Source organism: Ictidomys tridecemlineatus, chromosome 6 (assembly GCF_052094955.1).
Source record: "Ictidomys tridecemlineatus isolate mIctTri1 chromosome 6, mIctTri1.hap1, whole genome shotgun sequence".
Classification (NCBI taxonomy): Eukaryota; Metazoa; Chordata; class Mammalia; order Rodentia; family Sciuridae; genus Ictidomys; species Ictidomys tridecemlineatus.
In genome coordinates, this window is record NC_135482.1 from 197,450,854 (window position 1) to 198,020,906 (window position 570,053).

The following is a 570,053-nucleotide window of genomic DNA, read 5'->3' on the forward strand; positions in this document are numbered from 1 at the left end:
AGGATTTGCATGCACCTCTTGCCCCTGCGCTCCTCCATCCGCCCTGTACTGAGGTCACTTTGGTACAGGACTGACAGCCTCCAAGGAGCAGCTGCCAGGACTCCGTCCAGGAGGAGCCCAGGTCACTGAGCCCAGGTCACTAAGTCCAGGTCACAAGCTTCTGGCAGTCGCAGCTCCGTGTGGTGCCAAGGGCCTGATTGAGTGGTTGGCATTTCTGCATCCCGGCTTACTCTCTGGGGACGCTGGTGAGTCACCAAAGAGGTGTTGCTGCCGCTACAAACGTCAGGGCCACAGCCAGGGGCAGCAGGGACACTGGATCCCCTAATATAGACAAAGGCAGGCAGCTCCGGTCAGCGCTCTCTGCTCTGGACAGGCTGGAGCCCTGAGGTCTGAGGACGCCCAGGGAAGCCAAGTGCCCTCCTCGGTCAGTCAGCTCCGCAGGAGTGACCAACAAGACACCAGCACACGCCGAGGCTGACCCAGGGCAGGGCACCCAGCCTGGGCACGGAGAGGGAGGTGTGAGTGTGGCTGAGTGACAGGGTGTGAGAAGGAGCGCGTCACGGTGTGGCAGTGTGTGTGAGGGCGTGTGTCCAGTGTACAGCGTCTCTGGGGGTGGGTGTGCAGGCCAGTGAACCTGGGGGAGTGGCTGTGGCTGTGGAAGATTGAGGGGATGTGTGTGTGAGTGCACGTGTGGCCAGTGGGCACTGGCAGATGGACAGATCCACAGAGGACCAGGTATGGGGCCCACCAGGGCCATGACCCGGCCTCACCTCCTGGCAGAGCTCTCACCCTGGGAAGGCATTGACTGGGCAGCCAGAGCCCTCTGCCCACTTTACATGGAGCGGTGCTGCCACCTAGAGGAAAAGTGGGGGACATTCCAGGGAAAGGTTCCTGCTGGCACGGTGACAGGTGCCGGCCTTGGGCTGTTCAGGCTCTAGTCTCAGATAAGAAAGGACAGAGGGGACAGGGAGGAGGAGGTTCCAGGGAAGAAGGGTGGGGCACAGGGGCGGGAGGACAGGTGCAGAGCAGGAGGATGGGGCGCAGGGTGGGGTATGGGGCACAGGGTGGAAGGATGGGGTGCAGGGCGGGGGGATACCATGGGGTATGAGGTGCAGAGTGTGAGGATGGGGTGCAGGGCGGGGGGATGGGGTATAGGGGGATGGGATGTAGGGCAGTGGGATGGGGTGCAGGGCAGGGGGATGGGGTATAGGGAGATGGGATGTAGGGCAGTGGGATGGGGTGCAGGGTGGGAGGATGGGGTACAGAGGTGGGAGTACAGGTGCATGACAGGAGGATGGGACGCATGGCAGGGGGATGGGGTGCAGGAAAGGGGGAAGAGGTGCAGGGCAGGGGAATGGGGTACAGGGTGGGAGGATAGGGTACAGGATGGCGGTATGGGGTGCAGGGTAGGAGAATGGGGTGCAGTCACCTGAAGGTGACCTGAGCCAAAGCTTTGGTTTCCTGCTCCATCTCAGGTTTTTGGCTGGAGGCTTCAGTTCCTGCCTCTTGGGTCTCAGCCTAGGGCCCCTCCAGGTCCTCATAGCATGGCATCTAATTCCCCCTGAGTGAGGGCCCCAGAAAGTCAAGAAGCCACAGGCCCTCGTCCACTTCACCTCTGAAATCAACACCTCACTTCACCTAACTCAGTTGAAGCAAGTCATAAGAGCCAAGCTGCATTTGGGGTGGAATTCAGCTGTGCCCCGTGAAGAATGGAACTGTGGACACATCTTGGCGCCACACAGAGGCTGAGCCAGCCCCTGTTTTCAAGTCCCATCCAGTGGCCCCCAGCCCCAACCTTCACTTTTTAACCCAGGGCTCACACCAAAGTCACAAGGGAAGTTTTGTCCAAACCCCTGTGCCCGGGACCCCCCTCGTTCTCACCTTCAGAGGCTGCCTGGTGCTGGGCATGTGGACGAGGTGAAATCCTGATGCACTGGCTCTGGACCCCGCCCAGGGCAGCCTGTTGGCCCTGCCCCCAGATTTCCATGCACCTGGCCCCACGTGGACCTCGGGCAGAAGAGGCCTCATCATCGTTGTTCTTCGGCCTCGGTGCAGAATCTTGCTTCCCCCCAGCTCCTCTCCCTGTGGAAGCCAGAGCTGTGGTGAGACAGCAGCGCTGCCCCTCTTCCCAGCCAAGCCAGAGCCCCCCAGGTGAGCACCGCCACATTCCTGCTCCCTCGGAGGACAGTTGAATCACGTCGGGAAAGAAAGACTCAAGGCATCACCCGTGGCGAGCCTCGGAGGCACCTCCAGGACTGTGTGGGAAGACTCAAGGCGTCACCCGTGGCGAGCCTCGGAGGCACCTCCAGGACTGTGTGGGAAGACTCAAGGCGCCAACCCGTGGCGAGCCTCGGAGGCACCTCCAGGACTGTGTGGGAAGACTCAAGGCGCCACCCGTGGCGAGCCTCGGAGGCACCTCCAGGACTGTGGGGAGGGCAGCTTTCTTCCTAAATGCCGCACCTCTTCCCCCCGGGCTCAACTGCCTGCACTCGGATGCTTGCAGCAAGGACCTGTGTGGATCCCCTTGAGCTGTTTACTCTGGGGTCCTTACTGGGGAGTCCTCTTTCCCTTGGCAACTTGCCCTTTATCTTCCAGCTCAGGTGGTGCCTGCCAGGCCAGGATGGGCTTGTCTGGTCCCTTCCCAGTGTCCTCCAGGCTCCTGAGCCGCCTGGACGTGCTCCTTTCCTTCCATTGCACCATGGCTTCATGGACTTGCCCTCTCTGCTGCTCCACGGCCTCCTGAGAGCCACGCGATGTCTTCCGCCCTTTCCGACTTCCCTCCTGCACTAAGCATGGAGCGGCTGGGTGCAGATCGGCCTGTTTCCACATGCTCACCTGGACAGGTCCACTTTCCACGTGTTGGGTAAAGAGACTCCAACTTTGTAATGTTCCTGCCATTTAAAAGAAAACCAGATGTAAGACGTCACCACTAGTGTGGTGTCCAGGCTGTGGGGACAGCATGCCACCTTGCGCTACTGCACCTCGTCTGTGTAGCAGGTTGACTCTAGACACTGTTGGGAAGGAAGACAGGTCCCAGGAGGTCTGAGCAGTCATCCCTAGAAAAGGGCTTCATGTCGTGGTGACCATGACCCATTCAATCCAGTCACAGGAGGGGGCAGGGCAGTCCTCTTTTTCTGTTAGCACCCAAGTGGAAGCCCCAGCAGAGCAAGTGGCTTGCTCGTGTTGACACGGGACACTTCTCATTCTCTTACTGCACAGTTTGGTTTCCTGCTCCATCCCAAGCTCTTGGGGCAGGTGCACTCTTGGGTCCTGACTCAGGCAAAGAGGGGCAGAGGAAAGGAAGGTGTGACCTGTCCACCGACACTGGCAGGATGATCTGGACAATGGTGCAGACTGAGGAGCTCTGGGTTCTGCAGGGAGGCCAGCAGCAAAGAGACAGAGGACGGCAGAACCTCCAACAGAAGAAATGCATTATGACGTCTCCATTGACAACGATGAACGATGCTGCCTCATTCTGGGGGAGGGGCCTGAGATTTCAATATTTAAGCAGATTCGACCTGCAGACTGTCGATCAGAGGCCCACAGGGCAGCCTAAGAAAACCAGCTGTATTGACCAAAATGGTCCAAAGTGCATGAATGGTAGAGTATTGGAAATTCCAGGAAGTTCTCCCAGTACACAACACCAAGAAGGAGGGAAATACTCTCTCCACTACGTGACTTTTGTCATTTGTACCAGCACAAAATGCACCAACGTGTATTTGCAGCATACCCCTCACATATATGTGATAAGTAAAGCGCGTTTGTTGGTGTTTGCCTCCTGTGCAGATGTCTGTCCTGTCATGCGATAGTAGAAAGGAACAGAGACTAAAGACAAAGACAAGTTGGGATGTTTCATAAGAAAACTTCTATCCACTTCCTTCTCCCTTTATTGTTGTTCGATGCCATCATTTGACACTTCTCCACCTAAGAACACAGATGCTATGGGGCACAGCTCCAGACTCTGGGGCCAGGTGCACTCTTGGGTCCTGACTCAGGCAGTTGTGTCACTGTGACGAAAACTCCTGACAAGAACGACTTAGAGGAGGGAGAGTTTGGGGTTCATGGTGGAAGGACATGCAGAGGGAAGCTTCTCATCGCCTGGTGGCCAGGACATGACAAAGAGGAAGTGGGAAGGGGCTGCAGAGAAGATGCACCTCCAGGCTGGCCCCCAGTGGCCCACCTCCTCCATCAATGCCCCACATGCCCACGGCCCTTCCCAGTCAGTCCATCCAAACTAGGACAGACTGATTAGGTCATACCATTTCACCTCCAAACTTTCCTGCATTAACACAGGAGTTTTCGGGAGCAACTCTCACATCCAAATTATAACAGATCCTATGACCAAAGACCATGGGCAGCTGCAGAGGCTGGAAGTGGCCAGGAAATGCCTTCTCCACCAGAGCCTCTGGAAGGAGCCAGCCCTGCCGACACCTTGAATTTGACCCAGACTTCCCACTTCCAGACCTGTAGGACAGTGCATTTGTGTGGTTGTAAGTCAGCAGTGTGTGGTGATTTTTTAGAGTGACAATAGGAAGAAAATACTGACTTATCCATGGGAAACGCTGTTCTTTACCAAGATCTCTGGAAGAGAAGGGCTTGAAAGGTGGGGGAGGGGGAAGCACAGGGAGAGACAACGTAATTTTACCAGAGTCACCTCAATGTTCTCAGTAAAGGCATGGGCTTTGCCCTGGAGGAATTTCTTTCTCCCCTGGCTGTGTCTAGGGCGTCTGCAAGAATTCAATCAGTGAACTCTTGTTTGGAGTATCCCACGTCCCCTGCAGAGGCTCAGGCTCCAGGGGAACAGGGAAGGCGATGTGTGGGTGGGTCCTGTGCTGGGCACGGTGAGCAGGGCCTATGGGAGCAGGCCCCGCCCTTGGAAGTGGCCTGTGAGCTTGGGCTGGTAGATGGACAGCAGTCCCTAGCTGGGCAGAAAGGGCAGCAGGAAGAAGGGGGGCACAGAAGGCCACCTGGGTGCTCAGGGGGCCCTCAGCGTCCAGGGTGCTGAAGCAGCACTTGGACACTGGCCGGCCCTCTCAGGGAAGTTCCTACAAGGTTCCTCGCACACTCTCCAGGTGAGCTTGCAATGTCCCCCAAGGTACGATCTCCAGACCTCTCCAGAAGTGATTTTACAATAGGTTTTGTTATGACAGATATGAGGTGTCCTCCAAAAGTTCACATGTAAGGCACGCAAGAGAGTTTGGAGGTGAAATGACAGGGTTGTGAGAGCCTCGCTCTTGCTGACTGAATTAGTGGTGAGAACTCTAAAGAGGTAGAGTGTGGCCAGAGGAGGTGGGATTTGGGGTGTGCCTTTGTAAATGTGTCCCTGGTGAGGGGAACAGGTTCTCTCTGCTTCCTGATTGTCGGGGCCTGGGTTGCTTTTCCCACCACACCTTTCCTGCCTCACTTGGGCACAGAGCAATGAGTTGGCCATTTATGGACCGAACCTCTGAAACTGTGAGCACCAAAACACTTTTCCCTCCTCTAAAACTGTTCTTGTCAGGTCTTTTGGTGACTCACACAGTCTTTCCTCCCATTCTCCCATCCCCCGGAGCACTCTCCACCATTCCTAACCACTTCTTGAAGGGGAAATTGGTGAGAAGCTTCCCTTTTGGTGATTAAGGGAGTGGAAGAGTTGACCAGGACTAGGGCAAAATTTAGAGGGGGAAAATGTTAAGAGGCAAAATGCCTTTTTCGTGTGACTACAAGTAAAAAGGCCATTTCTATGATTTGTATAAACATTGTGTTTAGAAGACAACTCAACCCAGGGCCATTGCTGGAGAAGTCCTCCTGGTGGTGCCTAACTCCACCCTGAGGATGTCCACGGAGGAATCTGGCTTAAATGAAATATAAAGAAAACCTCCATAAAAAGACCCCAGTCAGCGCCCAGGGAGCCTGGAAGGGGGAGGGAGAAAGCAAGGGCTTCCCTGGGCGGGCGGCTCCGGTGGAGGACTGGGCGGGCAGGGCAGGGCCTCAGGACTTTTTAACACCTGGGGTGGATCCCCACCTGCATCCTTCCCTAAAGACTAAAGAGAATCCCAAAGCAGGACTTGAAGACTCCCAACCAACCGTGGTACCGGGCCTCTGTCATTCCCAGTGCATTTTCCCCAAGGTGACTGGCGACACCAGCTAACATCCTGGACGGGCTCAGCCCCATCCCACCTCCGTGACCAGAAGGCTGAATGGGTTCCCCTGGGGCGACTGGGAGTCAGGGAGAGGGGCCTGCCTTTCCCAGCACCCGCCCTGGGCTGGCTCTTGCCACGTCTTGCCTCCGTCCTGGTTAATAGGCATTTCGTTAAGAACTGAAGCCGACTGAAGGCCTCAGGGTCCTCACGCATGCTTAACAACTGATACCACCTAAGAAATGTCTTTAAAAATCCCCGATTCTGCCACACCTGCCCATTTCCTTGGCGTAAATACTCTACCATCTCTACCGTGGCCGACCGCAAGCCCTCAGGGCCAGGGCCAGCCGCCCCAGCGCACTTTCATTCAAGATTTAAATGAAAACACGGAGGTGCTCCTCTGCAACCTGGGAATAGAGAAGAATGTTCAAGATGATAATTCAATACACAGAAACCATAAAACAAAATCACTTAAAAATGCCATGAGTGAAATCAAAGAGCATGTCAAATAACAATCAGTGCGGTTTTTATCACAGAACTTCTCAGTTCTTTTAAAGGAGACTAACAAGTGGAGACATCATGCAAATGATATGAACACAAAAATTTCTTAGAAAAAAAAGAGACTCAAAGGGTTCTTCAACATATTAAGAGGTGCTCAGCCTCACTGCCAGTAAGTGACAGGAGTGGAGAATTGAGTCCCTGGACACAGTTTGATACGGCCCCGGGTCGGGAGGCCGAGGAGCTCTTCTCTTCCTTGTGTTGCTGGTGGGGTGTAAACTGCTCCCCCAGAGGGAAAACTGACAACATCTACCAAAACAAGCCACCGTGACGCCCACTGGCCCAGGGACGGAGCCCTGGGACATACCTGGGCAGGATTGTGGGAAGGACCTTTGGTAACCGTTAGGAAACCACTCTGGAGTCCTGCAGCAGGGGCTGGCTACCCAACCACAGGACAGAATGTGCCGGCGCACAGAAAATGTGGGGCAAGTCCCCGCGGTGTTTAGGGATCTGCAGGGCAGAGGGTCTTAATGAGGAGCAGCAGCACGCCACGGCTGCCTGCCCACAGGCTTTCCTCCAAATACCAAGAAAGGAGCATGAGGACGCGTGGCTTGACTTTCTTTCCTGCGCATTGATGAACAGCGATGAACCATTTTGTGGGCTTTGGGGAGGGGTGTGAGGAGCAGGTGGGGAAATGGAATGGAAGAGATTTCTCAGTGTTTCCCTTCTTACAATTTTTTTATTCATTTGAATATGCTACCTATTCACAACTCATGTCCATTAAATAACAGGTCCAGCCAGGTTCTGGAGACCACAGCTGGCAGACGCAGACCTTGAGTGGACCGCCCGGCAGCCTCTCGAGGCTACAACACCCCCTGCTCGGCGCTGCTCAGCCTCGGTCCCTCCCTCACAGTGGTAGCACGGATGTGCTGGTACAAGGAGCCTGCTAAATGCTGGGTGGTGGTGGCCCAGGAGTTGTGTTGTTACAAACATCGCATCTGTGCCGCCGCCCACGTCACGGAGAGTCCTCCAGAGGCACAGAGGCACAGAGGGGTTGGGAAAGGGCCAGGCAGTCGAGGGAGTGTGCTCATAGAGGGTCTTAGCTCCTAGGGCTGCAGTGGCCAAATAGCCCCGGCGGCTGGAAGCCATGGCAAAGGGTTCTCCGGTGGACCTGAGGCTGGACTCTGCCAAGCCTGCCCATCCTTCCTGGTCTCCGGCCCCAGGTGCCCCTTGGCTTGGAGATGCTCCTCTCTGTGCTCTGCCTCCTTCACACAGTGTTCTCCGTGCACCTCTGCCATCACATGGCTTCCACCTTGCCATGCGGACAGCCGTCCTGGAGGGCTAGGAGCCCGCCCTCCTCAGTGCACCCTCATCCTAACTGAGCGCGTCTGCAATGCCCTACTTCCAAATAAGGTCACGTCCATGGGCACCAGATTTAGGACCTGGACATACCTTTTCAGGGTACAGAATTTCATTAGGGGCCAAGAGCATCTGTGTCAGTCAGATGAGTCAGTAATTTAAATTTTACTAACTTACCCGAGAAGCTGATCCTAAAGAACATGAAAACTCACTGGGGTATTTGGCAGAAAACTTTCCCTCATATAAATGGCAAAATAGAAATTCTAATTTTCCCCACAAAAGTGGAGAAGAGCACCTGACGTAAGCCCAATCAAATTTCCAATGCACTGGGCTGGGGATGTGGCTCAAGTGGTAGCGCGCTCTCCTGGCATGCTTATGGCCCGGGTTCGATCCTCAGCACCACATACAAACAAAGATGTTGTGTCCGCCGAAAACTAAGAAATAAATATCAAAATTCTCTCTCTCTCTCTCTCTCTCTCTCTCTCAAAAGAAAAAAATGTTTAAAAAAAATTTCCAATGCACGGTAGGTCAGACCACAGTAGGCCAGGGGTTTAGATGCAGTGAGGTATGGCCAGGCCGGGAGGACAGACGGTGAGGCAGACCTCCCTGGAGCAGCCAGGACACTGGGAGACCACACTGTCTAAGAATTGCAACTCCTCGGGGAGCCACTGTGGACACCTGCCCTGGGTCCAGAGCTGTGGAACCGCGTTGAGTCTTAGCAGGGAAAAACTGAGCTAAAAACTGCACGAGCTGCCCAGGACCCTGTCTAGGAGGCTGCCCAGGTACGCAGCGCAGAGCCAGGAACGGTCGGTCGCACTACCTGGAACCCTGCCGACAGGTGGAGTGCTGAGGAGACAGCCTCCCCCCAGGCTCGGCTCAGAAGGCCTGGGACCCAGGGCACCCTGGACAAGAAGAAGGGACCTCAGCTCAGACTGGGCAGGTTCTGGAAGTTCACCAAGAAGAGAAGTTCAGGACGGTCAGAAAGCAAAGCAGCCACGGGAAGCGGCTCCTGCTCAGAGCAACGCGGGCCTCCTAGGGGGGCGGTGAGTGAGTCTCGGGCTCTCCTTTAAGAACTCTGTGGGGTGGGCGGGAAGTTACGTGGGAAAAACCTCCCCTGGGCGATCACAGGGAGATTACAGAGGCCTCGTCCTGCTGAGGATCTGTGGCTCACTGAGTCTCCTCTATGTGGCTAAAGATAACATTTGGAAGGTGCCTATATTTCAGGCTTCTTAGAATACTTCTCCCTCCATCTAACCTAATCTAAAAATACAGTGCGTAGGCTAATAGCCCATGCAGGCACTGATCAAAATAGGGCGATTTTCATACAAGAGTGGACTTGCAATCACCTTAAGGTTTATGGATTTCTCAGAAGTTTGAGAGTGACAGGCCCGGAAGAAAAACAGGGCTGGGAGCAAAGGCACCAGGTGACTCTAATCATGGGACTTTCAAGTGCACGGCTCCTTCCCGCCCATCTTAATTGCCTCTCTCCTCTCGGAACCGCCACGTGGGACCACAGCTGAACAGTGCTGGCGAGGTCCTGGCGAAGGGCCCACAGCCTTCAGGACCCTTCCCTGCAAGAAGGGGCTGGCAACAAATTCCTGGCGCTCTGGCCAGCCCAGGCCAAGTCTGTGTCCTCCTTAGAACCATGCTTTTGAATCTCTCTTCCTACGGGATGGCGCGGGCAGGAGCCCCAGGGTAGCACGCAGCCCCGGCCACCAAGGAAGGGCCCTCCTGTCTCCCCCAGAGCGTGACCCTGCCTGTCCTTCTCAAGCCGTGCCCCTGGTTTCCATTCCTTCCATGAGGGATGTGTGTGGCAGGAGGGAAACCAGGAGGGACTCTGGAAGCTAAAGGAGGAGAGGAGAAGTCTGCCCGATGTCCCCATAGGAGACCTATAGACAGGACCCGCCTTCCCAACTCTGTGAGCCCGAAGATCAGGCTTCCAAGAAGAGTTTGGAAACACGGCTCTTCCACACGCTTCCTTCACATGGCTCTGCATACTGAGGCCACGTGTGGTCAGGTTGTCCAACACGGAAGCAGGCTCACAGGGACGGGAGCCCATGCCCCGCACCCAGACACGGACTGCAGCAGGGTGGTGGCATCCCAGATGAGCTGTGCTGCAGAGGGGACACTGAGGGGACACTGCTGATGGACAAAGCCAGCAGGAGAGTCCTGGAGACACAGGCCTGCTGTCCCAGGCTCCCGTGAAAGCTGGAAGGCTTGGGAGGAAGGCACCTCCCAGGAAACTGAAGGATTCTGCACACAGCTTTGCATAATGGACGCCCCTCCCTCCCGCCATTCAGGGAAGGTCTTTTGTTGCTCCCGGAGCCTAATTGCTGCTGAGAATGGGCGGCAACAAAAGGCCTCCGGTCTGAGCTGGGCAGCCATCTCCCAGGCCCTCTGTGCCTGGGGACCAGCGCTGAGTGCGGATTAATGACGGGGTGCCGGGCAGCAATGACGCGCACCCTTCTTGTGGAGGGGCTGAGCTAATCTTCTTAAAGATTCTTAAATGATGCTGTCAATTTGCTTATAAACCCCACTTCAAAGAGGGAGATCAAGTGGGGGTAATTGAAAGGGACAGCAATGGGGAGAGAGTGACAGAGAAGTTCTGGATGATTAACATTAATATGACACCTGCCACTGAAATGACACAGGACAGTGCATTGTGGTGGCGAAGTTCTCACAGGAACTCCTCCAGAGTGGCGGGCGGGGGAGGGGCTGCGGGCTGCGCAGGCCTGGGGGGGGCACCAGCAGGCCCCTCTCCGTGCATCTCTGTGGGCACGTCTCTGCAGCCAGGGCCCCTGCCCTCCAGATGACCTCCGCATGGCCCCGTGGCTTCCGCAACCACCAGGTTTTGCACTCTGAAGCGCACAGGGCCCTGCCTGCTCCTGTCTCAGGGCGGCCCCCCTGGGCTCAGCTTGGTTCTGAGTGACCCGAGACGTTCCTCCTGCTGAAGGTCAGGAGAGCAAGAGAGACCACAGAGTGGGGGCTTGGTCACTCTGTCCATATACATCAGCCAGCAAAGACCGAAGGTCACACGTTCAATCATGGAACCTCCAGGGTGAGGAGGCTGCCGAGAAAGTAGGTTGTGCCTCAGGGAGGGGTGAGCACCCGCGCAGCACCCCCAGACCCCCGACCCTGCACACCATGAGGACAGCACGCAGAGAATGAGCAGGCCGACTCCACGTTATCAGCGTAAAGACAGTGACGCCCAAGACAACTGCAGCAGTGATTAGCCTTTGTTTGTTTGGGGTTCGGGTACCAAGGATTAAACCCAAGGACCCTCTACCACTGAGCTACTACACTCCAGTTCTTTTTATTTTATTTTGAGACAGGGTCTTGCTTAGTTGCTGAGGCTGGACTTGAACTGGCAAAGCTCCTGCCTCAGCCTCCCGGGTGGCTGGGATTACGGTGGTGTGCCACTGCACCCAGTGCAATCAGTCTTCTCAAGACTCTCCTCACTGGGCCAGGCCTGCTGTTGTTACCACTGTTGACCGGTGACGAGTTCTTGCTCCCCGATGTTGAAGAATAACACCAAAGAAGCACGCCGAGGCAGGGTCAGAGTAGAGATTAGAAGTTTATTAAAGGACGGCAGAAAAGACTTCTCCTGGAGGAAGAAGGGGACCCAAGAGGTGGAATCCAGTTGGTGGGCAAATGTATTTCCCTTTTTATAGGTTTGGTGATGGAATGCAAGGGGGAGGGTTAGGACACAGGTGGACCTAATTATCACCTTTTGGGATGGGATTATCACTTTTCTGGGATGGGCTATCTCCAAATCTGTTGGGGCTGTTGGTTAACACTTCTTTGAGGTGGACTTTGGCCTAGGGCCTTTTGGGGACTTCATTAACATTCCATGAATTGTCCTGTGTTTTCCCTGAGTCATTCCCAGCATGGCCTCCATTTTAGATTTCACTCGATATTAGACCCGATTTACCTAACTACACTGACTACCTAACTTTAAATCTGGCTTCACTGTGAAGACTGGGCCTCCTCGGCACTGGACTCCACGTTGTCCACTCACACACCACTGCTTAGGCCCAGGTCCTCCTCCTTCCAAGGCCTGACCCACTGGCCCCAAGACCACTGTGACCCGGAGACACACTATGAAATCCCTCTCCACTGGAAATGCAGACGCCAGCCCCTGGCCCAGCAGAAGCCTCGGTCACCCAGGGACCCGGCTGGGCTGTTCCCCTCCACCTTGCAGTTAAGCTCAGAAGCTACCAGAAAGGCGAATGAAGAGAGGGCACGGCCGCTTCCTTCTCCCTTTTGTTTCCTCCCCCTTCCTCACAAAGACACCTCCTTGTTCTGACCAGAGGTCACAAGGGCAGGCAGGTAGAGGGTCAACGGGAATCACGGGGACTGGCGCTCCGGGACCTGGGAACCAAGGCCCTGATGAATGGTGTGCAAGGCCCGTGGCCTGGCCAGGTCTGGGGTGCCCTCTCCTCACCCAGCAGCAGCGCCTGGGCCCCCCTTCTGGTCTGCTGGGCCGTGGGCAGGCCACCCTGAGGACGGCAGTAGGCAGCACTGGCAGCAGCGGTGCTTTCTCTGTTTAATTAGAGCAATTTACCAACATCTCTCATGGGGGGAACTTGACCCTCCTGCGCCCGGGTTCTCGTTCCCCAGGGCATCCCGCTCCCGTCCGCAGAGCCAGACAAGAATAGAAACTGCAGAGAAGCTCTTCTGTGCTGCTGGGACATTCCAGCCATGCTCCTGGTTCTTTCAAAGGAACACAATTATCTGATGGTTCTTGGAAGCAATTAAAATGAGGAAGCGCGCACCCTGCTTCCACGCCTGGTCTGTCTTCCCAGTCCGTGGCACTGGATCGAAGCAGGACAACTCTGGGCAGCCTCTGAGGAGCGGGGTGCCATGCAGCAGGGACGGAGGATTTGAGGCCGCCTGGCTGAGCTGTGCCCACTAGCGGGTCTTTGGAAGTGTGCTCCTGGTTGCAAGTAGAGGAGTGGAGGAGGGTCACTCTTGGCAGTGGTCACTCTTGGTAGTCGGAAGTGGAGGAGAGTGGAGACTGAATACTCACAGCCCTGGAACTGAGTGTTTGTTCCAGTGACAGGTGACATTCCCAGATTATGGGAGCTGAGCCTGCTCTGTGCTGTGCCGGGGGTCCTGTAGAAATCCCCTTCCTAAAGTGGGAAAGAGGACTGTCAGGATTGAGGATGGCCATGCTCAGATGTCATGATCCAGGTATTCTTCGTTTCCTATCCCTCCAGGAAGCACCAGGAAGAGGCGGCATCCTCCCTGAGCCAGCAGTGACACTGGACCTCATGCAAAGAGGCAGCCAAGGGAGCCTCCGCACACGCTTGTCCGGGTGACCCCAGGAGGAGCACGGCCTTGACTGTTGGTGATCAAAGACACCATCGGCTGCTTGGAGGAGGGACACAGGTACTGGCCCATGGCAGGCCCTTGACTGTGGTGCCATCTGCCACCCTCTGGACCCTCCCTTGCCAACACGGAAGTGGGTCATTCATGACATCTCTCAAGGTGGACGGCAAGAAATCTAGGCTCCTGTTGAGATCAGACGTTGTCACAGCCTCATCAACAATTCCTCACCGTTTCCACTGAGGGCTGGAGTCTGGGTTGGGGGCGGGGGAGAGCCTCCTGGTCCGGGTAACTCTTCAAGAGGAGCCTTCGGAGCCAGGCATGGTGGCACACATCCATAACCTCAGCACTCAGGAGGCTGAGGCAGGAGGATCACAAGGTCAGGGCCAGCCTGGGCCACTTAGTGAGCCCTGTCTCAAAATGAAAAGTAGAAGGACGGGGATAGGGCTCAGTGGTAGAGAGCCCCTGGGTTCCATTTCTGGTACACAAGAAGTCGAGGAAGAGGACAGCGTCCCGTGAAACAGTGACTTCTCAGGGCTGTCACATCAAGAAGGGTCAATGGCCTCTCCCAGATAGCATCCTTCAGAGAAAGGACAGGGAGCAGCTGCCCAGAAAGACAGCGGCGGGCAGGTGCGCTCCAGGTGGGAAGCCCCCGGTTTCCTGAGCCTTCTTCTCCCCTGCACCTGGGCAGCAGGATGGGATCCCCGGCGGCCCTCGGACACGCTGGCCATCCACCACAGGCTGTGCTGGAGCTGCTTGTCAGAGGGAAGACCCCTCTGCCTAGGAACCGATCCTCCCGAGTCACCGACGGTTTTCTGAGACGACGAAGAACCTCGGTAAGCTCAGGAAGACCCAGTCACCTAGCAGAGCAGGGAGTTGTCCTGTGGTCACTGAATGGCCGGCCAGTGGCTTCCACGGTCTCTACAGTGGACATGCTGCCTTCAACTCAACCTCAGTGAAGTCCAAACCTCTTGACCTTCCGCTTCACTAAAAGGCTGGGCTGTTGGGCTGGGAGAACAAATGGAACCATTACTTGAAAGGTTTCAAATTCTGATGAGCAGAAGGATTGTTTTGGAAAATCTATAGCAGAGAGAAGCATAATTATAATGTAGATTTGTGGGGTGTTCAGTCCAAACTCATCTCCAATCCTAATGTGGTTTTCTAACAATAACACTCCACTGAAAGGGGGCAGCCCACAAATAAGTGCCTCCGTTAGATACATTTCCTGTCCAGTTAAAAATAAATTTGCAGACATTTGAAAGCAGCATAGCGTCCTTCCTAACAATCACCCCCCATCCCCCACAATGTCACTGGGCCAAAGCTTTGGCACTGTCAAAGTCCTTATGGTGAAAAAGGAACCCAGCCTATAATATGAGATTCAGTTAGAAATCCTTTGCTAACTGGGCACGTCTGTAATCCCAGGGATTCCGGAGACTGAGGCTGGAGGATCACAAGTTTGAGGCCAGCCTCAGCAATTTAGTGAGGCCCTCAGCAGCGTAGCAAGACCCTGTCTCAAAATAAACATAAAAAGGGGCTGAGGACGTAGCTGAGTGGTAAAGCCCCTGGGTTAAATCTCCAGTAACCACCCCCCACAAATGAAAGAAATTCTTCCAGAAAGAGGCCTCGAGTCAAGAACCCCGAGGGGCTACGTGATAGAAGGCAGACACCTTACCTGGACACTGCCAAGGTTCAATCTGTCCCCCCAAATGATGTGTTGAACCCCAGCACCTCAGAGTGGGACCTGATTTGTAAACACAGTGAGATGAGGTCACCCTGGGGAGGGTGGGCCCTGATCCCCTAGGACGCTGTCCTCGTAACAAGAGGAGAGCAGAGGCTGCGGCAGGGCTCTAGGGCCAAGGGACACCAGGGACGTCAGGCTGCTGGGAGCTGGAAGGCCAGGAGGGGGGCCCCAGCCCTGGAGGGGCAGGGCCCTGCTGTCGGTCCAGCCTCGTAGCTACCCATGTATGGTGCCCTGCTCCAGCCTCGCAGCAGCTCTGGGCCACCAGGCAGTGGGGGTGGACCAGCACTCACGGGTCTTCCCATGGCTGCACACCAGGCGCTGAGCAGGTGGCTGTGTAGGAGGAAGGAGGAGCTGACCTGCACCCGCTGCCCGTGGGCGTCTTCCAGGGCACCTGCACTCGTGGACCCTCTGTCCAGGGGGCAGCAGGCTCAGCCCAGTTGAGGTTTCCAGCCACCTTCTGGACGTCCGTCTATGATGGGTTCAGGGCTGCAGCTGGTTGGCCCTGAGCCACTGAGGAACCATGGCTTCTCTGCAGGAGGCACGGACACCTCTGCTTTCTCCTGCCTGAGTCCCCAGCAGCAGCACCACGATGCACAGCAGACGTCCCTCCTCCCCACCCCGCGCAGGAGCACCCCCAGGGAGAAGCCCGTCGGGGAGCTGCTCAGCGAGAGGCAGCGGGCGCCCTCTGTCGCGGCCTCCGGAGTCTTGTTGGTGGCTGGCTTCTGGTTGTGATTCGTGCTGGAAAGGCTGGATGAGCTTAGGGGTGTCCCCAATACACCAGCTTGTCACTGCACTGCCATTTGGTACTGAATCAGGGCCTGCGGAAGTTAGCTGGCCATCGGTGCCCCATCTTACCCAGGTGTAGCCATAGCGCAGGTGAGATGTATATTAACAACACAACGGGCTTCGAGGAAGCGAGAGGGGCATCCACACAGACTGTCCACGCAGGACACGCTGAACCCCAGGGCACAGAGAGGCGCCTAGAGAAGGCACAGCAAGAGCTCCTGACCGCCTTCCAGGACCCTGGGCTCCACTCCTGAAGACCCAGCCAGAGGCGCGGCCTCCTGGGAGCTGTGAGGTGGCCGCGCAGAGTCCTCAGTGCGTCTTCTCCTGGCCTTTGGTCTGGCAGTGCACCCACCAGGGGCTGCAGGAAGCCGGCCACCGGGCACAGACAGCTTTGCCAGGCTTGCTAAGGGCTGTTTACCAAGGTGAGTCAGGGGTTAAGAAAACCAGCGAGGTTTGTGCAGTGGCCCAGGGGCCACCAGCCTCAGGCGTGAGGGCACAGGGGAGGGAACGGCACTCCCACCCCCAGAGGGCTGCCCCGTAGTGTGAGGGGCCTGAGTGACCAAGGCTGTGGCTTCCAGCAAAGCAACACTGCGCCCAGACCCAGGGGCCAGGGGGAACCCCTGACGCCTCCCCCTGTGCTGCTGTCCCCCACTGGCCAGCCCACGGAGCCAGGCTCGAGGAAGTCAGTGGACAGCTCCAATGGGCCTGCTGGGGCACAGGGCAAGCAGAGGGGCAGTGGCCTGCAGGGACCTGGTCTCTGGGGAGAGAGACAAGGCTACGTGAACCTAAGTGGTCGGACACTCACGGCCGCACTTCTCACTGGTTTTCTCCAGGGAACCCCAGGACTCCGGCACGGCAGGGAGGACGTCTCTGTTAAAGCAGCAGCTTGTGAGTGTCCCTCAGGGAAGGGGCCAGCCCAGAGTCCTGCAGCAGGAGGCGGGGTGGCGAGGGGGCCTCCCTCAGCCCCACGGTCCTGCCCGTTGCTCATGGACATCCCTCATCAGGAAGGCCTCAGAGCCCAGTGGTCCCTCTCCTGGCCCGCTGTCCAGGCTCACGGACATGGCCGACCTGCATGTGCAACATGGCTCTTCCTAATGGCTCCTCGGGTGGACACCACTGTGCCCCCCAGTCAACCTGCTTTTCAAGACTATCCCTCACCCAGAAAAAAGAACAACAAGTGAGACAACTGCAGAGACCCATCTGAAGTCACAGCGCTTCCGCGGCAGGCGCCAGCCTCACAGCTCACCCAGGCTCGGCCACAGACCTGGGTTCCACAAGCTGGGTGCTCCCTCCACCAGGACCCTCAGGGCAGCCCTGGGCCAGGAGCCTGCTCCCCAGGGAGAGCCGCTGGTGGCTAATGACACTGCCTCACAACGCCACTAGAGACACGTCATCAGCATCGTCAGGACCCAGAGGGAGACTCGACACAGGAAGAAGGAAGCGGCTGGCGAGGCCTCTGTGTCACTGCTGTGGCACCTCCCTCCAAGGCCACACGTCGGGTGACCCTTTCAGCAAACACTGGTGATGGGGGCTCCCACATGCTCCTTGCCCATGACAAAGCATCTGGCCAAGCCACATGTCACTGATGGTCCCAGAGTGTGCCCTGAGAGCAGGGTGGCACCACGCCCCAAGGGATGGCTTGTTTTCCACCCGTGCTCCTCAAAGGACAGGTTCAATGCCTGGGGGTAAAGGAGAGGAGTTGAGGGAATGTATCCAAGAAAGAAATTTAAATATTGGGAAAGAATCCTTTGGGAATTAGAGCTTCATTTCTGTGTCTAGAAGTGTCACTGCTATTGTGAGAAGCTTAGGATTACATGAGCCCATTTCTCCACGAGGTGCACGTGGCCACAGTTAACTCCGCACAGAGCAGGGTAAGGTAAGGACATCATGTGGATAACCAAAGAGGACCATGGCTCTTCCTGTGCCTGTGTTCACCCCCTTAGCAATGAGAGGCCAGTACTCCAGTCCCGGAGTCTGGACTCAAACTCATCAGTGTGACATCAGTGCTGTGCAGCAGGCTGCTCTCAGGAGCTCGGAGACTGAGTCGTGTGCATGCACTACCCTGGGGATGGCTGGAGATGCCTCCGTTCCCCAGCCAACCAGCCCCAAGCAAGGCCACTGACCTACAGATGCGGAAAGAGCTCTGCCAACACCATACAGAGCCATTCGGGGGGACCCAGCCCCACATCCACAGAAATATCAGCAAATAAACTGGCGTGAGTTGTGTTCTGATTGGTCATCAGCTAGAGTCATCAGATGCAGGCATTCTCATGTTTGTCTGGGTGACAGCACAGTGCAGAGGTCACAGAGTCAACAAAGTCAGAAAGGGGGAGTGAAGTGCCGGAAGGAGAACTCGACTCCTTGGCTCCTTACATGGTCCGTGGCCCACCGTGTCCAGGGGTGCCCTGGCATACACCACGAGTTGTACTGGCCTCTGGGAGGCCTGTAACCTGGGGCTGACTGTGAAAGTGAATCACAATAGTATTGGAAAGCTGATGATTTGAAATGCCTTAGTTTCCAGTTTCTTGAAAGACACAAACACCATTCCTAAACAATTATGTCCCACAGGACAGTCCCATTTGGAAAGGATGGAGGGAAGTGCTCAAGTGGGACAAGAGGACCCACCACGCGGTGACCAGAGCAGGACAGCACGTGAAGCCAGGGCTCTGGGCTTGCTCCTGTGGTGGCTGTGCTCCTGCTGTCCAGACAGACCAGCAGGTGGGGACTCCCTCCAGTGGGAGGGGATTTTCCTTGGGAAGACTCATCTGAGACGATCTGGAACATGAAGAGGCCACCAAGGTGTTGTGGCCATTGGGGGGCCCCAGCCCAAGTCACAAGCTGCACCTTCAGTGGACTCCACATGTTAGGGCAGGGGCTCAGGGCGGTGAGCCTCAACACGCGCCAGTCGCAGGTTGGCCATGTCCCTGGAGAGCACCTGATAAGGTGTGACCGCCTCCACAGAACTTGCTAGAACACTAATACTGCGTATTTAGGAAGTTCTTTTGTGGTGATGAAGGTCAGCTTACCTAGGACGTGCTGTCACATGAGCTATCCAGGGTCACATAGTAGCCAGGACATGGGCTACATGCGCAGCTATTCAAAAGCAGTCTGCTGGCAACAGCTGTGTTTGGGAAATGGTAGGATCACTTGATTCTTCTGGAAGCTGTACCTGTACTGGAGCTGGGTGAGTGGGTCAGAGAAAGACCCTGGAGATGTGTGGTCTACACTCACTGAGAAGCCCCAGGCCCCACCTGCCACACTGTCCTAAACATATGACGTGGGTCAACTAAGAAGCCACAACCCGACAAAGTCCTACAGACGAGGAAGCTCAGGCCAGAGCAAATAAACCATGGTTGGGTTGGTTCAGAATCCAACCCAGGCAGCCAGGGCTCAGAGCTGCTGCTCTCGGGCACTCTGACAGGCAAACTCCAAGTTCAACACCCACAGAGCACCTTCCGTTCCCTCCAGTTAGCCCAGGCTGTGCTCGGGCAAAGTGACCCTCCTGTGCCTTACCAGTGACCCAGGCAGATGCCTGAACTTCCAGGGTCCTTTCAGGAACAAATCAGCCAGGGTAGATAAAGCTGTCCTCTGGCAGAGTCTGATGTCCTCCTGGTCCCCTGCCCACTGCTGGATGCCCGCCCTTGCCCTTTCCTGCAGGGACCCTTCCCATAGCTGCTTCTCTGGGATCCCACATCCACAAACGTAGATAGGGAGGAAAACATGTGTTTACTACCCACCTCCACTGAACCTGGCATTTCTTTCCATTGTGATTAAAAACCACAAACTAGGATGGGGAGTATTGGCAACTGTTACCAGCAGAAAATCAGAAACTATCTTATTGCAACAGTTTTGGATGTTATGAAATAGACCTTATGCTCATCAGTACTTTAAAATGTAATCATGCCCCCTAAATCATGTCGTTTAATGTTTTGATGAAGAAGTACATATATTAGCATATCAAAAGTTTAATATTTTGATAAGTGCCTTTCAGTGTAATAGTTTTCTTTATAATAATCATGTATGAATTTTAGTTTGTGTATTTCTAGATAAGCTTTTGCCTTTTTGGATTGCCCAAGATGTCACACACAGTAAGAACTGGGCAGGAGGACTTCAAGGTAAGCAGGAGCATCCTGAGCATCCCTCCTCCCTCCGCTTTGGGTCCTGGCTGCACTGGGGCTGGGGACCAGGCAGGGAGAAGGGAGGGAGATGCCTCCCGCAGCTGGGCTGCAAGCAGAGGCTGTGTGATGCACCTGCTCGGAGCCTCTGTGCACGCTCCACCTCCAGGGCACGTGGGTGAGTTCCCGGGACTTCCCTCTCTCAGGTCCTCCACTCTGAAGAGTCATCCCAGGCTTCTCTCTCCTCTCCACATCCCTCAGTTTTCAGGGCCAGCGTCCTTTCCCAGAGCAGTCTCTTCTGGAGAGGGGAGGGTCAGACAGTGGAGAGGAGAACTGCAGCCCAGCTTCCTCCCTCAGGCCTCCCCCCCCCCCCCCCCCGGGCCACCAGAAGCCTTGGGAGTGCAGGTCCTCTGCTCCTTTCGTCCAGCTCTGCACCCTGGGCACGCGGGCCCTGGGAGAGCACCAGTTGAATCCCAGCGAGGACTGGGGATGTCCTGCCTCTTAGGAAACACTGCAAGGTCTGAGAAGTCACCTGGGCCCTGGAGTAGCCCCTGCAGACAATGCCTCAGGCCTCCCTGCTCTCTGTTCTCTCTACCTCTGGAGGCAGGGTGCTGCCTGGGGTGAGCTGGGTGGTGGTTACAGGAGCTGGTCTCTTCCAGCTGGGGGGGACCCTTGCTCCCCCTGCGGCAGCTCTCTTCAGAGCATGCCATACTGCATGCCTCTCCTTTGGTCTGGGGTCTAGTTACTAACTTAAGACAACAAGAAAAGTCCCCTCAGCCTCCCGTGGCATGGCAGAGACTGAGAAAGACCCTCCGAGGAATCAGGCCCATGTTGCCCCACTTCCCTCCATGCAGCAAGGCGAGATCCCTGGTCATTCCAAGCATGGGGACAGCCCTGGGGAAGGACAGGCTGAAAGGCATAGGGACTGCAGAGCTGAGTTTCCTTAAGTGTCAAAAAAAGACATTTTAGCAGGAAACCACCCCACAACAATAAAGATTTTACTGTGCCACGAGCTCACTTTCCCTTCTTTAACATGTGTGCTCGCACTGTATTTTCACTGTTATGATTCATATTCCCAGCCTCTGGAGAAAGTTAATTTAAGTCTAGTTGGAATAATTATCCACCCACTTTCTTTCAAAGATAGTTGCACACAAAGTGCACGGACCTGGCCATAGATCCTAATTAGCACCTAACAACGTGCTTTAGTACCTAATTATTTGCTTCAGGTTGCAAAGACTGAGGAAGACACACCTTCTGGGCCACCTCAGGAACAGGGAGTAGAAAGGACAGTCCTGCTGCCAATCTGCCAATGTAGCGCTGAGGAGGGGCGCTGCACCGGGAGGACGAGGGCGCCACCTGCAGTTGGTCCTGGGAATTTCTCAAGGATGCAAGCAGTCCCGGGGTCCCTTCACTGAACGCCCCGTAAAACTGCTTCAAAAACAGAACGCAGAATGTGCTCGTTTGCATCAGAATAAATAAATAAATAAATAAATAAATAAATAAATCTCCCTCGAAATAGGGTGCCCAGGAGGCAGGGTGCGATTGTGTGCGACATTCGCCCCAAGGAGTAAGGCAAGGGAATCGCGTGGGAAAACGTGGGACAGGCAAGGACTCCTCCGCGGGGAACTGACGGTAAAACACGACACAGAAAGTCACCTGCAGTTCCACTTCGGGCTGGAAGTCTAAAAAAGGCACTTCCTGATCGCGGGCGAATGACTCAGTTTCCCGGTGACTCAGCCCGCGCCAGGCGGGAGGGGGCCCGGAGCTGCGCGCTGGGCGCGGGCAGAGCGCGCAGCTATTTCGGGAGAGTCCGCGGGGGACCGGGCCTGGTCCCCGCACTGCGCAGGATGTACAAACAGGGCGATTATCCGAGGAAACCCCCCACGCAGGGGACTGATTCAGAGCTGCTAGTCCACCTGTCCCCAGCCCCCGCAGTGTAGGAGGCAGGGAGAGCCGTGGGCAGAGCCCGCCAGCCAGCAGGCTCAGCCGCCTCGCACAGCGCAAGGTGACCGTGTCCCGCGCACCAGAGGGTCAGGCGTCAGGCTGCACCCGGACGCCCTCACGCGGAGGCCAGGCTTGTTCCAGCACCCTCCGGAGCTAAGAATGCAAGCACCCAGGAAACTTCTCGCTGGGGAGCTCCCTACCAGCTCCCTACTCCCAGACTACATTTTTGCAAATCAAAGGTTAAGCGGCGATTGCCCTGAGTACTGGAGGACAGTGACCTCAGGCTGGACTGCACAGAGGAGCGGGGACTGTGAGTCTGGAAGGAGCTAGGGAGGGCTGAGTTCTGCCGGAGCTGGTTTGGTAGATCCCCTCTCCCACGAGATAGGTGCAGGGAGGACCCTCACCTCTCCAGGAATGGTGGCTTCCTCCAGTGCCTGGGCGGGGACCTTGTGTCCACTGCTGTGAAGGTGTAAGGAGAACTCAGGTGAAGTGGTTTCCCCTTGGATGATGCAAGACCCAAGAGGAAAGTGTCAGGAAGTCAGAATCATTTCAAAAGTCATTCTGAGAAGAGTCAATAACTTCAGCACTTCAAAGGAAACACTGTGTCCATTCAGAGCTGAGAGGGCCTTCACTACTGGCCAAAGCCAAAAGCTCATTCAATCATCCAGGTGAATTAAGGAGCACAGACTGAAAATTTCATATTCCAAAAGTTACAGTATAGGATTGTGCGACAGGTTTCTCTTGGTGAGTTCAAAAGACATTCTCATCTTGCCAGTGTGATTGGGTGCAAACTGGAGAGGTAGAGGGGAAGCACCGGAGATGTCCAAGTTCATGGCAAAGTGGTTGTCCTTCAGTGCCCAAATTACTTAATATTCTCTGTGTATATCTTTCTATCCAAATGATCCTGAATTTGTAAGGGGTTTTACTACTTCATCTCCCCGCAAGGGGCCAGAGGAATGCCTTGTGAAATAAGAGGATCAACATCAAATTGATGCCGTCCTTAGTGTGTGTGATTTTCTTTTCTCAAACCAACAGGATGAGAGTGTAGTCAGAAAATATTACTAAAAGGATTGGAGTAAGGTGCTACTTAAAATATCACTTGGAAACAACTCTCAAATCTAGAATAACAAAGAACTACTATTGTATGAAGAAGATACAAATTACGGAAAGTATACGAATAATAATTTCAAATACTTAAAAGTTACTCTAGGGACACTTAATATTGCAGCTAGACCACCCGTAAGTCCAAATGCCTCTTTGCCCTGTGGGAATTAAGTTTAGGGAATTTTGTCATTCAAGTGGGAACGAGTCCTCAAAATGATTTAGACAAATGGGAAGAAAGGAAATTATTCCTCTGGTACAAACTCTCCAAGGCCGGCCTGCTTGGAGTGACCTGGCCTCCCTGGGCCTCACTCAGGGCCTGGGTGGACCAAGCCGTGCAAGGCAGACACTGTGCACCTCCTGGTCAGGTTTCTCACTGACCCTCACCTGTCCCTCCACCTTCAAGGCAACACTCTGAAGTAAGCAACTGCTGTGACTCTGTTGCTGACCCACCCTCCACCACCCCACCTGTTGCCTGTGTTTCCAGAACCTCAGGTGACAGCTGACAAGTAACAGGCTTCTTCCACAATGACTTTTTTTTTCCGTAGAAAACTTCTTAAGGACCAGGTGTTACTCATTTCCATTTGTCCTGTACCTACACAATACCTTGGTCTCTTGGGCATGTGAACCCTGGCTGGCCAGGATGGACGGATGAGGGGGTGGATGCACAGATGGTAGAGGGGGGAGGAAATGGATGGGGTTGAGCACAGGGAGGAGGATGGAGGGCCAATGCAGCACACACAGTCTCCCTCTGCCTGGAAATGCCTTAGTCTATGATTCTGGTTTGGAAGAGTTACAAATAAAAATGACCTTGTTTACACAGATCTCTGAGAGCCTTTATACTTAGCCCAAGGCCACAGGTTCACAAGCAGCAGAGTCAGATTCTGAACTGGGATTTGTCTGGTTCTGTGAGCACAACACAGTAACCCCCAGGAGCAGACACAGATCATGGGACGGATGGGCTAAGCTCTAGACTCAAGGGTTTGCAAGTTCTGATTAGAAAATGACGGGTCCAAGAGGCGCAGAAGTCAACGTAGGGTATTCACTGAGCTGGTGACTGTGACTTACAGAGCATCGCAGCCCTGGAAAAGGCAGAGGGAAGGACTGCTGAAGAGCAGGTCCAACCACTTGTCCCCTTCCGTACATCACCACCATAGTGCCATTAAAACGCGTCGTGTTTATGCTTCTAAGCCACGGCTGTGGCCGGCGCCAGCTCCAGGTAAGACAGTGAGCAGAGCACACTGCAGCCCTCTTCCCACAGATGGGTGGCACAGCCACGGGGACTCTAATGGCAATAGCAGCAGACAGCCGGGCAGGGATGTGGTTGTCTCCCAAGGGCTCACCTGTGGCTGTTTGGTTGCAGTGTGGTAATGTGGGGAGGTGGCGGGTGTGGCCCAGCAGGGTTGGGGGGGACACCACCCTCTGAAGATATGGGTCTCACGGAGGGAGCGAGTTCCTGCAAGAATGGGCTGTTATAAAAGGAGGGCCTACATCCTGAGTCTCTCTGGCTTGCTGTCTCATAGTGGCCTCTTCCTCTCCCTTGGGCTCCCAATGTGAATGCCATTCACCATGTGGTGGTCAGCCAGATGGCCTTTGTCAGAGCCACACAGGTGAGCCACTGACCACTGACTTCAAGCTCCAAAATTATGAGCTAAATGAACCCCCTTTTAAAGTACCACAGACACACACAAGCACACACATACACACACAGAGGACAGCTAAATGGCCCTGCAAACACTGGTCAGACCTCAGGACCACAGACCACTAGGCCACATGGAACTCGCAGCCTGCCACCTAACCCAATCATCGGCCTGCCGAAAACCAACGTGATCAATCGTCCCTACAGGAGAGACGTCAGTCCAGTTCCATAAAGCTCAGAGACCCCTTCAGTCCCAGATGGGTGGTGGTTAATTGTCTGGAAATGAAGGAAGTGAGAAGTCTTAAAAGTAGGCAGGAGACAACACAGGCTTTCAGGGACCGGTGACCGCACAGCTCAGGGTGTACCATCAGGGACTGGGGGGGGGGGGGCAGGGAAGGACGCGACAGCAATCAACAGGAAACGAGAAATGAAGACATCGCAGCTCAGGAACCCACAAGGACTCAGGCAGCAGAGGGGCTCCAGAGTCCCCAGGAGTTCTCGGATGCTGAGAAGTCCCACCAGAAGGAACCTGGGACAGGAGGAAGGAGGGGCGGCAAGGGGAACGTCTCCGTAAATAAGATCGACTACTTTCCACTTTTCTTTTTAAAGTATGTCAATATATTAAAGAACAAAATGTAAGCTAAAACAGCCTACTAAAGATGTTTCTCAAAGGTGACAGGAGAAAATCAGAAGTAGCAAACAGAAACTGCATAACATAAAGTCCTCATCTAAATATGCCAATGATGGAGCATAAGTGCAGCCTAAACACACCCCATAGAAGACAGTTTGCCAGGATGGTTCTCAAGACATGGCACAATTACCTACAGCCTACGGGACTCTCCCTTCTGGTACGATCATACAGATACAATGAAAGTAAAAGCATAGAAACCACATACCAAGCAATCGCTGACCAAAAGAGAGTGGCTCTATTGACATCAGGCAAAGTAGATTTCAAAGAAGAATAATTATAAGACATAAAGAGGTTCACAGCCTAATGTAAGAGCCGGCCCACCAGGAGACTTACCCTAGCATGTGCATGCCTGATAATAGGGCTTAGAAATAGGTAAAGCAGGAGCATTCCAACTGAAGGAAGAACTTGGAAATCCATACCACTGGAAACTTCACCTCTCCTCTCAGAAAATGAGGAGTAGACAGAACATTAACAAAGATCTAGACCAAGTCAACAACCTCAGTCAATGGACCTTGAGGTTTATGACAGTCTACCCAACACTAATAGAATGTGTAGTTTTTTCATTTGCATACAGAACATTCTCAAGAAAGATCACATCCATTTGTTAAGAAGCCTTAATGAATGTATGATTATTGAAATCACACATAGTATGTTCCATGATCTTAATGAAATTAAACCAAATATCAAAGGCAGAAGTACAAACAGTAAGATATACCACCCCTTAGGAAGCTAGAGATTATCTTGAACTGAATGGAAATGAAGTGTAACATAACAAGATGGATGGGATGCAGCTAACCAAAGCTTAGAGGGAATTTTATAGCAGTTAATCACCTAAGCTTCTGCCTTAAGAAACCAGAAATAAATAAACAAAGCCATGCACACACCTGTAATCCCAGGGACTCAGGAGACTGAGGCAGGAGGATCACAAGTTCAAGGCCTGCCTCAGCAACATAGGCCCAAAGAAACTTAGCAAGACCCGGTCTCTAAGTAAAAACTAAAAGGTCTTGGGATGTGGCTCAGTGTCAAAGCTGCCCTGGGTTCAATCTCCTGTACCAAAAAAAAAAAAAAAAAAAAAAAGAACATAAAAAGAAATAAAGACAAGAGTGAACCATCAATGGAACAGAAAGCAGAAAAAATAGAAAAAAAAAAATGAAACCCAAGGCTGGTTCTTCAAAGAGGTCAGTAATATCGATAAACTTCTAAAGAGTTTGACAAAGAAAAAGTTTCAATAATGGGAAAGAAACAAAGGAAGCCGCTGCAGGCTTCACAGACCTCAGACCCACACGGGGTTCGAGGAACAGCTTCACACAGGAACCCCATGGCACCACGGGGCCTGATCCCTGCGAGAAAAACCCTCAGACCATCCAAGACCACAGGGAGCCTGAATGGCCCTACAGCGCCACGGGACTGAAGCCACCCCTAAATGCCTCCGAAAAAGAACTCTGCAGGCCCAGAGGCTTTCATTACCAAACGCTACCAGACATTTAAAGGGAATCTAGCAAAGTCACAGAGTCCAAGAGCAACACGGAAACTGGACCATATTCCTTTAGATTAGACACGTAACATTAGAAATCAAATGTTAAAAGATAATGCTATTTATAGAGGCTCAAAAAGTAGATAGGAATGTATCCAACAAAAGGTGCCCAGGGTCTGCATACTTAAGACGATAAATGATGGTTTAAAAAAATCTAAAGTAGAAATCGATACACACAAGGCACATCGCATTCACATAATAAGATTCAGTGAGGTCACAACTCTTCCCACACTGACCGATGTTTTAGTGCAATCTGATCAAAGTCCCCAGAGGATTTGTTTCATGGATTTAGACAAGCTGAGTATCAAATTTATACATAAAATAAATTAAAATAGTTAAAACAGTTTCGAGAAAGAAGTTCAAAGTAGGAGGATGCAAACTGCTTTGAAGATTTACTTAAAAAAAAAAAAGATTTACTTTAAAGCCAAGAGAATTTGGTCTTGGAGGCATACTCATGTGGATCAATGAAATAGCATAGTGGCCAAAATCCTACACAAAATATGGTCTATTAATTTTGTTAATGATGCAAAATTAATTTAGTGGATAAATGAGTCTTTTCATGAAGTGTCTTAAGAGTTGGAAACCCATATATGAAATAATGAACAATTTTACAAATACTACACCGATCACAGAGCCCGTATATCTGTGACCAACTGATCTACAACAGTGTCCAAAATTATTTTGCAGGGCAAAGGAAGTCTGTAATAAATGGTGCTGGGACAACTGGACATTCACGAGGGGCCAGGCCCAGGACGGGCAGCCAGGCCAGGCTGGTGCTGCATGTCCGTCAGTAAGCTGGAAGGAGGTTTTGGTGATGTAACTGGTTATGGTTTGAATGTGAAGTATCCTCCAAAAGCTCAGGTGCAAGAAATGATGGGGTCCTGAGAGCCTTAATCCCGCCAGTGAATTAACCACCTGATGGGATTAATTGAGTGGCGGCTGAAGGCAGGTGGGCACTGGGGGCGTGGCTTTGGGGCATAGATTTGTATTTGGCCAGTGGAGTCTCTCTTCGCTTGCTGATCACCATGTGGGCTGCTTCCCTCTGCCACACTTCCCGCCATGCTGTTCCTGCCTCACCTCCAGTCGTGAGGTGAAGCCAGCTGCCTATGGGCTGAGACCTCAAACCATGAGCTCGGAACAAACTCCTCCTCCTCTACAGTGGTTCTGGCCGGCTCTTCTAGCCACAGCAGCCAGGAAGCTAAGACGTTCTGTGTTGATGTGGCTACATTACTGACCCTACACATTCGACTCCTAGAACTCGACATCAAAATCAGACTATTTCATGGAAAGTTAATGTAAAATAACATTAAAATAGCTTTTGGGATAACAGACACAAAATGCACAGAATCCAAATGTTGGGATTCGGGGGTCACATAATATTCTGTACTTTCCTGTGTATACCAACTAAACAAAATAAATAATAGATAATCAGATTCACACAGAAACTAGACGCTCCAGGATGGACTATGGGGAGGGGTAGTGAGTCCACAGAAATGGAGCACAGCCTTGGCACGTTCTTCTCTGTGAGCCCAAAGAAAGTGGACAAACTCTCCATCAATTTTACCAAAAGTGGGTGAAAGTGACCGACACCAGACCTCGGTGACCTCCACTTCAGGCAGTGAGGCAGGCTCCCCTCGCTGCAGCTCCCTGCAGTCTGCTGGTGGGTTAACCAAGCCCACTTTGGTGTTGACAGCTTTTTCTTGAGGACTCAGGCACATTCACCTCTGTGACCTGACTTTTGATCCAGTTCAAAGTGAGGCTTAAGTTCCCAGGGAGAGAACTGCACCATCTCTCCTCTTTGCTACTCCAGGCCAGGCTTGAGACCAGCCCTCGGCTCAGTCACCTGCCACCAGCCCTCAGCTCTGTCACCTCCCCTCCACACTCTGCTCTGTCACCTCCCCTCCACACTCTGCTCACTCACCTCCCCTCCACACTCTGCTCTGTCACCTCCCCTCCACACTCTGCTCACTCCCCTCCACACTCTGCTCTGTCACCTCCCCTCCACACTCTGCTCACTCACCTCCCCTCCACACTCTGCTCACTCACCTCCCCTCCACACTCTGCTCACTCACCTCCCCTCCACACTCTGCTCACTCACCTCCCCTCCACACTCTGCTCACTCACCTCCCCTCCACACTCTGCTCACTCCCCTCCCCTCCACACTCTGCTCTGTCACCTCCCCTCCACACTCTGCTCACTCACCTCCCTCCACACTCTGCTCACTCACCTCCCCTCCACACTCTGCTCACTCACCTCCCCTCCACACTCTGCTCACTCACCTCCCTCCACACTCTGCTCACTCACCTCCCCTCCACACTCTGCTCTGTCACCTCCCCTCCACACTCTGCTCACTCACCTCCCCTCCACACTCTGCTCTGTCACCTCCCCTCCACACTCTGCTCACTCACCTCCCTCCACACTCTGCTCACTCACCTCCCCTCCACACTCTGCTCTGTCACCTCCCCTCCACACTCTGCTCACTCACCTCCCCTCCACACTCTCCTGGTCACCTCCCTCCACACTCTGCTCACTCACCTCCCTCCACACTCTGCTCACTCACCTCCCCTCCACACTCTGCTCACTCACCTCCCCTCCACACTCTGCTCTGTCACCTCCCCTCCACACTCTGCTCTGTCACCTCCCCTCCACACTCTGCTCACTCACCTCCACACTCTGCTCTGTCACCTCCCCTCCACACTCTGCTCACTCACCTCCCCTCCACACTCTGCTCACTCACCTCCCTCCACACTCTGCTCACTCACCTCCCCTCCACACTCTGCTCTGTCACCTCCCCTCCACACTCTGCTCACTCACCTCCCTCCACACTCTGCTCACTCACCTCCCTCCACACTCTGCTCACTCACCTCCCCTCCACACTCTGCTCACTCACCTCCCCTCCACACTCTGCTCACTCACCTCCCTCCACACTCTGCTCACTCACCTCCCTCCACACTCTGCTCACTCCCCTCCCTCCACACTCTCCTGGTCACCTCTGCTCCACACTCTGCTCTGTCACCTCCCCTCCACACTCTGCTCACTCACCTCCCTCCACACTCTGCTCACTCACCTCCCCTCCACACTCTGCTCACTCACCTCCCCTCCACACTCTGCTCACTCACCTCCCTCCACACTCTGCTCTGTCACCTCCCCTCCACACTCTGCTCACTCACCTCCCCTCCACACTCTGCTCACTCCCCTCCACACTCTGCTCACTCCCCTCCCCTCCACACTCTGCTCACTCCCCTCCCCTCCACACTCTGCTCACTCCCCTCCCCTCCACACTCTGCTCTGTCACCTCCCCTCCACACTCTGCTCTGTCACCTCCCCTCCACACTCTGCTGGTCACCTCCCTCCACACTCTGCTCACTCCCCTCCCTCCACACTCTGCTCACTCACCTCCCCTCCACACTCTGCTGGTCACCTCCCTCCACACTCTGCTCACTCACCTCCCCTCCACACTCTGCTCACTCCCCTCCCTCCACACTCTCCTGGTCACCTCTGCTCCACACTCTGCTCTGTCACCTCCCCTCCACACTCTCCTGGTCACCTCTGCTCCACACTCTGCTCTGTCACCTCCCTCCACACTCTGCTCTGTCACCTCCCTCCACACTCTGCTCTGTCACCTCCCCTCCACACTCTGGTCACCTCCCTCCACACTCTCCTGGTCACCTCCCCTCCACACTGGGCTCTAACCCCAGTGGATCCACGTTAACCAACTGGTGTTTGTGTTATTCATCTGGGTTTATTTTGTGTCCTGCAGGTGCCTGGATGGGGGTGAGCCCTCACTCTGTGTGCAGTGCTGGGGACAGGTGACAGTGAGAGACAGAAGGAGCAGGGGGAGACTGACAGAGGCAGGGAGGAGGACGGGAGGCCTGTCTTCTCTGCAGCAATCACTATAAGTCCCTCCCAGTCTAGGATTCTCATTTGGAAGAAGTGCAGAATAAAAATGATCTAAGGTATGCAAAGCTTACAAGTTTATTAGTGGCTTGTGCAGTAACTTTTAATGCTCTTGGGGTCATCCTAGCAACAAATTCATAAGAGCTTAATTTTTATACAAATAGTTTTATTACAAATTTGAATTCTTATGAAATACACATTTAAAGAAATTACATAAAAGGCCTTAGTAGTCTTGAAAACGTTTTGGAGACTTTGAGTGAAATGTCATTTCAAGCATAGGTCCGAATCTGCCCTCCTGCAATCCATCCGTTCCCCTGGTGGAGTCTGTGGACAGCGCTCATGAGCAGCCACGGTGGTGGCCTGCGTGTGCTCATGTGTAGGAATACTGACACTCGGATTCAACAGAGCTGCTTGCAAGCCAGGATGCAGAGTGAGGAAGGCTAATGGAATGAAGGCCTTGAATGTTGTTGCTTTTGAAGTCAAGTCATTCAGTTTGTGGTTAGTGTTTAAAACCCTGAAAATATTCAATACAGAATCAAAAACGATAAGTTCAAGGTACATCTTTCATTGTCATAGACACCATATCCATGAACCTGGGTTGGTTTTGGCAACACATCATTTTTGGTTTGGAAGTGTGCAAGGAAAGCTGATGTTTCACATTTGGTATCCTACTGTTGAAAAATCTATATTAAAGGACAGCACAGTCTTCAAAAGAAGGAAACTAGGTAAGCTTTATTTTAACAGTGGAAATTACACTAGAACTTGACCTGCCTAATTGCTGACATCTATATAAATTACTAAAATATATATATATTTCACTTCTGACTACTTTTGGACCATCTTTATTCCACAGGAAAGTTGTAATTTCTGCAAAAGCAGCTGCATAGTACCACACAGAGCAGAGACAGAGTTCTGTTTGGGGGGTTGGAAGAGATGGTACTGTGTCCGTAATTCCATTTGGAGGTTTGAAGAAACTGGCTTTACACTACTATGACTTGCACAGACCGAGGGACCTGGATTTTGAAACACTGGGCAGTGGTAAACAGTCAGGCAGATCTGGGGGACAGTCCTCTGGTACAACACAGGATGAACGTGGGCAGTGGAGAGCGCGGAGGCGCCGCACACCCCTAGCACCTTTGGTTTCCAATGGAGTTCTCGCCTCACACATCAGTGCACTGGGTTGCAGGTGGACTTACATTTCATTTCATCAAAAGTGCCATTGGTATGCCACTATGGAAAGCCTATCCTTGTCCTTTTCTCCTTCAGCAATAGAGACCAATGAAGCAGGTGTGTTAGTTACGCGAATTCCTATAAGGCACTTTATGGTTTTCATATTGGACAGTGAGGTACACAGGATATATTTCTAGGGTTCGTTGCTGTTAAAAATAAAAAGAAAGGAGGAGGAGGAGGAGGAGGAGGAGTAGCACCATGTCGTGACGGTAGCTGAGGGTCAGGCTTCATTATGTTCTTCTCATACAAACTTGGCAGCGGCTGACGTGTGTGCGTAGCTCCCCTGCCTTCAAGGTGGATGGTGTGGGCTTCCTGAAATGCAAGAGGAAACCACTGGTGTCATCTCACTGTGCACCAGAAATGCAGGCCAAGTTCCTCAGACCCCTGCTCAGCAGTCTCTAAGGGACAGAAACGCACTGGAACCTGGATCCGGCCCCAATCTGATGACAGCAACCTCTGTCCTCCTGCAAGCAGCAGGTAGGTGCCAGGGCTAGGCACATGTGGCTCCAGGACACATGGAGCACTGCGGGTGTTGTCACACGCACATCCAGTCCATGCCACCCAGGGGCCACCCAAGAGCACCAACAGGTTGGGGCCCAGCGGAAGTCAAAGCTACGTGGCCCCTAGGCCACCTGGTTCTTCTGTCACCTCAGTAGCTCCCCGGGGGCAAGGAGGAGGTGTGACTCCTCAACAGTTCACCCGCAGTTGGTGCTCATTAAATTGTTGTTACAGGTGGGTACAGCTCAGTGGTGAGCCCACTCAGAGACCCCATCCCAGAAATTCCAGTTTTAAAGAAACAAACCAGCTTTGTTGGACAATGTGACAAGTGACAAACCTGGAGTGAGTGTAATGAGGCCTTAGATTACTTCCATAACCTTGAGGGGTTTACATGCAGATGGTGGGATTTGAAGCCAAAGAGAGGGAAAAACATGTAATTGCCTAAATTCTTTGTGATTCTAGAAAATCTACCTTATTTTGATTATTAGAAAGATAAAATCTGACTTAAAATTGGTACTAATCAAATTCTGTTAAAAGTAAAGCAGCCGTATATAAGAATGTCATATCCTGAAATTGAACCTGCTTATTTTAGCAACTCTGGATGCAAATCCTAGTGCTCCTGAAATAATTTTTCATATTAAGGGTATATTGCCTCATTTGAGAAGGGACTTGGTTCATTTTACCAAGCTGCTAGTTTAAAAAAATAAAATCCCTTTAACCCCTATTAGCCCCTCAGCGGAAGCTCCACATCTGGGAGGCGAAGAGCACTCATTTCCGTGCAAGGCCACCCTGTCTCTATGGAGTTGACGTCAGGTGCCCAGGTGCCCAAAGGCCTCGCATCAGCTACAGTTAGGTGCGTGGTGCTGTTCTGGTGTTTAGAGAATAACGAGTATGTTCTGCCTTTTATGATCTAAGATGGAAAAAAGTCAGATGGTAGCAGAGTTCTACATAACTCTCTATAAAGGTGAAGACAGGCCGTCTCCAGGGGCGAGAAGCAGCATCGGGGCAGGAGGGTTAGAAACGCCTCCTGCCTCCGCCCCAGAAGGGGCTCCAGCTGGTGCTCAGGAATGGACAGCGGATTCGCACGTGCCCCTGCCCTGTAGGGAACTCGGCCTCCAAGTTCCCTCCAACAGGTCAGCAGCCACAGAGACGGTTGCTTTAAGGTGAGGTCTGGGTGCCAGATTTTCCTTATCAATGTTGGGCTGCCTTTGAGTTGGGCGATTTTTATTTGCAGAGGCCTAGACCTGTTCAAAGTCGCTCTGTGCTCCCCTGATGTGGGCTGCGCCCAGCACTGCAGACACCCCAAGGACAAACACCAGGGCTTCGCATCCGGGGCCACGCAGGTGGCATTTTAAACCTGCTCCCTCCGAGTGAAGACGCAGGTGCTTTGGCCACATCTGAGAGCATTCACCTACAGAGGTGGCACAGGACTTCTCCCCTTCACAGCTCCTCAGAGTGGGAGAATTAAACTGTCACCTCAGGTTTGCCTTTGACGATCACCTGGGCCACCTGCCCAGGTAGAACAGAGCCCAGCATTCAGCACCGCACGGGAAGAGGCACCCCCTGACCATTCCACACCTGCGAGCCTTGGCCCTGGAAGGTGTCAGGGTCATGGTGACTGAACAGGAAAGCCAGAGGGGTCAGAGCCCGACAGAAGAGAGGCATTCCAACTCACTTGAACATCTCGCTTCTCTCTATGGTGGCGAGCCAAAAGCTGTAAGCGTTTGCATAGTAATTACAAGTCCCACGGCCGTGGCACTCGATGAACGGTGCGCTTCTGAACTCTTCCAGACAGGAGCCGGGGGACGCCAGGGCTTGGCCAGAACCTTCAGCACCAGCACTGGTGTGCTGCGGAACAAAGGGAGCCGGGTCAGAGGGTCCCCATGAGACTCACCATCCCAGGAAGGAGCCAGGGTGTTCCTGGCGCACAGCCACAGGCACCTGCCTCGAGTGCTCCCCACGACTCTGTGCCCACAAACACCACCACCACCTGGCAGTGCCAGGAATCAGCCAGTGGCTGCCACCAAAGTAGGAGAGGCCCAACCGGCTTTATCAGAATTTAAACACAGGCAGCACTCCTGACACAATAGCACCTATTCCAACTAGGGACACTAAATGGGAAAAATGTGTGACTAATGCTGGAGCACCTGGTGTGCTCTCAGACTGTATGAACCAATCCTGACTTGCCATGTGAGATGCTCCCCGCCTTATTGTACAGTAAAGATTCATCATCCACACGTTCTCTTCAAAAGAAAGAAAACTTAAAAGAGGAAAAAATAACTCCAATTATAACAGTTATCGGACTGTGTTTTGGCCTTCTGCCTTCCGGGGGCACCTGCCTACACCGAGAAGCATTGTTCGGCTGCGTTCAGAATGACCAAAACAGCCTGCTAATCGGTGTTGTTTGGCAAATTCTCTGGATGCATAAAGTGCATGCAGTAAACCAACCCTGTAAATCATGATCAAATTTAAAGACACACACAGGAACTTTAAACATGACCTTCTGGGCGGCTTCTCGCACACTAGGAATCATTTACAGCAGAAGATACCTAGCCCCTCTTGGTCAATCAGAAACAAGGGCAGTGTTCATCTGCAGGACAAAGATGGAACCCAGCCCTTCCTGAGGGCACAGGGTGGAACCCAGCCTTACGAGGGCCATGAGGATTCCTTGCCAGGGAGGAGCTGCCAAGTCCCGGATAACTCTGATCTCACAGGTCTGGGACCCGTACCGTGAATCAATGCTTCTCAGAGGAGTAGAGTAAGCTACAGTGAGCACCTCGAGCAGCGCTGAGTGTCCTGTTTCAGTTGGCCTTTCAGGGAAATGCATCTTGGGGGCATTTAACATCCAGGGCAGCTGGGTGGTAGGAGAGGGGTCTTCACTGCAGGACAGGCCCTACACACCCACCTAGGGCGGCTGCCACACCTGGAACAGGCACAGGCTGCCAGCCAGGGCACCCATGTTCTCTCCTATCCCCAACTTTCTGATGTCAAGCTGTGTACATTAGTAAAACACGTGTCCCCAGGAGCTGGCTTCCCCTGTCCCTGGACGGGGCTTGGCCTCTGGAGGAGCAGCTCCTGGTGTCTGGGCACTGAGCTGCAGAGCTCCTGTGCTGCAGGAGGAGGCTCATCCCAGATCCCTCCTCAGAGCAGCGGCTCCCCCAGCAAGGAGGGCCTGACAGGCTGTCCCACGCCCTGCAGGGCAGGCTCCAGGGCACACTCTGGATGGGGACGGTCCATGGGGGGACATGCCTGAGCAGCATGGTCCAGAGAACTTCGAGGCCTAGAGGAGAGGATGCTTCCCTGGAGATGCAGCTTCCCCAAACACTCACCATCACGAAGGAATAGCCAATCCACAGCGACGACCACCCGTTGGGGCACTGCGGGATCTGAATGGTCTGACTATGCACCGCCATCACCATGGCTGGTGCCTCGCACACGGCACATCTGCAAGGAAGGGAGCGAGCTCTTAGCAGGCTGCAGGCTCAGATGCATCTCTGGCCGTCCACTCCTCCACCCAGGGTCTGCCCGCAGGCTCCTCCCCAACCTTCTCACTCACAGGCTGACTCCATGGTGGCCTTGAGCCCACTACCCCGAGGCTCAGAGCCTTCCTGGCTATATAAAGCCAGCATTAGCACTAACACCTTCAGTTCAAAACCAGAAGTGATTTAACTCCTTGTGCTAGGAGGGGAAAGGCGAAGGCCAAGTCCTAACCGCAGCTGTCCTGGGGGCCAGGCTGCAGGCTCCCATGTCTCTGTTGTGCAGCTCGGTGCTCCCAGCTTCTCTGCAGGGGGTGCTATCTCAGGAAACAGAACTAATGCTTGGAGAAAGGGGGAGCCCCAGTTCTGGGACACAAGAGCTAACGCTGTGAAGAACCTCTCATGCAAGAAGCACACTTGGTGAACAGGGCGAGGAAGATACCGTGTGCGCTCCAGCACTTGTGGCCAGATGCCACATGAGCCTCCTCCAGGGACCTGGCCAGACTGAGGCCAGCAGCAGAGCTGTTCTGCTCCCGCCCTCTAGTCTTGGCTGTTCAGGGTCCAAGGCTGTCAGCGTCCACTGAAGCTGAGCTGACTCCTCCCCAGGACAGGACCCGGCCGTGGCTGGCTCAAGTTCAGTGGCTGGACTGTACCCCAGACTAAATTCAAACCCCACAGTGTTCTGACCAGGACCCACCAAGGAAGGGCCCTGATGGCGGGGGGAGACTACCTTCACCCAACACACACCAGCAGCAAACTGCCTGTCAAGCCCTCCTGTGCGCTGAGCACCCGCCCTGCTGGAAATGAGTGCGAATGGTGAGGATCAGAAGGAGTTCTGCTGGGACACTGTCATGAGAACAGATGTGAACTGGTGTCCCCAAATTATCAGCTCCATCTGATCAACACTTGAGTGTGTGATTTTCTACTTTATTCACCCAAATGCAGATGAATTAAAGCTTCAGTTAAACACGTCCCTGAATGAGCTGTCCACCTGCGTCCACCTGCCTCCTACACACAGGAAGCAGCAGGGTCTGAGGACAGAGTTGTCATTCCAGGCAGCCTGGGTGCTGGGGGCTGCAGGTGCCACAGAGAGGGTGGTCCTGCCATTGGAAGGGTGGCCAGGGAACACAGGCACAGGTTCAAAGAGCTGTCAGTCCCTTAGAATTCAAGCCGTCCCCATGCCCCATGTTACTCATGGAGAAACCAAGGCCACAGTTAGCGTCAAAGCCAGGGCCAGACCCCAGCTCCCCTGGCTCTGAAACCCTGGGTCCTTCCACTTGCGTGACTGAACAATCATAGCTTTATGAAGATTCTTGTCTGCAGAAAGCCAGAGACAGTGCTGCGAAAGCCCTCAGGATTAGAGTGTCCGCGGCGTCTCTGCTGCTCAGCTGAAGGATCCCCCTGAGTAGGAGTTTCAGACCTTCCCCACAGGGAGATCCCAGAAGAACCTGCAGGTCCTGAGACATTGCTGGAAACTCCTGAGTTAAGGTGACCAAGGAAACCTGCAGCTCAGCAATGGGGAGAGGGGGGCCGCCTCCCGCAGGAGGGTGTGGCTGGAGGCCTGACCGGAGGCCCCTTTGGGCTGCATTTCTGTGGTAACAGGGAGGCGTGAAGCCCTGAAGTGTGGACTTGAGACACTGAGGCAGCCTTGAACCTTGCTTGTGCTCACAGAACCAGGGCCCTTGCTGGAAGAGAAAGGTGTGCCAAGACACACTTCTCGACCCGTTTTGGAATTTTGTCAGTGTAGGCCAAGGCCCATGGCTTCAACCAAATGTCAGCACTACCCAGGAAACAGGACACACAAATGAATAATTGTTTTCTACCTGTTGTCCAAGGAAAGCTAAAAAAGAGACCCAAGAGAGCAGTTAGTTTTCCTTCCAGGGCATCCGGCACGGTTCTGGGCAAGACAGGTGTGGGGACAGGACCGCCGAGGGGCACTGGTGCCCACGTGGGAAGCACTGTGTGTACCCCTGAAGCACCATGTGGGAAGTAAGATGCCAACATTCAGCTTAAGTCCCATAAAATAACTTTTCTGATAGTTAGAAAATCAAAGCAAGCCCTCAGGAGGTGTCCAGTGCCAGGCGACCCAGCGCTGTGACCTCCTACAGCCTTTCGGCTCCAGGTCCCTCGAGGTGCAGCCTCCTGGTATAATCCATCTTCCAGGGCTGCCTGCCACCAAGCCCCCTTCCCGCACACGGGAGGTGCTCGTCAAGTGCCAGGAGGGGAGCCGGCCGCCAGCACGCACCTCTGGTCACGCCGCTCCCCGCCCCTTCCCGTTGACCGTGGGGCACTTGAGGGCTCCCGGCTCTCCTCATAGCGAGGAGCGCTTCACTCTGTCTCCTGCTCACGTTCCCAAGAGAATCTCCCCGACTCGTTCTCCCTAGCCCCCATCATGTATGTGTAAAGTACAACATGGAACTCCTTCTTAGTCAAACGGATCTCCTCATTTGCCACTTTTCTGTTACAGCTGAGTACAGCGACGCAATCGACTTTCAATTAGATGGAAAGAGCCAAAGTCAGGACCATCGTGAACTTTCAGTCCTGACCATTTCAATTTCCTGTCTTCTGCTGGGCTGGCTGCTGGGGACCTGGAGCCTGGTCTAGACATTAGTGTGGGGAGTACTTAATTGGGAAGTCACTCCGTCAAACACACTCCCTCTCAATGGCTACAATGTCACCCCAAAGAAGCAAGACTTGGTGGGATCAAGAGGACCATGCAAAAAAGATCTCGCTCTTGTATACATTTTTATGTACAGAATAAATCTGTGCAGTGATTATGTGCAAAGCTCAGCTACACCCCAAACCTGTGAGCAGATAAGATAAACACCACGCCTGTGGCATCCCAGCTTCCTGGAACCTCCTCACTCCCACTGGGACACCCACTGGGACAGCCGCTATGGGAGGGGCAGGTGGGGGTGTGCAGGAGCCAGAGCCCCTGAGCACGGTGGATGGGAACGTGAGAGTACAGCACCGAGGAAGATGATGGGTTTCTCAAGAAATTTAAAATGGAACCACCACATGATTCCACAGTCGTCCTTCTGTATGTGTGTTGTCATGCCCACGTTTAGAGCTCTCAGTCTCGACAGTCATGGTGCGGAAACAACCTGGACGTCCCCTGGCCCATGGGTGGATGAACGAAGGGCAAGCACCCACAGTGGAATAGTACTTGGCCTTAAAAAGGGGAGGGATTCTGACACCAGCTACCACATGAATGAGCCCTAGAGCACTGTGCTCAGGGACCAGCCAGTCACAGAAGGACAAGCCTGGTGCCATCCCACTCACATAAGGCACCTCGCACAGCCAGTCCTACAGAGGGAAAGTCGGTGAGGGCCGTGGCTGGGAGGGGCAGGGCCAGTGTCTGAGGGCAAGAGCCGCAGGCTGGCAAGCAAGGACTGTGCAGATGGACGTCGTCAGGGGTGTGTGACAATGTGCCTGTGCTGGACCCGCTGGACTGCCACTCAAGTGTGGCTGAGATGGTCGCAATCAAAAATGACTGAGTTTTTTAAAAACTTTATAGAAGCAAAAGTGATTCTCTAAATGTCTTCGAAGGCTTTTAAGGGAGGTTATAATTTAAAAAAGAAAGAAAAAGAGATTGAAAGTCACCATCCCAAGACTTGCAGAAGCACTCAGCCAGGTCCCCACACTCCAGGAGGGACAGCCACCAGCACAGAGGTGGGGTCTTAAAATGCTGTCTTAAAACTCACCCTGCCTGCCCATAACCTTTAAAGAGAGCAACTGCTTCCGTATGAAGCATGGGGCTTCTGTATGGGGCTGATTTCCATTATGAAACTCGGAAATCAAAACTGTACACCGACTCGCAATGAACTGACTGATCAGCAAGGTTCGGGAGAAAATGAAAAGACAAAAATGAAGTCCAGACTGCGAGAGGTTTTCTTCCTCAATTACACATCTGCTCCCACGCGTGCTGGACTCACCTGCTGATAAACGGCCGGATGTTGTCCCCAGTGATGGGCGCCATGGACATGGGCATGGGCTCCGGCGTGGACAGCCAGTAGGAGTAGTCGTTGCGGGAGGCGAAGTTGCACACGTTGTTGATGTTGCAGAACAGGAAGGGCATCGTGCTGAACTTGCGCAGGCAGCTGCCGGCCGTGCCTGGACAGGAGAGAGGGGTCTCTCACATCCTTGTCTACCTCTACTCATCAAAGCCCCACTCTAATGGAAACAGTTATCAGAAAGCAGGGAGTAGAGATGCTAAGAGCCCAGTATTACTACCCACGAGCATTAAATGAAGTTTAAAATTATCAGGCAAAAGGGAACCGGTGAAGAATCAGGCAGGGCATTTTTTATAAGAGAAACAAACCCAGTTTCCAGGGGAGAGAAGCCTTGCCCTAGAACTGGATTCCAGAAGGAACTGAACATGTGGATCCTGACAACAGACCGTCACGTAGTGGACGGGGCTGCAGACCAGGCAGCGAGGCCCTTGCAGCGCTGCTTCTAGATTCTATCCCCAACCGACTGCCGATCAAGATGTGATGGGTGGAGGGTGTCGGCAGCAGACAGGACAAGGACAGATGTGTAGCTCTCTGCTGACCTACACTAACAGAGTGACCAGGCAGAGAAGATGTGGAGCATGTCGGCCAGGACAATAGGGATGCGTTTTAGACACGCAGCAGCTCCGGGCCGTGTTGTCAGAACACGGTGCAGGCTGTTGGGTGTGCGCCGGGGGGACCTCCACCCTTCTTGGGGCTGGAAGATGAGATCTAAAGCTGTGTAAAGCATCAGCCCTCATAGTCCTCGCTTCCCGTCAGTAGTTCAGTGGGTGGTGAACTGACGGTTCACTTATCGGGATGGAGGGAGACGGGTGGAGCCCTCAGCAGACTCCTCACCAGGGCAGCAGGGTGGGGACAGTGAGTATCCCGGCTGGCAGCTGCCACATTGCACTGAAGGGAACGCAGACCCACGGCGGCTTACCCAGATCCTGGCCGTGGGCTCGCTCGTTCCCCTGCACGTAGAGAAGGGAGTACCCGTGGTAAAGGATCTTGGTCCCAGGAGGACATGATGGGTCATCTGTTGTCTGACTGTGCCTGGTCACGAGGAAGCCGTGGTCGACGGATGGGGTGCCTGGGGGCCCCATGGATCCTGGCAATCCATCAGGGCCGGGTGGGCCAGGAAACCCTCTTGGACCTATAATACAAAGACAAATTATTTCCTCTAGTTACAATTAGGTTCCCCAGAAAACTCTCAAAACCATCATCTCAAACGAGCTATTAATATTTTTTTTATTTCCACTAGGTAACTTGCCTTTTCACATTACTAAAAAAGTACCCAGAAAAGTACTTAGGGTACTGAGTACAAGCACCTACCTCCTCCAGGTGGTCTCCCCTCCCTTCCTGCACACCCCCTGGTGACAGCTTAAGGAGCCCTGCCATGCACTGGACCCAGAGCACTGCTCAGAACACCGAGTTCAAGCAATAGGGAACACACGGAGGAGGATGTGGGAGATAACCCCAAGCGGGTGGACTCGTGCACACCGTTCCTAGAGAGTGCTGGGCTTCCCACGGCCAGACCGAGGTCACACAGCACTAACCAAGGAACCTCATGGGGCGATCAGCGCAGAGCAGTAAGACCCGCGGACACGGGTCCTTCCATGCCCTGGGTGGCTTTGCCAGAGGCAGGACTGTCACCGCCCTGCTGGTGAGCTCCTTGTTCAGTTAGCCTCGCCTTAGCCCACTGTCATCGTGGGTGGCCACCTGAGTCCCCGCTTCCCAAGGAAGGGGGTGGCCATAGCGGCCTTTGGGCAACGCTGGCGTCATTATCTTTCACTCTCCTTTCCCTCGTCCGTGGCTCCAATGACTCTGCCCAGCTTCAGCCCACTTCTCTCTTAAGACCCCACGTGGGGCCACCACCCTTGGCCACCTTTCAACCACGTCTGGAAAATGCACGCCTGATCCCATCTGCCTCGGCACAGAGAGGAACCACAGCTCAGCTCCTCCGTGAGCCTATTTCCAAGACACACACTTCCTCGGACACCTTTCAAGGAATCCTCTTGGTTCATTTTCAGGTTTCCGCACGCCTGGGCCTACGGTTTCTAACCAAAAGATACAGGTCGTGGGTGAGGAGGTTGGGAGGTCACAGCAACCTACCAGGAGGCCCGAAAGGTCCCGTCTCTCCTTTCTGGCCAGGGGCACCGTCAAAGCCAGGGGCACCTGGGGGTCCAGGCAAGCCCACTGAGCCGGCCACACCTGCAGCAAGAGAGAGGAATTTGTGATGTGGTCCTCAGCGGCGGCAAGCTGGGTCCGCCCTTTTTATTAGAGCTCTCCAGCCACACACATCGCTGGGTTCATCCTGACAAGCTCAGAAACGCATGGGAATGGATTTCAGTTTGTGATCACTCTTCCCATCTTAAATGTCTTTTTCAGCCTCTACAGACGAGAGGGGCTGCCTGGTCAGCCCCCAGCTGTGTGCTGCAGAGCCTAGCACAGGCTGCGAGAGCCACCAGCGCACTGACGTGCAGTGGGCGTGCTCCACCGGCCCCTGGGTTCTCCTGGGTTCTGGCTGTGACTATGGCAGATGGTGGGAAAGGCCGTGTGGGGAGATGGCCTCAGTGTCACGGCATCGGATGTCCCCACCTGGACAGCTTGCTGTTTTTGTGGGCAGCTCATTCGCAGGTAGCTTGACACTGAGCTTCATGGATGCTGCCTGGAGCGCCTCCACTCTCCACCTGCCCCTACCAGCTGCTTCCTGGTAGGGTGAGCTCAATACCTGGCCAGACCCCAGGTGAGGGTTTCCCAGAGCAGCGGGCACAGCAGCACCCCTGCCAGCTGGACAGAGATCCTGAGCTGCCTGGAGAGCAGAATCCCTACACTCCAGGGGCTGCCAGCCGCCCCGCCTTCTCCCGAGAGGCTGAGGTGCTAGTGCACCTGGCCGAGCTTCTCCCTGAACCTGGACCATTGGCCGTGTGCCCTGGCTTTCCTGTGTTCTATTCTGGCTTTTTTAGGTCCCCGCAGAAGCTTCCCTTGGTTCTGAGAGACATGGAGGGAAGTCAGTCGTATTCAAATGTGTTTGCCTAATGCTCACCAGAGGCTCTGACCCGAGGCACCTGAGTGAAGGGGGAGCCCTGCCCGCCTCCCCAGCTCCCGCACCCTGCTGCACCACCCAGGAGCCTCACCTTGCTGCCCTTTGGGACCCGGAGGGCCCTGGAGCCCTTTCAGACCTGGCGGACCCTCAGGACCAGGGAGTCCTGGCTCCCCCTTGATGATATCGTAAGGACCTGGAGGGCCAGGGGGGCCTGGGAGACCTGTGGGAATCAGACACAGTCCATCAATTGCACATTAATACTGGGCCAGGAACAGGCCCTGGAGGAGAGTCCGGTTCAGATGACCACATCTCTCCAAAGTCAAGTCTTACCGAAGACATAAGGCATCAGATCTCACCACACGTATTCAGTCTGCACATGCTGTTTACCCTAAAACCCCAGCCTCTTGGGACTGGAAAAGACGCTGGGGTCACCCATGGAAACTCTCCACTCCACTCTGGGATGCCCACAGCAACCACCCAGAGCTGGCCTGCACGTCCAGGCACAGCGTGTCCTCCCCAGGACCTCAGCCTTGGCTGCTGTTAGGACATTTTCTCACCATCCTCCCCATCTGCCTCGCTGGGCACGTAACCACTGCCCCCAATTCTCAAGGCTGCTGCACTGCAGGTCTGGGAATGCAGAAGCTACAGGATAGAAGGTGAGGTCTGTCTCTGCCTCCTCTTCCTCAGCCAGACCCCGGTTCTCTCCCACTCCACCTTCTCCCCCTGCTCTTCCTTCCTCCCTTCACTCCTCATTCTCCTCCCTTGAACATGGTTTTGAAAATTCAGCAGAGCCCAGGAATAGGGCTGCCCAGCAGAGTGTCTCCGGGAGCTGCTTCACCCGGGCCCCCGACGAGAAGGGCAGCCAAGGCCCTTTCCCAGGCAGGGTCCTTCCCCCAGCCAGGACGTGTGCACTCTGCATGGGCCCAGAGGACTGCTCACAGGACTTCGGAGCCTGGGACGTGTTCAGTCTGGAGCCTGTTCTAGTCTTAACCGTCCCTCCTCCCTCCTCTGGACTCCCCACCAGGCGGAGGCTGTACAACTTTCCAGACAAGTTGCTCATGAAAACGGTGTCATACAGGGACACTGACATGCTACAAAGAGCTTCCGTCACCATTTCACATATGAAGACCAACCCCCTCATTGGGGGGTTTTTATATCTCCCAGATCATCAGTGAGGTCCCATGAGTGAACACGCTCTCCTACCTTTAGGGCCGGGGACGCCTTGATCTCCCTGATCGCCCTTCAGCCCCTGGAGGCCAGGAAGACCCTTTTGACCTAGACAGAAGGAGGACACCGTCTTTACACAGGGCTTGCAATGACACACAGACGTGTACACATGCACACATACACTCCCCAAACACACACGCATATATATGTGTGCACACGTGTGTGTGCTGTGTGTACGCACACACATGCACACTTACACCACACACACAGACACATATTCATGAAAACATATACGTACACACCATGAACACATTTCCAAACAGGTCCTCAAAGAAGAAAAGGGCATTATTCCTGTTGGCTAAAGCATTCGATGGAACTTGTCCCTCTAAAACCAGAAACCACACTTTTCCCATGGTCACAACCAGAAGGGGACATGTGACACTGCTCGCGGTTACAGTCTGATTCACACATGGCCCCAAGTAGACCACAGGACACCTGCAGGCTGAGAGCTTGTTTTCAACTTTCATATTTATCATTCAGCAGTAAAAATGGCAGAGCCTGGAATCCAGGAGCCACCAATGAATGCTTGTTGTTGAATACCTTAATAAACAAATGGGTGGACCCAATTAGTGATTTCTTATTGAAATACAAATAGCAGAGGTGAACATGAGCCTTTTTTTTTTTTTTTTTTTGGTGGTGGTGCTGGGGATTGAACCTAGGGCCTTGTGCATGCGAGGCAAGCACTCTACCAACTGAGCTGTATTCCCGACCTGAGCCACTTATTCTTAATGAGAAAACCAGACTGTGTATACAGCCATTGCAGGATTATCAAATTGGGCCACTGCATGGAAAGGCCACTCCTAATCTGAAGAGAACCAGAGATCCTGCTGCCTGTTATGCAGCATCTCAACACCGAGGGCCTGTGGATAGGGGCCTCCGAACAGCATCTGTTCAACAGTAAGGCCATGCAGTCTGTCCTGTCGTACCTTGAAATCCTGGAACTCCCGGAGGCCCCATATCACCCTTGGAACCTGTGAGTCCAGGAGAGCCGCCAATGCCCTAGACACAGAAAGAAAACGTCAGCGGGGACTGCTCAGACACATACAAGTCGCTCCAGTGACCTGGTCGTCAGAAAGCCGACACCGTGGATTGGAGTAGCAATGCAGCTCATGTTTTCTTAAATGATCCAACAAGAATGATGGAAACTCTCCGCGTGCCCACGTCGGGCAGTGGAAACTGTGATGATCTGCCCCGTTCTGGCCTGCCTTCTCTTGTCCATCCACATGGCAAGTTCCTCAGGAGCAGGGAAAGTCTTACCCCTGCAGCCCACCCCAGCACAATGCCAAGAACAGAGTTGGAACTCCACAGACACCTGTCAGGGAAACGTAACCATCCCCAACACTAGACCACCCTCAAAGGAAAATTCCCCTAAACACCCAAATGCCATGACTTCTCCAGAGTTAGCTCCATGTCATACCTGAAACCTGATTCTAATTAGGTAAAAAATTTTAAAACACCAGAGAAGAATTACTTTCCTTTACAATATAGTGATATTAATATATTTAGTATCATTAGATGATTTTCTTATTATTTCAATATAGTTATTCCATTCTGTAGGCATGAATACAACATACAAAAAGCCCTATTATTTCTTACATTGATTTGCTTCTCTACCTTATTTTAAAAAGTATAGTAATAATAGAGCGTGCATAAATATATTTATATAAATACACACACAAATTTATACATCCTTGCGTATACCAAGAGCAGACACTGGTTGGCACTAGGACTAGGGAATATATTTCCATGTTACCGAGGAATAAAAGCAGGAATATCCCAACGCTTGACAAATTATCTATACTGTGTCACTGGAAAACTAATACAGCAATAAAGAACCTAAAGTACATTCCTGCTCACACGCGGTGTGCGATGGGTGTGTGAGCACAGCGCGGAGGACCAGCAGGTGACAGTGATCCTGCGGCTCCACGCACCTGCTCTGCACAGCTGCTAACAGCACTTCTCAGTTCACTGACTGCGCAGTAACACGGCAGCCCTTTCCCCTGAGGAAGTGCCTTGTCTCTCACATGGCCCTCCACTGAGGAGCCACAGGGAGAACCGGCTGCCCCAGCAGGACCCTGCCGGCTCCACAGACCTCCCACTCCAACTCCCTCTCCCCAAGCGCACAGAGAAGCGGAGACAGAGGAGAGAAGAGACAGGCAGAGAGCAGGGGTCCCCGCCAAGGCTTCCCTGGGACCCCAGCCAAGCGTGTGCCTTGTCCCTGATGTGGTCAAGCTGAGAGTCCAACCGAAGACAGTGCGTTACTTGGAGTGGGAGCGACTGGTGTCCAGGCACCACAGGAGACTCAAGTTAAACAACAGTGACTCCCAGAACAACACTGGCTTGTTTTGTGCATGAAGTGTGTCAATAGATGGTGATTTAGGTTCTAAACTGCAATTTGAAAAATACAATGGATCTTACATTTCTTATTATTATAGATTGTAAAAAATGTGATGCTGGTTTCCTGTTCTGGTGCCAATAAAGAGAAGGAACTGACTAGGGGCTAGGGAGGGCCACTCGTTTGTATATACATACACACAACAGCACACACAAGGACATCTGGTTTTCTGCCAGCAGAACAGGCTCTTTCTCAAAGACAGACAAAACAAGGACGGCAGACGACACGCCCGTCACTCACCGGCATGCCCTGGAACCCTGGGTCTCCCTTGGGCCCCGGAATGCCGGGTGCTCCTGGCCATCCTGGATTTCCCTTGTCACCCTTCAGCCCGTCAAGCCCAGGAAGCCCTGGAGGCCCCATGGGTCCCGGAAGCCCTAATAGGAGAGGAAAGGGGCATGATTAAGGTGGGGAGGTGCATTCCACGTACCTGTCCCCGGGCTGTGACGCCCATCACTGACATCCAGCTGTCCCTCATCATGACCCCACCAGATGAACAACATAAGCCCTTAAGAAACAAAGGCCAGGCCCAGAAGGAAAGAGGGATGCATGCGTATGAATGCCAAGACCTCCCGACCAGGCACCCTGGGATCCAGGTGCCCTGGGCACCTCCGGTACCACCACCGACGCTGGCGTCAGGTGGAGGGCGCTAGAGCATCTGCTGGTCTAAACCCAGCTCCGGGGGTATCTGTGCCAAGTCCGCTCCAGCAATTTCCTCCCTTGCATCTCCCTAATTTCTGAAGTTTCTTGACAGGATGGAGAAAAACTTCCACCTAATAGGCCAAAAGTACAGCTTCTAGTTCTAGTGAATGTGGTAAATGTCTGGAAACCTCAACTGAGAACATGATTGTTTCTTTCACACCAGTTTCCTTGTGTGGATTCCGTCCCAGCCCCCAGCTTTGACACCTGGTGAAACACCCTTACCTGGCAGGCCAGGTTGTCCCTGAGGTCCTCGGTCCCCTTTGGGTCCCTCCACGGGGCGGCCGGGAGTGCCTGGTAAGCCTGGCTGTCCTTGGGGCCCCGGAGGGCCCATGAATCCTTGCTCGCCTTTGGGTCCAGGAATTCCGGGACTCCCAGCTAATCCAGGGAAACCCACTTCTCCCTTTGAACCTAGACAGCAAAACAGTTTGAGATGGTGAAATGGAGCAGAACAGACTCAGGGCTCAGGGGTGGCAGGACAACGCGTCCCATCCTCCAGGCACCCACAGTGGGGAGCTCCCCAAGGCCTGGGAGGAGAAGTAACAACCAGGCTGCTGCCCTGGCCTGGGAGGGAGAGCCCGGCCACCTCCTCCACACATTCCAGAGGGAGCCTTCTGAGAAAGGCACCTGAACCCGTGAGCAACTGCCCTGCCGAAGTGACGCTGGGCTGGCCCAGGGGCAGGGTGCTTTGGCTATTCTGGGCCTTTTGAATTTTAGAACTTCTTTTTTCTAACTTCTGTGAAGAATGGCAATGGTATTTTAATGGAGATCGCGTTGATTCAGTAAACTGCTTGTAGTAATAGGACCATTTAACAATATCATGTCTGCCTAACCATGAACACGGGAGGTCTTTCTGTCTTCTCATGAAATAGCTACAAAACACTAAAGAAAAGGGGCTTCTTCCACTGTTTGAGGTCTTCCTCCTGCTTGATTTGATTTATTCCTGGGTATGTTTTCTAGGCTACTGTGAATGGGGCTGTTTTCTTGATCTCTTTCTTAGCAGATTCATTGTTGCTGTATAGGAAAACTATTTATTTTTGTGCGTTGACTTTGTAATCTCCTTCCTTGCTGAATTTGTTAGCTCTAGTAATCTTCAGGTGGACCATTTTGGATCTTCTAAGTACAGGATCATATCATCTGGATATGATAATTGGACTGCTTCCTTTCCTAGCTTTACCCCCTTTATTTCCTCCTCTGGCCTAACGGCTCTGGGTAGAATCTCTAGTACTATCCTTGAATAGGAGAGGTGACAGGGACGTCCTTGTCTTATTCAGATTTTAAAGGACATGCTTTCAGTTTCCCCCATTACCATGAGGTTGGCTTTGTCTCTGTCATATATTTAGCTTTCATTAGGCAAGTTCCTTCTGTCCTTACTTTCTTCAGTTTGGGTTTTTTTCATGAATTGGTGCTGAATTTTGTCAAAGGCTTTCTCTGCACCTATTGAGATGACGACGTGATTTCTGTCCTTGATCCTATTTGTGTGGTTAATTACATTTATTGATTTGCATATGTCAAATCATCCTTGCATCCCTGAGATGATAAATCCAACTCAATCATGATGTACCACCTTCTTACTATGTTGAATACTACTTGATAATATTTTATTAAGGATTTTTGCATCTAAAATTTACCTTGATCTGCAGTTTTCTTTCTTGGATGTGTCCTTATCTAGTTTTGGTAAGTGTGATACTGGCTTTGTAGAATGAATTTGGAAGTTTTCTACCCCTTTCCATTTCATGGAATAATCTGAGAGGCACTGGCATTAGTTCTTTTATAAAGACTGGGCAGAATTCAACTGAGAATCTACCTGGATTCTGTGGCCTAAAACATGGTCTGTGGTCTATTTTGGAAATTCCTAGGCTTTCCTTTGTTAGAAGGCTTTTTATTATCACTTCTGTATTGTTCCAGTTATTGGTCTGTTTAGGTCTTCTGTCTCCTCTTGAGGAGACACAGAAGTGGCAGAGGTGGCCGACAGGAGGGGCATGCTGAGAAAATATCACCTTTGTCTCCTTTGCTCCCTGGAAACCCGGGGAACCCTCTTCCTGGTAGACCTGTGGGATAAGGACAAAAGAGTCAGACGCAGGGGCAGCACAAGGAGGCCAGCTGTCCTGATGCACAAGGCATCCGTGGTGTGCGCGGACTATTCAGGGTAAGGTAGGAGCGGGAACACCCTCCTGTGAGGGTCACAAGACGCCGCGAGTCCATATTTGTAACTCAGTACCTTTTCCTAGGCACCTTTCAGCTCAGAGCCCTTGAGGCTTGGCAGAAATGATCTGCAAATAAGAGCATTTCCTTCCTACTGCGGCTTGCCCGTGGACAAACTGGCCTTCCCCAGGAGGTGGGACAGCCCAGAGGCACGGGGCAACAGACATGGGAGAAGGCAACAAGAGAACGAGCTCCAGGGGAGACTTAAGTGGGGTGGGGAGAACTTAAGAAGACGCCAACAGGGACAGCCCCAAGTCCCCTCCGTGTTCCTCCCCACATCCCTTGGCGGGGGTGACTAGCTTCAGTCCTGAGTTTGCCCCCTCGCACAACACAGCATACATGACTGCACTGTCACAGCTGATGCTGGTTCTGGGTCCAAGTTGCAGCCCTCCCATCAATGACAGGAGCAGATTCAGGGGCCCCATCTCACGCACTGCTTCTCAAATGGACAAGAGGCTGGGCAGAGTGGAATCTTGCTTTTGTTTCCGTTCTGTTTTATCCTGACAAATGCCAGGGAGACGGGGAAGGAGAGCATCCCACCTGAGCCCAGGCCTAAGCGCCCAGGGCTGTGCCTGCCTCCTAGCCTCCCCACCAAGCCCTGCTACTTCAGGCAGGTGAGCAGATTTGTGAACAAGGCCCCCTTCCCCATCTGGTCCTGCCCACAAGTCCACGTCAGGGCTTCAACAGTCACAGGGACACAGCAGAGGCACCGCTGGTGACCTGCTCCTCTCACTCCGTGTGGTACAAAGGTCTCCTTATGGCAATGCACACTCGGGAGGGGAGTGGGGGTCGGAGATACCTGGTTCGCCCTTCTCTCCTGCCGATCCTGGAATTCCGTCACTGCCTGGCTCCCCTTTCTGTCCGGCTGGGCCTGTGGGGCCAGGCTGCCCAGGAAGACCTAGAGAAATTCCACAGTCCCTCAGGAAGCTCTCACAGCACCCTGGTCTGCATGCCAACTGTCCTTCAGACATCCCCAGGACACTCCCTCCTGGGTTTACTTGGAGTCCCTGAGGTCAACTCTGACGACCTTTAGCGGGGACCCACTGTGCTGCTCACAAGATGTGACCTGACCCTCAGGCACAGGTGAGAATGGGGAGAAGATGCCCAAAGCACCAAGAAACTGCTTGGAGACTGGTCCTGGTGCCTTACAAGGAGTAAGCCCCTGGAAAGACCCTGCAGGACCCCAGATTTGATGCTCATCTGGAAAACGGAGGGTGGGACGGCTGACCCCCGGCCCCACCGCAGCACCCAGGGCCCAGTCTCTCTGGGATGGGAACTCCCTGCGGCTGCAGTTCCCCATGTTCCCCATCTATGTCCCCGGGGGTCTCTACCTGCTTCTCCTTTGACACCAGGGACACCGTCCAGTCCTGGAAGGCCTTTGTCACCCTTCTCCCCAGGCAACCCAGGGCTTCCTGAGGAAAACACAAAATTCCAGAATGGCCCATGAGCCTGAGTGCAGTGTCTGTGCACCACCCGCTAAGGGGGAGGCCGGCCACCTACCTGGGTAACCAACGCTCCCTGGAGACCCCTTGGGGCCCGGAGACCCCGGCATTCCCGGAATCCCGATGCTGCCCTTCTCGCCCTTCTCGCCAGGGCTTCCCGGGAACCCTGCTGCTCCCTGGTCTCCCTACAGGGTGGAACGAGGCCTGTTAACTTCCCGCCTGTCCCCGGCGCACGTCTGTAGGCACTCTGGACAAGAGTGCACACTAGGTCTTATCTCCACACTCCTCACCAAAGAACCAAAGTCTGCTTCTGAAGAAAGGGAGAACTGGCCACCCTCCCCTCTCAACAAGTTTCTAGATTCTTCCTGGGGGCGAGAGGCAGTGGGCGGGAGGGGTGGCGGCTTCCAGCTCCTTGGGAAGTGCCATGGGCTGCGATGCCCTGGCTGCGAGACTGTGGATGAAAACCCTCCAACACTCTGGGCAGACGCGGGGCCTGTTACCTTGTCGCCAGGCCGCCCAGGAATCCCAATGCCGGGCAGACCCGCCTGCCCCTTCTCTCCTTTGGCCCCTTTCTCTCCAGGCAAGCCGGGGACGCCCTGTGGGCCGGGGATGCCAGGCACGCCCTTTTCCCCAGGTGTTCCTGTAACACACACAGAGGCAACGGGAATGAGAACTGCTCGTGCCCACCGCAGCCGCAAGAGGCAAAAAACGTCAGCCAGGTCATCAACCCGCCAGTGATCCAGCTCTCTGTGACCCCAGAGTCACCGCAGAGCCAAACCAGGAAATGCCACCTTCTAAGAGGGTCATTTGATGCAAAGAGCTAAGTGCTTAAAATACTAACCAACGGCACAAAAAAACCACGTTTATATGTTTATTAACCAGAAATCAGAGGGCTTGTGAGATGCCGTGGAGTATAAAGTCAGGTGTGTTGGTACCAAGCTCACTTGTCAGGCAGAAGGAGGTGGCAGGAGCCCTGCAGAGAGGGGCAGATGGGTGCCCTCTCCCTGCCCATTCCAAGGCACCCGGGCAGCCTGCTGGTCTCAGTGCTCTGCCTCCCCCTGTGTCCCTGCTCTTTCTGGTTCTCTCCCTGGAGCAGACGCCTATGGGAAGGCGTGAAGGCAGAGCAGCCAGGGACCTGGAGGCCGAGATGCTAGTGCTGGTGGCCTGAGTGGGGAGCCAGAGTCTCCCGGGAGCCGCCAGCCCAGCAGCCAGGTCACTCTCAATGACGCACAGGAGAGTGCGGCAGGCTGGGCTTTGCTCTCTTACACTGAGAGGGTCTTTTGGCAAGGGTCATGGTGTCAACCAAATGCCCCATCCCTAGGCAGGGGCATTCGGAACTGAGGGGGTGACGCCCGCTGGTGAAGCAGGGCCACTCTGCAGACTCTCCCGCTGCCCACCCACATGTCCCCAGGGTCTTCACCCAGGTTACCTGGCAAGCCCATGCCACCAACCGCTCCTTTCGGTCCAGGGAGTCCCGGAGCCCCTGGTGTTCCACTTACGCCGGGGTCACCCTTAGGCCCTGGAATAACAGAGAAAAGTCGAGTAGGCCAACCCCGTTGGGAAGGGCAGGGTACCTCCTCAGCAGCACTCCGCCACACGGTAAGCCCGAGCTCCACCTACCTGGCTGTCCGGGGTGCCCAGCCTGCCCATCCTTCCCAGGCACTCCTGGCGTCCCAGGGTCTCCTCGGGATCCTTTGTCACCAGTGGGTCCAATTTGTCCTACGCATCACAGAAAAAACGATTAAGACCCACGTTTGTGTAGAAGGAGCCCACTGTAGGGACACAGGGTGGTTTGATTTGTTTATGGAGAACCAAATATCCCCCACACAGCTAGGCACATGGCTCCACCTTTGCGTTAAAGGCTTTCCTCCCACGCACCTTTTTCTCCTTGGTCTCCCTTCTGTCCCTTCATGCTGCCCATGTCCACTTTCTCCATAGACCCGGGTTTTCCAGGGAGCCCAACGTCCCCTTTGTCGCCTTTGAAGCCAGGGTCCCCCCTGGGTCCTGAGGAGCCTGGGAAGCCGTGGTCCCCTGCAGAGGAAAGAGAAGCAGCGGGTGAGGCCTGGCCCTGCCTCACAGACATGCGTATAAGGTTCGCCGTTCATCCAGCTCCTGGCAGCAACCAATGAGGCTGGGAAAAATTAAGGACCTATGCAAAAGGGGCATTAGGTGGCCAGTGCTGGAGTCACGTGGGAGAGTTTGACCCCAGGGAAACGAAGAACAAAGCCCATTTCGGAACTTCATCATTTGCTAATATTTCTAATACACTTCACTTGGCTAATTAGTTCAGATAATCACTTGTCTTTACCAGTCCTGTTCAGAGCACCCACACTTCCTAACAAGGTACAGAACAGGCATTTTCCCGTCCTACTCAGCAAATGCCCTTTTTGTTTTGTTTCACACTAATAGTCAATTTCTTTTTTAAAGAAAATTATTGTGGAACAGTTTCAAATAACATAAATAAAAATTAGGACTTGAAAAGAAGCCAGTCTTCAGGTCTGAAGACTCCACCACGTCCCACAGAAGGACCCAGCGCACCCTGAAGGAAGGCCCTGTGCCTGAGACTCAGTTCCCAGGAGAGGGGTCCTCCAGCCCTGGCTTCGCCCTCCGTACCTCTTCATCTGCCTCTCGGGATGCAACAAAGTGTGCCGCAAGGCCTGACCCCCAAGATGCTCAAGAAGGACACTCGGGGTGTGGGGTCTGCTGGCTCCCCTACCTTTTTCTCCAGGCAGTCCTGGGGCACCTGCAGGTCCTGGTGAGCCTGGCTGTCCTGGGGTCCCCATGACACCCATTTCTCCCTTGGGACCTGTGGCCAAAATGAAGGAGTGTGAACATTTCTGCACATGGAACATGAACAGTATGAGCTACGAGAGAAGGCGGGGAGACCGTCCCTCATCATCAACCCAGGCAGAAGCCACCCACCTGGGAACCCTGGAATTCCAGGTGTGCCCTGCTGTCCGGGGAGGCCAGGCAGCCCTGACTGTCCTGTGAGGCCGGGAAGTCCTTGGGAGCCTTTGTCTCCTTTAGGGCCGGGCATGTCGAGGCCTGGGAATCCAGGGAAGCCTTTCTCGCCTTTCACTCCAGGGGGACCTGCAGATGGGTAGAGCGAAGGTCACTTTGGAGCCCTGGCTCCTCCTTTCTGAAAGAAGCACGAGAGCAAGCCACCCTCGGGGCCCTGAATGACACCAGCGATGAACGATGTCCCGAGAGAAGGGGCCACCCCTTCCCGCCCCCAGTGTCACGGTCACAGGACAGGTGTCACTGCAGGCTCTGCCCGACTCCCCTGCACCACCATGTTCTAAGGGGATTCTTATAAAGTCTCGGTCTGTGTTTCCAGCAACCTCTTAAGCCTGCTGTGCAAACACTACATGGAGTATACAACTGAGAGAGCTTTGACACATACACCAATCTCACGGGGAGGAAAACAATAGAAATCTGTGACTCCGTGTTTAAGCAAACGACCAAACCCACTTCACAAACTAGAATTTCCCTTCTTCCCTTCACTTCGGAAATTGTGCTTCTCCCTCCTCAATGGCAGCTGCGTGTCTGCATCGTCTCCCGGCCCATTGTGCTTGGGGAAGGGACCGGTCAAGAGAAGGGCACTTTACCTGATGACCCTGGTGGTCCCTGCCCTCCAGGCGGGCCCATAACTCCAGGGGGGCCTATTCCGGGAGCTCCAGGGGGTCCTGCTGGGCCTTGTACTCCAGGGGGTCCGGGGTCACCTGGAAGGGGATGATCATACACATTCCATACCACACGCAGGCCACCCGCACCCGAGCACCACTCAGAACCTAGGTCTCCATCAGCCATTCAGCACAGGTGCCCCGGGGTGAGAAACAGACCCCGTCCTCAACATAGTCCAGACCCATGTGCAAGTTACCTCTGATCCCCTGAAGCCCAGGTGGGCCGATGGCCCCGTGTTCTCCAGGAACGCCTGGTCCTCCGATGTTGCCTTTCTCCCCCGGTGTGCCAGGAATGCCGGGAAGACCTGGAAGTCCCTTGAGTCCTGGCAGACCAATGCCAGGTTCTCCCTGAAAGTCCCCAAAGCAGAAGAAGCAAATCAGTCGGCAACGTCAATATCTTTACCCAGTCAGCAGTGCAGAGGTCAACTTGGCTGATGCGGCCAGCATGTGGGTGAGAGCAACATCTGTTCTACCCTTCTGCATCGTCTGCAAAGCTTCCCCACAGCAGTTGTTTCCTGCCAACCTCCCCACAAGCCCTGGATGCAGGTAACAAAGGAGGACAATCCAGACACTGCACCAGTATCCTGGCCCTCTCAGCCCCTTGGCTCTGCCTTCTTGAACCTGGGATGAAGAGCTGACCCTGAGCAGCCAACAAAACCCACGACAATCTGTGACTGATGGATGGACACCTTCTTAAGAGCTGGCCACTTCCAGAGTGGGTCCAGAGTCCGCTTACCCAGTTTTTTATACAAAGGAGGCTCTCATGGCAAATCAACATGCAGAACGACTGCATGAATCAAGGGCTTGGACAAGGTGATTAAAAATAAGGGAAGTATCTTTGTTGGCCGAGTGTGCAATCAAGATAAGGGTGCAGGTGGGCATTAAGCCACAGTGCCCAGCTGGGCCACCCAAGGGACAACCTACAGAAGAGGAGTGTTTGGGCATCAGTGGGCCTTGGCAGCTGCCCGTGTCTGGGAGGAAGCTTCCCAAAGGGAAGGAAGTCCATCCCAGCGCTTCCTGGAAAGGCTGGGTATTTTAGGTCATCAGCAAATCCTTCCGGAGCCATTAAGTTACGGGCCTCGTGTCTATGAGGCCATCCACATGCCACCAGAGTCAACTAGTTGCTCAATCCAATTGCATCGAATCACACAAACTTCTTTGGTCACTGCTGCTCAGAACAGGGACGCCCAGGGCTGGATGTTTCCCAGGGTGAAGGGCCCAGGTCACACTGGGGCACAGCTGCCTCTGCACACCTGCTGTCCCCGAGAGAACGTGAATGGGCCCAGGCTGGCTCCACCACAGCATAGGTTATCCAGCGACCGTGGCCCTTTCTCCTGCCTCGTGCCAATGCCTTCTAGCAACTTCCTTTGTCTCTTACGCTCTGAACAGGAATGGACACGATCACAGTCACTTCACTTACTGAGGGGACTTCAGGCCTGGGCAAGCTGGAGCAGAAGGACATCTGAGGGCAAGGAGACCCTCAAGTCACAGCAGCCCTGCCCTGGTGACAGTGGCAACCTGGGAAGGGGTCTTCCTGCTGTCCACTAGGGGTGGAAGTGCTCTTGGGCCTCAAGGCTAGAATCCAGGGCTGCTGCTGCTCGTGGTCCTGCCGGGCACGGGGCACCCTCCCACCATGGCCAGAATGTGCACAGCGTGTGGCTGAGGACCCTGCAGTGGCCCTCTGTGGTGGCTGTGGCTTCTTGTAGCACAGTGGCTCCCAAACAGCTTCACCTGCCACTCACCACAAGAAGCACATTTCACCTGAGACCTGCATAGCACAGGCGAGAAACTGTCATAAAACTGAAACATGTCATGAAATCGAAACAACCATCTCCCTCAAAAAGCTCCCTCCGTGTGCCACGGGCTCTGCTGTTCTCCACTCTACTCTGTCACGAACCCTAAAGCTCACACTGGCCCCACTGTCCTGAGATTCATAACGCACGTTCAGGGTGTCCAGTCAGTACCCAGGGAATGCTCAGTACCCACCTTCTGGCCCTGCAAACCGGGGCTGCCAGGTAAGCCATTAAACCCTGGGCGACCTGGACTCCCGGGAGCGCCCACGTCTCCAGGTAAGCCATCGACACCTGCGAAGTGAAGGAGACCATTACAGCCACCCGCCTCTCCCCACTCTTCACTTCCTTCCCAGGGGCCCAGGTGTCCTGGGCTGACGAGCTGGCCGTGACCATGAAGCCTTGGGAGGTGGCTCTCAGAGGGAGGAGAGGCCACCCTGGCCGTGGGGTGCAGGACACGCAGCCAGGACCCTCCAGCCCCGTGCCCCGTCCCCTGCCCCTTCTCACCCCCTCCTTTCCGGTCCCTTTGCTTACTCTCTTCTTTCTCATCTTTCCTGTCCAACTCGTCCAAAACAGTGCCCACTGGGCACTGCACCCCCCAGAGGCCTGAAGACACTCTGACCCAAGGTGTGGCATCAGAGGACAGCTCCACCCCCCGGGAGCAGAGCCGGCAGCTCCAGCCCAGACCCACCACGTCAGACTGCGTCTCAACAAGAGCCCCATTCCTCGGCCTCACTACAGCTTGGGCAGCTCTGCAGACACGGCTCTCGGATGAGGCTGCAGCCACACTGCAGCCCCTGGAACAGTCGGGCCTCACCGCAGAGGGTCCCATGGCCTTTCTACAACTGGCTACATGGTACGGGTGGCCGCCCAGCTTGGAGAGCGCAGGCTTAGAGCCCCCACGCGCAGTGTGAAGTCTACCACACTCGCTGGGGCACTGGTCGCACACCAGGCCTGAAGGCCAGGGGCCCTAACCACCCACTCAGGACCCACGTCCCAAGAAATTCCTTCCACATGGGAAAGGCTTATGATTAAGAAGACTCCCCCCATGTGAACAACTGTGCGGTGCTCACAGGGGATTCAGTGCCCTCCGTGAGCGGGGAGGGGGCCTTAGCATTGGCTCTCATTCTCTCTCTCTCTCTCCCCCTCCCTCTGCACCCTCTCCCTCTTTCTCTCTGTGTCTTTTAAGACAGTCTCACTAAGTCTCACTAAGGGTGGACTCAAACGCGTCATTCTCCTGCCTCTAGCTCCTAAGAAGCTGGGTTTACCGGCGTGCGCCACCCTGGGCCAGCATCTGCTGGGACATCAGGGTCTTCTGCCCGTGAGCCCTGAAGGAGGGAGCCCCTGAGCGGGGTCGGTGTCATGCGGCTCTTGGGGGAAAGGGGCAGCTCTTGTCTAGAACGGCAGTCGAGGTGGGACTCCCCTCCTCCCAGTTCTCAGCCAGAGTCCTGTGGGGACCCCTGAGAACAAGCCCCCACATTTCCCTGCACCCCCCCAGGCCATCCCCCTACTCAAGCCAACAAGGGCAGGGCTCGGACGGTCCGTCTGCACTGCCCAGGGAGACCCCCTTGGAGGCCAGAGCAGGTAGCTGGGCCCGGCTGGAGCACACCTCTCCCGAGCCACCTCCTTCCCAAGCAGACCCTCCACAGAGGGGACTTCCCACCTGAGTGGTGGGATCCCCACCCTCAAAGCAGTGTGGACCCATGAGAGCCACCAGCATCAGGCACCAACTCTGGTGTCCTGGAGGCTGCTGCTTCCTCTCCCCAGAGCCTCCTCCAGGATGAGAGCAGAAACCACACCCGCTGCTGCTGACCGGCGGAGGACAGAAGAGGCCTGCAGCCCGCCTGGGCCCATGGCCAGAGCACGGCCCCCCACTGGGGCTCATGGCACTTTACCTTTGGGGCCGGGAGGCCCAGGAAATCCAATCCCCGGCTGGCCTACAGAGCCCTTCTCTCCTGGGAGGCCTGGCCGTCCAGGGGTTCCAGGGAAGCCTCGGTCACCTGCAGGGAGGTAGGCCCGGGGTCAGCATGAGAGGAACATGAGGGAGCCCCCACCGTGACCAGGTGAGCTGGAACTGGAACCGTACCTTGGGGCCCTGGGAATCCCGGGGACCCTGGGAGGCCCTCTGCTCCTGGGGGTCCAGGTAAGGGGACCACCTTGCCTGCTTCACCCTTGGGACCTGAGAAGAAAGAACAAAGCAGTGAGACGTGACTGGTGGCCGCCACACCCAGCTCAGGTGCACGGCACCGGGCACACCCCCGGGGGCACGCGTTCCCCCACCCCTTCCCTCTAGGCTTCCAGAGTCTTTCAGAGAACGGCTTCTCTCCCCAGAGCGTATTTCAAATGACCAAGATGTGCTCAACAGGAATTCCTTAAGAGTTCCAAATCACAGCCTACAGAAAACGTCGCACCATCTACCAGACTAAAAGTGAGATGGCCCTGGGTCCTTTCTTAATTAGTTTGTCTCAAAAAACAAAATATTTCCTGTTCTTGCTCTTCCTCAGACAGACCCAGCGCGTCGCTTTCAGGTTGGCCTCAATTCTGCACACTTGAGGGCCGCTTGTCTACACAGCATGGCAAGTGGGTGGTGGTGCAACATCCTCCGCCTGCAGCTGTGCGGTGGGGGTTCTGAGCCGCCAGGACAGCACAGGGACCCTCTCTACCTGCAGCCTTGGGTACAGCCATGCTGGGGCCAGGAGATCTACTGGGGGTTGATGGGCTGTCAGAAAAGAAACCTGGGATCCCCTCCAGGCACGTGCAGGGACCCCTTCCGTACAGGAGTTCCAGGTAAGTGAATGTCCAGGAATGGCCAGCATGTCTGGCTACAGACTGGGAGGTGACCAGCCTCAGCACAAAGTTGCTACCGGTGCTACCTCAGGGGTCAGGCTTTGATGATCACCAAATAAACTTGTCCCTGGGGGATCAGAGCCAGTTTCTAATCCAGACCCTGACAGGATCTAGATGGCGAGGAACATTCCAGCATGCAGACAACTGCCCAGCACACTGGACGCCCCCCTTCAGGAAGCTCTTCCCACCACACTGCATAAACAAATAAGCACCTCGTCTGATTCCTCCAGGGTTTGTTCCTGGTCAAAAAGAAAGTCTAGCTCCTGTGTGCAGCTGCGGAAGTTGGTAGTGCCACAAGCCCGAAGCACACAGGATTTGCTGGGCTCAGAATCACGAGAAAAGAGCAGGAGATGAGACTGCAGGTCTCTCCGCCTGGCTCCCTGGGGTCTTCCTGGTCACCCGAGTACTGGAGTTGGGAGAGACTTCTCTGGGATGCTCACTTAACAAAGACCAAGGTGGAAATCCTGACAGAGCCCAGGAGGCGCTGAGTGTCCAGCCACCGGCGAGCGAACATGGAGGGACAGGGGCTCCGCCCGTACCTCCAGACCCCATCAAGGTGCCGTGCTGGAAGCCTGCGGCCCTCGTGGGGACAGGAGTTGATGCAACCTGGGCTAACTCTGTGGCTAGGGGCAGACTCGGCAGATGTGTGGGTAAGAAGGTCACAGAACCGTGGCTCCCACGCTGTCCTCCTTGGGGACTTCCATCACCCAGTAGCTTGTTACCACGTTGTTCAAAGCTTACTAGTCACACAGTTTCAATCACCCTGAGTCCTTCATCAACCTTTGCAACTTGTTAAAAGCGTCCTGGTAAAGCACCGTCCTGCCTCCTCCGTGCACGAGCCAGGCCAGCGCTGCCCTTCTCGTTCCAGGACTGGCTAGGGAAGGGGTGCGTGTCTGTCGACTGGAATCACAGTGAGCTAACACATCACTGAGTGCCCATCCCTGAGAGGCTGAGCACCCCTTTCCCCAGGCTCCGAGAGAAGCCAGGTCTTGGTCATGGAGAGCAGAGGATGACGTGGGAAGACACATGGAGTCCCTGCTGTGGGTTCTCTGACCAACCCCAGGTCGGGGAGCACAGGGCAGGACCAAGGCTGTCCTTCCACGCTCTTGCCAATACCTAGCATCGTGCTTATGTTAACCACTCAAAAAACAGTCAGCTGATGGCTGAAAGGAACAGAGTTAAACACAACCAGGACCCGGGGCTGCTGAGGCACCAGGCACCAGGCACCGCCTGTTGGTGCAGAGTCGGGACCACGTTGCTTGGGTCACATGGAAGCCAAAATGAACAGAAATGAAGAGAAAAACTGGCCTGTGTTTTGGTAACCTCCACATCAAAGCTGGCTTCAGCTTTACATAGCTACACTTATTTATAAGGAAACCCACGCATGACTTCAGGTTCTTTCAGGACCGACGCCTTGCCTGGCCCGTTCCATATGTGAGAAGTGAAGAGAGCCGACAGGGGCTCGCCCAGGTCACACCCCTCTCTCCGGAGGAACTAAAGCCAGGTATGTGCCTGTCTCCCCAACCCCGGGGTCTCTGCGCCTCAAGGGTCTCAGGGTCTCAAGCCTCACCTGGCAGGCCAGGGGACCCAGGGTTTCCAGGAAAACCTGGTTGTCCTTTGTCACCAACAGGACCAATAGGACCAAATCCGGGAGGCCCGGGGGGGCCGATGTCACCACGGCTGCCGGGAAAGCCAGCTCCTCCAGGGGGACCACGTTCTCCCTTCAATCCCACGGAGCCCTGAAGTGACAAGAAGAAAGGAGAAGGTATCAGGGGCAGGCGGACACTGCGTCTGCGGTAAGTCAGTGGCTTCCACTGTTCCCCAGCCCACGAGGCAGCCTGCAGTCAGCGAGTGAACGCGGCACTCCCTCCTACGTCAAGCAGTCACCCCACTGCCACCAAACCCCGCAGAAGAGACACTGGCAGGGCAAGAGAGCCACGCCGCCATCCTCTGTCAAATGACAACGTGAACTTGGTGAACTTTAAATGAGCCTCCATCAAAGACCAAAAGACGGCAAAACACATTTACTCAGTCCCCCAAAAGTCAGAAGAGACTCCTCGGTCACCACCTGGTCAGTCAGTGGGACACCATCGACCCCCAGTTTACCCACTTAGCTGGTTCGGGAGCCTTGAAATAAACCCACACCCACCAGTCACCACCCGAAGACACCACGCAGTGAGACCTCACTCATCACGTCTCCGTTCTCAGATCCCTACCGGGAAATGCGCGTCAGAGTCAGGAAGTAAACGTACCGGGGAGCCCTTGGGGCCTGGAAGACCTGGATGGCCGTCTCTCCCAGGGGACCCTGCTCTCCCTGGCATGCCGGGCTGTCCTGGGAAGCCGGGGTCTCCTTTGTCGCCTTTGAGTCGCATGTCGAAGTAAATCTCGCCAGGCTCTCCCTTGGCGCCGGGCGGGCCCATCAGCCCTGGTGCACCTTGAGGCCCCTAGGAGAACAAAGCCGTGATGCCACACGAGAACCCGCCCCAGGGCACCCAACCTCCGCCAGCCACCTTTATGGAAAACTGTCACCCACCTAGCTCTTGCCACCCACACTCCAGAAGGCAGCCAGCAGCTCCTCAACAGATCCCTGGTCTGACCCACTTTTGTAGTTTTCCTAAAACCCATCAGTGTCTTGGGCATTCCAAGCAGGGACAAGGTGGGACAGGGCGTGTCACTGGCACCCAGCTCTGGGAACGTCCTGGCGTGACTTTCTTTTCCCTTATGACTGTCAATCCTTCATGACGATGTTTTAGCAACTGTTGGAGGCATCTCTATGTGGTTCCTGAACCCCCAAACTAGAGCCACAGCTTCTGGGGGCAGACGGTGGCTGGAGTGTCAACGGGGTTGGGGACAGCCATTGTTCTGTCTGTCTGGGCATTATTAGAATTGCCCAGGTTTCCTTTTGGGATCACACCCTGATTCCGGAAGAGATAGGCCTGCCAGGGCACCGTGAAGGAACGGGGAAGTGAGAAGTCAGCTCTGTAATGGGTTATTTTAAGAAGTTATTTGGACTTTCCCAAGACTGTCCCCAGAGACACCCTCAGAACATTTTCAGTTCCTGGAAAGTTGAATCTGCAAAGAACGTCTACGCCCACCACAGAGCCCTGGCTCACAGGGACAATGGCAGAGGTTTCACACCATTGTCCCGACTCTCAGGCCTGAGAAGGACCCCTGTAGGCTGCCTGCCAACTTCGCACCATTCCTTTGACTTTAATTCCTTCTCTAAAACTCCCGAAGGTTCTTTGATGTGAATCACATGCAGGCGCACACCCTGCGCTCTGTATACTTTCCACAAAAGGCGTTGGAAGACCAGGGACAGACCGATACTCTTACAACCTCTAGTTTTAAAAATGACACCTTCCACCATGTGTCTCCAACACTGAACGTGGAAAATGCTGACATGGTGACCTCTCAGAGCAGGGAGTGGACACTCAACCGCAAAGGCCATCCTGGGTGGTTATTCACAGCCTGAACACACAAACTCCCTGTGATCCGGCAAGGAGCCCGGCCTTTTAGTCCGTTAGTAGAGACATCATCAGTCAACACTCTATTGAGGGAGAAATGTAGAATTTTTTTTTTTAAGTGGCATTGGTGACCTTAGGACATCTCATGTGATTTGAGGCATAGAACATCTTGTTTCCAAACTGTTTCGGTGCTTTTGGACCCACATCCCTTCAGATGGATGCTAGGAAATCAAATGGTCCCTTGAAAGCTTCACATGGGCCTCATTAACTTCGCATGGGCACCCCCCTGCGCTTCCTGCCTCAGAGGGGGGTGCCACTGGGGAAAGTGGACACCCCAGAGACCACAAACCTGCCGGGACTGGGCTTCTCAGCTCACTCGGGGGAGCGCCATCCCTTCCCAGAATCACCCAGCTTTCAAAAGACGACAACCCAGAAGTGCTCACTAAATCCAAAGAAAAACCAGGGCACTGCACCCGTCCACAGCAGTCTCCCCCTCAGGGTGTGGGCTGGGGGGTCACTTTTAGCCTCCAGCCAAATTCAAAATATGAGGACCACAATTTTGAGCTGGTTAAACCAAGGAGCTGTGATGTAGCCTCAATTGAGGAAAATCACTATCTTTCAAATTATTTGCTTATGAATCTGTTTTTAGGGGCTTTTCGGCTGCTGATGAAGCAGCGTGGACCCAGCCACTGCTGCGGTTTCGTTATTCCCTTCTTCACCTGATACCTCTGGACCACGCTTTTCTCTCCCCTCTTTCCTCTTCTTCCATTTTTGCTAGATTTGAGGGCTGGGGCTGGGCATCTGGCCTGGATTCCAGCCAGGGCCAAGGCAGGAAGCCCACCAGGAAATCCACTCAGATAAAGGCAGATGGACAGAGGTTAAAAGATCCTTTTCTGCTCCCTTCAAAGTCCTTCCAACTTTGATCCCCGCTACAGTCAGCTATTTGAACTTCTCATTTATTTAGAAATATTTTAAACAATTGCAACTTCTAACTCAGCTAGCTCCCCAGGCACCAGAGAGATTCTGGAAAGCAGAAGCCCAGGACCCAACTTCAAAAGGAGAAGCCACTACAGAATTCCAGCTGCTTCTCTCCTGATCCAGCTCACTTCTGCCCTGGCCTTCCTGTCGCAATGCTTCCAGGATTAGCTAAAGAAAACTAAAACTTTAAAGAGCTACATCAGAGGACAGAAGGCTAGAGATGTGACTCTCAATTTCAAACAAAAAGAAAAAAGGAATGAAAGGAATGAGCGAAACTGGCTAATGCCCGCAGAGCCCGGCCGCACCCAAGAAGCAAAAGGGCCACAGCCCTGAGATCTGCAGGCCTTGAAGCCGCGCTGATATGCATAATAAAACCTGCCTCTGTGTTTGAGATGACGTTTTTTCTCTTCCGTGTGATAACTTATTCTAAAACAAACTAGAAAGGCTAAGCTCTCCTGTGATGAACTGAAAGGCTTCATGTTGATGTGATCGAGATGTCTCCTTATAAATTCTTTTTTTTTTTAAAAAAGCATCTACGTAACAGATGTTGGTAATAGGAGGTCTCAACATGCAGGTCTGTAAAAGGAAGAATGAAAATACTTCAAATCTCTAGAGAGGAAATGGCCAGTTTTCCTCAGTCCCTGTACAGAGTCCCTGGTGAGAGCTGAGGTCATGTGTGGGGTGTCAGGAGCAGTGGTCACACAGAAGACAGAAGCTCAGCTCTGTCGTGGGGCCATCTGACTCAAGGACCCTGAGGCCTGTGGGAAGGACCAGATCACAGCTGGGTTCTGCTGGGATGAGGGGCCAGTGGGGGACGTGGTTCTACACTCCCCAGGCTTCTGCGTAGGCTCCATGTGAGAGCAGAGGAGGGCCACACAGCCACTCCAGACCCTCCCATGGCCACCGGCACAGGAGCCACGTGGGCAGATGCAGAAACTTGTGGCCTAGCTGGTTGCCTGGAGGCAACTTGCAGTGTGTGTGAACTCAGTTTACTCACAGGCAATCCTTCAAGACCATCCCTGCCGGGTAGACCTCTGTCGCCCTTGGCCCCTGGCTGTCCCGGAAAACCTTTCAAAAAAGACAAGAGCACAGCATCCATGAGACAATTCTTCAGAGCTTCTTTTCCCTGAGGTTCAATAGTGTAAAGTCTTGACACAAAGTGGATGGGCATTTGAAGACTGTCCAGAGAGTGACCATTAAAACACCCGAGGTGGGCTCAGAGGGGAACCTGAGCCACCCGAGCTGCAGTGTGACGCTGCCCTCAGCCCAGGGACACATGAGGTGCACCTTGGTGCAGAGTGAGAGAGCCACGTGCCACGTCCCTTCTGCTAGGACCTCCGTGGCAGGCCTCTTGGTGGCTGGCTGAGCACCTTCCTGGATGCAGGCTCACGCTGCCCTTGCTGTGCTCCCACTTTGCAGGAGAGCAGGGCTCTGGTGGAGCGGTCCCCCAGAGCGTCCACACACAGGGGGTAGTTCTGACCTGCTCCTTTCCATGCCTGGCCCTTACCGATTTCTCCTGGGGGACCCTGTGGCCCGGGCGGCCCTCGAAGTCCTTCTGTGTCACAGATGAGGCAGCTGTCTCCTTTCTGACCTAGAAGGAAGTTCAGGTACCTGTGAGAGGCATGTGAGCAGGAATCTCTGCAGGGTGAGGAGGGGAACGGCAGGTGGCTGTTACAGTGTCACGGTCACACCAGGCTCTGCCCGTCAGCGGCAGCCCCCTAGCACTCCCTGCTAGTGGTGGGACCCTGTGTCTACAGGTTCCTCCAGGGCGGCTGAATGCCCACTGCCCCCAGCACTCGCCGTGTGACCCTGCTGCATGTCTAGTGAGCCTTGTCCTTCTCCAGGCACAAGGAGAGGAGCTGAGCACCAAGAAGCCATGCAGGGACTTGGGCCTGCCTACCACCGGGGAAAGACTCGGCTACTGTGACTCCATCTCGCGTCCCAAGGCTTCCCGTCCCTTCCTCTCTGATTTACTGCACATGGGAAGTCGTGGACTTCTGAACTGTGTCCTGATTGAGGGGGTCACTGTGAAGAAGCAGCTCCAGAAGCCGGAATGGATACTGAACTGACATCGAGGACGTGAGGAGAGATCGGAGCACAGAGAGCGAGAGGTCGCCCTGCTTTGAAACCTCACCCTCTTAAGCCGTGATCTGCAAACTAAGTTCAAAGGCCCTCTGGGGTCTTAGATCCTCACTGTCTGGCTTCTGGGAACATCTGGCTTCCAGGCACGACAGGGAGCAAGGGCTGTGGAAGACGTCACCCGAGGGAGCACCAAGAGGCCCACCCACATCGCCCCCGCCTCGCCCTGACCGGCAGCCCTGAGCATGGCTGGAGCCCACCCATCCCCGAAGCCCGTGCAAGATGTGGGAACAGGAGCCCCAGGCCAGCCCATCTCCCTGAAGTGTGCAGGACACACATGGTGTCATTCTGTGTTCTCCCAGGAGAGAGGACAGGAGCCCATCGTGGGCTGGACACCAGGCAGCCAGCTGTGGGACTCTGTGGGCATCCCTGCTCCTACGGCTGGAGGTGGGGCAGGCAACAGTGCTGCACCAGAGCACACAGACCTGGGCAGAAAGACGCCCTCCATCAGGGAAGGACGAATACGGTCACCGGATAAAGAGCTCTGGCCACTGGGTGTCCTAAAATGGAACTGCACACCTCAGAGAGTAGTGAACACCTGGCCATGAGAGGGCCCCCCCAAAAGGGAATGACAAGCAGATTCTAACTCATGCCCCTGCAGACTTCTAAGATCACGTCCCTGCAGGCTCTGCAACCTAGGAGCCACCAGGATCCCACGGTGCACACTGCAGCTAGCTGTTCCCATGCAGTGTTATGCTTTAGGCTTTTGAAGACCAAAAATTCTTTACAATCCAAAGCCAGAAGTGGTACCCACGAGGGTGGATTTTACAAGGCAGCCTCCTGTTCTGCTTGTGGGTTAATAGGCATATAAACATCGGAATGCCATTGTTTATTCCACTTAAAGACCGGACCATCAATGCTGGGACAATCCACCCCTGTTCTCCAGATTTCTTAAGATAAATACATATCCTGTGTTGACGTTACAGCGGACCCTTGAAAGGGCTAAAGATAAAATTAACAGCCAAGAGTATCGAGGAAGGGCAGTTAGTCCATCAACAGCAGATGCGCTCACACTGATCTTACACAAAGGCGGCTCGTGGGGGCTGAGCATTCCCTGAAAAGATCTGTCACTGGGATTACAGGAAATATGTGCATCCTTGGAAAAAACGAAACTCTCAAACTTTGAACTGAGAGATTACGGTATCAGTTTGAGAGTCTCATCAACGGGCAGTGCTCATTGTGGCAAGACAGATTTCCTGGGCCACAGAAAGGGTCAAGAACAATAATCTGACCTTTGGGGCCAAGGCTCCACCTTATGCTCCCAGGTCACGTATCTCCCACAAACACAATCTCAGCGACAGTCTCAGCTGAGTTGAGGAAGATGTTTATTGTGGGAATGGATTTCCAGGAAGTTTCAAATCTGCCTACCCTGCACCCTGACTCCCAATGCCTTAGCAAGTCTTGGGGGGGGGGGGGATCACCTTCACAAACACAATCATCATTTTTTAATTAAAAGGGAACAAATTATGTTATATGTATTTATGAATACATCAAAACGAACCCCATTAGTATATACAAGTATAACACACTAATTGAAAACACCTAAAAAAAAGTTTAAATTAAAAAAAAAACAACAACTCTTACCTTTTTCTCCCACCTCTCCTGTCAACCCTGGCTGCCCTGGAATCCCAGGAGGACCCTGATCACCAGGTGGTCCAGGCTGACATTCCACGATGCCATCTGAAATTGATTAGTAAACATTAGAGGACTGTGGCTAGGAATGTTTACTCTCTCTCTTAATTCAATCTGTTATAAAACCAAAACATTTTAGGCTAATTGCTCAGCTTTAGAAATTCAGCTTTCAAATCCAGCTTCAAATCAAGCCTAGGATATTAACTTGCCAAACAGGACCAGCACACACTGTCCACTCGCCTCCGGGGCAACTGCTTCCCAGATTGTAATGCCTATCTCACCTCACTGGCCATCTCCTCTTCTTCAACTCACTTTTCCCTTGCAAAGTCCATCCCATCATCCTTATTTTACAGATTAAGAAACGGAGTCTCAAGCAAGTTAAGTGATTTGTCCATGGACATCTAAGTCAGCCCCGAGACTAGGACAACCTTATTTTCTCCTTAGGCAAACTTACAACAAGTCATGGTTATTTTAGAGACACAGGTGATCCATGGGGAAATGCCTCTGATTCTTTGTTCATATTCAAATCTGAGCATCATTTATGCAGAGAGGCATGATAATAAATTACAGTAATGCAAACACCATCTGCCATGGGCTCTGGTAACACGGAAGTATTGTCTTATAGTTTAGATCTGCAGTGCAATGGAGTTTGCCTTTCCTTCCTCAGTATCTTTGAACAAGAATGACAGCCTGAACAATTATAGCTAGCATCTTTCCCAGGCACTCCTCATGGCCAGAGTGCAAACACCAGAAGCCCTCCCGCCCCTCCACACTGTCTGATGGAGAAGAGGTCAAGGGCAGAGATTTTGACATCTGGACCTGACTCCCCTGCAGTGGAAGGGCTGGGGCCTGGGGTCTGGGGTGGGTCCTGCTTCTAACTTGGTGTGTTGTCCAGGGTCAACCGTGCAGGTCCCCACCCAGCTAGAAAGGACTCCCTGAAACACAGCCACACCCCCCAGAGCTCCACTGAACAAGGCCGTTTCAGATGGGGAAGAGCTGAGGCTGGGAGGTTATTTTAGAGACATAGACTGTCCATAGGGAAATGCCTCTGATTCTTTGTTCATATTCAATTCCAAGAGGAAACCTTTTTGCTTTGCAGGTTGCTGATTTGTTCTTCTGTGAGCTTCTCCCCCAAGCACAGGGGGCAAGGAAGCCTGAGCTGTGGCATCTGTAGCCCTGCTCCACTCTATCAACCCTGCCCTGGGGACTCCATCTTCGTTGAGGGGACTCTGCTCTATGGTTCCAAGAGCAGTCCTAAAGTTACTGACTCCAAAAAGAAAACCACAATTCCCAGCCCCACAAGCCTGGGGTACATCAGCTCCCTGATTCTGGAGACAAAGGCTCGTGAGTAGTAACACAGTCCCTTTCCTGAAGACGTTTCCTGCCTGCCTCAACTCAACCAGCGTTCCTGCATACTGCTGGTTAAAAAAAAAAAAAAAAGCCATGATACCTCCTCACCATGGTCAATTTAAAATAGCTGTAAGTCTAATGCAAGAATATAGTGATTATTTCTGGGGAGTTCTGAAAATGCAAGTCTAGAGTCCTCGTGATGCTGCTGCTCACGGCAGGCATCTGCAGGTGCCAGGACCATCTGGGAGAACGCAGCAGCAGAACTGGGCTGTGGAACTCTGACGCTGCACAGTTAATGAGCTACTGATAAATCCCAAGTCAGCAGTGGTTTTCAGATGTAGCCTCTTTCACATACACGATAAATCTGAATAAATCTCTCGTTTGGGAGTTATCACTAAATATGCCGTAACTGGGAATTGCTCCATTTGCACTGACTACAGAGGGCCAACTAGAAAACCTGGCAGGAGCTATTAAGCTGACACATCCTTGTCGCTTGGTCACAGGAATGGAAGGATCATAATTTTATATGAAATTTGTGCATATTTTAGAACTTACAAATTATAAATATCCCAAAACTGTTCTAATTCCCCCCATGGCTGCCCCATCACCTCCACATCACTCTTTAAAAGCCCCAGAACTCCTCACGGCCCTGAGGGCTAACGTGGACCCCTGTGCACAACAACGCCTACATTCCACGTGTTTCCCTCTTTGTATTTACCTGGTCTTCCTCACAGAGTCCTGCTCCAGGGGACAGGGCTATGTCCTGACCCTGCTCCCAGCCCAAGCCTACCACCTCACAGGCTTCCCAGCCCTCGCTGAACAAGGACCCCAAAGGCCCTTCTCAGTTGCAGAGAAAAAGTTGGACTCTGGTTGCATGTCTCTGGGACTTCCTTATTCAACCTCATTCACATTTTACAAAATCATGAGAGAAGAGGAAAAAGTCCCTATAGCCTCACGCGTCCCATCCATCTTCCCACCTGAGGTCATACAGATCCCTTCCCAGCAAAGGCGCCTGCTGGGCCAGTTGCTGCACCAGCCCTCGCCATCCTTCAGCACCTCGTCCACGGAACGCCTTTTCTTTCACGAGCCCAGGTCTGAATTCCAACAAGTGGATCTCACTGGTATCAGAGCCCAGGAGCCTCCAGCTCACAGAGGGTCAGTACTCCTGGGCTCCACAGAGAGCTTGCTGATTCTGACCCCGTAGAACCAAGGGCTGCTCCGGAAACATGAAACTTCCCACTGGCCTGGTTTACCTAACGTCCTCTCATCATTTGCTCTGATATCACATTGAGATCACAGGGCCACCAGGACAGAACTAAGAGGTTATGGCTACGTGCTCAGTTCTTCCAGAGGCTGATATAAGAAAAATCCACATCATGCCCCAACTTGAAGTCTTTGGTTACATTACGACACACTCTCGTGCAATCAGTATAAACCTGCAACCCCTTCTTCCTTGGTTTTGGTGTGTCTTACTAGCACTGTGTTCGCTATCTCTAGACCAAGGACGACACACTCGGCTCTCAATGAAAACCCCACCAATTAACTGGTTAACCTTGGGTGCCAGGAGACTTGCAGCTGGTTAACATGCTCCTTATTCCTTTTAGCCATTTTTATTTTTTATTTTAACAATTCCTTTTGGTAGCAGGGTCAATCCCCAAAGCTGTCTAAGTGGAGAATCAATAATTAAGCCATGGTTGGTCACCGGAGCCCTGGCCTGACACTCCAGCTCTGGGAGCAGTCACGGTGCCTGCCTGGCCTCCTGGTAACTGGCTGGACATGAGTGACCCCTTCCCTGAGGGAACTTACTTGTGTGTCCTGGCTGCCCAGGGGGTCCAGGGAGACCTGGGGGGCCTGGGACTCCATCCTTTCCGCTCAGCCCTGGCAAAGATGTTCCTGGATATCCTTGGTCTCCTTTTTCTCCTCTTTCTCCGGGGAAGCCGGGAGCACCAGGCTGTCCAGGTACAGGGAAGCCTGAAACCAGCACAGAATCGCGTGTAAGCTGTCGCAGGGCGTCCCACACCCCTGCACACACGGCTTCCTCAATACGTCCAAGGTCAAAGGACACTGCACATCACTGAGAGGGGAGCTGCTCTAGACAAGCAGAGCCAATGAGCTGGCGGGATGCCTTCCGCAGACGCGGACAGCCCACTTAACCCTAGGAAAAGGACTCGGTACCCGGAGGTAAAACCTGCAAGTTTCCTTCATGCAAAAAGCATTCCCAGCTCTATATGGAAAAGTGCCTAAAATGCCATCAATCAAAGAAATGGACAGAGACCAAGGGGACAGCAGCTGGATTGACAGTTAAAGACAAGTAACTTCCTCTGGCTCCACAAGAGGTTCAAAGCCAAAGTGGCGAGGTGATCTGAATGTGCCAAGTCAAGTTCAGGCACCACTGCAGTGTGAGGGTGGGGTGCACCAGCCTGTGGAGGTCAAGAAGGCTGCCACAGGAGGCTGGAGGGAACTGAGGCCCAGGAGGCCACCAATGTTGAGACCCAACTGTCCTGGTGGGGAAAGAGTTGGTATCTGGAGCAGAGGGAAACTCGGCATGAGCACAGGACCGAGCAGAGGCAGGTGGGCTGGGAAGGGGAAGCGGTCCTACCATGGTGGACTTCAGCACGGTGAGAAGACCCATAGTGGGAGAGCTGGAAGGACAGAGGCCATGGGGTCTGAGCCCAGTGGCCAGTGCCCTAGCTGGAGGAAGCAGCTCTCAAGAAAGGGAAACCAGTGCTCAGCCAGATGGAAATCGGGGTGCAAGGGAGGTCAGTAACGGGGTGTGACAGCAACCCACAGTGTCCAAGACCAGCGGGTGCTGCGGTGAGGGGAGGGTGGTGGCTGGGAGGGTGGATAATGCATCTCCAGGCAGAGCGATTTCAGCAAATGTTTTCAAAAGTTCTGGTCAAGAGATGAACAGGACCTGAAGAGCAAGCACCACACAGGAAGGGGCGGGTTCCCGGGTCAAATGAAGACAGTGGCTGCACACAGAGGGAAGCCAAGGTGCTAAGGAGACGCACAGTGTCCCTAGGGAGGTGAAGGCCCTGGAGCCAGGATGCCATTGTTCCCACAGAGGAAAAGGGGACCCTGCAAGAACTGAGAACTGCCAGAGGGGGAAATGAAGTGACTAACACGGAGGATAAGAATAAACCAAGAGCCAACGGAGCAGAGCATCCAGGCCATGAGCCTCAGCAGGCAGGAACTGCAGGGCAGGGGACTGCCCCTCAGACACTGGGGTCCCTGCTCAGGGCCGCTCATGTGAGCACGCGCCTGGACCAGCACCTGCTGGAGGAAAGTACAGTTGCCTGGGACTCGCAACCTGGCATGCAGGAAAGAGCTTGGAGGAACTCGGGGACTGCAAGACAGGCAACGAGAGCACTGGATGGGCCACCCTGCCCTGGTCTCCAAGTGACGAGTTCCAGAGAGAGGAAGGGGAGCAAAGTGCTCCGAAAGAGGTGTGACCTGCTGGAACCAGGGCCCTGGTGAGCGAGGGATGTCCATGGGAGCAGGGACCAGGTGGGAAGGCCTGCCTCAGAGCAGAGTGAGAGGGAGGCCAGGGTCTCCAGGGACACACAGGAGTCCTCTCCATGGCATGCACATCTATGAACCACATGCCAATCTGCAAACACTTATCTAGCAGCACATTCTGTTTTCAAGATAGAAAACCATGTATGAACATTGCTACATGTTCTACGCACACATCTAAGGTGTATGATAGGCATGTACACCGCAAACCACAGAGGAGGCACACACCTGGGCCACAGACAGGCAGGGAAGGACTTACCTGGAGGGCCTGGCTGGCCTTGTAATCCCGGGTAACCTTGAAAGAGAAAGAGAGGAACAATGTAAGAGGTGCTCGCTCTTTCCCATTTCCCGGCCAGGGCCTCCACGCTCCAGGGACATGGGGACAGACTGGCCCACCAAGCATCCCCTGGAGGAAGACCACGCTGCATATGGAAAAGGGCGTCTGTGTCCCCCATGTGACACTGAGATAGGGACCTGGAGAAGGCAGGTCACCAGACAGCCCTGCAAAGGGTGCAATTGTTTTCAAAAGGAGAGAAAGACAGGCAGAGAGAGAGAAGAGGAGGAGGAAGGAGGGGGAGGAGGAGGGAGGGGGAGGAGGAGGGAGGGGGAGGAGGAGGGAGGGGGAGGAGGAGGGAGGAGAGGAGGAGGGAGGGCAAAGGCAAGACTCTACCTTTCGGGCCTGGCTCTCCTCTCAGCCCGGGAGCCCCTGGGTAGCCTCGCTCCCCTTTTTCTCCCAGAGGTCCTGTGCCTATAACCTGCATCAAAGGAGAAAAGATCCCCGTGGCGTAAGAGTGGCTGGCCTTGGATTATATACTGGTATGTGAAGAAATTAACCTACTGTGCATGACTTCAAGGAATACAAAAGCTAAGACGCAGTGGCAGTGGGTGGGGTGCGGAGGTCTTGAGCCCGGGATGAACCTCAGGCCAAGAGCGGGTCACAGAGAAGCCACCCAGCAGCTCTCCTCCCCTGGGCAGCTCCCAACTGCACCAGGGAATGAGCAATGTCACTCAAGGCGCAGGTGTGGCATCTGCTCTGCTGGGCACCATCAGGGGCTCGCCCTTTAGCCCTGCAGACCACGGATCAGGAACACAAGTTTTATTAGAAGAGGGTTTCTGCTTTTTCCTTTTTAAAGACCCAGAGTGCGCCATTCCTTAAAGCCAAAGGGAAACTGGCCAGGAAGAAGTCACTGCTGGCCTCATTAAGAAGAAGAGATTCTAAAGCACATTCAGGGAAATGGCAGTTCCAACACTGCACATCACCACGGAAATATGATTCCTCTGTGTCCATTCAGTGAACGGACTTTGTTTTTGAGATGCTGTTAAACAGCTTGTGGGCCTTTCCACAACTTCTGCACATATGAAAACACGCTGTACACCAGAAGCCTTCACGATTTTTATGTGTCAATTAAAAATCAATGAAGAAAAAACCTTTATTAAAAAGAAAACTAAGTAAGATGTGCCTGTGGGGCTGAGGTGAACCAGACCCTCAGTGCCCGCCACCACGGAGTCACAAACGTGACGTCAGAGCCACAGAAATGCGTACAAGGACAGAGGGAGCCAGGCACGCCTTGGGGATGATCCTGCTCCCGGAGAAGCAGCCCCCACAGGCGCCCGCATGCCCGCTCCTTTCCAGGAAAGTCACACACCGCGACTGCAGCTGTGTGGAAACCAGCCAGGAGCCAGCACCACTGCAGAAGCAAGGCTGCCCGCGGACGGCCAAGTGACCGGCCATCTGTTTCTCTTGTAAGATTTCCCTTAAGTGGGCTGGGATGTAGCTCCAGGGCAGGGCACTTGCCTGAGGCCTGGGTTCCATCCCCAGTGCCACAGAACATTGTTTCTCTCTCCCTTAATGGACAATTCCAAACCAAAAGATTTCAAAATAGGTCACTAATATTCTTATCCATATTCCAACCTTTTCATTTCCAGAGGTTTAAGAATATGTAGAAATTTCAAAACCCAATAAAACAGCACGATAGAAATTCTGAGGAAGTTTCAAGTGACATGCAGTTACTTCACATAAAATGCTAGGCGTGGTGGCAGCTTGTCCTGTGTCACCACCCCTGGAAAAATCCCCCCCCCCCAGCAGGCCAGCAGACAGCGTTACTCACAATTCCAGGGGGGCCCGGAGGACCGGCTGCACCTTTGTCTCCCTACAAAGAAAAAATGATTGAACTGCCTGTCTTCACTCCACGGAGTGCCCACAGAGGGCAGCGCCCAAGGCTTCTCTCTAGCGAGACTGAGAGTGGGCCTCAGAGCGCTAAAGACATGGTCCTCTCCTCGGCTGGTCCCAGGGTGGTCAGCCTAGTACACTCTGAGACCAGCATAGGACACAAACACATCTCTCGCTGCTTCAAGTACATGTGACACAGGGGAACAGAGATTTCTACAGAACACAGCGGAAGGCTAACTACGCCCCTGGCCACAGAGCAGGGTATTCGCCCCTCTGACCACTGACCACGTGCTCCCTCAGAGAGCCTGAACAGAGTTCATTGGAGGCTAAGTTACCATGCCATAGTTTTTCCAAAAGCCAAAAAAGAAATTAAATGAAATGATATGAAAGCATGATATCTAAATGTATTGTCTTCAATCATTTAATATGAAGTTTTTATGTGCAAGATTATCTAAATTTGCATTGGAAGTCAGAATATAAAATCTAGTATTCATTGAAACCATTGGTGAATAACTTCTGATCACTTGAAGGCTTAATTAATCTACATTAGATGAAAATCCTAACTAAACTTTCATATCTAACTGTTCTCACAATAAAAATTTAGAAAGTCCTATGATATACATATATATATGTGATATATCCTACCATAAATGTACATGTTTTTCCTTTTAAACTAACACATAAAACTTAAGCATTAAACTAGAATTGAATGCTTTAGCATTAAGAGAATACAAAAATTTTGAAATATCCATAGCATTTCAACAATATTCCAGCTCCTGGGTGGGGGGTGAAGCTCGGGGTAGAATGGGGCTTAGCACACATGAGTCCTGGGTTTCCCCCCAGCACCAGAAGGAGGGGGAACAACTAGCTGCTATATTCAAACACTTAAAATCTATAGGATTTGACTTTCTCAAAAAATTCCAGTCAAGGCCTTTCCCTTTGGCTCCTGGCTTCAACAATAAACCTTAAGGGTGTCTCCCTAGGTTGTCACTCATTGTTAGTGACAAACAATTCTTGATCCTATTTCAGTAGAGTAGCACGACTAAAAGAGGAAAATAAAGCAGTCCCTCATTTGTTCTGCTCTCAGAGATGGAAAACAACCGGCTGGCCAACCACAGGGCCCTGCTGCAGGAGTTCTTCTGGGGCACACGGTAGCATTTTGTAAAGCTTTGGGGGAAATAAGAGTCTTCATGGAGACCCCAGATTACACTTTTAGGAATTCATGATGGAATTCATGATCAGAGAAGCGGCCCAAACTAATGGCAAAGATGAAAATTTAGACATGGCCTAAATCCCGTGCACCAGAAGATGTGGGGCTGCGTTCAGGAAGGCTGACATGTCACTGATTGTCACCGAGTGACGGATAAGACGCTCGATGCCTTCTTGTACAAGGTGTGGGTGCACAGAAGAACACCAGCCATCGCCGTCCCTGAGTGCTGGAGGGACAATGTGCTTTCTTTTGTCCACTACACCCTTCCGCATTTTCTCTGGTTTCATAATCGGGAAAAATTATCTCTATAAACTAAGACATAGAAACTTCAAGTGGAACATTTTATATATATATATTTTTTTTTCTTTAAAACTTTCACGATCACCAAGAAAATCACTAAAAAGTTTGTTTTTGCCCACATGGGAGAGAGACCGTTTTTCTCCTTTGGGAACAGAGTTCTGTTTTCTAGGGAAAAGGGAAGCCAAGCCCTGCTCTGTCCAAGCTGAACTACACAATGAGGTTAAAACAGCGTCACCACATACCTGAGGGCCCTGCGGGCCGGGGAGTCCCGGGTACCCTGGCTCGCCTGGAAAGCCCTGGAGGGAGAGGACAGTGGCAAGGTCACTGAGTGAAGGAGAAGAGCTCCTGTGCCTTCAGAAGCCGCAGAGCCATACTTACCGGACTCCCTTTCTCTCCTTTGTCACCATCTTTTCCAGGTTTTCCCTGTAAAGATGTGGACATTAGTGTTTCGTGAATGGTAGCCAGGACTATCCCGGGGAGAAGGTTCCAGGTGGCCGCAGTGCCTTGGTGACCAGCTGGGCGGTGGGGGAATGGCTGGGGAAGTCACCCTGGCAGGAGGGTGTTTCAGTTCCCAAGGGCAGAGCCAGCCTGGCGGCAGGCCTAAGGTCCACTGCGCTGGCAGCCAGGCCAACACCAGGACGGTACTGAGGCTACTGTGCAGGGCTGCCCCATGGGCTCTCCCCAGGGTTCTGCAGGGGCCCAGGAACAGACCGCTGGGCAGTGCCCGTCCCTGCCTTCGGAGGGGCTTGGGGCTAAGCATGCACAACCTGGGCTCTGGGTCTCAGAACTGGCACCAGAACCAGCCACAAAAGGAAGCCAAGCCCCTGCCCTGTCCATGCAGCAGGTCCCAGGGGCCGTGGGCCTCTCCCAAAGCCTCCTTCCCCCTGGGATGCCTGCCCCAGTGGTGCCGAAGCCCCAGCCTTCCAAGAGAAGGGACACACAAAGGTCCCGCACGACCTTCTGTCCCCTGCTTCTGCATTCTAGGACAGGAAGGGGAAGGCCCACGTACCCGAGGCCCTGGCTTTCCGGGTTCGCCCTTCTCGCCAATCCCTGGTATCCCCTAGAAGAGCAAAAAGAGAAGCAGGTAAGCTCACGGCACTCCCCAGCACGCGGCTCAGGCAGAGGGAAGATAAACTGGTAACTTTAATACTATAAAAATCTAAACGATAGACAGGAATAGGGAATTTACCTGAAATCCAGGTTCACCTTTTTGACCCTAAAAGAATTCAGAGAGGGGCAGAGAGAGGGGTCAGGACTTTCTAATGGCTTTACCAGCTTTCTACAGATGAGGTCAAACACATGAGAAGAAAAACCCTTTCTCCAGCTCGGGAACAAATCAACGCATGGTGTCTCCTACGTTCCCTCCCCAGCTCCACCGAGTTATGGTGTCGCCAGGGCAGAGGCCACCCTGCTGGCACAGAGGGACTTGCCATGCCTCCTTCTGTCCCTCAGCAGGACCCCCTCCTACCCCCTGGTGGCCCCAATATGCTCCCTGAAGCAGCTGCACCCGGGCCCCGCCTCTGCCACAGAGCTGCTGCTCCGATGGAGCGGGCTCCTGGAAATCTGCTTTCCAGGTCAAGGGTCAACGGGGGGAGACACTGGATCACGACTTGATGTCTTCCTCCCTTGGGACTTGCCCTGGGTTAGCAAGCACCTGCAGGGCCAGCCCAGACGTACCTTTTCTCCCGTCGGGGCAAAGTCCCCTTTTTCTTTAACTTGTGCCTGTCCTGGCATCCCGGGAGGCCCACTGACACCTTGGTCACCCTGTTCAAGTAAAAGCCGGGGATTAATGAGGCATGAAAATAACGATGTGAGAAGGGAAAACACAGGTGTGAGGATAAAGGCCTACAGAGAAGCAGCTGATCTTAAAACATGACAGTCTTCTGCTCCTCTGCAGCCTTGCCTCTGTGGTGGCTGCACTGGGAGCCTGGGGTGGCAGGTCCACAGCCAGGCCGCCCATGCCCAGGGTCAGGAGCTGAACACCTGCAGACACACCTATGCATGCAGCCGCTGCAGAGTGCATGCTGCATTGAGAGGGCACCCAGGAGAGGCTGCAGGCTGCCTAAGAGCTGGTCCATAGAGGAGCCATCTTTAGGTCAGGCAAAAACGTGAAAACCCTTGGAATCTGCTTCCCAAGCAGCCTGACAGCTGGCTGCACTCAGAAATCAGGGGAATCCAACAGACAGTGAGGGAAGTCCAAAGACCCCCAATGGCATGAATTTCAGAGTCATTTTATTGTGAGGTTCATGCAATGACAGAGCCAAAAGGTATGGAGGAGAAAAGCAGAACCAACTGCATGACCCAGCTCTGGCCAGGCCCCGTGTCTAGTGCCCAGGTGGCCACCATGTCCACTCGCACATCCCTGGAGGCAGGCCAGCTGCAGCAACTACAGAATCCCCTAGGCTGGTGCCCGTCTCATTGGTCTGACCAGGGACATTGCTGCAGAAGACAGGAGAGGCTCAGAGGCCCACAGTTTTCTCTCCTCTTCCCAGGAGAAATCTGCGGGTCCATCTGAGCCTCCCTGCCTCCAGAGCATTCTCCCTCCACGCCCACTGCCCCGGAGAAGGACCCCCTACCAACTCTGACTTCTCCTCCCTGTCCTACAGTGGCCTTCACCATTGCAGGGCTTCACAGAGTTGTGCTACTAAATCATGTCCTACGTGCTGGGGTTCTTCTTAGGAACCCTAGTCTGACAAGAACACTATGACTGATGCCCGTGTACAGAGCATCCCAACAGACAGCCTCAGTGCACTCTGCTCGTGGGACCACACACAGACCTCTGCAGCAGGCCTGCCTCGTGCAGTAACCTGGAGTATACACCTACTATAAGCAAAACCCTACAGAACTCAAAAACCTGCAGAGAAGAGGAACTATGGTCAGAAGTAAAAGTTCTGCCAATCTCAGAGCTGTGGCCTTAAACAAGGGACAGACCAAGCACCATGTACTCACCTTGTCACCTTTTGGTCCTTGAAAACTTGAGCCCATTTGTCCCTGTTGATTGAAAATTAGGCTTTGTTATTAGGCCTGCCACTTTGTCCAGACAGTGGACATCGGGCAGCAGCTTTGACCTCAACTACCACAACCTCTTCCAGAAAGAGGTGATGGAAAGGCCCAAACAAGTATATGGAGAAAGAACTACACAAATAATTTCTAAAATTTAAGGTTTTAAAACTCTAGCTTTAGAAAACTAAGGGAAAGATCAAACTAAGAGAATCCAAGACAACAACTAAGGGAGAGGTAGAAGGAGGAAGAGGTGCACTGGTGGACGATGGACAGACGACAGAGAAGGTAGAAAGATCACGCATGATGGATGGATGACAGATGACCAGACAGGTGGGTGGATAAAGGTACAACAACTCCACGATGATCTCACACTGAGGCCAAGGGCAACAGATGAAGAGACACTTACCTTTTCACCTGGAGGCCCAGGAGGACCCGGGGGGCCCTGTAAGAGAGGGAATTTTATTAATACGCTTCACAACCCTGGTCATTATTAAATCCTCTGTGCTGGAGTTATCCTGAGAGTCTGTGGAGAACATGAGACACTATTTGTGAAGTGTCTTTGCTGTGCTGCAGAACTGCACAACTTTGAAAATAGCCAGAATCCGGCCACAGCAATTATTAACAGGGGTGGAAATACCTCCAAACCAGGTGACCAAGAGGGTGCCAGGATGAGCTAGGTAGGGCAAGGCATAAAGCCACCAGCCACGCTCTGGAGCTGGGTTCCCCATCTGGGAAGGATGCCTCTCCACTTTAGACCCAAGTGTTAATCTTCAAAAGCTAATGATTCCTCGGGGTAGTTGTCATGGAATGAATAGCACCTTCAAGACACGTAGGGATCGGGTGCATCTTCCCCTCCTCGCACACGGCACATGGCAGATATGCCTCTTTAACGGTGACCTTGCCACCCTGTGCCCTCTCCTCCCCCACCAGGCTTATCAGCTGTGAAGGAGGCCAGGGAGCTGTCTCCAGGAGCCAGGCCTGAGGCTCACTCTACAGCCTAGCACAGGACGGCTGCTGGTCTGTGTCCACACTCCTGGTGCATCCCAGGCCCTGCGGTGTGCCGCCCAGTCCAGCTCCCCACACAGGGGCGAGGTTGCCCAGGGAAGGTTGCCCTAAGTCCACAGAACTCACTGGGAGGTCAGCAGCCCGAGACTGCACCATGCCCCCTGTCTAGGGCGTCCTGACACACTGCGCCATTCACCTCCTTTCCTGCAGTTCTGGGAACGGAAGGGGCAGAGGAGGCAGCACCCTGTGCATGGGAGGGAGGCTGGTGCTGCCCTAGCCAAAGGAAGAGGGACACATGGGGTCGAGGTGCCATTAACTTCCTATTGAATCCCACATCTCTATTCACCTTTTCTGCAAACGACTGTCACAGAGAGGCATTTGCCCAAAACTTACTGGTGGTCCAGTAAATCCTGGAGGGCCAACGGGTCCCTGCAGTCCTGGCAATCCCGGCGAGCCCTATCATTCAACAGGAGAGAAAGGGTTACCATGCCAGCCAGGAGGTGACTCAGCACATCTCCCAGTGACTCAGAAAATGCTTACTGGAATCCCGGGGGCGCCAGGAAATCCTCTTTCCCCTTTCAACAGCATCCCAGGCACGTAGCCGAAGCCCAGTATTTCACCTGGATCCCCCTAGAGGGCAGAAGAAGAGAGTGTCGTAAGTGCGGATGGTCACATAAGGAATCCCCAAACCCACCGGACGCCAGGCTTCACTGGGATGGGACTGGGCCGAGTCCAGAAGTGACACCAACTGCCCACCTGTCCCCTCACTGTGCTCAGTGATCAGCAAAGAGAGCTGCAGGTCACCTCAGCTGCAGCTGGCACTGAAGACAGAGGCCGTCACAGGAGGGGACCCAGCCCCTGGCAGCACCCCACAACCTGAGACTCTCCCTCCCAGAACAAGAACTGCTGCCAGGAAGACTCGTGGGTGTTCTGAGGAGAGGGCACGGTGGCAAATGCTATCTGCCAACTTGGCAAGGTGGCCTCACTTGGCTAAACCACCGCTGGGATGCTGCTGGGGAGGGATTTCCACAAGAGATTAATACTGAGGTGAGCAGACTTTGGGTCAAGCAGATGACCCTCCAAGATGTGGTGGGCATTGTCCAATCAATCGAAGGCCCCACCAGCAAAGAAACTGCTCCCCTCGTGGGCAAGAAGAGGACCTTCTGCCTGTAGAAGGCCACCTTTGGAGTCAAGCCCACAACAGCAACTCCGCCTGCTGTCCAGCCGGCCACCCACCCACAGACAGCGGACATGCTCAGCCCACCACCACAGGAATCCATTTCTTAAAATCAGCCTCTCCCCTTTCTCTCTCTGTTGGTTCTGCTTTTCTGGAGAACCCTGCCCAACACACGGGTAATGAGGACACTCTTTCACAGGTGCTCTGAAACACAGGAACTCACATGGCTTCACCAGACAAGTGGCACCCTGTGTCCCTACGTTATGAGGGAAGGACCTCGAGGGGAGCTACTGGCAAGCTCTAAGCTTCTCCTTGCAAGCCCCGAGCCCGGAGCTGCACCCTGCCCTGACCTCCCTTTCCCGGGGCTGCTCCATAGCCAGGCCTCCTGAACGGCAAGAGCCTGGGGCTGAGCCAGCCGCACCGGGAAGACAGCTTCACAGGGCTTAGCTCCTGCTAAGCAACTGCACCCAGTGTCTAAACATCAGACAGAAATTTAAGTTTGTACATCTGCTCGTTGTGAATTCTTTCGGTGTAACAGAATTTAGGACAACATGCTAATCGGAAATTAATCAGCTCAAGTGATTTGGAGTCAATCTGTTTTTATGGCCTCTGTTTTCAACCGTTTTCTGTAACAAATACAGTGAAATAATAAGATAAGATGTACCTTCATTCCAGGTAACCCTGGTGGTCCCTGGAAAAGAAAGTTTGGATATTAGTTCTGTTTCTCAAAGTATCATTAGCATTAGGATATCAGCACCAAAAATAAAATGAAAACAGAGAGATTTTACCCAGAGCAAGACATTCTGTCTTGTGCCATCTGATACTCACAGGATTTCCAGAGAATCCAGGCAAACCAGGAGGCCCAAGTGGTCCTCTCTCTCCCTAGGGGAAGGCAGAGAATCAGTCATCCCTGCCTGCGACAGTTCTGAGCTCCCCGCAGACAAGCTCCGCTTGGTGGTTAATTTCCTACCAACAGCTTTCAAGCTCTATCACTGGTGCTACTTTTATGAAACAAAAAATTCACTTGGTAGCACAGCCGAGAGAGACAAAAGTTCAAACAGCATTCTCTTATTGGATTTTAGTGACTGATCATACATTTGGTGCTAAAAAGCCATCTTAGGATCAAAGTCTACAAAAAAGAAAGGCTCTATCTTTCCTGTCCATTAAATAAGGGGAAACTATATTTCCTTATTAAATGAAGAACTACCTTTAAGACAGGAACTTTCCAAATACAACAAGTCCTACAGAGCCACCTGCTCCAACTGTGACCACGTGAGAGACACCTGCATGTAATGGAGAAGGTCCTCATCCCAAGCAATAAACTTACTTTGGTACCGTTGCATCCTGGGATACCTGGGGGACCTGGGGGACCATCTTGGCCAGGAATACCCTGCAATGAGTGAGTGAAGACATTACCAAAACAGAAACTTACAGGTTGGAAAAGCAGTTCACACAAGAGCAGAGTCCATTTCCTATACCCACCGGAAGTCCTGGGTTTCCCGGGTAGCCAGCTGCTCCTGGGGGTCCCTGGAAAGACAAGTAGAAAGCTTACAGTTGAGATCTGAAATTCCTTTTCCTCCTTGCCCATCCTTCTGGCTAGAGGAGCCCACTCCAGTCTCTGGAGTTTAGAACGTGCACAGGAAGCAGACAGAAGAGCCTGCTGAGGGCGGACTGACCAGGTGGCAGTCACAGTTCTACCTTGAAAGCTGCCTGCCACTTCGAAGATCAAGCCTGCACATGCACAAACAACCCTCACTTCATGTTTTGTAACATCTAGGCTAAAAAATAACATGTAATTCTCATAAAATCACAAACACACAGGAAGAAGAGTTTACGGGGGGTGTCAGCACAGCGGGAAACACCCAGTCCTTTCTGGCTGCAAGCCACACCGCCCCCCTTCTGGATGCCACAGTGCTGCCCCTTGCTCTGCCCAAGAGTCCCAGGCAGTGTGACCCGTGCCCCTGCAGGCTGTGACCCACTCCCCTCTCAGCGGAACAACAGGAGGCTTCGCTGAGTCTTCCTGTCATCTCCTCTCAACATTGTCTTACAAAGATGGTCCTTTTTGCTTTCCAGGAATGGGAGTAGCAAGGAGAGCCAAGAAACTATGAGGGAGGAAGGGTCCCGGGTTCCTTCCCTAGTGGCTTAGGGACTATTGTTAGCTGCCCCGCCCGCCAGTGAAGCTTGTCAAGAGACCCTTGAAGAACAGATGAGAAAAGGCAAGTTTAAGACAAACCCAGGTGCCCTCGCGTGCAGCGGCAGACAAGGGCTGTGGCTCCCGACAGCCCGTCCACTGTGCGCTGACTGAGCCCTGGGGACAGGCTGGGGCGGCTGAGAGGAGAACGAGGTCAGCACCTTCTGACCCTGGGGCGAGCCCCACTCTGCAAGGTCTTGTCCCTCATGGGGCAGCAGCTTCAAGCCCGACTACTCACTCTTGTCCCTTTTGTGCCAGGAAGTCCAGGTTCTCCAGTATCACCCTGGAAAAGAACAGAGACGCCATGGTGACCACTCCTGGAAGAGCAGTGGTACCCCCACCCACCCCATCTCAGCCCCCACAGCAGGCTCACCTTCTGTCCCGGTGGTCCCTGCGGCCCCTCGGGTCCTTGCATTCCAGGAAACCCAATGACACCTTGTAGCCCTGGGAGACCTCGTTCCCCCTGCAGGAGAAGCAGAGGCATCAGAGGAGAGGCAGGGAAGGAAGGGAGGAAGGAACTGACCATCTCAGGCATGGACCTGACTGCCAAGGACACTGCACGGCTGGCAGGCCTATTCCCGGGCGTGTCTGAGAGGGTGTTTCTGGAAGAGACTGCACCCAACCTGTGGCCAAGTGAGGAAGATCTGCCCCAGTTGGCTCCATTCTATTACGTGAGGCCCAGACAGATCAAAAGGGTGTCTCTTGTCTCCTCTGGGCAGACGCCTGCCATCTCCTGCTGGATATCATGATTCCAGGTTCCCTGGCCACCGGACTCCAGGACTTGCACCAGCCCCGCCTCCCCTGTCCATGGGCCTTGCCCTGGGCTGAGCGACGTCAGCAGCTTGCCCAGGTCTCCAGCTGACAGGTGCACATGGTGGGACTCCTCAGCCTCCGTGGTCACAGTTCCCATGACAATTCCCCTCTCATCCACCCATCTGTCTGTCTGCCCATGCATCCTGTTGGCTGTTTCTCCAGGGACTCTGATGTAGGCACCAGCTCTTCTAAGTAGCATTCGGCATTACACAAGCTTCTGGGGACACCTGCTGATCTTAATTCAGATGCTTTGCCCTGCTTCATTAGTTCTTCAGAACAGGAAGCATTTATGTGCAATACCTGACCCGACACTGAACACAGACTAAATGCCAAACACTGTGTTAGGTAAATGAAATAATGAATAGTGGGGTTTTTGTTTGTCTGTTTGATGAACTGATCATATCCTTGCTCTATTAATGGGACTGCTGGTTGCACTGGGATTTCATGACCAGATCATCCCTCGTGCCTTTCTCTTTAGGTCCCTCCTGGACATGCTGATAGGCAGAGTCTCGGGTGGCTTATCGCACCAGACACTGAGGTTTCCCAGTCAATCTATAAGGCAACGCTGAGCTTTGATGATTCATGTTCTTCAAAAGCATATTTCGTAAAGGAAGGATCAACATTTACGTCTGGTCTCTGCCCCGTAAAAACAAGAAGCTTATTTTTAAGATAAGGAACATTATCCTGGATACAAACATGTGGCCAACATTACAGGGGCCGCAATACATCTAAAAAAAGACAAAGAATGGTGAGAAAAGGTTGGTGGGTTCTGAGCCTTAAGCTGACCGTCCAAGGAAGGAAGCAAGATGAACACAGTTAGAGAAGGGAGGCGGTGGAGGACAGCCGAGGGGCTGAGGCTGGACTTGTGAGCCTTGTGGCCACAAGCACCAGCAGGAGGAGACAACTGGGTGGAACATGGAGGGAGGGGGCACTGACGTCTAACCCTCAGAGTGTTATTTGTTCTGAAGCAGAGTGAGCCTGTGGCTAGGAAAGTGATGTTTTGGGAAGACTGCTACCTTTAGATTGCCCAAATGAAAACACTCCTAACCACGATAAGACAGCAAGGGAACTTGCTTATCTGCAGCACGTGGACCTGAGTGCACTCTTGCCGTACACTCTGGGTAGATTAAGTAACTATTATCAGTGATGTGAAAGCAGAAGGCCTATTGGAGACCACAGGCAGGATTAGTTAGCATTCAGTGCTTCTCCACATGACGTCAATTCAAGGTAAGAAGAAGCTGGAACATGTATACCACACAAATGTTCACCCCCTGGAGAGCACACCACTGGGGTTACTTAGAAGTTTTTCACCGTCACATCACTGAAATGAGACAAACAAGAGCTTTCGAAGTTATTGCCCAACACTCAGCCTATCCTGGTACCACGGCCCTTGGGAGCCACCTCTGGTCCTGCAAACTCACAATGCATTTTGAACTTGAGATGCCAGCCACCGGCTCCCCGGGATGTGCCTGGATTGCAGCCTAAGTCGGGGATCTAGAAACCCACCAATGTGAGTGAGCGTGGGGAGCCGTTTCGAACTTGGACGAATAGTAAGTGGGTAAGAAAAGTTAGCCCTTTGGGGGCAGCCCCCTTTGGGCCTCACAGGACTGGACACAGAAAGCTGACCCTCTCCCTGAGGACTGGAAAAACGTTCCCAGACCAAGGCTTGTGCAAACGAAGAGTGACTCAGATACACTCACCCTTGACCTGCAAAACTGGCAGCAAGCTACAAGCCCAGGAAACGCTGACAATGAAAAGTCAAGTCGAACACGGTCACCTCGTTTTCAGATGTAGGAAAATCCTACTCAAAATAGAAGAACTGAACAGCAAACCGCTGGCCAACAAAATAAAATAAATATTGAATCAGGTATCCCCAAATAACCCGGCGTGAGCTGAGCAGGAAGGGACACACACCAGGGCAGCAGCCCTGCAGCACACTGGGCGGAATATTCTCAGTGCCTGATTAATACGGCAGTAGCGCCAAAGGCCAGCAAAGATAAGATTTTATAATTCTCATTTTAATCGCGGAAGGCACAGGGGACCAGAGCCAGATTAACTGATTCCTACCAGTTTCTCACTGAGTCAGCACTGGAGCCAGAAATAGAAATGAGGTCAGCCCACGCCTGGGCCCCCGTTTTTCTAGGTCACTAGAGCAAGCTGGTTCCCAGCAGAATATTAAACAATTCCCCAATACGATGTCACCCTGAGGTACCGACCCTTTTATGTCTACTTCACAGATAGGGAAGTACTGTTCTGAGGCTGAAGTGACTGGTCACGTCACTGGTGACCTCTTGTGCTCCTGGGAACAGAAGGGAGGAATCTGAAATCCCAGAGCTGCTTTCACGCAAGAACACATTCTTTCCCAAAAGCCACTAGAGAGCTGAAGCATCCGCACACCCCAGGAGTTGTGAAATACAGCAGCTCAGAGGAAATGACTCCCCTCGGGCGTGGTTCTTGCATCCCCCCTTATTATTTTTTTAATTTCCCAGTCTTGATCCATGATACGTGAAGAGTCCAGTACCTGGTACCCATCCAAGGTCATATGGGAACTCGAGCAGAGCAAAGGCACAGGATGAGCCTGCCAGCCATGATACAATTAGTTGGCAGGTAAGACGTGGGGCCAGATATTTCCAGCCAGTTTCCAGCATGTTTCCCCCAGGGATCAAGGAAGAGCAAAGAGCTGGACACTCTGTGCAAAGGTCATCAGCGCCAGAAGTTTCCGAGCCAGACTGTGCAGCTGCAGCGGGCAGCACTCCAGCCTGCCCACCCACTGGAGCTCAAGGCCAAAGGCAGTCAGCAGGGAGGACCCTCAGGCGTCCCTTCCCACCAGGCGCCAAAGGCAAGGTCAAGACATGGCGGCCACTGCATTCACACCAGGCACACCAGACACCACCACCCCCGTCCATCCAGCCATGAGGGTCGAGACAAAGGGCAGCAGCCGGGTTGGCCCAGCAGCACAGCACTTGCCCAGCATGTGCCAGGCCCAGGGTATCATTCAGAGCCACACACACACACAAAGAGAAAAGAAAAGACAAAGTGTGACTGTCCCACGGGTCGTACTTCCTGGTCTGGTTCTTGAACATCTCAGCACTCATCAAGCGAGGGAAGTCAGATGCCCAGCAGCAACAGCAGGCAGTCGAGAGCCACTACCCTGACCTGGTCCTCACACACTGTATGCATGCAACAAGCCCCCATCAACGAAAAAAACACAACTCAAAACTCCAACCCCAAAGTCATTTTTACTACAGGTAAATTTTCAAAATTAAATTTTTTAATTTAAAACTTTAAAAAAAGTTGTGTGTGTGTGTGTGTGTGTGTGTGTGTGTGTAATTTATATAACAACAAAAGAAGTGGTGCTGATATATTATCAAATGATAAAATTCAGAATTTGGGAGGGAAGGACAGAATGCTCTTGTTTATCAAGACAAGACATGGCACAGGGATGATCTTGGGACTGAAACCATTCTAAATTAGGCATGAAATGGAATTTTATGCATGAAGCAACCTAACACATTTGCTTACCACATTATCTACAGCAAGCATATACTTTTAAAGAATCCAGAAAGTGTGGGAAGAATTATAATACCCAGTTCTGTCCTTTCCTCTGTGGCCTTTACAGAAACATGTTTATGGTTCAGGAAGTCAGATGCTAGAATATATCTCCCTTCATATCCAAATCAGAAATTCAAATACAAATAACACACCCAGGACAGCTGATGGTGAGATAATATGAAGTTTCTAAATCCAGAGAATAATGCAGTCACCTACAACAAAAACTGAAGTGGACATGTCCAGAATGAGCAGCCATCCAAACACTACTAGAAAGGCTACATTATGGTTGCTCTAATGACCGACACTGAATTCCTATGCCTATTTTAATCTCTCCCTCACACTGAAGGTGATATGATCGTGACTCTTCACAACACAGTCAGAGCCTGGGCTTCCTTTACACCTGGCTGACTGTCATGGCATGGTCTCTGTGAGCCTTCTATGAGCAAAGGCAGAGAGCCACGCGATCCACCCCCACCTCCACACTGCAAGGCCTTCGAAGGCAAGAATATGGTCTTATTCACACAGTGGGTGGCACAAATTCTAAACTAAGAACTGGTGGCCAGCAGCACAACGTGACACTGGCTGTGGACGCATCCACTCTAAGATCAGTAAAGTCCTGGGAGGATGGGGTCCCATGCCTCCACCCACACCTAGGCCTTTGGACACTATGACAGCCTGGCTGACCCCTGTGCCCAGGCTGAAGAAGCAACGGGGAAAGTTCTGTCCTGGACACAGCGGCCTCTGCTGTGTGCTTCTGTCTTCTGGGGTCTTGAGATTTTAGTTCCAAGCAAGGCTACAAGTAACTGACGGATGAAGCACTTGGCTTGGAGCTGAGGCTCACCAAGCATCCTGTGACAGGGAAACGATTGCGGATGATGGATCACAGTCAGTGGGGGACAGCAGCACTCAGCCAAAAACTCCACAAGTCCAATTCCTTGAGCCCAGCCACCATCACACATCGGCAGGACCATTTCCAGAATGCGATGCTGCTGGGAAAGTGGTGGGCAGGCTGTGATCCGTGTCACAGGGTCATGGAAAAACTCCGGACAGGCCCCGCTGGGAGCTGGGAGTGTCCATGGGGCCTGACGCTGTGCAGCGGTACTGCCCTGCTGCGGGGAGAGAGGGAGGACAGGCACAGCTGGAACCAGGAAGGGCTCCTTGTCCCCCCAGGAAGGCATGCAGGCCACCTGGCTTCCCTGGGACGAGGCAGATTCCTAAGGAATGTGCGTCTGTTAGCAGTGCCCTGCACTCCTTTCACCCACCAAACCTAGCGCACAGATCAGGGGGTCAGCGGCATCCTGCCTCATTGCTTGATGTCTTCATTCAAAGGTTCACCACGGAAGCAGGAAGGAGCAATCATCTGGTGTACAAAGACCACTGCTCTCGTGTCTCTGCCCACTCCATCTCCTCTTGTGCCAGAGAGTCACTATCAGGAATGTCTATGGAGGGCTCCCTATCAACTCTGTGGGCGTGTGCTGAGAGTTCACAGCTACATTTGGGGACTGGGAAGAATCTGAGAGGTTATTCCTGAAAATAAGGACTTCCCCATCTTTCCAAATCTAAAGGATGAGAAGAATGAAACAAAGGAAAGCTCTGTGATCCTATAAGATACGCTCTACTTGTGGGACTCTGGACTCACCTGAGCCATCAGGGTTAGAGCAAGCGGACCCTGCCCAGCCTCTGTGGATACGGGACTCCTCTCTCTGACCACCAGGGGGCTCCCAAGGCCACTGACTCCAGATGGCCTGGCTTGTTAGGAAGCACCAAAAACAGGGACCTGTTGGGGTCCCTGGCCAGAGAGCAGCTGGGCTGGAGAAGGGGAGATGGCCTGCACGTCCAGTAGGGGGGATGTCTTCTCCCAGGGCCCAACCTGGACTGCAACGTTTGTACAGGACTTTCAGCTCCAGGATTCCTGAGTGGAAGAGGTCCCTGTCTGGAACCACGCCCACCTAAGGCCAGCAGAGGCCACCAGCCTAAGACAGCCACGGACTCAGCACCTAGCACCACGCCGTATCGGCTCTGTTCAGGGCAGACTCCTGTGGGATGGCTCCTGGCATGGAGCGTCATGAGAGCCCATGATGGACTCTGGCAACTCGAGGCGCCCGTGTTCTCGGGTGGATTTCAGTGCTGCCAGAGGCTGGGGATACAGCCACAGTGTCCAGTCACACCCTGCCAAAGCTGGCGGGGGCGGGGGGTCCAGAAGAGAGCCACCGCAGATATTTCCAATGGACCAACTATTGCAAAGAAATAGAACTCTAGATAATTCTGGTCTAAAAACTCTATTCTGCACATCAGCTTGTGAGGGAAAAATCAGCTCACGTCCACGTTCCCATCAACCTCAAGCTCAAACAGGCTGTTCAGGAACATTTGCGCTCTCTCTGCCCCTGGCTCTACAGCCACACACTCCGTCCCCGAGTGGAAGTCCAGGCTGCTCAGAGTCCTCCAGTAGCCCCTCACCCCCCCCCCACACACACACACACTGTCATCTTGTTTCGGCTCCAACCTTTCTCCAGGCCACACAGCACCCACCGTCCAGGCAGCTCAGTCCCCTGCAGGCAGCAGCACCCAACAACCCAGAGAATCCCAGCTGAACACCCCCTCCTTGGAGAAGCTGCAGAGACTGTTCAGAAGGCAACCTGGTCCTGCTGTGTGAACAGGCAGGGGAATCCTGAGAATGGCCGGGCCACCAGAGGGAGCTCTGGGAATATGCACCGTTTTTCAGATTAAAACTCCTCAATGCACCCTAAACCAGGAAAGCTTTTTTGTCAAATATTCATTATATTAATATATTATGATTAATAAAACTAAATATTCAGGGCCATTGAACACATAAATGTGGGCACAATGGAGAGAAATCAGTTTGATAAGGCCCCAAGTAACTATAGGAAAGAATTTTCATTAGAATTCAAAATTAAAATTAAATGTAAAAGTAGTAACTTGAATTTGGAGGGTAGTGACAGAAACATTGTGAACTATAAATTTTTTTTTTCACTTTGTTTTTTAACATCCATTTAGTAAGCAGAAAAATCAGTTTTAAATTTAACAGACAAATGTGCTCACAGAGCGGTGTCTAAGAAACTACAACTAAGCACCCTGCACCGTAGAAAGTACTCCAGGGTTTTTCCTTCTACTTCTACAACAAGTTTTTAGAAAACATATAGCTTAATGTAATTCAAATGGTTCTCCTGGTTCTTGCCAATGTGAAGGGGAAAATCCTATCAATCACTCAATAGCTTCCAAAGAAGGTGATAACATAACTTCTCTTGCCAAAAGCTTGATTTATCAACATTGGCCCTCACAAAAATCAAGAGCACGAATGCTCCTGCCTCCGCCTATTACTTTACATCCCACTTTTCATCTCCAGATTTTACAGTTATCTTTAGAAGCAGAAAACAGGGCTGTGTGTGTAGCTCAGTGGCAAAGCCCTTGCCTAGTACACGTGAGACCCTTGGTTCGATTCCCAGCACTGAATTTTTTTTTTTTAAACAGTTCAGATGCAAAAGGTGCTGGACAGCAGTCCGGAAGGCTTTCCCAGCAGGACGGCTCTATCTAATGTGCCAGTGGTAGCAACCCCATCCTAAAATACACAGAGAACCGTTTCACTTGCTTCTCTTTGGCCCTCTTACCACACAGCTCCCTAGCAGGCCTTCCAGGGAGATAGAGACTAGCATCGGTGGTACACCAAGGCCACCCTAGGCAGGGGGTGCTGCAGCAGCCACACGCCAGGGAGGCAGCCTCCATGTAGATCCTAAATCCACACCTGGGAAATACTGGGATCAGGATCCTGGGGGACACTTAATTGACCAATCATGGTGGCTTAACACTTTGGCTTTTTCCATTTTTTCTTACACTGTTGAAACCTTTTTGAAGTGAAAAGTATTGTCAAAGAGCGTGCAGCTGGCTCCACAGGGGTGCCTGCTGCAGACCTGGGCCCACACAGAGCAAGAGCTGCCCAGAACTCGTGCATGAATCTGCTCTCTGCTCACCTGCCCAGCTGCCCAAGTGCCTTTCTTTTCTTTAAGTTCCATGAAATCTATCAAAGTGCCATGCCTTGACTTGAAGACTTGGGGGAAGGACAGCAATTTCAGGAACACAGATAACTGATGATGAGCTATTACTGAGTTTGAACAAAAACAAAACAAATCTTTGGCTCAAAAAGGAAGTTTGCTTTCTCTTCATCACCCCAAACCAACCATCTTGAGATCCAAAGAGATGCATTCTACACTATCCAAAAACCTGAAAAATATGCATCAGTGTATAAGTACCCAAGCAGCCTTTGGGCGGTTCTCATGCTCCATAGCTGAGGATGTTATTAACTTGAACTTGGAAATGAAGCGGAAGTGTCAGGGTCTTGGAACAAAAGGAGGACACATAAGAGTCAGGAAATGCCACAATCCAGCTCTTTTTTTTTTTTTTTTGGTCTATGATAACAGTAAACATGAAAAATGCAAAAGACACACCCTGATGATAATTATATTTAGTAATACAAAAGCATGCAAGTTATGCAAGACATTCTTCAGATTTAAACTTTAGAGAAATTGGAAATTAAGAAAATTTTTCTATTTTGCTTATTTTCCCTTAGAAAATGTGTTAAATTAAATGTAATTATCTATCAAAATGGGTTTTGCAATGCCCTGCGGGGACACCTGCTGGTCCCATTCTCTGTGCCCACAGGCTGCAGGTCATGTGGCACCGCAGCTGCAAGTGGGCTAGGGCAGGCCACGTCCCACCTTCTCCAGCACCCTCTCAGCACGGGCACACAGCCAGGGCAGCTGTGCACTGAAGGCTTTCATAAGTGAATCAGAAAACAAAATGTTCAAGATCCCAAGAAAATGATATGAAGTCACCAAGAAGGTGCAAAAGGCGTCTTCTTTACAACCTGAGTACAAAGGCAGGCATGTGCCCTCTGGGGAGGGATGGACCTCCAAGCTCTGGCCCTGTTAACTCTCCATGAGTAAAAACTTCACCCGGAGCTGGCAGATTCTGGAACTGACTGCAGTACCCATCCCTTGTGCTCTCTGAGAATCAGCTTGCCACCTGCAGAACAGAGACACCTATGCCTGCCTTGCTGAGCAGTCAGGGCTACTCCAAGGATCAAATGGGATCAAACATCCAGGTACTTCTTGCTGCATGAACATAAAGCAAATGATACAAGCTAAAATATTTTGGCTTCAGTATTAAACACATGTATCTTGTTATTATCATCATGACTCCTATGTCCACCAAACCTGCTCTTGCCCAGGAAGCCACAGAATGATTTAAAAGAGGGTGAAATGCAGCACCATCTTGTTCCCCTCCCACCACATGTGACCATGGTGCTTCTCATCTGTGTCTCTGTGGCTAAATTTGATACAGGAAAATAATTTCCTGGGTATTTAAAAAAATATGATAGCTTTAAGAAACCAAGCTGGGCACAGTGGCCGTAATCACACACCTGTAATCCCAGAGGCTCAGGAGGCTGAATCAGGAGGATCGCAAGTTCAAAGCCAGCCTCCTCAATTTAGCAAGGCCCTAAGCAACTTAGTGAGACCCTGTCTCAAAAATAAAAAATGTAAAGGGATGGGGATGTGGCCCAGTGGTTAAGTGCCTCTGGGTTCAATTCCCAGTTCCAAAAACAAAAAGAAATCCCCCCTTTATCTTACACATCTGTTTTGTGGATCCTTCCAGAAGGAACTCTTCTGAAATTAATTCTTTTCAAGCCTAGAACACCCATTCACTCTCCCAGGGTCTGTGTAAGCCCACACTATCTGCTTATCAGCTCCAAGCCTCCAGGACTCTGCTTGTGGGGGGCACAGTAGCTGATGGTACGCATATGTTCCAAATCCCCAAACGGCTTCCCTCCCTCCCGGGCAAGCTACTTGGAAACATCTTATCACTCATGACATTTCCTGGGATGTGGAAGGGATTTCAGGACTCCATTAATCACAGCCAGGACCTCAAACAGAAGAGAGACCTCAGGAAGGGTAGCACCGAGGAGACTGGCCACTGCCACAAGGGGACCAGGTGGACTGGAGCCTTCAGAGTGGGGTCTGTGACGCAGTGGCCTGGTGAATCTGATGCCTCAAACAAACCCTTCTAACCTAACTTCAGGGAACACCACTGACTCTCTCGGGGCACAAAGTCACTCAGGGAAAGCACCATGTTGAGATTCTGTTATGTTTTCTGGTTAATCTCTTGATTTTAAAGCTGAATATAGACAGGAAAGGAATACAGTAGCACAATCAATACAGCACAATGGTGCACACTTGGCACAATCAACAGCTACTCCAATATTTGAAAAAGGCATTCCCTCTGCGGTAAATGCACATCGCCACAGACTGTTCACAACCCTGCTTTCAAAAGATAATGTAGAGACGATGGGGGGCGGGCTGGGGTTGTGGCTCAGTGGTAGAGCGCTTGCCTTGCATACCTGAGGCACTGAGTTCAATCTTCAGCACCATATAAAAATAAATAAATAAAAATATTGTGTCCATCTACAACTAAAAAAAAATCTAAAAAAAAAAGATAATGTAGAGAGGAATTAAATCCAAAGTAAGTCCCAATTATTAAGAAATAGTTCAAATTTAAATTTAGACTCTCCCATAGTGTTGATTTTTCTATACCTATTTTGTATAGACTTCAAGGATTAAATTTATAGTAGGACTTACTGCTCTTTTTTTCTTAATTACTTGATGGCAATCAACTACAATATTAGGTCCTCTGGCTGGGAACTAAGACGCAGGAAAATGTATTATAGTTTCTAAGTTATGAGGTATCAACTTTCTCATTAAAATTAAGTTGCAGATACATAATATAGAGGACGTTTCCCCTTGATACTTGAATTTAGAATTAGAATCTGAATTTTAAAAGTGACTAAAAGGCGGATGGTGGAGTATAAATGCATCAGAACAGAGAAACAGAGAGAGCCTGGCTATACCTTTAGAGTCTCAGGCCACACCTGGCCAGTGTCCCCGGCCCCAAGATCTACAGCCTCAGACACAGTAGCTGAGCCAAGTTCTCTCTGGCTAGGGGACCCTCTGCATGGCCTTCTGCTCTCCCAGATGGAGGCTGGCGAGTTCAGTGGACATTCTTAAAGCCCACAGGAATTCCGAACTAGTGGAGCCCACCCCAGTTCCCCACAGGAGTCAAAGTCTTTTCTGAAGGAAGAGGAAAAACGGCCATCCAATGACTGCCTCAGAGTCCGCTCAGGCACTCGCTGTGTTAGGTCCAAAGTGTGTGGCCATAGCACGGAGATGGCCACCTCAGGGTCTGTGATGTCAGAGACCTGCTCTGCAGGTGACCAGCACCAGCGCCTCCCAGTGTCCTCAGTGTGCCCTCAAGGGCAGAGCCACACCCCCCAGGCTTGACTCCTCAGAGTCCAGCCCTGAAGACACCTGCGGAGCACCAGGCCCAGGTGACAGCACAGAAACACAGAGACACGTGTTCCTGGGCCAGAGGCACAGCGTCCACTGTCCAGAACGGTGCTGAAGCATGCAGTGGAGCAGGAGCCTCGGGGACTCTGCCCACGTCAGGAATGAAGCCACACAGGACGGGAAGTGCACCGCGGCAAAATCCTTCAACTCCATCTGAAGCCATGTCACCCAGCCCTCAGGAAGCCCGAGGCGCCACAGGATGCACAGAGGAGGTTCCACGGGGCTCCCTGCAGGAAGCTTTGACAAGACCTGGCCCCGAGAGTGTGCAAGAAAGGCCCTGGCTGGGGAGGAGGCAGGGAGGACAGGACGGCCACTTCCTACAGCAGGTGACCGGAAACCAGCAGGGCGGTGCCTTCCCGCTCCTAGACAACAGCCATGCCCCCTCCCCAGTTCCTGTCCTTACCTGAGAGCAAGATCAGAGCAATATCTGCCCAGCCACCTCCAGGCTAGGGACAGCCATCAGAAGCACGGTTTAAGGAAGTCAGATGGAATCCATATAGTTATTCTAATATCAGCATCCACCTCCTACTCCAGATAAAGTGGGCTTAGAACTAAAATGCGGAGAGTTGAGTGGATCAGCAGATGAAGAGAGTGAGGAAAACCCAATTCCCTGGCCTCACATGAGGTTTAAGACAGAGAGGAGGGAAACCAGATGGCTCCGGGGACTGAGAACCCTTCCTTTTCAACACTCAGCCTGGAAGAGAAGCCAGGCACGAAGCACAGAGGCTAAGTGCTCCGATCCCTGGTCCCAGTTTTGAGGTCACGTCACTGGGAAGGTACTTGACCCAGGGGAAATGTCCTGGGCCTGGCCCTCCGTCACCACGATGTCCGTGCACCAGAGTCCTGCTGTGGTCAGGGCTCTGCCCTAGAAAGGCTGGTTCTGGGCAAGCACTAAAGGAAAGAGCCCAAACCAGAGGGCAGCACTCCTTCCAACCCGGGGGGGGCGGGGGGGACCTTCAAGATGGGGACTTAGAACTCCATCAGAGGACCAGGCCATGCTCAGATGGAGAAGTTCCCAGCCAATCACAAACACACCAGATGCAGCCGCCACACGGCGTCATCATCACAGGTACGGGGTGGCTGTCCTCCAGCCGCGTGTGAAGCCGTGTGCTGCCTCTGAGTGTTAAACTCGCAGGCACAAGGGCACAGCATGAGAAAGTGGGGCCGTAAGAGTGACTTGGTGACGGGATCAGTGCCCTCGGAAAAGAGACCGCCAGGAGCTCCGGCCCCTTCCACAGCCCTGTTTGAGGCGGCAGGTCCTCGCCAGTTCCCAGCTTAGCTCTGGGTGTCCACAACTATGAGCAGCGAGCTCCTGTGGTCTCTAAAAGTCACCTGGCCTAAGGTGTGCTGCTACAGTAGCACCAGCAGGCAAGAGGAGAGGACTCCCCATCCTGTGTGAAGCCTCCACCCGGGGTCCCCTTTCTGATGTCCCCCAGCTCTGCAGGGCACACAGCCTGCAAGGCTGCTGCTGGGGCCTGTCTTCCAGCTGGCCGGCAGCTCTGCTTCACGGTCACCACCCAGTGTGGCCCTCCCACTCCTGCGCTCTCCCCACACGTCACAGCACCACAGGTTCCCAGGACGGCGGCCTGCAAGTCTGCTGTTCAGGAGAAGGGGAAGCCCAGCTGGAGGAGGTGGGCAGGAGAGCCCGGAGACCATGGGCAGGAGCGGGGGCTCCTGAAGACTGTCTGTGTGTGTGTGTGTGTGTGTGTGTGTGTGTGTGTGTGTGTGCGCGCGCGCTGACTGTGCCACCTGAGTGTGCTGGGGGTGGGGGATCCCTGCACACACCTGAGACAGAGAAGAAAGCAGGCAGGCAGGCAGTCCTGGGGATGGGGGTCCCGCGAGGTGCACCAAGAGGCACTGGAAAGGAAACAGGGTGCGTGTGCCCGAGCGCAGAGGGAGCAGGCAGGTGAGTCAGGGGAAGGATAGGAGCGCGTGGTGGGAGGAACAGAGAGCAGAACTATAACAAAGACAAGGCAGAGGAAACGGGTGGTGTGCGCCCCAAGGCGAAGCAAGCTGCCCCCTCACATCAACATCGCGGCACAGTGGCTTCAAATCTGGGCTCTCGGGCCTCAGTGGCTGACCTCGGGGGCTGCACGCAGTAGGGCCTAAAGGACGGGGTCCTCAAGCAGAGACAGGCGACCCCCCGAGGTCCATCCAGGAGAAGGCGCGGCTCCCCTCGTGCGAGCCGGACCAGAAGGCCATGGTCAGCCTGGGCTGGCTGCCCCCCGTGGCCCATTACTTCTGCCCTGGCAGGCAAGACACTTCAATTAGCCGTCGCGCCACTGTCTCTGAAGAACCAAGCGTCCCACATCAGGGAGGATGCTGACTGGGAGGAAGGACGCCCTCGGCCCCAGACCCAGGGGTCGCGCCTGTTCCCAGCTCTGTGTGTGGTCCAGGAACAGGGGCTGAGCTCCTCTCCACCAAGTCCTCTGCCTGGACTCAAAGCAAGACACCAAACCTCTGGGGGCTCCGCGTCCTTATCAGGAGCAGCAGAACCAAACACGCCACCCACACCAGCCCCGGGTGACTCATGACCACCAGCCAGCAGCAACAGTGCTGTGTCCAAAGGTCCCTGTGAAGAACCCCACCCGGCCCACTTGGACAGGACACCAGAGCCTGGGCTCAAGACTCATCCGGGTCCACTCACCTCATCCACTGGGAGAGGAGAGAGGTGACACAGGGTGACAGGATACCTCCACAAGCATGAAAACATGCCCCTTAGTGTTTGGGGTCTCCTAAGTGTGAGAAGAGGTGTGGGGCTGAGTGCTATGGATGAGTGCTGTGGCCGTTTCCCTACAAGTTCAAATCCCCTCCCTCAGGGCAAACCTGATGGAAAACAGGGAAACAAGTCTGGAGGCAGCTCCCATGCTGAGCCTGAGCTGCCTCTGCATCTCAGGAGCTGCTACTGAGCACCTGGGTCCTCCCCCGGCCTCCGCCCAGATCAGCCTCCTTCCCAGGGATCTCTCAGGGCCCTCCTCCTCCCTCCTCAGGCCTTAGCGGGGTGCTCCGCATGGGGTGTCCTGTACTGTCACTGGCTCAGTGTGTGAGGGACCCTTCCACCACAAAGTAAGGCGAGTGGCCCTGTCCCACTCACCACTGCCAAAGCCCCACAGCACCCAGAGGAGCTCACAACACCCACCCAGGAACTGAGGGGGCACAGGATTGCCGGGGTCCAGCATGTCCTTCCAGCTCCAATGGCTCACTGCAGTGGGCAGATCTAATTCCTTTGCAAAACGTGCAGGTGAAAACCTTTTTAAACTACAGGATTATCTGCCTGTAGCCAGAAAATCCAGACCTCAGAATTCACATTGCATGAGGGCGGTGGACCAACTGCTGGACCCAGCAGGCATCCATGGGACATGAGGTATGGGTAATAAGGTCCCATCTACCTTGTTTCCCAAGGCATTCTTCATCTAGTCACAGATGGATCTGCAAGCAGGAGGGTCAGCAGAATCCAAGAGTCTCAAGGGAAAAGCCTGAGGAGGGGCTTTGGACAGGAATCATTTCATTAAAGTTTTAGAAATCAGCCCAAAAATGTCTTTAGCCTCTCATCCTGACTCTCGTGTGAAGAAATCTAGAGTCGATGGCATCTGGGGCTGCGTCGGCCTCCCAGTGTCATAAAGCTGTGTGACTAACCAAGGAAGCAGGCTGAGCTGTGAGGGACGTGGGGATCGAGTCCACCTCTGACATCTTAATGGATTTGCCAAAGGGGAAAATACAACAAAGGGGCACCACTTCCCCTGCCATCTGGCTTGCTCATTAACTCTGACTAGTTCTTCCTTTGTTTAATTGCTCATTGTGCTCCGCTGCTTCACAAGGACCAGGGCTCTGCTCACATCATTTTTGAGGGTGCAGTTCTCATTATCTAGCGGCCTTACGTGCTGTCTAGAAACAGACTGGATGCTCGTGATCGCCAGCCCACAACCAGGAGGAAAATGCAGTGACACGGTTCTTGTTTGCCAGGGTCTGTTTGATGTCAAGTCTTTGATCTTGAATTAAAACACACTGTCTCGTTTTGTTTCTTTTAAAAGAAAGCCATCTTCCTGCCAGCCAATGTTTCGTCGGGATCATATTTACAAAAACTAATTTTTCCATAAGTAGCCAGGACGAGAACTGCCCGTGCCTGGCATCGCTGGCACACGGAGCGTCTGGGTTTTCCATCCCTGGACACCATACTCCATTCAGGGGACTGAGGTTCCCCCTGCTCCTGAACTCTGGGCAAAGTCAGCTCACCCCTTCTGACTGCCCACCTAAGGCGAGGGCCAAGCAGCTGCGAGTGGAGAGTCCTCACTGGTCTCGGAAGCACATGAGAAAGGGGGGACTGTACTCCCATGGAGAGAAAGGAGGAGGAGCTTCCAACAGGGTCCCCCAAGGGCCCGAGAGCACCTCAGGGATGACCGTCACCAGCAGGAGACAGGACAGACTCCGTGTGTGGACTGAGATACCCGCTTCCCATGGGTCCATCTGAGCAGCCTCCCTCTGATACACAACAGGTTACCTTCAGATTGAGACACATTTTTTAAAAGTCCTCATTTTCAAAGGACTACAAGACAAAAAGACCCAAGTGGGTGAATGTGGGAACCCACACTGATTCTCACGATTACTCTGCCAGAGGATGATTCATGTGCAATATGTGGAAATAGGAAATAGGGGACATCTGGAAAAAATCTTGGCATGACAAGACGCCCGACCGACAGACATGGAAAAGGAAGAGTGTGCATCCACCATTCAAGAGAGCCAAGCACGGGAGGGGCAGGGTGCTCCCCCAGCCCGCGGACAAACAGGCCTGGCCCCCAAGTGGAGTCAGAGGCTGGAGGCACGGATCCCAATACACACCGTGAACAGCCTGGCATTTCACACAGCGTGCCCCGTAACGTGACCTGGGCCAAGGAAAGCTGGCGGGGAGAGGAGTGCGGAAAACATGTGTAAATATGTGCATGTTGCGGTTTAGATCTGGAAAGTCTCCCGAAGGCTCCCGTGTTAAAGACTCAGTCCCTGGTGCCGCAGTGTGCAGAGGTGAGGACTGGGGGAGTGATCGGACACTGAGGCCTCTGGCCTCATCAGTGGGTTAATCAATCCACTAAGGGATTCAGAATCTGAATGAACTATTGGGGGGTGTTAGAAACTGTAAGAGTGGCATCCAGCTGAAGGAGTGGGTCCTTGGGAGTGTGCCTTGGAGACTGGTCTTGTCCCTGGCCCTTCCTCTCTCTTCTCTGTATGGCTGCCATGGGCTGAGCGGCCTTCCTCCTCCGTGCCATTCCGCCATGATCTTTCTGCTTTGGAGCCAGCCAAAATAGATCTTTTCCAAGCTGTTTTTCTCAGGTATCGTGACCAACACATCAGGAAAAGCAGTTAGCCACAGAAACAGGCAGAGGTGTTGGAGAAGTCAGGACACTACCACAAGGAGAGCTGGTCTCCCTCAGGTTTTACGGGATAATGATTCTGGGAGTGAGGATAAAATCACAGTGTTGGCGAGAACGGACCGAGATTCCAGACAGACCTCCCAAGCGAGCCCAGCTCGTGTTTCCTCCACCAAAAGCATCCAAAAGCTACAAACCCTACCTCCCAAGGCTGTCGAGACTCGAGTCCTCCACCCGTCCCAGCCCAGGACCTGGGGGTGTCTGTCACACTGGAGCAGGTTCTGGAGGTCCTCCGTCTCAGCTGGGGTCAGCGGCTGGGTCTTGGTGACCACAGCTGGACAGCAAGTGCACTTCACACCCATGATGCTCACAGCTCTAGAAGTGCCACTAGTGCTCAAGTGTGGGTACATGTGCCTGTCTGGGACGCGTCGATTTTCTAGGGTCAGGGCAGCTCAGTGGGAGCAACTGATGCAGTGCGGTCCCCGGCTGGCCGGGAGCCCACGCCATGGTTGAGGCTGCTGTCCAGCAACCCTTCTTTCCTAACAGCTGCTCCTGGCTTGGAGACAGAAGGGGCCTGTTGTCCACCGAGTATGGGGAGTGCCAGCACTAATGAAAGGTATGTGACATCCTAGAGCGAAGGACAAGTGCCCGTTTAATGGTAACTTGCCTTCCCAAACTCCCGTCCTGGGAACCCTCTTCCATTTCCATCCCAAAGGACAGCTGTGGACATCCCAAAGATGGCCTGAGGACCACATCTGGGCAAAGGCTGAACTGCACACTGTTGCCTCTCAGGAATATTCAGATCCTTAGGAACATGAAAACCCTCCACTGGCCTCAGAACACCAGGGGCGATTCCAGACATGCTGAGGCACTGACTCTGCAAATCCTGGGCTTGAAGATGCCTCTGGATATTTACACGGTTGTACTTTTAGTGTACTTTGATTTTATATATTTTACACCATGAAAGTGAGAAGATAGAATTTCTTTTGAAATACACTAGAATTTGAAACTGTGGATTCGATTCAGATGCAGGGCCTCTCACACAGTAAGAGTTTATTAAATAAATCTTTGTAATAACTATTTTTATTGTTACTCGTCCAAATCAGTCAACTTACCTAAAGTTTCTAAGAGTCTACACAGGTATACTCTCATTTTCTAGTGAAAAGAATTTAATATCTAGGAAAAAACAGGATACCTTCAGCATTTAAAACCACATGCTTAATACAGTTAACTTATGAGAAAAAAATTATAATATTCTACTGAAAAACAGAAAGATAATCTTCTTTACTGATCTTTCATGATCCAAATCTATTCTACACAGAAAAAAAATAATAATAAAGAGAATCACCTGTCTATAAAGTATACCTACAAAGCACCGTATTTTTATTTCATAGTGAAATCATAGCTAAAATTATACCTACTATTAACCATGTATAAATTAAAAGAAATATTGATAAAAAATATTTATAAATTGAAAACTACTGAATTTTTTCTAAAAATACTGATACACTCATCCCTGCCTCAAAAAGGAAGAGTTAATGTTAACTAAGGAAGCACCCTGTGTCTGTGATCTCATCTCAGGAGAAGCAAGATCCTTTACCTTCAAAGCCCTGTTGGACTTGGAGGTGTTGTGCAGTCACTTCACTACAGCATAGAAATGACCAGGACAGCAAGGAACGTCTCCCATCCCCGGGGCACTGCGCACCTCTGGAGCCGCACACAGAATCCCAGAGAGGGGAAACCCTGCCCCTTGTACCTGGACGAGGTGAGAGCCACAGCTTCCCCTTCTAGGTGTTTTCTCCTATTTTGGCATGTCCCTAGCAGCAAGGCCCAGAAATGCTTGCTTTGTGCCTCTAAAACTGCCTAAAGGAACCACGGAGAAACACATGTGGATGAATGAATCTATTTGCAAAGACGGACAGGGCAAACCCACCATAGACCCATGATCTGAGAAGAGCAAGAGGACCATGACCTTCCTGGATGTGGGAGGGGCTGAGGAGCAACTGACGGCAGTGACCTTGGACTTGTGTCCAGAACACATAAGCAATGCTGCCATCCTTGCTGCTTGCTGGGTAGGTCAAGGAGACATGCCCAGTAAGTACTGAGGTCACCAACTTTAACCTAGAGCCTCAAATTTCCTACAGGACAGAGTACATGCCAGAGGTTCCCATGGGCAGAAGGAATGAGGACACCAATCCTCACTGCAGGGGTATCTCTGCATGTCTTGACACAAGTCAAAATGCCCTCCCCTTAAAGATTTAGGTATTTGTTTGGCTTTTGCAGAGCTGGAGATCAAACCCAGGTCTTATGCATGCTAGGCAAATGTTTTCTACCACTGAGCCTCATCTGTATCCCATGGCCTGGTTTCTGCTGCTGTCCCTCTGAGTTCTGATTCCAGCTGTCCCTTTCTTCGATGGAACCACTCCTTCCTCAGAACAAGCAGAGCATTTTTTTCTCAATTGCTTCTCCTGGAATTTGATACTTCCTCTCAGCTTGTGGTTCATTTCATGAGCATGTTTAAGTCCCCTTATTGAGCCCTCCAGGGTTGTGGAAGATAGTGGTGGTCTTAGACAGACATGGGTACACAAGACTTCTTGCACAAACTCTACTCCAGCAACATACTCATGTTTAACTTCCAAGCACACGGCGTAACTCCTGCGAGGGGGCTGCCTTCCCTACCATCGTAAATAGCTGAGAAAATCAGGTTAGCAGCAAAAGAAGAGCTTAACATGGCCATTTCTGAGCAGGCAAGCATCCAGAGCCCTCATCAGTTTAGGTAGATAGTGTTCCCACTGGGGGCACAGCTGCAGCCTCTGGGGACACAAGGCCATTGTGTGCAAGGCCACACTAATTACCTAACAGAAAACATCTGAAAGCCTGAGGGGCCTTGCAGGCAAGTGGGAAGAGACAGTTGAGCCTCTGAAGTCAGGAGAAGCCTGATGAGTTGGACTGCTGCACTCAGGACAGCCGCCTCACATGGGATTGATGACTTGATAACAAGCAGATCACAGTCAGCCCTGATGCCACATCAAGTCTGTTCACAGCCCCTCAAGAGCCTGAGGCTTCTGTCCATCAACGCCATCTCCATGGAGAGCAGAAATTAACCCCAAAAGAGGTGGCAATTCGTAGTGCAGATATTCCAGTTCCCGGGCAGGGTCTGCCGGGTTGTCAGTAACACTGTTAAGATGTTCCTCAGAGGGGTACGAGAAAGCAGCCTCAGAAACCATGATTTCCGCATTTCCCAGGCTGCAACACTGTCCCGATAGGTGACTCCAACTCTGCCTCAGCTACCTATCTCCCCGATCCTATTTTTTAAAACAAATCAAAATGAGTTGAATCTGCAGACTCTGGAGAATATCAGCAGACCCCTGGGGACCCAACCAAGCACCGGTTCGCAGGCCTCCTGCTACACCCCATCACGGGACCAGAGCGCAGGACTCCAACGCTCTGAGGATGGCGGGAAGGCCACGAGCTGAGGGGACCAGCTGCTCATGCTGCCCACTGGGGCAGGTGCCTTTGGCAGTGACGTCAGGATGACAGAAATGGAACCCCGTCTGTAACTGAAGCTCAAGAGAACCAGGCGCCTCGCGTCTCCACAGCAATGGTTCGACCAGGCCATGGAGACAGTAAGTGGAAGTTTAAAATTCCCTCGGTCAGCGGGAGGAAGGCCTCTGTGCGCTCTCGGTGCTGGTGAAGCACAGGACTGGACTGTCTACACTCGAGACGAGAAGAGAACGCGCCATGGCTTTGTTGAGATCGTGTAACAGAGTCACCTGGCGACTGCAGGTGCTTCCAGGAGGCTTCAGGGTCCACTGGTAATTCCAGTCTCCAACACGCAAATTCCAGACGGCTGAACCTGTGGGTCGCCAGTGTTTCAAGTGTTCTTTATTGAATGATCCAATAGAATCACAGAGTGGGAGGTGGAGAAGATGGGGCTGGGTTCCGCGGGGCAGGGCACAATCCCACACCTTCCATGGGTCTTAGAGGAAGCGCTGGGCTTCCCCAATTCCAAGGCGCTCATTGGTCTCACTAGGAGGCCAGCATGAAACCTCATCACAAGAAAGCAAGCAGCGCAGCCTCAGGACAGCTCTCAGGCAGCACACGCCTCCTCGGCCTCCCGGCCACAGGACGCAGCCCCGCAGGGCCTCTGCATACCATCAGCACAGGCCTGGCCTCAGAGTGTCCCCCCGCTGTAGGTCAGCAACATGGAAATGAAATGCAGGGGACCTGCTTCTTCTCAGAGCAGGCCCTCAAGACCCCCTGGTGGCCCACTGTGCCCAGCCTCCTCTGCAGCCTGTGGCCAGCTCTGTGTGGACGTGCTCTGTGTCGGTCACCAGGCTGAGAGGACAGCAGCCAAAACTGCTGAGAAAGCTGTACTCCAACAAGTTGTCCTTGGTATATTTGGATGGACAGACTTCAGGGTCAAATGGATGGGACTACAAATCAATTTATAGGTATGTACACAGTAGGAGAGTCTTAGAGGCACTACCGGGCCGCTGGAGGAAGCAGGGAACCAGGCTAGCAGGTGATGGACTGCCCCCATGCGGAGTGAGACACTCACCGCCCTCTCCAGACCCGGCTTTAAGGACACAAGGGAAACAGGAAGTGCTCACATGAGCCCAAATTTCCCAGCTATGATTGAAAAGTTCTGATTTTTTTTGTGGTTTTAAGGATGTCTTTGTTAGTTTGTGTGCTCCTGTGTATGATTCAAGTTGGACTTTTCTTAAGTCTTGTAGTATGGGAAGTACAGGCCTCCACCGTCTATAACTCTTGAAAATGCACCTTCAACTAGCCAGAGAAAATCCCAGTAAGAGCCTGAGCAGAGCATGCGGGGGGACCGTGCCAAGCTATGTCCCACACCTCTGAATTCAGAGACTGCCCTGGCAAGAGAGCACCACCACCAGGCAGTGTGGTTATAAAAGTACTAATGTCAGTACATCAGCAAATAGCTGGAAAAAAAATTAAACAATTTCCTATACGGTAGAACTGGGCATTTCGCAGGTGGTCTGAGACCCCATAAAACTTGAGGCATGCCCTTCAGGGAGAGGAGGAAGGATCTGCTGGCCCAGACACTCCTTCCTGCTCTGAAGACAGGAAGTGGTCCAAGGAGCACACTGCCCCCTGCAGGCCCCAGGCTGTGCTGCACTGCCACAGTGGGCTCCACCTCCTCACTGCCACCCAGGGTTGCCAGGGTGACTCACACAGCTTCAGGACACAGCTTCTGTCCCTTGTGTAAAATCCAGACTTCACCCTCAGGCCAACAAAAAGTTTTTGTCTGGATGGGTGTTTCTTAAATGAGAAGAGAGCTTGATCAAACACAAATATAGTATGATTTTATAATTTGGGAAAAAATAAATGTTTACCATTTTGTAAATAAATTGGGACAAGAATGTGATGAATGAAAAAAATTATTTTAAAAGACTGATTTAAATAGAAGTCCCTCAGATTGAATAGAAATGTTTTTCTTTTTTCAAACAAATCCTAAATTTAGTTCTTGTCCATCGATTCTAAAAAGGATGCTTGAGTCAAACAATGTCCTGCCAGGACACTGTTCCTTCAAAATCAAAAAGAAGAGATATCCAGATCCCTTTTTCTGCAATCATTGCCAGTAATTATCACAATCTCTGGAGAAAAGCTTATAAGAATATTAGCATTCAGAATAACGCTCAGACGGTTTCGCTCCCCCTGCGTTGCTCTGGGGAATCACGAAGACAGCAGTGAGGCTCTACCACGAGAGGCCCACCGTTCAGCACGTGTGTTAGTTTCGAATGGTTTCCAGTGAAGGCAGTCCAAGAGGAGGCGCTGTCAACGTCTGGGGACTTACCTTTTGTCCCTTCACTCCATGGCAGTCACATTTTCCGCAGCCAGAGCCATCACAACCACCCTGAAAGTAAAGAAAACATCTGTAAGTAGGAGAACACTTCTGAATTGACGCCAAGATTTGAATTTACACCCTTGAGCATCTTCACCATTATGAGACAAGTCCCGCCTGCTGCCAACTCGGGGAACACCAGGTGTATGTGATTCCATGGGCCAACACACATCTGCTATGGTGCACCTCTTGCCAAACAGACAAAACCGCAATCCTAGGTACAGCCCATCAAAGCCCTGGGATGTCACTGTGACTGCTGTCCTTTGTTAATTCCCACGAAAATGATCATGGTGGCATTTGCCAGGCCACTGTGCTTCTGGCATGGGAGTCTCAGGCCTAAGGCCACTGGGGATCAAGGGCTCCCCAGGGTAGACTCCATGCTCTGTCCCTCGAATTCTCAGGGACATAAAAGAATGCAAAAAAAAAAAAAAAATGTTTGCACAAAGAGAGAGAATAAATGAACAGGCTGATCTTAAAGCCCAAATCCTAAAGAATTGTTTTTTAATTCAATTAAAGTTTAAATACTCATTAATGAACAGTCAACAAGAAAAAGTTCTTATAATATATAGTTCATTTCTAATATAAAAATCAATGGTGAAAATGCAAGGAAAAGAATCCAAAGACACCATGACCCCTTTAGAGGAAGGGAACTAACGTGTATTCAGTGTCCGCCAGGTGCCACAGTCAGCTGGCATCTTATTTTAACAAGCCGAACAACAGTTTTCAGACAGGTCCTACTGCCCCCATTTCACAGGTGTGCAAACTGACTTAGGAGGCTCAGTACAACCTGCCAGGACATGGCTGAAATGAGAGCCCAGCTCATCCTCCATCATGTCAATGAGCGACTGCACCCACAGGCCTGCACGTTCCCCAAAAGAATCCAAGTTTTAAACCCTGTAGATACAAGTATTGTGGAGAGAACAGGAAGGCGTGTGACAGGAACAACATGGTTCACAAGCTTAATCAGAGGCCACTTTATGCCTGAAGTTCATGCCCACATTCTGCTGCAGGTGATAATGGTTTCTTGAGAATAAAATGCTATTCATAGCACTGTGCCCACGGGACATCATATTTTTAATACCCTCAAGTGTAGCCCATTGCCATGGAGATATTCTGCATGAAACAATTACATCTGGAGATACTTATTTCATGAAGTTAAATCTGAACAAGTGCCTCCAAAACAGTAAGTTGTTTTTAATTTTATATTTTGGAAATGGGGACAATTGACCACAGTCCAAACAAACTCCCGAGATCAGGGATCTGCTTCCTGCTGTGACTCACTATCAGCCAAGCTCTAGGATACTCAGAGCCTCTGACATTCTGACCACTGCACATGCGCAGTTTGGCTGCTTCATCTGGGTCCTAGTGACCACTCAGGGTCGTTCAGAGTCAAGGCCAAAATCTTCAACCTGTGCTGCAGGAGGTTCATCCAAAAAGCACAGACAAGTGCTGGGGGACTTTAATAGCCTGGCTCAGCTGCCACCATCTCTCACCCCCTAGTCCCCATGGCATGGTGACTGTGCCTGTGCTGGAGGCTCCCCACAGGTTCTCACATGACTCCCCACTCCACCTGAGCCCTTGGGGTACCCCAGAGCTGGGGCGGGAGCTGCCTGGTAGGTAACCAGGTAAATCATAAGTTAATAAGCAGTTAATAACCTGGTTAGTGTTCAGACCAGAAAAGCCCAGAAAGTAAGGCAACCCCAGATCACTCGGGTTCCCAGAGCCCCAGGCCACCCGGGTCCCAGCCAGCCTCCTCTCCAGGACTGTGGGCTCCCCCACAGCATTTCTGCCCTGCAGCAGGTTCAGAAACACATCTCTGCTCCTTCAACTCTGCTAAACTTCATTCTATTCCTACAGACCTAGTGGGAGAAATCAACCAATTATCTGAACTCAGTTATCTGCAGACTCTGTTTAGGAAGGGCCCTCCAGTTACCCACATGTAGTTGGCAGAAACTCAATAATAGCTCAAAGTGATATGAGGTTTCTACTCCTAAGTCAATGGTAGTTTCTTTGAAACATGGAACTTGCAGAGAATTGGAGTACTAAAGCTAAAAATGGCTATGTGACAATTCTGGGTTTTTCTCTTCTGAAATGTTGATAAAATCTCAGAAGCTTATCTCTATTCAATTTGAAGGAGGTTATGAAAATGAACTTTCTGGGATTATTCCCATAAGCTGTCAGTGGACGCCTTAATTGCAGGGACTCTGGGCCACAGTGGCCATGCTGGGGTCAAACTGCTTCTTGGGCTTCTGTTACAGTGGCCTGTGTGGGTGACATACAGGCAGTGCTGGCCTGGACAACACTGCAAGTCACAGAAACTCAGGAATCTGAGAGGAGAAAGGACGAGAGTGGTCCCCCCCACACACCAGCTTGCACTGTATGTCACACATGGATTGTTTTAAATGGCGGACCAGATGTATCTGTAGCTTTATTCACATAGGAAATTCTTAACTTCTTCATTCACATAGGAAATTTTATTACCAATTTTGTCTTTAGGAGGCAATTCCAAAGAATTGATAATTCTTAGAATATCTAAAGTATAGTCATCTTTTCAGAAAAAAAGATGTTTTTAAAGCCATGATTGTTTGTATCACATTTTGGTGGGGCTGGCATCTCATGTCAATGGCTTTAATAAGATCAATTAATTTTCAGAATAACAAACAAAAATCATAATTGCATGTTTACTTTGCTGAATAAAATTTCTTTCAAAATATCACTATTCTGATCCTTTACAATTTCTATTTTATAATAGAATTTCACCCTGACATCTAGGGGTATCCCAGCTGTGATTCAAGGGCCCACTACTAATAAGAATATAACTCATGAGCTGGGGCTGTAGCTCAGTGGTAGAGCGCTGTCTAGCATGCATGAGGCACTGGGTTCGATCCTCAGCACCACATAGAAATAAACAAATACATATAGGCATTCTTCCATATACTACTACAAAAAAATTTTTTAAAAAAGAATACAACTCGTGTGCTGTGTGTCCTTTATAAGCAGCTATAATGCATGCTTTTGGAAAAGCTGGTTAAACTAAAAGCTCTAAGTGGACATCTTATCTGGCTGCTGTACACTGCTCTGCGTGCCTCTACTGGCAACTCAGAGTCACAGCTTCATAGGGGACCTCCCTTCTTTAAGGTTCGTCACAATGTCATGATTTCCTGGGGGATTTCACTTTACATCTGGGCCTCTCGGCAAAATCAAAGGATTTGTGCAGCCCGTGGGCCCCAACGGCAAACGGCTGGCTCCAGATCCAGGGCGTTAATGAGGCCTGTCCCCTCCTCCCCTGGCTGGGACACATTGGGCCATCGATGAGCTCCATCTCATCTGTTTCAGATAGAACGGGAGGAGCTGGTACATTCTGTGAAGTGCCTGTCCCTTTCCCTGCACTTCCCCTTGGGTGTCCTCGGGTCAAGCAGATTAGCTCCAGGTCCTGGGCTTTCTTCCCATGAGACACACTTAACCCCCGAGGTCACACGGCGGAAGTTGGCCATGATGGCAGCCTTGCTTGGAAGCTGAGGAATGTGGCCCCAAGATCTCGAAGGACAAGCACCCTGCGGGTCTTGGTCCCTCACAGAAGGTGACTGCCATGGGTAACAGTAAGTAGGGGACCCAGAGGTATGGGAGGAGCACCTGGAAGGCCCTGGGCATTTACTCCTGAAACCACAGAGAAGCTGAGCAGAAACCAAGTCAAACCTGGGAGTGGGTCCTTCAGCCTCTTCCCAGGAGTCCCTACAACCCAAAAGCCGCCCAGTCCCCAGCACAGCCTGGGAGACCTGCACACCCCACTCAAGAGCAGAGAGCAGCATTAAAAAAACCAGAAAACACGGCCCAGAAGGACTGCAAAAGTACTACAAAGAAATCCCTAGACCAAATATCTCTGGATGCTCTAAGCATCTCTGCATCTTTTCAGGATGGGTTAAAACAATTAATAGTACTGAAATTTCCCTTTAGGAGCCCATCAGGAGTTCCAGCAAGCAGAACCCCCAGAGTCAATATTACAGAGGATGTTAAGTCCTAAAGTACACTAGGACTTTACGATGCACGGTGCTCTTGCCAGAGGGGGAAGTGGAGGGATGGGGCCAGCCTCCTCCAGGTGCTGGAATCCGAGAAGCCCTTCTCCACACGGAGGCCAGCTCCCACGGCAGGACAGATGGCGGGCTCCCTGCTGGGGCTGCAGAGAGCCTGCTGTGGGTGAGGTGTCCTCCCAGCAGTCTGCTCCCCGTGGCTGCCCACTGGACCAAGGCACGCCAGGAAGGAGCAGAACAGGATGAAGTCCTCCTTTCTGATGGTTCCCCTGCTCAGATGGAAGATAGGTCTTTGCCATGCTGCTTTACGACTTCTGTGTTTCACATCCCACAAAACAGGGACATGTGGAGATCTGCCAAGTGGAAAGAGCTTATCTTTCAAATTCCTTTCCACATTCCCTATGCTGTGCAAAATGTCAAATACTTCTGTGGGGCTATTGCTAGTCCCATATTCTTCCTGTCAGATCACTTCCTCAGGGGTCTTCTGAATAATGATCTGCCCCACTAAAGAAACGTGTGTGGTAGAAGAACGTGATCGGGGCTGCTTGGGCAGAATTAAGTGTGCAGAAAACAAGGATGTGTGGCCCAGGGGCCCTTCACTCATGGCTGGTGGGGCTGCCGGGAGGAACTGCCCTTTGGAAACCAGAAACATTCATAAAATTTACCCCTCAAACAACTATGCATAGAATTAAAAAATTACCAACAAAAGCAAGAGCCAAATACAGGTCAAATATTGCAGTCCAATACTTTCTTAAAAGCTTACATCTGCACAGCATTTTTGAATGTCCACAAATACACCTGATGTACTTAGGATGACTGGATGTCTCCCCTGTTTTCAGGAAGTTCACAGTCAATGCAATTTCATCTGCATTGTTTCATCATTATTATTTTAGCATAATTTTATCTTGATCAATTAAGATCGACGAGATTCCAAAGATGTGAAAATGATTCTTTATCATTAATCTAACCAAAAGAAGAACTTAGTTAACTAACATTTCATTCCCTTCAGTAACGGAAGACATAGACACAGAGCAATCGTGGCTCCTTCTGAGTCTCAGACGATATTTCTGCTCTAATTTGAAAACAACTCCAAGTGTTGATACGTTCTTGGCAAAAAGGATCAGCGTGAAAAAATCTGAGAAAGAGGCTGAATTTCAGTGTGTGGCTCTCCCCCTCTTTTGTAGCGTGACTCAGCTTCCCACATGGGGGCCTCGCGGCCTCCTGCTTCTCGTTACAGCCTGGGCTGGAGAGCCCTGAGGGGCCCCAACACCAGGCTGAGGGAACGAGGGTGTTGGCCTGGCCTCTTGTACGGCCAGCATGTGGTTCCTGCCCTGCTCTCCTCCTTCCCCTCGCACCATTTGTTGACTCATCTGTCCTGCTTTTCTTCCCTTTCTCCCACTAAACGGGGGTGGACATTAAATGTTCCTGCTTGGAGAAGATGGCCCCCAGGGAATAATGAGGAAGCCCAGGGCTTCAGCTCCAGGTCACTGGTCTCTGTCCAGCTGCAGGCAGATGTGGCTATAATTAGTTGTCCTATGACAGTGGTCCTTGGATGGCCAAGTGTGCAATGAGTCGGTGAGCTCCGTGGGTGTCCACTGGGGACCATGGGTGGTAACGCATGACCTGGGACGAGACTTCCCATGACTGTGAGTCACTGGTCTGGAACAAGCTGGCGAGTGGGCTCAGCGAGTCTCCAGCCTGGGGTCCAACTGAGCCTCCCCCGGGCTCCTGAAGCAGGGGCCCTCCCCTGGGCGAAGGCGCAGACTGGAGAGTCTCTGGGGCCTTCAGAACCCACTGTCCCCGCAGCATCTCTCCCCTTGGCAGCTGCCCTCTGCAGGTTCCCTGGTTCCCGTCTCAGCCCATGGAGACAGAACTGCTCTCTCTTCCCCAGCCCACTCCATAGCCTTCCCCTCCTTCAAAGAGAAAGTGCTAGTGAGCTGGGCATGAAAAAGAACTGGTTACCTCCACCAAGTCTGGAGAAACCTGCCAGCCCTCTGCTGTGCTGAAGTCTGCTTTCCATCTTCTCTCTCTAGGGGTGGACACAGACGCGCCCTACTCCCTCCACACCTGGTTGGCTCTTTCTTCCCATCCACCTCACCCCCTGAGCTGGCTGTCCAGACCTTGGCCTCCACTCTGACCTCTGACCCCCATGTCCAGCCCACATGGACAGCTTCCCCGGGCCTGGGCCCAGGAGGGCTAAGTCGGCAGGGCTGGGGGTGTCACCGGGGCCCTATCCAATCTCCTGATCAGCAGGTATTAGGATGTGCCTCCATGCCTCCTGCTCTAGGCCAGGTGAGCTAGGTGCAGGGTGTGTTAGCTGGCAGGTAGGAAGGGAGAAGCCAAGCTCAAGGAGAACGGCAAGGTGAGCCGAGCTCCCCAGCCTGGAACCAGGTCCTACAAAGCCAGGTCGTGGAAGGCGATGGGACTCTGCAGAGAAAGAAAGCAGGATAAGGAAGCATCGAGTGGGGCTGGGGTTGGCCCCGGTGCCCCGTGGCCAGGACTGAAGTGACCCAGCCCTGAGGCCACAGGGGGCTGGTTCTGGAGGTCCCAGACACTGGCGTGGAGCAAAGACTGTGCTCACAGCAACGGGCTGAGGCATGGCTGCCTCTAGATCTGTTTGTCCCAATACTACTGAGACTCAGAGGTGCCACCAGAGAAGCAGGACCCCATTTCCAGGAAGACGGAGAGAAGTGCAGCCATGTTGGTATTGCCTAACCATGAACAAGTCTCCACTTTGCCTGCTATGGCAACCTCCATGGGGCTTTTAATTTAGAGGCCTGTCTTCAAAGCAGATGGACACGAGTTTCCTCCATGCCCACCAATGTCTCTCAATCCACCAGAGCACCTGCAGCGCACTTCAAGAAACGCGACATGGAGTTAGAGTGGACACATTTTAAAGGCTGGAGAAGAAATGAGCGAAGGGAAGGAAGGAGAGAGTCAGCGGGAAGGAAGGCAGGAGAGAGAGTGGGATGTGCAGGAGGACAGGAGACCGCCCTGCCTCTCCCTGGGTGTGGCCGGAGACCTGCTCAAGCCGGCCTCTCTGGGCCCGTGCCACGTCCTCCTCCTTGTCTGGTAAGTAACCATATTCCTACTGTTCCTTTGACACATCTTTGTTTCTCAGACTCGGCACCATCGCGACCATCAGTGTTGCCGTGAAGGATCCAGCCTTCTGCAGGGCAGTCGTTTAGAAGAGGGGAGACGGGCCCCAGCCTTGAATTCTCCCAATTACCATCCTCTGATCCACCCGCCATCCTGTCTGCCTCAGGCCTTCAGACAAATGCCTGACTGGGCCTAAATGTGAAATCTAAGGAACACTGGGCGAATCCCCGGTGCCCTTCCTTCACTGACCCAACACACACACTGCACATTCTCACATTAAGTGAAAAATCCCAAACTGTGGCTTGGTTCGGTGCCACACAGGGGCTCGCGGGTGGCTGTCCAGGGGGCTCTGTGCAGAGGCACCGCTGTCCTCAACACCCAGGGCCCCACTTGGGAAGCAGCTCATAGCAGCACCCGAGCAGGGAGAAGCGCTGCATGCTGAGCATGAAGCAGAGGCGAGTTTTTATTTATCCTCTGCATTCCACTGGCTGAGCCCCGAAGATTTCTGACACTGGAAAAGGAAATGTGGAAAGCCTACGTGACCACTGAAGTATCTCAAGAACGATGGGCCTCCAACAGGGCCGCTGAGCCACACAGCAGCTCACAGTACCCTTCCTTACACCATCAAATATGGAAAACCCTAGCTGATGCCGTGTCCGTCTCCTCCTCTGGAGGGAGGGGCGGGGAGGAAAGCCCAGACAGACTTCATAATATAATAGGTTTCATATTCTTGGTGATTCCACCCTCAGTTAGACAAATTTCATGATATGATTTTTGTTCTATTAGTCAAACTGATAAGCTCATATTCATCTTAACCTGTTAAACCTTATTTAACTCATGATAATGCAAGAACAATATCAATCCTCGTGCAAGAAATAACATAGATCTTGCAGTCATCTGCCAGCTTCATAGGCAATCTGTCCACCACCTCTCCAAGAAGGCTCCACCTACAGCTAGACATGTAGGTGGACTTTTTTGGGACTCCAGCACATGGGAGATAGTGGAATAGGTGTGGGTCTTTCCCGTGGGTGACTCTCTGGTGGATAAGGTGTCGGTTTAGAGGGAGAAGAGAAGAGCCATGCTTGGGAGGATCACTGTTGCTGCTGCTGTGGAAACACGGTGCTCGAGAAGAAAAGTTGCTCTAAATTGGGGCGGTGTGCCCCAAGGAAGCCAAGGAGTGAAGAAGAGGGTGACCCTATTGACAGCGACACTGTCAGGGTCCAGCTCGTCCCCTGCACACACTTGACAGAAGCAGCAGGACACCAGACCCTGAACCCGGCAGGGACGGCAGAGCTGGGCATTCCAGGAGGAGGCAGTGTGCACCAAATATGGCCATGAGACAGCCCAGGGCACATCTGAGGACGAGGGGCCAGGCAGACGCGGCACACGGTGAGGGCTGCTGCCACACTGTCACAAGGGCCCAGCTCCATACTAAGGCAGCACCAGGGGCTGCTCCTGGGGCTGGGACCCCTGCACACACGCTGTGTCCCCCATGGGTGTCACTGGTCATTCACCGTGACTTCCACTTCCCAGAGCCATCACAAAACATCCTGTCAGGACAACAGTCACAGCTGTTCACCTCTCCAGCCTGACAGGGGACACGCTTTATCTGCATGTTCAGACTAATCCCAGACAGCCAGGAGGAGGCTGAAGGTGACTGTCCTAACTACACCCAGGGTTGAACACCAGGCTCACTCACACAGCCCCTTTCAAAAGGAAATGGACTTACACTCTCTGCACAGACTCTAAGTGCTATGGAGCACTTCCCAGGCCAGAGGCTCGCCTTGGGACTGTCACCCCCCAAGGGGAACGCTGTCCGATGTGTATCTTTAAACCACGTTTGAAAATTCAAACAAAGGTAAACAGAAATCGCATGTCACACCCGGTGTCGTTCTGAACTCCTCAGAGCAACGCAGCAAGCAGCTCTGCACTGGACAAACGGCCAGAGGCCCCTCAGGAAGATCTCTGCCTGACAAGCTTCCCAGGCACATGCAAATTGGAGCAGAGCAGAAGCAAAGTTCCCTAAATACATGGATACAGTGGCTGGTGGACCAAAACTGCTACTCTGCAAACCATAAATGGCACTTTCAAAAGACCTACCTCAAAACCCAACTGCAGCACTTATGGTCAAAGAAAAAGTGGGAAAACCACAGAGGAAAGCCAGGCGGTTGCTGGTTAAAACTGTGGCCTCTCAGGGACACCCTGGTGTTGACACTGTGGCCAGTGCCACAGACAGGGATCTGCAGGGATTCCGTGAGGTCCTGTGGTCAACTGCGTCATCTCTAGACAAGGCTTCCGCTCCTTGGCTTTTCCAAGGAAAGTGAAGAAAAACATTTAGCAGAGTTGAGCCACTCACGGTTAATTATGAAAATAAATATGAAGTATAACAGCCTTTCAGTCACGCTGACTGCCATCTGAGTTTAGAGAGCTTTCTTAGAACCCGGAGCTCACTCCAGCTCCCCACCCTATGACGTGAAAGAGAGGCAGGCAGCCGGGTGACTCTGCTCTCCACTGTCCCCTCCCGCAGACTGACCTCCCAGCATCCTGGGCAGACAACACTGTATGCAGTTCTAGGAGACTTTGGGATACAAAAACGGGGTTTCTAATGGCAAAGCACTTTAGTAAGAATTTAACATCCAGAAAATTCTAGATACATTTTGCTACTATTTACCATTAAGTTTAAAGTAAACAGATATTAATCATATTGAGGTAAAGTGAACTGGACAACTCTCAAGAAAATAAAATTGAGACATACACTTTGAGTTTTAAGATGATTTCAGTCTCTACTCCAACTCTGTGCCTTCCTTTTATTAAAAATATAGTCTGGAATGACCAGTTGATGTTAATGATGAATTAATATGGAAGGTAATAAATAACTCTAGCTTTTCTGTTATTACTTTGACTTCAGTTTTAGGTTAATAAGAGCTTTTGGTAATCTTACACAAAGAAAACTGACTCACTGTGGTTCCCAATCTATGAATATTTTTTAATCCTTAAAATCATGAAATAGCTTTGAAAACAACAAAGGGTATGTTCAGCCTAGTTTCAGTGTTAACTGCATTTTGTCATGAAAAACGGAAAACACGGGTTTGGTCTCTGCAGCCTTGAGCAGCACCCACAAGATCTCTTGAACCCGAGGACCTCATCGGAGGCCACACCCGGTAACCTACAGCACCCTTTGAAGACGCCCAGGAGCTCGGAGGGATCAGCCGAGAATGGGTCACATTCCTTCCCTCCCCTCTGGGCCCTGGAGCCTGGCCTCAGCAGCCCTCCTGGCCCACCTCCAGGTGCCACTTCACTGACCTTGGGAGCCAGCATGGTGGCTTTTCCTGCCTGGCTAATTTGCATGCTTTGCCTATTTAAGGCAATTCTCACCAGAACTTGCTTTTCTCTCAACAAGCCTCATTTCCTCTCTTCCGTCCCCTCTGCTTTCATTAATCATTTTTTGTTTTTTTAGAGTACTGACCCCTGGTTAAGTAGCTTCAACAGTAACCACTGCATCGTTTACTTTCTCTTCTGACAGTACATATTTATTCTGAAGTTTGCGCAAATCTAAAACAATTTGTTTCCAAGTTTTTTATTGACAAGGATCACTTTTTTCTAAGGCCTCCCTAGGCAGAGCAAACCTGAGACGGGAAATGTGCTCAGCGCCAGGGTCTGAAGGTGGACTGGACCTGCAGCAGGCCTAACAGGACCCCACCCAGCAGCAAAGGTGACAGGGAGCAGAGACAGGGCCCTGTGCTGCACTCACTGTCCAGTCACCTGTGGGCAGTGTCGGCAAATCTTTGGGTCATGAAAAAAAGTGAAACTACAAGCCTTTTGTTAATAATGGGTTTAGAACATGATCAATCATTATTTCTAATCAAAACAAGCTATCCCTTGTGATTCTATTAATTTATTGACCACAAAAAAAGACCAAGAGACAAACAAGAGCTAAGTGCCCACTGAGCGCTGTACAGGTGCTGAGTGGAGTGCTCTCTGTCTCCTGTCCTGTGCCACTAGCTGGGGCCACCCCAGCAACACTGGCCAAGCAGCTTCATGTGTGAGATGCGCGGCAACGGCCACCCCCAATCCTGCAGCACTGTGCCCTGTTACATGCGCCTGACCACACACCCCGCCACCAACCCGCAGGTCAGGGCCACTCCCAGGTGCTGCTCCTCCAGCCCACTGGCACCACCAGGAACCTGTCCACCAATGGTTCCGACTACACCCGGACGTTTGTCCCAGGCAGGGGGATGGCAGCTAAGCAGTGGTATGAAGCACCCGTCAGTGAGATGACTAAAAAGATAAATCTCATGTGACGCGTGTTTTACCACTGTCCTACCCACTCCACACTGACCAGCGCACACGGAAGCTTAAGGCCTCAGGCTCCTCCAGCAATGCCTTCAGCTAAAGATAAGAGGCAACGCCCCCCAAGTGAGAGATGGGCCCCCAGGCAGCCCTGTGGGGGAACGGCTAGGTGTACACCCGCACCCATCCCACCATCCCAGGAATGGACCGTCCAGCCAGGACTTGGCAGCCAAACTCCTGGCTACTGAGTGACTTTGGATTCTCCAGGGGAAAACAGAACCCAACCTTGGTGCGGGCTTGTTCCCGCCTACCAGGCTCCAGAGCCTGCTTGTCTGTTTTCTGCTATCTTCTTCTGGGTTCTGCCATCTGCTCTTGGGGAAAGGAAACCCCAGTACTTCTTCCTTGGATCTCCCTCACCTGTAACCCAGAGAACCCTCATTGACGCCTCAGACCCCGTAAGTCGAGAAGACACAGAAGGTAGCTAGACTGCTCCGTTCGAATCCCAGAAAACCCTGGAATACCATTCCCAGGACAGCCCCCGCGGGGGTGACGTGAGCAACACAGACACAAACCAGGGTGTGCGCTCACAGGCAGGAGTGAGACTCCTGGGGCCACCCTGGGGGAGTGGAGCACAGAACCCAGGCCCACTTAGACCTCACCTGCCCCTGAGGAGCCCTGGAAGTGGATTCTCAATCATTGCTGAGTCCTGAGAGGCTGTATGACTGCTGCCCTGACCGCTGAGGACAGAAGTCGGGGAGGCCTTGCGCTGACCAGGGAGTAAGGGACAGGGATGTCTACCTGGGTGAGTCCCGGAGACCTCCCGCTCTCCCTCCACAACACATGACCTCTGCCAAAGTCACCCTCAGTCCTTAACCCTCCTGTGGACATCGCGGAGAAGGCAGGGGTTGCTTCAAAACATGCCTGCCCTCCTGGGGAGCTGTGACCAGAGAGCCACTTGGCCATTCGATTTAATCAACAGCAGCTCAGAAATCCAAGGCAATTCTCATAAACTCCTCAGAGGTGCATAACTCCAGCATATGTCTTAGACTTCTTAGGGACTTTCTTCCTACTCTAAGTTCTCATTTTCATTTAGACAAAATTACACAGAGGTCAACAGGCCTGCAGGTGTGGTTCATCTCAGATCCGGCCACTGTACAGCAGGAGGACACACAGCAAGGCACTGGGCCCACAGGCTGTGCCGCACACAGGGGAGGAAAGTGCAGACAATGCACGGGGAGGCACGTGCTGCCTGCCACGCTCACTACACCCGCCAGTAATTTCCAGGTCAAGGTCTATGTTTCCCCTTCTCCTGATCCACTGCCCTCCCTGGTTTCCCCTTGGTGATGCCCTTCCTGCTGAGGACTGAGTTATACAATCTGATTTCAGTGCGAGTGTGGCCAGGAGTCACCCAGCCTTCCACCCAACAGGCAGACTCCTGGCACTGACCCTGAGGCCTCGAGAGCTGGAGGGAGTTCCTGGGAGTTGCACACTCTCAACCATGAACCTGAACTCTGGTCAGATGAACCCACTGCCCCCCAGCAGGTAGCTCTGGTTGGCTGAGCCCTTCAGACTCATCAGACGCTCCTGGAAAAGTCCCACAGAGCAGAAGGCATGCCACAGAGGTGAAGCCAGAGAGCGCACGCACACCCTCTCTCCTCCAGGCAGAGGGCAAACCGTCCTGGACCACAGGAAGTGAAAGGTCTTCAGGGAATTCAGGGTGGCCTTCGACCTCCAGGAATGGTGAAATACCCTGAATCAAATCCTTCAAAATCAGGAACGAAAGTTCAGAGGAAAAAACAGAGCACAGTGTGCCATCTGTAGTCCTGGGAAGCCACCTGTCACCCACCAAATCATGCACGAAGGAGACTGTTAAGACACAGCCATGCACTCCCTAAAGACCCACTCTGAAGCGTGCATCACCACGAGTAAGCGCTGTATCATTTTTATCATCAAAATGGAATTGGTTATTTTCAAATTCTTTTTTCTGAAATTGGTTATTTTGTAAAATACATGAAAAACTTAACTTCTTGTGTAGTATGATAGCTTTGCCAATTGTATATTTAATGAAAAATGTACAAGTAATCATTGAAATGGTATCTTGCTTTACAGACCTTTTTTTTTTTTTTTGTAAATTCCTATTGGGGTTCTTTTATGGACTGTAAAGCATAAGGTTAGTTTGTCCGTGTTATGATCAAATAATAACAAGTTCCTATTTATGGATATGTGAAAACCTAGAATTAAACAGTTAAGTGATTACTACTCTTTTAAAAAGTAGGCCAGGATTTACTTTCAGAGCCAACACATCTGCAAAAATTGCATCAAAAGAAAAAGTTGAGAACATCCTCATCCCCGATGCTGGCTGATGGGAGGCTGGGACAGCAGCTGCACGCAGTCGCTCCCATTGGAACGCTGAGGTGGCCCCCCACCCCTGACCATCTGAGCGCAGGCACCTGCATTGGCCCTCCATCCCTCCCCGCTGGGTGTAGGCTCGTTGGTTTCTGAGGTCAGAGGTCTCAGACTGGTCCAAGAAGTCCCAAGGTTCATACAAGTTCGTTCTCATCTCTGAGAAGCATGTTCACCATGCTCAGGAGAGTCATCCGTCCTGCCCCCTGGGCGTACCTGAGTAGCTGCACAGCCTCTGCCCAAAGCCAAAAGCTTAGCAATCTCTCCTAAGCCCCTGAAGCTCAAGTCCAGCAAACCCCCAGTAGCCTAAGAAGGCCAGAGTCCAGGTGAACACATGCACTCCAACAGACACACACTCGTGCCTCGCTTTCCTAACCAAACCAAAGAACGCCAGCTCCAGTTCCCTAGGTTAGTTCCTCAGGCCAACGCCTCTGTGCCAGCTCCGTGGGTCCAGTACAAGAAGGCATGGCCTGCTGGTGCTCCTGTGCTCTGCTTCCTTCCCTTCATCTCCATCCTTCAGGGACTGATAGCTGATCCACACCCTCAGAGCCACTGAGGCCACAGGAGCCCAGGGAGTCTGCCCCTTCACTTCTGGGATATCTTGCTTACACTTTGCCCTCATCTCCCCACTGTTTTAACAGACTGCTCTTCCTCTCCTACTCTATCACTCACTAACCAAAGCATGCTGGTGTGCTGGCCAGGCTGAGCACAACTCGGAGCTCCGGAAGGTGCTTCACGTCCTAAGGTAACCAGAGAAGAAGCAAAGCATGCCCTGTTTCCATTCAGCAAGATGAAGGACGAGATAAAGAAAGGAGGTAGGAAGGTCAAAGAATGAAGAGGCAGCTGTGGGAAGAGCCTGGCTTATCTCCTGAGTGCAGGCCTCAGACCTCCTACACATGCACATGGAGGCATCGACCAAGCCAGACGAGCCCTGGGATATACTCTGAATAATTTCGAGTATCCTAGTGGCCAAAATGAGAGGGTGAACTAGGCAGGCCACAGCCGAAAGTGGCCCCGGATGGTGACTCCCCTCACTGAAGTCCTGCACAGCTACATTCTAAGTTGTGTGACTGATTGGTAGCCGAGAACCACAGAGCATTCCTGGCTTGACCCAGCAAAGGCGAGAGCCAGCAGCACCTGAGTGGCCACCAAGTCAGAGGATGCATACGCTGTCCTGTCACACCCAGGACACGGCTGGGCCTGCGTCTTCACACAGGTGACTACAGGAAGTCACTACAAGTGACTTTCAGGAAGCAGGGAGCCTCTCCTCCCTGCTATGTCCCCACATCCTAGTGCACCAACAGGTGGCACTAAGTGGCACCAACAGAGGTACATCTCAGTGGCTCTGCATTCCTGAGGTGCGATGCACTGGGGCAGGCAGGGTTTGGGAGCTGGCAGAGAAGATGACCGGACCCTGCAGGCGGCACAGCTGCTCATTTCCACTGCAGCAGGGCCACTCTCCATGCTAGGGTAGATTTAGGCAGAACACTCCTGGGGAACCTGTTAGGACGCTGCGTGGGGTACAGAGGGCTTTCAGCTCTGTCATCTCCAGGGTTGTTGCTAAGAGACCCAGGGGGCCACTGCAAAGAGACTGATGCCCACAGGGACGGCTCCCGGCAGCAGAGGCTGCAAACATGGGATGGGGCTGTGCGTAACCCAGAGAGTGAAGTCATGCACCAGCCTGCACCACCGGGAAGCTCTCACGCAGCGAAAGATCACCACGCGATAAAGGGCTGAAAGCTATTCCCCACCTCAGCTGTTTCAGCCTCTCAGCCTCGGAATGAGCTGACAGACTGCAGCTCGAGCTCCGGCAGGGCCAGGGGAGCCGGCGAGCCGACTTCCTCTGAACCAGGAAGCAACAGGCATGGACATGTCACAGCCGCCCAGAGCAGGGCCATCCTGGCTGTGTGGACTGGGGCTCATGAGAGCAAGTCAAAGCCACCAGACCCAGGTCTCCAGCCCTGGTCGTGCTGACAGAAAGGCCGCCCTGAGCCAGCCGTGGAGGAAACAGCAGCCGTGGTCATGCAGCCAAAGGATGGCGGCTGCAGGACAGACTGGGCAATATGGGCCTGGACTGGATGCTGACAGGGGACACGCTGCTGTAAAGGACAGGGCGGGAGAGCTGATGAAAGCTGAAGGAGACTGGCTATTGCACATGGCACCGTTACAATGCCAATTTCCTGAATTTAATAAACAAGCCATGCTAGGTAAAAGAATATCCCCAGCGTGGAGACGACGCTGACGTGTTCAGGGCCAGATGCCTTCTACAAGTTATTCTCCGATGACTCAGGAAAATTAGTCACAATGCGAACAGAAAGAAGCACAGATGCAGGTGAATGTGAACAACCTGAGAGCCAGGTGGAACACACGGGAGCTCACTTTCACAATCCTGCAGCTTTTCTAGTAATGGAATTGCCTCCAATTTTGAGGTTCTTATTTTAAGGAAGGCAAAGAAATATTAGAAAATTGGAAAGGAAACCAAGACTGCGGGCAGGGTGTCAGGCAGCAGAGTTGCACCCTGCTGGGGGACAGGGTATCAGGCAGCAGAGTTGCACCCTGCTAGGGCACTCCCAGCGCTGGACCAAATGTAAAGCAAGCCTTTCTGAGCAGATAAGGATTAGGCACAAAGGAAACGTCACAGCAAGGGCAGCAGCTGCTGACAGGAGCACAAATAGCACAAAGCCACTGCTGGAGAGAGGATTTCCGGTCACCCAGAGAGCCCTGCGCCTCCCAGCCCGCGACCCTGGCCACAGGAAGGACCTTGCCCATCTGATGTGCAGGGAGCCCTTGGCACCGCAGGGCTGGAGGGGCTGGAGGGACACGGGCAGACACAGCAGGGCAACAGGGAAGGCTCAGCCAGGGCACTGGGTTCCCATCCAGCACTCCCTGTGGGGGCGTTTCTCTCTCCCTTAAACTCATCCTGAATTTCACATCTGGGGTCTGCTCACGCCCTCCCTGCTTTCTCTGCATGGCCTTCCGAAAGGTTGTGACAGCCAGAGAGCTCAGGGAACCTGCACAGCACCCCTACCCGTCGGCCTCTGCTGGCTGCAAGCTTTCTCTTGACTGTTCGCATCCATCCATAGCCCTGCACGCAACCCAAGAGCAGCCAGGCTGCAGGCTCTTCAGGCTGTCGTGAGGCTCATTAAGAGGCACTCATTCTACAGATGAAGCCGGAAAGCCAGGGAGGCTGATGAGTGAGGAGCAGACAGTGACTATGAGAAAATCTGCTACTTTTCAAGCTTCGCAGATTTCAAGCATTCCCCAAATCACAGTCCTGAAATGATTTCAAAATGAGACACCTAATAGCTTCGAAAGAAAAAATAGTCTTGAAGACTCTTTAAGACAACATATATCAGGTCCTGATCTTCGGCCTCTTCATCTCCTACACAGAACGATGTATCTGTTATCCTGGGCTAGATGCCACACACAACCAACTCCTGCAACACTGCCCCCAAACCAAGTCACCAACGTGCCCTGGAAAGCACAAACTCCTGCCCCTGAGCCCAGGAGGAACATCCAATAGGTTATTAAGTGCCTACAGTATACTAGACACAGTTAACTCCCACCACTTGGTCAAGCACCCAGGCCGGATGGGGCCGATTCTGACTGTAACCTGCTCATACTGCCACAGCTCAGGGGAGGGGCCCGGGACTCGAATGGGCTCTCTAGCATCAGTGAACGCTCAGACGCCCTGCCAGCCCAGGCTCGGGAGCTTGGATTTGACACAGGATGCAAAAGATGGTGGTGATTTCTCGGCTGGAGAGTGTGAGGGAAGGAACTGGCATGGCCCCTTCCTTAGTGGGGAGGTGGCACCATGCCCATGCCAACCCGGTGTTGAACAGAAGGACGACGCGTGACAGAACTAACACTGCTGGGCCAAGGGCTTGCTGTTGGACTTTGGCAGATGCTTTCCAGGCAGTGTGGCGGGAAAATGACTGCACTTCACAGAGATCGGTGAAAGCATTGGCCGTGCCACTGGGCCATGGCCGGTCACTGGCATCATGCCCGGTCACAGCCTCCTGAACTCCAGCACCCTGTCCGCCAAGGCAGGAATGGTGCGCCCCTCCCAGGTGACTGTGACGATGAAGCACAACGGCTCACCTGAGAGCACAGAGCACGGACGCTCGACCCTCCCACTTTTTTCTCGGGGAAAGTCCAGGGGAGGATGGATAAAAAGCAAGGAGGACAGAACTTGCTGGAAAGGTGAGAAGTGGGAAGGAACCTCCAGAAAAAGAGCAGAAACCCGCTTCAAGAGCCCAGCGGGGGAGGCCCTGGAGCAATGGCCAGCGTCTACACACCCCCCCCCCCAGGGAGCAGGGGAAGGGGCGCTGCCCAGCACTACCCTGGGCCATGCGCAAAGTCGAAACAATAGGGATGTCGAAGCAGAGGTGCATGAAACTCACCTCAGTAAACAAGAGTGGACAATTTTTCTTTTAAATAATCATAGCACTTTAAGGAAAGTTCCAGAACTTTAGCTCATAAAAAAAAAAAAAAAACTCATGCCCTGATGCCAGTAAAATAAGACTTTTCTACCCGCCAGTGACCCAGGCGTGTGCTTATAAAACCATTATTTATAACAGAACTTAATAATATAGAAAAGTATACAAAAAACAGTAAAAACCTTTGAGAACAAGGCCAACACACTCTTCCCATAGCCCAGGAAAAATCCTCATAAAATCTGTCACATTCTGCTGATGGGAATCCCACCTCTGGCTTTCCTGCCACCAACACAGGACCCGGATTGAGTCAGAGGAAAATGTCAGGCAGCCCCATGTCGAAGGCCACTCTATGAAATCACTGGTCAGGACTCCTCAGGACTGTCAAGGTCACCAGGGGCACAGAAACACTGAGCATTTGTTCAGGCTGGAGGGGATGGAGGAGATGTGATAGCCAGGTGTGCGGCTGTGGGTGGACCCCAGAAGGGACGACGACCCTGGAGACCATGGTGGTATTCAGGCAAGGTCACCAGATGAGGTAATAGTCCTGTGCTAGGGCTCTTTTCCTGTTTTGACCATTTTCTAATGGTTCTAAGTTTTGTAGGACATCAGCATTCAGGGATTGAGGATGAAAGACATAGGAGAATATTTTGGATTTTTTTTTTCAAATCTAAAGTTATTCCAAATTTAAAATTTTTTAAATTACTTTTAAAAGAAATTCTGAATAACTTACCAAAACTTCATCTCATCTGTGGTTTTTCAAAGTCAATCTTTCAAGTACACTCAATATTCAAAGAATCGAGATAATCAAGGGGCAAGATTATCTAGGATTTATCAATGTTTTATATCAAAGAGGAAGAGATAAATTCATCTAGATAAATTCTGGTCATAGCCTCTTTAAAATGAAGACAAAGGACCTCTGCCAGCAACACCCTTTAAAGCTTTACTTGATTCTGATTTTCTTTAAGGGCTATGAGTTCTGGCACACAGGTGACAGATGGCTTTGAAGTATAAGTGAGACCACATTTTCATTTCTACAGTAACTCAGGAAAAAACAGAGTACACAGAGTGAAATTCTGTGATTCCACGTAGACTATGGATGCATAAACTTATGAAGAGAACAAATGTTGTCTGTCTGAAGAGGTGCTTCATGCTATAAATCAGACTTCACGGGCAAACGCTGTCCAGGCCCACTCACTGCGCAGGTCTGAGATGCCCTGCACAAACACGGTTCTCAGCCACTTGAGCACTGTGTGTCTGGGATCGGCCGAGGGCGTGAGGCAGTGGCCCAGACTGCATCTGCCTCCACCTCACCCTTCCAGCCTCCATCATGAGCTCCCTCTCAGAAGACGTCAAGGGTTCTCGGCACTGCACACACAGATGTCCCCCAGTGTGAAATGCGGCTCCAAGTCAACAGAGAAGGCAGAGGAGGCCAGAGGACCATACTGACAACCCTCTTCCTGCCAGAACTGAGGCCTGGGAAAGTCGGCTTTCTATCCCAGCAGCTGAGACACCCCACCGTAACAAGGGCTTCTATGCAAGGGTGTCAGGACTGCCCTGTCACCTAACTCCTGTGGGACGGCCGTGACAACCAACAAGGCTGCGGCCCCGAGCACCAGCCCTCTGTGCCAACAGTGAAGGGGGAGCCCAGAGCTCAGTGAAACTTCCTTTACCTCCTCCTTTATCCAACAGAATAACCACGGTGGACACTGCCAAAGCACACCACACTCAGGTAGCAGATGGCTGCCTCAACTGTTCCAGAGAGCAAGCATTTTGAGACCTAGGCTGCCTTTTGGATCCTTAGCTTGGTTAATTATTCATTTTTAAGAATGCAACAAGTGTTTAGAAAAAAGATTCCATCTTCATATCTTCTATTCCAACCATTCTATCAATGAGCTTCTTTTTGTGTGGGTATGGGATTAGAGGTTGAGCCCATGATCTTGCACATACTAGGCAAGCACTCCACCTCTAAGCTATAGTCACAGCCCTTTTTAGTTCATTTTGAGACAAGTGTCACAAGTTACCCTGGCTGACCTTGAACTTGTCATCCTCCTGCCTCAGCTGGAACTACAGGTGTGCACAACCATGCCCCGCTCTGAGCTTCCTATCTGAACAATGCTTATATACCTGAAATATCACCCAAGGGTGCTTCTCTTCTTGGACAGTATGTCTGGAATTCTGCCCTCCAACCACTCCAGAACCCAGCAGGAACAGACTTTTCTTCTTTTACCAATGTATTGCCAACCCCTCGTAAAAATGTGATGCATAATACGTGCTCAATAAGCAACAGTTGCCTAAGGAATGGGATCAGCAAATAAAGCAAGCTTTAGAAACACTCCCTGACCTTAAGGCCAAAGTTTAAAGACTAAATCCTAAACTCTGAACTTCAAAGGATAATATTCTATAAAAAGAAGTCTATAAATCAAACATCCAACTTGATTTATAAATTCAGATCCCAGAGTCAATCACTGCATTTGAAAAGGGTGTAAATTATCCAGCACATCCAGCAAGTATAAAGAGAGGCTAAAGGCCTCCAGGTTGCTTCTTTTGCTAAAAGGACAGGCACCATGACCCACACGTTCTAGTTTCACTGGTACAGTGATCACTGAAGTCGACCCCATGCCCATCCGCTCTGCCCATGCAGGTCCTCTTTCTAATGAGGGTAATGAATCAATTGTGCGAGGCTGAAGCTTGTTCAGGGTCATAGAAGCTCATCCACCAAGCAAGCGTTGACATCCAGACACACAGGAACACTAGGCTGTAGCCAAAAGCACTTACTGAAGGGTGCCCTTGGCCTTCGCTTCTAGTAAGCCTAAGCAATCATGATTTGGGGAGGCAGAAAGACCAGTAGGATTTTGTGGCCTAGCCAAATTCAAAATTAATTTTTATTTAAGAATGTACCATTATAAAGGCATTAATTATGCATTTGGTTTTTATTTTCAATAAATATTTAGTAGAGGTCTACAAAAGATAAATTATTGTGTTAAGTGCTAGGGATAAACCCAGGGAAATACAACAGGCCCTGTTCTCAATGAGCGCAATGTTAATGGGGAGAGGATGGAGAGCAATGACCACATCACCAGCTACTTATTATCCTAAAACATGAGCACAGTGGGGAAAAGTCTGTTTTTCTTCTTGATACAGTAGCTCAAAACCAAATCACAGAAGAATGCGAGGTGGCCCAGGAAGTGTGCCTCAGAACACACTCAGTGGTCCACACAGAGGCCTCTGTCCCCACCAAGCTCACACAACACTGGGAGGGAGTGGTCCAAAGGTGAGCACAGCCTCCAGGAGGCATATCGGCATCTGGATCTGGCTGCATCCCTTGCCTTCTTTGAGCAATTCACTGACCCCACAACTCCCAAGTGCCTCCCAGTTATGTGGAGACTGTGTCATCTGCCTGCTGAGTTGACGTGTTATATTACATATGTGAAAGTACATGGCAGACCCTCCGTGCACATAGCCATCTCCAACATCATCACCATTTCTTAACTGAAATGCAGTAAGAGAAAGTTCAAGAAGAGAAACAAAGAGCAATCAACTGCAGCACCAATAATCATACTATTTGTTCATGAATCATAACATTTTAGAGGTGGCTGATCTCTTAGGAATCTACCATCCAGCCTCCTTGTTATCCAACACAGAGAACGGATGTCCCCAAAGCAGAGACACGCCAAGATCAAGGGGCAGCAGATCAGAGAGGCATGGGCAGAAATGAAAACCACTGTAACAGGCAGAAGTGGCTTCAAGGAGTTGCCTTTCAATGGTTTCCCATCCCTCAAGAGCAAGGGCCAAATGTTCCTTCTGTTCTAGAGATCACTGCTAGCACCATCATCTCCCACTCATTCTCCAAGACAGACGATCAAATATTGGAGAGGAAAGCTGCATGTGAACAACCAGCTGCATTAAGAAACCAAAGTCAATGGCACCGATTCACCCCATGAATGCCAGCTGTAACCCTGTCATCTTCCATTTTTATTACACAGCTTATAGTTGATCCTTCACCAGATGGTCTTTCCCCACCAATATACAAGAGGTCTCCTAAAAATCCTTGACAAATGAAGCTTTTAGAATGATGGAGGCACCTGCATGGCTTACCCTTACTACCTCACCCTCATAGGAGAGTGTATTTCTCCAATGTATTTCTCAATGATAAAGAGAGATAAAACAGATGGACTGGGTTCACTGCTGTGATCCAGCCATTGCTCAGCTCCATCATAATTTGACTTTATACTGACTTGGTAACTTTTTACATCTTGGATAAAGAGACTAAAAGAAAAATAGGGAATACCATATCCTTCAGAATAGAAATACACATAACTATAATATATAGATGAACACATATATGTATATATCCATATACGATACATGTGTATAAACATGTAGAACATAAATAAAAATTATTCAAGAAAATTTTAATCATTTTTTAACTCCTATATATCTTCAAGTAGATTTGGAATCCTTTTATTTTTGCACAAACTGCATTATCTAGTTTACCTTTCAAGTATTTCCATCTTCATGGCAGAGCTATACAAAAGTGTAATGCAGATGACATGTCTGTCTGGGTAGTAAATCCAAAAGATTATAAAAAAAAATCATCTCCAGAAATGAATAATGAATTACAGTAAGATTGCAGGATACAAGATTAACATACAAAAGTCAGTCTCTTTCCAATACATCAGTAATGAACAATGCAATTTGAAATTAAAAAGGCAACTCAATGCCATTTAAATTAGCACCACCAGAAATGAAATACTAAAGTGTACTCTAGCAAAATTTATATAAGATATATATGAGGAAAACCACAAAACTCTATGAAAGAAATCAAAAAGGAATTAAATGGAGAGGTATTCCATGTTCATGGATAGGGAAACTTAATGATGTCAAGATAATGACTCTTCCCAACTCCGTCTATAAATTCAATTCAATCCCAATAAAAATTCCAGAAAAGGTCAGGCATGGTAGCATACCTGTAATCCCAGTGACTCAGGAGGCTGAGGCAGGAGGATCACAAGTTCAAGGCCAGCCTTGGCAATTTAGCAAGACCCTATCTCAAAGAGAAAAATAAAAAGGGATGGGAGCGCAGCTCAGTGGGAATATGCCCCTAGGTTCAAGCCCCATTACCAAGAAAGAAAGAAAGATATCTGCAAAATACTTTGTACATACGAGTCTAAAGAGAATACAGAGAGGCAAAGATCCAGAAAAAAAAAAAACAGCAACATTAAAGAAGAATAAAGTTGGAAGACTGAAACTGTTCCACATGGAGACTTACTGTAAAGCTACAGTAACCAGGCAGTGTGGTATTAGCAAGAGAATAGACAAGTAGATTAATGGAAGAGAATAGAGAGCCCAGAAATAGACCCACATGAATATAGTCAACAGATTTTTAACAAAGAGTTAATGCAATGGAACAAAAATATCTTTTGGAACACCTGAACTTCCACATTAAAAAAAATAATAATCTCAGGGCTGGGGATGTGGCTCAAGTGGTAGTGCGCTCACCTAGCATGTGTGAGGCACTGGGTTCGATTCTCAGCACCACATAAGGATAAAATAAAGATACTGTGTCCACCTAAAAAACTAAAAAAAAAATAATATTAAAAAAATTTAAAAATAATAATAATAATCTAAATTCAGACTTTACACCTTTCACAAAATTAACTCAAAATGGGTCATAGACAAAAATGTAAAATGCAAAACAATAAAATTCCTAGAAGATAACTTATATAGGATAAAATTTAGATGACCTTGGTTTGGGCAATAACTTTTTTGACAACACCAAAAGCATAATCCATGAAAGAAACTTTGAATTTTTCTGTCCTGCAAAAGACACTCAAGAGAATGAAAAGATGAGCTGCAGACTGGGAGAAAATATTTGCAAAAGAACATGATAAAGGACTATTATCCAAAATATACAAAGATATCTTAAACACAACAATAAAAAAAAAAATTGACCTTCACAGATACCTCACTAAGAAGACATACAGATGGAACAGAAGCATGTTAATGTGAGCAGGAAATGCAAATTAAACCAGTGAGGCACACCAATTGCAATGGTCAAAATCCATAACACTGACATCAAGTGCTGGTGAGGATGTGGAATGACAGGAATTCTCATCCTTTCCCAGCAGGAAGGCAAAGAATTCTCAAGCATTCCCAGTGGGAAGGCAAAGTAGTACAGTCACTTTGATGGAGTTTTACAAAACTAGGCCCATTCTTATCACCAAATGCAGCAATTGTGCCCCTTGGTATTCATCCAAAGGAGCTGAAAACCTATGTTCCACAAAAACCTACATTTGGATATTTAGAGCAGCTTCATTCATACTTGCCAAAACTTGGGAGCAACCAACATGTCCTTTAGTAGGTGAGTGGATTTACTGTGTTGCATCCAAGCAATGGAGTGTTATTCAGCACCAAAAAGAAGGGCTGCTCAGGCCATGAAAACACAAGGAGGAACCTAAGTGCACGTTACTAAGCCCACGTTCTACCTGGAAAGGCTGCGGGCTGCACAGTTCCAGCTAGACTCTGTGGGCAAGGCTCCAAACAGCAGGAAGATCAGAGGCTGCAGGGGCGGGAGGGCCTTGGGGCAGTGAAACCACTCTGGGTGGTGCAGTCACAGTGGACTTGTGTCAGAGCATTACCCATGGACTCTGGGTAGTAATGACACGCCAGGGTCGGGTCCTTGCCTCTAATGAATGGACCACTCCAGGGGACGCCAACAGTGAGGGAAACTCACACGTGAGGGGCAGAGATGGGTGGAAGTCCCTGCACCTTCTGCTCCATTTTTCTGTTAGCCTAAACCTGCTCTCAAAAATACAGTCTATTAAAAAAAAAAAAAACTCTGTGTATGTATGACCCCAAATTGTGAAACAGAGCTTAGTGAAACAGCTGCACGATTATTTTATTGTTGACTCGAATATTTTGTCATTTCCCTTCCAGCACCCTGGCTCAGTAAAGGCGCTGGTGAGCCTCCCAGGAGGCCCCAAGGACTGGAGGCTGGCCTTCAAGACGGATCCTCGCTGTTCTGCCAAAGCCTCCACCACACCCACAGTAATTTCACACATGTCGTTTCAAAGTGTTTAGTACAAAATAGCCCTAAATTATAAGCAGTAATTAACTTCTTAATATCAACTACTATCAACTGATCGTATGCATAATAACGTCTGAAAATGTCTCACCACCACAAGGAATTCTGCACCAACCAACCTAACAGCCTTGGCCGTGACCATCCACTCTCCTGCCCCTGGGCTCCGGTCCTAATTCCGGTACATATATGAACTCCACACAACACAGACAACTGCAACGTGAAGTGTCCAGGGCTTTAACTGGGAGCACAGGCTGTGGAGTGGTGGCCCGTGGGTGGAAATCAGCCTACAGATGTGTGCTTTTCCACCAGATTCTGGGAATTTTTGAATGAATCGCTTAAAATTGAGAATCTAGGTCTCTAATTCCTTTCCAGACTTTTAAAAACGGGCTGGGGGAGTAGCTCAGTGCTGAAGTGCTTGCCTGGCATACGCACGACCTGGGCTTGACCCCCAGTACTGGGGTGCGAGGTGGGTGCAGAGACAGGATCCCAGAGGCCTCCTTTTGCAGGACCGGCTCCCCACAAAGCTGGCTGCTTCTGCATCGCTGCCCCCACCCCAGCAGACGAGGGGCTCCAGTCTAGATAAGAGTGTGAGGTCCATTAGCCGAGCTCTAAGCCACTGAAATCCGCATTCTGCTATGTCCTAACATGTATTTACTTGAATATTCTTCTAGAAAGGAAAGAAGAAAAGAGGGGAGAAAGGAGGGAAGAGTAAGAAGGGAAGGAGAGCAACAACCTGGATTCCACCCTCGGTACCACAAAAAAAAAAACAAAAAAAAAACTAGCTGCTGACGCCAAAGTTTCCAACAGGATTCCTTATTCTGTCCAATCTTTCTTTCCCTGAAATCCCCGACATAATGACTATCTTCTCTGAACATCTTTTCATCAGTGTCAATTTAATGAGTCGGCTGACCCTTCCTGTGGGAGCCCTCTGTCCCACTGGCTCAGGGAAGCCGCACGGTGGCTGTGCGCTGCTCACGTCTCTGAAGCCCCAGAGCCTTTGCTCTGATGATCTGGCCATCCTTGCACCGTCCCCCTGGGACGGATTCTGGCCTCCCTCTTCCTTCCTTGACCTAGTTCTTGCCTGTCCACTGGGTTCAACCTAGGCTTTTTCTTCTCCTCGGATTTCTCAATTCCCATCTGGCCTCACTCCTCCCCAGTTCCCACATCATCTTGTACGACTCTTGGGCAACCCATCCTAGCATTGCTGCACGGGATGCAGTCTTTAAGAAATCCTTTCACACTTCCCCCGCCTTTTTCTAAGCCATCACAAGTAGAGCCCCCACTTTCTCATTCCCAGCCTCTTTGCTGAGCACATATGCTCACTAGTTTAAAATGTTTTCCCTGGTCATTCAGAAGATCTTAGAAAACGGCTTTCCATGGGGCCACTTACAATGACCCATGGTGGATGGACACAGAGGTGCAATGGAGGAGGACGTACATCACAGTGAGGAAAGTGCTTCCAACAGGACAGGCCTGCTGTACTTCCAATGTCCACCCAGCTCCTCCCAGAACCTCCCCGCGCCCACCTAGGACTTCCACTCCCTCTGGTCCTCCCCCACCCTTCCTCTGCTTATCATTTCGCTTTGACGTTCACAGCCTGGATTCTGGAATACCCAGCTATGTGCCCAGGAGTTGAAAGCACTATACTTCATGCCGCGTCCTAGACTCGTTGACGTTTATACAGCACGCTCTAGAGTTCTCCTTTGGGGGAGCCCTTTTCCTCCTGCCTTCCCTCCCCACCTCTTCCCTCCTCCCTTCCTTGTAGGTCTACAAGGCACTTCCTCTTTCCCCAGGCCACACCTCCCTGGATGAAGTCGGTGTGGAGGGGACAGTGGCTGGTGGACATGCTTTCCCAGGACTCGCTCCTGGCTCGGTTCTGGTTCTGTCGCCACTGGAGCCGCTGCACGTTTCTTCTTCACGTTCTGGCGGCTCAGGGTCCCACGGCTTTTTCACTTCAGACCAACCCCAGGTCTTGTGCTGTGGAACGCCTCTCTGGGTCCAGACCCCGCTGAGCTGCACCCTCTATGCGTGAGGTCGGTCGCCAGCTCTCCCTGCACCCCGGCCTGGAACTCAGTGCTCTTCCATCACTTCTTTCTGATCAAACAAAGATCCCACTACCTGGCTCCAGAGATGACAGTATTTCAAAAGAACTCGTTTCTAATCTTAAAACCATAATTCAGTAAAATCAAGTAGGCAACCCTTTGTGTACCAGGAAGGAAAGTTTTCTTTTACTAAAATACAAATTGCACTGTCTACCTCTGAGATGGTTGTTTTGGTTTCCAGATTCTGTTTCTCTTACTTTCCTTTTGTGGAATACCAGAAATGACCTTGCTCTCCTGCTTCCTGTCCTTGTACCCACCCAACTCTGACCTTGAAAAGTGGTCCTTCCACTAGAGTGTGACGTCTATACTTCTCCCATCTCTTCAGGGCTATTTTGAAACAACTAAAACATTGATCATCATCATCACTACCCATGGCGGGCCAACTTCTGCCTCTCCTCCTGTTCCCTATCTTCCTGAACAGTCCCTCCATAAATGCTCAGTCCAGTGACTTCATTCTGCTCAGTCCAGTTCTGAGCGGAGCGGTTCGTATCCTCCATACTCTCACTTTTTAAAATGTCACTAAACGCTTTTCTCTGTGTGTAATTAACCAGGCTTTCTTGCATACATTGAAGTCTCTTTTCCTATGAAGTACCTCTCTCCAGAAGCCTGATGAATATTTGCTTATGCTGATGATGCCACCGAAGGCAGGACCTCCCAGGTCAGCCCCACACCTCACACCTCTGTGACGCTGCCTCGGGCTCCCCCACAATGGAGCCCATCTGACCTCATGGTATGCAGGCTGGTACCCCATGAGTCACTTAGTAACTCAGTTCCACACAGCTCACAAGCCGTGATACGGATTCCAAAGCAGGTTTTGCCTCCTGAACTGTGGTGGGTGCTTTCTCTTGAGGTTCTGAGGACCATAGACACCTCCAGGTGATGGGAAGAAAGCAGAGCATACCAACTCTTACTCTGCACATCTTCTCCTGCAGGGCAAAGCTTCCCAGCATCAAAACCAGCCACCTGTCTACCCTGACTTCCTTCAGACAGTTTCACCAAGGCTTAACACTTGAATTCTGATGCGCTCTAACCACAGCCCCATCCAGGCTCCACTTTCCTTCTCAGCACCAGATCCTTGCACTACCATTTGCTGAGTCTGCCTTTCATGTGGCTCCTGACATCCAGAAGGGCCACTGCCCGCAGGTGACCCCACCTGGCCACCGGCCAGCTCCCCAGAGATCCCACACTGCGCCTGCATCCATCCCTGCAGCCCCAGGACTGCACTTCACTAGCTCGTCAGTTCTCCTTCCCCGACATCTCTGTGTTCTCCTCTGCATCCATTTTCCATTTCCATTGAAAACGCTCCCTTTTGACCTGGGGCTCATTTTTACGTCTATGTCTATTACTAAATGGTGAAATTCAACAGTTACAGAGAATACCGTGCTGTAAAAGTTACTTCTTTTAAAGAACTGAAGCACCAGTGAGCCAACAGCAGGCGGCTGACTGTCCTTCGACTGTGACATGTTCACCACCTCCACAGGGCCCAGCACGTCCAGATTTCAGACACAACAAAAATGTACACTCTGTGCCCGCTCATGGCCATGGCCAATCATGAATCTCATACAAATGTCAAAAGTGAAATGCCTCTAGGAGTTCCCTCAAAATCTTAAAATAAAAGTCACATTCCAAACTTCATGATTCTCATGAATACATCACAAAGTCGCCATTATGCTATTGAGAATGAAAACAATTGCAGGCTTGTATTGCAAGGGGAAGTATCCCAAGAATGAACTACATAGAATCTTCCAGCTCTTGCTCTCCTCTTGTTTGCTTTGGCTTGGCTGCATCACAGGGCACGGTCCCTGCACATCACACCTCTGTGTGCAGGGACAATCTACTCTGACTGCGGAGTCAACTTTGGTGCATGGGGTTTTAAAAGGAAGTTGCCTCTAAAAAAAAACCCTTTGTGGTTGTTCAAGTAAGCCCCTCTCATCTCAGTAGCTGTGTTGATGATGCACAAATGTAAATATGGAGGTGAATTTTCTTTCCCTTTGAAGACCATGGCCTTTCTCACGTGCTCTTTTAACAAATTCACTTCACAAGATAAAGGCCGAATCCAGATGTGCCCCACTCTCCACCTGCACCTGCTCAGCGCAGGTACCTGTTACCTGGCCATGTTCGACTTTGCTTCAGGAAGAACCCAGTTCTTTTGGATCAGAGTGGCTCTTCCTTCCACCCCAACTATGTGTCCCAGTTTTTTCAGTCACTTGGACATAAAAACAACTGAGGCTCTTGACTTTCTCAGTAAGCAGAACATCCTTTGGCCTCAGCAGCACCTTGGACATCATCCGTTGGCTTGTGTCACCACCAAACATGTGAGATCCTCTCCCAGTGTCCTCCTCCTGGGAGAACAGCTGTGAGAAGCAACATTGTTTCATGATGACAGTACTTTAGAAGGGGAAGCCCTATCTCCTGCAGCTAGAAAGATTATTTCCCAAAACAGAACACGAGGAACAGAAACACTGAGCACTCCTCAACCATCCCATGAGTGTCCACGCCCAGTGAGGCACACCGTTTTGACATTATTGCATTTTGATTGACATTATTGCATTTTGATTGACATTATTCCATTGCTCATTTTATTAACATTGGTTACTCCTTTGGCCTCCTGCACATGACAAAGGAAAAGCCAGAGCTGCAGTGGGCCAAGAGCACCCGGGTCCTTGTGAAATTGCGGGGGAGAGAGGAAGAGCGCGGCTGCTGCCGTGCCATGGAGCCGGCCGCTTCAGAGCAACACAGGAAGCCAGACTCGGATGGCGTGAGCCCGTGAGAGCTCGAGGTTGCTCTAAACACCTATAAATTACGCACTCAAGAAGACTCAGAGTCCACTTTGGGGACCTTGGCTACTTGGCCAACTGCACTGTTGGCGGTCAGCGGGGAGCGCTCCCTGCAAAACCTCAGCCTCCACAACAGTTCCTCTGGCCTGAGGCTTTCTCAGAATGAGGGCCTCCTCCTCCTGGGGCCGCGGCCTGCCAGTCCATCAGGAAGGCCACTTCCCTCCGTGCTGGTGAACTCCTTCAACCCGCCAACTGCTCTGCCCTTCAGAAAGTCAGCAAGGAAGTTCTGCCAACAGCCTCCGCCATCGCACTCTTCTCGCACCCGCAGCCCTACCTGCTCAGATCCCAATCCCACCTAGAACACAAAGGCCTCTCTGTGACTCTCCTAGCCACAGTCCCTGCCTGGAGTGCAGGCTGCATGTCACTGTCCAGCTAGACTTTGTTAAGGAGCTTCTCACTGTCACAGTCACCAGTGACTCTTGGTTCCTAAAGCATAAAACTTGGACAACCTCCCCGCTCATTGTTCCCCACGGAGCTGCACCTGGAGTGATGTCAATGACAATGTTATAATCCTGGCCTGGACTGACCCAAGTTTAAAACTGCCTGGGAACCTCTCGGAGCTATTGTTGAATCATGGATACAATAGGACTGAGGCTCTGGGCCCTGCACGCACAGGGCTGCACGCACAGGGCTGCACGCACAGAGCGTTAACAGGGCACCAGGCTCCTGCGGCACATCCCCTTCCACACCTGTCTGCTTTCCAAGCTCCTCGCTGTATCCTAGAGCCGTCCTCCTTCCTGGTGGGCCTTTCCTGATGTGGCTGCCCTATCCAAATCCACTGGCTTCAGACACAAACCCTTTAGACTATGGATGCAGCAGGTCTCATCTCACATGTCAATTTCCACCAGTCAAGGGTGGCTGCCAGGGTCTCTGAACGGGGAAGTACTGAGATCCAGTGCTCTGACCTGACTGTGGGTCCCCCTCCCAGGTGCTGAGCACCACTTCTCCAAGCACAAGGTCTAAATGCCGACACAGGGAGAGCTCTGGCTTAACTGCGGTTCCACCTTCACCTTAGCTCCACTCCCAAGCTCAGGATCTGCACCACGATGTGGGAATCAGGATTCGTGGAGACCCCTGATGTAACCATGGGTCCTTCCCTACCCTAGGCACAGCTCCAAACCCAAAGTCTGCAATATGACGTGGGAGTCACCTGAATGGCACATCTGCCAAAGGCAACACTCGTTGTGCACCAAGTCTGCTGACCTGACTTTGGGTACCTGCTGTGGCTTCCAAGAACCAAGAGCTCTGTCCAAGTGCTCCTGAGCCCTCTACCAACACATCCATCCGGGATGCCACCACATTAACTTCACGGATACAGGACTTCTGAAGTCAATATTGTTCTCATTTGGTGATCAAGACCCGGCCCACCACCAGTATTCCTGCACCCGTCCACATGTCAAATCTGAAGACAGGGACTGTGATTCCATGCAGTCTGGGTGCTGCGGGGTCCTAGAGTGCCTCTGACCTCCAGGCACAGACTCAAGTGTGAAGTCAAACCCAGCAGCCTCTTCCCCTTTCGCACCTCTGCCTGCGAGTCAGTTCTCTTTTTGTCACGTTTCATCTGTTTGGACATTGAATAGACATGGCTAAGGAGCCCAGAGGGAAAGGTGATGACACACCAGTGTGTGTTGGTCACAGGAGATGAGAACATGCACCAAGCCCAAACCATGCTATACACCATCAGGGGCAGCAGGAAATGCGAACCGGGAGGGCTGTGTGTCTGAGCACTGCAAGGCCGAGGGGCACACGTCCACACACACGCACATACCTGCACCCACGTGCACCTGGATTGCTTGTGCATGTACACACAGATTGCATGCACACACACACACGTGCATAGAGACTCTGCTCAAAGGCTGTGAGTCACCAGGGGACACCACCCACATGTCCACCATCCAGCCCCAGGCTCAGCTGGGTGAGGTGGCCTTGGACAGCAGTGCTGGGTAACATTGAGGGGGTATTTTCATGGCCCTAAAGGCTTTAGTAAAACACAGGCGGGATGGGGGTGAGGGGCGGTCTCCTCCAGCCCAAACAGCAGTACCCCACAGCAGCGATGGCAGAGCGTCTGCCAGAGCAGAGCTTCCAGCCTGGCCAGCCTGCAGGGCCACAGCTGCCCACATGCTTACAAAGCATCCTTTAGGTGGAGAGCAGGGTTCTGTAAACTCATCCCGAGTGTCCAATCCCACACTGGCGTGAGTGTCAGGACCTTCCTGAGCCAAGAGAGGAGAGTGCGGAGGGGCCCAAAGACCGCCAGCAAGCCTGAGATGGGAGCAAGGCTAGTGAGCTCATCCCAAACCTGTCCAGCAGCTGCTACAAGCCTGGAGACACCGAGCTCTGCTCAGTCCTGACCACCATGCACTCCCACCTGGAAGGCACACCTGAGACAAGCAGCTCAGTTCCACCTCCTTCCCCATGACGTCCTTCCTTAATGTCTCTGAATCAAACATGCATCACAGGTAAATCCAAGAAGGTAGGAAAGCCAAAGTTCTGGAATCTGGAACCCATCTGCCACCATATGTCTCTAAGATCTGACCAATAGAGTCCCTGAAGCTTCCAAGTCATGCTTGTTGATTCAGGACCAGGGTGTAGATGCAAAATCAGCAAGCATCATTCGGAAGCTCAGGGTCTTCAAGTATGAAGTATTGAAAAGTTGACATGATATTGCAATGTTAGTCTGCAGGTCCTGAAGGAGCAGGAAGCCGATCTACAACCTCAATCCACCTCTAGCTCTGTGCAGGGTGAATGGAAGGAGCACATTCTGATGAGCTGATCTTCTAAGGCAGATCCAGTTGGATTTTGCTATGATTGAATTCAGTAGGCAGAGGTCAAACACACACACACACACACACACACACACACACACACACACACATATTCCCCACAGCTGTCTTTTTTTCTGGAAAAAATAAAACTTTTTTAAATGAGCAGAAGCATGGCTATATCCTCTTCTTAACAGGAGAACTTGATGGCCTTGAGGTCTTCACAGTCTCAGGGTGACAGGCACACATGGACGGGTGGACATGACCATCCCCGACACCTGGAAGGAGAAGGCAACGCCCCACCACACCTAAGGTTTCTTTTCCACATGAGTGGAGCAGTGCACACTGCCAGCCACTGTACCATGGCCAGGAAGGAAAACCTAGAGCCAACATGGTCCCTATCCTCAAGGAAAAGTCGAGGCCCACAGATGCCCATCAGGAGGAGGCTCCTTTCCAGAGTCACCAATAAACACACAGCAACATGGTGAGGAGAAAGCCCCACAGAGCGAGAGGGTAGACAAAGCTGAGGAGGCTTGGTCCATGAGGCCCTGACCACACGGGCAGGGGAGGAAGCCAACCGCAGCACGGTCACCCACCACTGGAGAGAAACTGGGCCTTGGGGCTGCGAGAGGGCAGGCAGCTGTCTGGGAACCCACCTGAGAGCCAACCTCCCTGGAGCCCAGGGAGGCTGGGGGCAGGAGGTAGAGGCAGAGAGGACTCTGCCCCAGATGGTCAGCGTGAGCCGTCAAGCCCAGGCAGGTGCAGAGCCCTTGCAGACAGGGGTCCTCTCAGGGATGGGGTTGAGAAGATGGCCAGTTAAGGACAGATTAGAGATGGGAACAGGCAGAGATGGTCACTCAGAAAGTGCGTCCTGGGCACAGGAGGCACCATCCCCAGGAAATGAGGGTGTGGGCAAAGTGGAAAGGCCGGTCACGGTCAGCTGGGATGGGCTCCCATGGGCACAGGAGAACCCCGTCCCAGGACTGCCCAGCCCCCAGAGTCCTGGGCTTCTAGGGGTGCTAAGGTCAGCTAGAGCTGCTCCCAAACCCGAAAGGGGACAGGCCATATGTACAGCCCTGTGGGTCTTGGGGTCTCCACGCTGCAGGAAGCACAGAACAGGCAACCAGACCCTGCGCGTGCACAGGCAGAACCCCCCACGCCCCGCGCCCTGTGGGCGAGACCCACGGCAGCATCTCAGCCAGCACTTCCCCAAGTCCACGTGGTGGAGTGTTTCCTACTCTGTCTCTCACCACTGACACCCGCCCTCCGTGGTCCAACAGGCCGTGTTCCTGTAGGACGTGCACTTTGGCATGTGCCACATGACTTCAAAGTTCTTCTTCAAAATGAGTTTGGAAAAAACACAAAACTCCAGAAAATTCAGGAGTGGCTTTTGGAAGAAATAGGCTGAGGGTGGAGAAAGGGGCTGAGGTGCTATTTGTCTTCTCTCCTTCTTCCCTCAGAGGCCACCCACCAGGGGGGCGGGGGACTGGTCACGCTGTATGAACGCTGCAAGGCCAAGGAACAGGGTCACGGCCACAAAGGTGGGTCACAAAGGTGGGTAGTGTTCCCTGCTCCATGTCTGCAGGAAAAGGGACCTTTTTTTTAACAATAGGAGACTTTGAACAATAGGAGCAGAATTCCTTTAGCCTCTTGTGACATCTCAGCAAAAAGCCAGACAGCACGTGGTCCCGCCTCAAAGTCCAAGGCCAGCCACACGGACACCTCCTCTAAACCGTTGCACACAGCTGCAGATCTAAATATTCCCCTCCACGTCTGCTGCACTTCCAGGCCTATTAATACCTTATCTCTGTGAAGTTCCCTGTTTCCTCTCCAAACAAGAAGGCCCGCCAGAGCCACAGCTCGGATTTTCCATTGGAATATGGAACAAAGCGAAGCGAGCTGGTGTCCTGGGTTCTTATTGTGTTCACGGAACCCTTCTCTGGGGGTCAAAGAGCTGGATATGGTGAGCGATCACTTGGGCAGAAAGCCAGCACCCTGCGAAGCCCAGACTGCACCCGGAGGCCGCAGGCCAGGATGGCCTTCCTGGGAAGAGCTGGCTCCCCAGCGCTCAAGGACGCAGGCTGAAAACCGGACACAGGCCAACACGCTTCCCCGTGGCACAGAGGGCTGTCTACAGCAGGAAGCACACATCGAACTCAACAGCGATGTCCCCAGGAGGAAAGTTTCCTTGAGGAACCACGACCCCGCTCCATCTCCCCTGGGAAAGGAGCAGCCAAGGCCTGGGGAGGCTGCGGCCCAGAACAGCCACGCGGCCCGAAACCCACGCTGGAACACGGCCGTCGGAGCCCACGGCTCAGGAGATGAGCAGAATCTGTCTCTGGCCCCCGAGCCCCCAGGGTCACCTAACCACAGGCAAGCACAACCCGCGGACCTGCCAGGCCACGGTTTCTTACAGTCTTTGTATTTTCTTTGGGCAGACAAAAATGGAAAATCACAAGAATGTGAGTGTCATTTGAAAAAAAATAACAAGCATCCACTAACTCGGAGGACCTGAAGCCCAACCAACTGGCTCTCCACCCTCCTGTCTTCCAGGGACCTCTCTAAAGCCCCAGAGGGGTGACTACAAACCTGAGTGTGGGACCGCCTGCCAAGGGGAGTGAGTCCTGGACCCCTGTGCGCAGGTACGCGAGGACACCAGGCGGTGGGGAGGGACACGGAGCCCAGGGAAGGGGGAGCGGAGGACACCCTGGTCCTGGGCATTTCCTGAGTGGGCTGAGAGCCCGAGGAGAGCGACCCCTCCTCTCCCCGCCTTCCATCTGGCCAACCACGACTCCTGGTTGTCCTGCCTGGGGAGGGCTTCTGACCCCCAAAACCAGAGGCAAATGGCCCCAGGCTGGCCCAGAAGTGGAGGGCGGGCTGGCCGCATGAGCCATGCTGGACATCAGAACTGCCCAGGCCCTGCGAGAGGCCCAGCAGCACCGCATTCCCCTTCTCCTTTGCCTGGGCCCCGCCCCTCGCTGGCCTTCCCCTGCACGACCCAGCCCTGGACACACCCATCGGCCACTTTCTTGGTCCATATTTCCACAAAGCTGCTACAGGTCTTACATGCTCCAATTTTAGGCTGTTTTCAATGTCTGTTCACCAAAGATGACTGATGAGGTCATCCAAAGCAGAGTCGCAGCTGAATGGCAAATGGAGTACGTGGACACCTCAAGCCGCGTCAGCCGTTAATGTATGTGTTCAGGACCCAAGATTACAGCCGCGTGGGGACACCCACAGGCATCTTTGGGGGCCAAAGACTAACATCTCAGGCTTCATCTAGGTGGAAACCCAGGGCTGTGAGACACCCACGAGCCACCGCGGCTCCTCACAGGTCAGCTGCTGCAGCCACAGCGTCAGCCGTCCCCTTTCAGGGGAAGCGTGTTCTCCACAAGGCGAACGAGGCCACCGAGGCCAGGGCAGTGGTCCTTCTGTTCCACATACTCCAGGAAGACAAGCAGGTTGGCTCTGAGGCCCCCCAAAATAATAAAGGAGGTCCAACCTTGAAGAGCGGTATGTGGAGTGAGGGCTGGCCCCCTGGCAATCATGCTGGACACACATCTGCAAGAGTTTGTTTCCATTAGCAGGTGACTTGATGTTGTTCTAAACAGAAGAGCCCTGTTTTGTGGTCAGCAATTTTCACATGCTGTTGCATAGGTTTTATGTTTTTTTCTCTCCCTGAAAGCCTGTTGAAGGCCTTCTGGAGTTTGTTTTTTGGTCTTGCAGTATGCGCTTACCCTGCATGCACACACGAGCTGAGAACTCCAAACGGAGCAGCTCTTGGAATTCCAATTTTCCAGCTTCCTGAGGGAAATACAATCTATGCAGCATTTTCATCATCAAAATGTCATTGCACTGTTTAAAGTTAGTGTCTAAGGCTTCGTTTCTTCTATGATTTACCCTCTTAATCAGGACATCTAGCCACCCACAGCATGTGCACACAGCACTCAAGATGCCCTTAAAAGGCAGCCTGCCCCAGGCCTCCCTCCACAGGCTGCTGTTCCGCCTCACTCCTCTTCCCCTTGAGCTCCATTCTCCCAAACCACCACAGGAACATTTCTAGAAGCAGTATACCCTGTCCCCTCTGCACTGCTCACACCCCCACAGTCCACTCCTGGAGCCATTGGGTGCCTTGACCCGTCCACACCTCAAACCCTCATCTCTGATGCAGGCTCCACCAGACCGGACTCTCCACCCCACGTGGTTGTTCCTCTGGGTTTTTGTTTTGGTCTGGCTCTTGGCAGCACCTTCTAGTTCAGCCTGCCAGTGACCTTGGTCTCCTAGGCTGGGGTGGTCCGTGATGGATGGCAGGGGTCAGCGGGCGGAGGCAGCAGCTGGGGTAACTAAGCTGTCCCAGGAACAGGGCTCTGTGCATTGGGACAAGCACAGACAGCAGGGACACAGTGGGAAGGCGGAGGCCACCTGGCCTGCAGCACCTGCACAGCCTGGAGATGCCCTGCTGGCCTCTGAGGACGAGGGCCGGCTCTGAGCTCCCCTGTCCAGGAATCCGAGTGGCAGCCTCTGGTTTACACCACTCTCCTCACACCTAGTGCTCCCCCAGAGGCCACGCGGAGGCCGAGTGGCTGCTCTGGTTAAAAGCCAGCTGTCTCCATGAGCAGTTGGACATCATGAAGCAAAGTCTCCCAACCTTGGGTTCTGCCTTCTCATTCCTTCAGCTCTCGTTCTCTGAGCCTCAGTAGAAACAGGTGGACAGCATTAGTTACGCAGTCCCCTCCTCACTGGCCGCCCCGAAGGTCACCATACGGATCAGGACACTTCTGGGAGTGCAGGCACCACGGAGTCACAGGCAGACCTGCCAGAGATGCCACCCTCCCACAGTCACCTTCCCACTTCATGGGGACTGTGTGGGAAGGGCTGGGCTTCGCAGAGGACTGCTGCCCTGCCCAAGTGCACGGTGGAGCACAGGACTTCCATCAGTGCAGGACGCCTCCCTGGGGCAGCGCACAGCGGAGGCGCGCTCTCCGAAACCTGCTCCCTGTTATCATGGGGCACTTCTCCTAGCCCCAGGTGATCTTCTGAAAGGATTCTTCCTCTTTCCTCCCACTTGAAGAGCTCTGAACTGAGCTTTTAATTACACAATTCTGCCTTCTGCAGAAATACAAATTAGACATTCCTCTCTGAAATCAACTTCCTAGCATGGCCTTGGCCACCGCCTGGTCAGTCACGGACACTGGCTGAGCACCTGTTCTGTGCCATGGTGCCCCTGCACTGGGCTCGACTGGGAAGGGCCCAGAGACAGAAAGTGAAGTACAGCTGGGTAGACGGGGTCTGCACACGTGCACAGGCCATCAGAGGATCCAGGAAACGAGATAAGCACCCAACATTTTGTACAACAATACGGTTAATGCTTGCCAAAACTGTCTTCCTTGACCAAGGACTTGCCCAGAACCCTCAGCAGGGCCAGCATCCTGCCTGCCTAGTGCTTCTGAGACAGCATCCAAGTTAGCTCTCCCCCATCCACTGCCAAGTTCAGGGGCCTTTGTCTATGTCAACAGATCTTCTATAGCAATCCTCTACCAAATCCCTCCAGACCATGGGTTGGTGGCACCCACCCCTTTGTGCATGTAAAAAACACCTCACATGTGGCCTCCTTAAACATGCTCTGTGCCCAGGCTCATTAAAATCTGCATGATTTCAAGTATTCCTGAGCCCACTGGAGAAGAGAGGCCACGTTGTGGTTCAGAGTGGACCATGATTCACTGACTCAACCTATCATTCTAATTTGGGGGTAATTTATTAAATAATAATAAAATAATAGTAGTTTTTATTAGATGATAAAGTGTCTTCCACTATTTTTTTTTTTTTTTTGTACTGGGGATTGAACCCAGGGGCACTTAATCACTGAACTACATCCCCCAGTTTTTTTTATTTTTTGAGACAGGATCTTGTTAAGTTGCTTAGGGCCTCGCTAAGTTGTAGATGCTGGCTTTGAACTTGTAATCATCTAGGATCCCTTAGGACTACAGACATGTGAGTTAAAGTACCCCTTCCCTTTTGTGTTTATTTTAAACAGAAAGAGAAGCAGGGACCAATGTCAGGAAGACCCAGCCTGGAAATTGGCTTGATCCACTGCCTGCTTTTCTCCCACAAAGTCCCCCAAAAAGGCTCCCTCTGCTGCCTACAAGACCCCAGGTTGGAAGAAGGACAGGCACTGAGAGGGTGGCCACTGGCAGGTAGGCAGGGAGGGCGGTGGCCAACAGGACAGTTGTCTCCAAGCAGAAGATGAGTGAGAGGCTGGGCATGCCCGGGGCTGTTACCCCACACAAAGTGGGGCAAACCTTTCCAGGACTAAAGTCCCGCCTCAGACTCAAAGGGACCTGGGATGGTGAGAAAGAAACTGGCTGCTATTAAAAACTCTCAGTTCCACCAGTGTCTCCTAAAGTACTTGCAGCCCCTCCTTCAACTGGTGACACTCAAGGTCATCCACAAATGCACGTCCACCCAGCAGTGCCACCATGGAGAAGGGTTGTGGCCCGCCACACAGATCAGCAAAGTCTAACACTTGGGTAGATGGGACCCAAGGTGTGCGCACGGTTGCAGAGGAGGCCTGCTCTGCACGATCTCTGGCCGTTCCAGTTGATGGCTCTCACACGTGTCTGTGACCCTGGGGACGACAGGTCAAAGGCACCAGCTGGTGGTAACTGCTCCAACCTGAAAAGCTATTAAGAATAGCTTGGGAGTTAAGTTAGGTTCTGTTCCTCTGCCAAGCATAGCTTTCACGTTAATGCCACTCTTTCTCATCACACAGGCGCATACCGTGCCCCACCAGAACAAGGCGTATTACACGGTTGGCATGGTGTGCCAATAGCCTGTCAATCACTTTTGTTCTGACACAAGTCTCAGGAGATTCTGCTGTGACATGGCAGAGTACCAACTCATGCTGTGTTTCTGAAGATGTTGCGCAGACATAGGAACATCGGCGGACCTTACCTCTTCCTTGCTCTCTGACACTTTAAGAAGAGACATTCCAATTAAGAAACCAAGCAAAGAGTCATTCTAATAAATATTTCCCACTAAAGGCCCTGTAGTGTAATGCATTTGTATCATTTCCTCTTATTAACAGCTTCGCAGTTGCAGGGTGATAAGGTATGAGTACGGCCTACTGTACAAAATGTGCCACACATTTTGCCAAGAACTTTGACCTGTGTTTTCTTGTTTCAACGGCATTTTCATAGCAATAGGCCTTGTGTTTCTGGCTGTCCTAACTCACAAATTAGATTCCCTTTGCCCAGGAAGCCTGGGACACCCCCATCCCTGCCAGGAGACTCAGTTTCACCAGGTAGTGGAGGTTGCAGCCAAGGGCCTCCTGCCTGCCTGCCACGGTGGCAGGGCGCCTCTGAGTGCAGCCAATGATGAGCTGGGGACGAGCTTTACAGAGCAGCCACACAAAGCCATGGGCTCACAACTACTCAGCAAGGTATAAGACATGGTGTCCTTTGCAGCTGGAGGCCCCAGGACATGTCCCCACCAATGATTACAGCAAGCCCCTTCCTCACTGTATGCCTCCAGCCCTTACCAGGTCCTGCTGGCTTGTCCAGAGACAAATGCAATTTTAAGGCAAAGGACAATATTCTTGCATCACTATTGTTGTGACACACACTGTCATCACCAGAACCCATTTGTGTTTTTAAGGGCTTCTCCCATGCCTACATCTGGCATTTCCACATCTGATGGCTGGTAGCTTTCCCATGACTGGCTCTGCTTAACTCCCAAGGCAGGGTGGAGAACTGAGCTAACCCATTTCCTACTCTAGAGGCACTTCAAAACTTCCATCAAGTGGAGACACTCCGAATGTCCAAGATGTACTTTAGCACACAGTAAGTTCTACCTCCCAGGGAGGACTTTGGTTCTCTTCTTACATCTACAGCTGTTTTAGCAAAGGCAAGTGGGTGAGTCAGCAAAGGGGGCCACCTTGGGACTTGGGGTGGAGCCTGATGAAAGGCAGAGAGTGCTGATGTGAATTCCATAAATAACCATTAAGGGCAGCTCTTCTTACCTGTCTGCTCCAAAGCCTGCAATAGTGCCTGGCACAGAGCGTGTGTGCAGTGTTGACTGCAAGCCCGAATGAGTAGCAGTCTCACACACACACACACACACAAACACACACACACACACGATGCACCTATGTTCACACAGATTGTAAAATCCCACCTCATGAGGTTCAGTCACAGCTATGTTCACTGAATATGCTCAATGAATAAAAGCTGTAACATCCCATAAACGGTACTCAGTGAAGCAAGACTCAGGTGCCACTCGTTTCCCTGAGACAGGCACGACTTCACAGCGAGAGCAGCTGTGCAGTGGCTTGGGACTGTCCCACCTGGGGGCTTTTCAAGACGCCCCGAGGTTTCCCTCTTGCACTCTCCTGCTCAGTGTCTCTTGGTCCTCGACCCAAGCTGGCTCTGAGATGGCCAGCAGCAAAAGCTTTAGTGGCTGGAAGCCCCTTCTGGTGTGCCAGGAGCACTTTCTGTCACAGGCTGGATCAGACTCTTGGGGGACATTGGGATTTCAGCACAGGGAGCATGGCCACGCGGGCCTCCCGTGCCTGCCTGTGCTCTCACCAGGTCCTCCACAGCCTGCGGCTGGCCCTCTGCCGGCCTCCCTGTGAACCAGACCAGGAGGAAAGACTCCAGGGTTCCTCAACTGTGACCTGTCACACAGGCCACCCTCAGGAAGACCTCTACAGGAGATGCCACCTTCTGCCTAGCTGTCAAACACAGACCAAGATATGGCAGCGGTGCTGCCACTAGGGGCAGGAAAGCCAAGGTCCCCGCATTTCCATCTGCTTTTTTTATTGGGGGGGGGGGCACAGGGGGAACCCAGGGCTCCACGCAGGCCAGGCGCAGGCTGTGGAGGACTTTACCACTAACCAGGGAGCCACATCCCCGCCCCCAGTTTGCTGTATTGGTTTTATTTTCACCATGGATCAAAGCCCAGTTTTCCATCCTGGAATACTTTGGGGACAGAACTCAAAAATTATGCCATAAAAACTTTCAATTGGGCTGGGGATGTGGCTCAATCGGTAGTGTGCTCGCCTGGCATGCGCGGGGCGCTGGGTTCAATCCTCAGCACCACATACAAATAAAAAAAATAAAGATGTTTTGTCCACCGAAAACTAAAAAATAAATATTAAAAAAAAAACACTCTCTCTCTCTCTCTTTAAAAAAACAAAAACAAACAAAAAACTTTCAATTGTGTGTGTGAATACCATTATGATCTCATTATTTAATCAGTTACCAGAGAAGCTTTTCTTGTTTAAAAGCATGGAGTGGTGATAAAAATAATAATAAAAATTTTTCAGTCTTCCTAGTTTAACTTACATGTGAAAATCAAAGCTAGGACCGTGAATTCAGAAATGACAGTGACACGGAGGCCATGTAAAAGTTTCACCAGCATCACCACCGTGTGCTGCCTTGGCAGCAATTCTGTCACGAAATGCATTATCACCTCTGTTTTACAGATGGATAAACTGAGGCACGGGCTGGTTAAGAAGGTGGTCAAACTTCACTTGCTGGTAAATCAAGAATTAACCCCATCTCCTCTGGCTCCAGAGTTTACAATTGAATGATCCTCTTTCTAGATTCTGAAACCTAACTGAAAAACTTCTGGGGTCAAAAGAAAATAGCTCAAGTGTCACTTTGTCAACACAGCATAACATCTATCAGTCCATTATTAAAATCATTCTGACTTTAACTTGGGCATTTATCCAAATTCAAAGTACAAGAGCCATTCCACCCACCTGCACATTTTCCAACCCAGAAGGAAGGTCGACACACATACTGGACAAATTTTAAATGCCAGAAGATTCTGAGCTCGAAGCCCATTCCCTTGCATTGGTGTTTTTAGCAATTCTTAGCCTTAGTTGTTTTATTTTCACTGATGGAAGAAGGTGGGGGCCTTTGGTTACAAATTTGGCTGCTAGCATAAAACAATGCCCAAAGTTATGTATGTCATAAATGATTTAGTCAAGAGGAAAAAACACATATCTCACATTCACGGATGATAACCTCCATGAGAGAAGAGAAAAAACATCTAAAGTCAACAATAAATAATTTAAAATTATTATTTTGTTAAAGTATTAGGAGTCTGAATTCCAGAAAAAAAGAAATACAATCTAGCTATTTTCAAGCATCTGGGAAAGGAAAATCTAATTATTATCAAGGCACCTAATGGCTATTTGGTCAGACTTGCTTTAACAAATTGATAAAAACCAGCTGGTGCTTGCATGCTGTTTATATGCAAAAATATTTGTTAAAGATAAGCTCTGAATAAGGGACAAGTCAAGAAAACAGCCCAATTCATGTCCCACAAAACTAAAAAGGCCATCCCCTGCTTATCGGTGAATATTATCAATTATTATAACAATACATCTGATCCAGAACCGTGCTATGGACAGTATTTTCCCCACCCTGACCCACTTTCCTACTCTGGCAACATTATCTTAATTTTATAAACCATTTCCTGACCAAAATTTAGAGTTACTTTAAACCACTAACCCCAAATGGTCTTTAATCTCCAGGAAATGGATTTGGTGTCATGAGACAAAGCAGAAATTTCTCAAGGGGGAGCAGAGGGGCAGAGGCTGAGGTGGTGGGGTGGGTGCCGTGGCTCTGCCCTTGGCCAGTCTCCACCCCAGACGCCCTGAGCCAACCTCAGCAGGGGCCAGCCCCTGAAGCCACGGCCCCTGCGGAGGGCAGAACCCAGACTTGAGGTAGAGGGGGCATGAGAAACCACACTGCCCTTTCCTGATGAGGAGGAAGGCTCCAGGGAACCAGGACAAATTACCTGCCCAGCGTCCACTTCTGGACACACCACGTGTGGGCTTCTGAGACTTCTTCCCTCCTTCAACCCCCCACCAGCGCACCCCACAGCTAGAACTGGAATTGTTGGCAATAGCAATGGCAGTAGAGAAACTGAGGCTTAAGGGTCATTGAACCTGCAACACGTGGCCTCAACTGGAGGGCAAGCCAGGGCCCCGGAAGGATGGCTGCCTCCAAGTGGGGCTGTGCACTGCCACCCAGGTGAAGTGGTGAGACAGCAGGACCTGTGGCCTCCAGACCAGCAGCACCAGCATGCCCTAGCAGATGCAGACTCTCAGGTGCACCCCAGGCCCCTGGAGCTGTGTGCCAAGCCCTGGGTGTGCTGTGCTCCTCCGGTGGCCGACGCCAGCCCCAGGTACCTCAATAATACCATCACTCTGCTGTTGATTTCTCAGGGGTCGCTTTTCACATAACAGAATAGTGTCCAGCACAAGGCAAGCACTTTACAAAAGCTTTACAAACATTAACACCTTTGCTCCTCCTAAACAGCATCACGTACCTCACACACGAGGAGGCCAGGGCCAGTCACCTTGTGCAGGCAAGCATGTCCTTGGACCCTCCTCCAGGTGTGTCCACAGGCTGCCATTGTCCTTCCAAAAATGCAAGTGTGCATCTGATCCTTTAATTCCCATCCTTAGAAAAATAGGATTTTCTGTTGTCTAACTAATCTTGGGTCCTTGGGATTAAGATGAACCCTCTCCTCTGACAAAACAATGGCCTCAAGTTAAGATCCCCAAGTTAAGTATTTTCCAAATGGACATTACAAAAAATGCACCGAACTATCAGTTCTGTGACCTTTTTACCTAATAAAACCTTGTGCATTTTAGTAATAATGATAATAATTCACCTTAAATCGAGTTCTAAAGCAAGAACAGTTTGATGCTAGCACATACGTTGCACTCAGCTCAGTAGTGATTCTGTGACATTAAACCTTTCAAAGTGCAACTCAAAAATTAAAGCGAATTAGGAAAAAAGAACTGCTTGTGTTTAAAAATGACATTTTAAAGCTGATGCTCTTGGATGATGTGCTCTTATTCTCAAAAATAAGTCACTGATTACATAAAAGGAGAATCATAAATTTTAAAATAAACTTTGATTTTTTTTATATTATAAAAATAATACAGCTACTTTATGAAGTACATCTAAAGCTCCAATAACCCAATCTTCTACCAATTAAATCATATATTATTTCTTTAAGAAAATAAAGAGAGCTGGGTTTTGGCTCAGTGGTAGAGCACTTGCCTAGGTATGAGGTACTGGGTTTGATCCTCAGCACCACATTAAATAAATAAAATAAAGGTATTGTGTCCATCTACAACTAAAAAAAAAATTTAAAGAAAATAAAAGAAAGAAAAAATACTGAAATAGTTATCCCCAGGCATATCTGTAACATGTTCTAACAGGAAACAAATACAGACCTACAACCTTCAAAATGTCCCATGTGCTAAAGGATGAGTGCCAGGGGTGCTCTTTCCTTCTGAAGTGAAGACAGAACTGGCCACCTGTCACCATCTCCCAATGTTCATCACCCCTAAGATGGGAGGCACTGCAGGCAAAAGTTTGTGGAAATAGCTTTTGATACATTGAGTTACAACTTGAAACACTGGGGTTTGCTTTAGGTACAGGAGTATCTTTATTTTCTAAAGTAGAAACTCGACAAAGATTTCAAATAATTTTAATCAAGTGTCAACTAGATATTGTGTCTCCAGATGTTCTGCTGAATTAGATGATGTTCATGCCACTCAGCTAACCTTTCCATGAGTGGGTAATAAACAGCTCATTGTGCATTTGATGACCTGGGAATAGAGCAACTGGTTCTTCCAACTCATAGCCAGTGTCTCTTGCTGTTACTTAAGAACAAGAAATGTCAAAAAATACACTTACAGGGCATGTAGGGGCTGTAGTTCAATGGCAGAGCACTCGCCTGGCACTTGCCAACTCTTCACTAAATAACCAAACTCGTTAAGACCACTGAGGCACTGGGTTCGATCCTCAGTACCACATGAAAAAAATGAATAAAATAAAGGCATGCTGTCCATCTACAACTACAAAAAAAAAAATTAAGAAATGAAAGCAATTCCAAAACTCTGAACAAAGAATAGAAGATAAGAAGGTTGATCACACCCCTTTGTCTGTTGATTCAACCAACAGATACATCAAAGCCCATGTCAGTAAGATATTTCTTTTGTCCTATTTGGACGTCTGCATATCTTCTACCTTACCACAAATCAAGTGAGCACAACTCAGATAACAAAGTGTTCTCATAGTGTGCATGCGATGGAAAACCAAACCTAGCAAAGTTTCTACAAAGAATATTACTAAGCCACGGAATAAACTATTTACAGAAAGAGCCCAGCACTGTGTATATTTCCAACTCATGTTTAGTCTGGGGTGAAATATCTGCTCCAAATTCTAATTTCAGGGGAAACACCTTCACTTGGCGTTATCCTCCCTGCATGCTCTGTTAATACCTCAGGGATGGGCGATGGAGCATAATTTCCATGAGCCAGCAGGCAGCTCCACCGGCTCCCCAGGGGATCCGATGCTAATGGGAGCAAAAACATCAGAACCAATTATGAGTAATTAATTCATGATCTCCTCCTATGGACCAGGCCCTCTCCCAGACACAGTCAGGGGGTTACAAAAAAAAATACGTCCACAAGTGTCTCGTAATTGGCAGGGGTGTCAGAACCAACCCACCTAAGACAAAGCCACACCAGCCACGTGGCAGCAGCAGCAACCAGCCTCTCCCCAGTGCCTGCTCACTCATGGGCAGAAGCCTGTTGCAATCCAGGGACATCGCCATCATCCACGTTCTGTGTATTAGGGACCCGAGGCTCAAAGAGCTTACACTGCTTCTGGGTGGCAGAGCAAGGGTTCAAATTTAAGCTGGATTTTTAAAATCCAGACACTTAATATTCTCCCTCACAAGCCTGATTTTAGAGGCAAGTGGTGAGGATGGTACAGAGATCTGCCCTTAGAGACTCAGGAGAATGCCAGCAAGACAAGAGAAAGGAGCGAGTACATCTAAAATCCAGTAACCAGGGAACAGGGAGAAAACAGTGGCTTCCATGGAGCACAGAGAATCCCTCCCGACAGTCACCAAAGTCACCTGTTGGGAGACATGAGCTGCTGGCCACACAATTAGATGGATCCTCATTAAGGAGGGAATGCAAAGCCAAGGTGGCCATGGTCAGGTCCAGGAAGCGCGGGCTGGATGTCTGCAGGAAGAACGTGCTGGAGAGGTGAGGCTGGGAGGGGGGCAGGCAGGAGGGCTGGTGGCGATCCAGGAGACCTGCAGGGGGCTCAGAGCCACGGGAAGAGAGGGCCAGGCGGCTCCTAGAAGCACCCTGGAAGTAGTGGGGGCTTCGTGACTGAGGAGACTTGGGGGTTGGAGAAGGGGGAACCTGGGCCTCCAGGAACAGCCACGGTCTCTGGGCTCAACATGAGGAAACAGAAGGTGCCGTGGACGACCAGGATCACAGGCGTGAGGTCGCCCACCTGGGTGAGAAGGCAGCTCTGAACACCTGGCTGAGTTTGTGATCAGGGCAGGACAGCCGAGGTGTAGTGTCCCTGGCAACAGGAAGACATCGTCCCACTGTGGATTCAGGAAGGCAGGTGGGTCACCTTCCCAGGGATGACAGGAATCTGGGGAGAGAATGTGGAGAACAAAGGCACACCCACTGCAGGGCTTAGGGAGAAAAAAGGTCACAGAGGAACAGAGAGAAAACTAGGATAGACTCCCTAGGAGAACAATGGAGGGAGCTCAGGATGGAACGGCCCCCTGTGTGCCCAACTGAGAAATATTAACCAGAGTAATGCCTGCAGCATTCAACACCTCAAAGAATTCCCAATGAAAACACACTCGGGGGTTTCTAATCCTTTGCATTGTATGCACAAGAACAGTAGGAATACGTCTTTCTATTGTTCCACAGCTACATTTTTTTTAGTGGCTGTTTAATAATAGCAGGAAGAACAATGCTCTAATGATATTATTTTAGGCATTCTATTGTTGCTTTTGCTTACTGTATCCCAAGAGCTCAAAATACCAAGCCTGTGAGAGACACTTTCATTAGGTTAATTGTTGTCCAGTCCTAATTCGCCCAAACAAAGGTTGTGATATTTTCCATTCTTGATGTCCACCCAGTATCTACAAGGATTTGTCTCATAGCATCATCTGTGGGCTCCATTTCTATGCAGAATATTTGCCAGCTCTTCACTAAGTAACCAAACTCGTTAAGGCCATCTTTACAGTTTCCAGAAATGTGCCGACATTCTTGTTAATGAATAATGCAGGGTTTTATGAATTCCCTCGCGTCCTTGCCCCAGTGAGGGGAGGTTTTCTGGGTCAGTTCCTACAGGCACTCCTGCCTGGAGTCAGTCATCCATATTTAACTTCCCCAATGCCCCTGCCCCCTGGAGAGAAGAGACAGACACGTGGGAGCTAGGCACTCCCTCATCTCACCCTTCTCTTGGACCTTGCCCTCCACTTCTCTCTGCCCCTCTGACATCAAAAGTCAGCCACCCAGATTGCTTACCATAGAAACAATGGCTTCTGGCATCTCTAAGTAGGGAATTTAAGGTCCTCATTCAATACAAAGACCCTTAGGCTTGAGAGGGGATAGGAAGAATAATGCCTTGTGCAAAGGATACACCATGATAGCACAGGCGAAAACAATATGCTGCTCCTACTTCTTCCACTTATTTCAGAGGTGGGCTGTCCTCCCGGAAGCCGCTGTGGACTCCCAAAGCTGGTACTCCTATGCTCTTGGTTTCCCTTGATCGTAGCCTTGACCAACCTGGATTCTATTTTTCAGTCTCTTTCTCAGTATTTCTCACCAGTATGTGGCTTTCATGGTGAAGAGACAGGGTGTCACTCCACACATGCATCTGGAACCCTGGGCAGAAGTCCAGCAGAGTTCCAGATGCCTGTGTGGAGTAAGGGAAGAATGGGTAGGTTTGTGAGAGGAAGGTGTAGGTCTTCCAGAGAAACTGAGACTTGGGATTCAAAGAGTCCCCCAATCACCTGCTTAATAAAAGCATGAAATTTAGGCTCTTCTTGTCCCTAAGCACACTCATTCTGCATACCTGTGATTAATCTGTAGCATCACTAGCCATGCAAGAGCCCAATCTGACAGACACGGGGCTGATGGACATTATCACTTCTGCTGGGGCTCCTAGGCCTCCCGTGCCTGGTCCCCTGCCACTTACAGAAAGCACAAGAGCTGGCGTGCTCCACACACTGCTGTTGGGACTCCTTGGAGGCCCAGCTCCTCCTCTCAGCCACATTCCCCTGGTCCACTCTTGCAGGGGAATCAAATCTCACTGGTTTGAGCTCTGGGTCACTGGGCCCCAGGAGTGCTGACTAACGGTCAGAGGGTGATAAGATTGCCAGGCAGCCACCAAGACACTTAGGGAAAGTTCACATTTCTGATTCCTAGAAATAATTTATTAAGATGGATCACCCAGAACCAGTCGGAAGGGAGGCTGGAGGCTGCAGAAGGGAGGCTCCTTCAACCCAGGACATCTGCATGACCAGAGCAGAGGTACTCATGGTCAGAACTATGGGGGCCTAAGCCCTATTCCTCCTCTCTTGCCTAAGAGAGAAAAAGAAGGGGAAAGAGTAGTGGGAGTGTACTGTGAGGTAAAATCAATAATTTGAAAATCCACCCACAAGTAAAGGAACAGTGTGATCACAGCACACAGGGTCAGATGCAGATCAAATAGTCTCTCACACAAGAAATTAGAGCACCCCTCAGCCTGGCACACAGTAGGTGCTGCAAATGCAAGCGAGGAGGGACTCAGACACCAAAGAAGCAGGAGATCCAAGCCAGAGGCATGTCTGCTGGCTTCTGAGTTAGGATGTGACAAATTCACACCATCTTTTCATTCAAATCATATTTTAAGTTATATTTTGCTTGGATTAATATAGACATTATTTCAACACTTTGGTGTATCTGATGGCTGTTTTTGTAAGGAGGTAAGTAAAATGTTATTGATGGCATGAAGAGGGAAATGGATTTTAAAACTGCAAGATATTATTTTTAAATGGATTTTCTTTTAAACGCTTGGGTTTATGATGATTCGCATGTTAATCACTTTTCTCTAATTCAGCCAGGAAAAATACAATGTAGTGGCCATACCTTGGAGGTTACCGGTGATGGGAACGACCACATGCAAGATTCCCTAAGACAGTCTATGATACCTTAAGGAATGAGCAAAGCTAAGGGCCAGGAATGTACTTAGCCGTTACAGAATATCTAAAGGGAAGTAAAATGATCCCAAACTCAACATTGAGTTTGATTTTTCAGGTAAGAAGAGGAGTTTGAGTGAGTGCTTCCTTCCTTTTAAGGTCCTAGCTGTCTAAAAGGCTAGCTCTCACAATCAGCTTTGCTTTGCTAACACTGTCAATCAGAAAATCTAAATCCAAACAGTGGTTCATATTTCCCAACAGAGAACATTCCCTGATTTTCCTTGCCATTGGGCCTACCAATCTTGTCTTAGAAGTGTTAAATCTGTTGGTCAATATTTCTAAACCAAAATAAAGGATTCTTGAGCCCACTCTTGAAGGTATTTTTGTCATCATTACAGAAGGGTGTTTAAACAGCTGGCTATGGCGCAGGGCGAGACCAGGAGCGGGAGAACAATCTGAAGTTAACTGCTGATGTAATCATAGAGCTCTCGGTATCCAATGAAGGAGCTGCCGGGGCAGAGGCAAGCTCACAGTTAAGAGACGCTGCATACATTTCCAGATTATTCTAGTATGGAACACTTAATAACTTAAACACAGTGGAGTTATTGAATATCATTCTCTCAAAAGAGAACTGAAATCTTAAAAGGACAAACCCAATGGCAAGCCTAAGAAAAGCTAAGACTAAAAAAAGTAAGTGTGAGAAATCTGGCAAGTAGCAAAAACCATTTTTAGTATTTGAGGGGAAAAAAATCAAAATGTGCTTAGAGGCCACACCTCTGGCCTCTGGGACTGCTGGGCTGTGACACTAACAGCTGAAGCTCTATTCTCTGGAGGGGAAGGGAAAAGGGAAAGAACAGCAGTGGGTCCAGAGCCTTACTGCAGATGGATCTCCAGAGCCTTTCTGGGCAAGCACATAACCAAAGGAAATGAAAACCAAGCAAACAATTTGTGCATGAAACAATGAGATGGAGTTTCACTTTAGTTTCACACTCAAATACAAATATGGTTATAGTTTTAAAACACACACTAATAGAAGGCGGCCAGTCCAGGATGGTACCCGGAGAGCCCATCTCGGTTCTCAGCGTGCCTTAAGTTACACAAAAGTCGTGGGAAAGCAAAGAGACAGCTGTTTCCAGGCAAGCGGCCCAGAGCTGGTCAGCCTCCACCACCAGTCTCCAAACAACCAGAAACACGCCCAAAGCGATTCAGAGCCCTACACATGTGTGGGGCTCTGAGCAGCGTGGGGTGCGCGTGTCCACCCTTCCAGCCAGCCCCCAACCCCCTCGAGCACCCAGGGCAGGTGAAGGCGGCCAGCCGCTGAACATCTCCGTGACACGGGTTCAAGTCCCGCTGGCTCCTGTACACCCTTACCCCGCCGAGGTGCGCACTAAGTTTCTGGTCCCTTCCAAAGGCCGGGAGAACTTCCCTAACTCTCCCGTACCCGGACCATAACAAAGGAGGCTCGGTGACGGATGCTCGATCGCAGCCCACAGGGATCACCAGCGGGACCGGCCCGAAGAGTGCACCTGGGTGTGCTATGCGCGACCCCTGAGGGGAGAGTGGGCGGCTGGCGCTGGTCTCCGGACAAAGGCCTCGCGGGGCGGCCGGGGCGCAGGGCGGGACGCTGGGGAGTGGAGCCGGCCGGGGACTCACCTTCGCAGCGGCCCGGCTGCGCTCCTCGTGGAGCAGAAGGGCGACCTGCAGCAGCAGCAGCCAGACGCCGAGCCGGGGCCCCATGGTGGCGCGCCCGGAGCGGCGAGAGGCGGCGGGGAGCGGCGGAGATCGGCGGCCGGGCGCGCGGGGGCCGCGGCGGGCAGCTCACTCTCGGAGGGCTGGGGTGTGAGCGCTGCGCACCGTCCCGGGCGCGGCGGCTCGGAGCGGAGACTTGCGCGCGGCCGCTCGAGCTCAATTTGTTGGCGCCGCCCCCTCCCCTAGGCAGGGCGCGGGCGGCGTCTCTAAGGGGAGGACCCTGCAGGGCGGGTGAGAGGCGGCGGGAGCGCGCAGCTCGGGAATTGCGCTTGCCGCGAATCGGGGCACCAGTGCTCCACACTCTGCACTCAGGGGCTCTAGCGCCCGGATCCCCTGAGCCTTGGGTCCGGGCCGAGGACCGCGAGCGGACGCCCGGGCCCCGGAGGCCAGCGCCCAGCGAGGCCAGCGGCGCTGGTGTTGTGCCGCGGCGGGCGCTTCTGGAGGGGCCAATGCGCGTAGGCAGCAGCCCCTGACGACCGAACCCGAGGTGAGAGCGACCCCCAGGCGGCATCGAGACCCAGGCCCCAGGGCGCAGACTCCGGGCTCCCAGCGGGCTGGAACCGCGCGCTCTTCTGCTTCGGGGTGGGAAGGCAGAGAGTCGGGGAACCGGAATCGCGCGCTGCCTGGCCAAGCGGGACCAGCCAGGGCCTACGGGGAAGGCCCCCCTTTTCATTCTTGTCGTGGGGCGGCCTCTGGTCACCCCTACAAGGAAGCCTGGGGCGCACCGGGGAGACTGAGACCCGCGGTGAGGATGCTCTGCCTCCCCACCCCTTCTCTAACCCGCTTTGTCTCTGGCCTTCAGACTAGAAGGGACTGAGCGGAGCCGAGAGAGGACAGATTGGGACCATGGGCCAAGAGCGGTGCGCGGCAGCTGGCCCTGCCTTGCGGCGGTAAGCGACATTCTGCCTACTCCCTCCGCCCGGGCGCAGGGGGCCCTTGCAGGTAACTTTCAGAAACTGACAAGTCGGGGCCCGCATTCACGTCACTCTTTCCCCCCCTCTCCTGTGCAGGTGGCTGCTGCTGGGGGCCTTGGCAGTGGGGTTCCTGGCCCAGAGCGTCTTGGCGGTAAGTACAGCTCGGCCTTGCGTTTGGATTTGCACGCCCGGGGGGATTAGGACACGCGAGTGGCCTTCCGAAAGGCAGCTCTTCTGCCCACCTGAGAGAGAGAGAGAGGGTGTGTTTGTTGGTTCCCAGTCCTGCAGCTGTGCATGGCAGGCGCGGCCTCTCGAGAGAGCTCATAATTAAAAACGTAGCCTAAGGCATGTCGTCCTTGCATTCAAGTCTTGAAGGAAAGCCTTGGCCTTAGAAGCCCGGGAAGAAAGTCAGTCACTTGGCCGTGAAACCGGCCCAGGGGAGGCGAAAAAAGTTACTGTGGAACGCTGCAGTTGGTGTCTAGGCCCTGCCATGGACAGAGGGCTTTTAGATGTTTAAATTCGAGGCTCTGGGGAAAATGGGCTGGGTGAGAAGACAACCCTGTCATGTCAACCATCCTGTTGGAACAATGGAAGAGAAACCCATCTTCCTCCTGAGGGGTGGTCTGGCCTGGGGTGAGCCACAGGTGGGAGCTGACAAGCCCTCCTGTCTGTGAGGGTTTCCTGGGCATAGCCCCCCACTCAAGGCAGCTCTGCCAATATTGTCATTGCACGTGGTTGGTTACATGATGGGGTTTTACACATTTAATTAAGCAGTAGCCACCACATTTATTTTGCTGTTACCATGCTAAAACAGCACAGATTTTGTGGCCTCTTCAGGAATAATAATGTGTAGAGGAGTGAAAATTGAGGACACTTGTTAGGTGTCTCTACCCCCCTCCATTTAGTGTGTGATGGAATAAATATCGACCAGTTACTCAGGTGAGGTCCCAACCAGAGCTAGCCCTGCTCTCCAGGGCTCCACTCTGCCTGGAGCACACAGTGGGCTAACTGTGTTGGTGGTTTTATCTAATTGTTATTGTCACATCTGTTTTACTGCTAAGGTTCTAAAGTCAGTGAATGAGGAAATCCACTGTCATGTAGAAAGAGACACTGGTTTAGGTTCAGGGCCCAGAGTAGGAAGGAAGCAGAGGAGCTTGGAGGTTTTACCCAGGGCTTACTACGCCAGAACGTTCTTAGAGCTTGGTCTGTCTCCTTCCTGTTCACAATCCTGACTTATGCAGAGCAGAACCTAGATATCAACCAAGCCCATTATTGAGGGTCCTTGTGCACGCATCACATAGTAGACTTGGCTCAGACTTATGGACCAAGGAATACACGCGTGCACGTGTTATGTGCATGTGCGTGCACATAAAGACACACACGCAGAGGAGTTTCTCAGAGAGTGCCAGACAGGGTTCAAGTGTGCACATTGGTGTGCTGACACCCAGGACCCTGACCCTAGAAACACCATTGGCCCATCCAGGTCTTCCTGCCTGAGGATGGTGAGTCCCAGGAATTCTTACTGGGGACCAATCCTAAATCTGGTGGAAACGGCTCCCTGTCTGGCAACTGATGCACCAAACATAGCTTGCCCTATGGGCCTCACCTTATAATTCATGCCTCAGTTTCCACCCTTTGCAGGAGTGAATGTCCCCATTTTGCCTTAGAGGCCAAGTGCCCTTCTGGCTGGAGTGCAGCTCCATGCCTCCCCCGTCCTGTCAGGTGCTATGAACTTACCCTCAGTCTCTTTGACCCTTGATCCTTGATTGGGACCAAAGGCACTTCCCAGAACTCCCCTTGGCCCCCACAGAGCAGAATCACCTGGAAAACCTTAGTAGAAAGTCTGATTCGGGTCCCCATCCCAGGTCCTCTGGTGGGACTTTGTGAGGTGAAGCCTGGAAGTCTACATTCCCACATTGTGCCAAAGTTCAGGAGCCATTGAGCTGGAGTATTGAGTTGAGAGCCAGTTGAGGTCACTTGCAATTTATTTCTTTTTCTTTTTTCTTTTTTTTTTTTTTTTTTTTTTTGGACTTTAGATTCTAAATCTACAAATAAAAATAAATATTTTAGTGATTTTCCTAGTGACACTAGCAATGTGCCGTTCAAAAGGCATGCAATTTGTTAAGTTCCACAAATCATCGATCTTCTGCTTACTTCTTATCGACCAGCTTTAATTGCTGTACTCATGAAATAAACTCCTTGATTCTGTGCTACATTCATTAAGTTCCTCTTAATTGTGGCAAACTCAGCTCCACCCCTGTTTGTTGGCCCAACTCAGGAATCCTGTCTCCTTGTTTGCCGTATCAGGACTCTTCCCAGGGGTGGGTCCATTCAAGGAAAGAGCTACAATTGTATCTTCAGAGCATTGTGCAAAAGCAGCTGAACAGTTAGTGAAAAGCCTAGGTAATTATTTAATGAGTGTTTTCTGAGTGCCAATTTGTGCACATTAATACATCAAAGCCTCCTCAGAAAGCATACCTGAAGTACGCAACTTATTACTATCATTTTGCAGTTGAGGGGTGGAAAAGGCATAAAATGTAAATAAATGCCCAGGAGTTTTCTCTTTTTAAGTGACTGAGGGGTTTGGAACCTGGCATTTGCCCACCACTGGAAACCTCCAGGATGCCAAGGCAGCAGTAAAAGTGCTCTTGACTTTGGGTCTTTAGGTCTCCCAGCTATGTAGGGGGTTTCTCCTTGGCCCTGACCTTGAACTAACATTGAAGCCCACACACTGATTCCTGGGAAGTGGAGTCTCCCTCTGCTGCTCTGAGAATTGAGAACACAGATCGAGGGAGAAAGGAATCAGCTCAGGACCCCGGGGTGGGCCCAGGTGCTGTGTGGACAACTTGGGCCACTAGCTGTTACCCATGTTGCCTTTTCTAGAGGCCCCCCTTCGCTTGAATGCAATGCCGCGGAGCCAAAGGCATGTGTAAGCACCCATCCTGAGGTGCAGAGAGGTGCTGACCCCAGCCGCCCCCAGGTGGGCTGCCAGGTACCGTCCCACCTGGGTCAGCTGCTGCTGGGTTATTGCCTAACACTCGGCTGGCTTCCGTGTCTTTGAATAACGGGGATATTCAGAACAGTGTTCCCCCTCAGAGGTTGTCATATGAGGGGGTGCATGTGAAGTGCTTTGGGGTGTCGTGCATGGCACAAGTGCCAGGAGGTGTCTGCTGGGTCTGATTGAGGGAAGATCCTTGAAGCCCAAACACAGTGCCTGGGAAAAGTAGGCTCCAAGGCTGCCTTGGCACAAGCTTGAGTTTCTAAAAAGCCTTTTAGGACCCCAAGCTCTTGAAAAAGTGCCTGACTCTGCTGCAGGCAGCTGCATGCTCCTGACCTTCATAGGGACGTAAAAGCTCTAGCTGCAGCCACACCGAGCATTGTTACTTATCTCAAGAGGCTGGCAGCAGCCTTGAAGATCTGAGGCCCAGTCCTGTGTGATTCTGGAAGAAGAGAATTCCAGAGAACAAAGGCATTCCCTGACATCAAATAACAGCAGGCTGGGCGGCCACTTAGTGACCTCAGCCTGGGGGACAGTCAGGGCAGGGAGTGGGGACAGTAACACAGGTTCTCATGGGTGTGCCTGTGTACCAGGAGACCCTGAAGCACCAGCACTGTGCCCCAGGAAGAGCAGGCTGCTTGGGCACCAGCCTGTGTTTCCAAGCAGCCCTCCAGAGCCAGGCCCTGGAAAACCCATCTGGCTCTGCTGCAGGCTGCCGTCCCTTTCCCTCCCTTCAGAGGCAGAAGCAGAGCAGCGAGGCCTCGAGTCCACTTTCTGGGGCCTCGGCAGAGGTGGGCTGAGAGGCTTCTGGAGCCTGGCTAAAGAGCAGAAGGACACTGCTTTCCTCCTTCCCAGAGCCCTGGTCTCATTGTGCAAAATCTGTGCCCTGAGAAGGAGAAAATCTTAAGTTCCCCCTTTTCTCCACGGAACGCCAACCCTATCTAGCCCTCTAGAGGCAGTGGAAGTAATTCTCCCTGGGTGGCTTGGATGACTTGGCCACAATAAATAACAGCAGGATTCGTCACCAGAATCCCACACTAGAGGTGGGGAGGAAGGATGTGCAGAAAGCAAAGGCAAGAGAAGAGACTCCAGGCGCTGTGCAGGGCTGTGTGCAGAACCAGAGAGAGAGCGTGCAGAGTTGAAGGGAGACGTTCTAGAACAGGAAACAAAGATCTCGCTAGAATAATACCAACCAAAGCACTGTCTGATGTGTGTCTGGGGAAAAGGAAAGGAAATGGGTGACTAGCTTAAATGGTGAAGGCAAGGGGACAGCAGGAGTGGGCAGCTGGGTAGTGAAGCCTCACTACCAGGAGCTTTTGCATCTGAAATGCTTTTGATGAGAGGATTTAGGGACAGCACCCAGTGGGGCCTCTGGCCTTCCAGGGCTGCTGTTTGTTGGCATTCACCCCACTGCTGAAGTGGCAGGGACCGTTTGGAACTGGCTTGGGCTAACTCACCTTGTGAACCAGCAGTCAGCACGGTGGGCCTGCCCTGCCTGGCTACTGACTGGCCATTTGTCCTCAGAATGAGGAACAGGCTGAGAAGGGAGGTTGAAGAGCTGAGTAGCAGGCATTGGCAGGAGCTCTCCAGGTGACCACATGCCCTGGGACAGAGCCGGCACTGCAGCCTGTGCCTGACCACCTCTCCATGGACCCTGCAGTTCCCAGAGGCTTGAGGGCAAGCGCCGTCTTAGGTGCGTCCTGGAACGAGGAGGGTTGCCCAGTGAGCATCTGAACTGCTCCAGCATGTGACCTAGAAGTGTCCTGCAGGAGGCCTTTTGTCTTCATGGTGTTGAGAAGCTTCTAGAATGTGTTAAATAAGTGGTACTTGACCAGTTGAAGAGAAAGGAAAGGCAGGGTTTTAGACAGCTGCCTTCTGCATTCCCCTTTAGTGGCCACTCCCTCAAGTCAACAGTGTCTTGGGACATGCAGCCCTTGGTTTTATTGACAGTGGGTTTCATTTTTATTATTCATGAAAGAAAATCGTGCCATCTCATCTTAAGGGGACTCCATGGGCTTCTCCAATCCTGTGCCTGTGGTCAGGGAGTGAATTTCAAAGGGAGTAGTAGTGGCCAGAGCTTCACCAGTGAACGCTGACCTCCCCACTGGATTCTAGGCCCCTGCTGGGGGCCCAGGCCATCTGCCACCCGTCAGACTCCTGCTCTGCACAGGCTCTGTGAAGGAGTGTGCCCTGCACTCAGTGAGGCTGGCTGCACGGACGCAGCAAGCTCTTTTGTGAGACCAGCTCTCCCAGGGCCCGGTGGTGTCCTGGAGCAGCTCTGGGACAGAAAGACTAGAAAGGCTGGCTGACGCTGAGGCCAGAGCTGGATGTGCCGATGTTAATGGCTCAATGCTGATGAGCATGCCAACCTCATGTGAGATGTTGACACCTCGTCTTGTCTGGGTGAAGAGTACACAGAACCTGCACTGTCCTTATCACTTTTCTACAGATCCAATTATTTCAGGTACGATAATCGTCTTTTAATTGTTCCTTAGAAGTCGTGAGCAGCCACACTTGGTGTGCACAGGCAGGTACGAAAGTGCTCAGAGAGGGCTGAGGAACAGGAAGTCTCCCACTAGTGAACAGCAGATGTACCAGCAAGAGGAAAATATTGTTCCCATTCTTTTCTCAAGTAAACAGAAGTCACTGTTTCCTGAAAATATGGAAGAGGTAGTTTGCCCCCTGCCCAGGAGGCAAGCTTTACGAGGAGAGGAGGAAAGCACGCACGTTCACGTCTCCTGGTCACCCTCCCCCTCCTAGGAGGCCCCCAAGGGGGGTGCTGTTGCCCACCCTTCCTGGCAGGGGTGGTGTTATCTCTCTGTCCTGTTTCCTGGCAATAACTAGAAAGGAGATTCCACAGTTCTTGGAATCTCCAGTGATAACGTCCTTTTGTATGCTAAAGAGTTGGCTGATGGCTGGCCCCCATAGGTAGCTGCAGATGAGACCTGGTCACCAGAAAGGCCAAGACAAGGTTAGAGTCCAACCTCTGGACAGGGGACAGGGACTGGAAATTAACTGATCACTAATGACCAAAGCTACATATTGGAGCTTCCATTAAAAACTCACAAATACTGGGTTTGGCGAGCTTCCACACACATGGAGGCTCCCGGAGGTGGCGCCAGAGAGGGTGTGGACGCTCGGGCCTTTCTTCCCCCAGACCTGGCTCTGGCTCCTCACCTGTGTCCTGTGTAGGAAGCCAGCACATGGAGTGTTCCCCCAGATCTGTGAGTCATGCTAACAAGTTATTCCAACTCAGAGAAGGGTCAGGGAACCCCACCCTAGAGCCCTGCCACGGGTCAGAAGCACAGGTGACTGGCACCTGAGCAGAGCCACCATGGACGGGGCCTCAGCCTGCTCCAGCTCCAGGTAATCGGCGTCAGATGGAACCGGAGGGCACACAGCTTAACGGCTCGCTCGGCTCCTGGGGAGACCCCCACACACCTGAGTCACATTCAGTTCTGAGTAGAGTAGGAAAAAGAAGTGGTAGAGCTGGGGGACGGGGTGCTGCTCCGTTGCTTCCTGAGCCTGACAGGAGGAGGCTGGCCTGATGGCAGGGCTGCAGGAAGGACACAGGCCCTCGGCAGTTGCCTGTTGCTGCTCACACCTCTGGCCTTTAGTGTCCGGTGCAGAATAGGAGAGCCCCACCCCGCCTTCCCACATGCAGTGACGACGTTGCTAGTTAGAGGGTGGTCTGCCCGGGAGCCCACCTCCCTAAGCCCCACCACAAGCCCCCGTGTCCCACAGGACACCACTGTGGTGAGATTGGAGGCAGCAGCCTCCCAGCGGCCTCAGCCCTGCTTCAGGTAGGGGCTGGAAAAAGGGGCCAGGAACAAGAATGACCCCCGGCCAGGGGCTATCACCTGGCACATTAGCCTGCCACCACCCTGCCACTGATAACCAGATGCGAAGCGGGCAGGGGCCACCTCTGCACCAGCCTGCCAGACCAGTCCTGTGCATTGGCATCCGCACTCCTGCTCAGCCCCTGGGGACCAAGGACATCCTGTCCCCTTGCTCTCAGCACCCACATGGCAGAGGTCAGTATGCCTGGGCCCACCCTGGACCCAGCTGGAATCAGGCCCCTTGAAGAGTTAATTGATGTGCACCCCCAGCTGACAGGACTTAACAGCATCGTTAGAGACCCAGGTTTAGAATCATCACTCACACACCCTGCAGATGCTGGCCACGTCTCCACCCATAGTCCCCCTTTTGGTGCAGAAGCGCCTCCCTCGGCCGCAGCTGCTGTTACGCCGTCGAGTGCAGGCTCCACACACCACTCCAGAGCTGACCCAGGGCCACTCTCGAGGCCTGAGCCATGGGGGCCTCAATAAACTGATGGTTAGGAAATGACTGAGGATGTAATTGACAGTGTTCAAACAAACCTTTTAAATGAGGGATATGGTCCTAGAAAATTGGAAAATTAATAACAAACTAGGTTTCTTAAAAAGTATTTTTATCATTTTTTTTTCTTTTTTCCAAATTAAGTGCTATCCCCCGTGGATGGCAGTGGCTGTACTTAGTGATAAGGGAGCATGGGGCTGCCTGGAGAAGATTTGAATTTTTTCCTAGGGATTGTTTCCACTCCACCCTTAAAATTCCTATTTTGATGCTTTGGCCCAGGTCAGTAATCTCTCATGTGGGAATTACAGAAGAATTTGGGGTTTTGAGTTATGTGGACTGATTATCTGGTACCTGGTAGAAATTGCAGAGCAGGGTGTCTCCCGTACGTGGGGCGTGTTGAGATCCCTTATTGCCTGTGGAGCAGCAGGCCCTGTGAGAACCAAGCACAGGCTGGACATGGCCAAAACCGTGTGCCCCACGAGCTTCCACGGCTCTGCCTGTCCCTTAGGTGACAGTGCCTATTAGCAGTGAGCATGCAGTCATCTCAAACACATCAGGAAGAGCAGCGTGAGACTTCGTGGGTCCAGTCAGGGACCTGTGGGCTGGGACCCCTTCCTCCGTGGTCCTCAGCCCCCAGGAGTGCTGGCCCCCGAGGGAGACAAGGAAGGAAGCCCGTGGAGAGTCCTGGGACTGCTGGGACCTAACAGTGATCCCCGGAGGCCCTCCCAGTGTCCCTTGGGAGAAGCATGGCAGCACCCCTTGCTGAGCACCCAGGTGCCAGGACTCACTGAGGGTGGACTGAGGCAGAACAGGCAGGGCCATTGGCAGGGAGCATAGAACCAAGCAGAGCATAAAACCCAGAACTCCTCCAGTCTATCATTCTGCTCTGCACCACTGTGCCAGGGTGGTAGGTCCCCTGTGGAGGGCATGGAAGGTCACGTCGCCTCACGATGCAGCACGGTGGTGAAGGACAGAGGATTTAGACTAGAGGTGTCCTGGGTTTCACACTCAGCTTGGCTCCTACGTTCCTGCCAAAAGCCCTGCCTGTAGAGGTTGGTGTGAGATGATAAGTTGAAACGGAAGAGAGCACACCCTGGCCACGTGCACACACACATGCATACATGCACCACACATGCATACATGCACACCTGTGTACACAAACATGCACGCACGTGGACGGGCCTCCTCTTTTCCCACCCCAGGTGCTGAGGCAGAAGAACGGCCCAGGCAGCATCAGACACCTGAGCATTTTTAGGGTCCTTTGGCTGGAAGGCCAGAGCCAGGGGGGTGTGGCTGACTGAGCAGCCTCATGAGCTCTGACAAACAGACTGAAGAGGCAGTGTCAGGAGAGGCCCGAGAATGGCCAAGGAGTCCATGGGAATGGTCTGGGCGGGGGCGGGGGGCCCACAGCAGAAGCCAGAGTCCTGTGGACACAACCAGCCTCACTCTCCAGGCCCTGTTTGAAATTCGGGGGCAGACAGCAGATTCGCCCAGCTGCAAAGGGGTGAAGGATGTGCCAGCGCAGCACTGTGTCAGAGCAGAGGGAGGCTCTGGAAGGTTCTGCCAGTCACATTTAGAGAGAGGGTGTCACCAAAACCCCGTGGGGAATGAGAGGCCTGCCTAAACTATCTCCGCTGGACAGGAGGCCCTGGGGACAGTGTGGAGGCGCTGCACCCCTTCTTTCCTGGGCCCATGCCAGCTCCAACGCTGACATCTGCTTTCACTGTCCTGTGGCCGGCGTGCTCACTGAAGCTGCCCGTGAGCCACAGGTGGGCAGCTGTGGCCTACCAAAGGGTCAGAGTGCCCCTCGCTTCCTGAGCATCCTGGACTAGCGACTGGGTCACCAGTTCTATGTCATGAGCTCATTCACATGAAACTCAATAAATGAACACCTTGATTCTCTAGGAATAGTGTCCACGCACACATTACGCACATCCGTCCTCCTGTGGCCACACGTCCAGGCCAGGGAGTGAGGACAGAGGGAGAGGTGCAGTTGGAACGTGTCGTCGGGGGTCCCCCACCGTAAGATAGCCCTCGAGGTTCCTGGAGGAGGCCGCGTCGCCTCCCTTCAGTTCTGGGTGGACTTTCTGTGAGCTGGTTTCACCGGTGGTTGTGCTCATCAGTGAACACTGGTGCTGAGGGACCCCAGAAGTGCCACACCATGGCACAGGTTCTTAGGATCAGGCCAGCGTGGGTCTGGTGTGGGACCTGCCCCAGCTCTTTCCTGGCTGATGATATTGGTTGACTCACTCAATCAATTTTTTAGATTTTTGATAGGTTTCTAAGACCAAAGTAAACTAGTTGTCACTGCCTGAGCGTGCCCTGAGGATGAGGGGAGGGAGCTGGCAGTGGGGCTTTAGTGACCTCGGCAGGTGGTGCCTGGCAAAGGTGAGCTAAAGGCTGCTTGGCTTAGGTTTTTTGGTTTTTGATCAATATGGGTCTTCATCCTTAAGACATCCAAACTTGAAGTCCCAGAGTTATGAGGACTGGGAGAGAGCAATGTCTCAGCCAGGCTGCCAGGACGGGCACAGGGACAGAGGCTGCAGCAGGACCTGAGACCTGACTGGGACAGGGGTGCCTGTCATCTAGGCTCTTGGTGCCCTCGTGACGCCTGGAAGATCACACTGTAGTGACCAGGAGCTGAGCCCTGCGTATGGGCTCCCTGTGAAGCAGCTCCCATGGCGAGAAGCGGCTCAGATGGCGAGAAGCGCAGAGGTGCACTTCCTATAAGTTGAAGAAATGTCAGCAAAGGAGACAGTTGGTATTTTAATGAAAATTAAGATAGAACTAAATTAGTTGCAGAACAAATGGAGAGGCTTATAAACAAAGAATGTCTTATTGAACAGTGCGAGGGAAGGTCTGGGTTTGGCACGTGACATGAGAAGGAGCGTGCAGTCCCAGGGCGAGGTTCTCTGGAGAGGGCAGGAGGATTCCCTCCACCCCACTTCCTAACAGGCTCTGCTCTGGGACCACAGTCCTGCTCTTTTCTGTTGTCCACAGTGAGAACTGGTCGTTCCCAGGTGAGCGGGGCCATGGGGGGAGGTGGCAGCTGGCCAGGGAGGAAACACCTCCTTCCCCTGCTTCCTTACTTGGTGATTCTCCTCCTCGTCGCCACCGGCCAAGTCATAACCGAGTAAGGACCTGAGATATTCTCCTTTCCTGTCTGAAAACCACCTTCCTTCCCCTGGGCCCACCAGGTTCCGGCTGCTCCCTCCCCGCTCCTCCTGAGACAGTCTGAGCTCAGACAGGATTTCCTCCTCTTAGTCACCTTATTGTCCAGTCTTCTCCTTCCCCCTGCAAAACAAGGAATGTTAAGGGCAAAGGGTCCAAGGCTTCCTGTCCTCTGGATGAGTAAACCCCCTGCCAGTCTGTGGGGACCTCCGTTTTTACATCAGGGTGCCAGGGGACTGGAAAATCTGTGCATTTTAGTTAGGTCATGACCCGCAGTGCGCTTCCAACAGTCCGTCATGGCCGTTGCTAATTTGCAGCTGCTCACCTGAAGTTCTGGTTCTCTATCGATGCCAGATGCAGCCATGATCTGGCAGAAGTCCCACCCACCCACTGGGTAAGGTGGACATGGCAGATTGGGGGCCGTAGCTCCACGTCCGTCCTAGGTGGCCCGGCTGCAGGCACCACCAGAACTCCTGCCGCATGGTGTGCCTTGCCTCTCATTGAGGCCCTGTTTTGCAACTGTGGTGATTTCTTCTCTCTCCCACAAGCAGTTTGTTATCTGCATCTCACCTGGTTGGAATTTAATGTTCTGGAAATAAGTGAGTTGTTTCACTCTGGAGGGGGAAGGAAGTAAGATTAGTCATGCTGGCTCTTGATTTTTTTTTTTAATCCAAAAATTCTTTACTTAAGAAGTACACACAATTAAGAATAGGATCGAATCCTGTCCAAGAGTTCTAGGATGAGGAGCAGGCTGGACGGCACTGATTTTTCGTTAACTGGGAAGTCTGGTTCCCTTGAACAGATTCTCCCCCTGCAGTTGTCTGCTACTTTGTATATAAGCAAGAGAACAAAGCCTGAGAAGTACCTCGGAAGATAGCAAGTTTATTTAAAGGGGGAGAAAGATAGGTAAATGATGGATGGGTAGAATTCAGTTTGTAAGATGGCTTTTCCTCCTTTGTATAGCACATTTCAATCTGTTCTCCCAGATTTCTGGTTCTTCAGTGGACAAGACAAGAGACCAAGGCACTGGCCAGTATTCCTGCCTTCTCCCTGGTCCTTTGTCCTCACTGAATTTCATTAACTGAGTTTCTAAGTATAAGCACAGACAAAAAGGCAGGTTTCATGATTCCTTACATTTTAAAAAATCACGTTAGATCATTATTCTTTCTGAAATTTCACATGTTTAAAATTGGTGCAGCCAGGTGCAATGGCACCTACCTGTAATCCCAACAATGCTAGAGAGGCAGGAGAATCCAAGTTCAAAGCCAGCCTCAGCAACTTAGTGAGGCTTTACACAACTTAGCCAGACCCTCTCCAAAAATAAAAAAATGAAAGGAATCTAGCATGTGGGTCAGTGGTTGAGTACTCCTGGGTACAATCCCTGGTACCAAATATATATATATATGCAGAGTGAACTCTTGGTGCCTGATTCCTATGCCTCAACCATTATAGATGCCCTTTGTAAATTAATGACTGAAAATGCCTGCATCACACCCCTTAGGATTTCCTGTATGTATACAGTGCAAACCTGGATTGATTTTTTTAGATTTTTTTATTTGCTCTAATTAGTTATACATGACAGTAGGATGCATTTTGATACATCATACATAAATGGAGCATAACTTCCCACTTTTCTGGTTGTACATGATGTAGGTTGGTTCTTTTATACTCTTTTCATCATAAAATTAACCGTCTCGTTCATTTTAAGCCTTTGGCTCACTGGCGTCAGGCACCTCACACTAATGTGCAACGGTCACTGGTGTGTCCAGAGCCTTCTCACCTTCTCAGAGAGAAACTCCACATACCTGGTAAACCACCGTCCCTTTCCTCCCACCCCAGCTCCAGAACCTGCTCTGCTTTCTGTCCCTGTGGATTGAACTCCACTAGGGCTGAGCAGGATTCTATTCCAGTGGGATCATACAGTATTGTGCTTTAGACTAGGGCACTGGGCAGGAGTCCTTAAGGCCTTCCTTGGCGAACCATGTGTGGAATTTCCCTTTTAAGGCTGAATAATATTCCTATGATTCTTAAGGTTACTTTTAAGCTTAAACTTGTTTTCCTGCCCAAGAGGTTGTACATGGTGAATGTTGGGGATTTTAAAAAGGGAAAAAACTGGTTTCCTGATCAGCTGAAGGTGGAGGTCTTCCTGAGTCAGGCCAGCAGCTTGAGCCTCTGGACCTGAGTCTTGGGGCCTCTGGTACCTATGAAGCTCTTTCTGCTGAGGAGGTTCACGTGGGGCCTGCTGAGTTTGGTCACCTCCTGGACTAGCAAGGCAGCCATCCAGGAAGGAGCTGCAAGTCCAGTGAGAGGCCATGAGTGAGGACGGGACTGGGCGTACGGGTGCAGGCATCGGAGACCCAGAGCTGTTCCTGCATGTGCTGGAGACGAGTCTGAACCCTCAGTCCACCCTGCTGCTGGACCTTCATGGTCTAGGAGGAGTGAGTGGACAGGGGAATTGGGCTGCTCCCATCCTGCAGAAGCCTGCACTGACCCTAGGGACCCACAGTGCCTTGGGATGGTGTTAGCAGGGTGGCCTGCAGCCACACCCCAGGCCTGGACTCCAGTGCTCCCACCAGTGAGGCTTTGGTTGTGCCCTCTGAGACAGGGCCTTGCCACAGATGGCCTGGAGGTGAGGGGAGAGCCAGCGGAAGCTCCAGCGGGGTCAGACGTCCTGATGGCCTCCCTGAGCGCCTGACTGCCTCGCGGTTCGCTTGCTTTTCGACATTATCCAGGCTCACTGTGACTCATTTTTCTGCGTGTTTGAGGCTAGGACTTAAATGAGTGAGTGCAGGGAGCTGCAGGCTGCCCAAGGACACCGGTCTCGGACAGGGAAGGCTGGCAGGAGTGTCTCAGCGCTGGCTTCTCTCAGTGCTGCTGTGACGGGAGGGCAGGCAGAAGGAGGAGGCTTTCCCTGCCTCCTGAGCCCGAGCACGGGCCCCAGAGCAGGGGCCAGGCCAGGGCCAGGCAGGCACCCAGTGTCCTCTTGTGTCTGGTGGGACAGCTGTGGTCTGGGTGGTATGATGGACTGGAGGTGGTAGGGGAAGAGGGGGGAGAGGACGAGTCCTGGGCAAAACCAAAGTCAGTGTTTTGAGACTTTTTGTTCAAAATCACAGCACATATCACTGTGTTCAGTGCCAAAGGCACATCCCTCAAGAATGTGCACTTAGAGTCAACCAGAGATGAGGGCTTCTCTCATTGGTTCCGCTTGGCTTGAGTTGCCATGTTGAAAACTACTGGGGTAGACACACATTGGCTTATCTGCACAAACTAATGCAAAATGTGCTTCAGCTGCAGGACAGAGTGCCAGACTATTTCAGTTTAATAGCCTGCATTATTTTCCTTGAGCTCCAAACCCAAAGGGAAGCAGGCACTTGGCCAGTGAGCCAGCTCCGGCTGATCTGAGCTTTCTTCAGGGCAGCAGAGGTCCACCGTTGGCCTCCTTTGTGCTTCTGGAAACAGCCTCATGGTCGTCGGGGGTAACTGAGGGTCCAACCCTGCAGTGGGAGACAACTGGACTGACTTTCCTGGAGACCTGTTCTAAGGAGCCCAGACACGGAGGCCATGAAGGGGGGAGCTTGCCCAGGCAGTGCCTTCGACCTTCCAGTGCAGTCCCCTACCAGGAGAGACCTGAGTCCAGGCAGTCCCCTACCAGGAGAGAGCTGAGTCCACAGGGCGGTGATGTCTGTTCGCCTGGTTGCATGGAAAAGCAAGCTGGGCTGAGTCCTCAGTCCTGGCTGGAGGCCACAGAGGGGCTGGGTGGTGCTGGCGACCCTGCATTTCTGATGCCCGCCCACTGGTGATGGGGATGCTGCCAGCCCCTGACCATGGAGCACAGTGTGGGCAGCAGGCTCCAAGCACTGTCTCCGAGGGCCATTTCGGCCTGGGCTCACGGCTCCCCTGGGCTGTGTCCCCCGAGAGCTCTGGGAAGCATGCGGCTCCCTTGCTTTCAGGCTGGGTGGGCGGCTCCTGGCTGCGAGGGCAGTTTCATCAGCTGTTCTTGGGGGTTCAAGGCCTTCCTGACTTTGCAAAGCATCTAATCTTTTGGTGTGTGTCCTGGCCTGGGGGTGTCATGCCAAGAACACGTGTGACCTGAGCCCGGAGCAGACTGCTGGTTGGTGGGGGACCCTCTCACTTCGTGAAACCACACTGACTTCTGTAATATGAGTTGTCTTGTCCTGTCAACCTGAGCCTGTGGTTTCAACAAAACTTTTGGCCAAATGTGTAGATCACAGTCAGAAATCAACACACATCACACATGTGACCGACCTGGCTTGACATAACCAGCTCCCAAGGTGGCGGTCACTGTCACTCCCTCTCCACCCAGTACCACCTGAACCTGGGCCTGCCTCCTCCCCGGCCTGCTCTCCAGTAGCCCAGGGCCTGGCCTCACTCCTTCCTGGAGCTCAGAGCCGAACTCTTCAGCACAGAGATGCGACCTTTGGTCTCCAGCCGGTTGCAGGCCCTGGGGGTCTCTCAACTAGGCTGTTTGTGGGCATCAGTTTCTTGAGTTTTCATTGGCCTCTTCCCAGGCCCCTGGAGCCTCAGTGACAGAGGGGGCCGCACATGGCCCATCCTCAGGCCAGGCTCTGTCCACCACCCTGCTCTGTCCAGCTGCCAGGTGCAGGGTGTCCATCTGCCTCCCCATCTTCACTCCTAATGTGACAGTCAGCCTCCTGATCTCCTGGGCAAGCTAGACTAACACTGTCTTAGCTCAGATGCTGAGTTCATTTAAAAACCAGTGCAGCTCAGTCCAGGACGGAGCTTCCAAGTCAGCCGGGGACGTTGACCAGGAATGACTTGATCGTGGGTAGATGTTAGGGTTGTGCTTGTGATGTCTCATCCAGTGCACACTCCCCAGCCTCCAGAAGTATTAGGGGTGTTTACTGGTGCTGCGAGTCTCAGCCTCAGAGACCAGTGCCGCCCCCAGCACATGCACATCTTCTTGTCCCCTCTGCTGGTCACTAGATGAGCATGGCCCCTTGCACCTCCACACCTATCCCAGCCCCTCAGACGGCTGTTCTCAGAGGGCTCCTGCCTGGTCCCAGCTCGGCCTCACAGCTGCTCTGCTGGATCAGCTCACCCTCTACTCGTGGGCCCCCCGATGACCCTGTCCTCCCCAGCCTCCTAGGGTGCCACCCAGGCGCCCATTCTGGACGTTTGAGACAAACTCCTCACATCAGCGCCCACTTGATTCCACCCAGAGACCAGCTCGGTCATCCCGCCCCCACCGCCCAGCCAGGCCTGCTGGCTTGAGTCTCAGAGCCAGGATTCTGTGTTTCACATTCGGTTCTCGTCACTCAAAGGCAGCCATCCTCTCCAGGAGGCCCAGGTGGCTGTCCAGCCTGCGTCTCTTTACAGTGAGATTGAGGATGGGTGTTGGGATAGAAAACAGAGACTCAGCTCCGCGTCGTTGGCTCGTGTTGTTGTAAGAGAGGAATTCATTCTGTGAGTGTCAGCCAAGCGTTGAAAGCCCCCACGCATCCCAGCAGAGCCCTCCTGCTGCGACCCACACCCACCAGCCTTTCTGTTTTGTGTGATTAGTCAGGAAGATCCTGAGTGGTGTTGAGCACTTGCCTGTCGTCATCTCAAAGTCAACCTTTAAGACAAAACGGTGAGCATAAACCACCGTACAGTTTCTCAGTTGTCACATACACAAAATTACTAGAAAAGTCTGCACGGATTTTACTGTTTTACTAAAATTTCACTTCTGAAGCATAGTCAGTATCGTAAATGACTGTTGGTGATGAATAGAACTCTGAGGTCAAGATCACGTGCCCTAATCCTGTCGATACCAACTGATAATTATGGCTTTGTCATCAGCAGACCATGGTCAGGAAGGCATCTGGAAAAGTCAACCAGGAGTATTTTGATCAGTTTAGGAAAGTAGATGTCCAGTGCCTTCGAAGCACCTGCTACATGGACCACCTTGCTGTTAGACCGTGCGATCCGTGTGAACGGAATAGCCTGAAGGGAGACGGGATTCTTAGCTAGGATGTTGAATCGTTGTTTAAAAGTCTGGAAAACTTTGCTCCTTTCTAGAACTCTCCAATTTGGATATTTTCTTTCTGTTCCATCCAATCCTTCCACAATTCCATTAAATTAGGGAAGTTTTTCACTCTCACCTGACACTGAAGCAGAGCCAGCCCTCACAGGTCTAGCTCACCGTGATGGAAGCCAATGTGGCGTAGGCTGAGGTTTCTCCCTGCAGTGTTTTGCCACCTTCCTCTGTTTCCGCCCCTGAGCTCATGAAATAGGAAGATGAAGCACTGTTGAGGAGAAATCCATGTGAGCTGTCCAACCGGTACCCTCCCTCCAGTGACTACGCAGGACTGGGGGTGATATAAGGGTATTTCCCGGGAAGCCTCATCCTAGGTACAGAACCTCAGAGCCAGCTGGGACTTCAAGATCAACTAATCCAAACTTCTCTTTAAATAGGGAACCAGAAAGGTGCAGGACCCAGCTGTGACCACACAGCCAGGGCCTGGCAGAACTGAGACACCAAGCCCCCGTCCACGTTAGCCTGTCCAGGAATGCTCTCATGTAATTTCACTAATTAAATCATTTTATCTATTAGATCATTTTTGAGTGAATAATGTGATTCACAGTTTTTAAAGACTTGTTTTGGAAATAATGAACAGAACACTCTACTAAGCCCAAACCCACAGATCTTGGTGGACAAACATTCTACTTCTCTAAGATTCTGTATTACGCCAGAAATCCTCTCTGTCTTGGCACAGTACGCCTACAGCCCACAAGCAGATCAAGAAATAGGAAACAGAGCAGTCTTAGCAGAATGCCCAGGCCAATTAAATGGAGAAGTGCAGACCTGTAAATGCATTTCTTATTTAGTTCTTGTGGAGTTAGATTTCTTAGATGCACATGTTTTAAAAGATCAACCAAGTTTTAGATGACACGAGACACCACCCCAGTTAGGCTTGCACTCTCAGAACACCTCTAAAAATGACAAATACCATGCCCCACCATCACCCTGAGGCTACATCACGAGGAGAAACAACTGTGAAACATGAGTGTGGAGATTCTCAACATGGGGACAGGTGCAGTCATCCCTGTTTGCAGATGAGCTAAGGGAGACCAGAATAACGAGGCCACACACCCAAGGTCTCTGGCCTGCCAAGAGCGGGCAGGAGCCTGGCCCTCCTTCATCTGAAGGGCTGTCCCAGGGTCGTGGTTCCCCTCCACACAGCTCTGGGAAGCACTTTTGTGGCTGCGTCTAATTGGTATTCTCGTCGCCTATCAAAGAGAGGAAGCATATAATGGGCATGAAGAGTCAGAGAGATATTAGAATCATGAAGAGAGGGACACTGGAGCCGTGAGGGCAAGGGACACAACCACTGCCATGTCCCTGGAGGGAAGAGACAAGTGCTGTATTTCCCCAGTGCATCCAGGGAAGTACCTCATTCCACAGTGAGTGGCAAGTCATTAATCAGATGCTGCAGTACTTCAGTGATGGGGTCACATCAGTGTTTACAGCAGCTCAGTTCACCATAGCCAAGCTAGGGAGCCACCCTAGGAGCCCTTCAACAGATGGGTAAAGGAAATGTGGTGTATGTACGCCATGGAATATGACTCAGCCATAAAGAGAATGACTGTATAACTTTGGCCAATAAATGGATGGATCTAGAGACTATGGTGCTAATTGAAATAAGCCCATCCCCAAAAAACCAAAGGCTGAATATGTCTCTGCTATGAGGATGCTATCACACAACAAAGCAGGGCATGGGATAGGGAAGAAGAGAAGTTCATCCTATTAGACAAAGGGGAATGAAGGGAAGGGATGGGGAACAGGAATAGGAAAGAGGAGAGTGGAATGAACTGGACGTAACTTTCCTTTGCTCATAAGTGAATACATGACTGTGAAACTCCACCTCATGTGCAACCCCAGAATGGGAAGTTGTACTCCATGAATATCAATTACGTCAAATTACATTCTACTGTCACGTCTGTCAAAAACAACAAATAACACACACATACACACACACACACACACACACACGCGCGCGTAAAGACGCTGCAAACTGCAGAATTAGGAAACCAGCTTGTCATCTTTTAAATGGCAAAACCAGGTGTGACAGGCAAAATATGTATATGGCTTCAGGTTGCCCATCTGACATTGTCCACTCTGCCATTTGCTCTTTCTACCTGAAAGCGCTGTGCGGTTTTCTGATGAAATGTGGTGGATGACGAGTTTGGCCACCAGAGACTCTCAAGCTTCCCGCGGTCCCTTTAACTGAGAGTGAACTTGATGTTGTTTTTCGAGTCACTCTTATAGCTGCATGACTTCATCCCAAGCAAGCTAAGTAAAGGAATTCTCAGTATTATAACGGTCGCTAAGCACACAACTGACGTGTCAGCGATTGGAGGGGCTAGGTTCCGGGGCAAGTGTGGAAAGATACTGCTGTCGCTCGGCCTTTGACTTAGGTGCTTCATTGTGTAGGTGGGTGGCGAGTTGGAGTGGAGCCGGACGGTGTGGGCTGTGGGGAGAGCCCAGCGCCAGCGCTTCCCAGCCAGCTTGTCAGTCTGATTGAGGCAAATCCCCTGAGACCTATTGAACGTCCCCAGCTGCTGTTCACAGTCATCCAAGCAACTCTGAGAAGAGGTGGAACCTCCTCAGGCCAGTGTCCTGGGATTCTCGGATGGTTCAAAGCCAAGCACACAGCTTTGTTTTTCCAAGTGTCCGGCATGGGCTGCCCACTCCCCCTCAGCTGCTCCTCTGGGCCGTGGACCTGCCATGTTTGGTCCCTGGGTCCGGTCCCATCCCAGGCCTACCTGCACACAAGGTGACTTGGCCTTCTCCTGCTAGACACGTTTTGTGGAGTGCAATTAATTTCCAAAACAGCAATTAGGAGTTTCTACCAGCCTCTGGCAGCAGGACTGCTGTTTTGACCTATTTTGGCTGACTGGTTCCTCTCTAAATAGTGGTGATCAGGCTGTGGGGCTGCTTGGGAGCCTCCGCGCCACATTCCTCTCTGGTGTGTCTAACATCTCCCTGACCTCGACATGAGATCGCTGCTCATGAAATGCTGTTTAAATAAACCCTGGGTGTCCCGATTCTCTTGGGGTCAGTCATTGGTGGTGTTTTTTCTTTTTTTACTTTCCATGCAGTTTTTTTTTTTAAAGGAAATTTACTGATATTTCCTTCTAGAACAATCTTATTGCCTTTTCATCCACCAAAGATCAGTTTGAACTTTTTACACTGGACTTAAAGGGTACCGGTAGAATTGCATGCCAGTACCAGCCCCCAACACGTGGCCTTGAGGATGGTCCCTGCTGGCGCATCCCAGCCTCCAGAGAATCCTCAAGGTGGTGGCGGGAGCAAGGTACCTGGGGGTGGAGGCCTCTCCTGCGACCGCAGGAGTTCTTCAGCAGGTTTTCCATCATGCTCATCTCGGAGGCTCCGTGTCATCTGGAAGACTGGGAGAAGTCCTCATGTCCTGTTTGCCCCCTCGAGCGTGACAGTTCTCTGCAGCCCTGGAGCCCATCCATCTGTCCCGGCTGCCTTGGACTGCCTTGGCCCCCCAAAAGACTACTGCAGTGATAGTTTGGGGGTGGTTGGGGTGATCCATTAACAGACCCTGACGGAAGTCAGATCCAAATCATTCACAACCTCAACACCAAGTTTTGGGGACCAGGACCGACAGGCAGGATGGGGCAGTAACACTAATTCAAAACAACCAGCAGCAGTATTGGGAATCCTGTGTCTGCTCACAGTGTTGTATGTCCCTGAGTGCCGGTGAGGTCAGTGCCTTCAGATATTCTGCTGGGACCTGCAGCTCGCACCCCCGCCCATCCAGGGACTGTCTTCATCCTCATTCGGGAGCTCCCCGTCTCTGGGAGCGGTATGTTCTGAACACGGCGCCTCATGGTGGCATGTGCAGAGGGCGCCTTCTTCCTCTGTGGCTGCCTTTTCTCCCTTGATAATGTCCCTTGAAGGGTTGCTCCTCCACGGTAACGTAGTCCAAGTTATTAGTCTTTTTGCCCTAGATTCTGTAATACTTTCTTTATCTGAGTCCCGTATGTGCAAGTAAGGATGGTTTTACACGGTCTCTGCAGCCCTGGCGCCATTTTTTCTTCTTGTCTTATTGCATCATCTGGAACACATTGGCAATGTTGAATCAGGAGGTGTCTCTTCTCCACCTGCACATCACATGGGCTTCCCCAGTGGGCCTTGACGTGAGTATTAGAGCTGCATAAGCTATCTCAGGACCCGGGCTCAGTTTTCAAATTACACAACGCCCCAAATGGCTTTTTGGACTCTCTTCAAACAGAAGATGCCATGGGAAAGGTTTTTCGAGTCCTCTTCTCAGGCTCAGGTGTGTCCGAGATCCTCAGGCAGAGAGATGGGACAGGGTCTCCTAGGCGACAGCAGCTCATACTGCTGCTTTACGGTTGCCCAGCAACCCATGGTACGCGCTCCCCCTCCTCCTGTTGCCCCCCTGGTCTGAGTGCTGCCCAAAGGAGAGCAATGGCAGAGGGAGGTGAGGCTCTGGGCTCAGAGACATGGGTTCATCCCGCTTTAACTTTCAATAGAAGTCCTGCTTCCTGTGTTCCTGCCATGTTGTTCCATTGTCCTCTTTGAAGGGGGACCCATGACTCCCTCCAGTACTCACTAGCTTTCTGAGAGATTGGCTCCCATCGTGTCCTGACGTCAGCTGTGGCACCAAACCTGCGCTGACTCCATGGCCCCTGTCCACCTGGGTGGAGATCCTGCCCAAAGCCCTGTTTCCAAGCCAGCAAGGAAGGGCTGGCCAGGCTTCCTCCTGGAAAGGGTGGGAGCAAAGGGGGATGCAGCTGTGCCTGGGGTCAGCCCCGTCGCTCTGCGGAAGATTCCTGAGTGTCGGAATCTGCCCATGGTCCCTGGTCTATGCCCCTGGCAGGTGTGTGGCTTCCCACACTGGTCCCCCATGCTGCTCCCTGGGAGTGGATCTCTTGGATGTGGATCTGCCTCAGACCCGTCTCTGGGCAGAAGGTGGCTTCTTGTTAATAACTCTGAGATGCTTCAACCCCCACACACTGGGAAAGCCCCACCACCCTCAGCTCCCCCTGCAGCCCTGGGGTCCTGGCCTCACCTCCACCCCACACCGTGCCTGCCGAGCCAGGCCAGGACTTCTGCACGCCTGTGGTGAAACCTGGGCAGCGGGACGTCTCCGCCTGTTCCTGTGCCCCTCCCTCACTCTCTCCCCAGGGCACGTCCTGTAGCCCGTCTCCTCCAGGTCCTTCCTGACTTTCCTAAGGCGGCTGTGACTGAGGGGACCAGGCAGAACAAGCCCTTCTGGCTGCAGCACTCTCCACCTGAGCATGGGGACTGGGCCAGCCCATGGGCAGGGCCACAACCTTTCCCGTCAGGACGTGGCCCCTCCATGTCTGAATTGCGTTGCCACGAGCCTGCCCTTGGACAGTCGCTGTGAGGTGAAGGTTATAAGTGATCAAGGGTTTGTCGTGTTAGATAAGTTCTTACCATGGCTTAGGCCCTGGGCTGGCACTTGACCTCAAATTTCCTTCCCCATAACCCTAAGAAGCTATTATTCTTCTGCAGACGAGGAAACCAAGCCCAAAAGGTTAAGTGGGTGGTAGCGCTGGACACTGCCCAGGCTGCCCAGCCCCCGCGAGTGCTCTGTGTTGCTGCGTGAGCGCACAACACTGGTGCCTGCTTGCAGAGCATGGGGAATAAGGTGTGTGAAGCTGGTGTCCCCAGAGCACCTGGCACAGCACCTGAACACACAGGCGCTTGGTAAGGACTACTGCCATCAACTCCCCGAGCCTCCCTCTTTTGAGTCAGGTAGCACATGCCATTAGGACGGGCTGCAAAGGAGAACTTGTGGGAGCCAATCGGGAGCCCTGACTCCTAAATCTGACACTCAAAAGAGTGACCTGGCTTTTTGTGTCCATCACACTTGACATGGGCTGCATATAATGCACCCTTTAGGAGGATTGTCCTTCTGTCTGGGCCTCAGTGGGTCCTGAGGGCCATGTCCAGGCCTTTCCTTAGATCACACAACAGGATCCTGCGTAAGACGGCGAGCTTCGCGGTTCCACCTGGAAGGGGTTTGTGCATGTCTTCATGCTGGGCGAGCAGAGGCAGAGTGTGCTGTGTCCTTTGTGCCCTTGGTGGCCACGGCACTCTTACTTGAGGTGATTATTAGCTTGCTTGTTTCTTGAGATATGGATGCATAATCTAGGAGGATCGGACGTCCCTCTGTGCAGAACATTGTGCAAATTCCCAAGGAGATCCCAGCACTTCCCTGGGGACACATCCATGCAGCCAACATACACGGATGCTTGTTGATGAAGAACTGTAATCCTATGGAGAAATGGCTAACGTTAAGAAAATAAGGGTGCAACTTCTATCCAAAATGTAATCTCAGTTTCGTAAAAAGAGGTAGGAGAGGAAGGGTCAGAGGACAGAGCCTCCGTGTCCTCTGCCTAGGGGTGCGCTGCTACAGTCCTTCTGACCTGCTCAGTGCTGTCCAGGCCCAAGGACAGAGGCACCCTGCTCTAGGTGCCCTGCACTGCCCTGGGCTTGTGTCCTGTAGACACAGCATCCCCACCTGTCTGCCACCTGTCCCTGGGTTTCTTCCAAGCCCTCTGGGCTTGGGTGCAGTCATGAACCAACCCTGCAGCAGCAGCCTGCTGGTGTCCCCTCACAGGGGAGTGACCTGTCTGGTCCAAATGCAAAGGACTCCCAAGTTCTCTTTGTGGCACTTGCCTACATCCCCCTTTATCTGACATGATGGCCATTTCTGCCCCTCACCCCCCCATGTCCACTCTGGCTTGTCCACACCCATGGCTATGAGCAGGACTTGGTGCCATCTCCACAGAGGTGACATTTGCTCTCTAAGGAGATCAAACCCTGGGGCCAAATTGGTTGCGTGCCATCAAGTGGACGGACTTGATACGTGCTCCATCCCTGTCTTCTCACCACTTATCTGAAATAAGGGTGAAAAGGGGCAGCTTTGGCAAGCCAGGTCCAAAGGTGACCGCAGAGCCTTAGAAGTGTGCCCTCCCGGATCAGGCTTTGCAAAAGTACCGAGCAGAGCAGCTCCATCCTGCCTCACTTTGGATGGTCAGTCAGCCTTCTGACCTGTCTCCCCACCCACAGCTATTGGCCTCTGTGTCTGTTCCCCAGGGCCAAGGTTTCGAGGGGGTGTTTTAGTGAACTCTTTGGTCTCAGGGCTATTCTGAATTATTTCCCCCACTCTCTGGCACATTGATGTAGAGAATTAGGAGTTGACCATTTCCTCTTTTCCTGGAAAATATTCTAATGACTCTTTGATAATATGTCTGATTGTGTGTCTCAGGCACAACCAATCTTTCATGAGCGTGCAGGGAATATAATGGCGCTTCACTTGGAAAGCCAAGAGAATGGTACTATTCATGGAAACAGACGATAAACAGGCGGGCAATGAATATCAAAACCAAGTTGGACAAGCAGGTTTTCATGGGGTCCTTGAAGCCAGCTGTACCTTGGAGGGGAGCCAAGAAGCTGGTGCAGTTGCTGTGCCGTGAGGGGCTGCCGGTGACCAGGCAGGCTGGCTACTCCTGGGCTTTGTTTCTGTCCCTCCAACTGGCCAAGCAGCATGGTGTCATGGAGAAAAGGGTGAAGCAAGGCGCATCCCCTTTCCTGGGGAGGATGGGTCCCTTCATCCACATCAGGCCTCCCAGAGGGACACAGGAGGCAGCGGGCAGCACCTGCGAAGGGCTGTCCTGAAACCTCCTCCCCTTGGCCCAGACTCCCGGCACCGCCGTCCCGAAGCCCCCTGTGGCCAGCAGCAGTGCAGGTCAGGGCTGCAGAGCCCTTGGTGAGTTCTGCCCGAGGCCCTGGCCTGACGGGCCCTCCGAGTGCGCACCCCCGGCAGCAGCCCCAGGCTGTGTGTGTCCAGGGGCACACACCTGCTCCCCCGTGAGCCCAACCAGCACTCCCAGCGCAGCCCCGAGGACGGACGCCAGTCAGCACTGGGCCGTCCAGCTGAAGACGAGGGGCCGAGGGAAGGACGCATGTGTACGACACACATGGGGCTCACAGGGTTTCTACACGTGGGTGTGAACACGCTCACCACAGGTGGACACTCAAGTCTGACACGGTGGCCAGTAGCCCTGCTGGTCCCACAGTGCTGGGGTGGGGCGGGGGCACTGGGTGTTAAGGAGCAGGACTGGAAGGCCCTGGTCTGGTCAGCAGACACAGTTCCCTGCCATCTGGAGTCGTAAAGGGGGACTTCAGACAGACAGTACCCACCAAAGGGAGGTGGTCAGGGCCCAGAGCTGACGGGCACAGCAGTCTCAAGTGACAGACGCAGAATGTCACCCAGCTGTGGAACTGGGGCTGGGAGCCAGCAGCCAGGCTAAGCCAAGAGAACCACGGGCAGGGAGCGGGAGGCCAGGAGGGGAGTTCACAGGGCCAGAAGGTAAGGGCACAGGCACCAGGTGGGTAGAGACGGGCAGGCCTGACCCCACAGGAGGGATGGGAACTCCCAAAGTGTGGTCCAGAGGTGGACCGAGATGTGTGTGAGAGCTTGAGCAGTGAATTCCTGTAACCCCCAGTGGTTCCAGAGCTCCCCATTCCCCACTGACCTAAGCAGCACCCTGGCACCAACCCCTTATATCTGAGCGACATGCATGTGATACAGGAAGTCTGGGCAGAGTGCTTTGCTGGGTGCACCTGCACCCTAGCCCGTCTCTCAGGACAGCTTGAAACACCGCAGCTATTACAAATTGCACATGGAGACTTTGGCATTGAACAGACCCCCAGTCAAGGGTACCAAAGCCTCAGAAATGTTCATCCCACCATTCATTGAGGCTGGGGCATGATTTTATGGGCTCTCCAGCCACACAAGAAATGTCCCAAATGGGCTCGTGCCACCATGCAGGCTATTTGTTGAAAAATCATATCCATAACTAATTTTTAAAGATGCTTTACCTACGTCTTGTATTCTATAAGCTTTTCCCTAGTTGACTTTAATTAGATAAAAAATGCCTTCCAAAACCTAAGGGAGGAGGGAGTACTCAGTCAAGGCGACGCAGTCACTTCACGGGGTTCAGAGATCTGGGATCTCTAGGAAGGCAAACGGGAATGCTCACCATGAGCTGTAAAAAGAGCACAAAGTCCCTAAAGCAAGCACCAGGAGACAGCGGGAAGGACACAGGAGAGAGAGGCCAGCCACTTGTTCTAGAGTGAATCAGCCAGGTTGTTTTTTTCCTTTACTTTTATGCAGAAAGTCAGAGGCCTTCACAGTTGGCATGGTCAGGTGTCCAGCTGCAGGGGTGTTGTCAGTCCCTTGCGTATGCAGTGTATGACTGGGAAGCCACCTCATGTCCCTATAGCACCCCGTTTCCTCGTGGGGGCTGCACCTCTGAGGCCTGGTGGGGTCAGCCCTACCCACCTTTGCTGCTGCTGCTTGTCCAGTGGTCTGGCCCAGGCCTGAGGATGCCATCAGCCTCAGTCTCCACCACATCCTCTTCCTCTGCCAGCCTAGGACTTGGGGACAGGAGGGGAAGGAGCTGGAAGAGGTCTTTATTGAGGAAAGGCAGGCACCCCTAGGGTCAGTCATCTTTTCCGATTGCAATACGGATGTGTGGCCCCGGGATGCTGGTGCCTGGACAATGCCTGGGGCCATGACAGATGCCAGTCAACTTGATGGAAGGAAGAGCCAGAGAAGGAAGCAGAGTAAGGTGCTGGGGCCTGTGGCTGCTGACCTGCACTGGGAATACCCAGGTAAAGCTTGTCCACAGCTCTTCAAAAGCATTCCAGGAACTGAACGTTGACTCAGGATGAAGCCGGGTGGACTCACAGTATATGAGGCTTGTGTTATTTACCTCAGTGGGGGCTCTTCTGACTTGTGTGGGACAGTAACTCTGTTTACACTGGTCACACAGTTTGTCACGGCTGAGTCCTGGGGGTGCTGAGAGGAGAGGAGAGGCAGAAGCCTCAGACCTCTGGTCCAACAGCCCCCCAAGGCCTGGCAGCTTGGCCACAGACAGGGCTTGGCACAGCTGCAGCTCCATCAGCGATCCTCCTCATGCAGGTTGGCTGAGCAGGAGTGTCTCCTTCCAAAGACTTCATTATGCAGACATGAAAGAAAGACAAGGGTGAGGGGCGAGAGGCACAAGGAGGCTTGGTCAGCGGAGTGTAGACAGATGGTACTGGGTGCTGTGGCACCCCCACAGTGCCCTGTGTCCCATGGGCTGCATCTCCCAAAGGCCACGGCTCCTAGCCCAGGAGGACAATCCCAGCAGAAGGCACAGCCCTCCAGGAATCCACAAAGATGTCGTGAGGCACAAAGAGTTGAAAAGGGATAGAGAATGTTCAGAAAGGTCTCGAGGCCCCTCTGTGCCCTGAGCGCTGAAGTGGCCTACCCACCCCCCCGCCCCCGCGGGATGGCCACTGCAGACGCCTGTGCAGCCCGAGTGTCTCCGCCATCCTCAGGCTGTTGGCTACTGGGTGCCTCCCGCACTGCCGGCAGGGACTTCAAAGGACCCTGCCCCTCCTAGTCTTAGGGTGCCTGTGGGTGGCGGCCACAGCCAGGAGTGGTTGTCTGTGCCGGGAAGGCCTTCAGGGGACAGCAGCGCGGGGCCGGCCGGGTCTGACTGCTCCTGTGTGTGAGGGAGCTGGACTTCCTGGCAGCGGCTTCCTCCCCAGGGTGGCGCTTGGGGGAAAGGAAGCACTGAATCATGTCAAAGCCGGGAAGGAGGCGAGACCGACTCTGGACATGCCGCAGGGGCAAGGGCAGTGCCACCCAGGAGCCAGCCCGCGGGGAAGCACGTCCCCACGCACAGCATCCAGGAGTGACCTTCCATGCCCTGCTCCCTCCACACCCACTCCCTGAAGCTCTGTGTTCCCACCTTCTCCCTCAGTCCCCCTACGGCTGGGAAGTCCCTTGCAGGCTTCCCAGTCCCTATGGAGCAGAGACCCAAAAACGTGACCACGTGACCTGACTCTCAGGAGCCTTGTGCTAGATGAGGGGTCCTGCGTGGCACGCAGAGAGACCCGGCACACTCTAAGTTAGTAGGACAGGTTTTCCTCAACTGTGCAGGTAACTGATCCGACCTCAGCAAGAACCCAGGAATTCTGGAAGAGCCGCTTCCTGCCTCCGGCCGGAGTCTTCTGCGCATGGCCAGGCCCACCTGCTCTGCGTGCTTCAGTACTTGTGGAGCTGCAGTTGCTCATGGTCATCTCTGCCCTGGGGCTACTTGCTTTAGGTATCAGCACTCAGTGGCTCTCAGAAAGGGTCTCTAGGTAGGGCACTGTGGGGGCAGGGCCCCGAGGAAAACGACATGACCATATGCTTTTGAAGGAGGACGTGTCATGGAGTTCTGGCTCCGCTGACCCCGCTGTGTGTCAGAGCTCCTTTCTGCCCCGTCTGGAGGTGCCTGTGCTCTGTCGGTTTCCCCTGGCTCCCAGCCTGCCATGGCCAGGGTGCCGACACTTCCTGGCTTTTGTTGTACCGTGGCACAAACTCTGTTTTGAAAGGACAGGAGCATAATAAAAACGGATATGAAAGAAGGGACAGATGACATCACTTAAAATATTCAGGGAAGTCCACTCTTTTGGATGTTTATAATCTCAGCAAGTTAGTTGTTTGCAATGTGATAAGAGCACTTTTGATACACAGGGGGGATTACAATCCCGGTGGCCCTGACAGTATTCTTGAATTTTTATCTTAGACTCAGAGCAACAAACATAGAATTGAGGTCTTGGCTTGAATCCCGAGAGACTGGCTGGTTGGTTGACCTTGGGTCCAAGGTTCAGCATAGCTGAGCCACTTGAATTGTGCCTAAGCCAGCTATTCACTGAAATGAAAAAAGAAAGAAAACTAAGAAGCCTACTTGTTAGAGATGAAGTGGCATGCGGCTCAAAATCTTACCCCAGAGAAACTGATGTTGCGTGGAACTTGAGTGGTTACCTATCCAAGGTATTCTGCACACACTTTATAGCTTCAGAAGCATCTTATGCCTCTTGAAGGGAAACCTGAGCATTCCAATGTCTCTGTACGAGACAACCTCCCTCGTCATTGGAGGCACGGCTGCTCCCAGGCCCTGGGTCAGTGCTGTGGGAGGGGGATTCCCTGGCCTCCAGTCTCTCTGGTAAAAACAAACGAAGGTCAAGACAGGAGAGCAAGCGCTCCCTGCCAGCTCCTGCCGAGGCTTTGTCTCCTTCAGCCCCACAGCAGCACCTCGAGGCAGGAAGGCACATCTACCCATTTTCTAAATAAGGAAACTGGGGGACATGGGACCCGTATTTCTTGCAAGGCCACTGAGCTTCTGTGCAAGGTCTGGAACCCATGCACACTCTTCCCAGATCAAGTGCTTAGCTGTGAGATCTGCGCCTCACGGAGGCCCTGGGCAGCACAGAAACACCCAGCAGGACAGCAGCACTCTGGAGGCCCAGAACCCATCTTTCTGCAGACATACAGGTTGGGCATGAAAGGTCGACCGTTAGGAAAGTAGGCAGAACTGGTCCCTAAGGTTTTAGAGCCCCGGTACAAACACACTCTGCCCAGTGCCTCCTCACACCTAAGCTGTGTGCAGATTTTGAATGAGCCGCATGGAAGGAGGTCAGCCTCAGACTGGGTCCAACCTGGTCCAGGGCCAGTTTGTCACACACAGGTTGATACTGCAGTACCCACCACTTGAGGGACTGAGTGTGTGTCATATAGGAATCAGGAGCCCAGCAGGCTACTTGGGGCACAAAGGAGAAGAACTGGGGACGCTGGGCTACAGCAGGGTAGTCCACACCAATTGGCGTCTGACCCTCTCCATCACTGGCCCCAGCAGTACCTCTCTGCTGTGATCTGAAAGGTCTTGCTTCAGACCCTCCAGTGCAGTGAGTAGTCCATCAAGGGTGAGGTCACAGCACAGGAGCCCTGAATCTCTGCAGACGTCTGTAGCGGACAGGGAGCTTCTAAAAGCCGCCAGCTCTCGCACTTGGCAGGAGAAAGAGCAAGGCAGATTCAGAAATCCCAGCACAGAACCCGGCCAGCAGGTGTGTCCAGTGGCTGTGGTGTTGGGGTGGTGTTGGCCCTGGCCGCAGCACCCCTGTGACATGGACAGTCAGTCTCACAAAGAGGAAGCTAGGGGTGTAAATGCCAAGCCTGCCCAGGCAGGGCCACTGCTGTGCTTCGCCTGCCCGTCCCTGCCTGAACCAGCCTCCCCCATGAGGAACAGGAATCTTACTGTACTAAGAGAAGAACTGCGTGTTCTTTATTTCTGTTCTCAGATCTTTCCCCAAATTTAGCTGGCAGGGAGGTATCAGACCAAGGTCGTCAACTGGAGGTACTTCTCTGGAATAGGTGGCTTTAAGGGATGGAGCTACTTCCCCTCTTAGGAGCCGTGTTAGGTGTTCACTCCAGAACCCTGTGCCAACTCTAGCCCCTACGTATTTGTATTCCCCGCCAGAGAATACCAAGAACTGACATGCCACGCGCATAATTAGAACTTAGTGTGGACAGACCGTGAGGTAATGTTGCGTTGCGTGATGTCTTGGTAGACTGTCTCTGGCTGAAGAGTGTGTAAACAGAATGGCTCGTCTAGACCAGAGGGCATGTGTTCTAAATGCAGCTGTGAAACCGCGTGCCCGTGAGACTGGCTGATCCTTTCTGCTGGGTTCACATTGGTGCCTCTTGACAGTGGAAACCTCCTGCGTCCTGTTGTCCATGCTGAGAGAACACTGTCCCTTAGGCTCTGAAGTGACTAAATGACAGAGAACACTCCCTCAGGCTATGAAGTGTCATTTAGAAAGGTCTTTAAGATGGCCACATTTCTTATTTTCTTGGTGAGAACATTGACCCCTACAGGTGAGCCCTGAGTGAGTAGGACGTGGAGGTGGCCTGCTGTGTCTTGCGGTCGCCTCTCCAACTCGTCCTTGCTGATTGTAGCTGGTAACTGAGAGCGATGTCGTGCTGTCAGGGTACACAGAAGAGCAGAGCCGTAGTGCACATGTGGCTCTAGGGGGGTTGTAGGTGGGCCACACCATCAGAGGCTGGATGGTCCCACAGTGGCGTCCTCAGACTGCCCAGGGGGAAACCTGTGGCTGCTCAGTCCAGGAGGACAGAGCCTCAGAACAAGGCACAGCCCCCCGCTGAGGCTGAAGCCCCCATAGAAAGTTGGTGTGTGTCGGTGTTCAGAGGCTGAAGCTCTGGAGTCTACTGTCCGTATTCAGAGGCTGAAGCTCTGGAGTCTGCTGTCCGTATTCAGAGGCTGAAGATCTGGAGTGAGTCGCTGTCCGAGTGCAATGGCAGGGAAACCCGGTGCTTGAGGAGAGCTGGGGAGGTGCACGTGTGCTGAGCCCCCCCTCCTCCTGTTCTTCCAGGCAGGCTCCTGGCCTATTGGACAGCACTGTCCACACCCAGGGCAGGTCTTTCCCAGTCCTGGCTGACCCACATGCCGGTCATCCCTGGAAGCCCCTCAGACACACCCAGAGAGCGCTTTACCAGTGCTCTAGGCCTGTCCTGGTCCAGTCAAGCTGACATCCTTCAGATGAAGTTGTCCCTGCGAGGTCCCTCCCCACCACAGAGGCTCTGCGGGCAGAGACCTGCTCAGGGATGCAGCATGCTGTCCGAGAGTTCCTCCACAGGGCTTGTCCATACCCAGCCTCCTTCCTCCTGCCCACCGGGGCTCGCTCTGCCTAGGACGTCCACTGCGGTTCTCCCAGAGCTGTGAGCATATGCCCTGTTCTCTGTGGCGTAGCAGTCTGTGCCTTCCTCGCCCTCCTGTGATACCATGCCTTTGGTCGTTAAGAGAAAGCCCTGCTTTCCCAATAGCATCTCTCTTCTTATTGGGAATTTTCCGTGTCTGTTAAGCCATGCTATTATTTTTATTGGGATTATTACCAATTGTATTAGCACTCTAGTTACAAAGTTGCAGAAGAGGGGACTGATCCCCCACATCTTCCCACCCGCCTCAAGGGATTGGTGTGTGATTTTGCAGAATGTGAAGATTTTTCAGGCAGACATTGCGACGTAGCAGAAAGCCCCGTACGTGATGGGTAGGGACAGGAGGTGAAGTCAGTGTGGGTTCTTTTTCCCAGTGTGAGAGCCAAGGGGAGGGGTCTCGGCTGCACTGATAGGGCAGGCAGAGGTGTGTGAAGGAGAACATTCCACGCTGACAGAACACCGTGTGCAGTGCAAGTTCTGAGGCAGGTGAAAACAGGGGGTGTCTGTACTCAGCACCTTAAAGTCCTTAACATTCCATCAGCATGAGAAAAAAAAATACTAAGTGCCTGGTTGGAGCTGACAGGGAAGAAGACTTGGGAGTGGAGGAATGGCGGACCAAAGGCTCAGAACCCCAGGGCAGGAGAGGTGAGCAGGAAGTCCCGGGGAGCAGCCGGGGCAGGGCCCCAGAAGGAGGAGGCAGAGTGTGTACCCTCTGAGTGGAGCCTGATGTGGCTCCAAACTGAGGGGTCGGTCCCAGGAACCCACCTCGCCAGGCATTAGCCATCAACATAAATGTGGGGGTGACAGTCTACATTAGAGATGGAGGCACAGGCTGGACAGGGAAGGTGATTTGCAGAAACTGCGGCTTCCCGTGGAGGCCTCTGGGTCTGGTCTCATCATCTCAGCTGTGCCCCCGTGTGTGAGCAATGTGCCTGCACATGCATGCCAGCTCCTGCAGGGTGGCTCTCAGAATAAGGTACCCCTGTGGCAGCTCTGTGATGACGTCAGTAAGAGGAGCTTTAATGACTACCAGACCCCGTCCCTGATATGGGGAGGCAAACCCACCGGCATCCTGTGCCAGAACAGTCGCACTCTCTGGTGCCAGTCAGAGTGGGTAATGAGGGCTCTCACCTGAGACTGCTGAAGTCGGTTTGGTTTGCAACTCAAAGCCCTGGGGTCCCAGGCAGGAAGTCGTTAAGATCAACTAGAATTCGGCCATAGAGTCATCAATATATCTAAATTGCAATGAGAATACACCTTCTGCTGCTTTAGCAGGTGGAACTTCCGTGGATGTCATGGGAGGCAGTAGATGCTAAAGACGTGGGGAAGAAAACAGGAAGTAGAGATGAAGGGTAGCAGCATCCAAAGACCAAGACACTGGGTGACAGGAAACGGTGTTAGGGCCTGGGAATGCAGTGGGCGTCCTCAGCAGACCACACCTCGTGCTCCCAGACAGGGTCACCTGCTTTCCAGAGCTCCTCGGTTTCTACTCTGCCTGTCCAGTGCTCTGCCCCAGCAGACTCCACCTGATGGTCACTGGTTCCTGCCTGCCTGACCCCTCTCCAGAGCCTCAGGTCCACTCCCAAGTCCACTCCCAAGTCCACTCCCTGGTCTTTGCTGTCCAGCATCCAAGTCTCTCCACAAGATGACTCAGGATGAGGCATCTGCCAATCTCCACCCAGCACCTAATAAAGCCACCCAGCAGATGAGATCCTCGGCAAGGAGGGTGCTCCGCTCCTGGGACTCAGAGAAGGAAGGGCAGGGTGCTCTGGACAAGGCTGGGCCCTGCGCTCCAGGTGGCTCCCCTCCTTCGTGTGCTGGTGGCAGGAGGCGTGCCTGCCTTGCTCACATTGAACTTTTGCCTGTGGGAAGACACGGCTGGGACAAGGATGTCGGGCAGGAAATGCCAACCCCCCCAGTCCCCCCACCAGCCAGCTGGCCTGCTTGTCTTCACCTGCAGCCTCAGGCCCACCCACACCTGAGATCACCCTCTCCCCAGGCCGGAACGAGAGGAACGTTGGCTCACAGCTCTCTGGCTGGGGTTCAGCTCTCATTCCTGTGTCTGCAGCCCCAGCCCCGTGAGCCTGGCTCTGTCTGGTGCTCATGACCCAAGCTTGGACAGGACATCATCTCCAGGAGTACCTCAGGAATCCTCACTGCACCCTGCGAGGGCTGGCCATCCTCATTCCGCGCCTGGGCGGATCGTTCTCTGCCAGACTCTGCCCTTCACGCACCCTTTGCCTGCTCTTCCTCTCCTGGCTGCCCCTGGCCTCCTTCCCCCCCCCCACCCCGTAGTCCTCTCAACACACCTAGGGTTCTCCCTGCCACTCCCCACCCTGGAGTCCAGCAACCCATCTAGCCTGTCGTTAGCCTGCTTGACTGTCACGGGGATCACTGCTGTACCTTGGGACGCGTTCTGACCGTGGCCTTTGGCCTCCTGCACTCTGCCTGGCAGCCCCCCCGCCCCGCCCCCATCTGTCTGGTTCCTGCCTTTGGCACGCATGCCCCAGCACTCTGACCGTCCAGGCTCTTGTATCTCAGTAAATCCTGTGTGAAAAACACCACTGAGCTTTGACTTGCCCAAGAAGAAACTGAAGGTGGCCACAGGGGCTGGAAGAGCTGGTTGACGTGTAAGGACACAAGTGTGGGCTCTGTGAAGCACCAAACATGGTCCCTCCTGGTCACATCTGCTGCACAGCCGGCCTCGGGAGCACTCACAGGACCGGGGCTGCCCTCCCAGGAACTCCTCGGCCCCCATCTTTCTGGCTGTCCTGCAGCAAACATGGCGGCCTGAACTCCTCTCCCACCCTAAACCTCCCAGGGCCAGGAGAGAGGCGGTGGCCACCAGGCTGGGACAGCTGGCACTGGTGGGGTCCCTCGGGGTTGTTCCTCCAAGTGGGCAGCCACTTCTCCCTCCGCCTCCAGCGGATGACCGTGGCAGGACGGCTCTTGAAGGGTGGCTTTTGTGTGGGCCCTTGAAGTGCTGTTAAAACAAAGGGAGCAGTTGGCTGGGTCTCCCACGGCTGGTGGGGAGAAGGACTTTGTTCTGTGTGTGCCATCCGGTGGTTTCCTTTTCCATATACCTTGTCTTGCTCATGCCATGTTGGAATTATTTCCTTAATTTCTAAAGCTGTGTGTGCGGAAATGGCTTATATTTCCTGTTTTGATAAACTAATAGAATTTTGCCGGGACCCTTGTTCTCAAGTTGGCTTTCTTCTTTGTTAGGATTAAAGGATATTTCTAAAACGTCCAGCTTGACTGGACTTGTGACAAACAAAGACTTGTATAGATTACTTTGCCTTAAAACACGAAAGATAATTACTTTTAGCAATAAGAAATGCTTACCTTTTATGTCACTTAGAATGGGTTATTCAATATGCCTCTGTAGAGGAAGTTTGGATTAGATGCTGGGGGCAATTCAACGGCAAAGAATCCATAAATTCCCTTTAGAGAATTGCTCTTTTTGGCTGGAGGTATATTGGCTTAAAAAGACTTCCTTGGATGAGACGTTTCTCGGAACATGTGGAGGACAAAATATTCTTTGTTTTAGGACAGATGAGTTTTGTTCTTGAATTTTCATATAAATTTGATTAATACTCATTTTTATGTGCAAGTTGGAAACAATGGCCACCATTTTTCCTTTCATTCATATATATTGTATCAACTGTAGGGATACATCTGCAGAAAGCTGGGTGCATTTCCATGGTTTTGTGCCCTAAAGGTACACAGACAATTCATAGAGGTAGTTAGATAACTAGTCTTAAGGAGTCTGAATCATTTATGTATTTTTATTTCCTGGCATTCAAGTTATCATTCAGAAGTATTTCTGAATGTCCTAAATATAAACCAAATCTGTGCTTGGGAGGAGTGGCAATGGGCAGTTTTCTCGACACTTAGAAACAGGGCCATTCTTTAGGACGGCACATCTTTGCCCCAGGTGGGGAAGGAGGGCCTTTCCTGTCTGCCTGATGGTTCGTGAGCCCTGGTGAAGGCAACATGATAAGTCCTCTTGCTGCCATGGGATTGTTCAAATGGAGGCAGAGCCAACAACCTGTGGGACCGGATGTTCTCTTAATCTTGCAGCTGCTACTGTTGATCTCTGCTCTGAGTCTACTGTATCCCATTTATAAATGGCAGAGCAGAACCTCTGCTGGCAGACAGAGCGTCTTTGGCTCCAGGCACAGGATTCTCTGCTTGGGCACGATAGGAACCTGGTTCCGGAAGCTGGAGCCTACATTCCCTGAGACGACCCAGTGACTTTTGTTCTCCAGAGGAAAAGACTCACCAGGGAGTCGAGACCTTGCACCTAGAGTGATGTGGATGTGTCTGAGACAGATGCTGTGGAACTGGATGGATTCTCAGTCATTCTAGATGGGATGATGCCAAGGCGCCCCAAGACTCCGAGGAAAAGAATCCCCATAAAAAAGCCAACCAAGATCCACCTTTATGTTTATCTATAAAGCACCAATGTTTTAAAAATCAGTAAATAAACAGAAGGAAAAGTACACAGTAGGGAAGGGGAACGGGAAGCGGGAGGGGAAGAAAAAGAGGAGGCACTGGGTACTAAAATGGAGCCAATTAAATTCCACGTCAGTCAACTAGGCCAAAATGAACCTCACAAACACGTTAACTATGATGCACTAATGAAGGTGTTTGTTTAAGCCAACCAAGACATCCTTGCTAAAGCTTTCCACTTTTACCTGGAAGCAATGCTGGTTGCCTCCCAGTTGGGTGGAGTATGATCTGAGTTCTCCAGAACATGCCTCTTGGACTGTACCTTGCCATCTGGCTCCTGAGCAATCCAGGTCGTTCCCAAGTCCTGTGATCTCATCAGCACAGTTGTGCTGGCCACCAGTCCAGGACAGGGTAAGATTCAGCAGGAAACAAAAATCCCTAAAAGGATAGATTTTAAAGAAGGAAAAGAGAACTAAAAAACGTCTGGCACTTTGACTGGAAACCCAGCATCTGCATCCTGGGTACTAGAGCCCCGAAGTCCACAGAGTGCCAAAGGAGACCTGAGGGTAGCACTTTCCTAAAACAGAGGTGGCTGGGTCTACTAATCATGGCCCATGAGACACCCCACCTTCTACTGCACAAAGATGGTCCGTGGCCTGCAGTTCCCTCCCGGGCTCCTCCAAAGCCCCTTTCCGCAATGTCAGCCCCTCCATCCCGTGCAGAGCTTTGCTCCAGATGACTTGGCTGATATCTAGGACATTCAGATACTTCAAAAAACCTGGGCTGCCTGACTGCCTGGAAACCAGGTTAGAAGGCAGGTTCTGACCCGGGAGATCTCGGGCGAGCTGGCTGCATTGTCCCTGGCTGCAGGGGCCTGCTGCTGCTGGTCATACTCCATCTGGGGTGCTGCTCGGCCCCTCCCCTTCCCTCCATCTCCTGGTGAAGCTGCCTCCAGGTCTGACCTCAGTGTGTCTCCTAGTGTCCTCGCCCACACGGCCGCTCGGGGTCTCCACGACCCGTGGCCCTCTGTTGCCACACAGGCTGCGTTTGGAGAATGCCACATTCCTCTCTTCCTGGTGTGCAGACAGCCCACCGGATCTTACGTTGACCTGCTTTGAGCTTCTTGCCCACACTCGTCATTGGCATTTGTTGTCAAAACTGCCCCGGTGGCTGCCACAGCCCTGGAGCTGCGAGAGAAGTCAGTGGTGAGGACGTCAACCCCCTGGGAGTGCGGAGTCTCTCCCAGTCCTGTTCCTCCCTCTGCCTCTCTTGAAGGAGCTGGTGCTTCAGAGGGGCCAGGTCTTCCGTGTGGCAGGTGACAAGATGATGGACATGAGGGACTTGTGTTGGTCCCCAGCAGGTGTTGGCGCTTCTGCTAAAAGAACGGTGACCCCTCCCGTTTGGAATGGTCGTGCCTGTGGGAAGCAGCTGGGTGCCTTGGCTTGAGCTCTGACTGGTGCCTCTGAACTGGCTCTGTCCTGGGCTGTAGCGCACCCAGGGGTTGAAATTGAACCCGGAGCTGGAGGTTGGGGATGCAGCACTGTGGGGGCGTCCTGAGAGTCAGTTCACCCCAGGTCCAGGTGTTCTTGACCCCTGAAGTGGTGACAGGAGGTCTTGTTTGCCTGGGCCAGGAGGGTGGTGGGCAGCTCTGGGGTCTCCTCTTAGTGGTCATGCCCTCAGGCTAAATGGGCACATGAGCAGGACAGGAGTATGGTCTAGCCAAGGGTCAGGGCCTGAGTCAAGTGAGCCTCTGCGTCAGCAGGTGCCACTCGTGATCTCCTGTTCCCGACTCACGGTCCCTACCCGCTCTTCCTCAGAGCGTCAACCAGAATTTCACTGAGGTAGGTTCAGGCATCTGGTTTTTCAACCAACCTTCTTGTCTGTGCATACTCCATGAGGGCAGGGACAGTGTCCGGACTGTCCCCACTTTACACCCAGAGCCCAGCACATTTGGCAAGAATGGACTGAGGAAGGGAGGGAGCCAGTGGGTTGTAAGGGAAAGGGGACGAATCTGCTCTCACCCTTGTAGTGGTTTCAAGTTGGGAGTGCCAGGTGCCCGCTCCTGGATCAGGGCAGGAACACAGGCTCCTCTGTGCCCAGAGCTCCTGGGTGGGATGGGGTTTGCTGTGTGGGTATGAAGGGGAAGACACGGGCATTCTCCAGGGTATGGGGAGGTCACCAGCTTCCAAAGATCTGCAGTATAATTGGTCACCTTGGGCCATGGGTCCTTTTTCTCCTGCATGAAGGACATCCAAATAAGCAGGGCTTGGCCAGCTCAGCTGAATGGATATAGTTTGGCCACTGACAGGTGTACTTGGCGCACCTAGAGCAGGTCTATGGGAGCCGTCCTGGGCGCTTCATCTCCTTTGAGCCTCCGTGGAATAGTCAGTGGCCAGGTGCCCCCGCCTGGGACTCTGGAGAACAAGGGGTTGAACGCTGCACTCTGCAATGGCTGCCGCTGGGAACTCAGACTTGAAGTGAGGAATGGATGGAGGCTATAATGACATTTCTTTTGTAATTGTGATTCTGTAGAATGAGAAGTGGGAAGTGCTTGGAGAGACCTAGAAGAACTGTATGGGAGAGAGGCTTGCCTTCAGAGACTGAGTGGACACTCAGGCCAGAGCCAGCTTCACTCTGGAGACGGAGGAGGGGTGGGCGGAGCTGACCAGCAGGAGGACCTTGGTTTGTCTTTAGGTCTCGTGGCATGGCAAAATCAAGGCAGAGCCTGGCAGTGCTGGTGGGAGCTGTTGCTACCCTCCTGTTGGATGGGAAGGGGGGACGCAATCCTGGGCTCATGGGGTCCTTCCCTCCGCTCACCCAGCCACTGCCTCGGGAAGGCATTGAATCTTGAGAGGCTCAGGTCAGACACATGTGCAGTCTGAGAAGCCATCGGGAGCACTTGCCCTGCCCAGTGAGTCAATACTTCTGTTTGCCCTGGAACCTGGTATTCCACTATGTGACCCTTGAGACTCTTGTAGATGCTGGAATTCACAAGAGTCCCTCTGAAGGACAGGTGAGCTGCCCATGGGAACACACACACACACACTCGTACTCACATACTCACGTGTGACTGGGAGGTCTGAGACTCAGGGTGGCATGGTCTGTGAGGGGCTGCCAGCCAACCATGTGTGCCTCCTCCCTGGTGAGACGGGCACCTACCCCCTGGCACACATTGGCAAAGCACAGTTCCAGGAAGGGCCATTCCACTGTGATCAGGTCACGGGGAGCTCATTGCTATAACGGAATCCAGTGAATATCCTAAACTTAGAAAAGAGAGTCTGCTCCATCAATTTGAAATCATTAAAGTCTTTCCAACCTATGATTTATACACAAGGATCTGGCAAGTGACTCTAAAGTCAAAATTTAAAATAGCACGTGAGACACCATAGGGGGAGTGAGCACAGCCCCCACCCTTTTCCCAGCAACTGGCAGAGGAAGCGCTGGGTCAGCTGGGTTAGCTGCCAAGGCACCTATTCATATCAGGGTCACGTGTAATGAAGTCCTGAATGCGCTGGCCCATCCAGGCCGGTCCCATTGGTGCTGAGGGTAAGCCATGAAACCTACAGCTGAACGCGAAGCTGTGATCCGAGAGTCACATGTCCAGAACCATGGAAATCATGTAGGTAAACACCAAAACCATAGAAAATCGCCTTTGAGGGCGTAAAAGGGTTTTATATGTGTTTACTTTTACACTGTGGAGCTCCAGCAGTCTCACTACCTCACATGGGACAAAAAGATAACCAAAGAGAGATTTAAAAGGAGATACTGGTTTCTTTAAAGGATTTGAGACGCTCAGACTTTCTGGAATTCTTCAAAGCAGTGACTGATGCATCAGGCACTAGATTATTGTAAGAATTATTATAAGAACAGAAAATATGTGGGACTCTCAAACGAGGCGTCTCCAGCAGGGAATGGTGAGCTCAGGAGAGGATTTGACAGTCTGTACAAAAAGAGCCTTGAGGGACTGCGGAGGCCCGAGGTCAACGCTGGCCAGCCAGATGGTTCTGAGTCAGACGTTTGCTTGTCCTGCATGTCCAGTGTTGGCCGTGGCTAGAGTCTGTGCTGGGCAGGACCCGCAGTGGGGCAGTGGCCACGCCACCTGCCTCTCCACGTGCATGCCCACAGCAGTGGGAACAGGGAGGATTCTGGCTCAGATCTGTCACAAAAACCTTAGAGGAGTCCCAGTGCCCATCCTGCCGGGTCACTGAGGTGTGGCTGAGGGGAAGGAAACACTGTGGCAATGTGAGTGCTGCTGGACACTGGACAGTCCTGTTGGCTGGGGGCTTTGCTTGTACAACAAGTTTTGGCCCAGGGACTGACAGGGGCTGCTGGTGTCCAGAGCCCCTTACATGGAACTGCCCGCTGCATGGGCCCTGTGGGCACATCGGGAGTTGCTGAAGGGTGGCCAAGCGTGAAGAGCCAGCCTCAGATCCTCCCTGATGACAGGCGGCACCAGCTCACCTGGGGGAGGGGTCTGTGTAGCTCACCTGTGAGGAGAGGACTGTAGGGTCTCACGTGCTGGAGGGCAGCTGTGGCATCTCACCCAGGGGGAGGGCTCAGGGCTCCCCTGGGAGGGGAGTGGGCGCCAGGGCTGCAGCTTGGCCACTTGGAGAACAGGAGGAAAGAAGGTAAAGCCGCTCCTCCTGCCAGAGGCAGCCAGCAGTTAGAAGAGCCAAGGCCCTCCATGGTCGAGCTCCATGTTCTTCTCTTATCCATTATGTGGAAATGGAGGGTGAGGAACCCTTCTCCCCACTGGACAGGCCAGCCAGGAGCCCCTCTGTCTCCAGTGAACCCACTTCAGAGTCGCAGTCACGGCAGGAGCTTCCATTCTGCCTCCCAAGGACTCAGGTCCTGGGGGCAGCCTCTTCCTCCTCCCTGCAGGTCAGCCTGACTCCCAGAGCAGGAGGGACGGAGGTGGCTCTCCCTGCAGGTGGGCCACACCTGCGTCACAGGCGATGCCCGTGGTGCAGGGTTTCCATCCTGCCAGGTGCACCTTCTGCCTCTTCACAGGGCACCTCCCTTCTCTCGCTAGGCTCCGCGTGAGCTGGTGGGCCCAGAGCAGCCTGGCCTTGGGTCCCGCCCCTGTTCTTTCTCAGTTCACTCTGGCCTCTCCAGGATGCACCCCTGTACCTCCAAGCTGGGCTCCTGGGCTCCTCATTCCTCCCCAGCCCTTGACCTGTGGTGTAGTCACAGAGCAGTGTCCATCTGCATTTCTCCTGGACTCCCTGGGTTCGAGGAACATTCTCAAGGCACGCAAGGCCATTGACCACAGGGTGAGCAGCCAGGCAGCAGGGACCTGGGGGGTGGGGATGTGCCAGACAGACTCACCGATTCCACCACCGGGGGCCTGGTGGGGAGGCCCGGCCTGCTGGCGGCAGGAGGACCGGAGCTCTACCTTCTCTCAGCTCCGCAGTGAACCCACCTAAAGCTGTCCTAGATAAATGCTTATTGAATATGTTGAATGAATTCTTGGTTCTAGAGTTGGTACTGTGACCCATATTGTAGATGACACAGTTTAGGTCACTTTCTTTGTGCTTGACTTTTGCAGGGTGTGAAGAAGTACGATGTGCCCTGCGGAGGGAGAGACTGCAGCGGCGGCTGCCAGTGCTACCCGGAGAAAGGAGGACGCGTAAGTCAGAGCGTCGCCGTAGACACCTCCTGACCCTCCCTGACACTTCTGTTGAAACGAAAGTGCCTCAACTCACCTGGATGAGTCAGTGGCTGGCCTTGCTGAGAAGTTTAATCCACAATGTTCTCTTTCACCAGCACAAGTCGTAATGCCAAATTGGGCCCATTTAGACCACTTTTCCTTTTCTCTCCTTCACTGTTAAGATGTAGGTCCTCCCTCAGCATGTGTCGGGGGTGGGTTCCAGGACACCACTGGGTGTCTCAAGCTGACGCTCAAGTCCCTTACGTAAAGTGGCATAGGATTTGCATGGAACCACACACATCCTCCTACACTTCAAATCATTCCAGATGACTTTTAAACCCAAAGGCCACATAAATAGATGTTATACTGTACAATTTAGGAAATAAAGTCAAGAAAAATCTACAGATGCAGTACAGGTGCAATATTATAAAAAAATTTTTTTTACTCCATGGTTGATTAAATCCATAGTTGTGAAACTTCTTCCAACATGGAGTGCAGGCCCTGTGGGTATACACATGGGCATATGTATACACATAACGCAATGATGTTCGTACTTAGATTTTACATAAACACATACCTTGCAAAAATATTATGGAAGAGAAAACAGTTTCATTTGTACTGCAGTGTAGGTATGCAAACTAGAGAGCATTGGCCTTTATACTATTGGTAGTTATTCTAAATTTAAAATTATTCATTCCCTGAATGCTCTTTGTATAGCTCATTTCACAGATAAGCAGGGGAAAAAAGCTACCCCAAATTATTACAAGAACACCTGGCAGAATTTGAACTCTTGGCTTATGTTGGGTTTAATGTGTTCAGTGCTTAATTGAAGAGGATGGTTTCTTGCTCTATAGCCTCTGAAGCAGGTGTTTGAGTCTTTACTTGTTTCTAAAGATAGTCCTTCTGCTTAGATGGCCAGATCCACTGTGCATGTGGAGGTGTGGGAGTAGCACTTCACTTTATGCCACAGAGTTGGTGTCTCTGTCCCCAGGATTCCTGCTTGTCTGCATCCCTGGTGACTGCCAGGTGGTGGGAGGTGGTCAGGAATTCTTGCCTGCAGTGCCATTTTTGCCAGAAATCACTACAGTCCTGGGTGCCCAGTGAGTCTCCCTGGCAGAGTCCTGAAGGCAGTGTTTGAAGTAGCCGTTCCCACTCCTGCCTCTGGCTGTGGGATTCTGCCATGTCAGGTTCTATCTCCACTCCTGAGTCCCCCCCACAAGACATGACCCCTGGTATTCATGGCCAGGACCCCTGGTCATTACCCTGGGGCTGGGCCTGGGGTCAAAGCCATCTCATGGGCTGGGTTCATGGGGTGATGCCATTTGTAGACAGTGAGCTTCAGCTTTAGTGAGGGGCTTCCCTGTTTAAAGAGTTGTAGATGAAGTCATTTGTCATTTAACAAGGAGATAGATGTATATCTATTTGCCGTCTCTTGAGTCTTGACTGCCCCGGGTCCCCTGCCATTGGTTTTCCCAGCAGTGAGAGGGCCCTGAAGACAGCGCCTGGCTGCAGACGCTCCCGTGCACTCGGCTGGCCCTGCCTTATATGGACACAAAGCAGATGAATCAGCAGTGTGCAAACATCTGCGACTGGCGTGTGGGGTGGAGTCGGCTCGAGAGGGCCGCGGTGTCCTCTGTGTACTCAGCCAGACAGGACTCGGCCCAAGGGCTGAAGCCGAGGGCTCTGTTCTTTCTCACTTCCTGTGATTGTCTAGTGCAGAACGAGGACTGAATTTTCCATGTTGCCTTTACAAGAACTTGGTTCTTCATAAAGACACATAATTGTGATATGTCAACAACGCTGCCACCAGCGTGCCCGTGTACTCTGTCGCTCTGCCCCAGATCTTCTCAAAGAGGTTTTTGGAAGGAGATCCCTAAGGTCCCTAGGTCTCTGAGCAAGTTCACGGCACAGACATAGGAACCTTGTTATGGCCCAGTGTCCCCAGCCTAGGAAGCAGCTGTGTCTAGTGAGGTCTAAAGCTGATCCTCTGGTTCATTTGATAGCGCTAGTGGTCCAAGTCTCAGGTGGGCTTGGAGTCCCTCTCACTATTCAGCAGGTTGTCAACACTGATCAGATTTAAGTAAAAATGTGGCTGCTCCCTGAGCAGTTTGTGCAGGAGGGAAGACACCATCCCCGCTGTGCCGCTCCCCCATGGCTCACCCTCCCTGTCCAAGTACTCAGGTGGCCTGACACTGCACCAGACACACCTGCGACGGGGCTGGACAGACGTTGTTGGGATGTTGGACTGGTCAGCACCCCAGGCAGTCCGTTAGTTCTGGGTGCCAGTGCACACTGGTCAGTAAGATGACAGAAACAGCCGACAGTAGAAGGAGAGAGAAAACCCAGCAGAGGGAGAGAAGCAACAGACCTCGCCTGTCCCCGAAGGTGCTTGTCAGGACGATGGCCGCTGCTTCTTCAAAGCAGTTATTAAGATGCACATCAATTTCAATACTGTAGACTTGGTGGATTTGATTACCGACTGTGAATTGATAAGTGGTTTAAACATTTATTGGCTAGCAGATTTATCCAGATGTGTTTTTGCAGAAAGCGGGGCCACATCTGCCCTACTTTGGGGTTGATAGTATTTTTTAAGTAATGTAATACATAAAAATAGCAGTTGGACAGAGTCTGCTGTCCTGGGAGCTGCGTGCATAGTTTGTTCTTTCCCACAGCTTCCCCTGGGGTCCCTTGCCATATATTCTCCCCCTGGTGCTACTGTAGCCGCGATGACACGCCTCCCAGCAGGCCCTCCACCCCCATCCTTGGCTAACTCCACCTTATATGGACATGGTACCCCGCCAGTGTGCTCCTCACCATGGTGACTGCCAACAGCAGAAACTGCATGTTACTGGATAACTTTTGGACTCTGAGCAGAAATCGCAAGCATACTGTGGATTCCAGTTCCAAATGAATTCTCATGTTACCGAATGAATGAGCTTTGTGTAAAATGTATGGACCCTGATCTTGCACCCATAGTTGGTAAGCTGAAAATTCTCCTGGCAGGGAGAGAGTTGCTTCTTGTGGGCAGAACCACCAAGCCCCCAGATAGTTCCAGCCAGCCACAGAGCTGGTCAGAGCTGGGAGACACAGTGTGACTCCCACTCGGGTCAGGAGGCGGAGGGCCTGCGTGGTCTCACACCCAGATTGTGGCAGAGGTCTGAACAAAACCCATATGTTGGAATTTTACTCAGGAGTCTTGTGTAGGTGGGCTTCGGCCTGTGTCTTGCAGGTGGGTGGAGATGGGTGGATGGGAGGTGAGAAATGCGTTCTTTGGCTCTGGCTGTAGGCTCAGGGCTAGCGAGCCCAAGACGAAAGAAGACTGCCAACCTCGGGGTTAGGAAGGAGGGGGGCATGGGCAGAGACCGACCCCCAGCAACTGGCAAGCCTCCTCTCCAAGGTGGGCTGCAGTCACTGGGCAGTGTGCTCTCCTGGGTCCCGATCGTAAATCTTGCCTGCCCTGTGGGTAAACAGGAGTTCACAATAAACGGAATTCCTCTTTGAAGTGCCTCAGAATAGACCTGGAAACCCTAGCGCCCACGGGGCTGCGTAGAGGGTGCAGCTCAGAGTGTGACATGGCTGGTTCCCATGGCCCTAGGGGCCTGTCGGGTGGTTTGGAGAGGTGCTGCTGCGGCACGCCTCTGTTCACACCAGTGGCCAGTGTCCAGGCAGACACTTCCGAGAGGCACGCAGCATTCTCAGCAGAAGTCGTCACCGACGTGTAACACACCAGCATGGCCCAGAAAGGACAAAGAATCGTTCAGCAGTAGCAGATACGCCCCCTGGCTTCCGGGCGACGACCCTGTCTACACGGGACTCACCCGCTTTCCAGACTGGGGGGTTATTTTAGTGGGACTTTGGAGCCAAGGTGCCCTGGCTCCCCCTGAGCCCAGGAGCTGCAGCAGCCCAACTACTCCACCATTTCTGTGGGGAAGTAGGTTTGGACAAGAGCTCCCAGGTGTGAATCAGACAGTGCTACGCCCGTGACCTGGTGTTCCCTTCCCATCTGTCTCTGTGAGAAGAGCCCAGCCTCCTTCCAGCAGTCAGCACCCAAACGCCAGCTCCCTGTGTGTTGTATCAACTGCTGCGTGCAAGGCCCAGGCCCAAGAGAAGGGGTTGCACCAGAGAATGGTGGAAGCTGTCCCCAGCAGCACAGCCTGCGTGAGTGAACAGGGACAAGCCCAGTAGCCTCAGCAGAGAGGGGGCAGGGAGGCGAGGGCAGAGGGGTCAGCGGTGGGGGAGAGACTGCACAGGCCTGGGAGGCCATCTGCTGGGCCAGATGACGAGCCCTCTGGAGACGTCTTCCAAGAAGTCAGTTAGCTGATCCAGGGTCACAGAGCCCTTTGAGAGAAGACTAAGGCTCATTCAATTGGATCTAATTATAGGCCAAGAAAATGCTGTGGAAGATCTGAAATGTGGCCCCAAACATAGAATAGATTGCATTTAGCCTACAAGGCCACTATAATCTAAGAACAATATTTATTCATTCAGCAGATATTTATTACATATCCATCATGTGTCAGCCACTACATGGGCAGTCCCACCCCTGGTCTGCTGGCACGATACTCCAGGGCCACACTCCCCTGGAGAATCGTCCTGGGCCATGTTCGGTCTGCACTGTCCAGCATGGCTATTTGAGTAACAGAAGTGTGGCTAATGAGCAGATGAGCTAAATGTTATATTTTATTTTATTTTATTTCAATTAATTAAAATCCAAGTGAAGGGGCTGGGGATGTGGCTCAAGTGGTAGTGCGCTCGCCTGACAAGCGTGCGGCCCGGGTTCGACCCTCAGCACCACATAAAAACATGTTGTGTCTGCCGAAAACTAAAAAAATAATAAATATTAAAAAATTTTTAAAAAAAATCCAAGTGAAAGACACACGTTGTCGTACCTGGTTCCGCGCCGCACATCAGTGCTAGAGCTTTGGCGTGGAGGAGCCAGGAGAATAGGAGAGGAGATAACGCAGAGCCAGTGTGTAAGAATGTTCCCAGAGATAAGTCCCCAGTTGTCACAATGGACAATGGAAAGCCAAGGAACAATGGAAAGCCAGGCAGCATGCAAGTAAGACCAGGATTTGTGACCGGTGGGCTCATAGCTTTACAGAATAATGTTATCTCTAAAGTAACCCAGCCCAAGGCACAGGACATTGGAAATGCTGGACACACAGAACCTTCTAGTCACCCAACAAGGGGAAGGCCTTCAGCCTTCAGCCTTCACCCTCTGCCTCCCAGGGCCTCTTGGGGAGACTGTGCTTCCAGCTGTTCCAACATGAGCTCCGACCAGGACCCTCCTCACCTTCCAGGGGCTCCTGGTGTGGTGGCTTTGGTCAGCTTGGTGATCTAGCTTGGACTCTTGAGCATAGTGTGGCTCTTCCTCCCTTTCCATCAAGATTGCAGTGGGTATATTCTTAAGGTGGGACTTTTAGCAAACTACTGTGAAAATGAGTTAATTATGCCGCTAGGGAAAAAGAAGAAATTGCAGTTTCTGTTCCCACATCCGCTCCCTGTTCTACCCCAATATGATGAATATTAAAGGTCAAAAGGACTATTGTGACACTGTTCAGGATTTGATTCCAAAAAAAGGCCAGGTTGGAGATCACCCAAAATGAAAAGGACATTATTAAAATCCTAAATTAATAACTTTAATATCGCTTCACCAAGTAGACTCAAAGAACATCATTAGACAGAATCTGATGTTTGAAGGTTCGTATTCAGGTGACTAGGGTGGAGCTCAGTGGTAGACCATGTGCTTGGCACACATGAGGCTCTGAGTTCCATCCTCCGAACCTCCAAAGGAAGTTAGTGTTTTAGAGAAAAAAAATCATTCCCAGTGCTTTTACGTTCAGTGCTGGGGATCGTACCCAGGGCCTCACACACCCGCGGCCACCACTCTGTGACTGAGCTGTATCCCCAGCCCCCATGATCTTTGAAATCACCATTTCCTTTGTCTGAAACATGATAAATTTTTACCCTGGATTCCATTGTTTCCTATCAGTAAAATGCATTGTTAAATAATAGGAATCATGAAAGTCTTTGGTTAAAAATTGATCACGGCAGTGATGGCCTAACTCTTATCGACTTCAACAGATAGTGTTCCCAGCACAGCTACTGACTGTGACAGCTAAGCAGGTATTTGCTGAACCCTGGAGTTAGCAGAGAACAAGCTGATGTAGGTTCAGGTCTTCTCGGCAATGAGAAGGAAGCACTGCCCAGCCGTGTTGTGCCTGAGCGCAGAGGAGGAAGTGGAGACGCTTTGGGTCTTTGTGTTTCCACTTCTCCTCCTCCTGACGGACTCTATATGCATGAACCCCAAAGATGCTCCGGCAGCCCATGCCACATTCTTCCATTGTCTCTCCTGATTCCAGGGATTGCTAGTGAGAGCTGGCTCTCAGCTCCTTCGTCCATCATCTGCTATCCTGGAGAGGCCATTGTCTTTCTGAGAGAGCCACACACCCCTCCATGTCCTCTGGATTCACATCCAGATAAACCAACCATAGAGTGGGGATTGTCAGAGCTCAGAGCAGGGAACAAATTCCAGATAAAAGTCAGCCCTTTTGTTCTTAGCCAGACTCCTGGCTGGCCAGCTGCTTTCTGGAAAACCCACTGGAGAGCAGGGACATTCGCATGGGTTGCAGAGGCACAGAAGTGACCCTGGAGGCTGGTACAGGCGGGCAATGGCCCTTTCATGGGCTCAGGGAAGTGGCTCGGGGAACTAGGTGTCCACACGGGCCATCCCACCAACAGCAGCCTCAGAAGACCATCTGGCTCCACCCAGAGCTGGCGGTTCTGGGGAAGGGTCCTTCCTCCCAGAGCTTCATGGGAAACATGGGCGTCACTCCATGCCCAGGCAAGGAGAGCGGCAACTGCTCTGTGTCTTGATAGGAAGCCCCACAGGCTCCCGGGGAGCAGGACCCACAGTTCCACATTCTCAAAGCCCAGCGAAAGCTCCGGCTGCAGACATCCTTCCTGTCCACCTCCTGGTGGGCTTTTGGGCAGGGGAGGCCTGGAAGCTCTTCTCCTCCCTCGGGAGAGGTGGGCTGTCCTCAGGGACCTATTTTGCCTTATTCACTTCCCAGTTCATACTTAACGAACAGTTGCAGGGTTTCTAAAGAAGACCAGAGCCAAGTCTTTCCCAGCGACACACGTTTCCCAAGTGCCACCAAGACAGCAGAGCACCTCTGTCTAGGTCTCCCCTGGTGCAACAGGGAGGGATCTAAAACTGCTGGCTCTTGGCTTGGGGCACACACCTTCTGCCTTGAGGCTGTGGGTCCTGGAGGGCTGTGGATTGTTCCAGGAGGGTCTACCTGTCCATCCTTGTAGGCAGGCTTCTGTCCCACTGCTGCAGTAATGAGGAGAGAACCAATCAATGGCTTTGCAAAGTTGGGGAATGAGCCTTTGTGTTTCCTTTTAGACATGGTAAAATAACCAGAAGAAAGTGTGGCAGAGATGGCTGAACCCAGCCATCCTGTGCACATCTTCCTCCTGGGGGGCCTCTGAACGTGCCACCTGGCGAGTGGGAAATGGCGTTCTCTCTTCCCTGCCTTATTTTTGCCATCTTTAAACCTTAGGAACTACCCCATCTTCCATGTTCAAAGGGCCAAGATATGGTACATCTTTGTGTCGCTATTATTGACATCAGAGTAAACATTAAGTAAATTTATCTATAATAGTTTTGAGCATTTCAAAAATTTCCTAAGAAGCCAGCCAACCAGAGGCCCAGAGCAGCCTGCCAGCCTTAGCCCTCTGGCATCTCCACCGAACTAGCTCACTGTGGTGTAGACAACTGGATCATTCAAGTCTTCAGATGTCTGACTCATGGGAAGCACAAAGCAACCTTCAAAAGACCATATGGCCCTGCTGCTTAGAAAGATCAAAATACCCCTGTCCCTTTCTCTCTGTTCCCAGTCTAGAGGCTTAAATTCTAGAAGCACCAAAGTGGAAACAGACTTCCTAGTGACCCAGCACAAGGCCTGCACGGAGGACGGTTTCCACACACTGAGGGCATTGAAGACCCCCATGGGAACAACAGCTTTGTATCCCAGACACTGTTAGGATGGATAATTCCTGAAGGTTTGGAAACAGAAAGAAAGAAAACAAAATGGAATGGAAATAATTAAAGCGGGGTAAATATCGTCCTTGGCCTAAAAAGTCCTCAGTCCCATCGTCAGATCGGTGATTTATTAAATTGTTGTCCTCGTAGGTTTCTCTTCAGACTTAGAGTCTGCTTTAAATAACAGAACAGCAGTCAAGCGAATTCTGTGGTGAGGCTGGTCTCTGTGGTAAGAGTTGAAGTGCCCACGTGCGTCTGTGTGGGAGCGGTTGCTCTTAGGAAGACCACATAAAGTGGTGGCTGTGGCGTTTTAAGTCTGTGAAGACATTGGTGAACTGTGAGAGAACCTGAGGTCAGTTTTGGGTGCTGTGCCCTGTTTGGCGTCTGTCCGCGAAGCGCACAGTTCTAGGTTTGGTGAAAGGAACGCTGCATGGCTTTGAGGACAAGGGAGCACATGGGGGAGCAGAGCTCACAGCTCGGTGAAGCCCGAGGATGTCACTGTCCTTTGCTCCTGATGTCTCTCACCTTAGCCCAGCCTGGAGAAGTGGCCAGGCAGCGGGACACGGGCAGCAGTGTGCACCGTCTCTAGCAGGCTATACCGTGTGCCCCGAGCTGTGGCTCTGCAACCTAAGAGAAAGACTTGGTGACTATCCCGGAAAATTCATCCAAGCCGCACAGGACACCTGCCTTCCTGTTCGGCCTGGAGTGGTGCAGGCACCTTGTATGTTTCTGTGCACATCAGTCCAGAACATTGGCCAGGCTTCTCCCCGCCTCAGTTCCAGGAAGGGCAGAGAATCCCCTGAGACTGTCGGACACCTTCTGATCTTAGCTTCAGGAAAGAAACTGGGGGAAGATAGATCAGCTTTGTATCTGTCCAGAATGAAGTCCGTATAGAACTTGGTTAAAGGTTCCAAAGTATAACAACCCAACCCTTAAAAGTTGAACTTAAAAGCTTTCCTCTTCAAAGTGGAACCTGGGGAGGACTGTTTCCTGACATTGAGTCCCACCCTAAAGGGCAGTTCTGTGGGGCTCCTTTCCCAGCTTCCCTCGAGAGACCCCAGAGAATGGGCTGGTGAGCTGTTGGCAGAGCTCCCTTCTAGCCGCAGGACACCTCGGTTCCACCCCCAGCCTGCAGGAAAATGAGCAGAAAAGGAGCACCTTTCACCCCCATGACAGGTGGCCCATCAGGCCAGAGTGACCGTCAGTGACAACGGAGGGGGCACCACACTCATGCGCTGGTCGCTCCCCCCGAAGCTCTTGGGAAGATGGCGGCACAAAGCCAGCCTGACTCAGGCCTGCCTCCTCCTTAGGAATGCCGTCCTCCCGGTCCCCACACAGACCCCGGCAGCTTGGGCACCTCAGGATGCCCCACTGCAGCCACCTGCTCGGCCTGCCCTGACCCAAAGAGATCCCAGCCTGCCAGTGAGCTTTCCCTCCCATCTCCTCTGCCAGCCCCTCCTTAGCCTCCCGCAGCTGAGTGTTAATAAGTGACAGCTTGGAGGACACCTGAGTCCTGACAGTCACTTCACTGGGATCCCCTTTCCCAGGGTCTCGCCTCCCTTCTCAGACCTAGGCTTCTGCCTGCTGCCTGGCCAGCGCAGAGTAAGGAGGAACGGTGTCCCCAGGTTTGGAAGTGACCCTGCTGAGACTGTCCTCGGTCCCCATCACCCTGTGTGCCACGTACAGCGTCTCAGTGGCTCACAGCAGTGCGTCTCTACCAGATTGTTCGTTTGCTTTCAGGAAGAGTGTGTGTGTGTGTGTGTGTGTGTGTGTGTGTGTGTGTGTGTGTTTCTTTTTGACTGCTAGTCTTCTTTTGTGCAACTAATTTTTGACCCTTCATCCAGGATTTCACTTTGATGACTGTTAGTTGTTGGAAGATGTAGCTGCAGTCTCTGGAATGGAAATGGGGAAGTGAGAGTGTTCTCCCCGCCCCCCTTGGGTTTTTCCCCCCTCTCTCTTGTCTAAGTCTGATCTAATTCAAACACAGACATTCCATGAAGATGGCTCCGGACCAAGAAGGAGATTTCTAAATGTTAATTGCCACTGGTATTTTTAGGATTTTATTTTGAGGCTAGCATTAATGAAAAGGAATATCTAGCCATCTGCATACCCTCAAGTAGAATAATCAGACTAAGGAAGCAAACAAAAAGAACTTTGTGGGTGAAAACGAACTCCCTAATTCCAGAAGATTAAAAAGACTTCTTTAGGAGAAAATAAAATTTAGCAAAAAGGATGCCCTTCAAAATGTCAGCTATCTGGGAGGAAAGATGAGTAATGGAAATGCCAAGTTGTGACAAGGATGAGTAAGATCAGCCCTTTAAGACTGACATTTACAGAGGCCGAGGACACGTCACCACCATCCTGGTCCTTCCCCAGCAGCCCCTGAAGAGGTGAGGGGCAGTTCTAGATCCAGGTCATTATTCCCAGAATTAAGATGCAGTGATGCACTGGGCACGCCCAGGACTTCAGCATGTCCATTGTGTGTGTGTGTGTGTGTGTGTGTGTGTGTGTGTACAGGTATATTTACACTTGTGTCTTTAAATTTTGTAAGTATTTATATACTTTGTGTATGTGTGTTCCCAAGAGGATCACGATTTACTATCGCAGAAAACCCTTTGGTTAACTAGTGTTTAATGTGAGGTTTTAGTTATTTTTAGAATTTAATCTCGTCTGAGAACTTAAAAAGAAGCCCAGTTTGTACTTTTTTCATGTCCCGAAGCATTATTTGAACATACTATTGCCTTTAAAAATTTTATCCCATCTGTGACCGATGCTCCTGGCACTTTAAGCAAAACATTTTGAAGAACACCAGGCTCTCTGCGTCCCTCTTTGGCGGCTCCCTGTCCTTTGGCCGCAGTCAGGGAGGAGTCTGGGAGAAAGCTGTAGACCCTGGGCTCAGCTGGGTTCTCGCCCTGTGGTCTGTCGCGGACCTCTCCTTCGTCCTTCATCCCGCTATCCCCACCCCTCGCCCCACAGCAGAGTGTTGGCTGTGAGCCACAGGAACTCCTGCTCAGGATGGGAAAGGAGGCCCCAGATGGCCAGGGTCACGTTCCCAGCCCCTCCCGCCTTCTCCAGGGAAGCCGTGGCCCACTCTGGGGGTTAGAGTGTTCTAGCTGTCTTTCGCAGAAGCTGACTCTGTGGAGCAAGCATGATCCAGTGGGTGCTCAGTGAGTGACAGCGAGCCACTGACCTGCTGGCCCACCCTGGCCATGGCCTCTCGCGGAGATGGGTCCTTGGAAAGAGGTCCTCTCACAGGTGGGACCAGGCACCGAGAAGAGCCTCCCCCAGACCCTTCAACAGACATTTCTGTCTCTGAGGACCATGTGGATGGGCCCCTTTCCCGTTCCAGTCTCACGTTCTCTGGGGGACAGGCAGGAATGGGGAGACGGGAAGGGTCTTCTGTATGGTTTCACTTCCCGTTCACCCCGTGGCACTTTGTGGTCAAACTGCTCAACGTTAGGCTTAGAGATGTTTCAGTGTTTGTATCTTGTTGCATCTCTTTCTAGAAGATAAGCTTTTTCCTTCTCTGTAAAGATCTTTTCTCCGTTTGCCTAAGAAGATAACCTGAACTTTCCATTTAAACGGACGGTTGATGTTCTGATCGTTTTCTACGATGCTTCATTTGAATCTCATTTTGTCAGCACTACAATAAGCGTGTGGTATTTTTAAAAGTCTATATGAAATAATCATTAGTATCTTGTTCCATTAAAAAAAGAGCAGGTGCTTCCTCAGCCCTTGGCAGGCCTGTTGTTTGTCTTCTGCTGTGTGCCGGGGCCTCCTGCTGTCCCTGGCTGCACAATGACTGTCACGGGAAGGCATTGTTTGGGCTCACCTGATTTTTCTTTCCAAAATTCAATATAGATCCAGAGGTTTGGTAGCCACTATAGAAGTCTCTGCCCTGTTTCTGAAGAGCCATGTGGTTTAGTTACTAAAGGTTTATTTTTGTGCACATAATGATTCCTAGCAATGGGATGTCCGTTGCCTGTTTTCACAGTTTTAAAAGAAGCATAATGATTTAATCGTAAGCTTTTCCTATGAAGCTATTACTCATTTGTAGTGCCAGTTCCCTCTCAATAGCCCACCTGGGCTTCAGAGTCCTGCACTGCCCTAACTTGCCAGGTTTCGGGGTCTCCCTCCACCGCCTCGCAGCCGGTGCTGACTGTGTGGCGAGAGCTCCCCACGGCGGGAAGGTGGCCTCGTCTACCTTGGCAGAGCCCGAGCTTGACGGGACCTGCATTTGCTAGCACATCGTGAATGTGCTTTCTCCTTCTTCACAGAGACCCGCCATTCAGGGCTTAGGGGGTGCAGTGCTGACTCCCCCTGCCACAGTCAGCCAAAGGTAAATGGGAAGCAGCCGCCACTGGAAACGTGGGCACACGGTACCCCCAGACTTGTGGCCCAGGCTGCCTTCCTCTGCCCTCGGTGTGGCTTCGGGACTCCACAGAGGCTGCTTCGGGACTCCACAGAGGCTGCTTCGGGTTGTGCCCCGTGGCCCTCGGGTGGGGCCTCTGCTCTTGAGTACTCGGCTGCAAACATCCAGCTCCACCAAGCTCCGTATGAGGATCTCTCGGGTCTTAGTGCCTCATCCTCCCCTGACTCCTTCCTGTCCTTTTTCCTTGTCACCTTTTGCATTTCGCCGGTGACCGCAGAACCAGCTTTGCCTCACCCTCTTGGATTCTCAGACTTCAGGGAGCCACAGCACTGCACGGCTGCAGCCAGCTGTGGCCTTCCTCTTGGGCCCAGGGAAACCCTGCCAACTCTCCAGCTCAAGGTCTCTAGCCAAGCTGAAGCTTCATCAATAAGTCCTTGCAACTGCTAGAGCACAGGGCGTGAATTATGGGAAGAAGGAGAAAAGGATGTCCCCTCAGGTCGCTGTCCGCGTGGGCCTGGGGCTGGGGCCGCTGATGTCCTTTGCATTCATTAACTCTTAATCCTACAACAGCTCTGTGAGGCGGCCCCACCCTACACAAGGGATTAAGTCACAAACAATGAGGTTAACTGTCCCCAAATCCCATTGTTGGATAGTTGAGGACCCAAAATCTGAACCAAGACCCAGAGTTACCTTTCTCCTCCCGAAGGGCATCTGTCAAAATGTGGGTACCACAGTGCACACATGGAACTCAAATTGTTCCCAATTATTTTCGCTTGCTCAACCTATAATTCTGCATGGGTTTTTTTTTTTTTTTTTTTCTCTTTGCCATTCTGGGATGGATCCCAGGGCCTCATGCATGCCAGGCCAGTGCTCTGCCACCGAGCCACACCCCAGCCTTGCATGGATTATTTCTTTTCCTAAACAAAGTCACTAAGCCAGAGAAGAAGCAAATATATAAGGCCACAACTTTGTAAATTAAATGTCCATCTCTTTCCCCATCTGTTTGCACTCATCTTTCCTCTTTTGGAAGCTGTTCTACACCAGGAATTGGCAGCTCCGTCTGGCTCTTTGCTCCTTCCCCTTTGCACACAGGGAGCCTCCTACTTGCAACCCAGGAGGCTTCTCCAAATATGGCAAACGTGTCTTCAGTTCCCTGACTCCAGGGTTCCTCTCCTCCTTCTCTTCCACTGTCCCCCCCCCAGCTCCTGGCCCCATCCCGACTGTCCACCCAGCTTCCTGGGATGGGCCGTTTTCTGCCCTCAGACACCTGAGCACACTGGGAGGTTTCCCGTCTGCTCTTCTGGGCAGGGGGGTGCATGGGGGTGGCGTGTCTGCCAACGGCTCTCCCTAGGGTGGCTCAGTGTGAAAGCCATTGTGAGACCCCTGATTCTAAGTCCATCTCTCCCTAGAGGCCTTTCTCTCTGGTGGCTGCTGAGTGTCCTGAGGGCAGAGGGAGGGTATCCCTCAGGAGGTGTGCTGTGGAACTGGCCCTCAGGCCCGACACCATGCTGGGGTTCTGGGTGAGGGGCATCCAGGTAGGGGCCTGACTTTGGAGTGGATTCCTCCTCCTCCACTCTGGTCCCCAGCCCTGGGGGAGCCGCAAGGGCCCTCCACCTGCAGCGTCTTCCTCTGTAAACAGAACTAGTACCCGCTGCAGGGACTCAGTGAGGCGGAGCCTCGGCACTCAGCTGGAGCTCCTTCTCACTGACCCTCAGCAAGTGGCAGACCTCTTGGTCTTCTTCCCAGGCTCTGCCATGGTGGACTTCCTCATGGTCACAAGCCCCAAGTCAGGCTGTTTGGGCTGTTGGGGGGAACAACCCCGTAGTTAAACCTACCTTTGAAATGCCTAAATGAGATGTTTTAGACATTAGTTCTTTCTGAAATTTTGACAGAGAAAAACAACATAATTGTGTTGTACCTTTGTGTGGGAATGGTTTGTACATGTTTTTATTAAATATCTAGGATTAGGGCTCTACAGAAACATCTCTCTATCCTGAGAATGACCTGGGTAGATGAGAATGTCAGCTTGCATCCTGATTTTAGCAATTTATACATCACTGTGCTGAGCAAGCACTGATAGCATCACGTTGTTTATTTTGGTTGAAGAAAAAAATTTGCTAAGGAGAAACACATTTTACCTCCACTGACCTAGGACGTTCTAGTGAGAGAGCCAAGAGTTCTCCTGCCTGCTAGTGCCCCAGATGAGTTCCGAATGTCTTGACTGCCACTTGAAGGAGGTATGGCACACTGAGAAATCCTTCCTGTCTCCACCCTCTCGCTCCTGTAAGCAGGTTGGAGGGTCCGGAGCCCCCTCATGCCTGGGCTGTTCCAATTCCCTCTTGATGGCACAGGAGGCTCCGCCCCTGGGGTACCTGTTCATGTGCCAATCACAAGTCATGGTGCGACAGAATCCCAGATGGTCCAATTTAAGGTTTTTTCCGACTTTACTTTGGTGTAAGGCGATGTCACATTCAGTAGAAACCACACTTTGGATTTTTATTTTTTGCCTTTTCCTGGGCAGGGCAGTGTGGTGGGTTCCTTTCTGATGCTTCCGCATGGTGCCGGCTCTGGGTCAGCCTTGTGGTCCCAAGGGGAAGCAACAGGCACTACAGAGTATTGTATGGCAGAGATTTGGGGTGCAAATGCTCACTCCTTACACAAGACCGTCAACACTTTAGTACAAACAGGCTCTGCTAGGTGATTTCGTCTGTGGGAAAGCTTTCAGAATGACCCCCAGGGCCAGCTCCTTGGAGAACCACCCATCTCCTACCGTGGGCCGTGGAGAAGTTCTTTACAGAGAGCTGAACTGGCAAAAGCAGGGCCAGGGAAGCACGCTGAGCAAGGGCCAGGGTCTCAACGCGCCCCGTGGCAGCCTCGCAGCCCGTGGCTTTGTTCAGACAGTCTGCTCACCTTGCTGTGCACTTCAGTGGGCCTTTCTGGTAAGCACAAGAGCAGCAGCAGGTGCTGCCTGCCAGTGTCTCTCCCGTTAGCACCCAAAACCCGCTCAGAAAGAACGAGTGAGCAGACAGGGCTCACAGAACTCCACAGAGGTGAGGCCTTAAAACCACAAGGACACGAAAGGCACAGGGCCTCGCCCTGGTGCCTGGGAGCTGGCTGTGGAGTCAGGAAGTTCAGAGGCTTCGTCGGACTCTGCCTTGTCATTGTTTAGTGTTTTCCGCTGCCGGTGCTAGAAATGAGATGCAAGCATCTTTAATTTCAGCCTTGTTTATACAGGTTAAATATCAGGGATTTGCTCATCACAGTGTTTGCAAGTAAAACACAAGTGTAAGGAAATGCAGAGAAAGACAGGAAGTTTTATCAAAAAAATAGTTATGGAACAAATTGAGAGAATTATAGATCTGGTCAAATTTACAACAGTAAATTCCACTTCTCATTTGGGGGAACTGAGGCCTGTCATGATCTAGGGACTCATCCACAGTCTCGCGTAACAGAATGAGGCCCCTACTCAGTCATACCCCAGGAGATTCCCCAGGATAGAAAAAAGTATGAAAGCTCTACCAAACCAGGAAGCCTTTTAAAGTTGATAGAAAGAGCTGGGAAAACAATAGCTCAAGTGAATTGATCCCAAGAAACAGAAATAATCAGTAAGATCTGCTTTAGGAGGGAATAAGTGAAGGAAAGGGCATGTGTGGACATTGATACTAAAGGCAAGCCAGGAGCACATGCCTACAATCCCCGCAGCCCAGGAGCCTGAGGCAGGAGGATCAAAGGTTCAAAGCCAGCCTCAGCAACTTAACAAGACCCTTTCTCAAAATAAAATATCAAAAGGGCTAGGGACATGGCTCAGTAGTTAAGTGCCCCCAGTACCAAAAACAACAACAACAACAAAACACCCAGCGTATGCTTCCTGAACACAGCCTCTTCTACAGAGAGTACTTGAATGTCATTTAGGAAGAAAAAACTCATCAAATGTCCAGGAAAAACACTCCCACTCTGACCTGCTGCCCTTCGGTGCCCTTCCCCTCCATGGTGTGACAGTGAGACCCCCGTCCCAGATCGTATTGGAAAGCTGTGCCGATCTCGGCAGACAGCCCAGGAAGCAGGCCATGATATGGGGCTCTCCCCGCTCACCTCCAAGTCTGCGGGGAGGTGAGGGAGGACAGCCTTTGGCCCAGAGTGCTGATGCCGGCCGGAGTCATCAGAACAAGTGGGCCTCTGTCCCCCGGGCTTCCTGCCCCAGCTCCAGGTCCCCGCAGGCAGCCAGGGTGGCTGTGGCACTGTGTATGATTGGGGGAGCCCACCCCACTCTCAGTGCAGCATGCAGCTATCGTAGTTCCGTTTTGCTACAAGTTGTTGTTCATTTCTTTGCCTAGTTGATAAGTTAAATGTCATCATAGTGCTAGGATGCAGGAAGCCACGTCAGGGTGGCTGTCCTTGGGATGGTGGACAGTCCTCGGGATGGTGGACAGTCCTCGGGACGGTGGACAGACGTGCACATTGTTCCGTGTGCCTGTGAATGCCACCTGCAGCCCTCCTGAGCCACAGCACCTCACCATCCCCAGGCCTCCCTGCCTTTTCCAAGTGTCTCCAAGAGACACTTTGTGCTGCAGTTAACCCTTAGCAGTGGGGTCCTCCCTTGTCACCCAGCCCATCGAGCTGCAGAGCCCTTGGCCCCTCACCTGCCTCACACCTTGTGTGGGAGCACATTCATACCAAATGTCCCCGGAAAGCACAGCCTTCCAGCCTCTGCCCAGCAGGGAGAACTCTGCCCTGTGAGGCTTGTCACCCACGAGAGTCCCTAAGAGGAGAAAAGAAGTCTTTGGGGATGCTTTTGTTTCGGGGGGAAGTAGACAAACCATTTTTATTACTCGGGTCTTTTTCTTTCCAGATTGGAGGAATTTTCTCTTGCACGTGAGATATAAGTATCATTTCTTATTTTATAGGGGAGTTTTTTAAAGGAACTTTTCCTATGCTTTGCCTAAGCCATAGTCGTTATAGCCACTTGTCTGTATGGTTTTTACTGCTTTAAATTATATATTTAAATTTTAAGTATTAATGTTTTAAATATGTTCCCATTTGGTCATTGCTACCTCGTTAGATTCCCACCTCACCTTAGAGTAAACAGTTACCTGTGCGCACACACACGTATTTGAAGAATGCAGAACTTTTTATCACCAGTGTTCAGACAAGAGGGAGGTGAGGAGGCGTGCTAGAGAGCCCGTGTTGAACCCAGAATTCCTGGCTCCCTCCCTCGCCCCACCCCGACTCTTGAGTACACATCTGGATAAGGTGGATTTCTTCAGATTGATACCTTTAAACTTACAACACTACAAGCTCTGTGGAGAAGCAGACAATCAGTAACCAGTTCATTAAAAGCCACAGATAGCAGCTGAGCCTGTATGTCGCCTTCGGGTTATGTGAGCGCTGGATTAGTGATTGTTCCAGCACAGCTGAGCACCAGGTATCAGTGAGCTGTGACAGACTCACAGCTCAAGTCCCAGATAACCATCTTCCCCTCTATCCACATGGGATCTGTGTTCAGAAATCCCCCTGTTAGTTCAAAGATCGACCTTGCCCCCAGTGGGGGACATCCACCTCAGCCCTGTCCAGGGTTCCTGAAACGAAGCGTGCACTCCCCGAGCATATAGCACACCATTGTCTTACTATTAATTGATTCTATACTTACCCAATACTGAGATTCTCTACCATCGCTTCTGGGTTTTAATTTTTGCCAGGAGCTAGATAGGTGCCTTGGTTCTTAGATATTTCAGTGGGATAAATTTGCACTGGAATCAGTGTTTTCTATCACTGAATTTTTATGGTTGCTGTATATGATAGCAGATTCATTTGCATCCTGCTGTTGGACAACCACTCTCCTAGGATCACAAAATAGAAGTGGTTTAGCTAGTCAAAAGGCTTCCATTCACTAGATCATGCATATTTGCACCAGATCAATCCGTGACTGAGCCTTCTCTGCGTTCCCCACATCTTCAGACATGGCAGTCGCAGTGTCGTAGCATATCCCAGGACATTTCCTCACAGCAGCTGCATAGTGCATTAGCATCCCATTGAAGAACCAAATGGAATAAGTTCTTCCCATAGCACGCTCTAGAAGATTTAAGAGGGAGAGAAGAGACTCAAGTCTTCATAGAACAATGAGCACCCTCCTCCCCCGCTTCCCCAGGAGAACCTGTGAATCAGCCCTGCAGATGAATAAGCAGTGAAGCAGGTGCTGCAGACTGTAGGACGTGATCATCTTTTTCCTTAGATACTTCACAAATAAAACAGTGCGAGTGCCCAGCAACTCCGTGCATGACTGTTTCCAAATGAGCTGTGCAAAGTAAATACAGGGACACATAAAATATACAATGTCACACAAAGAAAATGCTACTTCTAACAATCATGCTAAATGATTTTTTTTAAATTGACCCAATTATAAAAGAAGGGGTTTTCATAGGAGAAATAGCAGCAACAAAAATTCCTCCCTGTTTCCAACCCTACACCACTCCAGCTGCCTGGCCTGAATGAATAATCCATCTTACCTGCAGTTTTTTTCAATGAGGTCAACAATGTTACATCACATTTTCCCTATTTGAAGTGTACTCTTTGGATAACAGAAAAATGATCTGCGGATCATTTTTTCAACAACTCATACTCAGCTTAGGGTACTAGGTTTCCATTTGTCGTAACCCGAGGAGAGAAGGTTCAGAGTGGAGGTTGGCTGTCTTTTTTTTTTTTTTTTTTTTTTTTTTTTTTTTTTTTTTTAAAGAGAGAGGATGTTTTTTTTTTTTTTTTTTTTTTTTTTTTTTTTTTTTTTTTTTTTTTTTTAAAGAGAGAGTGAGAGAGAGGGACAGAGAGAGAGAGAGAGAGAGAGAGAATTTTAACATTTATTTATTTTTTCTTAGTTCTCGGCGGACACAACATCTTTGTTGGTATATGGTGCTGCTGAGGATCGAACCCGGGCCGCACGCATGCTAGGCGAGCGCGCTACCGCTTGAGCCACCTCCCCAGCCCCGAGGTTGGCTGTCTTGTTGTGTTGTTGATATTGTGTAAAACACACAGAGTTGCACTGATGATCTTATCTAATTTCAACCACAAGATTTTAGCTGAGGATCCACTCGACTGGCTCTTATAAATATCACTTTGGATGCTCCACAGAAACCTACCCTTCACTTGAACTTGTGGAAAGGAGTGGTGCTGCCCACTTCTGGGTCAGGACACTTCCCTTTCCCAGCATGGGAAGGTGGTCTCAAGTCAGGTCCAGAAAAACAGGGGAACCTCACTGTGAAGAGTGTGTGCTTAGCCGACACACTGATCACGTGACTCGTGGGGGATAGAGGAAGAGGGAGAAGAAGTGTTGTTTCTGGACTGGAAGCTAATAGTTTGCAAATCTTACTCTAGCATTTATGATTCAGAAATGAATCCACTGTGGTTTTGATAAATGCCAGCATGCCACAGTGCGGTTGTGGTTTTGAAGGCCACATTCACAGGCTTCCATGGAGTCAAAAATTGATATTTTCCCTTTTGGAGTTTTAGATTGTACAGTTATAGAAGCATAATAAACCAAGAAGTTATAGAGGAGTATATAGAAGACCAGGAAGGAATTCTAGAAATACCTGCCACCTTGATGGCTCATCCATTCTTTTTTTTTTTTTTTTGAACTGGTGATTGAACCAGGGCTACTTTATCACTGAGCCATATCCCAGCCCTTTCACTAAGTTGGTTAGGGCCTTGCTAATTTGCTGAGGCTGGCCTTGAACTTGCAATCCCCCTGCCTCAGCCCTCAAGTCTCTGGGAACGTAAGCATGAGCCACTGTGCCCAATCTTCAGCTGTTCTTGGTTACCTAAGGGAACTTTGACACCTACTGAAACCAGGGAAAGGCCAGGCAAACTCTGACATCCCCTTCAGCCATTGAGTTCCAAGATTCCACCTCGCACAGCACCCCTGTCCCAGGGAGTTCAGCCCCTCTTCAGCTCTCAGGACTGCTCAGGTGCCCTGCTCTCCAGCAGGTGGCTCGTTCACACTCACCTGGGAAGTCACACCCCAGCTATGAAGGTCGCTCCCCGTTGCCTGAGCCAGCAGCTCTCTGGTATTGGTGTGGCTCCCACCTGCTCCTCTCCACATCTCTTATTCTACATTCTGCCCAAGTCCTTCTTCTCAGGATGCCCCTCTGCCTGCCTTCCCCTCTGTGCCTGCAGCCCTGGGGCAGGTGACAGTTCTGCCCCTGCTGTTCTGTGAGCTGGAGGAGGTAGTGATGCCTGCCCACACTGCAGCCAGTGTTGAGGAGCCCCAAACAAGCTGGGTCATCCACGGGCCACCAAACGAGACCTGGGAAGCATTTGAGAAGAAAGGGCCCGGAGGTGCTACCAGAGGCAGCAAGCAGTGTTCACAACTGGCAGGAAGGCACGCAGATGATGAACCCCAAAACCAAGAGCAGAACTAAAGGTCTCAGCACCTGGGCCATCCCGTGGGGGGAGTGCCCACCCGCAGCGGTTGCTGAGTAAGCACAGCAGTGCTGGTAACTGGTGGTGGTCACAGTAGGTGGAGCACTGTAAGTGACATTTGGTATTCCCAGGGCCCTCGTGGGAGGGTCTCCACACGAGCAGCAGCAGCAGGGAGCCCTGTTCAACTTGGGAGCAAACCCAGCTGCCCTTGGTGTGGGAATCTTGAAGGGGTTCTGATGCTTGGTCACATTTGGGAACAACCCCTGTATTCTTGCTGTGAGAAGAGACATGAGTGTCCCCCCAGTCAGATGTGGCACGGTGAGCGTGGCATGGATGCTGGGGGACCACCCCCGGGCCTGTGCTCCGTGGTCTCTGGCTGCAGGTGTTGGCTCTGCCTTAGTGTCTTTCATCCTTCCTTTATCGGCAAAGAAAGGCAAAGAAAGTGAGAAAGGTCACTCCCAGGTTGGAGTGGGGCTCAGAACCGCAGTCAATCAGGCGATCGGCGTGCCTCGGAAGGTATATCATGAGGGCATTATCGTCCCCTTCACTCCACAAGCCTAAGCTGAGCACCTGCAGAGTCCTCGGGGAAAGGGTGAGTGAGGTTTTACCCCCGAGACGACCGGGTCTCAGCCATCGCAGAAGGATGTGCTAAAGCCACGGGGTGGCCTTCTGAGTGCAGGGCTTCTAGAAAAGGGTCCATTGAAAATGCCCAAGGTTGGGTGTTCAACAGGGACCCCCGCACCCAGAAAACACCCTCAGTGGACAGGAGTGCTGGGAGTCAGCCTGTGATGGCCGGAGCCCCAGCTGCTCTGGGCCTTGAGAATGGCATCGGAGTCCAGTGACAGCAGGGCCCCACCTGGCAGCAGACTGGGCTTCCAGCTGTGTCGCCCCATGTCAGGAGAGCGTCTGAAATGGGGGGGCTGCTCCCCAGGGAAGCCAGGTGTCGGCCTCGCTCACCGCCCTGCCCGCTGCCTGGCAGTCCCCCCGGGGCTGGGAGGGAGCCGCCTGGCTGCTGCGCCACCCAGCTGGACAGGGGCAGAGGCAACCGCAGCCCAGACAGAGCCCTGCGTGCCTTTCTAAGTATAGGTGGCTTCCGGGATTTCGGTTTGGGTTGTTCTGAACACGTCAGCAGGGACTCAGAGGCCAGCAAGAGGCCGAGTAAGTGACCTCCTGGCCACAGCGTCACCACGTCACCACCTATGAAGGCAGGTCTGGGGCTCCTCCCTCCTGGCCGCCTGCCGCTGGGCCCTGCAGAGTGCTGACCCTGTTCCTCATGCTCCAGACTCAGCTCAGGGCCGCCTGCTGTAGGAAGCAAAGTTCTCGGGGTGACGGGGGCGTCTGCCCTGCTCATTCTCACCTGCAGCTCAAACGTGCATGCTCTGGGCTGAGCGTGAAGCCTTCCTGTTGATTGCAGGACCAAAATAGACTTTTCGGAAGTGAATGTTATTTTAAGGAAACTGGACAGTACAGCCTTTATGACAAAACACCAAACATGGTCAAGGAGAACACTGAGGGCCAAGGTCCCACTTAATAGCTTGAGTCCAGTAGGACTCCTAAGTCTGTACCTCATGGGTCAGACGTAAGCTGTAAGGTACTAAGTAGTTCCACGCTGCGCGAAGCCCTCGAGCACGGCTTGGTAACAGCCTGGCCACCAGCACATCCTCGCGGGGAGAAGTCCTGGGCGCAGCCTGCTGGCCTCCTCCAGGAGGCGGGAGCCCAGATCTCCGGGCAGCGGGAGCCGGGTGTGTCTGGGGCTGCAGACACTACTGGAAAAGGGAAGGTTCTGGGACTCCTGGCCCGCAGCCTCTCTGCTGCCCAAACTTCAAGATTTATTTCCACTTGTTGAATGGGAAAGAGAACCAGCCCTGTGCTCCGTCATGCTCCCTACTGCTGCCACACTTCTGGAGCCCAGAGTAAGATGAACACAGCCAGAAGGAATGTGTTCACAGAAGGGCAGTTGTATCCATCAGAGCAGTGCGTCTTGACTTTAAACACTGCCCTTGGTGTCAAAGCTTCCGAGTGATGAGTCAGCAGAAGCACGTGGTCCCTCGCCAAGCCCAGGTCTGGAGACTCCACTCTCAGTTCTGCTGGGGTGACGCCAGACTCCCTTACGCAGAGCTTGAGGGGCAGCTCAGGTGCAGCACGGGAGCATGACGGAGACGGACCGCATTGCCACATTGCAGAGGTCTGCTCACCAGGCTTCCCGACCCCCCAGACTCCCAGAGGACCCACTTTCATGTGCTCCTGCAGGCCACCTGATCCCACTATCTCTCCTGGGCTCCTTGGGCACCACCTGCTCTCAGCTTACCTGTGGCTGCAGCTCTGGCTGTGGCCGTGGCCCTGTGGTTCCCCACCAGTCTCCCATGACCAGATGGCCCACCTCGCTCTTGCTGAGAGCTGACTCCAGGCCCACCCTCCCTGTGCACATCGCACCACTCATTCAGAACATCCCTCCAGACCAGCTCCCAGGGACTTAGAGTGCCTTAGGCCCCGTCACCACCAGCATGTCTGCACCTCACTGCACACCACACCTGCAGAGCTGGGCACATGTGCAGTTTGGAGTGAATCCACTCTTCCCAATTTAAGTGACGCCCCATAGTAATGAGCAATAGCAGCAAAGGTGGACACCAGACACCTCATGGTCACCATCGGCCTGTAGGAGGTGACTCAGAGTGGGCCTACCAGCCTCCCCACTGCAGGGAGGATGCCAGGAGAAGGGCCAGGACCTGTCCTCCTGGGTGTGCTCAGGTCTCCAGGGTTGGAGCCGCAGGGAGAAGCCCGACCCCAGGAACAGGCTCCCACTTGTGCTGCTCCTGGGTCTGGCCCCTTCACCTCCAGCTTAGAGATGCGCTAGTGCACTTGCGTGGCGCCCTGTGTTGTTTATTGTGTTGGGTTTTTTTTGTCTTAAACATTTCTAATGTTAAAAATTTTTTAATCACTTGCTCCTTCTCTCTTACTCCCCTGTCAAATATAATTAAACCCGTTTAGTAAATGCATTTTAGTGAAAGGTGTTCTACCCGGTGCTTGGCTAAGCCAGTTCAGTTCTACTAACTATCTAGTTGACTTCAGTGGGGGTAGTTTGAAAAACAATCAGAGGACTTTGTTGGGGTTGGATTCTCATTCATTCATTCAAAATGTGTGTACGAGTGTGTCCCGGACACTCGGCAGGGTGCAGGGATGTCAGTCTCCTTTCAGTGCCCTGTGAATGGGGAAGTGTAGAGAGACTCCCTTCCCTGGGGACTTCGAGATCTCACCCCAGCACATGCGGAGCAGGGCTCCTGAGGCCAGATGGGAATCCCAGGGAGATTTCCAGGGAAGGTGGCTGCATCCCTGTTCCCGGGTTCCCAAAGGCTACGCAGTGACCCAGCACAGGTAACTCTGTGGTGGAGCTGCAGGGACCCTGGCCGTCCTCATCCCAGCGCTGGGATGAGGAGAGCCACGGAGGCCCACGTGGCCTTCACCAGCCTACACAGGCAAGGGTCAGGGTTATCCAGATTCTCCTCGTGAGCTGACACCATCTGGCCCCGTTTCCAAGCTCTGAAGCAGGAACTCCAGCTCTGCGCTTTCTAAGTTCACGTTGACCTCGGCGTGGTCCCTCCGTGGGGCGGTTGAAGGCTGTCCTTGGGGGACTGGGAAGTGCATTCTCACGCCCTGTGACTCCACTGATGCTGATTCTCAATAGCGCATTCTCAGGATGCTCTCTCCAGGGGATCCACAGGACAGGGCTGTGTGCCTGAGAAACCACAGCGCAGCCTGCTCTGAGCGCTGAGCAGCCCCGCCCCGCAGGGCGCGGCCCGGGAGCCCCCATTCCCATGTGGCTCCAGTGTTTGGAATTATTATTACCAGATTTGAACTTAACCTTGATTTTTTATGTAGAAGACTGTTTTCTAGACAAATATAAAGTGGAAGCTACTTCATTTGTATCTGACTTGTCTTCTTAAACTCTTTATTCAGTTATTTGAGTCACAATTATGGGTCCTCATTCCTAAGAGGAATGGGGTCAAAACTTCTCTAGGATAATTCCCCATTCACAGAAAAATGTGCTCCCTTTCAGCAGTGCTTTGGTTGATTTGTGAGTTCACTTTTATTTGGGTTTGGCTTTGGGGAGTTGTTGGACACTGCTTCTAGGATGCTGCAGGGTGCAGGAGCCCACTCCTGTCTCAAACGCACATCTGGAGGAAATAACCGCGAAGTCTACACTCTGTGAGCCCCCTGCCACTTTGCAAGAGTGTGACTTGAGGTAGCAAGAGAAGCCTCCACTTCCAAATTAGCAAATGGCGACAATCAGAAGAGCCTTCCTGACGGGGGTGCCAGACTGGATCATTCCTGAGGGGCCTACACTCCTGTTCTGCGGTGTCTGTTGTTATCTCACGGTGAGCCGCAGAGGAGTCAATGATGTTAATGATTGTCCAGTGAAAGAATCCCAGATAACTAGCAATGCATTCCCTGTCTGGATCATGAAGGATGCCTTTGAAGAAGCAATGGATGGTGGAGAGCTCAGGTCTGGAGCCAGGTAGACCTTTCTTTGAGTGGGCTCTGTCACCTCCAGCCAGGGGCCTTGGTCAAGGCTAACCTCTGGGGGGCTCAGGGTCTAATTCTGCTGTTGATGCAACAATAACAGCTTGCTTACTTGCAATGTTGCTTTAGGAATTAGAGGTGGAGGAAGGCATCTCTGGCATCTGGTAGGTGACGTGCGTGACAGTTGTCCCTTCAGGCGTTCACTAGGGAGCCTCCGCCTGTGTGGGGAGGGGCGGCTCCACTCCACAGCCCCCGAGGACTGACGGGTGGCTCTCTTGAGTTGGTGATGTGTGCCTTGAATTCCTTAGTTCTCCTCCGACTCCCACTTGGCTCAGCACCTCTTAGGCATCTCTTCTGGAAACTTCTCTCCTCTTGTTCCCATGTGTCCCCTTCTCTCCCGTGGTGAGTTTGGAGGGAGTGGAAACAGGTCCAATTTTCAACAGCAAACTGCAGCCGAGGAAGAGCTTCTAGAAGAAAGAGGTTGAAGTTAATGGTACCAACAGGCAGGATTAACACTGAGAGAGTTCACAGGTAGAAAAGAACCTGGGGGAAACACGTCTGTCAGTGCCCCAACACAGAACGGGCAGTACCAAGGACCCATTTGGGGAATTCTAAGGTATCGATTTTGTTACTCTCCAGCCTAGTTCCAAAAGAATGTGGTTCATTTCTCTCCAAGGTGCAGGGGAGAGGACAGTTTCCAGAGAGGAGAGGACCAGGACAGGACATTCAGAGTCGGGAACAAGAGGGATGAGGGTAGATGAGAGGGAAGGGAAGAAGAGAAGGTCGCAGCCAAGGTCACAGAGCTGCAGGGCTCTTCCAGGCCCTCCGTGTGTGTCCTCTGAGCATGTGAAAAATGCCTGTGAATTTTTCACCCAAAAATGTATTGTGCAGCAGGCATCCCCTACCCCGCAGAAAGACCATATTAGTACAAGGCCTATCTCTTTCCTGTTTCCCCGGGGATGCCTGAGAATCCCTGGCCTGAGAATCCCCCGAGGTCGCTCCTGTCCTTCCCACCCCCTCGTCCAGTTGTGGTCAGGAATCCTTATTGGATATTTCCTGCCCTGGAAACTTCTGCTCTTCTCTGGGCCTCCACGGCATCCTGTCCTCTAGGTGCCCATCAGGTCCCAGCAGGAAGGATCCATTCCGTTCCAGAAGGCGAAGAACGGAAGGAATGGCCATACAGGCCTCTGAGTCCAGGGACGGGGCCAGTTTCCACCCTCCATGTGAGCACTCTGGCTAGGAGAGTCTCCCTCTTTCCAGGGTGTGAGGATTTGGGGTAGTGAGGAGAGAGAGCTCCACATGGGGATGAAGTACCCAGAGGGAACTGAGTGCTGCCTGGGGGCCTCCCCCACCCGGTGCTGCAGGCCGAGGTGGGTGCCTCCCCAGCAGGAGCCAGCGCCTAGAAACACGAGGTCAAGGGCATGCATGGGTTTCCCTGCTTCGTTTCTCTCGTTTTAAAGACTGTTCAAGAGGAAAGGAAAATTAAAATATCAACCTAGAGCTTCCACCAGCCTAACTTCTTAGTGCTAAATCACTCTCCAACCCAAAAATCGTTCCCAAAGCTTACAGCTTAGAAGTGGCCATGCTTGTACGAGACATTACGTTCAGATTACTGTTTCTAGGAGTGCAGTAGGATATCACGTAAGCCTCTGCAAATAGAAGTGGTTTTTCTGTTGAGGTGTATTTCAATTCTCTGGGTGACAATAGGTTTTTAAAACTGGCTTCTAATTCCTCATTGTTCACTTATACTTTGCATGGAACTTGAGATGGTTTCCAGAGAACCCCAAACACCTTCTGTTATGTGACTCACATACATTGAGGATCAAAATGTCTTTTCCCAAAACCTCACGGCCTCACGGCGGGAGCCTTCCACAGAATGTGCGCTGCTCACCCCACCCACCCATTAGTTTCAGGGGAGGAGGGGTCTCCTCGGTTGGGAAGGGACAGATATTGAGCTTGGGGACAGGAAGAGACCAAGAAAGCCCCGGGAATCAAGGGTGGACAGCCGGGGAAGGTGCACGCGGGTGGGCTGTGGACAGGGTCCCGGTGCCAGCCAGATGTGGCCCTTGTCCCCTCACTTCACAGACGTGTGCTGAGACCTGCTCACGGGGAGCGCAGGCTGGCGTCTTGGAGCGCAGTTCCGTTGTGTGGTCGGGAGTCGGCCAGTGAGTGAGTCGGAGGGGCCGTGCCAGTTGTGTGGACTCCATGAGGGAGTCTGGAAGGTGTTCCGGGGAAGGAGAGTTGAACAGGGAGTAGCAGGGGAGCCCAAGTGCCAAAGCAGAGAGAGAGCAGCTCTCCAGACAGAGGGGACCCTGCGCTGCGAGGACTAGAAGGCCAGCACCTGCTGAGCCTGCGTGGGGAGACAGGATGAGCAGGCGGTGCAGCAGCACTCCTGGGTCAGCAGTACCCCGTGTCCTGGAGCGAGTGCCTCACAGGTGCCACTCCCAGCATCGCCCCAGACCAAAGGAGCCCAGCCCAGGCGTGCCAACCTGTCGGCATATCAGTGCACACACAGTAGTAAGAATGTCCTTCATATGGTGCTGGGGACTGAAGGCAGAGCCTGTGCTTGCCCAGCATGCACGCCCACTGAGCTTCACCCAGCCACAGGAACGTTCTGGATGATAACTGCTTTCTCAGTCAGTCTGGCCAACGTTCAGCGGGTTGTTCTCGCCTTGCTCTTGGCCACGTCTCGGTCAGCCTCACTTCCAGAGCTGCTGGTGGGGAGGCGTCTGTCACCGCTGATGAACGGCTTGTCTCTGCCGGGCAGGACGAGGGACATCATCTAATGCAGGGAACATCCAGCACAGGAGCTGCCGCCCCACCGTGCTCCTGGTGCCGACCTGGCGTCCGCCTCCGCCGTCCCTCCTCCCCCGCTGTCCCTCCTCCCCCGTGGCTTGCTGGCATAGACCTGGGTGTCAATTGACAGCTGATTCAAAGACAAGTTTGTAAAAAGATGTCATGGAGTCTGCAGACACATGCCGACCACCCACAGCTGTTGCTGGAAGCACCTGGAAGAGGCTGCTGCAGGGCGTCCAGAGGCCCCAGTGGCTGGACCCCGCAGCCTCCACTTGCTACAGTGGCTGTTCCCCTCCACAGGGTTAGCATGGGAAGTGGGGAGTGGACAGGTGTCCTCCAGGGATGTCAAGTCAGTAAGTGAGATGCCAGTCAGGTGTGGCCAGCGTTGTCCCAGGTGCCTCTGATGGGCAGCCCCAGAGCCCAGGGGTCATCTCCCAGTGAGTCCAGTGGCAGCCGCTTTCCCTCCGTGTAGGAAAGAGCCGCTCTTCCTTCCACTGAGCACTTTCTAGGAGGTTACACGAAAGAGAAATCTTTAAAGCAGTGGGTCCCTGGCTGTGAGACCCGCCCGGGGCGGGATGCCAGGAAGGTGCCAGCCACTCAGTGCCTGCCAGTCTGCCTGCCTGTCTCTCCCTCCCCACTCCCTTCTCTCCTGGCTCTGCAAAGTTCACGGGAGCGTGACACTTGCCTCTCCTATTTCACTTCGCTGCCCTAGACGCAGTCGTGATGTTTAACTGAATATAACATTTTGTTTATAATTAAAACTTTCTCCAAAAAAATCTCTTGCTATCTATGCCTTTGATGCAGCTGTGGAAGTTAGCCATGGTTTTTCGTTTCTTTGTTTGATATGAGGGTCTCTCTGTGTTGCCCAGGCTGGCCTCAAACTCCTGGGCTCAGGGATCCTCCTGCCGCAGCCTCGCGAGTACCTGGGACCGGAAGTGCACACCACTTATGTTGAGGAAGTCAAAGGACGGCTAAAATAAGTTACATATACTCTTTGCTCCTTTTGATTATTTTAAAATAGACTTTATTTTTTAGAATAAGTTTATATTTACATAAAAATATCGTTCAGGAGGTACAGAGAGCTCTCATACGCCCCTCACCACCCCTGCCCCTGAATTCTCCTCAGCATGCAGCCATGGTCACCACTCCTGGCCTGTGGCGTGGACCGTCCACTACACCTAAAGTAGGGTCGGCCTTCGGAGGTTGAGGAGTTTTAATGCCACCCCAGAGCTCGCGCAAACACTTGGAAGGTACTCTGTGCTGAAGCAAGAGGGTCACAGTGGTCTCACTCGACACGTGTTGGAGACGGGAAGCCGCCCCCAAGTCCCTGTGCTCCCTAGTAGCTCTCCCTGGGGAACTGCCCTTGACCCTCTGGGGCAGGGGGTTCTGTATGCTCCCAGAGTGAGGAAGGGGGGACCAGCATGAAGCCTGTGAGGAGAGGACACCTGTCACTGGAGTGCCACTAACCCACCCTTTGTTTTAATATTGCTAATAATCTCCAAACGGTGCGCACTGAACTCCTGGTGTGTCAATTCCCTTCTAAAGTCAAGCCATGGGGCTCACTCTCTCAGAACGATTGCTGCCCCTCTTACCCTGTGAGGGAAGATTCACAGGTGATTTCCAGCCCTTAGTAATTCAGGAAGAGTCAGCAGTGATCGGGGGTCACCGTGTCCTTATTGTGAGGACCGAAGCCCTGCCTTCTTTCCAGTCTGCAAACTGTCGGGCACGTCTAACCACGGGCACAGGCCTCTCCAGAAGTAGGTCTGGCGACTGCCCACCTGTGCCTTCATGCCGTCGGAAGCCAGTGCCTCTGCACTCCACAGGCGTGGGCTGCCGGCCCTCCTGAGGCCCGGTTTTCAGAGCCATGAGGAATGCCAGCTGCTCGCAGCCTTACCATCCTTGGTCATGATGTTGTCCAGCTGGAGCTGGCCTGCCAAGACCCGATGCAGCCCCGACAACGTGACACGGCAGTCGTTTGCAAAGCCTCCTTGGGCCGACTGTTGACCCACCCCCATTGATGTCTGGCTGAAGATAAGTTTTACAGGCCGTTTACTTACAAGTGCGTCAGGAGAGTCTTGGACGTCGCCACTGCTGTTCTGCCAAATGCAACCCACAGAGACGTGACCGTGCGGCCCGGAACCAGAGAGGCCCTCCCAGGGCTGCGCCAGCACTTCCCCTGGTTCTGACACCCCGTCCTTCAAAAGGGGCCTTGGGTTTCAGGTTTTGGTATCCGTGGGCCTGATGAGGGAGAAAATCCACCAGAAAAGCACGATAAAAATGAACTGTATTTCTTCTTTCCACTTAGAGATGGATGCATGTTTTCCATTAATAAACTATTGAACTTTTTTTTCACCTTTTAAGAACGTCGTAGGTGGCATATTTCACAATCTTAGCAAGGCAGACATTTTTGGAGTCCATCAAAACTGGAGGCCAGCAGTACTAGCTCCGAGCTGGATGGCCACTGGCCATGTAGCAGAAGGAGCCTTGTGAACTGCAGCAGGCGGTGACCTGCGGCGATTGTGTCAGCTCCATGGGGATGAATGGTCCTTTGTGGGGTGGAGAGGAGGGAGTGGGTTGGAGTGGGGCAGAAGAGGCATCCGCTCTGCATTTGGAAGCCACGAGAGGACACCGAGAGGCTTTTCCACCATGTTTTCAAATTTGCAAACTTACACTTGCTGCTTTGAATCCAAGTTTTAGAAATTCTCTGGTTCAGCTTACTGACCCTCTAATGATTTGCAAAGATGTGTGGGTATTTGCCTGAACGCAGCTGTGTCACACGTGAGAAAGAAGTGACCCATCCTGGGAAAACTGACAGACCCATGCAGCCCGCAGAACGCGGCTCCCCAGGACATGGAGGGTTTTCAAGGCTTGGAAGTTGTTTTAGAAAAGCACAGAATCCGAGTCAAGATCAGAGTCGTCATTTTGCTGCTGTGGCTCCCCTTCTTGTCCCTTCTCCTCCTCGGCCATTTCTGTGCCACTTTTGCGTCCTGCTCTGTGGAAAAAGACACAGTGTGAAGTGCCCTTATTCAAGCACAACTAAAAATAACACAATGCACATCTACCACGAGGAACTGGTAAAAAGCTTCCCACTGAGCAAGTAAATATAAAAAGCTAAATGTCAGCGGCATGGTTTGAGGTGCCAATCCCAAAGCAAAGGTGTCCAGGCCAGAGCCAGAAACCATCTCGTCCCACAACCCAGGTAATTTAAGGTGATTTCTTAAAAGTACCCCCTTTTTGGGGGGCTGGGGATGTGGCTCAACCAGTAGAAACTAAAAACTAAATATTACAAAACTCTCTCTCTCTCTCTCTCTCTCTCTTTCTCTCTTTAAAAAAAAAATAGTATATGTGGACCATCAAAAATTGTCTTAAAAAAAAAAGTACCCACTTTTTTGTGGCCAAATTCATTTAAAGCTAGTTTTTTCCTTAGTTATATAACTACCTTTTTTGGCTCATTTAGACTGTTCTATCAACCACAAAGGTTGTCTTCATTGACAATCAGAGTAAGAGATGGCTACTGTATGCAGAGTGTCCTGGTCACGGTTTGAGGACTGTTTAAGAAACAGGCAGAAGGACCAAGAGGGCGCTGGAGAGAGGGCAGGGAGAGCTCATGGCACAAGGCCCGCTGTTCCTTGGCCCACGACCAGTGGAGTCCCACACAAGCACCCACTATGTGGACACAGCCTGAGGTCCACTCAGTTGTCCAGAGTCACCGGCAGACAGTGGCAGAGTTAAGGTGAGCCGTTCTTCCTGCCAACCCTGGAAGCCTCTGTGCGGAGGACCTTCTTGAGAGAGCACTCAGGCCGCCCAGCCAGCCCTGGCCTTCACTCAGTCCTGACGCCGCGTAGCAGCGAGCCGTCCTGCCTCACATCGGGGCTGGGAATGGAAGGCAAGCCCAGGTCTGCCTTCACAGGATTTTAAGGGGCCCCTCAAGTTCAGCTGGCCCCAGACCTATAGTCCTGCAGCTCTGAGCCCCTTAACTGTTTTTCCCCCACAAATGACAAGAACAAATGTGTCATGTTAAGCCACATCTTGTGAAACCTCTCCTTTTCCAGATGTGTAGCATTCCCTGAGTGATGCAATCCACTTTTGAGAAATATGTGAAAATATTAGAACTTTTCAAAAACCCTTTAAAATTGGGAGATTTGGCATGAAAACTTTTCAAACGTTAATTCCCACACAACTGACCTAATTTTTAAAATCTGATTGTGTCGTACTCTGTGAGCTTCCTGGCAGGAAGAGGATGGGTCACCTGCTCCCCGCAGGGGAAGCTTCCTATTCAAGGCTGGCAGAGGGCGGGAGGAGCCCGGGCTGCCCTGGCCTCGGCTCCCGTGGCTGACGATCACAGCAGTTCCTTCTGTAGGATGCACCATTAAAATTCTTGATGGTTTGAGTAATCTCCCCAAGTCCAAGAGAATCCAATGTTCTTGAATTCATTCCATATTCACAATATATCCAGTAACCATGTGTAGCAATCAGATTAACTCTCCAAGACACACAGCCAGCTGGGGCGCCAGGCCTGAACATGGTCCATGCTGGCTGCTAGTGCAACCTCCTTACCCAGAGAATAGCTCCCTTTTCTGTTCATTCAGAATGCATTTTTGTTACATAGACTGAATCTTTTCAGAACCTGTGCAGACTAATCTTTATATATAGTAAGAATGGGAAAGTTCTTGAGTAGATAAGATCCTAGATGTTTTTTGAACATAAATTCACCTTGTGGCTTTGAAACTTTGGTCCCATGGAAGGCTTTGTCCTTCTTCCTGAGGCAAAGATCAGTCTCGTAACTCAAATGTGGGTGCACATCCCAGACGAGAGCACTTCACAGCCATTCAGACGCACATCCTAAGCCGTCGTCAGAGTCACATGGGTCAAATATTCTGCATTAACTTGATCTCTGGTTCCTTGAATATCAGTGTGTATATAAAACACACTCCAAACCAGGAACGTGATCATCGTGACCATTACATTATTTTCCAAAGGAGGAAAAATATGATAACTCCTGAAATCTAAGGAACACATTTATAGTTGATTCAGTTAAAGAGAAAGTTCTAGTTCCTCTTCAGAAAATAAGAGAAAAGAAGGAGCTATCCAGAAAGTCATTTAGGCCCATGGGCCTGGATTGTGGTGCCTCGTGGGGTCACGTTCTCCCGCCCATGTGCTGGCTGCACGAGGCCTGGCGAGCCCAACAGTTCAGCCAGCGTTCCATCTTGTAAGTTGAGCGGAGAACCATTTGAGAGGAAAAAGCATTTCATAAATAAACTTATATTTAAAAAGAAGAAGAAGATGTAGCTCCTGGGGCTTCCAACGCCTCCTAACAGAAAACATCTGCTGGATTTCCGGAATTTTCCTAAGGCCTTGAGAACACACCCACGCATTTCCAATTTTTTTCCTAACCATGGGGCTGGCCTCAGCAGCCCCCAGTTTTCCAGCTGGCTCTCCTTCAGCAGTTGCTGGGTTGCCCCTTCCTGGAGGTTCGTCACTCTTTGTCTGTGACATTCACAGCGTGGGCTACCCGTCACCAGGTGGAGGGGGGGCAGCACACAGTCTGGGGGTGGAAACAGGGCGGAAAGCAGAGCTGATTGTTTGGCGAGGGCTGGATTTTTGGCGTTCTTAGCGGTGGTGTTGGCTTTGCTCAGGAGAATGGAACCGTCTCATTTCAGTACGGCCCAAGTCTCCTAAACAAGTGAGCAGTACTCCCTGCCACAGGACACGTGGGACTCCCAGAGGGGCTTCGCCACACAAACATGGGACATCTGAAGAGGCAGTGGGCTTCGCTGGGTGCTTGCCACCCACGGAACCGAAGCAGGCAAAACTGGCTTCTGAAAGCTCCTTCACGGTGCTTCAGCTCCGTGGCTTCCTAAGCAGGATGTCCTTGCACACAGCCTCTGGCCCACAGAGGCAGCTCAGCCACGTTCCCAGCTCTGTGCTCCCTGGGGCATGAGGAATTCCTGCCCTAAAGTCCTTAAACACCTTACCCCTGAGGCCTGCTCAGGCTGCTGTGACAAAGGCACCTGAGAGTGGGGACTTGCATTCACAGTCCCACTTCAAGGCACCGGCGGCCTGGCATCCAGGACTCTCGGCCTCACAGACACATCTTGTGGCCAGGTCCTCACAGGGAGGGGCTGACAAGCTCCTTAATGCCCCGGCTTCTCCGTACCAAGCATCGGGGTTCGACGTCAGCAGTGAGTTTTGGAGGGGCCCGTCCGTTCAGAAGAGTGCAGTCAGTGTCCGAAGCAGAACAGGACAAGGGAGCAGACCACATAACAGCAAGGCGCTGGTGTTGCTCTTCTCCGTGTCTTGGCCTTGCTAAAGTAAACTTCCTGTCAGCTGAGCTCTTCAGACCTCCACCAGATGTGAAGGTTCTGTTCTTCCTCTCCGCTGCAGGACACAGTCACCGGCCATGGGAGGGGACGGGGGTGTGAGCTGGGGATCCCCACTTGAATCAGGAGCCACCCCATGAGAAGTTGCCACCCAGCCAGACGTGAGGAAGCCACTGTCCCTGGACAGAGATGCAGCAAGAAGCAGGGCGAGGGTGAGGGGTTGGCAGAGCAGCAGCCTGAGGTTGGAGGAAGAGCCCTGCCAAGGAGACAGAACAAGCAGAGACACGAGGGAGGGATGGCTAGCTATCCCAAGAAGAGGGCAGGGCGAGGGAGGGTCTGAGCTAGATGCCCCGGGGAAGCAGGGATGGAGTCGAGACCATTTTAAACACACTGGGAGGGGAAGGGAAGGAGAGGTGCTGGCTGGGGAGACAATTATAAATCCTCACGAAGTCCAAGTGCGCCGGTCACTTCGGAGAGAACAGGAGCACTGCAGTAGGGAAATGGTCATTGTTCTGAGGACCCGCAGGAGTGCCTGGCTGGGGAGTGGGTCGCCGTGTCTAGGACTCCTGTTGGAAGTTGATCGAGGTGTCCTGGAAGACACCCACAGTAGATCCAGGGGGATCCCCACTGGGGAGCCTGAGAGAGGGTAGTCGCCTTCCCACTCCTTCAGGTTTGCAGATCCACTGCAAACCCACCTGCTCCATGCCCTGCATTTCCCTAGCAGGACATAGAACCTTACCCAGGGGGACCTTCAGCTTGGATTAGAGACAAGATGGAGGACTGAGTGGCCTCCCAAAGGACCCCTTCCTGCAGGCTTCCGCGCCGGCTCCATGCGTACGCATCCAGGTGAATACTTTATGTGCCATTTGAAATACCTCTTTCCCCCTTGGTTTTGGTTTCTGGGTCAAGAAGAGAGCCTCCCGCCCCTCCCTTGGCTCTATGCTGGCAGCAGGTGACTCTGGGCACCAGCTTGTGAAGGTGAGCTGATGAGCAGCCAGAGGCAGTAGGTTCCGGAGTGGCTGGAGTCCCTTCTGGTGAGTCACTGTGTGAGGAAGACTATGGCTCGCCTTATGGTGGTCAAGCAGGCTTCCGAATCCTTTCCCAGCAGGTCAAACCACAGCTTCCAAAGAGCTACTGTTTTGCATGGCAGAGTAACGTTGAGCTCAGAGAAATCACTGCCAAAGGGAGCTAGTAAATCCTATGACACATTAGCCATAGTTTCCAGATGTAAGCTAAACCAGAAGTGGATTGTTATTCATAACCAGCAGGGTCTGAACCAGAAAGAAGCCCTCACGAGCAGGTCTGCTGCCCCCAGGTCCTATGGCTTCTGGGTCTGCACACAATGGGGGACCAGCTAGATGTGGTCTCAGGTGGTCATGGGCGTAGGACCCTCTGCAGTGCTGGAGACACACCTCAAAATTTGCAAGATGCCTGGTCTCAGAGATGTCCCAGGATAATAAGAATGTGTCAGCAAATTGACAGAAATACACCACAAACAGTTCTATGATGTGGGGATACCTCCCTCCTGTAAGACTGCTGTAACGCAGGCAAAACCCAGGTCCCTGCTGGAGCGCAGTCCAGAGAGTCCTCGTAACTGGGGTGAGCTTCTGGGGCAAATGGAATTCGCGTAGACATTCACATGCGCTGCCTGGCAGCTGGCTTGTAGCAGGTAGACGAGCCGCGGTGCTTCCCTGACCAGGCTCACCTTCCGTACCGCTCTTATACTTTGTCTTCTTTCATATTTTTATATGTTCTTCACACCTTCTAAATTTGAGAAGCGTTCGACGCCTGTGTGTGAGTGTGTGAGTGTACACACGTGCAGGTGTGTCTGTCCTCACGGCAGCCTGAGTCCTTTCTGACCACTGAAAGGCTAGTGAGGGCTGGAGACCTCTGGGCTCGCAGGCCTTCAGGGCTCTGGCAGGGTTGCTGCAGACCTGGTCAGGAACAGCACAGCCTCTGGCTGGGCCCACAGGAGGCTGCTGGGGTCCCAGCAGGGCACCCAGTAGCCACACTGGGGAATGGGCAGAGTGATCCTGAGGCAGTGCCTCTCCACCTCCAGGAATGTCTGCCGTGTCTGTCAGATGCGAGCACAGAGCAGGATTGATTTTAAAGAAGTGGTGTCCAATTTCACTACAATTGAGCCCGCCCTCCTGGGACCTCGGAATGGGAAGGACAGGTGTGTGGGGATACCTCCCTCCTACAAGACGCTCTAACGAGGTGACAGTGGGACCTTGGAGAGGCTCTCCTCTGAGCAGCTGAGGACTGATCGGGGAGGACAAAATGAGGGACACCCTCCAGGGAGAAGAAAGGTGCCAGCCAAGCTTCCAAGGAGCCTAGGACTGAGGAGGGGCACCCGGGCACCCGGGAGAAGCCTGGAGTGTCCTGGGGGTGGCGCTGGATTTTGCCCCATGGTGGCCTTAACATCTTTAAGGTAGAAAGGGATGTGAGAGCACCTTGATTTCCAAAACTGCAGGGGACCTAAGGAGGCTGCAGGGAGAATGGCCGGGACAGGGCCTGGAGGGTGGAGGCAGAGGTGAGTACAGGAGTCTTGGTGATGCTCAGAGCCAAGGAGCCAAGGAGCCAAGGGGCAGGAGTCGGCAGGAAGCTCCACTGGAACTGTGCAGAGAGGAGCAAGGTCTCTACTGCTTCGGGGCTCGGGGTGCAGCTAGGAGCTCTTGCTCTTAACAGAGCAGAGGATCAGAGGAGCACAGGGCAGGCTTGGGGGTTCTGCTAGGAGCAGGGGCAGGAAATGAGATGAAAAGTTCACCTTAAACCCGCTGCTTTGAGCTGTCTGTGGACCCTCTGGACAGGTGGGGGTTGGCACCCACAAGTGTCTACTGAAGTAGTTAGAGGGAGCAAGGTGTCTCACCAAAGAGGTTTACAGGCAAGAAGAGAGCTCATGCAAACTCAAAGGCAGCCTTCTCACCAGAAAGAAGCTGAGCAAGGCTGGTTGGAGACGTGCAAGTAAACTCCAGGGAGCCAACCCTGGGGCCGCCTGGCTCAGGAAGGAAGGCAGCGGCAGGCCAGAGGGCCCTGGAGTCTGTGTCCTGATCCTGGTGCGAGACGTGTGCATGAGAGGCCAGCAACCAGCCCACCCTCCACAGTGTGGGTGGCGTTGGGGCTGCTTTGTCCTTGGAAGGTCCCCAGCTTCCCCACAGTAACTTCAGTGTGGTACCAGGAGAGCCTTAGAGGTTGTCCTCAGTTGCCACCCCTGCTCTGCCACCTCCCTGTGCTGTAGACAGAGTGCTCTGTGGCCCACCCAGGGGCCAGCTGTGCAGAGATGCCCTCTCTGGGCCATCCTCTGGGGTCAGAAGGCTGTGCTGGGGTGAAAAGCCTTTCGTGTGGCCACGCACAGAGGAAGACCCCAGCACTCCCTGGTGGCTCCTGCCCACCGCAGGCACCTGGTAAGACACAGCAGACGACACACCCAAGGCCAGTGTCACAAAGACACCTGAGAAGGCTTCCTGGGAGCAGTCTCATCAAGGACAGGTAATAGGTGACAGATAAAGCGCAGGATGGAAATCCTAACCCCAAAGCCAGTGTGGGCCGCGACAGGCCACCCTAGGTCTCTGGAGACTCCCTCCTGCCTGGCTCTTGTTCTCCGCGAGCCCCGAGCACCGTGCCTGAGGGGCCCCCCCGGGAGGAAGCGCAGCTGTGCCCGGCTGTTGCCTTCCACTTTATGGAGGAAAACTGCTTCTCATTTTTCTTCTGACAAATGCCATTAAAAAGAACGAATGTCCTGTGTCCTGAGAACATGCCCTGGCTGAGTCACGTCTCTGGAATGGACATGAATGTCATTCAGTTTCCTCCCGCCCAGGACCCTGAGTTTCAAGCCTGCACAAAGGCATCATCCATTATCTTTCCACAGACTGAAAAAAGATCAGTCTCCCAGGGTTTGTTGTTCTTTATTTTAATTGCGGATGTGTGTTCAGTGTCCGTCCAAAGAATCACCCTACACCAGGGAATCTGCGGAGGGAGGTCCAGGATGTCCAGAGAGCCATCTGCAGGGCCGGCCAGGCTGCAAGGCCAGCCCTTGGTTCACTGCCCAGCCCTGCGTGGGCGGCCACGGTGCCATCCAGCAGCTCTGACGGCTCAGTGGCTGCAGAACGGTCCTCGGTGCCTGGTCTTATCCTGGGTAATATCTCTGCAAGAGCTCTCAGAGGCTGTTCCCAAGATCTTATGTCCTTTTACAGATGCAAATAAGGAGTTGCCACCTAGCCTGCGCTGCCTGCCACTGTGCCTGCTGTGGGTAGGGCTCAGTCACAGAGCACTTGCCTGGCCCGGGAGGCCGGGTTCCATCCCAGGCAGGAATGAAACAAAAACTTCCAGGGGCCACAAGGAGTGTGAGGCATGAATAGCCAAGACGGCAGACAAGCCCCTAGGGGCGGTCGCCATCCCTCAAGTCCAGCTGGGTCTCTAAGAGTCCTTCCCAAGCTTGTATTCCATGTGTCCATCATCGGATACACATGGGGGTACCTTACAGTGGCATGGCCTCCCGCAGTGTCCTAAGCTCTAAGCAGATACAGTTCTGGTTGTTCCTTAGCCATAGCGTCTTCTGTTCCTGGACGGCCCTGGGAGTCAGGTAGCCTGGAATCCGCCTGCCACCAGGCTCGGCCACTTCCACAGACCTTCCTGTGCATGGGTCACCACCGGCACCTGTGCTGCCTCCACCTTTCTCTCAACACCATGGTTAGAGGGCACTGCCATACCCCCTGATTCTGCTCACAAGTCACGTGGCCGCCAGCTCTGCCCTGTCCTCTCCCTTTTGGGGATGATTCTGACCCTCTGCTGCTGTGGGGAGGGCACCCATCCAAAGCCCAGTTCTGCCTCGCCTTGGTTCCAGATGTCAGCTCCTGTGGCCCCCAGGCTGCCCAGGGCCTCCCAAGCCACGCGCCTCCTCCCGGGAACTGCTCCTGGGAGGGTGCACCAGGCCTTCCAGCCACCCTACACCTGAAGGCCAGCTCACCCCACTTCAGGAAATGCTCAATCTCCGGGTCTTCTTGCCACCTTTGGGACACAGGCCTTTGGGAACCCTGACTGCAGCCCTTCTTGATGAAGACTCTGTCAGCGCAGGACCCATGGCCCTGAGGCTCTGCCTCGCTGCTTCCCAGGGTGCACATCTCAGGGTCGTGGCCTGCAGACTGGAGGCCTCCCCTGCATACCTTTTGACCAGCATGGCTAAAGAGTAACCAGCTGCCTGATTTGGCCTCTTCTTTCAGCCCCAGTTACTCTCCAGCGGGGAGGGGGCTAATGAGCCATGAAATGGCCAACACTGGGCCACAGCGGGTTCAGGCAGAGATGCAGCATGGCCACCACAGGACTGGGCTAACTAAGCCCCAGGCTTTCTGCCTCTGTGTATGCAATCTGGCCACCTGCTCTCAGCTTAATTGCAGCCTCATGAAGATCAGTAGACCAGGTTGATCTGAGGTCTGAAATCACATGTTCCTCCAAGGAAGTGCACTGTAGGTGACAGTGCCCCTGGGCCTGTCCTGAAGAGCTGACATGAGCCTGTCTTCACAGTGCCAGTGGGTGACCACCTTCCCTGCCTCAGTCTCCCATAGAATGAATGTACTCAGAGTCTGTAAAATTAAAGATATGACATGAACTGCTGGAGAGTGCTCCAAGCAGGAAGTACCCTGAGTTCAGGCTGTTCCGACTTAGTCTCAGGGATCAAATCTAATGTCACTTGAAATTACTCTCTCACGGGACTCTGATGGGTCTGGGTCCAACAGGCCCCCAGTGGGCATACTTAGCACGCTTTCCTGGAGCAAGTCAAAGGGAAGGGAAAGATAAGAAGAATTACTGAGCTCAATCACCCCATAAAAGAAAAGTGGAATTCGATGTGCTCTTTAGACAGCGTTGGAGCTCTGCAGGCACAGTTTTCATCAGCGTTTTCCCATGGGAGGTTAGGTCCCCGTGGCAGATGAAGGATGTGCCCTCTGCCCCACTGAGATGAGTCATTTAACACAGCAGCCTCCGGCTTTGACATCCTCACATGGCTTGCAGATCTGTGCTGAAGTCAAGGTTGCTGGGTTCTCGCTCCTGAGAGCGCAGCTGACTGCCACCTACTGTTGACCACTGGAACTGCACCATTCCCTCCACCCCTAGCCAGTCCTCACTCCCAGGAACATCAAAGGCAATAAGAAAGCTAAGATTTGGTTTCAAAACAGAGATATTCAGTAAGCATCGAAAAATCTTCCTTTTATAGCTTTTTCTCAGACCCATGTTGGCAACTCACCTCTTTTCTCCATAACTGCTAAGCCCGCGCCCCTGAGGTTCCCCTGCACAGCTTATGCTCTGCCTCGCCCCCAACAGTTGTCCTCAGAAAGCTGGTTCACGCATCCAGGACTGTGCGCCCATCCCCGGGAGGGGCTCCTGCATCCCAGAGTCCTCGCCTCCCCTCCAGCGCTGGGGTTCTGAGTGGGGTCTGAAGGGTCTGGCCGCCCTCTGCCACTCTGGGTGGTCTCCTCTCTAGGACTTAGAGGCTTGGAACGCAGTCTGTCTGATAGTACAGACAGATAAAACCAGACCCTCTGTGAAAGCCAAATTCCACTGGGCGGGCGCAGCAGAGAACAGAGGTGCAGAGCTGGTGGGTGGGGTACTTTCCAAAGCACCAGGGTGATTTATGGAATTGAGTGAGGGTGGGGCAGAGGAGAGTGGAAGGCCCCTGCAGTATCACCCCAGAAGCTGTGCTTCCGAAACCATGAAGCCATTATAATGTTCAGGAAAAGGGACTAAGGCTGGGGAGGTAGCCCAGGGGCAAAGTGCTTGCCTAGCATGTGTGAAGCCCTGGATTCCATCCCCAACACTGCAAAAAGAGGAGGAGGAGGAGGAGGAGGAGGAGGAGGAGGAGAAAATAATAGCCTCAAAATAGAACGTGTTGTGTGGGAAGAACACGAGTTTTTGGAATGAGACAACTCGGTCAATGGCAGTGCTGTAATCCATCCACTTAAAGGTTTGCAGAGCTGTTCTATGTGTGAGAGACGCTGGGCACAGGAGCTGACAGGAGGGATGGCCCCTGCTTCCGAGGGCTCTGTGGTCCCATGTGAACTGTAGAGCGACCACACCCTGCAGTGTCCTGTGGTGGAGCCTAATGTGGCTGTGAGGCCAAGAAAACATCCTGAGAGGCAGAGCTAGAGTTCCGTCCTCCAGGGCCTCTGAGACAGTAGGCAACCAGGGCCAACCTGTGCCAAGGCCCTGAGGTTGCAGAGAAACTCGCCAATCTCCAGGAGCTCACTTAGACTGGAGCAGACTACGAGCAAGGACGGGGAGAGAGCCACAGGCGGGGAGGTCATGTGGGAAACAGGGAGGCAGTGGGGAAGCCTGTGGTGGGAAGCAGGGCCTCCCAAGCTGTGGGAAAGACCTCCTGACAAGGCGCAGAAGTTTGGCGGGGCAGGGAGGGAAGGGGTCCCAGAGACCCTCCACATTCATTCACAAGCAGAAGTGCGCCCCCAGAGATGTGCAGTGTGAACCTCCGGCGTGGCCTGGCATGCCCAGGCAGGCCCAGTGTTGGGGCGGGGGCACGGACGGGGGGGGGGGGTGGGGGGGTGGGGGGGAGTCCCATGTTTCGCCTCGGTTGGAGAGTTCTTCACAGCTCCCACCTGTGAGCTGAAGGCGCTCCTTGCTCTCAAGCCTGGCTGAGACTGGGAGTGCTGGGGGGTTGTGAAATCTCAGTTCCCAGGCTCCCCTACCTCTCCCAGACTGCGGGACCAGAAAACTCAACAGGTCTGGGACCCCCTCAGTGAAGGCCGGGGCCGGCCTGGGACCCCTCCTCCAGGGATTTTTCCCAGCTTTACCAAGCACAGGAGTCGGCTGGGGGTCTTGAGAGGATGCAGATTTGATTCAGGGGTCTGCAGGGGATCCTGGGGGCCTGTTGGTGGTGAGCCCCAGACCAGGGCCAGCTGTCCACCTGACCTCACAGGTGCCCCATGCTCTCTGAGGCCTTCCAAACTGAGACTTCACCAAGCCTCGGAGAAGCAGTAGGTTGTCCGTGGCCAAGAGCAACAGTGAATCTGAGAAGTGATTGCATACTGACCCAGCTTTCAGTGGAGGCCACTCCAAGATGCTTTCTAGTGAAGGACGCTCATGTTCCCGCATCAGAAAGACAGGTGGTGTTTGTGTCATAATCCATGAGAAGGTGAAGCTTTTTCATCCACGATAAATGGAAGCCACACTTTAGGTAGGAACTCTGGAGCCTCCTTTCAGTCACCCTTTGCCCCGGCTCTGAGTTGTAGCCATGGGCTGGTCACAGAAGGGATTCTCCATCTGATCGGCTGCTCTGGGTGATGGACCAGGCCCAGGTCTGCTTCGTGTGGCTCGCCCTCCCATGGTGCCCTCCTCCTAGCAAGGCTCACCTTTGGTCTTACAGAAAGGATTAAAGGGACCAGAACTGTCGTCTCAGCCCCACTGCCTCTGAGCAAGCCCCACCTGGGGCTTCCCTCAAAGGTCAGCGCGTCAGAGAGCAGTGCTGCAGCCTGAGGAAGTCCAGCAGTCGCCATGGGATTCAGTCGTCCTGACCTTCACAAAGCATGCACACAAACAGCTGCTGGGGCCGACTGGGGGGTCCAACAGACCGCCCTGCAGCAGAGGGAAGGCGCAGGCTGCTCATCCGTGCAACAGGGTGATCCTCAAGTGCCCTAGCCCAGGGCAAAGTCCCACCCAGAAGCCTGCTTCCTCACGACCCCCTGTGCCACAGTCTGGAACAGGATCGGAAGATGGGACCAGTGATTGGCAGAGGCCGCACAGGGAGGCGGGCGAGGGAGCTGTTCTAGATCTTGAGTGCTGCTTACACGCTGTGCGTTAAAAAGCGAAAAGTGGGTTTCAGGGCTGGGGATCAGCTCAGTGTGGTAGAGCACCTGCCTAGCACCTGCGAGGCCCTGGACTCGACCCCCAGTACCACCAAAAAGAAAAACCTGAGTAACAAAGAGTGAATCTCATTGTATGTAAGTTAAAAATAAGATCTTTTTTAAAAGGTATTCAAAAGCTAACTTGAAATAGCAGATAAGCAGACTCGGGCCAAGGAGGGAGGAGGATCCAGTGGAAATAATGAAGCATGTTCCAATGACAGAACATGGAGCACTTGAAACCCAGGTGACAGGAAAGCTGTGCCCCACAGCCACGGTGGAGCCCCTGCCCAAAGCCCTGAACTCAGCTGGCCAGGGAGTGGGCTGGTGATTTGCTTTTCCAGGCAGAGCCAGCTCAAAAGAGGGCTGCCTCGGAGTGTTCTTCTTCCACGTGACTGCGATTTAGTCTAATGCAACATAGATATGCCTCTTGTTCTGCCCCTGATCTTCGCCACAGATATGAGAAGGTCACTCTCAAGGATGTGCCTGCCCCGGTGGTACAGCAGGGAGGCCACTGGCTGGCCAGTTCCTCTCACTTCCTGCTGTGGGCAGCACTCATGGGCTGTTAGCTGCTCACTTCTGCAGAGCGCCCCGCAGGGCAAAGTCAGAACCGCAGAGCAATTAGAACACTGTCTGTCTCCAGCATGAGTCACGTCACCCTCTTAGGTGCGACTGTGACCTGAGAATACTAGTAAAATATTGACACCTGCAGCTGGCATGTGAAATTAATAGCCTGAAACTGAAGACATAAAGGCAGACACCTAGCTTTAATCACCAGCTATTTCACAATCTTGGTAACCCGTTAGTTATATCCTATTCTAATTGTTCCTCTCTGGTCACCTTCGTATAGGCCAGAGCCACCCTGTGCTGCTAGCTCACAGCGACATCCAGCCTATTTGATATGATGCCCTGGTCCTTGGCATGGTCTTACAAGTAGCCAGGACCTCCCGAGGCCTGAAGCTGAGCTCTGTGTGTGCTGCCCAGGGCCCTGACCCTGCCTTCTCCTCCTTGCCGCCCCCCAGGACCTCGACTCATCCCCACTCGAAGTCCATGTCCTTTTAGGGGACAAGGTTTAGGAAGTCTGGTCAGCCTGTTGGGCAATGATTCGCATTCAGGGAGATGAAATGTATCTATGGCTAAAGTTCAGAGGTGATGAAAGGCTTTCCCAGAAGATGAGCTTTCCAACATATTTTAAAGTCGGGCCCAGACTATAAAAAGCTGGGCCCAGCCTTGGGCTGACAGCCACGAGGGTGCTGCCCACGTGCGGCTGTTTCCGAGCAGGACGCAGGGGTTCCAGCTCCGTGGCCCTGGTGGGAGGACCTGCTTTAACATGTGGATCTGAGTCGAGTCACTTCAGACAGAACTGTGTCCTCATGTCTGAGGACAGTGGGCAGCACCTTCTGTCTGGTGGCTTTTCACAGAGATCAAGCAGAACGGACCCCAGTGTAGCCCAGGTCTGGCTCCGCACCCTGCTGTGCCCACACGCTTCCCCTGTGGCCAGCGCTCCTGCAGGCCCACCAGGCTCCTCCAGGAGGACACGGGGTCTGCCCGCCCTGTTATCGCCCCGCAGACACTTTGAGAAAGCGCTGGGCTGCGTGTTGTTGTAAAGCTGCTCTTTCTTCCCTACACACTCTCTGCTTCCCAGTTCACTGCAGGAACACAGCAAAAGGACAGGCCCCGGGTCGCCATGGATGTCGGGTGGTCGTCTCCATCTTTGCTTTGCCCGACTCCTCTATTTTTAGGCCATGTTTACCGAGTGTGATCGGCATTCCATTCACGAGTATTGACGAAGGTGTGCAGCCCCCAGTGACACCAAAAGAATGGCAGGAAGTCACTCCCTGCCCCTGGGGCCAGCCCTGCTCGGCCTCCAGCTCCTGGCCACCTCCGTCCTGCTTTCGCTCTGAGAAGTCCCTCTTCTGGAATGGCCTGGAGGCCTGGTCAGCCAGCCCAGCCTCTGCGTCTGGCTTCTGTCCCGTGGCAGTCGGGTGTGACTCACCTCTCTGTTGCGACTCTCTCGGTTCCTTTCTACCGCAGAGCGGGGTCCAATCTGCCTGGGTCCCTGGGTTTGTGGATCCATTCCCAGTCAGCTGACGAGCATATGGTTGGTCTGCTTTGAGCTAGGTCTGTAAAACACTGTGCACGCTGTCAGGCAGGCCCTGCTGAGAGGCGGGGTGACATTTCTCCCAAGCCTGGACCAGGGGTGGGTTGAACTTGTAAGAAACTGTCACACTGCCTGCCATGGTGGCTGAGCCATGCTGCACTCACCCTGGGGGACACAGGAGCATGTGTCCTCACCAGCACATGGCAGTGCTGGCCCTTTCTCCCGATGGTACTGTTCCACTAGGTCGCATCCTGTCTCCTGTGACCTGCCTTCTCTCCCTTGGTGATCCGCCTGCCCGGCATCTTTCCATGGCTCATTTTCCATCTGCACATCTTTGATGAAGTGTCTGTTCAAATCATTGGCCACATTGTTCAATCAAGCTGTTCATTCTTACTGAGTTTGGCAAGCTTTTTTTTAATATATTCTGGTAGAAATCATCTATCAAACATGTGTTCTACAAACGTCTCCAAGATTATGGCCTTTTTTATTTTCAACAGTATCTCTTGACAAGCCAGCTTTTTATGTTGTCGACATTCTTTTATGATTTGTGATGTTTGTGTTTTTGTAAGAGAACTTTACCAATCCAAAAATACAAAGATTCCCCCCTATGTTTTCTCTGAGAAGTTTTATGGTTTTAGCTCTTTCTTTTGGGTCCATGATCCATTTTAAGTAAATGTTTGAATATTATGGGGTAAGGGTAAAGGTTTGTTTCATGGCATATGGAAATCAGTTACTTTATATGGACCCTAATTCTACAATCTGCCTAATAATTGGGGAGAGCAGATCCCATGTCATTCTACCCCATATAGCTGAATTTGTTTTTCTTCTTTATGGCATAGGGGATTGAATGCAGGGGCACTCGACCACTGAGCCACATCCCCAGCCCTATGTTGTATTTTATTTAGAGACAGGGTCTCACTGAGTTGCTGAGCGCCTTGCCACTGCTGAGGCTGGCTTTGAACTTACAATGCTCCTGTCTCTGGGATCCTCCAAGCCACTGGGATTACAAGCTTGCGCCACCATGACCAGCAAGCTGGAACCTTAATATAGAAGTGTACCCAGGTGTGGGGCTGATAGTTTGCTATATATTAAGTAAGAAAATACAGGTGGAAGGTGGCAGATTTAGCTCAGACTGTGTGGCATGGAATAACCACTATTTCCTGGTGGTTGTACATGTGATATTCTGCACAAATGCTAATACACTAGTCAGCTTGGAATATGCTTTAATTCATCCTGCCAGGGTGATCTAAAAATGGCTCACAAATGTTAACTACTCATCCTGAAGAACAATAAACATTTCTAAATGTTGGATGGAGAAATTGTTTTCCTGGATCCTAAAAAGTAGTCCTGTCTTTGGGGACATTTTACATATTTCCTAATGTGTGGCAAAGGGTTGGTGGAAATTAACTAGGACTTAGGTTGGAATTCCCTGAGGGTTGCCAGGAGCGGCATCCTTGAATGGGCTGGGCCAGGAAGCCTGACCCACAGGGGAAGGGAGGGTCCCCCAGGCACCGCAGAGGACAGGAGTGTCTGGAGGCACCAGAGCCCACGCCAATGAGACAGGAAGGGGGCTTGGGAAGGAGAAGGGACTTCCTGCTATTCAGACGTGGGTGCCGCTCGCGCACTGCCCATTCTAGCTCTCCGCCTTGCTCTTGCTGCTCTGCAAGCCCGGAGCCTGAAGTGCCGTGGGGTCTGTTTGTCCTTCCCTGACAAGTGAAAGTCTCCTTCTTGGCCAGGGATGTTTTGCCCACCATGAGGCTGTGTGAACATGAGATAGGACCAGGTCGCCCCCATCCCACCCTTCCCGTCTGCGTGGCGGTCACTCTGCTCACACGCCCCTCTGACTACAGTGCGCCCCATTTCCAGGGGTGGGATCCCAGGCCCAGGCAGGTGTGGTGTGCTGGCACTCCACGCGCATTCTCCCCACAGTCGCGGGACATTGGCCATGTGCACCTGGACTCTGCCAACCGGACCCTGAGCCACGCCCCAGCAGAGGTTTCACAAAGGGAAAGGCAGGACGTCGATCGATCGCGGTGACCACGATGTGTCCCACATAGAACCCCTGATGCACAGCAGGACCCTCCTTTCCCTTTGCCTGGCTCAGTAAGCCAGACCTTCTTCTGGGTTCCAACCCTGTGCTTAAGAGGTTTTTCTCACTAAATAAAACCATCTCCTCCCTCAGAACCTCAGGCAAGGGACAGGGTGGCTTGGCGCAGGCTCTCATGCTTTCTTAAGTTTTTATCTATTTTTTATTTTTTGCGCAGTACTGGGCACTGAACCCAGGGGCACTTTGCCACTGAGCCACATCCCTAGCACTTTTATTGTTTGTTCTGAGACCAGGTCTAAGTTGCTAAAGCTGGCCTCAAAGTTGTCACAAAGTTGTCATCCTCCTCCTCAGACTCCCCTGTTGCTGGGGTTACAGGTGTGCACCACTGTGCCCAGCTGATTCTCACACAAAGGGACATCTTGGGGATCACTTGAAATGCAGCCCGGGGCTGGGGCTCTGCATTTCTGATGCAGCCCTCCCCTGGAGGAGTGAGGGTAGACTGCAGGCAGCCCTGTCTCTGAGCCTTTCAGAGACCCAGCTGTCTCCTCCCCTCTACTGGAGTTCATGACCACTCTGTGCAGTTGACCTGGAGACAAAATGAGATCAATCATTTTTACAGCTTGCAACAGTGCTTCCTCCCAGAAGCACTGTGTAGAGATGCTTTTCGTGATTCCGTTTCCTGGGAGAGGGCTCACCTGCCTGCGCAGGATCGCCTGGTGGTGGGAGAGCAGAGGCCTGGTAGATGACCTCACGGCTCCTTTGCACAGCCTCTGCTGGCTTATGAGAAATAGTCCATGGCGATATTCTTATCAAGGACGTTGTAGGAATCTTGAGAATCTAGGAGATTTTGAGATTTATGTGAAGACATTTAAAGTAGACTCCTGCTGCTCCTGAGTCAATCTTTATTTTACATCACGTGTTCCAGAAGGAACGGAGGAGATGAAGGGAGTTCTCCAGAGGGGTCCTGGGCTGAGGTGGAAGTGGATAATGACGCTGATTAGTGCACAGGAAAACCCGCCTCTCCTGCCTGGTCCCCCAGCTGTGCCTTACCCTGCCGCTGGACTTCCCTGATGGGCAGGATGTCCTGGGGAAAGTCTCGCCCTGACCCTTGGACCCTGACTCCAAGGCCCAGTTAATCCTGGCCATGCAGGGCTCAGTCCTGAAGGACAGTTCAGCCCTCTTCCTCCCAGACTGCAGGACCTGCCTCGGAGAGGAAGCTGGACTCGGTTCTGTGGACCGTCACGTGCCAGCAGAAGCTCAGGAGGAACTGCCCACAAGCTGCCCCATGTAGACCCCTAGGAGATGGCTCTACCCAAGAAAAGAGCCGGTGCTGCTGAGGACGTCGGGGGGTGTAAACTAGCGCGGCCACTGGGAGGAAAGCTTGGCCACACCTCCGAAAACAAAACAGAGTCACCCTAGGACCCAGCCCTCCACGCCCAGGGACACACCCAAGAGATTGGACACAGGAACTCAGCACATGTCCACACACGCACTCACAGCAGGAGGACTCACAACAGCCAACAGGCAGAGTTACCCCAATGTCCACTGACAGATGGAGGGAAGGGGTTGTAGCATGTCCATGCGACGGAATATGACCCTGCCATAACATGAGGTGCCGCTGCCCGCTGCCGTGGGGGTGGCCCTCAAAGGCATGTCCAGTGACAGCAACCAGACCCAGAGGCCACATCAATATGACTTCATTTATTTAAATTTCTAGAACAGGGAGATCCTCAGAGAGAGAAAGCAGATGGGCAGCTGTCGGGGGCAGGGGCAGGAGGCCGGGAGTGACTGTGTGCAGGGGCCAGGTTTCCTCCTAGGAGATAAAAGTGCACTGGGAGCCCCCGCAGCCTGCGCTTGAGGGCCTTTGGCTTTATGTTACGGGGATGTCCCCTCACGGGAAGAGAAACGCGTGTTCCAGGAAAGGGAAGGCCAGCGATATAGTCCACATGTCGGTCTCCCACCAAGAAACGAAGATCAGAGAGAAGCTGACTGACAACGGAAGGAAACCAGTCACTTTCCCATCAAAGGGAACAAGGAAAGGTCAGCAAATGCAGGGCAGGGCCTGGTGTCCACCCGTCAGACACGTCCCGTGTCCTTGTGGTGGACGTGCCCTTCTGTTGATAGCTCTGGAAAGTGATCCCCTTGGAAAGACACAGCACAGGGACAGTAAAAGTAGAGATGTCATCCATCAGCCACAGGACTTCACTGTGTATGCTGCCAAGCACCCGGCCTCGGCATGGGGGACACAGGGCCTGGCGTGGAGCGTGACCCCAAAAAGGCACATCCCAGTGTAGCCACACACAGGGCACAAATGTGCACAGCCTGGAAAGAGCCGTCAAAATCAGAGTCAAACGTGTTTTATTCCCAAACTTATAGCAAAGGCAGGAAAATGGATCTGCTGAGCTTCAGCATCCATGAGCCCAGGCACGTGTCTCCCTCAGGCCTGTCCCCCCTCACCAGGTCTTCCTCCCTGGCAAGAGGGCAGTGGCAGCCACCCGGCATCTGCCTGTCCTTTAACAGTCCTGCAGCATTTGGGTTTCTCCTGCTGGTGGTCCTTGAGTGGAGGCCACTAAGGGGGCACATGCTCCTACACCACAGCTACACACAGCTACATACAGCTACGCACAGCTACATACAGCTACACACAGCTACACACAGCTACACACAGCTACGCACAGCTACATACAGCTACATACAGCTACACACAGCTACATACAGCTACATACAGCTACACACAGCTACATACAGCTACATACAGCTACATACAGCTACGCACAGCTACATACAGCTACACACAGCTACACACAGCTACATACAGCTACATACAGCTACACACAGCTACACACAGCTACATACAGCTACATACAGCTACACACAGCTACATACAGCTACATACAGCTACATACAGCTACACACAGCTACACACAGCTACATACAGCTACGCACAGCTACATACAGCTACACACAGCTACACACAGCTACATACAGCTACGCACAGCTACATACAGCTACACACAGCTACACACAGCTACATACAGCTACATACAGCTACATACAGGTACATACAGCTACACACAGCTCTAGAATGAAATTCCAGCCTGGACAGAGCTTGCCTCGTCTGGAGGAGGCTGGCCCCTAGATCAGAGCTGGGGCTTCCAAATCTCACCTACCTACCCTGCCCTTGATCTGCATGGAGAGGATCCCCCCAAGAGTCACCCCACCGAGGCCCCCACATCTAGGCCCAACACCTCCAGCAGTGCGGGTTAAGAACAGTCCAGAGGTGAGGCTCCCACTCAGTGCTCCTGCCGCGGGTGACTTATGTCATTCAGGATCACATTTTCTTCCATCTAAGGTTTTTCCCCTGGGGCTGCCTCGGGGCGCACGGGTAGGCGGCAGCCACCACCACACACCTGGTGAACCTGATCCTCTGTACCCATGGAGCAAAAGTCCCCCTCTCCAGCCTGGCACCTGCCACTGGCTTTCCGCCCAGGCGCCTTGCGGGAGTGGGGTCGCCCAGCGTCTGCCTCCTGACGACCCGCTCGCGTCACAGCCCAAGTCCTCACGAGTAGCCCCTGTAGCGGCTGGCATCAGAACTTCCTCCCCTCCTCTGTCTTTCTGTATTCGTGGTGCCGAAGGGAACCCAGGGCCTGCGCGTCTAAGGAAGCTCTACCCCTGGGTCACAGCCCAGCCCCGCCTCCTTCCCTTTTAAGGCCGCCAGTCGTCCATTCTCTGGACCCACCATGTTTTGTTTAATAGTCATCTGCTGAGCACACCTGGGCTGTGTCCACTCCTGGCCGATGTGAGCACACCTGGGCTGTGTCCACCCCTGGCCGATGTGAGCACACCTGGGCTGTGTCCACCCCTGGCCGATGTGAGCACACCTGGGCTGTGTCCACCCCTGGCCGATGTGAGCACACCTGGGCTGTGTCCACCCCTGGCCGATGTGAGCACACCTGGGCTGTGTCCACCCCTGGCCGATGTGAGCACACCTGGGCTGTGTCCACCCCTGGCCGATGTGAGCACACCTGGGCTGTGTCCACCCCTGGCCGATGTGAGCACACCTGGGCTGTGTCCACCCCTGGCCGATGTGAATGGTGCTGGGAACCCAGGGTGCTAGTGTCTGTTCAGTTCCTGCCTCCAGTCCTCTGGGGTCTGACTGGGAGTGAGGCTGTGGGATCCTGTGACACCATCTGGTGCTGGGAGGCGACATCACCCTCTCCCCAGCGCTGCACCCTCTCACCTTGCTGCCAGCGATGCACAGGGTTGACTTCTCCACATCCTCACACATTTGGGGCTTGGGGTTCTTGTTGTTTTCAACAATAGCCATCCTAATGGGTGTGGACAAAAGTCTTTCTAGACACCCCTTATTTTTTGTATGAAGGAGAAGAGATGCCCTACTCTGGAACATGGGGGCATTGGACAGCTGACACACACTCGCATACCCCACGCGCGTTGTGTTGAGGACCCAGCTGGGATTGGGGAAATCGGGAAACTTTTTTATGAAAAAGGCTAGCGGCCGAGTAGGTTCACTCTTCACCTCAGCCCGACGCCCTTTCACACGGTGACTTATGTCATTCAGGATCACATTTTCTTCCATCTAATGTTTTTCCCCTCAAACTCTTTAGCCAGAAACCCTCCTCTGGCTGCTGAGGTAGAAGACGGTCGTTTACGTCAAGTTCTCTGCAGATTGTAGCTCTCCAGAATGAAAAGCCTGGTTCCAGAAATAACTTGACTGAAAGTGACTGGTTCTGGTTTTCAGTTGGAAGCTGAACGTACGTTGTTCCCACAGGGTCAGCCAGGGCCAGTGGGCCCCCAGGGCTACACGGGGCCTCCCGGGCTGCAGGGCTTCCCAGGGCTGCAGGGCCGCAAAGGCGACAAGGGCGAAAGAGGAGCCCCCGGGACCGCGGGACCCAAAGGAGATGTGGTAAGCAGGATGCCGACGTCCTCTGGCTCCCAAGGGGCACCGTGTCCTGGCCGTCACTGACTTGTCACCTTCTTCACAGGGAGCAAGAGGTGTCTCTGGGTTCCCTGGTGCCGATGGAATTCCGGTAAGTTTTTGGAAGATGAGAGTTTTAAGACATTGCGTGCTTTCAAGGCAGCACAGTTGTGACATACAGAAACACGTTGGATGAGGCCTCCTGTTTGTTTATAGCATAAAACATGGGGGCTAGCCGGGCAGAGCTCTTTCCTGGAGTCCAGTCACTCACGCCAGACTGTTCCGTTCACGAGCATGTTTGCAGACCTGGCTTCAGAATTGAGGCAACTTTGCTAAAAATGGACATTGTGAGTGCGGTGGGCCTGGGGAGGGGCCAGGGTTGAGATCTCACTGGAAGCTTTGAACAACCTGAATGTGCAGCGTGGTGGAGGACCAGAAGGCAGCCCTGCTGGCCCAAGGGCAGCTTCTCAGGTCCCTGGTAGTGGCCACACCGAGCAAGCAAAAGGAACAGCCTGGCTTGTTCATGAGAAAGTCTCAAAATGCAATAAAATGTGTTTTTGTAACCTAGTTTACTTTACTTCTTGTGGCATAAAAAAATAAACAGAACAGACTGACTCACAGCTGTCTCCACGGGGCCCCAGAAGCAGGTTTCCCAGGGCCGGCTTTCCGGCCACAGCTGACCTCAGAGATGCGAGTGTTTATCGCACGTCTTGAAGCACCTCCCTTGTCTGCTGCTGTGACTCAGAGACCTCTGCCTCCCAAGCCCCCCACACACAGACGTCTGTGCCCGTAACCTGCACAGGCATCTTCGGTATCACCAAGGCACACACACGAGCAGGCACACACATATGCAGCGAGAGACCCTCCCCAGCTGCACAGGCAGGCTTGCTACAGAGAGTTCACAGTCTGCCTTCAGGGCCTCAGCCCTCAGGCTTCCTAAGAGAAGAAGGAACCGGCTAAAAGAAGAAGGTCACAGGACCTTCTGCGTGGCCAGGATCCTCAGTGTCCTCGTGGCAGGCCCCAGCGGACACGTGCGTGGTAAAAGCTGAGTTGTGTTTTATAGAAATGCACCTAATTGGATGTTGAGCCACAGGGATGGATATCTAGCCCACTGTAGTCTAAGTGTTCCTCTGAAGCACAGTTTCAAGCCGTGTCCCGTTGGCAGGCAGCCGCAAACACCCTCATCCAATTCCAATCAGAAGGCCAATAACAGTAGGCAGATAATCCAGGGAAAGGACGAAGAAGGCGAGGCACAGGGGCACCACAGAACAGGAAGATCCTGAGCAGAGCTCCGAGAAAGCTGTTTCCACAAGCTGGATCTGAAGGACTCGCTCGTGGGGGTCCCTATCTGAAAACTGTCTGCAGCAGCAGGTGGGCAGCTGCACTCACCTGTTACAGGAGCATGTGGCCTCTCCACTGGAGTTGGCTGACAGCACCAGGCCAACACAGTGACTGCACACATCTGAGGCACACAGAGGCACAGATAAGAGAAAAGCCCCACTCTCTCATTATATGGCTCAGTGCTGTTCAGAGCACAAGGCACGTACATAGGGGGTTTATTCACCGATCTTGAAAGTTTCCAAGTTTTTTAAGTAAATCTGAAAGGAATCCTAATGGGCTCAAAAGTCACTCTGGAATGTCAGTGTTTGGCTTATGATTAAAAAGTCTGAAGCTCAAAAGAAATCACATAATAAAGTATATCCATGATTTAAAGAAATTGTGTAATAGGTTGTGGTTGCATAGCTTATAAGTGGTACATCATTGAGCCCACCCCTCTACGTCGTTGAAATCAGGTAACTGAGATGGAGATGTTCACAGAGTTAGCACAACCCTCCCTCTCTAGCTTTCCCGTTGGCCAGGTGGTGTGCCCTGCTCAGGCCTCAGGACGCTTGGCCTGCTTGGACTCGTGAAGGGTCAGGGCTTGTGAGAATATTTACCTCTATTTTATTGCATGCAGACCAGAAACCCATGTGCAGGCTACCGGTCTCACGCACGGTTCTCTTTCCCAGGGACACCCAGGCCAAGGCGGGCCCCGGGGCCGGCCTGGCTATGACGGCTGCAATGGGACCAGGGGAGACACAGGCCCGCAAGGACCCTCCGGCCCCGCGGGCTTTCCCGGCTCCCCCGTGAGTATGAGCATGGTGTCCAACCTGCTTAGCCTGGAAGCCTGGGTGGCGGATACTCAGGGGAGAAGGTGGCCTGAGCTCCCTTTCCAGGCTCAGCCAGAGGGCCTGTGCTGGCCACCCTTCGAGAAACTCTGAGAAGGGCACTTGCCTCCTGCTGCTGGCCTAGGACAGGCAGACCCCCAAACCTGGACTTTTGGAACCGGGGAGACTCCCGCTCCTGCCGCCGGATGGACACATCACTTCCTTTCCTGCCCGTGTTTTCTTGCGCCCCGCCCCCCGCCGAGGCCCAGTTGTCCTGGGTTGGAGGAACTTCACTGTCCATATTCCTTCTTAATCTTGGATGAGACGGTTGGCCTGGTCCAGATGTCCCGCCCGCATCACTCCATTCTCTCCATGTTCCAGCTCAGGAGAATGACAGTGTAACAGCAAGCTAAATTCAACACGTGGGCCTGGGGGCTCCCCTGTGAGCCTCCAGCTTCACAGGCTCCAGGACCTTCATGACGGCAGGACGGTTGTGTCTGTAGCTCTTTGCCGTGTGGCAGACGGGACCAGGCTTGGTTTCCCAGGGGAGGAGCTTCACGGAATCGTCCATTTTGTGGCTCATTCATTTTTCAGGATTCTTGCCAAGAACCCTGAAGTATTTTATCAGTAGGGTATTTCTCCTTTTTTTTTTTTTAATTTTTTTAATATTTATTGTTTAGTTTTCGGCAGACACAACATCTTTGTTTGTATGTGGTGCTGAGGATCGAACCCAGCGCCACGTTCATGCCAGGCGAGCGCACTACCGCTTGAGCCACATCCCCAGCCCTGTATTTCTCCTTTTTACCATGAAAATCTTACAAATTCAAAACATTTTTAAGAGTTTTTTTTAAGACCTTTTAAAGTAGGAGGAAGTTGTGGATGGGCTTTGCCAGTCTTCATCCTGAAGCCAATCAAAAGAAGCACCACACCCCCTGCCTTCAGGCCCTCCCTGGCTTCCTGTGTATATGGTTCAGCTTTTCAACAAGCTACGCCATTTTCCCCTCTATTCTGAAATGTATTTCATGACCAAGAAACATACCTATCACTTTGAAATGTTGCCTGCATATGTAGGTGTTAAAGATGTTTGTGCATACACACATGTGTGCCACACTGTCTATGTTGGATACAATACTAGTTGTAGAGATAACGCAGCCTCTCTCCTGCAAATGGGCCTGGAACCTATGTGCATTCATATCGTTAGGACACTAATGCCAAAGGAAGCCAGGGTATCCCAAATAAAACATCTCATGGCATGCTGGAGGGTGAGCACAGAGAGGACTCGTTTGGATTTTTTAAAATAAGTTAAATTCTAGAAAGTACTTCCATTTTAACTCTGAGGAAAGATACCATGCTGGACATAGGGCCGGTACTCAGAGTCACCTGCATAGACCACAGGGACATTCAGGAGTTGCCGACACAGGTTGGGGCTCAGGTCTCCTGTGTAGACCACAGGGACCATCAGGAGGTACTGGATACAGGGCTGGTGCTTGAGTGACCTGTACACCAGGGGACATTTAGACTCCAGAAGCCACAGCTTGATGGCGCAGATTACTAGAGCTACCCTCAGTGTTAACGACTTGTTTTTCTCTCTTTATGGTATATCTGCTAATTTAGGGGCCCCAAGGACCCAAAGGACAGAAAGGTGAACCTTATGCATTGTCTAAAGAGGACCGCGACAAATACAGGGTACGTGTGCCCAGGAGGGTAGACGGAATGAGCCCATCCCATGTAAATTCTGAGCAGAGTTCAGTACCAAGTGAAGGAGTGTAAGAGGGGCCCCGTGAAAGGATTCACAGGAGAATGGAAGATGGATTTAAGAGTCATTTAAATGACTTTTGGGATGAATTGGGGGGAATTTAAAAGTCATTTCCGATGGGACACTTTCCACCTTGCAGTAATCATAGGTGTGCTCTTTGCCTGTACCCCACACCCTGGGCTGCCCCGGGAGTGGGGGTCCCCGAGTCCTGTACCCTCCAGCTATGTGCCCTAGGTCTGCAGTGATATGAAACAATGTAACAGTGCTGAACAGTGAAACATCATTTCCTCTCAAACAGGGTGAACCCGGAGAGCCTGGACTGGTCGGATTCCAGGTAAATTTTGTTTTTATTAGAGAGGATTCCAAGCACAGCTCTGAGAACGTCCGGCCTCCACACACAGCTGGTCTCTTCAAAACACCCTCTTGTTGTTCACAGGGTCCTCCTGGCCGCCCTGGGCCTATGGGGCCGATGGGTCCAGTTGGAGCCCCTGGAAGACCCGTAAGTACCTCTTGCATGCTCCCACCCAGGCCTCTGTCCAGTCACCCCCAGAGGCCACTTGTTGAAATGCCCATAGAGAAATGCTTCATGGAGCCTGCAGCACCTGTCACCTTAGAAGTCACCAACGCAGAGCAGGGCATTTTTTGCATATGTTTTGCTACTGTTGAGGTTTAAGAATAAGGACTCAAAGTCTGTGGTCTCTGGTTCACTGCCGACCATGGCAGATGATTTGGACCTGGTTCCCATCGGTGGCCTTCCGTTGGCGCATAAACTCTCCCAGCCCCATGCCTACCATGTGACAAAGGACCTGTCATCTGTGGGCAAAGTGGACCAAAGTCCCACAGGTCACTAAAGAGGAGATGGGCTCATCCCGGGCCAGGCCTGGTGCGGAAGTCTGTCCCACCTGGCCGTGGCCATCGCAGAGGCAGGATGCTGGATGTCACTAGCCAAATGGCCTTGGCCCTCTGAGTGGGGGTCAACGTTACTCCCTCTTGCAGCTCAGGAAGAGAGCCAGGTGACGAGCAGCTGCACGTGGGGCCCACGGGACACCTGGCCACCCCGAGGGGTCTCCGCCTTTCCCACGCTCCTGGTCTTTTAGCAGTAAGACACTCGGGCCTCGACCCGACAAGGGGAGGTTTCCTGCAGTGAAGGAGACCTTCTCACAGGAAACCGTCTCCAGCCAAAGATGAGCGTCGAGATGCTGTCGTCTCAGTTCCTGGCAGAGACTGGGAGAAAAGGAGATGCGGATGTTTGGGAAGAGTCGCTCTTATGAACATAGCTCCCAGCCAAGGTTGTTTGGGTCCTAGGATCAAGAAACCAGTTCACAGATGTCTTTTTATTTGTGCAGGGACCACCCGGACCCCCTGGACCCAAAGGACAGCCAGTAAGTTTTGGGGACCAGGACAAGGGAGGGCTCAGGTTGCGGGTGTGTTGGCCATAGGACACTTGGTTGACAACTACTACTGTTTAGACTATGATAAAAGTAAATACGCAGGTTTTTAAGACTCGAGGTTCAACTGTGAGCACAGGTCCTGTGGGGCAGCAGGAGTCCCGGGCTGGTTCCCAGGTGAAGAATGTGAATAGTCTGTTGTGTGCTGGTCGGTCGGGGCATTCCTGATACCCTGTGAAAGTCACCCTGGTGGCTATGGGTCGGCAATCATGCCACAGCACAGCCCAGGGGCAGCTCGAGTTGTCTTCAGGGCTGATTTGGGGGAGTGGGAAGGTGGTAGCCATGTGCACTGTGGGAGGCTGGGGACGCTTGTCTCTGGAGTCTGACGGGCTCTAGGGACATATATGCCCAGTGCTGCCCAGGTCAGCGGAGCCCTTGCCATCCTGCGTTCCTCACAGCAGGATTTAAGTTGGTAGAAGCACAACCAACTAGGTGGTTTGTCAGAAGCGTGGAGAACAGAGCCAGGGTTCATTGACCTGGGAGAGCTGGGGGAGCCTCCGCACTGACCAGGGTGATGAGGGAAGCGTTGGTCAGACTCGCCCCATCAGAGACCCCCACTGGCACTGTGGGGAACCTCCAGGAGCCACCCTGCCTCCCCTCCAGATAAGGGCCTGCCACTCCTCACTGTCCCATGCCAGCTCCACCTGAAGTCCCGTTTCCATGTCACCTGGTGACACAACAGCCACACCCCCTCCTGCCCCCCATCTCCCATGACCTCTGACAAGACTTGGCTGCAGCTGGTGCTCACTGAGCTGCTGGACTTGCCTGACAGGCCAAGAGCAGGGTGGGAGGCCCCAGGCCAAGAGCAGGGTGGGAGGCCCCAGGCCAAGAGCAGCGGCAGCAGAAGCTGGTGGGGTGGCCAGAGAAGCAGCAGCCCCCAAGCCCAGCAGGCCTCAGATCTGCACTGGCCGCAGCAGACAGGCAGCCCTCTTGACCCCACCACGTCACATCCTGGAGACTTTGACAGCCAGCCAGGAGGCAGAGAGGACCATGGGACCCAATCCTCACCCCAGCCAGGTCACTTCCTGGAGACTTTGACAGCCAGCCAGGAAGCAGAGAGGACTGTGGGGACCCAAATTCTCACCCAGCCAGGTCACTTCCTGGTGACTTTGACAGCCAGCCCGGAGGCAGAGGAGACCACAGGGGACCCAAATGGCCGTCTGATCTAGCCAGGCTGCTTTTCTGTGCTTTGATTTCAGCTCCCAGCCAGGTGGGAAAGAAGCAAAGAGCAACAATTAATTAAAGGCTGGGTTTTCATTTTCAGAAAAGCCCTGGGCACGGGAGGGGGTGGACGGTAGACTGCGGAGAAGAAGACGGAGAGGGCTCCGCGTGACCCTTCTCACTGTGGGAAGACGGAGACCCGGGAATGAGGCCCAGCTGTTTGGGAGTGACAGGAGAGAGCTGGTCTCTGTGTGGGGACTCGGGGCAGCCTCTCACGTTTCCGCTCCCACACCGGGGTGGGCCGGTTCTCCACCAGGCTGCTCCACTTTGGGGCTGGCTCAGGGCCCAATTCTGCCTCTTGGGCAAAGGAGGGTGAAAGTTGGCCAACACTAAGAGTCACCTTAACCATTACATTTAGAGTGATTTTAAATCCCCCAAAAAGATAGGAAATGCTTATATGAAATGAGAATGGGAAAAAGAGTGACCTTCAAATAGGGAATGGAGGGAATGAAGGGCCTGGTCTCCCCTGGAGAGGCAGTGGGCTCCGGGAGAGGGTCCAAAGTGCCGCCAGCCTCAGCTCTGGTCCCTGAGGCCCAGTCAGAGGACCTGACAGTCAGTCGGCCCCTGGGAGCCGCAGCCCGAGTCCTCTGCAGGTCCCGTGGCTCAGTGCCGTGCACGTAGGCAGGTTTTAGGTTTCTTCTTCTAAAAACAGAGTTTTATTTCACTGTGATTATTGACTTTAAAACTCACAGAAGCCATTGATCTTTCCAGGGCAACAGAGGACTGGGCTTCTATGGACAGAAGGGTGAGAAGGTAAGCCACCCTGGGAGGTTTGCACAGCTGCGATGCCATCAGTTACCGAGGTTGACACGGAGACGGGAGGCGACCGCCGTCTAGGGCCAGTTCTCAGGGTGGTCGCAGATGAGTGAGACATGACACAAGCTGTCCAGGTTGGCCTAGGCCTCTGGCCCAGTGCTGTGACCCCAGACTGCCCAGCTGGGAAGCAAAGGCATTTAGTGAATGTGTCTTCTAACAATGGAAACGCAGGGTGCTAAAGGGACTCAGTCAAGGACCAGAGGTGACATGGCACCATCTCAGGGGCAGGTGACAGTGGTGTTTGCTGGCCTCAAAGGCAGGAGCAAGGACCCTATGGCTTTTATCATTCCTGATAGTGCTGAGATTCAAGGACTCCTGGCCTCAGAGAAGAGCAGGCGCCCACACCCCGAGCCACCCCCATGCCCAGGGCACTCACCTGGGTCCTGGCTGTGTGAGCAGGGCCACTCTGTCTCCATTCTGCTTTGGGCTGAGCTGCACACTGAGTGGAACTAAGTACTGCTCAGACGTGAAGACGTGGGTTTTTTGCATGAAGAGCATGAAAGAAGTCTCAAAGGAAAAACATTGAATTTCCAAACACACAAAAATAGAGCCAACAAAATGGGACTGCTTCCCACATGCTGAAATATATGCCAAGATGAAAATTTTAAAAAGAAAAATATGGGAAGAAATCATTAGTGGAAGGAGAGAATGGTCATTAGATACAGTGGAAATGAACTGAGTGTAACTTACAGAGGGCTAATTCAAACCACTAGTGACAATACCAAGGTCCCAGTAGACCAAGGAGAGGGACAGTTTTCAGTATTTAAAAGACGCGTTAGTGGATGTTCAGAATTCATTGTAGAGTGCTGCTCTTGACAGCTGATACAGCATTTCAGTTTGCTGGTGTTTCTATTGGTGATCACTAGGCTCAAACTTGAGATGATAGGTTTATTTGAGACAGTTTTTTATTACATAAAAACACCCTTAGCTGGTGAGTGGTGGTAAGACTGGACTAGCCTTCCATTTTTCAGGCATTTCTTACATCTTGGGGTTGTCTTGGCAAGCAGTAGTGGCTGACACTGGGAGCCCTCAAGGGAATTCCAGAGAAGGAAATGCAGTCCACAACTTGACAGTCCACGCAGTTTTGATGCATAGGTGCTAAACAACTACTTGTGAAAGTGGGACAAAAAGAATTTCATTTTAGGATTATGCTGTTATGAGCATTTTATTTTAGGATCATTGTACTGAAAAGTAGGTATACAGGTGGCAACATGCTAAAATTAAAAGCAGTGTGGTGGTGGGTTGTACTGCCATTCAAGCTTTCGGCTCTTCTTTCAATTCACAATGGCTTCTCTTGCTGAACACTCAGGGCGACGTAGGACTGCCAGGACCCAACGGGATCCCGTCAGACACCTTCCACCCCATCGATGGGCCCACCAAGACGACCATCCACCCGGATCAGTACAAGGTAAAGAGGGTGACTGTTTTCCCAGTGGCACTAGAGAAAAAGAGAGGGGAAAAGGCAACTTCCCTCAACTGCATTCAGTCCCTTCCCACGTAGGGAAGGCCTTGCTGCCGGCCCTCCCAATGCCCTTGAGGCGCCCAGACAGTTCCCAGGCCCACAGAGAAACGGCTTCACCCTTCATCTCAAACAACTGCGGATGCAAAGCCACATGAGAACCCACTGAGGAGACAGGTCTCTCCTTAGGTATGGGAGGTAGACACAGGTTAATGGCCATAGCATGATTCAAAGCCAGGATCACAGATCCATCTGAGCAAAAGGTCATATTACACAAATGAAACCTGCTTTCTTCTTAGCTCGGCTGAAGCACCTTTTCTTTTGAATCCGTTTACGATACTTTCCCTTTTCTTCTGTTGGCATCTTGTGGGACTAAAAGCACACTCCAGTTCTGGAATGGAGCTGCACTCTGCCCCCCCTGGCTCAGGCAGGACTCTCTGGGCCTGCCTGTCAGGGCCAGGGGGAGATGGGCTCACTGAGGCCCGGAAGCTGGAGCGAGCAAGGAGGCCCCGCGCAAGGGGTTAGTCCCCAACTCCCTCGCCACATGAGGAGGTCTGGGGCCTGGGTCATAGGTGAGATTGGCCAACAGGGTCATGACTGCAGGAAGAAACCAATCTAGCCAGCTGTGGCCCCGGGCACTTATAAGTGACCATTGACAAAGGTGGCCTGGAGGTGGTGAGCAGGTCTGTGTGCAGTTAGACCCAACTGCAGAGGAGGGACCAGGCAGGTCCAGGCCAAGCTGAGGGGCTCAACCTTCCAAGAAGAGGGGGTGGGTTCCAAGCCTGCCTGCAGGGGGCAGTCATGAGCTACAGGAGCCCAAGTGTCAGGCGACCCAGGGACCAAGGACCTCGCCAGTCAAAAAGAGTGAAACAAAATCAGTGCTGCTTCCTAAAGCCACTGTTGCTGGAGCTTTTAATGTGTTCCAAGCACATCTTTTCCTCGAGGACCTTCCTGGTCCTGCCTCATTCAAATGAATGCCATCCTCGGGGTTCCTCCCCGAGTGTCCCTCCCACTGCACCACTGGGGCGTGGAGGGTGACACTGGCACAGATGCTGAGACACCTGTAACTCATGAGTGACAGAGGAAACCTCATGGATAGGAGAGAGGCCACCTTTCACTCGTGTCGGGAACCACACATGATTTGGTTTATCTTGTAAAAGTCTAGAATAATGGGGCTGGGACGGGGGCTCGGTGGCAGAGCACTCGCCTGTGTGAGGCACTGGGTTGGATCCTCAGCACCACGCAAAATGAATAAATAAATATTGTGTCCATCCACAACCAAAAAACATTTTTTTAAAAAATCTAAAACTAACACTTTTGTTTCCATTCGATTTTTGAAGCTGCAAATTCGGGGAATTAGTGGCTACAGTTCATTTCTAGTAATGGTTTAAAGTTTTATTAAAGACTTTTTACTTCATATTCCTGATCAAGTGTCAGATGTTGCTGTTCACAAATCAATGCGTATTTTTTCTTCTTCACGCTCCCTGCAGGGCGAAAAGGGAAGCCGGGGGGAGCCGGGCATAAAGGTAAGCTCGGTGGCCAGCCCGGTGGCCAGTGCCTTCCTCCCTTGGGTCCCGGGCTCCTGCCGACAGGTGGAGTGAGCCGGACTCTGGTTTTCCAGAAAATGTTTTCAGAGCGCCCTCCTTTTGCACACACGACAAGCCCTGGCCAGTCAACCTTATTTGAAGTTCTAAGGCAGATGTGGGGGCTGTGGGTGGGCTGGGAGGTGGTGGGCTGGCCTCCGTCTGGGTGAGGGGTCTCTGCCCTCTCGCTCATCCATCCCACCAGCCTACCTCGTGTCATCCAGGCACACTGGGGGGCTTTCCCAGCACACTCACGTCATGGAGGATGCGGGGCACTGGGGCTGGGAAGGGCAGCCCTTCATGCCACTCTGCTCTCTCGTAGGGCATCTCCGTGAAGGGAGAGGAAGGCATCGTCGGCTTTTCAGGACCGCGGGTGAGCTGAGTTTTATAACTGAGAATGTCTATTTGGCTTTTTGAATAGACTTTATTTTTCTAGAGCAGTTTTAGGCTCATAAGAAAAGTGAGCAGGGGCTGGGGTTGTGGCTCAGTAGCAGAGCACTTGCCTCGCACATGTGGGGCACTGGGTTTAATCCTCAGCATCACATAGCAAATGAATAAACGAAATAAAGATATTGTGTCCATGTGTAGCTAAAAAGAAGAAAAGTGAGCAGAAAGCGCAGTGTGTTACCATTGTTCTGACGCCCCCCCACACAGCCTCCTCACTGGACACCCTGCTCCAGGACGGTCATCTCTGCAGCCCCTCACCCCCCAGCCACCCTTCACCTTCACCCAACACTGGAGCTTCTGAAACTGTGCACCCCACCTGGAGGGAGGGGACCAAACCCAAACATTGTGTCATTTTAGGCTCATCTAGTCTTTGATAACCAAAAATGTAGTGTGTGGAACACAGATTGATTTCTGATTGCCCCAGGAGTACAACGGGAATGTCCCTAGTGCTAGGTGTGGTGGCACATACCTGTAATCTCAGTTACTGGGGAAGTGAGGCAGGAGGATCACAAGTTCAAGGCTAGCCTGGGCAACTCATCAAAGACCCTGTCTCAAAACAAATATAAAAGGCAATGGAATTCAGTAGTAGGTGCTTGCTCAGCATGGATTCCATCCCCAGCACTATAAAAAACAAAGTCACTGTGCTGTGTGCATGCCTGTGATCCTAGCAACTAGGAACCTGAGACAGGAGGACCTCAAATTCAAGACCAGCCCTAGCAACTTAGTGAGATCCTAAGCACTTAGCAAGACCCTGTCTCAAAATTTAAAAAATTAATATAAGGACTGAGGATATGTTTTAGTGGTTAAGCACCACTGGGGTTCAATCCCCAGTACCCCCCGCCCCCGCCAAAAAAAAAAAAAAGAAGAAAGAATGTCCCTGGTAGAGGATCCTGCAGGAGATGTAGATACCACCTTCAGAGCAGCATCCTGAAAGCCCCTGGCCACCTCCAGATTCAGTCACAGGTAGGGAAGTGTGGTCAGAGTCCTGGGCCCAGTGAGAGGAGAAGGAGGGTCTTGCTGACTATCTGGCAGTCATTACCATGAAAAAGACATGGTCTCTGAGTAACAAGAGACACTTGCAGAACACTGGGTCCAGGAGTCTTCTGTATTCCTGTGCACCTCTGTGCGTTCTTCCATGTTTCCTTAAGCAGCAGAAATGGTGCATTGGATGTCGGTGTTGCCAGCATGACCTCCCCTTTAGAAAACAGGACTCCAGGTGTTTGGGAACCTCTCATAGGAGGGGAAGCTTGCTCCTCTAAGTGGTGACTGTTCCTTTTCCCGTCTTACCACGGTCAGATCTCTGCACAACCCCACCCCACCTTCTGAAACAGGGAGAATCATATTTGGTGGTTTGTTCTTGGTGTTGAATTTGGTTGTTTTGATCCTCCTCAAGTACCAAAATATCTACCTCTAGAAATTTCTGTTTCGTGTTCTAAGCTGCTAATCGCTGTTTTCTGTTCAACCCAGGGCCCTTCTGGCTTCGATGGAGAGAAAGGATCCCCAGGACAGAAAGTAAGTTTGCTGCGTCAAACAGTCTGCTCTGGACCTGAGATGTCTTACAAAGGCCCTTCAAATAAGCACGGCATTGCAGAAAAGAACGTTGGCCCCAGAGGCAGCATCTTTCCCTGCATTGACAGTGGCATCAATGAGCCTTTCACTCATAACACTTAGATTTTTGCCATTTTTCTTGGGGTTTTTCTTGCAAAACAGCCTCTCAGTTCTTCCACTGATCCCTCCCCCAAGACTTTCATTGCTTGGCTGCCTCCCTGGACCTCACACCCTTCTACATCATCGTTGTCACTCTCAGGAAGGCTGTCAGCTCAGTCCCCGAGGTTGATATATTTTTTATAGATCAACACACACTTTGATGTTTTATGTTCAATGATAATTATTTTTATCATGTGTTTGGGTGGGCAGGTCTTTAGGGGGAAATGTTATGTGAAAAATGTACTATGATTCTGGATCAGGTTTAAAATCGTAAACACTAGATCATACGAGAGAGAACACATAGAGCTGGTTTCTCTGAGTACTTACTTTCAGTACTCATTATGAGCACTCCAGGCAACAGCTGTCCATGCTACAGCCAACCGGTCCTGTGGTCAGCTCACAGCCAAAGGGCTGCAAGGGACGAGGCTGGCTAACAGATGGAGACCAAAGCAGGCCTCCATATTCGACAGTCTCCCACCCTGCCCACCCTTGTCCTCGGAGGTCACTGCCAGTTCCCAAGTTGCCTACCACATGCTAGTGAAATCAGTTATGATCGGTTCTCTGCACCCAACACATAGGAATTGAGTTATTTCAAAAGGTGATTCTACATAGCTGCCCCTAGAACCCAGAAGTCCATGAGCCATAAGAGGCCCAGCAGGCCCTGGCCACCTGCATGGTCAGGCACGAGGAAGGCCAACCACCCTTCCAGCTTCCTCTATGCAGTTGCTGTGACATGGGAGGATGCAGACATCTGTGGCTAAGTGGATTGTAGGAATAGTTTACTTGGCTGTAAAAATGTATCTAGAGGCTGCACTGCAGGCCAGGTGGCCGGGTGTCTGTGCAGCGCCCGTGCCTCTCCAGGTCACCCTGATCTTGTGCTCATGGTTTGGTCTTGGCAATAACAAAGAGCAAGTAGCCAGAAGCCACTCCAAGGAACAGCAGTGGACGTTAACAAATACCACGCATCAAAGCAGGGGACCAAGGGAGAAATGCATTCTGGGAAGACGTGGCCTCCCCGCATGACACCAAAGCCATCCACCCCCACTGCCATCACAGAGCTGTGGTTAGTCCGAACCTTCTCCGGGGGATGGGAGAAGTTAACTTTTCCGGGTTGTGTTAACTTTTCTGAGCAATTCGAGATCGTCTCCCTCCTTTTTCTACGGCAAACTTAGTAACTGAGTAAAGGCTTTTCACACTAGAGTTATCGTAAAAAGTGCTCGCCAGGACCTGAGGCCCTGGAGGGACACCAGCCAATGACGGCTGCCGGTCGTGTTGGCAGAAGCCCCCTCACCGCCTCATGTCAGCAGGACCAGGAGACCTGGATCAGAGCTGGCTGGAGTCCAGTCCCTTTACCCACAGTGGGCAGCCGGGCACTAGCTTACCAGGTTCCGCTCAAGAGCGTCATCCCGGCTCTCCAGCTACTGCAGGAGAGGCCGGGTGGTGACAGGGGACTCCAGGTGGGGCTCTTCTGTGGAAACCTCGCCGCAGCGCAGCCTGCTGGCCTTCAGGCTGACGGGTGGAGACATCTCAGGCGGCCCTGTGAGTTCCGTCTGGCCTAACCCACGCTCCTTGGACCTGGGAAGGCGCCCACTGAGCCGGAGACGCGGGAGGCCTGTTTAGACTGCGGGAGGCAGTTTACTGGAGCATCAGGGTCTCTTTGGAAGAGGCCTGTCATAATAAATTCCTTCAGGAGCTTGTTTCTGCCTGTCCCTGAGGACTTCTGCCTAAGGACTTTCCCTAACGTGGGTTACTCTGCCCTTGAAAGTCATGACACTGACCGCTTTCGGAGCCAGCTCCACCTCGTGTGAGTGCTCCCACGTGAACCGCAGGTCTGCAGTGGGAGCGGACGTCCACCTCTCCTGGAGCGCCCAGCAACACGGCTGCAGCGGTTCCAATCTCCTGTGAAAGAGCCCCATCAAGTCCTCGGGGCCTCAGGCTGCACTGTCCTGAGGTCGGGGACTGTACCAGAGGAAGCCTGTAAGGAGGAGTGACGTCTCGACTCCAGGAAGCTCTAATCCATCCTGTTACCTCGTGATTCGACCCACCACGGTGAACTTCTTCCTTCAGTAAATATTCAAGAGAATTAGGAAGCAACATTAGAGTTATTTTTTTTAACAAAGAGGAGAATTCTCAAGAGATTTTAATACTTGTATTTGGTGTTAAGGGCTGATGTTCAAATCCCGTCTTGGGAAGATTCTAGCAGCTGGATTGACATCAACACCGGAGCCCACTGTTCAGTCACAAGATCACTGGCGTGGGGCTCCTGGCACCCAGTGCACAGGAAAGAGCTGGCTCCTCTGAGCAGCTCCTGGACTGACCAGCCCCCAGCCCTAGTGACCAGGGGAGAAGAACGCAGGAAGGGAGGCAGACCCCCGCACCCACAGCAACACCCAAAGCAACGGGAACATTGGCAGCACAATGGCCCAGGTTTTCCCACAACAGCAACCACAAAAAGATACTTTAAAGAAAGAAAGGAAAGGGCAAGGGGAGAAAAAACTTATGAGCTAAAAGAGAACTGAGAACCTGGCAGCCAAATGTCAAATTTGGACTTTGGCTCCTGGTTTAAACAAAGAGACTTTAAAAAGGTATTTCTGGATCTAAACTCAGGGGAAATGGAAGACACACTGGATAGTCAGGGAGTTCAGCTGATCACTGTTAATTTTTCTAGCTATAATAATGAAGCCATGGTCACTTTTTAAAGTTATATGTTAGATCAAAATAAAAAGCAAGCCTCTCTCCGCAGGGAAGCCGGGGGCTGGATGGCTACCAGGGCACGGATGGGCCCCGAGGACCCAAGGTGAGTCCTCTGCAGCCTTTCCTCTGATGAGGTCCCGCCCGCCACTGGAGAAGGAGGCACCCACCCTAAACAGATGGGGAACGCGCAGTGCCCAGCCCTGGTCGGAGGAGACCCTTGACCGCTCATTAGCCACATGGACTCCTCGCCCAGGATCAGGGTGCCATATGCCCTACAGGGCCACCCAGGCTGCCCCAGGAGAGAGAGGTCCAGCAGGCTGTGGGGAGGGGGTTTTGTAGTCACAACGCAGCGCAGGGCCCCGGCTCTGGGGGAGGGTACAGCTTGTCTGGCTAATTCTGAGGACCAGTGGGGTGAGCTGGGCCTTCCCTCTGACATGCATCTGGTGAGAGCAGGACCTCAGGTGCTGCCACAACCCCTCCCCACTCCCCGTCTCTGGATGCCCAGATGTCACCACACGGCTGGTCTGGCTAATTCTGAGGACCAGTGGGGTGAGCTGGGCCTTCCCTCTGACATGCATCTGGTGAGAGCAGGACCTCAGGTGCTGCCACAACCCCTCCCCACTCCCCGTCTCTGGATGCCCAGATGTCACCACACGGCTGGTCTGGCCTGTGGGACACACTGTCCCCTGGCCACTGCTGGTGTTCTGTTAGTGTTTCACAATGAAATTGGCACGTGCCTGTACTGTTCCCTCTGGTGCATTGGCTGGCAGTGGGGCACCGGACTTCACCACCACGCAGCAGAGACGTGGCCGCAGGGACAGGCTGTGGGTGGACTGGTCAGAATAGTCGCCCTGCCCACCTGACTCCATCTCCACCTTGATTCTTTGGAAATGTGTAGTTATGGAAGCCCAGAAGGCCCTTCTCACTCTCTCCTGTTCTCTCTCCAGGGGGAAGCAGGTGACCAGGGTCCCCCAGGACCACCTGTCTACTCGCCTCATCCTTCCCTGGCTAAAGGTTGGTAGGAAAATTTCCCCAGAATGATTTAGCATCACACATATACTTCCTTCTGCCAAAGACACAGAGTCATGAAATTTTAAGACAGATTTTTCCAAGCAAAACCAGACAAAGTATTGAGAGCGCAGCTTCAGACACAGCCTGGGGCGCCGCTTCCCGCAGGGCTCGGGAGTATCACAGGAACCAACCTCTGTCTGCCTGACGGGCCTCGCTGCCTTCCAGGGGTGTACGTGACGCACAGGTTCTGGTTTTACTATCTAGAATATCACTCAGGAAATCCGACAGCAGCTGCCCCCCAGGGCTGGTGAGCGTCCTGCACACGTATCTCTGTAGGCCTGGAGCCACCCATGGGCCTGCTGTGAGGACTGCGCTCAGCACCCGTGACCCACCTTCCCACACCGTATCTAAAGTGTCTGTAAACACAAAGCCCAAGACAGCACCCACGGCTGGCTAGACTTGATTGAGGATTCGTCGTCTTTTTCTTTTTCTTTTTTTTTTTTGGTTATAGGTAGACATAATATCTTTATTTTTTTATGTGGTACTGAGGATCAAACCCAGTGCCTCGCACGTACCAGGCGAGCGCTCTACCTCTGACCACAACCCCAGCCCAGGATCTGTGATCTTGATAAAATGAGAACATTCCTTTTGAGGCCTTGGGCACATGATTTTTAAATCACCGTTAACGTGATCTTTTGCATTATCAAAAATTTGGCTGACCGAGAGCTCAGGGCCCATTCAGTTCCCCCACCCCACTCTGTGTGCCTGGCCGTCAGGTGGAAAGAGGGATGGTTGGAAATTCAGTTTTGCCCACATGCAGATGTAGAAATGCCTCCACTGCCCTCTTCTCCGCGGGAAGATGCTCCTGGCTTTTGGTAGCTGGAATGTGACTGAGTTGCATTCCAGAGTGGCCGAGCAGAAGGTTACCTCTGGAGAGAGTCCTCCGGGTGGGGTGTCTCGTTACAAGGCAGCCTGGCATGGGCTTGTGGAAATGCAGAAAGGAGAGGGGTCTGTGCTGAAGGAAAGGATTCCAAGTAGCTAAAACAGGCGTCTTCTCAGACGCTCTGCTACTGTGGCAATGGAGACTCTTGAGAGCGTGCGCGGTGCGCCAAGCCACTGTTCCAGGTGGTTCTGATTGCACCTGTCAATCTGTTCACCCCTCCCAATGGCCCTGTGAGCTGGGTGACTCTCAGCTCCATCTTCCTGAGGGAAAAACTGAAGCACGGGGAAGCCGAGTGACTCTCCTGAGTGCCATATGCAACAAGCAGCGGGACAGGCAAGAAATTCAAACACTCGCACCCTCAGCTCAAGAGGGCCACCAATCCTCATCTCACTTTAAGAAAAAATGTTTTAAGGTTGAAAAAATGGAAGATCATATGCAGAGTGATGGCTTTGCCCCAAATTACTGATAGTGTGTGACAAAATGTGGTTTTCTCCTCTGTTCTCTCCTAATTATAAAAACACGTAGGTGGTAAAAGTTTGCTGTGGGGCAGCTAGAGAACACAGGGATGCTGCTCAGCAGTTGTTCAGTAGGAAGTCCACCTGTTATCCACCTGCCAGCCCCGAAGGAAGCCTTGAGGGTGCAGAGCCGGGGAGAGGAGCCAGCCCCTTGGCCTCCCCTCTGGAGCCTGATGCGCTGTGGGATTACTGTCCTCACTTCTGCCTTCCGTGGAGCTTTGGGCTCAGCTGCTCTTTCCCCTAACTTCCCACTAGCCTGTCCCCAACACCCCTCAGCCCAGCCCGGTCCGGCCGAGTGCAGTGGAGCTGGGCACACAGTGTGGCTGATGTCCTTTCTGGGCGCCCTTCTCTCACCTGTAGAAGGGGGCTGCAGCAGGTCTACGCAGGGGCCATGGGGCTGTGGAGTCATGGGCTCTGGTGGTCGCCACTCGGGCTCCCACACTCAGGCCGTGCTCCAGATGACCTCCGCCTCAGTCCTTTTATTCCCTGGGATCCCTCAGCATCAGATTCTTCCTTCAAAAGAACCTCCCCCACCTTTGAAAACTCCAAGCGCTCGCTCAGCATCCGGCGCCCCTGCACTGTTCATAATGACAGGAATCCCCCCATAGACCCCCCATGGATCGTGAATGAGACCCTGAAACCCAGAACCCCCTAGTTCCCGAACACGTGAACCTCCTCTGTGTTCAGAAGATCAGCAGGTAAGTTCCAGCGAAGGTGCTGCCTGCTGCAGTCTGCACACAACAGGCTCACCCTACCCGGGACTTGTCCCTTCTAGGTGCCAGAGGTGACCCAGGATTCCCAGGACCTCATGGGGAGCCAGGAAGCCGCGGTGAGCCAGGAGACCCCGGGCCCACAGGACCCCCTGGCCTGTCCTTTGGAGATGAAGGTAAGGGGCCTGGTGGCATCAGACCTCAGATTCGAGTGCCTTAGCTCCTGTGAGCAGGGACTGCTGAGACGGGGGGGTGCTCCTCAGGCACGAGCCACACCAGCCTGTTGTGATGTCTGTGTGGAACCTCACGCAGGTGACAGTAACCCCCAGCTGCATTAGACTGTGCCACCAACTGGGAACTAGCCTGGTCCCATCAGCTGGTTGGAAGGCACACAGGAGTTGTGCAGATCTGTGGCACCGAAATTTAGCACAATCAAAGGCCATTGTTGGAGGGAGAAGAGGGGACTTTTTAAAGACATTTTAAAGGTGGCATCCACCTCTACGTCACTGACTAGACTGTGAACCCCGCTGCACCTGCTGGTGGTCTGCGGACGTAAATATCAGCGCAGCCCTAAACACCAGGAACCCCGTGCCGCCCTATTCTGTGACATTGATTAATGCTGTGGGTTTCAGATGAGAAGAGAGGCCTCCCAGGGGAGATGGGACCCAAAGGCTTCCAAGGAGAACCTGGCATCCCTGCATTCTACCCTGGCCCTCCCGGAGCTGACGGAAAGCCTGGTCTCCCAGGAGCCCCGGGGCCTGCCGGACCACCTGGACCAGATGGTGAGTGGAGGGACGCCAAAGGCAGGTGTGTGCCAGTGCTGGCTCCTCTGGGTCCAGCCAACCCAGCAGGGTTTTATTTGGAATTTTTTGCTAAATAATCCTGAACTCATTCATCTGGGACGGGAGTGGACACAGGTCAGCCTGTCACGTGGCTCTTATGTAGTGAACTTTGGTTACTACTGCCTCAGCCAAACAGGTGAGATGCCAGCGTAAATGTGAGCTGAAGCCCTGTCCCGGGTCTGTGTGCCAACTGTACACACCTTCTTCCAGGGCAGAGGGCCACTCCTGGACCTGCAGCCCCTCTCCTCAGTTCTCAGCCCATACAAGACAAGCTTGAGACGGTGGCCCACCAGCTGCCCCACGACACCTCCAGGCTTAGCCCGAGAGGCATTTCCAGCCTCAGTGCTGCTGAGCTCTCATGTGTTGGGAATGCTGTGCCCCAGGAGGCCGAGAATGTGCACAGCGGGCGGCCTTGGCCTGCTGTCCAAAAAGGGCATGCTCTCAGCTTCAGTATCCAGTACGCTTTCAACACTCTGAAATTCCTAATGGGAACATTGTGTCCCCCAGGAGACTGGACAACGAGGCACTGGAGGAACATAGGAGGTCACACCCTATCTGTGTGGCACTGGCCAAAGTGTAACAGCCTCTCCTCTTCAAAATAGTTCACCCTAAATTCTCTGTTGTCACCTCCAATAATCTCTCACTAGCTTCTATCTTCAGGGAGAATGAACATCATATTTGCTAATGGATAGAGTTGGATTTCCATTAAATTCAAATGTAAACATTGAGATTTTAATTGCTTTAGAAGATACTTTGAAATCTCCAGAAGGAAACTTATTGGAAGTTTTAGAAGTGTTTCTTCTATTAAGAGTCACAATGACTTCTCCATACCTATTTCATATTTTATGGTAAATTTTTAATTTCATATAGTTCTAATTTCCACAGGTTTCTACATTTTTCAAAAAGTTTTAAGCACAGATATTTCCCTGGGTCATGAATTTGCCAAAGAGTTTGAACAATGTTATCTTTAATATTTTCTATTATGTGATATTTATTAATGTGGATCTGCAATAATAGCCAAATTATCTTTCCAAGTAAATAGTATCTGTTGAGTTTCCCTTATTTGGAACAGAATATATGTTAAAATAAAAGCATAAAAACAAGTCGCTGTGATTGAAGACTAGGATAGCCATTGATTGCTGTGACCAAATTCCATTTTGATAGACACGAACCATGCTATCCCATCTTTCTTAGTAAATCTACAATTTACTAATTTACCAGTGTAAGTCAATCACAGATCATCAACTAAATTCTGATCTGTGTTGTAGGCTGATAAGGGAGTGTGTAAAATAGATGGAATGATATCACATAAAGTTTATCAACTGAAGAATTTTAAAGCATACAACTTAAATTCTTACCCTCATGATATATATATTGTTTCACATCTCCCCCCCACACAATTTTTTTTTTAGCAACCCCTTATATAAAAAGTAGCCAGCCACAATGACCATGACCTTTTACAAGTGTCGGTGGCCAGCGTGGTGGCACACACTTTAGTCCCAGCTATTCTGGAGGCTGAAGCAGAACTGTGAGTTCAGGGCCAGCCTGTCAACATGAGACCCCACCTCAAAAGAAAAAAAGAGAGAAGTGTGTGTGTACACTTGAGTTGAATATCAGTGATCTTTTTCCCCAGAGTTCTGGTTTTTTCCCCCAGAATGAAATTGTCAGGCTCCTGTTATTAACTGCACTTCATCCTATTTTGTGTGTGGCTAGGAATGAAAACTAGAATTTCCAGTCTTGTGCAGTTCCAGTGAAATCGAGCCTTGAAGTCGGTTCCCTTCTCCAAGTCAGTTAGAGGAGTCGAGTGGCCGTGTTCCCTGCTGCTCTGTTCTGCTGAGAGCATCCAGGCTCAAAGCCTAGTTAGGAAGGAGATGGGACTAGGAAGACGACCAGGAGGGGGGAGGACGCCTCTCAGGCACCACTCTGCCTATGTGACTGGGTTTGCAAAGTGTCTGATCCTCCTCCTGGGGATCCCCTCCTGGGGACCCACTCATCTTTGTCCTTACTGGTGTGCCTCCAGTTGTAAATGCTGGTGGCCCTGAGTCGGGAGGCTGAAGTACTATCCCTGTGGTACCCTCCTCATAACCGTGGGGAGGGTGGGACACAGCAAGGGAGCCCACGGAGCCCACACGGCCTGTTTGGAGGCAGAGCGTGGTGCCTCCTCACCCCCTCCATGACTGGCCCAGGGCCCCCCAGCACTCTTTCTGGGGCTCCTGGTTACCTCTTCCTTCCCCACCCAGCTCCTGTAGCATGGAGCTCCCGAGGTGGGTTCTCCCCGTTCTCTGGCCTCCGCCCAGGCACACTCCTCCCTTCGTGGATCAGCGCACACAGCCAGACCCCCATTTTGCCCCCGTCTGCTTCTGTGCTTTGAACCACAGATGTGCAGACCCCGACTCTATGCAGAGCGGACACATGCACCTCCCAAGCACCCCAGACAGCTCTCCACCTTGCCACTCCCTGGTGCCCTGCTCCCTCCATGACCCCTGGAGCTCCAGCCAGAACCAGCTGCTCTGGGCACCTGGCTCCCCACACCCAATTCACAATGGGTCCTGTGACCTGCTCCTTCAGGTCTTTAATTTGGGCTTCCTTTGGGCCTGGGGATAAAAACCAAACCCTCCTGAACCACCTCCCCTGCACCCTGCATGCACTCTCCAGTCATGGCTCTCTCCATCTCCAGCCCTTTAGATGCACCCATCCTCTGGGATACATCCCCTATGCCCTGCCTGTCCTGTCCCCAACACCCTTTGGGTTTTAATTGGTGTCACCTCCTCGGAAAGGACTTTCCTGAGGCCCCTGATTCTCTGCCAGTCGCTCACAGTGCTCGTCCTACCTGGAAGTCTATGCTGGCTGGTTCACTACAGCGTGTACTGCATGTCAGCTGCCGGTACATCCGGGCTCTGTCCCCATGTGCCGTAGCTCCTGGACATGCTGGCTTGACTCCGGCACTGGGCTATGTTCAAAGAATGAATGACATTGTGTCAGGGTGTAGTAAGACCAGTTTACATCAGCCAGTACCCATTCATCTTTCCCTGAACATCTCAACTCACCAAGAAGCTCTCTGACCCTGGAATCCTGGTGCCATTTTTCCAACCACATGGCAAAACTCTTTAAAATTGGTGTTTTCCTCTCCTTCCTGCTTGCTGAATGGCCTTCTCCTCGTGGGTGCACAGGTCCCCTCTTGGGGACTTGTTCACTCCTTGGAACCTGGACAAATACTTAGTCTTAGCAAAGGAGCAAAACCGAGCAGGGTCCACCAGCCAGTCTCCTGGAGGTGTGCAGCCCTGTATCACCACAAGGTGGCACTCTTCTGTAAGCATAGCTATCTTGGGATCCAGAGTAGATGGACTCACACCTCCACTGCCAGCCCTGCTTGGGTGTGGGGCGCTGCGGCCACAGTGATTTAGAGGAACCCTGACCCTGATTGATGGTGTTATGAGCTGGTCAAAGTCAGTCAGTGAGAATGACCACACCGAGTCCCAACTGGTCATGAGGAACCCACATTATGACACTAACTCCGCGAGGGGCGTGTGAGTAAACGGGCACAGAGGAATGATGGTGGGGTAGCACTTGTGCACCCACCCAGGAGAAGGGCGAGGGGAACCCAGGTCATCCTATCTACGGGGTGCTTAGAGGGGCCTTCACATGGACTAGAAGGGGTGGAAATCTTGGAACCCAAGTGACATGGCTGTCAAACCACACACTTTCTTGGACTCAGTATCTCTCAGTATTTTGTCTGTGCTCTGCACCTCTGCTGCAGGCGTCCTGTGCCAACGTGCCTGACTCTGCGTGTCTTCTCCTTAGGTTACCTGTTTGGTCTTAAAGGAGCAGAAGGACGTGTGGGCTACCCTGGGCCTTCCGGTTTCCCAGGAGCTCGTGGGCAGAAGGGATGGAAAGGTGAGAAATGCCAGGAAGGGCAGGGGAGGGGACCAAGGCCCACCTCACTCTGCAGAGGGCTATTCCCTCCCCCTGGGTTTAGGATACAGGATGAGTATCCCCAATCCAAAATCCAGAATGGCCCCAAATCCCAAACTTTTGGAGTGTGGACATAACAACGCATGTAGAAAATCCCACTCTGGAGCTGGGGTTCTAGCTCAGTGGTGAAGCACTTACCTAGCATGTGGGAGGCACTGGGTTCGATTCTCAGCCCTGCGCATAAGTAAATTTTTAAAAAGAAAAGAAAATTCACTTCACCTCACATGACGGTCACAGTCAGTCCAGGTATCTAAAAATGTATAGCGCTAACCTAATCTGTGGGTGTGAGGTTTATCTGAAGCACCTTTAGCCAGGTACTTCATACTGTATATGCAAATATTTCAAAACCTGAAAACACCCACTGCAATGATTCTGAGCACAGACATTTTAGATAAGGGATTCTCGGCCTGTAAAAATCTGCACATCTCCCAAGCCGCCTCTCCCCACTCTGGGCGTTAACAGCAGGGGGAGGAACTCTGCTGCTTCCCAGGCAGTGGCACCAGTCTGGCCCTCCTACCTGTCCTCCCTCTGCCTGGCCCTCACTGAAGTCCAGCACACAGAGCCCAGCACTCAGGAAAAGTCGAGCAGCTGTTCCCTGCTGAATTCAGATGCCTGGTCATAGGTTCAGTGCCGGGCCGAGCCCAGTCCTGGCAGAGCCCTCCCCCACCAGGTGGCCTGTTCCACCCACTGAGACTCAGCTTGTGGGGACTTGCCTGGGCCTCGCTCCCGCCCTGGGGAGGTCTTTGCCCCTTTTCCTTCCCTGATGCACCTTGGGGACTCTGCCCTGTTCCAGTGAAGAACAGACTGGGGAACACCTCCACTGTGAGGTTGTCTGGACCATGGAGGTGCCTGTTTAGCTCCTGTCCCTGGATATGGGCAGCATGTCCTGGCCCTTATGCCTACCCTGGCCTTCAGATGCACATGGGACAGTGGGAGCCTGAGGGCAGACTGCAGGAGTCAGGTGGCCTCAATCAGGCGGCACTCCACTGCCGATGCTACAGCCTGCCCCTCTGTACATGATCCGTGCCAGGGAGCCAACCCCATGGCTGGCACAGTGCTCACTGCCACCTGGCCTCTGCGTCTCATCAGGACAAGGCAGAAGAAGGGTCGGGTATTTCTTCTCTGCTCACCCATGACCTTGGCCTCCACCTGACCTCTGGAGCCACTGTGATGGCCATCTCTGGCTGTGGGCTCTGGATTCCAGATTCCTCGACATCCTTTGTAGTCCCCTCAGCTCTGTCTGTTCCTCTGTAAAGGGCCCTGGTTTTTAAGTATTTCCAGTAAACAACAAAGCAGAATTCTGAACCTGAAGACTGAACCCTTGAGTGACTTAAAATTGGCCCCACACTGGTTAGCCAAGAAGTGGGTTTGGTAATCACCACCAGGACAGATAATGTTCGCAAAGCACTGGGCAGCGTCCAGCCTGTGTGGCCTCCTCTTGGCCAGCCCTCCCCACCCACCTTTTTCTCTCTGCACTTTCAAGCTGAATGTTTAACACACGTGCCCTCCCTCCACCACTGCAGGTGACGCTGGGGACTGTAAATGTGCAGAAAGTGACCAGTTCATCAGGGGTCTTCCAGGACTGCCAGGACCCAAAGGTTTCTCGGGTATCAATGGGCAACCAGGGAAGAAAGGGGACCAAGGAGACCCCGGACAGCACGGCATCCCTGGGTTCCCAGGGTTCAAGGTGAGGAAACTGGGCATCCTGGTGACCAGCCTGGTGACCAGGAGCTAAGGAGAACCTGAGGCATGCCCAGTTCATCTAACACACTGTAGACCAACACTCGGTCCCCAGCGTATGCACACACCTTCCAAAAAGCCACACGTCCAAGGTGAACCTCAAAAGCTTTTACCACTGGGAGTGTGACCTGCTACAGCCACTGTGGAAGATGGTCTCACACCTCAAAAGTTAGACAGGGGTCACCACCAAGGCCAGAAATTCACTCCCAAGAGAAACCCAAATGAATCCAACACCCACGTCCATGAAAATATGTGTGCACCAGTGTGCACAGGGACATTACTCATACGAGTCAAAACATAGAGACAACAACCTGTCCCTCCTCCCGTGAACAGGCGAACCAAACTTGGGCTCTCCATACAAAGGAATTGAATCTGCTGTAGATCAGGACCACCACTGATTCGTGCTGCAGTGTGGACAGGCCTGGGAAAGGCCGTGCTGAGCACAAAGAGCATGTTCCTGTGGTGCCCGTTGTCTTGCGTTTGGTCATATGCTCAGGTTCAGCAGCCCCCTGCAGTGGGATGGCTGAGATGAGTTCTTGTAATTATGGTTTGTTTTTGACACTTGTACTGACAGAGTCTGGCAGAGGCCTTGAGGCTTAGGAGTCGGCCAGTAAATACATTCTTCCTCCTGTCCATTGACACAACGTATTTATTGAACACACAACGTATTTATTTACTGTGTGGGACGCTGTCCTGGATGCTGGAAGAATGTTGCCCTCTTCTGCAGAGAGCCAAGTCATCAATAAATCTAGCATCTGTGGACTTTGCCAGGAGAAAGGAGCCCTCAGTGTCTTGCAACTATTTCTTTAAGCCAACACTCATTCTGCTCTAGCAGCTGTGTGGCCACTCTCCACTCAGTGCAGAGGTCCTAAATTCCTGGAAATAGCATCGACTGAGATATGCCCTAAAACTAACATAACACACATGAAAATACAATCCCCAAGACTCTTGGCCTGCTCACTTCTGCCCATTGAAAAAGCCGCCTGAGATCTTACGACCTGAACTCGAGTGTCCCTGCAACCAACTTCTCTCTCAGCCCTATTATTTTTCCCTCAACCTAAACTTCATTTTGCAAAAGAAACCATGAATCAAATACATTGATTGCTCTCAAAGGTAAATGATCCGAGTTTCTAAGCATTGTACTTAGAGGTTCATAACCTGCCGGGATCCAAACCTGTAGGTAAGAGTTCGGCAGCCTCCTGTTTTAGGTCAGCGCTTCTCAAAGCACTGGGTCCAGGAATCCCAGGGACCTTTTTAAGAAGCAGATCACCCTCTGGCTGCCTCAGGGAGGTGGGGCTAAGCATCCGTATCTCTCACCAGAGATGCTGAGCACACTGGTCTGGGGATGGCACCCTGAGTAGCGAGACTCTAGGTTCCCACCGTCCAACTACCTGGGGCACTTCCATTACATTTTAATTAAAATTTTTAAAAATATCTGAATTCAATTCCTCAGTCCTACTGTCCACAGTGACAGGGCCTGAAGGGCACTGTGGCAGGTGGTCACTTGCCAGACAGCCCACAGAGCATTTCTGGCACTTGAGGGCTTCTCTGAGCAGCACTGGGCTTGGGGACAGGCGACCGCCCGTGGGTTGTGTGAGCTACTCAGCATTCTCTCCGTAGGTGTCCCAGCAGCCTAAAGGGAGAACCGCTTGTCCCTTTGTCTCCACAGGGGGTCTCTGGTGTCGTCGGTGCTCCTGGGCCCAAGGGAATCAAAGGGGATTCCAGAACAATAACCACTAAAGGTCAGTTCCTGTGGCCGGGCGGCGTGGGCCACTTGGCTCTCCAGTGGATGCATCAGGAGATTCACTTGTGAATTCCTTCCCAGGTGAGAGAGGACAGCCCGGCGTCCCAGGTGTGCATGGAATGAAAGGCGACGACGGTGTCCCTGGGCGCGACGGACTCGATGGATTCCCGGGCCTTCCAGGCCCTCCTGTGAGTAGCCGCAGTGGCAGGGCAGGCTGGGCAGCTCGTCCTGATGCTTGTGTCCTCCCGACAGCCGAGAAGTAAATGGTGTAGGTGTTCACTAACCTGACCCAGTGCGAAGGCTGGCACAATCTGTTTTAATGAACACAAATCGTATCTGTTAGGAAATGGCAGGATAAGTTAGCAGCCAGATCCAGAGTGAACATTTAAAGTCACAGAGTAAGTAAATATTCCTCAAGGCATAATATAGAAGGAGAAAAGAAATAGAATGTTCTAGAGTGAGGGGTGGAGTCCTATTTTTGGAGAATAAATAGTGAAATAGACAATTTGGGGTTTGAGACAAACACCGAAAGAGGAGATGTTTGATCCCTAGAGACTCTGTCTCCTCTCCTGGGCAGTCAGGGAGATGGGGCATGGCCGTCACCCCTGCCTGTCCCCTGTAACAGACCTGGTTCTCTCCTCCTGTGATTCTGCACTGTCATTTCCTGCCTCTTGTTCTTTCCTAGATTCCGTTCTCCCTGTGGCCAGCAAGCCTCCTTAAGCTCTTGGTTTTGGTGTCCTGGGGCTGCCTAACACAGCTCCTCTGACTGGGCGGCTCATTCAGCAGAGGTGACCCCAGCTGGGGGTGGTGGCTGGGAGCCAGGTGTGCAGGCTCCTTCTGGTGTAGGAGGGAAGACTGGAGGCGCCTCCGTCCTTCCTCGTCTGGTGGACAGCTGCCTTCTCGACCTGCCTGTGTGCGTTGGTCCCTGTGACAGAGGTCCCTGGGCTAGGGAGAGCAGTCCTCCCACAAAGCCCTTGTCGTCCCTGGGTCCTCTGCGTGACCTGCTCCTAAGCACGGTCCCCTTCACGGTGCAGGGAATGCATATGCCTCCTCCCTCCTGGCTTTGCAACCCGACTGTGGGCAGCCCCTCTGCCTGGTCTGCAGCCCAGGCCTACCTGTCCTCAGCACGGCCAGGTCTGCTGTACCTGTTATGCTTCGTGCGGTCGTCCTGGGCCAGGTGGCATGGGTGACTCTGTAACGGTGTCTCAGCGAGTCCTGTCTGGAAGACAGCAGGAGTGAGATGGGAGGCAGAGCTGGGGGTGGATGAGGGGCACCGGCGCCCTGTGGTGTGCGTGTGGATTTGTCTCAGTGACAGTGGCCTGGGTCAGTGGCTTGTGGAACTGGGTTCTGTAGGGGACACGACCCTGACTGTGAGGGTCCAGCCAGCTCCAAGGCACCAAGGACCCGTGACAGGGACAGCCTTCCCTACTGTGTTCCCAGAGCAGGCCTCTGAGAGAAGCCCTCAGAGCCCAGCTGCTGGTTCCCTGGGGAGGGTGGCCTCTGTCGGTGCTCATGGGCTTCCCTGCTCCCTGGACCACTGAGCTAAGGACAGGAGCACCTGCTGGTGGGAGTCCCTGGTGCCTGAGCCTCATCTGCCATGATCTCCGCAGGAGCCCTGCCATCAAGTCCCCCCACATTAGCACTGGTGTGCTTTGAGGAGGGGCTGCACAGGGCCCTTCCGCGCACCTGCAGACCTTAAACCTGGCAGAGAAAGTGATTTTGAGAACAGCAGTGAGATTTCTTACCTCCTGGGCCTCACTGTCATCAAAAGGCCCCTCTTCCACCCCCTGGCTCTGTGGGGAAGCTGGGACTATTCCCCCAGCCAGCTCCTCCGAATCGCCCAGAGCTCACTGCCCCACCCAGTGCCCCACCCACCCTGTGTTGTCGGCTTAGGACACCCCTGGGGAGTGTCCCATCCTGTGACTTAGCCATCTTTTCCAATCCTGTAGCCTCCCCTTATTTCTAGCTTTCTCTCATCTAATTTAGCTTCCTCTCCTTTAATGACGCGCTGTCCCTGTGTACCGTAGATGGCAAATGCCAATCGTAACAAGCCAGTAACCTGTCCCTGCCCATGTGTCTCCCCCTGGCCCCCCTGTGCTCACACAGGACTTTCTGGTGACGTCCGTTCGGTGCAAGATACAGCAGCTGGGAGTGGGAAATGAGTGTGGGACGTAGGTGTGACTCAGCAGCTGCCTCTGTCCTGTGGCTCCTGTGTCATGAAGCCTGACCCTGGTCCTTGTGACTTGGTGGGGCCATTGACAGCAGGTCCTGTTCATCTCTGTGGCCTCTCTAGTCTGTATCCATGGCACAGGACTCCAGGGACATGGGACAGGAACCCGGGAAGTGGTGGCTGTCTATGATGTGTATTTGTTTTCTCACAGGGGGATGGCATCCAAGGTCCCCCAGGGGACGCAGGTCACCCAGGCATACCTGGAACCAAGGGTATTCCAGGAGAAATGGGCCCCCCAGGACTGGGCTTACCAGGCCCTAAGGGCGAGCGTGGATTCCCTGGAGACGCTGGGCTACCTGGACCGCCAGGCTTCCCCGGTCCTCCTGGGCCCCCGGGAACCCCAGGACAGCCAGGTAAGGGGGAGCCCTTTGTTTGCTTTCTGAGTCTCAGATGTCAGTGAGAGCTCCCACTCCCTCTGCACCAACCTGCACCCCCCCAGGAGCCAGGCAAGGGCGTCACGCAGCCACGTCTGTTCTTGGCTGATGGATCGTCACCACCGGGGTCTTTCCCACCCACCCCCTGCTCTTCTCAGCAGTCAAAATGTGGATCTTCCCCTCTTGGGCACTCAAGTTCAGAAGTTGGCCTTCTGATTCTGGGGCCCACACTCTAACTCCCCAGCAGGGCTCGCACACATACACGCACGCACACCCCCGTGGTAAGCCAGCACCTTTCAGTGGTTCCAGGATTGCCTGACTCTCTCCTTGTGTCTTGCAGATTGTGACACAGATGTCAAAAGGCCCATTGGAGGTGACAGACAAGAGACCTTGCAGCCAGGTACAGTAGAGGGGAGCAGGTGGCTCTAGATGGCTATAAGACTTTTGGCTGATGAGACACGTGACGCGCTGAGGAGGGCTCGCTGGGCTCCTGCAGCGTGGGTGGGCGGGAACAGTGGTGTGTGCAAAGCTGGGGCCCATCTGCTTCAGCTCAGGACAGGCAAGTACCTCAAGGCTGTCCCCATGGTGTACCCACGAATGGCAAGTGCACCACATCCACTCCGTGTGAAGGAACACCACAGAGGTGCTCACACTTGAGATCTGCACCTGTCCACCTCTCTGCATGGCCATGAAGGACATCTGTGGATGGCTGGCTTGTTGTCCAGAGTGAAGAGCGAGGGAAGAATCCGGCCTAGCAATGGACAGGTGCTAGGGAGAACAAGGCTGGCAGGCAGGCAGCTCGAGGGATGGCCCCAGCCAACATCTGGGGACAGGGAGTCACTGCAGGTAGACTTGGACACTGAGCAGAAGCTGGGGAGAAAGAAGGAAAAGTCAAAGACACACGTGGAGCACCAGGCCAGGCAGGATCCCCAGGACGGGGAGGATGAGGATTGCAGCTAGAGGAGCCGTTCTCAAGGTGAAGGTGAAGGTGAAGGTGAAGGTCTGACCCTGAAGACAGGGGCTGGACAGCCCGGGTCAGCTGCCGGTGCCTGCACAGCAGGGATGGCACCTGCACAGGTCTCAGAACCAGCCGGTCACCTAAAGGGCCATTCCAAGCCTGAGAGTCGTAGGCAGGGGCCCAGGCCCCCCTGAAGCTCCAGGCTCCTCCATCAGGATCCTGAGCTAGCCACTGTGCTCCATTCTGCAGTGGGGTGGGGCCGGGGCGGGGGGAGCATCAAGGTCACAGAGCGGCTCCTCACCCAGAAGCTGGGACCTGCCACTGCAGTCACAGAGGAGGGAGAAGGTGTGTGCCAGGTAGGGGATGGCTTCCACCACCAACTCAGGAGGGATCTGGGCCAGACACACAGACCAACAGTGGAAGTACAGGAAGCCCTCCGGCAAGCCAGGAGCACGGAGCTTTGGAGCACTCTGCACTCAGGGACCGTGGAAACAGGTGAAGAGAGCTCAGAGGATGCAGCCCTGCAGGAGGTCACTACTGGTCATAACCCGAGCTGTCTCACAGGGTGCCTTGGTCAAGCAGAGAGCGAGCCCCAAGCTGATGCTGGGAGACTGGGGAGGGGCCAAGGCTTCGAGGCATCAGCCAGATCATGACTCAGTAGGAGTAGAGGCCAGGGAGCCGTGGACAGTAATGCATTCGTGATCTGGGGGTGTTCCCAGAGCCCCAGGCTTCAGTGTACAGTGATTCTGGGTTGTGTCAAGATCCGAGATGTGTCCAAGCTGATATCAGTGAAGCAAAGATCAGAGACGGTGACATTCCACAGGCACCCAAGAGCAGTGTGGCTGTAGCCCTGTGCCTGGTGAAGAAGCCACTGACTGTACCTCCCAGAATATTCCGGATGTTAAGCCACAGTCTGGGGTGAAAGAACCCCCTGGGTTTCCCCAGCACTGGCAGAGCGGTTTGCCAACGATGACCGTGACATCAGTGATGAGGATGAGACGTGTGCGGAGCCTCTCATAGGAAAGGACCCGCTGTTCCAAGGTGGCCAAGAACACGGATGCCACCCAGAGACCGAGGCAGAGGGGGCTAATGTCCTTGGCACACGCTGGCCATTCAGGCAGGACACATGGGGCCCTGGTCCACACTCTCAGGGAAATGGACCAAAGAGTCCCAACAACAGGACAGCTTTCTCGGCAAAGGACGCCCGACAAAACACCCCCTGAAACGTCACCTCCCCGGGCAGCGCCAGCCACAGCACCGCAGCCTTGGCCGGGCTTTACTGCTCAGAGCAGCTACCTGCTGGGTTCATTCGGAAGCTGTTCAGTCACAAAGGAGAAGCCCAAGGATCCCTTTTAAAGTCACAAGCTCTCTCCACCTGCTGAGAGACATTTTCAGGCGAGAGAGGCGTCTGCATTGACCGGCCAGGGCCACGATGACCTGGCCTGGGCTGAGGCTGCTGCCCACAGAGGGGCGTCTCTGGCAGCGCAGCACAGTTTCTATTTGAGCAGTCTGACTTAATTTGCACCCTATGTGAATATTCAGGTATTATTACACAATGAGATTGAACTTCTACTTACATCAGAACCAAGATTAATTAAATTGCTGAATTGCTTACAAAATGGTAGCCCGATCGTCTGGCCACTGTTGACCCTGCTGGTCCCCAAGACCCCAAGGCCTGGCATGGACAATGCCTCACTTCTTCCCTCCTGTCTCCCCAGGTTGTGTCAGAGGCCCCAAAGGACTGCCTGGCCGGCCAGGACCCCCAGGACCCCCAGGTAACCTACGCAGGAAGCCAGAGAACACACCAGTCTCCCATCCTCCATTTTCTCTCCCCCTCTTGGTCCCCTCTGCCCCTGCGTGCTCCCTCCCGGGACATGGCAGGTGCCACCTTGCTGAGACCACCGCCAACCGTGGGCGCTTCCCTGGGAAGCCAGCTCTTATGCATGCAGTGAGAAATGTGTGGTGATGGACGAGCAGAAACTCCTGCCACAGGGAGGAACCCGGCCTCGGCTGTGGCCCGGTGGCCTGGGTAGGCACCCAGGGAGAGTCCTTGTGTAAGCCCCGAGGTGCAGGGTGGGTCTGACAGACCCACACCTCAATATTTCCCAGCTTCAGAATGACCTCATTAGGCCAGGTGCCAAGCAGTCACACCCCAATTATCCTTGTGGACCTGACATGGTTTATCTCGATGTTTAGGCACCAAAGGCCTCAGAGGGATCCCGGGCTTCTTAGGAGCTGATGGAACACCAGGGCTCAAGGGCTTTCCTGGAGACCCAGGCCGGGAAGGGTTCCCAGGACCCCCAGGTAAGTCAGCCCCTTAAATTTGGGGAAGTGCTTGCATGTGTACGATCAGGGCACTGACATTATGGGTAGGAAGACAGTCCCATCCAGGACTGGGAGCCCTAAAGTGGACAGGGGTCTGGGGCAGACCAGAGGGAAGGGAAGGCGAATGGCTCCGGGTGTTCCCATCCCCTGGGAGTGTCCGTCACACCACTGCACTCCTGGCCTGCGTGCAACCTGGATGTATGGGAGCCCATGAGCCATGAAGAGGCACGTCCAGGGAGCAGCTGGTCACAGCCTTGTCCCCGCTGGTTGACTCGTAGGGCTGGGACCCGATGGTGGAGGAAAGCAGAAGAGATTTAGTGGACAGATGTTGGGAGAAGTGCAGACACCAGGACAGGCAGCAGGGCCAGGCCCGGAGCCACGGGGACACCTCCCGGCCACTTGCCAAGCCTGGCTGTCCAACCTCTTCCCACACTGCACCAGAATGTGACGATGCTGGCCTGTGACTAACGGACCCCCGTTTCCTTCTAGGGTTCATGGGACCTCGAGGATCCAAAGGTGCTGTGGGCCTCCCTGGCCCAGATGGACTCCCAGGCCCTGTGGGCCTGCCTGGACCAGCTGGACCCCCTGGGGAGAGGGGACTGCCAGGAGAAGTTCTAGGGGCCCAGCCTGGGCCCCGGGGAGATGCTGGACTACCTGGACACCCGGGGTTGAAAGGTCTTCCAGGAGAGAGAGGCCCCCCTGGATTCAGAGGTGAGTCATGTGACAGGGGCATGTTACAGTGGAGGGACCCTGTGCCAGCTGCACTGTGGCTGCCAAGCTGAGTCTGAAATCCTTCCTGGGGGCTTTGGTGAGAAGCACCCACACTGTGTGTGCCTGGTCTTGCTTTGTCTTCTCCACTTCGCCCCAGCATGCATGCCTGCAGTGTGTCCATGTCAGTCACAAGCCTGCCGTAGCCCTGCAGACCTTTCACAGCTGCGGACCCACAGTTGCATGGGGCTCACCTGCAGGGCTCACTGGTTTTCCCAGCAGACTCACCCAGTGGTACGAAGGACGGGCAGGCCTAGGGGGGCTTAGGCACTAGATAGGAATGATTTGCAATGCAGTTTGATTGGGTGGTGGATGTGAAAATGGATACAGACTTAGAATGTCTTCATGAGGTTCACAGTGTCACCAGTGTGGGGGGAGCAGTGTAGAAAGATGGCACTGTCTGGGGCATGAACAGGCATCAGATGGCCTCGAGAATCCAGTCTGTGTAAAGCTGGCCCTGAGAGCCTCACGCCTCCAGCTTTAATCACAGAGAGCATCTGAGTAGCAAGTCTTCACCTCAGCAGAACCCACCTGGAGATGGTGGGTATCCACCACCCGGTGTTCCCAGTCCAGACCTCCTGTGTGGGTCAACCACTCATGTGTGGGCAGCACTGACACCTGGCTGGAGGTGCAGAAGCAGTGTCCATCCTCTGGCTCTGCAGCTGCCCTGCTGGACACCCTTACCAGGACTTTCAGGCAGAGTGGAGCCTGGTTCTGCCCACAGGGAGCTCCCAGAGCTCTGGAACATGGTGTGGTTACGCAGTTTGGGGTTGGGCTTGTCAGTGTCCTAGCAAAGCCTCAAGTGTGGGGCACATGGCAAGTGGGTGTTGATTTCAGCAAGAGTGACCAGCTGCTACAGATGTTGATACCGACTAGGAAGACTCCAGCTCCCGGCCATGGTGCCCCTGAGGTGGCTGGAGTGCACACACGGCACCTTGAACAGCCTGCTCATGCCTATGTCACCACACAGGATGGCTATGTGTGTGCCCGTACACATGCCATGCACACATGTTCACGTGCAGTGACTCACGAGCACATGCACACACATGCATGTGTCTGCACACACACAGCCATCCTGGGTGATGGCATGCGCTCCTTTGGAGCCGTCCTTTCTACCTCCCGTGTTTGCCAGGTTTTCCGCGGCCCAGAAACAAGTCACTGTCATTTCCGTAGACTGAGTCTGAGGAGGCAGGTGTCTGATCTCAGGATGGGCCTCACAGCTTTGCCTCTGATTCCTGCAGGAAGCCAGGGGATGCCCGGAATGCCAGGGCTGAAGGGTCAGCTGGGCTTCCCGGGACCTTCGGGCCAGCCAGGACGGCCCGGGCCTCCAGGACAACATGGATTCCCAGGAGCTCCCGGCCCAGAGGGGCCCTTGGGTCGGCCAGGTGCCCCAGGCCTCGGAGGTAAGGCTCCAACAGCCCCAGAAAGGGGTGGGTCCTCACCATACCAACAACTAGACTAGTAATGACGTCCCCTGAAGGATCCTCAAACTGTGTTCCAAGGAACCCCTAAGTACAGAAGGTTCTAAAAATAGGGTGTGTATTTCACCAAAGAGAATTCGAGCAGCCAGAGAAACCAGCTCACCCTTCGTACCTGTTGTGCATGTCAGAGATCCAGGTAAGTTTTCAATAGGAAAAGAATAAAATTCAAAACCAGTGCTGAGGAGAAACCACAGGAGGCACAGAGGAGGTGAGGGGCCAAAGCGCTGCCCACTGAGAGAGCATGGTGCTGGTCCATCCCAGGCATCCCCATTTCAGGGACCAGTGAATGTTCCAAACTTTACTCCGTTGCCCAAGCAGAGCTCCTGGCCCAAGGGCTCTCCTGCCTCAGCCCCGGGCTCTGTAACTGCAGCTTGTGCCGCCACCCCGTGCCTGGCTCCCTCATTGTTGGTGCTGCCCAGTAAGGACATGTTTTATTTTTTATAAAAGTTTTCCAGACAGTCACCATCATTTTGCCAAAGGACACCGTAACACCAGCACTCCATACAAGAACACATTAAGCTTCTTAAACCCCCGTCTTGCTTGTGATTGTCTGGATTGCCTTACTCAGGTGACAGCTCTGTGGAGGACCTTCACGGTCTGCATGGGGGACACGCTGGGCACACACAAACCATGTGTAAACTAGGTGCTCCTTGCACATGGATGCACCTATTTCCAAAACGGGCTGGAAATAGGAAATAGGCGCTGGGGTGAGGCCAGCGCCCTGCTGCTGTACTGGCCGGGTTTCAGGACACACATGCTGGGCAGGAGGCTTTGGGTCCTATGTCAGTGTTCACGAGGCCTTGCCATTTCTCAGCTCCTGCACGTGTCCCTGAAGATCCATGAGCAGTAGATACAAGTCCCTCTCCGAAGGCACCTGCCCGTCCCCTCTCACACTCCACTCCACTGCAGAGTCCATACAGGACTGGGCTTGTGTTTGGCCAGGGTGTGGCAGAGACCAACCCTGTGTTCAGAGGAGGCAGGGAACTGACAGGACTGGACAGGGAGGGGCACTTCCTAGGGAAGGGGACAGCCCAGCAGAGGCAGGAGTGCCCAAGGAAGGACCCGAGTGCAGGATTGAACCAAGGGCGGGAGCGGAGGTCTGGACAGAGAGGCAAGGCCAGAGCAGGACAGGCATTGAAGGTGGCTGAGCTACAGGCCAAAGAGCACAGGCAAGGGAGCCACAGGCAAGGGAGCCACAGGCAAGGGAGCCACAGGCCAAGGGAGCCACAGGCCAAGGAGCCACGGGCCAAGGGAGCCACGGGCCAAGGAGCCACGGGCCAAGGAGCCACAGGCGGGTCTTGGCAGAGAAGGAGAAAGGGGCTCAGGAGGCTGCAGGCAGCTGGAGGTGGGCTGGGTGTAGGACAGGACAGGGACAGCAGCCGGCTGGAGCTGTTGAGGTTGCCTCGCTGAAGGTGCCGGTGGAGCAGGGAGACAGGGAGGGCAGTAGCAGTCAGGCAGGGTCCTGTTCCTGGAACTCGGGATAGGCAGGCTCCTGACTGAGCCCAGCAGCCATGTCCTTGATGAGCTAGCTGGCAGTGCCCCTCACACCTAACGCAGCTCCAGCTTGCAGGGGAGAGCCACAGGGGGCTCCTCCCACGGAAGTCCTGCCCTGGGGGGATTTCCACAGGCTCCTTCCGCTTTGAAAACCTGTTTCCTACTTTCCTACCAAGAGGTTTTTTTAGAAAAATGTTTGTGATTTCTGCCTTGAATGCATCAGAGAAGTTTTCTCTATGTCTCTTTAATTTTGCTTTTTCTCTTCTTGACAGGACTTCCTGGAGATAGGGGGGACCCTGGTGACACAGGCGTCCCTGGCCCTGTGGGCATGAAAGGTCTCTCTGGAGATAGAGGAGATGCTGGCTTCTCAGGCGAGCGAGGCCACCCAGGAACCCCTGGGTTTAAAGGAATGGCTGGAATGCCTGGTATCCCTGGGCAAAAAGGTACATGGGCCGGGTGTCACCTTGCAGGAATATGAGGCCACCTGCACCCTGAGTTGAGGCAGCTGTCCCACGCACTTGCCTCACCCTGCAGGAGGCTGGCCTCACACACCTGCAGGTCTGAGACCCTGGGATCTTGAAGAAACAGGCTGACATCACGTAGGTGGGGTGGGACCAGTGTGCCTCAGAATGTTTATTGACTTCTAAGAAAGGAGGCAGGATCATCATCAACCAGGGACAGCGGCAGAGGCCCACAGAGGCCCACTGGAACTGGGCTCAGCCTGGAGGCCCTCTGGTGCTTTTATGCAACTGGCTTACTGGGGTCACTAGCTCTGCAGGCACCCAGGGCAAACACAAGCCAAGCCTCCGCATGTGGCGGTTGCTTCCCGTGGTGCTTTGCAGACCTCCTGCAGGGAGCAGGGCTGAGGCCATGTTCATGTCCAGAGCCCTTTCTCGTTCTGTGTGAGGCCCTGCCCTGGGCTGCCCACAGGCTGACCTCAGGCCTCCCCACTGACCTACAGAGCTGCCTTTCTGTTGTCCACAATGTTCTGCTGCTGACGGGTGGGCCATGGCCCTGGGTTTGCACCGGCCCAGCAGACAAGAGTTTTAGAGAATCCCCAGAGACTCCGCTCGGGGTTCAGGTCTTAGCGTCTTCCCAGGTGAACTGCACCTCTGCCGTGAGGGACAGTGAGCGACGTGAGCCATCGCTTGGTCCTCCCTTCCACTCACCACTTCTCCCTTTCCCTCCGCAGGGGAGAGAGGTTCTCCTGGGATGCACGGCTTCCAAGGCATGGTGGGGCTCAAAGGAAGATCTGGGTTCCCAGGAACCAAAGGAGAGGCAGGATTTTTTGGAGTGCCTGGTCTGAAGGGCCTGGCTGGAGAGCCGGGTGTGAAAGGTATGCCCCTGAGCCCCGCCCCAGGAGGTGGGGGCTCACCTTCACAGCAGTGTCCCTCCACCTTCAGGAACCCTGGTGCTAGAAGCTGAAAATAATCAAACCAAATGAGCCAAACTGAGAGAGTGTCAGGGACAAACCTGACCCAAGGACAATGTCGAAAACCAAAGTGACAGCGGCATCGAGGACAAAAACTGCCATGAACACTGCACCACAATCTTGCTGTAGCGAGTCCAGGGAGGGAGGGCAAGGGGGGGAGGGAGAGCTGGGGAGGGAGGGCCAGGCACGGTCCACAAGGCCAGAGCGCAGAACAGGAGCAGAGTGCTGGGCCCCAGAGCCACTGGACAGGCATCACAGGGCCCCAGTGGAGGCTCCCTGTCCACGGGGCTCAGGATAGAAAGCCACATCCTCATGATTTCTGTTCTCTAAAAACTTAATCACCAAGAACCAGTGCTGGCGAGTGTGTGCAGAGACCAGGCCTCGGGTGCTCCTGTGGGAGTAAGAGGTGGCAACCAGTGGGGACACAGTGGGGACAGTGGGGACACAGTGGGGACACTGAGGACATAGTGGGAACAGTGAGGACACACTGGGGACAGTGAGGACACAGTGGGGACAGTGAGGACACACTGGGGACAGTGAGGACACACTGGGGACAGTGGGAACACAGCAGAGACAGTGGGGACCCAGCGGGGACAGTGATGCCACAGTAGGCACAGTGAGGACAGTGAGGACCCAGTGGGGACAGTGAGGACACAGTGGGGACAGTGAGGACACGGTGGACAGTGCACGAAAAGGTCAAGCATGGTGACCCAGAGGCTCTCCAGGTGCAGTAACTGGAAACACAGGTCCAGGCACGGCTTTGCACAGTGTCCACAGCTATGGTCATTGGCCACTGTGACAGCCAACACAGAAGCCACCCAAGTGCCGCCCACTGATGAATGGGCAGCAGTGAAGCAAGCCCCGCGTGTGCGGCCTCGGGATTCCATCCTCAGCAGGCCCCAGGAGAGGCCGACTTAGAGAGGAGGGGCCCATGAGTGATGGCCTGTGGCTGGGGGACCCCGCAGAACTGGGGACTGGCTGCTGATGGCTACGGGCTTCATTTTCTGTGATGAAAACGTTCTGGGGTTAGATGGTCTCATGGCTGCACAGCCCCAGAATTCACTGAAGCACTTCATTATCTCTTTCAAGGAGGATTGTGAGCTATAGGGTTATTCATCAATAGGATCTAACTAGAAACGTGGAGGCCCCAGGCTCCCCACCGCTTCCTCCAAGCTCTCTGGTGCTCCTGAGCCTGCCGGGTCGTCCCTCTCGCCTGTCTGTCCCTGTGGTGCACCACCACGCCCCGAGGGCCGGATTGCGTTGTTTGGCCCCTCAACCTCTAGCTATTTACACTTGATAAATGTTAAAAGAAGGGACCGATTCCTTCCATTTGGTCAGATTCACTTACCAGCTGCCCTCTCCTGGGAGGAGGAGAGCTGGGGAGCCCTCGCCCGGCCCTTCCTCCCCTGCCCTCAAGGGCTCCCCAGAGCTCCCTGGTCACATCCCACACAGGAACCGCTGTCACATTCCCAGCTCTGGTGGCCCTTGGTCCTGAGGCTCTGCAGGCGCAGACCAGCTGGGGCCTACAGGAGGCCTGGGCAGCCTCCTTCCCTGTGTGGGCCTCCTGCTGAGGTCAGCCTGGCTGTGCTCTCAGGCCACACTGGGGCTGCCCTGGCTGAGCACTCACTCCTCCTGCTCGGCCCGCGGCTCCTGGGCACTGCTGGGGGGAGCAGAGCCTCCATCCATGGTGGCCTCTGCTCAGTCACAGCCCTCAGGGCCAAGGAGCTGGGTCCCCACGGCGGGGTCCCCACACCCTCTGCTCCAGTGAAAGAGCAGGGAGGCGGGACGGGGGGCACTTTCCATCCCCCCTGCCCTTGGTCTTTCTCTGAACTCCCTGGTCTGGGGACATGTGGCAAGGGTCCCTCAGGACTGGAGCTCTGGAGGCAGGTGGCACCTTTGTCACACATGGTTCGGGAGTTACAAGAAGCCGTGGTGTTCTGTTCCCTTCCAGGCAGCCGTGGAGACCCTGGTCCCCCAGGACCACCTCCCATCATCCTGCCAGGGATGAAGGACATCAAAGGGGAGAAGGGCGATGAAGGGCCCATGGGCCTGAAGGGGTACCTGGGCGTGAAAGGTGAGGCCCCGCGAGCCCTGCTCCTGCCCGTCTCCTCTCCAGAGCTGCCCCTGATCTCTGCAGACTTGACCTGGGCTTCAGTCTGCAGGCGTGGGAGGGTGGGCGCTGCCTCCTCACCAGGGCGTCACACACTGGGGTCCTCCTGCAGGAATCCAAGGGATGCCGGGGATCCCCGGGCTGGCAGGAATCCCAGGGCTGCCTGGAAGGCCCGGCCACATCAAGGGAGCCAAAGGAGACATCGGAGTCCCTGGCGTACCAGGTCTGCCAGGATTCCCTGGAGTGACCGGCCCCCCTGGAATTACAGGATTCCCAGGGTTCACAGGAAGCCGGGTGAGTGATGCCGCTGCTCAGCACCCAAAACCTCTCCCGCCTCACTGGGAAAGGGTATTCGAGCCACAGCTTCAGAGTCCTGGGCTCCTGGTGGATGAAACACGGCGTCCCATTTTTCACAGGGGCCTTGAAAGAACAAAGTGTGGATTTCCAGAGATCACATGTGACATCAGAGGCCTGAGAGCCTATTCCGGGGCACGGTGGGAGGGGCAGCCCAAGTCCCATCCTGCTGGCTATTTCCTCCTCCACACCATGGGTGGCTTGGGAGCACTTGCTGTGGCCACTTGTTGCCATGGTTACAGTGGGTGTCCTGAGCTGGGCGGGCTCTGGCCTCCAATCCCGCCTGCTCACCCCTAGGATGAGTGCGGAATAGACCGCACACTGGCAGGCCCAAGGCCACCACACACTGGGAGGCCCAAGGCTGAAAAACTTCTAGATGTTTCTTCAAAACAATGTGATCATGAGCCTTGAGTGTTGCTTTTAGCACACACAATAGTTAGGCCCCTCCACCCTCCTGAATCACAGCCTTCTAAGCCAGTTTCCTTCCTAACTTTATCCTAGGGTGACAAAGGTGCTCCTGGGAGAGCCGGCTTTTACGGAGAGATTGGCCCTACTGGGGACTTTGGTGAGTATTGCTCGTGCAGTGACAATGGCATCCAGCCAGGTGCTGTGGCACAGGCCTGTAATCCTAGTGACTCAGGAGGCTGAGGCGGAAGGATCACAGGTTCAACACCAGCCTGGGCAACTCAGCGAGACCTTGTCTCAAAAATAAAAGGGTTGGGATATAGCTCAGGAGTGGGGCAGCCCTAGATTCAATCCCCAGAGCAAAAAGAAAGAAATGGGGTATCCACCGTTCAGCGCTCCTAGGCATGCTGGGTGGTCACAGAGCCCAGATGCTGTGGTAAGAAGAGGCAGATTATCTTGCTAGGGGCATAGCACAATAGAAGGTGAAGGGCAAACCTCCCCCAGGAGGAAGATCCACTCTTAACCACCTTCTCTGCATCTCACAGGTGATATTGGGGATACCATAGACTTACCAGGAAGTCCAGGCCTGAAGGGAGAACGGGGCATCGCCGGAACTCCAGGTACACAAGTTATTTTCCATTTTCTCACATCCACCAACAGTCCTGAGCCTGGTCTCTGGGCCTGGTTTTCTCAGAGCATCAACATTTGCTGAGAACTATCAGGAACTTTATAGAAAAATGGTTGAGGTCTTCCAGCCCATTGTGCAAGAAAGACTGATTTTTGGTTTAATGAAATCTGAAGACAAGCTCAGGAAATCTCTCCCAATCTTCCTCTGAAAGTGAAAATAACCAGAACTAGCACCCAGTGCCTGGGACCACAGAACATGAACAAGTGTGGGCTGCTGGGACACACGGGGCAGAAACAAGGGACATATGACCCGGGCTGCCAGTGTACAGGGAGCGGTCTGGAGCGGGGAGGTGGGGGTTGCACAAGTCTCCTGAGCAGGACAGGAGGCAGCTACATACCCTACGTACCCTACGTGTTAGAGGGCCTCTGTGCCACGGCAGCTCTTGCCTCTCCTCTAAGTTAAAATTCCTGCTGTAGTGCTACCCTAGGGGGTGCAGCAGCAGAATGGAGAGAAGTGTCCAGCCCGGGACAGGACCAGAGCCCTGCTACACAGGAATGGGCAACCTCGTGACAACCCTTCTGGCCTCCGTCTTGGCCTATAACTTGGTGTCCTGACAGCCTTGTCCCTGGGTAACAGAGGTCCAGGGACATTGGGCTCTGGGCTGACTCTCCTGTCCTAGATGATTACTTCAGCAGTTTTGCTCATAAAGGCAGGAAAGCAAGACCACCTTTGTCACACACATGGAACCCCAGGACAGATTGTGGCACAGCCTGGGCTCTCTGAGGACAGAGCAGCAAGTCTCACTAGACCCTCTGAGTTCGAGTGGGGACAGCAGAAGTGGTTTGTGGGGGCAGGTTCATTAGCAAGATGGCCATTGGAGCAGATTCTTAAAACACTAAAATCACAACAGAGAATAAGCAGGATTCTTACATGGTTCTTTTCCATAACCACAAAAGCATCACAATGTTCCAACAGCCTCGTAGGCTAAAGAAGGCACAGAACACAGGTGACTGTGGACTTCAGGTTGGTCTGACTTGCACATTACCTGGAAGCCGGCAAGCTGTGCAGCACTTACCATCACCCACATGGGAGGGTGTGTCCCCATCTCCCATGACCACCTCAGAAGCACCCCAGATGCTGCTTTACAGACAGACTCCAGGCCCCCAGACCCACTCCTCACCCTGGTGCAGCTCCACCCGCCTGTGGAGCACGTTCCCCAGGAGATTTCAGAACCACCTAAGAGCTCTCTGTTGGTTACCTACTGCTGCTCAGCAGAGTACCCCAAATGCAGTAGCTTCAGACACCAGTAATTTTCTCTTCCAGTTCTTCAGGTCAGGAAGGGGGGAGCAGGGTGGTTCTGACTTGGAGTCACTCGTGAGCTGCTGATTATGACGTTGGCCAGGGACACAACCATCAGAAGATCCCTCTCCAAGTTGGTGCCCTCATGAGCCCTTGGCAGGAGGCCTGTGTTCCCTGCCAGAGGCTGTGAGCTGCCTGAGTGCCCACAGCACGCAGCCGACTTCCTCCAGGTCTAATGATCCCTGTGAGGACCAAGTGAAGGCACGGAGGAGCTCATGTGCGAGGCTTGAGGTCATCGCTTCCCCGGTAGCCCAGTGGGCACAGTTTGACCCGATTCAGTGTTGGGTAGCAGAAGGGTCCGGTGGGTGCAACCTTGGAGGACGGCGGGCTCGTTCTCAGAGGGAGGAATCAGGAAAACGTCGAGGCCGGAACAGGTCCATATATCTATCTGCACGTCCAAACAGGAGAATGGGTGTGAGGCGAGAGCATGGTCTAGCCAAGCGCAGCAAGCTCTGAGCCCTGTTTTCACTCAACAGACGAGGCATGTAGCAAGCAGCAAATCTGTGTTTCCAGGTCTGAAGGGGTTCTTTGGAGAGAAGGGAGCAGAGGGTGAAGTTGGCTTCCCTGGGATAGCAGGCATGACTGGAACCCAAGGCCCTCCTGGACCCAGAGGACAAACAGGTAAAATCCCCTTCAGTCACAGTCCCCAGGCAGGTGACGGCTAAGACCCAGGACAAAGCAGCCACCTTGCCATTTCCTTCTCCACCACAATCTCACTCGTCGCCAGGAAACTTGTTCTTGCGCATTCACCCGGCTCTGCCTGGGGACCCAGGGCTTGGAGAGAGTCGAGCACTGGGGCTGTGGGAGCCCCCCTCCGTGACAGGCAGCCACACAGGATGAATGACAAGGGTTTCTGAGCCAGCCTCTGTCCCTTGTGTACAGACGGCCCGATCTATTTGAAAGGATGCTTTTCATGCGTTTGAATGTGCAGCCACACACCTGAGGGTCCCGTGAGTGAGGGAAAGCAAAGGAGAGCTGGCATCAGGGCTGCGGAGGCTGCTGCCTTCGCTTGGCGCTTCCCCAGCCTCCGTGCGCTCTGCGGGCACTGCCTCCAGGATTCTCCAGACTTCTGTCCGCATGATAGGAGGAGAATTAAAAATGCACCCCATTTTCTCTTTGGCCAGGCTGTCCTCATCCTGCTGAACTTAGGGTCCAGGTCTGGTGCTACATCATTCCCAATGGGAGGACAGTCCCTACACTCTCTCATGTAGCTTGAGCTGCAGCCCCCACAGGTCCTCAGCCTTTCCCTGGGAGCCTCACCCCTCCAGGCAGGACCGCACAGGTTTCCGGGGTTCCTGTGTGCTCAAACTTAATGATTGTTCCCCCCTCCAGGCTTCCCAGGGCTAACAGGGCTGCGGGGGCCACAGGGAGATCCAGGGCGGATCGGAGTCCCCGGCGATAAAGGCGACTCTGGCTGGCCTGGCGTGCCAGGCTTACCAGGTGAGTCCTTCCTTGACAGAAGTGCGCAGTGCCCTCAGCACTCAGCCAAGTAGCCAGGCTGCGAGAAGTGCCATCAGCCAGGCCAGCCTCTGCAGGAGGCTGTGAGCACAGCAGACGGTGGGTAAAGAGACACACTGCCAAGAGGGGCTTCACTTCCCAGAGACACGGACGGAAGCCTCCAGAGAGGCCCAGGCCCACGCCAGCTGCACAGAGTCACCAGAGGCTTGGGCACAAGAGGCCCCAAGTTCTGCCACAGGCTTCCCCATTTCCCACGGGGGCCAGCTGGCACTTGGGGTTACAAGGCCCTGGCTTAGCTGTCCTGGCTCTGTGCTTACTGGGAATTACAAATGACCCAGCCAGTCCCAAGGTGCACCTTGGCCGCAGCTTCCCTGCACAGCATGCCGCTGTGGCTGCCTGTGAGCTGCGTCCTCCTCCAGAAGTGTCTGTCCTCAGCAAGGCAGACAGGCTCTGCGCACGTGTCTTACTGACCTAATGCGCCAGAGATGAGACATCAGGAAGGGAAAGGACACCACGCTTCCCCTCTCAGCTCTGAGGACTCCTGAAACAGTCTGTAGAGACAGTACAGTGGGCTTCCTGGGCAGCAGGAGTGGTGCGTGTACCTGTCGGGTGAAAGCCACCTGCAGCTGACTGCCCCCTGCTCGTCAGGGATGGGCAGCCCTGTGTGGGGACAGACAGCAATACAGCAGATGAACGTGCTGGCGTTGTCAAGGGGCTCCTGCCACCAGAGACCACCTGGCAGCCTCCTTTGCGTGAATAACGCTGTGTCAACTTCTCACAGGCTTCCCGGGAATCCGAGGGATCAGCGGATTACATGGCCTGCCGGGCACCAAAGGCTTCCCAGGGTCCCCAGGTATGTGGCACTGTACCCAGCACAGCCCACAGCATTGGAGGGACTTTGTGACACACATGCCCATTTAGTGACTTCAATTTAGAAAACTTATCCCAGTTCAGTGAGGAAAATATTTTGAAAAATAAGAAAAAAAATCACCTCTAATTCCACAGCTGCTATGAGGAGTAAAGACTGCTCTCTACAGAGGTTTTGTGGAACCAGTCGGTCCACAGGTGAATTTGCAAATGTCATGAGATGCACACACTAGGCTCCATGTAGCCCATTTCAATTCCAACGGGCAGATGAAGGGAAACCTGTCAAGTGGTACTGCTGTTTCCTGCCCCTGATTGCTTTGAGCACCAATATGTGGACAGGGAAGATTTTTGAGCAGTATTTAATTTTCAAAACCAGCAAAGGTATAGCATGGAGAACAGCCTCCAGCCAGGAGGCCTGATGTGAGATCCCAGCTCCTCCGCTGACTGTGTCCATGAATTCAGGCCCTGGGGGCCTCGGTCTTCGTATCTATAGGGTGAGGGGCTCCAGTGTCCTCTTGGAGACCCCTTCCAGATCTCAGATTCTGTAACACCAGAGCAAAGTGAGGTCACCGTGGCTGCCTGACTTGAGTGGCACTGACTGTCCTACTTAGGAAAATCACCTGTGCACTGCTGGACAACGTGGCCATTGGCTGCTGTTTTAATTCTACCGCAGGTGCTGACATCCACGGAGAACCAGGATTCCCAGGACCTACTGGGGACAGGGGTGACCCAGGAGAGGCCAACACCCTTCCAGGCCCCACAGGAGTCCCAGGACGGAAAGGGGAGCAGGGAGCCCCAGGTGAGGCCACACAGTCCAAGCACGCATTGCCATCTCCACGAGCAGAGCCCACGAGGCAGGACGGGGCAGCAGCTAGCAGAGATGGGACACTGCAGAGAACAGGACTTGCCGGTCCTCGGGGGAGTTCCTGCCGCAGTGCCTCTTGGCCAGTCGTCCCTTCCACTGTCCCCTGGCTGATCGTGCTCTTCAGTGTGGGTACATGTCGACCCCTCTCTATGGTGAAGGATAAGCTCCATGCGCCCGACACTGAAGGACAGACAGAAGGAGGCTTAGCAACATTATTGTGACCCACGGGCCACATGCTGCCCTGCTTCACCTTCTCCCCCGTGCTAATGAGCTGCCCAGGAGTGTCAGTGTTAGAGCCTGGGGACCTCCTGAACACAGTCCTGCAGGCCCTGGAGCGTGGCAGTGAGGACAGGGCCCCAGACGGGCTCCTCAGTACCTGGGCTGGAGGGACAGATGATCAGCCCTCCTGACCACGGGTCCCATAGCCCCTTCCTCCTCGAGACGTCCCTGGCAGGAGGACACTGGGTCACTACCTCACCCGGCATAGCTCTGGCCCTCCGGAGACAGGAGCAGGGAGAACAGTAGGGCTAGAATGTTGGCTGCTGGCACTAAAAGAAACTTCTGTTTTCCTCCTAAGGGGAGCGAGGTCCAGCCGGGAGTCCAGGACTCCAGGGGTTCCCTGGTATCACCCCCCCTTCCAACATCTCTGGGTCACCAGGTGACAAAGGCGCACCAGGCATATTTGGCCTAGAAGGTAAGTAGGCCTCATGTGGTGGGAGGAAGTGCCTGGGGCGGTGCTGGTGCCAGCTCGCTCCTGGGCCCAATAGACCTTCTCTGCACACTGACCAGACATGGCCAAAGGAGCATCCCTCCCATCCTGCACAACACGGTCCCCAGGGAACTAAGTGATACAGTGTGCATCCATTACTTGCTGTAGGGTCAGATTTGCACCCTGCAGTGGACTCAGAACCGTGAGCTGGGCACAGTGTACACACCTATGAGCCCAGTGATGGGAGGCTAAGGCAGGAGGATAGCAAGTTCAAGGACAGGCTCGGCCTCCTAGATGTTCTCTCGAGAAGGGCTGGGATGTAACTCAGTGGCACCACGTCCCTGGGTTCAGTCCTAAATGAGAACTCCGTGCTCTATATATTTTATAATTATAAACAAAAAAGCCCTGAGGCAGTGGCAGAAACTCCTTGGGGTCGGGCTTAATTCTCCTCTCTTGTAACTAACACCCACAGGCTACCGAGGCCCACCAGGGCCACCTGGGCCTGCAGCCTTTCCTGGGAGCAAAGGAGATGATGGGAGTCCAGGAGCTTCAGGAGTCCCTGGGAACAAAGGCTGGGTCGGGGACCCAGGCCCACAGGGCCGGCCTGGTGTGTTTGGTCTCCCAGGAGAAAAAGGTAATGGTGCCCAGGCAGAGGAGCCAGTACCGTGGCAGAGACCGGAGCCTCTTCCCCAGGGACGTGTGTCTGACGTCTATTTGTGTTGCAGGCCCCAGGGGCGAACCAGGATTCATGGGCAACACTGGAGCCACCGGCGCTGTGGGCGACCGAGGCCCCAAGGGGCCCAAAGGAGACCAGGGATTCCCTGGTAAGTGGCACCTGCAGAGCACGGCAGCTCAGGCCAAGCAGGCCACATGGACGCCCAGGGAGCTGACCTGAGCAGGATTGGAACGCTCCTGGGACCCAGTGGGAGACGCCTTTAGTATTTAGGTGGGGGGCTCAGGGTGGCCTCTCAGATGAGGGATCTCCAGCTCCTCTCTGGAATGCAAGATGGTTCTCGGGGCTTCCAGGACAGGTTCCAGACGGGGAAGTGATGCTGTTCTCGAGTGTTTACTGGGCCTTTCTTTCCTCTACAGGTGCCCCTGGTTCTATGGGATCCCCAGGGATTGCAGGAGTCCCCCTGACAATTTCTGTCCAGCCTGGGACGATGGGCCCCCAGGGAAGGAGAGGTCCTCCTGGGGCACAGGGGGAGATGGGGCCCCAAGGCCCTCCTGGAGAGCCAGGTAAGGCACTGGGTCCTGCGGGTGACAGGGGAAAGGTCTGTCCTGTTTGCTTTGCCCTCTTGGGATGAGTACCAGCCATGCTTAGCGTGGCCAGTTTCCGGTCACACTCACTCAATATCTTGCAGGTTTTCGAGGAGCTCCAGGGAAGGCTGGACCGCAGGGAAGAGGCGGTGTGTCTGCTATCCCAGGGTTCCGAGGAGACCAAGGGCCTATGGGGCACCAGGGACCAGTTGGCCAAGAAGGTACGTGATGAGCAGCAAGAGAGAAGGGGCAGTCAGCTTCCAATAGGCCCCACCAGGGGTAACCCAGTGAGGTTGGCAGGCAAGGACAGGAGGTGCCCCGCAGAGCAGAAAGCCACTGCACCCTTCTGTGCTAGCCCTGATGTTCCTGCAGCTGTGTCCTGTTGGGACAGCCACTTCCTTCCTGTGGGATACCAGGTGACCATAGGCTCAAGAGCCAGAGTCACCAGGATCTTGAAGGCCTGAGATAAGGAGCCAGAGATGCCTGCAGAGGTAGCAGGAGCCTTGTAAAGCCCTGAGTTTTTTAAATGCTGGCTACGTGTGAAGGATGGAAGAAACTAGAAAAAAACAACAGGATTTGCCTAATTCATCCAAGGCCGGTTTGAGCCAATGGCATGAACAGAGGTGCAGCAAGTTAAACCGTCTGCACCCTCAGCGTCCAGATCCAAGGGAGCAGCAATCCACCCTCCACATCCCTGGGCCTGGCCCACAGACTGGGCATGCAGGAATGCAGATCCCAAAGCAAAATGGGCGAGTGGAGTGCATCCCAGAGAGGAGACCAGGATGAGAGAGGGCAGGGAGAATGTCCCTGGAGGGGACTCCAACTATTCGAAGTGTGGTCACACTGGGGACAGACTGGGTGCACTATTGTGCTCTGAGGCTGACTCAGGACCCTGGGTGGAAGGTTTCGGCTCTGCACAGGAAGAACATTCTAACCCTGGGAGTGGCCCAGCTTGTGGTGGGCCACCTCTCCCAGAAGCGTGCCCACAGAGGCTGCAGCTGGGACAGGGCACACCTGTTTGCTTGGAGAATGGGGTGAACTGAGATGCTTCTCCAGACACTTCCAACTCCAAGGATCCCCAGTTCTTCTCGCTCTGTGTTCAGGACTCCCTGAAGGGAACACTCCTGTGGCAGCTGAGTTTTTAAGTCCTTTCTGTTGGTGTTCAGCACCATCATCATCATTTCACACTTAATAAGCATGAAATCTAGATCAAATATTTCCCAAGAGGCTCATGGGCTAAACACACAGAGACCCACGCTCTGGGGAGAAGGAAGAGCAGCCCCCTGAGGGTCCCCAGGGCAGTGGACAGTGGCTGCTTTCTCTTGGGCCCTAGGGGAGCCAGGCCGTCCAGGGATCCCAGGCCTGCCCGGCATGCCAGGCCGCAGCGTCAGCATCGGCTACCTCCTGGTGAAGCACAGTCAGACGGACCAGGAGCCCATGTGCCCCGTGGGCATGAACAAGCTCTGGAGCGGATACAGCCTGCTGTACTTTGAAGGCCAAGAGAAAGCCCACAACCAGGACCTGGGTAGGTACTACCAACAAGGGCTACTCTGCTCCTGGCAGTGGTCAAGGCTGGATGGCCATGGTGAGACTCAGGGCTCAGAAGGGACTAAGATACCTTTGGACAGAGTCTTACTAAGCCCTTAACACTTAGCGCTCCGGCATAGGCCGCCTTTTAACTCTTTATCAAGGCTTCTGCAGGTTCATGTCTGGCTCTAGCCACATGCTGACCCCTCTCCACTGGAGGCCACCAGTTGCTTCTCCTCCTTATTTTCGCCCTTACTCTAGAGTTCGACTGGGCGGTTAGGGCTGGACTGCACGTGGTCCTAAGCCAGACCCCAGGAAAACAGATGCATGAGCGGGGTGGAGGTTTATTCAAGTGAGTCCTTAAAAGGCACGAATACGGAAATGCCACAATGTAAGGTGGGGTGGGTCTTCAGTCTGTGGTCCCCTTGGAGGGGAGGGGCATGCCGGAGGCTGGCATGGTCCATTTTGCCATAGGGTCACACCAGGGCACCCTGCTGGTGATGAGCTGCGCCCTGATGACTGGACGCTCCTGCCTGTATGCTCTGCCTCCATAATAAGCCTTGAGAAAACAGCGGAGCAAGAGCAAACAAGGACAGGACCTAAGTAGCCCTGGGAGCAGGGCCAGGAGGCGGGCCTTCACACTTCGCTGGGTGCCAAAGGGGCCCCACATCTGGCCGTGAGCTTTTAAGCCACCAGTGTGAAAAGCAAAACCTGCTTAGCTTGAAATTCCCCCTGGCCTTGGACAAAGTCCGCCTTGTGGCCAGAGGTAGGAGGGCTGCCTGGCTGGGGCACCAGCCAGAGCTCCTTCAGGGAAGGCTCCTGGGCACCATGAGAGGCACTCAGCCCAGGTGCCACCAGGAGTTTCCTGGTGCTGACACTGTTGACACTGCCAAATGTGGCCTCCCCACCAATGCCACTCCTAATGACCCCGCTCCCTGGCCCCCCATGGCCCAGAGGCATGTGGGAGGCCGTCAGAGGAGCAGGCTCTCTGGAAGTGCCAGTGTGGGCTGGGAAACAGTGAAGAGGGAAAAGGGAACGGAGGGAACTGGCCTGACCCCTGCTGACGGCAGGCCACAGGTGGGGCATGTCCGCATGAGGCTCCGGGGGGCCTGGGCGTGGCCTCACACTCCCCTCCTGCAGGGCTGGCGGGCTCCTGCCTGGCGCGCTTCAGCACCATGCCCTTCCTGTACTGCAACCCGGGCGACATCTGCTACTATGCCAGCCGCAACGACAAGTCCTACTGGCTCTCCACCACGGCCCCGCTGCCCATGATGCCGGTGGCCGAGGACGACATCAAGCCCTACATCAGCCGCTGCTCCGTGTGTGAGGCCCCAGCAGTGGCCATCGCAGTCCACAGTCAGGACGTCTCCATCCCCCACTGCCCCGCCGGCTGGCGCAGCTTGTGGATCGGCTATTCCTTCCTCATGGTAGGTGCTACTTGTGTGTCAACGTGGGGCTGTCCCCACCAGAGGGGCATTGTTGCACTGTTAATTCTCCACCAAAATGATCTGGGTAAATTTGGCCTGTTACCTGTGAACACCAAAAACAAACAAAAAGCTTTGTGGCTTACGAGAGTAGAACCTGACCTGCCGTCTCTGGGTCTCTGCACAGCACACTGCGGCTGGGGACGAAGGCGGTGGCCAGTCACTGGTGTCGCCAGGCAGCTGCCTGGAGGACTTCCGCGCCACGCCGTTCATCGAGTGCAACGGGGCCCGTGGGACCTGCCACTACTACGCCAACAAGTACAGCTTCTGGCTGACCACCATCCCCGAGCAGAGCTTCCAGGGCACGCCCTCGGCGGACACGCTCAAGGCCGGCCTCATCCGCACGCACATCAGCCGCTGCCAGGTGTGCATGAAGAACCTGTGAGCCCCCGCCGCGGCGGAGGGGCCACTCTGGTGCTCACTCTTAACCGTTACCTCAGACGCTGACCCCAAAGCTGGATTTATTATTTTCCTCTAAAAACAATTTAAAAAAAAAAAAAGCTACCAAAGGAATTCGGCACGGCACCCCCTAACAGCCTACGCTGTCAGCCCGACCTGCCCAGGCCGCTGGCCACCATCCCGCAGGACAGCCATGCCCGCTGCTTCACTGGCCTCTCCGCCCTCACTCCTCCCGCAAGACAGCTCCCCTGGTCCCCTCCGCCCACGGTGCAGCCAGGACAGCCAGGCCGACGCCACCTGTTCCTGCCTGGGCTCCCGCCAAGGGCTTGGTGCTGTTTCCTACGCCCGCGGGATGGCAGCCCTGTGTTCTCCAGACCCGTGGAAGGGACCTGCGTCCCCTCAAGAAGGCCACCTTGTGCTTTTCCCTGTAAGACCTCTCAGCCACACACACACTTCCACCACGTCCCCCTGGGCCTCTGGGCACAGCACACCGTGTGGAAGCAAAGACCTGGCTGGTGTCACAGGTGGGGTATAGTGTGTCCCTGGCCACGGGTCCCGGGGACCTCGCCCTCCCTTCTTCCTGGTGAGCTGTCCTCTACTGCCTGTCCATTAACCACCACAAAATAAACGTTGGTCTTGAACTTTCTAAACCCAGGTTGGCGACTGCCTTACTTTCCTCAGAACCTGCCCCAGGGGGTGCACTCCCTCGGTCCGCCCAGCCTGGCGCCGCTGGCTTGTGTTTCAGTGGCCTTCAACCCTAGACGCACAGTTGTCACTCATTCTCAGGGAGCTGCTTGCAGTTCAGTCCGGTGGGCAGGAAGCAGCCCACACGCTGCCCATGTCTCCATGCAGCTCTGGGGGCATTCCATTGTCCCAGTGTCCTTCAGATCTGAGGCTGGACTGGGGAAGCCAGTCTCCAAGGACAGAGCTCCAGCCTGACTCGTGCAGAGATCAACTCACAGAATTCAACCCTTTGAAATCCAATCTCAACTTCTCTCTAAAATTCCACATAATGAAACAAGCATTCCGCCTTCTGGCGTCATTGGGAAAGATGGGCATTTGTCTCTCCTGCCTCCAGGAGCCATCTGAGAAGGACTTGAACAGGATGGTCATGAGGGCCCCTGGGCAGAGTGAAATCAGGAGAAAAGGGCAGTTCAAGGGCGTGTCACGGAGGTGGGAAGTTTAGGGCTCAGTTCCACTGGGGACTGCAAGAGAAGGCTGCAGAGGGGCCCTGAACTGTCCATCCACCAGCTCCTGTCCCTGCTGCCCAGGCTGCCTGAGCGTGGGCATCCCCTCACACTTCCAGGGGTGCTGTCCAGGATCTGGGCTGAGCAGGCCCCTGCCAGCCTCCTGGGAGAGGGAGCAGAACACCAGCCACCGTCAGGGGAAGCAGGCACTAGTACCATCCGCCTCCACCTGACAGAGCTTGTTGCCACAGCAACGGCTTAGAACAAAGGTGCGCAGGAGGACTGGAGCGCAGGGCTTAAGATGTCCAGCAGCCCCCCGAGACCCCTGGAAGGCAGCTCTTTGCTCTGAACTCCAACCCCCACCTCAAGGAGGTGATCGTGAGGACGTGACATCCTGAAGTCTCCTGCTCGCTCCGTTCGGGCTTTGAAGCCTGTCAAAAGCCCCATGTGAAACACAGAAAGGAGGCCTTTACTTAGCCCTAAAATAAGGGAAGGCTGAGACCGAGTCCTCAGTACGTAATCAGATTCAAATGTAGACCTCCAAACAAAGCAGACACAATTCCAAACCCCTGCTTTGTTAGGGGCCCCATCCCTATCCAGTGTGATGAGTGGCACTGTCCCCGTGCGGAAGCAGACCACCAGGCTGTGAACCTCGCGTCCAGCTCCATCCCTCACGGGACCTCGGGAGGGGCCTCTCTGGTCTCGTTTCTCAGTGTTGAGAGCTAAGCGTGCCTGGTGACCCACTGAGTGTGCTACAGAGTCCCTCCTGCCTCCCAGCTGCTCCAGGAAGGGACGTGTGGATGCTGAGCAGGAACAGCTGAACCAGGGCACTGTGGGGAGGAGCCGTGTTCCTCGCTGCTGGGACTTAGATCTAAGCCAGCGGAGGGAACGGTCCCTGTGGCAACAGATCAGAGATGTCAGTGAAAACTCCGATCTGACTGCTGTAGCAGAAACACAGGTCCGTGGGCAGATAGAGCAAAAAGTTGAGTGTGTCTATACCGTCAGCTGAGTGGGCTCAAAAAACCCCCAGCAGCAATGGGCACCCAGCCCGGGTCTTGGCTCCTAACGCCACTCTCCAATAAAAGGAGCCAGTGCTCCTCAGAGAGCTGATCCAAGGACGAGGGCAGGAAACAGAGTGGACTGGACCATCTGTGGTGCCAAAAAGTACAGAAGGGTTTACAATGAAACCCCCTCCGCTAGGAGGGGTGCTCTTGTGGTCCCAGCTACTCAGGAGGCTGAGGTGGGAGGATCACCTGGGCCCATGAGTCCCAGACCAGCCTGGGCAACAGAGTGAGACCCTGTCTTAAAAAACAACGAAAAGTTCAATGACAGGAACACATGGAAGCACCCCCAGTGGTCAGAGCTGGAACAACTGGAGCAAGGAAATAGTGTAGGCTTAGGACCCAGTGTATAAAGTCGGCGTCCACAAGTCCAGGTGGACACCTGAATAAATAATGCATGAGGAAGGGGCAAATCTCCCAGGCAAAAGACAGAATAAAGGACGGGGCGCTCCTTCCCACATCAGCAGTGCCCACTGCAGAGGGACTCTCCGGGGAGACAGTAGGAATGGGGGCAGAGTGACCGACAGGAGACACCAACACCTGCGCTGACCCAGATCTGTTGAGAGTGCACCCTGCCAAGGCAAGAACCTTGCTCGGCCCTGATGGTTCTCCCCAGGACCCAGAGTGCAGCCAGGGGAGCGTCATGCAGGTTCCAACCCAGCTACCCGGCACAACCCACCGTACGCTCACCACTGTCCAGGCCACCGTCTCAGCCGAGAGAAGCCTAAGGAGACACAACCTCCAAGTGTCCTGGGGTGGTGTCCTGGAGCCAGAGAGGATGTTAGGAAAACCAGATAAAGTCTGGACTGAGTTCAAAATCTGAGAGAGAGAGGATGGGGAGGGGGAAGGAGAAGTGGAGGGAGGAAGAAGAGAATGGGGGCAGGAAGAGAGGGGGGGGGGAGGAGGTCTCGGGAGCTGGCCGGAGCTGATCCATCAGTAAGCTAAACACACACGTCCAGTTAAAGGTCTGAAGCAGCAGCAGCCAGCCTCAACAGAGCATCCTCCCTGTGAAGGACGCCAGGGCGGACACCGGGAGTGGCCTCTTCCCTGTCTCACCTCAAGCTTCTATCCTGGTGCCCAGTGAGGCCACCAGAGCTGAACCTGCCAGGTCCAAAGGAAAGCAGCTCCTGGAGATGCCCCACCCAGCCAGTTCCTCCCACCCCTTCCAGAGGCACCCACATGTGCACAGCCCTCCGAAAAGGAAGGCGGGCTGTCCTGTGCCCTCGACAGTTCTCATATTCCTCAAAATCATGGGCAGCGGCATTACGAGAAAAGCTGCACACAGGACGCCGCTTTCCCTGAATCCTTTTCCTTTGACGCCTTTCAGAAGAGGCTCCTGATCACTCCTGCAGAGCAGCTGCCAGCAGCACCTCACCTGGGCTGTGGGTGGCCGCCCATTGCCGACCCTCAGCTCACGATCTGCAGGGGCACTTCCTCTCCCCCCACCACTCTGTGCCCCACTTCCTAAGCCTCATATCCCCCAAAGGTGGCCAAACACTCGGCCTAAAGCCAGATAACCAATTCAGCCAGCAGACACCAAGGCCCAAAGCCCCACACTCCCTCCAAGAACCCAGCTGACCTTCCTAAAGCTACCATCTACTGTGCACCAACTATGTACCAGGCACTTCCTTTGGCATCACCTCTGCCACTGTCCCCTCAGCTGGAGTCACAAGCAGGAATCTGGGAAGGAAGAGGCACTCTGTGGTGCACATGTCAATTTTCACTGCCAGGGCTGGGGATGGGGCTCAAGTGGTAGTGCGCTCGCCTGGCATGCGTGCAGCCCGGGTTCGATCCTCAGCACCACATACAAAGATGTTGTGTCCGCCGAAAACTAAAGAATAAATATTGAAATTCTCTCTCTCTCTCTCCCTCCCTCCCTCTCTCTCTCTCCCCCCCTCTTTAAAAAAAAAAAAAAAATTCACTGCTAGGCATTCCTCAGAGGGTAGGGCTGCAGCTGGGAAGCCACACAGGAGGGGGCACAGGGAACCCCATCCTTCCCAGCTCACCCCTAGGAGCCCCGACTCCCCGCTCCACAGGCAGACTGACCTGTGGGGTGTTCTGCCAAATGCAGAGGTAACTCGCGGACGCCCTGCCTCCCTTCCATGGGCAAAGTCCAAGGCAGAAGCGGGCAAGGCAGTAGGAAGATGTGGGTCCCATGATGGCACTGACCAGCCCTGTGTTGCAGCCTATCATGATGCAGGTCACCTGCTCATGCATGGGAGGGACCAGCCTCACCCAGGGTGGGACCCCACTTGTGGGTGCTGACTTATTCCTAAGTCTAGCCTTAGAAAATTCGATTTCATCTGTGGGATTCCTGGGTCTTCCACACCTCGCTCCTGCCAGGAGGAGCTCACTGGTGGCAACTGGGTGCCAAGGTGACTTGTGCACCCAAGAGACGGCTTTGCTCCGTGACTTTCCTGCTGGGAAAAACTGGGTGATGGGATGGAACGAGGGGATGAGGGGCTGCTCCACTTGACCTGGGTCAGCAGGCATCCACCCGTCTGAAGCCTGAAGAGCCACCCTACTCCCACGAGAGCACTGCGGCCACCACCAGGGACAACCTGGGAAGTCCAGACCCGTCCCCAGTGCCCTGTCCTTGTCTACACCCCAAGGACACAGATGGGAAGGTGCAGCAGGGAGCTGTCTTTGCAGCCAGACAGACCCACGCGTGTGTTACTCTGGCCTCAGGAGCCCTTCCCACAGCATGGGCCTTGAGTCCTCAGCCTTGACTAGGTGCCTCCAGACTCTCCTCCCAAGAGGACCCGCGGGATCCAGTAAATACAGAGGGAGCCAAGAAGGGAGGACAGAACGCCAGAACCACGTGGAACTGCAGTCAGGAGCCACGGTCCGTGGGCAGCCCTCCTGAGGGAGGTGTTCTCCACCCAGAGCCTCCAGGGAAGGCACCCATGAGCCCACGACCAGAAGGCACTCCCGCGAGCAGGGCTGCACTGCACCCTCCAGCCAGCTCTGGAGCACAAGCTGGACAGACCCACAAGTGGGAAGTGTGTCCAGCTGGGAGACCACCCAGAACAGGGTGCCAAGAAGCCAGGACCCCAGCATCTTTCATCCTTCCCCACGGGCAGCACCGGGGGCTGAGGAGAAAGCTGCTGCTTGTCGGGTGTCCCCCAAGGGGCCCAGCATATGCAGGACCAGTTAGAGGTTGTGACACCAGCAGCTGCAGAGGACTGGTTGCCTAGCACACGAGGTACTGGGTTCGATCCCCAAGACCACATAAAAATAATAAATGGAGGTACTGTGTCCTTCTATAACTAAAAAAAAAAAAAAAAAAAATTTAAAGGCTGCAAGGCCAACTACTCAGAAAAGCTGGCATACAAGGAGCTCAAAGTGACTATTTCTAGGGCATCAAATACAGGGCAACATGAGCACGTGGCATTGGTGTGCTCTCCCCACGCACCAGCCACCTGACACACGGCCAGTCAAGAAAACCAGGGCCTGGTGCTCGGAGGTGGAAAATCGAATAGTAACATTCAGGAGGAAAGGAGTTAGCAACTCACCCCCACCACCCTCTTCAAGCTCCAACTGCACACCCAACATCACAGGACCCCTTTCCTCCACAGCTTCAAAGAAAGAGCCCAGGGTCTCTCTGGGTGGCGTGTTTCCTAGATTATCACAGCAGATGCACATCTTGGAAAATAAATACAACTTCTGCCCCTACAAAGGCAAATTCCCACAAATCAACGAAAAGCAACCAAACTGTCTCACATTCAGTTTCCGATGCGCTGTTGTAAAACAAGTCTGGACCCCGGGGGATCCTTTGCACAGGTGAGGCTCAGCAGGGGTCTCAGCACACATGCAGGACTGCCTGGTACTGCCTCAATGCCAGGCTTCACCACACACCCGAGCACACTCACTTCACAGGTGCAGGTGAACCAGGCCTGCAGCAACCCAGCAACCAGACCACAGGCCTTCAACAAAATTAGCAAACACGCCCCACAGAAAGCAGAACCACTGCCCGCCCGCGCACCCTGTTACCCCCACTGGCTTCCACCCCACTCTGCCTCCTTGTCCAGCCTACTGACTCTCAATTGAATTCCTAAGAAAGGCCTGAGCGCGATGGCGCACACCTGGAATCCCAGGCTTGGGAGGCAGAGGCAGGAGGATCACAAGTTCAGAGCCAGACTCAGCAACTGCGAGGTACTAAGCAACTCAGTGAGACCCTGTCTCTAAATAAAATACAAATTAGGGCTGGGGATGTGCTCAGTGGTCTAGGGCCCCTGAGTTCAATCCTCGGTACCCCACATACACACTAAAAATGTTCCTAAGAAAGCAGAAATTGCCTTCTATGACTCCTCTGTCTAGAAGCTTCTAGATCAAGAGTATCCACCACCATCCACAGCAGAACTGCAAGCGGGGTTCTGTGGCAATTGGGAACACGAGGCCCCAACAGACCTGAGCAGGACCAGACCGACAGCGGGACTGCCCTTGTGGATTTTCAGGCCATGGACTGGACTCAGCTCAGCAATGGGCCAGTCTACATATTCTGGAACCTGCATGGATTTGATGTGGCTTTAAAGACACAGAAGCCGGCCAGGCTCACCAGCAGTTTCCCCAGCAAGCAGCCCCTGGGGCTCACATAAAGTCCAAATCAGTCCAGTCTCCACACGAGTTTCCCCAAAATCATCTTTAATAAAATGTGTAGCGCACAGTGTTTCAACCAATATAAAATAGGCATTCCTGATTTCGTATAAATTAAATGTGGAGAATCATTATCACAATGTGTCAAAGTACAAGTACCAAAGGGGAGGACTACAAGGAAATCACAGTGAAAGTTCCAGAACAGCAGCAAGCATAAAGCTGCACAGCATGGTGGCCACAGAGGGTGCAGGGCAGGTCTCAGGCAGGGGACAGACCTGAGGACGGGAGCCAACCGCAGGTGTGACCTGGGACGCAGAGGTAGCGGGAGAGGCAGCATCCATGTCCTGGCCCTGCAGTTTCTGTGGCGTGTTCCTGTCCCCACCTCCTGGCCCACTGAGGCGCCTGTGCACACTGATCTTCATCAGTGACTAGTAGCACTCCTCGTGTACTGCACTATACAGAGACTCCCTGATTTCTTGTGCTCTTTTCTGACCCCAGCTGGCTTCCCACAGGCACAGACCAAGGGTCAGGAAGGCCTTCTGCAGGTCAGGCACAGCACCCGGATCTGGTCCGTTTGGTGGGTTTACTGCTGGTTATATCCACAGTCTGCGGCGGCCCCTCAGCCCTCTGCTGTAAGATCATTGGCACCACCATGTCAAACAGGGTTTCAAACAGGAGGTCCACGTTGTACCCCGTCTTGGCGCTGGTCTCGAAGCACATCTGCTCAGCAGCCGGCACGTCCTTCTCATCCAGCATCTTGTACTTGAGGATCTTTTTATAAAGGGCCATCGCATCCTCCAGCTGCACCTGCTTGGGCACCCTGGGGGAAGCACAGCCTCCCCCAGCCTTGCTGGGGTCATGCCCCTCCTTTTCCCCACTCTCTGCGGCCCCCTCCTCAGTGAGGTCCACTTTGTTCCCCACGATGGCAAATAGGCAGTCTTTGCTGGCCGTGTCCGTCAGGCCCAGGAACCTGTCCTCCAGCTCCACCAGGCTCTGCAGGTGGTTTACGTCGTAGGTGAGGATGACAGCGGCTGCTCCCCGGCAGTACATTGAGCCCAGGCCGTGGAACTGCTCTCGCCCTGGTGGGAAGACAGGGGAAGACAGAGGGTTATTGCTCATCTCAGGACATAACACCCTGCCACACTGCACAGAGCTCCCCCACCCTGCCCCCAAAGGAACCGGCCTCCAGACGTGGCTGGAACTGGGACTGAGGCATCAATGGCCAGAAGGAGGTGACCAACCAGGACCCCATGTCCAGGTAGAAGCCAGCCCAGGAAAGCAGGTAACTGACTAGGGCTCAAGCTTCCCACTGAAGCTGACCCAGCAGCCCAGGCCTCTGGAATTCTAAAAGAAGCTGTTTAAGCAATGCTACCTGCATGATCTCAGTTCTTGCTATCACAGTCTGTGCCAGGTTCTAAAGTGGCACCAAGCAAGTCTGTTGCTAAGAAAATTCTGTTACCTCTGCCTACAGCATGACCTTGTGGAGGACAGTTTGAAGGACACTCTTCAAGGCAGGAGCAAACCCGAGTCCAAACAGGCCTCCCTGGGACAGGTTCACACTCACAACACACACAGGGGAGGCCCCAGCAGGTAGAGCCGTGCCACCCACAGCTCACTGGGGTGTCCCTGGGACCTTGGCACATTCGCTGCACACGGGGACAGGCTCTTAGGAAGCCACCATACATGATGTGCATGTCCTTCTATGAACACGGGCAGTGAACTGCAGAAGAGGTCATGAGGCTCACTTCTCACCCATGGGAGCGACCATGCTTCCAGGCTCACGATGGCTGCTGCAGACACCTCCCCAAAGTCATGGTCATCACCACTCCAAAGTCACAGCAGCCACTGGACCTGCTGCTGGGCCTCACTATTGATCAGGTTAACAGCGAAACACAAACGAACATGCCCTCCCCTCCACTCCCCGCTCTCCGAGTGACCTGGGGAGAGGCGAGCTAGACGAGGAGCCTGGCTGGTTTGGCAGGAGCTGGAGGTGTGTACCCTTAGGCAGGTCCTACAGCCAAAACGTGGCGTCTCTCAGGGTCCCAGGCTGCCTCCCTCTTTGGGAAGAGCCATCTTGGGCAGAGTTGTGTAGTTTGTGGCACAGAACCACCGGAGGCAAGCAGTGAGCTCTCTGGAATCCAGTACCCAAAGAGCAATGTTCCTTCCCTGAGCTACCTCCCAGATCAGTGTGGACGGGCAGTTCCTCCCAGGCTTCAAGTCACGTTATGTTGGACACCACCAGGCAGAAACAGCAGGCTGTCCTATCTGTTCCCCACGATGGAAGACAATGACCAAGACCCTACAGAAACTGGCAACTGCAGACATTTAGAAAAGGAGAGCACGGGTGCTGTGGCACATGCCCTCAAGCCTAGCAACCCAGAGGGCAGAGGCAGGAGGATCCAAGTTTGAGGCCAGCCTCAGCAACTTAGTGAGGCACTCAGAACAGTGAGACCCTGTCTCAATTAAAAAAGCTGGGGACATGGCTCAATGGTAAAGCACCCCTGGGTTCAATCCCTAGTAAGTAATTAATAAACCGAAAGAAGTGAAAGGCTTCCCCATGGTTGCCACAAGCCATGAATTATTTCAGACACCCTGATCCTGTAGACAGCAACCAGGTTCATGAGGTTTCCAACTGTGAAAAATGTCCTCAGCTCCTACCACCAGATTCCACAAGAGCAACTAAGGAACAGGGACATTCTTCCACTGACCCTGGAAGAATTTTTTTCAAGTCTCTGTTACATAGTTCATTCGGGACAAAAAGAGAACTCTGTTAATACGTGTGCCTAAAATAGTTTTCCACTCGCCTTTTTAAAAAACAGTAAAAAAATGAAATAACTGTTCCAAAAAATCATCGGAGCAACTACAGAAAAAACAGAAATCCCAAATGCCAGCCAGCAGGGGGCAAATATAGGGGCTGCCACTCAATCCACATAATATGTTGACCACTCCTCTCACCAGTATGAGCAAACTAAATGCAGTTACCAAGCTAAAGAATTTACAGGCCAAGCTTGTAAATTTATAATTTACAAGTAGTTTCCATGCCTGAAATTCTTAAATACTGTTTTAGATGTAATCTGTAGCCTTTAGGGTTGCTAAGGGAATTCCCGGGCTGCTCTCGGGTGTCCTAAGCTAGCTCATTCTGGCAACGTGAGGCAAGTCTACAACAGGACAGGCTGGTCTACGAGAGCACAGGTGCTGAACTTACAGCTAAGTGAATGTCAGCGGGAACCCTGGTTGCTATTTCAAGCATGAAAAGCAATGAAGATAAATTGGTAAGTCACCAAGACCTGAACTGTCACATCAGCTTTGCCAAATAGGCAGTGCATTTGAAGCCAAGCCTCCCAATAAGTTTCCCAGTGGTTTGTGAATGCAAGCTGAGCTAGAAAGCCAGGCACCAGCTGCTCGCCTGCTGTGAACGGCCCCTCCACCTCTCTGGACACTGACTTCCTGTCTGCAAGGACAAGCTTGCCCTGGGCAGTTTGTGAGTCCTCCCCTTATAACAGATCATCTCACCCTTGCCCTCTTAAATATCCATTCTCAAGCTGAAGCTCCCGGAATCCCAGTAGTTTCTTTCACTTGAGCTTCCCTGGGAACTAAACTGTCTCCTGGGCCAGAACACAACAGAAAAGTCTCAAGTTGGTTCAAGTTCAGCCAACACAGCAGAGGGTCAGAGCTGAGGAGCCAGGTCAGCGGAGCCAGGCTGGCAAGAGTGGCCCAGCCACTGCCCACGGGGCCCCAATGGAAGCTTCAGCCCATGACTGCCCCAAGTTCAACTTGTTCAGGAAACACTTCCAGAATGGTCCGTTCAGCCCCACGTCACCAACTCAGGCTTGTTATGTTGCTCGTCCCCGGGGAAAGGAAAACTGGGATCTGTAACAGTGCTCCGGTTCCTGCTCAAGCATGCTGCTGGAAAGACTCCAGATCTGCAGCAGAACTGACTGGAAGCTCACCAGGGAGTCCAGAGCAGCTGCAAAGGGGCCAGCATAGGGGTCCACTGGGCTACCCAGGCCAAGCTCGGTTTTTCAGATTCTCAGATCTCACACTGCAGTTGTGTGAATTCCATTCAGTGTGTGTGATGAAGTCTGTCTGGCCCGGGAGGGAACCGGGAACCAGAACACCAGCTTTGTCATTCTGATGGGGAAGGAACTGCTCGACCCCACAATCACTTCCCTAAACCAGGTATAGGAGATTCCTGGTTAGTGACAGAGCTACGTGTGGTCAGTGGCGGGTCCTCCAGGTTTGTTACAGTTTCCCCAGCACCACGAAGTGGGCCTTCCCCTTCCCTGACTTCACCCAGGGAGAAACCCAGGCACAGGACAGAGCAGGCAGGAGGAATGGAGCCCAGACAGGAACACTGCTCCAGACAACCCGGGGAGTTGGGTTGGGTCCAACCTCCCTCGCAACAGGAGAGAGGCAACGGGGTCTTGAAGTGGCACATTCTGGCAGGAGAAAAGCCTGTCCCTGTCCCCTGTCCCCTATGGGCATTCTGCCAGGAACATGGGCATTAATGGTGAGTGGCCATCTACCTGGAAGTTCCAAAATGCAGGCAAAGAGCCACCCTGGGGGTGGCGCTGGCAGGGTGTACAAAAGACAGATTCCAGAGAAGTCTAGAGTCAGTCCCCACAGTGTGAGCCTGGGCAAGACACAAAGCCATTAGGAGCCTCCGTTTCCCCAGAGCACCTGCCAAAATTGGCAGAGAAATTGAATCAAGTCACACGGGCAGACTGCTTAGGACCATGCCTGGCATGCGCTAAGCCCTGTTTGAGAGTTTGCTTAATAAACTGAGTTAGATTCCTCCCAGACCCAGACAGACTCCCCGCCTGTGGTCTCCCCATCAGTACAAATGGTCTCCAGTGGAGTCTCCAGGTCTCCACGTTTGCAGCCAACGGGGCCCTGCATTTTTCTTATTCTCAGAGGATGACCTTCTCCCTGGTCCTGGTCCTGGTCTTGGTCCTGGAGGTTGAAAAATGGTCCAGACACAGATGAGGATAACGGGAGTCACAGCCTCAGCAACCCCAGTCGCCGTGGGAGAACTGACACGGCCCGACGGCTTCCTGCTTTACTGCCCAGCCTCCCCAAAGCAGCCAGTCTCACCAGCCATCTGCGATTTCTGTCTAAAAGGTCTAGAACCACTGACATGTGGATATGGCCAGAATCACTCCACCGCACCACACGTCCTAAACATAGGGTGGGTGAGCCATCAAAACACTGGTGCTCAGACCCCACATGGAGAGGGCTCAGGGCTCCCCAGCTGGCTGACCCCAGAACAGGAGTCTCCAGCTTCCCTTCTAAAAGCAGAAGTGAAAGGCAGCTACAGGGCTGGGGGGCTCACATGGCAGAGGCCCTGCCAAACACCGTGAGGCCTGGGTCACATCCCAGCACCCCAGATAAATAGACAACTAGTGAAAGGGGACCGGGACATGCACTGCTGTGGTTCAGCTGACATCTGACCTGCCACGTAGTCGCAAACACAGGAGGAAAAGAACCCAGAACCGCTTTCTCCCAGTCTCAATCCATGGCCCACTGGCAGGACACTCACAAAGCCATCACGGGCAATGAAAAGAAGGTGACACACAGATGCACACACCCAGAGAGGGGACAAAACACAAACACCAGAGCCAGGGCCGCGGCAAAGAGCAGGAGGGCTTGCGGCCCTGAGGGGATATTTTTAAACAAAACCCGTCCCCAAAGTTCTCAGTTTCCATCCACAGATGCTGCCAGGAAGGTTCCCGTGGTTCCATCTCAGGGTCTGATGAGCTACGACGGATGTTCACAGCCCGGGCCCCACGTCCACACGTCCACGGGTGAGGGTACCCCGTCCCACGGCAGCTGTGCTCCAACCGCCTGACAGGAACGGTCCAAGGGAGCCACACCCCCAGGAACACTGGCCAAGAAGACATGGTTAAGGCTCTTAGTGTCACAGGAAGAAAGGGTGACACCTTCCCTCAGGCTTCCTGGGCCCTTGTGGGGCACAGCCACTGCCCCCAGGGGGAGGAGAGTGAGGCCAGGGGGGTGAGGGCCTTTCTGGGGGACTCCCCAGAGTCTGAGCACTCTAGAGGAACGGCCAGCCGGCCACCTTGGACACCCACGACAGGCCGCGGGGCCAGTGGTTTGGTCCGGTGGTGCCTGGATGTTGCTGTGATGGCATTTTGTAGAGGGGACTAGCACACTGGGACTCTGCGGAAAGCTCGGACCTCCAGAACACGGTGGCCACATCCAGCCCACTGCAGGCCCTGGGTGCAGGTGAGGCTCCAGGAGAAGAACTCGGCCCAGACAGAACAAAGTCCTGCCCGTGGTCACACACCCCACTGGTCGGTCTGTCTGGTGAAGCCGGCCTGACCCACACTCTTGGAGTGACCTGTTCGTTTCTTAGGACAGGCCCCCTGCTCCACCACGGAGGCAGCCCTCTGAGGCCCCGTTCCCTCCACAGAGACAGGCATGGTATCCAGGACAGCCTAGGGCCCATGGGTCCTTCCCTAGGACAAGGACATGGATAGTCCAGTGTACCACCCTGGTCATGTGTCCAAGGGGAGGAGGAACAGCAAAGTAGGGGCTTTTTAGAAAACCGAAAGTATCGCTCTGACCCCAGCTGGCCACTTCTCCATCGAGGGCGCCTTTCAGCCCCGCCGTCCAGGCCGACGGCCGGTTCTTTCCAAACGCAGGTCCCATGACGGACATCCCCTGCTGCAAGCTCCCTGGCCAGCTGTGGGCTTCAGGGCAAGGTGACCTGCAGACCGGATGTTCCTTCCAGGCTCGAGGCCGCCGGGACAGGCTTCCAGTGCCAGGAAAGGGGTGGCTCTTGGGGAGCGCAGGGGCGTCTCTCATGGGGGGCAGAGAAGGCAGCGAGGAGTTTAAATTTCGAGTTCTTCCTGGTTTTGAAGTGACCTTCTCTTATTCTTTTTTATTCCTAATATTTGTTTCCCATTGGAGGAAATTCTCATAGCCTTCAACCTTTCTGCACAGGCTGCCTAACAATCCCAAAAGATGTGTCCACAGAACTTGGGAATGGATCCGATTTGGAAAAGCTGTCCTTATAGAGGCAATTAAAGTTAGAATCCAGAGGAGCACTTTCTGAACCTCGCGGTGAGCGCTAAATCCAATGACGTGTGTCCTGAGAAAAGACATACCCTGGAGCACAGACTGAAGTGGCCAGGCCAGCCGAGGAGCCCCTGAAGGCTGTGGGAATGGCCTGGGACACCCCTCCTGCCCTAGAGCCTTCAGCTGACACCTGGCTGGGACTTTGGCCTCGGAGCTGAGGAATTCCTCACAGCATCTGCAGGAATCTGACACCTTCTAGGCCCTCTGCAACAGGAGCACTGGCCTCCAAAGCCAGCAGTCGCCACCCAGGTGGCGGACATCAGCACACCCAGGGCCTCTGAAACAGATGCACAGCTGCAGGCAGGCAGGTGATCTGAACCCCTGGGGACAGTGCTGGACAACAGCCCACAACTCCCCAGGCATAAGGCACAGGATCAGGTGAGAACCACCGCCAGGCAGGTGATTCTCCTGCCACCCCAGCCCTGACTCAGTGTGACTCACCTGTCGGCTCCCACAGCACACCCAGCCAGCACCAACCATCAGGCCATCAGCCATCAAAACCAGCCTCTCCCCACCGTCTGCACTCAGAACTGGCTCAGAGGCCCCAGGCCCCCTGGCCTCCTCCTCACCCCGACAGTCCTTTCCAGGTGAATCTGTGCTCACCCTCAGCATCCAACCCCGAGTCCCACCCCAGACCAGGACAAGAGCCAAGGGGGTGACCCACTTCCTCGTGGCCAATCAGTCCCAGGACTGGGAATCAACTCTTCCTCAAACTTCTACGTGTTCGCCTTCCTCACCACCGCGACCTGCCTGGAGGCCAAGGGCAGCACCTCTGGCCTGGTGTGTGCCCCACCACTGCCCCTCCAGCCCAGTCTTCCATGCCCCAGAACCACCCTCTGCAGCCACCCCTCCATGTGGCCATGACCTCGCCAAAATGCTGGGCTCTCCCCAGGCCCCCTCCAGGACCCAGCCTGCTCCCAGCTCCCTGGCAGCATCCACTCTGGCTCGCTCTTCCTGCACGGGGCTGCTCAGTGGCCCGCTTGCCCACGGGAAGTGGCAGGCTGAGGCTGCACAAAGCGCACCAGCGCTGTCCCTCCTGGTCCCTTCACTGTTACAGACACGTCTAACCTGCCAGGTGCGGTGGCACACGCCTGCCATCCCAGTGACTCGAAGGCAAAGGCAGGAGGATCTCAAGTTCCAGGTCAGCCTGGGAAACCTAGTGAGCCCCTGTCTAAAAAATAAAATAAAAAAAGGACTGGGCTGGGGGTGTAGCTCAGTGGTACAGCACCTTGGGTTCAATCCCCAGTACTTAAAAAAAAAAAAAAAAAAAAAAAAAAAAAACCTCCAGCATTTTGACATGTGACAATGTGACAATGTGCATGAAATGGTTCCTCTGGTTCCTCTTGTTCATCGCTGGCTGACCAGCACATCCAAAAAATATATAAAATAGGCCCCACCTGTAATTTAATGCTCTCTGATAGCACATTTTAGAATCTAATAGGTGACATTAATTCCACTACTTTTTATTCAACACAGCCAAAATACTGCTACTTTACTATCTGGTCCACATACAACTCCAGAGATAGGGCTGGGAATGGGGTGTGGTGTCAGAGCACTTGCCTAGCACTACAGAATAAATAAATAAAACTACCAAGTTGGCCTTTTTGGTACTAACATTGCTAAGTCAGGTGTACATCTCATGTGAGGACCACGCCCCCACTGGATAAGGTCATGTCCCCAGTGTTCCAGTCACACGTGGTCAGTGGCTGCACGTAGGCAATGTCCATGTGAGCAAGTTCTCTGAGGCAAGAGCCACAGGCAGCATGTCCACTCTGGGCATCAAGCATAATCCTCAAGATATGTGGACGCTCAAGAACCGTTTGTGACGGGCGTGATGGAGCCATGAAGCTATGGCAGCGGATAACCTATACCTGGTGGGGCCAAAGCTCCTTGTGCCTCGGTCACTGATCCTCACCACTCCTGGGAAGCCCCCATCTTCTCCCTGGTCTCACCTACAGGCCGAGGCCCAGCTCTGGGCTCTACTTCCCACCTTCTGCCTGCCCCAGCACCTCACAGCCCAGGGCCTGCCACAAACCACCTGAGGCAGCTGGCTCTTTGGTGGATGGCCAGATACAGTCCGGCCTTAGTGAGGGCCTCCCAGCATCACTGCACCTCGCCCTTAACCCCCGGCAGGGAAGCAGCACCCAGGACACAGGGGCTGCTCAGTCGTCCCACACAGACCTGGCTTCCACTTCTCCCCTTGAAGGTGGGCCAGCATGCCGGGAAGCACCACCTCGTGTTCAAAAATGAGATGTTTATTATGTGCCCGCTGTTACGGGGTGGACTGTACCCCCAGAAAAGGTCCATTCAAGTCCTAATCCCCACACCTGTGAATGTGGCCTTAGTTGGAAATGGGGTCCTTAACGGAATGTGATGGTGTCCCTATGAGGAGTGCAGATAATGGGGACGGACATACAGGAGAGGATGGGGTGAGTGCAGGAGAAGCCACCTAAAACAGAGGCAGATCAAAGTGACGACCCACCAGCCAGGACCGTGAGCACCCACAGCAGAGGGGAGAAAGGAGCGGAACGGAGCCTCCGAGGAGTGGGGTCTGCCGGCACCTGGGCCTCAGACGTCCAGCCTCCAGACTGCAAGAGGCTGGGCCTTGGTGAGCCACCCCTGCTGCTCATCTTTGTCACCCAGGCAACGCCAGCCCCATGGCACAGCCCAAGCTGCAGACCCTCAGCCCCCACCTCCCCAGTGGGGACCAGAAACTGAACGGAAATCAAGACTCCCCTTCCCCCAACCAGTGATGTGCAGGGCTCCAGGGGCCAGGGAGTTCTGCTTCCCTCAGAAAGCAGGAGGCACAGCCAGACGGTCATGAACTTCAGCAAACCACAGCAGAGCAGAAGTAGATAAGGACGGCTCAGATGACCCTGAACTTGTGTAATCAAACTCACGTGCGCTCTCCCCGGCCAAAGCTGGCCGAGCCGCCCGCTTCCTGAGTGCAAGTGGAGATCAGGAAGTCTCCCCAGGGCAGCGATGGCCGACACTGCCTCAATTCACGGTTGGTAACTCAACCCCATCAGGAGTGACCTTCGCTCTCTAATCTATTTACACAGTGAGGAACTATCACCCAAGGCCAGCTCTGTCCTCCTTGAGAAATCCAGAAGGAAGAGGTGGTAACCAGAGAAAAGGGCATTCAAGAAAGACCAGCACTAACCCAGCAGACGGAGGGGAACAGCTGCACTGAGCGGGGAGCTGCCACAGACTTGAGGAGCCAGCAGCTCACAGTGGACAAAGAGCTCAGGTGGCCCAGGGACACTCAGGCGTAAAGAGCCACACCCTCAGCAAGCACAAGGGACGTGTCAGGTTCCTATTCTAGATGTACGGTCTTCCAGTTCTTACAGTGAGTGCAGGGAGTGTCAGTCACAGTGAACACCTCTCTACACCCAGCCGCTCCAGGATCCTGTGGGGCATCAGGAGCGACCCGCCCTGGAGAGAAGCTAACACAGGCATACACCGCCACGGTCACACGGTGCACAGAGATAGGAACCACAGTCACATGGACAGCAAAGGGGAAAGGCGGTCAGCCCTCAGAGACCAGGGTCCCTGCTCTTGGCCACCACTCACACTGTCACCTCAGGTCCCACTCTGTGATGAGCCAGGGAAAAGGGGGCTAGAAGAAGAAAGCCAGGACTTCAATCTAAAGAAACAGCAGTGGGCTGAGCAGAGCTGGGGGCTAAGCCGCACCAAGGGGCCTGCAGCTTCTCCTGGCAGCAGCTCCCACTCCAGCTTCCTCCAGGGGGAGAGCAGCAGCGTGCCGACCTGCCCACTGTTCTCAGAGACTGTCCCTGTGGGTGCAGGTGCAGCCTCATCAACCCCAGGCAGGAACGACCCAGCCCACGGGTGAAGATCCCCAGCCCTTTCCACCGCCCCTGGCTAGCAAGCAGCCCCATGACAGCCATGTCACCATGTAAGAAAAACTTGATGAATCCCGCACCGGGAAAGGACCAAAAGCCAGGGTTGGCAGCTGAGCAGCAAGAAGCATAAAAGGAGAAACTCACCCCCAAGACGGTGACGATTCTCAGCCAGAAGAAAGAACTTAACCTTCAAGACAAATCAAGCAAGGAAGTGATTAGTGGAACATTTTTAAATAGGCTAATAATTCAGACCCAGGAATCTCCTAATCATCCACACTTACTGTTCCAATTTTGTTCTCTACAGTCTGTGGCCACTGAAGGGCAGGAGACAGGGCTGTTCTTGTTGACAAAGAGGAGAGCTGCTCTCTCCTGGAGGAAGCCCAAGGGTTCCCTCTGCTAACGAAAGGAGAATCAGCACCAAAGGGCTGGGCTACCTGATCAGTCAGCAAAATGTAACCAGAGTCACCCAAGTCCAGTCTGTACAAGGAGAGTTTTCTTTTTTGAAATAAAAGAATCTAAACCCCCAAATATTGCCAACTAACGAAAAAGGCCCTCTACAGAAGAGAGGCACAGTGTTCCAGGGAAACAAACTCATTTTTACACCGAAATACTCCTGCCAGTGTATTTTCACTCCAATCAGCATGTGTCACTGCTGTCACTTCTACCTGACAATCGGAAGTGTCACATCCAGCTGACACACGCTATCACTCAAATGATCAATTGCACACTAATCCCAGACCTGTGATTCAGTGGTGAGGCTTCTGAGAAAAATGGTTACATAATAAAAATGAGCTTGATTTTCAAATTACTGCAGACTTTTTAGGCATAAATTTACTAAAACTAATCCCACAACAAGACAAATAACTCAGAGAGAAGTCCTTTAACAGCCTAATATTAAGAAAAGAGAAGCAAATCCAAAACTACACTTACATAACATACTTAGCTTTAAAAACAAAAACTCTCACATACCAGCCTATTAATGAGCCAGTCGGCTTTACCTCCAGCAGACACTGTGCTGTTCTGTGGTAATTAATTTTAGAATGAGCTTATCAAGTAAATACTTAGTCATTGGCTAAAGTCTCTTTTTATTGAAGCAAGAAACTAAATCATTTCTGTTTTAAAGCAAGTCTTAACTTGTTCCAAAGCCACGGCTGAACTGCAAATACCCCATTAAAAATGCTTTAAATTTAAAAAGGGTTTTCTTGAAACACCGTCATCAGAACAGCCTCTTACCTGGAACACTTCACCGGGTGTCCTAGTTGTTGAAAGCCTCTGCCATACAGAATCGCAGGGCCTTCTTCCGTCTCCACCGTATAAAGTGCTCTGAGAAATACGTGACAGGGACCCAACCTTTCCTGTTAATTCTGCCCCCAGGGAAGCACTTCCAACCTCTTCTTAACAATTCCAAGGAAACAGGATTTTGCAGGTATTTAGGATGCTCATCTTGCTCACCAGACTAATAAAGCACCCCTTACAACATCTAGCAAAGCACCCCTTATCCTTACAAGTACATATCCACTGACAAACATCGTAAGATCCGAAATGCCTGCCGAGGATCCTGGGACCACCTGGACACTCCTCAATCCCTCATGATTGAGTCTTCTATAAGAACTTGGTTTATCATATTTAATATAATAACACTGTATATGCTGGATTGTAAAAGTAAAATTCTAAAACAATTTCCTAAAATTGTCCAATTCATTGGGATAGAGAGTAGAACAGCAGGTGCAAAGGGCAGGGGGGAGGGATTAATGTTTAATGGGGATGGATTTCAGTTTGGAAGATGAAAAGGTTCTTTACACGTTCATCACTGAATACATTAAGGCCACTGAACTGTACACTTAAGAATGGCTACAATAGTGGATGACGTCTGCGCACAGTCTCGTGGGCTGAGCTGTGCGCGCCAGTGCCGCGGGCCTCACCTGTCATGTAATGGCATGATGTATTTTTATCTTACAGAATAAATCCATTGTATATATTTTTCTCTTGATAAATAGCTGGATAAAATATGTTTCTTGAATATTTTTCCTCTATTGAACAAAATTCTGACATCCTACCAGTATTTGTCCTAACGGGTTTTTGTTGTTTTCTGTTATGTATAATAGTATCTGATGTTGGCAAAAATTGAATTTTTTTAAGTATACAGAGTGTTATGGGTTTGGGAATTTGTAGACACAGATTTAGAAGATCACCATTTACAAATAAAATATTTTACATCTAAAAAAATGGCTACAAAAGTAAACTTTGTTATTTTTATATGTATGTATGTGTGTGTGTATGTGTGTGTGTATATATATAAAATGAATGAAATCACAATTCAAAAACTCCTTAACATATGCAACTAGCACCCATGAAGAACACCAAGAAACTTGAATGGCGTGACCCCTGTACCCGTCTGCTCTAAACAACTGGCTTATTTGCACAGGGCTGTGGTGAGCCTGGCACAGCCCTCTGTCCACCTGTAGTGTACCCTGCCCAGAGATCTGGTTAAAATGCCTGTTCTGATTGGGTTCCTGCTGCTGCCACCCACAGACCTCACTTAGAGTAGTAACTTCAAAGATGCAAGCAGTCTGGGGCACTGCTCAGCGACTCACGAGGAAGGGCAGTATTAACAGGTCTAACTGATGAAACTAACAGGTGACCCTCTGGCAGGTCCCCAATCTGCTGCCTGCCTCTGGCCCTCTCCACAGGTAACATGTACAGAGCAGCCCCAGGTATCCTAGCCACAGAAAGCCAGGGGGTGGCATTTGCCAGGGGTTAGAGGCTGCACCCTCAACTGTGGGGCCCTGACGCTTGGTGGTCAGTAAGCAGAGTTAATGGGGTTTTAAATTGGCTAGGTTTGGAATGTGCTTTTGCAATTGCTACAGAAACGTGCCTGGTTAAGTAAACAGCAGGTCAACAAGCTTTAATAAATGAATCCTCAAATGATCCAGAAACCGATCAGCTCAGACACAACACTAATGCAAGTCCTGACAGGGCTACTTAGCCAAACACAGGGATATGTGAGGGTCACCATCCTCACTTTTGAGAACCCAAGATCTCCGCCTGGAGTTCCAGGCCCACAAACCTGGGTGGCATTCAAGCTTCCTCAAGGACACACAGCCAGGTTAGAAAGTGCCACACCGTTAGAATCTCAGTGCTGGTGTCGTTCCCTGGGCAGAGCCCAGGTCTGCCTCAGTATCTCACCTGCCAGCCAGTGTCCCCTCAGAAGGGCCCAGAGCTCACCGACAGTCCACTCAAGTGCCAGGCAGGTGTACACACACCTGTTGTGTTGCATTTCACCCTCCCCACTATTGGTGTGCACATTCACAGACCTTGAAGCAGAGATCCAAGGGGCTGGCCCATCTGCTCAAGAACGGGGCGAGCTCCTGGGGGGGCTATGACAGGTGATTATGGGTTGGGTAGGGAGTGGCCAAACAGTAGAGTGTTAGGGATTTTTGTCAGAATACTAATCTCCCCCATTTTCTTAAGGTAAATTTGAAAGATAAAAATTGCATATATTTGAGATATACAACATATTTTGCTCTACATGCCCACACTGTGAAATGATTACTACTACCAAGCTAATTTTAAAAAATCTTCGTTATGGTGTGTGTGTGAACATTTAAGATCTCTCTGCTTAGTGAATTTCAAATACACAATACCAGATTGTTGGCTACAGTCACCATGTTGTACACTGATCTCCAGAATGTTTTACCCTGCGTAACTGAAACCTGGCACACCCTGGTCTGAGTCTCCAGTTCCCTGCCCTGTGCCCTGGAAGTTGCCATCCACTGCATCTGTAGAACCACTTCCCTTGGAGCCACGGAAGGCCCGCAGTGACTGCCTCCCAGCAGCTGGACCACGGTGTCCCTAGGCTCCCTGCACTGGCAGCCAGTGGAACCTAGCAGAGTGCCAAGGACAAATGCTAGGGAAAGGACAGGCTACTCGACATGTTCCTGTGGGTCTGGGTATCAGCCCCTTGACAGACACGTGGATTGCAGGTCTCTCTCCCATTCCCTGAGCTGCCTCCTTGCTCTGTGGAGTGTTTCCTTTGTCACACAGGCTTTTGGTTTGATGTAATCTCATTGGTCTACTTTTTCTTTTAGAATCACATCCAAAAAAAAAAAAAATTATTACCCAAATCAAAATCAAGAAGCTTTGCCCTTAAGTTTTAGTAGTTTAAGCTCAGGGCTTATGTTTCTGATTCACTTTGAGTTGATGTGTCTATGGTCTACAAAGGGCCATCTTGCCTCTGCACGTGGGCTTCCAGCTTTCCCAACACCACTGGATGAAGAGCTGTCCTTTCCCTACTGTGTGCTCTCGACACCTTGGTCAAATCCCCACTGGCCATGAATGCATGGATTTGTTTCTGGATTCCATCAGTGTGCCTGACTTCACGCAGGTACCATGATGTTCTGGTTCTTAGAGTTCCATGTTACTCTAAAATCGAGCAGTATGAAGCCTCTTGCTTTACTCTTCTTGGTCTAGATTGCTTTGACCATTCTGTGTAGGGGATTTGTGTTTGGGATAGGGATCTCTGATAAACTTCGTGACCGTGGCATACTTGGTGGCTAGGAAGTTTCTGTGCAAAGACGCAGAATGCCTGGTGGATGGGAAACTTCTGTGCAAAGAGGCGAGATGCCTGGCTGCTCTAAGGTGTCCTTCACAAGGAAGCTCTGTGTTACAGTCTTATCAGCTTTGACCTTCATCTCAGGCACACAGCTCCTGGGAACATAGGGACTTTCTTGTTAGAAAACCACAGTGTAACACTGAACCTAAATCTGCCCACATAACAGTAACTTTATACAATCGACTTTCTTAAGAGCTACACAAGGCTCCTAACATTGCATATTGCAACTTAGTATGTAACAGGAATGAGCTGCATAATGTTGCTAAGTCTGTAACCTGTCTAGTAACACAATGAACAATGTGTACTAATGATGCCAAGGACCTAGAGTAACCTATGGGTATAATAAAGCTTGGCCTCGCTGCCATTCTGCCATCTTTCTCTCCTGCCTCTGCATCTTGTTTCTGTGTCTCCCTTTTTATTTTTTCCTTACAACTGGCACTCAATGTGGGGCACAAGAAGAGTTCTCTCCCTACACGGCCTCCCAGTCCACAGAAAGTTTGGGACAACAAAATCCACCCTAATGGAGACTCTTCCAGACGTTGACAGGTAACGTGGGAAGGGAGTAGCATACGCGCCTGGAACAGGCTTTGAACACGCATCTTTCATCGGTTGGTCAGTATCAATCCCTAATCAGTAGGCTATGGGTAATCTCTGACGCTCAATGACGTCATCGGGACGGGCTTTCTCTCCTACTTAGCACGGCTGGACATTCTGTAAATAATGCTCATCTTGCTGCCTTGCTGACAGATAAGCTCTAACTGTCCTTTTCATCCCAAAAGTGGACTACTAAATTGAAAGCCTGGGAGAAGATAGGTGAAAGGCTTCACGAGGAGCCACGAGCACCCGGTCCTGCGCTACTAGCTTGGCTTCTCTGTCGTGATGCTGTTGGTAAGGCCTCTTTCTCAACCTGTGGCTCTCTTCCTCCTGTGCCCAGATGTACGGTCCCCTTGACTCATTCTCAGTGGCTCTACCGCGGCAGCACAGCTGCCGCAGCAACACTGTCCGTCCTGTTCCGGAGCCTCCGCGTGCACTCTTCTACTAATTCACTGCCATCGCCTCTGTGGCCGGCTGTGGCAGCCATCCTGCCCCCAGCCAAATCCAACTTAATTGAGTGTTTAGGACAAGCTGCGGAGGAAGAGGAGCCTCATCCGTTAGCGTAAACTCTGTTACCTAACCAAAGTTTGAGCAGTTACCTTTTACTGTTTTTAGAGAGTTGCAGCTTTCGGAAAGTAGTATAAAAAGTAATTTTACTCTAAATATGATTGAAGAGTTGGGAATGGGATATGTCCTGGTCCCTAATGATTGAAAAACATTAGTTAGAATGGTTACTTCTCCTGCCCCAAACACTGTTTTCTTTCAAAAATATTCTGACTTGGCTTGTGCCCAGGCTGAAGAAAACGTGCAAAGAAATGTCAATGTTGACTGTGATGATCCATTTGGAGTAGGGCAATGGGATACTTCACAACAACAAGTCAACTTCTTCCAAGAACAATTATGTCTAAAACTTGGCCTCGGATTCCTGACACTCGAGATTCCTCTAAACCATCTACGCAATTAGACAAGCTTCAGGGGGAAGTTTCATAAATTTTGTTAATCACTTAACTAAGGCAATAGAGACGCAAGTTGATAACTTGGAGGTTACTGATATTTTAACCAAACAGCTGGCATACAAAAATGCTAATCAAGATTGCCAAGATGTAACAAAATCTATCATAAAATGTACACTACTTTGTCAGATATGATAAAAACACGTCAAAATGTAGGAACTAAAACTCATAAAGTGGGGCTGGGATTGTGGCTCAGAGGTAGAGCGCTCGCCTAGCATGTGTGATGCACTGGGTTCAATCCTCAGCACCACATAAAAATAAAATAAAATAAAGATATTGCGTCCACCCGCAATAATATGTGTTGCTTCAATTTAAGTGACAATAGTAATTCTATCTCAAAGGAGTTACACTACCTTAAAGATATCATTAAAAGGATCCAACAAGATGATGGGGGGGGTTAGACTTGTTGGATTGGCTAACTTAGAGGTTACCTAATTTCATCTGGATCAAACAATTATTCATAGGTGGATATTTACTAATACTGGTATTGAGAGCCACAGCCAAAGGGGCCCCAGCAAACTTCCAGCTGCCAGCAAACTTCCAGCTGCCAGCTGATGATTGGCTCACAGCGGCCCAAACAAACTTCTAGCTGCCAACTGATTGGCTCCTCTGCAGTGATGCTCATTGGGCTGTTTCCCCGCCCTTTCAGACCACGGAGCTGCTCATTGGGGGACTTTTTTTGGCTCCACCCATGCGACCCAGCCAATCGGCCTCAAGAGCAGGAGGAGTGTGGGAGGTGGAGAGGCTTGTGGGAAGCAGGTGGTGGCAGTTGGGCTCTGAAGGTTTTTCCTGAGGAGCTGTGTGGTTTGGTGTGTGTGTTCTAAAAATAAAGTTCATTTCTTTTGACAAGTGGCTCCTGAATTGTGCCCAGACAGACTGCGGCAACTGGGATTGTTACGTTGTGTTTGCTGTTGTCAGTGCCTACCCTATTTTTTTGCCCCCACCAGCATTAAAAAGAAAAACAAATATTATTCATTCAAAAGACCTTCAAAAACAAGAAAGGGGAGCTGTAGGGGTTCTTTGTCTTGTCTTGAGATCTCTGATATATTTCATGACTGTGGCATGCTTGTGGCTCTTCCAGGTAGGAAGTTTCTGTGCAATGGCACAGAATGCCTGGCTGCTAGGAAACTTCTGTGCAAAGACACGAGATGCCTGGCTGCTCTAGGGTGTCCTTCACGAGGAAGCTCTGTGTCACAGTCTTATCAGCTTTGACCTTCATCTCAGGCACACAGCTCCTGGGAACATAGGGACTATCTTGTTAGAAAACCAGTGTTACACTGAACCTAAATCTGCCCACATAACAGTAACTTTATACAATCGACTTTCTTGAGAGCTACATAAGGCTCCTAACATTGCATATTGCAACTTAGTATGTAACAGGAATGAGCTGCATAATGTTGCTAAGCCTGTAACCTGCTAGTAACACAATGAACAATGTGTACTAATGATGCCAAGGACCTAGAGTAACCTATGGGTATAATAAAGCTTGGCCTCGCTGCCATTCTGCCATCTTTCTCTCCTGCCTCTGCATCTTGTTTCTGTGTCTCCCTTTTTATTTTTCCTTACAATTCTGTGTTTTTTAGTTTCAACTTGAATTTCAGGAGTTTGTGTTGGTCACTGAATCTGTAGGTCACTTCAGAAGTACAGGGATTTTAGCAACATTTAGTCTTCTAACCCACGAACACAGGACATCTTTCCACTTATTTATGTCTTTTTCAATTTCTTCCACCAATGTTTCATGTTTTTTGTTACAGATCTTCCACCTCCTGGGTTAAATTTATCCCTCGGAATTTGATTCTGGTACTACTTATACATGGGATTTTGCCCTCCATTCCTTTTTCAGATAGCTTGTATTCATGTAGTGAAGTGCAAATGACTCTTGTTTGACGATTCTGTATACTGGAACTTTGCTATACTTGTTATTAGGTCTAAACGGTGCTTTGGTGGAGCATTTAGAGTTGTTCTATGTATATAAACTCATGTCATCTGTAAAAGAAGGCAATTTACTTCTTCCTTTCGAATCTGGATACCTTTGTTTTTTCTTTTCCAATTGCTCTGGCTAGGACTTCTAGGATCATGCTGAATAGAAGCGGTGCAAGTGGGCACCCATCTTGTTGCTGATCTGAGGAGGACCTGTCAGTTCTTCACCCCACAGATGTTGGGTGCTGTGTGTTGGCCTGTTGTTCCCTGTGGTGTACTTGTTCCTCCTATATCTAGTTGGTGGAGAGGTTTTTGTTTGTTTTTGTTCTATTTGAGAGGGTGTCTCACTACTTTGTCCCGGTTGCCCTTGAACTTTGGGGCTGAAGCCATTCTCCAACCTCAGCCTTCCGGGTGGCTGAGACTTCAGGCACGTGCCACAGTGATGTTAAATGTTCTTATCATGAAACAATGTTGAATTTTCTCAAACGCTTTTCCTGCACCTACTGAGATGACATCTGGTCTCAGTCCCCTCACCCTGTTGAAGTGATGCATCTCCTTACTGATGTACATATGCTGAGCCATCCCTGCATCCCAGAGGTCCGGCCCACTTGATTGTGGCAAGTGATGTTCTTATTATGCTGGGCATTTTGCTGTATTTTATTGAGAATTTTTGCATCAATGTTCATCAGGAATATCAATATCAATAATGTTGGGGTTTATTTGTCTGGTTTGGGCATCAGGATAATGTGGGTCTCCTAAAATGAGTTTGGCAGTTTCCCTCCTCTTCAATGTTTGGAAACATTTGAAAGATTAATGTTAATTCTTCTTTGTACATTTGTTAGAATTTACCAGCAAAGCCATTGGGGCCTGGGCTCTTCTGTATTGGGAAGTTTTTAATTATTGATTCAATCTCTTTCATCAGTCAGTCAGTTCAGATTTTCTGTCTTCATGATTTAGTCTTGGGACGCTGTGTTTCTAGGAATCTATACATTTCTTTAGGTTAGCCAATCTGTTAGTGTTCAATTATAGGAGTTTACGATTCTTAGTACTTTTGTGTGTATCAGCTATAAAGTCTCCTCTTAACACTTACTTGAGTCTTCTTTTTTTTCTTGGTCCAACTAAAGGTCTGCCAATTTTGTCTGCTAACTTCATGCTTAACTTGTTCTGCTTTTTCTAGTTCCTTAAAGTGTAAAAGGTAGATTGTTTACTTGCAAGTTCTCCCTTTTTTTTTTCTTTTAAAATTTCGTTTTTAATGATAGAGAACAACAACAAAAAAAAAATCTAAAACTGAAGCTCTGGAAGAACCATTTGTTCTTGCCCATCTTGTACCTCTCGTCAAACTTCACCTTGGTCTTCCTACTGGCCTTACGTTTATGAGCAGGCTCTCTAAAGACATCCTGTTGATGACAGTTTTGTCCAGGGGATACCCACAGAGCACCTGTGGGCAGGAGGTGACTGTAGTTATAAACCTTCACAAAAGACTTCACCTTGGACCTTTTGGCAATTTTCTTCTTGCCCAGGGCAGCCGTCACTTTGTGGGGATAGCGGTCGATTCCAGCCACCAGAGCATGGCTATAGGGACAGTCTGATGTGCCATCATCAATGTTCTTCACAATGATAGCTTTGCGTCCAGAGAAGCGTCCGGCCAGGACCAACACCACCTTCCTGGGTTTCGTGAACTTGATCTTTTTGACAGCAAGCAGCTGGGCCTACGTCAAGCTCTCGTTTTTGTTTTCTTCTTCTTCTTTTTTTATTTTAATTTTATTTTTTTAAATACATGGCAGCAGAATGCATCACAGTTCTTATTACACATATAGAGCACAATTTTTCATATCTTTGTATAAAGTATGTTCACGTCAATTCATGACTTTATACATGTACTTGTTTTTTCTTTTTAACATCACAATTCTTATTACACATATATACCACAATTCTTCATATCTATGGTTGCATATAAAGTAGGTTGACACCCAATTTGTGTCTTCATACATGTACTCTGGATAATGATGTCTACACATTCCACCACCCTTGCTAATCCCCTGCCCCCTCCCTTCCCCTCCCACCCCTCTGCCCTGTCTAGAATTCATCTGTTTCTCCCATGTTCCCCCTCCCTAACCCACTACGAGTCAGCCTCCTTCTATCAGAGAAAGCATTTGGCATTTGGTTTTTTGGGATTGGCTAACTTCACCTAGCACTATCTTCTCCAAGGCCATCCATTTACCTGCAATGGTTTTATTCTTTTAATGCTGCAAGCTCTCATTTTTAATATGTTATTTAATACCTATAAACTTTCTCCTTAGAACTTAGAAACCTATCAATGTCAGTTCGCTGGGTTTCCGCTTTCACTTGTCTCAAGTTTGTTTTTGTTTTTCTTTTCTCCTTGTGCATTTGGAAAGGGGGGCACCTACTTGTCTTTATGAACTGGTGTTGATGAGGAAAGCCCCTCACCAGCCATTCTGGGTGGCCTGCCACAAGAGTCTGCAGGGTCAGCCTGGCATTCAGATGGACCTGGAGCCTGAAGCATGGGACAGGTAATATGGGTGATTTGTTTGTTTGTTTGTTGAAGTTATAGATAGACACAATACCTTTACTTTATTTATTTTTTTTTTTTATGTGGTGCTGAGGACTGAACCCAGTGCCTCACACGTGGTGGCCAGGAACTCTACCACTGCGCTACAGCCCCAGCCCCTTATGGATAACTGGAAAGTGTCTTTCCTACCGTTCCCAAGGTATCTTTTCTGATTTCTGTGCTCACTCAAGTGCTGCAATCTCAGCAGTATTCCTTAGCTCTTGAGAAGGTACTCCATAAAATAAATGTCATCCTTTTTCCCATGACGTAATGGGCCCTTTCACATCTATGACAAAGCATACCACAGACATGAGAAGTGCATGTCACTCTATGAGGTTAAGAACCAAACTGGCATTTCCATGCACCAGCCTTGTAGTTATGAGACAGGCAGCCCTGAGGTCCCAGCTGCCTCTAATGCACCACTTCTGGGTACAGCAGTAGTTTTTCAGTTCACCAGGCACTAAAAAGACGGTGCTGTAATTTGTAGTTGTGATACTGTGAACAGGAACACCAAGGTTGGGCAACTCTTCCCCACTGTTTCACTCTAGAATGCTGTCACTTCTGGGAAGGGCACAGCGAGCCTGGTGATTAAGAACACAAACCCTGGGGCCTCTGCCCAGCTCACACCCCAGCTCAGCCACCCTGGCTTCCCAGAACTCCAAGAAAACAACCTTCTGCTGACACTTGGGGAACTTGCGAGGACTGAATGAGAGACAGTACACAAAGGGTTGGAGCAGCCTCCAGCCCAGGGCAAGTAACGATGTGGCCAAAGTCTGCGGTGGAGCCTGGATCTCCAGGCTGCAGGGCAGGAGGTGGATCCCGAGGGGTCACAGGAGCCCACAGGCTGCCTTGAGAGTGGAGCCACCCACAAAAGCAGTACTGCAGACACAGCTCGACTCCTTCTTCATATGGAAACATTGATTTCAAATACAGGTAAACATTTCAAGTCTGATCTGAAGCCAACAACAAAGAGCTTTCTATGAAGTGTAAGTTCACTACAAGAACAACTATTTATGCCTTCAAATAAAATTAAGAACCTTCCAAAATAGAGAAATTGATCCACAAAATTCAAAGATAAAGACAGTACATTAATCAGGCCACCTCAGAATGACACATTCTGTGTGATCCAACAGTCTTTTAATTTTAAATTACATGTAAGGCAGAGTAACCGGTAACACCATAATGCCAGCCGTGAGCATTCCCTGACTGGACTTGCAGTACTCAAAGCATCCCTCAAGGGCTGTATTTCATGTTTACTTACTTAATTCCACTTCGGCCATGAGTTTTTAAGTAAATGCTCTACTTGGAAATTTTTCATGTCTTAAGGATTTTAAATAAAATTCTAATCACCATTGAGTATTTGGCAAAAATGTATAATAAGTGTACCCTAACTTTCAGAAATAAAGGAAAAAGCCAATGTTTATAACAACTGCTCCATGTTTCCCAGTAGTGATGGATTCGATTCAGGTGTTCATGTATGTGAACATACACATTCACTAATTCTTAGAGGAGAAGGCCATAATAGTGACCAAGAAAGGAGTCTGAGGATGTCCCGGGCTGCTGCAGGACTTCTAAGCTGTAAAAGCTCAGGTCTAAAGAAGCTACATGGTCCTTCAAAACAGTCTTTAACATGAGAACTGTCCACATCTGAATTTTCACAGCTTAAATTCCAAAGAATGTGGTACAGAAACTTTCTTTTACAAGAAATACCAGGAGTCTCATTATAACAAAGAAAAATGCAGCTGCTGTTTAAGTGGTGGGCAGAGGCGAAGCGGCGTGGGGTGGGAGTTGCTGAAGCTGTCTAGGCGTGGCCAGGTTCCCGGGGGCTGCTCCTGCTCCTACCTGATAGTCCCGGACCCCAACTCCCACCAGGAGCTATTTTGCCAATAAAGATAGGAGTGTCTGAGAAAGAAAGGTCTTTTGTTACTGGTTAAATAAAACAACTTCTCTTCCCACCAGTCAGTGCTCTGGCCAACGGAAGGACTCCCACTAGTGTGTAGCCCGAGCGTGGGAGCTGCAGAGATACCCCGTGGCAATCAACTTGCAGCTTACTCCGCCTGCCAGGGGCTCCCCTCTAAACAGGGGTCTCTTGGGAATTTATGGAGACAAAGTGGCCATTCGACAATGGGGAGTGGGAAAAAATTTCAGAACCACCAGCAGAAGAGCCATCGCAACCCCTCGCCCTCTTTCAAAAAGCAGTGCATCAGAGACTGGCTTCACATGCACAGCTTCTGATTTGAGTGACCTTTGTTAGACGAACTTGCAGTTTGTCAATCGGCTTTATTCCAGAAACATCCACCATTCGCCATTGCCCCCTCCTTGCTCATGAAGGCTGCAGGTGAGGAGCCCTGCAGGAAGGAGTGACACTGAAAGATGGGGAAACTTCCCATGGGCTCTGGGGAGAGGACACTGGAAGGAGGGCACACCTGCCCGGCAGAGCTGGGCGATAGCCTGCCGAGAAGACCTGGGGAAGCTGCGGCAGGAGGGGCTGGAGGGGCTCCAAGCGAGGAGTGGCAGGGTCTGCAGCCCCCCAGAAAGCCTCCCGGCACCCCCTGCACGAGGAGGACCGGAGCAGAGCCAGGGCGGACCTGCCTGACCCTGACACTCTGCCGTCATGGAGAGGAAGCCACTGTTCTGAGAATGAACAGTCATTTAACATGTGCTTGTGTCAGAGGTGGAGTCCCACGACGTCCCTGAATGAGGCAGAGGCAAGCTGAACTTGTGATCATCATTTTCTGTTCCCCAGCGGGCTTCAAGATGAAGCACTCCTAGAGGCTTTTGCTGTGGTTCAGGTGACAGTTTACAAGCACAGCTGACCTTAATCAGCCCAGTTCCTCCTGGACCCACTGACTTGTGACCAGGAAATACCTTCCCCACCTGGGGTTCCAGGGCACCCCACACACAGGGGGCTGTGGGCCGAGCCTCTCACCCAGGAGCTGCTCATAGGCCTCCACCAGGCTCCAAAACCTCTGAGTGAGGTATGGCTGCCAACACTCCTGCCATCACCCCTGCTGAACCAAGACACTCGAGTTTCTTCACCTGGCTTTCCACCCACACACGTCAGGCCACCACGCTTAGTCAACAAGGCAGAGGACTGTGCCCAGGAAGCCCTGCACCCTAAAGGTGCCCCAGTCCCAGCAGAGGAGGATGTGGGTCCACCTCCCAGCACAGGGTCTGCAGGATGAACGTCTAGACCCCAAACCTAATCTGGAATGTTCTCCAGATCCTCTCAGTAGGAGCTGTTAATCTTAAACCCAGGCCCTGACCCTCCCTGCAGACCAGCTCAGTAAGCACACCATGCACATGTGCTGTGTGGAGTTCAAGCGAAACAGGCGTTCCCAGCATCGCCAAAGACAAACTCCAGGAAGTTTCTGTTCCTAACATTTTAGGGAAGAGTTTTCTCCTTCACATGACCTAACCCAGGGTCAACAAGCTTCCTGCAGGGGTGGGTTGTAAAGACATTGGCCTTCTGAACTCCACAGTCCCATGAGCTCTCCTGGGAAGAAAGAGAAACAGAAAGAGAGGAAGGAAGAGAAAGAAAAATGGATATAACAGCTCTGTGGGTGAAGAATCAGAGTCACAAGGAGTGTGGCAGGAAAACCCATACTGAGTCCCTAAATTGGCATGCATAGGCACAGGTGGAAGTGTGGACTGGCCCTGCAGGTTAAGGCTGCAGATGAGCGACATGTTACTGGAAACTGGGAGAAAGGGGACAGGGTGAGAAGGCCCTGCTGACCGCACCCTGAGGCTCTGTGGCAAGCAAACCTGCAGGTGAAGGTGTTTAGCTGGGGTTTAGGCAGAGCCCTGGGGAGTGGCTCAGCCCCTCTGTTTATGTTAAAATGTGGAAGAAAGAGGTGGAGGGAAGAACTTTTGCCCAAACAGAAAGGGCACTTGGTGACTTAGGTCACTGCCATCCATACTGCAGGGAGTGTTCAAAAGGGAGAGCCTCCCTCACAGAGGAGGTATGGGCGCACTGGACAGCCTCTGGCCAGTGCTTTGGGAGGCCCAAAAGGCCAGAGCATCCCTCCCAGAGGGCTCTTGAAGAGATCAGGACCTGGACTCCTTATCCTGCCTATGACAGTCCCTAATCCCCGGATCCATATGCGAAATCCATGTGCAAGATCCATATGCGAAATCCCCATCCTCCACTCCCAACAACAGCCGTGGGGGTGGGGATTTCGCATATGGACCTGGACCCAGTTTGGGCTCTTAGCTGCTTCCCTATGCTCCTCCTCCACAGGACGCTGAGTCTGGTGCCGCCCCCTCTCAGGGCAGCACCCGCAGGGTGAGCCTTCCTGGGGCTGTAAGGCACACTGCTCCCCTTGCTCTGCCCTGCTGTGCTCTCTCAATGCCTGCCTTTCCCACAGCGCAGGGACCAATCGGCCTGTGCAAGTCAGGGCTGCAAGAGAATGGGCCTAACAGCGGCCGCAGAAGCCCAGCCTGTATCTGCTGATGATGGGCAACATCAGTGGACGTTCTGACCAACCCAGTGGCAAAGAAGAGGCTGGGGGATATTCCCCTCGGGCTGTCCCCTCTTGGGGCAACCTTTTTTTGTGTTCCAGACTAATCAAACCACAAGAGAGAGGACTCCAATCTGTGTACCCACTCAGACAAGGGCTGGGAATGACCAGGGCATAAATGGAAGGAGAAGGGCTGGACACAGACAAGGTCCCAGCCACTCACCTTCCTCCTGCTCCCACTCCCCATCTTTTATGCGCACGCACGAGCACACGCGAGAGCGTGCGCGCGCACACACACACACACACACACACACACACAGTCGGTCCTGCCTCTGAAAAATTCTGTGTCAACTGAATAAGATACAATACTTAGCAGGCCAGCAAATCCCCTCTCTCATGTCCTGCTCCACCCTCTACCCCACCCTGCAGGCCACGCAGCCAGGTCCTATATCTTGTATGTTTGAAAACATGTGCCAAGGGTAAAACAGCCGACCCTGTGCATGTTCTTCCTGTCACAGGCCGCCACACACCTGCACCCACACCCATTAAAAGCAGCTTAAACTGCTGGTTCATCACCCAGTTTGTCCTCTTCTGCCTCCGACATGAAAATCACACTGAAACAACAATGTGTGGGGTGGAAAGAAAACTTAGGAACTAGAAAAAAAAGACAGGAAAAAAGAAAAAAAAAAAAACAGCAAGCCCATTCAAGGCTAGACTTCTGGGTTTTCTGAAATTCTGAAAAGACATCTATTCCTGTGTCTCTTTTCCCTCCAAGTGCTCCATAATCTCAGTGAGTCACTGAGGAGGCAGGGACAGAGGTGACCTGGGCACTGACTCTGACTCTGGACTTTGGTGGCCCTGGGTGTGAGTTCAGGAATGTGGAGAGGAGCCCCTCCACCCTGTGTTCTGTGGAGCCCATCTGAGCTCCCACTTAGGGTTCCAGGAACAGGAGGCAGCCACCAAGGCAGCCAGGAAGTGAGTCGCCACCCCCAGGACCCAGCAAGATACCTAGGACACCACATCAGCAGTATTGCAAATCCTCTGGTGACTAATATCCCGGATGCACCATGTCCTTGGCACTGATGAAGAAAGTGGCCAAAGTGAAACTGCTACTTCATGCCCTCCAACACCCGAGCCCCATCTGTCACCACAACTCAGAGCCTGCTCTCAGTGGGGGCCCCTAGTGCCACACCTAGGATGGCAGGGAAGTCCCCCAATCAATAAAAGACACAAAGGGGTGAAGTGCTGTAGGAGACTGGCAGACATGTAGTGGAATTCTGATTCAACTTGACCTCCAGAGTGTGTATTGGTGCTAGCACTCGTCACCAAACACTCAACGTCACCAAATGCTCAACTCGAGGCAGTCAGCTGGAGAAAAAGATCTTAGAGAAACCTTGCCCTCAGCCTGGGTGGGGTCAGAGCTGGAGAAAAGTCAGGGGACGGCATGTGTTCCCCTAGGTAACAGTTTCCCCAAGATGACTACAAATAAATTAGTCCATACATTCACCACCATAAAAACAAGACACCATCAAAGTCAGCAAGAGGGAGGAGGAAGCGGTGGAAGTTCACCAGAGAACTTCATTAATTCAGTTTTAAACAGAGAATTTGCTATGATCTTGTGTATTCAGCAGATTCATGCACCCAAGATAGCAATTTAGAAATTCTGGACAAGACCTTTGGGTATATCACTTTTTAAAGTGCTGACATAAAAGAAGTCAGAACTTTAAAGTTTCAGAGTCCAAAACCTCACACTTGCTGGAAATGTGTCATCCATTTCCAAGTTTCTTCACTTTCTCACTTACCATATCTTGTTCTTTTTCAAGGGGAAGGAAATAAATTCCATTACAACACTACAATTGCCAGTGTTATTTCATAAAGTGGAACTGAAAACTTGAATCAAACTATCTGAGTTGTATTTCTGAACAAATCACACTTACTACACAAACTAAAAATAATTCCCTACCTATCTTTAAAATGTTCCAACAGAAAATCATTCCAAACTCAGAGGATAAACTGAACCACAGAAGAGGAGACCAGTTCTGTTTCTTATCTCCTAACCAAACCCAGCAGGGCCAGCGCTCTGCGCCTCAGTTTCCTCTTCTGTTAAAGGGAGGGGCGGTAATAATGTCAGCGCCGCTTGCCCCTCAAGGGTACTGTGAGCATCAGGTGAATTTGTATTCCGGAGGGTACTTAAAAACTGAAAATACAAACAAGTGTGTCTGGTTACAGTGAGCAGCGGGGCCAGGAAGGCAGCTCTGGAAGCTAAGCGCCGCTGGGCCTAAGTGACCACCAGGTTCTCCTGGAGCCTTGAGCTTTCCCTGAGAGTGGGAACAGGTATTTTCCCCAACATCGTAGGAGGACGAGTGAGAACAGAGAAGAGGGCATCTGCCACCTGAGGTCGGGCCTTGCACATGGCTGGGACGCTTCCAAAAGGCTGGAAGTCCCGCGTCCCCAACCCCCACGGAGCCCACCTGGCAGAGAGGCGCCGGCTCTCACCTGCAGTGTCCCAGATGGAGATGTTGAAGGAGCGCCACTGCTTCAGGTAGAAGGCGCCGCCCACCGTGCTGACCGTGTCGGGGAAGCGCCGCTCCATGTACCTCTGCAACAGCGAGGTCTTGCCCACGTTCATGTCCCCCAGAAGCACGATTTTCCCGTCGGGCTTCCTCATCTTCCCGCAAGAAGCCACCTTCTGAGCCCTGCGTCCCTCCCCTGGTCCAGTCCGCCGGTGAGCGCAGGACGCAGCTGGGGAGCCAGCCCAGCTTCGGACCGCTGGACCCCGAACTCGCGCGGACCTTCCCCCAGTGACCACGCAAGAGCGCAAGAAGGAAAGCGCGCGTCCTGGCGCGGGCAGGAGCTGTGGAGCGGCCCTGCGTGCACGTGGGGCGCCGGCCCGCCCCTCGGGTCCCGGCCGCCCTCACCCCGCCCCGGCGGAGGCTCTTCCGCAGAGATCCCAGCTGCTCTTGCCCCGGGGAGGCCGCGCCCGCGGAGCTCACAGGAGTTGGAGGACGCGAGCTCCAGCCGGGCTGCTCCCGGGCGGAAGACGGGAGTTCCGGCAGCGCCTTCCGCGCTCCCGCTCCCGCACACCGCGTCTAGGTGCGGAGGGGCCGGGGGGACGCACCCCGCCGCCGGCCTTAAGTAGCCGGCCTCCCCGCGCGCTCCGGCCTTCTCCCGGCTTGCGTGGATTTGCTGCGTGTGCGCGAAAGTGGCCTCCAATCAAGGTCGTTAGGGAAAGTTGGCCGGCTCGGAAAGGCCATCCCAGCGCCGCCCGTCGATAAGAGCCTGCGGGGGCGCCAACGGGTGGGAGTAGGGGTGCTTCTAGTGTCGTTTTGTTTTTACTTTTGCAAGAATCCTTTTTGCTATTTTATATCTAAAAAGTAGAGAGTCGTTGCTATTTAAAGCCTGGAAAGAAAATGTGACTTTGGCAGTTGCAGTTGAAAGCAAAAATAGCCCAAGCGGGGAGAGACCTGGACGGACCAACCACGCTTTTATTAAGCTACGGAGGGGCCATTTTCGGGGGACAAAATGGTGGCGGGCTACCGGGGTCCGAGTTGTATAGGGTTCAGCGGAGCCAGGTCACGGGATGAATTGGTGCGGCGGGCTCCTTTAGGATGGGACTGGGGGCAGGTAGGGAAGGCGGGGCCTGTTGTACTGGAGGCAGCCTGTGCTGTCGGGTGGGGCGGGAGCGTCCGGGTTTGCCTTCCTGCCTTCTCAGGAGCTGAGCCTGGGCTGCTAAATGGACAAGCTCCAATTCACCACAGACCTCCCCCTCCACACACCTGGCAGGAAGGCGGAGGGGGAACCGCCGAGACAGGGAAGTGCCCTGGAGTTAAGTGGAGACGCCTGGGCTGGGGTTGAGGCTCAGGGGTAGCGTGCTTCTATTGCACTGGTTTCGATCTTCAGCACCACATAAAATAAGTAAATAAAGGAATTGTGTTCATCTACAATTAAAAAAAAACTATTAAAATGAGAAACCTTGAAATGCTTTTAAAATATAATACTCGCTATTACTCACATAAGATTCAGTAATTATTTTTAAAGAAAATGCCCGGGGTAGAACCCGATGCTCCCGTTTGGATCCAGTGGGAAGTTTGGCTCAGGCAACTGGCACGAAGACGGGACCCTGAACAAGTTGTCCCCACACACACCCTTTTCTGTAAAGGAAGGACCTTTGCCTAAGAATGCCTCCCTCAGCAGGTGCAGGAAGGCTCCCTGGGGTTCCTGGGATCCTGGTGGAGGTGAACACTGGAGGAAGGGGACTCCCTAGTGCCAGTCCTGTGTCTTCTCAGCCACCGGCTCATTCTTCTACCACTGCCTCTTCCAACGAGATGTGTCAATTCAATATTTATGAAACAGGTGAACGCCAAACATTGGGGAGTTTTGCTTTCTGATACCCCTGTTCCCCAGTGGTTCAGGATGAACAGGAAGTGGACCAGCTTTGTGTATTCAAATAAGCCAAAACCACCAGGGTGCCAGCAGTTCCTGATGTCCCACCACAGGTGGAGGATTTCCTACCCCACTATCCAGCCTTCTTCAGTTTGTGTTGATTTGCTGCAAATTGGGATCTGCAGGGACTCCAGCTGGTAGCCCCGGTATTCAAATGCAGGTGAACTTTTTCAGCCAAGCAGAGCCAGGCTGAAGCTGGGGAAGGAAATCGCTGGAACAGTTTAAGTCTCCCAGAGGGAAGCAGATAGGAAGACGGGGGCTGTTTCTTCCACTGCCAATCCTCCAGCTCCGGTTGGAGGAGCCGCACAACTGAGTCCAGGAGTAGTGGGCGTTATACAGCAGGAAGCACAGCATGGCTTGCCTGGCCCCACAAGCCACAGCTGTCTGCAGAGCTTGTTCAGAACTGATTTCTCTTTACGCAGGGCCTCTGCCCCTCAGACACTGAAAGGAGTCCAGTCGGAAATTCCCTGTTCATCTTTTTCTTTCAGAAAATTCTTTCAACAGCAGGGCTGGGGAGGTGTCTTGTGTTTGCTGCTGCTGCTCCCTCTAGCTACATCTTTCCTCTCTGTCGCCTTCCTTCTGTTACCGCTGTTGACCGGTGACGAGTTCTTGCTCCCCGATGTTGAAGAATAACACCAAAGAAGCACGCCGAGGCAAGGTCAGAGTAGAGATTAGAAATTTATTAAAGGACAGAAGAAAAGACTTCTCCCGGAGGAAGAAGGGGACCCAAGAGGTGGAATCCGTGGAAGTGCGGTTGTCTCCCCTTTTTATAGTTCTTTCAGTGATGGAATGTAGGTTGGAAGGCCCAAGGGGTGAGACACAGGTGGGCCAAAGAAGTAATCTGGGCATTTCCGAGTCAAGTTTGCTGTTCATTAACATTTCTTTGGGATGGGCTATCTCCAAATCTTTTGGGGGCTGTATCCTGGGCTTCATTAACATTCGGAGAGTTGCTCAGCTTTTCTGGAAATTCATTCTCAACATGGCCTCCGTTTTAGATTTCACTCGATATTAGACCCGATTTACCTAACTACACTGACTACCTAACTTTAAATCTGGCTTCACTTCCAGGGCCTGATGTTTCCAGCAACCACCTTCTCCTGCACTCCTTGCCCTCCCTCTGTGCCTAGCTCTCTCAGGAAGCTGCCACCAAAGGCCACTAGTGACTCACTGGTTTCCGAACCCAATGATGCCATCGACCCACACACCCTGCCTTCCGTGCTGTCATTCTGTCACCAGAGTCCACATCTCTCCCTGTCCTCATGTAGCTCGATCCTCTTATCTTCTCACTTGAAGTTCTGTTCCTTGTTTTGGAAAATTATCTAAAGTTCAGAGAGTGGTAAAGAGAGACCAGCTGTGTCCCACACCAAACTGACACAGAGGGCCTCCTTCCGCCAAGGCACCACCTCGTGACTCAGATACAAGCCTTCAGGTCCATTTCAAAGCTGACTTTCCACATATGCACGCAGCTGTCACAGGGCGGAGGCCTACAGCAAAGCTGAGGCAGTGCCAAGACCCCCTCTTTAAGCCCCAGTTCTTGCAAGTCAGTCAGAAAGGTGTTAGACATGTCACTCAGAGTAACGGGCATGAGTTTTTAGAAGGGATGGGAAAGCAGGGAAAAGAACACTCTCAAGGAGAGAAGGGGTCCTCTCCTCCCTCCAGCTTAATTGGGGGTCCTGCCTGGGTCCACCTCTTGATTCTTGACAGACCACAGAATGATATCAGACTTTCAAAGTCCCCACTGCAATGACCACTTGAGGTCACTTTGGCCCACGCTGACCAGTTCTAATTGGAACCTGTTCTTACAGAGCTTATGGTTAGGGGGAATATCCTTATCTCCCTGAGTTCTGGGACCTGGTCTGTGAAAGGCTCAACCCCTCACCCCTTCAGGGTAACTTGAGTTCCTGTTATGGCGTTTCAGGCCTACACTTCTCAAGCAGATAAGGGCAGTTTGCTGAGGAATGCAACGTATCCTCTGGACTTAAACCAGGCAGAGCTGCAGGTAAAAACGTGGGGGCAGCACAGTGGGCCCAGTTTGTAGTTTTCCCTGAACCTCATTTCCACCGCTCACGTCTGTCTGTTCCCTGTCACAGCTGCCTTAGTTTCCTGAGGGGCCATAAAACTCATGGGCGTCCTAAACAACTCACTGCTCTGAGGCTAGCTGTCTGTCAAGCTATCAGCGGACCTGGCTCTTCCTAAGATCCCAGCACAGGGTCCTTCCTGCCTCTCCCAGCATCTGGTGGCCTTGGCTTGTGGATGCAATCTCTGTGACCACCATCCCTACCCCACCCCTCCACACACCCAGGAGTACCATTTCCTTCCGGTTTCTTTTCTCTGTGTCCAAACTTTTCTCCTCTATAAGGACACTAGCGAGATTTGACTTCTTTCTTTTTTTCCTTTTGGTGCTGGGGATTGAACCCAGGATCTTGTGCATGCAAACCAAGCACTCTACCAATTGAGCTATAGCCTCAGTCCTGCCATATTTGAATAAGGGCCTGTCCTACTCCAGGATGACCTCATCTCAATTAATGACATCTGAAATGGCTATGTTTCCAATAATGTTATATTCTGAGATACTGGGTGTCAGTCTACTTGTGTTGCTATAACAAAATCTTGAAGACTGGGTAGTTTATAAATAATAAAAATTGATTGAGGGATGAGGCTGTAATTCAGTGGTAAAGCATTTGCCTTTCACGTATGAGGCACTGGGCTCAATCCTCAGCACCACATAAAAAATAAATAAATATAGAGGCTGGAGCTAAGGCTCAGCGGTAGAGCGCTCACCTAGCACCCATGAGGCACTGCGTTCGATCCTCAGTATTACATAAAAACAAATAAATAAAATAAATGTAAAAAAAACCTTATGAGTCAACAAAGAAACCACAATAAAAATTTAAAAAATAAATACATAAAAATATATTGTGTCCTCTACAACCAAAAAAAAAAATTTTTTTTAATTGATTGCCGGCCAGGCACAGTGACGCATGCCTGTAATCCCAGCATCTTTGGAGGCAGAGGCAGGAGGATAACAAGTTCAAAGCCAGGCTCAGCAATTAGCAAGAAGCTAAGCAACTCGGTGAGACCCTGTCTCTAATAAAATACAAAATAGGGCTAGGGACGTGACTCAGGGGCCAAGTACCACTGACTTCAATTCCCTTTACTCAAAAATAAAAAAAATTGATTGCTCACAGTTCTGGAGGCTGACGGTCTAAGACCAAGGCAGCAGCAGGGTTGGTGCATGGCAAAGGCCTGTTCCTCAGAAGCACCATCCATGAGTCTCCAGTGGCCAAAGAGAAGTGGAAAGGCATTAAGGAACCACCCTGCCTTTGTAAGGCCCTGATCCAATCATGAGCCTGGTGACTTAATCTCTCCCAAATGCCCCACCTCCCAATGCCATCACTTAGGGTTCAAGTCCCACATAGGACTTGAGGAGAAACACGTGGCAGTGGGGGGTTAGGACTGCTGCATGTTTTTTTGGGGGGGTCACATTTCAACACAAAAGTAGTGTAAACATTTGATGATCTCAGTTACCCTTCACTGCATAACAAACCCCCCAAAATGGAGTCTCTTCAAACAAAAGTTACCTCTGTGGTTCTGTGGGCACTGGGTTTGGCTGAGTAGTTGTGCTGGTCCTGTGGGGCCTGTTGTGCAGCAGCAATCACACAGTATACAGGACCGACTTCTCTGGGGGCTCAAGGAGCTGGAACATCAAAAATGGACTCTTCCTGAACACACTTGGTGTTCAGCACTCCCCTGTGTGGTCATCTTCATGTGGCACCTGAGTTCCAAGGCTCTCTACGTGGCCTCTTTCTCCAGAAGAGCAGCTGGACTATTCACTTGGAGGATCAGGGCTCCACAGCATGTTCCTAGAGATGAAGAGGGAAAGACCAGACCGCCTCTGATAGTCTGCGGAGAGCTTGCAGCATGACTTTTCCACATGGGTCAGGAGGACTAGTTATTTTTAAATAACTAGAAGAGTGGAGTTTGACATGCACTGTGTTATCACACATTACCCTAGAAATAGCACAATCATTATATGTCAGTAAAAAAAAGACGACACAGGGCCCACCCCTCAAGGGTAGGGAAACTACCCTTCATCTCTGCAGGGGAGGAAGAGTAAGGAACTGCAACCGTCTTTAGTTTGCCACAGTTTTAAACTTCACCTGTAAGGCTTTAACCCAACTTTAAGTTACTTTGGATATGAAGTGAGTTTTTAAAATAAAGTTTTATCTTTATGTTATGGAAGTTAAAAACTAATTGTCCCAAAACCATTTATGAAACATCCCACTCCTTCTCACTGATCTCACTGATTTGTAATCATATAAATATATATATATAAATATAATAAAACGGACTTATATGTTGTGCTGAAAACTCAGTGCCTCACACATGCTAGGCAAGCACTCTACCACTGAGCCACAATCCCAGCCCCTGATTTGTAATCTTGCTTCTACCACCTGCTAAAGTTCTCCTTACACACAGGTCCACTTCTGGACTCTCTGACTCCGGATAACACTACAATGTCTTAATTATAGGTACATAATAAGCCTTGGAACAAGTAGGGTAGGTTCTCCTGCCTTTTTCTTTGACAGAGTTGCCTGTATAGCCCTGAACTTTTTCATATGAATTTTAGAATCAGTTTATTTCATTATGTGCAAACATTAATGGAGGTAAGTTGGGGGCCTTGATATCTTTCTAATATAATACTTTCCCATTCATGAACGTGGTATACCTCTCCATTTATCCAGCAGATGTTCAAAGCTCACCTGCAACTTTTACATTTCTCTCTACCCTCTTACCTTGAGGAAATTTATTTCTTCTTGGAGGATGATGCTCCAAACCTTGTCTCCCCTCTGCTTCTCTCTCCTGAGCTCCGTCCATTTCTGCATCCACCTCCCAAACCCTTCTGCCCAGGTGACCAGTGTAGTGAGCCCAGTATGGCAAAACCAAGCACACCACTCACTGCCTTCCCTCTGGGTGTGAAGTCACTCGTTCCTCCACCCTCTTCATATCCTTGTCCAGTTAGTCCCCGCACATGGTGAATTTCCCTTCTGAACAAACCTCTCCTGTTTTCTCTCTCCTTTCCTCTCTGTGCTCCCTAGCCACCACTTGTCTGTAACCTCCTCGTTCCTAGAGAATTAGAACTCACCTCTGGGCAGCCTCCTTAACTCCAGTCTCAGCACCCATCGGTTGTCAATGTTGACCTCTCAAACTCCTGCTTTCTCGGCTCAGAGACCTGCTGTGGCTTCCTATTCCCTATCTCCATTAGTGCAAACTCTGCCCATCATTCTCTGCCCTTCCCACACATCCACTCACTACCCTTCCTACAGTAACTCCCCCGCCCCTTTACCTCCCCCATCTCTGTTTTCCCACTATCTAAAACTATACCTTTGTTTACATATTGAACTGCTCTGACTTCCTCTCTAGAATGTTGGCTCCATGAGGAAGGGACTTTCTGTTGTGTTCCCCATTGTGCCTGGTGAACAGTATGTGGCACCTAATAGGCACTCCAGAAACCCCTGAGTCACAGAAGAGTGAATAAATCCATCTTCTGGTGGGCCCCAGAGTGCCCGTCCCACACGTGCATGGCAATCAACCACCCTCCACTTCTTACAAATGGAGTCATCTCACCTGGAAAGCTCTCCCTTCCCTCACCCAAGCAGGTGTCCCAGGACTCCTGAGTGGCCCAGCTAGGTGCACCTCTCCGTGTTCCTTCATCTGGAGGCTTACCTCCCGTTGGCCTCTTCCACAGACCAGCCCTGAGGATGCCTAACAGACTCGTTCTCCTCCCTCTTGGTCTTTTAGGAAAGCCCCACACAGGAGCTCTCTCTGCACATTCGACACTCGCCAGTGCCCTGCGTTTTTCCCTCACACTCACCTGCCAGCAACCTCAGGGAGGCAGGGTCCTCGTGTTTTCTTCCCTCCTGCCCAACCCTGGAAGGTGGTGGATGTTCAGTCCACACATATTTTAATAAGTGTGCTGTTTAACTGACTCATATCTACTCAAACACTGCTGCTTCCAGAGCAGGGTTTGGGGAGTGGGAGACTGTTCCCAGGACAAGTCTTGAGTTTGGAATGGGGAATTCATTCTGCAAGTGTGTTGAAAAATTCAGAGGAATTTTTCAGGACCATGGAAACCTAAATTTAACTAGGAGAATGTCTCCATATCAAGTTTCTGCCACTCTTTATAGAAATGCCTTAAAGACTGTCAATCTCCTTATTCATATTCAAGAAGCAGGGTTGAGGAGGTAGGTGCAGGACTTAGAGTCTGTTTAAATGAGCTAACTTACATGCCAAGTTAGATGCTTCCTCTACCTGCATTTAGACCACTGGACTAACAGTATGTTCTTTTCCCAATTTTATAGATAAAATGTGCCTTAGGGCCAAGAAAATTAGGTAGTTCCTTTTTTAAAAGAAATGCAGGAGCTGGGGCTGTGGCTCAATGGTAGAGGACTTGCCTTGCCTTTGTGGGGCACTGGGTTCGATTCTCAGTACCACATAAATAAATAAAATTTTAAAAGGCATTATGTCCATTTACAACAACAACAAAAAAAATTTAAAAAAAGAAATGCAAACAGAGCGATTCAGGACCATTCCAGGTACTTAGTCATAGAACAGCTCTTTTCCTCCTTTCCTAAAAAAAAAAGAGAGAGAGAGAGAGAGAGAAAGAGAGAGAGAGAGAACCAAGCATCTATTAAGTATTCCTTCAGCTGAACTGAAGTTACCCTCTAGACGCTAGAAGCTGAGCCAGGGAAGAACAATGAGCAAACCTGACAAGCACCCTCGCTGGGAAAGACAGCCCACTCTGTAAACAGGCAACTTTTTTATTCAGCCTCCTGGGGGGTGAGCAGAGGTCAGCTGAAGGAAACTGGAGCTGGGGAGGCAGGAATGCAGGCTGAGGCAGAGGCAGGGGTTAAACTTTAAATAGGATGTGGACAAAGAATCCCAGGGAGATAGAATGAGATAAGGAGTGGAGTGTGGTGTCAAAGAATGTACCTGGGAGCCAGGGCAGAGACCCTGAGGCAGAAGGCTGCTGGGCTGTCTTGGCCCCAGCCAGGTGAGAGTGCCTGGGGCACCTGGCTGGGAGCTGCTGGGTTGACACCGGCTCAGGAGGAAGGGGTAGGGGGTCAGGGAGAAGACAATTTAGGGCTTTGGGTTTTAATCTGGCAGAAGTGGAAAGAGGCCAAGGATTGAGTAGGGGAGAGGCATGGGCTATCTTCAACAGGATGGCTCTGCCTGCCTTGTTGAGATGGCTGGGGCAGGTGTGGGGACATGGCGGGGGTGGAGCAGAAGTGCATGTGGACTGGATGTAAATAGAAGGCAAAGGGAGAGGAGAAAGGAGAGGAGCTGGCCATTGGGAAGACGGAGCCACACACCCCACCATGACCAATTCTAGAGAACCAGCTGCCCATGGCCAGAGCCAGGGCTGGCCTGCTGCCATTTCTGACCAGACAACCCTCAGTCCTTTGGCCATGCAGTAGCACCCGGTCCTACCTGCTAGGTCTAAGGAATGACCCCTTCCCAGTTATGACGACCAATGAATGTCTGAAACTATGCCAGATGTCCACTGTGGGCAGCAGGCCTGAGGGCGAGAAGCCTGGCCCCGGAGCACTTCCAGTGCACTTGACACTTGCCCATAGATTTCCTAGACGTGAGCATCACTCCTTGCTAGTTCTTCTGGAACACACCTTGTGGGATTCAGGCAAATCAGTCGGGTCTGTTGTAGGGATGCGCCACCTTTTTGCTTGTCCACTCACCCATGGCAAGTTGGGCTGTCTCCCTTCTTTGGCTTCTAAGAGTAGAGCTGAGTGACGAATCTGCCTTTACCCTGAGGCGAGCAGCAGGTGAGTTTCGCAGCTCTACTCCTGGCCAACATTTGGCCTGCTTGTCTTTTTATGATAGCGGTTCTAACGCCCCACTGACTCAAGATGCTGAGCCCTCTTTGTGTGCTTCTTTGCTATTTGCATAGCTTCTTTGAAGAAGGTGATTCCAAATCTTTGACAGGCAATGAATTTTTTTAAAGCAGCACACACACACACACACACACACACACACACACACACACACACACACCTGCCATGATTTCGATGTGCAGCGATGACTGAGAGCAACTGAGATTTGTGTGTGTGTGTGTGTGTGTGTGTGTGTGTGTGTGTGTGTGTGTGTGTGAGAGAGAGAGAGAGAGAGAGAGAGAGAGAGAGAGAGAGAGAGAGAGGGAAAGAGAGTTGCTGGGAATTGAACCCAGGGCCTTGTACATGTGAGGCAAACATTCTACCAACTGAGCTAAATCCCCAGCCCAATTAAGATTTTTATTTTTTTTTTTTAACTCAAATGAATACTGTCATCCAGGGACTTCCATGCCAGCCTCTTGTGCCCCCTACTGGTGGTGGGAGTAGGTGCTTCCTGAATCCAGAGTTAAAAGCAGGGATCCTGGTCCCAGGGTCCCCAGGATTCTTTTGGGGGTCTCAACAAGCATCTTGCCAGGGACCTGAGTGTGGAGAAGAAGTGACCATCTCCCCCCTCTACCATGCTATCCATCTGCCAAAGGGTGAGCTCCCTCAGTTTGCAGTTCCCTGGGAGCCAGTGGAGATCCTGAACTTACTGGAGGAGATTCCTTTGGTGGAATAGGGAGGCTGATGGGCACAGGGCTTCTTTTTGGAGGGATGGAAATGCTCTAGAATTAAGAAGGCAGAGAGCTCTCTTGCCTGACCCTACCAAAAGCAGTTATCAGGGTACAGTGTGAAAGCAGTGCCGCCGTCACCCAAGTGAAAAGCAGAAAAGCCAGGGCAAGCACAGAGCCCTGCACAGACCTCCCTTAGGTAAAGCCCTGTCTGAGAGGCCTCCTTGCAAGCCATTGGGGAAAGGTGGTCTGTCCAGCAAGGGAGCTTGGACAATTGATTATCCACATAGGAAGATACTGATCTCCAGTTCACACATACACAAATACAGATTCCAGGTGAACTGCAAACCTAGACTTCAGAGATGTCAGAAAGAACACAAGTCTTTCTTTTTTTCTTTTTTTCTTTTTTTTTTTTTTTTTTTTTGATACTGAGAATTGAACCTAGGGGTGCTTTACCAGTAAACTATATCCTCAGTCCTTACTATTTTTTATTTTAAGACAGGGTCTCATTCTGGCCAAGTCTGGCTTTTAACTTGCGATCCTTCTGCCTCAGGCCCTTGAGTCACTGGGATTACAGACACGTGCCACTGCACCTGGCCTACAGGAAGTCTTTTCTACAATGGGAAAAACTCACATAAAGTCCACAAAATTTAAATTTCAATAATAACAAAAGACTTTCTAACAACAACTACAAAAAAAAAATGTGTTCTTGGTACTGGGAATTGAATTCAGGGGCACTTTAGCACTGAGCTGCATTCCCTGTCCTTTGTATTTTTATTTAAAAACAGGTCTCCTAAGTTGCTGAGACTGTCCTTGATTTTAGGATCCTCCTGCCTCAGCCAGTGAGGCCCTAAGCAACTGTGAGATCCCATCTTAAAAAAAAAAAAAAAAATGGAGGATGTGGGTTTAAGTACCCCTCGGTTCAATCGCAGTATCCTCTCCCTCAAAAACAATCATGAAAAAATAGAAAAAACAAGCACTCATCTTCAGTAGAATGGGTAAATAAATTATGGGATATTCATGTAATGAAACTCTAACAAAAAGGCCTGGATCTAGACACATCGATATGGCAAATCTCACTGACAGTGTTGAATGAGAAAAGCAAGTTCTAGATGCATACCACTCAAAAGGGCAAGGCCCAGTGGCTTTTACCAGGGAGTTCAGAATGGTTTAGAATGGACCTCTGGTGAGCACAGATACTCAGTCCCTGAAGGGAGAGGCCAGGTGAGCACACAGCCCTCCCTGGGCCCCACCCCAGCTTGGCACCTGAGACTGTAAACCACTTACTCACCAAGGGCTGTGCGTCGCCCATGGCACACCTCTCCATCAGAGCCTGGCACACCTCTTCTGATGCCACACCCGCTTCTTCAAGCCGTGGGGCAGAGTGTTTCAAACTAAAATTCAAGGCCTCAGGTTGTTTCATGTCAAAGCATCAAAACTCTTTCATAAGCCTATTCTTTCAGAAGGGCACAGGCCTCTACGCCTGGATGGAACTGCATTACGGAGAGTCCTGGGTGCGAGGTTCTTGCCCCTGCACACTGTGAACCCATCTCTGTGCCCAACTGCAGGCCCTGTGCCTGGCCCCACAGAAGGGTCAGTGACCCCCAGACAGTGTTACCATGCCAGTTTCCTGGGGCTTTGCTACAACCCACCACCACCTTGAGGCCTTCAGTCATAGTAAGCAGCTCTCTCTCTCTCCCTTCTGGAAGCCGGAAGCCTGATCCATGCTCTATCCAACAGCTTAGGAGACGTGCGGTCCTGGCCTCTCCTGGTGCCTGCTGGTGGCCGCCAACCTTGGTGTTCCTCAGCTAGCAGCTGCATCCCTGCAATCTGCCTGTCTTCTCTTCCTATGAGGAGGCCAGCCACATTGGATTAGGTACACCCTAATGCCGTCTCAATTTGATGAGTTCAGGTATGGTCTGCAAAGACCTTGCTTCATGACAACACCACCTTCACAGGTGCTGGGAGTGAGGACCTGGACATAGCTCTGCGGGGGATGCCTGTCCACCTGCAGTAGCTAGTAGTTCCAGCAGGAGGAGGAGCTCTGAGACCTCACCCACAAGCTCCACTAGGGGCAGCAGCTGAGCCCTGTTTCCTGGGGGCTGAGAGCTTTGGAATTGATGGGAACTAACCTGAAGGTCATGTCCAAATTCCATCTCTTGGTGTGGCTTCTGTGAGTGAGTTGTTTAAATATTTACACCCTGTACTTTGTGACCTTGCCTTTCAGCCTATTTTAAGAACACTTAGGCAACTGGGTTCACTTGGCAGAAGTGTATCACCACTTGGCTTCTGGAGTTGGGAAGGCAACCTGCTTTTCCCAAAACAATCCACCTCCACTCTTCTCCCCCACAGACTCACTTCTTGCCTGTTCAAACAGGGACAGGGATTCTCAAGTATTTCCTGAGCGGCACTGTGATTGTGAACATGACCCGGTTTCTAGTTACTGTTGCAGAGAAAATCAACAACCTGTTCCCACCTGAGATTTCTGAGATTCTGTAGCCATCTCAGAAATCATTTGGCATCAATAATGCTTTTAAAACTTTTCATTGCACCTGAAAACATAATTCAAGAATCTGGAATATGTGCGATTATATTGTTTTCATTCATTAAAGGTGCCAGGTATGTGTGTATGTGTGTGTGTGTGTGTGTGTGTGTGTGTGTGTGTGTGTGTGTGTGTTTTACTATATGACAAGGGAGCTCTGAGGGGCTAAAGAAGGTCACTGTGCTCTATCTCCACCTGCCCTCAGCATGCCTTGTATTGGGGTTTGCAGATTCCTGCAGTTAGATGCTGGTCCTTCACCTCATTAAGTCACTATGGTAAACTTAAGTTAGATCTTGTCACTCTGAAAAAGAAAGAGAAAAAAGAAAATTCTTAGCAAATACACTAAAGCTTTTGAAGATCACCTTAGTAATTCCACATGATTCACTGGCATGACAGCCCCTTATGGAGACCAAAGGACTTTGGAGAAGGGAGTTCTAGATGAAACACTACTAAAAAGTTACTGCTTTAGAGAGAAACTGTCAACACAGTCAGAAAGCAGCCCAGCCACTTTGACTTGCCTGCATACTATGTTTCTGACAATCTCAATAACTGACAACATCCCTAAAGATAAAAAACCTATCAATTGCTTTTTAAAATCATATTTTCCTGTGATTCCTTGTGGGCTGCCCCTCTTACCCCAAGTTTCTTCACTTATATCAATTCTTTGCAACCAAGTTAGTTTTTTGTTTGTTGGTTGGTTGGTACTTGGGATTGAACTCAGGGATACCTTACCACTGACCACATCCCCAGCTCTTTATTTTAGAGACAGGGTCTCCTTAAGTTGCTTAGGGCCACCTTAAGTTGCTGAGGCTGGCTTTGAACTTGCAATCCTCCTGCCTCAGCTTCCTGAGTTTCTGGGATTACAGGCATGGGCCACTACACCGGGCACAAGATAAGTTTTATTGTTACTGTTCAAAACTCTCAGTCCTTTACCTGGAACATCAGCCCTTGCCATCTGGGCCGACTTGTTTTTTTTTTGTTTGTTTGTTTGTTTTTTTTGTTTTTTTTTTTTAAAGAGAGAGTGAGAGAGAGGGACAGAGAGAGAGAGAGAATTTTAACATTTATTTATTTTTTCTTAGTTCTCGGCGGACACAACATCTTTGTTGGTATATGGTGCTGCTGAGGATCGAACCCGGGCGGCACGCATGCTAGGCGAGCGCGCTACCGCTTGAGCCACCTCCCCAGCCCCCGACTTGTTTCTCCAAACCTCCATTCCTGCCTGCCCAGACTGGGCTGGGTAGATCTCAAGAACCATGGGCCTCCAGCAGCCATCCCAAGTCCCAGCCTGATGCCAACATGTTACAACACTCCAAATTCTATCATTCACATCATATGACCATTCATTTAGCCATCCACTTATCCATCCATCAATCCACCCATCTATCTGTTCATTTGTCTACTCATCTGTCTGCCCCCCGCCCCCATCAATCCATCTGTCTGTACTTCTGTCTATCTCTCCACCCTGTCAATAGCATCTACTATGTTTTTTTCTTTGGGTCAGACACTATGCAGAGAGTAAAGCTGGTCAGACCTCTAAGGTCTGGTGGAGAAGATGAGGCCCTAAGCAGGTGCTGCAATAGGGGGGATAAGTGCTCCCAGGGCAGAGAAGGCAGGAAATGGCTTCCTAGAAGTGTCTTTAAGGTCCAACAGGAGTTTGCAAGGAAAGAGTTGGAGTTGGTGGGGTTCAGTGTGGAGGGCAATGTTAAAATGGGTCTTTCTTCTTTGCTTCTAAGATACAAATTCAATGCAAAGCCCTCCCATTCATCAGTGCCCGGCCAAGAGTAAGTGCCTGGGAAGCAACTGCCAAATGAAAGAATTTATCCCAGGGGACCAGGAATGGAAAATTCATAGTATGTGCTTTATTGGAACAGGGCAATGATCTCTCAGGCTTTGGAGATAAATTCTGGGCCCTGGCCAGTCTGAAACTCTGCATTTATCCAAAAGAACTAAAGATATGTTCACAAAATAACTCATCAAGAATTCTTATTTAACCTTCATTGGTAATAGACTTGAAATGACCTAGCTATCCTTCAACGAGTGAATGGTTAAATGAATGTGGTACATACACACCACGGAATCCTACTCATCAATAAAAACAATCAAGCTGCTGATACAAGAAACAATTTGGATTAATCTAAACAGGGTCAAACTAAGCATTATATGACAGTCTTGAAATGACAAGACTAGCAATGGACAGCAGACTAGTGTTTGCCAGGGTTAGGTTATGGGCTGGATGTGACGAGAGGGAAATTCAACATGAGGGGTCTTGTGGGCGTGGAAATGTACTGCATTTATCTGTAGCACATCGATACCTGCTTGTGATATTGTATTCCATTCTGCAAGTCGTTGCCATCACGGCGGGGGGCTGGGCATAGAGAACATGGGATTCTCCTGTATCATTTCTTACCACACCTGATACTACTCTGACCTCAGCCGAAAGGCCACGGAGTGCTTATTTCTTATAACTGCATGTGATTTCACAATTATCTCAAACATTTTAAGAAAAAAATCATGTGAGAAGGAAAGAAAATAATACATCCTCAGCACGATGCCTAGCACATGGTTGAGACGTGAATGTTACAATCTGGCAAACCAGGACAGGGGAGCACCCACCTGCCAGGGACACAGGTTCTTTATATATATATATATATATATATATATATATATATATATTTATTTGTTTGTTTATGTGGTGCTGAGAATCAAACCCAGTTCCTCACGCACGCTAGGCAAGCGCTCTACCACTGAGCCACAGCCACAGCCTCAGGGACACAGGTTCTGCTTCTTCCTCTCCTGCCTTGTGAGGTGGTTGGCTCACGTTCAGGTTGATGTGGACCATGGTCACAAGACCTCTCTCCTGCACCATGTGCCCTCTGCCCTGTGTCTCAGGTCTCTGCAAGAACCAAGAGACCCTGTGTGGGAGCCTCCTCCCCAGGGCTCAGTGGCCAGTCGGCCTCACTTATCCATAAAAATTAGCTCATTTCTAAAAGTCAGCAAGGGACATGGGAGCACTCAGCTTAGATCAGTCTGGATCACCCCAACCTGGGGCCAGAGCCTACCTTGCTGAGTCTAGTGTCAGAATCCTACCCCTGATGGCCAGAACAAGGAGGAGGTGTCTCCAGGGTCACCCACCCACACTGTCTGCCTTGCCCCAGGGCTCCGGTAGCCACACGTCCATGGCTCTGGGCTACTGGTATGTGTCCCACAGGCCACCAGATATAAAGCTGCTGTTGCGACTTATGCAGTCCAGGGGAAGAAAAAAGAATGTCCACGTGCTTCTGCCCTTTCCAATGCTTTATTCACTCAAATCACTCAATACAATTTCACTCTAATGGTTCTTAATCAGAAAAAAAAGTCAATCCTTAATACTAGGCACTGCAATCGACATAATCAATTCACAGCCAATGATTCTAGATTAATTCACAGCAAACAATTCTAGATTGATTAATTCTGAGCACTGCAAACACAATGTAAGGGTCCGGCAAACGTCAGAGGAAGAGACCACCAAGAGACCGACTCATGCAACAGCAAAAGGGGATTTATTGAGGATCCAGCGCACTGGGGCTCCAGGCTCACTCAAGAAGGGAGAGCGGCCAAAAAAGCCCTGAGCAGGGGTTGAGCAGTGCTTAAGTACACTTTTTGGGGAGAGCAGGGGCTTTGCATACATCAGAGCAAATCATCATGAGGCACGGGAAAATTGAACAACAACTTTCAAACATGATTTGTCCATTCATTGGCGGGAACAGGTCGGGCAGGGGTGATAGGTCACTCCTAAGAAGGGGGGTACATTCAAACTGATTGGTTTGGGCCCTGAGATGCCTACGTGCCAAGCTGCACAGGGTCCTAGGTTTTTAAACAACTAAATGGTCAGGGGGAATATCTACTGGGCAGTCCCGGGAATTGTCCTAACAGCTACAGGAATTTCAGGTTTTGAGTGTAGCATAGGAACTTAACAATACCTGGTCCTTTACATTTTAACTCAGGCTTTGCAGCTTAGAAGCAGCTTTACAATGCCGGGTCCTTTACATTTTAACTCAGGCTTTGCAGCTTAGAAACTTTACCCTTTCAACACTTAATTATGACAGGCTAATGAAAGACATTCCCTCTGTGTGCTAAGTTCAGTGTTAGATCAAAAGTCTTAAGCCTATAAATGGGCCAAGGACCTGAAGGGACACTTCTCAGAAGAGGATATACAATCAATCAACAAATACATAAAGAAATGTTCATCATCACTAGCAATTAGAGAAATGTAAATCAAAACCCCTCTAAGATTTCATCTCACTCCAGTCAAAATGGAAGCTATTATGAAGACAACAATAAGTGTTGGCAAGGATGTCGGGGGAAAAGGCACACTCATACACTGTGGTGGTACTGCAAATTGGTGCAGCCAATATGGAAAGTAGTATGGAGATTTCTTGGAAAATTGGGAATGGAACCACCATTTGACCCAGCTGTCCCTCTTCTTGGTCTATACCCAAAGGACTTAAAAGCAGCATTCCTACAAGGACACAGCCACATCAATGTTTACAGCAGCACAATTCACAATAGCTAAATTGTGGAGCCAACCTAGAGGCCCTTCAGTGGATGAATGGATAAAAAAAATGTGGCATATATACACAATGGAATATTACCCAGCAATAAAAGAGAATAAAATCATGGCATTTGCAGGTAAATGGATGGAGTTATAGAAGATAATGCTAAGTGAAGTTAGCCAATTTCAAAAAGCAAATGCCTAATGTTTTCTTTGATATATGGAGGCTGATTCATAGTGGGATAGTGAGAGGGAGCATGGGAGGAATAGACGAACTCTAGATAGGACAGAGGGGTTGGAGCGGAAGGGAGGGGGCATGGGGTAATTAGTGATGGTGGAATGTGATGATCATCATTATCCAAAGTACAGGTATGAAGATACAAATTGGTGTGAATATATTATGTTTACAACCAGAGATATGAAAAACTGTGCTCTATATGTGTAATAAGAATTGTAATGCATTCTGCTGTCATATATAAATTTTTTTTTAAAAAAAGGGAAAAAAAGTCTTAAGCTTTAAGTCCAGCAGATGCACACTCACTCAGACCTTGGTGATCTGATGGCTGGCTGAAGAGAATGTCAGAGGAGAAGTCCTTGCTCTCGCCAGGGACTGGTGGGATGTGGCTGTGAGCGGTGAGGAAGATGCAGAGGATCAGCAAGGATGAAAGTGTTGGGATGTCCGTCCAGGTCCTCATCAGGCTCTCAGCTGAGGGCATCAGTATGACTGGCTGAAAGTCTGTTCATTTGCTCTATTATTTATACTAAATTTTGGGGCTTTTGACCCCCCTTTCAATCCCTATCAGCTGCCACCAGATTTCTCAGTGACATCATTTACCCTGGGGTTAAAACCTTTGGTCTGTCGGTCTCCACCCTGATCCTTCACCTTTCCCTCTTACTGGGTGAGAACAGCCTGCCTGAGACTTCACTCTGAGTGCACCAGGTGGGGAAGTGACTTGCTGGTGCCTGAGGGCCACTTGGAGGGCTCCTAGGTGTGCCTGGTGAGACTGCAGGTTTCAAACCTGAGTTTTAAAATGGGGTTGCTTAGGCTCAGGCCTCAGCCGTCCTCACAGCTGCCAAGGTGAAGAGCTGAGCTTGCCCCTGCTTTGGTCCTCAGGTCTTGCAGGTGCCCTGCATAAAAAGCATTAATCTGCATTTGCTGAAATGAACACATATTTGTTGGAATAGAATGAATTTGAATATGTAGGCTTCAACACATCAATTATGCCTTTCAAATGTGTGCTTAAGTTTATACTCCTAAGCTTATCGTGATGTCCATATTAGAAACTGAATCAGGAGGCCCCAAGCCAGCCGCCTACACTGTGGCTTGGTGTCCACAGAACCAAAGCTGCAGATTCCTCTTGCTCTAGGGGCCCTCCCACATCTGATTCATTTGCTTGGTATTTTGAGTGGAACACAAGACATTGTTGTTCTACTCTATGCTTTTCTTTAAAATATTCTCTTGTGACCTAAACCCACATTAATTACTGCATGTATTATACTTTTCTTTTGTTTTCCAAGTCTCCTAGAGGCAGGGTAATCAAACTTTGGTACTCAGATTTTCACTTAGTGGTTCATGCTGCATACCAAGTAGAAAAGGGTTGTCCTCCACAAAACCTATCATCTTTTTCTCTTCAAGTAAGCCTGTTAACTGTGCCAACTCTAGCTTTGAGTGGAATGCCGCTCTGTCCTGTGTCAAGTCTAGTATGAGAAATGATTCTGACCCATAAAACTGATAGTCACAAGCCAAATGGAGTTTCTTCCCACCTCCCTAGATGCTCCCTGAGGCTTCCGTACTTGTAGGTTTGGATTTAAATCCCTGGACTTCACCTTCAAGGCCCACACATGCCTCAGCTCTCCTGCAAACCAACTTCCGGGTGTCCTTCTTTTACTCTAACATTACAGAATGTAGCTGTGAATGCTGGATGTAAGTGCTTAGCAAAGCCTAGGGATGTCTGCCAAGATGGAAAGATTCAGAGGAAACAACAGCACATCAACAATCCAGAAAGATCTATGTTCCACTCATGACCAGGGGAAAATCTGCATTTCTTTCCTGGGTTGAATTTTAACTTATCCCCATCGGGGATTTTGTTGAGTAAAATCTGAAAGCTCAGACCTAAATACATCTGATAACAGTCACGATTAATTAGTTCTGTGCTGATTTTCAGGGCTCATAGAACCTGTCGTCACCAGCAGGCACACACAGAGGGAACTTTTCTTAAAAAAGTTTTTCTAGTTGTACATGGACAGCATGCCTTTATTTTGTTTATTTGTATGTGGTACTAAGGATTGAACCCAATGCCTCACACATGCTAGGCAAGCCCTCTGCCACTGAGCTACAGCCCCAGCCCACAGAAGGAATGTTTCAAAACACAATCACCCTAGGGATAGTAGGAGGCACTAAATATTAAAGTCAACTAAGAAATAAACATCCCAGAATTAAATGTTCAGTGGAATTCTGAGTGAAACGTATGCTACAAGGCCCTGTGAAATGCTAGCTCAAAGCTACGCAAATCTTTTCTACTTTTGACCTTCTTAACCCTCTAGAGCTCTAGTATCCAACATGGCAGGCACCCACCACATACCCCTATTGAAATCAAATCAATGAGAATTAAACAAAATTTGAAATTCAGCCCTGAGTTGCCCTAGCCACACACCCAGTAGACATGAGTGGTTAGGAGCTGCCATATTGAATGGTACCAATATGGAACAATCTGTTGTCACAGAAAGTTCCAGCGGGCAGCATCGTGGAGGTCTCCACCCATTGTGCATCTCAATCAAAGGGGATCAGAACACAGTGTCCCAAAATTCGACATTTGGGCATAGAGATCATTTTGAATTGAAGGCAATTGAGAAAAAACAGACTGAGTCCTCTGCCCTCCCACCCTCTCCCTAAAAGCAGGGCGTAAGTGCCCTAGTGAAGGTATTCCCCTCTTTTGTGCCAGGAAGGGAGAAACACCTTTCCTGATGGAGAGGGCCACAGTGCCGACACCAGTCTGCATGATCTAACCCACCTAACACCCCCTTCCCGCCATTGTCTCCCCCTAGGGTCACCTCAGAAGGCCATCCCTTTTCTTTTGTCTTGTCACTTTTCCACAATTTACCGTTCTTTGTTAAGATGGTCTGTAACTCCCCTGCCTCCATATTTAACTTCTTTGGATCTTGTTAGGATGGCCCTGGGCCTGAGCCTATGCAGCTCCATTTTAAAAACTCCAGTTTAACCTGCAGTCTCACCAGGCACACCCTCAGAGCCCTCCAGGACGGCCTCAGACAAGCCACTTCCCCTCACCCTGATAAGGAGAGTGAAGCCCCTGCCAGGCTGTCCTCGCTGACAAGAGGGAAAGGCAGGAAGATCAGGGTGGAGACCACCAGACCCAACTTTCTGACCCCAGGGTAAATGATGTCACTGAGAAATCCAGTGGTAGCTGAAAAGGATTGAAAGGGGGGATCAAAAGCCCCCAAATTTAGAATAAATAATAGAGCTGATGAACAGGGATTCAGCCACCGAAACCAGGATGCACTTGAGCTGGAGAGCCTGTGAGGGAGGACCTGACTCCCACCACTGGTCACCGTTCCCGAGCCTCTGCGCGATCCTCACTGCTCTCAGACTCTACCGCCTGGTCTGGACCCTGATGAGAGCCGCAGCTTCTCCCTATGACCCTCTCTCAACCGGTCGTCCACTCCATGTCCACTCCACGCCAGGAAAAGCCTGCCCTGGTTCGGGACCTGGTCACTGCGGTCTGAGTGAGTGTGCCTCTGCTGGACTTAAAGCCTAAGGCTGCAGACTCCTGAACTCAGCCTGCAGAGGGCATGTCTGTCATGAGCCTGTCGTGATTGTGTGTTTTGCAGTACTTGGAGTTAATCTAGAAATCTTTGCTGGGAATTGATTATGTCGATTGCAGTGCCTATGTGTTATGATTATACAAAAGGTTTTTATTCAAAAGGTGGCCTTCTAAACTTTAAGTGAGACTGCACTGTCACTGCACTGGTCAGGAAGAAAGGCACCAGAGCCAGCCTAGAACCCACAGGGAATTGGCATCTAATACTTTAGCATATAGCACGCTTGCAATTCCAATGACTTGGGAGGCTGAGGCAGGAGGATGGAAAATTTGAGGCCAGCTTCAGCAATTTAATGAGACCATGGCTCAAAATCAAAAACAAAAAAAGAGCTGGGGATGTAGCTCAGTGGTAAAGCATCCCTGGGTTCAATCCCCAGTGTTCCCTCCAACACAAAAGAGCCTATCACTTCCTTTATCGGTGATTGTTATGTAAAGAGGAACTTCCAATACATACACACCCCTGGAGGCTTCACTTCTAACTTGCTGTACAGGGATCAGAAAGATGAATTCCATGATCTCAGATCCAGTTCAGCGTGCCTTGTTTTGGCAAATGCAGGGAGGACTGGTGAAGCTTTACATAGGGGAGGATGAATGAGAACCCCCAGACACAGCACTAGTCAGTGACAGACCAAGAAGGGCCCTGATCATTTCAGATTTTGGCCAACCTTTTGTTCCCCAGTCGGCCACACTGACGCCTGGAGCAAAGGTTGTGGTGAAGTTCCAGGGTGCAGATCTGCATTCCTGGATGGCTTGGCCCGGTAACCTAGAAGAGGGGGGCTCCGGCCGTGGCTACGCAGGCATTGCCAGCATCCACAATCAAACTGCTTGTGCTTTTAAGCCCTCAGGGCCTTCCTGCAGTTCTGAGGCTGTGTGCTGATCCTGGCAATCACTTATGAAGGAGATGACTTGATTTTTGTGGTGATGACAGGTATCTTTGTGCATCACATTTCAGATAGGCCTCCAGAGGAACCAATCTCCTCAAGCCTGAGATTTTCCCCGAAGTCCAAAACAGTAAAGGATTTGCTGATCCTGGAAATAAGCCTCACTTTTTCTATTGGCCATAGCCCTTAATCACAGTTCTCTTCACTGCAGAACTAAAAATAATGGATAAGGTGTCACAAGGGACAATTCCAATCAAAGCCCTGTCTCCCAGGCACCCAGGGACAATAGCAGCTCCTCCCACAAGCAACTCAAGTTTTAGATACAGATTCCCTGTGGGTGCTAGGCTACTTCTGGTGCCTTTCTTCCTGCTCAGTGTTCAATTCTTTTCTTCAGTCATTTCTAATAATTCTACAAAATTACAGATCATTCCAGCTTGAAATATTTTTCAGATTTTGTGGGTAGATATTAAAAAGCAATAGTATCCAGGCGATATTATCCAGTGGTTTGTCTCATCTCTGGAAAAGTAAAAGTTCTTTGACCCACTGTACTTTCTTGAATCTATTTCTTGGTGGCCTGGCTTGATACATGGGGACGGTGAAAGCTACCCTAAGATAAACACGGTGTGATGGGGTCTCCCTCCATAGAGGGATGAGAATCTGAACGCGACCTGCAAAGCCTAAATCATTTCCATCTGGCTGGGGCTCTGGGGCCTGGGCTAGAGAGGGAGGGCTTGAGCTGACCTGGGGGAGCAGATTGAGATGGAGTTACCCAGACCAAGAAGAGGCTCCCCAAGCTGGGTGTGCACAGGCCCCTGAAGACCTTGGGCACTTTCCAGAGGCAACCAGCAGGTCCCCAGAACTGGAACTCTGAGAGGTCTAGCCAAGAGAGGCAGGTTCAGAGCCCTCAGGGTCTTCCTGCAGTTCTGAGGCTCTGCCTCTTGCCCTGAGGTGATAAACATCCTGGTGGGTGCCTCTGCTTTTCCCATGTCCATTCCCCCTTTCTCCCTCATTACAGCCCCTGATTCATCATGGAGTAGCAATGTGCCTGGCAAGAGGACTACAGTGCCCAGCCTCCTGGCCACCAGGAGAGTATCACCTCATGATTTCTGCATAAGCAGAGGGCTTTGGGGAGGACCCTGGGGACACTCCCACTCTCCACCCTCCTCTCCCTTCAATCTGATATTCGGACGTGGCACAGCCATCCCAAACAGGGTGCAGGACTGTGGAGCAAGGGAGCTGCTCAGGGTGTTGGGGGTGGCCCTCCCAGCCCAGGAGGCCCTGATGACACTGTGGGTGGCTGTCCCAGCCCTGGGATGTTTCTCCACACCCTACTGGTTTCAGTGCCTATGTTAGTTTTTCTCTGGCTGCAATAGGAGCTGTTCTCTCACAGTGGGGAGAAGTCTGGAGTCCAGGTGCCCTGTGACCACACTCCCTCTGAAGGCTCCAGGGCAGATGGCTCCTCCCAGCACTGGGGCTTTGCAGTCTCCTGCAGCCCTGCCCTGTGGCTTCAGTCACCACCTCTGCCTCCTCACGACCCTCCCCTCATGTGGAAGACCACATCTGTGTCCAGGACTCACCCTTGTACCAGAACACCAGTCGGACTGGATTAGGTCCCATCTTAATGACCTTAACTTAGTTAAATCTAAAAGTCTCAACTGTAAGTAAGTTGTGTTCTGAGAATTAACCATTAGAACTTCACATATCTTCTTTTTAATTACTTAATTAATTCTGATTAGGTACACATGACAGCAGAATGCATCGTGATCCACTGTACACAACTGCAGCACAACTGTTCATTTCTCTGGTTGTACATAATGTAGCATCGCACCTTATGTGCAGTCACTCGTGTACCTAGGGTAATGATGTCCATCTCATTCCACCAGCTTTCCTGCCCCCATGTCCTCTCCCTTCCCTGCCCCTTTTGTCTAGTCACAATTCCTCCCTCCTCACCCCACCCCCACTATGGATCAGCATCCACTTATCAGAGAGAACATTTGGCCTTTGGTTTTTGGAGATTGACTTACTTCACTTTGCATGATCTTCTCTAACTCCATCCATTTACTTGCAAATGCCATGATTTTATTTTCTTTTAATGCTGAGTAATATTTCATTGTGTATATATACCATATTTTTTTATCCATTCATCTACTGAAGGGCATCTAGGTTGGTTCCAATTTAGCTATTGTGAATTAAGCTGCTAAACATTGATGTGGCTGTGTCCCTGTAGTATGCTGATTTTAAATTCTTTGGGTATAACTGAGGAGTGGAATAGCTGGGTCAAATGGTGGTTCCATTCCAAGTTTTTTAAGGAATCTCCATACTGCTATCCAGATTTGTTGCACCAATTTGCAGTCCCACCAGCAATGTATGAGCGTGCCTTTCCCCCGCACATCCTCGCCAATACTTACTGTTGTTTGTATTCTTGTTAACTGCCATTCTGACTGGAGAGAGATGAAATCTTAAGAGTGGTTTTGATTTGCATTTCTCTAATTACTAGAGACTTTGAACATTTTTTCATATATTTGTTGATTGATTGTATATCTTCTTCTGAGGAGTGTCTGTTCAGCTCCATAGCTCATTTATTGATTGGATTGTTTGAGGGGTTTTTTTGATGTTAATGTTTCTGAGTTCTTTATATATCCTGAAGATTAGTGCTCTATCTGACGCATGTGTGGCAAGACCTCTATGATGAAAACTACAGAACACTGAAGAAAAAAATAGAAGAAGATCTTAGAAGATGCAAAGATCTCCCATGCTCTTGGATAGTCAAAATTAATATTGTCAAAATGGCCACACTACCCAAAGCTCTATACACATTCAATGTGATTCCAATTAAAATCCCAACATCATTCCTTATGGTTTTTTTTTATTTTTATGTGGTGCTGAGGATTGAACCCAGGGCCTCACATATGCTAGGCAAGCGCTCTACTGCAGAGCCACAACCTTAGCCCCCATCATTCCTTATAGAAACAGAAAAAAGCAATCATGAAACTCATTTGGAAAAAATAAGAGACCCAGAATAGCCAAAGCAATCCTTAGCGAGAAGAGCAGGAGGCATCACAATACCAGACTTTAAACTATAATACAAAGCTATAGTAACAAAAATGGCATGGTATTGGCACCAAAATGGACATATAGACCAGTGGTACAGAATAGAGAACACAGAGACAACCCACATAAATGAAGTTATCTTATACTAGAAAAAGGTACCAAAAACATACATGGGAGAAAAGATAGCCTCTTCAATGAATGGTGCTGGGAGAACTGGAAATTCAAATGCAGCAAAATGAAACTAAACCCCTCTCTCTCACACCCATGCACCAAACTCAACTCAAAGTAGATCAAGGACCTAGTAATTAGACCAGAGATCCACATATCTTCTTTTGAGAAACAAAAGTTAACTCATAACATCGGTGTCATTCAGGTTCTCTGTTCTGCTCATCAGAAGCTGATCTCTACCTGATAAGCACATCAACAGGGTCGTCCAGTGACCACATTTTAAGCAAGCCACACCTTCAGAACATGAACTGTCCATTTGTGCATCTGAGGGCTCCAGCCCCTGTTAGCATGCCAGTTGAATACATGAAGGAGACTACCTGGGCCTCAGTATGGGGAAGAAATGGAGGGTGAGACTACAGGGACCATCCTAGCCAAAGTAGGTTCTTCCCCAGACCACTTCTTCCCATTTGATATCCAAGGTGCACGTGAACAGCACAAGTTACTTGCCAGATGGAACCCTGAACTGCAGGCCCTCCAAATCCACCTGTCTCTCCAGAGTTCATGATTCCTATCTCCCTCAACTCCCACAGCCTCCAAGTTCTGGGCTCACTGGGGGATGTTCCCTGCCTGGACACTCTGAAGCCACTCAATGAGTCTGGATGATGGTCAAATAAGCCAGTCACAAAAGGAAGCATACTGCATGATTCCTTGTGTATGAGATCCTAAGAGTCAGCAGATTCATAGACAAAAAAAAAGTAGAATGAAGGGAGTGGGGAGCTAGTGTTTAATGGGGAGAGCGTTGCAGTTGGGGAAGATGAGGAAGTTCTGGAAACAGATGGTGGCCACAGGTGTACAACAGCCTGAATGTATAGAATGCTCCTGAACTGTGCACTTAATGGGTAAGGCATTTTGTTTATTTACAACGACAAAAAAAAGTTATATGTATTTTAGAACAATTTTTCAAAAGTGCATTAGTGTATATGTCAAGGAATATTTTCTTAGTTTCCTACCAAAACACCTGTGTAGATGATGTTCCAAAACGAGAAATAATATATCATGTTGTTACATTAAGACTACCCACTGGTTAGGCTTCTGGGAGCACACACTCCTGACATCTGGCATAAGATGGTAAAGAGCCACGCTCTTCATGGTAAAGGGCCATACTTGGCATCTTTCCTGGACCTGAAACTGCGAATCTGTGCTTGTGCATCCAGAGTGTCACTGAGGCTGGGGAGCCCCACCCAGAGATGCCACCAGGATCACTTATCCTAAGTCTGTAAGGTGAAGAGGGAGAAATGGCTTCCAGTAGGGGATTCATTTAAAATGCTCTTTTATAAATGTGAGGGGGTACTTTAGAAATCCAAGTAAAGAGGCCTGGGGCTTACAGGACTGTGTTCAGAGATTGTGAGTTTGGTTGATACATTAACCCTTTTACCAAGATAGGGAAGGGTTAGTCAAGAAAGATAATGGTATTGGCCAAGATTGTTTTCATAGTAAGGCAACAGACACCGTTTGGAGCTAACTTAAGGTAAACACAGATTTACTGGAAGACTGTTCCTGCAGCTCAGGAAACTGAAGGCTGGGGAAACCTGACTGTCCAGGTCTCCAGGAGGGGTGGAATCAAGGCCCTGCTAGGGAGGTGTGACCAGGAACTCAAAACTCCACTCTGGGCAGGGCAATTGATGACCCATTCCAGCCACCTTCCAACTCCACTGAGATTCACTGACATTTCCAAACTCCCAGGGGTTACAGTGGTTTGGCCTGGACCAGGTCAGACCATCTCCACTTGCTATGAACACTAAGGGAATGTGGTAGACTGGGCCATCTGCCCAGTGTAGACATACCATTCTGTGTAAGTTCTAAAGCACACTTATTGTTTTGAATAGACAACATTCATATGTCTAGACGATGACAAACATAAAAGTCTATGCATGGGGGCTGGGTTGCTGCTCAGTGGCAGAACGCTTGTCCAGCATGTGTGAGGCACTAGGTTCGATCCTTAGGACCACACAAAAATAAACAAATAAAATAAAGGCATTTTGTTCATTTACAACTACAAAAAAATTTTTAATGTATACGTCTGTATACATGCATCAATCATGTATATATGAGGAACATATGTACAACTACATACACATGCATATAATCATGCAGTACATATGTACATAAGCAATATTTTCTTTTTCCAGAGACCAACTTAAGCAATTTCCTCTCGCATCGATTTTGAAGATACCCTAGGCAAATACAAACAAATGCAACTGTCATCTCTCCCCACCCTTAGTACATGACACTTTGAACCTCAATGTTTCTCCAGTTGGAAGATGTTTCATTTGTGCAAAAACTTTAGTAGGATTTGAAAACATTATGAATGATAAACCTCAAAATGATCTACATACTTAAGCTATTATAGCTTTTCTCTCTTTCTCTCCTTTTATACTGGTTGAGTCCAGGGATGCTCTACCTCCAAGCTACATTTCCTATCTTTTTTTTTTAAATTTATTTAATTTTTGTTTTGGACAGAGTCTCTCTATGTTGCCCAGGCTGGCCTTGAACTCTTGATCCTCCCACCTCAGCCTCCCAAGTCTCAGCAGTCCTAGCTGTTCTGTGACCTTGGAGAGCAGTGACCTATCACGTGTACATGGGGCTTTGTTGTGTGGACACTTTACCATGAGTTGGGCACATTTTTTTTCCTTGTACTGCTGATGTTTCCTTCCACTAAGAAAGATGCTGATGTGGTAGCAAAGATTTGCAGAGGGTTTAACGTAATAATTCGTAGTTCTCCACACTCTCTGACAAACTTTAGATGTTTAGACGCCATATACTACTCAATAACATTAGGAAATTACCCATTATCTATTACTTTATAGGAATTATCCAGCACATAGAATTACATTAATATTTAATTCTTGCTATTTTGATAATCTAATATAATAAACATACACACATACATCCCCTTCTAGTTTTATGATATTTGATAGTTTGATACCTCTAAAGTGTTGCTAATCACAGTGAATTTTAATTCTCCACTTTTTTTTTTTTTTTTTTGATGTTGCTGGGCATGGAACCCAGGGCCTCCTGCTGCATGCTAGGCAAGTGCTCTTTCATTGAACTACATCCCCAATTGTAATTTTAAAATAGCCCTGAACATCATATCACTTTTTACTGGATAGCTATTGTGGTTCTATTAGCACAGACATTTCAACTTTCTTCTATTACATATTCATGAAAAAAATGGTGTTTGCTTATTGACACATTAAATCAGTCATTAACACAGACCAAGTTGGTTACCTCTAACCAGTTGCCCTGTGTGCTTCGAGTGCTCTGTGCAGCCATGTGACGAGGGTCTTCTGTAGGGTGAACCCGTGGGTCTAAGTAAACAGGGACACCTGTGGAAAGAGGCAGTACTCGTGCCTTTGAAGGCAGGGCTGTGCAGGTGAGGACTGAAGCCAGAATGCTTGTGTCCTTACCAGTGGGTGACCATGGACTACTGCACATTTCTTGTGCCTCAATTTCTATACCTATATAATGGTACAATAGTACCAGCCTCACAGAACTGTGAGGGCAAAGGGAGTTACCATGTGCACAGTGAGCGACTTGGAGCTGATCTTGCTGCCCTTGTGAGGACAGGTCTAGGCTTATGTGTGAGGGGTGGGGGAGACTCCCTGACCTTGGCTGCCCACTATGATGACTCCCTTGCCCGTCCATGAGTGCTCATGCACCTTGGGGGCTGAGCAGAGACCGACAGGTGCCTCCCACTGGCAGGGTAGTCCAAGGCCAGAAAGCCAGGAGTTGGAGCTGAGGCCTGGGACGCTAGAATATGCCTGAGAGCAGCTTGTTGCCATAGCATCAGCTGGAGCAAAAAGAGGGGCTGAGGCTAGGACAGATGGGTACAAAGAGAGATCTCTGACATACAGGAAGTGGCAGAAAAATAGAGGCAAATTGATCAAGAAATGAAAAAAGACAACAAAAAAGAACTCTCCAATGAAATTTAAAATGAGATTTTTTTTTTTAATTGGGGAGGAAGAACAGTTAACAAATGGGTTTGTGTGGTGGAGCAGAGCTTCGACCTCCTACCATTAAATCTTTTCTGCAGTGATCTCTTGACTCTGCCAGATGTTGTGGCTTTGATTAAAAATGCTTCTGCATTAAGTAGCCAATGTTGTGGGGAAGGTTGCTCAGAAACACACCAAGTCCCAGTTTTGTACAAATAAAAGAGTCTATTTAGCAGCCAGCTGGCGAGTACTCCCCACAGGATCCATAACTGTCTCTGCAAGAAACAGCTCTGAGCCTGAGCATTTTAGGATATTTAAAGGCAAAACCCACATCTGGGTTGATATAGCTGCTAGCAAGCAGGTACAGAAGCTGAACTGGGCAGATAGCGAGACAATGCGATGGGTACATTAGTATTTCCCCTGGGACTTTCCAGGTTGGCATAACAGCAAGCCAGCAGAAGGGAAGTGGGTCAAAATGACCCTAGTTCGGTACAAAGTTAGAGAATGGTTACTAAGGACTAGACAATATCTCTCACAAGGTACACTTCCCAAGAAAAATGGAAACAAAAGAGAACAATTTTACATTGTATAAGAATTACTATTTTGTATTGCCAAGTATATTATGCTAGGTAACTATTAATGGGTACAGAGGCGGGGCTTTCCCACGGGAAAAGCATTTCTTGTATGATGGAGTCTCAGGGTAAAATGGAGTCTGTTTGGTCATTGCCCGTATAGCCTGGCCCATAACGTGACACTTTCATCAAGAGCAGGTTTGCACAAGGGGGTATTGGACAGGCATGTACAAGGGAGAGGCTGGAGGGCAGAGGAAACAAACTCACTACAGTTCACCGGTACCGAGTCTGAATGCACAAACCAGCAGCCATCTCTCTGCTGGACAGACAGGACTTCACAGGAACAACTTGCCCATACTGAACATCCTCAGCAAAGCTCCCTAGGACACCCAGGCAAGGCAGGCTCGCCTAAAGCCCTGCTGGACAGCCCTGGGATGCTCCCCAGATTTGGGGAGATGGGCAGTCTTGTGAGGATGGACTGCCTGGTATTCCTAAGCCAACTTCCTATTTTACTTTTTTGGTTGTTTGGTACTGGAGATTGAACCCAAAAGCACTTTACCACTGAGCCACAGACCCAGCCCTTTTTATTTTTTTCAAACTTGATTCAGGGTCTCACTAAGTTGCTTAGAGCCTCACAATTATTTAAGAAATAGAGCTGGGAAGGTGGCACACACCCATAATCCCAAAGACTCTAGGGGCTGAGGCAGGAGGCTTCAAAGTTTAAGGCCAGCCTCAGTGAGATCCTGTCTCAAAATAAAAAATAAAAAGGGTTAGGGATAGCTCAGTGGTTAAGCACCTCTGGGTTCAATCCCAGGAAAAGAAGAAAGAAAAGAAATAATTAATAATTCATAGTTTAAAATCTTCCCAGAAAGAAAATTTCACACCCAGATGATTTTATTTTCCTAAAATGTTCCCAAACATTTTGGGAGAAAAATAACTCCCATTCTACACAAACTGACCTAGGTAAAGAAAAAGGAGGAATGTTCCAAGTTTTTATTCATAAGAGCAGTCATTATGTGTTATTAAAACCACAAAAAGACATTATAAGAAAAAATATAGGATGGAGAGCTTATTTAGCAAGCGCAAGGCCCTGTTTAACACCCAGCAGTGTGGGGGGGGGGGAGAAAGAAAGAAAGAAAGGGAGGGAGGGAAAAGAAAAAGAAAACAAGCAGACAAATGTCACTCGTGAATATAGACAAAAAAAACTCTTAATGCAGCCGGGCACGGTGGAGTAAGCCTGTAATCCCAGTGGCTTGGGAAGCTGAGGCAGGACAATCATGAGTTCAAAGCCAGCCTCAGCAATGAGGCACTAAGCAACTCAGTGAGACCCTGTCTTTAAATAAAATACAAAAAAGGGCTGGGATGTGGCTCAGTGGTTGAATGCCCCTGAGTGTAATCCCCAGTGCCAAAAGTAAATAAGTAAATGAATAATTAATTTAAAAAACTTACCACTTTACCAAACTGAATCAATAACACACACACACACACACACACACACACACACACAGATACTATGTTATGACCAACTGGATTTTGCTTTGAAATGCAAGATTGGCAAGTCCCACAATTTACTATTAATACTGTGCTTCAGGTCCTAGTCAGCTCAATAATTCAAGAAAAAGAAAAAAGGCATACACATTGAAAGATAGATCATCTTATGTGTAGATGTCACAAACATTTGCATAGAAAATCCAAGTAATCTAAAAACTCTGCTAGAGAGAATGTAATTTAAGAATAGTCAAAGGATACAATGTCAATATATAAAAATCAATGTTATTCCCATATATTAGCAATGAATAATTAAAAATTAAAAATAATACAATAGCATCAAAAATGTTTTTTGAGCTTAACTGGAAATGTTCTAAATCACAGATATGGTAGTGGTCATATGATGCTAAGGCCTGAATGTGCCCCACCAAGCTCAGACCTTGAACTTAACACAGTGACAAAATTAAGAGGCGGGGCCTATAGCAGGCAGCTAAGTCCTGGAGGCTCAGTAGGGTTAGTGCCCTTATAAAGGAGGCTGCAAAGACTGATCTCACCGTTTCCCCACCATCTCTTCTGCTGTTTGAGGACATGGTGGTGAAAAACCAGGCCCTACATCAGAGCAAAGCCTGTCCAAGGAAGGGACATCACCTTTGTCCTTGGAAAGACCCACAAAGCACTCCTAGGCACATTCCCACCCTGCTAAGTTGTTTATCTACAAATAACAGGAGAGATGTGCTGCGCCAGGTGTCCCTGACTCAGTCAGGCTAGGTGGGGACCCATAGCAACCCCCTAGCAGCCACCAATCAGCATGAGACAGGGAAATACCTGGGATGCCAGATGACCCTCCCAGTAGTTTATGGTGGTTCATAATGTGTTGGGAAACCATGTAGTTCAGCACGAACACCCCTTCTGGCTTAAACCTATCAGTTCAAACGAATCCCCCTCTTGTAGTAACCAATCACCCCTACCCAACTTGTTCCTGCCAGTGAATGTGCTAATCATGTTTTAGAGTTGTTATTTGATTTTCCCGTGGTGTGTAATGATTTGCTAAGAGATGCTATGATGTATGTGGGGGGATCCCTGCCCACTCCAAAGAATGTATAAAACTGCTGCAAACCCTGGGCTGGGGCCTCTCAGCGTCACCAGTTGCTGTGTGTGCACGCGGAGGACCGAGCTAGCTTGCAATAAAACCTCTTTGCTGTTTACATTGATCTTGATCTCTGGTGGTCTTTTGGGAGTCCCAAATTCGAGCATAACAGTGGTTCCTCTCCTCCAGAGGACACAGGAGCACAGCATCATCCTGGTAGCAGAAACAAAACCTAGTGGTGCCTCAATCTTGGATTTTTAGCCTCCAGAACTGCAAGAAATAAGTTTCTGTTCTTTAAAATCATCCAGTCTCAGGCATTCTGTTATAGTAACAGGAGTAGATTAAGACACTGAGTATAAATAAAGCTTTTCCATTGGGCCAAACTAGAAGTTCCTTGTTTAGCACCTGGACTGATAGACCCAACCTGATCTTTTCTTAAAATTGGGCATCTCGGCATAAAACTATGAAAAGATAATTTCGGCTTTACTATAAATTACTGCAAATTCTGAACCTACTTGGAATGCCTGCCCGTGCCCTGAACTCACACATGTCCGGTTTTCCCTGACCAGATAACAACCCTTTCCTAAACCTTAGTGACGCCTCATAAATTCTGGCCTTCCCTGACCGGATAACGACCCTCTCTGAGTCTCTAAGATCTCCATAAATTCTGATGCCGGGGCCAGCAAAAATGTAAACTTATGTTATGCTCCTCAGAGTGTTGTTATCTGTAATCCCCCTTTGTGTAACTTTTTGGGCTATAAAACTGAGCCACAAAGAAGCTTCGGGGCTGTCTTGTTTCCGCCGTTTTGGGAGGGAGAGGCAGCCCGGCCGGTCAAAATAATAAGCTTGCTTTGATTTTAATTGGAGTCAGTGGTCTTTTCTTGCGTCCTGGTCTAACAGACAGCCATCTTAAGCGATGGCCGCCATTTTAAGAAAAAAGTTTTGCTTTCCCACCCCCAAGGTCCTTTCTGAGAAAGGCTCACTGCTCCCTCATACCAACCCAATCCTTCACTGCCCACATTAGGACTCACCCAGCTCTAATCCCCAAACCTCCCCCATAAAAGTCTTGAACCCCAAGCCTATGTTGCCTCTCTCCATCTATGGAAAGATGGTTTTTATTTGTCAGCTCTGACTGGTCTCGTGTCTCTGACTGGTCTCCTTCTTTCATTTCTTGCTCGCCCTTCTCCTAGTTCCTCGCTTTCCTTTCAGTTGTGAGAAGGATAATGGCAGGAGATTGGGAGTGACAATCATATAGAGGTTGGAAGCAAACTAACTTTGGATTTTACTGAGTGACACAGGAAATTGAGGATTCTGTGCAGAGGACTGACATGATCTTTTAGGAAGGATTATAGAGCTAGGGTAGAAATGCCTACTAAGCATGTGAAAGGCCCTGGGTTCCATCCCCAGCATCACAAACAAAACAAAACAAAAAATATCATCTGTCACTGTAGGGCATCAGGGAGGGAATGTAGCAGGTGTTATGGGCTGAATTGTGCCTTCCCCCAAAAGATGTTGAAATCTTAACCTCTAGTATTTTTATGAATATAGCCTTATTTGGCTGGAGGAATCTTTGTGGATGATGAAATTAAGATGAGGTCATTAGGGTGTGCCCAAATGCAACAGGACTGGTATCCTTACAAGAAAGGAAAAACACAATGGGAGGACAGAGACACATAAGGAGATTGTCACATAATGACAGAAATAGACTAGAGAGATGTAGTTTCACTGCAAGGAATGTCAAGAGTTGACCACCACCATGGGAAGTTAGAAAAGGCATAGTTTCCTCCCCTGGAGTCTGTAGATAGAGCATCATTATGCAAAACCTTGATTTTAGAATTGTGGTCTCCAGATTTTAGAAAAATAAACTTTGGTTGTTTATGCCACTCAGTTTGTAGCACTTTGACATGACAGTCCCAGGAAGCTAATTCAGGCTACTGCCATCATGTGATGGTGTCTTCTCATAAGATGACAGTAGAAGTATGAGACAGGCAACAACAGGAGGGGACAAGGGTGAGAATGAGAAGTCAGAATACCTTCGCAGTAGGAGAAAGATTGAAATGGAGACCCCGAAGGGAGTCCCACCATCCCAGACTGAAACCCTATAGGGTAGTTTTTATTTATTTATTTTTGGCTTCCTGACTGGAAAGTCCTAGTCACGCAACACTCTATTGTGACCGCAGATTTCCTGACGACCCTCACATTAGTCCACCTCAAAGAGCTGTCTTTATCTCAAGCAGTTCTTTTGTTTTAAGGAACAAGTTCAGGACAAACTGGGGTGAGCAAAGACATTAAACCAATCCATATGGGAATAAGAAATCAGCATCTTACACCTTCAATTGCGCCAGAAGGGTTTTCCTCATCAGTAACGAATAGAACCCCCGACAAGGACCCGCGGGCAGCCCTATCTAGGGGCCCTACCCTCTAGGGAGCTCTGCTTTCTTGTACTCCAATAAACCCCGTCACTTTGCTGCTTCACACCCCGTGTCCGGGGATCCCACTCCTGCGACTCGCTGGACAACCCGCCCTTGCGCTCCGTGACACCCTTCCAGGGGGGCTGGCTTGAGCGCGGGGAGCCGTGGAGCGGCCACCTGCTGAGACGCGGACGAGGCGGGCAGCGGGCTCGGGTCGGGGTGGGGCAGCAGTTTGCTTTACCTCAGGCCCAATAAGAAAGGAAAGGCACGGGCACGCCCTCCACCCGCTTTCTGATCAGCCCAGTGACAACCTGACAGGTGTCTGGGCAGCCAGCTCGCCCACCGGGGGGTCGTCTCACTCAACCACCTTCTGTAACTTCCTTGGCCCAAAGCGACCAATTAAAATTAAAACAGGCCCCAAATCTTTAAGACTCATCCCGATTCGCTTAGCCTCCCTAGCTGGGCCAGGCGGGTTGGGCATTGGGCTTGTCAATCGTCCGAAGCCCGGCGTGATTGGTGGAAGTGGTCCAGGGGAGGAGCGACATCTGGACCTTGGCGAGTTGGTGGGATTCCGTTTCCGGCGGCGGCTCTGGGGCTGCTGGGAACCGGAAGGAGCGTCGCCAATGGCTGGGGATCTGACCGCGGTGCGGTGGCGGATGGGATACCGGAAAGAGCGCCAAGGGAGCCGCTCAGAACCCGGAAGGAGCGCCGGGGCCGCAGTGCGGGGCTTGCCGGGAGCCTGAGGAAAGGATGGCTGCGGTTCCGGCCTTGGCGCGGAGGCCGCCGGGTATCCGGAAGGCCGAGATTGGGCTATGGGTCCTCAGTGTGCGGTAGTGCAGCTCTGCGGGCGAGGTAAGCTCCGTCTCCGCCCGCCCGGGGATGACCACTCGCACGGGCCCCGGGGTTGCGGTCGCTGGTGTGGCCGCGGTGGCACTTCTGTCGGCCGCGGTGGCGCTGTACGGGCCTCTGGACGCAGGTACCCGACCGCGGGCTGCTTCTGCGGGCGGGCGGCGCGGAGCGCGGGGCGTCCTGGCCGACCGTCTGTCCGCCGGCTCCGGCCGGGATTCGCTCGTCAGCCCCGGCGGGGCGGCGCAGACGGGCGCCTTTGGAGCCGCTGCGGGTCCCGGCACCTCTGCCGGCCTGGGCGTGCGCGCGCGGGGCGCTGGCGCGGGAGGCCCCGGGGCCCTGCACCTCCCCAGGGCCGGGGGGAAGGAGGGCTTAGGTCGCAGGTCGCGTGGGTGTCCTCTGCGCTGGGAGCCGTCTCCCTCGCTGGCCCCTGCTGTGGGAGTTGGCGCGGTCAGCGCCACGGGATCTGGCGCTGGGTTGTCTGCTCAGTAGTCCTTTTTTTTTTTTTTTTCCAATTTTTAAAAATTGTCGGTAGACCTTTTTGTTTATGTGCGGTGCTGAGACTCACCCTTGCTAGGCAAGCTCTCTACCGCCCAGCCCCAGCCCCCTGACTAGTTCTTTTTTGCTTAGTTGTAGGTGGACGCGACACCTTTATTTCGTTTATTTTTATGTGGTGCTGAGGATCGAACCCAGGGCCTCGCTCCACAACCCCAGCCCTCAGCTGACTAGTTCTGAGTGCACTGAGGGGGCCCCTTAGTTTACACCACCAGGGTGCCTTCTGGGGCCGCTTTAGAGACTTTTTTTTTTCCCTCTCTGTTGGTAGTTGTTTGCCTTGAATTTAGATACTTTATGATTAGTTTGCAGGGTTTTTCTATACATTTATTTTAAGTTTCATTATTGAATTTTCGTGAACTTTTTGAAAAAATGATTCTTGGCTTTAAAACTTCAACGCCATCCAGATGTTAGGATGTGTCTTGACTCAGTTAAGGAATGCTGACACATGCTTCTAATTTACGTTCACTTAAAGAGCTTTTGGTACAGAGAAGACACCCTTCTTTAAAACCAACGAAACCCAAACAGATTTGACCAGGTTTTCCAGCCTGGTTTGTTAGGAAGCCAAATTGACTTATATAAGTATCATTGCATTTTAAATGTGCTCTTGGCAAGGCCTTTTATCCTTCATTACTTTGTTGTTTATATTAAAATAATTACATGGATAAATCCAAGTGGTGTGTGACAGTAAGCCAACTGAAATTTGATGCACTCTGAGTGTTGGGACATTTAACTGACTTTCCTTTGATCTTTTTTTTTCCCCTTTTGTTCAGGGATTAAACCTAAACCTAAGACTGCTCAACTATTGAGCCACATCCCCAGCCCTTTTTATTTTTCTTCAAAAAGGTATTTAGAGTGCATTTGATAGACATTTGACTTTTGGATAGTGAAGTGAATAATTTTGCTAAAGAAAAATTTGGTTTGCCTTCAGCTTTTTTTTTTTTCTGTACCTAGGGGTGCTTAACCACTGAGCCACACCTTTGGCCCTTTTTTATATTTTATTTAGAGACAAGGTCTCACTGAGTTAGTTGCTAAGTGCCTCGCTAAGTAGCTGAGGCTGGTATTGAACTCTCAATCCTCCTGCCTCAGCCTCCCAAGGTCTTGGGATTATAGGCATGCACCACTATGCCTGGTTATATGACAGCATTTTTGAGAGATGAATTTTGCATTGGTGGGTTGGTTGTGTGCCTTGGCTTGTACCAAAAACCAAGCAAACAACTTGTTGGGTTTCTTGGTATCTTAATGAAGCTTATCTTGAAGTGGAGGGAGAAGGATGAGCACTCATCATTATTTGATTAACAACAAAAATTACTATTTGCCTTTAAATTTGTAGAGTTTAAGCATGTGGGCACTCAGCCTAGCACATCTCCCCTTTCTCAGCCACAAGAATCAGAATGGTGGAGCCGAGTGTGGTGGCACATGGCCTATAATTCTAGTGACTCGGGAAGCTGAAGCAGGAGGATCATGAGTTCAAAGCCAGCATCAGCAACTCAGGGGGACCCTGTCTCTAAATAAAATACAAAACGGGGCTAGGGATGTGGCTCAGTGGTTGAATGCCCCTGAGTTCAACACCCAATATCAAAAAAAAATCAGAATCGTGTTGGGCTAGCACACTTGTGCTAAGGTGTTGGGCTAGCACACTTGTGCTGAGGTATGTGACAGTGTGCAAGTGTGGACACTTTTTTTTTTTAATATTTATTTTTCAGTTTGCGGCAGACAGAACATCTTTATTTGAATGTGGTGCTGAGGATCGAACCTGGGCCACACGCATGCCAGGCAAGCGCTCTACAGCTTGAGCCACATCCCAGCCCCAAAAGTGTGGACACTTGAAAACAACAAAACTGCACGCACAAAAAAGTTTTACACTTGTTGAATGAAGTTTTACTTGGCATGTTTTGCTGTTTTTAGTCCCAGAGGTTTTACTGAAGTGCTTCTGCAAGCACCGCTGGGGCCAGCAAGTCTCCTTCCACAGCACCTGTGGGCTGAGAGCTTCATTGTTATGTGCTGTGAAAAACACTGCAGGGCAGTTGGTGTATTGACTCATGTATTTCTGCCTTTTTACTTGAGGTTGAACCTAGGGGTGCTCTACCACCCTTAGCCCTTTTTAAAAAATTTTTGAGAAAGGGTCTCACGAAGTTGCCCAGGCTGGGAGTATTACAGACAGGGTGTGTGCCACTGTGCCTGGCACCATTTCTATCTTTTAAAATGTCCTTCTTGGGCTGGGGATGTGGCTCAAGCGGTAGTACACTCTCCTGGCATGCCTGGCGTGCGGCCCGGGTTCGATCCTCAGCACCACATACAAACTAAGATGTTGTGTCCCCTGAAAACTAAAAAATAAATATTAAAAAAAAATGTCCTTCTTTAGACAGATTAGGGGAAGTAAATTGATAGAAGATTATGCCTTTGAGGTCTGGTATACACGGAGTATATTTCTTTTTATTTAGTGATGAACAGTAAAAATGATTATCATTTCCCCAAACTGTCTTTCCTTGCTAAATGTTAAAGTTCCTAAATGTTATAAACACTAGACGTGGTATCCACTCAGTTATAGTAGTTATTATGATGAGTGACTAATATAAAGTAATAGCTCAGTAACCATTGGAAGGAGTTATTGACATGCTAGTTTGGAAACAGAACTTGAAACCAGCATGTCTGGCATCCATACAACATGAGGAAATCCACTTGGCCATGGGGATATTTTCCATGTGGCTGAGTGCTTTGTATAAAGCCATGTTTACAAAGACCTGAAATGTTGTAGGGAGCATAGAACAGTCCTTGAGTGACTGAATTCTATTTTTACAGTTCCTAGACTTGAAAAAGCGTCTGTATTTCTTGTTCAGTGGACATTATCTGAATTCTTGTATCGGTCAGTCATGATGTTACAGTTCCCGGTGTGGTAAGGTGTGGAACAGGCCCCTGTTAGGCGTGTTCATTACTGCATAGATTGTTCATCAACATTCATACATTGTGCTTAGATCTCATCTAGCACCTCCCAATCTTTGCATGCAGCTCATCAAAGGGAGCACCAGGAGAGAGCTTTTTTGCTGCTTAGTCTTTGCATGGTGAAAAAACAGTGCAAACTTGGGTGACTGAGGACACACAGGAATGAATTCAGTGGAGAGAAAGATTTGGCCCAGTGCTTCTGTGGCCTGGCCGACATCTGGGTTTGAGCCGGGATTGCAGCCATGTCACCAGGAGCAGAAGGTAGCTCATGATGACAGGCTCTGGGAGCAGCCCTGAGATGAGCCTAGCAGGACTTTTCCCTGGCAGGAGGTTCCCTGGATCTGAGTTTGTCTTCATTCTGCTTTGGTTTAGATGTTGATGAAAGGGAGGTGGGTTGATATTAACTAACGCCTTTTCATCTTGGGGTCTGAACATCTAACACATCAGCTGAGGCATTTGCATCTGCTTGTTAAAGAAAATACTTGAATGTTTGTTGAGTGAAAAGTAAAACAAAGCTGTTTATCTGTGAGGAACTGGGTCAGCTTTTAGTCTTCAGTGGAACTTGTGAAACGTTGGTTTTTGTCAGCTGTGGGAATAATTAGAAGGATGAAAACAATAAGTGCCTTGTTTGAGAAACTGTTGTTCATATTTGCAAAGATCCTTTAGGTCTAGAAAGATGTGTGCCTTATTATCTATTCATGCACTGTGTGCCACAGAGTGGATCAACCTCTCAAGGCTGAGGTGTCTTGAATATCAAGGCAAAATGTACAACTGCTAGAAGCTTACAAGAAAGCCAATTGAAATGTAACTATTAGGAGACAATTCGAAGTGATGAAATTATTCTAATATGCTACTTTGAACCCAGTTTAAGATATATGCTATATTTAGAATTCCATTTCTAGGTTATTTAATTAGTATCCAAATGAGTGTCAAAATACAATTAAGGAAAACAGGAGGACTCAAACTTTTGAGTGTATCAGTTTTTAAGTTGATAAAACTTTCTAGAAGATTAAGTAGAATGTCTGATACAATTCAAATATAAACTTGACATATACAGCTTGTTGTGATTTTTTAAAAAAATAGTTATTTATTCTTTAGTTTTAGTTGGACACAATACCTTCACTTTATTTATTTATATGTGGTGCTAAGGATCGAACCCAGGGCCTTGCACATGTGAGGCAAGCTCTGTACCACTGAGTCACAACCCCAGTCCTGCTGTGATTTTTTTTTAAATTTTTTTAGTTGTAGGTGGACACAATACCTTTATTTACTTATATGTAGTGCTGAGGATTGAACCCAGGGCCTCATGCCTGGTAGGCGAGCATTCTGCTGCTGAGCCACAACCCCAGCCCAATTTTTTTTTTTAAAACATTATTTGCCTACAAAAAATAGTGAAACCTTTAGGTAGAAATCTATAGCATACATATTGTCAGCTTTGGAAAGTGTTTTGGCTAATGGGATATTTTAAGTCTCTGTCATTTATGTGTATGAACACGTATTCATCTCCCTTTCTGACTGATGTCATTCTCCTGTTTTTCAGTTTTACAAAGAACCTTTTCACTGCATAAAGCACACTCAATAAAGGACATGGACAATACCTTTCAGCTGGTGAGAAACATTATCCCTGCTCTCACTGCCAAGAAGCACAAAGGGCAAGACGGAAGGATAGGCATAGTGGGAGGCTGCCAAGAGTAAGTGGTGGCTGTGTTCAAAAAGCCCCTCCCTCCTTACCTGTCTGCTCACCTGTCAGCCATCATTGGTCTAGTGTGAGCTTCATAATCATTTCCAAATGCCGTCTGATAAGACAAGCAGTGTTTTTCAGGATCAGCTTCCTGGTTAAAAGGGGGAGTCTGAGAAAGCCTGGTGGAACTGCTCACTGATGTGTGTCAGTGTTGGGGCTTTGCTTGTGGTGGGACTTTGCAGCTGCCCTTTCCTGTGTGGTTTTCTGGGTTTACCAGTCTTCACCAGTCAGAAACCTGTTTTTCTTTCATAACCAGGGTGAAGGCACTCTGCCAGCTCTTGGCCTACTTTGCAATTTAAAGATATTCCTGGAGTCATTTATAATGTTTAATCCTACCTTTTTCCCAGGCCATTCTTATCTTCTGCTTTTATATATCTTTGCAACTGTGATTTACAAACTTTACAAACTTTCCTGTGTATAAGTGAAAGCAGTACTATCCTGGCTGCTGTGTTTCAGTTTGCTTTCTGTTCCCACTTATATGATATCTTTTGGTCAACCTGCATTTTCAAATATTTAGGAGTATTTTATTATAAATGTATAGCCAGATTTTGTTTCTTAACCCAAAACTACAGTGAATAAGTTTAGCTGGAGGCCACCCTTTCCACCCAGGAAGCAGCATGGGAAAAATGTTGGAGATGTGGCCCCTCTTACCACATGGCTTCATCTACGTGACTCCCAGGCCCATGTGGCCCTCTTTGACCTTATGTCACTGTTGGACGCAGAAATCCCACCTGAACACTTACCATAAATTTAACTGTATTGTGAGATGAACCACATTCATTCTTCTGCCTTCCCTCAGATTAGTCATTGGGTAGGGATACTTTGACCCCTGGCATCTCTCTGCAGAGTGATTTCTTGTGTGGTTGCAGATCCTCTGGTGTCATGTGCTATGGTGGGCAGTAGCTGCAGCTGCAGCTCCTTAGGAGGTGGTTGAAATCTAGATGTTAGCTAGATTTCTGTTAGCTTCCATTTTGCACCTTGGAATTCTGACAAGTCCTGTTCTCTTTGATTTCTAAGTGGTGTTTTCTTGCTTGGATGTTTGTACAGTTCTCCAGGCTGTCTGGCTGTGTGGTTTTACTTGTTGTCATCAGTCTGAGCAGTGCCTGAGCCGTGAGCCCCCTCTGGTGAAGCATCTTGCCTGGGTTTCTGGTGCTGCACTCTCCTCTCTCTTATGCCCCTCCTGTGCATGTTGGGTCCCTGGATCTGCCTTCCATGCTAGGCACCTCCTTCACAGTTTTCCTCTATGGCTCTGCCTTTTCCGTGTGCTCCCACTCGACCTCATCTTACTCCTGTTTCTCCTGGACCCAGTCCTGCTGATGATGTTCAGGTTAGCCCTTTCTCCTCCCACTTCCTAGGGTAGTGCATTTCCTTCTCCTGGCTCCTGACTTTATCAGTTCAGGATGTCTTTCACAGCAGGAGACTCCAGGATGAGCCCCTCCCATACACACACACCCTTTGGAAGATAGCAGTTTCTGCAGTGTGAGTCAGCTGGCCGGCAGTCTGTCCAGGAAGGATGTGTCCAGAAAACTCTGGCACAGAAAGGCAGTTCTTCTGCCCTTGGAATGCTGGGTTCAGGAGATAGCCCTCTCCTGATCTCAGGACTAGAGGCCACCCATGTAGCCCCACTAAGCCTCATAGGCTTTGGGTCCTTCCTCCCTGGAGGCCAGAGTCATGTGGCACTCTAGGGTAGAGTTACTTGATGTGAAAATGTCTATTCGACTAACCTTGGAAAGAAGAAACACCTCTGTTCTGATTATAAAAGTAAAGTCTGCATGTAGAAATCTGAATGCTAGAACATTGTGTAAAGCGAGCATCCTGTGGTGTCCCATGTGATAGCAAACACCACATATGCGCTGTTAGCCTTACCAGGCTGCTAAGATGTGCACTGTTTTACTAAGGGGGCCGTGGTGTAGGTGCTCTTTCATCTGGCCTTCTCACCTTGCATTCTTTTCTGGAATCTCTCTCTGCTGATTCACATGTGCTACTTATTGACAAGTGGTTATGTGGTACTCTCTGCCAGGGTGGGGCAGGATTTGTTTAATTGGTCCCCTGTTGGTGAGTGGCTAGCTACTTCTGCTTATCTTTGGTTAACGTGTGGCTGTGGACATCCTGTACACATACATCCTTGCATACCCATAGGTTATTTCTGAAGGATCCAGTCTCAAGAACTTTCACTGGGTCAGAGTGCATTTCAAGCACTAGTAAAGCTTGCTCCACGCTCCTCCCCAGCCCAGATTGCACTCCGGTGCACTGGTAGCCAGCTGCCCTGCTCCTGTGGGTGTGGGCGAGGGAGTGGGCTCTTTTGGCTAAGGCTCCAGTCTGTGTGGAGTGAGTGTGTGTGTTGCCTATTTTCTCCTGTCTTTTGCACTTTTGACACTTTCTGGTGACACTGATTTAGAGAAGGCCATGTTTGGAGAGTGTGTGCAGCATTTGTCCCCAGTTTGCTTCACTGCTTGAAACGGACATGCCAGTTTCAATAGCTCATCTGATGCCCTAGGCAAGGGTCTTCTTTCTGTGCTTGAGGTAACAGTAAGCACAGTCACTCACACTCACACTGAGCATTTGCTGGGTGTCTTGCTGTAAGAACACAGAGATAGTAAGATGAGAGCACTGGGCAGGCACAGTGCTCATGTGGCCCCCATCTGGCCTCTGGGGTCCTCTGGCTTTGGGGCCTCGGTCCTCTGGCTCTGGGGCCTGGTTTCCTCCTGACTGCCCTAAGCTGGTGGACATCTCTGCCGTCTGTCCTGCAGAAGCCTGCAGCCAGCTCTACCTCATCATGCTTGGCACAGAGACCATGAGAGGTGGCGTCAGTGATTAAGTCACCTGAACTAGCGTGTGTGCTCCACATGTGGTGCAGAGGTGTTGCACGCAAGAATAAGGCTTTCCTGACTCTGACCCGTGTGACTATTCACTGAGCATTTGCTAGGTGCTGGGTATGTGCTGTGTGCCCCATGTCTGAGTCATTAATTGATAATTTATATATTTTTATATTTATTATCTGTATTTTTATTGATAATTTGTTATTTACTGTTAAATGTGTTCTCACTTGCAGAAGTTTTGTTTTGTTTTGTTTTCTTTTGACTGTTAATATCTTCATTTTAGGTATACAGGAGCCCCATATTTTGCAGCAATCTCAGCTCTCAAAGTGGTAAGTTTACCTAAAACTACTTTATTGGGTTATTTAAATATGATTAAAGAAAATGGTTAGGATAGAATTCTCAGTAACATTTTAGAGTAGTTATAGGTAATAGAAACACCTTTAAATATATCCTGACTTCCTGTACAATAACAAAATAACTCAATTAAAATACATTTTAAAAAAATTAGTTTTAGTCTCATTTTACTTCACCAGAATGATACTGGGATGCCTTTTTTTTTCTTTTTTAAATAAGTAAGAAATTGATGACTTTGCTTTTTATATTATTTTATTAGAACTTGGAATTGAACCTAGGCTTTACCTTTTTATTTTTTATTCTGAAATGGAGGTCTCACTAAGTTGCCTAGACTGGCCTAAAACTTGCAGCCCTCCTGTCAGTCTCCTATGTCCTTGGGGTCATAAGTTTGTGCCACTATGCCCAGCCAAAGTCGATGCCTTTGAAACTGGCCATTTCCCACGCATTTGATCAAGGTGCATGGCCCAGGTAGTGTGGAGTGGCTGAGCTGATTTGGCTCTGCCCTGCCTGCAGGTGGCAGTAGTCATCTGGCTTTGTCTCCAGGCCTTGTCTTCTGCTGCCTGCCTTTTTCTGAGGCCATCTGGTTGTGGTCTAACTGCAGAGTTGTATTGGTCTTTATTTGAAGTAAGTTCTAAGTGACTGGGGTGGTTGTACATGTCATTGGCTGAGCAGCTTGTGCCTGACGCTGCTTATGGGGCCTGTGGAGGGCGGCCTGCTCAAGTTGGCTCTTATCTTGTTTCTCAGGGCGCAGATTTGGCTCATGTTTTCTGTGCCAAGGAGGCGGCGCCTGTGATTAAGTCCTACAGCCCGGAGCTGATCGTCCACCCAGTCCTGTGAGTCTGGACAGGTGGATTCTCTTTCTTGCAGCAGCTGTCCTCAGCCCCTGAGCATTTCTAAGCCAACACTGAGTTCTGTTAAGTTCCTACTGAGCTCAGAATTGGTTGATAGGTGCTATCAGGTATAAGAAAACCTTAGTGAATCTGCCTGTAGTTCTGTGGTAGGTCAAGACAGACAATGAGACCACGAAGGGAGAAACATGGGAAAATGGTGACTGTCAGTGCCAGTATATTTTATGCAAGTGTTCTAGCCTGTCAGGAGTGGTTGGAGGTTCCAAGGTCCAGGGACCTCTTGTAGGGACAGGGTTGCCTATGGCAGAAAGCAAGGGGACCATTGGAGAGTAACAAGTTCTTATCTCAATTCAGCAAGCTTCCAGGTGGCAGTAGATGTCTGGCTTTACTTCCAGGCATTGTCTTCTGCCTGTCCTGTGGTCTGGCTGTATTTATCTTTATGTGGAGTGAGTGCTGAGTGACTGGAATGGTTGGACTTCTTGGGCTGGGTTCAGTGGGTTAGTAGTGAATTGAGTGACTATTTGCTCCCAGGGCTCCCTGAACTTCCCTTGACAATGTCCATGTTCTCTGTACTCTCCAGGACCATGCCACTGAGCACTGAAATGTAGCTGGTGGACCTCAGGAACAGAATTTTTACTTCTATTCCATTTCAGTTACATTAGTGTTTGTTGGTACCTGCTGCATTGGGCAGCACTTCCCTGAAGTCAGACAAGTGAGATCAGTCTGTCAGGTGGTGAGAGGACCATGGAGCCAACTGGTGCCAACAGGGGACCAACAGGTGACGGATAGGGAGGCAGCACAGAATGACATTCTAGTGAAATCCGTGGATTCCTGGGGAAGCCTTTCCACAGTCTAGGAATGGCCTACATCTATGACAGGGAGTGCTCATGTGGGTGACCGGAGATTCAGGGTCAAACCCTGCAATTGTGGGGTCATCATAAGGGGCAAGCAGAGGCTTGTCAGCTGCTTTTAGGTATGGGCTCTTGTGGCCGGTGTGGTAAGGATCCTACCAGTACATAGGCAGTGCAGTCAGTATGCAGAGGGACCCTATGCAGGAAAATAGGGCCCCCACCCCCTGGGATTAGCTGGCAGATGTGATGGAAAAGGCCGGCAGCCCAGTGCCCTCAGAGCATATGTCTGAGTGAGTTTTCATTGACTATAGTGGGTGAAATGGTAGCGGTTATGTGGGGATGAAGTTGTTGTCCGTTGCCCTTAGACATCTAAGTGGACATGGACGTGAGTGATAGGTGTCAGATTGGAGTATGTGGCAAGGGAAGGCTTTGGTTTGCCAGTCATTCACATGTGGACAGAGATTGAAACCTGAGGCTCTAGCTGGGAACAGAGAACGTGGATGAAAGAAAGAACACGGTGGGGTAGGATGTCCAAAGTCAAGTTGAGAACTATTTGGGGGTATTTCTAGAAGGCCTGTGCCTCTCAGGGTCATTTTAAGAGAAAGACTAGGAAAGATGGCTGCATCTCACCTTAGGGTTGTTGGTGACCTTGATAGGTAGCTTGTAGGGAGCAGAGGGGACAAGGACCTTAATAGAGTGGGCTCTCAGAATCTCTGAGCTGGGATACTGTGCAAGAAGGTGAATTGAGATGATGACAAACCCTGTCTGTCCTGAGTGGGCGTCAGCAGGGCAGGACCAGGAGGTGGGGTACATCTCACATAGGGCCGGACAGTATAAGGTGCATGGTGTGCTTTCATGTGTGTGAGATGGAAACTGGTGAAGGGCAGGGGTAATCTCAAAACTAGTGTCATGATGACTTACCCTAACTTATTTTAAATGTTGAAAGCTATGCACGTGAATTGGGGCACTAAAAATCAACCAGTCCGTGAAGATTAAGGAGATGTGATGCCTAAATGCAGTGCAGTATCTGGATTGCCCTTGGAACAGGAAAGGATATCAGGCCGGGGCAGTTGGTGAATCTGACACAGTCCTCTGGCAACATGCCTCTGCTGACTTGTTAGTTGTGATGAGATAATGTGGGTGTATGCAATGTTAACTCAGGGGATGCTGGGAGAAGGAGACATTTCTGTATTGTTTTTTCAAATTTTCTGTCAGTCTGTTTTTTCAAAATAAAATTTTTTAAAACACAACTAAATGTAGATATTAAGTAAAGCATTCTGACCTTTTCCTTACTAGTGACAGTCCCAATGCTGTTCTTGAGGTGGAAAAGTGGCTGCCCCGGTTGCATGCCCTTGTCGTGGGGCCTGGCCTAGGTAGAGATGGCCCCATCCTCGACAGTGTCAAGGTAAGTTGTAGCATGGCTACCCTCAGACTGTGACCTTGGAGTGCAAGCCTTGCCCTATGTTCTTCAGGCATAAATAGTGCATTGTACAGCCTTCCTCAGCCTCCTCTTGGAGTAGTTGGTAGAGTGCTTGCCTCACATGCACAAGGCCCTGGGTTCAATCCCCAGCACAATGAAAAAAAAATGAGCATTTTTTTATTCTAAGAAATTGAAACGTACATAAATACCTGGGATTGGGGAAGAGGAAGACAGGTTGAGCCGGCATGCCAGCTTTGTTTTCTGAATCTTCGTTGCCCAGTGTTCCTCTGGGAGCACTCCCACCTCCTGGGCAGACATGTTTCTGGAACTCCCCTCCAAGAGACTGTCCTAGCTGCCTGGCACCTGCCCACACTGCAGCCTGGGAGAAGCAGCCGTGTGTTCAGGACTATTGGGTTTGGGTCTTGACCCCTTCCTGTGGGTGCCACTGTGCCTTTGTGTGCAGTGGTGCTGTCCCTGCCAAGGCTGGGGAAGGAGCCTCACAACCATGACTGGCTGCTTGGTGTTCATTGGAATCAGCAGCACATTGGATGGGTCTGTGTCCCTGTTATTGCCATCACCTCAGTACTCCGTTGAATGCCTCGTTTGCTGAGAGGGCTTGAAGAGGTGACTCATCTCCCTGTCCCAGGGTTGAACACTGTGGCTGCAGGGGGAGGACACACTGGGGAGGGATGCTGTCACTGAGGGGCTGTTCTCTGCTTGGCTTTTGCCTTTCAAGTGAGATAGACCAAAGGTTCACAAGGCAGGCAGGAATGAGGAGCTATTGGGTTGGGTGGGCTTTCCTGGCAGGGCCCGGTAAAAAAAGTTGTAAAAAGGCAGGCGAGCATTTGCTTTACCAGACTTTCTCAAGAGCAGGGCTTAGAGATATCTTCCATGACCAGTCTTCCAGTTCCAGCCTGTAGGTTGAGAGTTGGGGTTTGAAATGTTCCTCAAACTCATGAATTATCAGAATTGTCACTGAGGGGAAACCAGCTCTGGCAGGTGACAGGGACTGGGAGAACTAGAATTGAATGATTTTGTTTTTAAAACTGATAGTAGAGGGTTGGTATAGCTCATTATTTTTCTTTCAAAGGGATAGTATCCCTTCGGAAGAATGTGTCCCCTACTATGCCTGGTGCCTGGAGAATTCTTGCAGATACTTCTGTGTCTCTCTTACTACTTTGGATTTGAATTTTTTGATCCTGTTTTTTATTGGAGTATTATAATCATGTGTCCATTTAAAATGAACACTTCATTGGTTTCTAGTGTAATTCATAGAGTTGTGCAGCTATCACCACAGTCTGTTTTAGAATCTTGTCATTACCCCAAAAGGAAACCCCAAGCCCATTAGCATTTGTCCCCTGGGCCCCACTCCCTCCCCAGTGCCTGGCAGCTGCTAACCTGTTGAAGTGGATGGCCCATTCTGAACATTGTGTTTGAGTGGACTCATACAAAACAGTAGCTTTATTCCCTCAGCACGATTTCTCTGGACTTGGCCTGGCATCCTGGTTGAAAATCAGTTGGCCTAAGGGTGAGGGTTTATCCTGGACTCTCATCTCTGCTGGGTCCTGTGCATGCCCTTGTGCCCCTTAAGATCATCAGCTTGTTGATTTGCAGAATTGGCAGCTGGGATTTCAGTAGAGATTATGTTGACTTTGTAAATAAATCACATAAAGCATTACAAAAAATACATAACTAAGGATTTGGGGCATTTCCAAGATTCTTATTTCTTATCTCTGAATCCTGTTGGGAATTTGGAAACACCAGGTGAGTCTTCATGGACTAGCCTAGGAACCCAACTGCTGTTTTCACAGTTCTCTGTTCCCTGCCTTACTATGGGGCTCTTGTCAGATCTTTGGGTCTTTCCTCCTGTTTCTTTGGTTCATTAAATGTATTATCTTGTGTCTGTTTGTTGGTGACCTGATGTTACCTTTTATTGAAGCACTGCTTGGTTTTCTTTAATTCCTCTCGAGAGGTGGCTGGTTTGTTAATCAGTCTGTTTTCTTTTGGGGCAGGGTATTTTGGAATCATCCAAGGCCAGAAACATCCCTGTCGTTATTGATGCGGTGAGTGTGGCCTCCCCTCTTCCCATACAGTGAGTGCAGAGCCTCAAGGGCCTGCCTGGTGAAAGTACATCCTTATTGTACACAGGATGGCCTGTGGTTGGTAGCTCAGCAGCCAGCTCTCGTGCATGGGTACCAGAAGGCTGTCCTTACTCCCAACCATGTGGAGTTCAGCAGGCTCTATGAAGCTGTGGTGAGTTAGGGGCTTCCTGTGGGACAGGAGCTGAGGGGAAGGGATGGCCTGTGTGATTCTGCCAAGCCTGTCCCTATAGGCCCATTTCTGCAGGGACACACTCACAAATGCCTAGTAGTTGTGTTTCTGTGGATTCCCACATGCATGTGTTTCACACTTTAATGTGCAACACGATGCCTCTTGCAGCTGGGTGCTTCTAAGTGAGGAAATGATAGTGGGGTGGGCTTGGGTCAGCCGCCCCTGCTGCACACTCTGGCAGGTTGCTCCACTCTATCCTGCAGTGCCTCGTCTGAAATGTGGAATGATGGCATTTGCTTCAAAGGGTGAGGACAAAATGAAGCAGCACATGATATAACACCTGTCTTCACACAGCAGGTGTCCTGAGAACATTAACTGTCATGATTCAAATGTCTATTATTTCTGAAAACTTTCTGGTCTGACCAGGTAAAGGACAGGTTCTAGAGCAAGTGTAGTTTAAGCATCTGCTGGGAGGACTTGCTATAGGTGTATCTGTCAGCCTTGAACAGGTGCCTGGCTATTCCTTTGGACACAAGCAGCCGAGGCTCGTGGTGGATGGGACAGAGCTATCTGTATGTGGTGGCCCCTTTTGCCTATTGGGAAGACTTGAAAGACTTGGTTTTCTGGTTGTCTTCCTATGTCATAGCTCAGAGGTCCTGTGGACAGCAGTGACCCCCATGGATCTGTACTGAGACTCAGCCAGGCCCTGGGGAATGTGACAGTGGTCCACAAAGGAGAGCATGACCTGATCTCTGATGGCCAGCAGGGTGAGTGGGGGCTTCCCTCTGCATGGCAATTCTGCATGGGCACACAGGGTAAGCCTTGGAGAACCTGGTTCAGAGTCAGCCCCAGCGGGTGAGTCCTGGTTTTGACTCCTCGCTGTTTTGCATGAGAATGTGGTAGCCAGGAGAGGGGTCAGGCCATGGCTGTGGGGGTGGACATGTGCCTGGGCTGGCCTGCTGAAGCAGCTGGCAGGAAGGTGCTGCTGTGGTCAGCATCCCAGCCTCCTGTCTCACTCTCAGTGGGGCATCCACATAGTTGAGTTTCTTGCTGTCTTGTTAAAATGACGAGGAGATGAGGAAAGTCTTGGAGCTGATGTTATTAGTGGAGTCCTAGGTGCCTTCTCTTGCGCCTAAGAGCTATGCAGCAAGAGCAGAGTAGAGACTTGCTGTGAGCGCCCAAGAGAGCCTGCGTGTCACTTTTCGCTCTGAGAGTAGAAGTCACCCCTCTTCACTGGCCAGTAGATCATCACAATAGGTCCTTTTAACAAGGAACTGTTAACAAGAATGTTGCTGATTAGGAACTTGAAATCAGGGTAAAGGAGCACTGAGATACATGGGGTGGGTGTGTGCACATGTGCACACTCACATGCACACATACATTTATAGAAAAGGTGTGTTCTCAGAAGACTGGAGACCTTTGAGACAAGGCTCTTATAACCAAAGGAACTCTTCATTATAATAGACACTAGAGCTTTGGATTTTCAAAATATTTTCCAAAGAAAGAAAATTCCCAGAAGTGTAGGCACCTGTAACATTACAGCAGTTAACAGAGGCGTCTGTGCAGGCTGACTTGGAGTGTGTTGCTGTGTTGGTCGGGGTGCACCTCAAGTTGGGGAGGCAGGCATGGCATGTGTCTGGGGAGTGGGCTTGGGCTCCAGAAGCTGGGCATGAAGGAATCACCTCGTGTTCAGCTGCTCTTCTTGGGGCCTTCTCAGTGGTCTGAGGTAGGTGTCTCTGCTCCCTGTGGTTTAGGGCAGCCTAGCCTAAGTGCCTTTTTCTTCCTCTGGAAACTAGAAGTCAGCTCGCGTCCTTGTGAGAACCAATAGGGAAGAGCTGGGGATGGCAAGCAAGTGGCCGCTAACTGCAGTGCCAGTGTCCACACTCAGCATCTCTCGTGTTCTCTGTAGTGCTCACGTGCAACCACGAAGGCAGCAGCCGCAGGTGTGGCGGACAAGGAGACCTCCTGTCGGGTTCCCTAGGTGTCATGGTGCACTGGGCGCTCCTCGCTGGGCCAGAGAAGACAAATGGGTACGCCATGTCTGCGTTTGTCCTACTTTGAGATTAATTTTGTTAGCTGTTTGAATGGCATGTACATTTAATCCCTTGAAAGGTTCCAGATGAATGACCAGGGCAAAGGTCAGCCCTGTCCATGGAAACTGTTGCATGTACACCCAGGCCTAGGCCTCAGTCCCATCAGGCCGGGCAGAAGGGCCTCGGACAGCACTGAGTTTCACAGCCCCAGTAATTCTGCTGAGCGATCACAGTTAGGGACACTGTTCTGGGAATTCAATTGTGGACTCTGTAAACCAAAATATTAGGGTAAAAAGCAGACAGTCTGAAGGGTGACCATGGTGGCTGCACATGCTGCGGGGAGGACAGCCAGCCTCTGGAGGCCCCATTTGTCATCTTGGCAGGACACTGCTGGGATGGTAATGTTGCCACAGCTGTGCATGAAAACCCGGGACTACACACCCAAAATGGGCGTTATCTGTGTGGATTTGGGCTTTGCTCAGCTATGCAGGGCAAAGGTACAGAGGGCTGCTCTAGCTTTTTCCTTGTCCCAGGGTATGCACTGTGGAAAACCAGGCCCACAGGCACAGCTAGCAAGCTTCTGAGGGGAGATGAGTCCCTCTCCCTTCTTACCTGCCTCCACCATGTTTCAGAGGTGCCTTCCACCAGGGAATTTAGTATGCAAGCAGTTGAGCTTCTGTTGGCTAGCAGAGCCCTCCTCAGGCCTGGCTGACTTGAGATTGCAAGTTGGACTCTTAAGGATAAAATGTAGCCCACCATGCCCCTTGTGCTGCAGGCTGGCCATGTGGAGGCCTCTGACGCGCCCCTTCCCTCCTCCCAGCTCTAGCCCACTGCTGCTGGCTGCCCTGGGCGCCTGCTCCCTCACAAGGCAGTGCAACCACCAGGCCTTCCAGAAGCGTGGCCGCTCTACCACCACCACCGACATGATTGCAGAGGTCGGAGCCGCTTTCAGCACGCTCTTCGAGACCTGAGCAGCACAGCCGGAAGAAAAATGGCACCACGGACTGGGGAGTGCACCTGAACTGGAGACCTCACATCTGCGTGCCAAGCCCTCAGTGCCCAAACAACCGGTTGCCTGGGAGGGTTTTGCCTTAGTGTAAATTGGTTGAATAGAGAACTTGGGAATTTGGGTCATAGCGTTTTCTGTCTGGACTGAACATGTAGTTGGGAATGTTATGACACTGAGCAGAGTCTTCCCGCCGTTTTCTGAGGCTTCTCAGCAGGTGGGCTTTTGGGCTGCTGAGAGTGGCACTCACCGTCCCCCAGCCAGGCGCTGAAGATCTTCTCTCCCCCTGGTGGCTGCTCCTTGTGGAGGACCGACGTTCCCAGATACCTATGGGAAGGCCAAGTGTGGTCTTAATCGAGGCCCACCAAGGATGCCACCCTCATTCTTCTTCTCAGTGCTGACTGGAAGTTGTTGGGGGTTAACTTATTAAAGTGTTTCAGAATTATCAGTGATAAATGTCCCTTGAAATCTTTTGGAGGCCCCACGGGAAGACCGAATGAAACCTGGGTGTTACACCTGGAGGGGCAGTGGGGAGCCTGGGACGCCTCCAGCCTTCTCTGTTCTGCGCACATGCACTTCCCAGTAATGTCCCTGTGGTGGATGACACCCCAGCACAGGAGCATGACCCAGGAGGCTTGTGTCCTATCGCTGATGTGTTGGACATCACTGTCTTGGGAGGAAGTAATCAGGCTAGTAATCAGCCTTGCTGGAGCTACTAGAGTGACAGCATGAAGGAGGCCCTAGGGAAAGACTGATGTCACTGTCACTTGTACTTTTCAGTAATATGACTGGTCCACCGAAGAAACTGTTACCTCTGAATTCCAGTAAAGACATTTTACTGCACTGTTAACGTTGGGTTAACGTGTTTTGTGATGTGGTGTGTCTGACACTCTTGGTGTCTGGCCCCATTTCTCAGAAGATGTGGCCCTTGTATGTTTGAGTGTGCTGAGACCTTGATGTGCCTTCCTGCCTGGCTCCTGAGGGCTTTGTGCACTTGGTGATCACTCCCTTCAAAATGGTCTAGATGGGGCTGGGGTTGTAGCTCAGTGGTAGAGTGTTTGCTTAGCACATGTGAAACACGGGGTTCAATCCTCAGCACCACATATAAATAAATAAATAAATAAATAATAAAGGTATTGTGTCCATCTATCTACAACTTAAAAAAAATTTTAACAATGGTCTAGGTGGTTATACTGTTCCCACCCTAGTACTGGAACTCAGAGTTTTATACATGCTAGACAAGTGCTCTCCCAGTGAGCCACAGCTCTAGCCCTTTTCATTTTGAGACGGGGTCCCACTAATTTGGCCCCAAACTTTCAGTCCCCCTGCTTTAGACTCCTGAGTAGCTGAGATTATAGACAGATGGTCATGCTTTCTTTAAAGCTAGTCAACTTCCAAGATTAAAAATTTGCTAGTATGTCAAACTTTAGAATCTATCTATATCTGGAAGAATTGCCTTGGACAGCAGAAAAAGCCTGGTGGTGGTTACACCCCCTGGCTTATTTAAAGGTGGAGTTTTCTCTAAGCTGTCCTGAGTGAGGACGCCAGCAGACATCAGAAGACCAAGGATGGGCCTGTTACCTGCCTGCAGCATTCTCACCACCACCTGTCAGCATTGCCACGGCAATCACCTGTAAGCCCGAGACAGCCACCTTCCAAGGAAATAAAACTTGCCAAAGTCATAGGAACTCGTGTTTTCATTACTTAAACTTTCACTCTGAATGAGCAAGAGTCCGTCCTTGAGGGGAGATGGGGGTTATCATCTGGGTTGTTTTAATGCAGCTAGCTGCACCCTGTTCTTTGACAAACCCACATACATGCACTAGTTCAGCCAAAGATACTAGTGCTGGGAGTGCCCCCAGGACCTGGCCAGCAGTATGGGAGTGCTGGGGTAGTGCTGGAGTACTAGTCTTCCTCCAGGTGCCCCCTGGAAATCCCTCTACCTCAGTTTACCAGGTAGTGACTCCTGAATGACATGCTTAGCAAAAACCTGGGTGTCCAGTGCCTTCATGGCCACAGGGCTTAAATGGAGATAGTAAGCCAGGCTTTAGCTGCATGGAGCCATGTGCTGCTGCAGGCACAGGATCAAGAGGGTAGGGCCAGGAGAGGCCTGGTCCAAGATCTGCAAGCTGGGGAAGCCAAAAGAGCCAGCCACCTCCTGTCCTACTTGTTTCAGAGGCAGCTATGGTGCTCCACCTACCTTTAGCCCTGTGGGACATTAGCTGTGACTCCTGTGGCTTCCTGTGTTCCCCTCCTCAACTCCTTCCAAGGACCTCAGCTGTCAAGCATCTGCCCAGTGGGGTCCCACTCTCAGGTTCCTCCTATGCACTCTGGTTCTGGGGCGCAGAGCCAGCTCACATCCTAGACTGCTGACGACTGCCCAGTCTGGCTGTTGGCACTGTCAAGTTCATTTTTCGGACTTACAGACAGACACCAGTAGGGCAGCCTCCCTTCACGTCATTTCAATACTGTTATGGTTTAGATGAAGGTTCCCCAAAAGCTCATGTGAGACAGTGCAATAAGGTTTAGATCCCAAAAGCCTTAATCCAGTCATTGAATCATCCCCAATAGGGATTAACTGAGTGGTCACTGAAGGCAAGTGAGCTGTGGCCTTGGAGTACATATTTTGTATCTGGAGAGTGGAGTCTCTCTCTGTGGTTCCTGATCATCATGTGAGCCACCTCCCTCTACCTCACTCTTCTACCATTATGTTCAGCTTCACCTCAAGCCCTGAGGAACAGAGCCAGCTGCTCATGGATTGAGATCTCTGAAACCGTGAGCACTCTGATAAACTTGTCCTCCTAAAAATTTCTGGTTAGATCTTTCAGTCACAGCAGCAAAAAAGCTGACTAAAACACTGAGTAGCCACTGTGGAAACTTTAATATAAAGTTTTCACCAGAAGCTGCATGCTTGTGAAGGCCGATGAGTGCTCCTTCCTCAGCTTCCTGGCTTCTGGTGTTTTGTCCTGGGATCCAACAGTTCCCATGTGGAGGTAGTGCTGCTTCTGTCCTAGAGAAGGGAAGTTTAGGTTCTGAGTAGCCACCCACGGTGATGGTGACAGCAGCCCGCTTCAGGATAAGAAGAAGGATAAGTAGCACCAAGTGCCTGGAGAGGCCTGCTGCTAACTTCCAGAAGGCCAGTGGGGGAGGGGAGGCTGAGCAGGACCTGGGTCACGGGCCCTGCCACGGGGGCTGAGGAGTGAGTGTGTCTCAGTGGGAGACAGTGGGTCTAGCCTGTTAGCCCAATTAGGGGGACTGCACTCACCTTGATGCTGATGCCATGCGTGGCAAGGTCCTGGCGCAGTGCATCACATGCCTCCAGCAAGGGCCGCCTCTCCAGGAGCAGCTGTCGCCGGGCATCCCCAGCAGCCTCAGGTGTGGTCAGTGCATATTGCCGGACCTTCAGCCGGAAGCGCACCAGCTCATCCACCACGCTGTGCAGAGTAGCCACACTGCTGTCTCCTGAAATGCACTGAGCGCAAGGCCACACTGCAGAGTGTGCAGTGAACAAGTCTTCCTGGTAACCTAAAGCTGGCCCTGCTGGGGACCTCAAGGGGATGAGCCACGGGGGTCTGGCTCCACTCCACTCGGACGAGTGCCTGTTGTCCCAGCTGAACTGACACCCACTCAGGAGTTAGAGGAAGGGCCCTGGAGCCCAGCCCCACCAAGGCCTTGGGAGCCATGCAGGGATAAAGCAGGGAGGTGGGATAGCGCCTCAGCGCCACCCTATCCTGTCATCTGAGGAGAGTCCAGAAGTCTGAGCCTGGGGTACTCATGAGGACAAAGCCGTCCACTGTAACCAAACGTTTAAGATGCTGTAGAAGTTGAATGGCTTACTGTGCGTTCATGTGCACATACACACTAATTCAACACAGAGGTTCCTGCACTGAGGGGTGCGCAGAGCATGTGCACAGGGTGGCAGCTGCTCAGCCTGTGACCAGCTGGGTAAACATCATGAAAAGTGGGGCTTCCCGTGAAAACCAGATTTAGAAGTCATGGCTCCCTCCACCCCCAATTTCTACCCCTGCTGTGGAGATAAAAATGAACCATGTTTTATAACTTCACAAAGTCTACAAAGCCTCATACAACCCTCAATCACTACTTTCACAATAAAAGAGGACATTGGTTGCTACAGAAATGTGAGTGTAAAGTAGTCCCAGACAGCAGCCTTGAGGTGGGGGAAGGTGAATGAGTTGTTTTGATAAGGGTCAGGCACAAGTTGGCCACGTATATTTTCACTATACAGACTCTGGAAAGCCTTGTCTAAAAATGAATGTACTGCTGTAAAGCCCTGGTCACTTCAGGTCAGTAGAGACTTGTGTCCAGACAGACCCTGGACTCCATTAAGGCGAGCCAGTCTACCAGATGATGGGCAGGTACCCGAAGGAGCCAGACTTGGGAGCTGCTATGGAGATACTATAGTCCTCTGTTAAAACAGTCAAAGGAATTCATAGTAGTAAAAGTCCCGAGAGAGGAGCCAGGCTCAGGGGCACAGAGGGCAACCTGGACCAGGGACCAGGCCCAAGACCCCAAGCAGCAGGGGGGCTCCTGGGTGCAGGTCACTGAGCAAAAATGGCAGTCCCCTGTTAAATCAGTAAACAGCTCTACCCCCAAAGCCAGCAGAAGACCCTGACAGAGACTGTCAAGGCCTCAGCAGAGACAGGCTGCAGTGCAGCCAGAGAGGGCAGGGTTCAGCCCACCTTGAGGAAGATCCTGCACTTGCTCAGTGCTGGCCTTTCTGTATTAATAAGAAAAGCATGTGCATGTAGAATGTAGAAAGGACTCTTACTGGCTCTTTCCTCATCCTTCCTGATCAGTCCTGGGTGTAGGTACTTTGGGGTATAGCAGTGTAAGGTAGGTGAGGAGGAAGAGGGGACCACATGGGGTCCAGAGGTGCCCGTGCAGTAGGCAGCCCCAGGGGTAGGATGACAGCCCTACAGGATGGAGAGCTCCTGCACTGAGGGGTGTGCAGGGCATGCGCACAGGGTGGCAGCTGCTCAGGGAGACTTCATGAGTGGATTTGTGGAGGGGCCAAGGACTAAGATGTTGATGGTGGTCCTTGAATTGCAGTCAACATAGATGGATGTAGTGAAGTTCGATCGTATAAGTGCCCCAACATGGCACCCTATGAGGCCTGGCGCTGCCAGCTCACCCTGTGCTCCGTCTACACATCTGGAAACCCATTGCAAAGAAAAGGCCTCCCTGGGAGCAGCCAACAGAGCTGCAGCCTCGAGCTTGTAATACCACAAGGACATGTCCATGGACATGGCCTGGGGCCAGAAGCTTCACTAGCCACAAACCATGAGGGCCGACACACAGGGAACCTGAGTCTGTGCTGACAGAAGTGAGAGGCCGTGAGTGAGGAGGACGCACAGCCTCCCACTTATAGGAAGAAGCCCATCACAGTGAAGCCCGGCAGCCCCGCCCTCAGGAATTGGTCCATGTGTCACCAGGAAAGGTCACGTGGGCCTGGTTCTGCCATCCTGTCAGAGACGCACAACCAGCGCTGGGGCCCAGACTGAGGAAAGTCCCAGCCAGGCTGGGCCAGCTGGGAAGACCTCTCTGGGCGTGGGGAAGCCAGCAGGGTGCCTGAGACCAGAAGGGCTAGTGGCAGCCCACCACGTCTCGCACTCAGGCCAGCAGCTTTCTCTCAGATGACTTGGGGACAGTGTTCACTCCTGTAGGTGTCATCTTTCTGTAATTTCCAAGTCTCCAAACAAGACTGTGGCTCAGGTCAGACTCTGGCTCTGCTCACACGTCAGCCCTCAGCAGAGTGCCAATGAGGTATTGGCTTGAGTGGGTTTATTTTTTTGAGAAAAGTAATACATTTTAAAAGTAATACGTGAACATAAAATGTTAATTTGGCATTGTAGTCATCCCTAAAATGAGCATTTAAAAAGGAAAATGGGCTGAGGTTGTGGCTCCGCAGTAGAGCACTCGCCTAGCACTTGTGAGGTCCTGGGTTTGATCCTCAGCACCACATAAAAATACATAAATAAAATAAAGGTATTGTGTCCATCTACAACTAAAAAATAATTATTAAAAAAAATAAAAAGGAAAAACAGCTATTGAACCATCATGTAGGTACTCTAGAGCTTTTTAAAAGATAAAGACATACCTGTTGTTTTACTAGAGAAATTCCAACAGTCTCAAAAAATTGCTCAATGTAGGAGACAATGGCACCAAACACAGCAGGGCTCCTGGGACCCCCAGGCTCCTGGAAGAAATGCACCACAATGGCTCTTAGAGCAGCCTGAAGGCCGGCAGAGCGCACATCAGAGCAGCCTTCAGCGGCCCCTCTGTGGACTGAGGACACAAGCTCGCTCCAGCAACCCCAGTCTCTTCAGCAAGCCATGCCACCCAGCATATGCTGGGCAGCTCCAGGCCTCGATGCACCCGTCTTTCAGGCTCCTGTGGGTTTAGCATGGCTGTGGGTAAGTGGAAGGCCATGGGAACTGGGCTGGATTTCTGAATTTGAGAACCCTAAAAGGTATATGGCAGGCACCAGCGCAGAGGCCCTGTGACAGCAGAGCCTTGTTTCTGGGAACCCATGGAGCAGCAGAAGCTGAGGCACAACACTCAGAGGCCACCCAACCTCCCTACCCTGGACACCCTCATGACCAAGGACTGCTGGTGTGGCCCCTGGTACTTGGTGTTGCCTTTAAACAGCTCAGTGAGTGCTGTGTGTGCAGTAGGCAGTGAAAGCTCCTCCGAGAACCAAGCACACTTTGCACCTGAAGAGGTGGCATACTCCAAAGGGCTGGTCCTACAGGTGACCCTGAGGCCCAGAAAAGGTTGAGACCCTGTTAGGTGGCCAATGGAGTTGGGGTCCCAAAGTATAGTTTCCTCCCCATTTCAACCAGCTCCAATCCACCCCATTCCAAACCACAGAGAGGGTTACCCAGTACCTATGGTGGCAACCATGCCCTCTGTGTGCCAGGAACCCATGAATGTGCTGTGTGTACTCCCATATTTACTTCTGGAGGCATAGGGTGCTGTCTCCACCAACACCAGCAGGAACTCCAGGATTCTTGCAGAAGGAAGGGCTCACTGGTACATACCCAGATGCTGCCAGCTACAATAAACATGTCTCTCCAGACAGCTGGCAGAGTTGGCACCTGTTCCTTCCTTATGAGAAACCCCTGACCTGTCACATCCAGCAGTGGGATGGAGGGCTGTGTGTCCTTCAAGTTACCTTAGTGACTGCTCTGAGCTGTCTGTTCCCATGGTGCACAAGGTCCAGGATGGTGCCAACTGCCCTGGGTGTGTCAAAGTCATCTGCCAATGCAGCCTTCACGGCCTCCTTGGTGCTGGTGAGCCTGAGGAAGAAGGAAGACTCACCTACTCCCACAGGGAACAGCGAGGACCTGGGCCTGGCCAGGCACCAATCCATGCAAAGCTCAAACCCCTCCCCAAGAAGGGCCAAGAATTATACTGTGGGGACCCCCTCCTAAGTCACACGCACAGTCTCACCAGAACCTCATACATAACATCAGCTGCAAGTCGTGTGAGCCAAATGAAAACTCTCAAGTGGACGTGCCTGAACCCTTGGGTCTGAGTGCCCAGCATGTGGAGGACAGTGAGAAGTGATGACTTAAGATGGCAGCTGCCCCTCAACTGACTCATCACAGAAAGGGGTGGCTAGGGGGCCACAGGTCTCAGCCCTGTCTGACCTGCTGATGGTGAGGGGCCATGGGGGACCAGAGCTCAGCCCTGTCTGACCTGCTGATGGTGAGGGGCCATGGGACATTGTGGAGAAGCCCAGCCCCAGGAGCAGAGGAGGAGTGGAAGCACTCAGCTGCCAGCTCCAGGTGGGCTCACCGCAGGGGCATGAGGCGGGCCAGGCCAGACCTGCCTGGGGGCTCCTGACACTGGTCCCCAGCAGCTGTGACTTTCAGCTCTGTAAATAGGGAACACATGCCCAGAGTTCCTCTGGGCAGCAGGGCTCAGGGGCCTAGAGTTGCCAGGACCACGACAGTGAGAGCCTCTTCCCCTCAGGATCCTGGCCAGTCACCAAGGACCCTCGACTGCACTATCCCCTGCTGTTCCAGGTCCCTCTCCAGAATGTATGAACAAAACCTGTCCTTACTTGTGTCCCCTCTGTGACAGCCTCTGCTATCTCTTTTTGCAGTCACACTTCCCCAAGAGCCAAAATCCTCAACCTTCTACTCCCAGCCCTGACCAGGGGTCTCCATGGTACCTTTCTTGCCTTCCTCCTCTACACATGGTGGCCTTGTGTGTCCCCCATATACTCCGGACACCGGAGCTGTCCCTGTCCTGCCATCCCCGTCTCTGCCCTCTCCTACTGCTAGCCACTTCCCTTGCTGTCACTGGTGTCCTCATCTCCCTGCCTTTCTGCTGGCACTGGCCCCTCATTTGTTACCGGTGCTCTCTCCTGACCCGCCTTTAGACTCTTGCTTTGGCAAATAAAAGGAGGGGCTTCTGGGTGACCTTGAGGCCAGGTGGGGCTCTGGGGCCAGCCTGGCAATGGTGAGCAGCAGTGATGGCCACTTCTGGGCCAGTGCATGAGCTGCAAGCACTATCAAAGGAGTAATGGTGGCTGCTGATCAGCCTGGCCCCAGTGACGATGCAGAGAGGCCCTCTACTGATCCACGGGGAGAAGTAAACACTGTTGAGCCACTGATATTCGGGCTATTTTGACACCAAGTACAGATGGGCCTCTCTGCCTCAATGCAAATGACCATCCTCTATGCCTGGGTTTCCTTCTTGTACCTCCTGAACTGGTGAGCAGAGCCATTATTACCCACGACAGGTAACCTGTACTCCTTCGTCCCCTGCCATGGACGGGGTCAAGGTGCTGGCTGAGCTCCAGACACAAGCCACCTCTACACTCAGGCCCACCACTCTGGGCTGCCAGACAGCTGGAGCGGCAGGCAGTCCCGTCCCCATCAACTCCAACAGAGTCCAGGTGCTTCATCCTCCTAGGAATCCCTCTTGGAGTGTATGTCCTAGTAATGTCCCAAACAGGTGACCGGCTGGCCACAGCCTTTCCTGTCTCCAGAGAGAGGCTTTGGTGTCCACTGACCTTCAGTGTCTCCCCTCCCAGGATATTCTACCCACAGTGAACCCCAAGACTTTCACGTTTAGTGGATGGAATGAATATGAGCACAGTCACCGTGCAGAGGCAGCAGGACTGCAGCTGTAGCAGAACATGCACCTACTAAATGTGAGAGCCCCTTCCTCCCACTCACTGTCCAACCCCTTAGGTGAGGCTTGGTCTCCAGCCCTCAGCCACATTCCTCCTCAGGCAACTGGAGGGCACTGGTGGGCTGGGTACCCTCGAGTTACAGTCACAGAGTCCTGTGGGCCCACCTTGCTGTGATGTGCCCATTTTTCTAATGGATGAACTCATCCAACAGTGAAGTCACAGAGATGGGGACACCACTCTGCCAAGTCCAGGCAAAACCAGTCCAGGCGTATATGTTCTTTATAACCTTCACAGCCACCCACAAGTGACACCACAGGCCTGCCCAAGGCCACAAAGCCAATGAGGGGCATCATGAGCTGGGAGTGTCCTGCTTCCACATTGCCTCTATTCTCTAGCAAGTGGCCCGGTGTGGCGCCTGGAGGAGTGCTGATGTCAGCCACCCTGGCTGTGGGCCTACCTTTCCCACAGCAGGTCTTCCTTGACGGGGTCACAGATCAGCTGCCCCTTAACGTAGGCACGTGCGTCCTCCACAAAAGAGGCCAGCCCCAGCAGGAGCTGCCTGGCTTCCAGCATGGTGCTGTCACAGTAGTCGATGGCTGAGAAGGAAGATGGACACTGAGGAGGGGCCCAACAGAGGCCCTCCTCACAGCACGCAGAAACCAGCAGAGAACAGGACACCTCCACCTCCAGGAACGGTGACCACAGAGCTGCCCCAACACAAAGGCCCCCTCCCCTGAAGGACAGGTGGCCCACAGAGAACTTCTACTACTTTCCACCTGAGAGGCTTTGTTTAAATGATCGACGACGTAAGGGCAGACAGAACAAAGGGTTCTGGGGCGTGGGGCGTGCTGGGGTTAGAAACATCCTAATGCTTCCTCTAGGTTCTCTTCTAGCAGCTGGACCTTCCAGACACGAAAGCAACCACAGACCAAAATAGGGACTTCACCACTGGCCTGTGCTCTGCTCTCCCCAGATGCTGTCCTTTCCAAGTTATAAATGAAATACTGGGGCTCTCAGGCTCGGGAAGGTGGCGTGCCCAGCTCACCTGACCTGTAGCTGCTGCACATGCAGAAGAGCCGGAAGACTTCGGGGGAGAATGTCTGCAGAAAGTCCTAGAAAGGGAGGAATAAGCAGAGCATGTGTCACTTAGGGATCAGCAGTGACTGCAATTGAGCAGGGTGATCCAAACAGCAAGAAATCAGGGATTTTTATAAACACTTGTTTTGTCTCCAAACTTTCATGATCACTTTTTTCCTGATGATTTCTCCCGTGGAATTTTGTTTGTTCAGTTTCACTTCTGTGGAAAAGACTGAGACTGAAAAGCCCACATGCCCTGAAATTCCTGCTGACAGTCTCAAGGGGAGATTACTGTCCTGCTGTGAGCCCTGGGGACTTGTGTCTGTGTCGTGAAGACACGGGGCCGCCTGCTGCCAGGTGGCCTAGTGACTGATAAGACAGTGCTGGGCACAGGGAGGGTTGGCGAGGAGGCACGGCCACACTAGCAGCTGGCCACACACAGGGGAAGGAGACAGTCAAGGAAAGGCACAGCCGACGTTAACGGTCAGCACGCGCTACATCAGAGCTCGAGCCCAGTGTCCCAACGAGGGGCAAAGGCCTGCTCACCCCACGGCATGCTGTGGTCAGGACACACCAAGTGTCTCTCCAAGAGGAGACCATCCAGCCTCGGCTACCCAGAGGCCATTCACAGAGAGCCTGCCCGTGGTGAACGATGACTGCTGTTAGAAAGGACAGCAGGAGAATGGGGAGACAAGCAGGGGCCCTTAAAGCAGCCAACATTCAACAAAACCTCTCCATGTGCTGGTCAGCACTTTAGACGTGGGGCACAGAGCAGAGAAGGGAGAAGGCTCTGTCCCAGGAAAGGAACTAGGGTCTCCCTGTTTCATTCCCCGCCACCAGGTTCACTCTGGGACAGCAGAGCTGTGGCTACTCAGCCCTAAAGCTTCTCACCAGGCCTCCTGGGCCTGCTTGACCAGCTCCCAGAGCCTCTGCAGGGGAGGAGCTGCTAGTTGTCTCCAGATTCTACCAACCCCTCTCCTCACCCACTGAGGCAGCAACGATGTGGTGAGCCCCACGGGGGCTGTGGACCTGCAGTCCATTCGCCGTTCCTCCTACCTGCCATGGGATAACACAGGGGCCAACGAGGGGCAGCAGAGGTAAACAAAATGGCCTGGGAGGCCGAGTCATGGAGACCAGCTCCAACTATTTGATGAAGTAGAAAACACTGTCCTTGTACTGGACACTAAGCAGCTCTCCCAGAGAAAGCTAAATCACGCTGGAGTGGGAGGCCTCCCCGGGAAGTGTGGGGCAGCCTCACCTGCTCCTGCCCAGGAGCGCTGTCCTGTGGCCGCTGGGCTGCAGAGGAGGAAGGAGGCTGCAGACTCAGCTGCTTGGGGCTTGGTCCTTCCTGAGGATGAAGGGGTTCTGGTCTGCCTCTGCCAGGTGGGAACCCCCACAACCTGCCGGGTTCTACTCTGTCTGTGCCTGAGGTGGGGAGCCATTCTCATCCAGGGTAGCATTCATCAGGAAGTTGTGGGGCCAGTCCCCAATCCAGGGGTTCCTGACCTCCTGGGAGAGTTAGGAGGTGAGAATTTAGGAGGGGAGAGGAGAGTTTGCGTAGATGGTTAAATAGTCGCACGTCAGTTCTGTCAACCTCTCACTGAAATGTGACATTTCCTTCCATGAGCAATGTCAGCAACTGACCACAGCAGACGATCAGGGCCCTGGCACGCCTGCCAGGGCGGCAGACTTCTTCCAGCCCCCGTCCGTGCTGCTTGGTGGCACTGCAGTACAGCCAGCCAGCTGCAGGCTGCAGGTGAGCAGTGCGTGTCTTCCTCCCTGGTATCAGCAGCGTCCCTGTGACCTCACGCCTGTGTGTATTCATAAACGTCATGCTGCAAGGAAGGGTGCAGACACCACCAGGTTGCCTGGTGTGTGTGTGTGTGTGTGGCCATGTCTAGTCTGACCCCCTTCAGCAATGACCCTGGGATTTCAAGTGCCACCTGTCCCTCTCCCATGTGCTCTTTTCCAAACTGTAGAAAAAATAAAGACTATTTCTTTGTCACCAACAACCACAACTCATTAGGGACTCTCTGTCCAAAGTGTCGTGCACACTGAGGCCGACCTGACTCACTCACATGCAGTCACATCTGGTTTTCAGTCCAACTTGCTTCCTATTTAAGTCCCCACATGTCCGTGGAAACAGGCTGCTCCCAATGCAATGCAGTGACTCAAGAGAGCCGTCAAGAGACTAGCAGAGAAATGAGGAGCACTGTAGAGGCTTCATCATGTGCAGCGTGCCTAGAGGTGACATAATTACGGAGACAAAAAGATGAGGCTTAGAGCTCAAAACCAAGCCTTCCATGAAATGTCCAAGGCTGCACCAGCCCTGCCTGCACTGCACCCTGCTGCAGTACTGGGTCCTGGGTGCTGTGTCCACCGGGAACTCTGACCCCAGTTTTAACCCTTGAATGGTGCCTTCCTGCACGCCACGGGGCCCCATTCACGGGCCATGTCTTCCAGAACCATCTGTCTGATCTTACGGTTTGGGGTAAAGGCCCTGGTGTAGGGGTCCCCACAAACATGCAGCACAAGGACTCAGGGCCTGGGTCTAGGTCTGGGGAGTCTAGCTGGCACAAGGCATGACTGTTCACTCACGCTGGAATTCCTGAGATTCCTTCTTGTGAGCATAGACATGAACTGCCTCAGCCCAGAGCCTCTGCCTCATGCTGGAGTGGCTTCCTTTATTCCGTGTCCGCAGAGCCTCCTCCAGCAGCTGTGCCAGGGGGTGTGTGTGCACTGCTGCTCTTCCGTCTGGCATGTGAGGCTACGAGCTGCCTACACAGGGGCAGGAGCTGGGTTTGCCTCCTGGGACCCGCCTGGGACACCTCATCACCCAGCTGTCAACAGTCACAGATGTAGTGGTGGCAATGGTGCTCGGGGACCTACGCCCTGAAATCCATGCCCTCTCCCACTCTGTGGCATTGGTGCTTAGGGACCTAGCCTGTTTGCTTTTATACACATACACACACACATATATTTAGCTGTAGATCACCCTTTATCACTTATTTATTTATATGTGGTGCTGAGAATCTAACCCAGTGCCTCACACATGCTAGGCACGTGCTCTACCAGAGCCTCAGCCACAGCCCCATTTGCTTTTTGCTCACATGGGTGCCATTAATCACACAATCTTAAAATTGCAATATTAGGGAAATTTCATCTTTGATGAATTTCTCTAGTTTAAATTTTGCTTCCTTTCACAACAAAGAACCAGTCCCTGTGTTTTCTGGGTAGTCATCTTCTCTGCTTCATCCCAAGAGGGATTCAGGAGGCTTCGGATGTCCCTTCCATTTGCAACCAGACTCACCGTGTGCTCACAAACCTGTGGACGCTTTCTGAGACACCCAACCATCAAGACTGTTTCTTTTCCCCACTTGGGGTGCACTCTTACTGAGTTAGGTAAAGGGTACAAATAGAAATCCAGAACCCGATCTTTCTATGGCACTCAGTTCTACGGACTATTCCAAAGAACAACACAGAAAGGGGGGTGATGTGCAGCGTCATTATGGGGACTGAATTGTGATGCTGTTCATGGGCGTGAACTTCTTACTGTGCCTCTGCTCTGCACTTACCGCTGTCACCAATTTTCATGTACTACCCTGATTACATCACACAACTGGCCATAGCTGTCACAGCAAACCGACACAGTCTGGCTGGAGAATCTCAGTGGGAGGAATGTGACATGTGGGGAGCGCTGGCCAAACTACGGTGACAGCAACAAGCCCTGAGAACCACTGCAAGCTCATGAGGTTCCAGGTGCACACTCGCAGGGGATGAACTAGCACTGGGAGAGTGCTCCCGTCAACCCCAGGTTGGAAGCCAGGCCCTCGGCTCTTAGCACTTTGTAGTTTCCCCTGCACATGACCCACAACAAAGGTGTTGCTACCACTCTAAAGAAGAAACAGCAAAGACTCTGTGATGTGCGGTACAGGCAAGGTCGGGTTCAGAACTGCCTGAGCGCAGAGGCTGAGGCTGAGCTCCCTCCACACTGACTCTGGCTCCAGCAAGTTTCTGGGAAGACCCAAAATCTCCATGCAAACCATGATACGAGCCTACCTATGGTCTCCGCAGCAATGAGGGTGATAGGGACTTTCTTCTGCTGGAACCAGAAAGTCAATTAACATTTTTAACATGTGGTGAAATGGCTTAAGGTCCCCGGGAACTACAGGTCCAGGGCAGATGCAGACTAGTCAAAAATAAAAGAGAAAAAAGCAAAAAAAAAAAAAATATATATATATATATACATTCAGATGACTTTAGCAGCTGATAAAGAAATGTATCTTTATAATCTCAATGCAATTCAGCACCAAATTAACAAAACAAACGTTAATCTGAATACAAGTCTTCCAATTTGATGTGGAGGAGACCTGAAAAGTGGGCATTTCCATACACTTATGCTGAGTTACCAGGCTGTATCTAGCACCTGCGTCTAGATACAAGTCCACCTTGAGGCCTCACCCTGAGTACTGGTCATCAGAGATGGCATTCCAAGTCTGCAGGTTCCACACCCATGATGCAAACAACCGCAGACCAAAAACAGCGGCTTCTCCTTGCCACTGTTGCCAGGATGTGATGACTGCCCGCCTAACACTGACTTCTTACTAGGTATTTTAAGTGTCCAGAGAGGACTGCAAGTGTGTGGGAGGCTGGTGTGCACACTTGGCTTTTTAAGGACTTGAGCATCCTTAAGGGACTTGACATCCCTGGGGGCTCCTGGAACCAATCCCTTGTGGACGCCCAGAGACAGCACTAGAGGCACTTAGTATTTAGTTAAGGATGTGTACCACTGTACTGTGGGCTACAGAATCAAGGTCTCGTGGACAAGTCCACAAGAAGGAAATGAATCATGGAATATCACTACCGAGACTCACTCTGTGGTCATTAAAAACAGAGTGTCGGGGATGGGGCTGTGGCTCAGCAGTAGTGCACTTGCCTGGCATGTGTGAAGCACTGAGTTCGGTTCTCAGCACCATCTATAAATAAATTTTAAAATATAAAGGTCCATCAACAACTAAAAATAAATAAATAAATAAATAAAATAGAGTGCCGAGTTGGCAATATCTACAAAAAACTGAAAGGCACATCCCCTAGCAGAAAACTTGGTATGATCTAAATGGCAATCACCGGGAGCTCACTTCAACCAGTTAAGCACCCACAAGTGGGCACTCAGCCATTCCAAAGGATGAGCCCGCTCCACATGGCAGAAAGGGACCACGCCAAAGATTAATCATGTGAACAAAGCAAGAGCCAAGGTGCACAAGCCCTGTGCGCAGAGAAAGCTGCAAGCAAAGCACTTCTGCAGTGGGGCACAGTGATGCAGCCTGTGATCCCAGGAGGGTCACAAGTTCAAAGCCAGCCTTAGTAACTTAGCGAGCCCTAAGCAACTCAGCGAGACCCTGTCTCTAAATAAAACATAAAAAGGGCTGGGGATGTGGCTCAGTGGTTAAGCACCCCAGGTTCAATCCACAGCACCAAAAAATAAATCAATAAATAAAAAATCTGAAGTGTCACAGATATTCGACTCCCAAAGAGCCCGCCTACAATGGCTGCTCCAGGAGAGGAACCTGGCTAGGGACACCGGGCAGGAGACTCACCTCCCCTGCTTTACCTCTGGGGGTCTCCGCCACGTGCATCCCTGTCCTGTGTGTCCTTCCCGCACTTCTGTGATAAGATCCAGCACCTACTATCAGGAGGAAACACAGCTGTGCAAGACACACCGCTCTGCCTGCCACTGACAAGCAGGGAGGGGGAACTCACACACACACACACACTGGAAGCAGTGTGAATGGCATCAGGCCTGTAGCCTCCCTTCAGTCACAGAGAACACAGAAGACACAGAGGTAAATGGCACCATGAAGATGCAGGCAAACCCAGAACGTGGAATGCTCGCTCGCAGTTTGAGTCAGCTGCACATCACAGACCTAAATCGGGGCTGGGGATACAGCACAGTTGGTAGAGTGCACTGCGATTCAGCCTGTGCTTGGAGGGGGTCCTGGTACGCCACATGGCGAGCCGTGACATCATGATGAGTGAAAGTAAGCAGCCATGAGGACAAATGCCGCGAGACGGCAAAGGAGCCCGAGCCAGGGAAGCGGGAAGAGAGTGGCTGCCAGGGACGGTAGCATGGGGGAGCGGGGAGCTGTCCAGTGGAGCAGGGTTCTGGTCTTGCAAGATGGAAATGTCCTGGAGAGCTCCCGCACACCTGGGCGGCACACCTGGGCGGCACACCTGGCAGACCCGAGCTGTACAGGGATCACCATGGCAGTTTTATGTTCTCTGTTAAAACCAACTTTCCTTAAATGACTAAAAAGATTCAACGTCCAAATACAACTCATGAACCTTGACTGGATCCTGACTTTACACGAGAAGAAAGTTATAAAACACAGCTTGGGGACCAATGGAGAGATTGGTAACACGAAGAGACTGCTGCTGACTTTGTAGGTATCTAGATTACGTAGCAAAGCATCCTTGTTTTTCATTGTTGCATGTGGAACAGAGGCATCCTGCTGTCTGCAATGTATGTTCTGATACTTTTGTGTGTGTGTGGTGCTGGGAATTGAACCCAGGGCCTGTGTTTGCGAGGCAAGCACTCTACCAACTGCGCTGTATCCCCAGCCCTCACAGTGAGCATGCACACAGGCACGGGCACACTGGGAATGCGGTCCCCCAGAAGATGACTCCTGGCCTAAGGGTTATGTGGAACTGCTGAGAACCAGCAGACACAAGAAAAGTTGGTCTGTCTGTTCCTGCCGATCTGCACAGTGCACACAGGGATGCGCCCGCCCGTCTGTTCCCTCCGGTCTGTGCAGTCCATGCGGGGACAGGCCTGGCTTGTTCCTGCCGGTCTACAGAGTGCACAGGTTGGGCCTGTCTGTTCCTGCTGGTCTGTCTGGCCAGTGTCACTTTCAGGCTGCAGCCAGAGGATCTCTGATGGGTTGGAGGTGAAGACGCATGTCTTCCCCACATAGCAAACCAGTAACTGCAGCATGTGTGGTGGCCTCTGCATGTCACCTTCAACTCTCTCCTGTGAGTTTGAAACTTTGATAAAACTGAAAACTTAAAATTTGAGAAGCGTGTATCAATGCTCTTTCGAGGAGCTGTCCCTGTCAGCTCACTCAGATTTGATGGGAGGAGCGTGCAGTGGTTGGGTATTTAGGTGATGATGCTCTGATGACTACCTTTATCAATTTATTTCACAATTAAAACTAAATTTAACTTTAAAGACAGGCCCAAAGACAGGGGTAGCAATCAAACCGTCTGCTCTTGCTGCCACCACACACTGACAGTCCCTGGGTCATCACCACCACAGTGTTTCCAGGTTGTTAGGGAGCCAGCCAGCGCTGGGCCTCCTGAAGGCCAGCACACACCAGGCGTACCAGCAGGAGGCCGAAGCCCACACTAGCAGGAGGAGGCTGGCCAGGGACATGGACTCTAGCAAATACCATCCAAGAGCTAAAACTTACAGAAAAAAAGTGGGAGAAAGAGGTGCTGTTCTGGGAACGCCGAGGAGGAAGGCGAAGGCGGACCCAGAGGCAGAGCAGGAGCGGGGCAGGCAGAGGCCACCAGGAGGGTGGCTACTGGGGCCTTGAGACCAGGAAGAGCACGGTGGCTGGGAGGAGGTGGCAGCGGCGAACAAGGACCCCAAATCCAATGCTTCTCATACTTTTGGGGCAGCGTGCTGAAGCTGCCGTCCCCTCAGGACACACAAGCACAGTACCTTAATAGTGATGTAGTTTTTCAATGATTTGGACATTTTTTCTTCTTTGCCTTTTACGTGCAAATGCCCTGAAACAAAAACAGAAGCATTCCCTCTGAGCTGGGTGAGGAGGCCCTTCACCCAGCTGTTGCCACTGCTGCCCTGAGTCACAGGTGGGGAGGGTTGGGGAGGCTGGGCCAGGCTGTGCTCCCTGGAGAAGCGGGAGAAGTCGGCCCTGCACCACGACGGCTCCTGCCTCCAGTCCTCACTCCCCCAAGGACGTGTCACACCTATGTTCACTCTGCAGCTCCAGGGACACCCTTGACACCCTGGGCAATGACCACAGGGTACCCAGGACAACGGCCAAGCATGACATGGATGGCACCTTTGTACTCCCGTCCTGTGACCCAGAAACACTGCCATGTCCCATCCGACACAGAGGACATGAGCCCTCTCCCGACAGCGGGGCAGTGGGAAAGCGCTGGGCTGCTCGGGGACGAGCCTGTGGCTCCAGGTGGGACCGCTATCTTACAGGGACAGCCTCCCAGACTTCTCTGCACTGCAGGGTGGCTTCACCCTGTGTGCATGAAGGACAGGAGGAAAGCCAGACCCACTTAAGGAACATTTAAATCTGAACCCGGAATTCTTCCTGACAATTTTACAGTTTATCTCCAAGGGAGGGCCCCACTGTACCTAACAGAAGCTTCTTCCTCTTTTTTAACACAACTTCAAATAATAAGGGTGTTCCAAGATTTTTGTTTCTGAAAACTGGTAAGATATGACTTCCAAAAAGATACGTAACCTTGAGCAGGTGGCTCTAAACAACATGTCACACACAAAAGCATAATTAAAATTTTAAATGTTGACAGCATCTGGAAAATCAGACATGTCTGCTGAGGTCTGAATGTTTATGTCCTCGCCAACTCATGTGGAACCTAGCCCCGAGGATGTGGAGGAGGTGGAGCCTGGGAAGTGAGGTCATGAAGTAAGGCCTCTAGGAGTGGCATTAGTGTATTAATCTGTTTTCTGTTACTATAATGAAATACCTGAGGCTAACTACTTTATAAAGAAAAGATGTTTATTTAGCACACAGTTCCAGAAGTTCAAGGCCATGGGGCTGGCATCAGCTTGGCTTTAGTGAGGTAGATGGCATCATAATGGTGGCATGAGAGGGAGCAATCATACTGAGAGACAGGAAGCCAGAGACTGGAAAGAGGCAGGCTCCCTCCTCTAATGATCCCCGTGCAGAAGCAACCTGGGTCCTATGAGCTGCTTCTGAGGTGGTGTCCCCAGTGACCAGTCACCTCCACCAGGACTCACGGCTTAAAGGCCCCGCCAGCTCAACACCACCACACTGAGGACCAAGCTTCCCACGTGTGGACCCTTGAGGACACATCAAACCATACCTGAAGCCCAGCGATGCCCTTATAAAAGGAACCCCAGAAAGATCCTCAGCCCTTCTGCCACGTGGGACACAGAAAGGAGAGCGGCCTGTGGCCCAGGAGCAGCCCTGCTGGGCTCTGGGTCTGCCAGGGCTCAGACGTGGTGAGCGGCACGTTCCTGCGGCTCCACGCTCCCAGCCCATGGCTCGTTGAGAGCAGCCCCACTGATGAAGTTACCCTCGACTCCACGGCTCTGTCCTCTCTCCGCTGAGGAGAAACCCTAGGAACGTGGGGGACTCAGGGACACCGCTGGTTTCCTAGTGTGGAGTCACGTTGGCAAGGAGATTCCAACTGAGCCAGTAGGAGCCAAGAGCCCTCTCCCAGCCACACTCAGAGGTGGCCTGGCCTGCTACCTTCTGGGCACCCAGCTCATGGGGACCCGACAGAAGCCGACAATGTCTGAGCGTGGGCTCCAAGGTCACCCGCACCCCACCCCACCCACCCAAGGGACAGCAGAGTGTCCGCAGAGGGATCTCCATTGTCTCAGACAGTCCACACGGTGAGCTGTCCCAAACCTGCCATGGGGGGTGCAGTGATACCAATTTCCAGGGCCCTGAGATGTGGCGTGGGGACCTCTCAGTAGGCCCTGTGCACATCTGCTCTCTGAGGACACAACTTGGAAGTCCTCACGCTCAGGTGGAGACACTCGTTTGCACATGATCTAATATGGAGAACAGACACTTGCCTGGTGACAAATTTCAGGTGCCCCGAAGAGTGGGGTTTTAAATGTCCTATCCCCAGGCAGTGGCACCTCTCTCCTGCGTGAGCACCACTGAAATGGATGGCCATTCTGTTGAAGGCATCCGTGCGTGGAGCAGGCCCCATCACTGGCCTTCAGGAGCTGCTGAATTCGGGGAAGGGGTCGATAGTCGGCAGTTGTCAAGTCTGCGAATGACAGTCCAGGCCCAAGGCTCCGCACTAATGAACCAGCCCTTCCAGAGAAGCCGTCCAAAAGGTGGATGCAGCAGTGTGGGCCTCGCCTCCTCCAGGGAGTGGGGTAAAGGACCACAGTAGGAGTGCACTTCAGGGCAAGCGGCCTCCCATGCTCCCTCCCACCAGAATCCCACCTGATGCACTGTAATGTCCCCATGCTCCGTCTCCTAACGGGGACAACCTGACTTCCTGATCCAAGCAGGGACTCACAGCTGGCGTTTACTAGATGTTGATGTGTGCACCCCCAGCCCTGCCCCACCGCACACTCGCCTTCTTTGTCTAATAGCTCAGCTGTCCTTCCCAAGGGGCGGAAAACCTGGTAATTCTGGCCCCATGGCCTTTATCAAAACTTGAACATGTGAATCTTCTTATGCATCAAGGTGAGTTCCAAAATCGCCATGCTCACGGGAGGGCTGACTCCACGGTGCTGCTGTGCTCTGAGACGGAGGCCGTGAAGAGCAGAGCAGATGCCAGTGTCCTGAGGAGGACAGGTGCACTGGCGACCATGCTGCAGCGCAAGAGGCAGGTGCCCCGAAGAGTGGGGTTTTAAATGTCCTATCCCCAGGCAAGCTTCTGAAGGTCTATCTGATGGTTTACTTGAAAGACACTCACACAGAATAGCACTATAAAACAGTTTCCACATCCTAGTCAGTTCCAAACAGGTGTGTCCGTTACTCCAGTCCAAGTTTGTGACTGATGGCTAAAATCCAAAGGTGATTCCGACAAGTCCGTCTCCTATTAGCTGACCTATGTATTTCCAAATGTGACAGAATTGACAGAACAGAAAGAGAACAAAGTAGTTTCAAGTCATTACTTACCGGAATGTAGAAAATAATTTCCCCACTGCTCACACTGATGGAAGACCTCACACTGTGCAATCTCGTTCTCGTGATGGGGAAACGCTAAGTCCACCCCACCTGAGTGGATATCCAGGTGACCTCCAAACACCATGCTGCAAGATGGAGCGGAGCAGGGACTGAGTTCACGTAACGTGTCCTCCGAACCACTTCTCACCCCGAGTCCCTCCAGCCTCTCTCTGCCACCGAACCCACGCATGTCAACACAAACCAACTGGCATGCTGAGGTGTGTGAAGGCAGCAGGGAAAACTGAAATTTTGCCACAAGTCCCCAGTTCACAGCTTTTCATCCTGGTGCAGAGACTGAATTCTCTTTGCTCCAGGTTCAACATACAGTTAAAAAAAACTTACAAAATTACCTTCTCTTACTGTCCATAGGGAGATTTAGTGGGTTTCCAACTTCCCCAAGAGCTAGAACTATGAAATCAGGAGAATTTTTCATTCAGTTTTGAAACTGTAACTAATGGCCACAGATGAAAAAGTCCATCAGCCTCCCCAGCTCTGTGGCTCCGCTGGGCTCCGCTCACCCGGCCTCCAACCTGCACACCTACACAGTGAGCTACCAGGGCTGGCGGGGAAGCGAGGCTGGGTGTGCCTAGGCTCACAGGAGGGCTGACTCCCGGTGCCACCTCTGCCTCGAGACGGAGGCCGGGAACGGCAGAGCAGGCGGCAGTGCCACTCGGGGCCTCAATGCCACTGCTCAGGGACAGGAGGAGCCCAGAGTAGGTGTTCCTAAATGCTTAAGGACATTTCCAAAGGTGCCACGGGCTGGCTGAGGGCCTCCTGCCCCAGGGCTCTGCCTCCACACACGGGGACACCCCGTGCTTGGGCCACGGAAGAAGGTAACCTGGGGTGAGTGAAGGAAACCCAGAAGACGCCGGAGGGCAGCCTTTCCTAGAAAGAGGACCCGCTGTGTGGAAAGCCAGCCAGCCCTGGCTCGGTTCCCCTCCTCCCTCGCAGCTGTCATGCCAAGGGAGCCCTTGCCCACCCAGGCTGTGCTGGCTCCCTGCTCCCACCCATGTCCTCGGCCAGGCGCAGCCCCGGGAGCCTTACCTGGCCATGGCGGAGCATTCGATGTGCCAGCCGGGCCTGCCGTTCCCCCAGGGCGAGGCCCAGAACACCTCCTGGGGCTTAGCTGCCTTCCACAGGGCAAAGTCACTAGCGTGCCGCTTGTCTGAGTCCCCTGCCAATGACAAATGGTTAATCAGCGGGGCCGATGTGAACCACCAAAGGCACCTTAGTGAGATGGCGCGTGCACATCCCAAAGACCCCGTTCCTCCTAACACCTCAGTTTCCCGCTGTACACCTGGCTCTTTCCCCTTGAGGGATGGAGGACTAGCGAGTCTTCCACCAGGGGACGGGGTGGCAGAGCCAGCCACCAGGGCGTCCTCAAGCAAGGCCGACCAGGGCGTGCGAGCTGAGGCGTGGGTCCCTCCTTCTCCTTGAGGAAGCCTATTTGTCAGAGACTGAATTTCAGAATAATTCTTCCAAAAATGTCGACAATCACAGCGTGCAAAGGAAATCACCCAGGGCCAACCGCACGGTAAGGAAGGGAAGTCCGGCCGAAGACTGATGCTGTGTCCAAAGTCATGCCGGAGTCCCCGTAGCATGTGCCTCGTGTCTCAGACTGGAGAACACCCCCGACTCGTGGGGCGCCCCTACACGGCATGCTTCCCACAGGACGCCCACCCGCTTCAGCGACTCCTACAGACTCTGCACTTGACGAGTGCTGAGGTCCGCTCCAGTTCACTGCCTCGTGGCTCTCACTGCCTCAACCGTCTCCACTTACAAACGTCACACAGCCACAGCACAGCAGTGCCACTGGTGGCTGCAGGCTGGAGAGCAGGACCAGCAGCATGGAAGGGCAGGGGCCACCCTGCAGGAGGTCGAAGTGAAGACAGAGCCACAGACAGAAATCCAGAGACTAGTGGAGAAGAGGGTGGCCAGGCACTCGGGTAAGGGGAGCAGCTGGCCAGAGGCCACGACAGGCCCCTCGGTGCAGAAAGCAATGCCGGCAACGTGAAGGTGGCTCAGATGAAACTGCACTTCCTGCAACGCAACTCTCTGTCCGAGTGGGGCCCAGAACCTCTGACCGCAGCTGCTTAGCCGTGGAGGAGCAGGCCAGCGGGGCCACTCTGAGGGAGGCCTGTGCCAGCTCACTCGCCCTTTGGTTGCTTAAAGTGCTCCTGGTGCTCCCATCTGGATGCTCTGACGAGTCCCCTGAAGAGGAAGGGCCACCTTTTATCCAGGTCACAGGGTGTGTTGTCACATCAGGTGACACAGCAGGTGCCCAAGCAGTGACATTCTGTGTAAGACTGCCCACTCTGGGCCAGGTCACCTGTGTCCCCCCAGCGCTACCTCCCTGTTGACCTCAAGGGGGCTCCACTGGTGCAGCACCCCGTGACTCCCCCTCTGCCCGCGAGTGCTGAGGCAGGTGTGATGTCGAGCCCGTGAAAGCCCCCAGGAGGGCGGGCTTCCTCAGAGCAAACACCAGACCCTTGTCAGGGTCAATGGGACTCTGGAACATGCCGACTGTTCCCGACAAGACTTCAAAGACAAAGGAAAGTCCTCTGGGAACCAAGCAGGTAGAATGATTCATGCCCGGGGCCCAGGAAATGGAGAGAGCTGTTGCCCTAATGTCAGCGGGCTATGCTGAGAACACGGGACACAGGTGGAGGTGTGAGGGGACACCTTGGCCATGGGTTTTACCTCCAGCCAGGCTAACGTGGGGGGGAACGGCCACCTGCCAACAGGCGTGGGCTCAGAAAACTGCTCCCAGAGGGGCTCTTCCTTCAGAAGTTCCTGGGAGGTGAGCCAGACACACGGCCAGGGCGGGGTGACATGGTGAGCCAGAAACACGGCCAGGGCGAGGGTGACGTGGGAAGATGGGCAAATGGAGCTGGACGGCACCAGACAGCCAATGCTGAGTGCAGACCTGGGGCGCCCACGCTGAGTGGCACAGAGGAAAGAGGCCTGGGCAGAGCACTGAAATGCAGCATGTACACCTAAGACAGAGCGTTCCCAGCGACTCAGACACAGCCAGCCCTCACAGGTCACCTTCCAAGGACAACACTGAGACCAGCTCCACAAAGACTGTGCATGGAGTCACCAGGCGGCAACCTGTCCACACAGAGCATTCCACAGATGAACGAGGACAAGCTGTGTGGCAGCTCTGTGACAAGCACCTGTGCCTAGCACAGCAGAGGGGACCCAACCAGAGGCAGAGACCCTTGGTGCCCCGAGGGGAATAAGGACCATCTACAAGTCTCCACCTGCAGACTGATAACCAGAGTAGGCTCCTGGATCCCACTGCCCATTACAAAGTCCCACTGAGGAAAGGGGCCACGGGACACGGGGCAAGTGAGGGAGGGACACAGAGGCCAGAAACACCCCAGAGGATGTGAATATGGAGCACAGCTCAGCTTCATCAGAGTGCGGGGACCCTGCTCAGAAAGGTGAGGAGGTGACACTGCCATAGACCAGTGGTTGCTCCTAAGGGCAGGCGGGGCTGGGATGGGGTGCGACACACAGGCCCTGGGGTCTCTAGATTGGTGCCACTGCTGTATCCCTTCACCAGAGATGACCAAGGAGCCTCCACCCAACACGCCACTAAGCTGGGCATAAGTCTATGTTATTTTTCATTGGGTTATTACAACAATTGAGACGTTAAAACCCTTTTGCTTCTGAAATGACATATACTGAAACATTAGAATTTTTTTCATCCTGGGCACAGTAGCACACCTGTAATACCAGTGATTTAGGAGGCTGAGACAGGAGGATTACTGTTTGAGGCCAGTCTCAGCAACTTAGTGAGGCCCTGTGCTATTATCTCAAAATAAAAAATAAAAAGGGTTGGGGTGTAGCTCAGTGGTAGAGTATCCCTAGATTTAATCTCCAGTACAAAAAACAAGAACACAGTTTTCATTTGTGTGCAAAGATGAATACATATATTATCTTTGTTTTGTATAAACTTATACTCTAATTTTGTATTTTCATATTTGCTTTTGTATTAGAAAACAATTTTAATTTTAAAAAGTGTTGCAACAAGAATGTGAAGCAACAGAAACTCTTATATTCTTTTTTTGGGGGGTGGGGCAGGACTGGGGATTGAACCCAGAGTCTTATGCACACTAGACAAGTGCTCTACCACTGAGCTACATCCCCAGCTTGTTTTCACTAAGTTGCTGAGGCTTGAACTTGTGATCCTCCTGCCTCAGCTCTGAGTTGTTGAGATTATAGGCATGCACCACTGCACCTGGCTCAGGAACTCCCTTTCATTGCTGGTGGGAGTACACCTGGCTCGCCATTTTGGAAGACAATCTGGCAGTATCTTACAAACCAAATGTAGTCTTACCATATGATCCAGCAACCACACTCCTTGGAATTAACCTGAAGCTAAAAACTTACATACAAACAAAAACCTGTGCACAGGTGTTCACTGCACCTTTAATTACAGCTGCCAAAACCTGGAAGCAACCAAGACGTCCTTTAGGGAATGAATGGATTAAAAAAATCTCAGTGTACCTGGACAATGGAAGATTATTCAGTATCAAAGAAAAATGAACCCTCAAGCCCTGGTAATGCAGAGGGAACCAGAATGTGTATGACTAAGAGGAAGAAGTCAATCTGAAAAGCTTGGACCACAAGTCTGGGACACTGGAAAAGCAGTGGAGGGAGTGACAGACCAGCAGTCACCAGGGAGGGTGCACAGGGCAGAGGTGTGCAGGCATAACTGCTGGGCCATGCCATCTCTGCATCTGTCCAATCCACAGAACCCATGGCACTAGGAGGATTCTAAGCTATGCCCTTGGGTGACTGTGACAAATGGACACTCTGGTGGTGATGCTGGCAATGGGCAAGGGTCAGCCGCTGCAGGGGAAGAGGTCATAGCAACTCTTGAAGCCTACACTTAATCCTGCTGTGCACCCAAAACAGCTCAAATAAAAAATAAAGTCCATCAAAATAAAATAAAAGATTGCAGCTGATACTAGAATGCATAACTCTCACAAATCCCTGTACCCGGAAGGTACCCTAACACCTGCTCGTAGCCCCCCTATGGAGGGAGCAGGGTAAAGGTAACAAATACAATTTCTGAGAAGTCACATAAATAATGCTACAATAATTAGGTTTAAATGGCAGTCTTCAGGACAAGAAGATAGTACACCTGGCTATCTTGGACAACTTATCTTTTGGGTTTCTGCTTGTTAGTCTGGAGTGGAGACAGCACATAACAGATCCCAGTGTGCTGGTGGGGACTCAGTACATGACGGGAGCAAGCCACAGGAGTGTCGAAATGTACCTATCACGCCACGAACACCAAGGGGAACAGGAGAGTGGGTGAGCAGCTCGGCTCTCAGAGCAGGGCCAGGTGGAACCGCTGCACCTGCTGCTGAACGCCACACGCCATGATCAGGCAGGGCCCATGTCACCATTTCTGAGCAAGTCAAGGCCCAGCTCAGACCTTGCTCTCTGGAACCCACGTGAGGCTGAGGCTGGGGGCCCAGAGGGCAAGCTCGGCACCCACCTGGCTCTCCAGCAGGCCCAGGTGCCACGCCGACCAGTCTGCCATACTTGTCTCCTCTTGACTGCAGATCAAAGTAGACGTTGCCTGTTTCACGAGATAGTTGGGCATTCATCACTTCTTGTCTGAAATATCAGCATCTCTCAAGGTTGATATCTAACGAGTTATTAGAATTTAAATACAGAAGATGGCATCCTTCACTTGACCCCTTTTGCTGTATTTTAAAGCCAGAATTAACAGGGACTTAGAATCTCAGTCTGACTACACCCTGGGCACCTTTCATTCAGAGATTCTGCTTGCTGAGGTGTCACAGGCAACTAACTTGTACCTATGGAGAGAGTGGCCCAGGGATAAACTCTAACATGAAGGACATGTCTCGGAGGTCTTGCTCTTGTCCCCAAGCTTTGTTATACAAAGCTAAGCTGAAAGAAGACCACAATGAATGCCTGTAGACCTCCCATAGATTCCAAACTGGTACAAGACCAGCTCTCCAGGCCCATCTTCTCCTGGGGTAGGGAAATGAAGAGTTTCGTGGGGAGACGCACACAGTGGGAAATCCCAGAACTTTTTTTTTGCAATGTGGGGGATTGACAGGCATGTGCTCTACTGAAGAGTTATAACCCAGACCAACCCCAGCACAGTTTTGCTGCAGGACAGACAATATAGCACTCAGCCTATTCCACAACTTGGATGTGTCCAGCTTCTTGAAACCCCGACAGCATTACTCAGTGACCAGTTCTGATAACATAAAGCCTACCTTTTACTGTTGGATAGGCACACCCACGAGCAATAATTCCTTCAATGAACGAGATTATCTGAGGAATGTTTTCAGTTACTCTCAAGTACACTGTTGGAGGGAGAACCTGGAAGAAAGCAGACACACAACCATGTTTCCCTTGTTCTAAATCACAGCATAGGGTTCAGCTCGACCTAACCACAGCCATGCTTGAGTCATAACTCCATGATTGCCTCAGAGCAGCCCCAGTCGGTTTTGCCCAAAGTTTCCCAGCAAAGTATAGACCAACAAAGCCGTAAGTGGTGCGTGGGACTTTGCAACTGGACCCTGGCACCAGGAACTCTATTAGTTTATGACCAACCAGGTCCACTCTAACCAGGATGAAGTCACTTTTGTCCTAATCCATAAATATGCCCCTTTCTGACCCAAATTGCACGAATCCAACTCATCTACTGCTGCACAGGATCATGCTGCTGCCTGTAAGCCCCAGCGAACTGCACCCTGTGCGATCCTGGGTCTGTCGGCCTCCTTCGGTCTCACAGTGGCACACTGGGACCAGTCCTCATACACTCAGACTGGACTGCTCTGGAACACATAGGTCAGCTACTGCTGCCCTTCACAGTCCCAGCACACTTTCCTCATGGAAAGAAAAGCCAACCACACACTTTACCTTCAGGGCTGCCATGTCCTGCTTAAAATCTTCTTCATACAGACTGGCCAGTGAAGCAGGTGACACCTTCATCTGCAGAAGGACCGGATGAGCATGTTAGAGCCCAAGACCCCACTGGAACCACAGAGGCAGGCGCCCCACAAATGCACTTCTCCACACCAAAGGCCGCTTGGGGTGGATGAGGCCACCAAAGCCCACCAGGGGGAGGGACTGCGTGAGAGGGCTGGGTCCAGAGGGGCATTAATTCCAGGTCCTACACTTGCACCAGGAGCTTAGCTAGTCGAAGGCTTACTGACCTTGTTCTCTGGTTAGAGAAAAGAAGAAATGAACAGTGTCACAATTTCCATTATATAAGAAACAAACAAACTCCACTTCTCCAAAACAGGGCAGAGCCAGATCTAGTCTTCTTGTGCACGTGCTGCTGGGCTGGGGCCCAGCCGCACCATGTGGACAGGCGCTCTGCCATCGAGAGGCAAAGCCCCTCTCTTTGCCTTCAGGAGGGAAGAAGTGGTCAGAAACACATTTGAGAGGAGATCCCTACAAAAACATCTTGAAAGTAATTCAACATACTAATCAGGGGTACCGAAGCCCTGAGGCCATGTGGCTAGACTCCTGGGAATGGATGAGGCCACCAAAGGCCACCAAAGCAGCATGTTGCACCTTGAATGTTAGGTGCATTTGGGGCACAGGCCGGTAGCTCCTGCCAGATTTTCACAGAAGGCTGGACCTGGATTCGTCTAGGTGTGTCACTGTCCAACAGGGACACGCCATGAACAGGGCTCCGAGGCTGCTGGCCTCACATTTGCAGCCACAACATGCCACCTCTATCACATGCTAGGCTTGCCTCTGACCTGCTCTGTGAATAGGCCTCCTCTCCTTATGGGTGAAGATATTTCTGCTCCAGAGCATTAAGAATCATCTTTCCAAGTTTCTCAATGCCACACCTGAGGCTGGGCAGCCACATCACCTGAGGCCTGTGTTCCTCCTGCCCAGGACTCTGAAAGGGTACCATCATCCCAGAAACCAGGACCAGTGAGTACCCACTGAAGAACCGAGAGCTGCTCACCCGGCTGTCCTTTCAGCCCCGTGTGCTTGGCAAATCAACAAGCTAAACCTCGCAGCCTTTGCTTTCTCTGAAATGTGGAAATACCCACCCAGTCATCCCCCAGACCACTCTGAAGCCTCGCTATGTACATGGTAGGACGGCCCTGTGAGGAGAGAACACAGGGGCTGGGGTGTAGCTCAGGGCTGCAGCACTGGCCCAACATGGTGAGGCTCTGGGCTCATCCCCAGCACTGCAGACAACCAAACAGAAAACACAGTAGCACCACCATTAAAAGACAGCAAGAACTCAGCACCTAGCACCAGGCATAGTCCCACTCCTGAGGCACAGTTCTGTGGCAAACACAAACCATTTAGTAAAGAAATAGGTTAACATACTCACCCAGAGGATGAGACTAAACAAAAATATGTTTTCTTGCCACATCGGAAGTTTCAAGTACTATGTGATTTTGGACATTTCTAATGTCTTCTTCTGCATAGACAGACTCCTGGCTTCTCCTAGCAGCACACGGCATCCCAGATCTCTGCACTGCAGACAGAGCTACATTGTTCTTTGCGAAGGCTGCCTGTACCCCATCTCCCAGGTGTGTGGTAGCTACTTAACCCATCCCTGCAGAAGGGCAGTCTCAACTTTGCTGTTACAAACGCAGCCACACACATCTCACAATACCTGCCCCCAACCGTCTCTGAGCTGTACACCTGGATGGGAAATGCTGGTCTGCTAGGAGCCACTGCAAAGTATTACATTCATATGGAAATTGGGCTCCTACTGTTCATTTAGGCCCATTTGGGGACTCAAGTTACAAGACTCCTGGAGAGTTCCCATTGGTTGGGGAAGGATGGTAGGAGGGTGTTCCGGGGGAAGTGGAGCCCCCCGTGTCCGGTAGGGACACACGTGTGTGGGTGTGTGTGGACCGGCTTGTTAGGGGGACGCACACGGCCTCTCAAAAAATAAAACTTTGTTTCAGTTCCATCTGGCTTGTGTTTTTGTGCTCAGCCGGATTGCAGCATCGCAAGCCGGCGTGCACTGACAGCGACCCGCGAAAGCGCTCAGCAGGAAGGCAGCAGGTGAAAACAGCAGCGGGCAGAAGCGGAGCCAAGGCTCACGCGGCCCCCGCCGTCCAGCCTGCAGCACTGGTCAGAGGCAGCATGCACACATACTTGACTGGCCATTGCCAAACTGCCCGCTGTGGGAATTACTACTGACACCTGACCAGCAACACCAAGGTCATCTCCTTCCCGCACCCTCACGAGCACAGTGTTGGCAAACTTCTAGACTCTGTCCCTGTAACACCCAAAGGCTTTTCTGTTATAATTGTAATTTAAACTAATTTTATTTAGAGTGAGTTAGAATATCTCACATGTTTAGGAACCATTCTTATTTAATGACTTCTAAACTCCCCTGTTCATTTTTCTATTGAATTGTGGTCTTTTTCTTATTGATTTATAGAAAGTAATTTTATATAAAAGAAGTTAACCTTTTATCTGTGATATAAGTTTCAACTTTTTTCAACGTTAAGGTTATGGCATGTAGAAGCTTTTATTTTTACATTTTGTAATTTTTTATATTTCTGAATCTTTTCTTGGAAGTGGCTTCTGGGTTTGGAAATACTGGGAAAAGCCTTCCCCTACTTGAGGCTCTAGGAGCGTCCTGGGGTCTCTTACAGTAATCTGTGGATCTATTCCTTTTAGATTTAAATGTTGGATCTGCCTCAAATTTGGCTTATTTGGTATATTTTGTTCTCCAGATAGCTAACCAACTGTCACCACTTTTTAATGAATAGTCTACCTTTTCCCCTATGGATCTGAAATGCCATCTTTTATCATACAACAGATCCCCCTTAATTATTGGGCCTGTGTGTGGACTGTCTCGTGGGGTCCACTGCTTGTTTTCTCAGGTTCTGTACAATCTGACTTTCAGAGCCTTGACAGGGACAGAAGGCAGGTCAGGGGCTGCTGGGGCAGTGGGCGGGAGGCAGACGGAATCCGGGTCACTTGGGGATAAAGGGCCATGTGTCCACAGGGCACACCATCTCCACATCCATCCCAAACACCTATGAATGAATGACACACGCAGCTCACTACAGGCCAGTCATGCAAATAAATAAATATAATAATAATAATAATAATAACAATAAATGGAAACAGAACATTCTCCTCGGCGTTTAACTGTTTTCATATGGTGGGACCACTCCTCAACATTCTTCTTTGAGTCTTTGTACTCCTGCTGTTTTTGCTGCTCCACATGAACTGAGTGTCCACTCTCCTAGTTTGATGGGACCACTGTGCACACAGACACCAGGGACACCAGCACTGATAGGCTCACCAACTACTATCCACACCAGCAGCTCGCCCTGTCCACACAGGAGCCCAGCCCCGGGAACCTGTCCACAGAGAATGCCATTCCACACGAATGCCAGTCGGCTGCTGTGAGGTCAAGGAGGGGAATCACTCTAAAAGTCGAACCACTGATTTTAATTTTATTTGTGTGTCCCAAAGCACTCTACCACTGAGCCACTCCACCAAAAGTTCAACTTCTGAGCAGCTAGTCATGCCACATGTTGGCACAGAACTGCTCTCTCACTGTGACAGGATCCCAGACAATGCTGACATGGGGACATGTCCTTGTTACGTTGGGTTATTTCCTAGCTGTCCCTCATCACCCCGGGGCACTTCAAGCTAGAACTCTCCCCCACAGGGAACTCTGTTATGCTGGCCCTCTGCACTCAGACTGAGCCTCAAGATGTTCTAGAACAGGGGCTGGGGTGTGGCTCAAGTGGTAGCGCGCTCGCCTGGCACGCATGCGGCCCGGGTTCGATCCTCAGCACCACATACCAACAAAGATGTTGTGTCTGCCGAAAACTTAAAAATAAATATTAAAATTCTCTCCCTCTCTAAAAAAAAGGCTGCCAAAAAGATTCATTAAAAAAAAAAAAGATGTTCTAGAACAATCCACCTTCTTTCCAGGAAGCATGGGGCGCTATTTCTAGGCGAGAACTACAATAGACTCCCCTTATCTATGCGGACATGTTCTAAGACCCCCAGTGGATGTCTGGAATCATAGTATACTGAGCCCTGTGCATACTGTGGCTTTCCCTACATGTACACACGTATGGCAAAGTTTAATTTGTGATTTTCCCTACATGTACATACATATATTAGAGTTTAATTTATATATTACACAAAGTAAAAGGTTTATAGCGACAAATGAGGATACAATACAACAGTTCTCACAGCTTCTCTCTGACACACCCGAAGTGTTCTTGGCTTTGAGGCCATGGCTGAACACAAGTGGCAAGCCCCTGTCAGTCTATCTGATGGGCAGACGGCAGGTGAGCGCAGGTGGAGCGAGGGGGCGCTCCAGTCATGCTGCCCAGAACACCGCATAAGCTAAAACTGGTATTTATTTCTGGAATTTTCAATTTAAGATCTTAGACCACAGCTGACCAAGGGTAACTGACACCTTGGAAAGAGAAACTGAGGACAGGGAAGAATACGGCAATCTGTTATAGCAGCACAGAATGGACCAAGACAGACAGCTTCCAATCAGCCAGACTTCAGGGAAGTCCCACTCTGGAAGACTACTAGGAATATGTGCTCTATTAAACCCAGGCAAGCCCCACCCCCAGACCCAGGCAGTCTGCAGCAGCACTGCAGAGGAGGGCACTTTGCCTGTCCAGGGAGGTGGGCTAGGCGGGGGCTCCAGTGAGCCTCCCCACTTGTCACAGTGGAGTTCCCACTGTGACAAGTATTTGCACCAGCACTGAAAGGCAAAGGTACTGAAAGACTATCCTAAGATAACTGTTCACAAAAATATGAGGTCAGCTTCACTGATGGTCTTCATCAGACTCAGGAGGGATGCGTGCTGTGCTGTGTGACGGCACTATCAGCCACTCACACCATCATACCAGTAGGCACAGTGTTCCGAGGAGGCGGAGGGAACACATTCCTGACTCCCAGCAGCAAGGAATTCAGAAAAGACAACGTCGAGGGCCCACAAAGCCCTCTGGCAGAGATGATACGCAGGACACAGCACCCCCAGCCACCCAGGAGAGCTCAGGGAGGTTCCCAACCCTCCGCCTGTCTGGCAAGGATATTCTCACCCACCAAGTTTTTTGAGGCTCTGACAGGTGTGGAACCAGACCTTGTTGGGGTCCTCAACCTGAGCAGGAAAGACATGCTTGCTGCCAATGCCTCAGTAACTGAGCCATTCACACCTGCAAGGCCCTGCTGAAAGGGCCTGCAGCCAGAAGCCCTGGGCCTGTGGCCCTGACCCAAAGGCTACACAAGATGCAGACTCTCCCATACTCCCTACCCTTCCCTGTAAAATGTAGAAATGTCCTTCAAAGTGAAAGTCCTATCATGTTTGAGACTGTCAAGGATGTAAGATAAAGAAGGGGTGAAGACCAAGGACTTTTACAGGCTGAGGGAAACTCGGACACAGGAACTAAAGGGTAGAAGATTCCAGAAGGGTCCTAGACCAGAAGAGAAAGGAGGCACTGCAGGGATGGAGATGACCCTGGGATGGGCCTGTGGCGGGGACGGCTATTCCCCCGACACCAGCACACTGCATCATGCCCACTTCCTGGCTGGGAGGGACATAGGGTAGCAATGCAGGTCCTTGTTCCTGGAAGAGTCACAATGTGTGTTCAGCAAAGAGGGGCACCAAGCTGGAGAGAGCCTACACAAAGAAAAGATGAAAGTGCACATAGCAGAGTCACGTCGAGAAATCCTGGGCAGGGTGTGGGCAGTCTTTGCACTGCTCCTGCAGTTACTCTGCAGATGACAGTCTTTCAAGAAAAAAAATTTTTTTGATTAGTAAAATTACTTTATTTTCCTCTCGGATTTGCTTTATATCTTGCTTTAAAAAGTTATGAAGTTCACAACTTTATACCAAAACGTAAGAAGACTAGGCTATTTGCTTATAAACATTTTTCTTTTTTTTTTGGTATGTGATGATATTAAGCTGGTATCAATTTATTTATTTATTTATTTATATAAACATTTTTCAAAAAAAATTTAAACCTTAAATAAAATGTGTTAACAAAAGCACAAGCTCTGCCCCACCCAACCAGTGAGTGCAGAGACAGAGTGTTCCCAGTACAAAAGCCCCTTCTACCAAGAAACAGAAATGAAAGGCGCCAGCAGCAGAAACACAGGACGCCCAGTGCCAAGAGCCAGCTGCCTGGGGGAGAGAGCATCGCCTCCCTGCAGGGTGAGGGCGCGTAGGGGTTGGACTCAAGCTGGGACACCCCTGTGCAGTGAGGCTTTGGGGCCACCACTCCACAGGCCTCACTGCCTTTCCTGGCCACTACAATACGGTCACATCTACTGGGCCACGTATGAATGACAAGGTGTGAGAACAACTCGTAAAATATGAAAAAAAGCAGCTGCCACCGATGGATCAAGTGTTGATGAACGGAAACCTTCTGTGCTTACCTCATGGGCTCTTTTGATGATTTTGTCATCCACGTCTGTAACACCCATCACCATGACTATGTTGCACCCAAAAACCTTGGTTAGGATCCTTCGAATTATATCAAATCTAACATATGAACTGAAAGAAAAAAATGTTGGGCTCTCTTTAGATTGCACAAAACCATTATTATTATCCTTGAAAAAGTGCATTATAATATAACATCCTGCTACCCAACTTGAACTGTGTAGCACAAGCCATGGCCAAATGGGGCTAGTACAAGGAACAGCCTTCTGACTGACGGGGCCTCGGGAAAAGCTGACAATGGAATTGCATCAATTTCAGGACACAATGTTAGCATTTTTTAGTTTTAGAGCTGTTGAGTGAATTCACATCTATTTCAATGTACAAAAATTCATAATACAATCTTACAAGGTAGTTATAATACTGAGAGTTTTTGCTACTCTTGTTCATGTTCTAGAATAGTGCATTTCTCACTATCATGAAATGCATAGAAGTAAATAATATAAACAGGACAAGTGCGATCCTCTTAGGGGTGCATCAGGTTACTCCTAAGAATATGAACCATTCTAGAAATGAAAAAACAGCGACTTGTTTATATGCCATGCTCAAGTGAGTCAGATTTTAAAACCAAAAGAGTTTAGAAGCATTTTAACAACTCAAGGCTTGTACTCTTTTCTGAACTGAATGGGCAGAAACATGTGAAAACCATGAGGCTATTCTCCCATGAAAGCAACCTTGAAACCCCAGGTCAGCTAATCTCATGCTCATCTCTATCATCCATGCAGCCTCTCTAAATCTGAGCTCACAAAATCATTTTCCTCCAGAAAGAAAATCCTAGCACTTTAATAGTCTCCTCCTAAAGCACACACAAACAGTTTAGGCCACAGCTTGACCATAATGATAAAACTACCTCCAAAAACTCCTTGCCAAGATATTTACCCCCTCAGAGGCTCAGTCTGATTATTTATAAACTGGGCAAAATTCCACTAACTCATAGGACTGTTATGCATGCAGGTGCTCGGGCAGCGTGAACTCCAAAGAACACAAGCTATCGCTACCATCTTCATCTCCGTGGCCCTCTGGAGGTGGAAAAAACTCCACAGAATTGAAATTATTATTATTATTATTTTGGGGGGTATCAGGGATTGAACTCAGGGGCACTTGACCACTGAGCCACATCCCCAGCCCTATTTTGTATTTTATTTAGAGACGGGGTCTCAGTAGGTTGCTTAGTGCCTCACTGTTGCTGAGGCTGGCTTTGAACTCATGATCCTCCTGTGCCACTGGGATTACAGGCATGAGCCACTGTACCTGGTCAGAATTGAGACTTAAAAGAAACAACTAACATTAGGACCTAAAACAGATGGCAACAAGACTTGGGTGACATACTCCAGAACTCAGGCTGAGCCCCAGAAGTGCCCTCAGGAAAAGGCAGAACTGGCAGGGGCTGCAAGTGGGTTGTATCCATGGTAGCTGCTCCTGTGCATGCACACTCTGCAGTGCCGGACAGCCAAAGTCAGATGCACGGGCATCAAGAGCTAGAGACCTACAAACAAACAGAACAAAGCAAAAACAAACAAAAAGAGAACCGAGGCCTCCAGGGCCTCCTGTGACTCCCCTGACAACCACACGGTGTCAGCCAGGAGTGCCACTCGCAGCCTGCTTCGCAAGCATTGAGTGATGACATCCCAAACCCACTGGATGACTGCTAAGGTCCCTTGGACTCCCAGAGTTTTCACTAGAGACACTTCCTCTCCACTCCTTCCCTACAAGACGGAATCTCAACTGCTGGGACCAGATAATTCAACACCCTCCCTGTCTGGCTCCAGCCGGCCCCTCCAATCCCCTAGATGAACCAAACTGGCTGATTTGTTTTCCCCAAGCAGGACTGGCACTTCTCTGCCAACCTCTTCTGGATGTCTCTTTTGGTTGGGCTGAGCTCTGACCAGGCTCCAAGTGCCTTGGGAAGCAGGCACTCTCTGGTCCCCGCTCTGTTGGTGCTGAAATAATTATGTCATGCTAATGAAATTAAATGATTAAGCCCACAGCCACTGAAACCATCACAGGCCTAAGATGTGGGAAGGAAGGTGAAGAGCCTGGAGTGGGCAAGAGGTGGGGACCTCCTGTCAGCCACATTCAGTTCAGTCCACAGGGACAGCAGCCAGGCCAAGAGAATGCCAGTGGAGCAAATGGGCCTAGCTGTCCTCAGTCCCTCTGAAGGCACCAGGTGTGCAGAGCACATAACAGCCATGATGTCAAGAGGGAAAGTGCATGGTGAGAGGCAGACCAAGCTACACCCTGCTCCAACGTTCCGTAGTGTGTGACTCAGGAAGGCCACCATCCTCAATAACGGCTGAGCCCTTAAAACACATCACACAGCAAGTGCAAGTTAAACAGGATTTTATGAGTATTCAGTCCTAAAATTGCTGTGAAGATTTTTAAAAGAATGGGATATTATCATCCCCATCTCAAAGATGATGAAACCAGGATTGAAGCCTGGCCCACCTGTAATCCTGGCAACTCAGGAGGCTGAGGTAGGAGGGCCAGATGGCCAGTTGGAGGCTAGCCTCGGCAACTTAGCCAGACCCTGTCTCAAAATAGAAAAATAAAAAGAGGGCTAGGGATGTAGCTCAATAGTTGAGTGCCTGTGGATTCAATCTCCTATACCACAAGAAAAATGAAAGAAACTAAGGGCTGGGGATGTGGCTCAAGCGGTAGCGTGCTCGCCTGGCATGCGTGCGGCCCGGGTTCGATCCTCAGCACCACATACCAACAAAGATGTTGTGTCCGCCGAGAACTAACTAAAAAATAAATATTAAAAAAAATTCTATCTTTCTCTCTCCTCTCTCACTCTCTCTTTAAAAAATAAAAAAAAAAATAAAAAAAAGAAATAAACTAGGATTTGAGCAAGAAAGTGAGTTATCCAATGCCAGGAAGCTAATAAATGACAGGAGCCAGAAATAACCACCCCCTCCCCCAACACACGCTGGCCTCTTGATCTCACCAAACCCTGACCCAAACACCTAATTCCAAAACTTTTTACTATGTAGTAGTACCCCACCTCCTCCAAAAAATAAAATCTTAACTAAGCTTCTCCAGAAATCTTCACCACAATTGATTTATTTAAGACTATAAGCAAAAGTTCCATGTAATTAAACTTCCTATTTTCCTGTTACTCTATTTTACTTGGCCACTGGCCTGGAAGAGATCAGCACTCCAGGTGCTGAAGGCCCCTTTACTTGTTTTTCATAAACATGTATCCAGTATAGTAGTTTCTAGAAGTGTGTCTGCAAGTGCAAAATGTGATTAAAAAAAAAAAAAACACACAAATCCTTTAGCAAGGCCTCTGGCCTTGAGCTGGGCTTCACAGAGATGTCTACATTTTTAAGATAAGAGAAGTTACCCATTGGGCTCCATGGTAACAGCTGGCAGGGGAGGAAAGGAAGGGGAGAAGAAGCTCTCCCCTTCTCAGGCACTGTCCTTGAAGGGTTAACTTGCCCAGAACGGTGAAAAGCTGCTTTTATGTGAACTTCTGCAGGCTGTGAACTTCTGAGCCCCTCCCCATACATTCTGGGTATAAAGTTCTGCAACTACCTGAACTTGGGGTTCAGGGGATTGATTGATTACAGCAAAAACTGTGGCCTCTGAACCTGGCTGCAGCCAAATAAAACTGTTTCCTGCTGTCTTCAGTGCCTTGCCTCCTCTGCCCCTACAGCAGCTACTCCACACTGCCTCCCTGAATTACTACTCAAACCAAATGAAACTATTACTGTTCTTCCCACGATGTCTGGGATGGAGTAATTTAGTAATTATTCAGTACCCTTAAATTGTCACTTTAGAGATTTTAAAAGCCCGTAAAGGTTTATTCTTTCCCAAATAAATGGTCCCTTGATAGGTGAAAACTAAAATCCAGGAAACTCACCAAGCATGGCCAAGGTGTGCGTGATCGTATACAGTTGGTCCACAGCTATACCTGGGAACAAGTTAAGACCCGTCACGTGAAACACCTGCATTCTCAGCTGCAGGACCCCACACGCAGGCCCTTCAGGCAACCTGCGCTGCGCGTGCCCAGGTCCCAGGCTGGCGGCGCGCCCACCGCACCTGTCCTCCACGCCCGGACCACCGACCCCGCCCACCAGCGCACCGCCCTCCGCCCAGCCCGCGCACCAGGAGGTGGCGTCCGCGCGGGCTACGATCAGCGGGTCCTTCCTGCCCGTGAGGCTGTTGTACACCTGCACGCCCGTGTCGCGGCCCTCCGGCTGTAACCAGGCCCGCCCGCGCCCCTCGCACGCCGTCCGGCTCAGCCCCGGGCCCAGCGCGGCTGGGAGCAGCCGGGCGAGCAGGCCGAACGCGCGCGCCCGCAGCATGTCCTCGGCTGGCGAGGGACCGCGACGCGCCAGGCTACGCAGGCACAGCGCGCCGCCTGGAGCCACGCCTACCAGCCCGAGGCCACGCCTGTCCCTCCCGAGGCTCCGCGACGCCAGCCCGAGGCTCGTCCCGCCTACCGAGGCCTCGCCCACCAGCTCGAAACCGCCTGGAGCCCGCCCAGGCCACACCCCGGGAGAGGCCCGCCCGCCGCCGGAAGAGGAGGTGGCAGCGGCCCCAGCTCGGGGCTGGCCTCGGCGCCGGGGTGTGGGGCTAGAGGCGGGCGGAGAGGCGGGAAGGCTGCAGGGACCGTCGGGCCTGCGGCGCTTTCCCTCCTAGCGCAGGTCGCGCTGCACACCCTTGGGGACGCAGTGCGAGCCCTGGCTCAGAGGCCCCTCCGCGGCGGCGAGCCCGCGGCCGCAGCGAGGAGACATGGACCTTTGGACCTCGCCGGCCCGCGAAGCACGTCTGTACCTCAACATGCATCATGTCTGTATCCTAAGAAAATGTGCACCCTACATGCAGAATGTATGTATCCTAACACTGCACCCCAACATTCACACAGCATGTCTGCATCACAATACAACGTGCAGCCCAACACACAGTACAAAAGTGCCTTAGCGCTCTCTTGGGGGTCTCTGGATGAAAGACCAAGACTAGAAGACCTTCCCATTCATCAAGTACACGTAGCAGGAACTGCCTGCTTGGGATTCATTTTAACAGTAAAACAGCTATCATCCATTCTTTGAGAACAAAAATGTTCTGAGAGTTACTTTCAAATAGTATCGACAAATGTGCCCCTATTGGCAGTTTGCAAAACAATCTTAAAAAAAAAATCCCTTTGCTTTTCAGTTCTCAAAACAGCAGTTTCTTCAGTTCTTTTTTTAGTTTTATATTCTCTTAAAAGGCAAAGTAGAGACAAACAAATGTGTTCCTAGAGTACTTAAATTTTTTTCTCAAGGTCCTGGAATCCAACTCTGCAATTGTTTCAAGCTAAACTATAGTCGAATGTTCTCCTGCACAAAGTTAAACTGTACCAAATTAGAAGCCCAAATACATCTTGCTAACCATTCATGATCTATACCTGTTCTAAATTCTCTGGAATACACCACTTCCTCACTGCCAGTGCAATACTTGTCTTGATGTTATTTTGTAATTGTCTCTTGTTTCTTTCTAGTGAAATGTGTATGTTTCTCTCCTAGAGATTGAAAATTTTTTAACTTATTATTTTTTTTAAACACTGCACTAAATTCAGAAAAGAACTCATTGAATGTTGCTGAATCTTGTCATGAAGTCCACTTAGGAGAGAGGAAGATTGGGCAGTAAAATACCAGATAGAGAAAGCTTTGATTCTAATCAGAGAAATGCCAATTTAAAAAAAAAGGACAAGAGCTGGTCCGGTAATCTGGGAGGTGGAGACAGGAAGATTGTAGGTTTGACGCCAGCTTCAGCAATTTAGAAAGCCCTAAGCAATTTAGTGAGATTCTATCTCAAAATAAAAAATGAAAGGGGCTGGGAATGGAGCTCAGTGGTAACTCTGGGTTCAATCCCAAATTCCAAAACAAACAAAAGCTGGGATGCATGAGAAATCCAAGAAAAGAGTTACAGTAGAAGTTTGGGGAAAAAAATTTTATAACACTGACATCCAAATCCTACACATGAATCTGGATAGCTGAAAGAAAAAAATTAATCTGGCTAGGTGGCATATTTGGATTGGCCTAAGAAAATCATGACTTTTAAATTAACAATGATATCTTTTGTTTTCAGAAAACTAGTCTTGTAATGTATTCAGCTTTTGACTGGCACCAATTCTACTTTTTCTTACAACATTTGGGAATCACCAAGCAATGATAAATAAAATCTAATATTTAATGATGAAAAAATATTGGTTTTGCACAATGAATTCTACAGTGACTTGGAAGATTTACTAGCACATATACCTAAAAAGAGAATCTGTTAATTTGAAGCCATCTCCTGCCTAATCTAGGTCAGAATAAATTAAAATTGATTCCAAAATATTATTAATGCCATTTTTTAGTCCTTAATGACAATAAAATATAGTTCTCAGGATTACATTTTCATTTTTGGGGAGTAGTGGGGGGTACCCTGATTTGAGCTCAGGGGCACTCACCACTGAACCGCATCCCAGCCCTGTTTTGTATTTTATTTAAAAACAGGGTCTCATTGAGTTGCTTAGCACCTCACCTTTGCTGAGGGGGGCTTTGAAATTCTCTTGCCTCAGCCTCTCATGCCGCTGGGATTATGGAGATATGCCACCACACCCAGCTCCATTTTCTTTCAAGACAAAATCATGAAAATCCAAAGTAGAGGAAATTATGGTGACATATCATTTAGGGACTTTCAAGTTTAAGATGGATTAGTTATTGATTTAAAAAAAAAAGATTTGAAGTTGTAGATGGACAGCATGACTTTGTTAATTTTTTTTTTAATGTGGTGCTAAGAATCAAACCCAGTGCCTCACACATGCTAGGCAAGCACTCTGCCACTGAACTACAGCCCTAGCCCAGTATAGATATTTTAACCACCTCAAAACATGAACTGTACATTCATTTCTTCATAGGTTTGAATGCTTTTAGTTAAACTAGAAATATAATTTTGTTTATTTATTTATTTATTGTGATGGAGATCAAACTCAGGGCCTGGGATGGAACCAGAGCCTTGCACATGCTATACAACTGCTCTAGCCTGACATGTAATTTTAGAAAAAAGTTTTAATGTGTAGTTTAGCAATATACCACAAAGCAAAACTGAAACAGTCAGGATTCTTCAAAAATTGAGCACTGTTCCTTAGCGCCATATTTAAAATGCAAGATAAATGGTTATTTTATCTATTGGTATTCTAGGTATGTTTAGAAAACACTTTCTGACTTTTTACCCTAAGGGGCGGATTAATTGTTTTATGGAGGTCAAACTGCTTATTCACTACTGTCTTCCAAGCACATAAAACAATAGTTGGCACGTGGTGGAACTACTCAAATATTTCCAGTTGAATGAATAAGAAGCCTTTTGGTTTATGCATCTGTGAAGTTCACGAAGAAGAATAATTATTCAGATAATATTGTGACTTTTTGAAAAATAAGCTAGTTCTAACTCCAGTTTATTTTTTTTTAATCTTTGTTTTCTGATACTGGGGATTGAATCCAGAGGTGCTTGAGCTACATCCCCAGCCTTTTTTATTTTTTGAGACAGGGTCCTGCTAAATTACTGAGGCTAGCCATTTTACTGCCTGAGCCTCCCCCAGCAGCTTGGATTACAGCCCTGCACCACTGAGCCTGGCCAGCTAGATTCTTTTTGAATGGGATAAATTCTTGCTATCTTTATTCTTGAGTCCAGATTAAAAACTGTTCATTCTCAGGCCAATGACTGCTAGGATTAAAAGAATCTAAACAGGTTCTCTTTTTTACTATTGTGCTTTTAAGTTACTTACATGTTCTTTGCGAAAAAGGCATATTTAAAATTCAACCTTGCACCCCCTTCTACACTTTATTCACTTCATGTTTCTCTTCCCACACGTCACAGTGTTTTGTGCTAACCAGTGGCCAGTGAATCGTGTGGTCGAAATGAAACGTTTCGTCCTTTAGCACCGCAGCAACGCTCCAATGTGAACTATCCAATTCAAAATACAGCTCAATCCAGTCTCCTCTGCTGCCCCAATATCCACGTCACAAAATAACCTACGGGTCCAGGGAATGCGCACCCCAGCGGTAAACACTCTATTTACAAATACTGAATTAGATTAGTCCGAATTTGTGCTGGATTATGCAGGAAACCAAAAAATTCCAACAGATATGTTTCACGTAACATTTCAAATCTTCAAATACCGGAAAGTGTGCCCGTCTAAACTGCAAGTGTCTGTGTGCGGCCGTGCGTCCAGATTTGCAGCAGGATAAATCCGGGACTCCAGCAGAACCCTACGCTGCTGACTCGGAGACGGGGGAAACCGGGGAGGCACGGCTGGGGCCACAGGCCACCCTACGCGGGACCTTTCTGCCCAGCGCCGCTCCCAGCCAGCCAGAGCAGAAGCCAAGCGGAGGGGCCGGGACCCGACGGCACGCAACTCCAGTTGCAGCGATCGAAAGCCAGCCCAAGGGAACCACAGCGGAGCGCGGACAAAGGCGGGAGCGCCGCCGGGGCGTGGCCACGACCGAGAGGCGTGGCTTGTCCCGGAAGGGGCGGGGCGGACCATCCGGTCGTCTAGGCAACGGAGGGCTCAGAGTCGGGCTTTTCAGAAAGTCTTAAATCCTGGAGCCATGGTGGAAGGGAGGTTAAAGAGGGTTCGGGGCGTCAAAGGACACTAAAGTGCCGCCAGCGCCCCAGGTGTTGGCGGTCCTTCCGAAAGGTGGGGAGTGGAGAGCGCTCGGAGGGCACCTAACGGGCCAGGAATCAGGGAAGCATCTTTTCCGCCGGCCCGCCCTCCGCAGAGGCTCGGTCCCAGGGAGCAGCTTTGCTCTCGGGCCCCTTTGTCTCCAAGCCGTTCCAAACCGAGCTCCAGGAGGTGACAAAGGGAAGGCAGTGGTGAACAGCGCAGCCGCGGAAGCCGCCAAGGCTGCTGGGAGTGGTGGTCCTGCCGCGCTACAGTACTCAGTCCCCCTCCCGCGCGGGCCTTGGCCGCTGTTGATGGTAGTGCGCTTGCGCCAGCACTTCCGCCCCTCCAATGCCCACCCGCTCTGCCGGCCTCCAGACTTTAGTAGTAGAAGCCCAGGAGGAGCCCGAATTTGTCACGCCCCCTCTCCGTCTTGATTGGCCGCAGAGGTAAGGTCTGCAAGTGGATTGGCTCTCCGGGTTGCCAGTTCTTTTCCGGCTCGTACTTATATTGCGCGGCGGGGCGGGGACGAGTAGAGTAAGGCCGGGAGAGGTAATGGTGGTTTGCCACTGTCGGAGTCTCTCAGGCGGCCGTCCCGCGGCCAGTCAGGTCCCGGGAAGGTCTTCAGCGGAGCAGGCCACCACCCCGCGTCTCCCGGCCGGCGTGCAACGCCTCCCAACAGCCTCGCCATCAAGTGCCAAACTCCTAGTAAAGTTTGCGCCTCGCCCGTCGCCCCAGTCCGGCGGCCCTGTCGCTGTCCCTTCCGCGACCCTCGCCCCAGCGAAAGTGACGGGAAAGGCCACGCCCCCTCGCAGGCCGGCATCCCGGCCCTCCGCCCCCCCGGCCCGGGACGGTGAGGGGCGTGAATGCGGCGGGGGCGGGGCAGCCGCCGGGAGCGGGCGGGGGGGTGGGGCGCATGCGCGGTGCGCGCGGGGCTGAATGTTTCCCAAGTGTTTGAAACTGGTATTTGGGTTTTCCACGTTGGACAAGTGCGGCGCGGCGGGCTGCCGAGCGCGCCCTTCCCGCTGCCCGCCCCGCTCGGCTCCCCTCCCCGCCCGGCGGCGGTGGGCGGCGGCGGCCGCGGCGCTCGGCCCTCTCCCGGGTGTGTGCGCGCTCGTACGCGCGGCCCCCCGCGCCCGCCTGTCGCTTGGGAGGGGGCCTGCGCGGCCGGTGGGGCGTGAGCCCGGGAGCCTCCGCCACCGCGGCCCGCGCCCGCAGGCGCCGGGGTCCCCGCGGCCCCGGCAGATGTAGCCGCTGGCCGGGCCGGGCCGGAGCGGCGGGGGGGCGCGGGAGAGGGAGAGCTTTGCATTTTGCAGTGCTGTTTTGAGGGGGGCGGGGGGTTGGAGGAAGCGGAAAGCCGCGCCGAGTCGCCGGGGACCTCCGGGGTGAACCATGTTGAGTCCTGCCAACGGGGAGCAGATCCACCTGGTGAACTATGTGGAGGATTACCTGGACTCTATCGAGTCTCTGCCTTTCGACCTGCAGAGGAACGTCTCGCTGATGCGGGAGATCGACGCGAAATACCAAGGTACGGCGGTGATGGATGGGCGGGGGCGGCCGCGTCCATCCCCGCGGTCCGGGCCGCCGCGGCCGGCTGGTCCTGCTGGACCCGGAGGGAGCGGCGGCCCCTGCGGCGGCCTCGTCGGGACAGGAACAAAAGGTCTGGGGCGCCTTTGATCCACCAAGGTCCTTGTGTGCGGAGCCGGGACCCGGAGGGGGAAGGAGCGCGAGCGGCGCGCTGCAAGGCTGCGCGACCGAAGCGCTCTTTGTAGTGAAGTGATGAGGCGGGTGCTGCGGGGGAGGGGGCGCGGGGCTCCGCCGCGTCCTCGGGGAGGGGGCTCGGGCGGCGGCGCGAGCGAAGGGGTGTGCGAGCGCTTCGGCTGCGGGGCGCGGGCTTGGCGGCTGCAGGGACGGCTGCGGGCCGCGGTGCCCGCGGACCCTAGCGCCACCGGGCCCCTCGGCGCCGTACCCCACCCGGTCCTGCATCCGAGTGTTACATAAAGTACGGGGCAGGGCTCGATCGGGGTCGCCGCTGCTCCCGCCCAGCCCCCTCCGGCCCTTGGCGCTGGACATGGAGCGGGGCCGACCGGGAGGGGCGACACCGCCGGTGTAGTTTGCGGAGGATGAGGGCTTTTCTCGGGTGTGCAGTAGGAAGGGAAGGGAAGGGGAGGAGCGGAGGCGGGGAAGGCGCCCATCTGTGCTGCGCTCGGGGGGCGCTGGCCGACTTCTGGTTGGAGAGGATTGTGGCAGGTGAGGGGACCTGTGGGTCCTTTCCTGGAGACCCAGCCGCCCGGAGTGGCAGAGAGGTGGAGGCTTAGTGTCCGCCGGGAATTGTTCGCTGTTAGGGAAACTTTACCGCGGGTCAGTCAGGGCACTGTGGGTTGTGTTTTGAACGTGGATCGTCTCTGCGAGTTTACTCGTGTTTACAGGGCCGCGCAGCAGGGAAACGGAAGCGTCGGAGGGGGTGAAATGGAAGGCAAGCTGGCTTGCGAACGCACCAGAGAACCCTGCCGGGAAAGCGCCCCTGCGCGCTCTGCTCCGGACGTAGCTTCGCAGCGACTTTTATAGGAAGTTAATTAGCATATTGCGGAACGTTCCGCCTTAGCACCCTAGTGATTGGCCTTGGCGTCTCCGTGGAATGTCCTTATGAATCTGTTGCGTAGCCATTGGTGACCAGGCCGGATGAGGGCGGGCCTTGTGTAATGACTGGCATGGATCTGTTTCCGCTGTCTTTTTTCCTCTTTCTGAGAGGGGCGGGCCGGGAGGGCGGAGGTCGAGTTGATTTGAATGTCTTCGGGTCGCCCGGCCTCCCGCCTCGAATTGGGTCCTGGCACTGAGGGGGTGGGCTGTACTCTTCGGCACTGCGCTTTGATTGGAGCGATCCTGGCCTCCGCTCTCCGGCCCCTCGATCCCCATAGGTGGTGGCAATCGGGGCGGGGCGCGCTTTCCTCTTCCCATTGGCGGGAGTCGGTCCGCCTCGACCCCTTTCCCTGGCTCCGCTGACGACTGAGCCCAGCTACTTCCGGGCACGGTGCAATGGCTGCCGCCGGCTCCTTGGCTCTGGGTCTGGACGTCCGCCCAGTCCCTGTGGCTCGCGCTGCCTCTGCTGACCCAGAATCGCGAGTGATGAGGAGTGTGTTCCTGGGGATCCGGCTTTGAGGATGGTGCCCGAGATGCGACCAGCCTGCCCGACCCAGGGGTCTCAGGAACCTGAAGCGAGAGGCAGCGACGGCGGGTTTGGGGTCTTAGGGCCGCGAGTTCTGGGATTCTGTCTGTGTCACCCAGGAAAGCTGTTGTCTACGCCTGATGGTAGAGCTTACCGCGCCGCCCTCCGCATAATGCGCGCCCTACACCGCCTAGTGCCACCCTGCCCTCCTGCATCTGTCCCTGCAGCGAGCCGGCCGTGGTTGTTGAGGTGTCGCCAGAGCCCCAGGACACTAAACCAAGCCTTTCCTTTAAAACTTGTTGCAAGTCTAACCTCCTTGACAGCCTGTGCTTGGTAAGCATCAGATGTAGATAAACCCCTAGGGAGGGGTTAGTTATCATGGTATTAGGTGGTTTGAATTTTTTTCCAAATTTGAAAATGCTAAGGGAAATCCGTGCAACTTTTTATAAAATTTGCAGTTTTCATCATTGGACAGACCAAATTAAACTTGCTGCAATCTCAAGTAAGATTTAAGGTTTTTATAGTCCTGGTACTTTGATGTGGGATATTTTTAGAAGATAGGGTCAGCAGCAGTCTGAAGCTGAGCTTTTGGGGTAGAAGAAGCAGTTTGCCCTGGCAGAATACCTCCTATTTAGCAGTGGTGTTAATAACATTGTTTATTGTTCTTTGTGACTTTGTTGATAAAGTACTTTGCTTAGAACATCTAAGAAATGCATGCCATTGTTTAGACAGCAGAATATTAAAAATAAATGGCATAAGCTCATTTTAATAGCTGATAAAATAAGTTGGATCAGTTGATTTGTTGAGTTAATTAAGGCGGTGAGGCTAGTCATTCCACCATTTTGGTAGTAAGGTCTGTATGGTTCCTCTGGGAAATATCTTCAGAGTTTGGAATATAATCTTAACTATTCATTGTTCTTCTTGTTCGCTTAAGCTCATGTGTTTACTCTAGTGACAGGTTTGTCTTTATTTTTTTTTCTCCCTCTTGGTACTGGAATCAAACCAAGGGGTATTCCATCATGGAATTACATCCCCAGCCCTTTTTATTCTGTAATGTGAGACAGGGTCTCACTAAATTGCCTATGTTGGACTTGAACTTACTATCCTCCTGCCTCAGTGTCTCTGAGTTACTGGGATTACAGGTGTGTGCCACCACTCCCAGCCAGGTTTATACCTTACAGCTAAAGAGATCCGAAAGCTCAGTGGGTGGTAATATTCCAGACATTCCCTCCAACTCCCTCCCCTTCTCATCCACTTCCTAATTGAAGAGTGTAGGGTAGTTTCTTTGTTTTAAAAGACTATAAGAAGATTTCAGGATTGAAGTGTATACTATTTTTTTAAAATAACTGGGAATTTCTAGGTATTTTAATAGGTTTTTTGTAAGAATATATAGTTTTGCTTTAATTGGATTATTTAATAGCTTTTATTTCTTTAATTATATTTGCCAAAATACATTTTAAAATCACGTGCATTGTCTTCAGATTGTTTTTGATGTTTTTAATCTATTGACTTTTGTAGCTCTAAAAATGGAATTGCTATAAAAAATAAAATCTGCTATTTTTGTTTGAAAGCAACACTAAATTGTCTGTTTTATTGTGACCAAACCATTGTTATTTTCAGTAATGCCCAATAACACCCTGGAAAGGCCGTAAAGTAACAGGTGACTGAGGGCCTTGTTCATTAAGTGGTCTGATCCTGGGCCTTTTAACCCCAGGCATAACCATTGTCAAAATCTGTCTACGTTCTCTCACAGGGTATTTTAGACGTTCATACATTAGAATAAAAGCTTTTATTAGAGAAAATTTTGAATACAAATGGTGGAATTATAAGATCTAATTATCAAATTTTTTTTTAAGAGAGAGAGAGAATTTTTTTTAAATATATTAATTTTTTAGTTTTCGGCAGACACAACATCTTTGTATGTGGTGCTGAGGATCGAACCCGGGCCGCACGCATGCCAGGCGAGCTTGCTACCGAATGAGCCACATCCCCAGCCCCTCTAACTATCAATTTAATAGGAAAAAAAAAAATTAGCCCCAACCACTTTTACCTAAATTGGAACTTTTCACTGATGCTTCTGAACTGTGTCCAGTCCCTTGGGGTATTTTGAGAGACAAATAAGAAGGTACTCGGCTAAACAGGAACTATGTTGATGTTGCACTTTGTTCAACAGTGAGAAAGTCTCTGGAAAGGCCTACAGGTGGTAAGATTTGTATATGAAAAGTTTGCCTTGGTCTTATCTATCCTTATCAGTTACTTTTTTTATAGACTAAAGAGTTAAATAAAAGGCTTATTTAATCGAGTGGATTTCTTCACTAGTATTTATATTTATAGCTTGGATGTGTAATTTATATTATTTTGTTTATAGAAATCCTGAAGGAATTGGACGAATATTACGAGAAATTTAAACGAGAGACAGATGGTGCCCAGAAACGCCGAGTGTTACACTGCATCCAGAGAGCCCTGATTCGGAGCCAGGAACTGGGCGATGAGAAGATTCAGATTGTGAGTCAGATGGTGGAGCTGGTGGAGAACCGGACCAGACAAGTGGATAGTCATGTGGAACTCTTTGAAACACATCAGGAAATCAATGACACCACTGGCAACAGTGGCAAAGCTGGCCAAGATAAGTCAAAGAATGAGACAATCACGCAGGCAGAAAAGCCAAATAACAAACGTTCCCGGAGGCAGCGCAACAATGAGAATCGAGAAAATGCATCTAATAATCATGACCATGATGACATCACCTCAGGAACACCCAAGGAGAAGAAAGCAAAGACCTCGAAGAAGAAAAAACGCTCTAAGGCCAAAGCAGAGAGGGAAGCATCCCCTGCAGACCTTCCCATCGACCCAAATGAGCCCACGTACTGTCTGTGCAATCAGGTCTCCTATGGAGAAATGATAGGTTGCGACAATGACGAGTGCCCTATCGAATGGTTCCACTTCTCATGCGTGGGACTCAATCATAAACCAAAGGGCAAGTGGTACTGTCCCAAGTGTCGGGGGGAAAATGAGAAAACCATGGACAAAGCATTGGAGAAGTCCAAAAAAGAGAGAGCCTATAACAGGTAGTTTGTGGACATTCACTAGTAGTGGGGAAAACAGAACCAGCTAGTGTATTTATTACATTGCCACCTGTGCTGAGGTGTGAGGGTTGTCAAATGTGTATTTTCAAGGAATGTTGGAGAAGGCACCGTTCCCTTCACAGGGATGGCAGTGACTCTCTCCACCTTTTGTTCTCACTGGTATATGTGTGTAAGAAGACAGTGGTCTGTGGATCAGCATTTTAGGAACTACAAATATAGGTTTCAATTAAACACTTACGTGAGTCTCAGACTGATTTTTTTTTTTCTTTTGTGTGTGGGGGGATGACTTGGAAGCAACCTAATACATTGTGATAAGAAAAGATTTATCTATTTTATTTTAATAAAAAATAATGTTACACATTATGAACATTTTTTTAATTAGCTGGGTTGCTAAAATACAGCCTATGGCACATTTGTTTCTTGTACCATAATGTACATCCATATAACAATTCAATAACAAAGGTTCAAAGTTGGAAGATTAATTTTAAGAAGGTACATGGTCAGTGGAAAAGTGCTCAACAAGCCCCAGACCTTGGGTTTATCCCCAGCTCTGCAAAAACAGGTAAAGGGTTAAGTTTTACGTGGCAAATATTTTATATACTGGCCTGTTCCCACAATGGCCATTTTTAAATGATTGGGTTCATTTTTATTATGAACCCAAAAGAAGTGGTCTAGTGATAGAATTTAAATCACGCTTTTGCTATCATAGATCATAGTGTGGTCATCTTTAACTTATGTCAAGTGTATAAATGTACATTTCCCAGAGATCTTGCTCTCGCTGTATTATAATTGGAAGCACAGCCTGATGTTGTTGTAAAACCAAGGTATGCTTCCTGTTGTGTGTGTGAGTTGTACAGGTGTGATGTCAAGAATAAATGAAACTTGGCCAGTTTGTTTCTCTAGCAGTATATTTAATTTTAGCCTAAGTACTTTTTAAATTTTGTCTTAAAAATTTATACACCAGCAGTTTAGACAAAGCCTTAAGCAAATTGTGTATTAACTGTCCTCAATATTGAAGTAGAAGTTACCTAATTGCCAGCAGATAAATTCATGTCAAAGAAGAATATATATTTAGACAGAGATCAGGAAATTGCACCCATCAAATCCAGCCCACCACCTGTTTTTATATGACCTGTGAACTACAAATGGTCTTTATGTTTTTAAATGGTTAAAAAAGATATTTCATGAATACATGAAAATTATATGAAATTTGAATTTTAGTGTCTATAAATAAAGTTTCACTGGAACACGGCCATGCTCATTTCCTGATGTATTGTCTGTGGCTGCTTTTGTAAAATGGTAGTTGAGTGGTGGTAATCAAGACTGCACGGGCAGAAAAGCTGAAGTTAACTTATTTTCCGGCCTTTTGCAGAACGTTTGCTGACCGCTGACTTAGACTAGCCTCTGGTGTTTTGATCTGTCCTTTCACGACCCCCTGGGTGATAATCATTCCTTAGTGATAATGTGGTTCTCTTTAGCTTGGAACATGGGAATTCAGTTCTTTCTGCAGCCTGCTGTACAGTGTCCATGGAGCCACCGCATAGGTGAACTGAGCATCCATCATCTCTGTGAAGTTGGTGACAGCTGTGTCTACATTATGTAAAACAGTAAGTGTTTTTCTGATGGTTTACTATTTTTGGTGGTACTGGGTATTAAACCCATGAGTGCTATACCACTGAGCTATATCTCCAGCCCTTTGTTTCGTTATTTTGAGACAGGGTGTCGCCAAGTTGCCCAGGATGGCCTCAGACTTGCCATCCTCCTGCGTTAGCCTCCTGAGTTGCTAGAACTGCATGTATGTATATGCTGCTGGGCCTGACTCTAACCATAAACTTCTGATAAACAGTTATTGAGAACTTTACTCATACCAGACTTCTATTCAAGGAATTTCCACTATGGAGGGTTAATAGTGAAGTAAGAATTATAGTTGATCATATGTTAAAATTTCAACTTTTTGCATGTTAATAGTTAACAGCCCAAATACTTCGCTGTTAACTTTCTAGTCATTTTAGAATCTTGGGTGTTTAAATTTGAGATTTATCTAGACAAATAATGAACAACAAGAGTTTACTATATGAAAATAAGTTAGATAATTAAAATAGTTAATGAAAATCATGGCAATAAAAATAAAGAATCTTTGCTTGTGTAAAATTCTATGATAGTTTTTCACTTCCGTTTGGAGCCAATAATGAAAATTAAATTATAGGAGTGAAGATTCAGTGGAAAGCAGTTGCTGATGTTGGAACTCTTTATATTTTTTCAATTTTGGTAATGGGGAGAGATGGCACTTGGGCCACACCTTGCTATATAGGTATCTCTTTGGTCTTTTGGGTGTTTGCTCTAGAAAAATGGCTTATGTGTTGGTCTACAATTTTTTTTACTTTTAAAATACTTTCTCCACACAGGGTGTTTCTGAGAAATGAGTGTGAGTCATTCAGTTTTGGAAAAGTTCCCCTAGCTTTAATGAGGTTTCTAATAAGGACACAGGCATTTTTCTTTAAAAAAAAAAAAAAAAAAAGTACATTATGGAGTGAAATTTGTTGGAATTGGCAGTCTTAAATTATATGTTGATTCCAGTTGGACGGTAGAATACTCGCGTACAGGTAAGTACTTGGAACAGTCAAGATTTAGGGTTGAGATCATATTTATATGCAGTGGATGGTTCCTCGAAACCCCAGTGGGTACCAAGGAGGGTCTGAGTTTGTTTAGACAGTTGCTTCTATGTAAATATTCAGTATTTATTTGTTGCATAAAAACCAAGTTAGCAGTTCAAATAAAAGGTCTAAAATGTTCTCATTGTGGTGCAATACATTTATATTTTAGACTGATAAAGTGAATCTGATAGTTCAGTTAAGTGAGAGGGGGAGGGGTCTGGGGTTAGGGCTCTTCCAGGGGCTGAGAAGAGATGCTGCCTCCTGACAGACAGTGGCCTACCATAGGGACATACCTTCTGGGGACTTGGACCTTTGCCAGTGGCCCCTTCCAGTGTGATTAGAGCTATGTGAGTTGTCTAGGTACCAGAGACCTTCAGTGTTTGCCAGCACTCAGGTAGCAAAGCATTTATCAAAGTAAAAGACCATTGCTGTGTTCTGTTTTCAGAGGAGATACTTGGTTGAAATATTTCTGTGTTGCTTATATGTTCACTTTGTGTTCCAGACAGAATGATTAAAATTTGTCTCTGCAAGTTTAAATGCCACACTGGGTCATCTGCTATATAGTAACCTGTGACTCTCTGGAATTGCCAGCATGTGTGGAGGGTTTAATGGATCTTGTCTGAGTCCCTCTTCTAGCTTGTCCATTCCTCTTTAAATCTTGGAATTCAAGAGATTTTAGGCAGATTGGGAATTGCTTCTGGATTTTTTTCATCTGGAAAAATTGCTCACTTGTACCTCCTTTTCTTGAGGTACCATGTTTGCCTGTTTCTGTCGTTCTGAATTTGTCATGTTGCTAAATCAAAATGGCCTCCTGAGGTTTTCCACTAGGGGCCTTGCTTCAGAATATTTACCCAGTGTTTAGCTCATAAACACACTAGTGTACTGAGCCCTCACAGACATGAGGGCAGACACAGCTGGAAAGGAGACCCATTGGGTCACTTCCTTCCCTCTGACACTCCATAGTGCTTGATTTTGTTCAGAAAGATGGGGTTGGTGTCTTCAGTTTAAAATCCAGTTCACAAAAAAGTCACTGCAGATTGAGTAACAGGTTAGATCTTCATCTACAGTGTTCGGTGCTTGTAGAAGTAGGACATCTGTCAACAAGCAAGTGCTTGCCAAGTGCACTAGCTTTAAAGGCAGCATTCCTTATGGGTGCTGATAGCCCCACTTGTCACTTCAGGCTAGATGTTGTGCTGAGTACTTGTCCCTCTGTTCCTTCATATTTTGTGGTGCTAAGGTTCAAACCCAGAGCCTGTGTGTGAGGCAAGTCGCCATCACTGAGCTACACCCCCAGCCTGTGTATACATTTTTTGTTGTTGTTGTTTTGGTACCGGAGATTGAACTCAGAGGCACTTGACCACTGAGCACATCCCCAGCCCTATTTTGTATTTTATTTAGAGACAGGGTCTCACTGAGTTGCTTAGTGCCTCAGCCTCCCCGGCTGCTGGGATTACAGGTGTGCACCACCACTCTTGGCTCCTGTATACTTTATGTTAATTTCGGGGGGAGGTATCAGGATTTCACCAAGTTGCCCAGGCTGGCCTTGAACCTGCTGTCCTTCTGCCTTAGCTTCCCTAGTAGCTGGGACTACAGGCAGGAGTTCCTGTGCTTGGCTTTTTTTGTTCCTATTTATATGTTAAATTTATACAGTAACCTACCACAAAGATGCTGCTGTTCCTGGTGAGCACGTTGAGTCTCTCATGCTGAAACTGATTGGCACAGGCTGCATATGCCCTGTGACTGCCAGGAATACCCACTAGTGTACAGGATCTACTCACTCACATTAACTGATCTCGTAAGCTATGTGGAACTGGTCAAGTGTCTCACAATGACCACCAGCTCTGCCCTTCTCCCAGCCCTATGGTGTAGAGAATTTCATTAGCTTGTGACTGAGAAAATTGAAGACCAGAGAAGAAATGTGAATGGTCTCAGGAGTAGGGCTGCAGTAGGACCCAGGACAGTGAGAGCTCAAGGTCTGCATTGCCTGGTGCTCTTGCCTGAATAAAAGGATCTCTGGGAACACAAATGCCTGTACTACCAGCCTGTCCTTAAGCATGGGTTTTTCTTGAGGGAGGCCAGGTAGGACACTTGCAGCAAGTTTCTTGTCTTGCCCTGTGGTGGGCTTCAGGACTAGTTTACAGGAGGCTTGAAGCAGTTTGCCGGGACAGCTACTGTCCTCTGGTCAGTGTGAGACTTAATGTCTTCAGGTTTGCCTCAGAACCAGCTCCTCTCCTGCAGTCTAGCCCAGTGTCCTTGTCAGCAGAAGGAGCCTCTATGCTGTGCGCCCCTCCTCCGAAGGGAAAGGTCACTAATGTGGACGGCCTGCACAAAGGCCAGAATGCCACATAAGCCACGGTGACTTTTTTTTTTTTTTTTTGATCAGCTGGGTTTATTTTAAAAAACAAGCTGACCCTTGGTCCATGTGCAGAGTGGTTACTCCCTGTCCCTACTGAGCACAAGAGCCATCCACAGCTGCTCTTCTGTAGATGCTGCCGTGTTCCTTTGTTCAAAACAGAAGTCAGTAGAGAAACAGTTTTTATTTTTAACATCTGTCAAAGCCCATGAAACTTCTTGTTGCCTCCTCTTGGTTGAACCAGTGGGTAGGCAGGGAACCTGGTTCCGTCTCTTCACTGTGTCAGTGAGGAAACAGGCCCAGACATGAGTTGTCTTCTCAAGCCACTCAGTGAGGGCTGGTGGTGCTGGACAAGAGCAGCATTGATTGACTGGCCAGCACCCTTCCCTGGTCCAGCTCTTCCCAGGGGGACTCCTGGTCGCATTTACGCAGGTATCAGGCACTGCAGCTCCACAAGATAAACCAGAGGCCCTTAATAAATGTATGTGGAAAAAAAAAATGAACTCAAGAATTAATGTTTAAAAATGAGACATTTTCTTCTCTAACTTTGAAGTCAGTTCTAGAAGCACCCCTAAAGGGAAATTTCAAACTGATTTGTGAAAAGAGAATACTTTTACTATGAATGTATAAACCTCTGTTAGACATACAATATTTCTGAAGTTATTTGAGACATTGTATTTCGATTTTGTTCACCCAATTTAATGTGTTTTTTTTAAGTTGTAGATGGATACAATGTATTTATTTTTAACTGGTGCTGAGGATCGAACCTAGTGCCTCACCCTTGCAAGGCAAGCGCTCTACCACTGAGCCACAACCCTGGTCCCCAATTTAATGTTTTTGTCATAAGATTTTGTAAAAACATTTAAGTGGTTGTTCTCAGGGACTGCTAATGATCTACCCATTTAAAAAGGTGCTTAGATAGTTTGCTGTCTCCCAGATTCATTTATCTCACTTGAGAAATTTCTTGACTAATACTTAAGTCTTAATACTTAAGATTTAAGTGTCTTTTGATTGGCATGAACAGTAATTGACTCTGACTAGGTCTGAAGCAAAGACAGGAAAGTAAGAGAAAAGTCTCAGGGAGACTTCTCTGCACCAAAGCTTTGTTGAGAACCGGTTTGGGCTCGGTGGGGACAGGTATTGGAGGGATCCTGATGGCCCAGGGGCAGATGGTGTGCTAGACTCAGCAGCTGGATCTGTCTTGGCCAGTCAAGCACGACATTTGGAGTAAGCCTCTTCATCTCAAAGATCCTTGCCCGATAGACGCCATGCTTCAGATGAAGAGTCACACCGCCGCCAGGGCACCCAGGTTGCATGTGGCTTCATTCCTTCCCCATTACTTGGATGTGCTCAGGGAATGGGAATTACTGTTTTGTATCTAAGGTAAATAAAAATTAGGCAGAAGAGGATAATTTTTAGTATTCCTTGCTGAACATCAAAATATCTTGATATTCAAAAAATCGCATTCTTTGCATCACTGGTGTGCTGCAGAGGCGTGGACAATTAGAAGTGGACTGATGGCGAAGTGCCTTCTGACACAGATCTTTGGTGAAGCGTCAGTTCCTTGAATGTGGAAAGACACAGCAGGGAGCCCCCTGGTGTTCTTCACAACCCATCCTTCAGTGTGAAGGCTAGTGGGGAGCATCTCGCTGTGTAAATGTTGGAGTCTCAGTTTATGCAGCTGAGAAGGTTAATTCTTCAGTAAACCAAGTCAGATATTTCAGAATAAGAAGGTGAGTCAGTGAGAACCCAGTCAACAGAAATGAAAGTGGATTGAGCTGACAGGGGAGGAGGAAGAGGAGGATGTGTGAGGTAATTGTGAAGTGTTTGTGGGCTTTACTGCACATTATTCTAGATTTCAAAAATGGCCTAGAAAATACAATGTTAAAGACGCGCTCTTCTCCAGCAAGGAGGTCCACGGAAAAGGGTAGGGTGTGGCTGCAGAGTCGCCAATCAAGACCTCTGGGGACCAAGCAGGAAGCAGGTCTAATTCTACTGCGCAGTTACCATGGATGCATCCTCAGGCTGCAGCTAAGCAGGTTCCAGGCAGCCACCAATGCAGTTTCTGCTAACTGTCCTGGCAGCAACCAATCGAGGACTGGGCCGTGGAGCAGGCACAGGGACTGCAGCACATGGCCTCATGCCCAGGGCTGTGCTACGGGGTAAACGGCCTGCTGCTCAGCACCTAGCAGGAGGGGAGTGGCCTGCCACTCAGACGCCCTTAATGTAAGCCATGTAAGCCCTGTATATAGTACTCCAAGCACATACTCTAAATTATCAAGCTCTGACAAGACATTGGTGTGATGCAAATCTTAGATGAGGTTGCAGTTCCTGCTATTGAATTTGTAGTGAAACCTAAGTTTTGAAAAATATGACAACTTAATAGACTAGCAAATTTAATAATAGCAAAAACTCAAAGTGGCAGGGATGCTGTATTCTGTTACTATCATGAGGAAGCAAAAAGCATGGTGAGATTTGCTTATTTCATTTCCTCTTACACACCTATAATTACTCTGTAGTGTGACTTTCACGATAATTTTGCATTTTTTGATGTCCAGCATCTGAAAGAAGGTAATGAGTGATGTTTCCGAATTTATTGGTGATGTTATCACACTGGAGCATTCGTTTTTTACATGAACACAAATCTCGCAAGGTCATTTTGTTTCCTCTTCAACAGGGGGCAGCTTAGAAACTTAACAGCTGAGGGCTTAAGGCCAGCATTCTTTAAGTACAGAGAAAGTTCTAGAAATAAAGATGAATAGTAACGTCAGCAGATAACATTAAAGCAGTGGGTGTGCTCAGAGGACTTGCAGTAAGTGCTATGGACAGAGCCAGTCCCAGACACATGAATATCCTAATGAACTATGAGAGAAAACAGAAGGAAGTGGATTCCCCATGTACCAAAACGGAGCAAAAATGGTGAGCAGTTGCTGAGGTGGTGGGCATAGGGCGAGACGCGGTACATCAGGATGCCCGCCCTTCTGCCATGGCTGCCAGGGTGAGGGAGACAGGTCCCCACATCCGTTACCAACTTTCTTGGAGGGTTTTCTTCTGGAGCTACTAGCACAGTGACTGTTGTTTCTCTGTGACGCTGCTAGCTCTGGGACTTCTGGCGTTCACTTACCCACCATGGGAGGGTCTGCCTGGAACAAAGAGAGGACTATTGTTCTGAGGCATCTTTGACATCCTTGAAGCCACATAACCCCAGGAACTGCCCATTCATCTGAGTCAATAAATCCTTTTGTTCCTAAGCTGGTTCAAGTTGGGTTTGTGTATAGACCACATCAACAACCACTTGCCCCTTCTTGTCCTATAACTATCCCAAGACAACCACTATGAATGGGTCTTCTGTGAAATTAGACATAACTCTGTGGTGTTTTTACACGTACACTCCCCCAGCAAGTGGAGAGCCCTGTTTCCTTGGTCTGAGCTCTAATGAGCCTCTGTGCCAGCCTTCATGAGCAGAGCAGGATGACCAGCATCATGAGAGTGCCCAGGCAGGACTAAACCAGGTGACACAGTTTCTGACCCCCTCCTCTCTACAGGTGCCCGCTCTTTGACACTACCACCTTGATAGGCCACACAGGATCGTGATGTAACAACTATTAACAAGAACAATAACTTCGGCTGACTCAGCAGCAGAGTGCTTGCCTAGCATGTGTGAGGCCCTGGGTTCGATCCTCAACACCACTTAAAAATAAATAACGATATTGTGTCCAACTACAACTAAAAAAATAAAAAGGAAAACAATAACTATGCAAAAATGATTCTTTTTTTCTTTTTGTAGAATTCTGATCCTGCACAGGCATAAGTATTTATGATAGATATATTGAACTGAAATTTTATTAAAATTCACACTTTGTTTCTGCGAAATTGCCAGAAAGGTTGTGCCATTCCATGTTTCCACCAACTTGTATGAGATTCTTGACCTGCACTTACCTTTGTTATCACTGAGTATCCTCCAAACAAAATGTTTTTCTGTCCTCAAGAAAAAATAATGCATAGTTAGGTAAAGCATAATATTTCCTACCTAAAAATTATACATTGTACACATACCATCCCATGCATGTGTATTATATGATGTATGTGTTGTGTGTATAATTTGCACTTCCTTGGTTTGCCTGATTTTATGCTACTTGTGTATTGACCATTTGTATTCTTTTTTTTTAATATATTTATTTTTATGTGGTGCTGAGATCAAACCCAGTGCTTCACATGTGCAAGGCGGGTGCTCTACCACTGAGCTACAGCCTCAGCCCCCATTTGTATTCTAAAGTTATTACTTTCCCTGTTGCTTGGTAATGTGTAAGTATTTTCTCCAGGTCTGTTCCACTGATTTTTTTTGTTTATCTTTGCAAGAAATCACTGATTTCATTACACTACCTTTATATTATCTTTTCTATATTAATAGGGAAAATACCAATTTCCATTAACTATTAATAGATGGAATTTGAAGGAGCCTGTATTTTTGCAAAATGAATCTTCTCATGTAGGTAGATTTCCACATAATCTTGATCTCTTATGGCCTTCAGTTATGTCTTGCAGCTGTCTTTATATTTCTTAACTGGTATTTAGGGTTTTAGCAGGTACCATACATGGGTCCACACCATCTGTGATTTGGTTCTATTGACGGGTATTTGCATGTAATAACAGTTTAGTTTTTGTACATTGATCTCAGATCTGGCCACCTTTTTGAAATTTCTCATCAGCTCTGGACGTTTGGCTCCCACATTCTGTGGGCTCCTGCTCACAGCTCCAGCCTGCCAGAGCATCCCCATGATCGGGGGTGGGTGGCCTGAGTTGTCTTCTTCCACTTCCTCCTCATTACATGGCATTGGTGAAAAGTGGCCCGAGAGTCATGTTCTGATTTCAATGGAAATGCTTTGACTATCTCACCATTATTCTGTTGTGCCAGAGATTACTAGTGAATATTGTTTGTCAGGTATAGAAAAGTGCCTCCTATGAGTTCTAGAATTTTCAGTGTCTTGCTAGAAATTAGTGTTGTTATTTGTCACAAAAAAAAAAAATTAAAGTGGGGCTGGGGGTAGCTATGTGTGTGGATCTTCTCGTTTTTTAAAAAAAAAATTTAATACATTTCTGATTTTGAAAAATCATAATCCCATTGGGAAAACCTCATAATAATTACAATAGATTATTCCTTTAATGCACTGCTACATTTGATTTGATAATAGTTTAGTTAATTTTATGTGTCTGAAATGGGGCTTTTTAAAAATATTTTTAGTTGTAGAAGGACACAATACCTTTATTTTGTTTATTTAGTTTTTTTATGTGGTGCTGAGCCTCATCCCTCAAATGGGGCTTTTTAAAAAGCTTTTATCTTGTTTTGATGTCAGGATTTTATTGACCTTATAAAATGAATTTAGAAAGTTTACCTCTTTCTTAGGCTTTGGAAGCATTTATTTAAAATAGAAATCATTTGTTCTTAGAAGATATGTTAGAGACAACTAGGCAAACACTAATTTTAACAATTATTCTTTGGATACCTTTTCAGTGAATGAAATTCCTGCTTCACACATTCTACCGATAAAGAATCTTCTTCCTGAATTCTAATGTCTTTATTACCATTTCTATGTACCCCTGACCTTCACTCTTGACCTTTTTTTTTTCTTTCTGATTTGTCTTCTAGGTCACTGAATCATATGGCCAATATTCTATAAAACTGCATTCATTTACTGGATCCTTAATTTTGTATGATTTTCCATTGCTCTATTTTAATTTTCAATTTTCTGTGAAGGCTTATAATTTTATATTTTTCATTTCCTTGAATATATTAACTCTAGCTTTTTAATAATTTTTTTATTTGTAGATGGACACAATACCTTTATTTTATGTATTTATTTTTATGTGGTGCTTAGGATCCAACCCAGTGCCTCATGCATGGGAGGCCAGTGCTCTGAGGCCACAACCTCAGCCTCAAGTCTAGCTTTTTAAAAGTTTGTGTCTCATATTATCTGGAGCCCCCTGCAGGTCTTTTCTATTGTTTCTTATTTTTTCTTGATTTTTAGTATTAATTTTTAAAAAATTTGTAGTTGTAGATGGACAAAACACCTTTATTTTATTTGCTTATTTGTTTGTGGTGCTGAAGATCGAACCCAGTGCCTCATACATGCTAGGCAAGTGCTCTGGCACTGAGCTATAGCCCCAACCCAAATTTTTAGTATTAATTTTTAATTCAGGTATCTGGTTGCTTTTACTTCACATTAAATGTTGCTCATTCAAATCTATAGATTGAATTTGAGGCCTGTAATGATGTTTATTCCTTGAGAAATACTTTGTGTTTGGGAGATAACATGGGACACTAGCAATTCTAGATTCCCATCTGAGACAGCTGGATATTTTTGGTTTATCATTATTCCTAAAATGTAACCTGTAGAGTCTCAATAAAAAGTGTTGTGGGGGCTAGGTACAGTGGCGCACACCTGTAATCCCAGCAACTAGGGAGGCTGAGGCAGGAGGATGGCGAGTTCAAAGCCAGCAAAAGCAAGGTGCTAAGCAACTCAGTGAGACCCCGTCTCTCAATAAAATACAAAATAGGCTGGGGATGTGGCTCAGTGGTCAAGTGCCACTGAGTTCAATTCTCGGTACCACCACCACCAAAAAAAAAAAAAAAAGGTGTTGTGGGGGAGTGCAGATGTGGCTCAGAGACAGGGCACTTGCCTGGCATGCATGAGGCCCTGGGTTCCATCCCTAGCACTGAACAGGAAGGAAGGAAGGTTGGTTGTGGGGAACCCTTTCATCAACTGCAGTTTCTACCTCTGGATTTGAGAAGCATTCAAAGACACTATTGAGCTTCCTCTTCTAGGGTAAGCTGCTGGCCCTGTGAACGCAGCCCCAGGCACCAGTTTACCTCTGCTTTGTCTTCTACGGGCTGGCTCCAGACTCTCCCTCATCATCTTCATGATGCCCTCTAGCAGGCGGGGCTCCATGTCTCCTCCAGCCTGGGAGTTGGAGAACCTCTCTGTCATGCTCCATGATTACCAGAAGCCTGTGGTTTTTATGTTTTTGTTTTTTGTTTCTAATTTTTTGTTACTGGTATACAGGAATGCAATTGATTTTTTTGAATATTATTTATAATCCATTAAACTTTCTCAAAATATGATAATTTCTCTAGATTTTCTGGAGTTAGCTGGATATGGTTATATTTACTTATAAATAAATAGTAATTTTGTTTCTTCTCAATTCTACTAGTTCGTTTATGTGGTCTTATCCTCTGGCTGGGAACTTGTGTGGGGTTAGCACAGCTGTAATAAAGGCCATCGACATCGTACTGCTACTTCTTTTTTTTTTTTTTTAATTGTAGTTGGATACAATTCCTTTGTTTATTTATTTTTTTATGTGGTGCTGGTCAAACCCAGGGCCCCAAACATGCTAGGCAAACGCTCTCCCACTGAGCCACTACCCCAGCCCCGTACTTCTACTTCTTGATGATTCTGCTCGATGGTGGTCTCTTAACACTTTTCATCCCACATGTTTCAAAATATTCTTTCCTTGTTGCTCATGTTTAAATAGTTTCAATTTTAGTATTTGATGCATATGTTAGCTTAAAAGTGTATTCTTCAATGTCGAAATATGTGGAAGTTTTTAAATTATCTTTTATTATTGCTTCTTTTAAATTAATAAATCTTATTTTTTTAGGGCAATTTTAGGTTCACAACAAAATTGAATAGAAATTGCAGAGAAGTCACATATACTGTCTGTCCCCACATATGCATAGCCTCTCCCGGTATCAACCTCCTGTACCAGACAGTGCAGCGCCCGTCATGACTGCTGGACCTGTACTGACATGCTGCATCACCCAGAGTCTCTCCTTCTCACCAGGGTCCACTCTGGGTGTTGCACAAGTGCCTAATGCCACGTGTCCACCATTGCAGTGTGGTCCCACTGCCCTGAGAACCCTCCCCTCTGCCAATTCCTCCCACCCTCCCTCCTTTTATTCATTTATTTATTTTTGATACTAGGGATTGAGCTCCCCACCCTCCTAACCCTCAAAAATGTCTCATCTTTTTCATTGTCTCCATAGATGTACCTTTTCCAAAGTGTCATAGAGTCAGAATTGTACAAAACATAAGCTTTCAGATTGACTTCTTTCGTTTAGTAATGTGCTTGTCTTTTCATGGCTTGACAGCTCATTTCTTCTTAGTGCTGGATAATGCTCTGTCCTCTGGTTGTACCACAGTTTATCCACTCATCTGCTAAAGGACATCTTAACAATTATGAAAATGGTATCTGGTTCAGCAGTCATAAGTAATGCTGCTGTAACATCTGAGTGCAGGTTTCTGTGTGGACTTTGGTTCTTTTTATCGTCTATTATTATTTTAAACTTATTTATTTTCAGGTTGGAGAATGTTCATCTATACAGTGACAGTCTTTGGAATGTTTGTAAGACCGAACTTTGTCCTAGCAAGTGTACAATTAAAAAAAACATATCTTTTCCAGTCATTGAATACTGTATCAGGGTTGCAGCAAGAAACTGAAAAGCATTTCACTGAAGGGAATTTAATTATGATCCTCAGCAGAGTACTGGAAGAGTTAAAGTAGCCAACATGGGATTCGGCTGGAGGTTCTGAGGCAGTACAACTGCAAGAAGCTGGTCCTAGCCTGACTTAAGCCTGAAGTCAGTAGAGGGGGAATAATGTGGCCAGGGCCTGATAAGAGCTGAGACTGTGAGACGGTGTCTCTGTCCGCAGAGGATTCTGTAGTAAACTACCCTGGACTAGGTAATCTGCAGACAGTAGGAAAGTACTGCTTACATTTGTGCAAGCTAAGGTCAGGGCACCAGCAGTTTCTCATAGACAGCGCCGCCTGTACCTTGTGGCAAAGTGAATAGGTTCCTAGGCCTTTCGTAGGGATACTAGTCACCTTATAGAGGCCCCAGCCCTTACTCCTCACTTGGGGGAGGGTTCCAATGTGTGATTCAGACCACAGCAGGCAGAATCTACTTGGCACAACTCTAGTTAAGGAGAGACAGCATTGTCACATTTTGTCACTGAAGCAGAGAGAAAGGACAATGTGCTCTCGGCTTCATAGTCTTTCATCGTCTGGTAATATATTGGTGACTCCTTGTGGCTGATTTCAATTTGCAAGCAAATCTAAAGAAAGTCGGAGAACACCATCCATGGGGAACCAAGAATAACCAGCAAGTGTGGGTTTTTCATGTGTATCCATTGAAACAGAACTGTAAAGATCTTCCTTATGTTTGTGGATTCGTTAGTTTCTCTGTTTTTTTGTTGTTTTTTTTTTTAATTTTTTTTTTTAATATTTATTTTTTAGTTCTTGGCGGACACAACATCTTTGTTGGTATGTGATGCTGAGGATCGAACCCGGGCCGGCCGCACGCATGCCAGGCGAGCGCGCTACCGCTTGAGCCACATCCCCAGCCCTCTGTTTTGTTTTTAATTTAAGTTTTTTTGTTTGTTTTTGTTTTTTTAGTTGTATATGGACACAATCCCTTTATTTTGCTTATTTAGTTTTTCATGTGGTACTGGGGATCGAGCCCAGTGCCTCACCATGCTAGGCAGCGCACTACCACTTGAGCCCCAGCCCCAGCCCCATCCATTCACATTTGTTGTGATTTCTGATTTGAGTATTTGCATAGCATCTCATTATATACTATTTGTATTTTTGCTCTTTTTTTCTTCCTTACTGTACCATTTAAATGTCCAGTCAGGAAAACAAAATTATGTGTATTTAATAAAAAGGAAACTTTTTATAAAAGTGTTAGAAAGATGAAGGAGTACAAAGGGGAGTCTAAAGATTGCCCCAAAGTTAGTAACTGGAAAATATTGTTATTACACCTAGGGTGGCAGAGGCCAGAAGGAAATGGAGGTGACCCTGCCTTCCACGGTGACAGTTGCACTGCAAGCAGGAGAGATGGGTTCACCCTATTTTTCAGTTTCCACCAGTGCCTTCCACTGGCAGAATTTACCAGAAAGCTACACAGCAAGGAGTATAGCTTTGCATGTCCACAGTGGAAAGGAGAGTTCAGGAGAATGAGTGAACAGCTAAACAAATATCATGCAGCACCCCTGCTTTTTTCTGAATATTAAAAATGTCCCCTTGGGCCTGGGGATGTGGCTCAAGCGGTAGCGCGCTCGCCTGGCATGCGTGCGGCCCGGGTTCGATCCTCAGCACCACATACAGACAAAGATGTTGTGTCCGCCGAGAACTAAAAAATAAATATTAAAAATTCTCTCTCTCTCTCTCCTCTCTCACTCTCTCTTAAAAAAAAAAAAAAAAAAAAAAAAAAAAAAAAAAAACACCTATGCTGGGACCTTGTCCTGGCAGATTGGGAGCAAATAGTCAAGTGTTTAAAAAAAAAAAAAAAAAGTCCCCTTTTCAAGGGTTTTGTTTGTTGGTTTGTTTGGAAGTTCAATGCATTCTGTCTTCTTTAATAGTTGCCCTTGCCATCCAACTTGCATACCTAGCAAGACCTGAAGTTAGTTAATATCTTTACTTTCCCTCTAACAATATAAAGTCCAATGTATACGAATTGTTTTTCAGTATTTCGATATTATATTTTCCATGAAATGGACTTTATTACTGATTTATAGAGTCAACTTTTGTTTTGACTTGAGTTTACACTTATTAATAGATTTGTTTACCATGCTTCCTTGCATCTCAGAAATTCTGAGATTTTTTTTTTCCTGCCTGAAGTACTGACTTTAGGGTTTTCTTTAATGAAAATCTTGGTTTTTACTCTTTAAGATTCAATCTAAAAATATGTGCCTTTCATTTTTATAAGGCAGTAGCTCAGGGCAAAGAATCCCTAGCAGGACAGATAGGTTGTTTTGTTGTTTGTTGTTCTTTTTTGTACTGTGGATGGAGGCCCTTGTGCATTTGAGTCAAGTACTCTACCACTGAGCTGCACCCTTAGCTCTTACAGGATCTTGCTGAGTTGCCCAGGCTAGTCTCCTGAGTGGTTGGGATCACAGGTGAGCACCTTACACTTGACTTTCCATGATTTTTTACTTCTGCTATCACTGTGTATAAGTCAGTAGTCTAATGAATGGTCCTTTTGTGGTTGAGGTAATTATTTTTTCTTGGCAGCTTTTAAGAAATGTTTTCCCTTTGAATTCTTTGATTCTACTTTTATCTGGTCTAGTTTTGCTTTTTAAAGATTTTTCTTAGTATCCAGGGAATACCATTGACCTAAAACTTGGTAGCTGTCAACAGCATTGGAAAATACTCATCTTTTCTAATTTACCTCCTGATTATTCTCTTTGGTATCATCATTACAACTTCAATTACAATTATCATTATAATTTTATTCTTCATGTTCTGAATCTCATTTTTAAATATATGTTGTTCTTTTATCTCAACACATTGGTTCTAAAGCATTTGTCTGGCTCAGTCTTCCAGATAATGAATTCTCTTGTCCAAAATATCTAATTTACTACCTATTCAATAATTGATTTTTAAATTTCAGATCTGTTTTTCATTTTCAACTTGTTTATTTTTTAAAATATATCATTGCTCTTGGACTTGTTGTTGAGTTTCTCTTATTTTTAAGTTATATTAAACTAGCTGTTATACAATCTTTGGTAGTTAGACTTCTTGAAGTCTTTGAGGACTTTATTTTGTTCTGTCTGGTTCTTACTTATAGTAAGTACTCTATAGGAAATCTTGAGGACTCATTATGTGTTTGCCCCAGTCTGGCTGGGCACAAATCACCAGCCACTGAAACAGGAACAAACTTTATTTTTGAACTGCAAGAAAAAACCTCACACACGCTCCTGGGGAATTCTCGCGAATCCCACGCGGCTCCTCCAGGAACCCCCAGCCGGAAATATCTCTCCTGGAAATCCCTCCTCCTGCACTTCCCCCAACCAATGGGAACTCTCGGGGAATCCCCGGAAATCCCCACGAGAACTCCAAAATAGTGCAAGAACTCAAAAGTAGCAGCAGAGGTGGATATTAATGTCTTGCCTGTCAATCAATACTGTTGGCAAAATGCCAGGGGCCATACAGACTATGCTGGGCTCTCAGCATGTGTTCCTTCATCGGGGATTTGGTTTTATTTCTACTAACTGCTATGATCTCTAATAACCTGGAAATAAAGCTGCATTAAAATTTTACCAATGGGTTTCTCAAACCATATTCCTAGAACACTTATGAAAGATGGCTTGGTTGAATGAAGTGCTGATGAAATTCACTCAATGAGGTGAAGACCCTTCACGATAAAGTGAAATAACCTCAATGCTGAAGTGAAGTCCCCAAATGCTAATGTGAAATTCCCTCAAGTCTGAACTAGAGTCCCCTTCATACTGAATATAAGCCTATACATGCTGAAGTAGAGTCTCGTCATGCAGAAGGTAAATCCTCTCATGCCAAAGTGAAGTCCTTCAATGCCGAAGTCCCATCAGACTAAAGTGAATTCTCCTCAAAGCTGAAGTGGAGTCCTCTCAATGGTGAAGTGAAGTCCCCTCAAGCTGAGGTGAAAACCTTCACACTGAAATGAGGCCCCCTGATGCTGAGGTGAAGTCCCCTCATGCTGAAGTAGAGTCCTCTCAATGCTGAAGTGAAGTCCCCTTAATGCTGAAGGGGAATACCCTCATGCTGAAGTGAAGTCCCTCACACTGACATGAAGTTCTCTCACATTGAATTGATACTTTCTCAATACTGAAGTGGAATCCGCTCATGCTAATATGAAGCCTTCCCCTCATGCTGAAATGAAGACCCCTGATGTTGAGGTAAAGTGCCCTCACACTGAAGTGAAGACCACTCATGCTGAAGTGAAGTCCCCTCACGTGGAAGTGAAGTCCTCTTATAGTCAGTGAAGTCCCCTCATACTGAAGTGGAATCCATTGATGCTGATGTGAAGACCCCCTCAGTATTGAAGTGGAATCCCTTCGTGCTGAAAGGAAGGCACCTCTTGCTGAGGTGTAATGCTGATGTGAAGTCCTCTTAACACTATTGTGAACTCTCCTCATACTTGAAGGTAAGTCCCCTTAGTGCTGGAAGTGAATCCTTTCAAATCTGAAGTGAAGTCCCCTCATGCTCTACTGCGGTCCCCTCAATGCTGAAGTTAAGAACCCTAGTGCTGAAGTGAAATCCCTCACACTGAAGTGAAGTCCCCTCATGCTGAAGTGAGGACCACGCATGCTGAGGTGAAGTCCTCTCATGCTGAAGTGAAGTCCCCCCATGTGGAAATGGAATCCCCTCATGCTGAAGTGAAAACCACTCATGCTGATGTGAAATCTCCTCAATGCTAAAGTGAAGATCCCTCATGCTGAAGTGAAGATCCCTCATGCTAAAGTGATGAATCCTCATGCTGAAGTGAAATTCCATTATTCTGAAGGGGAATCCCCTCATGCTGAAGTAGTACAGTGTCCTCAATGCTGAAGTAAAGTCACCTCATGCTGTGGTGGAGTCCACTCAATGCTGAAGTAAAGTACCCTTAATGCTGAAATGAAGTCTCTCGTTGTTGTAATGGATTCCCCTCACATTGCAGTGAACTCCCCTCAATTTTGAAGTGAGGTCTCCTCATACAGAAGTGGAGTCCCCTTATATTAACGTAAGTAATTTTATGCTGAAATAATGTCCCCTCAATGTGCAAGTCAAGGTTTCCCATGCTGAACTGAAGTCTCAATGCTGAAGTGAATACCCTTCAGGCTGAAGTGGGTATAGTCAATGCTGAAGTGGATACCTCTCAATGCTAAAGTGGAGTTCCCTCATGCTGAATGGAAGTCCCCTCATGCTGAAATGAAGTCCTCTCAATGCATAAGTGGACTCCCCTCACGTTTAAGTGAAGTTTTCTCAATGCTGAAATGAAGTCCCCTCATGCTAAGGTGAGTCTACTCATGCAGAAGTGGAATCTTTTAATGCTCAAGTGAAGTCATCTCAATACTAATGTGAAGTATCCTCATGCTGAAATGAAGTCATTCACCTCATGCTGACGTGAAGTCCTCTCATGCTAAAGTGACATCCTATCAAAGCTAAATTCCCATCAATGCTGAAGTGGAATCCCTTCATGCAGAAGTTAAGGCCCCTCATGCTGAAGGTAAGTCCACTAGTGCTGAAGAGAAGTCCCATCATGCTTATTAGAAGTGAATTCTTCTCACGCTGAAGTGGAATACTCTCAGTAGTGAAGTAAAATCTCCTCATTCTGAGGAGGAATCCACTCAAATCTGAAATTGTAGTACCCACAAGGTAAGTCCCGTCATGAAACAAAATCACCTAAATTTTGAGGTGAATTCCCCTCACACTGAAGTGAAGTACTCTCAGTGGTTAAATAAAGTGCCCTAATGCTATAGTGATGACCCCTTGATTAAGAAAAGTCCCTTCAATGCTGAAGTGATCTTTCTCCAATGTTGGGGTGAAGTTCTCTCATGTTGATGTGAATTCCACTCATCCTGTAGTGAAGTTCCCTCATGCTGAAATGGAGTTCTGTTGCACTTGAGTCCTCTCAATGCATTAATGGAATCCTCTCATGCTTAAGTGAAGTTCTTTCAGTGCTGAAGTGACATCTCCTCATGATGAAGTGAAGTCCACTCACACGGGACTGGAATCCTACACTGAAGTGAAGTCATGTCAATACTAAAGTATCCTCATACTGAAGTGAAGTCCTCTCAATGCTGAACTGAAGTCCCCTCAATGCTGAAGTGAATTCCCCTCATGTTGAAATGGAGTCCCCGCATGCTGATGTGGAATCCTATCAACGCTAATGTAAAGTGAAGACCACTGTTACTGAGAAGACCCCATGTTGTAGTGAAGTTCCCTCATGCTGAAGGTAAGAGCCCACATGCTGAAGTGAAGTTCCTCATGCTGATGTGAAGTTCTCTCATGCTGAAGTGAAGTCTTCTCAGTGCTGAAGTGGAATCTATTTGTGCTGATATGAAGTCCCCTCATGCAGAAATGAAGACCTCTGATGCTGACTTGAAGTCCCCTCATGCTGAGGTGAAGACACATTATGCTGAAGTGAAGACCCCTCATGCTAAAGTCCAGTCCACTCATGCTAAAGTGAAGTCCTCTCAATGGAAATTGAAGTCCACTAATGCAAAGTGAAGTCCCATCATGCTTAAATGGAATATTTAATGCTAAAGTGGAATCTCCTCAATCATGAAGTGAATTCCCCTCATGCTGAAGTGGAGTACTCTCAATGGCAAAGTAGAGTCCCCTCAACGTGGAAGTGGAATGCCTTCAAATCTGAAATTGCAGTACCCACAGTGCTGAAGTGAAGTCTCTTCATGTTGAAACAAAGTCCCCTAAATGCCGAGGTGAATTCCACTCATGATGAAGTGGAGTACTCTCAATGGTGAAGTAAAATACCCTAATGCTAAAATAAATTCATGTGGAAGAAAAGTCCCTTCAATGCTGGAGTGATCTTTCCCTAGTATTGGAGTAAAGTTCCTTCATGCTGAAGGTAAGTCCCCTCATGCAGAAGTGAAATCCCTTCAATACTTCAGTGGAGTCCCTTCAATGGTGAAGTAAAATACACTCATACTTAAGGAAGTCTGTTAATTTTGAAGTGAAGTCCCCTCAGTGATGAAGTGAAATACCCTCACACTGAATGAATTCCCCTAATGCTGAAGGGGCATCCTCTCAAGCTAATTGAAGTAAAGTCACCTCATGCTTACCTAAAGACCCCTCTTGCTGAGGTAATGTCTCCTTATGCTAATATGAGGACTTTTCATGCTGAAGTGGAGTCTCCTCATGCTGAAATAAAGTCCTGCATGATGAAGGGGAATCAATCCTTCAATACTGAATGCTAAAATGAAGTTTCATAATGCTGAAGTGAAAACCCTTATGCTGAAGTGACCTATCCTCAAGGCTGAAATTGAGTCCCCTCATGTTAGAAGTAAGCTTCTCATGATGAACCAGTGTCCCCTCAGTGGTGAAGTGGAATCCCCTCAATGCTGAAGCAGACTTCCATTAGTCCTGAAGTGAAGTCCCCTCAACCTGAAGTACTCTCCATGCTGAAATTCAATACTGTCCTACTGAAGGAAGTCCCCTAATGCTGAACTGAAACACCCTAATGCTTAAGTGAAGTACCCTTAATGGTGAAGTGGAATCCCCTCATTAAAGTGAAGTCTGTTCATCAGTAAGGAAAATCCCCTCATGCTGGAGTGAAGTCCTCTCAAAGCTGAAGTGAAGTCCTTTTATGGAGTACCCACATGCTAAAGTGGAGTCCCCTCATGCTGAATGAGGTCTCTTCATGCTGAAGTGAAGTTCCCTCAGGCAAAGTGGAGTACCCTCAATGCTGAAGTAGAATCTTCCTATAAGACCCTTCACACTGATGGTAAGTACCCTATCGTTGAAGTGCCGTCAGTGCTAAAGTGGGTCCCCTCAATGTGGAAGTGGAACACCCTCAAAGCTGAAGTAAAGGCCTCTCAACGTTAAAATGGCACACCTTCAATGTTGAAGTGATGTCCTATCAATGCTGAAGTGTAGTCCCCTCATGCTGATGTAAGTACCCTCACTGCTGAAGTGAACGCACTACATTCTAATATAAGTCCCCTGATGGTGAAGTCCCCTCATTGCTGAATTGAAAACCCCTCATGCTGAAGAAGAGTACACTCAATGTTGATAAAGTCCCCTCATGCTGAAGTGAAATTCCCTTAATGCCTAACTGCAGTCCCATTCATGCTGAAGTTAAGTTCCCTCATTCTGAAGTGATGACTCCTCATGCTGAAGTGAAGTGCCCCCACAATGAAGTGAAAATCCTCATACAGAAGTGAAGTCCTCTCATGGTGAAGTGAAATTCCCTTATTTAAAGAGAAATCCCTTAGTGCTGAAATAAAGTCCCCTCAATGCTAATGTGAAGTTCACTCATGCTAAAGTGGAATCTTCTCAATGCTGGAGTAAGTTCCCCTCAATGCTGAAGTGAAAACCTCTCATTCTTCAGGTAAGTCCTCTGATGCTGAAATTGAGTCCCTCAATGCTGATGTGAAGTCCCATTATGCTGAGGTGGAATCCTCAATGTTGAAGTGAAGTCCCCTCAGTGCTGAAGTGTAGTCCCTCATGCTGAAGTGAAATCCCCTAAACGCTTAAGTGAATTCTCCTCATGCTGAAATGAAGTACTCTCAATGGTGGAGTAAAGACCCCCCCCCCATGTTAAGGAGAAATCCCTTCAGTGCTAAAGAGAAATTTCCCCAATTTTGGACTGAAGTTCTGTCATGCTGAAGTGATATCCTCTCATGCTAAAGTGAAGTCCCCTTATGCTGAGTTGAAATCCATTCAATGCTTAAGTGAATTTCTCTCATGCTAAATTGAAGACCTCTGATGCTGAGTTGAAGGCCCATCATGCTGACGTGAAGACTCCTACTGCTAATGTGAAGTCCCTTCACGCTAAAGTAGAGTCCCCTCATTCTGAAATAAGGTACCTTCTTGCTAAAGTCAAGTCTCCTCATGCTGATGTGAAAACCTTCATGCTGAAATGAAGTCCCCTCATGCTGAAATGGAATCCCTTAACACTGAAATGAAGTCCCCTGAATGCTAATTGAAGTCCCCTCAGCTGAAGTAAAGTTCTCTCAGTGCTGAACTGGAATCACTTCATGTAGAAGTAAAGACCCCTTATGCTGAAGGTAAGTCTCCTAATGCTGAAGTGAAGTCCCTTCATGCTGAGGTGAAAACACTCATGGTGAAATGGAACACAATCAATGCTAATGTGAAGTCTGCTCATGCTGAAGTGACATCTCTTCATGCTGGGGTGATATCCCACCAGTGCTGATATGAAGTCCCCTCCTGGTAAAATGAAGTCCCCTAATGCTGAAGTAAACAAACAATCATACCGAATGGAAGTCCCCTGATGTGGAAGTGACATCTCTCAATGGTGAGGTGGAATACCCTCAATGCTCAAGCACCTCATGCTGAAGTGAACTGAAGTCCTGTCAATGATGAAGTGAAGTGACCTCACACTAAAGTGAAGACCCCTAATGCAGAAGTGTTGTCCTCTAATGCTGAAGGTGAAATTCCTCATGCTGAAGTGAAGTCCCTTTAATGCTGAAGTAAATTCACCACATGCTGAAGGCAAGTTCACTCATTCTGAAGTGAAGTCTTCTCAGTGCTGAAGTGGAATACATACATACTTAAGGAAGCCCACTAATTTTGAAGTGAAGTCTCCTCATGCCGAAGTGGAAATCCCAATGCTGATGTGAAGTCACTTCAATGCTAATGTGAGCTCCCCTTATGCTGGTCAAGCCCCCTCATGATGAGTTGGAGTCCTCTCAATGCTAAAGTGAAGATACTTCATGAAAAAATCATGCAGGATTATAGTCCCTTCATTGCTGAAGTGTAGTCCCTTCAGTGGTGAAGTGAAATACACTCATAATTAAGAAGTCTGCTAATTTTGAAGTAAAGTCCCCTCATGCTAAAGAGAAATTTCCTCAATGCTGAACTACAGTCTCCTCAATACTGAAGTTAAGTACCCTTACGATGAAGTGACGTCCTCTCATTCTGAGGTGTAATCATCTGACACTGAAATCTCCTTAATGTTGAAGTGAAGTCCTCTTATGCTGAAGTTGAATCCTCTATGCTGAAAGAAGTCCCCTCATGCTGAAGTCGTCTTATCTGAATTGAAGTATCCTCACACTGAAATGAAGTCCCTTCACACTTAAGGAAAATCCACTGAATGCTGAAGTGGAATTGTCTCATGCTGAAGTTAAGTTTCCTTGGCTGAAGTAGAGTCTCCCCTATGCTTAGGTGGAATCTCCTTATACTGAATGAGAGACCTCTCATGCTGAAGGTAAGTCCCTACCACTAAAGTGAAGTACTGTGAATGCTGTAATGGGTCCCTCAATGCTAAAGTGAGGTCCCCTCAATGCTAAAGTGGAACCCCTTTTATATTGAAGTGAAGTCCTTCCAGATCTCCTCATGCTGAAATGTAGTCTCTATATGCTGAAGTGAAAGCCCCTTAGGCTCAAGAGAATTTGCCTCACACTAAATAGAAGTCACCTCACCTTGAAATGGAGTCCCCTTATGATGAAGTGGAATTTCCTCTAACTGCAGTGAGGTCTCCTCAATGCTGAAATGAAATATCCTCAAACAGAAGTGGAATCCCCTTATGCTGAAGTCAAGTTCCCTAATATGGAACTGAGATGCCCTCAGTGCTGAACTGAAGACCCTTATACTGGAGTCCTCTCAGTGCTCAAGTGGAATCTTCTCATGATGAAGGGAAGTCCCCTTGTGAAATCCAATAATGCTGAAGTGGGGTCCTCTCAACTGAAGTGAAGTCCCCTCAATCCTGAAGTGGATACCTTTATGTTGAATGTAAGTCCCTTCATGCTGAAGGTGAGTCCTCTCATGCTGAAGTGAAGACCCTCATGCTAAAATAGAGTACTCTTGATGCTGGAGTGGAATCTCCTTGTGCAGAAGTGAAGACCTGAAGCTGAAAGTAAATCCCCTCATGCTGAATTGATGTCTCCTCAATGCTGAAGTAATGTCTCCTCATGCTGAGGTGAAGTCCCCCTTACACTTAATTGAAGTACCCTTAATGGTAAAGTGAAATCCCCTCATTCTGAAGGGAAGTCCCTCATGCTGAAGTGGAGTCCCCTCTTGATAAAGTGAAGATCCTTCATGTTAAAATGGAGTATCCTCATGCAGAAAGGAAGTCCTCTTATCCTGAAGTGAAATCCTCTCAGTGCTGAAGTGGAATTTCCTCATGCTGAATTTCCTCACACTGAAGTTAAATTCCCTCCCACTGAAGTGGAGTACTGTCAGTGCTGAAGTGGGTCCCTTCAATGGTGAAGTGGATTCCCCTCAATTCTGATGTAAAGGATCCTCAATGCCTAAGTGAGGTCCCTTCAATGCTAAAGTGAATTCCACTTGATGCTGAAATCCATCATGTTGAAGTTCCTCTTGCTCAAGTGAAATCACATCACACTGAATTGAAGTCACCTCATTCTTAAGTGAAGTCCCCTCATGCTGAAGTGGAATCCCCTCACCCTAAAGTGAAGTCCCCTCAATGCTGACCTTAAATTTCCTCAATGCTGAAGTGAAGACCCCTCATATTAAAGTAGAATCCTCTTGATGCTGAAATTGATTTCCCTCAGTGCTAAAGTACATTACCGTCATGCTGAAGGGAAGGCCCCTCATGCTGAACTAGGGTCCTCTCAATGCTGTTGTGAAGTCCCCTCAATGCTGAAGTAGAATCCCCTCATGCTGAAGTTAAATTTCCTCATGCTGAATTGGAGTACCCTCACTGCTGAAGTGGAGTACACTTAATGGTGAAGTAAAGTTCCCTCAGTGCTAAAGAAGAATCTCCTCATGCTGAAGTGAAAAAGAACTCTGATGCTAAAGGTGAGCCCCCTCATACTGAAGTGGAATCCCACAAGCTAAAATGGAAATTCCTCATGCTGAAAGTTAGTCCCCTCACACTGAAGCGAAGTCCCCTTATTCTGAAGATTAATTCCCTTTCATATTGAATCAAAGTCTGCGCATGCTAGAGTGACCTCCATTCGTTCTCAAGAAAAGTCCTCTGAATGCTGAACAGAATCCCCTCATGAAGTGAAGGTCCCTCATGCTACAGTGAAGTCTCCTCAATGCTGAAATGGAATTCCCTCATGCTGAATGGAAGAATTTGCATGCTGAAAATAAGTCCACACCTGCTGAAGTAAATTATGGTCAATACTGAAATGGATCCCCTCAATGCTGAAGTTGAGTCCACACAATGCAAAAGTAGATTCCTCTCAGTACTGAGTGATACCCTCAATGCTGAAGACCAGTCATGCTCAGGTGACATCTTTTCATATGAAGAAAAGCCTTCAATGCTGAAATGAAGTCCCCCCAAATCCTCTCATGCTGAATTGAAGTTCCCTCAGGCTGAATTTGAATCTATGCATTGCAGAAGTGGATTCCCCTCGGTACTGAAGTGATGTCCCCTCAATGCTGAAGTGAAGTCCTCTCTCATGTTGAATGGAAGTCCCTCAATGTGAAGTGAAGATCCCTCATGCTGAATTGGAGTTCTCTCAAAGATGAAGTGGATTCCCCTAAATGCTTAAGTGAAATCCTCTCATTCTAAAGTGGAATTCCCCCCTCCTGAAGGGAAGTCCTCTCATGCTGTAGTGAAATCTCTCATGCTGATGTAGAGTCTTCTCAATGCTGAATAAAGTCCCCTCAATGCTGACATAGAATCCCCTCATTCTGAATGGAAGACCCTTCACACTGAAGGTAAGTCCCCTTCTGCTGAAGTGAAGTACTGTCAGTACTGAAGTGGAATTTTCATAAATGCTGAAGAAAGATCCTCAATCCTGAAGTGAATGAAGTGCCTTAATGCTGAAGTGGAATTTCTTTGATGTTGAAATAAAGTCCCCTCATGCTGAAATGAAGAACCCTGTGCTTAAGTCCTCTCATGCTGAAGTGGATTCCTCTCCATGCTGAAGTGAAGTCCTCTCTTGCTGAACTGGATTACCCTCATGCTTAAGGTAAATCTCCTCATGTTTAAGTTGGGTCTCAGAACTGAAGTGGAATCTCCTTAATGATGAAGTCCCATCATATTGAAGTTCCCTCTTGCTCAAGTGAAATCACCTCACACCGGATTGAAGTCACCTCATTCTTAAGTGAAGTCCCCTCATGCTGAAGTGGAATCCCTTCACCCTAAAGTGAAGTCCCCTTGGCTGCAGTGAACTCTCCTCATGTGGATCGAAGACCCCTCATGCTGATGGAAGACCCCTTATGCTGAAGTGATATCCACTCAAAGCTGAAATTGAGTGCACTCAGTGCTGAAATGGATTCCCCTCAGTACTAAAGTGATGTTCCCTCAATGCTGCAGTGAAGTCCCCTTATTCTGAAGATTAATTTCCTTGCTCAAGTGAAGTCCCCTCATGCTAAGGTGAAGTCCCTGCATGCTGAAGTGGAATCCTCTCAGGTTGACTTTGAGTCCCCTCAATGCTGCTGTGGGATCCCTTTATGCTGTTTGTCTTTGAGTCTCCTCATGCTGATGTGAAGTCCCCACATGCTGAAGCAAATTCCCTTCAATGATGAGGTGAAGTCCTCTCTTGGTGAAGTTAAGTCCTTTCATGCTCAAGTGAAGTCCCCCCAAATCCCTTTATGCTTAAGTGAAATGACCTCATGCTGAAGTGGAATACCCTCAGTGTTGACGTGGAGTCCCCTCAATGCTGAAGCAAAGTCCTCTCTTGCTGGCATGAATTGTCCTCATCCTGAAGTGGAATCCTCTCTTACTGTAGTGGAATCCCCTTATGCTGAAGTGATGTCCCCTCATTCTGAAATAAAGTCCCCTTATGCTTAAATGGTATCCCCACACACTGAAGTGAAATCCCCTCAATGTTGAAGTGAAGTTCCTTCAATGCTGAAGTGAAGTCCCTTCATGCTGAAGGGAAGTCTTCTCATGTTGAAGTGGAGTCCCCTCATGCGGGAGTGTATTTTCCTCACAATGCAGAAATCTCAGTGAAGCTAGAAGCAGCACACCAGTGCCTAGGTCTTGGTTCCCAATGTCATCCCTACTGCATGAACCAGTGCCTCATGAAGCAGGCTGCACAGGAAAGTATCTCTGTGTCTGGAGCATCTTGTGCCAGAGATAGGGGAAACGCTAAGGTGGTGGGGACATGTCAATGGACCCTGGACCGTCTTGAAGGAGATTCTGCTGGTCAAATCTAAGCATTAAAATAGGACAGTAATAAATCATAACACTGAATAAAAACCCCACCAGTCTTCTCAACATAATAAATGGGTCATAAATGCAATAGAGTGCCCAGCAGTAAATGGAATGAGTGGTGGATGAGGACATCAGTACTTGGCATTCGTGAGAGTAACAATGCAGGCAAGAATCCCCAGTGCTTAGGAGAAAGATGGATACGAGTCTCGGGTATCCACAGGTGGGATTCCACGTGGTGAATGTTGCCATTGCCGGTGGGGAGATGAACCCAGCGCTGTGTTGCTGTAACCAAACCTGACAAACACAGCTCAGAGGAAGGGAACTTTATTTTGGCTCATGGCTTCAGAGTTTCAGTCCATCGTTCTGGACCTGAAGTGAGACAGCATGTCATGGTGGAAGAGATGGCAGAGGACAGCTCTCAGCTCCTGGCAGCTGGGACGCAGAGACCGCAACAGGAGCCAGAGACCAACTGTAATCATCACGGGCTGCCCCTGTGACCCTTCCTCCTTCACACCCTCTCCGCCTGGTGTTGTCACCCCGGACGGTGGTCCTTCCATCAAGTGGAGCATCCACTGATGAGATCGCAGTTCTCACAATCCATGACTGCTTCTCTGAACCTCCTCAGTCTTGTTGCGACCCCTTGCCCGCAAGGAAGACGCAACTCGGGAATCTTCTTTCAGCGGTTTATTCAGGCCCTTGATATTTCTTCTACTGATCCCTCGGATGCCCCTCCCAGCCTTAATATAGCATCTCAAGCCCCAATGCGAAGCTGCCACGTGGAACTTTCTCATAGGGTGCTGAAAAGCCATGCGCCAACTCTCCCAAATAAGGAGTTGTTTGTCACAAACCACAGCGGAGCCAGCGCCATCTTGTAATGGCGATCATAATCTGCATAAGCAGCAGAGGCGGCTCACCACACAGTCTCACACAGGAGCTTTTAGGGGACACTTCATCTAAACCCTCACATTCTGCCCTGGCCCTCAAGAGCTCATGTTGATCTCACAATGTGACACACATTTGGTCCATCTTCAAGGATCCCCGGGTCCAGAGTCTCCTCACTCGAGGCTGTGCATGCCTATAAAATTCAAAACCAGGTTACGTGTGTCCAGTGCAACAGCACGGAGTAGACATATCCATTCCAAAAGGGGGGATAAGACCAAAACCCAGCTGGTAAATAAGTCCCGTGTCGCCACATCTGGTTCCTGGGGCCCCTGTCTGTGAAGTGTCATCTCCAGAGTGCGTGGTGGCCTTCCCTGTGGCCTTGCCTGTCGCAGCCCCCGGGGCCTCCCCTTAGCTGGCTCTGCCTGCAGCCAACAGCTGTCCTTGGCAGATGTTCCGCACTGTCAGCATCTCTCATCCCAGGCCGTCTTCCCCCTCCCAGCTTAACCCATCACCTTCTCGGGGGCTGCCTGCCTTTGAAATCTCAGTGGAAGCCTTTCGCATCTCTGCAGGCCCAGCACAGGTGGACAATGCCAGGGTCTTCCACTAGCTCAGGCAGTAGCCACCCCCATTGGCTGCAGTGGCCCCTGTGAGCCTGGGCCACCGAGCACAGTGAAAGGATTCTGGGCATCAACTTCCAAGGCACCCCTGTGTAAGAAGGGCATTCCCAAATTCTCGTAAATGAGTGTTCATTTTTACTTTTTTAATTTTTTTGAAACTTTTTTTGTTTTGTTTTTTATTTGTTTTAATTAGTTACACGTGACTGTACAATGATCTTGACATATCATATATCTCAATCAGATGGGGTATAATTTCTCATTTTTCTGAGCGTACAAGTGTTCATTTTTATACCTGAATGTATAAAAAAAAATGAGTGTGGTCTTCCTGATCTCAGAGATGCCTGCAAGACAGCTTTCCTATTTTTTCTATATTAAGTACTTAGCTTCTCTAGGGGTAGTAATCTGCTCATCAACCACAACTTCCTTGGCTTCGATTTTACATATGCCTCCTCTCTGGCCAAACTGCAGTGTTTTCAAACCTCTCTCCTGGTCTTTCTGTCCCCCGTTCTCATACTATAACTGGCTAAAAGCTTCAAGGAATATCCACAACACCACCTGAATGCTGTGCTGCCTTGGGATTTCCTCTGCTAAATTGGCTAATCCACCGCTTTTAAATTTATCTTCACAGAAAGTCTCAGTATGTAGACAAAATGTAGAGAACTCCTTTTTGCCAGAATGTAACATGAATGGCCTCTAGTTCAGTTTCCAGAAGATTCCTGTTCCCTCTGCAGCCTCATGAGCGCCATCTTTACTGTCTGCGTGCCTAATGGCATTCTTTCTCCTGCACTCCCACCAGAATTGCCTGCTAAGCTCCACTTGCAACATTTTAAGCCTTCTCCAAGCTGCATCTCCAAACTTTTCCAAACTCCTTCCTCAAACCAGTTCCAAAGGCTCCTGGAGCACATTGTGTAGGGCAGTCACAGCACCGACCCCACTCCTGGCGCGGGTATCTGCCTTTGCTGTTTGTCTCTGTGACCAAAATACCCAATAAGAACAGTTTGCAAGAGGAGGTTTGTTTAGGCTCAAAGCTTCAGAGGTCTCACTCCATGGCTGGTGAGTTCCTTTGCTCTGGGGCCAAGGTGAGGCAGGAAATCGTGGCAGAGGAGAGCTGTGAGCTCCTGGCAGCCAGGAAGCAGAGAGAGTGGAAATGAGGCCCCAGGGACAAAGTGCTCACCCAAAGATACATCCCAAACCTCTTCCTCCAGCCACACCCCACCTGCCTACAGTTGGCACCCAGTACAGCACCTTTCCAATGAATCCACTGATGACATCTGTCTAAACATTTCACCTCTGAACACTCCTGCATTGTCACCTATGAGCCTTCAGGGAGAACGTCACATCCAAACCGTCACCTGATGTCATACACCTCCCGTGGGATGCACTCACTGAGACAACACAGCCTGCCACTGTGGCATTGTCACCAACAGCATGCCACCAGGTATCATCGTGAAGAGATATCCCACACATAGGAGCATTGTAAGACTATCAAGGCCATTAAGGACAAGTCAAGACAGGAAGGTTCCAAACATGGACAGTGTGGACTGGCTTGGATCCTGGGCCCACAGAGGACACCGCTGGGATGATCCGTGCAGGTTGGATGGAGACTTGGTCCGAGAGAAGCACTGTGTCCACCTCACATCCAGGTGTTGCTGGCAGTGCAGTGGTCATTTAGGAGAGTGACCTAGTTTTAAACTACTTAGGTGTTTAGGAGTAATGGGACCTCATGTCTGAAACTCACTCTCAAATAGCTCAGAAAATAAAATGCAGATAGAGGGACTGGGAAGACACGTGGTAACACACAACTGGGGGCTCAAGGTGCAGACCACTTGGACTTCTATTGTAGCTGCCTACTAGTTTGAAATCATTTCAAAATTAAAAGTTTGTTTTAAAAGCATCAAGTTCACGATGTAAATCTTTGAAAGATACAAGGAGAAATTGAAAGAAAGCAGAAGTCTTAAGTCCACCTTTGATCCTTGTGATGTCAAATTGTAATGGAGTAAATAAGGATGTGGTGATCCTGAATAGCGTAGTTGATAAATGGTCCTAACTGTCAAGTACCAGGCTGTGTCCTGAAGAGAGTACGCCTTCTTCGCGGTGTCCACAGAAACATCCAACATTTATTTGATTGTATTCCTCAGCGTACAAAGAGAAGCTCCATGGAATGGATCTGGCTGTTTATGCCCATGAGCAGATGCAGTTGGAATACACAGCTTTAAGCATCTGCTCCACCAACCTGTTGGGGTAGGGGTACTTGATTTTCTGAGTTGCAGAGCTTGTTGTTTGGTTTTTGTTTTACTTTTAAATTAGTTTGTCTGAAATAACGTGAAAATGGATAGTCATGTGCTTAACCAAAAGTCATTTTATTTCAAGCAGCTCTTTAGACTTCAAGTGTCAGATTGTTCTCAGAAAATTTCACATTCATATCATTGTCACTGGTTTTCATTTTCCTTTGTGTCCATGTTTCTTTTGGGGGGCACTCGACCCCTGAGCCATATCCCCAGTCCTATTTTTTGTATTTTATTTAGAGACAGGGTCTCAATTGTTTAGCACCTCGATTTTTGCTGAGGCTGGCTTTGAAATTGCCATCCTCCTGTCTCAGCCTCCCCAGCCACTGGGATTACAGGTGTGACCTATGTTTCTTATTGTGGCTGCTTTTGAGTTTTTTAAAAAGTGTATTTTCTGTTTCCTTCCTCTTAAATATGTTAAAGAACAGTATTAGCAATTTTACTGTGAAAACTAAGAATCTTCTTTGTCATTTTCTATTTTTAAATACCTGCAAAATAAACATATTTTACTTTTTAACCAGAAGAAAATAATAAATATTGTGTTTTAAAATGATTTCCTTAACCTTTTGTAAGTGTATCAGCCACAAAGTGAGTCTGTCAGAACGTGGGGGTTGAGCTGCAGGGCACGGTCAATGATGTCTCCCTAGTCGAGGTTTCCCTGTGAGCTGTGGAGACCGCACAATCCTGCCACAGCTGAGCACCCAGAACTCCTAAAATGCCCTTGCTCTCGCTCTCTGGAGTGCGGCGCAGCTCAGGGTGGTCTTCCCAGCAGAGGGGAGGCTGAGGACGGTGAGGCACCTTGCATCCAATTCCTACTCTGCAGCCTTTCAAATGGGCTCAGAGTCAACTTGGAGTCAATCTTCTGGGGGGAAGGTTAATAGGAATTCTAATGAAAATGTAGATTTTGATGGGATTGGAACTCAGTGGCTCTGAACCGCAAAGCCACATTCCTGGAGTAAGACCATAGTCTTCCGTGAGCGGCTCTCTAATCTCAGAATTGAAAAGGAAGCCGCAGAACCCACTGCGTCATCCCCGGGTTGTCACCATTGAGGACAGAAGGATCAGTGGCCCCGGGTTCCTGCAACTTGAGACCGACTTCCCTGAGTAGGTGAAGTGTGAGAAGCTGAGGTTCGGTCGCCATGGGGTGGTCTCCAGGTGAGCTCCGTCTGCAGGGAAAGTCCCCGGGCTCCACGTGGGTGAGTGGTGACTGAGGCTGGTCCAGAGGGTCAAGTGGGGAGATGGAGGCTGGAGGCACGAGGTTGGGGACCCTGATCCAGGGGCTTTGTCCCTTCTGTGCACGGGGCTGCAGAGGAGGGCGATGGCGGGGAGCATCAGCTGAGGGGTTGGATGTCTGGCGATCCGGATGGGAGGGTGATGGGAGAGAAGGCTAAGGGGGGGGGGAGCGGGGAGCCCGAGAACCCTGCTGCGGCGTCTTGACGGGTGACACTTCGGGGTGGCATCTGATTTTCTCTGGGGAGCAGCTTGCTTCGTGCCTCGACCTCTGGGCTCTAGGAGGCACCTCAGCACAGGGCCTTCCGCTGGGAGGGCTCTCTGTGGAGCGAGACTTGCGCTCCCCGAGTGTGAAGTGTGAGTCCGAGGCGGTGCTGGAAGCGGGCTGTGCACTGGTGCTCAGAGAGTGAGCTGGGGGCACCCCGAGACAGCCCCCTCCGTCCCGTCTTTGGGATCTTTGGGATCGTAGGTGGCTGAAAGTCCATTCGACTTGCCTACAATAACGGGAGGAGTTTAAATGGAGGTCTCTTTCCCTCCTGGGCCTGCACCTCTCTGCTGGTCTGAGGCAGCTCTGCCTGCTCTGCACGTCCCACGCCTTCTTACCTCTGCACCTGCCCGTGCCACAGCTGGCCAAAAGAAATGCCGATGGGTTCTATGTGTTAAGCAGCCCCAGCGGTAACTGCTGGGCCCCAGGGGGATCAAAGACTCCCAGTCGGCCACGGAGTGCATGTCCCTCATGTCCCCGCAGTGGGCCATGGCCAGTTCTGAGCTGCAGGAACATGGACGACGTAGAGCCCTACGCGTTCTTTCCCATGGGCCCTGCGGCACTGAAACCTCAGGAGCTGGACTGCTCAGTCAAGGGTGGGTGGTCTACGGGGAGCCCCACCCAAAGGCCCCTCAGCATTTCTGAAGAGCGCTGGACCCGTGGGGCTGCCCTCCTGCCCCCTGGAAGGAGACTGTCCACCTGACGTTCCTGAGTTTCCCCTCAGTCTCTTAATCCATGTTCCTCATTTGGGTTTTTCCTCTCTGACCAGATATTTGAGGGTTTTCCAGTTTGGAAACTCTTCCTCTAATCCCCCTGGACTCCCCTGGTCTCAGAGTCAGTATGTCTGTCCCCTGCTCCAGGGAAGGGGAGCCCTGGAGGGGAAGGCCATGCATCCTCACGTAGAAGGTCCCAGTGGGACAGGATACACCCATCTCCACCCAGTTTCAGGTGCGCTTTGTGTGCTCGTCCACTCTGCCAGCCTGTGCAGACCCAGCAAGAGGGCACCATCTGAGATCAGCATATGGGCCTCCCCAGATGCCCACTGCTGTGCCTCCATCTTGGGCTTCCCAGGCCCAGAACTGTGACAGAGTCACCCAGTCTGTGGCATTGTATTACAGCACCCAGTCTGACCAGAAGGATTCAGTTTGGATCGTATCTTCCCCACAGTCGATGGTACTCCTCCCTGGGGACGGTTTAGCTTCGTAGGAAAAAGGCGACCATCTTGGCTCTCAGCTCGTGCACCAGGTCTTGCTCCAGAAGGGCGCTTTTTCATTTCTTCCTGACAGCTCTGGTCTGAATTACAGGTGAGGGCTCACGCGGGCCTGGGAGGCGCTGGGTCCCCCGACGCCCCAGCCTCCGAGCCTGGCCGAGCTCCTGGCCCGGCTCCTCCCCCCACGCGCCCCGACCTGGCGGCTCGACTCTGTGCCGGCATCTCCAGAGCAGCTCATCCTGGGCAGAAATTCGCCTGCCTGGTCCAGTTTAGGGTTCAGTGTCCATGTCTCCAGGGAGCTGCCCTCAGCCCGTCTCGCCTCAGAACACTTATCACCAGAACGCTGTGCTGTGGCCGCCTCCTTGCCCTCCTCTCCCGAGCCCCAGGCCACCGCTGATCTGCTCTCTGTCTCCAAGGTTTGCCTGTCCAGGACATGTCACGTGGCAGGATCACCTGTGGCGTTCGGTGACTGGCGACTTACACTACAGGTGGTGCGTTGGCCCTCACGGGCGGGTCCCTCCCAGTGCCCATCTCTGCACTCACAGGCCAGTGGGCACTGGGTCACTTCCAGGGTCCGCCTGTCCTCATGTTCCTGTAAGCCTCTGTGAGGGCGCCTGTGTGGACACTCCTGGGTACATGCCTAGGGGTGGGCCGCAGCTCACAGGGCCGCCCGGACTCGCTGAGGTCTTGCTTCCCCTGAGCACAGGCCGCCTCCGTAGAGGCTGCAGTTCTCACCTTCCCCTCTTCCTCTTCTGGCCTGTGGGCTCCCTGTGCAGAGTCAGGGGGGTCCAAGCAGGGGCGGGCTGCACGCTGTGGTCTGAGTCGTTCAAGGCCGAGGCAGGAGGGACGATGGAGCCCATGAGTTCAAGACGGCTCAGACGACACAGCGAGAGTTCTGCCTCAGAGAGACAGAGAGAGAGACAGAGAGAGAGACATCAAACCCAAACGAAGCATGGTTATTCCTTAGTGCCCTCAAGTAGCGGGTTGCCTGGAAGTTCTGACTGTTGTACTGTTGCTTGTTACAACTTGTCTGAGCAGTTGGTATCATGAGCCTAATAAATCCCAGATGCTCAAGTTGGTCTCTGTGAATCTTAAAGTGTGACTGTTCATTCCTGCCATTTTGTTTTAAGGAACATGGAGTGTACTTAAGTGGACTGTGCCCTGTCAAGTTGGCCAAGTTGGGCTTCATTTGTTGCATCTTTAGTCTCCATTTAATTTTAATTAAAAAAAAATGCTAAAGTACATGTATAGCAAGAACCATTTGATTTCTTATTTTTATTTAAAAATGTTGAAACTCTAGCAAAGTACAAAGTTTAAAGTTGAGTTAGTGCCCCGGGCTGCTGTAAGAAAGCACCACAAGCCACGGTGGCTTGAAACACAGAAATGTACTTCCCACCCCCTGGGCAGAGGCCTGAGGTCAGGGTGCCCCTGGACGCCTCCTCTGAGGGCTCTGGTGGAGCTCCTCACCTGCTCAGCCTCCAGGGCTCACAAGCCATGCGCAGCTCCTTGGCAGGAAACTCCAGCCTGGCCCTGGCTCTGTGCTAAGGCGGCTGTGTTCCCGGTCTTCCCACGGCCCCTGGGCATGCCTGGGGCTGGGTCTCCTCTCCTCATGAGGGCCCCAGTCCTTTGGACCAGGGCCCACACTGCTCCTTCCTGGTCTCACCTTAACTCCTAACTACTAACGCAGTGACAAGGACACGTCCTGAGCTACCAGGGATTAGCCATGTCCCTGTGGGGGCAATTTAATTCACAACAAATATAATACACATTCTCACGTTCATCTTCCTGAATTTTAAACAATGTTAACCTTTAATCATATTTAATCTAGATTTAAAAATAAAATATTACTGGTAATTAAATAGCCCGAGTCTTCTTGTTGACACTTCTGATCTTGTTCTCTCCCTGGAGGGAATCTGCATCATGAATCCCATGTGAACATCCTTCCAGCCCAAGTTACTGTAATTTCACTACATAAATATGCAGACACAGGGTGTTACAAACAGTGCACCTTCCTCCTGTGTTTGCAGAAACTTGTATCAAATGCATCATCTTGTACACATCTCTCTGTAAGTAGCTTCTTTTCTCCTGAGCATTGCACGTTCATATTTAAAATGGGCCTTGAAGACAGCATAGAGATCGTGCACTGTACTTAGACCCTGCATGTTGAATATGGTTACTGACATGCTTGGATTAAAATCCACCTTCTTGTTTGCTATTTTATTTGTTCAATCTATTTTCCTGTTTTTGTCTCCTCAAGTTAATTTAGCCTTTTTTTCATTTTAATTTCTCTTCACCGATGACTTGTAAACTTTTCACGAAGTGTCCTCATGGTTGCCCTGTGGTTGCAATGTTCATCTTTAACTGCTCCGAGGACATCTTCCTGCAGTGTCCCACAGCTTCCCATGCAGTGGACACAGACGGCATTTCTTCCCAGAAGGCTCCAGGGATGAACCTACTTCTGAGCCCATTCAGGGTCTTGGCCAAATCCAGTTCCCTGTGGTTGCAGGACTTAGGTTTCTGCCCTCGCAGCTGTTAGGCAGGCCGGCCAGCTCCTGGAGGCTGCCCAGTTCTTCTTCTTGCTTTTCAAGGGCCTTTAGCAATGGGCAGCCAGGCTTGTCCATGCTTGGGCTCTCTGACCACTTCCGCTGCACCTTATGGACCTCAACTAAAGAGAGTTCTGTTTTTAAAGGCTTATGTAATTGCCTTTGTCCCACCCTGGTGATGCAGAAAAAACCTGAAAACTCCCTTTTGTATCTACTCACAGGTTCCAAGAATCAAAGCCCAAATGTGTTAAGGGACGGGGACACTCTGCCAACTACTGACGTCACAGACCTTGTGTCTCAAGGATCTCCTTTAACATTTCTTGGAATGTACATCTGCTGACAACAAATTCTCTTGATTTTGTTTATTTCTGCTTTGTTTTAAAGATTCTTTGCTGAGCTGGGTGCAGTAGCACACTCTTGTAATCCCAATAGCTTAAGAGGCTGAGGCAGGAGGATGATAAGTTCAAAGACAGCTTCAGCAATTTAGCAAGGCCCTAAACAACTCAGTGAGATCCTGTCTCTGCAAAAAAAACATAAAAAAGGGCTGTGATGTTGATCAGTGGTTAAGCATCCCTGCCACCAAAGGGGGAAAAAAGAGATAATTTTGCTGGGTATAAAATTCTTAGTTTCCATATCTCTTTCTTTTAGAGTCTTAAAAAAAAAAAAAAAAAGCTGTTCCCTTGTTGTCTGGCTCACAGGAAAGGTTTTTGGTGTTTTTGTTGTTGTTGTTTTTTTTTTTGTTGTTGTTGTTGTTTTGTTTTTTTGGTTTTTTTTTTTATGTGGAATGGGGAATTGGACCAGGGGTGCTTAGTCACTGAGTCACATCCTAATCCCTTTTTTGAAAATTTGTAATTTTGAGACAGGGTCTCACTAAGTCGCATAGGGACTGGCTAAATTGCTGCAGCTGGCCTTGAACTGGTGACTCTCTTGCATCAGCCTCCTGAGTTCCTGGGATTAGAGGCATGCACCACCATGCCCAGCTTCACTTGGTTTTAGATGAGAAGTCTGATGTAATTCTTACGTTTGTTCCTCTGTATGTTACATGCCTTTTCTTCTTCTTCTTCTTCTTCTTTTGATATTGAGGATTGAACCAAGAAGCACTTACTACTGAGCCACATCCCCAACGTTCTTATGTTTTTTGGTTTTTTTTGAGTTAGGGTTTTACCAAGTTGCTTTGAGCCTTGCTAGGTTGTTGAGGCTGGTCTCAAAAGTGTGATCCTCCTTTCTCATCCTCCTGAGCTGCTGGGATTTAGGTGTGCGCCACAGTACTAGCTTAGGTCTTTTTTCTGACTACTTTTCTCTTTGTCACTTTGACAGCTACAATATTACATACTTAATTGTAGATTCTGGTGTTCTCTGAGCTTTGGGGGCCCTGATTTGTTGCTAGCCATTCATTTTAGAATATTGTCAGGCATCATTTTCTTTTTTTCTGTTTTTCTGTCACTGTTCCTGGCATTCCAATAGCACATTTGTCGGATATTTTGCCACAGCTCTTGGACTTTCTCTTCCATCTTTTCCTTCTAATTCTGTTCTTTGTGTTTCATTTTGGATAAGCTTACCGATTTCTTCCTTGGCTGTGGCAGTTCAATGCTGAGCTCTTCAAAGGCATTCTTCAGTTACTATTCATTTTACTGGTACCAGGGGTCAAACCCAGGAGCCCTTAGCCACTGAGCCGCATCCCCAGGGTCTCAGTAAGTTGCTTGGGGCCTCACTAAGCAGCTGGGGCTGGCTGGTGCGTTTCATTCTTAGCATTTGCCAACAGTTCCTTCCGGGGCGTTTGTACACCTCATACAGAAATTATAAAATGTAGACTTTTATCACCTTGTGCTCTTAGTCCCTCCTCCCAACCTCTGAGCTCCTGTCATCCGTGCTGCAGGTAAGTGTAAAGTGCACTTGACGTCACTACGACTTTTGCCGGGTGCATATACAGGAAGAGAGAGAAAAAGGGGAGACGCAGGTGAAGAGGGGTCTTGCCTTCTTGTAAGGACACTCATCCCATCAAGAAGCCCCCTCATGGCCCCTCTCTTACCACCCCAAAGCCCCGCCTCCGAACACCTTCATGTTGGGGGTTAGGCTTCAACGTTTGGCTTTGGGACAACACAAATACCCAGTCTTGACTTTACTCCTGTGATGTCACCAGTTGTCCTTCTTGATCATTAGCGCCTTCGATGTGTTAACGGTGGTTGTTTAAATGTATTGTTATGTAGTCCCAGCACTGGGTGGTACTTTGGATCTGTGGACTTCTTGGTCTCTGGCATGTGTTGTTTTTCTTCTCTCTTTGCCTGCATCATGCTGTTGAGTGCCAGACACCCTGGACGGGGCAGGAGAGACGGTAAGGTTTGGGAGCGAGCAGGTCTTTGCTTCTGCCAGGACAGGAGTTGGGCCAGTCTGCACTGGTTTTGCTCCCTCTGTCCTTTGGACCCCATGAACCTGAATTGGGCCTAGAGCTACTTGTGTTCAGGAGGGGCGGGTTGGCCGGAGGCCTTCTCGGTGCTGTCCACCCTCAGCGTGAGGTCTTCCCTTGGCTGGGGTCTTGGTGAGAGCCTCTGCTGCCGGCAGGGCTGGCAGAGGCGGCCCTGGTGGAGGGGAGACAGGACGGCAGTTTCTGCACTATGCCTCAGGCTCAGGCTCTGGTCTCCTAGGTGTGGCGGCCCTCCGCGGCTGTCGTTGTGTCCCATGCACACTGCAGAGTGCTGGGCCCCCCTCCTGCCCCCTCCTGCCTGGGTGCTCTCAAATGCTGAGTCAGGGAACTGCTGTGCTGCCCTCCCCCGCAGCAAGCTTCTGTCCCCCAGCAGAGATGAGAGCCCGGTGGATGGTGCCCTGCTCAGCGCTGGCCGGTGGGCAGTCGGGTGGTAGGACCTCGTCTTGAAGTGTACTTGCCATCCCCGATTCCCACGAGATGGGCATCTCCTCACATCTCTCTTGGCCTTTCTGAGTTTTCTTTTCACCAACCCAGGTGCTTAGAAAGGACCTTTATACGCAGAATGTCTCTAGAAAGACACGGAAAGCCGCAGGGTCAGGGTGACCGGAGGAGCAGGTTAGAAGCAGATTGTTTTAATGTTTCACTTTCTGATGTTAAAAAATATATGTATTTTTAAAATAGGTAGAAGAAAGAATTTTGAATGTTTTCACCATAAATAAATGGTACTCAGCTCCTCATGGGCCTGGGGCAGCTCCCAGTTTGGGCTTTTACTGATGCGCAGCGTGGACTTCTAGTGGGTGCCTTGGTGAGTGCGTGCGCTCTGCTAGGTGGGGACACACGCTCTCTCATAGACAGCCCGTAGACAGCCCGGCTTACTAACTCGGTCCCCAGTGTCACCTTGCTTGTAGCTAAAGTTACCGGAGTCTACCTGACGGGTCACTGTGCAGATTGGCACCACAGCACTGGGCCTGTGTGTAAGGGCAGTGACACACTGGTGCTGCCCTGGGCTGCTCTGCAGGTTCCCTGCCTCCAAGGCCACCCAGAGCCCGCTGACTCTGAGGGTCGAAGGAGGGCCACCCGGGAGCGCGCAGCAGGGTGCCGCCACAGGAAGGATCAGTGCTTCTGAGCAGCAGCTTCTGTAGAGCAGCCTCTGAGGTGGGCCTGGCCTGGAGACGCAGGAGAGGGGGGTCTTCCTGATGGGAATGTTCTAGACCTTGGCCTCAGGGGGGCACGGGCACACAGGCTGCACCCTGACCTTCGACACGCCACTCTGCGCTGCGGTGGGTTGGCCTCTGTCACCGAGCGACTGAGCCCCTCCCTCAGCGGGCACCAGATTTCACCTGAGCCAGGGAACCCCAGGGTCAGAGCAGGGAGACGTGGTGCTGGTGGCGCAGCCCGGGGTGGACAGGCTGGGCAGGGCTTCTTCGGCACCTCCCTTGCTGGGCAGGGAGGCCCCGCCCGTGCTCAGAAAGTTGCAGGACCTCTCATGGAGGCCAGAGCGTGAGCCTCCTGTTCCCGACAACCAGCAGAAGGAACAGTTAGCTAAGGAAAGGTGTCCGCTGCGGACAGGCCCATGCTGGGCTGGCCGGGAGGGAAAGCCAGCTGCCCAGCCAGACTTGGAACAATGCTCAGCTGCTGAGTAAAAACAGATGCCGCTTCCCGTTACAGAATGAGCTGCCGGCCCGGCCCCAGGGCCAGGCTTCTCCTCCCAGAGGATCAGCTTCGCCAGGCAGAAGCCAATGAGAGGACCCCACCTCCTCACCCCCGCTGAGTGCCTCCTGGGAGGGGCCGGGAGGGCTGGCTTCCTGCTGAGCTAGACTCCGCACTGGCCTCTTCCTGTTAGGGCTGGGAAAGCCAGGGCCAGGCAGCTGGGGCTCTGTCTGGGGCGCTTGCAGAGCGAGGTCTGTGCAGGGACACTTTCTTTTCCTTAGCTGCGGGGCTCGGCTGCCTGTGATGGCGTGACTGCAGCCTCAGTGCCCACTGAGGTAGCTTTTCTTGCTCTTGCTCTGGAAGGTGCTGTTCGCCTCCTCGCGGACGAACCACCGATATCTCCAGCAAGACCAGCTCGGGCCAGCCTGACGCTGCCAGCCCGACAGCCAGGCACAGAGTAGGTACCCAGCAGTCCGCAGCTGGGGTGGGGGGCAGGGGGGCTGCCTCAGGGTTCTCTGGGACTGTGCCCCCCCACGCCCCCTGTCCCCTGCAGCCCACGCTCTCCCCTCCGACCGGCGCCCTCTTCAGTGGCTTTCACCCAGAGCTTGATTTCCTTCACATCTCCGCAGCCGCCCCGCACAGCACCAGGACAGGTGGCAATGCCCTCTCTGTTTCGGCAGCTTGGGTTTGATTCATGGGGAATTAGACCCAAAGCAGCCATGGGCTCTCAGAGGCTGCTCCCCGCCAGGGGACCCCATGCACTGTGCCGGCTCTCACACAGCCCCTCGGGCAGCCTGGAGAGAGCCAAGGTGTGGAGGAGGCGCTCCAGGTGCGAGGCTCGGCAGCACCGCCCAGCACTGTGGAGCCCTCCAACAGCCCCGGGCAGCTGCTGAGACCAGAAGGTCACCTGCTGGTGCCGGGGCTGATGGCCACCTTCACACCTGGAGTCCCGCAGTCCCAGGGGCCTGTCCTCTCAGGATCCACCCCCCTAAGGTCTCCACAGGCTCCTCCCAGGGGGCAGTTCTCTGTCTTCCAGACCCTGACAGCTTCCCAGAGCCCTGGGCGTCCCTCCTTCAGAACCTTTGTGACTGATTTCCAGAAGGGACTGAGGTGGTGCCTCTGTTGGACGCTGGCCCTTCTCAGCTCCTGGCAGCAGGGGGTGTGTGGCCAGGTGTCTCTGCTCTGTGATGGTGACCTTGATCTTGGGGACAGTTCCCCTGCGGGGTCTCTCCGGTGAAGCTACCACTTTCCTTTTGCAGTTAGTATATGGTGGGGAGACTCTTGGAGACTCTGCAAATACCCTGTTTCTGACCCAACTATGGATGTGTCCAGTGTCTCCTGACTTGTGGTATTTGCCGTATTCTGTTTCAAAATAATTTTTTAAATGATCGGTATCTCCCAGCCAGGAATAGTGGTGCACACCTCTAATCCCAGTGACTCAGGAGGCTGAGGCAGGAGGATGGGCAACTTCATGGCCAGCCTCGGCAACTTAGCAAGACCCTGTCTCAAAAAATAAATAATTTTTAAACGAAAAGGACTGATGGTATAGCTCAGTGGTAGGGTCCAACCCCCAGTCCTGGGTTCATCCCCAGAATCACAACAAGCAAAACAAGATTGATACCTCGCTGTGTGTCTAAGGAAAAATACAACACAGAACACATTCCTAACAAAAAATGGCTGATTAAAATCGATGGTTTTGTGATACTGATTGGATGTAGGACCTCATGCCAGGGAGACTCTCTACCATGGAGCTACATTTAAAAATGAAAATTTTAAAAATTTGAGACAGGGTCTTGCTAAAGTTTGATCCTCCTGCCTCAGCCTCCAGGGGAGCTGGGCTGCCAACTGTGCACCTCCATGTCCAGATAAAATGAAAATTTTTGATGGGAAAACGGTAACTAACCTCACAGACCAGGATCAAAGGCCAGGATCCGGACCAAGACCACAGGAATCTCAGCCACAGGACATCACACCCTCATCCTTGGGCAGAGTCTCAGAACCAACCCTCTGGGAGCCAGAGCCTGCCTGGTGCTCACAGAGGTGGGTCCCAGGATGGGTCCCAGAGGTGGACTCCAGGTGGACTCCACGTCCATTAAAGACAGACAGAAGCAGAGGTGGAGTAGAGAAGCATATTGACTTTGTGACAAGGTGGAGGGTGACTATGAGATATTTTGTAGCACAGAATTGTTCTAGTTAAATTGTAACAAGGAAGTTAAAAGAGTCTTGAATTTAAGGATGAATCGTGTAGTTGCTTTTTTAAAAAAAAGAATTGTTCAGAATTTGTGCTCTATCATTGGGAACAAACGGCTGTCAGAAGCAAGCTTCTTGGCAGATATTAAAGGAGTAACAATAAACACTGTTAATTTGTACTTTCAAGATAAAATTGATTAAAATAATAAGAAATTAACATCTTCTGGGAAAAAAAAAACTTGTGAAAATCTTTTGAAAACAGATGGGCTGATTTTTTTTTTTACAGTCACCAAAAATAATGAGTGTCACCAACAAAAAGTTCTCCTGTCTGCAGAGTTGGAAATGGAGATGTCATTTTCTACTTGTTCTTCCCCTGGGTGGTGGGTTGTGATTCCATTTGTTAACAGATATCCCCGTGCCACCTGGCGTGAAGCTGCCCGCTGAGGTGCCCGAGAGGCTCCCAGAGTTGGCGGATGGGACTGGAACGTGAACACACAAGCCAGCGAGTCCCGGTCACTGCTGGGACTGCTGCTTCCAGAAGTCCAGAAAGCCTGACCCCCTGAAGGTCAAGAGCCCAACCCAACCGAGCAGCAGACGCCCCACGCCTGCCAGGAAAGGCCCCAGAGCCCAGCAGCGGGCGGCTCACTCTGCAGAAGCCCAGAAAGGGCTTTGTGGGTGATCCACAGGGAGTTCACGTGCGTCTGGGTGTCCGGGTCACACTCTGCGCTTGCCGTCGTTGGTCCACGACACACTGGGTTGGCACGGCAGTGCACACGCAGGTGAGGTGAATACAGGGGTCGTGTTGGCACAGTGTCCGTGCATATGACATATTTACACAGAGGAGGCGTTCTTGAGTACTGTCGCTGACGGGGTGTGGGTAAACATGTCCACAGGCCGCTGCTCCGAAGGTGGGGAATGCAGGGAGCAGCTCACTTGCCCACACCCAAAGAGTGGACGACGAGACGCGAGGCTCAGCAAAAAGTGAGGCTTGCCAACTGGGTGTCTGGGGAGCAGGCCCCCGAGCGGCCCCTGTGCGCCAGGCCCCTGTCCCGGCTCCTCGCTGGCTGAGTGCTGTGGGGCACAGTCTTCCTGAAGTGGCCTGGGTTTTACCGTCTCCGGTTGGGTGCTTTGAAGACATGTACCTTCAGCTGTCCCCCCTCCCTCTGTTCCCGGCCCGTGTCCCCTCACCTCCTGTCCAGGGGCTGTGAATCTGTCACACTTTGGTGTTAAGGGCTGCAACCCTTTGTTCTATCCCCCCAGTAATTTTGCATTTAAAGCTAAATACTGTGTTTTCAAACTGGACCACCAGACTTTTGATCCTCACAGTGAACAAAGTCCATCTCACTGTATTTCAGTGTGTGCTTTCCACACACATTATCTCATTTAGTTCTCACAACAGTGAGAGGCAGATAACGAGTGAGCAGGGACCAGATCCAGGTTCAGCTCAAGAAACCTGAGACGTGAGGCGTTAAGAAAGCAGTTCTGGTTTAACGGCAGAAAGGGACTTACCAGGACCCAAAACCTGATCCTGTGACGCTTTCCAGCACATCATTCTGCCTCAGAGCGGGGACGGTCCTCAGGGCTTCCGGTGTGTTCTGGTGGACACTTCTCCCAGGGGGGCTGCAGTTGCGAGTCACCACTGGCCTCCTGGAGAGGTGTGTTGATGCCCCTGTGCCTGGAGCCCAGGGGTGGAGGGGCGAGCTGGCAAATGCCCACCAGCAAACCAGCTGTGCCCGCTCCTGGGCACCCGGAGGGCAGCCGTTCTCACTCGCGGGCACGGAGTCAGACCCGTGTGGATGGCAGCTCCAGTGCCATCTCCGCTTACCGTGTGGCACAGCCATTGCCACAAGAACCCCTTCAACTGGGTGTTGTCACTCCCTTCCCAACAAGGGGAGAACTCGGGCTCAGAGAAGCTGACTTGCCGAAGGTCCCCAGGGAGGCGGCCGCCGAGCCAGGCCCTGGTCGCTCTGTCCACGGGAGACCCCAGGAGGGGCAGCAGAACCCACGTCCCTCCTGCTGCCCCAGGACACCTCCAGAAGTGCTCTGGGAAGGAGGTGCACTGCAGAGGAGCGGGCGGCCACTGTCACCCACGTGTGCCCACCTCTCCTCAACGTATTGGGCAGACGAGTGGCATTTGTGACAGAGACATGGGTCACAGCTAGGCCTGCTTTCTGCGGGTGGAGAGGACAAGTGGGCTGGACACCGCACCACAGAAGTCGGCCCGGTCGTGGCAGGTACTCAGCGGGATGTGCAGTCCAGAGGTCCTGATGCTCACAGCCGTCCAGGAGACAGGGAGCGAGGCCCAGGAGGAAACCACGTGCCCTCCCAGGCCTCGGACACCCCCCATGACTGCTCCTCCACGCCCTTGGTTCCTGCCGGTGGCTCTGCCCTGCACACCCACGGGTACCAGACTGAGGGGCCGCCGTACAGCATGTGTGCACACGCACTGCACAGACATGCGTCTACACAGGCCACGTGTTGTCGCAGCCCCATTTTGCAGTCTCTGGATTGCCAGGCGAGTCCGGCTGCTACAGGCAGGCAGGCCTCTGGCCTTGCCTCGCCGCCTCCTCCTCTGAGTGGAGGCTGCACAGCCTCAGCCCCGTTCCGGGCCGCCTGCTCCTTCTGTGTGCATCGCTGCTCATCACCCGGGACACAGGCTCTGATCCCGAGCTCCAGCCTGCTGCTTCAACCACTGCTGCACTGTCTTCCTAGTTAATCCAGCACAGGGGGGCTGGAGGGAACACGGGGGGGGGGGCTGGAGGGAGCACGGGGGGGGGGCTGGAGGGAGCACGGGGGGGGGTGCAGGGAGCGGGGGGGTGCAGGGAGCACGGGGGGCTGGAGGGATCACAGGGGGGCTGGAGGGGGCACAGGGAGGCTGGAAGGAGCACAGAGGGCTGGAAGGATTATAGGGGGCTGCAGGGAGCACAGGGGGGCTGGAGGGAGCACAGGGGGCTGGAGGGAGCACAGGAGGGGCTGGAGGGAGCACGGGGGGCTGGAGGGAGCACCGGGGGCTGGAGGAAGCATAGGGGGGCTGATAGGAGCACATGGGGCTGGAGGGAGCACGGGGGAGCTGGAGGGAGCACAGGGGGGCTGGAGGAAGCATAGGGGGGCTGGAGGGAGCACCGGGGGCTGGAGGGAGCACAGGAGGGGCTGCAGGAAGCACGGGGGGCTGGAGGGAGCACGTGGGGCTGGAGGGAGCACGGGGGGGCTGGAGGGAGCACAGGGGGGCTGGAGGGAGTACAGGTGGGCTGATGGGAGCACGGGGAGGCTGGAGGGAGTAAGCAGGGCTGGATGGAGCACAGGAGGGGCTGGAGGGATCATAGGAGCGACCGGAGAGAACATAGGAGGGCCTGGAGGCAGGGGACCCATCCACCCTGCTGCAGGCGCGCCCCGCAGCACCCTCGGCTGCAAGGTTGCGCGGCCCACGACGGCCCCGCCGACTGGTGGCGGCCACTCGGGGCGCCCCGCGGACCGGGCCTGCAGGCGCGGAGGGCCGGTCGCGGAGGCGTCCTTCCCGCGGGCCGAGCTCACCAGCGTCGTCCCAGCAGCCTGCGCTCGCCCCGTGCCGCGCGGACGCGCCTGCCCCCTGCCGGCGGAGCGCGGCGCCTGGGCAGCTGCACTCCTGGCCCATGCGTCCTGCTGGCGGGTGCTGGGTGCTGGGGGCTGTGTTTTACGTGCAACGAGTGGGGGGTACCTGTGAAAACATTCTTCCCCTTTCACTTTGATTAGTATCTTGCATACTTTCTAGGAATGCAGGTGCCATGGCAAGGCGAATCTTACATGAAATGATGCCAACTTATTTTGTAAGGGCTTTTTATTTATCTGGGAAGCACTTGTAAGTTCACTAGCAAATTTGCTGTGCTTCAGTGTAGCCATCGAGCCGTGTTTACAAGTGCACCCGCTGCTCTGTACCTATGCGGCTTTTCAGTTTTCTTTTGGGGGGCTGGTAGAAAACTACCACATGTCTAAAACTGATTTCAACCGGATTCCAATGTACAGTATGACTTTATTTATGCCTACTTATATAATAGCTTGAAAATAGCTTCGAATACATAAATGTGAAATGTTATGTTGTTCCAAAACGTCATTAGCACTGTGCATGCCTGTAATCCCAGCGGCTTGGGAGGCTGAGGCAGGAGGATCTCATCAGAGTTCAAAGCCAGCCTCAGCAACCATGAGGCACTAGGCAACTCAGTGAGACCTTGTCTCAAAATACAAAATAGGGCCATGGGGTGTGGCTTAGCGGTTCGGGCCCTGAGTTCAATCCCTGGTACCTGTCCCTCCCCCCCAATGCCCTTGTTGACATACCCCAACCCCCTGCCCCTTCTGAGCTGCTCTGCCCAGTGCCTCAGTACCAAGGCTGCTGTGGGCACAGGCTCTCAGGTCCTGGGCATGACTCCTGACGGACATCCTGGGAAGTGGGCTGGCAGCCCGGTCCTCTGGGAGCATGCGCACAGCAGTCACTCAGAGAGAAGGCAGCTCTGTGAGCACAACATACAGGAGACCAGGGCAGGTCCCAAGCCACCAGGAGCTCCTCGGCAGGCCTTCCAGGGACACAGCGCCTGGCTCTGCATCTCTGCCTTTAGATCTGCTCTTGGGTCTTCGCGTGCTTCTCTCAAGCCTTGCACTGTCTCCGGTGAGCACTGCCAATGAGCATCCCTGAGTTGGCACCAGCCCCAGTCCTGTGCGGCTGGGAAGGAGCTGGTGCCACTCGGCTGTGGCATTGGCAGCTGAGTGACAGAGGGCCAATGCTCCCCTGGTAGGTGGGTCCTGATGGGACCTGCCAGATGCTTACGTTGGGAGCTGGCTGTGGCTTTCAGGATGAATCACTATTCTGGAATGTTCTCACGGAGTCACAGAGACAAGGATTTTCTCTTTACATTCCTCTCTCTTTCTCTGCTTCCTGAACCCAATGACGTCATCCGCTGAGAGGGGTTTGAACAGCGGCCCCGGGATTCATGGCCGCTCAGGATCTCAGAGTGCAGCCTTGTTTGGAAAGTAATTTTTGCAGATGTCACTAGTTAGGTCATTCTTGCCAATGACTGGTGCTCTTGCAAGAGGCGGGCACACATGAGGATCCACAGGAGCCCAGGGTTGCCAGCCACTGCTCGCAGCTGCAAGACCTTTGGCAGGAGCACAGCCCTGGGGACAGCCTGCCTCAACCCCCAGGCCCTGCCGTGGCAGAGGAGCTTCTGTTTTGAAGCCCCTGCCCCTGCGTCTGGGGTGCCTGTCAGCCCAGGGCTGATCCACTAATCCACCACAAATAAGTGATGGGGGGGGGGCTCCAGAGTCCACGGGGGACGAGGGGGAGGGTCGCCCAGGGAGGCTGGGCCTGTGGAGTGCTCCTCCCTGGGCTGCCCAACCCAGGAGGCTGTCACCAGGAAGCTCCTCTGCGGCATGTCGGTCCTGGCTCAGGCTAGTTGCCCGTCTCCTGGAGCAGCCCCTTCCTGCTCCCCAGCTGCCCTTTCGAGGAGGAACCTGCTTCAGCACAGCTCCGCTCTGGGCCTGGAGCACGCCCTGATGCTGCCCGTCAGGAAGGTGGGCAACGGGGGCCACCAAGAGAACAGGGCTGTGTGGGGAGGCGAGGAGGGGACGCAGCAGGCCCAGGACAGTGGCCGCTAGGAGCTGGGCCAGCAGGAGGGGTGCTCCCCAGCGGTCCCCTGATCGTAGACGTTGGCTCCAGAGCTGAGGTGACAGTCCCTGTGGTCTGAGTCCCTCAGCCTGTGGTGCTGTTGCAGTGGCCCTGGGAAACCACTGGGCACCTTCTGCACACGAGGCGCTGGGCTGGCACCGGGGACCAGCGGTTAGGCACCCTGGTGAAGGTTCCGCCCTCTCTCAACACCACCAGCCCGAGGACCAAGCTGCTAGGACATGAACTCAGGGGTGACAAAACCCAGCCACCTGGGAGACTCTGAGCACCTGTCTCCATGTTGGAAGCTCTGAGAGAAGCCATCATGTCCCCTGGCAGCCCTCTGGCCTAGAGGCACCAGACTCGCCTGTTGCAGCTGATGGCTGGTCCTGCTGACGTCTAACCAGAGTCCGTGGCGGAGCCCCACCAGGAAGCCCGTGGGGCAGTCCGCATGGCCTCTGCTCGACCGAGGCGGTCGGTTAGGCTCTGCTGAGAGGCCAGTGCAAGGTCCTTTGGGGAAGGCCCTGGGGCCAGCAGAGGGAGCTCAGAGCCGCCATGGACTGTCCATGGCTGGAGAGAGCCAGGCTGGAGTCAGGCAGCAGGGGCCGCCAGGTGCTCCAACGGGTTCACCGAGGACACTGACAGCGTTAGGACGGTGGGCACAGCAGTGTCGCGCACACGTGGAGGAGCCCCGCGACCTCCAGGGACCCGCCTAGCGTGAAGTGGGCCATTGGCCACTGCTCCTCAGACACGCCCAGCTGCTCTACCCTCGGTCTTGGCCTTGGTTTCACTGGGCAGTGCTGAGGCTCGGCCCTGTGTGAGGCAAGTGGCCCCCAGCTGCACCCCAGCCCTCGGTGGGAAGAGCGTCATTGAAACTGTCGTCCTCGTTCCAAAGAATGCAGCTCCAGGGCCTCGTGTCAGGTCCCAGCACCATGTGGCAACTGTACCTAAGGTGACCTTGTGTGTCCCGTTCCAAAGGACGCAGCTCCAGGCCTCGAGTCAGGTCCCAGCACCATGTGGCAACTGTACCTAAGGTGACCTTGTGTGTCCTGCTCCAAAGAACGCAGCTCCAGGGCCTCGTGTCAGGTCCCAGCACCATGTGACAACTGTACCTAAGGTGACCTTGTGTGTCCTGTTCCAAAGAACGCAGCTCCAGGCCTCGTGTCAGGTCCCAGCACCATGTGGCAACTGTACCTAAGGTGACCTTGTGTGTCCCGTTCCAAAGGACGCAGCTCCAGGCCTCGAGTCAGGTCCCAGCACCATGTGGCAACTGTACCTAAGGTGACCTTGTGTGTCCTGCTCCAAAGAACGCAGCTCCAGGGCCTCGTGTCAGGTCCCAGCACCATGTGGCAACTGTACCTAAGGTGACCTTGTGTGTCCCGTTCCAAAGAACGCAGCTCCAGGCCTCGTGTCAGGTCCCAGCACCATGTGACAACTGTACCTAAGGTGACCTTGTGTGTCCCGTTCCAAAGGACGCAGCTCCAGGCCTCGAGTCAGGTCCCAGCACCATGTGGCAACTGTACCTAAGGTGACCTTGTGTGTCCTGCTCCAAAGAACGCAGCTCCAGGGCCTCGTGTCAGGTCCCAGCACCATGTGACAACTGTACCTAAGGTGACCTTGTGTGTCCTGTTCCAAAGAACGCAGCTCCAGGCCTCGTGTCAGGTCCCAGCACCATGTGGCAACTGTACCTAAGGTGACCTTGTGTGTCCCGTTCCAAAGGACGCAGCTCCAGGCCTCGAGTCAGGTCCCAGCACCATGTGGCAACTGTACCTAAGGTGACCTTGTGTGTCCTGCTCCAAAGAACGCAGCTCCAGGGCCTCGTGTCAGGTCCCAGCACCATGTGGCAAGGGTACCTAAGGTGACCTTGTGTGTCCTGCTCCAAAGAACGCAGCTCCAGGGCCTCGTGTCAGGTCCAGCACCATGTGGCAACTGTACCTAAGGTGACCTTGTGTGTCCTGCTCCAAAGAACGCAGCTCCAGGCCTCGAGTCAGGTCCCAGCACCATGTGGCAACGGTACCTAAGGTGACCTTGTGTGTCCTGCTCCAAAGAACGCAGCTCTGGGGCCTCGTGTCAGGTCCAGCACCATGTGGCAAGGGTACCTAAGGTGACCTTGTGTGTCCTGCTCCAAAGAACGCAGCTCCAGGCCTCGAGTCAGGTCCAGCACCATGTGGCAACGGTACCTAAGGTGACCTTGTGTGTCCTGCTCCAAAGAACGCAGCTCCAGAGCCTCGTGTCAGGTCCCAGCACCATGTGGCAACTGTACCTAAGGTGACCTTGTGTGTCCCGTTCCAAAGAACGCAACTCCAGGCCTCGCGTCAGGTCCCAGCACCATGTGGCAACTGTACCTAAGGTGACCTTGTGTGTCCCGTTCCAAAGAACGCAGCTCCAGGGCCTCGTGTCAGGTCCCAGCACCATGTGGCAAGGGTACCTAAGGTGACCTTGTGTGTCCTGTTCCAAAGAACGCAGCTCCAGGCCTTGTGTCAGGTCCAGCACCATGTGGCAACTGTACCTAAGGTGACCTTGTGTGTCCTGTTCCAAAGAACGCAGCTCCAGAGCCTCGTGTCAGGTCCCAGCACCATGTGGCAACTGTACCTAAGGTGACCTTGTGTGTCCTGCTCCAAAGAACGCAGCTCCAGGGCCTCGTGTCAGGTCCAGCACCATGTGGCAACTGTACCTAAAGTGTCCTTGTGTGTCCTGTTCCAAAGAACGCAGCTCCAGGGCCTCGTGTCAGGTCCCAGCACCATGTGACAACTGTACCTAAGGTGACCTTGTGTGTCCTGCTCCAAAGAACGCAGCTCCAGGCCTCGTGTCAGGTCCAGCACCATGTGGCAACTGTACCTAAGGTGACCTTGTGTGTCCTGCTCCAAAGAACGCAGCTCCAGGGCCTCGTGTCAGGTCCCAGCACCATGTGGCATCAGTACCTAAGGTGACTTTGTGTGTCCTGCTCCAGGGCCTCGTGTCAGGTCCCAGCACCATGTGACAACTGTACCTAAGGTGACCTTGTGTGTCCTGCTCCAAAGAACGCAGCTCCAGGCCTCATGTCAGGTCCCAGCACCATGTGGCAACTGTACCTAAGGTGACCTTGTGTGTCCTGCTCCAAAGAACGCAGCTCCAGGCCTCGTGTCAGGTCCCAGCACCATGTGGCAACTGTACCTAAGGTGACCTTGTGTGTCCTGCTCCAAAGAACACAGCTCCAGGCCTCGTGTCAGGTCCAGCACCATGTGGCAACTGTACCTAAGGTGACCTTGTGTGTCCCGTTCCAAAGAACGCAGCTCCAGGGCCTCGTGTCAGGTCCCAGCACCATGTGGCAAGGGTACCTAAGGTGACCTTGTGTGTCCTGTTCCAAAGAACGCAGCTCCAGGCCTCGTGTCAGGTCCCAGCACCATGTGACAACTGTACCTAAGGTGACCTTGTGTGTCCCGTTCCAAAGAACGCAGCTCCAGGGCCTCGTGTCAGGTCCCAGCACCATGTGGCAACTGTACCTAAGGTGACCTTGTGTGTCCCGTTCCAAAGAACGCAGCTCCAGGCCTCGTGTCAGGTCCCAGCACCATGTGACAACTGTACCTAAGGTGACCTTGTGTGTCCTGTTCCAAAGAACGCAGCTCCAGGGCCTCGTGTCAGGTCCAGCACCATGTGGCAAGGGTACCTAAGGTGACCTTGTGTGTCCTGTTCCAAAGAACGCAGCTCCAGGCCTCGTGTCAGGTCCCAGCACCATGTGGCAACTGTACCTAAGGTGACCTTGTGTGTCCTGCTCCAAAGAACGCAGCACCAGGGCCTCGTGTCAGGTCCCAGCACCATGTGGCAAGGGTACCTAAGGTGACCTTGTGTGTCCTGCTCCAAAGAACGCAGCTCCAGGGCCTCGTGTCAGGTCCAGCACCATGTGGCAACTGTACCTAAGGTGACCTTGTGTGTCCTGCTCCAAAGAACGCAGCTCCAGGGCCTCGTGTCAGGTCCCAGCACCATGTGGCAACTGTACCTAAGGTGACCTTGTGTGTCCTGCTCCAAAGAACGCAGCTCCAGGGCCTCGCGTCAGGTCCCAGCACCATGTGGCAACTGTACCTAAGGTGACCTTGTGTGTCCCGTTCCAAAGAACGCAACTCCAGGCCTCGCGTCAGGTCCCAGCACCATGTGGCAACTGTACCTAAGGTGACCTTGTGTGTCCTGGCAGGTTCTAAGCCTTTGGCCAGGACGTCGACAGCCGGTCAGAACCATAGTGGACAACTTGGATCGATCACATGGAGAAGAAGGTGAGTCCTTTTACCTTTTCCAAGTCACAGCTGCTCCAAGGGGCAGAAGCCGTGAGAAGGTCCCCTCCTCAGGGAGCCCAGGCATCTCCAGCCCTAGGGCTGCCGTCCAGCTAGTCCCTGCCACAGCTGGGCTCCGGGAAGCCTCCAGAGGTGTGCAGTGCCAGGTGGAAACGCTGCTTTGGTGGTGTGTGTCTGTGTGTGGCAGAGTGTTGTGGGGTGTGTCTGTGTGTTGTGGTGTTTTTCTGTGTTGTGGTGTATGGTGTGTGTCTATGTGTCTTGGGCATTGGTGTGTGTTGTGGGGTGTGTCTGTGTGTTGTGTTTTTCTGTGTTGTGGGGTGTGGTGTGTGTGCTGTATGTGCTGTGTGTCTTGGGCGTTGGTGTGTGTTGTGGGGTGTGTCTGTGTGCTGGAGTGTGTCTGTGTGTCCTGGGGGTGTGCTGTGTGTCTTGGGCGTTGGTGTGAGAGGCGAGCATTCTCAATGCAGGAAGGTTTTCCAGGCACAAAGTCTGCGTTAGAAAGTTGGGTCAAGAATTGTTTTCTGGGGCTGGGATGTGGCTCAGGCGGTAGCGTTCTTGCCTGGCATGCATGCCGCCCGGGTTCGATCCTCAGCACCACATACAACAAAGATGTTGTGTCCGCCGAGAACTAAAAAATAAATATTAAAAATTCTCTCTCTCTCTCTCTCTTCTTTAAAAAAAAAAAAATTGTTTTCACAAAGGTGTCACAGTGCGGGGACTCCTGCCTTCCTCCTCATGGAAATGGCTGATTTAATAACTGCTGGCTAAAGGCAGAAACTCCAGGTCTCCAGTCATGGTTTAAAAGGCGTCGTCCATGCTAGTGAGTCAGCAGATACATCCAAAGCAAACGGCCCTGAGGGGCGTCCCGGAGCCCATGCGCACCCTCCGTGGGAACCGCTGTTCTGCTCCCCGCAGACCGGCGGGCGGCCACCGTTGGGTGGGAGGAGTTTCAGGAGCAGAGCAGTTGAGCAGTGACCGGCACAGCCTCTCCTTCGCAGGGGCCCAAGCTTGATGGGAGCTTGATTGAATCAAAAATGAAGAGGCAGGGCTGTGTGTGAGGCACTGGGTTCGATCCCCAGACCATAAAAAAATAAATAAAATAAAGGCCTTCTGTCCTTCTGTAACTCAAAAAAACAAAACAAAAAACAAAAAATAAAAACCAAGGAGGCAGGCGCCCTGGCCCCTCCCTAGGTCACAGCTGCTGCCCCTTGCTCCCACCTGGAGTTCTGGGTTCCAGGTGCGCCCTCTCCCACACCTGGGAGATGGGGGCAGCGCAGGCCTTGCCGAGAGCCTCAGGCGTTTCTGATGTGGGCCACCTCAGACCACGTTCCACTCTGGACTTTACCTGGTTCCTGGGTCAGCAGCAGCAGTGTCACCTAGGAGCTTGTCAAATGCAGCACCCTGGGGGCCCGGACCTGCTGGCCACAGCCACAGGGCGTCCAGCAATTGGAATGCACATTCAAGCTGAGAAGCTGGGATTCAGTCTTTGCTTTGCACCTGCCTGATACCTGGGAGGCCACGTTTGTGAATCGACTCCTGTGAGCGGGATGGTGCTCTGACACCATGGAAGAACACCTGCACCTGGGCCCAGGTGCTGAGAGCTTGCTTGCTCATCCAGGGTCCTTTGGCAGCCACTCACAGACCTGGGGAGGGCTTTAGGGACCCCTGATGCCTCTGCCTTCTTCCTTGGAGTGGGTCACCTGAGACCACATCCTTCCTTCTTGCCCCTGCCCCCTTCCCTTATTGGCGCCTCTCAGTAGGCAGCCCCCTCACGCCCACCCAGGAGAGATGCGCTGGCCTGGAGGCACTGCCTGGCTGCGGAAGCAGGCTTCGGAGCAGAGAGGGTGGAACGGGGCAGGAGGAGAACGCGGTCTTCAGGTAGCTTGGAGCTGCGGTGCTGGACTTACACACTCCAGACGACAGAATGGCCAAGGGTGGGGGATACTGCAGGGAGAACACCAGGGAAACGCACTCCGCTGTGCGGATGCTGTGCAGCTTCCCATACGCACCACGGGACCTCAGAGGCCCCAGACTCCGCCCAGCTGTCTCTCAGCTCCATTCTCCACACCTGAGCACGGGCCCTCGTCAGTACTGGGGCTGTGCGACTTGTGTGCGTGACTCTCCTGAATCCTTCAGGGCTCTGCCTTGGTTTTCCCTTCTGTGGCCTCCCTGATGGACACACACGGCCAGGTCCTCCACCTGCAGGTCCCCCCGCCTCGGCCCCTGCGGGACCCTCTCTGGCAGCTGTCCCTCTCCCTCCACCTGCTCCCCCGCCCTGCATGGGCTCTGGTCTCCACCGTCCACGAGGGCGCTTTTCCAGCTCTTGTCTGACTTGGTCTTGCTGCAGCGCTGGACGCTGTGGCCTGTCCTCTTAGGCCTCTCCTCCCAGCCAGCCTGCCCACCCTGGCAGCCTCCCCTGGCACGCCTGTTCCCCGGCCATCCCCGCTCCCTCCTCTTTCCCTACCCATCTCCTTGGGGTTCACCTGTTCCCCTGCGGCACAGGCCCTGAGGCGTCGGCTCGCACACCTTCTGGGATCCTCTTGGAGGTGGGGACACTCACTCACTCATTGGCAACCAGATATCTTCAGTGGATTTGGTTTGAACTGTGTCCTCCTGAAAGATGGAGTCCTCTCCCTGGACCTGCGAATGAGGTTTATTTGGAAACAGGGTCTTTCCAGATGATCACCTTGGGGAAGGTCAGTAGGTGGGCGGTAACCCAAGGTCACTGAGTCCTTATACAAAGGGAGATTTGAGCACAGAGATGGACGGACAGACACCGGAGCGTGCCCTGTGGAGGTAAGATGTAGTTTACAGGCTGAGGAGCAAGGCCTGGAGATTGTCCCTCACAGCCCAGAGACCAGCCCCACAACACTTCCCTGCAGGCTTCTGGCCTCCAGAACCGGGAGACAATAAGTTTCTAGTTTGCTGCATCAGGTTGTGGTGCTTTGTACTGTGGCCCTGTAAGCGATGGTTGGAGGGCAGACCCTTCAGAGGTGCCCCTTGGGGGACCGGTGCCCTCCAAGGACGTTGTCTTCGTGAACCAGCTTAGCTCCGCAATGCCTGGGCAGGGCTGTGCCCCACTGCACAGCTGGCCATGCGGCTCCCCAGGGCCCTTTCACCGACCCTCTGACCCACCAGACCCAGCCTGTCGGGCAGCACCAGTGCCGGAGCCTCCTCATGAGCACCTCCACCCTTCCCTGGGTGAGAGGGAGGCAAATCCAGCAAATGTGTGCAGCCAGGTGCACGGGAAGGGACCTGGACTCAGCTCTTCATTAAAAGGTGCTAACCCACCACCACGGCCAGCCTGGTGCTTTGGAAGGAGCTCTGCAAAGGTGTGGAGGATGCAAGTTCTCCAGCTAGAGATGGTTGTGTCCGAGAAGCCGAAGGACCTGGTGCAGACAGCACGGGGGGGTGGGGGGGTGTGGGGGTGGCGGGTAGGGGGATTCTGGAAGCACTCAGTGCTCTGGGGTGAGGAGGAGGCCCCGAGCCAATGCTGTCCTCTGGCTCTGGGGCTGGGTTTTCATGAGCCAGGAGCAGGATGGGTCTGAGGAGGAGAGAGGGCACCCAGCAGAGCCCCTGGGAGGCACAGTGCCGCGCAGGTGAAGCTTGGGCAGGGCAGGCTGCTTAGCCCTGAGCAGGCACGGGCTGTCCCTGAGGGGCTGCCAAGATGCCAGCCAAGCTCCATCCCACTACAGAGAGAGAAAGAGAGGGAGGAGTGAGGGGAAGGAAAGACGGAGGGAGGAAGGGAGGGAGGGAGGGAGGCTAACTCCATCCCCAGTACAGAAGGAAGAACGAGAGAAAGAGAGAGGGGAAGGAAGGAAAGAACAATAAGACAGACAGACAGACAGCCAAGCTCCAAGTCCATGCAGGAAGGAAGGAAGGAAGGAAGGGAAAAAGAGGCGTTCCCCAGGAACCCGCTGCACATCCACCTGGCGGGGAGAAGCACATCCCGGGGAGCCACGAGGCAGAAAGGACAGTGGCTCAACGGCTTCAGAGACTCCAGAGATGAACCAGAGACCGGAGAAGGGCGGGACACCAGGGAAATGGCCAGCGAGCATTGGCTTCACACTCTTTAGTTGCAGGACCAGAGACTTGGTGTTTTCTGGGGGGTACCAAGGAACAAACTCAGGGGCACTTGACTCCTGAGCCACATCCCCAGCCCTATTTTGTGTTTTATTCAGAGACGGGGTCTCAGTTGCTCAGCGCCTCACTGTTGCTGGGGCGGGCTTTGAACTTGTGATCTTCCCGCCTCAGCCTCCTGAGCCGCTGGGATTACAGGCGAGCACCATCACGTCCAGTTTAGGACTAGGAACCTTTAAAGCCTTAAAAAAAAAAAAAAAAGTTGGGATGGCAGAAGAATTCAGCCATGTGACTGCATACAAGATGAATTTAAATGAAATGAAAATAGGCCCCACTCAAAATGGCAGCAAAAGGTGAGAAACACCTAAAAAGGAGCATCCACATGGACTCGTTCCTAGTCGACACCCCACGAAGCTACACATCTGATGGGTATGTATAGGCCGGCACTGCCCAAGGAGAGAGAGAGAGAGAATTTTTAATATTTTTTTTTTTTTAGTTCTCGGCGGACACAACATCTTTGTTGGTATGTGGTGCTGAGGATCGAACCCTGGACAAGAGGGACGCACCCCCGGGAGGAGATGTGATGTGAAAATGCCGGTTCTGACGTCCACCAAGAGGTGTGGTACTGCTGAAGCCGCTCTCCAAAGGGCTGTGCCTGGCTGACCATCTAGTCCCTGTCCAGCAGAAGAAACGAGTGCATGAGAATAAGCAGTGGAGCTGGCTGGATGCAAATGACCAGTGGGGCTGGCCTAGGCTCAAGTGACCAGTGGGGCTGGCCTAGTCACAAATGACTGGAGGCAGAGCTGAACCTGCGGCTTTCTGCTGAGAGCCATAGTCAAGTAGGAATGACGCATGGCAATTTCCTTGTCAGCCTACCCCATGTTGCTTAGAGGGAGGACTCTCCATTGTGGAAATGGGCTTGCCTTGGACCCAGGTCATTTGCAGTGACATTGCATGAAAGGTGACCTTGCTCAGGGATTAGGGTGGATCTGGGTTTAGGGTGGATCCTGCTGGGAATAGGGTGTATCCTGCTGCCTCAGGCACCCGCTCTTGAGTTCCCATTGAGTTCTCGTGGGATTCAGAGGGTATTTCGGTATGCAGAGCCCGGTGGAGGGAGTGGATTTTCCCCAGAACGTGCGTGTAGAGTGCTGGTGAGAGTTCGGGAATAAAGAGTTGCTGTTGGAATCTACAAGGCTTGTGTGGCGGCTCAGTTATTTTGTGCCCAGCCAGACTGCGGCAGCTTTCCAACCGCAGCAGATGTTCAGCACATGGTAAAGGCAGCATGTAGATGGCCATTGGTAGAATTTGGGGGCAGCACCTATAGTTTTAGAAGAAAGCAAACGCTAAAGCTGGCCTCATACCATTGGCAAACATTAATTTTAAATGGATTAAGAACTAGATATAAAAACAAGATTATAGGGGCTGGGGATGTGGCTCAAGCGGTAGCGCTCGCCTGGCATGCGTGCGGCCCAGGTTCCATCCTCAGCACCACATACCTACAAAGATGTTGTGTCCGCCGAAAACTAAAAAAAAATAAATATTAAAAAATTATCTCTCACTTAAAAAAAAAAAACAAGATTATAAGTGAATAACAGAATATGTAGCATGTGTTTTTGAAATCCTGTGGTCAGAAAGTGATTTTATTTAAGAAGTTAAATTCAGAAACCGTGCAGCAGAGCAGACTTGACTACTTGCAGACAGAAGCCTATCTGTGAAAGGCAGGAGAGCAAGTAAAGAGCGGGGATCGTGGGCTGGGGATGTGGCTCAAGCGGTAGCGCTCGCCTGGCATGCGTGCGGCCCGGGTTTGATCCTCAGCACCACATACCAACAAAGATGTTGTGTCCGCCGAGAACTAAAAAATAAATAAATATTAAAAATTCTCTCTCTCTCTCTCTCTCTCTCTCTCTCTCTCTCCTCTCTCACTCTCTCTTTAAAAAAAAAAAGAGCAGGGATCGTGAGGCGAGGAGCACCAGCATCCACACGGACGACAGGTGCTAGAGCGTGGGTCCCTCACGGACGGACGGTGTGGGTGAAAGTCCCAAGGACAGAACAAGGAGTGGGGCGTGGCAAGGATGGTGGCTGGAACTTCCCTGGGCTGGAGCTTACAGCAGGGTCAAACCCTCGGTGGCTCCGTCGAGCGTTAACACCTGCGGGTTCTGAGGACTCCTGCTCGAGGATGCTCACGGGGCCACGGCAGCAGGCACAGACCCCACTTGGCATGGCCCGACGGACAGCTCTGACCAAGGCTGGCAGGCATGAAGCCAGTCTTTGTTCAGGTGCAGGGGGACCCCGTGTGGCCTTGCCTCATGAGGACGCTCTGCGATTCTGCCGCAGCACGCTCTCAACTCCTACCCCGAGCTCTGTGACGGGATCCTAAACACTGGCACGGGGAGTGGGCAGGGGCACAGCAGCCCACGGAGGGTGACTGCTCCTGGAGCTGGTGTCCCATCTTCCCTGTGAGGCCACCTCCTCCGGGGAGAGGGCTGCTCCCTCTGGGTTTAAAACACAGTGCGGGCTCCTTGGCCGGTCCCACTGGACAGACCCACGCGCATCCAGCCAGCCGGCTCCGTGGGATCAAGAGAGGACGGACCTGAAGGTGGACCGGGTGGGCAGGTTCACTGGGGCTTTCCATGGCCTCACCAACCAGGAGGTGACACCAGCCCTAGGAGCTCTTGGCCTCTCTTTAAGACAAATATTCACGATGCATTTTTAAGACAAATGTCACTTAATGTTCAGCAAGAAGCACCAGCCAGGCCCATGGCAGGATGTGGTGCTCCGGGTGTCTGAGAAGGGGGACTGGTTGTCACAGCCCAACTCTGTCCCTGACTCCTCCCCGAGGCACAGATGCTGCTTTTGCAGTCGGTGGTCTTCCTGTGCCTCCTGGGATCCGGCCTGGAGGTGCCGTGAGACAGATGCCATGGCCACAAGAGCTCTGGCTCACGTGAGGGCCACACGGGGGACAGCTCTGCGCTGTCGGAGGGAGCAGGAGCAGGGGTCTGTCGGTCTCTTGGGATCCCTTTGATGGACGCTGCTCCTCCCAGCTGCCTTTCCTGTCTTTGGTTGCTTATTTGGAGCACAGGTGCCACATCTGCAGGGTGGGAGCCCAGGGAATAGAGAGCGTGGCTGGTCACACAGGCTGCAGTGGTGACTAGAGGGCAGCCAGCACTGCCCTGGCACGCATCAGGGACTCCTGGTGACAGAGCAGCAGTCCAGGAGGCAGACAGCTCAGAAGCAGACGGAGGAGCTTCAGACTCAGAACTGACCAGTCAAGACTATACAGTAGGCGGCACCGGGTGGCCCCAGGCCCAGGGCCTCATCCCCAGCTCTTCAAAAGCAAGTACAGGGAGTGTGCTAAGGCAGTGCCCATGAAGACCCGAGCCCTCCCCACGTCAGGGGGACGGTGAGCTAACACCCAAGTCTGGAGTGATGCACACGCCCCCGGCCATCGCTGGCCTCAGGAAGGTCACGAGGCGCCTGAGAAGGTGTGTCTGTGCTGCGAGCTGTGGGCACAGTGACCACAGCCTTGGTGCTGCCATCCCAAAACAAAGTGGGCACTTGCTCCCAGTCAGAGTAAGGCTCAAGACATCCTCTCCCCAGAGGGCAGATGTCAACCACAGCACGCTGCTGTGAGATGTCCCCAGAAGCTTACGTGTTCCGAGGCAAAATGACGGGTCGTGAGTGCCGGAGACCAAGGAGGGCACCGACCCTCTGATGGGATTAACTGAGTGGGCGCTGCAGACGGGTGGTGGCTGGAGGGGCCGGGCCCTGGGGGGAGCCTTCGGGGTTGGTGTTTGTCTTGTGGAGGGGCTTTCTCTGCTCCTGGTACCATGGCCCCCACTGCTTCCTCGTCCCCGCCCTTCTGCCAGATGCTCTGCCCAACCTCAGGCCCAGGCAGTGGAGCTGCTGTCTATGGACTGAGGCCCCTGAAACTGTGACCCTCAAAGTTTTCCTCCTCTAAAATTGCTCTTGTTGGGTCTTTAGGTCACAGTGGCCAAAAAGCTGACTAAAATAACTGTCAAAAACATTTTATGGGGCTGGGGATGTGGCTCAGGCGGCAGCGCGCTCGCCTGGCATGCGTGCGGCCCGGGTTCGATCCTCAGCACCACATACCAACAAGATGTTGTGTCTGCCGAGAACTAAAAAATAAATATTAAAATTCTGTCTCTTTCTCTCTCTAAAAAAAACCAAACATTTGAAAGCTCTGAAAGTCATCAAAAACATATTTAGAAAAGAAAATAAGCATATATAAATTAAGATACAGCACATCAAAATTGGGAATAGCAGTATTGAGAGAGAAACCTGTACTGTCAAATGCACGCATTTGAAGAGAGGGAAAGTGCCAAGCCAGGAATCTAAACTACCCCTCAAGAACCCAGAAAAAGAAGAGCAAAATAAGCTCAGAGCAAGGAGAAAGAAGAAAACAACAAAGATGAGAGAAATCAACGAAATCTAAAATAGAAAAAACATATAACAGAAAATCAATGAAAGAGCAAGCTTGCTTTTTGAAAAGATCAGTACAATTGACAGGAAAAGAGAGAAAAGACACAGTTTACCAAGACGAGAATAAAAGAGAGACTGCCACTGTCCATTGGGCATCCGAGGGGATTAGGGAGACACTGCCGTGACCTTCCGGACACTGAAATGGAGCAGACCCCGAGTCTCACTGTTTCAGACTTAGAGCTTTAGTCGCCTGCCATCTCCCCTACTGCCAACCTCAAGGAAGTCTCCACGTCAAGTCGGTTTCTCTGTATAATTCTACAAACGTCAGAGGAATACCGCAAATTCTACACAATCTCTTCCGTCCAGTGGGACTTTATATGTATATATTTTAAATGAGCTGGCCTGCCGCAGGGGTCACTGCATTTTCTGCCGCGTCCTGTCCAGTCCGTGGGCAGGAGTCGCTGTGCCCAGCCCACACTCCAGGGGAGAATTGGACTCTCCTGGGGAGGGCCTCTGTTCGCACCTATTTTAAAGCCACCACAAGCTTTCTTGTGGCCAGACCACTGGGGAAACTGTCGGGAGGCGGTCAGATACCGAGGGGAGGTCAGGCAGGGACCGAGATGAGACGGTGAAGAGGTGGTCTGAGGCCCAGGACCCATCACGGGGACACCTCGTGTGCAGCCTGAACTGGTGGAGCCTGGCCCCCACAGTGGCCACTCTGCAGCCTTGTCTGCCTGACTCCCCCTTCACAGCAGCTCTGGCGAGGCCCCAGGCCCCCACGTGAACAGGAGGGGAAGTGGTACTGTGTGCTTCGGGTGTGGGTTTCGGATACAGAACGTCCTATTGTGCAGTTAAACAGGACCATGGAAAAACTGGAGGCCACGCAGCTGCCCACCAGCGGCCTAGAACCCAGAGCCAGGCAGGCTGATTCCCGATTCTCAGCCTGGCCTTGCGGGACTGTTGTACCAGACACTGGGTTGTTCTGCAGAGCTCTGTGAAGCAGGACCAGCCTGTGAACGAGGAAAGCCCTGGTTAAGCAGGAAAACCAACCCACCCCCACGGACGGACATTTCTCAGGAGATTGGTATCAGATCAATTCAAGGAGGAAACTAATTAGAAGTTCATCTACTTTTACTCAACAGAAACATGAAACAGAAATGCACAGCCTGGGTGTCTGCTGTCCACGGATCACGAGTCTGGGTCAGGAAGGGACTCCAAGTGCCCCATGCCCACTCTACCCTCCCACCAGGACTCTTCCTCCCCGACTGGGAGCAGGGCTCAAGGTGGGGGCCGTGTTGTGGCTTCTCCTTCTATGCTGGCGGCTTCCAGTGTGGGACAGCCAGTGTCACAGGGGTCCCTTGGTTTGCATCTGTGTGCACGAGTGACCGTTTCTGTGAAATCCCGTCCTGGAAGGGCTTGTGAGACTGTAGGTCTGAACCTGGTCACAGCGGGTGGGCAGTGGCCAGCTGTTGGGCAAGTTCCACTTCCTGCCCCCCTTTCAGAGTTTCCAGTGCCACACTCCACAATGCCCGGTGCTGCCAGATTTCTGGATATTTCTGTCTTCAGAGAACTCATGCGTGGACTGGAAACCAAGCAGAAGCCCAGGGAGACTCACCCTTAGTCCCACCCTCTAATGGTGTCTCCAGTGGCCCCCACTCTTTGTCCCCTAAGTGTGTGGTCTGCACTTTTCACGCCTCTGGCTTCCCACTTTCAGCCCCCACCCCACCTCACCCACACGCCCTGCTGGTTAGTGACCTTGGGCTGCTCTGCTGTCAGCCTGCGGCACAGTGGCTCCTGCATTTCCAAGGCCCCTTCTCCGCGTTCTTCTGAGAGGGATGCCACCGTCAGCCAGGCAGCGGCTGGAGCTTTGGCCAGGACAATGAAGCCAGGAGGCATGGATGTGGGGTCTTGAATCTGGTGGCACCGTGAGGGGAAACAGTTCTGATTAAGGTGCTGTGCTCTGGGGTTCTCCACTCAAACCCTGATACTGCAATGTCATGGTAACCGTGTGGGGACCGGCTGGATCTGGTGGCAGCCACAGTTTTGCCAGCCAGGTGACCGAGGCACGCATTCTAAGGCCCACAGGAGGGTGGTGGCTGCGACACTCAGCTGAGCGTGGTGTGCCGGAGCCTGACGCCTGGCCTGTTTCTGGCTGATGCTGCACATGCTGACTGTTTGGGGAAAGGCAGGGACATTCCTTGGCCTGCTTTGGTTGTCATGCACACCTGCTCCTGCTGCCTCAGGGTCAAGCGTCCACCCAAGACATGCTGCTGTCCGAGAGCATGCGAGGCTCGGTGGTACTGCCCCTCTGGGCTCAATCCCAGGAAAAGGAAAACAAAGACAAGCAGCCATGAGCGGCCCCCCCTGCCCCGCCCTCCAGTGCTCCCTCGTCTGGTGGAGGGAGGACGGATCCCACCCCAGCTCTCTACCCTGGGGCCAGCTCCATGCCAGGAGGGGTGTGCTCTGTAACCGTCGGCCATTTTGACCATACTCGGTGACTTTGAAGCAGCTTACATTTTCAGAGGAGTTGCAGAGGTCACAGGGCTCCCAGGTGACACCTTGCGTCTGTGGGGTCCGTTTGCAACATCTTGAGAGTCCACACCAGTGCCGGACTAGCCTTGGCCTTCACCCTGTCCTGTTCCTGGCCCGGCAGTCCACATCACTTTTCTTGGTCTGCTGGGCCTGGCTTTCCCTTTTCCTGTGACCTGGGCCCAGCCCATGTGCCAGTGATGTCCAGCCCACGTGCCAGAAAACCACAGAATGCGAGTGAAAACTGAGGCCAGGTGTACACAAGTAAATCTTTTTTCCTCGAATTTTAAATGGCTTTTGCTGGAGCATTATGATACAAAACAGGGGACACATGGCGACACCATCACGTCACACATGCCATGCTCGGCTCATCCTTCCTCCCCTTCCCTCTCCCTCCTCCACTCCCCAGTTCTCATCTTCTATACTTCTTTCCCTTTTTTCTGCCTTCCACACGGGAGAGAGAACTTGAGACGGTTACTGGAGTCTGGGGCTCACTTCACTGAACACCATCTTCTCCAGTTCCACTATTTTCCTGCCAACAAGGTCTTGTTCTCCGTGAGTGGAGAGCCCGCATTTCCTGGACCCTTCACCCACAGAGGGGCCCTGGGCTGCTCGAGGCTGGCTCCTGGCACCCAGGTCAGCTCTCCCAGTTTTCCTGGACGGGGACACATGCAGTCCCCGCTGCTGCCACCACCACAGCTCTGGCCCCCATCCATCTCCACACCCACCGCTGCACCTCTTGGCCACCAGAAGGAAAAGAATGCATGTCCTGCCCAGTGCGGGCTGCGGGGTGTGTGTGTGTGTGTGTGTGTGTGTGTGTCACGTGGGTGCAGCTCCCGCAGGCCAGCTGCCGGCGCCTCTGGCCAGCTCTCCTTGCAGGCACTCTTCCTCTCTGCTGCCTCTGGCTGAGGCCTTGGGGCAGCCCAGCAGCACCACCCTGCCCAGTGCCGGCTCCATGGGTCTCAGGAGCACCCCACCGGGAAAGTCTCCAGAGCAGGGGGGCCTTCCACAGGGCTGAGCTCAGCAGACCTTACCCCAATAAGCTGTGAAAACAGAAATCCCACCTGGATGCAACTCCCAGAGGCTTTATTTTTAAAAAGCAATTTACCTGGGAAAAGGCAGGGACTTTTTTTTTTTTTTTTTTTGCTGGAGCATTATGATACAAAACAGGGGACAGCCCTGCAATCCCAGCAACTGGGGAGGCCGACTCAGGAGGATTGAGAGTTCAAAGCCAGCTTCAGCCATCTGTCAGGGCCCTAAGCAACTCAGTGATACCCTCAAAATAAAATATAAAAAAGGACTGGGGGGTACTGGGGTTGCAGCTCAGTGGTAGAGCACTTGCCTAGCATGTGAGGCACTGGGTCCGATTTTAAGCACTGCATACATAAATAAAATAAAGGTCCATTGACAACTTTAAAAAAAAAAAAAGGACTGGGGATGCGCGGCTGAGTAGTTAAGCACCCTGGGTTCCATCCCAGTACCAAAGACAACAAAAAAAGCAAATTGCCTGCAGCCCTGCCTGGCTTAAGCCCACAGGACATGCTGCACCGCCTTTATCTGCAGGAGAAATGCAGGCCCTAGAAGTTAAGAACACAAGTCACCCAGGGGGAGGAAGGGTTGTGACCCTTACACAGACCAGGTCCTGGAATTCAGGTTCCCCTAACCATAAAATCTGTAAGAACAGGTTCTCATCAGAACCAGTCTGCGTGGGTCAAAGTGACCTACAGTAGTCATGGCACTGGGAACTTAATAGTATGATGTCATTCTGTGCTATCAGAAGTCAAGAGGTGGAGCTGGGACCCAATAAAACAGTACAGGAGATGTGTGCTGCCCCTTTCCTCAGAGGACCCCCTCTCCCGCTTCCCACCCCTTCTGATAACCGGAGCCTGCAGCTCTGAGCGCCATGTCTGAGGGGAGGCCCTGCGGTGCCTCAGATTCCTGCAGACCCCAGGAGCACTGGAATACATCCACACCCACAGGCCCAGGAAGTAGACCCACCTCACTGTGTCCCTGCAGAAGCCATGTGGATGGTGGGCTGTGGAGCCTGGGGCCGCGCGCGGGACCCCAGGGCTGGCCCTTCCTCCTTATCTGGGAAACTGAGGCGGTGTGGAGGCCCCCTGACCCCGGGTTCTCGGGACCAGGAATTGTGAGGCCAGCCCCTGCTGGTGGCCCAAGCAGGCAGGGAAAGCGGAGGCTCACTTCTGCCCTAACTGGGGATGCTTTTCCTTCTCTTCCAGTGGGCTGTCCTCCGTCTCAGGGCCAAATGGCCAACCTGGTCCTGCAGGTTCTCTTACATGCCCCACTCTGGAGATGAGGAAATAGTGTCACTTGTCATGTATTGGAGAATCGATGTGCTATTTGAGGCACAGGTTCATGTTGTTTTACTGGCAAACTGGCTTCAGTTATCTTGAATTACTGTCAGAAAACTCCCCCAGCATAGGGAGGCCAGTGAAGAGCTGGCGAGGGAGCGGCGCCTCTTCAGCACACAGGAGCTGTGGTTTCTGCAGCTGTTCCTAAGATTGCGGACTATAATTCAGGGCAAGAGTGGGCCACAGACATGGATGGTGAAGCGCCAGCCTGAGGTCCTTCTGGAAGACACCTGGTGCAGCCCTGCAGAGGCCTTGAGAAACCAAGCAGGGCTGTTCCAACTTGCTCATTCTGTGCTTAATTTTTTTTTTTTTAATATGTAAAAGGTTTCAGTTGTTCTTTAAAAAAGCAAAGAAGTGAAACTGAAGCCTCCTGAGCCCCACCTGAGGTGCCCTGCAGTGGCAGTTCCCAGGTTCACTCCCCCACTCCTGGTGCCAGCTAGGTTTCACTGCTGTGGGCCTCATTACCTCAGGGAGGCTGAGGGGCCCCAGGAGCCCAACAGAAGCTGCTGAGGCCACTTACTGGGGGCAGCTTCGCCTGGGGGGGTCTCCTGGGTCTGCACCGGCTGGAGAGGCCCTGGAGGGGCCAATCTGCTCAGAGGTGGCACAGACCCTCCTCATAGCCTCCTTAGCACCCGTGAACCCTGCCCCCAGCAGAGCTGCACTGATGCTTCTGGATAAGTCTTAAGTGTTGGGCAACTCACCCCACGCCCTGACTGCTGGGCACTCAGTGCTTTGTTCCAGCATGGGGATTGCTGGGAGTGTGTGTCTTCCTGTCCATCAGGAAGTCCCACGTACAGACCCTGGGCAGCCCCGGGAGGCTGGCTGGTCCAATCACAGTCACTGTGCCTGATGTGAACAAGCGCGACTGCTAGGATCAGCCCCAGAGCCCCCCAGGGCCCCCCCGGGCCTCACGGTCTCAGGACTTGGTGAGGCTGCTGCTCTTGGGCTCCATGCTGAGGCTGCACATTGCTCTTGCTGTCTGTGGCAGTCACACTGCTCTGACCTCTGACCTCTAAGCCTGTGAATCATGAAGGACTGCCGGGACTTCCCCCCACAGGAATCTCTGATGCCTGGACACCACCAAGCGTGAGTGAAAAACCAGGCACAAAACCCACAACACACCAGGACTCATTAGCATGGGAGCTGAGCCCAAGTTCCCGCTGCGGCTGGAGTTCCCCTGGATGGCCTCAGGAGAGTCCTCCCCAACTTCCTCCGATTACCTCTCCTTCCAGGCACAGGCCAGGAGGACGCTGTCAGTCACCAGCTCTCCTTGTTCCAGGTCCAAGCGCCCTGCCGCTGCTGTGGCAGTGGGCTGCTGGGCGGGGCGTCCTCTCACCAATCCTAGCTGTTGCCGGGTGTGTGATCTGACCTGGGGACCTGCGGCCCTGGTGTGCCCCACTGCACTCAGCTCACAGCCCAGTGCTGTGCCTGAGCCCCACTTGGTGCCCACCGGCCTTCATCCCAGAGGCATGTCCCTGTTCACCTGGGCCCTGACCGTCCAGGGCCCTCACCTGTGGCCTGGACAAGGGACTCTGCTCCAGGTGTCCTCTCTCCAAGGCCTCGTGCATCCACCAGTGTAATTTGGTCATCATATCAAACTTCCCTCTTTGGATCGCTGTGGTTTGTCTGACCCAGGGGACAGCTCTCTGCCGCTCCTCCAGGCCTCCTCAGCCTCCCACACACCTGCCCCTCAGTATCCGCTGCACTTGGTGTTGTTCTTACCTTTGGTCACTTTCCAGACATGGGGCTCTGAGCCAGAACCATCCAGTGACAGTGCAGGGTGACCTTGAGGATGACCCAGACTTTCTTGCCCACCCTCCAAAACATTTAAGCAAAACCAGGGGCTGGCGCACACTTCTTGCATTGTTTGGAGCAAAAAATAAGACACCCTAGCACTCTGCGTGCCCAGGACAATTCCCTGCACTGTTCCCTGGAGGACTGGCCGCTCCAATGCAGTATGAAGAGGAACTCTGTGAACAGGTCGTCTCTTCCCACTCATCTATCTCCAGTTCTGATTCCACTAGCCTCTGTCCTTGCCAACCTCATCTACCCCAGAGCTAGATGCCTGGAATAGGGCTGGCCACAGATGGGGTGGGGGATACCCCTGAGATGTCCCCACAGGGCCACCTGGAAGCCCTGGCCAGCTTTAACTACTTTTCCCTAGGGCTGAGAGCCACTTGCTCTAACCCTCACCCGGCTGACTCATCTTCCTCCTCACCCCACACAGCCCAGTGGCCGCCTCAGGCTGGCCTCATGGTTACGCCTTTCCAGATACTTGGGTGTTTGGTGAGTGCAGATTCTTAACAGGTCAGCAATTCCACCCCCCCCCAACTCTCTTGATGACATGTCCCCTCTCTTACCTACTCCTGGCTCTCAAGAAAATTGTTCCAAGAGCTTTTCTGTCTCTTATCGATCCTTTCCCTCTGTTGTCCTTGCTACAAAATCTGGAAAGAGCCAAATTCTTAATGAACACACTCCCCACATCTCCAGAATCTGTTACTTGGCTGCTGGGATCTCCCAGCTCAAAATTCACAGCTGTTACCCCAGGAGTTCTCACTCTGCTCTCCAGGACCATTCAGACCATCACTGCCAGGATGTAACCTCCCTTCTTCATCAGTGGCTCTGAGAAATGGCTGGTGAAGTGCTAGCTCAGAAGAGCCAGAGGCTCGGTGACAGAATGCCTGGTCACTTCTCACCGCTAGGCGCTGAGTTAAAGAGAAGTTAATTACTTAGGAACACTGTGAAAAGCTTACCTTCGGCCGAGAACTTGTGTGATGAAGGTCGGTGGGCCCCTTCTCCAGGAGCACTGCCAGTGTTATGACCAAGACTTCTGGCCCTCGCCTGTGGCCTGGACAGACCTTTCTTTGCAAATGTGAATGGCAGGTGATGGCGAGGAAGACCTGGGTACTTGGCAGACATGATTAACCAAGAGCCTGCCACTCAGAGAAAGACAGCTGACATTTGTGGCCAAGAGAATTTTAGCTTTCCAGCAAAAATTTCAGTTATAAAACGTGTACCATTATGAGTCAGCTTCCCACTTGTGACTTTTATGAGACCATTAGTGATATTTATGTGATAATAATAAAATATTTCAACACTTGAAAATCTGCAAACTCAATTAAAAAAACAATACTTTCCAAATAATCAATGCAGAATGTTATTAACGAGGCATGGTGGCCAGGTGTGGTGGCTCATGTGTGTAATCCCAGCAGCTCCTGAGATTGACAGGAAGCTTGCAAGTTCAAAGCCAGCCTTAGCAAAAGCAAGGCGCTAAGCAACTCAGTGAGACCCTGTCTCTAAATAAAATACAAAACAGGGCTGGGGATCTGGCTCAGTGGTTGAGTACCCACCCCCCAAACCCTACAAACAAACAAACAAACAAACAAAGGCATGGGCTGGAAGTCCACTCGAGTACACGGCAAATGGACTTAATTAAGTGAAGACCATTAGTTCACTGATGTGGATTTTGATTCAATATTGCAATGAAGCTTTAAGAAATCACCAAACACCAAAGTCAGCTACAAATGCTATTACCACGTCTGTTCCAGTTATGTGTCTATGTGAAGATTTCCTCCGTAAAACCATTAAATCTTTATCTGGGTCTTCTTTCTCCTGGCAGTGTCTCCTGGTTTTCAGTGTAGAGGACTTGAACATCTAAGAAACAGCCCAAGGTTTCATCGTTTTGGTGCTACTGTAAATGAACTTAAAAGGCTGTGAACCAACAAACCACTCTGGTAGTCTGGTATAAACTTACCTTTGGCGACTTAGGTTTAGTAAAATCCAAACCTACACCTGGCCAATATCAAAACGACACCTACAATTTTCTAAAGCATTCTTTTTCTCCTTAGAGTGCTCATTAGAAACAAAAACTTCTTGAATACAAAGTGAAAACTCATGTGCCTACAACCGAGCCCCAGTTCATACCCCTCCTGATCCGTCTCTACCGTTTCCTCCTCCAGCACTGTGAAGCAAACCCGCGACACCATCACAATGCCCCTGGTATCCCCCAACAAGAGCTCTATGCCCCAGCAAAGCTGGCTCTGAACCAACCACGTGCTGAGTGTGGGTGCTGCTCCCCAAAGGAGCTGGGCAGTTTCTGCTCCCAGTCACATTCCGTTGTTTCTGACACCCAACTTGGCTTCTGTGCTTGACGCCTGCTGCCTGCTGCGCTCCACAGCCTCCCACTCCTCCTGTTGGTGTTCACCAGTGGGTCTTCGACAGTCAGGTCACATGTGAAGCCACTACAATTCACATTCTTAAAGAGTCTACATTCACTTTAATATCTGCCGAAACCAAAGTCTGGAAAATTATGTTACCCATCTCTTATGAAAATAAGCACCCGAAGACAAGGACATTAGGTGGCACCCAATTTATATTCCCCTACAATAGAGTGAGAACAAGTGCCACAAAACTAGAAGTTTTTGATTCCCAGCCCCCAAACTAGAGGATCTGGGGAGTATGTGTGTGTGGGGTGTACCAGGGATTGAACCCAGAGGCACTCGGCTACTGATCCCCATCCTCAGCCCTATTTTGTATTTTATTTAGAAATAGGATCTCACTGAGTTGCTTAGCTCCTCGCTTTTGCTGAGGCTCGCTTTGAACTTGCCATCCTCCTGTCTCAGCCTCACAAGTCGCCGGGATTACAGGTGTGTACCATCCTGCCTGGCTAAAACTAGATTTTAACAAAGCAAAAGTATTTTAAAAATACAATGGAGATCATGAGAATAAAGTAAAATCTCACCAGAAGAATAAAACACAACACCAAACTCCTCCTTCCCCCCCTCCCGCTCCTCCCACTGCCAACTCCACCTGCCCTGCGAGAAAGTACACCTAGGAACAAAGTGACCGTGAGAATGTTTTACTCAATTTGTAGAGAACAGTTTTAAAACAAATGTTAGTACACTCTTACAACACTGGTTTGCTCATGTGACATTTTCTCCATCTGCACCAATTGTTATTACAAAAATCCCAAAAGTAAAAATTCATTACAATATTTGCAGTGTAACCACTAATTTTGCCTAAACAAAAGCTAATTTCTACAAAACCATAAACTTAATGCAGTTTTATTAAGAGATTCAAAATTCTCTCAATTAACTGGATACACATAGTGATATATGTGAATATATATATATATATTTTTAAAGCAGAAAATCCCAAAAAACAAAAAGGGAAAAAAAAAAGTAAAAGTAGTTAAATATTTTGATCTGACAGTTCCTACAAAGAGTAATATTCGCTACGTATAAAGGAAACCATTATATGTGGTACAAATCCTAGAGAGCAAGTAGGAAATGTGGAGTAAAAACAGTCAGAATCCGCCCCAGGCTGGGCCTGTGCTAATGGAACCCAGGGCAGTAGGCTGCATCATGAAGCCACTGTGCGCCACACTAAAACCCCCACCCTGTGGCAAGTTGCAGTTTTAGTGAGAAGACTCTGAAAGAGACAATCGCTCTTTTCTTCCTACAATCACAAGCGGAATCTCTGTGAGGCTGCATTAGGACCTTACAGAGAGAGCAAGGAGGCCCTCAAAATGATGCCCAAGTGTAAGAGGTAACTCGCCAGGCATCTCGATTACCGCCCCCTTATCATGATCAGATACAACTTACAAAAAGGAAAATGGCAATTTCTGGTGACAGTATTAAAAAATCAAGTAGACACCGGCATCAGAAAAACCAAACTGCAAAAGAGAATCCTCTAAAAGGACGAATACCCTGCAGGGACACCTCTGGGCACAGGAAGCCTGCTCAGGCACCACTCACTCACTGGGAGCTGCTCGAGCGGGAGTCAACTTTCTCAGAGTTCAAGTACAAAAGCAGGACGGGGGGGACCCTCCAAGTTGGTGCTGCCATGGTGCTATGAGTTATCGTCCGTCGGGGAGGTGGCCAGTCTCTTGTCCTCAGGAGCCGTGGTGCAGGTACATGGCACCAAGGACGGCGCTGTCATATCGCTGCTCCACCCGCACGCAGCTGGAGTGCTCGACCACGCTGCTCAGCTCAGGGATGCTCTCGGCAGTGTCCCCAAAACCGTGGTAATGTCCATACTGCAAGTTCTCCCCAATGTCCTCCACCCAGGAGGGCCTGCTGGCCACGCAGCTACTGGGGCTTCCATTCAGGTGCAGAGAACCGCACATCTCAGGGTTAACACTCATGGTCTTTTCTGGCTCCTCAGTCCCATTAACACAGACAGAACCCACTAATCCATTGCTAATTCCATTAGGTCCTGTCAAGCCCGGGTCATTCCTGCTTTCCATCCCATTGAGCGGGGCCACGCAGGGGAAATCCAAATGTCCATTGATGACACATCCATTTGTCAATGTATTCGATACGGAGCTACTGTTTTTCATATCTGCATTAAGAAATACACCTGTCACCAAAATTCAGAACAGGGTGGGAGACAGTATAAAAACGCTTCATTGCTGCCACAATTGTAAGGGATTTAATTTTTTTCCTGTTGCTTCTTTTAGACAAACCAGCTCCTTTTCAAAAATTAAAATGAAAAAAATGAACAGGTATGTTTACAAACAACACACGGGACTAGAATCTGCCTGGCAAGATAGGAAAACGTAAGCACTCAGCATCATTGGGCAGTCAAGTTTAGAAACACAGGCTGACAAACACAGCACGCAGAATACCAACAGTAGGAAGAAACTCAAAAAACCTTATTTTAGAACTACTTTTGAAGAGCAGTTTTAAAAACAGCATCTGAAAAGGTCCATCAGAACTGAAAACTGTAAAGTTAAAACTTCTCTATTTCTTAAGAGGAGGTGGGGCAAGGAAACGGGTGAATTAGGAATGCTCCGACCACCTACAAAATACCACAGGACAGGAGGAAGAGCTGGCTTTCCTCTGTGATGCTCAAATCCACAAGGACCTCTGGGAAAGGCGGTGAAAGAGCACCAGAAGAACAGCTAGCACAGGCAGAGAGAGGCCGCACAGCCAGGGACGGACGCTCTCGCATGGCAGTGGGCTAGGAGCACAGTTCTGAGGAGTCTCTTCAAATCCAGCAATTAAAATGACCATGCGGGCTGGGGTTTCATGGTGTTAGGTCATTTTCAAAAACCACTTATGCTGGGAAAAAAAATGCTGACAGTTTAACCTGCATATACTAACACCCAGTAGGAAGGCCACGTCCCATGGATGTAAAGTCCATCACAAAACGCTTGTATTAGAATTTGAGAATATCCAGGTTTTCAGGAATTCACAGAACACTACAGAGAATGATCTAAAATTATCTCTTGCTTGATGATAACAAATTTCACCTTGAAGTCCTAGGCTATCAACGGAGGAGCAATAGATACAGAAGAGCTCAGTCCTAGTAACATTCAGAATAAGGACATGTTCTAAACAATCCAAGTACCCTAACGTGCCACACACTGTGCCACTCTTACCATGAAGGGCCTTTCTCTTTTACTATCAGACCCAAGGGGGACTCTGTGTCCTGCCTGTCTTCTGGCCAAGACAGGATTGTTTCTGGTTCAATGAACAAGACATCTTCTAAACATTCCACAATCATCAAAATTTTTTGGTGATTTAATCAACAATTAGCTTAATTGCTATTAACTCTTCAGGGACAATGGATCTTTTTTTTCTCAAACTAAATACCAGCTTTTCTATTTAGTTAAAACTGAAAACTAGAGACCAATGTCTAAAGGACTAAATATAAATAAAAAGAAATTAGGTTATTTCCAGGGCAAATTTTATATTAATTTTTTTTCAAAAAACAAAAGTATTAAATCACCTTACATAATGAAACTCATAGATACGATGGCAACACTGGACAGTTACCAGTGTACTGGGTATATAGTTTTTTACTGACATAAAGTAAGCTGAAGCTTTCTGGAGTGCTCAGACCTCATCTTGCTCTGGAGACTGTGAGGGAGCCTGGGCAGGCGGTTGCTGCAACACTCCCCGCTCAGCTCCACGGCACTTCAACAGCCCCTGTCCCACCACACGTCCAGCTCCCCACAGGTGCCACCAACATCCACACCCACTCCACAAGGGAGTGGGCAGCTGTGAACAGCCTGGGGACAAAGCCTACGATACATGCTGCCCCAAGTCCAGCAGTCCCAGAGAAAGCCATGCTTCTTTAGAGAAGGGAGGGCTCTGGACCCTGCGTGAGGCCTTGAGTGAGGGGCATTCAAGATGTAAAGGCAACATTTGAGCAGCTTTTCAAACATGCACTGTCCTTGAAAATGATCGTGTAAGAACAAAGAACAATACTTGGAAGTACTCAGGGGAAAGCAGCCTGTCTCCTGTGACGTCCTAATGGACAGAGGCGGCAGTTCCTGTAAACGTTCAGTGGACAAGAAAAGCTGTTTCACCTAAGAAAAACGCAAGTAATCTCTAGTGATCTGTAAGTTTGTTTCCTCAGACAGTGTCCTAAGGCCACAGTGGAAAGCACAGGAAGGCCCACGGCATCTGACGTGGACTGGAAGTCATGTGGGGAGAAGGCAGAACAATTATCCTGCCCACTCAAAAGCACACAGCACAGTCCACTTTTCTGAAAAGCAGGCTTTGAGTCTTGTTTATCTTTAGCCAAGGCCAAATAGCCCCCGACTACAGAAAATGTACTATTTAAAATGTGCTATCCAATGATCAGACCTGCCCATGGCAAATCTACCCATTTTGTTTAATTATTTGGCAAAAAAGTGAAGCTACCCATAACAATTTGGTGGCTTCTAGAGATAATGTATTTCCTTGCATTTTGGTGAATAGAAATGATATTTTTCACGTGCGTCTGTGAAACAAAATACATGATTTTTTCTTCCCACTGAAGAATTTAGCATAAAAATGTACTCAAAACTTAAAAAAAAAAAAAAGTATTTCTAAATTGATTAACATATTAAGAGAAAGGCTAAAATGTTTTTGTGGTCACCTAAATAAAAGAATGGCAGAAACAAGTGTTCATTAAATAGATAAATCCTTTCAGAAATTCCAAATGCTAGAAGAAATTGAGCTTTTTTCCCTTTAAAAATAAAAAATGACTATTAACTGTTTTAATATTAAACATCTTAACATATAAATTGTTTTGAGAAATGCTGTTCAGCATTACAACAGACTTAGAGGGAATGCCAGACATTAAAGCAACCAAGACCATGGGACCAAAGATCCCCACGGCATGAGTGGGTCACAAGTCAGCACCACAGTGTTAACAGTTCCCAAGGTGCACAGTGAGCTCTTCCTAGCTACACATTGCCTTGAAAAGACTGGCAATAGCATGATTGGTACATTCATCCAAAGGTTGTCAGAAAATTAAAAATGCAACCTCATTAAAAATAAGCAAGGCACATTAAGCAAAACTTCAAATCAAAACGGAAGATTGCACTTGTATTCTCATATCCAGAGAATGCACCAAACACTTGTCCTTGTATCTACAAACTTGCCCAAGATGCGCAAATTATTACATTTTTTAAAAGATACTGGACAGCACAGTGCAAAAATGGTTGAGAGAAAATTATGTTAGAAATAATATGCATACTGATTCTTGCAACGACAAGGGGTTTGCATTGCTGAAACAGTATATATTTCTATTTCTTTTGGTCCAACAGAACCACTCTCTTGTTGTGTGGTGTCTTCGACCATTGGGTTGTTGTTGCAGACAACAGGAAACTGTCCACTCCCACCTGTTACAGCAGAAAATTCTCTATCAACGTGCATTCTGTCAGCGTCGTCTTCGGTCTCGCCGTTCATTAGTGGCATGGCGTAGTCCAGGCTTGGAGCTGCAAAGAGAACAAGGACTTCAGACCCTTTGAACACACAATAAAACTAAGACACATTTTCAAAAACCCTTTTTATCAGCAATGAATGCTTTTGAACTCTCTTAAAAAAGTAAACACCACTAATTTAATTTCCCACAATAAAAAATACTTCTTGAAGCGTGCAGTTCAATTAATGTCATGCAATTCCAGATATATTTTCTAATTATACTTGATGGCAAAAATACTAATTTAGGGATCTTAAGAGAACAGAGATCATACAACCTATAGATAATTTGAAACATTTTTCCCCCAAATTCAGAAAATATTTTTCAAAAGAAATGGATAATTCTTAAACACACTGCCCAAGTGGCTCTTGATCTGTGACCAAAATACAAAAAAACTGAAGACACACACTAAAAAATCTTTTGAGTCCCAAGGAATCTGGAGCTAAAGCTACACATGCACACTCTGTCCAGAGGTGGAAAAGGCACAAATCTAGTCATGTCCACAGACAACACTGTACACATCTATTCACCAAAATGGACAACACTCATGTCTCTAACTGTAACAATGTCTTTTTTTTTTGCCAGAAGAATTTTAAAAATCACTGTTATATCATGGTTTATGCATTCACCATGGCTTGAATCCCACCATAACTTAATTTCAGAAGGTCTTTAATTTGCCACATTCACATGTACTTAAAATCCACCTAACCAAAGTTCCCTGAGGTCTGGTGATTTATTCTTCTTTCCTCCAAATACCAGCGTTAACATCCTTATAAACACATCTGGTTAGTTTGCACTTCTGGTTCCTGAATAAATATCCAGAATTATTTCTGGATCAAAGAATGCCCAACACAAATAACAACTCTTACTGTGTAATATTTCTCTCAAACTTTTGAAAATAGAGAACTGAACTCTGTAACTTTAATCAGTTCTAATTTTAGAAACCTCAATCACTGTCAAGGTGTCAATCGCAGATTACTCCCCAAAGATGCTAATGTACAGAATGGGAAACATGATTCCTAACTACAAAGAGCAAGTTGTATATTTAGGAAATAAAGTAAAAGTCTGCACAAGACAAACACATTCTTCAAACACAGGTGATCTGAAACTCAAGGCACTAAAGCATCTTTTACTCCCTAAGACTTCCTAAATCCTCCACACCCCAAATCAGCAATGCCAATCCTCAACCTCACTAAAAAGCAGTACTCACTTTTCCAAAATCAATGGTAAACAGGTTAGCGTAACAAAAATAACTAAAACTGGGGGAGGTAGCAGCACTGATGCCCTGTGTGCAGGGGACGCTCTACTCACTTCAGGGGGTTCTTGGGGTAGCTGTTACCTCCGGCTCATTTCCCTGACTCCACGGCACTGCTCAGCCAGACCAGCGTGCTCCCTCAACAGACGCACCCCCAGAACAACTCAGTAAGGCTGAGCATCTTCGCACTTGGCGCCTGGTTCTGTCTGAGGTTCAGATGTCAAATGTTTCTTGTATGAATCGACAACTAGAGGTCATTTTTGCAATTTCATACTTCTGAAGAGCAGGATTTTTAAGAAAAACACCTTACAGATAAAAGAATGTGAAGATTCCCCCTGCTCCCACCCTAATAAGGGCGCCTATCCTTTCATTTGCTAAGCCCAGAGCCCAGGACAGTACCCAGGTCTAGGAACAAAGCCCACTCACTAGCCAGAAACACAGAGAGAAAGAAAGAAAAAAACTTCAGAAAAACTAGAGTATAATAAAACCTGAGGAGCCACAACTGCCTCAGGCCCCTGTAGCAGTGAGACTGAGGGCAGCTGGGCTGCCAGGGGCGAGGAGTCTGGTGCAGGGAAGGCTTGGGGATTCATTCACAGACTGTTGGGACTAAGCAAAACCTACCCTGGAGCAGGATTCACTGCTCACTGGGCGGGTGCCTCCTGCTAATGCAGATGCTTCCTCACTTATAAGGTAGAAAGGAAAGGAATCCAGGGGCTGGGGATGTGGCTCAAGTGGTAGCCCGGGTTTGATCCTCAGCACCACATACAAACAAAGATGTTGTGTCCGCTGAAAACTAAAAAATAAATATTAAAAAATTCTCTCTCTCTCTCCTCTATCTTTAAAAAAAAAAAAAAAAAGAAAAAGAAAAGAAAGAAAGGAAAGGAATCCACACCGCAGCAAGCAGTCTTTCCCCCAGTCTGCAGTATTGCTCCTATAGCCTGGTCCAGGAACTTGGGTGACCCGACTCTGCACCAACGCCTTCTTCCTCTCTGTATCCTTGGAACCTACAGATAGGTGGCTCAATGGCTGGGCTGTAATTTTACGTGGCACACCACCAGCCATGGAATTAAACTGGCCTCTCCAGACCTTTAGAACCTTGGGCTTGAATTCCTGGCATTTAACACCAGGCACCTGTGGCAGCTCCTCCCACAGCTCCTACACCTGCTGAGGGGCCATTTTAAATATGGCACCCAAAACTGCAGAGGGTGGCCTGTGCAGACATCTCAGAGCAACCATCACTGGCCTCGGTGACCAAGCTGCATTCTATACTTGTAGCTTTGGGAAGGAAGCACTTTTATTTCCCGTCTTCCTACTGACTTGCAGTTCAAGGAAAATGGCTGAATATTTCCCAAACATATGTGCCATGATCCTTACCTTCCAACTGCAAGAGCAGGCATCTGCTGAGAAGTCTCATGGTGGACACTGGAGATGCAGGGCAGAGAACTTCCTACATTTGTCTCAACATCCCAGCCTCCCATGCACAGATACAGCCCTGGTTCTTGACCTGGGGGGCCAGAGCCTCAGGCAATTCAGTGGCCAGCAAAACTACAAGTTCTATTACCAAAAGTTAAAAACATGGGAAAGGTGTCACTCAGTTTTGAGAGCCATGAGAGGGGGCTGCACTAAGAAAGTAATGGGCTGGACACCAAGGATGGCCACTGCAGAGCCTCGCTGAGTGATACCCAGCGCAGGACAATGATGTCTGACTGCTAGGCACACCTGCAAGCAGACCAGGGTGTGCAACTACCATGGCAGGAAAACCGCTACATAGTTGCACCACTAGCTGCCCATGCTCTAGTTAGCTCCTAGGCACTGCTCCCAAGACCTGCCCACACTGGTTCTGTTCCTCAAGATCAGAGAAGCAGACGCCCTCTCACCTGAGCAGAAACCTCCAAGGACTCATGTGTAAATCCGAGGGAGATTGGATCACATCAAGTTCATGATCAACTTTCAAGTGCTCAGGGGGTGACTTAGAACATGAGAAGTGGCCAATTGCCAAGTGGCCTTCCCATGGCAGAGTGCACGTGAGTGATGCTGATCACAGGGAGGATGCAACTTCCCATGGAATGAGCAAGTGGAAAACACTCCTTTATGGTTCCCACCAGCCACTGGTCGTCAGAACTGACTGACTTCGATTGTCTACTTTTTTCCTAAGAAAGATCTTAGTTAAACCAGTACTCAATTGACCTTTAGTGGAACTTGGTCTCTTGCCATGGCCTGAATCCCAGCAGGCAGATGGTGAGAATGATGTGAGGCGGGAGGGTGACACCGACCGGGAAGTGCACCCAGGAGACAGAGGCAGTAGCGCTGTCAGACTGAGGATGGAAAACCAGTGTCCCAAACTGTAGAACAACCAGAGCGCCTAGGTAGCAATGGGAACCAGACGCTGTGTGGTCTCAATGTAGCACAGCCTGTTCACAGCATCTGAACACAATGAGGGATGTTCTGCTGCTCTAAATTTTTTAAACAAATATGAACAGTTTTTCAGTATAGGTTTTAGGAGACCAGAGACATAAGAAGTTAAAGCATCTTATGTGGCTGAATTAGGGGAGCTAAGTTAAAATTTTATTTTTGGGGTTTTCTTTGAATCTCATCTTTAAGACATGAACAAACACCTAGTATTTACCAAATTAGCTAGTCACATTGCCCTTAAAACTTGTACTCTTCAAGTCTGCTCAACAAAAGCAATTACAAACAGAAAAATAGGCCAGTCTTAGCAGGGCACACATTCTAACGCCAACTACATGGGAGTTTGAGGCCAGCCTAGGAATCTTACAACTTTTTCTCCATATGAAATAAAAATGGCTGGGGATGTAGCTCAGGAGCAGGTTTGTCTGGCATGAGGCCCTGGTTTCATCCCCAGAGGCCACCAGAAGAATCAAACAAACCCAAAACACAAAACCTTCAAACTCAGAAATCTAACGGAGACACTTGGTATTAAATTCATCCTGGAAAAAAACTATGCTGGGAAATTTCACTGCTGATTTACAGTGACAGCATTGTAGATATTTTTATATTACACACCTACATATCACAAATGAGAATCTGAGGCCAATAGCTATTTGGTTAGAATGACTGTGAAGTCAGTTCAACTTCTGAGATCTGCTGACACCATAGGCTACTCCTCAGGGCTATGGTGGTACCAATCATGGCACAAGAAGTTCCTGTGTCCATCTGGACCACCAGCAGAAACAAACAACAATTGACAGGATCGAGTGTCCACTTGTGGAAAAAACTGCATTCTTTCCTAACTAGGGGCACTGGCAGGCTTCAGGATGGTCTTCAAGGACTACACATGCCAACACTGTACTGAGATACTCCTGAAGATGAACTAGGAACACCAACAAACCCAAACTTGCTATCACAAATCAGGTGCAGTCATGAAATCTTGAAGTTCACTTATCATTCCTTTCTGACCAAAGGACAGAAAGAAAGAGGAAACACCACCCCACGCACACACTACCACTATCCCAAAAGAACAGGATTCCATCCTGGGGAAGAGGCCCCCTCCAACACTTCTCAAGACCAGCTTCTCATCAACTTTAGCTTTACTGCACCCTCCAGGGTTTATATGCCCATGTTTATCCAGTAACACTTCTGTTCTGAGCAAATTGCATTTTGATATGACTTGAATGGCTTTAAGTTATTTTAAAGTATGAACTTTCCTAGTGTAAATTGTTTCCAACGGTTTATTTTCAATTCAAAAAGGCCTAGTCATTTTTATCCATTTAAGATACTTTGTATCACGTTATTTGGGGGGGGGGAACTGCTGCAATGGGCAGTACTTCCCAGTGGTTTACTGAAAGCAGAAGTACTATCTTCTGTAGGGCCAGACTCACAATCCCAAACTTAAAGAATGCATTTAGAGACCAAACCAACTGGAATTATTGCTTATTTGAATAAACTTCACACTAAAAACATCATTCTATGTGATGGCTGAGTTGTAGGAAGACAGAAGAACTGTTTAATTAATAAGGTCAAAGCTATGATTTATTTAGTCAAGGTATTCCAGGCACCTAAAGATAAGGAAAAAAAGCCTTAAACCCTTCTAATTATTATTATTTTTTTTTTTTAAAAGAGAGAGAGGAGAGGAGAGGAGAGGAGAGGGAGAGGGAGAGAGGGAGAGAGAGGGAGAGAGGGAGAGAGAGAGAGAGAGAGAGAGAGAGAGAGAGAGAGAGAGAGAGAATTTTTTTTTAATACTTATTTTTTAGTTCTCAAAGGACACAACATCTTTGTTGGTATGTGGTGCTGAGGATCGAACCCGGGCCACACGCATGCCAGGCAAGCGTGCTACCGCTTGAGCCACATCCCCAGCCCCCCTTCTAATTATTTTTATATATGAAGTTACTCGAAAGGATTTTTTATGCATGTTACATGAGGAAATGAAATATTTACTGACATGAGAATAAGGATTTATCAAAACCAGTAATTTAGATAGCAAAACTTGTGCTCAAACACACTTAAACGGCAAATCAAAACGAAATGTTAGAAATTATGAAATAGTGCTGTTATTTTGAATTACAAACCAAAAACACAACAAAGAATGTAAATAATTATATATTCAACTTCATGCATAGTGGGAAAAACTGTTTTAATGATCAAGAATCAGCTCCAGGACCCCACATTTCACACAGTATGTGACAGTAGGAAAAAGGAAACAAATGGCAGGGCAGGCTGGAAAAGCCCATCCGTGCTAGCAATGTGCAAACCCAGTGGCTCGCGGGGCATGTCCAAGGACTTGAACTGCAGAAAGGACCGGACCACAAAGGAGCTGAGAGGTCACAGTCACTCCAGCCATGGCGAGAGAATGGACATCAGGAAACAGCTCACAGCAAAACGCATGGAGGCTCAAAGATGTTATGGAGACACTCTGAAACTGCACCCATCACGGAACATGCTCCATGAAGTACAGTGCACCTTTCAGGTGTGCATGACCATTATCTCCAGCCACATGCTCTTCTGCAGAAGCACCCTCAGGCTGAGGACCATGCACTGTGGCGTGCAAACTGGACCTCTACCCACTGGACAAAATCAGTCTGACTCTACTCAATTGGCTGCAGTAAAGTTCAGGAAACCTAAGGGATCCTTGGAAACACCTTTTAGGACTCTTGATAATGATGTACTTGCCAACTCAGCTGACATTAAAACCTTTTTCTTTTATTTTTTAGTTGTAGATGGACACAATATCTTTGTTTACTCATTTTTTTATGTGGTGCTGAGGGCCTCATATATGCTAGGCAAGTGCTCTACCACCCAGCCACAACCCCACCCCTACATTAAAAACTTTTGGAATAGTTTTTAAACTCCCTAAATGTGGTATTTTAGAATCTGATTAGAATGTTAAGGGACATCTTTTTAAAATCACTGAACAGATTTTAGACTTGTCAGCGATGAGGGAGAAATAAAGTATAAAGAACATTTAAACTAACACACATACAATTGATGCACAAGGGCATAATAAGGTCCACACTTTTACCATTTCACAACATTAACCAGGAATTAAGTCAAAGTGCAAATGTTGGAAAAAAGTACTCTTAAAGCACTCATGACGTTAACTGAGGCACAGCGATAGAAGAGGACGGCTTGCCTCAAGCCACGTGCACAGAAGATCAAGATCTCCTACTTCCCAGGTGCCTGACAGCACTGGGTGTTTGGCATTTTTAAGACCAAAGAGCAGGATGCTGAGATCATCCTCAGCAAGTCCCACCTGAGCCTGTAACTTCAGTGGTCACTCACTCCACACTTGCTTCTCTGTCATGTTCTCTTTGTGTTCCTGCCATCAGTCAAAGACATTTCATACGTAAGCACAGTCAGTCTCTCCTCTATTGAAGGGAAGACTTTTCAAGTTAAAGAGTGATCAGAGACTGCTACCCAAACTCCAAATCCATCTTTAAAAAACAGGGAAGAATGAAGTAACTTACCTCAGACCCGACACCAAACTAATACAGGAACTCACACAGGGCATGAGAACCAGTCGAAGTCACATCCCCCAAGCCAGTGGTGACAGATATTTGATATATCATCTACAATTATTATAAGTTCAGAAACATTTTCCAAGAAGTGAACAAACAAATCAGGTATGGTGGAATTTTTTTTTTTTTTTTTTAATGGTTGTATTCTGAACAGATACAACAGATGACCAAATTCTTCCTAATTCCTGGCAGGGTGCTCAGAAGCTGCAGGTACACACTCACAGGTGAGGTGACATGTCCCTCCCACACCTGTCCTTATCATGAGATACATCTTCACAGTGGTGATCACCGTCCTGCACAAGAACTCTCCAGGCACGGCTCACCTTGCAGGAAGGTGCCTCTCCAAGGTATGCTCTGCCATGCAAGATACTTGCCGGGAAAGGAAAGTCCTACTTTTCCCCAGTCCACATGGTCTCACCTCCAGTTCTGGCTTTCTTCACTCCCAAGGATTCCGAATCTTCTAAGCATCTCTTTCGATTTGTTCCCACACTAACACGATTGGGAAATCCGTTCTCATGGCCCCCACTCAAGGCACCATTATGACAGAAACGGTTCAGGTGACAATTCTGGAGGTTCAAGAGAAACTGGGTGCACTCTTGGAAACCCTGGGTTTGTGCAATGTCTGCTGCTGTCAGGCCACTGGCATTTCTCAAGCTGCACAACACAAAAACACTGAATTACACCCATTAGCATTTGAATCTGGTCTCTGCTCCTGCTGAACTGACTATCTATCTGAAGGTGATATGAAAAAGCCAACAAATTTACAGCAAATCTTCATTAAAGTAGTTAACTATCCTAACTCCATAACTAACTTCTCTTATACACATTTGATTTCTAAGCAATATTCGGGAGATAATAATTTTTTAAAAATTAATATGCTAAACTTTTAAAAAGTCATCTTCCTATTACTTCTCAAGATTCTTTGTTAGTCTGAAGAATCTAAATTTATGCTAACTTCAGACTCAACCTGAAACTGAATTCTACACATTATCTGCACTTAATTTTTAATAACCCATCCTTTAGCTTCTGTAAAATCATAACAAACAAACATGTACTAAAATTGTCCATGGCATTCACACCAACTGGCTTCCTAAGAACAGTCCCAGTTCAGCAACATGCTGGATTTTGTGCTGGCATGCAACACTGTAAGTGGAAGTTTAGAAGGATGCCCTGATGTTAAAGTAACTGCCGTCAGACTCAACGTCCCCCAAAAGTTTTGGTTCTGGGTGGTCTTAAGAAAACTTGCAGGAGTTCTACATGTCAGCATTTCTACAGCATCTGAGTAGATGTTTCCTATGAAAAGACTCTGCATAGTGTCCTAGGAACTCATCCTGATACTACTCTTGCCATTCCCAAGAACCCATGTTTCACCTGACTGATGACACTAAAGTAAAGGTCTCTCATGTCTTCTGCAGTCACTATGTTAGAGGAGGAAGACCTGGCACAATTTAAGTGGAGACTCTGAGTAACACAAGAGAAACAGCTGAGTGTGTAAATGTTTGGACACCGAATTTAAACAGAGGGCACAAAAGCAACTCCATGTTAAAATTCCCCTGGAAGACAAGAGTACACAGGGCTCTGTGAAATCCTCCACAAAGAAGGCACCATTTCCCTGGCTGTGCTGCATATATATATATAAATAAGAGACCAGGCAATGCCAGCAAGCACCTCAGCCTGCACCACTGAACGGCCAATCCAGGACCCTGAGGCTGCTGGTTAGGGAGACCAGGAAGGTAACAGAAGAAAAAATCTGAAAAAGACAACTACAACCTAAGAGACAAATATTCTTCTTTTCAAGGTCTGTAATACAGCCTTGTATTCACATTTCCAGCCACACAACCAAAGCTCCAGCCTCAGAAGTAAAAATCTATGTTTCTGGATATTCACTGAACATGTTTACTTTTAAAATCATGATATATAAAAAATAATGCAATATGTATTTGGAAGGAAGGCCAAGCCCAATTTAATGGGATATAAAGAGACAAAAGACTTAAGAATTCCAGAAATGAACAAAATTCTCTTAAAAAAACAAAGGCAACAGTGTTCAGTACTATCGGGAGCTTTAACATTTTTATTTGATCTAGGACCTTGTGGATGTGAATCCTGATAAATATCCATCCCAACATTTGAACTTTGATACATGAATAAAAAGGAAAAACTAAATTTGGGCAGAGTGAGTTACATTAACCACAAAGACCCAAACCAGTGTCCTCTTGTTGCTGAAGCCTCCTGCAGCATCCTGGGCACTGCCACGCACAGGTGGTACTTTTCACCCACTGCAGGCTTCATTCTCAGGACACCAGGGAAGATGCTCTAGACAGGTCTACTCTGTCAAGAAATATAAACTGCTATGTGAAGACTTTCAAACTCTGAAAAATCTGAAGATAAAGGCAGAACATGAAGCTTACAATAAACAATAGTCTCACTCTCCAGAATCCCGACCCCAGAGTATAGAAACAAAAAGCTGCCATTCCTACAGAAAAAACAAAACCACCAACAGCACAGCCAACAGTAAAGAGCACTTCTTGATGGGTCAGAATGGGAAAGAACAAACCACCACTTTCAAATGATACAATCATAAAGGCCAATTTGGTGGAGAAAATTAAGACACACAGGGTACAGCAATACGGAGACCATCAAGTGCTGGGAGCACTGCAGCCAGGGTGCCACATGCACCCAGGCAACACCAACTCACCACTCTCCTGAGGCCAGAGCCAACAACCTCCAGGCGGCTCTCAGCAGTGTCTTCCAGACTTTAAAGGAAGATCTGAAAAGGAGGATCACAACCAACTCACACTGTGCATGACACGTGGGGGCCACACCAGCAAGCACAACCAATCAGCCAAGGTTCTGATGGCTTCCCACACAATTTAGGGTTCTGAAGACAACATGGAAGGGAGATTGAAAAAAAAATTTCCGGAGAAGTGTACTATACAGACAGTATCTGTGACAGAGGACAGGACACAGTAACGGAGGAGACTGATTTACCCACTGTTTAGGTGGCACTGCCCATGTGGCATTATCAGTTTTCTCCCTCTGTTCCCAGTGACTGCAGAAGACCTGAGCTACACAGTGACTTGTGTTACCAGGGACTGACTGTACAACAAACAGCCTAACTTCACAGTGTCTGCGTTCTTCTTGAGCAGGACCTGTAGCGCCTGATGTTGGCCAAGCACCCCCTTCCTCTTCTGCTCACCTTCACCCACTGCCTGCATGCTCCTTATGCAGCCACCTCACTCCTCCCCGTCCACATCAGAAACCTCTACTTGCTGGCTCTCCACACTTAGGCCGCACATGACAGACATGCTCACTAGGGAACATCTGATCCAGGGGTGGCACTTCTTAAAGGGCTGGACAGTAAATATTTTAGGAACTGCAGGCCATGCACTCTCAGAAACCACTCACACAGACAATAAGTAAGGCTATGCCTTTGTGGGCATTCAAATCTGAATTTCATATGATCTTGTTACAAATATTATTATTCTCTTGATTTTTGTTCAACCAACCTAAAAAAGCAAGACACATTCCTAGTTTACAGGCCATATAAAAAACAGCCAACCAGCTAGCCAGCCACATCTGCTGAATAATCTCCCAATTTATGACCCTGGTAACTATCCCTCTACTCTCAATAATGGGTCTCTTGGAAAATGACACACTCCACACACTATTCAATTCAAAGATCACTTTTTAAAAGTTGCCACATCTGTCACAAAACCTTAAATACTGAGAAAAAGACCTCAAGTTAAACCAACTGCTCCCAGGCCCACTGACACTCGGTGCACAGTCCAGGCCCTCGCAGAGAACTCAGGCAAATGCCGATGGCAGGCACTGAGAGACACCTTCAGGCCCGAGTTCCTCATCTATATCACCATGTAGGCTTCCAAGTCAGCATTAGAATAAATAATTAAAGTGTATAATTCTCAAAACATCTTAAAAATAGCTTGCAGTGCTGGGGACTAAACCCAAGGTGCAAAGAATGCTAGGCAAGTTCTCTACCACTGAGCCATACCCACAGCCCTCAAAACACTTTATTTAAAAATAAAAGCCTGGGTCTTTTCATTTTCACACATGCTTCACAGTGAAGCAATATTTCAATTGTGGTAGTTTAATAGTTGAAAAGTGATTCTGGTTAAAATGTATCAAATTCAGAAACCCTCATACTCTATATTTACAGTTCCAATTTTAAGTAGGTTATTAAATCTAAGGTACTTGTTTTAATTTGCTAAAGTTCATAAGAGGTAGACATAGAAACTAAATCACTGACTTACAAGTTTGTTACTTCCACTTGGAATCTGGTACTTATCAACACTCTACCCTTCACCCTATGGTCCACCAACATTCACTGACTCCCTATACCAAGTGTGGAATCAGTAAGAACAAAGTTAATCTGGACTGCAGCATTACACACATTCTTCTCACAGGAAACAAACTACCTGGAGGAAAATGTTAAAAACACTCAAAAACTGTGTGTGTGTGTGTATTTTTTTCTAACAGAGATTGAGTCTACGGGCACTTTACTGCTGAGTCATACATCACCAGTCCTTTCTGAGACAGTGTCTTGCTAAGTTGCTGAGGCTGGCTTTTAAAACTTGCAATCCCCCTGCCTCAGTCTCCCGAGCTACTAGGATTACAGGTGTGGCCACTGCACCTGGCTTCAAAAACAATATTCTGGTGAAGACTAAGCTAGAGACAAAATCACACATGTGGTATTTTTAAATTGACACTCAGGGTGTAGAACTTCACACCCTTTGAGGGACCGGGGTATGCAGGCTGTGCCTGAGATCCCGTTAATCTTTGTCCATGTTTGACAACCAGTGAGTGTTCTGGAAGGTCATTCTAAAGCCCTCATCCACTCTCTGCTCCTAACGCCCACTGGAGAAATCTTTGAAAGTGGGCAGATATTTTTAAAAACAACAATCATTTGATTTTCAAATTAGTTGTAGTTTTGTTGAAGTTTAAACACTGATTTTGTTTATTAAAAGGAGTTTTAGCAGCAGCAGATTCTTTTGTTGGTGTCCTACCATAATGAGTGCTCCTCCCCGTCACTTCCAGCTCCTGTACCATTCACCAAGACTACCAGAGCAGTCTCTGGGCAGACACCCATCCTCTCCAACACTTCCTGCTACCCTTTCGGCATTGGAATACCAGCACAGCACGTGGAAGAATGATCTCTACTTTAGTTAAGTGTCCTGCCAACCAACTGGCAAAATAAATCAAATTGCCACTAGCTTTACTGAGGTTAGAATAAGTGCTTCTACTTTCTGTAAAAATATTTGAATGGAGCATTAAAATTTATTATACCTAAGAATTCCTCTCAAACGACTTTAGACTCCAGCTCCACTGAGGCCAGCCAGCTTGCTTTCGATTTTCCACTTACAGTGCCACAACACCAGAGGAGAAGCCATTCTGATGAAAAGTTGATTTTGGGGGGTTAATTTTGAAAAATCAAATATCAGAAAATACTTGAAACACAATTTTTAGAACCCAAGGTGCCACATAACCTCCAGGGTGTTTTCTTTTTGTTAATGCCATGTGACAATAAAAGATAACCACAATTTTTATATAAATAATATTTCTGTTAAATTTCTGATCTCATTTTAGCTATTGTTAGTTTACAAGTAAAAAGGTAGATATCATAAATTAGGGTAAGCAAAGCATGCAAATCTAAAGAGTCTATATCTGAATTCCTAGATTAGCATTAAAACCAATCACCGCAACAAATACCTCAACAGTACGCCTCGTGTGCAGAAAGGAAGCGATACTGAGCATTCAATGCCACAACCGTAAGGTTTTCGGAGAAGCACCTGTGGCAGTTTCAGCAGTTTCTATATGGAATGCTCCCCCTTTCTAGGATTACTTGAAAAAATCAAGTCAATTCGAATTACGTAGCTGTAAAACATTGACACGTGTAGTTTTTACAGATTCAGAATCTTCTGTGTGACTTAAAACGGGCAATGGTGCATACACAGGAAACTTAAATAATAAGGGATCACATTTGCAGGCAACATTTGATTAAAAATACATATACACACATGGGGTGCAGAAGTAATTGCTGAGCTAAGCCACCGGCCTGTCACCACCCTGAGGCCGAGTGGCTGCTCCCAACACTACCTGTTAAGTTACTTCTTGTAACTTTTAGCATGAAGCCAATTTAAGTATGTCAATATTTTAACAAAAGTTTAAGAGTATGGACTAAAAAACCAACAACTCACGATTCTGGTTACTTTAAAATTTGGTATGCTGTATCACAAATACATTAGTAACTATTCCTAGATGGAAATAAGCAAATAAATGGAATCATTACAAAAAAAAAGATAAAACATTACTAAATGTCCATTTGTACAGATAAAACATAAGCAAACATCTAAAATTTCTTTAGTAAAAAACACATTGTGTATTTTTAACCCTTTGGTATCCAAACTTACATAATTAGGAAGACTTTCTTAAATATATTCTTTAGTTAACAACAGGAAGAAACTATTTTTTAAAAAAGTTTCTACCTGAATAAATTTGGTGCCAAGTTTTCATTTCAAGTTCAACATTACCGAGGACAGTTTTATGCTATAATTGAGCCACAATCTTGTCTACAGACATTAAAACACAAAGCTCATCATTCAGGAGCGTGCTATATATGCAACATGCTCTCACTTTAACTCAGTAAGAAAGAAACATCAGGCTATTGCTGGCTCGATGTGAAGGCACTACCTGTAAAAGCAATGGTTTAAAACAATCAAAATTCTAAACTAAACTGGTCAATAACTTGGGAACACTGTCAGACCACATCTGTTCCTGCCTGGCAGGGAACCTGTATTAGGACCTTCAGAAGGGACATCCCTACCCGCAGCACTGCAGAGAAGGGATGAGCAGGAGATAGCGAGTTGACAGATAAGCTGTCATGCAACCAGGAAGGGCAAGGGCTAGGACGTGAGGGCAACTAGAGCTCAGGCATCTGAAGACTGTCTCAGCCATAATCCTAACAAATGTCTTAACTAGACTATTATCCTGAAGGACAAACAAGCAGCAAATGAACTAAAAAACAGAGATTTAAAAAATGATGGCTAATAATGTGAAACTAAGTTCATTTCTACTAAGGACAAAAGATGCAAGTGAATTTCTGACACTAATATTAAGTGCCCTCATCAGACATATTTGTCCTGGTGAAAATTTTGCCTCTAGGCCGGGCTTTAAGGTAAGCAAATAAAGGTGGGTCATTAATGGCCACTGATTTTGAACCATAGTAAGCCAATTCCATTTTAATTAAGAATTTCTAAAAGTTTAGCAGCATTTTTTTTTTCCTGTAGCATTAAAAAACCACCTGTTGGCATCTCATTTTAGGCTTCTGTTATTTCAGACAACTGTGCCTATTTCCTAAATTAGGCAAGAATGAATGCTCTACAGTGAATCACTCTATTTATTATCTCAGGTTAGAGCTTTCTCCAGCTACCTGGAGATCACAGTGAGGTGCCTCCCAAGTTCAAAGTAATTAGGTTGACAAAATGTAGCTCACTTGATCTAGATGCTACAGACTAAATGGCCTCGAAGGAAATTCTCTTCTAGGAAGGCTGTGAGCCTGCAGCTGGCCCTCTTCACACAGTGTGGGATTAAAAGAGACCTGCAAATACGTCTGAGGCTCAAGTAGTTCTAGTGTCCTTCACGTCCAGCTAAACCCCCTTCCCTCCATGTTAATATCTAGAAGCCATGGAAACATTCTCCTTTCCCTCTCAAGAAAACAAAGTAGTAGCCAAAATTCTGAAAGTGAACCTGCTATTTACAGCATTAGTGTAAGGTCTTCTTATCAGCAGAAAGCAAAGCTTTAAGTCTTTCTCCCAAAATCACACTGACTTAACCTGTGTTATCCCAAGGAAAAATCAGTTGGCAGCTGTGTTAGTACACGCCCTTCTTCTAATCAAAAAGACCAAAGTGTGAAGCTGAGGCAACACTGCTGCAGTGAACCTCCCACTCCCCAGCAAGAAAGACTGAGGGTGATAGCGATTTAACTCTCAGACCCAGATTTAGGCCTTTTACAGTATACAAACATGGAGTCTGGTGACAGAACTGAGACTTGACCCTGTGTGCTTCAATTTTTAGATGTAAATAACAGTAAATATTAATGACTATCGCTTAAGCCCCCCAAAGAAGCTCATATGGAAAAGATAACTTGGCACCAAAACTCAAGTTTTAAATTAAGAGAAGAAAACAAAAGTCTGTTAACATACTCACGTGTGGTGCTAGAAAATTTAACACGATGCACAGGAGCTGAAATGCCTTATCTTAGAGTTGCAACCTACATTAACAAGTCAGTTAACAAACCACTCCAGCCAGACACTTGGCACATTGCCCTCAGCAGCTACCCGTGACCCAAAGAGCATTTAGATTTCGGTCACTTCAGTGAAGAAGATACAGTAAAGTGGGGTAGAAACTGAACAAAATTATTCATTTAAAAATTCTGGTATGAGGAAGCTTTTAATCTATTCATGGAAGGAAAAATGTACACTATCTCCTAAATATTATGAAATGTAAAAGAAAGAATTAACAATCTACCCATTTTAAACTGGAAAAAAAAAGTTAATCCTTTGCCTCTGTTCTTTAATTAAAAAAAAAAAGGTATTATCTGCTAGGATTACGCTTGACCATCTGAGTGGTATCACAGAGAACAAATAAAGTGGACCTAAACGCCATTATTTAAGGATTTAACTATTCTATGTTGCTATGACTAGACTAAACAGGGTGAACTATAAAAATGTGCAGAACAGAAAAAGAAGCAATTTTTAATTTGGCTCACTGGCAAAACTGACATTTTATTTAGATGTTAAAACTAAATAACCACATATACTTATAGCAATAAATAATGATTACTTGTGTTCTATTTCCAGGCCAAAGACTAAGAATTTTAAGAATCACTTTTGGCTAGTAGCTCAGGCTAAATATTTCTTCTAAAAAAATCTGAAAGCCCAGTCCAGGGAAGTCACCACAGTGCAGGGTCTTGAGGGGGTGGCTCTTATACTGAGATGGGAAAGACTGGCACACGAGGCCATGCTCAGCCACACCTGGTGGAAAAGAGACACTTGAGGGTCCTGTAACCAAGGACAAAATTGTAAATAAAAGATGCTCATTTTTAAAAAGACACCTACTTAAAAAAAAAGAAAGAAAAAAAAGGACATAATGATAGATACTGATTGGCTTGAAGGATTAAGCTGTCCATCCATTAAAATGAATAAAATTAACATTGTTGTAATAAAATGCTTAGGACTGATTAGAGTATTGTTTGGAAAAATAAGTCATTAATTAAAAAAAAAAAATCAACTCCTAATTATCCATTATTTCAATAAATAATAACTAAGCAACTTAATTATGTTATATGACTCTGTATTTCATAATCAAAGCTTCTGTTTTAAAAAAAATTGAATTTTTCATCTAAGCACAACTATAAAACTTCATTTCTATAACTTTAAAACAAGTCACTGAGAATCATCAATGTTTTAAAATTGTATAATAAACATTAACATTATCAATTACTTTTAGATCATCTTAAGTCATGACTATATATTAACTTATAAGGGTCCCCTGCAATGTAGCAGTTATTAAAGGCCATATTTACAACATTTATTTGCTACATGAAGTAAAGGACTCAAGCCAAAGTAATGGCAAATCTTGCCAACACTTAATGAAACAGAAGCTAAGTCACTGAGACTGCTGACAGCCTCCAGCATAGAAACATGCCTTAAGTGAATCTGTATGGCTTTGCTGCTTAGGGTTTCTGTTCAGAATCTACTAGAATACAGAGTCAAAACAATGGAAACCAAAGGGTTAAACTTTTGTGGGGTTTACTTCTCCGGAAGTCTAAATATTCACATTTCCAATTAGAATAAGGTGGTTTCTATTTCTATGAATCATTCATAACACTTGAGGTAAAACAAAAAAGCTGGTATCAATTATCTGGTCATTACAACTCTATAGCTTACACTCAAGATTTAAGGGTGAAAAACTGGATCCATTGTTAATGCTGTGAACTGTAGAAGAAAAATTTTATAAAATAAATCTTTAAGAGAAAGTTAAGACAAACGAATTTAATACCTAAATAAATGTATAATGCCATGGCTAGCTAATGATTTGCAAACAAGATCACATTTCTAAATTAATATACTTAAAGACTATTCTGTCGGATGATGAGCTAGCTGATATAAACCGGGCAACAACAAGAAATTCTACAACAATGCCACCGGTATCAAAGGCTCCCAGCAAGCAAGTCTGAAGTCTTTAATTACTTAAGTTCTACTTTACAAAGAGTCCTAAGTTAAGTCACACTAGGCTAATGACTGAGACTGTCCACAGCCTTCAGCACAGATGGTCCTCACATCTGCTAAGAGGAGGAATTCAAAACGTAGAAAAGCCCATTGTCTTCAAAAGCACATAAGCCAAAGAGGCCTGCAAGGACATTCTAGCTCAATCCATGTGCTGGCAAAGAAAAGCGAGGACCTGCCACAGAGACACATCTAGTTAGTGGCGAAGTCAAAAATGTCAACTTTGAAATCCACTCACTTGACTCTTCCTTCTGTCCCTGATACATTCTCTCATGACAAGAATTTGGAGCCATCATGGAACTAAGCTCCTACTGCTAATCAATGGTCAACTCAGACTACAATCTTGCTAACACTAACTGGTCTAAAAAACAAAACTGTATGACTAATTTTAAAAATAAAGATTTTAGGGCTTTTGCTTGCTCTACATGCTGTGGTTTGAATATAAACACCTTGACTACTTCTCTAGCTTGGGAGGATAATTGAAGGCACTTACTCGGTATGAGCTCCGTTCGCCACCAGGGCACTGATGCACTCGAGGCTCCCGGAGCGGGCTGCCTTGTGAATGGGAGTTTCCCCCTCACAGTCCTGAAACACACAACACCCACTCTCAGATCCAACAACATTTTCCACATTTTAAAGCAGAACAATTAGCACAGCCAGAGGTCTTCTCATCCATCTGTGACACAAACGAGCTGAGCATCGTAAAATTTGAAGCATAATACAAAGGAACATTTAGGTGAAGAGAAGACAAAGACTAGAGAAGGGGTCGTGTTCTCCAAAGCATTTAGCTAAAGGTCAATATCCCAAAATCCTGGGGTCTCTTTAGCAGGGACAGCATGAATGCTCTCAATCAGGATTCACAAATGTTTTAATCCTGGATCTTGGCACCAATGTGTACACATAAACCCCCAATAATTATCCTATGACAAGTTGAAAAAAAAAAAAAAACCCACATTATACCAAGGCCAAGAAATAGCACATATTATTAGCTTACTTACAGTCCAGCCTACCCATGTTCCTTTTCCTATCTACCCTGAATTTTTTCTTGATTTGGAACCATATTTAGAAAAGATGGTTTGAGGTCAAAGGCTCAGGCAAAGACAGAAGGAGACCATCCCAAGGGTCAACACAACAGGCTCTGCAGTCTAAACAGACCTCTGTTTTAGCAAAGAAGACACAAAGGGGGAACAGAGCAGAAGTAAGCAGATTCAGGGAAAACACCCTGGACTCTTAACACAGTCAACCAGAAAGGATGGACTCCTTCATACCTGTCCACAGGCTACCAGGCAAGTAACAAGTAAGCAGTAAATGTAATCAAAGACCCAAGCAGTCATCACTTCTGTTAGAAAAATTTAGAATTTTTTTTTTTGTCCAGGGAATCCTGAGGGTGAAGCAGCCAGAGTTCTTGGATAAATCCACTTCATTGTCACTGGAGCTACTGCTGCCATACTTGCCTACAGCCTCACAGAGAGAGCGCGAGCCAGTGAGCAATTGGGCATGGTGTGCAGCATTGGGAAAAGCAGCTCCTCCATAAACCCAGTGGCCACCTGAGCTCCTTCTCAATGCACAATGACTCATGGGGAGGATAGTGAGGTGTAGGCTACCCAAGTAAAAACATGGCACATTATTTTGCAGAAAACAGAATATGAGAGACTCAAGGGGCAGAGTGGAGGGAAGAGTGTGTACATGTATTTCAATCAGGGTCCAAAAGGCTGTAAACAGAATATAAAGAAATCTAACACCCCAAACAACAACAAAAAATTTCTATTTTTGAAAAAAGAAAACCAGCAAACCATGTGACTATTCAAAAAAGTGAACTCTTCCAAAGAGGAGGGGAAGGGAGAGAAGTGGTACATAATAAAGCAAATAAAAACTAGATAAAGGCCAGGCGCAGTGGCACATGCCTGTAATCCCAGCAGCTTGGGAGGCTGAAGTAGGAAGCTGTGAATTCAAAGCCAGCCTCAGCAACGGCAAGGTGCTAAGCAACTCAGTTGAGACCCTGTCCCTAAATAAAGTACAAAATAGGGTTGGGGGATATGGCTCAGTGGTCAACTGCCCCTGAGTTCAATCCCTGGTATCGCCCTCCCCCCCAAAAACCCCCTGGGTAAAAATACTGACAAGAAAACTACAAGCAAGATGAAAAACCTGAGTTTGCTACACTATTTCAAAAAGATGATAGAATATTACCAGACACTAAGGAAGACACTGAAAAGCAGAACTATCCAGCCCCTGGTTTGTTACACAAGAAGAGTCTTGGCGGGCACAGCAGACACTGCTTATGACATCTGCAGTCAAGAGAGAGGATACCAAGAGCAAAAGGCTATGTGAAGGGTATCTGAGTCTCTAGTTTAGACCAATCACATCTCAAAAAATACCTAAGTTTGCAATGTGAGTCTAGAACCATGGCAAACTGTGAGAAGAGGGAAATGTGCCAGGAATTCCAAGGGCAGCAGGGCACCTTGATTTTAACAAAGGAAACCTTTGACTTCTGATGTAGATATTGGAAATCAGAGCTGGCTTTCAAATACTGAACAAAGCTAGTCAAGATGAGCACTAAAAATGCAGCACATGCAAGCTAGCTTTACTTCCTCTTGGGGAAGCCCAACACAGGACTGCAGACAGCAGCACATCAGCTTTCTACCATTTCTCAGCTCACCCGACAGATGACCCAGAAAATCTGTATAAAGCATGAGGAAAACGAATGTCAAACTGTTGGCAGCTTACATGCCAAAAGGTTAACAGAAGTGGTATGCCAGGTTCAAAAACTTAAAACACAAATGTCAGATAAAAAGAAAAACTATACAAGATAAGCCAGTGGTACACTGGGAGCTGCCAGAGGGCTACTGTGACCTTAGGACCGCAGAGTGCCCATTACAAGAGAGGCCAAGTCCAGCCCCAATGGATTAAGATCAAGACCATGCCTGAGATTTAGACCACAGCTCTTCACCTGGAAAGATGTGGCCCTCTAGGAGATTCTAGGGTGCCCAACAATACCTGTGGGCACTCTGGGTGGATATGAGGACCTGGGGACTTCTAATCCAGCAAGTATTTCAACAGTGGAAGCTGCTAGGAGAGAGGATCAGGTAGTCTTGCGCTGGGAAGCAGAGCACAGAAGAGGTGCTGCCCGGGGGCACCTGAATGCTATTGCAAGCACAAAAGCACACCTTCAGCTCACACCCTTTATTAGTTCACTACAGGGAGCTTCTAGATTCAAAAACCAATACTAGGCAAATTCCTTAGACCTCTCTAAGTGACTTGTCCCAGGCCACAGTGCCCTTTCTACCTGCAGAGAGGGAGTCCAGGGTGCAGGTCCTGAGGCAAATGGGCAGCTGTGCTGATGCCCAACATGGAGGGTTCATCGGAGATAATTCACAAGCAGAAGAGCAGAGCAGCAGCAGAAACACATAAAGGCACGTCTGAGTGCAGAGGAGAGGGAGGTAGTGTGGAAAGAATACAGGTGTGCCTGCCCAAGGCTAGCTCAATGATAAGAACAAGCCTACCACCCAGGACCTCTGCTCCATAGGGTCTTTCCTATAAGTCTCACACAGAGAACAAATTGCCCAATTATGCCCTGCACTCCTTTCCCACTTATCCATGTTTCCAACCTGGCCGAAATACCTATCCCCAACTGCTACCGTTAAGGTGGGTAGCTGCGCCATCTTCAGGAAGGGAACTACAACCACTTTATAACTGCCGTGATCAAGGAAGGTATTTTAGGAAAGACAAAGAAAAGCAAGAGGAAATAAAAGGATTTTATTTATTTTATAATTAAAATAATAGGATTTTAATTATTTGGTGGAAAGATACTGAAAACACCAGTAAAAATGTGGGCGCATGCACACTTCAGTCTGTGCACATTTCTTAGGATTATTTTATTGGTGCACATTTAAACACAAAGGGCTGGAATCACTTATTCTTCCCACTCAGTAAATGACAGCAACTTTTTGAAAAGTCATCGTCCTAAACGTGTGACTGAAGCTGACCTAGGCCACTCCTTTTGCTAGCATGGATGTGTTTTTAGTAACTATGAAGTGAAGCTGAAGCAGCTGGAGCCAGGAAACCTGAGCTGGAGGCCAGAGCCATCAATTACCAGTTGTGACCTCGGGCAAATCACCCCTAATGGCAGTAGATGATCTGGTGAGTCATAATAGGCAAAAGCACTCTATGAACAGTATGCAAACTTCTGGAAAGGGTCTATTATCCATAATAACTGAAGGAACACTCCAGTCTACCCTCAGGTAAACATTTCAAACTCATTAATTAAGGCCTCACTTTGAAACAATACCCTGGGAGTAATTATAACTGGGAAAGCAGAGTCAATCCCCTACATTCTTACCGGTTTGTTAATGTTGGCCCCTGCTTGGATCAGCCAGACTAGGCAGTGAGGATGTCCTCCAAAAGCGGCGATGTGAGCTGGAGTCTGGGCATAGCGTGTAGTGGACACATTCAGTGTGGCTCCAGCTCTCACCAACTGCATTAAGCATTCCAACTTCGCACACAGCAGGAAGGGATATAAAAACAGGCAAATATGTCGGTATAACATAAAATACCACACAAATAATATAATTTCCACACTGGGGACAAGTGGCATTTTTTGCTACCCATTTTTTTTTTTGAGAGAACAAATTAATTCCTTCCTAACACCATGCAAATTTAAAAAGGTATTTAGAAGACATTTTCCTCATCCTTTAAAAAAAAAGCTGATGGAAAGAATGCAAAATATTAGACATGCACAAATATTTTGATTTTCCTACAATAGAAAAATCCAAAATCAGAAAAGATCAGCGTGCATTACTCCAAAACTTCTATTAAGACTTGTACATACACAATTTTGAATAAGTCATAGTGACTGTAAGTTACAAAAACATACGTAGCTATTTCCACAGGGAATGCGCAACTGTACTGCACACTCCCAGCCCCCTTGTGGATATTTTTTTCCCGGAGACACTCTAAGTTGTCCAGGCTGGCCTTGAACTTCCAATCCTCCTGCCTCAGCTTCAGGATAGCTGGGATTTCAGGGGTGTACAACCTTGCCCAGCTTTATTTTCAGTCTTTAAAATCTGTGTGTGCAAAGAAAAGTATGCAAAAAAGGCAACACAGATGAGCTCTACACCCAATAGGCAGCTAACTTGAAGACCAGCAAGTTAAGACAAGGATTTGTGGCTAAGCCTGACTACTATGCTGGCCTCTGGCTAAAGAGTATATTACATTCAACAAATTTATCCAGAGTCCACCAGGCACCTAGCATTTTTTCAACTGAATCACATGTTCTCCCACACTGTGGAGAAATCTATTTTCTACTTAGGGACCACAAAAAAGCCATCCTGGATGCACCCATTCCCTTGTTTAAAGAGGACCACCAGGACTCTGGTACTCCTTGTGATCCCAATGACTTGGGAGGTGGAGGCAGGACGACTGCAAGGCCAGTCTTAGTAACTTAGATCCCGTCTCAAAAAACAACAAAAAAAGAAGATGGGATGGAGCTCAGTGCTAAAGCACCCCTGGGTTCAATCCCCAGTACAATAATAGTAATGAGGACAGACCTCACAAGGAGAATAGATGTTCCATGACACCCAAGTTACACACCTGTGAGCTAAACTCTCAGAAATACAGACATTTAAAATGTGGTCTGTTTTAAATGAATGTAAAACTGGGAGTGAAGGCAAATTGAACACTGCCTTTATTACCAAGTGAAAAATGAAAAGTACCAACTAGCAATAAGATGAATAGGTGTCAAGCCCAATAAAATGGAAGTGGTTAATCTTTAACATTAGTTGAGAGTTCACTGGACCTAAGCCTGTTAAAAACTGGGTTTGAAGTTCTGGAAAGTTTTGCTAAATATGGTATCTTGTAAAAAGCAAGGTATAATTAGATATTTTTAATGTTTAGTACTCTGGGAACAAATAAGCCTCACAGGTAACTTGTGTGCCATGGGCATGATCTTAGGATATACGACTGAAACTGTTAAAAAGAGTGCAACCACTGACAAAGGGTGGAGAAGCTTTGAGTCTAGGCCTAACTTCTGCCCTAGGAGCTGCTTCTCACAGATGGGAACCTGGGCACCAAACTAGATTTTCCAAGATCCCTACCTTAACCTAAAACCCATAAAGTATGGGCCTCTGGTACAACGATAGTCTCCAAAGCAAACATACCACTTCCTCTGTAGAGATAAAGACCTTTTAAAAATAATTTCGGTCGTTTTAAAAAATTGTGGTAAAATACACATAGCATAAAATTTAGTATTTTAAGGGATTAGGACTATTTTTCGTCCTCAAATATAACTGGGACCGCCTTGGATTGGTAAATAAGTACTCCAAGTGACCATTTGCAGGAAGCAAAGGTGTAAGCATTCCAGACTCCACAGACACGTAGTCACGTGCCATCCCAGCGTGGGTAGGATGGAATCATCAGAAAAGTATTTAAAAAAGAAAAAGATGGTTCTTGCCTGCAAGATCTACTCCCTAAAACAGGCAGGGAAAACATCCAAAGTTTCCTAAAGCTTGGTATGAAAATAAGCCCTAGCAAGAGCCCTCTGGAGAGAGGGTTGTTAACTGCGGAGTGCCCAACAAGGCTGGGTGGCTCTCCCCAGCTCCAGTCTGAGATCAGACGCCACCCCAGGAGATGAAATGGGGGGCGCTCAGAACTGCTAGGTCTCAGGTCTCCTTCAGACGCCTGGCCTCAGCCCGGGCACCGGCCTCCGCACATCTTCTGGCCCAGGCACCCGTGCCTCTCCTGCAGGGTGCCCCCCACCTCCGCATGTGCTCCTTCACCTCTCAGCCCCGGCACCGCGCCCCAGTCCGGACCCTCCCCTCCGAGGGCACTCGGAGACGCTCACGACTCAGGCTGAGGCTCGTCTCTGAGGAACAGCACGACTGCACAGCGAGGGATTGAGCCGCTCCCTCTCAATTTTTAAGGGCCCCTGTCTCTCCAGAGAGGCGACGCCCAGCAGACTCTCCGGACAGCCGCCGCCGACTGTCCCCAGCGACCGGCGTCCCGCCCTCCGGAACGCGCCGCACGGCTCCGCTAGGCACGCACGCGCGGCCTCCGCACAACCGCAGCGCAGTCCGGTCATTCCCTCCAAAAGCAGTGCCTCGACGAAGCTCCCCGCCGAAGAGACTGCGCGGCGGATCCCACCATCGCATCTGCCAGGGCCCGGCCCGCCGCGGGAGCTGGGGGGTTTGAAACCGGGCCAGCCGCAGCACATGCGCCCTGAGCCCTCAAGGTGCCCACCCCGCTTCCGCCCGGCGCTCCCGGCACGCCCCGCGGCCCCCAGGCTGCCACCCCGCGCGCCGCCGCACATGCGCCCTTAGCCCCTAGGGGCGCAGGCCGGCCCACCCGGCTTCCGCCCCGCGCTCCCAGCACGCCCCGCGCCCCCGCCCTCTCCGAGCCCCCACGGGCAAGCAGCGGAAAATGGCGCCTTAAAGCGCCCGTGCCCACCTTGCCGAAATGCGCGGCCCAGTGCACGGGCGTCCAGCCGTAGAAGGAGTCCTCAGCGGCCAAGTGAGCGCGCGTCGTCTGCTGCAGCAGCGAGCACAGCGCGGCCAGGTCCCCGTCGCGGCAGGCGCGGTGCAGCGGGAAGCGAAGTGACAGCAGCTCTTCGCTGGAGAAGCCCGCCTCCACGCCCGCGCCTGCTCCCGCCGCCGCCATGGTCCGTCCTAGAGAGCGCGGGGCTGGCGAGCGAGAGGACGCTTCGGTGAGAGCCCGCGAAGCCGCCGCCGGAGCACAAAGGATTAAGAGCAGCCCCGCAGCCTCGTCCTACCCGCTGCGGAGCTGAGCGCGAACTGAAGGCAGGCGGGGCCTGCGGCGGGGCGGGGCCTGCCGCGGCGGGGACTGGGGCTGACACCTGGGACTACGGGGCGGGGCGGGGCGGGGCCTGCGCCTGGGGGCGGGGCCTCCCCGCGCCGCGCGACAGCAGTCGGCTGCCGGGCCCCGGAGAGCGGCGTGGCGGCGCCGGGCCGCGGCAGCGCCTCCTGAGGCCACGGCGGCTCCGGGTTCGCGTCGGCGCGGCCGGCCGGGCAGCGCTCCCGCGGCGTTGCGCTCTTCCCGTCAGTGCTCTGGGCGCCTGCGGAGAGGTGCTCGAGGTGGATGGTGCGCCCCTGGCGGTAGCGCCTCGCTGCGCCTCGCCGGGAATGCCCCCCTGGACCGAGCGCCGGCTCCACGGGTGTGCGCGGCGGGAATGGGGGCTGCGGGGCTTAGTAAAACGTCTCTCGCTCCACAGTCTGTCAGGCGAGGCCAGAAAGGATATTTTAATAGTTTCAGCAATACTTTAAGGGCGGAAATACCTGTGAACTCGTCTCAGCTCTGTTCACTCTACCACTCATTTTTCTTTGCAAATGACTTTAATTATAGTGATTCTTTAATATCTATCCTCTCACAATGGTTTCCTCTCTCCTTAAGTGCCCCATTTTCCAAAAGGACATAAGCCTACCTTCCCATTTGCAATAATGAGAGGGAGGGATTGCTCTTCTTTACCCCATTCGGGGAATGGGGTGAGTCTCAGACTGAAAGACAGGAATCTGCCTAAGGACAAGCTACTTTGCCTGGGGCAGAGCTAGAAATCAGACCCAGGCCTAGTTTCCAACACAACACTAGGTTTTGCTCTTTTAACCTTTGGTTTATTTTGCATAGACAATATTAAAGCCTGACCAGTCAAACATGTTATAATGATAGGATAGTTTTTCAATTAAGATTGCTTTCTGTTTTCTTCTGACTGTACATTATTTATACAGCCCAACTGAAATAAGCCTACATATATATGATGGTGGATCCTCAAGAGCTCCCTTTTGGGGATCATGGATACCTTGTATCCAGTCAGTACTCTCAGATACTCATGTTCCAATTGGTGGTTCTCCCAAGTTTTACCCAAATCTTACAATTATTACTGTTCAACTCCAGGACTGCAAATGCCCCAGGGGTATTATTTGCCGATCCCAGAAAAGAACTTGGAGGACTCAACAGAGAGGTTTTGGACTGTGTTACTTGCTTTTCCAGCCTGTGTACAGTGGAGGCCTGCCAGTTCCCACAAGCAGGGGAGTGAACAGGACAGGTCAGTTGCTGCACAGGTGAATTTCCTTCTTCAATTTGTGAGTACCCTCCTTCACAACAGGGTCCACTATTTAGATCCTCTCCAAAGGACTGGAGATAAAGGAAGTGACCAGTTCCCCTCTCCATTTCCTTCAGTATTGTGTTCTTTTTAGACCTTTTTATCACACCGGAAGCTTTCCTAAGCACTGATTAGTGTTTACCCCAAAATTAGAAATCATAGATTTGTCTTAGAATTCTTGTTTCGAAAAAGCAAGAAAAAAAAAGTAAAGCAGATGAATAACTGATGTCCTTTGTCTAATTTGACGAAGCAACCAGAAATAAGCAAACAGGTGTTTGAAGAAAGACTCCTGATACACAATAGAAGACAATACTTAACATTCAATATGTTAAAAAAAACAACCCTCCCCCTTTAGAATTGGAATTGTATTTTTCTCATAAAGGATTGCATTGTGTGAAGGCTCACTCTGTGAGGCACAGCTCATGGCTCTGGTGTCCAGCCCAAAGTCAGGTGCCTCCTGTGAGGGTGGCACATCATGGAAAGAGTGTGTGGCAGAGCACCTGCTGCCATGTGCCAGGAGGCAGAAAGGCAGAGACTGGGGTCCACAGTTCCCTCTAGGGCATGCCCCCAGTTCCCTAAGGGCTTCCCACTAGCCTTCACCCTCCTAGGGGGCCACCCTGGGAACCAAGCATTCCACACAGGGGCTTTGGAATGTATCCCATAGCAGATAACTGACAAGAAAGGAGAAGGCAGCAGGCTGTGAGTGGAGCAGGTGCCTAAAGGAGGGAAGTCGGTAAGGGAGGGCCTCTCCTCAGGTGAGGATGGGACAGGTGACTTCCTGACGCCCAGACTTTTGGCCACCATGCAGTCATTTGAAATGTTGCAACTAGAATGACATCAGTTCCCCCCATGTCACTGCCATAGGGTGCCGCAGTCTGGCTGGACACAAAATAACCGAGCCACCACACTGTCTTGTAGATTTAAACAGCAACTCTTTATTCTCGAACTGTCACCAGCACTCTACAGGCACATTCTGGGGAAAATCCACACACTCCACCGGGCTCTGCATACCAAAATACTCTCTGAATCCTGGGAGAACTCAATGGCCCTATTCCCAGCAGGATACACCCTAAACCCAGATCCACCCTAGTCCTTGAGCAGGGTCACCTTTCTCAAACATTCATGCAATGTCACTGCAAATGACCTGGGTCCAAGGCAAGCCCATTTCCACAATGGAGAGTCCTCCCTCTAAGCAACATTGGGTAGGCTGGCAAGGAAATTGCCATGCGTCATTCCTACTTGGCTATGGCTCTCAGCAATAGAGAAGTCCCTAGCTGGTCATTGCTACTATTAAAATATGCCTCTCTGGATCCACTGGGGGGGGGGTGTGTGGACACCTTCATGGAGCAAGCTCAAAAGTCCGCAGTTGCTATCCAGAGTCTCAGATGGGACTGTTCAGCTCTCAGGTAGAAGTTGCTGACCTGTCACTAGCTGGTCAGGTACCTAGTGCCATCAAAGGGATTCTCATCTTCCTGCAAGTACCACTGTTTTATTTGCTACATAACACGCTGGAAACAAAGCACTGGGCCTGCTGGGACTTTTCATGACCTGAAATAAAGGAATCTTAACAGTCTCCTTCTAGAACAGAAATTGGGTGACGTTAAAACAGCCCTTGCCTGTCATGACCTAACAGCATGTCCACTGAGCAAGTGTTTGCACTACAATGGTCTCTAGCAGGAACATACATGCTTGATTGTCTTCTAGAACCTTCTACCACCCTTCCTGGTCCTTTCAAACTCTAGAGTAATCTCAGAGTGGCTGTTGGGCATTTAGGGAAGCAGTCAGAAATGGGACAGAGGCCAAAGAAAACAGCCCTGCCTCCTCCCCATGGAGGGAGGCCCAGGGGGTCACTGCCAGGACAGTTTCTCATTATGCCAGCCTTTTTTTCCATTCTGTTTCAGAGGGCTGGGTCCATATATTTGGAAAGAATGTGCAGGCCTTCTCTGCTGGAGGGAGTTTTGTGGCCTCTCTGGCTTAGTTCCCACCTTTATTTAAGGAAGATAATAATAATCTTCTCCAGGTAAAAGGGTCAATGTCAAGGTCAGATGTGTTGAGAGCCACAGTTTAGAATGACGCCTGGCATTTTGCTAGAGGGAATGGTTGAAAGGTGACCCTGTTCCTGGGTTAGGGTGGATCCTGCTACTTTGGAGTTCGGTGGAGTTCTGGCAGGGATCCAGGAGAATTGGCACGCGGAGCTGGTGGAGGGAGTGTGTTCCCGGGAAGTGTGTGTAGAGTGCTGGTGAGAGTTCGGGAATAAAGAGTTGCTGTTTGAACCTACAAAGCTGTGTGGCGGCTCGGTTATTTATGCCCAGCCAGACTGCAGCACAGAGGAGAAAAGGATTGTAGGCATGAGAGGGATTTTTAGATTGTAAAGATGAAGGTTACTAATAACTATCCAGAGTACCTTTATTAATTTATACTCCCACTGGTAAAATATAGAAACCTCAGTTACCAATTCTTTTCTGCCATTAGGTATTACTTTAGATAGTTTTTTGTTTTTCTCAAAGTCATGTCCTCCAGGGGTTTGGTTGTCAGGATTCGGCAACACTTGGGGTGTGAGGCAGCTGCTGAGCATGTCCCTGGTGCCCACTCAGTTCCTCTTGCCCTGCTTCTTGTTCCAGTATCACTGGGATGTAGTCCCTGCTGGGTGCAGCTGGTGCTGCAGCCTTCTGACCTCTGCTCCCCAGCCCCCTCATCCACAGTGTGGAACAGCTCTTTCCTCTTAATTCTCCAGAGTACAGCAGGGAGCAACCTATAACTTTGATCAACACTTACTTGAGGTTTGAGTACACTGGCAAGGACAGGCTGCTCTACAGAGAAAAGCTAGGAGAGCACAGTGTTCAATCCCAAGGGCGTGGCAGTCCAAGGTCCAGTCCACTGGGCAGCCCACACACGACTGCTCCAAGCAGGCCCAGAGCAGTGAGCAACAAAAGAGGTGAAATTAAGGCTCTACCTCACACCTACTGAAAAATCTGTTCCTCATGGATTACACTTAAATAAGAAAGCAAGATGGCAAACAGTTGAGGAGAAAACAGTGAACATGTTATGACAGCAAAGGATTTCCTAACACAGAAAACACAGCCATGAAAGGAAAAAAGAAAAGGCAGATTTTACTGTAATTAAAAACTTCATTTTGAAAAAAGTTACCAGAAAATGAGAGACAAGCTACTGAACCAAGGAAAATTGTTTGCAAGTCACTAACAAGTAAAGGATTTGTATTCAGTATATAAAGAGAAAAAGATGGATAGCAGAAGAAATGCTCCAAGGTTATTGATAGGCAGTTCACTGGAAGGAAGCTCAAATGTCCAATAGAGAGGATGCTCGTTCCCCTGTAATTGCTCCTGCCCTACTGAGTGCTCTCATCCACAACAGTTCTGTGCCTCAAAATAACCGCAACCCTCCTTTTTTTTTTTTTAAAGAGAGAGAGAGAGAATTTTTTAATATTTATTTTTTAGTTTTCGGCGAACACAACATCTTTGTTTGTATGTGGTGCTGAGGATCGAACCTGGACTGCACGCATGCCAGGCGAGCGTGCTACCGCTTGAGCCACATCCCCAGCCCCCCGCAACCCTCCTTTGCCACACATTCTTCCCTGTCACTGCCCATCTCTCTGCTTCTTTCATAGTCCAGCCTTGGAGAAACGGGCATGGTCCTTGCTTTCTGTCCTTCCCCAGCCCCTTCCTGCTTGCCCGCAGCCACCAGCATTCCCAGAGAATAGCTCCAGTCAGATTCACTGCAGACCTTTAAGTCTGCCTAACTGGACAGTAACAGTTTGTCTCGCAGGACTATGCAACAGGTTGACCACTAGCTCTTGCTTTGTCTTCTATGACAGGCAAGCCCTCTCATTTGACCTCTAAAAAGCTCAAGGACCATATGGTTGAGACCTAGACATGTGGTTGTTTTCTGGATTTTCTTTCTATACAATGCCAGGTAATCCCACACCTCAGACTGTATGTTGATGATCCTCAATTGATGTCTCTAGCCCTGGAGCCCTGTCCCCTCCAGCCCCGGACTAGTAAAGCCTAAGGGTGAGCTAGGATCTCCAGTATCTCCATTTGGATCTCTTAGAGGCAGCTTCACTTGTGCCCCAGCAAAATTCTTGAGTAAGCTGAGCTGCACCTGTCACTCATCCCACACATACATAGTGTTCTCCAGCTCTGTAACTGACACCAGTGTCTATCTGTCCTGTGGCTAGAGTCAAGCCCCAGGATCGACACTTTCTCCCACACAAAGTCCAGCTGCAGGCCCTGCTAGCTCTGGCTCCAAGTACTTCTCCATCGTCCAAGTACTTCCCTGCTTTTCTGTTCTTTCCCTGCTGATCCATCTCCTGTAAAACAGATACAGTAGCCATTTCACTGCTACTGGCAGATGGGGGACCTTTGCAAAATGAAAGTCTAATAGTAGCACCAGTGTACAACCTTGGAGGCAGGTCACTGACCCCTTATATCTGTTTTTTTTCTGGCCTGGCCACGTTGATTAAAACTTCTTCCTGCCCCTTACTGCTGCTCATCTGTTAGATTGGCAGATTGGGATGTGTAGCCAAGGTGGGTCTCTTTGGCCCCCTTGAGCGTAGATCCCACATGCCACAGACAATCTCATATTCACAGCAGGTGCTCAAAATTTGTTAGCTGAATGATTTAATGAATAAAGTAAAACTCAGTGTATAGTGAAGTTGCATCTTTAGGAATTGAAGTACCAGTTTTAACATTTTGCTGCTTTCCCCCAGTGCAAACCACTTTTAAAGTTCTTTTAAATTGCTTATGAAGGACAGCACAAGTCCCACTGTCTCTTCATCTCAGGACTTTGCACCTGAACATAGCTTTTGAGACTAAAGAACTGGTCTCTCACTTGTGCAGGGAGGCGGGGATATCCCCAGGGGTCTCTGCAGAGCTTCTGCCCAGGGTCTCTCAGCCCTCACAGCCAGGTGCTGCCTGGGATCACCTAACCAGGTGTACCCTGGAGGGTACTACTGCTGCTCCTGCTGGGACAAGCTTTGCCTGGCAACTGCACCCCCAGTGGCCTCAGCCACACATTACATGGATTCCGGAGCCCAATCTCAGGGCTGTTGGTTTCTCTGGAGAGTCCCGACTATGGTCCCTGGCGCTGGTCTCCCTGTCCTCATCCCATTAGACAAAAGCTGCTTCAGATGGTGTTATTTTGCAGGCTAAGTTAGGTTTCCAGTTCCTTTTTGTTCATTTGTTTACAGACCAAAAAACCCCACATTACAGGAGTCTGAGGCAGGAGTTCAAAGCCAGCCTCAGCAATGGCAAGGAGCTAAGCAACTCAGTGAGACCCTGTCTCTAAATAAAATACAAAGTAGGGCTGGGATGTGGCTCAGTGGTCGAGTGCCCCTGGCACCCCCCCCCCCAAAAAAAAACAACCCCACATTATGTGTTTAAACCTGTTAATTTTATTTGGTGTCCTTAAAAGCACTTTTCCTGACATGGAATGGTTTTGATTCTGCTTCATCTTTGCCCAGGGCGGGGCGCTCAGCTCCTGGGGTCCTGTTCCTCAGGCCGGGCTTAGTCTTTCTTGTGGTATATGGAAGTCAGCATGCTCTCACTCAGCCTTTGTTTGTTCTTGAGACTATACCCTATTAAGAAAGAGGAGACTGGGGCTGGGGATGTGGCTCAAGCGGTAGCGCGCTTGCCTGGCAGGCGTTCGGCCCGGGTTCGATCCTCACCACCACATACCAACAAAGATGTTGTGTCCGCCGAGAACTAAAAATAAATATTAAAAATTCTCTCTCTCTCTCTCTCCTCTATCACTCTCTTAAAAAAAAAAAAAAAAACAAACCGATTCTCCATCCTGCAGATAGGGCAAAATTTAAAAAAAAAAAAAAAAAAAAAAAAAAAAAAAAAAGAAAGAGGAGACCTCCTTAAGAAGTTATTGGTGCTACACTGCTTGCTGCTGAATCCTGTGTGTCAGCCCCCAGCTCTCTTGTGACAGTGGCGTTCACACCAGTGATGGCCTGCTGACCTGTGGTGCTTGTGGGGGCAGGGAAGGCTTGGATGTCAGTGGTGCAGGCCAGCTCTCTCTGGGTTGTGCAGGTGTGGCCCTCACACAGGTACGGGCGAGTAGCAAGAGCTCCCTGAGTGCCAGGCTCTGTGAGCGCACCCTGCAAACACCATTCCCTCTCACCCCTTCAGCTCCAGACATGGGGCTCGGATTGTCCCACTTGGAGGAGCCAGCTAAGGCAGTCACTTGCCCAGTGTCTCCCTGGGGTCATATGACTTGTGGTTTGAACCTAGGTCAGACCGACTCCAAAGTCTGCTTCTTAGTCCTAACCCCACTTTCTCCTGCTGGGTCCATAAGAGAATGAGGAGCCAAGTGAGTGGATTTTTGTGCTGTTTCCCAGGAGGACACTTCGTGAAAGACAGGGAAGAGCAAGAAGAGAGGTGTCCAGTGTAGGTGGCTTCAGCGGGAGCGGCCTGTGTGACGCTCTGAACATTTCCCCAGCTGATGCTCAGCGTGCATCAGACTTCAGGAGAGGAACCCCATCTGGCAGGGCTGACAGGGCATGAGGGGTGAGAGCAGGGTGTAGAATCAGATGAGACTGGCAACAAGTGAGAGGAGGTGGGCAGGATCCTGGGACTCCTGTGTGAGGACAGAGGCATAAGAGGCCCTGCCAGAAACAGGGCAGGAGAGCCACATAGATGAGTCCCAGAGGAAGGGACCCTGGCGGGTTGGGCAGCAGCCTGCTCCCCTAGCCGGCTTGTTTGATGCCTGCCCTCTAGTCCCTTCCTCACTTGCATGGAGAGCTGGGAGCTCTGGGTGGGGCAGAGCTGCTCCCTGCTCCTTCCCCAGGGCAGCACACAGGAGGGTGAGCTCTGTGCCCTGGTACACAGAGCTGCCAGTGGGACTATGGACATCCACCTCAGAGACTGGGAGGACAGGAGAGCTGTCTAATGAAGGACTGGCTTGGAGGGAGGCATAGGGTGTTCTGGAAGGTCCCACAGAGAAGCATGGGGCCATGAGGGGTGTCAGGGCAAAGTAGAGCCGTCTGAACACGGAGCGTGCCTGGCAACAGAGAGGGGCTCCACCACATGAGCGGTGGGGAGCAGAGGAGACTCAGCTACAGGGGAGGCCTCCTGCCTCAAGTGAGAGGCAGACCCTGGGGTGGCCTAGGGACCTTCCTTGGCCTGGACACTTTATGGCAGGCTGTGGTCTCCTGGTCTCAGTGTGAGGAGACTGGGCATGGGTGTGAGGGCAGCCTCGCAGGGCCAAGTATTCCTGGGAAAGGGGAACGAGCGCTGGTCCCTTTGGTTGACAAGAGAGTGACGTGTTCCTGAGGCAGAGCCCCGGGGAAGCTCCCATGGGTTTGGGAACTGGGCCACCCTGACCTCCACAAAGAGTAACTTCCTGTGGTTGACCTGCCGTCTGGCCCCCTCAGTGACATGGCCAATGACCTTGTATTGGACTGTCCGTCAAAGGCCCAAGAGAAAACCCCATGGGGCTCCTGCCAGGGGCTCAGCCCAGCTCCTGGAGCTCTAGAGAAGGGTGGAGCTGGAGCCCAGGCTCCATTTCCTTCTCTTCCTCAGGGACAGGGGGCTCCAGGGCCAGCAGCCATCCTCCACACCCACCGGCACTTCAGTTCCTGCTCCCTTTACCTATGATTCTTCGAAGACTGTCGATGATTTTCTCCAGAGCTGCAAGGCTTTTAATCTGATAAAGCGTTTCTTTCTCGTCTGTGGAAAAAAAAAATAAGAACAATGATTAAGATTTAACAATTATGGTTGAATTCCAAACTCTCATTTTTCTTTTCACCTAGACCAGCTGACCTACACCTCAGACTGTAGCCTCCACCCTGCACTGCCCCCAAGTTCCTACACCCAACCGTTACCATGTCCTTCCACTCTCCACCAACTCAGAGAGACTCGGGGAGGCCAGCTGGATTAGCCCCTGCTTCTCCTCTGTCTTGTCACCCACCAGTGCACAGCAGGTCACTTCTGCATGCCTCTTTCCCTTGGTCTTCTGAGACCATGCCATGGGACATCCATTAGAATAGGACAGATAATCATTAGAACCAAATATAAAAGACTACTAAAAAAAGTCAAATTGCAGGAAAAGGAGAAATGGCACTGTCATTCCATCACGACTCTTTGTGGTGGAGAAACTTTCCTAGTGCAGGAAAAGACAAGGAGGTTCCCATGTTTCCGCTGCCGAGATGGCTGAGCTTCCCTAGAGTCATTCCTCGGAGCCCACTGTGGCACTTCTTTGCCTCATAACTCCCACGTGTGGCTCCCGAGGTCCCCGCTGTGGAGGCCACACTTCTGTGTGCCTGGGGAAGTCAGTGGTGGGACTCAGCGCATCCTGAATATTGAGGACCAGGGATACTGGGGCTGCTCTGCTTGTGGAGTAAATCCCAACCAACAGTTGGGATCCGGCTTTGTGCAGGCATCTGAGTGTCCCCTGGAAGAAGGAGGAAGGGGACTCTGAGGGGCAGTCCAGCAGGAAGTGCTCTGACTGTGAAGATGGGAACAAAGGATTTGAATCTGCTCCCAATGGAGCCTAGTGCTCCTTAGGAATCGTGGTTGGAGAGCAGGAAGAGGACACTTTCCTGCAGGACTGACTCCTCAGGAGGCCAGGAAGGGAGCATTTTTCCTGAGGCAGAGCCCCGGGCAACTTCCAGGGTCTGGGAACTAGTTCTACAGACTGCAGCTTCCTGTGGTCACCTGCTGTCTGGGCCTTCAGGGCAGTTTTCTAGCAGGAGGACTCTGATGGAATTTCTGCCAGGGTCCCCATATGTCAATGTTTGCAGCCTACAGCACCCTAGCCACTGGGAAGGCAAAGGAACCCAAAGTTCGTGAAGAAGCAACAAAATTTGAATAACCATAGAGCTATTTTAAATTTGTCACCAGAAAGAAAACTTTTCAAATGGTAAAGCTCCAGGACCATGGTTTTACTGGTAAATTCTACCCAACACTTGAGGAAGAAGTTGAAACCAGTCTTACTAGAACTTTTCAGAAACAAAGAGGCACCCCCACTTCAACTCTGTAACCTACTGCCAATATATAGAGATATTACCATGAGGAACATATGGACCTGTAATCCTTGTGAATACAGGTACAAAATCCTCAATAATTATTTGAATATGAATGCAAAACCCAGCAAATATTTGCAAATAAATAAAGTAAAAACCACTTAAGAATAATGCATCATAACTAAATAGTTCTTATCACAGGAATGAATGCAAGCTTGGTTTGGCATCCAAAAACCAATCCATGTAATTCACCATTTTAACACGACAAAGAAAAAGAATTAAATAAAATTATCAATATGTGCAGGAAAAAATATTTGACAAAATTCATTATAAAAACTCTCAAAATAAGGATAGTAGGAACTTTCTCAAACTAATAAAGTATGTCTATAGGAATCTTCCAGCAATGCCATGCTTAGTGACAAAAGACAATTGCCACTAAAAGTGGGATGCTCACTCACTGCCCTATCATTCAAACTCCTGCTGAGGGTCCTGACCATGCCATAAAGCAAGAAACAGAAACAAACGTCTTAGAAATCAGAAAGGAAGTAGCACTGTGGTATTTGCAGAGATAACGCTATGTAGCAATGCCCTAGGAATCTGTGAAACTGCTTCAGCAGTATTAGCATGGAGTCTTGGGCCTAAGACAACCCCTAGATCTTCTCCCCCAGAAGGAGCCTTTTGATTCTCTGTCCCAAGTAACAGTGGGTCTTGCCCGTATTCTGGAAGAAGGAGCCTTGCTGCCTCTCTCAGGGCCTGGGGCTTTGCTCCTTCCCTTTTTCTAGACTTGGTGGTGTATCCCTGCATCCTGGACAAACTGCTTCTCACCAGGTGCCATAGAAGAATTTGGGTGGGATGGGGCTTCCTGCTGGGTCTCCAGCTAATGCCAGCCACTCCCTGCAGTGCTCAGCCTAGGACTAGACTTTCTCTCCTCCCCTGCCTGCCTCTACTCTGTGGGACGCCTGGGATTGTAAGCTCCACTGAGCCCCAGTTCCAGCTAGTCAAAGCTGGCATGTCAGCCTCTACTTGCCTTTCAGAAAAGCTGCCTCTCTTTTCTGTGTTCAACCAAAAATGAGCTAGTCCTGGTGTCCTGTCTCTCTGGGGACTCAGCCCACCTGGCCGCCTTTTGGCCTCCCTCAGCTCTAATGGCTGAAGAAGCTGTTATCTTACATTTTATCTTTCTGTTGTCATGGGGACATAAGGACAAGAGGCACACAGGACGGGGATAGTGTTCTTCACATCTCTCTGTGTACTAACTGGGGACAGAAGTCCCACAGCAGACTTGCTCTAATCTTTCTGGATTGTCCCATTTCTGAATGTTTGCTGTTTTTGTGTTCCCCAACTTGCTCACTCTTATGGGGCACTTGCCCCAAACTGCCTTTTCAGGGCCTTGTCCAGGGGAAACCTTGAGAGGTGCTCTTCCACAGCAGCTTTGCTCTGGCTTCTGCCATGTGTGTTGGCTGCACCCTTGCCAAGACCCAGTTGACTAGAACATGCAGATGGGACCAAGTGGGACCTGGAGCCCCCACAAGCCTGCACTCACAAATTCTCAGTCAACGTCAAATGATAATCAGCTAACTAGAAAAAAATGTTTGCAACAAATATCACAAACTAACCTTCCACAAACTTGAAGAATTGTTTAAAAATAAGATTTGTAAAAATGAGAAAAAAGATGTCAATAGAAAATTCACAGAAATATATAAAAATGGTTCATAAACCTAGGAGAAGATGCTCTAGTTCACTTATGCTTGGACAAATGTGAATTAAAACTCTGGAATACCATTTCTCACCTGTCAGTGACATAGCTGGAAAGGTGCAGGGCTGAAAGGAACAGGTACCTCAGGCAGAGTACAAACTCCATGGCTCCCTGTGGGGCTACCTGTGGTCCCAACCTCCCAACACCACCTGCCTCTAGAAGTCCACCCTATCCATACACCTCCAATAGCATGGAAGTACATGCACGGTCCTTCATTGCATTGTAATTGCAAGATGTTGGAAATTACCTAAATGCCCAGATGCAAGAGAGTTGTTGAATGAGCTACCATATGTCCACGAGAGGAGACTGTGCAGCCATGAAAACAAATAATGAACATTTGTGCAATCTGCTCCTATGTGGAAGAGCATTTAGAGTGGGTCTTTCATGTAAGGAAGGATGTAAGAAAGCACACACGGACCTGCTTGAGTGTGCACAAGAAATGTGGGAAGGATAAATCAGAAGGTAAAGGGACTGATTGCCTTCAGGATGTGGGTGCGCACAGGCAGGAAGAGTGGGGGCTGCGAAAGTGTCATTACAACAGACTGAGGGGGCAGTGAGTTTCCAGGGATGTTACTGTTAGTATCAGAACCATGGACATGTTTCACTCACTCCAAAATACATAAATAAAGTCACCAGGATGGAGGCAGGACCCAAAATGGAATAAAGTCCCAAATGGAATGTTAGATGTACATCCTATAACTCACTGAAGAGGGTGGGAAGGAAAAGAACCAACAAGGGAACGCTGGCAAGCGTATCTGACTGCACACTGTGCGGCTGAAGGCTGAAAACACAATCATTGTCCTCTAGGTGGTAAATCTGTTTGCATGGTGAACACAGTAGCAATTCTGAAACTAAGGCTGAGTGAACGGGTAACACGTTGTAGGTAATGAGAGCCAGGCTCCTTGCAGCTGAAACGACAGCAGACAGTGGGAAGCTAGAATGAGCTCAGGTGCAGTGGGAATCGGAGGTACCAAAGTAAACTCACGGTGCCCAGCACCTGCAAGGGGGATGTAGCCATAGCCAGATTTCTACTCAGGAACATGTCTCCTCAATCTGTCCACTCGGAGGGCTTGGAGACAGAGGTGTTCTAACAAGCACACCCAGAATCCAGCTCTTGGTTTCTCTCTTTTTCTTCCTCTTCCTCTTCTTTTTTGGTACTGGGGATTGAACCCAGGGTCTCATACATGCGAGACTATCACTGTACCACTGAGCTACATTCCCAGTGCTCCTTTTAAATTGTTTTTATTTTGAGACAGGGTCTTGCTAAGTTGCTGAGGCTGGCCTTGAACTTGTGATCCTCCTGCCTCATCCTCCTGAGTGGCTAGTATCACAAGCATGCTCCACCATGCCCAGCTCAGCTCTTGGTTTCTAACACCATCTTCTAATAATGGAGCCAGAGCCTGGAGTTGCTGTGGTGCTAGGAATGAGGCAGTGCCCAAAGAGGAGACCACACACTGGAAGGACACAGACAATACCCACAGCAGGCCCTGAGACAATAGAGCCAGAAAAGAAGTGATATTCATGGCTTCACAGCCCACTGAATAAACTGAGTACCACAGGCTTACACTGAGAGACTCCTAACTGAGCCACAGACTCATAGGAGAGTGACAGCTCTTTCTACAGTTGAATGTCAATCCAATAAATGTAGAGAGAATGCTGGAAATAGAAAATCCCCTGTTGGCAAATACTGCAATCATGATTTTGCAGTCAGAAATCAATGGATGTGAAATTAGTGGGTGAAAACAGGATGAGAAATAGAAGATTTGCAGTCTGAAAGAATCTGCCCATAAGATACTACTTATTTTCAAAGGAAAAAAGAAAATAACCTGATTATGGAGAAGCCTGGCAGGTACCACTTTAAATAAGTGATCGAAGTTCACATCCCTGGCAATGGGATCTGTCCCCATCACGCCCCTCCTCCTGGCATGCCCAGGGAAGGTACAGTATCATTTTTGTATAATGCTGACAGAAATGCAAAATCCAGGTTAGGCAAGGGCACATTCAGACAGACCCAGAAGGAGGAGTGTCTGAGGGTAACAGGCCAGAGCGCTTCCGGGTAGTGAAAGACCTGTGTCCAAGCTCCCAGGCCGGAGACTCAGGTGCATGGCAAGTGGAACTCAAAGATATCAGGATGATTGACATCTGTAGGGTATTTAACTGTTGTCTGCGTGTGCCTTGGGGCCTACTGCCTCTCTTGCAGGCCCCTGCAGCTCAAGAGCTCCTTGGGGGATGGGCTACACAGCTGTCCTTAGGATGGGGCTTGAGATGTGTGCCCCAGGGGCAGGTCCCTCTGCACACACACAACAGGTTTGGTGAGTTCAGGCCTGACTTGGGCAGTCCTGGAGTTCACTAAGGGTGGCCTGGGCTCCAGGGCCCTGGGCTTGCTTCAGAGTTGTCCCTCCTCCCTCTGCCACAGCTTCATTCCTGCCCTGTGACTCTGTTCTCAGTCTGTGGCTCAGGGTCTCAGTAGACTCTGATCTGCTGCTACCCTGCAGTACTTGTCGGGGACAGTGGCCACAGGTGGTGTCTTCAGAATGAACTCACCTGCAGTTCCCCTGCTGTGGGCACTACTAGAAGGACTGCCCCCAATATGTTCTATCTAGAACCTAGAACCACCTGGCAGTGTGCAGTGGGTGGGCGGGGCGGATGCAGGGGTAGTAGAACTTCAGTTTTAAGCAGAATCGTGTTCTGGTTAGTCCTGAATACCATCTGCTTGGATCTTTCAGAACACCAGCAGCTGGTCACCAGAGAAACCAGCTAGAGAACGGATTGAAATGCAGATTCCTGGGTCCCTGCGCAGCTGTTGGGGGGGGGGGGGCCCAGGACTATGAACCAGTAAGCTCCCTGTCCATCAGTGAGCCCACCATGCTTGGGAGCTGTGGCCTGGTCCCCCCCGTGTCCCACGTGCCACACACACTCTTCCTTGTGTTTAGCCTCAGGGTGGAGAGACCTGCCTCCCTATGGGAGTCGAGCTTCTCTCCGAGCCTTTGCACACGCTCTGCTCCCAGCAGCCTCCTCTGTTGGAGGGAGGCTTTTCTGGACTCCTGGGGCCTCTGTGGGAGGCTCTGGCTCTCTGCCCCCCACCGCCCAGGGAGGAGCACTGACTTAGCTGAGCCTGAGAGAAGGACCTGGACCTGTGGCAGCACCTTTTCCCCCTGCTGGCCGCTTCAGGGACATGCAACACCATTCCTGCTGGGCTCCCGGGCTGTGGTTTTTCAGGGTGGGACCCCATGGAAGGGCTGGGAAGTGGGGGCTCCTCAGCCCCCACAAGATCTGGGAAACCTGCCTAACTCAGAGGAACAGCCGCAGTCCCCCACCAGGGGCTTCGTCCTTCCCCAAGGAGACGTTTCCACCCACATCATCTGCCTGCCTCGGTTTCCCCAGTTCCGTGGGGACTTAGGTGGGGGATTTCAGGGTTATGTTCACCATCAGAGGAAAGTCTGTGGGAAGGGAATTGCTTCTTTCGAAGGTTTCTAGGACCTAGGACCTAGGACAAGGACCTGGCATAATTCTTCTTAATACATACTTTCTATGTGTAGAACATGGAAGAAAAGGAGGAAAGTTTTCTTCACTACACGCTTGTGAACACTGTGGCACAGGCTTTCTGTTAGAATGGTGGACTAGAGTGATGAAGTTTTCATGTGATACTTTAAAAATGTGTGTTGGGAAGTCAGTCTGTAAACTGAGGCAAGCGTAATCTGAGCACTTGAGCCCAGTGTTTGGGCCTGGGCAGAGGTTGGTGAACAGATCCTGGGAATTAGAAATGTATCCACTTCTGAATGCAAAGTCCTGAGAGAAGGTCGACCCTTCCTGCTGCTGAAGACATCCCTGCTACTTTATTTACTCATATGGGCAATGTGGATTATCGACGTTATGAAGCTGCATGGTGGAAAAGCACGTTCTCTGATCACTACTCTGTGGCCCTGGCCTGTCGTGTGTCGGACCTTGGTTACCTCCTGTCAGGTGGCTGCCAGGATCGCCCTGCACTCAGAAGCCTCGTGTGAGCAGACAGGCTGCTGTGTTGACTAGGACGCCCTGGCCCCTTCACAGTCCTCATTTCCAAGTGTCTCGTGTTCCTGCAGTGGCTCTGCCCTCCCTGCATCCCGAGTGTGAGCACATGCGTGAACGAGCACACCAGAGATCATCCCAGAATAAGGGCAAATTGTCCCTCCAGGCCGGTGTGACCTCCTCAGACTGGGAAGGACATAGCACTGGCTTTGGACAACTGTTTCTGTCACATTTCCACAGGTCTCTGCCAAGACACAGCTGCCAAAGGAATGCTGGAACAGCAGGGCCCTGCTCAATGCCCCAGATCTCAGGAACACATGCAATTAGAGGGTTAAAATGTGGTATACTTGCTTTTTTTCGTCATTATTTTTGGTGGTAATGTAGCTGCTGATCTTCGTGTTTCAAGGGTTACTAATTTCTTTGGATCCAAAAGCTCTTGGACAAGAATTTCATCTTGGGAAAAGCACACAAGGACATGTTAGAGCAGCGATAAGGACTGGTGTTCTGTGTGCTTCCATACTGCGGGCAGTCAGTGAGCACAGTGGACAGGAAAAGGAACCCAGGGAGGGCAGTGGCAGGGGCCTGACTCCCTGGAGAACCTCCTCTGGGGTGGGCAAGCCACTGCCTCCCTGGATGGTTCCAGAATCGCTGAGACGGTGCACTCTTCTCCTCAGCACTGCCCCCAACTCTAGTCTGCACCTGGAGTGTCCCCCAAAGGCCTCTGTGCTAAAGGCTTCCACTAACGGGAGGTGTGGGGCCTTTAAGATGGGCCTGGGGTGTGGCCCTGGCCCCTTCTCCCTTTTGTTCCCAGACACGAGGTGGATTTTGCCTGCCACCCTTGCCCACCATGACCACTGCCTGGCCACAGGCCCAAAGCAGCGAGGCCACCCAGTCGCGGACAGGACCTCCAAAACCATGAGCTAAACTTTCCTCTTCATGAGTTGATGATCTCAGGTGTTTTGTCACAGAGACGGAAAGCTTATTAACACACACCCCCCAAAGACACGGTGCTAGAAACCTGGCCCCAGACATGGTCACAGTTCTACTCCCAGCCCAGTTGTCATTCTGTCCCATCTCTGCCACCGGGTATGAATGTCTTTCCTGATTGCTACACAAGTGTGGCCTTATATTCTTCCTGTGCTTCCTTCTGACCTCTCCTAGGAGGCCTCTACTGTAAGAGTCCTGGACGTGGTGTCTGACAGGCCCGACCTCCATTCTGGCCCTGCTCTCAGAGGTGATCTTGGATGAGTTTCTTGCTCATGTGTCTGACCTTTGGCTCCCTTCTATAAAATGGGGTTTCTGTTTATCTCACGGGCCTTGATGAGGGTCAAGTCACACAGGGACCACAGTGACAGCCACGTGCACAGCCACTGGGAATCACCATCATCTCTGCAGCATGGCCGTCGTTTCATCTGGGCCAGTGCTGGGTGTGCTGCCCGGAGCAGCTGGTGACCAGCCTGTCCATCAGGAGACGGGGTCACCTGCAGGATGGGGACCAGATCTCCTGAGTCTGGGAGAGGAGGGGCTGAGGAGCGTGATTGGCAGCGCACACGTGTGAACTGGGGGCGTTCACTCAGTTACTTCTCCACCCGGGCAGGGGCAGAAGATGCCCCCAGGCCTCTCCCCCAGACCTGGGGCTGCCCCCTGAAAGGGCCCCGTCAGCTGATGGGCATCTGCGTCCATCACAACCTCCTGACGGGGCTCAGCCTGGACAGCAGCACTGGCAGCCCGGCTCCAGGCTCCCTGTCGGTGGAAGGCCACCTCCAGCTGCTCCTGACACTTAGGCAGAGGGCTACTGGGAGGTGAGCCCTTCATGGAGATGTTGTGAGCTGGGGTCTCCTGTGCTCCAGGTCCCACTCTCTGCTCAGAAGACTTCTCCAGGCCTCAGTTTCCCAAGTGTCAAATGAGGGGTTGGACCAGACGATGGGCACTATCTAGGGCAGCTCTGGCCACAAGGACACACATTGGAAGGTGGCTTGTCCACCCTGAGGTGGCCTCTGACCCTGAAGTGTGCACAGGATTTGGAGACTCGCTGTGATGAGAGACTGAGAACGTCTCTGAGTAAGTGGACATTGGGGCTGTGGTGTGGTCCAGTGGCAGAGAGCTTGCCAGGCTGCTTGCGGCCCAGGGTTTGATCCCCAGCACTGCAACAAACATGACAACAGTAATAAGAGCAGGGCTATATTGCTGATGTTGAAATAAGTTACATTAAGTGAAATACGTTATTAAACTGTTTTTTATGCTTCTTTTAAATGTGGCTGCTATGACATTTCTCTCTACTGCAGCTGTCACTGCATCTCTGTTGGATGCGTGGACTTGACCAGGGCCCTCAACCTTGCCGCGCTAGCCCCACGGGGATAGCTGCGGGAACCCTGGTGTGCCAGCCTGGCCAGTGCCACAGAGCCTGGATCCCTGGGGTCTGGCTGGTCTGTGGACCTCAGCATCAGCAGGGCTGAGGAGGGGAGGTGGCCATGGCTGAGCCTCGGGCCCCCAGGTGCATCTGGTGAAACACAGGTCCCCTGAGGGAGTTCTGGGTGGGCTCCATCCTGGGTGTTTCTACCGAGTCCTGGGTGATGCAGACACTGCAGGTCCATGGACTTCACGTGGGAAGTGAGTTTGTGGTGCTAACAACAGTCTGAGGATGACGTCATCTTTTAAGTTTCTCGGGAGGTGGACCTTTAGGTGTGGGCACTACGCTGTGGGCTGTGGGAATGTGGTCCTGGCCTCAAACCACATCAGTCCTCCCACAGCCCCAGCTTTCACAGCTTTTCACAGGGAGTTGGGAAATGCCTGTCTCCCAACCCTCCCCACAGACCAGGTGACACTTATGGGGGACCCTTACCAAATACTGTGGCCACGTCATCATCTAGAGCTTTAGTACTTGATGGACTTGAACCTAGGAGAGAAATAAAAATCCAGTTTAACAACGTTTGCCGAGTTTTCATTTACTTCTCTGTAAACGGATACGATCGTGCCGGATGCCCGCCAGCCTGCTCTAGGGGAAGGAGCCCTGTGGCACCCCAGTCCCTCCCACGGGGGCTGAGAGATGGCCACTGGAAGTCCCCTGGGACTTGGCTGTCTCATCTGGACAATGGCAGGAAAGGGGGCACCCAGGCTCAGCTGTGAGGATGGTGCCCACCCTCCGCCCAGGTGCCCTGAGTGCCCTCCTGGTCACTGGAATCATCTGGTGCGTGATAAGAAAACATCCCATGTCCACAGATTTCTGGGCCCATTCAACTGGACAAGCAAAGGAAAGGAGCACATTGTTACACTTTCTGAATGTGAGGATGACCAACTGGGCGCCCACCAGGCTGAGAGGCAGATCCCCCCCCTCCTGCCCAGCAACCAGGCCCAGCTCAGTGCAGACAGCCAGGGAAGGCTCATCAGCCAGCAGACGCTGCCCTTGCCTTGCTCTGAGAACTCGCACCCACACCCCAGGGGCGCCCAGGGTTGGCAGGGCGGCTGCCTGGTTCCTCTGTCCGTGTGTGCTGCAAACTCACAGAACTCAAGTGTGCCAGGTTTGCCTCCCACAGGTGCTTCCTGCAGCGAGTGCCCTGGAGCTTAGCAGTGGGACTGGGGAGGGAACAGATGTGGTGCCACTTCATGCTCTGGTCCTGAATTTGGGGGCTGGAGGACCCAGTGGCAGGTCACCCTCTTTTGTGAGCAAAGCATTCCAGTGTGGGCCCGTCTGCAGGGAAGAATTAGAGTCTCCTGGGAGAACCGTCAGCCCAGGATGTCCACAGGGTCTAGGGCTGTCCAATCTGCAGCCTTGGTTGCCTGGTGAACAGGAACCATACGCTACGTGACCAGGACACTATGGCGATTCCAAGAGCTGCTTTCTCAGCAGCATCCATGAAGTGGTTCCTCCCTGCTGACATTTAAGACTCTTCTTTATTAGAGGCCGGGGCTTCTCAGGGTCTTGGTACATTTCCTTGGCTCAGGTTGTCTCAAAGTCAAGGTCAGCCTCTTCCTGCGGCCTCCAGGTTGAGGGTAGCCCCCACGGAGGGCCAGCATGGCCGCTGCACCTTCCCTTCTGAGCCACAGAGAGCTCTGTCTGAGAATCCAAAGTTCCAGCTAAACCAATGACAAAGCTGATTTTCAAATGGTTTTAATGATGGACAATCTGCATACCAATCACTCATCTGCACACGTGCTGGGAACAATGCAGGAAATATGTAAAAAGGTCTGTGCTGGCAGTGACAATTGCTTCCCAGTATGCAAACAAACACAAGTACAGTTCTCCTTGGATGAGACATTAATGGACCATTAAGAATGGGGACAGCTGCGCTGCCCAAGCACATTGTTAAAAATATTCCTTTCTTTTGCGTCTGTCCGTATCACAATGGAGGCATTGTGCAAGTCAGCCCTGAGCACATGCATAAAGTATTGACGTCTCATGGTCTCTGGGATTCCACGTGCACTGTCAATGCAGCCGCTTGTCACCTCCTCCCTGGAGTCGCGGCTCCAGACGGCACATGCCCGCGTGTCAGGACGCTCCGCGGCTCTTCTCCATGTTGGCATCACACACATTCTGGCTCCATGGAGGTCCACTGTGGAGTTCTGAGTTTGCTCTGGTTAATTCGGGGCATGCAGGATGGCGCCCTCCTGCCTCATGAGGACCAGGTCATGTGCTGTCCCTCCCCTCGGTGTCCACCACCCCCACGTGAGGACCCGCGACAATGGTCAGCTCATGTGGGAAATGGTTGGAAGACCTCAGAGTTGGGTGAGGAGATCCCGTGTTGCTCTTGGAGAAACACCCCTTCCTGGCCTCACGGGGGAACACCTCCAGGGCCACCCAAGGTCTCCACCACACCTCAAGCAGGGGGAACCTCGAGGGCCACCTAAGGTCTAAATCAGACCGCAAGATGGAGACGACCCCAAGGGCCACCTGAGGTCCCAACCAGGCCTCATGCTGGAGATGGCCCAGGGGACCACCCAGGCTTAACCAGGTCAACCATGGAGGTGACCCAGAGGACCATCCAGGTCTCCACCAGGCCTCAAGCTGGGGGGACGACCTCGAGGGCCACCTGTAGTCTCAACAGGGTCTTAGGAGGTGATGACTGGCAAGACTGAGCCACACCTGCTGAGCAATTTCCAGGGACAGGCGAGAGCTGTGTGGGCAGCTGTGCCCAGGAATGGACGAGGGGGCTGGCAGTGATTGAGTGAGGATGTGACCTTTGCCCATTCTGGAGCCTTCTGGCCCCCAGTGCCTCCCAGCACTTCCTGGATAGTTGCCCTTGAACCCTGTTCCTTTAAAGAAAGAAGTGAGGAGCTTTGGTGTCTTCTTGATGCTGCTGGACCTTGGTAGTGCCCACCCTCCCCACAGACACGGGCTGGAGCTGGACAGTCCAGCCCTGGCAAACGCTGGGTGTGTAGAAGGGAGAACAGGGTGGGCACCCATGGCCAGCAGCTGTGCCCTGTCTCAGAAGGGTCCCATGAGCCCTATGGGCACAGGACCTTTTCCCTCCCCTAGCAGCTGGGTGGGGGCTCTGGACGGGCCTTTTCTTGAGCTCCAGTTACATCTGAGAAGACTGAGGTGGAAGGAGCGGCCTGACCATGCCGCCTGTGTGCCAGGGAGGTCCCGCTGGTTCTGGGTCTTCTGTGCTCTCTACAGGCTGTGCCACTGTGCCTTTCCTCAGAAGAAAAGAGGTGGATGAGGATGCTCACCCCAAACGAGGGAGATTGGGGCGGGGAATAATAGAAACAGACTGGACTCGACAAGGGGAAACAAAGGGAAGGGACGTGGGAGGAGAATAGGAAAGACAGTAGATTAACTGGCCATAACTCTCCACCTTGTATTTGTATACACAACCAGGATGACTCCACACCAGACTGAAAACCCAATAGACCAAGTTATGCTCTATATATGTATATTTTGCCAAAATATATTTTACTGTCATGTATAACTAAGCATAATTTTTTAAAAATTTTTGAGTGTCTTTAGGAAGATATTCAAAGATGAGTGTGGATCTTGAAAGACACCACCATCCTTTCTTCTGGAGCCCATTTATTTATTCATTGCCATGAAATGCTTGTGTTAAGCCTTAGAAATAAAATGTGCATTAAAAAAAAAAAGAGGTGGGTGAGCCAAAGTCACATATGGCCATGCTTATGTCCTGGCTTCAATCAACCTATTGCCTGCAAAAGGACCCTCTGGGATAATGGAGGAAATCTGAGTATGGACTGGGCATCAGCCCATGTAAAGGATTTTGTTAGTTTCATTAGTAGGATTATGACATTGTGGACATAAAAATCCTTCTATCTGTTAGCAAGAAAATGTATTATCTCAAGTGATAAGACAAAGTGATAAAACAGTGCTAAAATACTCCCCAAAGTGAAGTAAGGAAGCCCCCCCCCCCTCTCTCTCTCTCTCTGTGTGTGTGTGTGTGTGTGTGTGTGTGTGTGTGTAGAACAAAACAAAATGGCAAATGTGCAAAACTATTGAAACTGGTTGGGGACCAATGGAGGTTTATACTATTCTTCCTCTCTACTTTGGAAGTTAGAAAATGTCTGTAAGTTAATAAAAACTTAAAATACATACTGTATGCAACTCTCCCATGAAATTTTGGAATTAAAAATTGCTTCAATGACAGAAAAACATTTGAGCTTCTTCCATCCTTGAGGACTGTAGGGGCAATGGTGCTGTGGGTGTGTAGGGAGGGGAGTCTTAGTCTGCACAGCTGTAACAAAATACCTGAGACTGGGTCATTCAAAATGAACAGAAATTTATTTCTCACAGTTTGGAGTCTGGAAAGTCCAGGATCAAGGTGCTGGCAGGTTCCTGTCTGGTAAGGGCTGCTCCTGGCTTCCATGATGGTGCTTCTTTGCTGGGTCCTCATGTGGCAGAAGGTGGCAGGGCAAGCTAACCAAACGCTGCAGGAAGCCTCTTTTGTAAGGTTTTCAATCCCCTCCCAAGGAGGAGCCTCATACCTCAATAACCTTGAAGTCCCCAGCTCTTAATGCTGTCACTATCATTTCAACACCTGGATTTTTGAGGGGGCACCTTCAAGCCATACAAAGGGACCTATTGGTGAAGGACGTCACCTGCCTGATTCAGGTCCATGGTCTCTGTCTTCTGGTTTCATTGGAGTTCTACCTGAATGCATTTTCCCTGGCCAGGGCTGCGCTTCCCACCAGCAGCACAGCAGGAGGACAAGGACGGGGGTCCCCACTCCTCTACTCACGGCCATGTTCCTCCAGCCCAAGGAGGAAGACCTTCCCTGCAGGTCCTAGCTTCCCCAGCCTTGGTCTCCAGGATACATGGAATGTCAGTGACCTGTGACATCAGGACCAGGAAGTGACTGGGGACCTGCCCCCTGTGGAAGTCCAGGACCTGTGACCTCAGACCAGGAAGTGACTGGGGACCTGCCTGTGTGGGGGTCCAGGACCTGTGACCTCAGGACCAGAAAGTGAGCTGGGGTCACTTCCCCTGTGGGGGTCATGTCCAAGGTCTGCTACTTGGAAGAAGAGGTGTGGACATTAACCTGTGTGGGGGTCCAGGACCTGTGACATCAGGACCAGGAAGTGACCAGGGACCTTCCCTGTGTGGGACCCAGGTCCTGTGACCTCAGAATCAGGAAGTGACTGGGGACATGCCCCATGTGGAGGTCCAGGACCTGTGACCTCAGGACCAGAATGTGAGCTGGGGTCTCTTCCCCTGTGGGAGTCATGTCCATGGTCTGCTACTTGGAAGAAGAAGTGTGGACATTAACCTGTGTGGGGGTCCAGGACCTGTGACCTCAGGACCAGAAAGTGAGCTGGGGTCTCTTCCCCTTGGGAGTTCATGTCCATGGTCTGCTACTTGGAAGGAAAGGTGTGGAGACTAAGGTATTCTACTCACTGCCCATTTTGGTGTACACTTCTGACCTGAGGATCTTTGAGAACTGAAGGGATTTTTCCATAGTGTGGATTTGGAAAGTCCCCAGAGACTCTATGAAGAAGGTAGGTCCCCAGCAGGCAGAGGTCCTGGGAGGTAGAAGCCACTTTGGAGGTGGGGCAAAGTTGGAGGAAGTAGGTCACTGGGGAGTAGCCTTGAGGGGTGTATTGGGACCCCAGCCCCTTTCTCTCTCCTGGCTGCCATAAGATGAACAATTCTGTCTTGCTACATGCTGCCACCATGATTTGCTACCTTGTCCCAAGCTCACAGGGATGGGGTCAAGTGACTTTGGACTGAAACCCTTGAAACTGTGAGCAAAAATAAATCTTTCTTCCTGTGAGTTGTTTTTCTCAGGTATTTCGTAACAGCAACAGAAAGCCAACTAACACAGGTAGAGTATTACTGAGGATTCCAAGTACAGATGGCCAAAATCCACCAAAATCTTTTTCAGTGAACAGAGATGCATTGTGAGGACACTGGGGATGTCACCGAATTGGAGAACACACACTGGGACCTGCAGGTCCAGATAGTCCTTGAAGAGCACAGGCCCCAGGACCCTGCAGCGCCAGGGTCATGAAGAATAGGCACTGCTGGCTCCAGGTGCCAGCCCCTCCTTTTCTGTTCCCCTTTGCTGGAGTCAGCCCCAATCTTCCCTGGCAGTTAGACTTCGACCACAAGACAGAGATCATAGCCTCTTTCTCCATAATCATCCTCCAGCTCGTTCTCTTAGAACTTCTAGAGCTTTCTCCATCAACATCAGGGAGAAAACCCAAAGAATTCTGGTTAGCTAACCTGGGTCCCGTCCTGTCCTGGGACCAATTCTGTCATCTGGCTCCGAGTGGGAAGCTGGCCCAGCCTGGGTCAGGCGTGGGGGATGGGTAGACAGTCCCCAGGTCACACCTCTGTGTTGAGAGGGGCAGGAAGAGCCTGGACACACAAGGCCATCAGCACCCCAGGGACTTACTGGCCTGCTGGGACCTGGGGCTCTACTCTGTTGCCGACCCGGGACCTGAAAGCACTTGTTTACTTTAAATATCCTTTCCCACTTCTAATTATCACCTGACCCAAGGTCAGTTAGCTGGATTTATTACTAGATTTTGTTTCCTTACAACGACCTTGTGGATGTGATAATCCAGGACTTCCTTTAGCCTGAGAATGTCGGTCTGTTGATTTTCCATCACTAGTTGGAAAGGGGATGTTTAGGACAGGCTTTCTTTCCTCTGAATTTAAAAAGTAACATTTTTATTTTTAGAACAGTTTCAGGTTAACAGAAAAAAAAACTCACTGAGCAGTGAGTCTGCGTCAGAATTGTTGGAGAAATGTTGGAGGTCAGGCCCCACTGTGTCCACAGTCCCTGCTGGTTCCGACTTGCTGCTGCTGGGTGAGCACCTGAAGTTTTCCTCCTCAGTCCTGAGGTTCAGTGGCTTCATTATTATTTATCTTGTTGTTTTCTTCTTCATTAAATTCCCAGGAATAAGTCATGTTTGGTTTTCAACTGAAACTACTATGTTTTAGTTTCTGGAGCTTTTTCTATTTCAGGTCTTTACATGCACTATTAAGTCAATTTTGTTGTTATTGTTTTTTGTTTTTGTTTGTGTGGTACTGGAGATGGAACCCAGGGATGTTTACTCCCGAGCCACACTGACATCCCAGCCCTTTCTACTTACTTTTTTATTTAGAGACAGGGTTTTGCTAAGTTTGTCCAGGCTGCCCTGGATCATGCTCTGCTCCTCCCAGTCTCCCCATGGCTGGAATCACTGTACCCACCATCTATTTGGTTCTTTCTTTCTTTCTTTTCTTTCAAACTTTATTTATTTATTTATTTGTGTGTGTGTGTCTTGCTGAGAATCTAACCCAGTGCCTCACACGTGCTAAGCAAGCGCTTTGTCACTGAGCCACAACCCCAGCCCTCTATTTGACTCAGGAGCACCAGTTTTCCTTGTATTGGACTTTCTTTGTTCTCAAGGTTTGTTAGATTTCTCGAATTGATGCAATTTCTCTTTTTCATCTCCATTGTATTTTTGCCCATGCAAATCATACATTTCTCAGATTTTCTACTTCCTTCCTTACTATTTATATCATGTAGTAATGCTGTTGTTAGGCTCTCTATTTGTTTAATCATTACATTAGTCCACTCTTCACTACTATAATGAAATACTTGAAAAAAGCTAACTTTATAAAGAAAAAAGTTTGGTTTAGTTTATTATTTGGGATGCTGAAAGTTCAAATAGTAGTGGACAGGCTATGGCAGACGTGAGAGTAGCAAAAGATCACATGTCTAAATGAGAACCAGAGAGCAGGGGTTGGGGGTCAGGCTTAGGCTTCCATATCTACCCTCCCACAAGGACTATGGGAACACTGGTACCACCAACTGACCACCAGGCCCCACACCAACTCCCACCACCATCACCATCCTAGGACCAAGTTCCCAACTCATGGACCTTGGGGACCAGTGATATCAAAACCAGAGCAGCTGTCCCCCTTTATGTCCAACTTAGCATACCTTTTCATCTCTGGTCTTCTCTGCAGGGTTAGTTTCTCCTCAGTGAGGAGTTGTGGGGACTCACCTTCCTACTAGTGGTCAGGTCCTCCTGTGCAGCTCTGTTGGTTGGACTTTAGCCTGCTGTTTTTTTCTTTGATTGCCATTGTTTTAGTGTGTCTGTTTAACTTTGTGCATCTTTTGCATCAGCCCCCTGTTGGGCAGGTTTCCCAGATCATATTGGACAGATGGTGAATGACTACTAGATTCTCCTCTGGCCTTTGTTAAATCTGATGGGCTACTTCTCACTTTCTAATCCTCTGTTCTGTGGTTTGGGGAACCTGCCTCTGTCTATACCCAAGGAGATGGAGTTGGAGGGCCGCACCTCCCCACGCTGCCCAAGTTGGGAGTCCCTGGAGCAGGGGTCTACCCCCAGGAAACCTCAGAAGAAGCCCCAGGAAGTAGTGACCATCAGGTAGCACGTCCTCCTGTCGCCAGACCCCAGTTACAAAGCCTCCTCAGCGCGTCTGCACTTGTTCCCACTCATGGAAATATCC

At 50.9% G+C, this 570,053-nt stretch overlaps 8 protein-coding genes and 4 long non-coding RNA genes across 28 annotated transcripts; 5 read left to right on the forward strand and 7 right to left on the reverse strand.

The window, feature by feature from the left end:
* Positions 1-30,807: 30,807 nt before the first annotated feature.
* Positions 30,808-158,381, reverse strand: Col4a1 (collagen type IV alpha 1 chain). The gene is made up of 52 exons (XM_078016335.1): positions 158,152-158,381; positions 106,376-106,435; positions 83,788-83,877; positions 83,653-83,697; positions 82,706-82,750; positions 82,551-82,613; positions 82,052-82,105; positions 81,888-81,914; positions 80,587-80,676; positions 80,440-80,502; positions 79,448-79,483; positions 78,988-79,029; positions 77,716-77,802; positions 77,228-77,254; positions 77,048-77,098; positions 76,417-76,461; positions 76,281-76,334; positions 74,467-74,508; positions 73,029-73,113; positions 72,618-72,653; positions 70,649-70,813; positions 67,445-67,540; positions 65,229-65,312; positions 64,719-64,789; positions 61,532-61,723; positions 60,850-61,018; positions 58,519-58,611; positions 58,328-58,432; positions 56,629-56,726; positions 54,840-54,990; positions 54,568-54,681; positions 53,882-54,049; positions 53,676-53,765; positions 52,838-52,990; positions 52,580-52,678; positions 52,389-52,478; positions 51,460-51,599; positions 51,018-51,144; positions 50,849-50,929; positions 50,317-50,415; positions 49,313-49,363; positions 47,538-47,723; positions 46,857-46,990; positions 45,148-45,220; positions 44,198-44,269; positions 43,086-43,214; positions 42,061-42,159; positions 40,889-41,101; positions 39,892-40,069; positions 35,810-35,924; positions 34,156-34,328; positions 30,808-32,294 (listed from the first exon to the last, which is right to left on the reverse strand). The coding sequence occupies exons 1-52, from the start codon at positions 158,233-158,235 to the stop codon at positions 32,213-32,215; spliced, it is 5,016 nt and encodes a 1,671-aa protein (XP_077872461.1). The 5' UTR covers positions 158,236-158,381; the 3' UTR covers positions 30,808-32,212.
* LOC144365223 (uncharacterized) lies at positions 141,191-146,503 on the forward strand. The gene is made up of 3 exons (XR_013423532.1): positions 141,191-141,926; positions 142,018-142,106; positions 145,499-146,503. It is a non-coding gene; the product is annotated as an uncharacterized LOC144365223 (long non-coding RNA).
* A 126-nt stretch (positions 158,382-158,507) lies between the features above and the next one.
* Positions 158,508-304,714, forward strand: Col4a2 (collagen type IV alpha 2 chain). Its single transcript, XM_005316988.5, has 48 exons — positions 158,508-158,734; positions 159,050-159,137; positions 159,258-159,312; positions 200,335-200,415; positions 252,676-252,810; positions 252,890-252,934; positions 254,832-254,948; positions 256,584-256,655; positions 257,024-257,059; positions 257,162-257,224; positions 258,072-258,107; positions 260,106-260,147; positions 261,520-261,618; positions 263,160-263,195; positions 263,575-263,625; positions 265,167-265,211; positions 268,150-268,203; positions 269,048-269,114; positions 271,345-271,455; positions 271,912-272,061; positions 275,923-276,015; positions 277,617-277,780; positions 279,503-279,575; positions 279,659-279,765; positions 281,959-282,160; positions 282,522-282,581; positions 284,858-284,914; positions 285,336-285,443; positions 285,954-286,175; positions 287,474-287,635; positions 289,480-289,650; positions 290,400-290,543; positions 292,591-292,713; positions 292,862-293,043; positions 293,605-293,668; positions 294,054-294,128; positions 296,009-296,116; positions 296,828-296,935; positions 297,735-297,806; positions 298,494-298,619; positions 299,263-299,379; positions 299,867-300,028; positions 300,120-300,218; positions 300,487-300,633; positions 300,759-300,875; positions 301,988-302,179; positions 303,322-303,608; positions 303,793-304,714. Exons 2-48 carry the CDS (start codon positions 159,094-159,096, stop codon positions 304,048-304,050), a joined length of 5,139 nt encoding a protein of 1,712 aa, XP_005317045.2. The 5' UTR covers positions 158,508-158,734; positions 159,050-159,093; the 3' UTR covers positions 304,051-304,714.
* LOC144365225 (uncharacterized) lies at positions 229,577-241,455 on the reverse strand. Its single transcript, XR_013423534.1, has 2 exons — positions 232,761-241,455; positions 229,577-231,567 (listed from the first exon to the last, which is right to left on the reverse strand). It is a non-coding gene; the product is annotated as an uncharacterized LOC144365225 (long non-coding RNA).
* LOC144365224 (uncharacterized) lies at positions 257,054-259,174 on the reverse strand. The gene is made up of 2 exons (XR_013423533.1): positions 258,939-259,174; positions 257,054-258,026 (listed from the first exon to the last, which is right to left on the reverse strand). It is a non-coding gene; the product is annotated as an uncharacterized LOC144365224 (long non-coding RNA).
* Positions 304,715-310,939: 6,225 nt separating the features above from the next.
* Rab20 (RAB20, member RAS oncogene family) lies at positions 310,940-340,510 on the reverse strand. The gene is made up of 2 exons (XM_005316987.5): positions 339,534-340,510; positions 310,940-311,987 (listed from the first exon to the last, which is right to left on the reverse strand). The coding sequence occupies exons 1-2, from the start codon at positions 339,703-339,705 to the stop codon at positions 311,455-311,457; spliced, it is 705 nt and encodes a 234-aa protein (XP_005317044.1). The 5' UTR covers positions 339,706-340,510; the 3' UTR covers positions 310,940-311,454.
* LOC101976209 (large ribosomal subunit protein eL27) lies at positions 311,777-337,284 on the reverse strand. Its single transcript, XM_078052443.1, has 5 exons — positions 337,261-337,284; positions 323,103-331,711; positions 322,151-322,265; positions 322,014-322,056; positions 311,777-311,987 (listed from the first exon to the last, which is right to left on the reverse strand). Exons 1-2 carry the CDS (start codon positions 337,282-337,284, stop codon positions 331,244-331,246), a joined length of 492 nt encoding a protein of 163 aa, XP_077908569.1. The 3' UTR covers positions 311,777-311,987; positions 322,014-322,056; positions 322,151-322,265; positions 323,103-331,243.
* Positions 340,511-375,330: 34,820 nt separating the features above from the next.
* Naxd (NAD(P)HX dehydratase) lies at positions 375,331-394,022 on the forward strand. Of its 7 annotated transcripts, XM_078016337.1 has the most exons (11): positions 375,371-375,508; positions 377,761-377,830; positions 380,538-380,688; positions 383,841-383,886; positions 384,656-384,744; positions 386,907-387,015; positions 389,043-389,093; positions 389,179-389,283; positions 389,948-390,068; positions 391,211-391,331; positions 392,155-394,022. In XM_078016337.1, exons 2-11 carry the CDS (start codon positions 377,824-377,826, stop codon positions 392,303-392,305), a joined length of 951 nt encoding a protein of 316 aa, XP_077872463.1. In that variant the 5' UTR covers positions 375,371-375,508; positions 377,761-377,823; the 3' UTR covers positions 392,306-394,022. The 7 variants fall into 7 exon arrangements, with proteins under 7 accessions (XP_005317043.2, XP_013216223.2, XP_077872464.1 ...); XM_005316986.5 differs by lacking the exon at positions 377,761-377,830 and having other exon boundaries at positions 375,331-375,508; XM_005316985.5 differs by lacking the exon at positions 377,761-377,830 and having other exon boundaries at positions 375,498-375,632.
* Cars2 (cysteinyl-tRNA synthetase 2, mitochondrial) lies at positions 392,460-431,382 on the reverse strand. 6 transcript variants are annotated; one of them, XM_040281715.2, is made up of 17 exons: positions 431,114-431,380; positions 430,869-430,919; positions 426,946-427,063; positions 420,445-420,516; positions 419,796-419,901; positions 419,042-419,125; positions 414,571-414,700; positions 413,479-413,612; positions 410,307-410,374; positions 403,845-403,934; positions 402,555-402,621; positions 401,967-402,105; positions 399,536-399,659; positions 398,459-398,557; positions 395,606-395,812; positions 395,238-395,345; positions 392,460-392,667 (listed from the first exon to the last, which is right to left on the reverse strand). In XM_040281715.2, the coding sequence occupies exons 1-17, from the start codon at positions 431,311-431,313 to the stop codon at positions 392,587-392,589; spliced, it is 1,878 nt and encodes a 625-aa protein (XP_040137649.2). In that variant the 5' UTR covers positions 431,314-431,380; the 3' UTR covers positions 392,460-392,586. The 6 variants fall into 6 exon arrangements, with proteins under 6 accessions (XP_040137649.2, XP_040137650.2, XP_040137651.2 ...); XM_040281716.2 differs by having other exon boundaries at positions 395,238-395,350; positions 431,114-431,376; XM_040281717.2 differs by lacking the exon at positions 431,114-431,380 and adding an exon at positions 428,336-428,492 and having other exon boundaries at positions 430,869-430,914.
* Positions 431,383-435,598: 4,216 nt separating this feature from the next.
* On the forward strand, positions 435,599-443,142 carry Ing1 (inhibitor of growth family member 1). 4 transcript variants are annotated; one of them, XM_013360202.4, is made up of 2 exons: positions 435,599-436,084; positions 441,170-443,142. In XM_013360202.4, the coding sequence occupies exon 2, from the start codon at positions 441,316-441,318 to the stop codon at positions 441,871-441,873; it is 558 nt and encodes a 185-aa protein (XP_013215656.1). In that variant the 5' UTR covers positions 435,599-436,084; positions 441,170-441,315; the 3' UTR covers positions 441,874-443,142. The 4 variants fall into 4 exon arrangements, with proteins under 4 accessions (XP_013215656.1, XP_077872466.1, XP_077872467.1 ...); XM_078016340.1 differs by lacking the exon at positions 435,599-436,084 and adding an exon at positions 436,160-436,488; XM_078016341.1 differs by lacking the exon at positions 435,599-436,084 and adding an exon at positions 436,943-437,163.
* Positions 443,143-482,374: 39,232 nt separating this feature from the next.
* On the forward strand, positions 482,375-484,937 carry LOC120888530 (uncharacterized). Its single transcript, XR_013423535.1, has 3 exons — positions 482,375-482,819; positions 482,932-483,025; positions 484,390-484,937. It is a non-coding gene; the product is annotated as an uncharacterized LOC120888530 (long non-coding RNA).
* Positions 484,938-512,909: 27,972 nt separating this feature from the next.
* Ankrd10 (ankyrin repeat domain 10) lies at positions 512,910-543,096 on the reverse strand. 3 transcript variants are annotated; one of them, XM_005316980.4, is made up of 6 exons: positions 542,732-543,096; positions 539,631-539,783; positions 535,788-535,879; positions 525,412-525,647; positions 517,687-517,782; positions 512,910-514,409 (listed from the first exon to the last, which is right to left on the reverse strand). In XM_005316980.4, the coding sequence occupies exons 1-6, from the start codon at positions 542,939-542,941 to the stop codon at positions 513,961-513,963; spliced, it is 1,236 nt and encodes a 411-aa protein (XP_005317037.1). In that variant the 5' UTR covers positions 542,942-543,096; the 3' UTR covers positions 512,910-513,960. The 3 variants fall into 3 exon arrangements, with proteins under 3 accessions (XP_005317037.1, XP_013216068.1, XP_013216072.1); XM_013360614.4 differs by lacking the exon at positions 542,732-543,096 and adding an exon at positions 542,130-542,545; XM_013360618.4 differs by lacking the exon at positions 542,732-543,096 and adding an exon at positions 542,065-542,545.
* Between the last annotated feature and the right edge of the window lie 26,957 nt (positions 543,097-570,053).

Bases quoted from the DNA above. Each gene is read 5' to 3' on its own strand.
- Ankrd10 (XM_005316980.4), bottom strand. From the start codon at position 542,941: ATGGCGGCGGCGGGAGCAGGCGCGGGCGTGGAGGCGGGCTTCTCCAGC. The intron at 525,648-535,787 runs GTAAGTGCCTTC...TGTGTTGTGCAG, and splicing joins GCGAACGGAGCTCATACCGA to CTTGAGAAATGCCAGTGGCC. The intron at 514,410-517,686 runs GTGGGAGTGGAC...TTCTTAATGCAG, and splicing joins AGAATTTTCTGCTGTAACAG to ATATGAAAAACAGTAGCTCC.
- Col4a1 (XM_078016335.1), bottom strand. From the start codon at position 158,235: ATGGGGCCCCGGCTCGGCGTCTGGCTGCTGCTGCTGCAGGTCGCCCTT. The intron at 74,509-76,280 runs GTATGTGGTGAC...TTTTCTTTGTAG, and splicing joins CCGGCCCGCAGGGCCCTCAG to GGAGACAAAGGTGCAGCCGG. The intron at 73,114-74,466 runs GTGAGTAACGCT...CCTTTGATGCAG, and splicing joins CTCCGGGCCCCCCTGGAATT to GTTATAGGCACAGGACCTCT.
- Rab20 (XM_005316987.5), bottom strand. From the start codon at position 339,705: ATGAGGAAGCCCGACGGGAAAATCGTGCTTCTGGGGGACATGAACGTG. The intron at 311,988-339,533 runs GTGAGAGCCGGC...TCTTCCCACCAG, and splicing joins CTCCATCTGGGACACTGCAG to GGCGAGAGCAGTTCCACGGC.
- LOC101976209 (XM_078052443.1), bottom strand. From the start codon at position 337,284: ATGGGGAGTGGGAGCAGGAGGAAG. The intron at 331,712-337,260 runs GTGAGTGGCTGG...ACGTAGGCCCAG, and splicing joins GGAGTGGGAGCAGGAGGAAG to CTGCTTGCTGTCAAAAAGAT.
- Ing1 (XM_078016340.1), top strand. From the start codon at position 436,191: ATGGTGGTTTGCCACTGTCGGAGTCTCTCAGGCGGCCGTCCCGCGGCC. The intron at 436,489-441,169 runs GTGAGGGGCGTG...TTTTGTTTATAG, and splicing joins CGCCCCCCCGGCCCGGGACG to AAATCCTGAAGGAATTGGAC.
- Naxd (XM_005316985.5), top strand. From the start codon at position 375,536: ATGACCACTCGCACGGGCCCCGGGGTTGCGGTCGCTGGTGTGGCCGCG. The intron at 380,689-383,840 runs GTAAGTGGTGGC...TCTTCATTTTAG, and splicing joins ATAGTGGGAGGCTGCCAAGA to GTATACAGGAGCCCCATATT. The intron at 389,284-389,947 runs GTGAGTTAGGGG...CCTATGTCATAG, and splicing joins GCAGGCTCTATGAAGCTGTG to CTCAGAGGTCCTGTGGACAG.
- Cars2 (XM_040281715.2), bottom strand. From the start codon at position 431,313: ATGCTGCGGGCGCGCGCGTTCGGCCTGCTCGCCCGGCTGCTCCCAGCC. The intron at 402,106-402,554 runs GTGAGCTGGGCA...CTTCCTTCTCAG, and splicing joins GTGCAGCAGCTACAGGTCAG to CCATCGACTACTGTGACAGC. The intron at 398,558-399,535 runs GTAACTTGAAGG...CATTTCTTCCAG, and splicing joins AGCTCAGAGCAGTCACTAAG to GAGCCTGGGGGTCCCAGGAG.
- Col4a2 (XM_005316988.5), top strand. From the start codon at position 159,094: ATGGGCCAAGAGCGGTGCGCGGCAGCTGGCCCTGCCTTGCGGCG. The intron at 159,138-159,257 runs GTAAGCGACATT...TCTCCTGTGCAG, and splicing joins GCTGGCCCTGCCTTGCGGCG to GTGGCTGCTGCTGGGGGCCT. The intron at 286,176-287,473 runs GTGAGTCATGTG...TGATTCCTGCAG, and splicing joins AGGCCCCCCTGGATTCAGAG to GAAGCCAGGGGATGCCCGGA.